The sequence below is a fragment of the Neolamprologus multifasciatus genome, chromosome 16, assembly GCF_963576455.1.
Source record: "Neolamprologus multifasciatus chromosome 16, fNeoMul1.2, whole genome shotgun sequence".
Taxonomy (NCBI): domain Eukaryota; kingdom Metazoa; phylum Chordata; class Actinopteri; order Cichliformes; family Cichlidae; genus Neolamprologus; species Neolamprologus multifasciatus.
In genome coordinates, this window is record NC_140454.1 from 12,295,848 (window position 1) to 12,852,623 (window position 556,776).

The 556,776-nt window shown below is 40.2% G+C and overlaps 13 protein-coding genes and 3 long non-coding RNA genes across 26 annotated transcripts; 6 read left to right on the forward strand and 10 right to left on the reverse strand.

Moving 5' to 3' along the window:
- Positions 1–800: 800 nt before the first annotated feature.
- asmtl (acetylserotonin O-methyltransferase-like) lies at positions 801–7,422 on the reverse strand. Of its 2 annotated transcripts, none has more exons than XM_085134963.1 (15): positions 7,301–7,422; positions 6,501–6,611; positions 5,802–5,933; positions 5,666–5,713; positions 5,494–5,558; positions 5,340–5,404; positions 5,015–5,123; positions 4,362–4,689; positions 4,100–4,291; positions 2,525–2,687; positions 2,228–2,418; positions 2,017–2,149; positions 1,791–1,931; positions 1,534–1,656; positions 801–1,130 (listed from the first exon to the last, which is right to left on the reverse strand). In XM_085134963.1, exons 2-15 carry the CDS (start codon positions 6,591–6,593, stop codon positions 925–927), a joined length of 1,989 nt encoding a protein of 662 aa, XP_084991089.1. In that variant the 5' UTR covers positions 6,594–6,611; positions 7,301–7,422; the 3' UTR covers positions 801–924. The 2 variants fall into 2 exon arrangements, with proteins under 2 accessions (XP_084991089.1, XP_084991090.1); XM_085134964.1 differs by lacking the exon at positions 7,301–7,422 and adding an exon at positions 7,086–7,294.
- Positions 7,423–9,814: 2,392 nt separating this feature from the next.
- On the reverse strand, positions 9,815–14,557 carry p2ry8 (P2Y receptor family member 8). Its single transcript, XM_085134969.1, has 3 exons — positions 13,612–14,557; positions 11,675–11,988; positions 9,815–11,338 (listed from the first exon to the last, which is right to left on the reverse strand). Exons 2-3 carry the CDS (start codon positions 11,983–11,985, stop codon positions 10,639–10,641), a joined length of 1,011 nt encoding a protein of 336 aa, XP_084991095.1. The 5' UTR covers positions 11,986–11,988; positions 13,612–14,557; the 3' UTR covers positions 9,815–10,638.
- A 193-nt stretch (positions 14,558–14,750) lies between these two features.
- On the reverse strand, positions 14,751–19,704 carry upf3a (UPF3A regulator of nonsense mediated mRNA decay). 2 transcript variants are annotated; one of them, XM_085134967.1, is made up of 10 exons: positions 19,497–19,704; positions 18,704–18,810; positions 18,507–18,613; positions 18,176–18,274; positions 17,909–18,019; positions 17,756–17,811; positions 17,519–17,677; positions 17,281–17,414; positions 16,605–16,905; positions 14,751–16,050 (listed from the first exon to the last, which is right to left on the reverse strand). In XM_085134967.1, the coding sequence occupies exons 1-10, from the start codon at positions 19,635–19,637 to the stop codon at positions 15,862–15,864; spliced, it is 1,404 nt and encodes a 467-aa protein (XP_084991093.1). In that variant the 5' UTR covers positions 19,638–19,704; the 3' UTR covers positions 14,751–15,861. The 2 variants fall into 2 exon arrangements, with proteins under 2 accessions (XP_084991093.1, XP_084991094.1); XM_085134968.1 differs by having other exon boundaries at positions 16,617–16,905; positions 19,497–19,703.
- A 1,705-nt stretch (positions 19,705–21,409) lies between these two features.
- cdc16 (cell division cycle 16 homolog (S. cerevisiae)) lies at positions 21,410–30,702 on the reverse strand. Its single transcript, XM_085134965.1, has 18 exons — positions 30,516–30,702; positions 30,280–30,334; positions 29,905–30,002; positions 29,711–29,749; positions 29,447–29,587; positions 27,820–27,979; positions 27,616–27,710; positions 27,128–27,261; positions 26,843–26,922; positions 26,699–26,748; positions 26,537–26,610; positions 26,296–26,421; positions 25,594–25,746; positions 24,088–24,151; positions 23,927–23,988; positions 23,510–23,645; positions 22,707–22,797; positions 21,410–22,242 (listed from the first exon to the last, which is right to left on the reverse strand). Exons 1-18 carry the CDS (start codon positions 30,561–30,563, stop codon positions 21,989–21,991), a joined length of 1,860 nt encoding a protein of 619 aa, XP_084991091.1. The 5' UTR covers positions 30,564–30,702; the 3' UTR covers positions 21,410–21,988.
- Positions 30,703–30,852: 150 nt separating this feature from the next.
- On the reverse strand, positions 30,853–34,385 carry cfap97d2 (CFAP97 domain containing 2). The gene is made up of 6 exons (XM_085134973.1): positions 33,415–34,385; positions 32,498–32,600; positions 32,202–32,282; positions 31,869–31,987; positions 31,591–31,777; positions 30,853–31,451 (listed from the first exon to the last, which is right to left on the reverse strand). Exons 1-6 carry the CDS (start codon positions 33,456–33,458, stop codon positions 31,290–31,292), a joined length of 696 nt encoding a protein of 231 aa, XP_084991099.1. The 5' UTR covers positions 33,459–34,385; the 3' UTR covers positions 30,853–31,289.
- A 12,772-nt stretch (positions 34,386–47,157) lies between these two features.
- On the forward strand, positions 47,158–166,817 carry fgf14 (fibroblast growth factor 14). Of its 3 annotated transcripts, none has more exons than XM_085134970.1 (5): positions 47,158–48,072; positions 127,824–127,934; positions 129,012–129,115; positions 162,523–162,721; positions 163,403–166,817. In XM_085134970.1, exons 1-5 carry the CDS (start codon positions 47,865–47,867, stop codon positions 163,543–163,545), a joined length of 765 nt encoding a protein of 254 aa, XP_084991096.1. In that variant the 5' UTR covers positions 47,158–47,864; the 3' UTR covers positions 163,546–166,817. The 3 variants fall into 3 exon arrangements, with proteins under 3 accessions (XP_084991096.1, XP_084991098.1, XP_084991097.1); XM_085134972.1 differs by lacking the exon at positions 47,158–48,072 and adding an exon at positions 48,079–63,782; XM_085134971.1 differs by lacking the exon at positions 47,158–48,072 and adding an exon at positions 117,623–120,439.
- itgbl1 (integrin, beta-like 1) lies at positions 165,118–233,933 on the reverse strand. 2 transcript variants are annotated; one of them, XM_085134966.1, is made up of 11 exons: positions 233,506–233,931; positions 229,392–229,594; positions 210,553–210,699; positions 209,144–209,266; positions 208,627–208,767; positions 202,483–202,623; positions 201,859–202,005; positions 193,276–193,392; positions 188,494–188,640; positions 172,771–172,884; positions 165,118–167,430 (listed from the first exon to the last, which is right to left on the reverse strand). In XM_085134966.1, the coding sequence occupies exons 1-11, from the start codon at positions 233,595–233,597 to the stop codon at positions 167,342–167,344; spliced, it is 1,461 nt and encodes a 486-aa protein (XP_084991092.1). In that variant the 5' UTR covers positions 233,598–233,931; the 3' UTR covers positions 165,118–167,341. The 2 variants fall into 2 exon arrangements, 1 of the variants encoding a protein (XP_084991092.1); XR_014869745.1 differs by lacking the exon at positions 165,118–167,430 and having other exon boundaries at positions 188,494–188,663; positions 233,506–233,933.
- Positions 175,005–177,354, forward strand: LOC146500384 (uncharacterized). Its single transcript, XR_014869747.1, has 3 exons — positions 175,005–176,350; positions 176,830–177,048; positions 177,251–177,354. It is a non-coding gene; the product is annotated as an uncharacterized LOC146500384 (long non-coding RNA).
- LOC146500385 (G2/M phase-specific E3 ubiquitin-protein ligase-like) lies at positions 177,723–184,676 on the reverse strand. 2 transcript variants are annotated; one of them, XM_085134961.1, is made up of 13 exons: positions 184,332–184,676; positions 183,542–183,678; positions 182,972–183,278; positions 182,232–182,314; positions 182,006–182,058; positions 181,741–181,783; positions 180,487–180,557; positions 180,196–180,285; positions 179,767–180,077; positions 179,473–179,651; positions 179,020–179,189; positions 178,263–178,477; positions 177,723–178,163 (listed from the first exon to the last, which is right to left on the reverse strand). In XM_085134961.1, exons 1-13 carry the CDS (start codon positions 184,519–184,521, stop codon positions 177,928–177,930), a joined length of 2,085 nt encoding a protein of 694 aa, XP_084991087.1. In that variant the 5' UTR covers positions 184,522–184,676; the 3' UTR covers positions 177,723–177,927. The 2 variants fall into 2 exon arrangements, with proteins under 2 accessions (XP_084991087.1, XP_084991088.1); XM_085134962.1 differs by lacking the exon at positions 183,542–183,678 and having other exon boundaries at positions 184,332–184,470.
- A 2,977-nt stretch (positions 233,934–236,910) lies between the features above and the next one.
- On the forward strand, positions 236,911–303,174 carry nalcn (sodium leak channel, non-selective). Of its 5 annotated transcripts, none has more exons than XM_085134956.1 (46): positions 236,911–237,045; positions 240,988–241,099; positions 242,081–242,221; positions 242,328–242,510; positions 244,404–244,427; positions 244,631–244,714; positions 244,824–244,963; positions 245,060–245,185; positions 246,789–246,940; positions 248,348–248,490; positions 248,768–248,872; positions 253,707–253,793; positions 265,236–265,367; positions 266,489–266,656; positions 271,358–271,549; positions 272,899–273,036; positions 273,535–273,609; positions 284,571–284,707; positions 285,304–285,445; positions 287,214–287,287; positions 288,934–289,035; positions 289,131–289,200; positions 289,387–289,478; positions 289,631–289,753; positions 289,921–289,977; positions 290,495–290,615; positions 290,694–290,825; positions 291,378–291,545; positions 292,577–292,681; positions 293,105–293,211; positions 293,292–293,412; positions 293,512–293,610; positions 293,910–294,003; positions 296,261–296,367; positions 296,531–296,608; positions 296,695–296,814; positions 296,908–296,976; positions 297,080–297,228; positions 297,405–297,498; positions 297,842–297,974; positions 299,605–299,720; positions 300,140–300,297; positions 301,307–301,457; positions 301,572–301,721; positions 301,858–301,975; positions 302,283–303,174. In XM_085134956.1, the coding sequence occupies exons 1-46, from the start codon at positions 237,017–237,019 to the stop codon at positions 302,423–302,425; spliced, it is 5,361 nt and encodes a 1,786-aa protein (XP_084991082.1). In that variant the 5' UTR covers positions 236,911–237,016; the 3' UTR covers positions 302,426–303,174. The 5 variants fall into 5 exon arrangements, with proteins under 5 accessions (XP_084991082.1, XP_084991083.1, XP_084991084.1 ...); XM_085134957.1 differs by having other exon boundaries at positions 284,577–284,707; XM_085134959.1 differs by lacking the exon at positions 236,911–237,045 and adding an exon at positions 241,304–241,365 and having other exon boundaries at positions 240,984–241,099.
- On the forward strand, positions 273,618–282,783 carry LOC146500387 (uncharacterized). Its single transcript, XR_014869746.1, has 2 exons — positions 273,618–276,526; positions 276,621–282,783. It is a non-coding gene; the product is annotated as an uncharacterized LOC146500387 (long non-coding RNA).
- Positions 303,175–330,450: 27,276 nt separating the features above from the next.
- tmtc4 (transmembrane O-mannosyltransferase targeting cadherins 4) lies at positions 330,451–340,604 on the forward strand. Its single transcript, XM_085136138.1, has 18 exons — positions 330,451–330,889; positions 330,987–331,188; positions 331,276–331,391; positions 333,137–333,353; positions 334,820–334,907; positions 335,093–335,193; positions 335,398–335,490; positions 335,691–335,852; positions 336,158–336,360; positions 336,621–336,795; positions 337,158–337,289; positions 337,442–337,521; positions 337,614–337,721; positions 337,818–337,959; positions 338,406–338,520; positions 339,789–339,901; positions 340,045–340,114; positions 340,320–340,604. Exons 2-18 carry the CDS (start codon positions 331,027–331,029, stop codon positions 340,466–340,468), a joined length of 2,226 nt encoding a protein of 741 aa, XP_084992264.1. The 5' UTR covers positions 330,451–330,889; positions 330,987–331,026; the 3' UTR covers positions 340,469–340,604.
- Positions 340,605–355,582: 14,978 nt separating this feature from the next.
- On the reverse strand, positions 355,583–398,654 carry LOC146500389 (uncharacterized). Its single transcript, XR_014869896.1, has 6 exons — positions 395,934–398,654; positions 382,622–382,679; positions 382,409–382,437; positions 375,061–375,153; positions 370,865–370,972; positions 355,583–368,151 (listed from the first exon to the last, which is right to left on the reverse strand). It is a non-coding gene; the product is annotated as an uncharacterized LOC146500389 (long non-coding RNA).
- A 54,915-nt stretch (positions 398,655–453,569) lies between these two features.
- zic2a (zic family member 2 (odd-paired homolog, Drosophila), a) lies at positions 453,570–459,329 on the reverse strand. Its single transcript, XM_085136218.1, has 3 exons — positions 457,303–459,329; positions 456,014–456,177; positions 453,570–455,821 (listed from the first exon to the last, which is right to left on the reverse strand). The coding sequence occupies exons 1-3, from the start codon at positions 458,273–458,275 to the stop codon at positions 455,627–455,629; spliced, it is 1,332 nt and encodes a 443-aa protein (XP_084992344.1). The 5' UTR covers positions 458,276–459,329; the 3' UTR covers positions 453,570–455,626.
- Positions 459,330–462,817: 3,488 nt separating this feature from the next.
- zic5 (Zic family zinc finger 5) lies at positions 462,818–469,912 on the forward strand. Its single transcript, XM_085135526.1, has 2 exons — positions 462,818–464,334; positions 465,644–469,912. Exons 1-2 carry the CDS (start codon positions 463,293–463,295, stop codon positions 466,081–466,083), a joined length of 1,482 nt encoding a protein of 493 aa, XP_084991652.1. The 5' UTR covers positions 462,818–463,292; the 3' UTR covers positions 466,084–469,912.
- Positions 469,913–478,590: 8,678 nt separating this feature from the next.
- On the reverse strand, positions 478,591–547,716 carry clybl (citrate lyase beta like). Its single transcript, XM_085135529.1, has 8 exons — positions 547,593–547,716; positions 510,540–510,753; positions 494,011–494,199; positions 489,264–489,365; positions 487,817–487,910; positions 487,002–487,169; positions 483,272–483,396; positions 478,591–482,090 (listed from the first exon to the last, which is right to left on the reverse strand). Exons 1-8 carry the CDS (start codon positions 547,634–547,636, stop codon positions 481,995–481,997), a joined length of 1,032 nt encoding a protein of 343 aa, XP_084991655.1. The 5' UTR covers positions 547,637–547,716; the 3' UTR covers positions 478,591–481,994.
- Positions 547,717–556,776: the final 9,060 nt, after the last annotated feature.

The window sequence follows — 556,776 nt, forward strand, 5'->3', positions numbered from 1 at the left end:
TGCAGACTGGCGCAGGCTTCTAATGACATTTGACCTGAGTGGCTACTCCCTGCCAACATTTCAAACCAGTGGGTGCGCCACCAGAAGGCCAGTTAAAAAAGACTGTGCAAGCCTTGAAGCATGGATGCAACTGGCAAACACAAAAAATGGCTTGTATTAGGATTAACTTGTACTGCCTGTCAGATCTGATGTCTGCTGGCTTGCTGGACCTTGTGATCGGGGTGTGGTGCATTTTACAGAATAACTGCCACCAAAAAGAGACTAATTTTTTAAGGGTTTGCAAAGGATACCTTTATTTTAGTAGTAATTTATAAGGGCTCTAATGCATTATACCAAAGAAGTAGCAGGCTCAAACTGGCAGCCACGGTTTCTCTACTCCACACAATAGCATAAAATATATTTTATAACACAACAAACCCTGTTGTATTCAACATACTCTGAATTAGCTCCACCCTAAGCAGGTTTAAAAAATGTAATACTTGCACTTTTTTTAACCCATGTTTAAAGCTTGACATTTTCATGAACCGGATATTGTATTTTTGTTTTTTTAATGTGGTATCACCATTTCTACATGCCAGTGCTTCTTCAAGCAAACAAACACGAACAAAGCCCCCGTGTATTGTGGTAAAATGATTGAAAGCCACAATGATTTGTATGCAAAGTTTAAATGCATGTTAATGGTTATGAAAGCTTTAGGGTCACACAGACCTCCATGTTTGCTCAACAATTCAGCAATCTTACAGGTGAGAATTTAGAACACATTCAGGATTATAAGTGTGTAAAGAGCACACATGAAACACTTTAAAACAAAGATGTCTTTTATTGGTTATCAGCTAGCTGTTTTAAAGAACCACAAAACAACAGTCCTGATTTTGGCAACGGTTACCTACAGCATACACCAAAATGTATACTGTGCATGTAGTGTTAAGCTTTGATGCACAGCAAGGCATCCAGGAGGTTGTCTGTATGTCTGATATGCGCTGTGATGAAACCGTGGCTCTTCAAAAGCAGGCTATATTCAGTTGCGCTCCTCTGTTTCCCTTCGCTCATGCTAAGGGCCTGCAGCAGCCCACGACTGGGGCCCCTTCTGTCTTCATCCAGGAAGATCTCGCTTAGCAGGAGTCCACAGCCTAGCAACATGAAACGTAAGCAGACACAGAACATCAGAGAACAGATTTGTACTCCCTTTTCGCTCTTTACATTATAATGTTTCCACAAAACAAATATTGCATAAGCAAGGCAGCACTCTGACTTGGCTTTAAGCTTTCGTCTTTTTCAACATTGAGCTCTTTGCAAAAGCGGTTCAGAACAAAGACATTGTTAAACCCAAACTAACCAGCACCTATCGTTTTAGCACAGCATGAGAATCAATCGGTCAAATCAGTTTCAAGCATCTGCAGAAAAAGAGCTTGTGAAGAATGAGAATATTATACTCAGCATAAACAATACGCTTTCTGTTTGAAGCGATGTTTGGCTGACATTCACTGTTCAGTAAAGATAAGTACTCAAATGAGTGAATATAGCTTTACAAACCTGCTGTGCATGCATCTGCGATTTTACTCAGCAGTATATGCACTTTCTCATCAGGCAGGTCATGAAGAATCCTCGCCAGGATATACAAGTCTGCTTTGGGTAATTCGTCTTTTAAAAAGTCTCCTGATCATAAAGAGTGAAAAAAAGCCCTCAAATTAATCACAGATTGAGTGGAATTTGTTGGCATATTTGCCACTCTCTCTAATATGATCCAACAATCTTTCAGTCACAATTTTCAGTGTCACAAAACAACTGACCTACTACAAATGATACCCTGTTGTCTGGGTGCTGTGGACGGAAAAATTCATTCAACTCGACAACAGCAGGTAAGTCAAACACTGTTACAGACAATCCAGGATGAGCTTCGGCAAATTCATAAGCCAAGGCACCGGTGCACCCTGAGACAGCGAATTAAGACAAAAGATGTAGAGCAGTGGTTTCATATTCAGTGACAAGCTGTAACGTTTTGCATTCTTTTCTTACCTCCGAGATCACAGGCTGACTTATAGGTGGAGAGGTCAAATGCCATTGCTATGGTTTTCCCTGTAATTTTTGCAATGTTGTGCATGGCCTTCATGAATCTCAGTTTGCCTTCCCGACTGCTGGAGGAAGTTTCCTTTAAAGAGAGAAGGTGAGTTTGAATATGCTCTCACCGGCACCGCAGATATATGACACAGAAATCAGAGATAGCCACCTGAAGCATGTGCTTGCTAAAGGCCTTCTCACGCTGGCTGGTGCCCTCCTGCACAGCACTCTCAAGGTGGGAGAAAAGTGGCCACATGGTTTCATTACAGTGCTGGAGGTAGCCATGCAGTGAACACGGGGCATCTGACCTCAAAAAATCTGTGGCCAGATCTGCGTTCTCATACACTGGCTTTTGGCATGCTAACAACAGAGTGACAGCAAGATATTTCCAAATTAAGTATTAAATGCCTGCTGGTGAAGGCAAGGGAAAAATATCATGATGCAATTAATAAGAGAGCTGGCTAACCTTTCCCTATACTCTTCAACAATCCCAGAGATACACAGGCTTCCAGCAGACATTCGGTCCCCTTTTCAGATGCTTTGATCTCCTGGGCCACCTGTGCTGCATCCAGCCCAGGCCGGCTATGTAGCAGGTCAAACAAACACAACTTGGATGCTGTAAAAAGTGCCTGCAATGTTTTTGGAAAAGTAGAAGGGAGTGCAGAAACAAAGTTTGCTTTTTTTTTCCTTTTATGTTGATGTGAGATTGTTGTTAACAAAAACCATATGCTTCCTGGTTCTTCAAATAGTAACACAAACATTTCTATTCATAGCAAAGTGCATTATTTACTGTATTCCACTACAGCTGCATACCAGTGAGCTACCATCTCAACTAAAAACTATTGTTCTCTAGTTCATTATTTACTTTCTTTTCTTTAGAGACAGACAACAAGATCAGCAACAATCTGTGTGCTAAATGTAAAAAAAGTAAACAGAGTTTGCTGATGTGCTGATGTGTGTGATTTGCTGATAACACATTATGATTGCCTGTAAAGGTTTGATAACCATAACTTAAGGCGTTATTGTGATCACTTTTTCTATTTTTCACATTTTACCACAATCATTCAGAATATTCAGGACTTATAAAGCCTCGCTTGATTTGATAGGCGTAAGCCAAAGTAGTTCAGGACCTGAGAGGAACTTCTCCTTTCTACTGACAATGACTTTCAGAAATAGATTTAGCAAGCACAGCAGTAATCTTCTACTGTGCAGTGCCACCTTCTCAAAGTGGAAACTTGTGAACTTTAGTCGGACAGTCTTGTAAGCAAGTAAAGCAACATCTGGGTAAGACAGTCATTTGAAAAGCTGGACTATTCAAACTGAGATTTTTGACAGCAACCACCAAATGTTTATCTGGAAGAAACTAAAATAAGCAGCATTTAATGGAAGAAGAGCAACTTACACGCTGTTAAGCACAAATACGTGGGTGGAAAGACTGAGATTTAGTGATGTGTGAGAACTGGTACCACAGGAAACACTCTGCACATGTGAATGTATTGCACTACATATCAAACTTTAAATGCAATTGTTCCAGTTTTGTTTACCAAAAGGTTTTTAATTCCCTTCTTTTAACGTCGAAAACCCAGAAATGTGTTTTAGCTCAATATTTTGCACAAACCTGTATTTATTATTTGCTTAAATCTGTGTCCTCAAGATTTGTGGTCACCTTAGGCTTCACAGGCAACTTGCAGGGTACACAGGAAGTCACATAAACGTATCAAGAAATATGTCTGCACATATCTCCGTGCAAAACCACCGCAGATTGGTTTCACTGATTTGCTTGTATAGAGCTTGTATATTTTATATTATATATAAAATATTGCACAAGCACTGATTTGCTTGTGCAATATTTTTGCACAAGTTTTATTGTGCAAAAATATTGAGCTTTAGATGCAGTTAACTCAAGACAACTTTAAGCTGAGCTACATTACTCATTACATCTTGTGGAAGCCAACTACACAAAGAACAAACACATAAAGTTGACATTTTTTCTGTAACAGGTCTTTTACAGAAAGGACTTTTATACAAAGGCACTTATTACCTTTGAGGCTTTGAATCCATCCATCAGTTCACAGATTCGCTCCAAGTCTCCTCTTGTAGGTTCAGTTACCTGCCCTCTCCTTGTTATCGATGGTAATGTTGCATTGTCATGAAGCTTGACCTTCCTGTTGTCTGTATGTTTAGACGTGCTATTGACCAATGTCTGTGAACTTTCACTTTCTTCTCTTTTTACCTATGGGAAGATTTTCTATAAATAGTGTCAAAAGGCGACAGATTTTCGTTATAGAGTTAGAAAAACAAACCTTATGGGCAGGACTGGCTGTGGGGGTGATCTGAGTGTGGAGTCTTTGAATGTCACAGGGGCTGCTTGGTCTGGGAACGGATGAGTTGTTGCTGGGCAGAGCCTGTGAGCTGGAGGTGGGCTGGGTGGGTACTGAAGTGGGGAGATTGTCGTTGCGGCTTGGAAGGGTAGATGTGCTTTTCAAAGAGGAAGTACAAAAATTGTAAATAAGGTCTAGCTGTTTGCAGAAGTGGTTGAGGGGAAACCCCACAACATTGAGAAAGTCTCCATGGACATACTCGACCAGCATGCCACCCAGAGCCTGAATACCATAGCCACCAGCCTTGTCCCTAAGACACACACAGAAAGGTTTCACTTGTACAAACACATGTGGGCAAAGATCAAAAAACACATACTGTAAATGATCAGCTGTTCACTGGATGCATTCTGCAACAGTTTCACACTATTTCTGAACTGAGCAGAATTGTCATAGTTTGCTGACTCGTGTCAAATAGGTCAAGGCAAACACAACTGGAGCAAAATCAGGCATCAAAGTCCAAAAAGCAACAAGTTCATGAAACTCACAAGCAGTTAAATGACCTCCATTGATCGAATACTTAGAAACAGTCAACAATAACTGTTACAAATGTGAAAAGTTAAAAAGATCACACTTACATGGGCTCACCACTATTGATGTACTCCCATAGCATATCTTCTGAGAGATCAGCAAACTTCACTTTAGTTTCTTCGTAGAAATCTACCAGCTGGTAATCGACTTCTTCATCTTGAAGGCAGCATTGAAGAAATGAAAAAAGAGTCGGGAGACAGAATTGCCCAATAAATTTCTTCTACATATTTATGGCAGAAATGTTTCTCTTACTATTTTTGCTTAAAAACATCTGTGCTAGTGATCTGTAATAGGGAACTGCTTCTTTCTGAATTTCTTTCATTTTACAGAAAAATAAAGTACAAGTGTGACAGTTTCTGAGTCTGTACTTACTTTCTTTTTCATGGCAGAGGACAATAGCTACACCAGTGAACACACTGTGCTCTTTACCACTCAAACTGGAAGAGAAAGACAAAATCACCATGATATCTTTTTCCATTTTATGGTTTTTTAATGTTAACTCTGAATGTTTCCCATTGACACAGACCTTGACAGCATCCTATAAGCATCGTGTTTGTCCACTGGTTTCTCCAGAATCATGCCATCTACACTCTGTGAAATAAACAGTTGGCTAGAGTGAATAAAGAAAAACTTACATAAAGATTTTTACAGTAGCCATTAAGAAAATGCATTTGCTTTTGTGCTTTTTTCTGTCTTACCACAATTGTATCAGCCCCAATAACTATATCTGGAGTCTTCAGGTGTTTCTAAAGCAAATCAAGACAAAGTGTTCTCAGTGATGACATCTGACTGGATAAATTCTATTATTTGTCATAAAAAAGTAGCTTATCTTACAAAGGGCATCCTCCTGGCTACCTCCAGGGCCTTCTGCTTGGCTGTCTCAACAGCATACTCATGAGGTGCGTTGAAAAGCCCTTTATCGAGGGTTTCCTTAAACCAGGACGGCACAACCTCGAAACGTAAACCCTGACAGATAAAAGAGGAAAAAGCAAACAAAACACTCTTATCAGATTTACCAACCTATGAAAAATCCAGTCAGTATGGTTTTTTTTAATCAATAATCCTTTAAATTAAGTGTAAAGTAGTTCCTTCAGTGAACTAGCTATACACGTTTTTATTTGACACGGCTTTTCTAGCCGTGTCAAATAAATAAAGACCTTCAATTTGTACCCAATGATTGATTTGAAATCTGTTATTTTTTCTAAAGTTTGCTCTGTAAATCTGCTCTCTTAATGTGTATTTGTCTACTTTTTATACTTTAATACAACTGCTAATTTTTAACCAACACCATAAAACTGCCATGTTTTAAAGAACTTAAAAATCAAATGTCTTCTCCCTTTTTCCTTCTATTTCACCCATTATAATGAACCAGACTACATGCTAGGGATGATGATGAGATGACTTTTTACCTACTAGGGTTTTACACATTTACACTCAGTCCTATTGTGCAAACTCAAACTACATTCTGTGAATATACGGAATAATAAGGAATAACAAGGGAATAATCAACAAGGAAACAAGGAAAACGCATACTGCACTGCGGAGAATCTCAAGTCTTCTAGGAGAAGCGCTGGCCAGCACAACCAGTTTACCAGCAAGCTTGGAAATGACTGGGTTCAGCACCATGGTGGCCTTTAGGTCGAACTGCCAATAAGGTGAACAGAGTTAAACATTACACATGTGTCCTCTGCGGCTCCCTTATATCAGAGCTAATTTTGTCATAACATGAAATTAGCTCTGATATTAAAAAAAAAAAAAAAAAATGTATTTTACAGGATCCAAGTTATGTTTGTAAACTGTATTTTAAGATTTAAAGAAAGAACAATTCTCGCCTCTGAGCATATATAACACGAGGATGTATTGCGTTCACGCACAATTAACAATGATCTTAAAGAATACAGTGAGCACTTTAGAGAAATCCCCACTCAGTTGCATATCATCTTAGCAAATAATTTATTGCATAAAGTCAGCAAATAAAGACAACTTCATATTTCAGGAAGCAGCGGCCGTAAGTAGCGTAGCATTACACAACAAGTATATTTCACACAAGTAAGACATTGACAGCGTTATGAAACTCGACGAACACAGTTCGCAACACTAAAGATATGCTTTAATTACCTGCTGTTAGCAACACTAATTCATTTGAGCTAACTTGTGCTAGTTTGCGGCGTTTAAAGCTGCGGAGCGAGAAGAAAGAGGAAGAAAATAACCACGAGTGAACAAAATGTTACTGCAACGTTTGGCGACCGAGTTCACCCCAAAGTGACACGGTTAAAATCTCTCATGTGTTCACTATTATACCATAGTACATGTATAGCAGCTGTCCCTCTTACCTGTACAACAGGAAACTGACAGCAGGACCCGCCTGCTGAGACGAGCGAGCGTCTCGACGCATGCGTGATGACGTAATAAAGTAGGCGTCTCCAAGAAACGCACACCAGTTCCACCAGTAAACTACTGCTACTACTTACGACTACTACTACTCAGGGCTGGACTGGGACAAAAAAATCAGCCCAGGCATTTTGACTAGTGACCGGCCCACCATGGTATTATAGGAAAAGCCATAAAGCCTTTATAATAAACTTAAACCTACACCATCTTCCCAATTCTGGTATTCTAAACAGTACCTAGCAAAAAATATAAAACAACCTAATTTATAATTACATTTACCTAACTAATAGGGTTACCAACTCCCAGCAAAAAAAGAAAAGAAAAAAAATAGGGAACCACTCCCCCACCCTCTGCTTCAAGATGCTTAATTGACAAAACCGATTTTAATTGAATGCACGTATAAAACAAATCCACAGAAATCTATTATTTTTCTCCAGTAATTAAATAGATTCAACATCTTTCTTCAACAGAATTGCAGACTGCACAGATGGTACCTTTCCAAAGGAAAGAATACTATAGGGCTTTGGAGTTGACGTAACACCGCAATGCATTGTGGGAGCGCGGCGCCATTCGACAAGGCCACGAATCAAAACAAACACGCTGTGTTGGAAGGACGACTGCCAGAACTATGCTTAAAATCAGCTCAAAAGTCAAAGGACTGTATCGAGACCGATTGCGCCCGGACACCAAGAAACGGTACTTGGAAAAAATAGCGTGCATTGGTAATGTGGACCCGTATGAAATACGGCAGTGGAGTAGAAACCCTGAAGACCTACCGCCATTGTCCTAACCTGATACCTTCTCTTACCTTGTCTGTGGAGTCAGCGCATACACGGCGAATCATTTTCGGAATCATAAATCCCTGGAGGCGCACATCTAATTCACAAACGGTTGGGTACAAGATTTGGCCGCTTTTAAGCCTCCACGTTGTGAGTACGTTGACCATATGACCAAGATACAGCCAGAGGTTGCACATAACATTGACTTCTCCTCATCAGCTGCCCTAAAAATTGCTCTAGATGAAAACATAAACACACCGTCCGCAAAAAAAGGCAAATTCCACTCGCTACTCTGGAGAAATTGTCACCGATAAGCTACTCCATAAACAGAACACAGTTCTGCTGCATCACACATTATGATGTTTGTTCTAATTTTCTATGACCTCAGCGCATTGAAAATAAAACTAAAAGCCTATAAAGAGCAATATGAATTTCTTTAGAACTTACCGGAATGAAAATGTCTGGAGCACACCAACAAAAAATTATGGCAGAGAACTCGATATCAGCTCATCTCACCACTGCTATCCAAGCCTGATGTCCACGTTTGGTAACATCAGATACATGAGATCCCTCGTGTTGCTTCCAGGAGGGGAAACGATAAAAAGAGAGCTCATTTCCCAGCTTATTCCCTTCCCGATCGTGCGATCTAACATTGCAACCGACAACACAGCAAGTAGGAGCCACAGCTGATGTTTCCGTGTGCTTTCGCTCTTGTAGCCCTTTGTTTGGCCTACTAAGAAGGCGGCTCGACCAAAAATCGTGGTCATGCCCCCTCCCGTGACATCACGCTCCAAAGCCCTATAACTTACTAGGGTATATACTAACCTTAATGCTTACTGAATACAATGATGGATTTTTATACATTTTAAATCAGATGAAAACTTTGGTTGTAAGATTCAGATAAATATTTAATAAAAGTTAGACATTTTAAATAAGAATAAGAAAGAAAAGTATTTCTTTGTGCCCCCTCTCCCTGTTAATGCCCTACCTGCCCCCCTGGCAAAACTTTGCTAGACCCGCCCCTGCACAGTTACCAGCTGTCAGCTACAAAGGATCCTGGTGTTATTTGTCTGTCAGAAACAGTTCATAACTTCCCTTCAACCTGAAAGGTAGACCTGTTTCTCCATCACCTGTTCAGCTCTGATGATTCAGTAAGGACATCTCCTGGTTTCATCTTCATGTTTCCCTCTCACCAGATATCCAAACCGATATCATGACCAGCAGCTTTACAGCTGTGGCTCCAGCAAACATCAGCTGATACTAGAAAGTAATATTAAATAAATGCTAACAACAGCTGATCAAGCTTCAGCGTGCTGCTGTTGTTTAGCGCGACGTCCGCTGGTTTCCTCTTTCTGGCGCAGAGAAAAGCCGATCAGCTGATCTTTGATCAGTTTCATGATTGAATTAGCAACTTTCTAGCTGAAGTAGTTATGAAATCGCGTTCCTTTTCACCTCAACTTCTCCTCCTCAGCTGTAACTGGTCAAGCCCAGAGTCGATCATGACCAACTGACCAATCCACCACCATTCATTTATACCATTAAAAAAAAGAAAAGAAATAAAATAAGTAACAGTAATAATAATAAAAATTTTATTTATATAATGGAAAAAAAATGAGAGACACACACGTGTATATATATATATATATATATATATATATATATATATATATATATATATATATATATATATATATACACACACACACAGTACAGAGAAAAGGTATTTAAAAAAAACAATGAGATACATTGTTACAAAGTCAAAAACAGTGAGGCTCATACAACATATTTGATTTATGCTACATAATTGCACATGCTACATAAATTCTAAAAACAACTGTTATATGGATGTTTGTTAAAATATAGATATATACATATAAGCTACATCATTAAAACTACCTGTATAAGATTGTGTAGGTCCATATCAGTCAGCCAAACCATTTCTGGTGCAGTGGCGCAAGGACAAGGGACCCCTGGGGTGTCCTGTGGCTTGTGGCACCAGGCCTTTGGCAGTAACTCTTTGTGCCCGAGTGATTGTGGGGGTCTGTCTTTTGTGGATTGGGATTATTCCAGCTCATGATCAGATTTGTGTCTGGCTTGGAAAATCCACTTAACAAATCCTGCATTTGTTAAAGTCAGATCAGAAATAATGAGGGGAAACAGGGTTTTCCACCTATGACAAATGTGCTTTGTAATGAGGTGATGGATTCTTTAAAAATAAATAGAAAGCTAATGCAGGGATGATAACTAGTTTCCCAAGACACACAGCTGCTCTTCATGTTCATTTATTCTGTTATACACACACACACAAACAAAAAAACAAACAAAAAACCCAACTGGCACAAATGATTTTGAGATTTGACTCACGACAAGGAGCTTCTCTGACTCAGAGTAACCCGCTCTGACTTCCTTTCTGAAGTCTTTCTTCCCCTTTGACCCATTCTCGCTCTATGCTGTGGTGATTGTGGTTTCAAAAACACCTTTCTCTGTGCTCATTCTTGACCTCACTGCGCAGAGTACAAAGTGTCTTTATTTTCCATCTTCATTGAATCTCCACTGCTCAAACTCTGCAGTTTTATTATCTCTCTCAGCTTTTGTCTGAAGTCCTTACATGCAAAGTAGTAAATGAATGGGTCGAGGCAGCTATTTAGACAGCTGAAGCACAGAGACAGCTTGTAGGCTGTATAGATAGACTTCTTATAGTAGAGTCTCAGCACGCTATGTATCAGCAGGAGGATGTTGTTTGGACCAAAGCACAATGTGAAGACTAAGAGAACAATGACTGCCAGACGGATTGCTCTCTTTTTCTGGGATGTCTTTGAATCACTGGCCAGCTTGTGTATGACACTGATGTAGCAGAATGATGTCACACAGAACGGAAAGAGAAAGAGAACGAAGACCATGCTGAAGAGGAAGGCTGCCCAGGCCGCCATGGATGGAAGCATTTCTGTCTTCAGTATATCAAAACAGGTTGTAATGTTAAGCTGAGGAACACGATAGGTCAGGTCTGTCGTCATCAGTGGATACAGAGTGCCCAGGACCAAACCCCACATGACGAAGCAGCTGATAAAAGCGATCAGTCTCTTCTTCCTGATCCGCCTGAACAGCATGGGCCTGACAATGCCCAGATAGCGGTCGATACCGATGGCCATCATTGTAAGGATGGAGCAGTACATATTGGAGTAGAAAACGAGGGTCACAAAACTGTAAATGGGAAGAAAGAAAAAACGTTTTCTGTTTAATTGCTGGTTGAAGTAAAAAATAATCAGTAACAGGTTCAGGAAAATGAAGTGAATCTTGACTACACTTTCGTATATTTTCTTTTTAAAGATGTGACTACTTTCACTGACATAGCATCAAGACTGTCACGCTCTGTCTCACTTGAAATATCTGTTTAAAATCAGTGTAATAGAAGAAAAGCTGTGGCACATGTATATACCTTGATATATCTATATAACTTTGTTGTCTTCAACGCAAGTTTTTTCTGCAGATTAATCAATAATCCCCGTCCCATTGATGTCCGAGCTTAATAAAAAGTACCTGCACATGTTTGGTCCCAGATTCCATTGATATCCTTGGAGCTGGTAGGAGATCTGAAAGGGCAGAGCAGCACCGAGAGCCATGTCGGTAAGGGTAAGATTTATCATGAAGATGATGGAGGGAGACTTGGGAGAGGTACGGAAGAGGAGAAGCCACATGGACAAGCCATTTCCCACCAAGTTAATGGCGGTGATGAATATGTACAAAATAGAGATAGAGATGGCGGCGCCGGAATTCTGCAGAAAGTTTATCGTGGCGTTGTCTAGTTTGCTGGAATTCACCTTCATGTTTGAAAGCGAGCGGTCTCTCATCACCTGTGTGCAAGGATTCAGAAAAGCCTTGTGAGGTTCACAGAAGACAAGTCAATTTTTTCACAATATACTGGTGGAAGTAAAGAAATGTTATTTACACTCTAAAAATATATATGTTGGATTTAGCTAAACAAGCATGCACACCAATTGCTTAATAAAAATAAAATAAAAATCAAGCAGCTGAAAGTAGCCTCTAATATTACAATGGCAAGTCAGAAATCTTTTTTTAATTTTAAGTGTGAAATATTTACATTTGAGTAAGTCATGTAAATTCAATGTGCCCGGCCAAAGTAACAAAGCTTAATTAATGACTCCATTTCACCATTTCTTTGTGCTGTACCCTGTTTGGTTGCATGATAACAGCTTTTTGTTAACATCTGAACAGCAGCCATGGATGAGCACACCGAATGGATAAACACCGACGCTACTCTCGCCCACACAAGCATTGGAAACCACATCACTTGTTCCCAACATTGAAAGTGTAAACACAATCTTAACTCAAATGAAAATCACAGCACAACTAAAAAAAGAGAAAAGAAATAAATCAGTGCAGAACTGTCCTGGTGACCAAAGTGTCAAAATCAACTAAACTTAGCACTAGTATTAATAGTTGCATACACAATTTAAAGTACAGTTGGAGGGATTGTTTGCACTGACAGCTTGCAGCACATCTTGATGTCCTGCATTTCTCATACATCAAAATAAATGACTGAGGGAAGAAAAAAAAACCCCTCTCATCCTGTCTGAAGTGCTGTTAAAAACAGTATTTTGCTGCAGAAACACGAATGATTGATCTCAAGGTGTGAAACAAATACCTTTGCCCTTATTCCAGGAATCTATTTCTGTGTTGATGTTCGCGTGCGAGCAGCACGTGTCGGGTGGAGTTTTCACACAGGAAAAAGGTATGCATGATTTGTGGTGCAGAGTGCCAACTGTTGCTATGGCTTATTTTTTTTCAATCTTGTGAAATGCTCTGGGGAGCTGATTTGTAACTTGTAGCAAACAATATCCTTAAAAGACTTAAAACTGTAAAGTGAAACTGCGAGACAATGAACGCTACAGCAAAAGCAGTGAATACAAGCACTTTTTCCTCACGCGCCATGGCCCGCATGGCAGTCGTGGTGAACAAAGTTACCACATTACAAAGAAAGGTGAAATCTACAGACCACCAACTTTGAGTCATTGAAAGTTTCTTTCAGTTTTAAGCGATGGGAATTACGTTATTACTTCATCGCTGTTACTGTTAGTGACGACAACACCATTTTGGTAACTTACCCTTTTTCATTTCCTGAAAACTATTTCTCATACCACTATAAAGGTACATTTTTACTACTGTGTTCTTCAGAATTATATTTTAACATTACATAAACTTACTGACATTGCCTCTCATGAAATTTGTTCAAACTGTTGTCGCGTCAATGCTATCGTAATCGTTTCCTTTTTTTAACTTTTAACTAAAGCACATGTATTTAAAAAAAAAAAAACATCATGTTGAATCTACTATTAGTGAAAAGGTAAAAATGAATACAAACCATCTAAAAATAATAACAATAACAATTGGGCTCGTCTTTATTCAGTAACACACTGGGAAATAATGCGTATTGTATACAAGAGCTGAGAACTCACCTTTGCGAACACACGCTGAAGCCGCAAGTTGGCATCTGAGTGTCAGTTATAGATGGTTTACAGATACTGTGACTAAGGAAGGCTGCTAAGGAAATGGGGGTTTGAACTTACGGTGCCAGAATCGCAGGAAATGGATCATGTGACAATCTTTATCCTACCAACTGCACTAACGGCCACCAGATTCAGTCTTGGAAATGACTTGCAACAAGGCAGACATGTGTGACTCACCTCAAGCTTATGAGCACACGTTTACTTGCCACGTTCCCCCACATGCTCGTCTTATTCCTTCCCATGTTCGCCATAATAACTTCAGCTATGGCGCTCCTGTGTAATCAGTTATTTAGTAAAACATTGTGTGACCAAACTCTACTGAGAGCTTCTAAGAAATGAGACTGGAAATGTAAAAACCCACTATGTTTGTGTACAGATTTATAGTAAACTTCTGAAAGTCTTTGGGAGTTCCCAGAGTGTCAAAGTTTCTCTTTTGCTTTTGCTCATTAAGTGAGATTATAAAGAAGAGAGAAGGCATAAACTAAAACCTGTGACATGTATGCCAGTGTGTGGCGAGGAGGAGGAGGGGGGGGATAAATTTGCATCTGAACAAAAACTGAGCAAAAATAACTAAGTTTAAATAAAGTTTAAGGACCAAAGACTATAAAGAGGGATCGTGAGAGAGTTTTTAGGTCTGAGTAAATACCAACTGCCACCTTCAACACCTATATGAAAGTGTGAACATATACCCAAGAATGTGATATTACAGTTGTTAAGAGTCTTGTAAGTGAGAATGCATGTTTTCCGCACGTTCATGAGAATTACAGTGTGTACATGTGTGCTCTTATTCTGCTGGTTTCCTGTTGATTATGATACTTCTGCTTTATCTGGGGGAAAGATGACAAACTGTGTCTGCGAGGGTATTCAGAGCAAAAACAAAATGCATGAGCAACTTTTCTTCAATGTCACTTGCGACCCAGCCTTCAATAGTCTCACTTCACCAACTTTACTCTTCCTGCAACGACTGAATACCAACTATATTCATATGCAAGCAGTAATGACTCATAACAAACAACTGTTAATGCATATTATGCACAGGTAAATCTGGCTTCACCCAAACTGTTAGACAACCACACTAACAGAAAAAATTAACGGTTTAGTCTTTTTATTTTCTCACACTTATGGAAAATTAAAGCAACAACAAAATGATCGAAGAAGTATTACATGTTTAAACACTGTCAGTTTCCATGTTGGGACACGTGCAAAAACAAAAACAAAAATATAAGGCTTTTTAAATGAATATTTGTAGCTTCCCCATTACATTTAGTTGATGGCTTTATTAGAAAACCATGCAAAGAGCATAAAAAATTAATAGTGGTCACCCATTGGTGCCATACTTTGCAATTTTACATAATTTATTTCTAGGAAATACTTTATAGAAATGTAGAGAATGTGTTCTTCCTGGCTCCTGGGTGATCAAGTACAAAGCTTGGCTCACACGCAAAAACAGGATCTCTGTTGTAGAGACAGAGACGCCTGAAAAATAGGATGGACCAAATTTAAGACACGCAAGTAAAATGGAACATTTCCCCTCATTCGCTCGCTTTTACACACTACAACACACACAAAATTTCCTGCCTGGCATTGTCTACATCCATTTTCTGTACGTTCTAGTTGCAATATTCTTAGTTTACATAAAATCTATAAGAGCATTATAAAATATACATGATCTGAGAACTATAGAGGATGCAGAGGATGAGGCAATGGTCTCACAAGTAAACTACTGATGGATGCTGCCAATTAGCTGCCTCCCACAGGGATCACACTTCAATATTATCACTACACAGAATGACACATAACTGGCTCAAGTGCTGATGAAGTTGAAAGTAGCTAGCAGAGCAGTTTCAGTAGCAGCTATAGCGCCAATCTCTGAGCGAGAACACAGGAAGAGCAGGGCATAAAACAAAAAAAGATTTGTTTCACTGTTGTGCTATCATTATGGTATTCTTTCACCCAAGTCTTCATGCTCGAGCAGGCAAAAAAACCCCAAAACAGAATCCTGACCAACACCCAAATCTCTGAATTTCATCACACCTAACACAGAGAAAAATTACTAGGCTGCTTTTGAAGTGCTTTTTCTTTCTCAGTGGGGTATATTCATCTTGAAAGCTCAGTGATAACCAGTCGAATCTGTCACCACCAACTTAGGTGAAGGATGAATAATTAACTCGTTTTTACCCCTTAAAGCGTCCACACTGCTCACTGCTCATCTTTATTTTTCTCAAAACCTTTCTCCAGCCCCGTTGCCATGGTTGCAACCTCATAACAGTGCTCCGTCCTGGATTCAGGCGAGTGGCCCACAGGGATGCTGTCGTAGCCTTTGCCTGCCGAGCTCATGCGCTTCCGGTTGCGTGCGCCTGGCTGATAGAGCTGCATGGCTGGACGGTCCTGCAGGGAGAAAAGAGCGCAGGGACATGGGAGAGACAGGTAGCATACAGTATGAATACACAATGGTATAGAATATATCTGCGCTTGTTCCTTTCCTTTGTCTTACAATGTTCATAGGTTACATCCATTTGAACATTTTTTTACCATTACCATTGAAAACCGTGTGGCTGAAAAAGAACAAAAGCAAACAAAAATAAGTAGTGAATTTACGGCTGCTGGCATCATCTCTGCTTGAAGCCTGAGGCTACACTAACTGACACCTAGCGCTAAACACAAATGAAGCTGTGAAACTGACAGCTTTCAAACAACAGTGTGGGTTTCACAGGTCTGAGAGTCTGGCAGGAGCAAAAAAAAGTTGAAAAACCCACTGATGATATTTTTGTTTATGATGCATTTAATAGTGTTTTCACAGGCTTGCTTGGAAGAAACATGAGCTGGCCTACTATCAGATGGAGACAGTCACACATAAATCAATATCTGAAACAAGTCTACACAGATGAACAAATTAGTGATGAAACAATCAGCGATCGCCTTCTCCCCATTCTCATGCTCACCTTCTCGCTCACCTTGTTTCGGAGGCGTTCCTTCCTGTTACCCAGATCCTCTCTCTCCTCCTTTCCTATCTTGTCTCCACTGTCAGGACAGTAGGAGTAGCCATGATGGTGTCCTTCTTTCTTTGCTCGGTCCTGGCAGTAGCCCTTCCCCCACTTGGTCTCATCCTTCCGCCGCATGAACTTGTCAAACTCATAGTGATGCCTCTGTCGTTTCCTCTCTTCATCTTTCCCACGGTGATCCTTATCTCTCTGCCTGCGCCCATGCTGTTCTCGCTGCTCCTTGTCACTCTCAGGCTGACCTCTAGTGGTCAGAATATAGATTGCAGAAACACCAGGTTAGACACCAGAATGCTAGTTGCAAAGGATTTGCATTATAAGACATCATGGAAGCTTTTTAAAAGTATTTTTTTTTGTTTTTCTGCAATACAATTTGTAATTATTAACTATATATTAATGCTACAAAGATCAATGATTGTCCTTTAGAATACATAAAATATTGTGGATAATATGTTATGTTAAATGCAATCAAAATATTTACGGTATTGATTTATGTTTTGGTACATATATATGTCTGAAAACTGTCCATAGGGGTGCCGTATTTTAACTAGTAGTGATTTAATTCGGTCAGCCAAAATCAAAACCAGTCAACATGACTGAATGATTTCACAGTCCTTACTTGTCTTTGGGGTCCTTTGACTTTATTTGTCCTCCAGTTTTCTCCCATTTGCCTCTGTCTGTCTCTCCAGTGTCACTCTTGTCCTTCATTCGGTCTGAATCCACATCATCATCCCGGTCACTTTTCTTAAGGAGCTGAAGGAGCACAAATAATACAGAAAAAAACTCCATGTCCACACGCCACTGCATGATCTAAACAACAAGGGTTATTTAATGAGATTTTTATGCTGACTGGCTACCTTAATTTTAATGTCTTTGTCAGACAATTTCTTCTGCTTCTCTGCCTCTTTTCGCTTGCGTCTCTCCTCCTCCCGCCGCTTTCTCTTTTCCTCCTCCCTTTGCCGCTTCTTTTCAAGCTCTCTTCTTCTTCTCTCCTCTCTTTTCTCCTCTCTTATTCTCTGCCGAGGAAGATGGGACAGCTTGAAATAGATGTTTCACATTTCAAAAACACTTTGCAGATAGCTTCGCCTTCCTACCTGTTTCTCAATTTTCTTATTTTTGATGTACTCCAGCAGCGGTGTCGTCCGTTTGGCTAAAATCAAGAAACAAAAGAATCAGTTAATCAATATATAAAAATCTGTGGTATGCTATGAGTAGGCAGATGGACACATGAAGATATTTTACTGTACCTATGAGCTCTCTGGTCTTGGCCTCTATCTCTCCTAGCAGTGTCTCAGGGTTGGCCATAGACTTCTCCTCGTCACAGGAGTAATTCTCCAAGAACCGCTTATATTCTGGATCTGACCCAGAATGGAACAGATACTAAATTAACAAGTTCTGACCTAAATGTGTCCTATTTAAACACTTTTGATTCTCTGAACATCCTAAACCCATGTAAGAATGACAAACTGTATTTAGGACAGCTTTAGAGCAGGACAGACTCTAATGTATTTTACCTTCTTCAATGCTCCCAGCTTTGGCATCTTTTTTCTTTAGCTTCTTCTTCGAAATCTTTTGAAAGGGAGCAAACTCTACGACTGCAGGATACTCTTGGCCTGAATAAATATTGAAACAGAAAGCAGCCCATCACTGACAGACTAGCTATCAGATAGTAACAATGGCAACAAAAGTTTTAAAGCGACCTCTTTGCCCATAAAGATTATCCTGTAACCGTAAAGCAAACATGCTTTTATTTGCATTTAATATAGCAGGATAATGTGGCCCTGTGTGCCAACAGTGATCCAGTGACAATAAAGTTAAAATGTGTTAAAAGCAGGCAAGAAGTACCTTTGTTGTCTATGAAGACATAGCCATCAAATCGGTCCCTAAACAGCAAGATATCCTCAGGGTTTTTAAAATTGATATACGCTCTGGAGAACAGGTGGGGGTACAGACTGTGAAGAGAAAATGCCATCCCAAAATTTCATAAATACATTTGTAAGAAAACAGAACTTTTAATCACCTAGTTCAGAAAATATTCATACCTTTGATCTGCTGGGAAAAACTCAAAGTAGTCATATGATGGGAGTGGACTCAATTGCTCTTCTAGCTGCTCCTTTGACAGGTTGGGTGGGAGCCTTCGAATCACCACCTATAAGCATGTTTGTATGTTTGTTATTTTTATTTAACATTTGTTTTACACAGAAATACAGTAATATAAAAAAATCCATCAACTTTACAGATGCACAACATATACATACCCCAAAAACCCCCTCCATATAAACTCATGTTGTTCAAAACTTGACACCAAAGAGCTACTTGTCATTGAAACTATGAAATTATTAACTCAACAAAGAATTTAAACAGGCTCAAACACGATATAGCGATGAAATAAAACATTAGCAGTGATGGGAGTCACCACACTAAACAATTACTGAGTGTCTGCTGCAGCAATTCTAACATTCAAAGAACACGGGAATGATAATAAGGCCTAAAAGTGGGGTTAATGGGCATGCATGCTGAAAACAAGAAGTGTATCGGATACAGTTTTGAGAATCGCCAGCAGTCGTATTCTGCATTCCGTTGAACGTTACATGGGAATGTCATCATAAAATACCAACGTGAAGAGTCGTTACACGAAATGAAATCAGACTTAAACGTGACATATAAGCTGAGAAGAGGCTGTAAGTGGGTGAATCCACGGGATCGTCGTGAATCCACTGCCTCAAACTCTCGTCGCTGTCCGCGGTGCTGAAACGATCGCTCCGCGTCTCCTCCATGACGGCCCCCCCAAGCAGCGTAAACAATGCGACACGGCTCAAAAGCTCGGCTACCCACCTTTGTAAACACCTCTTTCTTCTCTTCTTTCTGCTTCGGGTTGCCAGAAGTGTTTTCCTGCTCTCTTGGGATGTCCCTAAACTGTATCTCGACGACGCTTTTCTCCTTGCCCACGGTCATCTGGTCCTTTTCAGACCGCATCTCTCTCCATCTCCCTTCTCTTCGCCCGCGTTAAGCCACCGAGTGCTCGCGAGAATACAGTGATGTCGCGAGGCTCGAAAAGACAGCTTTGATATCCCGAAGGCCGAAAGAACAGGCAGCAAACAATTTAATCAACAAACATTGTTATCGCTTTTATAGCCTTTTTATAGTCTCTCTCTCTCTCTCTCTCTCTCTCTCTCTCTGTGTTTTTAAGCGGTTTTATGGTCGGACATGAAGTTTACGTAGTTTCCTTGTATGGAGCTGTTGTTCTAGCTTGGTCAACAACTGAAAGAAAAGAAAAGAAAATTTAAAAACTAAAATAAAAAAAGCAAAACAACTAAAATAATAGAAATAAACAATTTTATAAATAAACAAGGGAAACTATCCACTTTGCTGAAAAACGCATTTATTTAGTTTAAGCATCCACAACGGTCTTTAATCAGTACCGAAAAGTACGTAAGAAACAGTTCTTGCAATAATTACACACTCCCACTCATGCAGTGTGTATGTAACTCTATAAGACAGGCTCTTTCGGTGTCACTGTGAGGATCCTAAGGTGGGCTTCATGCCGCACTGACTCTCAGACGATGAGCTGCCCGCAAAACTCCACGATTCATGGCAGAAAGACTGGCTCGCTGACCGCCCGTGGATGTCTCGACAGGGAACTGCAAAAAGGTCAACAAAGCCATCTCTTCACATCGGACTCGGCATGGATGTGCACACAGCAAACTGGCGAATTTGTCCACAGTGGAATAAACCTCACACTTTTTGGGACCTATTCAATAAACAAGTACTTTTATTCTTTCCAAGTACAAACAAGTTTTTTTCTTTTCTTTAAGTCAGCACTGAACTTAGGTTGCCAGCACACTCACTACTTAGGAAGGTTTCCTTGCTGCTTCTGGTCTCTGCACACAGCCGAGGTCCCTCTGGTGTCGACTCTGAGCTCTTCATGCTGGGGACAAAAGTGGAGCAGGTGTCCAAGTCCCGGCAGGTCTTATCGTGGGTGTAAATGCCGGTTGACTTAGTTGGAGTGCAGCCCATCTCTCCACGCTCTCCATTGAACACAAGGACCCCGCGGTAAATAGCACAACCCTATCTGTCCTGTGGCTCTCAGAGAAGTGATGGAGACAAGTTCGGTGTTTTCACTCGAGCTCAGAGATCCCACCCCTCTCCTTCACTGGAATAAGACACGTGAGAGGCTGCTCAATGCTGCAGGTTAGTTCACCCCACTGATCTGCAGCAGATTCCTGCCTTTCCAATCAGCTTTTTAAAAGTTTTAAACACTTCTCACCCACAATGGGTTTTGTTTTTTATTCCACAGAGCTAAATATATATATATATATGGAGAAAACAAAAGCTGTTGCTTTTTAGAGAAGTTACTAGAAAAACAAGCCAAATGTTTCCTACTTCTAATTTTGTGATACCAGGTTTAATTTTGTCCCTACTGTTTGCAAACACCACCATTCTCAGCTGTGAATGACGAGGTGTCAAAAACCACACAATAAAATGTGTTTTGTTCCTTCAAATCTCTCTGTTTAGTGGTTCAGTTGAACACATTTATGAGCAAACAAATTTTCGTTTTAAGTTGCAAACAACTCTTTCAACCACCAAACGTACAATCTACAACATTTCAGCTTTGACAACTTAGTAAACAAATGTGTAGAAAAAGAAAAATATTTAAAAACTTCTCATTATTATTCACCGAACCAACTGTGTTCAGTAGATTTTTGAAATCAATCGATAGTAATGATTAAAAAAAAGAAATGATTAGGTGTTATTCAACATTTCTTTATTTCAAGATAAATGCATTGTTTCTTGAAAGAATAATCAAAACGCTTTCCCCCACCAAAAACTGCTTGTTGTTAGCTGGCTCTTTATTCAAATTGAAAATCCACAGGTTAAGCATTGGGGGTGGGGGCGCTGCCACAGGAACTGTAGTCTTTAATTTATGACGTGGGGTGTGTGGATTCTTTCTCCTGTTCATTCAAGTGTCATAGGAACACATGATCCCAGTGTCTTAACCCAAGGTCCAGTGGTGTGCCTTTGCTAGGCCAAGTACTAAGCACCTTAACCAAGGCATTCCCCTTTTAAAGTGCATTCATGCAAACGTAATATGCAATACAGCAGGTGCCGTATCAGATTTAATCTATACTTACTCATATTAATAATGTTCACAACTGCATCTTCTGTGTTTTGCTGCTTAGAGAAACAACCATACAATGCACAAGACGGGGAAAACCTCAGGAAGCCTTTGGTAAAGAGCAGGTGCTAAGGTTTTGTGTTGTCCTTGGTCATGGATATGTGAACCTATGCCACCCTGTTGCCACGACAGTTCCACCTCGTGGCAGAGATCACGTACTGGTGTCTGACAGGGTGTCTAACATCACGTCGCTCTCGTACATGTCACACTCCAGGGTTAACGAGAGCCGAAGCGGCGTCTCCAGCATCATCTTGTCTTGATTTGGGAGAGGCGTTTCCAAAGACATGATGCTAGTGTCTTCCAATCTCGGAGTGGCTAGAAGGTCATCAGGCTCTGAGGTGTTCAGCATCTTCATCAGCGCTGGAGTGTTCAAGTTGCCTCGCACCTTATCGTTGATATCTGTGCCTTAGCAGAAACAAACAGGAAGACTTCATTTTCTGAGGCAGATATCACTCATGTAATTACAATTAAGCAGACTTAAAAGGACAGTTAAAGCCCAAATCTATTTTTTTTTTTTACCCCTTTAGTCTATAGTACTATTAATATATTGCTGCAGATAGCTTTGGATTTGACTGCTGAGCATTGAGCATTCACATTAGTGAGTCAGTGGAGAATATTAGAGAAGATTATGCTTTTCCTGAGAAAGTTTTTTTTGCAACCACAGCTATCGCCTCCAGACCTTTTTATTGTCTATGGTGGCAACACAAATACCAGGTTCCTAAGAAGGTGCCTAATCTCACACAAAGGAAATGCCCTTTTAGATAATAAAAAAAGGCGACTATGAATATTTTTTACAGCTAAATTCTTTAACAATTTACTTTATATAAGACATAAGAAATGTGAAAATATTTTCCAAAATTGAAACCAACCTATATATGCATCTGTGTCACCGATGTACATCTCGATACAGTGGCCAAGCATCGTCACAGAGAAAGTGTCATCCCTTTTCAGTCCCAGTGCCTGGCAAAGAAAGACAAACCCCCCCCCCAACAAACTACTTTAACCCTTTTTTAAATGATAAAAACAGATTGCTTTGACTATGTTTTATGTGCTAATAATACAATTAAGTGATTTTAATGGCTGCTAGTATTCTGGACAGCACCCTCAACAACGAATAAAGAATTAAAATGAACGTTTCAAGAGCTAAAATAAGAATTAAAACCAAACATTGATCAAAGTCATGCATTATATCTGTGGCTTAAAAAAAACAAAACAAAGTCACTGCTAAATCAAAAATACCCCTCTGTATTGGGCAATATTATATTTTTGAAGATGCAACTATAATATAGCTACTTTATCTTATTAACTTGTGATAGAAGTCAAATTTTTGGAGCCAAGTCATTTTTAGTGTTAGTCATTTTATATTTTAAGTGAACCTGTACGATATCTAGACGGTGTATAGTTTATGTCAGATTATTCTTGTGTACTTTTCTTTGGTGTACGTGTTTGGTTAACAAAAGAAATAAAAAACCTCATAGGCTATACATTTTTTTCCTTCTTTCCTACTAAAAATACTACCTAAAATACCAGTAACACAGTAATCTTATGAGAGATTCATTTTAGTAACTTTGTTTCAGACTGTTAAGAACCCACAGGAACTCCAACTCCCTGCGAGTGCCTCTTACTAAAAGACAAACAAGGAACAAAACCAACAGATCCCTTTAAAGTTTACCGTATGGAAGTAGTCAATAGCACTTTCAAAGTCACCCATGAGGCTGTGCACGTATCCTATCGCAGCATAGGTGGAGGCGTGCTGAGGGATCAACACCAGAGCTTGACGGTGGTACTCCAGAGCCTGGTCATACTTTCTGAGGAAACAAACACAGCAACATGCAAAGCTGTTACTCACTGAGTGAGCCAAACATCATCAGCAGGCTTTACATGTCATAAATAGTGCATTTAAAATGATTACAAAACTTTCCATTTCTATGTTTGCTGATGGAATAACAACAGCTATATCATTTTCCAATTTATATGTAGCGAAATTAATCAGTAACTATAAAATCAACTTTGAGCGTATCATGTACCATGGCAATGAGACATAATACAGTCTGCAAATACAGTCTTGATGTAATTAAGTAGTACTTACTTCAGTTTCCGACATACATGACCTAAGTTGTTTAACAGAGGCTCCCACTTGTCCACAGTAACCTTTAATTAAAAAAACAAAATGACAAAAATATTGCAAAGACTTAAGTTTTCAAGACATGGATCACATTGATGGTATCAGTTAAAACAATCAGCTGTTACCTCATTCCCTATGGCTTTGATCTTCTCCAATGCATCAAGAAACAACTTCTCTGCCGTCTTCCAGCTGAAACAGCAAAAATGTTATTAGAAAGCAACTAAATAACCGTCTGCAATCTGTGTACTAATACATGACAACAGTGCACTCTATACATTAGGATTTACTCAAATTTGCAACATCTCTTACAAGGTTCCTACACTGTACTGAAATACCAAGACTGTATAAAAACCAAGATTACATAAATGCAAACACACGTTATGCAACGACTTCCTCAAATGGCTACTTGAGGCTGGTTCCAAAATTGTTGTCACGGTCCAGTGATTTCCAACATTACAGCTGAAACTCGCATGTTTACAGAACAAAAGGTCACAAAAAGCAATTTGTCCATAAACTCCCCCTTCACGACAACTGTACATGATTTAGACAACTTAAATGAACTAAAGCTTAAAATAATGCATAATTAAATGATATCTGTGTACGTGTACACTTGGGTGCTCACAAAGGCACCAAAACTTGGTAACTAGCTGCTAAATTTACCTCATTTAATTATCTGCTTGTTAAGTGACGTACCAAACCTGCTTACAAGGCCAAGCTCCTACTCTGTTCATTAAGGCTGTCGTCCTTTAAATGTGCTGTAATGCTTTACATCTTTGTTTTATTTAATATAAACACCCTCTAAAAAATAAGCTATGATCATTGTCGGCTATTTATGTGCATCACATTTGTAGGCTCTGTTTGAATGGGTAGATTAAGCTGAGGTTTAGCAATTTTCCAAAGGAAGTAATGCAAAACACGCACAAAAACGTTGATGACTAACCTCGTGCTGTGGATGGATCATTACAGATGTTCTGTTGACTGGAGTTTGTTTTAAGCGTCTTTACCTGCCCTATGATTGCATTTTCTTTGCCCATCGGGAAACCTCACATTAAGTTTTATTGAGGGAGAAAAAGTTAACGTTCATCCTCCATCATTACTTTGCTAATGTGTTTTTAATATCCTAATTAGCTACATAGCTTTGTAGCTAGCTACCACCTAGATCAACTTCAATGTACAAACATTGCTGTTGTTTAGTTTTCTGTCTTCATTCAAGTCTGAAGTGATACCAGAACAGCACATTTTAGCTTTTTAGAAATCACTCAATCAGAACATGGTATAATCATCTTCAGGTGGAAACTACTGAGCTAATTTTGTAACTGTTAAACTTCTTAAATCCTCTTTTTCATAGATGCTTGGGTGGTTAAGCTCTACTGTAAAACCCAGAAGAGCAGCCACACTGATCATTTTATTTAAGATGAAAGAATTTGGGCCATTTTTAACTCTCGTTCATACCACAGTGTTTGTTTGAATTTGGGAACCGAAGCAGAGCTGCAGACCAACAGGAGACATGAGCGTAATTACACCCTTCCATTCTATACGGTTTATGATACCAATGTCCATTTGCTGACGATAACATTTATCCCAAATGTGTCCAACAAAAAGTTTAAGGGTGTTTGTGCCGTCATACTCACTCTCCATTTTGAAATGCAACCACTGCCACTTCATGAATGACAAATGGGTCCTCTGGAGCAATGCTAAGAGCCTGGCTGAAAAAACGTTCCGCTAACTTGGAGTTGTTGGTTAATCCATACTCCAACCCAATGTAGAGCATGGGCAAGTGACACCTGTGTAACAGAGTACAGGAAACAGGAAAGCTCAATCTATCCTTATCTCATGTTTTACAAGCACGTCAATCTAATCCGCACACAGAATACTCAACAATAACATGACCTGACTTTTACATGTGACAGTATTTTGTGTTTCTTAGTCACCATTATAGTCTAGAAAGATTCAAGGAGTCAAAAGCATGCACTTAAGCATGAATGTAAAGCAGGAATGTCACAATGACCCCAAAACACACAAATAAAAGGTTGTAAAAATGGCTGCAGACATTTAAGCCAATATTTTTTTCTTGTCAATAGCAGGAAACGCTTTTATACTTGTGGCTCTCAGCATGTAATCTGGCAAAAATACAGCAAAAATATATGTATGTTCAACAAAACCTGGATGGTATTATGCTTGGATACTGCTGAGGTTTTTAAAGGACATGATAGAAACATTTGACTCTTTTGTAATTAAGGTTTTAACAAAATTCTTTACCAACCGCAGCTATTTAAAGACAAACATTTTACATGCGTGTGGATCATTCTCTGACACATCAATCATCAACCTACCCTTTCATCAGCTGAGCAGCAGTGAAGTAGGCAGCCATGGCTTGGTCATGCTCACTCTCCACCGCAAAGGAATGCCCATAGGCAATCCATGCAGGACCGTAAGTCCTCTCCAAAGTGGTGGCTTTGCTTAAGGAGATGTACAACAGCAAATACGTTTGAGAGACCCAGAACATAAACTGTCAGTAACTTTTTTCTTTGTAACAAAAAGGATGGATTTCTCTTTAAGAGGGAACATAAATACCTGAGGTATCGTCGAGCATGTTCGTTTTTATGGCCAACCATGAGATAGTAGCACCCCACAGCAAACCAAGACACCTGGTTAAAAGGTTTTATTTAGTTATCAGCAAAATAATTGGGGGAAAAAAAATGTATAACAGATCAAATAATGAAAAAAAAAACTTACTGGGTTGTTGGGATACAAGTCTACAAGTTTGTGTGAGAGGTAAAACAACTCTGCATGGACAAAAACAAAACAAAAACATTAAACTGATATTTAGGGCAACCAAACTAAACATGCTGTATGAATAAACCCGTGTATATATTTTACCATTTGCTTTTCCAAGCTCCACCAGTGTTCCTATGTGGACTGGCAAACAGCTGGCGTGGAAGGGGTCTTTAACCATTACCCTGTAATCAAAACAGGTGTACTTCAGGTACATCACCAAAATCAGAAGTCACGAAAAATGTATTTGCTAGTCATTCATAAATCTAAATGTATACAAATATAATCTAGTGTAGTTAAAGAGCAAAATCTACAGCTAGATTTCATTTTCTTAGATTCTACAGTGGCACTAAGTCTGCTACTACTAAATGAAAACCCTGGGACACTTACATTGATGTGAGTTTGTAGCACATCTTGAAATCACAGTTATAATAATGCCTTTCAGCAAGAGACACGACGACATCCAAGTTGTCCTGAAGACCATTGACCATCTCTGGCACCACTAAATCACTGGGCTTGTTATACTGCAGAGGAAGGCAGAGAGAGCATGTGTCAAATTCATGTCTGTGAAAGCACATAGCAAGGTTAAAATGTGAGATGGTGTGAAAACAGACAAAACCACCACACAGCAACAACAGACCACAGTCACTCTACACACTCATGCTTATAATAACTGCATAGAGATCATTTTTCTATACTTTGTCATCAGTAATGGCAAACCAGTGAGCTGATATCACAAAAAAATATCCTTAATCATAAATTCACTGTTAGCGTTGGGGCTTTGGTTGCAATCCTTGAGAAGAGGGGAAAAAAATACCCCCAACTTTATAAATTCACAGTTAAAATCCAGTTGTTAAACTAAATGCATAACCCCTTACCTTCTTTAATTTATTCTCAAAAAGGAAGTGTAACAGCTCCTCTTCCTCCTCAGTACACTGTTGACTCAGTGGAAGGGAGTCGAGGAACTCCTTCTCTGTTGAAAGATGAAAACGTACAGCGTTGTTATAAACTACTGGAATTATTATGGCATTTATGCGCACAAAATGGAATTCTTAGTGCACACGCTGGCCACAGAGTCTCACCTTCCTGTGCAGTCAACATGTGGTGGGACGTTAAAAGGTCAAAGGCTTCAAAGCAGTACACATCCAGTTTCAAGGCCTCTTTGTAGCTGGAGGTGGCCAGTGGTCTGTTATCCATGGCATCATAGATCTTACCCCGCAGGAGGCAGATGGAGCTGCTGATCTGAAACATTTCATTGGGAGCAAAGATGAATAGAAAGAAAGGTTGAGTCTATGACACTGGACATAAATTCATAGAGTGTTAATACTCCATACATAACGACACTGGACAGCATTTTGAGATAATTCTCACATCCTGAAAGAAAGGACACTTTATGCTATTTCTCTACAAACAGAATTTGTGTGGATTGCACAGGGACATAACTCACTCACTCATAACTCATAAGGATCCTTCATGCCTCAATACGTGTTTGAAGACCTTGATAATTCTTAATTTGTTTGAAGTGTGGGTGCTTACCAATTGTTATGAAATTATTGAGGAACTTGAGCATAGGTAACTGGTTTTTAAAATAGATTATAGAATTCACTAATCTCAAGTCCAAAGGAAGAGAGTTACAGAGTCTGGGGGACATTGTTTGTGCTAAAATGTTTCAACCCTTCCCGAACGCTTCTTTCATCGCACATGAAAATGGTTCTCGCTAAAGGTGGAAACAGAAAATGTGGTTCACAAAAGGTACAAATATACTATTAAGTATAACCAAGCTGTGTACACATAAGAGAAGATACTATCAGCTGGTGATGTGCAAACCAAAAGTGAGCAAATGACTCAACTGAGCACCGCTCGCTGCACTCACTAGTTGTACTCAATAACACACAGGAAGAGCAAACGATGAATGGAAATTTCTGACATGTTTACATGGTCGGAAAGAAGAGCAACCCAAGATTCAACATCGCAGATAGAAAAGATTTCTCAAGTTTCAGTTCCTGGAGAGTTACAAGGCTTGATTATGTTTGTTAAATTAAATTGTTCAGCAGTTATTTCACTTTTACTTAAACTGGATATAAAACTCTACATGTATTAAGGTAATTTCCACCATGGAGCCCTGCTCTAATTAACTGTCACAAATCTAACACTGTCTGTGAAGCTGAATCTGAATGAAAGTTTGCAAGAACATTGTCACACATACAGCAATTAACTACACTAAGCAGTGCAAGACCAAAGCCAAGAAGATTATGAAGGATCTCTCCCATCCCCACAATGGACTCTTCTCACTGTTGAGGTCTGGGAAACGCTTCCGCTCCCTTAAGGCCAAAACAGGGAGAATGAGGAGGAGCTTCTTCCTCTGACTCTCTGTCATTACTACACATCAGTAACTGTTTATTCCACTGTATACTAGTGGTGCAACGGATCAAAAGTCTCACGGTTTGGACCGGATCAATTTTCAGATCAGCAGAAAAAAAAAAGAAGAAAAAAATTTAACTTGTCATTTACTTATTTAAGTATTTTATGCCTATTAAAAAACATTCAACTCAAGACGCATTCCACGCAATTATATAAAAACAAATTAAGGTGCAATATAGGGCAGTACAGGGCTTTCTATCTACAACTCCGCTGTGATATAATGAGCGGTCAAATCATTTAAAAATATAACTCATTAAACATACACACCACATGGCAACCCAGACTTACAGAAGCAGGGGACATGTCCCAATCCTTGGTTGATTCTGATGTCTCATTGTCTTCCTTTCCACTCCTGTCCAAAAGCTTTTTGCTTGCTGGCTCTTCTGCATCTAAGATATCCAAGGCCTGTTGGAACTCTTTGGCAGCATACTAGAAAAAGCAGAAACAAATAAGAAACATTAAAAATGACAGATCTAATCGATTATCTGCAATTTAGAAGATTGCAGAAAAGGCTCTAACAACTGGCATGTTGTGCATCTTCCATTTACTTACATGACACCTTGCAGCAAGATACTGACAAGCTCCGTACAGCTGTTAAAGAGAAGACAAGAGATGTTTAAAACTTTGGTCTGACATTATGCTGCTGACTTTTTTATGGCAAACAGTTTGACTCGAACACACACCACTCCCGTACTAAACACGGTTATAAAGGCAATCACCCACTTTTCAACACTCACGCAACACACCTTGTCAAGTTTACGTGAACGGAGGGCATGGGACGCTCTGTGGTACTGTGAGGTCAGATAAAGGCACTGAGCAAGCCAGTAAATATCCTGGGGATCTTCTGTATGTAAACAAAGTCGATAGGGTTATCAGTTTTAGAGGTTAGGAAGTTATCGCTGGCAGGTTTCACACCAATGAAGATGTGCTAAGATGCTAATCTGTTATCCGCCCAGACCGCTAGTAAAACTTTCTTTCAGCTGTAACGTAACAGGAAAACGTAACCATTTCCCATGAAGCACCACACACACCATCATTAGTTTTGCTGATGAAGACGACAGACTGACAGGTTAAGTAATGCTACTCTAACAGACAGATTAGAACTACCGTAATTTGCTCACCGCGAGAGAGAGATGCTATCTTGTCGGCCCAAAACAGAGCACTCTGGTACTGTTGCTGTAAACAAACACATAAAGGCACCGCATCAGTCTCCAAAATATATGTCAAGCTGCTCACTGGCTGTTATTTGTTAAAGAGGAAAACAGCAAGAGTTCGTTACCACTGACACCAAACGTGCTAAAAAAAAAAAAAAAAGCTAGCGCGAGCTAGCAACACAGAAACTAATATTTTTTCCTACCTGATCGATGTATTGTCGCACTCGCTTTCTGAGTCTGTCGAGGTTCATTTTGACTTTTTAAAAGTGGACTGTCAAAAGTTCTGACTATCAAAAGTGTGTCATTCTAAGAAACAGAGGAAGCTATGCACTAAAACACTACGTGAGATCTCGCTAGCTGCGTAAAATCAAATCCGCGGCTTCTTTCTGCAATGAGTACTCTGCTAAAATGTTCCGTAAGGAAACTACGTCGTGATAGAAAGTTCCACGTTGACGCTCCTGGCCCCCGGGCCGCCTAACGATAACAATTTAAACAACAACAACAACATATATGTTATTTCAGTGTATTTCCCCTGTTTTAATTTGTCATCACATTAACAAAAGTGAAGACAGATCCAACAGGAACACCTTTCATCTTACAGCAGTTAAATAAACACAATACATGCATAACAAATAGAATAAATCGGCAGAATGGTATACGGATAAAAGAGAAAAACATTTTAAACACTAATGACTAAACAAATATCTTAATAATGTAAGAAGTATTCTGAAAGTAAAAATATAATAGAATAAAGTCAGGATAAAATGAAATACAAATAAAGTAACAATATGAAAAAAGGAAAAAGAAAACGGCATTTAAAATTGCTTACCTAATCACAGAATAACAAATACTGCACGGCATTAACATTTTTCTTGTTTTTATTTTTAGGTTTATTAGGAGTCCTTGGCATTTTTAAATACATCAAAAACATGTGACTTTTCAATGGAATGACTGCTTTAATTTATTTATTTTGGATTTTAGGGCGTATCTTGTGATTTCTTTCTTTCATTCCTTTTCTCATTTGGTAGTGCATTTGGTTTAAAGGTATCTGTGTTCCGGTATCCTCTTCCTTGTTGCTCGTTTTCCTTCTTTTGTTTTGCACCACATTTCCTGCTTACCTTGCTGCTTTTTTCTTGTCCCTAGCAGTGACACATGAGATCAGGTGTTCACATTTTTTATCTGATTTGTACATATAGTGTGAAACAAAAGCATATAGAGCATAGAAGTTAAGGAATGCAATGCAGCTTTAATGCACATAAGGAAGAAAGAAAAGGACACCTTTTGCTGATTTTCTCTGTCATGAGGATAGTGACTAATTCTTTCCATCACTTCGGTAGTTTTGAGCCAATCCTCGTGCCAAGCCCTCACACTATAGAAAGGTTTGCACTGGCTCAGTTTACGCTGAATCCTTTGATTCTCTTGGGCAATTCTGAGCATTTCCAGCTGCTGATTTTTGTTCCCAAAGCTATATTGAAGAGAAAGAAAGCACAATTAAGCCGCCTTATTTCTTTGAAAACCCTATTGTTCTGACACGGTTATTACAAAACTTAACTGACCCTTTCTTTTCATAGAAATTCCAGTTGTCGACTCTTCCAGGTGTGCTCATTATATGTGATATACTCTCTCTAAGCCTATTGTTTTCTCTCTGAATCTCCAGCATCCTCAGCGATTCAGTCTTAATTCAACAAAAAGTGATTAGAAACAGTCACATATATAGGAGGTTATTCTAACTACATGTATGTAAAAAAAAGTGTTTTAGTCACATTGCTATTACATTGGATCACTTCAGGCTTCACAATACTTTATTCTACACTGACTGGAGATAAAAATAATTTTGTGATTCTAATTATTCATTTAAATTTCTTATGTTTTCTCACTCAAAGGACAACCTTGTGATTCTTCTGCTTGGAAGTGAAGTGACTATATGTCTTTGGTGGACCCGTGTTTACCACTGGTTTTGCTGTCATCACCTTGGGGGAAAAAAAACACATACATGTCTGTCTGAGGCGGTAAACCGTGATTATCCTGACTTTAAAACAACTGTATAAAACAAAAAGGTAGATTAGTTTGTGATAGAACCCCCCGAAACAACCTAAGGTCAAGACATTTAGAATATGGGCAAACAGGGAAAACGATGACAAATGTTTTTTAAAAAATTGTAAAAATCAAAGACTTTTCTCTTAACTCTTTTTCTGTGCATGTCGTACGCAGCCTTGTCCCATTTCTCCTGCAGGTATTTGCTTGCAGTGGGAAACAGGGGCACTGCTAAGGGATGCAGCGACAGCTCCCTGTAAAGAGAAAAGAGAAAAAAAAAGCTGCAAAAAACCAAGCCCTTTACACTCAGCAGAAAACAAACAGGTTCACACATTTTAATAATACATTTTGGAAATGAAGAAAACTATAACAAATAAAATCCACATGGGGATTGTTTTAAAAATTGCTCAAGATTATTTAAAATAGAGTATCAGAATCAGAATACTTTATTAATTCCTGGGGAAATTATGTGGGTTACGGTTGCTCCAGTCCAGTAACATTAAGAAAAACAAAAGCAAAAACAAAAACAGACTAAACTATTAGCAATACAATATATTAAGATACAATGAATAGCACTATATAAGGAATAGCACAATAAAAGTATGGGCTAATTATGCAAGAATAACAAGCTCTGGGATGCCCTGTCCAGATCAGGGGTGCTTCTTTTTTCTAGTACCTATAACTTAGCCATCTCCATGTCTCTTATACACCTGCTCTATGTGGCAGGTATGTGTTTCTGTTTCATGGACTGTATGTTTATTTATGAGTGCTTTAGATTAACTTATTTGTATCCAGTTCCAGCCATGTAAACGAAGTGAATCCCCCCAATGGTTCATGGTCCCTGGAAAGTTTCTGCAGTGGAAAATAGGCTCATGCAAAGAGGACAGCTTTGCTGAATAAATAAAGCAGTAGGGCCTATGTATAGAGATGGGACTTTTTTCCCCTAAATTGTCCAGCATCTCTTAATCCAAATTAACGACGGACAGTTTGTTAACAGGGTGCATCAACAGTTGGCGCGTACGCCAATAAATCAATTAGCGTAAATACCCTCCGGGCTCCCTGCCTCACCTTGCAGTCTGTGGTTGCCCTGCTTTCTTGATTTCTTTACTCATGTTTCCGAGAGTACGCTGAACCGTCCGCGCGGACTAAAGCTAAGAAAACTGCAGTGTGTTTTGTGCCAGTCATACACGGTTGCCATGACAGCAGAGCGAGAGAGCGGAGATGAATGGTTTCAAACGATGCGCCTGTTTGGTTTGTTCCACACAGAGAAACACATACAGCCACAGAGACTGGCTAATTAGCGAGCAGACTGTGGAGCGAGTGGCTGTAAAATGAGCCGCTGTGTGAAGACGCATTTACACATAGTTCAAAGCTGAAAACGAGGAAAATGAGCTAGAACATAAACTGCTTTTATTTATTTATTTTTAGTTTAGTTTACTTTTACAAAGTAAAACAAATAAATAAATAATGTCTGACACTTACTGTGTCTGGCTAGACATTATATCCACTAATCACTTTGATCTCTTCATCTTTTAGAGCATCAGTGGAATTAATTTAACCAAATGTAGAATGTTTAATTTATAAGCTGTGAGGACACAGTATATATCTTTTGTATTTTAAGTACATACGGTCAATAACAGCCTTGTTGACATATAGTGGAAAACTTACACCAGTGCCACTTAAACTAACACTAGTGCAAACTTAGTTTATACACAAAACAAGAAATGACATTGTTAGATTTTGCCTGGTCATGAGGAAAAATGCCGGGAAAGTTAATTATTGTGAAACTTTTAACTTCAATTAGAAATACAAAGCATTACACTTCTATACTGTGGTATCACGTTGGATTATTTCATTGTGTTTATAAAGTATTATGTATATCATCCGGGAAATAAAAGACAGAAAGAGGAAATCAGAGTTGTTGAATGAAACCTATTCTAGTGATTTGACTCTATGAATGAATATACATGCAACACTTCCCCCTACTGACAGGAACTGGCTACGACGACTTTTGACACAAATGGCATTTTTACTTTTAAGCATTCAAATTTCACGCTAGTGATGAAAAAATGGTCACGTCACCGTTTTTCCACACCCTTATAAGCTGTTATAAATTTTGTCATTAAGATAACAATTAGCCTGAAAAATAATCTCTAACCTTCACTTCACACATATCTCAAACCTGTAAATACTCATAAGCAAACTGTTCTTCAAGTACAGGTTTAATGAGAATATTGCACAATCACCAAGCTGTCGGAGACGTTAGCAGCTGATGTCGATCTGTCATGGCTACAGGCCTCATGTCTGGCATTTCCCCACAGATGCCGTCAGAGGTGAATTAATTGGCCCCCCTTCCATCTCCCAGCGTAGTCTTGCGTGGGAAGCACTCTCATGAATGAATTATATGCAATAAAACATTTCCAGTCCACTTTGTTATTTTGTTGTATAAGAGGAGACGTGTTGATGGGACAGACGGAGAATACCAAGATGGAAAAAAATCATGTTACATGCCTCTAGATCTCTTCCATCCTATTTTTGTTTTGTTTTTACACTTTTGTGTTTTTTGTTGAACAGTTAAACTGAGATATTTGTAAAATGTTTCTAGGTCTTTGAATATGTGTGATTATAGTATGGGCAAATGTCTGTGACCAATTTTGAATTGATTCGAATACTAAGCCCTTCAGGACCGATGACGTTTTGAAGGCATTCTTGTGCAGTTTATTTATGAATTTATTGAAATGTTCTGACTAAAACCCAAATTACATTTCTCATGCAGACTGCAGGCAACATTTGGACATAAAACTCAGACCTTTCCAGGGACTGTTGCAGAAAAGCAACTTTACAAATAGAGTTTCTGCTGTTTCTGCTGCACAGTGTTTAACTTTGTCCAAATAAAAATTTGACATGTTATCAAAATGTTTAAACTTTGGTCTTATAAGAACATAGAGCCTTCTACTTTCAGACTGTTGTGTACACTTTCTGCCAAAGACTTTCCCAGATTTTAATACTCTGTTTAATACCATATTAAACTATATGATTCATCAATTTGAAGAAAGCCCTCAAGTCCTAATAGAACATGGAGAAAAGGACAATGTTGTTGAGCTTTTGGTAGCTTAAACAGTGGCTTTTATGTGTAAACAGTTTTAGAAGATATGATTTTTAGGCTGCAGTTGTCAGATTTAAGGTTGGACTTTTGGATTTGACTGGAATATTCATTTGTATTTAATGAGTTGGGGTTTTCTTTGCCAGAATTTTAAGTAGGTGGATCAAAAATGATTAATCATTTATTAAAAAACAACCACAAAAGAACCCCAACAAAACAAAAGCAAGAGCCACTTTGAGAACATAAACTGCTGCCAAGGCAGCTCACCATCCATCCATCCATCCATCCATCCATGCATCCATCCATCCATCATCTTCTGGTGGTGGAATAATATTTTGTTTTTGTATATGCTCTTCATCTTTGCTAGTTTTTTAACAAGTTTGCATTTGTTTTTATTGCACTACAAAGTGCAGGATTTTGTTTTCCCTGTTGAAATGCATTTTGAAATACTTGACATAATTTTGAATATAATTATTTTGTATTATTTTTCATTTATACAGTTTGTCTTACTCTTGACAATACTTTCTTTATAGATGTATATTGCATCTTAAGGTCACTGCATGGCTCAAAAGATAGAAGACATTTTAAAGTTTGAAAGTTTGACCTTTTTTGACCTTGAAAAAGACTAAATGCTAAATTTAGAATCCCCCCTTTTTTCTTCCCTGTATGCTGAAAACATTATCAGCACAAACAACTGCAGTTTGAATATATAGATCTATATAGCCTTATTATCCCTTTGACCTTCAGAATAATCTACTGACCTTGAGAGAGAGGTCAGAGGTCAAACATGACATAATATTTTAATCTCTATGCAAAGCCTTCTACATGTTGCCAAGACATGCAACACACAAACACTACTAAAAATATAGCCTCCTTCACAGAGTTAACAAAACAAAAAGTTTATAATAATCTTAGATCTAGAACAATGAAAATAAATAGTTACACCTAAGTCATCTAGTTATTACGTCAAAATTGTGAAAAAAGGAAACAAGAGAAGGCACACAGTGCTTCTCATAGGCTTTGTTAGTACCTCAAGTGATTCAGAAAAGCGATAATGATGCGGTGAAGCTTGTTTTCAGGTCTTGATCAGAACGGCAGGGGATGCTAACAGTTCCAGGAACTCCCAGAGGTGGCTCTTCCATTGCACTGTTGTGGGAATATGTGTGGAGAGAAACTGCCTCTTTGGGACTGGGGACGCACAGTAACAGCAAAAAATCATGCAGACATAACTGGTGTTTTGTTTGCATGCACCTCAACATTATTATATGGTTTTAGAGTTGTAACGATCTATAATCTACTGAGACAAATGCAAAAATCACAGAGAAAGAAAGAGAAACAATCACTTTCAGTTCCAGAGGTGAAAACACACGAAATGTGCTCAAATATGGCTCAGAAATAATTTTGTCATCATTAAAGCTCAACATCTGCGAGAACTCAGATGATCCAGTGCCATCAGATTATCCAATTCCATCACCATCCCTATTTCATTATGTTCTGAGGGCAGCAGAGGAAAAACAGAAACACAGTCTCCCCTGTTAGCCACCTTGTTTCTGCTGACTGAGACAAATATTCGAAGTCAGCTCAAATCTCACACAATTGCCTTATTTTCTCATCTATCCCTGCGACCAGTACCACTGTAAGATCAAGAGGAGTGCATTTCCCCAAGGTCAGGATTGAGGTTTTTTTTTAAAATCTGTGTGATGTAAGTGACTATGGTAACAGGTCCCTTGAGAAGATCCTGTTGAGAGATGGCTGCATCACGCTGGCTCCCAGCCTGCTTGTTAGAACTGTTAAAGACACACCTGCAAGCAAAGAGTTGTGTTATTAAAATGAACAGTTGACAGATTTAATCAATTTCTCTCATCAAAATCATCCTGACATCCAATTTTCTAGTTAGCAGTCGGTTTACTCTACATTGCCCATACCTTTTAAATCAACAGGCTTCAAAGGCGAACTGACCAGGATGCAAAAGTGCTTCCTCTGCCTTTAAGAGCTCTTGTCTCCACACCCAGTGATCATCTATCAGACTGGTGTTAAAGAGCCATTACAAACACTGTCTTGACCTTTTTAAAAATAGAAACAGACATTAGAGACACTACTATTTTTTTTTCAGAGTAGTTTCTGTTCTGCCACTTTGTAGTGTTACAGAATAATGGTACAAAATAAACAATACGGCCGTAAAATATAAAAACACACATTGTCAACAATAAATGCTTGAGCTTGTGCAGTAAGCTGCTTTACCTTGACTTCTGCTTTGTTCAAAATCGTTACAGTTCCCAGTGGTTAAAATTCAACTCTAACAACATGTGAAAACCTCCGTCAGTCGATATGTAGAAAGTTATTTTAAATTCAACGCAATTTTCAGCTAATGGATGGTAGAATAGGTAACAACTCTAAGGCACCGCTCTCAGTCCTGCTGTTCCATTAATGCCGCAGAGCTATGGAGGAATGGATGCTTTGACTGGAAAATAGGGTTTATCTTTCTAAAAGGGGCTCTTTTGATGACAGCTTGGTGCCTACATGCTGCACTTCCTTCTCAATGTAGGAAGTTTGCTCCATTTTAATATACAAACCCATTCAGGCCTAAAACCCAGATAGATCTGTGCTATGAAAGAGTATAAATAATGAAGACTGCCGTCTTTACAAGTTAAAAAAGACCCACAGCGCTATTACATAACAGTGGAATGAGTTATGAGGATAACAAATTAGCCAGAGTAGGCTTGAGTACAGTAACATCCTGGAGTAATCAGCTGAGGTACCCTAACACAAAATCTCTATTTACGCTCATATTTGTCCTCTAAATGTAACCTCGGCTTTTTTCGCATCTATAAATGTCCTCTTGTTTCCCTTGGCAACTTCACCTCATCTGAACATCGCAGCTTCTTGGTTACTGGCAAGGTCCCCCTTTTGCTTGTATCTTGGTTTAAGACTTGCAAAAATACCTCATGTATCTTACAGAACAATCCTTCCCCTTTTAACACGAATTGCTCTCTCTTCTGCACCTCATCGAGTGTTTCTAATGCACAAACTTTTAAAATTGTATTTAGTGTGATGGTTGTTTCTAAACTCTTGTGATGTCTGCCATCCGCACTGTTTAAATACAAACAGTTGTCAGAAGTTTATCCACACTCACCAAGAGTAGGAGTGTCAGGGTAGTTTGAGACGTTTAATGAGTTCTTTGAACACTTCTTTTTGTTACAGCATATATCTTTAAATACTTGCACGATAACTCTGGCTGGATATTTAACCACTTTTCTTGGCAGCATTGGTAAAACTCATTTAAAATGTTTGGTTTCCTGGCACAGTTTTCAATAGAGTTGAGGTCAGGACGTTGGGAACAGAAGCTTAACGTTAGCCTTAATGTTTACCCATGTCAAACACAGTTTTCGTGTGTGTTTGGGTTCATTGTCCAGTTGGAAAAACTGTGTAAAAGTCTTAACCGTTGTTGTTGGTTTGGGATAAAGTTGAAGAAATTGGTGGTGGTGGTCTTCCTTCTTCATTATTCCATCCATGTACCACCATCAGACTTGACACTGATAATGATAATGTTCTTATGTTTGAAAGCGTTACCTTTACTCTTCCAAGGTTACCTCTTGTCTTTGATGCCAAATAGTTTTTTTTGTCTTGTCTGACCATAAAACATTTCTCCAGAAGGCATTTGGGTTGTCTGTGTGTGCAGCTGCAAATTTCAGTTGACCCTGAAGGTGTTGATTTTGAAACAGGGGTTTATTTCTTGGTCCGTACACTCTCAGTCCATGACTCTCCAAACTGGCTTCACTGTGGACACTGGTGTTCCAGTAGTTTTCAGTTCACAGCAGGCTTTACTGAATTATTTATACTAACATACAATTGTTTAAATGGATGATTTTGGCTGCAAGAGACCTTCCCAACATGTGCAAATACATCATTCTCTCCCTCTATGTTTTTTTTAAGCTCTTCACTGGGTTCCTTGGGCTTTTCCATTGTTCTAACTATAGGTCAGCCTGATGAGTGTTGTCAAACAAATCCTTTTTATGGTGGCAAAGAGAAACTACCAGTCGTAGTCAATCATGATCATTAATGTGAAGCTAATAGTCCTCAGCCTTGTCAAGTTAAAAGACACTGCAGAACCTTCAGCACCACTTATTAAAAGATTTAACTGAGTTTATGTCTGTATTTGAGCCTCCATGTATACTTTTGATTCTGTGGAGATTAGATTAGAGAAATCCAAAATACATTCAAACTGTGCACCCAAATCATGTTTTTTTAAACTACCAAAAAGGTGTGCTGTACAATCATTCCACCAATCATTCCAAAAGTTTGAAGAAATCATTAAAAGCCCCATTCATGCCCATCATGAGGGTATAAAAACATCTGACCACAACTGTATGCAAAAGTCAGATATCCTCCATTTCAAAGGTGAAGATTATTGTGCAACAAATGGAGCAAATTATTTTGGATGTGAGAATAATCCAAGGCCTAAATATCCTTAACAATCAGCTTTTTCAAAGTGTGTTTTTGCTGGCAACTTAAATTAACAAGACAAAAGCAGAACATACAAACTGAAGAAAATCTAACTAAATGTAGGTTTTGTGTGTGCGTGTGCGTATGTGTTAAACGACTTAACACTGGGCTGACCTATTGATCATTCAAGCATGACAAAGGCACCCTTACTTGACTTTTGTGTCTACATGTAACAGATAACGTAGCAATGAACCAATTTGAAACTGTATTTTGTGTCTAAGAGCCATGTTCTTAAGAAATAGGAAAAAAAATCAGCGAAGACCTAACTCATGACCCGAGAGATACATCTGGCCCTTCAGCTGACCCATCTACTGTTTTCCTCATGCCTCATTGGAAATGGTCTCAGTGGAAGGTTGGCTGTCAAGAAGCCAGTCTTAAGGAAGGGAAACAGAGAAAAAGAAAAGGCATAATTATACCAAATTAACCTCAACACCTCAACATTATCAAAGCAGATTGCCAGAGAACAGAACCAAACGGTAGAAGCATCTAAAAGAAGAGCTTTAAATTTCCTTCAAGAAGTCTGGACAACTATTTCTGAAGATTCTGTAAATAAATTTCAAGAAAGCTGCCCAAGAGAGTTCAGGGTGCATTGAAAAATAAAGGCAGTCATACCAAATATTGACTTTCAACCTAGTTAGAGCTTTACAATCTCTGTTTCAGCCTTGTACAATGTATTTCCACATATAGGCTTGCACATTTTTCACTAAATTGCTACACCTTTACTCATTTTCCTAGCTAAATACAAAGAAATGAGGCGTGGCTCATAACATTAGGGCAGTACTAGATTGAGCGCGCTTGGCTCCTGCCAATCGGACCATTACCTACAACCATCATTGTTCATGTATTCATTATGCATCTTAATAATGACACACAAAGATAATTGTCCTTAAAATGTTTAAAATGCCCACTTACTTTGTGTGTACTGTAGACTCTATCTATCTAAACACCTTTTTTATGTTCATAGTCACTAAACATGCCAGATAAAGCATTAAATAAAGGAATAAGGAAACAACACAAACCACTGACACTCAAAATAACATGATGATATCACATTTGTTGTCCACCTACTTGTTGCATTTTATTCTGGTACAAACAGTACAAGGTGATGTTTTATTCTCGCAGTTGCACTGACTCCTGAAATGTGTACCGAAGGTTAAAATAAAAATATAGCAGAACAGAACGGATCACTGGTTAAACAGGGGATAAAATAGCTGAAAATATCGATTATCTTGTTGGCTCTGCAGGAACCAATCAATTGCATGATCATGAACAGGGCTGTACATTCGGGGGGAACTTAATTTGCATATCTATGTAGCTGTATTGTCCAAACCATATAGAGTAAAGCAATACAGACAACTACAAGAGACTAAAAATGGAAAATGCATTCACGATAAGAGAATGTGTTCATTATGAGAATTCTCAGTGAACAGGAAACTCCCAGAGAGATGGTTATGAAAGGGCGTGATTTGAGTGTGGGCTTTATTTTTGGCCATGCGCTTCATTAAGAAGCGATGCGTGTGCTTGTATCGCTTCTGGGTAAAGTTTCAAAGAGCCTTTGGGGAGTAAGGCTGAAAAAGGGCAGTGCCGAGGTCAAGAGATGCTTGGTATGAGAGTGACCACTGTAGCATTAATAATATCAGCCCTCATATTGACTGCTCCATTTGACTCCTTCTCATCCTTTGGGTGAATACGCAGTAAAGGCACTTCTTGCTTTGCCCCAAAGCCAAACGGCTTCATTTACATTTCACCCTGCTGTATTTGTAACAGATGTTTCTGAGTGTTAACAATACTGCAAGAGAGCATTGAAAGCATGGGTGATCTTTGTGCTTTTTGTGATTTAGTAAAGCAATGAATCCATTAAACACTTGAAATTTGATGAACTCCCCAGCTGATCTTAGGAGTCAGTCTTCTTAGGAAGAGTACATAAACCTCTGTGAGACGGAAAATTCAAAACATAATAAGTTAAAGCAGCAAAGAGAAGACTCTTGATGTGTCAGTAATGTGATGACTTGACTGAAGAATTATTCATTACTCTCGGGACATGAACAGGTTAGGCTAGAGTTTTTATGAATCCTTATTACGCTGTAACAGAATTCATTTCTTAGAGTCATTTTATGTCTTCAAAGGGAGATACCAAGATGTCTTTTTTTCATGCATGCTTTTTAAAGACTGTGTTTTTACTGCTCTACAAGCGACTGACACTGAAAAGGGGTGATGGGGAAATTAAAGACGCAGACCGTGGATCATCATCATGCATGGGGACAGGTTTGTAACTGGCTGTCTATATTCACTGCATAAAGGCTATCTTTATACAATGGAGGTTACCTGAATACTCACTGGGGCCAGTTTCATTACTCTTATCACTAATAAATACTTTGGGTTATAATTTCTTTTTTAAAAGATGAATTCGTTATAATGTGTGCATGATTCGTCTTTTGCCCTATTAGTCACAATGTGAGTGCACCAGAGAGGTTTTAGAGATGACGTCTAAACAACATGCATGATTTTGCATTTTAGACATGATTTAATGAGAAAGAACTGACAGGAAGTCAAATGTACACGTTAATATCAGCTTGTGAGTGTGCCCATATCCTGTACACTTAGGTCCATAATTTGATGGACAAAGATACAGTTTTTGTAGTTTTGGACAGATTTTAAAACATTTTCAAAACATGGGTTAAATGCTTTAAATCAAGGGGTTTAACAAATATTTAGCATTAACAGTTTAGGAATTGCAGACATTTTTATACACAGCTCCTAATTTTTGGAAGCTCAAAATCAGTTGGACAAATTAGGATAATTTTAACTATAAGGATTGTTTTTAATACTTGGATGAAAATCTTTTCTGCCTGAACCATGGATATCACCAAATGCTGCGTTTCCTTTCTTGAAATTCTCTACTCAACCTTTATTGCAGCCGTCTGCAGCTGCTTGTGGGTCTCTCTGTTTTCTGTTTTGTCTTCAGTAACTGAAAAGTATGCTCTGTTGGACTGAGATCAGGCGACGGACTTGGTAATTGAAAAATATCCCATTTCCATGAGAAACTCCTGGTTAGCTTTTGCAGCATGCTTTGGGTTGTTATCCATTTACACTGTGAAGCGCTGGCTTATCAGTTTTGCAGCATTTGACTGAATCTGTGCAGAGAGTTTAACCCTGCACTTCACAATTCATCCTATAGCGGCAGTCACATCATCAATAAACACTAGTACTGGTAGCTCTGCAACAGACTGGCAACCTGTACAGGGTGTACCCTGTCTTTCAAACTATGGCATCTGGATTAGGCTTCTGCCCCACAGTGACCCTGAATTGGATAAGCAGGAGGAAATGGGTGGATGCAAGTTAATCTTGGTTTCTTGTATCCAGTTTCAGAACTGTGCAGGCTCTTGTAGATGTTTCTGAAGTCTTATCTGGTCTTCTTCACCTCTTCAGTGTAGCTAGTGGTTTGAGCCTCCTTGTAAACTCTGTAGTTTCATGAAGGTATCTCTTGATCGTAGACTTGACAATTATATGTCTACCTCCTGTAAGTGTTTATAAAATGATTTGAAATTACAGTGAAACGCTACAACAATACAAATTCAACACTTTGAAGAAACATCAGAGATTATGTCTGCTTCAGTTGTCATAAAATACCAAACAAACAGGCCTCACCTGGCCCTCGAATTGTACGTCAGTTAACTGTCCAATTAATTGTAAAACCTTGGATTCAATTTGAAAGTCTTCACATTTATCACGTCTTGATTGCTTGATTTGAAATTCACTGTGGTGTACTAAGGAAAAACTACAAATAATTGTGTCTATGTTCAACAAATTATAGATTTAACTGTGTCTTTCTCCCCCCACTCTCTTGATTTCTCCCCAGCTCTCAGGGGCTGGTGTGATTGGGGTTTCCAGCAGGTGTGGCCAGGGGCTGCAGCAGCTGGGTCATCACACCTGTGCATCACTGCCTAATCGACCTGCTTTTGCTCAGCTTGTTTTTGTGGAAATGCTGGGGTTCTGACAGTCTAAATGTTTTCAATATTTGCTTTCTTTGTGTGTGACACTTACCTCCTCTCGCAGGAATCCTCTGTTTTGCTGGAACTTCATCTTGTGGTCTTAGTTCACGTTGGATTTTGAGCTCTGTAACGTGCCCTTCCAGCGTGACTGACTGGAACAAGCTAGACACTGTAAGCTCTCAGTTAACTTACCAGCCTGTCCACTCCTCCACATCCAGACTGCAGTTGTACTGACTTTGTTGGTCAACTCCGAATTTGTGAATAAAGTCTTTGAACTGTCCCGTGAGTCCGAGTCTGCCTTAGGCTCTTTATGTCATTCTGTAATCGGGACACATTTATTTATTCTGCGCAGTAGTTGTAAGCCTGAAGTTGCCCAACACAGTGTGCTTTTGCTGTTTGAAACTAGTGAAGCACAAAAAATGATTCTGGGCCTTTCAGCTGCCTTGTGCGTAGCTGTTGCAGCAGGGTACTCACTGGGCATATAGTTCGGTGTGAATTGCAGAGCAGAAGCTTGCCACAATTTGTTTACAATGAGAGTGTGTGTTTATGTGTAAATTTGTGCGTTTGTTTGAGTGAAGTCTTTGGATATGACTTGGTTCACAGCAGCTGTTCATTTTCTAATGAACACTTCCTCCAAGCTGTGCCAAACACTGCTCACTCTCCATCTCTGATTGGTAGACATCTTGGCTGGAGGCATGCCGGGAAAGGGGGTGGTTTTAACATTGCTGCCAAAATGGAGACGCAAGTGGTCCCAGTCTGGCATTCCCTGAAAACTCTGACAATGACTTGGGTGAAAGCACAATTTTCTAAATTGGAGTACAGAGGGAGATTATGTAAGAGCGTAATTTACTAGTGTATTATCTTTAACTTGTTAATTTCAGATTACAAAGTACTCAGATTATCACTTCAGTTCTTTCATTCATTTCCAATCAAATCCAAAAGATATGTGTTTGTAACAAATTTCTGGCTCATTCACTTTAGAGTATACTCAATGCTCTTATTCAGTTCACCCAAGTATAGCATATGTTGGTGCAGATTGTTATTAAATAAATAGATTTTTTTGTACAAAGAGTTAAATTAACCTTTGTTATAAATTATCTCTCAAAGTGATATTTTAGTTTGTATGATATAATATCATATGAATCCATCCCCATAAACCAGTCTCCAAATCCTAACACTCATTCATGTGATATTCACACTCCCCCATGTGTGAGCCTTTTAAAAGTGTACAGTGAAATCACGGACCATGAGTAAAACTGGAACCACTCCATTTATCTCTGTGCATCTTAAATCAAGTTATTTTTTCCCATCAGGAGAAAACAGGCTGTTTAAAAACTCACAAGGGAGCCACTTCCTGCCGGGCCACAGCCTGGGCAATCAAAAAGAAGTATTCTAATGATCCCTGACAAAATTGTCAGATGATATCCTCCAGGGTGCGATGATACTTTATATTACAGTAGACGGATCGATAGCAAAGATGACACGAGAGGCCTCTGCAGAGAGAGGAAGCTGGAAAGACTGCAGTGCTCTGACTCTCACTTGCGCCGTTTCCACAGCGAGCCCCCTTGGCCTCACAGAACACGTGAGAATATGTTTTGTTAGCATAATTTCCCTAAATTAATGCATGTGCCACATATCTGAGGCGGTGGACCAGATCTACACGCAAGGACACCTGATAAGTGTGCCTCTACAGTAAATGTGTGTCAGCTGTAGTTGAAAAATTGAAAGTCACCTAAATATGAAATTCTCACAGTTAAGTTTTAAACAAGGATTTAGCAGATTCGCAATGTCAAGAACGTCACTCAGGAAACATTTTGTTTCGAAGTGGCCCACATCCCCGAGGAACCAGTTATCACAGACAACTGACAAGACCCGGGCGCCACAAAACTAGGCCATTAAAGTGGATTAATGCTGTAATTTAGAGGTGAACACACAACTTGCATAACATAAAAGGGCACAATTTTAAAATAAAAAGGTATTTATTTTGAAAATGGAGGAATCAGTGAAGTGATTTAATGTTAAACATACCCCATATAAGCAAGAACTCACTATTCACCCCAGATTTATAAAACGAAAAACAAAAAATAGATCAAATACATGGAATAAGTGGTTCAGGTTTGCTCTCAAATGAGTCACATACTCCTGTTGGTTCAATCACCCCGGTGCCTCCCTCCCCCATTTTCTTGTACTATAGTGACTCTGGTCTGTGTAACACCTGGGAATGGAGTCAGTGCTATACTGAGCGACTAATGGCTCCTCTTCCAAACACTAACTTCTGCCATTTGTGCTGAGAGAGAATAATGCTGACAGACTGAAGAGTTATTAAGGGATCTGAAGTATGGAAAACACATTTAACAAAAGACGATCAAACAACAAATGCACCAGTGGTTCCAAATCAAATTTAAAATATCTTGAGGCTGGGCTGAAACTCGCAAGTGTCCGCGCACATACATGTCCTCTATCTCCAGAACCCCTGCTTGGTAAGGGCAAGGATAATGAACAATATCTCCTTCTCCTTTTGTCTGTGATGGAAAATCTATAAATCCTAAGAGATCAGCCATGAGGCAGTGGTAACAGTCGCTCCAAGCAACACTAACTGGGCCTCTGTCCTCAGGGATGAAGCAACAAAACAGAGCAAGTAAATGTGATTTAAAAAATAAATAAAATCCCCTCATATACAATTTTGCCTTGACATTTCTGTCACTTCTTTTGGTATCTTTTGCAATCGTGGCTTGACTTCTGTTGCACGTCTTTCCCCTCCTCCTCAGTTCAGTGTCTTAATCGGGGATCTGTTGCTTCACTGAGCTTCAAATGCTTAGATGACGTGAAACAGGTGCACACGAGTGTCTACCGACCTATCCAAATGAGCACTGAACACCTGCGACTTTAGAGCTATTAAGCACAATTTCTCATTTAACACCCCATATAGGTGCACAGAGCTGCAGCAGCTTGAGGAAGTGAAGGCAAAGAAATGATTTGTTTGGAAGAAACCGCACAGATGTAACGGACAGAAATGCTTTTCACCAGACTTTTTCACCTGCGACACACACACACACACACACACACACACACACACACACACATGCACTCATGTAATAAATAAATAAATAGAAATATTGTAATATCCTGCAACAGCCTGGGACAACAGACTCTGCCGGATCAAATTTTTTTCCAAGCATCACCGATATGACGGCGCACAAACCACGTGTTTACGTAATGGAAAGCCAATCTTTTACTTTAACCCCTCCTACTCGTCTATTTCTAACAAGAGGGTCCGACGCCAAAGAAAAATGATGCAAATGTTCTTATACAGGCGCACCGTACTTTTGGAGATGTCAGTGGCGTTGTGCTGAAACGGCTCGAGGAGAACACCTCACAAAGGGAGCAAACGCACACTCCAGGAATCACGGACACACACACACCAAGAACCCTGGCTTTAATAGAAACGTTGCAGCGTGGGGGCTCAAAGAAATGAAAACTGGGGTTGGTGCTGTCTGACCTCGCCAGGCAAGCAGGTTTGCAGGGGAAACGAACTGGACTTGATCCGGCAATGTGGTGTCTTGTTGGGGCTATCATTGCAGCAGTCTGTCCATAGGATGCATCCTCCCTTGGCTTTTGATGCTGTGCAGATCCACCCTCCTCTCCTCAGAGTGATGAACTAATAGGCAATGATTTTCTCCTCGGAAATCCACCGTGGTTTACTGTTTGCACGTTAGTTGTGTGTTTGTTTACTGGCGACCCGTCTCCTCCCGGTGCGACACATGCAATTTCCAGAGTATATTTTCTATTGTCGACTAGTTGAGGAGGCATTCTTTACACGCCAGAAGAAGAAAACACACCATTAGCACGAAGTGTGACAGACAGTGAATATTTTGTCACGTGAATGAAAGCGCACAGGACTTGGATATACCTATTTTTTTATGATACAATTGGTAGTCTTGCTCGGGAGAACTGATCCAATTGTGTTATTATGCAACCGCAAGGATCTCATCTATATCTGGGTGTTTAAGACACGGGATTGCTCTTCGCCCAAATCAATGTGGTTTCTTTGGAACATTTTCAGCAAAGGAACGCATATGCTGCAGTGTCTTTGTGGCAAGAGTCTTAAGAAAAACAAGAATCCAAGTGGTAAGCTCATCACCATTTATGCCTACTCCTCCGTTTCTCAGCGAACCGGCTTTATGCGTGCTTGTGTGCAGAGAGTTGAGTGTCTGCGTAATTCTGTTAATTTGGTCGTAACGATGATAGATCTGCAATCACATTTATGCAGCGAGTGGATCATGCAGAGGCTCCTGAAGGAGGGGAGGAGGGGGGAGACAACTTATTCTGTGCTGCTACTACATCGGCGAGCTCAGGTCTTTTTTTTATGAGGGGGGGCACAGCACAGAGACACACAAAGCCCCCCGCTGCATCACCACGGCACCATGATCTTCTAACTTTTTAAATAACGCTTGCTCCCCCCCCCTCTCTCTCTCACTCTCAGACACACACAGGGGCTCGATGGTATTTCAGAGGATCACATCCACGCACAGTTATTTATTTATTATTTCTTTTTTCTTTCTTTCTTTTTTCTGGACAACGTGATTCCCCCCTAACCAGATTATTCCATCCTCGGGTTGACTGCAGCAGTGCCCCCCCCCCCCACTCCTCTGCATCACCACTTCTCTATTAAATGAGCTATACTCGCTGTGTTTTCAGCGAAACAGCCGGAGGAGACAGACTATTCTTTCATGTCTGTCACTCTACTGATGCAGACCAATACTCATCATGCGGGCCCTGCGAAAGCGTGATTTTTACACGAGCACCTGAGTTGCTCTTATGTTGACGAAGCCAGGCAGCTGAGATGCCAGTAGGGCATGTAGAAAGAGACTGGGATCCGCTGCACCGAAGCAAATCCTGCACTTGAGCAGTCGACATCGTTTCGATTTAGATTGTGCACTTTTTTTCTGGTACAAAAAATAAATAAATAAATAAAAAATCAGTGCATAAGCCCTGAATTTAGGATCACAGTAACATCATATATATTTTTATATATCCTGCCAAAACAAATATAACAACGCAGAGGGCCAGTGTACCAGGAATGCTTATTTCAACAGGCTGTTGTAAAGCCCCAGGTAGACAGCATGTAGTGCGGGCTACTTGTTACCTCATGAAGCGGGTAGATGGGCTGAGTAGCAGCACAGTTTTTCGACACTGCAACTGCAGTATAGTAGATCATCACCATACTTTAGTGGGACAATCGCGCTTTGCAGACACTGCAGGAGTGATAACAAGACACTGTCTACTATCAATTACCAAGAAGAAGAAGTTATATTTTACAGCATTATGTCTCCACAAACCTAGCCAAGGTTTGTGTTGGTATAGCTCAAGATAGGGTGAAAACACAGTTAGCCTCAGTTTGTGCCTTCAGTTTGGCAATACGCATTTTTCTCATAGGCCCAGCTACAACAGCTAATTTGCAGGCATTACAAGATTTGCCAAAATCTGTCAAAAAATATAATAATAATAAACATCTTTGGAACTATTTTCTCATGCTACAAACTCCAAGCAGGAAAGTAGGATCAATTCTTGCTGTATTTATGTTGTTCTGAAATATAAATATTTGCTAATATTTGTTAATGCATGGACGCCATCCATTTATTTTACGTTATACTACATTATAATTGTTCTTACTCACATTTTTCCTGGCAAACAGGAAGATTATGTCACCACTGGCCATGGGCATAACCTGGGTATTTCCCCCCCCCCAAAACAAGGCAGAGTGTGACACTCTAAGTGGCTTTTACTTCGAAAAGATTTCTCTAAGCAATACTCATCTTCCATATTTCAGTATAAACAGTTGTTCTTGCATTAGAGGGAAGCTGTACAATATAAAGCCCTTTATAGTCAGTTAAAAATTTCTGGTGCTGATTAGACTAACTTATCTCTTCAGAGGTGCAGCGTTAGTTGGTGCTACATTTTAAATATGACAAATCAAAAGAACAAATTCTGCACCTCACTCGTTTGTAAACACTGGTTCAGTTCTGCCCCTGGTCCCCATCTTCTCTTTTAGTTTAAGGAAAGGAGTTGTAACTTGGAAAGACTTTTTAAAAATATGTTTTTTCGTGGTTAATGGAGTAGACATTTATTTTCCGTTCTCTAAGTGCTGTTATACAACCTCTGCATTTGAGTTTTGCTACTATCTACTTTTGATTAAATTAGAAAAAATAAGCTGTAACAAAGAGGTAAGACTTTAATAAAAGAACAACCAATAAACAGCAAATATGTACAACAATGTCTCAGTAGAATTGTATGTATATATATATAACTCTTACTAGCAAAAAATTACTAGCATAAAGGCTATACATTTTTTTATGTTCCTATTCCTTGCTGATCATATTAAAAGCATAATATTGCGTTACAGTGGGCTCTGGAGTGATAACTGACTTTGGTCAGTAGAAAAGCCACTGCGAGACAGTAAGTTGTGTTTAACGCAATTCATCCAGTCAATCAAAGCTAAGACTTTTCCCTGACCACAAAATGGTCAGGACATGTGCTACAGCAAGCGATAGGGCCAGTAGTTTACTGGGAAATGAAGTAATGAAGCACGCTGACATGTGTCAGTGGGGTGTAGCTGCTCATTGAATCCGCACTGCCAGGCAAATCACACACCTGACTTGTTTCAACTCCAAAGGTGTTTTAGAAATCCTCACACAAGTTGTTTAAGTGCCATAGTGGGACAGCGAGTCCTCTGCGTGGCCCTGTGTCAGCAAAGTGTTTCCTAAACTGTTCGCCAGGCCTGAGCTGCAAAGTCCTAGACTTAGTGCTACAGCTCTTTGGTTGTACTTTTAGTAACACAGCAGAATTGAGAGAACCGAGAAAGACCTAACTAAACAGACTGTATCACTATAGCTGCAGTTTTTGTTACCGTATTAACACCAGTCTTATAATTCACCGATTGTATTCAGTTTCTCTTTGCGCGCGCCCACACGCACACGCACACGCACACGCACGCACACACACACACACACACACACACACACACACCACACACACACACACACACACACACACACACACACACACACGCACACACACACACACACACACACACACAAAGGCTTAGTGACTGTACAGGACCAATTCATCTGGAGAGGTTTAAAGCAGAGTATGGATGGCACTTGATTTTATTCTAGCGTGGGTTAATAGTTCCCTATTAAAGGCAACATTTATTTTCTGTCACTGGGTGTGTGATAGCACAAAGTTACATGTGTGGAGAACTTGTCTTTAGGCCCTTGTAATCATGTACTAACTGGTTGTGAGCCCATTCACATAGGGTCTCCCCTTTTAAAAAATCTTTGAGTTCTGTGTGCATCCTCATTTTCCTTCACATTATCAAATTAAATTGCCCCTAAGCCTATAGGTCAGTGGCTTTGTATTCATTGGTCAGCTGTACTGATGTGCATGGATACATATGGAGTATTTCTTGAAGTAGACCACATTCTTTAGTGTTGAAAGAAGATGAGAGGAATCCAGCTCTCTTCACAGTGGTCCAGATCAGGTTATGATAAAACATAGTGCGGTTCTACATTCTGATGTAAGTGAAGGGTTGGGTTAAAGCTCCATAACACAACAGGATGAGTAACTTCCTTGTTGGATATGGCAGTTTGCCATCATGTAAAGCTACGCGTCCACTTTTAGCCCTTTTGCAAAACTGCCTTCGGGTAAAGTCACCAAGATTTTATACTCAGTGACCTGTTAACATTCTTCCAGTTGTGCCTCTGTTTTCCAGCAAGATTGTTGTTTCATGTGGTGGCTTGTCCTTAGGGTTGGTGGTCTGGTACAACTGCTACTGTGGATCTACTCTTAATGTTCACTCTTGTGTAACAGTACGGGTACATGTCTTTGAGTGAATGTACTTCATTAAGTAAATTAAAAGTGATGAAGCAGCTTAGTGGAAAGGATGTAGATATAGGACGTTTAACCCTGAGGCTTAAGTGGCAGTGACGGCTCTATAAATGCCCACACAGATGTCATTATAAAAGTTTGAGTGCCACTGAATGATGCACACATGATAAACGGTTTAATGAGGGTATTTGTAGTGTAGAGGGAAAAGTTATGTCATATGAACTGCGACAATCAATAAAGGCAATATGCGAGTGGCGCTCTTTGACATATCTTGGGCTGAAATGATTGAAATGTAGACGGTAAATAGGCGGGTTGTTGAAAGAGCAGAATTGCTCTGGGTGTGTGAAGTCAGTGGGTGGCTTCTTCAAAGTGGCACAGTGGCTCACTGACAGCAGAGTGACACTACAGGTGAGGTCACATGACACCCAGGCCTCCAGGTGATGTTGGCTCATAGCATGTGAAGTGAAACTTTTCTCTGTTATCTGTGACATAGTCAGAAAGCTGGACCTAAGACTCATAAAAGAAATCTTATGTACTTCTTTCTTTATTTAATTTAAAATTGAATTACTATAACAAAATAATTTTCCTGCAGAGATTGTTAAACTTCTCCTGGTTCTTTTCTATGATCTAAGATTATATTTATGAGCCAACCATGCTGACTATTAGAAGACTACAACCTTGTAGAGGTGCTTCGAACTGAGAAACGTTCATGAACTGAAGGAATGTGAGATATTTTAATGTAGAGGCTTTTAAACCACTGTGAATTTCAATTTACTGCGTCTCACATTACCTAAAATAATAAAAACCAAATAAGTGTCACTGTAATTAAACAAAAGGCAATTCTTTGGATGCTAGGAGCAATTCATTTGAAAATAAAAAAAAGCTTCTTTATTCACAAGAAGTGGCTACACACGTTTGATTTTTACAGATTTTATAGCAGATGCCCTTCCTGACAAAACTCCAAAAGGATTGTTTCTCCTCGAGTATGGAAGCAGGGATCTTCTGCCTGTTAGGAAAATGTGTAAACCACTACACTATGGAGCCACTAGCAATATATAAAGCAGGACTTTGCAAGTTCTACATTTATGTGCCAATAAATTCTACCTGACAGCTTCGTGAGTAGGCCTTTAATACCTTTTAAGATCAAGCGCTACCTGAATGTATTGTCTGCCATGTTACAGTAAGTTTATGAGTCTGTCTGTGAAACCCATACAAATGCAACTATACACTGTTGTTGTTACTGTCCTGCTGTTCGTTTGGTGTCAGTTTCGGGTGTCGGTGTCTCTTTTGCATGCAGTTCTTATCTCAGAGCAATTTATTGAAAAAAATGTACTGTTTCCCCCAAAAAATCACATTTTTTTGAGAATTTAAAAAGAGGGTCGATAATTATTTGTACGGTTAAAAGATACTTGTTCCATTTGTCTTACGTACTTGCGCTAGTTTAATTTGTGGTAACTAGGAAAATGCAGTGTAATTAAAGGGGACGGGCAAGATTCAAAGACAGACTCCTACAATTAGAGTAACAGCAGGGCTGGCTAAAAATAACTTCCTCCAACCACCGTTCCACGTTGCTAGGTTTCATACAGAAACATTTCTGTAAGTTTGTAAATGGCTAAACTGCAGTAGTTACACACACACACACCCTGAAAGATCACAGCAAAGATGTAAAGAAACAGGATTTACAGTTAAATATGTATCGCTTTTCGAATAACCTTCACACTGTTAAACTGACAGCATTTACTAAATCTTTTAAACTGTGTGTCACATTGATGAAACCTTTGTTTCTAAAAATATCTCAAGAGCATACATGTCCTTAGAATGGAAGTGAATATGCACAGAGGGGATAAACGTGTTTTGTTATTATTTGATAAAACCATTTGGATTCTTGGAGATTCTTGGTCAAGGACTGTTTTTCTTCTCATGACAGAACCCTGTGATTACTGCCATGCTTTGTTGTCATTTAGAAATAGACATGAAATTAGGTGTTGCTGCAGTTAATATGTCAAAGATCAACAAGACAAAAAAAAAATGAAATGAAATGAATGAAATAAATATATCATGTTTACCATTTACATCTAGTTAATAGTGTATCAGCGTGAATTTGTATTCAATTCAATTCTATTCTATTTATATAGCCCCAATTCACAACAACAGTTGGCTCAAAGCACTTTATTTTTTTAGAGAAAACCTCAACAATCAGACGACCCCTTATAAGCAAGCATTTGGCAACAGTGGTAAGGAAAAACTCCTTTTGAGAGGAACAAACCTCCGGCAGAACCAAGCTCAGGGAGGGATCCGCTAAACCACTTTATTCAGCGCTCAACTTAAAACATATACTGTTTTTAAGGATGGATCAAATATCAAATACCCTGTGAAAGTATTGCTTATAGGAATACACTCATAGATACACTATGGAAAAAACTACTGAGGCACACCTCTTAATCTTTCAAATCATGTGTTTTCAGTTTCATTGTTACAGGTGTATAAAAGCAAGAACCTAGCCATCCAGACTGGCTTTACAAATATTTGTAAAGAGAATGGGTCATTCTACAGAGTTCATTGAATTCAAATGTGGTGCAACCCTGGCGATTTGTCACTTTCCTCCTAGATAGTCCACCATCCACTGTAAGTTGTGTTATTGCAAAGTGGCAGTGTATAGGATGTGCCACTGCAAGGACAACATGGAAAAGCCAAGAATAATATGGTATAAAAATAAGTTAATTAAATATAATTTATGTTGGGAAAATAAATGAGTATTTGCTGATGTTGTCCTGCTTATTTTTCCAATGTCATAGGTTTCCTTTTATTGTATTGTAAATTGTTTAAAAAAAAATGAAAACAGCAAACAAAGAAAGCTAGTCATTAGCAACTAGCTAACTAGCTAGCTAACTAGCAGCTAGAAAGACGGATATTTCCTCGAGGAATTAGTGGAGATCAACCCAGAGATATAAATATATGAGCAAAGTGAGGATAGCAGTAGCATTTGAGATCTTGTGTTTGACCTTACCTGCCTGATCTTTAAATTTAAGTTGACAAAAATGATCCATTGTCTGTCAGCTAATCAGCTAATGTCTGTTAAATATCTCACTCATTTTTAGATTAGATAATATCACAATGGAATTATTACTCCTTTTTTTAATATAGGCAAAGCATGAGATGGTTTTGTGTCTAGCTAATAGTATTAGGCTTTGCTTTCTGTACCTTGCATTTTAAGCCATTAGAGGTAATATTGCCCTTTTTGAATAAATCTGCTTTAAAAGGTTATATCTGTCTTTTGTTAATGGTGTAGTGCTTCTTTCATTTTCAAATAAACATCCCAAGAGTCAAGAGAGTCAACTGTATAAAGCACAATGAATATTTAAATGCCAAATAAATATGCTCAGGATGGGTTGCAGGTAAACTGTGAGCGAGAAGTGACAATTAGTTGATTGCTTTGTAATCTGAGTCATAGATACAGTTAGCTACCTGTGGTGTGAAATGTTGCTGTGAGGAATATGTGGCTAAATGTGAATTACAGTTTGATTACCATGGATGATGTCAGTTAAGCAAAATTAGACAGCTTTGTGATGAAGTGTTCTTCTTTTTTTTTATTTTATTAGGCTGTCAACATGCAATATAAATAAGCATAACCAACACAATGACAACAAGAAAAGACGACTGGAAACAAATGCTCACAATCATTTCCCAATTCTTTTTCCCACACTTTCTGACAGAAACTACACTGTCATTCTTTTGAGGTATTTATGATACAGAGTGGTGAAATTGTCAGTTGTGCATGTGTACTGACGTGGACTTGTCAGATTTGAAGAAATAACTTTAGAGAGTGTAAGAAATTGTTCCTCAGTTGTCAGTTTTATGAACTTCTTTATTTTCAATCAGTTCGTTTTTGAGTCCCTTGAAGTCATTGAAATTTCTGTTTAGGTTATCAGTAATAACATAGGCTGACAATCATAGTAATCACAAGAGACCCATTAAATGAAATTAGAGTATAATTACTTTATGATGAGTCGTGACAGTACCATATATGGATGACAAATGGCACTTTCCAAACAAAAAAAGACACTGTGCTCACTTTGTTAGATGATATTGCCTGCAAAGGTTGCATGACTTCATCTATTATTTTAAAACGTCAAACCGAGCATCTCGGTATTGCCGTCTTATTGTTGTTGCTTAGCAAGCTGCATCTGTAAATTTATTGATATACTAAACTGGGTGAAAACTTTGATTAATGAAAAATGACTGAAAACAAAATGTTCTCACTGGGGAAACTGAACAGGTCTAGAGACCAGTTAGTGACCACCTGGAAACCATTGTTAATGAACAACAAATGCATGTTCCCTGATCAGTTGCGAGTGGCTGCTTCAGGTCTCTGCCAGTTGCTATGAAATCAGTTGCTAAAGACCAATTCAATCAGGCCTATGAACTGGTCTGTGACACATGGCGACTGGTCGCTATGGAATATATGTGTAAATTCCACAAGCAGTTGCAAGTGGTTGCTGGAGGTTTCTGACAGTTGCTGCAATGAAATCAACAGATTCTGACTTGTCTGCAAACACTAGCAAACTACTCTCTGAGGGGTAGTGAGAGTGAGTGAAAAGTGTGAAGCAATGCCTCTTTTGAGATGTTTAGGTTACAGTGATGAGGCAGACAGTGATCTCCACCAACAACATTCTCCAACTTCCAGCAACCACTTGCTAACTTGACGGGGAATACATATTTTTTCTTTGCAACTGCTGGTTCTTACTAACAGGTCTTTAGACCAGTGTGACCGAGGCCTTAGATACTGCTGAAGCCAGAATAAGACAAAGCGGCACCCATGAGTTCCTCAGAGTGACCGAGCCCCCACTATTGCATGACATCAACGCACAATTTCAAAACATGAGTTTTAAAAAATACCTCACAAAAGGGAAAATTGGAGTAAAAGAATTTTATTTTGCACCAGGATGGTAGCATCTGTTTTTGTTTCCTAACACAAGAGCCTTTTTAATTGAAGTCGATTTAAAAATTACAGGAAGTCTGCTTTGAGTAACATTTTTTGAGCTAATTAAGCTAATGTAAGCTTCACGTTGATTGAAAACCCTGTCTCCTGCTGATTTATGAATGTCTGCTCTAGTGAGCTCAATAAAACCTGAATACTGAAAGAAACCTTGAGTGTTCACTTGGCAGTTACAGATATCCTCCTAAAACACTAAAAGCTGCATGTTTATGGGAAAAATGTCAAAGTCTTTACTTGATGAGCCATACTAATATATAGAAATGTCATTTTTCTGGTACTAAAGCATGAATATAGGTAGTACTTAGACTTCCCCATCTGCTTTTAACTGGTTAACCCAAAAACTAATGTAATTAGTCAAAGATATGCCTGTGGCTTCGGAGGTAAGCTAGATTAGTTAGCTGAATTTTGCACCTCTGCTCTTGTATGCTTTGTTTTGGCAGCCTGAGAAAAGATACTGTCTTTACTGATGCCTGCCATGTCTAATCACGATGCCTAAGAGCTGACTGGAAAATTCACCATGAGGGGTTTAATGTATTCAGTGTAAAAACAAAAAAGAAAAATGGTTCTGTTTTTTTAATGGAGTGGTATAATTTAAAATCCTACACGAAAGACCCATCTGCATGTTTGTAGAGCAAGAAAACCTCTCTGCACGCACACAAAGGGCTTCTGGCTGCTTCTTGGCCCTGTCACTGCACCTTTTGGAGGTAACCTTAAACTGTAAATGCTTTTCAGCATCCATCACATTTGACAATGATCCTGTTTGAAATTTAAAGACACAGCTTCAAGTTTACATATCTTAAGATTACCATGTAAAAGATTCATTTCAAGGACGTTTCTCTCGCCTCAGTGTTTAATGGTTTTGTAGAGGAGTCCTGAAATAGCTTTCTCAAGAATACCAGAACATTGAAATACATGCCGTAATCATTGGTATAACAGGACGTCATGGATGTGAACTAAGATTTATGTTATGTCCCTAGTGTATGTCAGACAAACTTGGAAACCTGCTCCCTGCTTACATTTCCGCCAGGATATGGGGCGTCTGTGTCAATCATTTGCTTTAACTTTGTGAAACCACAGATTTGAATTGGAGAAAAATGAGAGTGAAGCAATAGGGGCATTGTTACTCCTATTTCTAAATGATACTGCATCTCACCCCTCCCTACGCTGGCTTTTTACTCCATCTTCCAGTGAGGTCGTTCATAATAACAGATTTCACAGCTGAACTCGTTTGGAGAGACCGCAACCCCTCTCTAACAAAAATGAAAGCAAGGTCTGTCCCTTTCTCAAGTACATGACACATCTCAACACTCGCTGCTTGCATGATCCCAGATTATTGGGCATGTGATAGGCTGATATCTGTCTTTCGTGAGGCTGCTGAGCTTTTTGTCTGTGATGATGCACTGCACTCTGATAGTGAGAAAGAGAGATGGAGAGCAGTTGAGAGTTAGACAATGAAATTATTGATTTGTGGGATCAGAGGTTTGAACGGTTTTACAGCAGAGCTGACACGGATGCAAAATGACTTTTGAAATTTGCCGTCATTATAAAAATGTATTGTGAAGTGCTGGAAATACTCTGGGTACAATCGATGTGGAGTGGAGGAGGAGAACAGTTTTAACAGGTGTGTGGAGGGCTTTTGTCTTCGAGCTCAGCATTTGCATCAATACCTGTGGCAGCATAATGTAGTCGGGACTGTCAACAGGTGAAAACATCTGAATAATCTGCACTGATTCAATGCTTTTACAACCAATGCACTATGTCCATGCGCCATGAAGAGTTATTTCCATGTTGTCTTTAAACACTATTACAAGAGCTTCTCTGTATTCATTGACACTCACACCAACTGAACTCTTAAATAACTCACTCACCCACTGACATTTGGTCTTTAGAGTGAAAGCTGACATGATTACAGTGGAGATGTATTTAATGAGAGTATGTAATGTTTCCCGAAAGGAACCCCAGAGAGCTATAATTTCAGTCTTATATGTCAACACAACACATCAGAGCCAACTACAAAGATACGATTGTCTAAATAAGAGGTCCTAAATGGTCACCAGAAGGGAAAAAAGCTCTGCTGTAAAGACAGGGTCTATTGATTAAAGCACATGAGAAAAAGAGCAGATCAATTTAGACTAATTGCCTCTCACGTTTCACTGTAAAATTGGATAAATTGGCTTTGATTAATTTAAATGATGAAAAACCGAACCCTTAAAAAATACACTTAAATCTAAACTCAGAAATTACGTCTTTGATGGATGAATGAATGAATGAATGATACAATAGCATACAGAACATGAACAGTGACCAAGAGTCATTAATTGCAAAGATTTGAGTCTGTCTGATATCACTCTGTGCGCCCAAATAGGAATACAGGCATTCCAGAGTTATCCTGACTAAATTTCCCTCAGTGGGATGGGACAGAAAGGTTTTCCCTAAATGATGAACAAGGATACTGATGCTAGAATAATTCAGGCGTGAAGAATTACTTCATGCTTGATTGGACTTGATTGAAATACAAAATAAAAAATGTGGGAAAAAAATACTATGGCAAATGAAATATATCCAAGAAACAACAAACAGGCACAGTTTGCTGTTCGCTTCGCTGACAGACACGCTGCATTAAATTGTGGGAATCAAAACAAAACAATGGGGGTAATGGTACAAGAGTACAATAAGAAAAGATTTGGCTTCACTTTTATTTTTAGTAATATGCTAACATAATCTGATGATGATGCCTTCCTATTTTTCCTGAAAACCAGCAGCAGCTGAGGGGTTAAAGGCTGTGCGAAGTGAGTCCATTTATTAGTAGTAATTTTGTTTCTAGGCCATCATCTAGGAGCGGGAAATGATACAGTCATATTAGCATGTTGCTGATGCTGTACAGCAAGAAGGTTGGGTCATGTTCCCTGTGGCTCTTATGACAGAAATGTAGCATCTTCAACCTTTATCAAAAACGCCAGACTCAACATGCTGAGGTGCATGATGTGCGTTTGTGTTACTGAACCACCATTTGTGTTATTACAAATCATACAGCCAAAGGCACACGGCTTAAGTGATGGCTCGCTGTTGTTCTGGGCTACAGCAATGAGGACTGTTGGAGAGAAACACAGAGCCAGTTCAGCTGGGCCTGCTTCTTTCCTGTGCTGAAAGTACATTTTACTGATTTGATTATGATTGATTGCTGATATGATTTCATGACTCACCGCTGGCCTGTAGCTCATTTATTACTGTTGTCCATCATCTGACTGTGGTCTTTACTTAGCAGGATGCACTTACGTCTCTCTCTCTGTCATTATCTCTGTTGCAACAGTGTGTTTTCAGTGTACGGTGAATTTGTAATTGCGAAAAGCTCTTTATAAGGCAGCTGATGTGGTGGTTACCTCACAGCAAGAAGGTCACGATCCGCTGGCCCCTCTGTGTGGAGTTTGCATGTTCTGCCTGCCTGTCTGGGTTCTCTTTGGTTACTCTGATTTCCTTTGCCATCTAAAGGCATGCATGATAACCCCCTGTCACACAAAGGCCTAGATACCGGCATCCACAGGTCACTAGGGTAAAATGTGTATTACTTTACTATATGGCAAATGGTTGATGGAGGTTAGTGGTAGTCATTAGATGAAAACAGGTATGTGATGCTGCACTGAAAATGTTCTTTTGATCGCTTTGGTTACTAGTAAATTGCCGTGGTCACCTGTAGTTTGCAAACAAGATTGCGACATGTCTGCAAACACTCACACAAACTACTCCACAAACAATTTGAAATATGTTCAAATACTTTGAAACTGAATGTTCTCCATTTCTGGTGTGTATCACAAGTTTTCAAGCTTCACCACCACTTGACAAATAGTTTGCAAGTTTTAGCAGACGTCTCACTGCCCACCATGTAGACAATTCAAGACTATGGTAGAAATCACAAAGAGGCTTTTGGTGCAACTCCTCCTTTGTGACCAGTTTTACTTAGCAACTGCCATCAACCTCCATTAAATACTAGCTGGTTAAAGATTTGCACACTTTTCCCTAGTGACACAGGATTGCCAGGGGGGTTGTTGACCTACATGACAGAGACGATAGGTTAATTAGTGATTCTAATTTGACCATAGGTGCGTATCTTGGTGTTAGCCCTGCCATAAAGTGATAACCTGTCCACTCTCACCCAGTGGAAGCTAAGATAGGGCTCCAGTATGGTTCTGTGTTGGTCCGACGCACAGCCTACGGACAGCTTTGCAGACTATCTTCTACATGTTGTAGCTGTTTACTGCCTGTGGGCTACTCTTACTTTTGCTGTTGTTGGTCATTGCCAGACAGAATAGAGCAAAGTTATAACATACTAAGAAATGACATGGATCTTGGTGTTAAAAACAATGAAAAGAGTCAGCTGCTCATGTTTTCTTGCTGGCTTTCTTCCTGGCTGTAACCTGCTCTCACATACTGTGTTTTGCTTCTTCCATGGCTATGGTAGTTCCCCCCCCCCCCCCCCCCCCCCCCCGACTAAACACAGAGTTTTGTTTTGGAGTGTGTCATTCTTGATACTTACAGTTTATTTCAGTAGACAACTCAGGGACCTATTCCTTTCAGGCTTCACTGTGCTTCTACTTCTGCCAGGTTTCACTCAGTAGCCAGATTGTGGTCACTCAGTTTTTCAGCCGTTTCTGGTGTCTCGTGGTGCCCAGATAACTGCCTACTCTGTATCGTCTGTTCAAAGTTCAGTGCAGGTTTTGTCATAGCTGTTCAAAGTTTTCTCTTTGGACAGAATTCAGTTTGTCCAGATTTTGACAAGTCTTATGTCCATGGTGTGCAATGTTTGCTATATTTTGGGGACCCTTAATTATGATTTCTCGCTCTTTCACTGTGTCCGTTGATGGACAAGGGTTTCACGATTTTCCAACAAAATAGTGTAATGTTGCAATGATTTCATCTGGAGGTGATTTATTACCACCTGTTTAATTCTTCAGCATTCTGGCCACAGCAAAGAAAACTACAGTTTTTTTAATAAAGGAAAATTGCCATGGTTTGAATCGTGCTGCGAGCAAAGACTTTTTGGCACTTTACTGTTTTCTACTCAGTAATAATCTCATCTGGCCTGAAAGTACCTGATTGGCTAGACTTTCTAAAGCCTCCAAGTAGAGTCCAGCAGGGTTGCAAGAGTATTTTTTCCCTCTCTGACCAAATGAATTACAATACACTTAAAGGTTGTTATAAATTTTTGGTTCAGCATGTTGCCTACTCCAGTTTGAAGAGGTATTTATTATAATGGAAATATTAAAAAGTTTGACTTGGCTAAGCTTTTTCCAGTTCACAATGCCGGGTAATTAACTGTTGTTCTCAGTGCCCATTTCCGAGAAACTGAGCCTCATGACCAGCTGGTTGAGGGGACTTTTCTCTATCTTCTTGTTGATATAGAGCTTTTTAACAGTAGGAGTTTGGGCTTGCCGGCTTTAATTCGTTCATGGAATTTGATTAAAATGAAGCTGGCCTAATTAGGCGATCATCCATTGTTTGTTGTATTTCTTTGTACTCAGACGATGTCCTTAGAAATTCTAGTGTGCAGTGTTTAGCTGGGTTTCATGCATGTTTTCACAAGCATATAAAAGTTCTCCTGGGTTTTGAGTCTTTTGGAAAAGGCACCTAACAAAAATGCCATTTTTCCTTTCTCTTCTATCATTGAGTCTTCTTGTCAGTTTCACACACACGTGTACGTTCCACATTCATCCATCACTCCTCTCCCTCAGCACAAGGGTCTGTTCCTGGCAGTGCTGGAGGTTGTGTGGTGGCTGTGGTATGCTGTGTAGATTTTTGCTGCAGTGCAGTAGGCAGTATTGTACTGCTGCTGCTTTCTCTCTCCTGCTCTTCTGCTCTCTCTCTAGCTCTCTCGCTCTCTATTTGTTTTTGTGTACATAGTTTGGGATCAATGTTACACTTCCCAACACTTTCCCTGCAATTTTTAAAATCAAATCTCTAAAAAATAAAAATAAGCACACACACAAAATTAAAGACATGCAAGCAAACAAACAAACAAAAAACAAAACAAAATGGCATTTGCTTCAAAGCTTCCATCATATTTATTGTAAATAATGCCTTTTTTCTGGACACTTACATAGGTTTGTCAACATTTTTGTGATGGAAGTTCTTATTCTAGGTGTCATTTCCACCTCTTTCACATCCCTGTCTCGAAGTTCACTTCCCACAGTTTTAGGTGGGTCCCCCCTGTGGCTGTTGTCCTTTATTCAGACACAAAGCGAGAAAGGGAGAGAGAGCGAGAGATGATGACAGTGACTAAGTAACCTGTTTGTGGCGGTGAGTGCACGGCTCTTTGCACAGAAAGGCCAGTTGTTTTCTGTTATACACACTAGGCTAGAGACAGGGAAGCACTCAGATTCAGTATGTCAGATAGCAGAAGTGGAAACACACAAAGAAAATATAGCTAAGCTTGGCAGCCATAAAACTTGTTTTGTTTCTGTGGACGTGAACACTTTTTGTTTGGTGACTCAGTGATAGGTCTTGCTTTCTGTCACATGCAGTAGAGACTGTGTCACCAACACCATTTAGCCATGACATGACGGAGCTAGGCATTTCTGGTTACCTAAGAAGGTGTCAGCGCTATCTGTGGGATATGGCTATCTGCATGTTGGAAGGTTCTGGTGGGAAGATGTTGGCAGGGTCTTTACGAGTGGGTGACAGGCAAGATATGCACGTGTGTATATGTGTGAGAAGGTGGCCATGCTTATGTGACTGGGTTAAAAGGTTGTGCCAAGCACTGGAGGACATCAGGAGGAGTGTGAGAACCTGAGCAACAGTTCAAGGCATGCATCTTTATTTCAAATGTTATGACATTTATTGCTAAAATACAGTGAGAAAAAAACATCAAGTTAGCTGGCCTTTGGAGCAATGGAGGCAACATCTTTTGCTAAGATTGTGGAGCAGCATGTTCGCAAGGCACTAAAGGCTGAAGCAGTGCATGGTGAGTCCAAGCATGGAGGCTGGTGATGCGGGATGAGAATGTTGACATAGTGACACAAGTATTGCACAGGTATGCCTTTTTCCTGTAATGGATTGGTAATGTCAGGGATGGAGCAGTTCCTTTAATCCACAACCAGTTTCTTTAATGGGACACAGTAAAGTAAACTCAGCATGAGTATCCTGATTGGCAGTATGACTGACGTAAATAGTTTCTTGTTTAATATGTGAACTGTTATCAATGCAGGCTCCTTCTACATTAATAAAACTCATCACTGCATTGCAGATGATCAAACCTGAAGGTCACACATTGTAGTTTCTGTGTGCTTGAGAGTTTGTTTGCATGTTCACTCTCTGGACTCTTTTTATACAGCACCATGCCAAAGAGGAGGAGGTAATTTCATTAGGTGTATATATATATATATATATATATATATATATATATATATATATATATATATACACTGCTTCTGGAGATTATTTTGTATTATTGGTCTTGCATAAAATATAAAGCATTTTCAAGGCGAAGTAAGGAAGCCAAGTACAGTGATGCATGGCTGTGGATCTACAACATGCCAAATTTGACCCTTCTCTTCTCCTCTCTTCTCTTTTCTTCTCTTCTCTTCTCTTGAGCAGAGGAAAGTGAATGTTGTCTGTCAGCTATGTTCTCACGTGTTTATACACAGGAATGACTGACACACAGGAATATGCACAGCGGGCTTACTGAAAACCTTATCATGTCTGCAGTAATGCCGCAGCATCTCTCCTATCATTCAGTCACAGAACTGCTCCTTAATAACAGCTTTGACAGACGTGCTTTTGTGGCAGCAGAGTCACGATCCATATGTTCCAAGGCCAAACTTCATAGCGCTCTATTGTGATGTTCTCAGTAGGAGAATCTTGCTGATGTCTCCTCATGTTTGCCTTTAGAAGAGCAAGGTAATAAATGCTGAAAGACACTGCATTGTGTGTTTTAGTGGCTTAGGAGTGAACAAAATACTGCACTTAAAAGATTGACACAAAGTCTCCAGAAGTGATGCTTCTGCTTTTTAGGTGAGGTGCTTGCTGGGCATCAATCTTCTCTTCTAAATCCTTGCTTTGTTCCTAGATACTGTTTTAGCAAAGTGTTGAGAAATGCTGGATCATTCACTCATCAGCTAAAGGTAGGACAGTCTGTGTGAAGGCACACATGGTCTGCTGCAGACCTCAGGGACACATAGTTGTTCCTATTATACTACTTTCTAGTTTGCTTAGAGTCCACGCAGAGGAAACCTGCACAGTTGGTGCCTTTGTCGTGTAGTGGCTAAGCGGGAAAGTCACATAGCAGCAAAACGTTGTGAGGGTATGCTTATATGCGCGCCAAGCCTCTCCAGTTTTCTACACAATATGCAGTTAAATACACAATTTCTTATATATTAAACAATGTATTTTTCAGTACAGTCTCTTTGTGATGTGAGGTAACATTAAGCTGAGATAAATCTGTAGAAGTTGTTCTAAGCTTTCTGTATTTCCTTCTGCATTGCCATTTGCATGCCCTTCTCATAGCTTTCATGCTCTCTTGCTTCTCTGCGAGCCCTCTCCTCATATTCCCTTTGCTCCTCAATGTGAACAGCTTCTCTGTCCATGCTGGCAAAAAGCCTGTGTAGATTCTGTGAAGTCTTCTCATATCTCTACTGCTTTTTCTTCTTCTTTGGCAGAGGAGCACAAGGAGATTCTGGTTAAAACGGACAACAAACAACAGGTTACTGTTACTGTACTTGAGTCCTTAATCGTAACAGGAAGCTTTAAATCGCTCCTGTTTTTGTTTTCAGCCATTGCAGAGCTGCAGTTAAAACAAAAGACTGAACTTATACTAAAAGTGTGGTTATTAAAATGGGCGTAAATAACTTGAAATGAATATCGATAAACCCTTTTCCCAGTATTAACATTCATTTTAACGTTGGCAAAAAAGCTGTCACAAAAATAATGACATTCACGTGCGTGTGCTACCTGCTCCTCTGGGACCACAAAGTGCTCATTGAGCCTGATTCCAGCACATCAAGCATCCCCTTTGTCCAGGTTAGAGAAGTTTCTTTTGTTTTCCAAGTTTGGCTCCAAACGTTTTAGCAAAGCAACAGGTTTTGTTGATTTCTTTCTTCTTTCTGTCTTCTGTTACAATTTTCCCTTTTTCCTGTAGTGGCCTTTTACACTAAGATATTTTTGGAGACCAATCAGGCCACCTATAACTTGGATCTACAGCTTGATTTCACAGTTTTGTTTGTTTTTGTTTGTTTTTTTTTCTCACCATCACATTGATCTGCTTTAAGATCTTGATCTTGGTCCAAACTAGTTTCCTGACATTTTTCTTTACCACATTTGAATGTTGAAAACAAGGAGAAAAAATTCCTCATTGCAGACAGATACTGAGTCTCAGGTTGAACAGTGTCTCTTCCTTGAGATCCCATGTCAGCATGTTGCAGGTGTTGACTATCCCATAGTATAAGTGTAGAAATCCCATCTGTTGGTTTGATGTTTGTGCCAGATTCCCCTATTTCATGACTGGATATGTATTTTAAAGACTATTTAAAACTAGATGGTGATATAATAATAGAGATTGATCATATATTAGATCGTATAATAGAGATCCCAGATTGTTTGTGACAGATAGAGGGTCTATATGTATATTTATATAAGCTCTGTATGAATGTGTGTGAATTGGAAAGTGTTTTAAGTAGTCATACTAGACTAGAGTATCCTATGAATATCAGTCTGTGCAGTTAAGTACAACAAACTGTAGATTCTCATTAGAGGAGTAGTAATAATTATTGAACTGAATACTTACAGTGATTAAGATTTGTGTTCATAAATTAAAATTTGAATCCTGCACAGTTTCAGTATATTTTACGGGGGCGTAATTAATATTTTTCTCTGCTGCATCATTAACTGTTTTGCATTGTGTTTTACATGATAGCGTCCAAACCTCTCCATGCGAGGAGAGTCAAAATGTAGGAGTGTTTTATAACTGTGTACACCGAGCAATGAAAGAGTGAGAGAAGGAAAATATGTGGTCAAGGTTTTTCACTGTAAGTCAAGCAATACAAAAGTGACAAACTTTAGCTCAAGAAGCTCTTGTAGCTCCTTCTTCTTTATCATTTATCAAAGAATTGAGAGATTTATGATTCATGTGATCAGTCTTAATATTTTAGGGGAAGCAGCTGCCTGAGACAGTGTAGGTTTGGATACAATTTTAGGAAGCATTATCATTTTCCTACCCAATTTTAAACCAGTCGGTGGACTTGATAAAACATTTTTCATATGTACTTGTGTGAGTCACGTTGTTTTGTTGAAGTTGGAAGTCAAGGATGAACCTAGAACCTCTTACACTTTAAAATGGAGCCTCAGTTCTTTCCTTTAAGTCATGTGAACCACAGCTGTCAAAATGTCAGAGCGATTGCCTTAAGGATACATTCTTCTTAGTTGTGAATTTTAAAAATTAAAGATTTCAAAGTTATTTTCAAGCATTTCTGCTATTTTTCTTTAACAGGGATGGAGGAAAAAAGGGCAAAAAAAATGAAAGAGTGGCAGCGGGGGAATGGCATTTAGCAAATGGTCTCCGGCTGGGATTGCACTGCTCAGGGCATATGTGGTGGGACTCCACTGCTCAGGGCATATGCGTCCATGTGGTATGCATCCTACCCACTCCACTTTCCGGTCTCCCTTGATGTTGTTGTTTTTCAGTTAGAAACAGAGTTGTTGACCATGAGTGGTGGCCACTCATCCATAAGTGGACCACCAATGGCCCACATCATCAAATGCTCTCATATCATGATCATCTTGTGCAACCCAATCTGATATGAATGGTATTAACCTGCAATACTCATCATCTATTCAATTCAATTCAATTCAATTTTATTTATATAGCGCCAAATCACAACAAAAGTCGCCTCAGGGTGCTTCATAGATACAGAGAAAAACCCAACAATCATATGACCCCCTATGAGCAAGCACTTTGGCGACAGTGGGAAGGAAAAACTCCCTTTTAACAGGAAGAAACCGCCGGCAGAACCAGGCTCAGGGAGGGGCGGCCATCTGCTGCGACCGGTTGGGGTGAGAGAAGGAAGACAGGATAAAAGACATGCTGTGGAAGAGAGACAGAGGTTAATAACAGATATGATTCAATGCAGAGAGGTCTATTAATACATAGTGAGTGAGAAAGGTGACTGGAAAGGAAAAACTCAATGCATCATGGGAATCCCCCGGCAGCCTACGTCTATTGCAGCATAACTAAGGGAGGATTCAGGGTCACCTGGTCCAGCCCTAACTATATGCTTTAGCAAAAAGGAAAGTTTTAAGCCTAATCTTAAAAGTAGAGATAGTGTCTGTCTCCCGAATCCAAACTGGAAGCTGGTTCCACAGAAGAGGGGCCTGAAAACTGAAGGCTCTCCCTCCCATTCTACTTTTAAATACTCTAGGAACAACAAGTAGGCCTGCAGAGCGAGAGCGAAGTGATATGGTACTACAAGGTCATTAAGATAAGATGGGGCCTGATTATTTAAGACCTTGTATGTGAGGAGTAAGATTTTGAATTCAATTCTGGATTTAACAGGAAGCCAATGAAGGGAAGCCAAAACAGGAGAAATATGCTCTCTCTTTCTAGTCCCTGTCAGTACTCTTGCTGCAGCATTTTGGATTAACTGAAGGCTTTTCAGTGAGTTTTTTGGACAGCCTGATAATAATGAATTGCAGTAGTCCAGCCTGGAAGTAATAAATGCATGAACTAGTTTTTCAGCGTCACTCTGAGACAGGATATTTCTAATTTTAGAGATGTTGCGCAAATGGAAGAACGCAGTCTTACATATTTGTTTAATATGTGCGTTGAAGGACATATCCTGGTCAAAAATGACTCCAAGGTTCCTCACAGTGTTACTGGAGGCCAAGGTAATGCCATCCAGAGTAAGAATCTGGTTAGATACCATATTTCTAAGCTTTTCAGCGCCGAGTACAATAACCTCAGTTTTATCTGAATTAAGAAGCAGAAAGTTAGCGGCCATCCAGGTCTTTATGTCTTTAAGACATTCCTGCAGTTTAACTAATTGGTGTGTGTTATCTGGCTTCATGGACAGATAGAGCTGGGTGTCATCTGCATAGCAGTGAAAATGTATGCTATGTCTTCTAATGATGCTGCCTAAGGGAAGCATGTATAATGTAAACAGAATTGGTCCTAGCACTGAACCCTGTGGAACTCCATAATTAACCTCAGTGTGTGAAGAGGACTCTCCATTTACATGCACAAATTGGAGTCTATTAGATAGATATGATACAAACCACTGCAGTGCAGTACCTGTAATACCTACAGCATGTTCTAATCGCTCTAATAGGATATTATGGTCAACAGTATCGAATGCTGCACTAAGGTCTAGCAGGACAAGCACAGAGATGAGTCCACTGTCAGAGGCCATAAGAAGATCATTTGTAACCTTCACTAAAGCTGTTTCTGTGCTGTGATGAACTCTGAAACCTGACTGAAACTCTTCAAATAAACCATTCCTCTGCAGATGATCTGTTAGCTGTTTGACAACTACTCTTTCAAGGATTTTTGATATGAAAGGAAGGTTGGAGATTGGCCTATAATTAGCTAAGACTGCTGGGTCTAGAGATGGCTTTTTGAGTAAAGGTTTAACTACAGCCAGCTTGAAGGCCTGTGGTACATAGCCAATTATTAGAGATAGGTTGATCATATTTAAGATCGAAGAATTAATTAATGGGAGGACTTCTTTGAGCAGTTTTGTAGGAATGGGGTCTAAAAGACACGTTGATGGTTTGGAGGAAGTAATTATTGAAGTTAACTCAGAAAGATCAATTGGAGAAAAAGAGTGTAACTTAACATCAATGGTACTAAGAGTAGCTGTAGATAATATTACATCTGTGGGATGATTATTGGTAATTTGTTCTCTAATGATAAAAATTTTATTTGTGAAGAAGTTCATGAAGTCATTACTAGTTAATGTTAAAGGGATGGTTGGTTCAAAAGAGCTCTGACTTTTTGTCAGCCTGGCTACAGTGCTGAAGAGAAACCTGGGGTTGTTCTTATTTTCTTCAATCAGTGACGAATAGTAAGATGTTCTGGCTTTGTGGAGGGCTTTCTTATAAAGCAACAAACTATTTCTCCAGGCTAAATGATGATCCTCTAAATTTGTGACACGCCATTTCCTCTCCAGATTACGAGTCATCTGCTTTAGGGTACGTGTTTGAGAATTATACCACGGAGTCAGGTACTTCTGATTAGAGACCTTAGTTTTCACTGGAGCTACAGTATCCAGAGTCGTACGTAGTGAGGAGGTGAAATTATTAACAAGATAATCGACCTCTGTTGGGGTAGCGTTCAGATAGCTGCTCTGCTCTATGTTGGTACAGGGCAATGACGATGATAACAGTGGGTGGATTATATTCTTAAACTTAGTTACAGCACTTTCAGAAAGACATCTACTTTGATAAAGTCCACTCTCCACTGCTGCGTAATCAATTATTGTAAATGTAAATGTTATCAAGAAATGATCAGACAGGAGAGGGTTTTCAGGAAACACTGTTAAATGTTCAGTTTCTATGCCATATGTTAAAACAAGATCTAGAGTGTGATTAAAGTGGTGGGTGGGTTCTTTTACATTTTGAGAGAAACCAATTGAGTCTAATAACAGATTAAATGCCATGTTGAGGCTGTCATTTTTAGCATCTACATGGATGTTAAAATCACCCACAATAATTATTTTATCTGAGCTCAGAACTAAATTAGATATAAAGTCTGAGAAATCAGAAAGAAACTCTGTGTAAGGCCCAGGTGGACGATAGATGATAACAAGTAAGACTGGTTTCTGAGTTTCACAGCTGGGGTGGACGAGGTTAAGCATCAGGCTTTCAAATGAATTAAAAGTCTGTCTTGGTCTTTCATTAATTAATAGACTGGTGTGAAAAATTGCTGCCACACCGCCCCCTCGGCCTGTGCTTCGAGATTTCTGGTAGTTAGAATGACTCGGGGGTGTTGATTCATTTAAACTAACATAATCATCCTGCTGCAACCAGGTTTCTGTAAGGCAGAGTAAATCAATTTGTTGATCAATTATTAAGTCATGTACTAACAGAGACTTGGAGGAGAGAGACCTAATATTTAATAATCCACATTTCACTGTTTTACTCTTTGGTTCAGATGTGGATACTGTATTGTTCTTTCTTTGTAATTATTTATGTTTAAGTTGTTTGTTGCTGGTTTTTAGTTTGTTTTTTGTCTTTTTGGAAGCTGACACAGTCTCTATGGAGATGGGTTTTTGGGGGGGTAGCAGGAGGAGAGAAGCTGCAGAGAGGCGTGTAAGACTGCAACTCTGCTTCCTGGTCCCAACTCTGGATAGTCATATTTTGGGGGGTTTAATAAATTTGTCCATATTTCTAGAAATGAGAGCTGCTCCATCCAAAGTGGGATGGATGCCGTCTCTCCTAACAAGACCAGGTTTCCTCCAGAAGGTTTGCCAATTATCTATGAAGCCCACATCGTTTCTGGGACACCACTCAGACAGCCAGCAATTTAAGGAGAACATGCGGCTAAACATGTCACTCCTGGTCTGATTGGGGAGGGGACCAGAGAAAACTACAGAGTCCGACATTGTTTTGGCAAAGTTGCACACCGATTCAATATTGATTTTAGTGACCTCCGATTGGCGTAACCGGGTGTCATTACTGCCGACGTGAATTATGATTTTACTGAATTTACGTTTACCCTTAGCCAGCAGTTTTAAATTTCCTTCAATGTCGCCTGCTCTGGCCCCTGGAAGACAATTGACTATGGTTGCCGGTGTCTCTAGCTTCACATGTCTGAGAACAGAATCACCAATTACCAGAGTTTGACCCCCGGCGGGTGTGTCGCCGAGTGGGGAAAAACGGTTAGACACATGAACGGGTTGGTGGTGTACCTGGGACTTCTGTTTAGATCTATGCTTCCTCCTCACCATCACCCAGCCGCCCTCTTTCCCCAGCTGCTTGGGGTCTGCCGGGGAACAGCTAGCGGGGCCTATGCTATCTTCGGCTGCACCAGCTACAGGGGCCTGGCTAGCTACGGGTGAATGAAGGGTGCGAAGTCAAGTCTCCAATTCAGTAATCCTGGCCTCCAGAGCTGCAAATATGCTACATTTGTTACAGATATCATTACTGCTAAAGGAGGCCGAGGAGTAACTAAACATCTGACACAATGAGCAAGAAAGTGCAGGAGGGACAGGTGAAGTAGCCATGGTGCTAATGAGTCGGCTACGAGCTAAGCTAGCGAAACAGTACAGAGACAGTGAGTGAATACTTTGGCTATAAATTAGGTAGTGAGTACACAGAAAGTGTGCTTCGGATAGGGTTGCCAACCGTCCCTTAAAAAACGGAATCGTCCCGTATTTAGAAACAAAAGTACACGTCCCGTATTGAGCTAATAAGGGACGCACTTTGTCCCGTAATACAGTGAGAATCAAAAGTAGTCTATAAGTTTTAATGTAATTAACGCTTTGTTTGAAAACATAATTCCCAGCCCCGCCCCTGCTTTGTGACCAATGAGCTGACAGCACACTTATGATAATTCGAGTATGACAATTCAGATTACCGCTCATCTCATTGGTTGAGGAAAGGTCGCTTGCGGAGAAAATACCGGAAGACAACAGATGACCACAACAAAAAGCATGGCCAACAGGGAAACAAACGCCGACACTGCGGTGCAAGTCTCAGACGACAGTACACCTGAAGCTGGGCAAACACTGTGCGATTTTCAAACTGCACGATTGGCTCGCAGGGGTTAGACGTTCGTAGGTGACGATGCAGGTCTCACACTATACCGCCCGATGCTCTGATGCGACCTGAGTCACACTGTGCCTCCATAAAATGAAGGTTATAACAAAAAATCTGTCGCTCGCTCTCCCTCTCTGTCTTTCACTCACACAGACACACACCACCATCAACTTTGCTAAATTACTAATGACAAACATGATCAGGCAGCTGTGATTGAGCAGCAGTGTAAATCCAACTATTTTCACGGTTGTTGTGGTCGTGATAATTTGGTGATGCCACATCGAAAAGGCTCGGATGAGCTTCCCAAAGTTCTACAAGTTGTGCCTCCATCGCTTGTGTCCAGATCACACGCTGCACAGCCGTGCTGCTCCGTCTTTTTCACCGACGTTTACGTGTTTGCGCGTGAGCAGTGTGAGCGGCTGCGGTGACACCCTCACGAGCGATTGATGATCGGGAGCTGGTCGTGAGGTGTTAATCGCTCCTAGTTACCCCACGTATACTACACGATGCACGATGAAGGCCAAAATCGGGCCGATCACCAAATTGGTCGCACGACTCAAAAATCGGCTCAAAATGGGCCAAAGATCGCACAGTGTGAGCCAGGCATTAGACCAGCAATGTTTGTTCCTCTCAGAGAAAGAAAAAAAGGCTGCAAAAGTGCAGGGAAGAATGGGAAAAGGAAAACACCTGGCTGGAAAAGTGCACGATAACACCTATAAAGCGCACTGCACTGTGTGCCGGCACACTTTTTCCATAGGCATGCTTCTAATGGTGGGCACATGAAGAACATGAGGGGAACCCTTAACCAATTTTTGTCCACCAGGCCACGGCGGAACCAGATATGGTAAACACTGGTTTGTTTGTTTTTAAACCCTCTGGTTAAGGTTAAAATGGGCATGTGCAGTGAATATCAGCGCTATGTGGCCAGAAGTGTGATAATATAATTTATTTTGTGTAGTAAACAACTGCAAGGATAGATGATTACAACGAATAGATGAGTAATACATAAAAGTAATACATAGATGAATAATGATGGTGAGTTATGATGCGTAATCATGGGAACAAGTGGGTTTACAAACGGGAGCAAAAGCTGAAATAATGCCTCTACTGAAGCCAATTGCACTAAATGCACTAAATGTGCAGTTACAAGAATATTTTTCTTTCTATTGTTTTCTATTAATTTATATAATTTTAAGTTAAGCAGGACAGAGTTCTTTTAAAGAAATACACCTGTTTTATTGTGTTAATGTTGTCATTTTGAGCTAAAAATAAATGGCTAAATGATTTTTGTTTCCCATGTGTTGATATCACAAAGAATATATGCATCTACTTAAATCAAATTCAAGTCAAATGGTTAAAAAAATAATTTCACACACAAAAAAAGAGCTAAAAAATTCACCACACTGGGAAGGGTGAAGACAACTGGGTCGCCCGGCCCTGGCCACGAGGTGTCCCTTATTTATTTCTCAGGGAGTTGGCAACCCTAGCTTCGGATGAAGCACGTGAAGATTATACTATGAAAAAAGAATGTATTTAAAAGTTGTTAATTAAATTTCTAAGCAAATAAGTTACTCAGAAACACCACTGTGTTTGAGCAGGAACAGGAAGTGATACTCTACCGCAGAGCGAGCGAACACCAAGTGACAGCCTATCATCTACACTTAGAATATGTAATGTCTAAGTAGAAAAAATGTTTACTACTACTCTTATCTCTTAAAAAATAGAAATCCACTGTAATATATTTAAAACAGGGAAAAAACTTTTCTCTTTTCCCTCTCTTTTCCAAAAATGTTAGAAGTCCAGAGTTAATAAGTAATACTGGAAAAAAATTAAGAACAATTAATAAACCTGGACAGATTCATCAGTCTCGCCGACTGATCCATTTCATCTGTTTTGGTACACGTAAAAGTGACAACAGGTGCACTGGAGAAGCAACAAGACAGCCTTCCAAAAGAGAATGGTTTTGCTGGTGGCGGCCACAAACCATTTTGCAGTTCTAGTATGAGGGACCAACATTACCAGCGCCCTACAAAGTGACCCCAAGTGGGCTAAACGTACTACTTATGTGCTTGTTTCCAATAAAACTGCGAGAATGTGGCATAAGAGCACTTCTTCCAATAGTGGGACCTGCACTCATAGCCCAGCACCAGCAGCTCAACTTGTATTTAACCAGTGAACACCAGAACTGGCAGCTCTGCAACTGGTGCCCCGTTCTCCTTACGGATTAAAGCAGGTTCACATTGAGTACATGTGACAAGTGTGAAATATGCTGGCGACACCATGCTGGATGTTATGCTGCTTGCAACATCATCCAGCATGACTGGTTTGGCAGTGGGTCAGCGGTGTCCTTGGGAGGCACATTCCTGCAGGGTGATAGAGATCCCAGTGTGCTTGCCAACATTATCATCACTGCGGCTAGATACCAGGATGAAATCCTCAGACCCATTTTTTTAATCCTTATGCTGGTGAAGTGGGCCTGGGTTCCTCCTGGTGCAGGACAATGACCGACCTCATGGAGCCAGAGTGTATAAACAGTTCCTAGGCAACAAAGGCATTGACACCACTGACAGTCCTTTATAGTCCTCAGACCTGAATCCAACTGAGAACATCTGAAATGTGTTCCCAACTCGATGCTACTAAGTAGCTCCACAAACTGTGCAAAAGATCAGTGATCCTGCCCTGATCCTGGTCTAGGAGGAGATCCCCCAGGAGCCATCCACAGCCTCATTAGGAGCATGCCCAGTTCCTGGGAGTGCATACAGGCATTTGTGGGAGCGATACACACACAAATGAGATCAACCTGTGATTTCAACTTTCAACTTTGTTTTTTTAGTGTGATTTTTAAATCCTGTGCTTGAAGGATTGATAATTTTGCTTTCCGCTGACCATTGTTAAGCCATTTTGATTTTTGAATTACACAATGTATCTATGTAAAGACTCTCTACTCGATTAGTTCATTCATCATCAGCTGATGTGTGATTTAACGGTTCCATTCCCTTTTTTTTTGAGCAGTGTATTGCCTATTATGTGCAATTATTTTCATTATGTCCATGCATTTGATGAAAAACTTGAACTATTCTTCATTCCTAGCATTTCTCTTTTTTCGCGGTGCTGAATAATTTGTGGTATAGATAGAAACAAATTATAATCCTCATGCAATACATCTTTAGGGTGGCAAACACTGAAGCATTCACAGTAAGAGGTCTTCTAGATATGCTGATTCAAAAAATTATCTCATGTTGAATATTTAATTCAAGGAATAATGCATAATGCACTAACACTAAATCGAGATTAAAGGATAATGATGCCTAATGTAATGTAACTCTGTAACTGTGTTAAGGGTAAAATAACAGAGAGGCAATTACCCTTAGTCTGTACATCAAGGGAAACAGAAACAGATAAAGGGGGTAAGAGACTTGTGTTAAGTTAAGCTAGAGGTGTGTTTCAGCTGTTGTTGTGGACAAAACCGCGGTCACCTGTGTGCTTTTCAAAATCCATTTACAAATAAGTTGAGAGTCCTTCTAAATCACTGGCGTAAAACAGTGATGGATACACCGGAGATGGAAGCATTCACTTGTGAAATGTCATAGAAAATGGCCTGTTCTGCAAATATATGAACACAGGCAGATTGAGAACAGAGCGTTGTTTTAGAAATGCAGTAACACAGAAACTTTCTGAGTAAGAGCTTTGTTTCTTCTTACTTTAATCTTCAATTTCAATGAGGACTTAGCCCTCCCACCCCCCACCCCCACCCCACACACACACAGTAGTTGGATGTAAACTGTAAATCCTTATCGTTTCTGACAAGGTCAGACAGCATGTCAAACCACACAAATAAATTAGCAGTTGTTTTGTGTCAACACAGGTGTGTTTAAAAAGCTGATCAAAAAAGAAACAGCATAATATCAGAGCACATATTAGACATATAAGACTCTATTTCTTTTATTTATGTTTAGAAAATAAACTTAGTCGACAAATCCCATCTATAACCCATTTTATTACATGTAAACACACTAACAATCAATCGTTATTTATAAGTTTTCATTTCAAACAGTTCTTGTGCGTAGATTGAGCATAAATGCATTCGATTATTTAGCATGGGTTAAAGGTGTAAGTAGGTATAGTTTTTCACTTTTAGGAGAGCTAATCTAGCAGTTTCCCTCTGCTCCCATTCTTTAAGCCAAGCTAAGCTTCCTCTATAAAAAGAAGTGTGATTAGTGCAGTTACATGTCAAATATGGTTCAGATTGTGATTTTGGTGCAGGGCTTTCTTTGCTCTGAGTGTATTCTTTTTTTATTCATTATTTGTATTCATTATTTTTTTATTGACATTTTGCTTCCTCTAACCATCTGATTTAATGATCAGACTGCTGCGTCTGTCTCTCTGGGGTTTTCAACATGTTCATTGTTTGCTCTCTTTTGTTGTTCTAAAACCAGTGAAGTAGCAGGGCTGATGGCTGTCTTCACGCTTGGTTTATGGCAGGCGGTGGATATATACTGTGTGTTTTTACTAGTCCAAATGTCATCAGACAGAGACATGCTATAAATAAGTTCCAAACCATTAAACCAGAGTTCTGACTCGGTATGCATTTGCCGTTGACTTGCATTGTGCATTTGAATGCTTGAGAACTTTCCTTGCCTTTTAAGCTTGCAGTCTAATCCTCCACAGCCTGTGTGGTGGGCTCCTTATCTTCCTCTTATCTCTGTGTGGTGCACTTTATTTATTTTTCCTTGTCCTTTGCTGTATCACTTTTCCCTGCAAGGGCAACACTGGCTCCCCTAGACCTGCCCCAAAACGACCCGTCAGTAAAATCTGATCCTTTTAGACTGAACAGGACCAGTCTTTTGCATGCCAAAGTCTTGATGATGGGGGCCAAATGTCCTCCAGCTGCCCTCCAACTCACCAACGGCAGCAAGAAAAGGTCTCCTAATCTCTCGACAGTAACTCTAGATTCTGTTGACACTGACAAAGAAGGTTGCAACAGCAGAGGGGTGCAGACACGTCTTTCTAACTAAATCAGCAGTCTTTCTGGGCAGTGAGAATAGAGCTGGAATATGGGCGAGTGACACTCACAAATCAATGCAAGGAAGAGCAAAATATGTCAGATTTGAGACTTTATAGGAGAATGAGGATTGACAGAGGAGCCAGGCCTCAGCCATTTTTTGAAATGTATCCATCAGGCAAAAAAAAGAAAGTAATCGTGTTTTCTTGCATCACTTTTCGTAAGAGTTAGAAAATTTCCCTTACAAAGCAAATAAGCTCACAATATTGCAGAAAAGCATTTTCTCATAGTTGCTCTCAATAGCTTGCAGAGTGTGTGATCTTAGAAAAGACTAACATATCATTAATGTTTTGTTTGTAAAGCTGGGAAAACATGTCGTTGCATCATTCATTAATCTAATTTAATGTTTTTTTCATCCATTGTTACTGAAGCTTTTAGGCACTCAGAAGTATTTCTCAAAACTTGTTTTCCAACCATATCAGCTGTTTTTATAGTTGTTCTGTATGGCTGCACTGAAAGAGGAAGTGAACAGCTGGCTGTCATAGTCTGGGAGGGGGTTTCAAAGAATACCTGCCATCACAGACACCCCCGATCTTACACTGGAAGTGTGTAGTGGTAGTTTTTGTACAGGCCATCCTGTTTTACAGCCTGGATAATGTGCAGGATGTTGTCATCAAACAGTGTTACAAGCAATATTATTTTATACATGCGAGCGTTGCTGCGTTTGTGGCACACTTGTCTCCTAAATCCAATTCAGTAAGGAGAGATCACTTGGAAGAATTTAACATGACTTATTGAGACAGAGAAATTAAAGTATTTGCAGATTATACTCCGATAACCCCTCGTGGCAGAAGGGAATCCCAGTGGTGAAAGGATTTAGGAGTCTAGATATTGGCAGTGGTGAAGATAAGGAATAGAGCTCAGGCTGTGATGTCTGAGGTGGAGATGGGGAGGAGGTGGATTGCAAAGACAGTCTAAATGGGAGAATGACAAGAGAGCGCAGATTTAAACCATGCAAAGTGGAGGCTGATTGGCTCAAAGAATGCAGGTGAGAAGATGATTGGACTGGAGTAATGATGTCAGTATTGAGATTGGCAGCGTGGGAAAGCGGTCAACATGTAAACAGAAAAGCAGCTGAACACCCAGGAAAGCAGGCGGGTGGGTGATTACAGATCTTCCTTATTGAACTTATGCATCAGCTTCATTTGACAGATTTACTGATTCGCGCCGGTTTTTATTTGATTACCGCACTGATGTGAGATGTTGGCAGCAGCACTGATGGTGAGGGAAGGTAAGAGTAAACGACAAGGACACTCGGCAAAGCACCAAGGTCCTTGTGTCATATACATCCTTCAATGTGCCACTGGTTGCTGCTGAGCTCTTTAGAAAAACTGCCACCTCAGATACTCAATATTAATATGTGTTTGGAGCTAATGTTATTAAAGGTGCTGGAAGAGACCGCTGAACACTTTGAGATACAGTTTGCACACGAGGACAGGGCGGATGAGGGTTAATGGTATTGTAGAAAAACTCCAACATAAGCACAAAAAAAAATGCAATGAGGTGCCATGCATGTTGCCGAGCCATTTATGATTTCAGTGTCACAGCACAAGGGGCACGTTTGTGACCCAGTAAAAATGAAAATAATTAATATAGGATTTGTTTTGTTTATGCCCTGCAGTCCCCAGGCTTGCTTGTTTGTTTGGACAAAGTATGCGGTGACGCACATATCGTGATGCTGTTGTAGATGAGTGTAACACAGAGAAGATAGATGGCGACGCATCCAGGCCCGTTCTTCTACCCATGTGATGTGCTGTATAGTGGAGATAACATATAAGCCATTACATACAAATTGAAACATTAAACCACTACATAAAGATCCACGTTGACAGTAGACCACATAGGGAAGATTTATGTTCTTGTTGCTGTTCATTATCCCCTTGACTGATTAAATAATGAAAATAAAATCCTGTCATAACTGCAAAAAACACCCATCCTGAATCAACTGAACAATAGAAAAGAGACCATGGTTATTTGTATAAAATGTCATGGTTATCCATTAAGTTGTTTAAAACATTAATATCTACAAAGCCACAATGCTATCATGAGTGCAGCAAGTGTCCTGCATTCAAATAAATGAATAAATAAGGAATTCATAAAAGAATATTCACAGCAAAGGAGCACAATTATTGTTTACTGACAGTGAAGATGGGAATTGTGGCGGATAGATGAAGCCCAGTGAGCTGAGAGGCAGCAGCATGAGGTACAAAAATGAGCATCTACAGACACATGACAGGGACGAGAGTGTTTGATGTGTGAGTCCAATTTCTAAACTAAAGAGACCTTTTCTTGATTAAAATTATGTTTAGACATTTCTCTTAATGCCCGATAGTTTTTTTTCTGTTAATGTAAGCAAACAGTGCAGTAAAAAGTAACACAGTAGGATCTTGTTGGCTTCCTGCATTTATGCTACCTTGTATTTTGCGCTCATGTATATAAACTTTACCCATCTTTTCCCATGAGGTTTTCTAACAACAGAAAGTGGATATTATGCACATACCTACTGCAATAGTTGTTTCTGCTTTGGGATGACACAGACATACAATTTCAAGTTTTTTTTTCTTAATCTTTTTTGAGTCCTTTTAAAAACAAGGCCACAGGTCCCAAGAGTAAAACAGACCACAGTGGTTGTACAAAGATTATAAAACCAACATTATGTACTCCACGTGAACTTGTGCTGAGGCGCTGAGGGCGAAGGGATGACTTGTCGCTTCAGTCTCTGCTCTCGAAGTCGTTTGGAGCTAAATGGCTCTTTGTGTGGAGTGCTTAGTTAAGGCTAGAAAAGCATGAAGTATAGAGGAGTGTGTAATGTTAAAAAAGAAACAAGGCGGTGAAATATTCATAATGGAATTGTCCTGGCTCGGAAAAGCGTTATTTATTGATGCCGTACATGTGATGGAAATTGGGGAATAGTTCTGTGTGGATTTACATGCTTGCAAAACAGAAAACTGCTGCCCAGCTTTTGTGGTCTGTGTAGTTCTTGCAGCAGCTAGGCCAGGACTTCTGTTTTCTGAGAGAGTGCATGCTCAAGGTTTGCTATCAGTGAAGTCAGATTTGGTAAAATTTGGGGAGACGTGACGATTGCAATCGATAACTGAATGGCTTACCCATACGTGGAGACTCCATGAGCAAGCAGACACAGACAATGAGGTTGTGCTTTGGTCAAGTGTTACATTTTCATGCGTGCGTTTCTGTAAAAGGAGTACAGGAGAAATTCTGACAAGTCAAAACAGTTAAAGTTCATGTGACAATGAAGTAATGGTGGTGCAGTCCCAGAGGTTAAGGAAACAACAACTCAGACCCAGAAGGACTTTAGAGGTGGTCTGAGTTGCTCAAAGAATGCTGCCAGTTTGCTCTAAATTCATTTTGTACAATATAAGTTAAAAAAAACCCTCCATGACAGGTCATTTTTCACTCCACCTGTGTATTCCTACTATGAACACCTGCGGTCACCTGGGATTTATCTCATCCCCTGATGTTTGTTAGTCCAGCCTCGACCGAGGCCAAATTATTCACACATGTGGATATGTCACTACATACACACACACAAACTCAACGTGTTGCTTCTCACTTCTAATTAGAGAACCATCGTTTTCCACCAGGAGTCAAGTCTAGACTTGTTTGTACGTGGGGATTTATAATAGAAGGTGTAATTTACCCTCTGAGTCAGTAATCGTGTGTACGCAACGTGCGTGATTCTATCTTGGTATTATTCACAGTGGAAATGCACATTTATTATTGTAGTTCTGTGTGCGTATTTCTTGCCCTTTCTTCCCACATCTATTGCCTTTAAGTGTTAATGGAGCTATGTGTTGCTGCCTGATGCCTCTCTCTTGACTGCTATTCCATATGGAGCCACAATCCAAAGCATGCTCTTAAAAACAATCTTCACAAAGGGGAAAAAAAAAGGAAATACGTCCATGTGTGTGCATTCAAGTGTGTGTGTGTGCTAGCTGTGCAGGGGTACAGAATGCAGTAGAGCAGCTGATACTGCACTCTGTCCTGTTCAATTCATAATGTTTTAATCCCCCTCCAGCTTTGGTCTATGGAGCAGGAAGCACGTTTGCTGCCTGTTGTATGAACGATAGAGCTGGCTCTTAAGTAACCATAATGGGCATCATCTAAACTGCATCCCATGTACATAATTGTGATGTTCCAGTCAGACAGTTATTAAATATGATGTGGTCATCATAAAAGCTGTAAAGTGGCTAGCAGATCAGGAATCATTCATCCAGTTAGTAAAAATGGTTGAGAGTGTCCAAACTTTTTGACTATTTTTTTTAAATGTTCAATCACAGTTTGTTAGATTTAGCAAACAAAACTACTTGGTTAGTTTATGCAGTGATTTTGTTTTTGGTTAATATAATAGACCCTTTCACAACATTAACTTCGTGTTTTGATGCCACGAAGGCGAGGCCTTGACATGACAACAATGTCATTATCATGTCATCATTAACGTGACAGTCGTGTTGATGGGGTTGCACGGAGGAACATTAATTATGGTGTTGCAGCAACAACACAGTGATATCAGATTATTCTACGCTTCCCAGTCAACAAGCAAACAAGTGTTAGCACGCATCATTCGTCAAACTCACCGTGCATACAAATTGAATTACTATTTATAATAAATCATGGTTGGATATCTTATTTATCACCGCTGTTTGCAGTTACTAAAACATTACAATGATGTTTCACATTCAAAAGTCAAAGGTCAACCTCACTGTAACGTTATAATGTTTTTTAACATTTCTTTTCTGTGCATTACTCAACAGAGTAAGTCACGAAAAAGAGATTCCAAAAAAATATATATATTTTTGGCCAGAGTGCAGCAACATCCATATTTTATGGCTGCCATGGCTATGTTTAATCAGAATAAGCTTTGTTGGCCACATATAGTTTGTTTTAACAAAGTGGCCACACAATATATTGTTTTATTACACATTTTAAGTTGCATCCATGCAATGAAATCCTCTGTACCCATTTCTGGGTAGCTGAATTTAAATGTGAGAAGCTTAGTACGCTACAATGACTTGATAGCACAATTTTCCAGGGGGCACTTGAGGTACAGCAAGTGCAAGCAAAGGTGGAGCACTCTCACAGCAGGGTGGGATGTTTCTTTGCGCTCTTGTGTGCATGTCTCAGAGACCAAGAGCGAGCAGACAAGTAAATGGGAAAGTGTTTTTTTAATAATGTTTCTGTATCCATATCTTGTACATGTGCTGTTTGCGCATGCACCTCTTCATACCTAATGTAACTTGAGTAAGTGCTTGTTTGCTCGTGTTCTACATCAAATGTAGTGGCCATGCAGTTTGTCAGAAAGACTATGTTTCATTTCAGTATTGATGTGTGCGCGCTCTGTGAATTATAGCGGCGGGGATGAATCTGTTTCAGTGCAGGTTCCCTCAACAGCAAAGCCACCACACTAACACTGTCTATTGAAGCATGACGCATAAGTCTCCCTTCTCTTTCTCGCTCTCTCTGTGAATACACATTTCTTTTAGTATGCATGTTCTTGCATGTTTACAGCAACATGCAAATGATGCTTCCATCATTTGATAAGGCATATGTGAATTCCCATGCCGGTCTACGCAAATACACATCCAGAGTGATAAAGTACCAACTCTGACAAGATGAAGACCTGCTAAACTGGAGAATCTAGAGAAATCTCTGTGTGCAAGGAACAAGGCTAAAAATCAGTACTGTCTGTGCCTATTCCTGTGACTTTTGACCCCTCAGATGATACTTCATTAAAATAGATTTTTTTAAATGGAAATCACTGCATTTGAAGTCATTATCATAAAATTCACTGTACTAACAAGAAATCAAGGCTAAAACTCTATCATGCAAGAAAGTCATAAGTGAACATGATCCAGAAACCTCCTCTTCGTTTGGTTGACAGGACTTGAGAGCTTCGTTTGCTTTTGGGTGAACTATTCACACAGCAAATGCTCACACATCTGAAGACCTGTCGTGGGTGTACCCCAACTGTCAGCAGTTTGCATTTGTGCTGTTTTTTTTTCTTTTTTTCATTATTGCTTGACCAAACTTGTTTGCTAAAAAACAAAAATGAAAAAACAACAACTTTATGATGAAATGTTTTGCCAGATGCTAACCCTAATATAAGCTGGAGATCTATTTTTTGTCTTTCTACTAGCTATAACATTCTAAGCTTAGTTTTTATTAGGTGAATGATGCAGTTGTACCAATAGACTTTCAAGATTTCAAAACCTTCCCTTTAATCCAGTAGTTAAACAATCCAGTCCATTTCAGCCATCTCTCTCTCTCTCACTCACTCACACACGCACACACACACACACACACACACACACACACACACACACACACACACACACACACACACAAATACACAACAGGCACTCTTACCCCAGTTCTGTTCTACCTCTGCTGCTCTCTATGTCCTCCCGCCTTAGTGCATATGGAAAGTCTAAGAATATGCATGTCACATGATGGGCCTGATAACAGTGTATTGATGCCAGTCCTGCACTCCCCTGCTTGAGTTGTGTGTGCTCAAGTGCCTGCACATCTGTGTGTGTGTGTTTTTCCCACCAGAAGGCAAAGGATCAGTGGGTTGTTGACATCCACAGTGTTTTTCTACCAAAGCTTAAGTGCCCCAAAGGGACACAGTGTTGCTGATTAGTGCAGCTAGATGCAAGAGGGACAGGGAACACATGTCCATACGTCTCTCTCTCTCTCACTAACTCTTACTTTAAACCTTTTCACCCCAGTCTCTACCCCACTCCCACTACCTTCCTTTCTTCTTGTTTCTGTATTTCCCGACTCTCTCTGTTCAGCTGCGCCTCACCATCCAACAGCTTTCCACACCGCTTTCTTCTCTCTGAGTCAGTTGTCAATATCTTTGTGTACACTTAACCTTTCCACGTTTTTCCTGTGCCTCCCGCCTCCCTCCGCTGATCGCACACTGGATGTTCTGTGATGACACATGTAGTTTATTCAGTGGAAAACACAGAATAGTCTGCCTGCATGCTCTTTTATGATAGATAGAAATGAAGGTTGGGGTAGCGGAAAGAGACAGTTTGCATTCTTTGTGCTGATAATCTAGCCCAAAATGTTCAAAGACGGTATTTGAGTCATAGTTAATCTTAAGCTTTCCTGGAAGGCAGTGACTCAGACCTGGGCTAATATAATAATTCCTGTGCCTGCTTTTTCACACAGAAAAAAAAACAAAAACGAAAAAACATGATCTTATTGTACTGTGCCATTCACAGTATAAATGTAAAACAACTGTTCAAGCTGTTATTATAACCTTTTTTTTAAAAACAAAATGTTAAAATGTTAAGTGACCATTAGCAGCTGTGTGAATAACTACATGGATAATTTGCACTACAGTAGCATTGAATAAGTTTGTATTTGAACCAATAAATGGGATTTTTCTTTCCTATCCATAACACCATAAAATCGCTACACCTGAGCAGCTATTTATGGTGCCTCAGGCTTACCAAAGAGTGGGTGAAAACAATCCCACAGTAAACAACAATGACTCTTAAGATTAGTCCCACACAAGACATAACTCCAAGAGCTGGACCAAAAATTCCCTCTTTAGGAGACAAAAAAGTGAAATCAGTTCAGTTTTAGCAAATAGAGTTCAAACCTTTGGGTTTGAACTCTATTTGGTTCAAGGGAGAGTTTTCATTTTAAAAAGAAATCCACGGGGAAACACCTGTGGAGTTGCAACGATTCAGTATAGGGTTGTGCAGCAATTTGTTTGTTTTACTGATGAGATGTACACTTACAGGCCACTTTATTAAGGCCACTTTACAAGTGCCTGGTTGGTATGCCTTTATGCCTTTATCCTATATAGCAGGGGTCCCCAATCCCAGTCCACGAGGGCCGGTGTCCTGCAGGTTTTAGATCTCACCCTGGGTCAACACACCTGAATCACATGATTAGTTCATTACCAGGCCTCTGGAGAACTTCAAGACATGTTGAGAAGGTAATTTATCCATTTAAATCAGCTGTGTTGGATCAAGGACACATCTAAAGAACATCTCAAGGGAGGAAGCATTTACTGATGTCCTGTTCTGTTTTAAATTTCAGGTGCTATAGTTTTATAATTCAAGATTTTCATCTAAGTATTTAAAAAAAAATCTGATTTTAGTTCAGTTTTTCCAATTATCTTTGAACCTCTAAAACTACCGCACTGTTTATAAAATACAATGCGGGTGGACCCCCTTGAATTCATCCTGAAAAGGTGCAGTCTTCATTGTGGTGTGCAAAAGGCAAAACTACAAAAATTGCATAACTATTCAAAAACCTATGAACTCATTCTGAAAGTCCTTTACCCTTGCAGTGGCAGAGAGCAGTCCAGTGGCCATCTCTTGTGCTTTAGCCTGCAGTATAAAGTTGTCATGTGTGTTATTCCTCCAGATTACAAGTGAAGGGAGTGCTGTCTAATTATGACATAGTGCAGTTAGTGTGTGTCAGTCTCCCTAATGATAAGTGACTAGAGACAGAGGATAGGCCTTGTCATACACTCCACATGTTTTATTCATATCAACTGTACAAGGAAACTGCATTGTGCCAGACAAGCCTGATTCTGGCTCGATCTAAGGACAGAAGTTTCATTTTGGGGAATAGTGGAGTGGAATCCAGTCTATTTTCTTCACCCTTTAATAATGTAGTATATGTTGTCTTTTAAACATTTAAATAGATAAAATTATATATTCCTGTGTTGTTTGGCTTACATAAGCTAGCCAACTTACTAATATACTGTCACGGTACTGGGTCATGTGACCCAGTGTTGACCCAGAGTTTTATGTATTTTTTGTATTAATTTTCAATCTAGTTAAATTCTAGGTTGCTGTTCAGACCTTATTTCTTAGTTATTTCTGTCATCTCCGCTTGTACTCAGTCTTCCTGCGTCTACGTTTCATGTCTATGCGGTTAAGTTCATGTCATGTTTCATGTCTATGTGGTTATGTTAAGTTCATGTCATGTTTTATCTCCATGTCTATGTCTCCGTGTTTCCTGTTTTATTTTGTAAGAGTCTGGTTTTCTTTGTTCATTGTAGTTAGTGTTACTCTCCCCTGTATTGTCATTGTGTTTCATTCGAGTCAGCTGTGTTCTCATGTGTCTCCACTTCCCCTGATCACCTCATGTGTGTATTTAAGTCCTCAATCTTCATTTGGTCGTTGTCGTGTCGTCTGTGTACTTCCCCTCTGGTCAAGTTAAGTGTTTTTCAGGATTCTGTGCAGTTCATGTTTGCCATTTGGTTTATGTGGTTTTTCATGCAGCCGCACGATGAGGTTCCGTGCAGGTCATGTTCATGTCTGTTTCGTCACGCCAGTTTCCATGCATCTGACCAGCATTCTGTTCACAGTGATCATAGTTATTCCTTTCAGTCAGGCTAGTGTTTTTCCAGTTTAGGTTTTTGGTTAGTTGCAGTCTCTGCCCCTGTTATGTTTTGTCTACTCCCTTCTGCATCAGCCCAAATAAATAAAGGCTCGCTTTCAGTTTGAGTTCACTCCCGTCTCCTCGCCTGTGTTCGCGCCTGGGTCCACCACACACACTCCATACAGTCTGCCCCCGCTGGCCGTGACAGATACACGTGTTTGCTGACCTTCAGTTTAAAATATGTATCACTTTACTTTACTAACCATATGAAATGGAAAAGTGGCTTCAATAGTTCATTTATCATGCACCATTGAGCACATGCGTATGTTTGGTCAGTACAGTATTTGGACATATCAAAATTCTGATCTTTGGAGAATATCACTTCAAAGTCCACATAAAGTCCATTCACAGAGTTGTTTTCTAGTGAAAAGGGTCTCCTGTTTGCAATACAGCTTTTTACTTTGTGTACCTAAAAGTGTCACCTAATTTGTTCAGTAGCTCTGTTTGCGTGGTGTTAAGCAGTAAGCTCAGCCTCATTCACGTGGCAGACGTATGTGCTGAGAAATAGCCTCCCTGGTTCACCCGCTCACTAACCGTATTTGGCATTGATAGTTAGGACGTGTCTCTTTAAAGTCTCTTATTTGTTTGATGCCATATGTGTTCAGTCCAACTTAGTTTCCTATGAATTGTGTTCACAGCATGTCCTTACTAATCTCACTAAATCCCATTGGCCACAGTCAACAAGAAAGCATCTTTTAGGTCTCATGTTTGAAGAGACAATAGAAGAACAATAGGTACTAATCTCTCCACGGAGGTGAATGAAAGTTCTTGCAAGGATTTGCTGTTCATGTTTTTGTTCTCAGAGCTGGATCTTCTCATTCACCGGTTAGGATGGGATTTACAATTCACTTGTTATTCTTGTTGGTGTATAGAGTCCCTAGCTGAATCACAAAATCCATCGGTCAAGCTCCTCACCTAGCATCGAAGAACAATATCTCAGTGTTTTAGTGTATCTGGTATAATCAGAATAGCAGACATCCTGTTCAATTTTTGGATATTTTTTTCACGACTAAAAATAGCTGACTAGCTCTTAAAAAGTTATATTCTTGTTAGCCTACGGTTTTGTGATTGCATTTTGGCAAAACGAGCCCTCTTTAGCTCTCCGCACAGAGTGTCTAACTGAATACAACTAAAACAAAAGTGGCCAATCAGTGCTATGACTACAAGCAAACTTCCAGGACCAAACATGCTGTTCCCTGTCCAAAGAGTCTTTATTCGTTTTGAAGTTTGTGTTTATGTGGATGTTCTTTCACCGTGTGTCTTTGTCCTGTCTTGCCCCCCTCACCTGCAGTCAGTTCTGCCAGATGGCCACGCCATCCTTTGCCTGGTTCTGCTGGAGGTCTCTTCCTGTTAAAATGGATCTTTTCTTCCCAACTGTTGCCAATCTGCTTGCTCATAGGGGGTCACCTGATTATTGCTGTTGTTTTTTTTCCCTCCTCTGTATTATTGTAGGATATGAAGTGCCTTGAGGCAACTGTTGTTTCAATTCGGTTCCATATAAATAAAACTGAATTAGCAATCATGGGCATGTTGGTAAGAAAGAAAATATGACTCATGTGTTTATAATTTATTCGCTAGTTTTAGCAGTGTAGTTAAATTAAACAGTTAAATTAAATTCACATGTATTTAATGTACAAAACCCCCAATATCTGTGGCTAAAATAGCCATTTCACTGTGAAGTGCTCTGAATAGAGTGCATCTCAAATTAAACCCACTGTCTGACTAAAAGTGGGGTTGCCACTTGTTAAGTATTTAATCAGTTTTTCCTTTTATTGTTTTAAACATCAGGTTTGATTTTGTGTCACCTTTTCACACCCCGTGAGCATGCTTAACTTAACATATTTTCTGTGATTGTCTGTTAAGCTTGACTTATTTTTGTTTCCTCGTATTTTTACTTTTCTTTATAATTTGAAATATTTGCAGGTTTGTTTTTCCAATTTCCCAGAAACCAATTCAAGTACTAAACCTCGACAGAACATCTTTACAAGACAAGTAACGGTAGCAACATGGCGCAGTGCTGTTTTCTCTGTCAGAATTCAACCACCCCACAGACAGTTGTCTCTTTTATGAATCGTGTTTTAGTGTTTACCGGTACTTTATCACATCTCCTTCTCTTTACCTCAGTGGCAGAATCATTTCCACATGTACTCCTGCATTATTCAGCTGCTCTTTTTTAGCCTTTAAAAAAAAAAAACAGAGATTCTTTTTCTTTCTCTCTTTTACTCTCTTTACCTCGTCACCTCATTTGGGCATCAGATTGTTTTTTGTTACTTCAGCTGTGAGTTGGTAAATGTCAGGTATACAGATTGCTGGCATCTTTGCAATGCAAACCTATTGTCCTTCAGTCCTGTGTAATCTCCCCTGCTGTGGGTCTTTATCTTTGGTGTAAACCGATGGAAATCTCATCCATTTGCTTGGAGAAGTGTACTCCCCGCATTAAAATGCAACACTGCATGCATGCATTGAAATTGCCGCACAAACCTGGCCTCTCTGCCAAGGTATACTGAAGTGTTAAGCTGTGGCCAGGAAAAGAAATATCACTGAGTGTGCCTCAGTAGAGCGCTTGTCCAATAGAAAGGCCCTTTTTTTTTAAGTTATACAACTTAACATCCCATATTGCCGTGTTTGTACTGTAAGTGATAAATTCACAGATGACTATCAGGTGCCATTTTCCCACCCCGTGAGTCAGCTTTTATCATGTTCCAGGAGGTGAGAAGCCTTCGCAGCATTACAGACACAACAGTTGCAATCACCTCCCCTAAATACCTCATTCACTGACATAAAGTGGCGTCCCTGGATGTCTCCGACAGACTGTGACTCCACAGCAGATGATTCACTGGTGCTGTAGCACCACTGGCTGGTTCACAGTGTGTTCAGGAAGGGTCTGTCGATCATGCAAAAGTGGTAAATTAACCATTAACCCACTTTATCGTCATCCCGGCCAACAGAGAACAGATGGTGTTGTCAGAAGATCTTGTACTGTAGCAGTCATATATTTTTTAATATGATTTAAGTGCTGGAGCTGCGGAGAGGTAAAGAAATACTGGAGCTGTCTCTTGTTAGCCAGGTAGGCTTTTGATCCTCGTACTTACCCCAGTGGAGGTAGTGGCAATGTCAACTCTTCAAACAGGAATTAGAAACAAGCTTTTATTTTTGCAAAAACAATCCGTAAACAGATGACATTAACTAATAACAATAACTGCATTAATAACTATTACTGTATTTGATGTTATTGTTGCTTGGGCTTGATACGTTGCATAAGGACATCAGTCAGTCAAACATTTAACATTTAATTCTAGGGTCCAATGGCAGAAGAATAGAAATTACACAAAAATCCCAGATTTAGCAAATGTGATACAAATGAAAACACACACATTTTCCTCTTTACAGTATAGAGCTTCATACCTGATTGTATCTGGAGTGAAAGGTTTGTGTTTGGTTTGGTGGTCAAATTGCTTTTAACCAGTGTTGGGAAGGTAACTTTTAAAATGTAATCCACTACAGATTACAGAATAAATGCCCCAGAATGTAGTTTGTAATGTATTTCGTTACGTTACTCAATGTGAGTAACGTATTCTGAATACTTTCAATTACTTAATATATTGTAATGCTTTTTACAAGTACATGAATGCACTATTGCTGTGGGATTTATTACTATTACTGAAGGCAACTTGCCACTGAGCTTATATTGTTAGCTGGCGTTAGCTGAGGTTAGTTCATGGACTGCTTTCAGAACTGCACATGATTATTTGCAGCTAGCAGGTTGTAATGCAGTACATCAAAGATACTGAAGTGGCACATAACCCAGGTAGCTACCACAACTAAAACAAAGCAGTTGCAGTGGGCTAACGTTAGTTTTTAAAAAAGAACTTACTTCCAGATGTTTCTTTAGGTTGGAGGTGGAGTCTTTTGACGCTGATAGCAGCTTGGTTGCTGGCAAACGGGGTTTGCATTGCCCGGTCAGATTTTGCCCATCTCTTTCTTTAAATGTGAAGTGGTGTCCGAATTTCCAAGTAAGAAATGCATTCCTGCCCATGTTCTGCTGGCTCTGTTGTGCTGGCTTCAGGTCTATTGTGTAACTGACGCCACCAATGTTAACAGGACGCTTACATTATAGCCTCTTATTTCAACAAAGTAACTGTATTCTAATTATCACTTTGTTAAACGGTAACTGTAATGCATGCTGGTACATGTATTCTGTTACTCCCCAACACTGCGTTTAACTCCTACTTTTCAAATGTTACATTAAGAGAGTGAAAACTTTAACTGGTGCAATTTTTTTAATAACTTTAGAACATAATTTGTTTTTTTTTATTTTTTCCACGACATTGTTTAAAAACAGAGTGCGTGTGTTATTTATCATTTCTGTGCTAACATTTTCATTTTCTATATTTCTATTATTTCTATTTTTTTCTATATCCATGATCCTACAGTTTGGTGTGATCAGAGTGACACAAAGCAGTTAAAGTTTTTATTCAACTGTAACCAGTGTCACTTCAAGTGGTCTTTGCATGTACAGACTAATGGAAATGTCGTGTATAAGTGGATTGCCTCCATACGCTTTTTTGGATTGAATAAAGTAACTTGAGGTGGTTGACCTGCAGTGTGTTGATCGCTGTGTGTGTGCATTTATCTCAGAGTTTGCATACACTAACAAATGCGGACCTACAGTAACACATCGTTGGGCTTTTAGGAACCACTTGACATATTCATGCCCATCTGTTGTTTAGAGTCAACACAAGGCGGTGCTCCAGAGAGACAGGAGGAGGTGTCAGACCACAACGTGTTTGTAATACACTGAAGGTCCAGACAAAGTCATTTCTATTTACTGGGGTTTTAATCTTGTCAAACTATGTCTTATTTGCATTTTGATGTCAGCGAGCAGATTGAATCTTTCCAAACTGTCTCTAGTTACCGGAGATGATTTACTCTTCTGGATTTACTCTTACTCCTTTAACAACCCTCAAATAATTTTGATAAACTGTTAGCGTTTCGTAATGTAAGATTAAAACCTTCAGATCATAGAACCACCATCAAATTTGTCCTTGGTGTGCTGCAGACAGCACACTCTGGCTTTGTGGTCAGCATCTTTAGTTTTCATATCAGGGACTTTATTTTGTGGTCAATTCTTTATTATATGACTTCCTGAATAATTTAATTGTACTACTAATTCCAACTACTGGGCCTCAAAAGAGTCATGTACTGTTATTTTCCATCACTACCTCTTTAAGTTGAGAATGGGTAATTTGCTTCCCTGCTGCCATCCTTGGATATGGTAGCCACTGGATGTTTTGATGGCTGGATGGAATTTTAGATGATAAGATGTTCAGGGCAGTAAAGATAAACGGCCAGCTGAAAAAACACAACCCAATAGCTCGTACACTTGTTGTCTTTTTCAATGTTATTCTCCCTCAAGTCCCTCTGAATTTGACTCTAAATTGAACCCTAAGCTCTATTACGTTCTAGAGGAGATAAATCTCACATTAGTTGCAAAAACTTTGTGTTCTTTTATTTAAACAAAGTATGCAGAAAGCTCACGCAAGGGCACAACAAAGACACCAAACAGCAACTAAAACTCAAATATGACAAGAACTTCAGCTCAACCTACAGGACTGTAATTGAAACATGAGTCAGCATTTCGGTCTAATAATAACAAAAATGTAAGAAAACTGGAAGAACAATTTCAACCAACAACATTAAAGCTTCTGGTTATTTATCACAGATAAATTTGAGATTGACTATTTTTTCGCTTTTTTTCCCTATTTAGTTTTATATTTTTTATTTGCTTCATCATTTTGTTGTTTATTGTTTACAAATGTTTAGCTTCATTTTTGTTTCCTTTCATTTCAGTTTTAGTTAAATTAATTGTTATATGGATGCCATTTGTGGCAAATAAAATCAGCTACATCCATGTATCCCTTTTTGTGGAGTTGACAGTGAGCTGGTCCTTTAAATCATTTCTTTCATGATCAACTTCAGCCTAACCTGAACATGACTGGGATTCAAGTTCATTTAATTCTGCATTTAGATTTGATCTCTCTCTCTCTCTCTCTCTCTGTGTGTGTATGTGTGTGTGTGTGTGTGTGTGTGTGTGTGTGTTATCGTACCCAGGAATTAGGAACCGGCTTGCTATTTCTGAATATAATTAAAATGTATTTACTATTTAGCTCTACACTAAGAGACATTTCAATTTCAGTGAAATAAAGCACTTTACAATTACCAATTCACAAACCTTTGATAGTAAAATTACATTTTTTTAAGTACAGTAATCAAATTCCCCATTTTAACAAAAATAATGATAATTTGTTACTTCCCTCCCTAAAAATCCCTTTACCAGCTGATTATCCTGACAAACCAATTATCTTTACAGTATTTATGTTTGCAAACATACCTCAATGATTATTTTCTTTTGTTTTCGTTCTTCAACTCTGAAAAAATCCTTAATGAAAGCATTTCCTTCACTTTCCCTTTACCCGTGCTTTTTCTTCACACACGCTTTACTCTGTTTAATGTGAAGCTGAGTGTGTATGAATGATGGCTGTGTCAATGTGGAGTGTTTGAATGAGAGAAGAGGTGTGTGCATGTTAGTGTAAAGTGTCTGCGGCTGTTAAGAAGCAGCTGAGTGGCATTTGTGTGTGCAATGACAAGACCCACTTAGAACCGTTGGATGAAGCCACACAGCTTGTCCTGGATAGTTTGGTCAAAATATGGGTCAAAACCAGATGCTTTACTGCTCTCTGCTTCTGGCTATTGTAAATTGCCTCTGATTCAGTGCATGCATGTGGCCTGCTTGCAGGTGTGCGCACTGGAGCTTTACTTGGTGTACTACAGGTGCCTGCGCGTAGAACAGTGTGTGCTCTGTGCATAAGCTTCCCCAAAATTTTTGTTTTTACAGCTTAAGTTGTCCTCTTAAAATGGAAAAGTCAAGGCAATGCCGCTAAGTCTTTGTTTTATGCCTCATATTTTCTGGATCTTGTGCGCTTCAAAGAAGGAGAACCACAGCTGAAGCAATCATATATCGTACTTTCAAGTATTCTCATGGTTTGCATTTTTTCCGTATTTAAGGTCAGAGCTATATTTCTCCCTCGCTGCCGCCACCCGTGGTGAATTCTGAGTCAGATGGGAGTTACAGCTTGAACGCTCCCCGTGGTCATTTAGAGTGGCTGATGAAGGGCACTGCTGCCATGGCTGACCACCAAATTTGCACTGCCCATTCAGATAGCTGGATGCAAGTGATCTAAATGTATTTTCAGCATTGTGTGTGAGATTTATGCTGAAAGTAGGCCTATAAAGAGCCGAGGATCTTTCTGCTGCTGTTTTCCCCACATGTAGGTAGCTAAAAAGCTCTGTGACCGATTTATATTATACAATTTAAAAAACACCAGTAATATTTTAGCCCTTCTGTAACACAAAAGTGTTCTTGTCCACAAATTTAATGAGAATTTTATTATGTACAGTGATGACTCCTTTACTAGCTCAACTGTTTTCGAGATCTGTTTATTTAGTGGTTTGAACCAGCCTCACAGTTATGGTGACTTTTTGTCTGACGGTGTATAAACTGCCTTTTTGTTAAACTGGAAGTGTTAAACTACATGTAGCATACAGTGAGGTAAAAAGAAAGGCACTGAACTTAATACCTGCTTTAATATTCACATTTTTAGTTCACTTAGTTAACTACTGTGTTTCTTTCTCCGACTGCAGAGCTTGTCTTTGTTATTCATACCATGTGTGAAGACTGGCTTAAAATATTTCCTCCTTGAATTATTTATACATTTTTAGTTTGAAAGTTTGGGTCTGTGGCTTTGTCATGTTATATTTCCATCAAAGGCTTTCAGGGCTGATTCATTTTGCAGATACATTTTTTTCTTTTTTCCGAATGCTAATAACTGACAGTCTCAGAGAGAGCGAGCAACTCCAACACAGTTTAAATATAATTCAGTTCAATTTAGTTAATTTAGCTTTATTTGCATTGTTCCAAATAAGAACAACGGTTGCCTGAAGTTGCTTTAAACTGCAGGATGAAGGGCCTATGCTATTCTGTGGAAAACTCCAACAATGAAGTGATCCCCTGAGCAAGCAGCAGGTGTTGGCAGGAAGGAAAAACTCCCTCTTAACAGGAAGAAGCGTCTGGCAGAACCAGGCTCAGGAAGGGGCAGCGATCTACTATGACCAGCTGGGGTGGTAAGGGGAAAGAAATTGGAAAAGGAAGAGCATAAGACAGAATTTAATGACACGCTGCACATCATTAAATTTTGTCTTCTCCCCACTGAATGTGATTATCACACCCTACCCTGACAATAAAAAAAAGACTAAAACATTAATGAAACAATGGAGAGAAAGGATTTGGCTGTCAGGAAAATAAATAACACTTTACAGTTAGAACTGAATAAATTCAATAAAAAAGTCAATGAACCAAAGAAAAAGGCAAACAGGGCATTTTATGAAATCAAATTAGACTGAATCAACTTACTTCTATGTTCCAAAAAATAGATTTTGGGAGCATTTTCTTCTCTGTTTAAGTCAATTTTGGGGCTCAATAGCAAGCCTAACATTGATAAATGATAAAAGCATCTAAATCATTACATATACATTTCTGATGAAGAGAAAAAAGAAAGAAATCTGTCTGAAAACACAAAGGTAAAAAGCAAAATTGAGATCATAACACAGGAAACACGACTCTTCGTGTATATGTGTGGCAAATTGCAGTGCAGCCTTTATTGTTATTCTTGTGCGTCTTCCCCAAATTATGATAAATCATCCACATCCTATTGCAGTGCAGTGGGGAAAGTATTGTTTGGAATATCTCTGCTGGGATATATGTTTTTCTGCTATGCAGTACTCCAATAAGGTCTTTCTGTACCACACTTACATTTTCTGTCAACAAATGACAGTCAGTAGCATCCATCAGACAGCATTCACATGCTTATATTGACACATATAACTAAACATTTTGAAATTTTTTGCAGGTAATCCGTTATGTGATGTGTTTTTATTTTATTTCAAGAAGAATATAAAACAAAATCAAAGACCGAAGCTGCTGAGGACAGTTTTTGCTTCCCATGCTTCACTACACTACTCTGTGCTCATCTGAGGAAGTGGTTTGATGGCCAGCTGTTGTAACAACTGGCCATCAAACCACAACTGTCATTCTCTTCATGTAAGTAGGTGAAAAAAACATTCTAAAAAATCCTTTATATTATAGATAGATAGATGTGCAGTAAGGTGATGCATACTGTTTAAGAAAGATATTAGTAATGAAACAGAGACAGCGAAGAGAAGATCGTGCGTAGGAGGTATGCAGGCCTCTTGGGAGCTTGCTTGTAGGTTAAGTGAAGCTGTTGGAGGAGCTGGAGAGCTTCTTTATTCATTTAATTACAGGTTGGCACAAAGTCTGATTGACTTTCTTATTGAATTCAATGTTGCTTTAACAAGTCTTCTATATCTGCAACTACACTTTAGTGTATTACATGCTAAAGTAACATAAAGACCTTACACCACATATGAATTGCTGCAGCTATGCAAAAATGTGTTTTCGGTTGAGTTTTTCTTCAGTTGATTTGTTATATTTTGTAATCGTTGGTCTTAAATTGAAAGCTGTTGGTTTTACTTCCTGTCCTTGTCAGTCTTCCTCCTTTGTGACTGTTTGCCTTGTGCTCATGAAGACAGGTCTGCATCACCTATCTTCAATCAGTGATCAGGCTTCTGCGTGTATACCGCCAGTTGTTCTTTTACCGCCTTCTTTGATCGTCTTGTTCTTCTCATAGTCAAGTGATCCAGACATTTTAGGATTAAATTTTTTCCCCTTGTATTTATTTATTTATTCCTCATGTTTGAAGATCCAGATTGCTTTACCTGTTGGTTGGTTGATTGATTGATTGATTGATTGATTGATTGGTAATTTATTTCAACATGTGAACAATATACAAGTACATTTAGAAAAGAAAATAAGAAAGAAAAAAAATACTGTACAAATTACATACAAAAAAAATGTTCTGATTAATTTACATGTTGAAAGGGAGTGGGAAGAAGTAAACACTTATTTAATCCCACCCCTTTGCCATAAATTATCAGTTAATATTTAGTCAGCTTCCTTACTGATATAATTTGTAATAAAAATAGTGAACAGATTTCTGATATACTATATACTATAATATCACATCATGAGTTTTTTTTTTTGTTTGTTTATTTGTTTTTCAAATAGAGACATTCACTTAATTTAAATATTTTCCTTTTCTTTATAGTTTGAGAAGATCATATTTTTATAACTCTTTTTGAACAGTTTTATGTTTGGACATTGCTTTAATTCCATATTCAGACTGTTCCATAGTTTCACTCCATGAACAGAAACACAAAAGCCTTTTCTTGTAGTACGTACCTTCATTGTTTTGAAGTTACAAAAACCCCTTAAATTATAACTTCCTTCTTTAAAAAAATCATACTCTGAATATCACCTGGCAGTTCTTTATTTTTTGCTTTGAATAGAATTTGTACTGTTTGGAATTTCACTAGATTGTCAATTTTCACTATTTCAGACTGCAAAAATAGTGAGTTTGTATGTTCTCTGTAACCTGCATTGTGGATGATTCGAATTGCTTTTTTTTGAAGAGTAAAAAGTGAATGTAATGTGGTTTTATAGTTATTGCCCCAGACCTCTGCACAATAGCTTAAGTATGGTGAAACCACTGCAATGCTACGTGATACTTTGGAATGAATATATCTTAAGTGAGCTCTCCAGTTAAGTTTTTCATCTATTATTACCCCCAGAAATTTATTTTCACTGACTCTTTCAATATCAACACCAATTATTTAAATCTTTGCATTTGTATTTAAATTTATTATTTACTATTTCCAAATAACATAAGATTAGATTTATTCAAATTTAATGATAATTTATTTTTATCAAGCCTGAACTTCACTTTACTTATTTCATTAGTCATATCCTCCAATAAATTCTGCAGATCATCACCAGAGCAAAAAATGTTTGTATCATCAGCAAAGAGAACCATTTTTAATACTTTGGACACTTTACAGATGTCGTTAATGTACAAGTTGAAGAATTTTGGACCCAAAACTGACCCTTGGGGTACACCACAAGCAATGTCCATACATAAGGAACAACCACCATTTATTTTCACAAACTGCTTTCTGTCACTTAAATAACTCCGGACCCAATCTAAAACTACCCCTCTGACACCATAACGTTCCAGTTTTCTTATTAATATATCATGATCTATAGTGTCAAATGCCTTTGTCAAGTCTATGAATAACCCAGCCACATATTGCTTTTTGTCTATGGAATTTGTGATGTATTCTATTGAATCTAATAGTGCCAATGATGTTGATCTGCTTGATCTGAATCCGTACTGTTCCTCATTTACATTTGTTTGCTCCTTTGCCTGTCTTCCTGCGCATGACCCCATTTCTGGATTAAAGATTTGGACTTTTGGACTTTCATTCAGCATTTGGGTCCTCCTCCACTGCTATTGTTACTACCTGCATTTTAAGCTGCCCTGATGTGTTTTCTCCAAAAGCTCTGGTGGAAAATTCTGATCTACGACTCTGCGTGTGTTAATGGTGTATTTGTCAGTAACCCTGTTCTCACGAGGACAGCATGTGTTGTTATATAGGATGCTCATAGATCACAGGATTTTCTTGGCAAAGTGCCCTTAATAATTCCACTTCTTTGGCACGTGAAAGCATACGCACACACAGAGAAGAGAGGTCTAGTGATAATAGTCACAAATGAATAAAAACTTAAATAAATACTCCATACATTTTAGCAATAAAGTTGCAGTTTTACGTGCAGCCTTCTACATCAGCGTTTTAGTGTCGACTTTAAGTCGAAATTGCCATATTGGAAAGAAATGCACACAAATCCTGAAAAATACCCAACACGTGTATTTGTTCTACTTCTTGAACTTTTAAGTTCAAACCACTTCCCCTTACGTCGCCTATCACCGACGTCCACGGCCTGCTGGACTGAGCACCTCTCAAAGTAGGCTGTTTGTAATTGAGGGGGGTTTATTATAGGAGGCCAGAGGATATTTTAAAACAGTTAGGTGCATTGTGAAAGCCAAAGCTAACTGTAACAGGCCTGATTCTGTCTTAGTGATTTACACCACCGTGTATCGCAGGCCTTCTCGAGGCTTTTAACACAAAGGACTGGGCCTCTACTGGGGCTGTAAACATGATGAATTACCCGGTGGTTATGAGATAACACACGTCAAAGAGCCGCTGTCACCGTCTCACAATGCCTGCACAGCAGTCGCACACGGAAAACAGCGCTCTATATTTTTCTCACTCTAAACAGACAATAAGCGATGAGAGGCCTGGTGATCAGAAATGTTTCGAAAAAACATACGAGTCAAATTGAAGATAGACCTGTTTACTATATGAGTCAAGTTTTCTCTACTTTGAAATGAGAGCATTAACACATGAGACAATGCCAAAAAGCACAACATGGTATAAATTGTTTGCTTGAAGTGTGTCGCCCTCATGTGTATTTTTCTTCCTCTTTATATCATCTCATTTTATACGAGAGGCTCATATATAAAACATCCTCATGTTTATCTCATGAATACGTGTTTGCCTGCATTGTGTGTTGGTGACCCCACTCGATAAACATATTGGGATGATGCTGTTCGCCGTGCAGTGCTTTTAAAATGAAAGAGGAGGGCGGTGAGTGAGCGAGCCACAGGATTCACAGTCCTCCACGCTATCCCGCTCTGCTCTCGCTGACAGGTTTTTCCCCCTGTCCACCCCCAGATATATCACCTTGGAGCACGGAAGGCCATGAATATTCAACAAAGCGTCCGCTGTTTATTGCTATGCAGCAAAGATCAGTGCCGTGCCCTCTGCATGCGAGCGCACTCTAATCCCTCTGTTACAGTACCGTCCAGCGTAGTGGACAGTGAAGGCTAGAGCCCCGAACCACTTCAAGTGCTGCGAATGGAAATGTTGTTGTAATTATGTGATGTACTGACACAGAGACTTGTAGAACTACTGAGTGATGTAAGAGGGGGACACATGAAAGAAACTGCCTCGCAGAGAGAAAATAGGTTCGGTGTCTCCTGCACTTAACGTTTTGGCTCGGTCTCTCGGTGGAAGCGCTGCCCCTTCAACCAAACGCTTGTGTTTAAATGATCGCCATGAATAAGTGGAAAATTAAACATTTGGACAGCGCCAGGGTGACAAAACCCCCTCCACAGTGTGCCAGTAAATACTGAGTTTATGAGTTTGTACTCATTCTCTAATTGGCATCAGGTTTTGACAGTGGCACTGTAGAGCGAATAATTTAATTCCAATTTGGTAATCCAATCGCTTTACTTTCATCTCTGGAAAAATAAATGAGCATAATAGGCCTGTATATATATTGTTTAGTTGTTGTAATTACTGAAGAATACGACACGGACACAGCTAGGTGAAATCCAACAGCAGTTATTAAAGGCGCCCTGTGTTTCAGATCCAAATGTAATTTATTTACAAATGCCCCACTAACACAGGAACATGTGGCTCTACCAGATGATGAGCATTGTTTCTCCAATCCATTTAACAATTGTAGGGTGGCATTTAATCAGCTAATGCTCCACCACGTTGATGCATCCAGATGAAGTCATGCTAATGGTTGGGCTGAGTGTCTGCTGTGCCGGACGGCTTAACTCAGTCAACCTCTTGCTTGAGCTACAGGAAAGGGGCTTATAATAAAATATATTTTATTAGCAATGCTCTGGGTTGAACATCAAGTGCAGTGGGAGGAAGGAGTGGGCGGGTGGGCTGTGTGTGCTGCAGGGTTGGGGCTAGCGGAGGGAATCCAACAGACAAAACTTGCTTGTGTTTGTATTTTGTCCCGGTGTGTGTTCATTCTAGTTTAATCGGTTTCGAGCAGTTTAGACTGTCAGTGATTTGGATTCATGTTAAGCAGCATGTTGAAGTGTGTGAATGAGAGACGAAGTTGGTTTGGGGGTGGACTCTGCACGCGTCCCTGCTGCTGTGCATTTTTGCTTGTGTACACACATGCATATATGTGGGAGCGGGAAGTGGAGCAGTGGGTGCGCACGCCAAATGATTCAGCACTTCATGGACAGGATTCATGTTTTATGAGTATAGGCAACCATAAATTACACAGCCTGGATTTTCTGCTGCTGCTGCACAGTGTAATTCTCTTACTCTCTCTAAGCCCATTCTCATACTTTGCACTCTTTTTTTAAAATATATTCATATTTACTCAGTATAATTCAACAGGCAGTAAATGATATCAAAACTACAAAATTATCATTAGAAGTGCCTAAGGATGTTTACTGCATCCTACTTATGCTGGTTTGAAGCACACCGTGGCAGGGAAATGTGTACACTTGACTCAGTATGTTTACCTGTGTGTAGGCTTGTGACAACTTACTGAACTTACTGAGTGCACTTTTGGGAGCTCCTTGTACGTTACTTAGCAACAGTGTGTTTGATCGGCAGACTCCGTTTTAGCTTTCTTACGAATCCTTTGTAATGCGCCTATGTAGCTGTACATTTGAGGGCCTGTGCAAACACAGAGGGAGCGCGACCAGCATAAAAAGCAGGAAGCTGAACTCTTCTGGGAATCAACAGATAAATCGGGGGAAACTGATGCTAGTGTTACTCAGGAGACCTAGGTTTTTGTTTGTTTAAACTACAAATGATGGATCAAGCCACTGTAATGTGACCCATTGTTCTGTGAAGTCTTCTGTTTATGCCTTGATTTTCACATTTTTACCATTACCATCTTGGGGTTTTTTTTTGGTTTTGTATCCATATTTAGGCCGAAGGGTGGTTAGTAAAGTCATAACTAATGCTAACATGCTTGGTTAGCAAGGTCCATCCATAAACTGTATAAAGTGTCTCTCCTGGTTGCTAAAATATGAGAATTTGACTTCTTAAAACTGGACTATTGGACGGTCTGCTAGCCATAACCACCCAGGAACCTTTGTTATCCGTTAGATAATTGATCGAAAGGCAGCAACATTTACTTGCCATCTCACCGCAGGGCCGTGCAGAGAGGTTTAAAGGGGCGGGTGCTCAAAGTTAAAAAGGGGCACATTGAACCAGGCTGAATAACAACAACACACATTCATCAAGAATCTAATATGGGAAGGGCAGGGCTGTGTTGATCTGAAACTGTAGACATTAAAAAGTCCATAGAAGAGATGGTAGCTGATTAAACAAGTGTCATGAGATAATAACAAAATGCAAAGATTGGTGACAGCGCTTGGAACCATAAGGCAACAAAAAACTGTGAGAAATAATGTAGGCTCTGCCTGTGAATCACTCTTTGCTTCTCTTCTTCCTTCCATCCCATCTTTTCATATATCACTCTCCACTTGCTGTCTATCTGAGAACAAGGCACAACTTGCTATTGCAATAAACTATAATCTAATTATCCACACCTAACAACTCCAGCACTTAATCTATAATAAAATGATGACAGAAAAATGTTATAGCACTGCCTTTAGTAGCCTCACACAGCTCTACTGTTCCCTCCTCATGTCCTTACCAGCCATGTCTGGACAATGTTATATCATGAGTAATATTTTTTTTAAATCTAAATAAAACACACACATGCACGCACACACAGTGACATTTTAGACCTTCTTCAGAATACTGTATATACTATGGGCATCATGGTGCTGATCCAGAATCCTTACATTATTATTTATTACTAGAGCTACAATAATAAAGCAATGAGGAGGGGGAAGTAATAAATATGAAACAATGTATTTATGATGATTCCATTTGTTTCACTATCCACTCTGTGCAGGGGCAAAGCTTATTACATTTTTAAACTGTAGAGATACAATAATTTTACTGCTGTAAAAACCAAATTTTGTCTTATTTAAAATATAAATCTAATATAATCTGCTTCTTAATGTATGTTCTTTAAAATACAGCGTGTGTTTTTTAATATATTATAATTATAATAATGCATAATTATGTGGACATGCATATTAGATCATTTTTAAGTGAAATATAATCCCTCCAGAAAGGCAGGAAAAGCCCGGAAACTTACTTTAAAACTAAATATGTTCCCTAAAACGGTGACAGAGCTACAGACCCATGACAGCCTTACACAGGTAGCCAGCAGCTATGACCAGCACTACTTGTGCAGTTAATAAAAGGACAGGTAATGTTTGTTACGCTGTTGCACACGCAGCACGCTCGTTTGTTTCAGTTCGTCAGTTGCAACAAGACAACTTACCAACGTGTACGTAATAAGCTAATACTCCTGTGTGCTATACACTACAGTGTACGCTGTACACCTACTTACTGGTTTTGTTGCATCAGTCTGTGTCTCTGAGTTAATTTTTGTTTCTCCTACAGCTCCGGACCAGTGTTGCCAACTCCTCAGTAAGGAAAATCGCTATTGGTTGTCCTAAAAGTCGCTAGAAGTCGCTAAATGACGTCATCGCCTAATTTGCATAATTGGTCATGCTAATGTAATTGTAACCTACGCTGCTGAAGAGAGAAATAACATCGTGGACGAGACATAAAGTGAGCAAAAAACGTCCTAAATGCATTTAGAATTTATTTAGAACTACAAATTAAATTTATTTTAGCAATTATTGTCTTTTGTAATGTCACAATTCCAACCCTCCAACCCGGCAAAAGTGACCCGAAATAGGCACTCTGGTGGAGTTACTTTGTGTGTGTGTGTGTTTATAAGTAGTTTTAAACCTGATCCACAAAACAGCATAAGAGTAAAAGAAGAACTGACTGCGTTACAGCCCCCGCTGCTTGTTGAGAGTAAAAGCGATATGCGCTTTCACGTCTTTTTTTAGCGACTTTTTTTAGAAAAAAAGGGGGTCTGAAAACTCGCTAAATATAGCGACAAAGTCGCTAAGTTGGCAACACTGCTCCGGACCGCAAAACATGCGCGTGCTCTTTGTGAGCTCGTTCCCGGTGTTGTGCCAAAAAGTGATTGTCTGCCAAAAACTGATTTCCGGTATTTGCCAAAAACTGATTGCTTGTATTTAAACTGCTATAAGTAACTTGTTGGGCTATAATATATGAAACATATGTCAAATGCATCGCTTATGGATGACATAAAGTCATCTTGAGCCACAAACAACATTCATGTAACAAGGTAGAAGCCGCAATCAGTTTTTGGCAGCGACTTTTATAGAACCTTTATTTATGCAGTTAAAAAAAATCTCATTAACATTAAAAATGTCTTTTGTAAGAGTAAGTGGGCCAAGAGGACAGCAGAAATGGCAGCAAATATTACAATAGTTCTGTAAAAATATTTTAAGTGGGGATAAAGGACCGGATTAGTTATAATGTAAGTACAATGACACAGAGTTGTAAAGATACTTGAAAAACGGATAATTTTTTAATTCTCTATATAACCCCTTTGTAAACCCTGTTCACCGAAGTGTATTTACGAACATACGTAAAGATATTACACAGAAAAAATACACAGAAACATTGGAAATCAGTTTTTGGCAGACAATCACTTTTTGGCACAACACCGGCTCGTAACCAGCGTGTTCTGCCGTCAAGGGCGATCATTGGTTAAATGTGATCATGTGACTGATGCAAAACTGTGATTAATAGTTAAATATTATTGTTGAGGGGCACAGACAGGACTCCGCACGCACACACACATTAAAAAAAATAAATAATTTTTTTTAAAAAGTTGCCTCAACAAAAGGGCACTTTGGGCACCCATCAGGAAAGGGGCGGGTGCTCAAGCCCCTCTAGCCCCCCCCCCCCCCCCTGCACGTGCCTGTCTCACCGGTTAACTGAAGTTTAAGGCTTACAGACAGCTAGCGGCAAAGCTACCAGTCAAGTCGAAGCTTTCTGAAAATGCATACTTTTAAGCCTTAATTACATTTTTTTAGACGAAGATGAGGCTTACAGAATCAGTAGCCTCTTTTAAATTGTTCCTTAAAACTTATTTTGTTAGACTTGCTTTTATGTGTACTTGTTTTATTGTCTTTGATAGACTTTTATTGTCTGTGTTTTTTCTGGTCTTTCATCTGGCTTTTTGATTCCTTACTTTTAGCCTTTTATTATTCATAATTAGTTTTCTCTCGTTATTCTTTAACTCTGTCTTTAACTTAGCTTTCTGTCTTTAGCTTTAAACATGGGAGTCAATGGGGACCTTCAAGTGGCCATGCAAGGAACTGCAGTTTTTACACAAATGATATCCACTGCTTTAGGACTGGATATACAAGCAACTATCAGGTGTTTTCTTTCTAGTCACTCTTCTTTGTAAATGAGCAGAAAGAATTAGCATATAAAAAGTGAAAGGAATAAAAATTCACTGTTCTTCCCAGAACCCGACGCATTACTAAAACACTGCTTGCTTTTAGCCTTTGAACAAACAAGACTCTATAAAGAAAATGGGTTTAACCAGTCCATTTCAAGCTTGTCCAAAGCAAAGGAGCGTACTTCCATAAGCAGAAATTGACCAGGCATCAGGGAGGCTGATGAAGAGGGCAATGGCGATGTTCATGTGTTAATAAGGGCAGCATGTGTGTATCAGCTTTCATGAGGGCAGACATCAGCTTATGTGTTTGCACTTCACAAGCGTCTTACTTATCCTGGGAGCGCCCTTTTATTTCAGAGTGGTGCTATTTTTAGAGCTGTGTCGAAAGGTCATCTCCTCTATTGGCTGGAAAAACACTGAAACAAGGTTTTAACAGAAAACATGCAGCCCTTGGGAAATGGATGCAGCTTTGTCAGAGTCACCTGCTGCATGCTTTACATCAACCGAAATGATGCATTGCTTTGATGACAGTGAGTCTGCAGTGCAGTTTTGACACAATGTTCGGCTTAGACATCACTTTAACCTTAAAAACGTCATATTTTCATCATTAACAGAGTTAGAAATGCTGATTTTAATTGATGAATCTGCTTTCCCATGTTACAGCCCTGGTAGACACTTCTAGCTATCAAGACTTCTAGCTGTCAATTTTTCAAAGTAATGGGATGAGATTTTACTCCATACTTCCTGGAATTAAATCGCTTCCTGGAATATCTCCGTTACAGTCATAATTCTGACTGACTGTTTATTCTTTTGATATTGCTGACACCTTTTGGAGGCGTGGTTTGGGTCAAGGGATTATATCGGTCAATGCTAGTCCACAAGGTATGGCATGGTGTTGCAAAGTCTTATGATACCTTTCTTTCCTCAAGCTTTCCTTTTTGCCCCCATTTTTTCCTCCAAAACACCCCTAGACATTCACGCTGCCTCCAGTATGCGGTATTCAACACTGTTCTTGCATCAAATGTTCTTCTTGGACTCATATACCCACAACCCCTTCTTCCAGTCTTCCAGTGTCGAATGTCTGCACTCTTGTGCTCATCTCAGTCTTTTATTTTTACTGGACAGTTTGAAACATGTCTTTTTGTCAGCAATTCTACCATGAAGTCTAGCATCCTATAGTTGCCTCTTCTTGATGCTAACATTGTTGGTGTTTGATGGGTGCTATTTAGTGCACGTTACCAGTGGATGACCTGTGAGGCATCTTTGTCTAAAGCTACACACTCTCAGATATTTGTGTTTTGCACCGTTGTGCATCAGGGCCTCCCACTCCTTTCTGTCTGTGTTAGAGCCAGTTTGTGCTGCTCTCTGAAGGGAGTAGCTGAAAGCATGGTAAGAGATTTTAAGTTTGTTTCCAAATTCTTACATCAAATATCCTTCCTTTTTAAGCGCAACAAGAGATTGACAGTTTTCTAAAGAAAGATCTTTCTTTCTGGCCATTTTGAGCCTGTAAACAAAAAGGCAAACAATTGCCCAACTTCTGCTGATACTAAACTGACCTAAAGAATGCCATGCTCTCCTTTTTTCTCCATTAATAGTACAATGACTTTCAGACGTGAACCATATCAGAACAACCATATCAGGAGACGGCTGATAACAGGCATCTATGCAAAAATGTAGATCATCCCTTAACATTCATCTGATTATTTTAATTGTTTGAGAAATGGATAAAATTGTTTGTGAGTTTTCTGAAAATGTGTTTGGTAAAGAAAGAAATTTGCATGTGATCCCAAACTTTGACAACCAAAGTCCAGCTGCTGGGCAAGTGGGGGGAAGGAAAATGTGGGCGGATGTGAGAAACTCAATTCTTCTTTTTAAAAGGTTCACTGAAATCATCCTTTACACCTCTGCTCACTTTTCCACCATCCATTTACTCCAGCAAACATTTTTTTAGATGATCAAGAAACAGAGCAATTGATTCTCGCATTACCTCACCTAGTTCTTAAAGACAGGATGAACCAGAAGAAAAGTGGTGTTGCTTTAGTATAAAGTACTTGTTTTTGTGTAAGGAAGCATCTGTAACGTTGAAGCGTGATGATTTTTGACCGGGAGGTGAAATGTCACTTTCTGAGCTGCTATTCTAACTATACCTCTGTCACACTGGTGTTCATTTATAAGCAAGCAGCACGTGTTTTGTCACATTTTAGTAAAATATGATTAGCAGTCGTTATGTCCACAGCTGTCTTTCAGGGATCCAGTGCTGTGTGGTCATGTTTGATAGTCAAACAAACACTGCCGGGAATGTCAGTTGACTTTACGGGGCTGCAGCAGCAGAAGGAGGTCACAGGTGTGTGCATCTGCAACAGCATCATCAGCATCATCGACAGCTCTGTCTTTTTACTAAAGCCTCAATCTTCAATATCCTGAGGGCCAGGATAAAAACACGTCCCTCCTCTTCGCCGTCCTCCTCCTCCTCCTCTGCAAGTAGGCGTGATGGAGGAGGTGAGTGAGCTTCAGCAGTACAACGAAGGCCAACATCGCTGTCCACATTGCAGGCTCAGTCCTGCCAATTTTCGAGCTCTGTAATCAAGTCCCACCTCAACGGTCTGTTCCATGTGGAAAGAAAATGAAACTCTTGCATCAACTTTAAGTCATTTTTCTCTTATGTATTTCAGATGATTTAAATGCCCCCTCCCCCCATTCGTAGCCCAGGCATAAAGACTTGGGTTCTTGCATCTCACTTACACACCAACTAATTATAGTCCACTGTAATTACAAATGTGTCATTTTTCATTAGGCCCTAACAGCAGACATGCAAATGAAACACTCTGTTTGAGAGGGTTTTTTTTAATCTTTTCTTTTTACTCTTTTATATCTCACAGATTGACACAATTTTAAAAAACAGCTTAAAGGTAATAATGCTTTCATTTTAAGAAAGCTCGGATCTCTATAATTATTATTTCATTATCTCCATTTGCATATATATTAATTAGGGCTTTTGGGCATAAACATAAATCATGTTGTTTAGACTTTGATTTTGGCATTGTTCTGTCTTTTGTGCTTGCGGAATGGTTTTCTGTATTTTTCATTTATTTTTTTGTTACTTCATTATATTGTGTTTACTCACATGTGGAACTTGTCTCTCTGCCTCGACCTTTAACCCGTGACACCTCAAGCTAACATAAGCACGAGCTCTAAGAGGGTCTTTGTAACTGTGATGTGGATTTTCCTTTGTCTGGTTGATTAAAGGGTGACGTGTGGTGACATGCTGTATTCTGAGAGCCAGCGATTGTCTGCTAAAGGCTAATGTCTGCTTTCTGCACCACATCGAGAGCGCTCGTCTGGCTGTGCTCCACTGTTCACATCAACAGTGTCTTCCTCTGTTAGTGTGTAGTGTGACCTGACATCACTGCACCACTAAATGCTATTGGAAGCTATGCGCCCTAAGTCAAATCCATATATCATAGAGTGTGCCCAGTGTGCCTCTGTTGTGTAACAAAATGAAAATTAATGCCTTTTCCAGTTTGTTTGTTTGTTTTTTTGTCTTTTTCTTCATTTCAGTTGTTGTCTTCATGCTGTTTCCTCGTCTCATCTGACGTGGACGTTGACATAGATATATTAATGTGAAATATGAATTCATACATAGTAAATACCTGTTGTCAAAAGATGATCGATAAGTGTTTTACAGCACCCAGAATCCCACTATCAGCTTTTGGTTTATCACTACTGACTCTAATATTAGTTACTGCTCACTTCCTCTTGTTAGGTCATAACTCTGCACTGAGATCACTGCTGTTTACATCATGTTGTCAGATCTTTTATGAGTATTGACTTACACAGAGATGATTTCGATAAAGTGAGGAGACACAGTGGGCTATCATCATCAAGACTCACATCTTCGCACAGCATTTGCGATGTTGCCCGTTTTGGCCACTTGAGGGCATCTTGGTTGTCTTAAGAATACAGCTTCTTTGTTCTTCAGTGAAACGCTTCACTTTCGATCCAGTCCAGTAAATCTTCTGACAGATGGTTGCCTAAGTGCACTGGAACATTTAGAATCTAAATATAGTGCTTACACTCAGGACAATGTACCGACATGACACACTGTTAGTTTCCCAGAAAAGGAGCTTATATTTAATTCACTAGAATCTTTTTTTTTTTAAATTATTTTATTTTTACGATACACGTTGCTGCATGCAAATTAAAGTCGATTGGGCTTCCATTTGAATTATTTATTGTCATTATAAAAGACATCACAGTGCACAGAAATGTAGTTTTAGGGAAAGAACGTGAACTTTTTAGAGTAGAAGCACTTATGCTCTGTGCAGAGCAGCTCCTCTCCTTGATCATTGCTCTAATCCTGCAGCAGGGTCCTGCTGAGCTCTGCACTGCTCTCTAGTGGCTAAAATCTAGTAAAGCAATTTCAAAGAAGTAAAAGAATTATAAAGACAGTAAAGAGAAAAGAGTCCACATTATCTTGACAGTTAAATTATCAATATGCTATAATGTGTCAAGTCAAAAAGTAAACATCTAAATAGGAATATAGTTGACAATTCATACTGTGAGCAACATAATAAGTTGCTCATTTGGTGGAAGAAGTCCTACATCCCCTGAAACCTTGTTACAGTGGAGTCACAATATTTTAGTGCTGTTGCTGTTGTTTCCTGTAAATGAATTAATATGGCAGGCTGGGAAATGCCAGTTTATTGCACACATAACCTAAACTCTACCTATGATACTTCTTCTTTTTGTTTAAAATATAAAGATAAAACGATAAAAGAGCTTTATGTTTGCATGCACAACTAACAAAATATTGCAAATCTGAATCACAGATTTCTTTGTAAGAAAATTCCCCTTCTAAATGTGTGCACGGCACTATAAGTAACTTTTAGGTGACTTGGTTTATGAAGAAATCCTATTAAACATGCAGAGCCACTGAGCAGGTGTCAGCACCATCACCAATTTGTCCTTTAGCAAGAAAAAAGACGGCGTATCACTGCCAGATTCATAAAGAACAAAACTAGGAGTCCTGTAACAGATGGTATGGCCCACACAGAGCTGTGATCTCAACATCATTGAGTCAGACTGTAGCCTAAATCCACCGACTCCAGCAACTTCTCTAATATTCTTGGAACAAGCTGTCTGCCAAGTACTTAAAAAAAAAAAAACCTGTAAATTTGTACTCAGGAGAAGTGGAGGTGTTTTTTAAGACCCCCTCTGATGAAGATTTAACCTTGTTAACGTGTCCATATGTTATATTCTATGTGCTGCAGTATGCCAGTTACAGCTTCAAAACCAGATTCTCTTTAAAGGGCACATGTGATTTAGATTACTTCATAATAGATCAGCCTCAGATTTCACAGAGCTCCCCGTTAACACATGTTGTGTTCAGTCGATTCTGTATTTAAGTGTATTCTTACAATCAAAGAAATGTCTTACCTAATTTGGCTTATCACTTTGTTGACAATGGCTTCGCGCCAAGTGTTGCTGAAAACTGATGTGAGCACCTGAGGATGCCTATAATCAAACCTGTGGATTGTTTTGATGTATTTTCATTTTTTCCATATTTTGTTGTTATTTTGTGTTTTTTTTTTTTTTTTTTTTACATCTACAGCTGAAACTGAGTGTGTCCAGTGGCATATTGCACCTATTTGGATATAAACCTTACTATCTGAGTATATATTAGATGTGACATTTTTGATGTATTCTAGGTTTGGTAACACTTGATCTATGACAGAGTTAATGGGCGTCTGAGTGTGCCGTAATGTCTCCTGGTTAATTACTGCAGTCATACTTCGGTATTAACCTCAGACTAGTCCCCTTGTCACTTGCATTAGCTCACAGTCAAGCACACATCACTTCTGTAGTGGCAGGACATCATCCGTGTTTTTGTCTTCCTTTCTCCTCAGAGCCAAGAGGGTCAAACCAGTCAAAGTGCAGCACTGGCTAATGAAAGTTAGCGCCATAATTCTGGTCATTACAGACATTATCAGTCTTTCATTGTCTCTTGTGGAAAGCTTTATTAGTCTTCTCAATCAGAGGTGACCGAGGTCCTATTCATACTTAGTCATTAAAGATCTATGGTCCATATCATATGAGCACACCTTAATAGACCTCAAAGAGGAAACATTAAAAGGAGTGCAATGTGAAACACATCTATTTGACAGAATATTTTATAGAGCCATCATTTTTATGGTTATGGCTCCAAGTCATTCGCTACCAACAGCACATTTGTCATGTTGTAGTAATGGATATTTTTATAATTTATGTACAGTACAAGCAAGGTTGTGCGTTTTTTTCCCAAGTACAGTGAATACAGAGCAGACATTACAGAATCAGATCACCTGCTGTCTGGGATGACGGTGGGCTGGTACAGCTCTGGTTGCACTGTTGTTATATTTTATGTTATTGGAGAATTTGTAGCTATTGTTGAAATCACATCTTCAGCTCTAATGATGCTGCACTACAAAATGTTTGAAAATCTTAGCTAATCAGCCTTTTTCATATCGATGAGACTACTGCTTATCACTTCATTGTCCGTGAGATAAATGTGAAGCTGGAGCTGTGAATTGGTGCCTTTTTAATGCTCTGTAATTATGATAATTGTCACATCCCATCTGAAAACCTGTCACAAGGTGTGGGCTGATTCTCACTTCAAGTGCAACATGTCCTGGGTTTTGATCCCGGATGAGTACGCATTTGTCACAGCCCGCCTCAAAGCAGAAATATATTTACAAATACATAATAGACTTATAGAATAGCTATTTGTCAGCACAGTCGGTAGTGTGAGACACTTGTGGATGGGTAGGAGTGCACATGCAAAGCAAAGGAAAGAAAGTCTGAAAGAAGGAATCTGATGTAGTTCATCCAGCTGATCACTTACATCTGCAGGAGAAAGCACAACCAGAAACAAAACAGAGACACCTAGTGTCCAAATGGCCTGTGGGATTGTGACATGGCATAGGTAATTTAATTAATAAATGCAAAAACACAAATTTGAAAACAGCAGTTTGCCATTTTATTGGAATTAGGTGTCAGATTATATCTGGCTGTGACTAGCTGCCAAAAACCCAAGGAGAAAATCCAAGACACAATAATACACGTTATCAAAGTATGCACCATACAGGCATGGTGAGCGTGTGCACGTGGAAAGCAGACATGCACATCTTCTTAAACATCGACCTCGATGGGGCTGTCGATCAGCCGCTTCCTCTTTCATGCTAATTGATTTTGGCCAGTTCTTTCAAGAGGACCGGCAAGCATAAATGTAAATATGTAGTGTGCGTGTTTGTGTGTGTGTGTGTGTGTGTGTGTGTGTGTGTGAGAGAGAGAGAGAGAGAGAGAGAGAGAGAGAGAAAGAGGGAGAGAGAGAGTGAGTGAGTGAGGGAGCAGAATCAGTTCACAGTAATGTGTAAAAGGTGTCAGCAGTGATGATGTTATCAAAGGTAGCCATTAATTCTGACAGACCTGTGCTGTTCTTACATCTGCATATCCAATATCATTTGTGTATTGCACTTAAACACACACACGCACTTAAACACACACACACACACGGTTTTGCTTGGCTGGCCTTTTATCTTAAAAATGTGAGTTACCTGATTGAAAACTATGCTGCAGACACGACTAAATGAATATTCTTTAGATTCACATCAGAACTCACTGACCTGATTTTCTTCATGTCTTATTTTTGAACTCACAAACAGAACTTGACCTGACCTGGCGCCACCCTCATTAACATTATATGAAGCACCGAAATACACAGAGGTCTGTCACCTGCGTCGGGAAATGATTAATATTAATGTGCACACCTATCCACTTCATTTGGCTTTGGTTTAGACACCTCTGTATGCATATTCACTGACAACCAAAACAATAAAATATGCACTCACGCAAGCACACATTTTTTGTGTGCCTGGTGTCAGCCTTAAAATCCGGAAGCAGGCGATGCCACAGGGGCTCAGAGTAATTGATATTCTCCCACACTGCCCAGGGCTTCTCCAAGGAACCTCACTCTGCAGTGCTGCTGACAAGGCACATTCCATCACTGCTGCAGACTTAAAATAGGATCAAAGGATGAAGCTGTGTGTGTGTGTGTGTGTGTGTGTGTGTGTGTGTGTGTGTGTGTGTGTGTGTGTGATACAGAAAGAGAGAGTGAAGCGGGAATAGAGGATGTGTACGACCAGTATGTTGACTCTCCGGTGAACTGTGACATTGTTTTGCCCCAGCATGTCTGATTTTTGGTCTCTCCTCTTTTCATCTTCTTTTGCATTTGCATCTATCGCTCTCTTTATACATCTGTTTACTCGCTCATATTAGTCCTTAAATACCCCTAAATTAGTTATGCATCATATTGGACTGTTTGTTTTTGAGCTTTTGTTGAGTTTTTAACTAAACACTGCAACCAAGAGGCGACTGAGATCAGTTTGATCACTGCCACTAGTGCAAAATTTGTCTCGTTTCACTTGCAAAAATTGGCTGTCTCAGCTTTAAATGTGGCAGCAAAGCCTCCAGCCATATCTGATTTTTGAGCGACCTTCCCTTTCAAAGCTAAAGTTGCCAAGAAGACTTAATTAGGAGTTTTGTTTAAGCAAAATACCATTATGAGACCCCTCATTCAATAATCATGTCCCCACAATCCCATCCTCTTTCTTACTCATTTTTTTCCACTTTAAGAAGACTATTTTGTTTTATTTTGCGCTAGTTCAGCAACATAAGTGTTAACTACCTCTTTTTTAGTTGACTTTAGGCAATTGGTGAGTGAAGCTAACAGTTTGAAGCCACTGTGTTTCATTAATGTCTCCGTCGGAGGGCTCCACACCTCAGGCCCACTTTAATCTCATCCCCAGAGAAAGGACAGTGCTCCATCACACTCGCAACAGAGAGACATATTGTAATGTGGCCATACATATTCTCTGGTGGCATATTTAGTATACCTAGGGGCAATTATGTGATGCACATTTAAGTGATTTTTATAACACTCTGCATGAGATGATGAAGCGGCTATTTAAAGGTTTGTGGGCAGAGACGTGTGTGCGAGCTGTTCCACATATTCAGAAGTCAGTCTCTCTGAGGTTGTTCTGCCACCTTTTTAAATGTATAATTTATTCACAGTGAATGATCTCACTCTCAGTAAAGCAACAGTTACTGCTTCTTGGTTGACCTCATGGAAGCTCATTCATTCATTCATATATTCCTTCAGCAATAAGGAGGCAGCAACAACTAGGCCCTGCTTTGCCATCACGCCATACTGGCTGTAACTCACATCGCTCACTTATTCATTATTTACTGCTTTCTATATGTGACTTTTTACTGTTGCAAGAAAAAGCTTGTGAACTCGGGATTTCTGTCTTGATGTTGACAAAATCTTGTGTGATCTCAATCTGTAATGAAATTATAGACACAATCAATGTTATTATAGTTTACTGACATTAAATTAAAACGGAACACTCAAACTCAGTGTGAAAAAAACCACATTTTAGTCGACTACAACAAAAATAAAACCTAGAAGTTTGAAAAATGAAGAAAATAAAAAATATATATTACATATCTATTGAGGTATTTATTAACATGTTTGGATGTAAACCACAGCACTGTACAACACTGTAAATCATCTGTGTTTTTATTGAACTACATGCACTGATTTTCCTAAATCTTGCCTCTGACATGTGCCCTCAACCCAGTAACAAAAGACATAACAACTCTTGTCAAAATCTTACACACTTACCAATACATATGTACTTTTAATATTTTAGTTGTGCTATAGTGTAGTGTTTAAAATGTTCACTTAACATCTGTTAAGTGATCTGGTTGACACCGGGAGGAGACACAAAGAGAGGATTGGATCAGGAAGGGCAATCTGTGCCCAATCAAACATGTGGATCCTTCTGCTCCTGCAGCCCCTGAAGGAGCAGCTGAAAAAAAAGCAACTTTCACAGGACCAAAGAAACATTATGGAAATACACAGAGAAGAAAAGGCTTTCCTAAAGACTTTGGTGTTCATTAGTTCACCATTAGAAAAGTGTCTACAGATGGTGGAAATTCCCTGTTGGTATTCTTTCAATCACCGGGCGTCCCGCAAAGGAGTAGAATGTGTAATGGAACACAAGTGTACCAGCAAACACAGAAATGTTTACAACTTACTAAAAACTTTGTGTCCACTACAATAAAAACACTAAATGGGAATGTTTTTTAAATGAAAAGACACCACAAAATGAAACAAAAGGCCACTGAATGTTGCAGAACACTACTTAAACAAAAACTGAACAAGTGATTCCAGCCAATCAATGTCAATTGTGCATCAATGTATTCTTCCAGTGACATATAAACTAAAATTATCACTCAAACTCCAAAGCACTGTCTTTTCAGATCAAGGCAAATTACCTTTATTTTTATTGGCGTGGTTATATTTAACCTAAAATTCCAACACGTTTTGGCACACAGACCTTCATCAGGTCGAAAATACAGTCCATGAACACAATGAATCTTCTCTAGTGTGTTCCACCATTAGAGGCATTAGACATATGGTGTTCAACCAGTAGCAAGAGTAAAACTTCACCAACAGGAGGATTCTTTAGTAACGTGGACCAAAGATCCAAAGAGGATCAAACATTCAATCCGAATAAGACAGAAAAAGACGGCACATACAAAGATAACACAAAGGCATCTTCAAATAAAATCAAATAAAGCTTACAAAACAAGGAATTAATTTAAAAATATTCTATAGTTTTTATATAAATTTGACAGTTTTCATAGTTTTAATAATTTTCTTCGGGTCATAAGTGAACGATCTAATAAAGGAATCTCACTCAAAGTTATCAAATGCAAAAATGTTCAGTAATGAGCATGCAAAATAACAAACTAGATAAGACTGTTCATGATCATGTGCTCGCGATCCCCTGAGCTTTCTGGCCTTTTCCCATCTCCACGGTTTCAGTATGTGCAGTTAATTCATGACCACTTAATAAAATTTCTCCACAGTCGCTGCCCCATACAGGCTCTTTATGTGCACTCGTCTATCTTAGCTCTCTGATTAGCTCAGACTATTAAACTCATCCAAACTAATGAGACGCATACACGAGCACTGTAGGATACTTAAAGTCTATAACTGGGCTTGCTAAGCTTTTATTACTTCAGTAGATGGACTCATGATATTCCCTGATTAAACAGCTAAAGTAAGGGGAAGAAGAAAAAGACATGGAGGGGTGGGGGGATGACATGAATCTGAGCTGGGAAAAATCATTAGTCCTCTCAAATTGAATTAACTTGCTGTCTTAGATAATGCAATGTAATTTCATTCTGTAAAGTTAAGGTTCTTTTATATCGTCGAGCCTCAGAAGTGCTGAGTCCTGCTGCCTGGTTTTTCTATCAGGATAGGTGATAAAACAACATGTCCCCTCCCACTATCCTCAAGCAAAGTCTCAGCAATAATCAAATGGGTTGTTTACTTCAGTTCTGTGGGTTGCCATTTGCTTTGCCTCAGCAGCAGGACATCTAACTAAGATAATTTCATTTTCTCAGAGGAGATTGGATTTAAATGATTTGACCTGATGAGGCTGTGGTTGCATTAATTGCAGCTTCTGCTTTGCCGAATCTTTGTGAATGAATCTTGGTTTCCAGGGTTTTCCATAAAGGCCAGATGTGCACGGTGTTATGCTCAGTGCCACACAAATAATAGAGGTTCAAAAACCGGCATTGGCGTGCCTTGTATTTTATTATTGTTATTAGTTAATGTCTTGCAGATTCCAGCCTAAGGCAACATTTAGCCTTGTGTTTACGGGCAGCCTCAGACAAAGTGTCCACATCTGTTTATCTAACTGCCTGTCTCTGTGACCCAACTTAAAGAATGAGTGAAGCTTTTAGGGCCTTCCTGAAGAAATTACTGCGAACAGCTCAGGGCAGACTGTCAGTTTGCTGTAACCATGTTAGACCCTAGAAGGTGCAGTATAAATGGGGTATTAGAAGTCACGGGGAAAACACTTGGCTTATAGGTCTTTGGAATGGGCCTGCCATGGACCCTCATTCATTCACACACAGACGGAAAAAAAATGTAGGTAAGTGCGCTTTTGTTTTACTCTTCGACTGTTTGACGGGTTTTGATGCTTTTTTGCAACCACTGCTGTGTTTAGCAGGAAAGAACTGCCCTGGATTGCACATTGTTGTCTCTGACTAGACTTCCACATGTGAATTTATGTGCTTTGAGGGAAAAGCTGTTCATGTATATTATGCCCATGCTGTGAGACTGAATGTGGAAAGTCTATAGTTCACCAGCCTCCCTATATGTGTGTGTGTGTATATATATATATATATATATATATATATATATATATATATATATATATACTCAAAGGGAAAGATGCATATTTCTTGTGCAGTCAGGCGATGTAACCCAGAGGAATAAAGAAAATCCATTATATGTGTGAGCTTAAGTAGAAGCCCTTTGCGATTCATAACCGTCACGGTGACAGTGCCGCTCTGCAAAGTTGCTGTGGGACCATTGTTGAGCTGACAGTGTCCGCTGCTGGTTGGAGCGTTAACTGCATGTGTCTCAGAGCACCACAGCAGCAGGAGGCTCCTAGGACATAAACTTTTAATGCGCCCACGATATGTGCTCAATCTAGTGGGATGAGGGGTCGGGGGAAAAGCACACAAGCCCACGCATAGCGGGTTGAATGTCTTTCGTGAACCTATGTGATCTATAAAAAACATTTTAAAGCGGAATTCGTGTTTTTTTTTTTTGTTTTTTTTTTTATCACTAACAGCGCTTTCATCCAGCTGTTATAAACCTGCTCATCTGTCCTCACACATTTTTCCCGTTCCTTTGTCACTTTAGTCCATCTTATATCTGCTGGATATCAACAGGTGTGTGTGTGTGTGTGCATGTGTGTGTGTGTGCATGTGTTTGTGTGTGTTGTGAATGCACATCAAAGCTATTCAGTACAACACTTTAGTCCCCCGTGAGCCAGGCTCTTTAATTACAGCCACAAACAGCAGATGGCTCTCTTGAGTTTTAATTTCTGTGCCTGTGATTGAGAATTGGATGATATTTATCCCCAAATCAACGAAAAGGATCAGACGCCTCAACCTCGCCCTGGCATTTATTGCGTGGATCAGAGACGTCTCGGTCAGCGTTTAAATTCACATACGGGTCGTGAGTGGAGTGGAGTCTCTCTCATTTACTCGTGGTTTACCGCAGGCATTCGCGCTGTCTCGTGGCTCGTGGACGTTCAAGTAAAGGTTATGATAACCGACTGAAGAAATGACACCCCCACACTCCCGACCCACCTCCATGATGGTGCAGAAATCAGAGACGCTGTCCCTGGTGCTGAAGGCGCACACAGCAAATGGAGCGCGCGACTTGAATCGATCTTAATTAGAACAACATAAACAGGTTTCATGAGATGGAGCAACATAAATAAATTAATAACAAAGAAGAAGAGTAGCAGTAATCCACTCACTATATGTGAAAATATATGGACTGTCCTGTGATAATGAGGTGAAAGGGAGTTCATAATGGCACACTGTCCCCTCGCGTTTGGCTTTCTTATTTCCACATGAACTGTGTAGTGGTAAAGGGAATGTGGCTTTCTAAAGAGTCCAAACTAAAGCGTTAAAAACTGAAATGCTATATATATATATCTAACGGCTTCAGACAGTCTGTGCCCCCCCCCCCCCACACACACACACACACACACTTTCTCTCTTCAAGCAGGGGCTCGGTTGTCAGCAGGGAGGAAGTGGGAGGGGGTGCAACCTCTTCAAGGCGTGCACTAACGAGTGGTTAGGACTTGTTGATGGGAAGCGTTTGTTGATCTGGGGCATATAAACAAGCACTTCCTACCCCGTCCACCCCCACCCCGCATTTCTTCTTTTTTTTTTCTTTCAGCGTTGGAAAATAAATTGCGCCGTTTTTCTGTGGTGTTACTTTCTTCCCTTATTCCCACTGCGCACTGATCGCCATGCATTCGTTTTCCTCGCAGTGGGCTCTTTTGTGAACATGCACTGGGTCGAATTGTGTGCTGGTCACCGGGGGGTTTAAGTTTAATGTATTTGTATGCAGCTTGTCACACAATGCAGACGTCATCTCCACATGCAGGATCAGCTTTGGGTATGCTTTTCCCTCCCTGGATCTTATCGCGCCCAGTCGCTTGTGTTGTGAACACTAGCTGACACGTCGACTGGTAGTTGGAAAATAACTTGGTATTAATTCCACATAACAACTCTGGCTCGGTTGCGCGTTCCTCTGTATTCCCAACTGTGTTTCTCTCGTTCGGTCATCGCGGGGTCCCTGTCGCCGATTGCTTCTTGCAAACTTGGGAGCTGGATTCGCCCCGAGCTGCTGTGCCTTGAGCCGGGTTGTGATCTTCGTAGGAGGCGCCTGTGTTTGTTTAATTGCTGGCGGCGCACATGCACGGGCGTCCCCACCGCAGACTAAAGACTGACTTCAAAAAAAGCAACCTCGTCTGGCAAAAGGAGAGGGGGAAAAAACGGAGTGTGAAAGGAGGAAAGAGCAGGTGAGATTTCACCGAGCGGACGAGGAAGCCCGTGCTGGACATTTAAGGAGACGATGCTGCTGATTATTTCACAGACAATGAACAAACACATCACAGCACAGGTATGAATAATCCTCGGAAATATTCGGAATCAAGACTGTAGTCACCGATGTGCTGAATTACGCATGAACTGATCTAATTTTTTTTCTACATGCTCAAGAATTTTTCGAGTGATAGTGACAGCTGGTTTAATCCCCTAATTATCATGTAGTATTTTGATTTTTTTGATTTTTTAAAAAAAGGAAAGCCAGCTTTTAGAAATATTTATTTGGCATTTGACATAACGGAACGAGCCACATAGCCGCCACCATGGGACTGTGACCCGGGCTGCGAGTCCTGAGAGGCGGCTGTTTGAATAGTCCGTGCTCCGAGTGCAGACTGGACCTGAGCAGTTGTGACATTTTGAGCCATGGCTGCTGCTATCGCAAGTGGGCTGATCAGACAGAAAAGACAGGCACGGGAGCAGCATTTAGACCGACCCTCCACCAACCGACGGAGAAAGAGCCCCAACAAGAACAAGGGGCTCTGTAATGGGAACCTGGTCGACATCTTCTCCAAAGTGCGCATCTTCGGCCTCAGGAAGAGGAGACTACGGAGACAAGGTCTGGGAACTTCAGAGTGTGTATTCAGTGTAAACATGTGCATACATTCAACCACTGGTTGATCGCTTAATTAGGACTGCACTATAAAAAAAAACCTTGGAGCCGGGGCAGCGAGAGGGCGAGTCAACAATGTTTGCTTTTTATTTATTAGACGCATTTGCCACGTTAAACCTTTGTGCGCAAAAAAAAGTTAAAGTTTATTATGAGAAGACAGAGCACCATGTTTTGTGTATGTAGTCGAGTTGGTTGAAAATAACCAACATTCCTCTGATTTCTATGCAGACCCAGGTAGCTGACGGGCTCCTGACGAGTTGTACCAAATGGTTTAGACAGGTTTACGTAGCTGTCACCTCTGTGATTCTAAAAAAGGGGTCTGATCGCCATGAAGCACATACAGAATATGCTGAACTGCTGTACATAAGTAGATTACAAGAAGCCCAAAATGAAACTCATTTCTATGCAAGTAAAAGGTCAGTATCGCTGGAATGGAGATTACGCCTTTCAAACATAATTCCTCCACCCCCACCACCATCCTAGCACAATTCTTCAGTTTCCAAAGCCAGTGGCCTCCCCTCTTGTTCCAAATGATATTCCGTGCAATTATGAACACGTCATGAACATTTCTTGGCTGTAAAGTGGCAACCTGGGATTGCTAAAAGAGCAATATCAACAATTAGCTCACTGCTGGAATCACTAAGAAATGAAAAAGAAATGAGGGCAATTTATTTAGGGAGAAAATGACTCTGGTCATTTCCCCCTTGTTAGTGAATGATTGAAGGCAGCTGCATGTTTCTCTCAGAGTCATCAGGTATCAGACCTGTTGCACCACACATGCTCTAACTCCAACAGATTGAACCCTCTTGGCAAGCTGCATTTGTTTCCTCTTTATGTGCACGGAAGCAGCGTTTACTCTTTCATCTTGTCCACAAAGAGAGCCATTTTGATTGCTGAGTCTCTCTGTTCATACTGGAGCAGAACAACACCATGAAGTGTCTCCTTCACTAGCCCTTAGTGATTACATGTATTAAAATGGCTTTGATGAAAGAGGATCCATATAATAGCCAGTAGAGGACACATCTGGCCATGGGTGAGGGTGCACGAGAATGGAAGGGTATAACCAGCTATCCTCCAGGCTGCTGTTTCTGCTTCTGCCCACAGTGTGCATGTGGTGGGATGTGTATGTGTGGCTGCCCCATTTCTGTCTGTGTCTGTGTGTGTATTTAATTGTCCGTCCTCTTGTGTCACCTCTGAATTGGCTTGTGGCGCATCTATCTTTTCATTTGAAATTGTCAACAGCACCCAGAAGCCCTCGCAGATCACAGATGTGGACGGATGACGCTGTCCACATCTGTGAATACAAGGGCCCGTATGCTGGTGTTTCCTTTCATTGGGGCGGCGTGTGCTTCAGTCTGCTCTGAGTGCAGAGATGTAGATGCCAAGTCAGACTTCACTGGCAAGCATAAAATGACAACATCACACCTGGATTGGCCATTTTCTGGAGCAACCCACGGCCTCTTGAATTTCAAATAAGTGACGGTAATCCACAGTAACAGCTAAAGCACAAGTGTTGGTGAACTGTGTCACAAGTCTGCCCAGAAGATGAGGGACACTTCACATAAAATCAAAGCAAGAATTCAAGGAAGGGGAAGCTCCTTTAAAATGGCTGTTTTCTCCTTATATTTGAGTGTCTCGTTATAACAAACACTGTTTTCCTTTCCTTTCTTTCTGTACTCGTTCTGATTAAAGGCCCTAATGGGGAAAATACCTCATTAATTTCAGTCTCACATGAACTGGGAAAATCTCTATCGACTGATATGCGACGTTGTTGCCGGGGTGCTCCCTGCCACTGTTACTGTTCTCACTGCTTCATCTCTTTCTCTCTTTCTCAGACACTTCCTTTCCTTCTCTCCCTTGTTTCCTTCTTTCCACTGTGTTAGCACGAGAGCACAAAGCCTAGGAAGACTAATGACTTGTTTGCTGTACTTAATTTAATATTGAACCCTGAAAAGATGTTTCTTTGCCAGCGAATAAAACCCAAATGCACCACTGATCACATGGGTTGCGCTAACGTCCTCGGACGTACACAGTTGTCGTCATTTCCCAGGTGACAAAAAACACTGGGCTCTGACAGCTGAGCCTAAACAGACTGTGGTGCTTCAAATTCCTTCTCAGATGTGTCAGAATGAGGGAGTTGGGGTGAGTTAAAAGGAATCCCTAAGTCTAGTATTCCCTTTGGGTTTAAATATTGATCTTGTGAGTCAGACGGCTGCATTGATTGGCATTGACTTACAGTGTGTATCAAAGCCTGAGCATTCTACGTACAGAAAATGATCAGTTGGCACTTTGTATTTGAGCTCGTTTTGTTGTAGTTGATCATTAAGCCGCACAGATGTGGCTCCCTGACATCTGTCAGTACCTCAGGGGATATGCTGCGTGGAAGCATTTTGTTTGCCGTCCTTCATATCGGCTTTAATTTTAAATCCATGCTTTTTGATAGCAAATACAGAGCCAGTGATCGCCATAATTTTTTAGGGGATTAGATGGGAGTTATAAATCCTATTACACTCAAACCCAGTAAGCGAGCCGGGGGCACACGTGGCTTGGACTTGCCTATAATCTCGCTGCTGTGGCTCTAATTATCTCCCACCAGATTAGATCCCTTAATTATTAGATAACATTACATTAGATTACCTTACGTGATCTAAAAAGCCAGCTGAGATGAGTGATTTCCCGCTCGCTGGCTGTTTATTCAAGCACATGTTGACAGGACAGAGCAGTGCGTCATCAGTCAGCCTCCAGTGTCTGTGCTGAGTTATTGGATGAGATGTCAGCAATGTTGTTGATGAAGGAGGAATAGGAAAGGAGTGAGAACGCTGCTTTGATCGCCTTTCATATGACAACACAAGCGAGAGGGGTTTTTCCTTTGTAGGCTGGAAAAGCCCTTCTCCTATTCCAGAAACATCCAAAGTGGGTCAGGCTGGGCAGGGCTGACAGGAGTCTACAAGTATTGCTGCAGCTGTGTCTGTGTGTTTGTGTGTGTCTCCTTGTACCCCGCACGTTGCTTGCTTACTTTGTACTGAGGTGAGTATGTGCCCCTACACACACACACACACACACACACACACACACACACACACACACACACACAGAGGGATGACACAACAGAAAATAAGAGAGAAAGGGGAAGAGGGAACTGCAGCGAGGTCGCTTCACAACTTTCCCGTCACAGCTGAATTTATACACAGAGAGGATTACTGCTACAAAACAACACAATTTGAGGTCTTACAATTCCGACGCTCTCTATTTTCCAAGGAACCCCCCCCCCCCCCCCCCCCCCCCGCTGATGCCAAGCCGCAACTCAGTTTCCTTAGAAACAAAGCATGTAGAAACATACAGTGCTTCAGTTGTAATAACCAATAGTGCGACTGGGAAAGTCCAGTGAGATTAGAGGCTGGAGACTCCATCTGTGATAAGCAGCATTGTTGTTTCACTGTTTGGGGCTGTTATATACAGAGTCGTCTTCATACAGACAAGAAAGGAAATAAGTAAGAAAAGAAGCACAAGTCAAAGAACTCGTCGACTTAGAGAACACCACAGAGACGTTTTCAAAGCTCTTCTGGATTTTAAGAGTGTACGCACCATATCAAGCTTGTCTGACAGGACTGAAAATGCTGTGTCACTCTTAAAGCCCTCAATCCTTCCTTTGTGTGTTTGCTTCTTAGACCCTTCATCCACTCCCATTCTAATATTCCTGTTCTTATTCTCTTCCATTTAGCCACACTTCACACTTGTCTAGTATTTTCTGAATTTGCCCCCCCCCCCCCCCAAAAGAAAAGATAATAATAGAATAAATGAGTGTAAATATAACTATTTATTATCTTGAAGTAACCTTTAACTTGTGTTGCATTCATGGGTTGCCAGCTTGACTAGGATTACAAAACCCATTATATCACAGGAATGCATGCTAGTGTATTTGTCAGTCATAAATAATTCGCTAGGTATTTAAAAACATGACTGACATATTCATAGAGATACTCCCCAGAATTGGACTAGAGCTCAACTATCATGCACAGTATTACAGAGACTTATCTTCCCCATTTAACAATTGTTTTGTCTCCTCCCCCCTTTTCAGTCTTCTTTAATTGAAATGAATTAGCTTGAATTAGTTTTAATTTGACTTATTTTCAGCTCACTCTGTCTGCTGCTCTGAAGTACTTATGATTGAAGCTGAAGGGGAAATCTGTGTGTGTGAGATATACGGGCTTGCTCGCCTCAGGGAACACAGCCAGTATTTCATGATTTATGGCACGATAGAGAAGCCAAGTTTACCTCACACACATGTGCACCGCACACGCACGCAATACAATACGCAGTTATGCAGTTTTAATTATGACAGATGTCCTCGGAATCAATCTCACCTGTCCCCCACAATAGTTAAATGCTGATCAAAGCCATTTATTGAAGTTTGTGTGTCCACATAATAGTATTTGCTCAGGGGAGCTGTGTGCTAATTGAATATAAACATGAAAATCGGTGTGTAACACCGGTGTGTGCTGATCTGTGAAGAATTGAGACTGTTTCTAGAGCAAATGGAGACCCAACACCGTATTAGTCTGCCGTGTCTTGGAAAGTGCTCTGTGTGTGTGTGAGCATGTTTCCCGGCTCTCACTGCTGTATGAGAACACACCTGTCTCTAGTGGTCTTAAGGTTGCACGGTTTTCTATCCGACTGCTGGGTACCTCTATGTTTGAAAAAACAAATGCCAGCTGATATAGCATGTGTTTGTGGACCTGGAGACACCTGTTTAAGTGTCTCAAGGTCACATCAAATGTGACGATGTGGAAACATTTGCATCAGGACAGAAGGAGGCAGTTTAAGGGAGGATATCTTAGATAAAAAAGGAGGTTCAATGTCTAAGACAGGTGGTCTCACCTTACTTGCAATTAATATATAGTATTCAAAGGCCTTGACTATCCTGAACACATGAAATCCTGTTGTAGAGGCAAGAAATAAAATTCACCCCAGATTTTGATGTATTTGTGCACAAAATGCAATAAAGTCGACTGCAAGCTATAACCTAATATTCATCAAATGAGTCATCCTCTGAGCTGGAGATCACTTTGGTCTTAGTGGTATGTGGGATGACCCGCAACCTGTAAACTAATTTAAAAATAAGTTGAAAGAGTCTGCACTCAGCTCTGCTGCAATTACTGGTACACATTCCATCTTCTCTGTCCGTCTCTCCTACAAATGAAGAAACTTACAACTACCCCACCTCCTAAGGCTCACACAGTTTAAAGTTAAGGTGCATTAAAAACACCAACCCACGTATAACTTGGTCTTTATGTGCAGCCTGCTATGAGACGAGTGCGGACCATCCACAAGGCTATGCCACAAATATATTCATTACCTTTACGCTAACACAGTGCTGTAAAACCAAAATCATTCAAGCTGAACTCGACTCGAGCCACGACCCCAGCTGCAGGACCTGCAGGTTAGGAGTCTCTCTTTGCAAGACTAAAGTTAGTTATCCAGTTCAGAGGACAGCAAAGTTAGACGACTAGGTTGTTTAGCTTCACTAAGTTTGGAACAAAAGGTGTTGAATAATTTTAAACTTGCACAAATTAATCAAAATTCCATTGATTGGGATGGGATTTAATTCCATTAATAAATCCACACAATGACTTCTAATTAATTTCCAATCATCCTAGTCATTTATTAAGCAGCATTTGCTGTTTTTTCTAATGTGAGATTCATATTGCACATTGGCTATTGGAGTTTTCATTTTACAATTTAAATTGTCATTTTTCTAAAAGTGTTTTCTGAGCCCAGAAAAGTTTGTTTGGGAAGAAAAAATGCTATATACTTATAAGGAAAAACAAAAAAGACGATAACACGAGTGCTGTTGATAATCCTCAAACCAATGGTGCTCATGGAAGGGGGCAATAGCAGAAAGACAAGAGGAAAGATTATGATAAAAAAGAATGATATTAAAAATCCAAGATCATCCAAGTTCAAGTACTCATATTAGGTTTGGACAAATAATGAGAAGTTTTTTTTAATAGGCTTTTTAAAAAAGCCATTCTTTAAATTTTAATCTTTCCATTTTCCTTTAAACATATAAGTTCAATGAAAAAGAAGACCAGGGACAATGATCTCTTCACAGTGACATCTGTCTCTGGCTAAAGGCCTGCAATGATTTTGACTGAGCTTAGCATTATTGCGAACCAGATAGATACTGTCACCATCCTGTCAGCCTGAATCGCGCACAGCGGAGGCACTCTGACAGTCAGATTCTGCTTTAGCCACCTTTTCATTGTTCTGCTGAAGCAACAAAGCAGTGCAGATGAATGCCATAGCGCCGCTGCTCCCATCCACCAGCAGAGAGACATTCTCTCTCCCTTTCAGGGAGCGGGGAAAGGTCTCAGAGCTGGCTAATGCCATCAACTGACTGAACCATTTCAGAGGAGAATGCCCCGAGCCGCACAGTAACGGGGGGAAAAAGCCTGATGCTGCCCTCAGCAAGACCTCTGGAGCTCTCCTCTGCGGCCTCTCTTTGTTTCTTTCTATATCTCTTCCAAATAACTCTACTCACCCACCAACACACACATCGAGTAGCATGCAAGGACTCAGGTGCAGTTGATTCTTCACCTCCCTAGGGTTTTCTTAGAATGAAATTTGGTGTGATGGCTGTCTCTACAATAAGTCTAATGTTGATAGTATATGACCTCAGACGCGCAGGTACACAAAAGCACACAGATGAAGAAATATCGCAGCGCAGCTTGAGAGCAAGCAATATTTTTTTTCCCAGAGATGTCCCAGTGTGCACCCACACGCAGTTTTATTAAAATGTGTCCTTTTCTGTGTTGTACTGCTTTTTACTTTTTACATTTCACTTTCACTTTTTGTCATGTTATTGCAAACTGACAAAATGCCAACTAAATTACAATACGACTCGCTGAGCTGCAGCGGCCCTGGGCAATTAAACAGCAGTGATTTATTTACAGTAGATATGCGGCTAATTCCCCTGTCGGGGCACCTAGAAGGGACGGCACGCAGACACTCTCACATTCTACATACGAAGAACCCAGAGAGGGTGCTATTGGGTTCATTATGGGAGTCAGGCAACCACAGATTAATTCTGCTACCTATAATTGGATGGACTATCTCTGAGCAGGATGGGGCTTATGTGCCAGAAAGGTGGCTTGGGGATTTGCTTGTGAAAAACCACCAGCTGCAATACTTTGTGTGTGTCTCGGTGTTTTGCCATAAAGTCCCCGTGAAAACAATTTTCTTTTTGTTGTGTATTAAATCAAAAGATTTGCATTCTTGAAGTTTATTCTAACTATTATCTCTGTTCTTTCTCTTCCCCCCTTTCCTTCAGATCCCCAGCTCAAGGGTATAGTGACCAGGTTATATTGCAGGCAGGGATACTACTTGCAAATGAACCCCGATGGCTCTCTTGATGGGACCAAGGATGACAGCAGTAATTCCTGTGAGTACCTTGAAATATCTCTTGGACTTGTAGATCAGATTTTCAACAGGTGTCTGGAATAATCTAAAGAAATACTAGCAGAGGTTATAGAAAAGTTTACCCTGTGTAGGTTTCTTGAGCACAATTTTATGTCTGGCTTGTTTCCTGCTCCATATTTATTCTTCTTATACAAAAAAATTAACCAAGCAGTCACCCTCCGCTAATGTCTGGTCAGTATTTTTGATCTTTGGAGCAAAAATGGCTCTTAAATGGAGCCATGGGATCACACAGTTTGGTCCTTTTCCCGAGAGGCAAAGTGGACCAGGAAACAGTAGGCTTAACAGAGAGAAAAAGGTATTATTAGCTTGTTCTGGCACTGCTCCTCTAACACTTCAGGCTAGGTAGTTAATTTGATTCCAGTGCTTGGTGCTAATGCTAGCCTGACACTCTGCATTGTGTCACTTACTCCTGTCAGCAGGAAGAGGCAGTTGAAACTAACCGCGAGCCATCAAAAAAAAAAAGAAAGAAAGAAAGAAAGAAAGAAAGGAAATGAGTGGTTCTGCATTTAGTTCTCTCAGATTTTCTTCTAGGATGCAAGCCTGCCCTTTCCAGTTGCTTGCAGGGTCAGCTGAGTTCATTGCATCCCTTTAGTGCATGTCTCCCAAATATACACCTAATGTCCCAGCCAGGCCAGTCCTCTTGTTTCTCCCCCATACAAACAATACCCATTACCTACCAGGAGTCTGCTACAACAACAAGGGTGTTATTAAATCAGCCTCGCACTAGCGGTGGCCCCAATTACAACTGCTTCTTAGGTAGCACTGAGTGGCCAAGGCTGCGCTAGGCTAGTCACGTCCACCAGCTGTGCTGCAATTCATCTTCTGAGATTACCTAAATGCAGCAGTCAGCAGTTGTATTATCCATACTTTGCAACGCCTTAAAGATAAACATCTTGTGTTTAGATGATGGATTGTTACTTAAATGTTTTACCCCAATCTAGTTAAAGTTTACTTAATGTTTGGTTTGTCTGTTTCAATATTTTTTGGTGAGATTTTGATGAATGTTTGTGTTTGCTTGTTTTACGTGTGTGTTCCCCAGCTTTGTTCAACCTTATTCCTGTGGGCCTCAGAGTTGTCGCCATTCAATCCGTGAAGACAGGGTTATACATCGCAATGAACGGGGAGGGCCACCTGTACACATCAGTGAGCATTCTATTCTATTCTATTCTGCACGGCTTTCAGTAAGACACCTGTTTTGTTTCTGCATAACACAAAATGAAGCATAATGCTGAAAATGTTTCTATATAATAATAATGGATTGGATTTATATAGCGCTTTTCAAGGCACCCAAAGCGCTTTACAATGCCATTATTCATTCACTCTCACACACTGGTGGAGGCAAGCTACAGTTGTAGCCACAGCTGCCCTGGGGCAGACTGACAGAAGCGAGGCTGCCATATCGCGCCATCGGCCCCTCTGGCCAACACCAGTAGGCGGTAGGGGTAAAGTGTCTTGCCCAAGGACACAACGACCAGGACAGAGAGCCCGGGGATCGAACCAGCGACCTTCCGGTTACAGATACGCTTCCCAACCCCCTGAGCCACGGTCGCCCCGTATGTGGCATTTGTTTATGTTTTGTACCTGTGTACAGCTGTATGCATATAAAATCATCAGTTTTGACATTAAGGCAGACTCTATTTTCAGTAAGGGGGCTTTGACCATGCCTCCAATATTTGCAATACCACATTTGCAACAGGATAATTGCATTTCTGTGAAGCTCAGGGATCCCATTAAGCAGAAATTTATGCAGTCCAATTTTTATTCATCAGCTTAAATGCCTTGCGACTTTTCAGTCTATATGAATTGACATCTGATGACAACGGTCAGGATGGTCAGGATAAAAAATCCCAAAAAAACCCAAACTGTTTATCTTTTTTACCTCTGTCGGTCTAAAATGCTAAATTACAGGATATATTTTGTCATGTGGCACATTGAAATGTTTAGCACGGCATTCATAAACCTATGCTACATATCCAACATTCATAGCTACAGCGTTATTTATTAGAGTGAGAACATCTGAAGAGCAGCCATTGTTTTTCACTACACAGTCACCCACTCTTATTGACGGCCTCTCTTCAAAACAACATGGGCCCGGCAGGTTAGGCAGCCAAGGGAGTGATAAGACCTCACCCAGTCCAGATAGTGCGTCTAGTCTCGCTCCTCCGCTCTGTCCTCTCCCAGTCACTCAAATCAATCAGCAGAAAGAACATTGGGAGGAGTGACTCTCTGCTGGACAGGGATATCCATCAGAATCATTGTCTCGTCACCTCCTGCTGTGCACATGTTCCTAATGCTCAGAGCACAGACCGGGAATTGCCTTTTTTATTCCTCATTCATTACCGTAGAGGTTTACAGAGGCTACTTCTCTTACTGTACCATGCACGAGCATTCTTCAAGTATATAGTAGGATTCCCCTCTGCTTAATCACTGCTTGACTTAGGCCAAAAAAATGAAATTCATTTGAGAGGATTGACCTAGAATCCTGTGGCTCTTGTTATAGAATTGCACAGTAGGGATTATAAATGAAATCGTGCTAACTATCAGAACACACAAAAAGACACGATTCCACAATTTGTTAAATGCAGACAGCCCTTTTCTCGTGTAAACACATACTTTAATTAAGACACTTGCTCTTATTGAGATGTTTTTTTTCACTATATACTTACACAGTTTGTAAGTATATAGTTTGCACATTTATGCACTTTCAATTCTTTTGCATGTGCTCCAGTTCACAGAATGATATTGCATTAAACCGGCGTAAAAGTAAACTTTGAGCACAGCAGTTGTGTAAATATAAGGATACATGAGATGTGCTCAAAACAATTCCAGAAATCCATCCAGAAAATTCAAAACCTGTACCAATTTCAATCTGACCAACTCTTTTGAAGTGCTTAACTTCTTCCAGTGCTCTTGCTGATCTGTATATGTATATGTGAAGCTGCCCTTTCACCATAGACCTCAAACACTAACTTCTATATGCAACAAACTAACAACTTTCATCCCAAGAATCATCGCTGGTCTTTTGCTGTGACATCAGGTTTCTGAGTCAGAGCCGTTCAGTTTCCAAACCTTAAAGCGGTGCATCCAGTGTTGCTCATCCACCATATCCTCTGACAGTGACTCAAATCAAGTCAAGAGTATAACACTGAAACTGCGATTCATAAATTTGCCCCTGAGGGTGAGATTCTCAGCATAGAGTTCTGTTGTAATTTAGTGAAAAGTGTGAAAGAGGACATTTGCCACTAATGACCAGACTTTGATACATGCTAGCGTGCCATCGAGTCTCTGCTCACGGCAGTTTTTTTGGTAAGACCAACACAGTCTTCACTGACTCCTCACTCACTAATCAGCATATTTAGAACTTTGCAAATCAAGCTGTGTATGTTTTGACACAGTGGCAGTCATCAAAGCAGTGATCCAAGTTCAGCAGGAAAGCTTGGAGTAGTCCATTGCTTCACAAGGAGACGGCCTTAAAGGAGTTAGCAACCAATTTTAGTTCAGTCATGGAGGAGCTGTGACGCTTTTTTCACAGCTCAATAAACAAAGCCTCACTGTAATATAGATGCAGTTTGTCAGTGCTTGGGATTCTAACCTACAGTAATAAGAACCTGTAATAGGAATGCGAGTTAGCTTTGAGTTTCTCGTCCCTCTGTGTGGTTGGTTCTATCTTTCAGCCTCTTGACATGTTTAGCTGAGCAGAAGTGCTGTGAAATGGGCCTGGCTCTGCCTGGCCGGAGCACTGTGTTCCTTCAACACCGTTGGCCCTTCTCTTTTTTCCCCGCAGCTCCTCTGTTCCATTTGCAGCTTATTTCTGTGCTAATGGAGGTTCTGATCGGCCCTCAACAATCCAACCACCCACTCAAAGGTCTCTTTTTGATTCTTAGTGTGTGAATTAGACCACTAATGGCAGCTCAGTAAGATGTTCTTCATCCTCCTCCATCTTCACCACCCCCTCCTTTCTGCCGCTGCTCTTCTCCCTTTGAAAGAAAGGTGCAACGTTCCTCCCATTATCACGGTGTTCCTTCACAAGCGACAATCTGACAGTCTACCTTTTTCTACCGATTAGACATATTTGATTTTAGTGCACTCACATTTTCAGAAGCTTCTTTGATGGTTATGATAATGCACAAAAACATGCTGATTGGAGACAAACACAGGACACTGAAAAACAATGAAAAACAAGCTGTTGTTATTGGAAAAAAGTGCTCTTTAGTAAGTTCCCTGAAGCGAGGTTAGTTTAATTAATCAGTATTCACTTGGCCAGTTGTACAGTATTCTTTTACATATTAAATGCATTTCTGAGGCTTTTACCGCAATGATATACTTTGATAATGACTGACACTCGAGGCAGATCAAAAGGAGAGTTCCCCTCTTGCAGAAAATAGATGGGAAGCCCATTCATGGCCTCTGGTGGTGCATCATATTCTTTTGTGTGAGGCACCCAAGGCGCAGTATGGAGCTCAAATGACAGAGATAACATCAAAGTGACTGCACAGCCTGGCACAAAGGACACACCATGGAATAAAGAAGAGTTCAATCATCTCACCCCCTTTTCAATCTGCTCCTTTTGTATCTGAGCCAATAAACTCCTGGCTAATTTCTCCTCCAGGCTCGTCCCTGGATCAGGGATACTTTCGAAATGTAATAACAGCAGAGCAATTCTCCCAACTTGTTGTACTGGTGGAAGATAGCAGAAACAGTATTGCTGAAAGTCTCCAGATGACTGTAATAGAGCTCCCGGTGCAAAAACAGACACATTCAAATGAGATAAAACATAAATCATTAATTATTCTGCAGGGACTACCATACTAAATCCCTAAAAGCAAACAAGGAAATGTTGGATTATATAGTTTTTTGGTTATAAATGATGAAATTGTGGTGCCGCAGAATGCAACTCCCTAGCGCTGATTTTGTTGTCATGTTTCAGTCTTGCTAATACAGTCTGTTGCCATCTCTCAAGTGTAAAGGTTCAGCATTTCATGGTTGGCTGGTTTTCTTTGGAACTAGTTCCCCATCCCCTCACTTCACTAGAGTCTCTCACTGCAGCCTTCCTTTATCAGCAGCCTGCACTTGTTAGTGCTACCTTTCATGATTGTCAAAATGACTTGCCACATTACTTGAGTGTTCCTTTTAGAAATGGAATCCTTGAGAGGGCCAAAGTGGAGCAGTGCAGCAGCTTTAGCTTCACTTGTTAAAAGCTGTGTCATCAGCTGCATGAACACAGAAGACTGAGGGCATCTATTTCCTGTAGTGCCCAATTCAGAATGTATGAAAGCTCCGATGAGCTTGATGTGAGGGCTCCTTCACTTTACATCAATATGAAAATGAAGGTGAATGGTGGTTGTGTGTAGGCAGAATAAGAGAACAGCAGCTTGCATGGGATTAACTGAAGTTGGTCCTTCAAAAACACTGAAGGCACCATTAGATTTATGTATTTTATATTTTCCTGACAACTTTGCTAATGAGATAATCAAACCTTGTGGTTTTTTTATACGGATATGCTCAAATTTTCTGCTATTTTGCTAACACCAAAGACATGGCATGTCATGAGTGCAGAATTTCATATTTTATATCTATATCTATGTTTATATCTATATATTGACAAACTCATCCTGGAATAATTGTTGAAATAAGGCTTTTTATATTGTAAGGTAAAGACTCTACAATAATACAGAGAAAACCCAAACAATCAGACTCCTATTAGCAAGCACGGAGCAAGGAGCCAGTTAAGGTGGATTGAGCATCAGACTAGGTTGGATCTTCGCTGGCTGCAGAACTCCTCAGTGTTCCCTGGAAGAGATGGGCAGGGAGATGGAGGGCTTGGCTTCTTGGGATAGATTGCTATCACTGCAACCTGCAAAGTGGCAGAAAATGGATGGATGTATGGATGGACAAAGGTGGCTTTCAGACTGCCTGTTAAAATACTTGAACTTATTGCATTTCCTTGCCAGCTATAGCAAGATGCATGAATAAACCTTCTAGGGTGTAAAAAGTTAAAATCAATATGCAGTATAAAGAAGATACAAACAACATTATAACACCCAATGTGTATGAGTTCACATGTGTCTGCAAGTGTGCACGTGTGTTTGTTTAGTGTATATGCAACACCGTAAGTCAGCAGATGGCTTTGAGTTGATGGTGTCTGCAAACCTGCCAAGACTGAAAATGATCTCTGATGTTATTTGTTATAAACCATGCTTATCTAAAGTTCCTATGATGTAATTTAACAAACTGGATTACATTTAAAAACACCCCCCCAAAAAACTTAATATGTTGGCAACGTTATTATTTTCATATTCCCAAATATCTACATATACTGTGATGATGACTCACATGATCTTGCCTCTGGAAGAGAGTAAGTCTCAGAGCTGAGGTGCTGGGGCTGGTTTTGTGGGGAAGGGGGGTGTTGGGCTCATTTTTTTTTAAAGAGTTTCACTCACCCACCTTTAATGCAGTGGCAGTGTCAGGAAAGAAAATGGTTGTAGGGGCTGGAGGGAGAGCTGCTTCATGCATTAATGAACAACAAAGTTGGAGGTAGGTGTCAAAGCTAAACTGGTGAACTGCTGATAGGGGCCAATGCAAGATAAGAACAGATCGACTGGTCCTTCAGCCATTTAACATTGCTGTTATTAATGACTTTATGCTCTTGGCTCGTTATGATATTGCACAGATTTGATTCTTTTTGTCAGACATTTTCCTTCTTTGCAGGATCGTGTCAGTTCATTGTGCTCTATGGAGTGCAGCTTGCACTGTGGCAGCGCAAAGGAGAGTTTTTTGGCATAGCAGGCGGTTACCCAGTCCAAATAAGGACACTTGCCACAGTATCTTTGGATTTACTCGCTGAACAATAAGTTCAAAATAAACAACACTAATTTGTCCTTCATCTCTTTTTATAACAACAGCTTAAGGTCTGTTAGCGTCACATCTCTCCCTTAACCACTGTTCATTTAAGGCAATTAAGAGCAGCTGTTTTCTGCATCACTGGTTTACCTCACACATATTTATGAGTGAATAAAATGCAATGAGATCCCTGCAAGCTTTCCTTCAATAGCACACTGGATTACAGGCGCACAGTCAGAAATTGTGCTTGCATTAGCTAATTTGCGTCAGCTTCTGCATTTTAAGGGGCTCATTTGTTAGCTTCTTGGCTAGCAGCTATTTAGATTAGCATTCAATCATACTTTACAACCTAACTTTTGTCCACAGTCACTCTGCTGATTATCTCATACCAGCATATTTGTTGATGCACTTTTACTTTGCTCCAGCATTATTTTTACTTTTTGGTAATCACTTTAACTGACATGAATTATGCCAGCAGAACATTTCTCCCTTCTCAGATTTTTGAAGTGCTCTCTCAAAAACCAAAGCTTTCTCTAACTCCAACTGTATAGCTATTGGTTATACTGTATATGCATCATTCCCTACTTCCTGTCTCATGCTGCAGACAACATGACCAGTTACCACGTTGAATTGTTTTTCTTATATAAAAATGCATTTGTCTGTTATTTAACCTGTATATACTGGGACATTCATGCATTTATGGAAATGCTAACAACTGACTGAGATGCAGCTAGCCATGTAGTTAGACAAACACTCAGTTTAATGTTGTAAATCCAACAAAATTTCCCTCTGAAAAAGCAACAGTAAAGGTGAAATCCATCTATCCAGCAGTGTTGGGCAAGTTACTTTGAAAAACTAATTAATTATAGTTACTAGTTACTTCTTCAAAAAAAGTAACTGAGTTAGTAACTGAGTTACAAGATTCTAAAAGTAATTAATTACTTGAAAAGTAACTATTGCATTACTTTAAAAAAAAATGTTTAACCCTCTGGGGTCCAGGGTATAACTGGTATAATTGGCCATTTTTAACTACTTTTGATGTTCCCTCTACATTTCACCTTTGAAAACTATTTACTTTGCCTTGTTTGGTTGAAGCACAACCTCACTCATCTGAATTTACAGTTATGTTTTTATTTTAACATACTGTATTAACACAATTGATCTAAAATCAGACATTGTTCTGACACACAACACAAAACTATCTACAACGCTACACACTAACTACACAAGACAACACATTAACTACATACTCCAAACATGCTGACCGTCACAAATCTATCACATCTCAAAACTCGCTCTCTCTCTTTTTCTGCTGTCTTTCTCTCTCTCTCTCGCTCTCACTCCTAAAACTTTCCCCTCTCCCTAAACAGCCAAATGTCATGTTGCCATATCATTTTTTGATTGGTCGATTGATTGATTGGTTGAGCTTGTATTTGTGCATTTTTCCACCAAAATGAACGAGCTGTTTTTTGTTTTGTTTTGGGTTTTCTTTGCTCATAAGCAGAGAGTGCTTGCTAGCGCTGTCCTTAGACAGTAAACGTGATGAAACTATTCAGGAAAAATTTATATATTGTTTATCATGACTCTGGTTTTTCGTGGCCTATCAACACAATTTAAAAACTGGTATATATCACCTTTGTCATCTTAAAGTGGTCATGTGATTGGCTTACCACAACTACTTTATTCTTCCTCAGTCAAACAGCAGCACTCATGCGATTGTTTTGCCCCTTAGCTTCAGGTGTTGTGCCAAAAAGTGATTGCCGTCCGCGGGAGCGCGCACAGCTGCTTAAAGCTGTAGCGCCCAGATTACTTACATCTACTTCCGTGCAACTGATATAAGATGCGGTAAGCTGAACACAGCTTCAACCGTCTGTTTGTTGAAAAATAGTAACGCGACCGCACCGCATTTTCTTGTTAGTAACGGTAACAGCGTTGTAACGATAGAAATAGTAATTAGTTAGATCATTCGTTACCATTACTTGTAACGGCGTTATTCCCATCACTGCTATCCAGTCATCCCGAGGCCTGTCCTAGCTGCCTTAGAGCAGGGCACACCCAAGACAGGTCACCAGTCTGTGGAAGGGCTATCATAGAGAGACAGGCAATCATTGGCAGTCACATAAACGCCTATGGCCAGTTTCATCAATTAACATAACACTCAACTTTGGACTGTGGGACGAAACTGGAGAACCTGGAGAAAACCAGGCACACGGAGATCATGCAAACCTTACACAGAAAGGACCAAGCTCACCAGCAGTGCCACCACGATGTTGCCAAAAAAGTATTTACATGTAATTAATGTATGTAATTACATATGTAATGTATGTAATTAATATGTTTCATTGCTTTGATGAAAATATTGAGAGTGGTTGAATTACATTTTTATTGAAGTTAATACACATTGACAAACAACAATATCAACAGTGTTCCAACAATTCAAGATCATAACTGCACAAATATATAAAAAAATATATATATATACCTCTGTATGTACTTCTTTTTGTTAATTTCCGGATGCATACCTCGTGAATCTCAAATACTTTCTTCTTTTCCTTAAAAAAATGTTTCCTTATACAAGTATCTTCATCTATATTTTTCCTCCAGAGCAGACTTTCGACCGCGGTGGCCAATATCCAGCTATCGAACTGTCAGGCTTGCACTGCCTCCCTTATCCATCCAAGATAATCCTTACATCTAAAATTAACTGACCAAAAACACACAAGCAGTTAGTTGGTTTGATAAGGATGCTGGAGGGAGCGCTATTGTGTGCATCTCAGAGATAATGGCAAGGCAGCAGGCTGGAAAAAGTAGAAGCAGTGCACTGGTTCAGAGAATGAGGGTTTGAAGCAAGAAAAAAAGGAGGGGGGAAGGGGTGTTGATGAGGAAACTCCAAGGTGTGCAGCAGGGAAAGCCCTGCTGTGGTCAATAATAACCAGTGTAGCGTGCCCACATGTGCAGACAACCTGTGCGAATTGCCCCCATTTATAAGTTGTTCAATCAGCTAAAAACCTTCATCTTTATTTAACAAAACCATCAACGTTTTGGCATAAATACAGCAGATTAGCAACTTCTAAAATATTATTTTGTTGTATAAGGAAATAAAAGCCTAAAAACAGATGGAATTATTTGGTTAGGTTACTGAGCATCCAAAGATTATTTATTTAACTCTGCAACATAAAATTCAAACCCAACAGCTGTCAGCTAAGCTTGTTATTAAGTCAATTAATTGTTAGTAGAAATATTACAGAGCAGAATTGAGTTCGGCTTACTGGTGCAGCCCTCCACAACAGTCCTAGTTTCTCATGTGGCCCCTTGGGAAAATAAATTGCCCACCCCTGCACTAAAACTTGGTCAACTTTAAATTACTTCTGTAATAAAAGCCTCCGTGTGGTTTTAGTTACTGCCTTTGGCCTCCACTAAATCATTTGATAAACTACAACTCTAGGAAAGTATCACATACAAACAGTTCACTGTTGATTACACTGATCCTCAACCGTTGCCCAATATTGCATATTTCCTTTTTATTTGAATAAACTTTCATGATTGCTTACTAGAAATACTGTTTTCCAAGCAGAAACGTTCCAATACTTTGGGAATTTGGGAACATGTCATATGTAGGCACTGGCAGTAACTGCTATTTTGACCAACATTTACTCAGCCTGCTCTAATATCTTGTTTCCAGCGTTCTTGTTTGGATTATCTTGTTATTATCTTTTAAAAGACTTGAAATTGGATGTTTAAAGTAGAGGTTGTTTAGATTCAGGCCTCAATGGATAAATCAAATTTCGTACACGAGGTTTTGTGTGTGTGAGCGTAAGATATGTTTACATCGCTGAGCAGCAAAATACAAGGAGAACAGAAGAAGAGTAGGCGCATTGAACTGTGAATTCAACTGTGAATTTCATCCTTATTCCTCTCTGAGACCCACAGAGGAAAATTTAGTATAGAAATGTAGATGGCATCATATTCATTTCTCTGTGAATGCATATCGAGGTAGCTATGAGAGCAGACACATCTAGTCTGTTCACTGTATTAATGGCCCTAGTTCTGGCCTAATTGCTTTCCCAGTGTGTAAATGTCAAGTACCATGCAAATACAAATGGCACAATGGTGCTTATTGCCTCTAGAGCCTTGTTATGTGCAAATGAGCAGTGGACAGATGAGGGCTTGTGAAGCTACAAGTAGTACTCGGGAACTCAGTATCCCAACAGAAACATAATGCATATCATTTGCAAATTTACCCCAGACCATGAACTCAGCACTTCTTTCGGCTAACTATTTCACAACTTTAGTTCTGTTAGCAGCTCACCTTGTTCAGCCTTTGGGAGACAGTAAAAGCAAAGAAAGTGAAGCAAACGTTTTTTAAAAAAAAATTTAGAGTAGAACCATCATTTGCCTCCTCTGTAATATCTACACCATATATTTGAATATTACCAAATAATAAGATTAGGCAAAGCTACTTTTGGCTGCTCTCTTATTTACAAGGGGTCACCACAGCAGGTAGCTCCGCGTCAGGTAAAAAGATAAATATTAAATGTCATATGATAAAAATACCACTTGCAGGTTAATAAAAGTGACTTCATTGCTACAGGCACTTCTTCCAGAAAAGAAAATTGTCTGTAAGGGGCTGCACATATCAAGTAGTTTTTGTTTTTTTGTTTTTTTTTCTCATGTTTTTTATTGCTGAAGTATTTAAATTACAATTTTGTATCTTATATTTATCACAATGAAATTGAATTACTACTGAAAAAAACTTAATGATAGAAAGATGCCATAACAGTGAATCGACTCACTGCAAATAGGTTAGTGTAGCCTTAGAGTGCCCATACCCATGGTGAACCATCTAAAGCTTCTACAATGGAGACGTAAGCATCAAAACCTGAGTGTGGAGAAATGGAAGAGGGCTACCTAATAGCTACCTAAATGGGCTTTAGCTTCGTATTTGCTGTGTGACATATTATCACATACACCATTAACAGTAACAGCAGTCCCTAATAACAGTGCCTCAATTCATCAGGATAAAGGACCTATCATAGAGTAGAAACCTGTTCAGGAAATGCTTTGAGGAACAGTGTTCAAGATATTGACTTGGCCTCTGGATCTCACTCTGACTTACCACGTGGTGGAGAGATGACCAACGTTTAGCCTTATTTCCGCTGTGCTTGGCTCAGACGAGCCTCTGATCGTGCCTGATAATGAGCCTGTCCATTTAATGTAGGCACAAAATGGACACAGTGGCGCAGGCGGAGAGTGGTGCAAACTCACCCCCACACATTAGCATGTCGTTAGCGTCGAAGCTCTTCGCTGGAGTGAAGACACAAAGTTTGCCAGTAAACTGCGGGGGACGAGCACGACGATGTGAAAACATTTGTAACAACAAGTCAAATAATCTAATCATCCCCCTCGTCCAGCTAAGCTTGAAAATTTTAAAAAGGCTAGCAAAGGTAAACTGGCTAAAGCTAAAGCTGTCCAGCATTAAAAGTCAGAATCCTCATTATCAGCACACAAAGAAAGACAGACAAGCATTCACACCTATGTGTGTTAGAGCCACCAATTAACCTAGCCTCATGAAATCTTTGAAGTCATGAAATGAACATCTTTGGACTGTGGGAGGAAGCCGCAGTCAGGAGAGGACCCGTGCAAACATGGAGAGAACATAAACTTCACACTCCATCCCATGCAGTCAGGCAAAAGTGTTAACCACCATGCCACTGTGCTTTCAATGTAATATTTATAAAAAATTAATAATATTTTCAATTTTTACTTTACTTATATTTCATGTGAGTAAAATTAGAATCAGCCACGAGAATGTTCTTCAGTTCTGTTTTATTTATATAACACCAAATCAGAACAACAGTCACCTCAAGGCTCTTCATATTGTAAAGACCCTACAATAACAGAGAGACAATTCCAATAATCAGATGACCCCCTATGAGCAACCATTTCGGGACTGTGGGAAGGAAAAACTCTGTTTCAGTAGGAAAGAAACCTCTGGATGAACCAGGCTCAGAGAGGGGCAGCCATCAGCCACAGTGGGCTATGGGTGAGGGGAGGAAGACAGGACCAAAGACACACTGTGGATGAGAGCCCGAGTTTAAAGTAATGATTAAATTCAGAGTGGTGCATAAACACAGAGTAAAAAGAGGTGAGTGAAGAAGAAATACTCAGCACATCATGTGCATCGGCCTAGGTCTGTTGCAGCATAACTAAGGGAGGATTCAGGGTCACCTGGTTCAGCACTTTAAAAAAATTGCAATCAGTGCATCTCCAGGCAGAAGCCTTGCAACTATCTTCTCTGTGCTGCCTACTACATGATTCCTTTGGGTTTTGCATAGTCCATGCTTTGAGGTGTAAGATCAGGTTTTGCATCATGACCTATTTACGGGCCTACTCAATATCAGGCAGTCATGTTGGATTTTATGTGGTAGCTGAGTGATTACTATAGCTGCTTATTGGTTTATCCTCAATGGTATTTAACATGAAGGAATGATCCATGGAGGTTTTGATTGTTATGGATGTTTTATAGGGGTTCAAGCTTCAGAAAGACTTTTGTGTCATGCCCACGTTGTTGCAGTTTTAAGTCTTGCTCAAAATCTTCTCAGTAGCTCAAGCAAAGTGTGGAGGTGTACGTGTGAAGGATGAAGGTTCTTTTGCTGTGACAGAAAAGCCCTCAGTGTTCAGCCTGCCTGCAGGTGTAATAGCTGCAATCCTCTCTTTACCTCCACAAGCATCCTTCTTCCTTTTCTGTTTCCACCCATGAAATGAAAGTAACATTTTATCAAGCTTCACCCCTGGAGTTATAAAAATCAATATAGTGAGGGCTCCTACAGAAAGGTTGTAAATCATGTGAATTAATTCTCTTAAATCAAAGCCAAACCTGGTCTCCAGTGTGTATGTGGCTGTTCACACTGCGAGCCAGTTGACACAACAGCTACTATAGGAGCACAACAAACAGCAATTTCCAGGGCAAGTATATTTATGTGTACACATGCTATGCGGTAAATACTTTGCCAGGGAAAGAGCTGCATTCCTCAAACCTCCTGCAAAATCTTCAGATTTGTTTTTTGAGTGTGTGAGATTATCCTTGTTCTGGAAAGAAATCTCTTTTTAAGCAGTACAACGAATGCTGTAGTTCTGACCTGTTGCTTTTAACTGTTTGCTGCACCATCTTGTGGTTACAATACCACAACTTCACTGCAGAGGCCAGCAGGTCAGAGGAAGTATCTGTGTGATACACCCACACACAGTATTCCACTAAAAAGAAATAAGGAAGCTTGCTGTTGTATAAGCATATTGATAGAACAGATAAGAACACAAGAAACCGCTGAAGATCTTGAACTTAAAATCTCATGACGTACATTTTACTCTTGTATTAAATGCCACTTGTCCATCATGCATAAGTCGTTTTACAGTTCTGGCCCTTCTGGGTGAGATATTGTATTTTCCCCAGAGTGAACACCAGCAAAGAGCTTAACTGTGTAGGCAAGTGAGTGAAAAGTGGCATCAAGCACTTAGATTTGACCTTTTTTCCAGAGTTGCACAGTGAGGACTGATGTGAAAACCTGATGTGAGCCTTCAGGTGAACAGGTTTTCCCCACAGAAAAACAAGAGAACTTGCCTGTTATGAGTTGTTGGTGCCACTGTACTAAAGAGGAGTTTTGATAAATTTGGTCTTCTGTGAATTTAGTTTTGGAGTTGTTCTAAAGCACACTACTGGGGAACCAGGGTCGAGAAAATGAGAGCTGGTGAACTGGGAGACTCAAACATGGAGGGAGGTTAAACATGGAACATACCTGCTGCTATAGGCCTTGGCTGTAACATCTTCAAATCCCACCTCTGCAGGACGTTTTCTCTGCATCCAAGAATAGGAAGAAATACCAGAGGAACTGCAACAAAACATGGCCCAGTATCAGGATAAATCGTAAAGTCGGCCTTGCCAAATTGTCTTTGTTTTTAGATGTGGATTGCAATAAACATTAGACTGTTTATATGTCATCAGGTATAGACTTGTTAGGGTACTGATTTGAAGTGGTAGATCTTCATCAAATCTGAATATTTAATAAGGGTTTTACTAGAGCCAGTTTATGAAAATGAATAAAAACAGATCATGGGATCATAAAACGGGCCATGAGATGATATTGCTATGGTATTAGTATCCATACCCCTACAGTGTGTTTGTTCATTTGTGATATTGAAGCAGATTAACATGCACTTGAATCCTGCTTCAGCCCTTGGCAGTTGGAACTGCAGGTGAGAACTACAAGCTGAAATATGGCAGTCCCATCCATGCCTAATGTACCCAACCACCAATTTATCTGCAGCATTAGTTATAGTGTCATCATTTCTGTGCATTTCCAGCTTGTTTAAATTTAGCATTTGGCTTGTTTGCTTTTCAAAGCAAACTCGTTAACTGCATGATCGACAGGATATGGCTTATGATTGAACCGCTGGCAGGCTACTTGGTTTCATGGTTCCTTTCTGGCTGACTGGCTGCCTCACTCAGCCTTCCAGCTGTAGCCATGCCACATTTTATTTTCAGAGGGAGACAGACTGTTGGGGAATCCTCTGCTGTTTTCCCCTCATGCACAGACGTTCAGGCTGAGTGCTTTAGCTGCTTGTCAGCAAGGTTTCAGCAGAGATGGACATTGTGAAATGGTGATTCTGCAGTCCAATTTCAAGAAGGAAAAATAAGTCCTTCTAATTTTATCCATTAAAGTGGTATGTCCTTTGTTTTTTCCTGAGGCCAGCACATGTTTTTAATGGTTTGCAGTGAAAGTACCATGTACTTTATTCCACCAACACTCTAATCACAGTGAAGATGGAGGGGTGGGTTAAATACCACACTGACCAAACACCAAAGTCTTCTGATTTAAGTCCTGAATCACAAATAACAACCAGCGGAGTACAAGTTAATGCTATTACTGTCTGGGTAATAGCCACAGTGCTATTATTCGAAAAACATGAGGACAAAGTAGTTGTTATTAGCAGTAGCGGTTTTAGATAAGGGCGACACGGGCGGTTGCCCGGGGCGGCATCATGGTGGGGGCGGCATTACGGCTCGTTCTCATGCTGCCCCGACATCATGCCAGCGCATATTGGGAATGGCATTGGTTTTCTATCGCCCATTTGCTGGGAGTAAAGGCGCCCTCCGTTTGCGAGGTGCGCCTGCTGCTTGCGGCACAGGGAGGAGAGGGCGGGGCGGCGGGGATGCTCTGGCTGGCTGGAGCAGCAAAAATGACCAACTCGCAAAATAAAACAAATTACAAACAAACCAACAAACACGAAAACACCAGACATCATGATACAGACTTATAATTTGCACCGATGTTTTTTCAAAATTCTATACGCGAAAAGTGAGCGCGAGAGCGCTCGGTGCGCCAGCTTGCTGCTGAAGTCAAAGTAAACTTTATTGTCATCTCCGCTACATACAGTCCAGTAAATAGAGAGACGAGACGACGAGGCTCCAGTTACAGCAGTGCAAGTAAACAAACTATATATAAGAAGAGTAAGAAAATAAATATACACTTTAGGACTAGGGGTAAAGGGATCAATAACAATTGAAAATGTATATTTTATATTTTGTTGATCTAAAGTCTCACACACAACCCGTTTTTAAACTCTAAAAAAAGAGAAAAGAAGAGGAGGAGCGTAGAGGCCAGGGACTGAGCCTGCCTATTTGCCTGTCAACTTTACGCAATAATGCCAGAGGTGGAATTGCTTGCTTGTTTATTAAAGTGCTTGAAAAGTTTACAGAGCAATGTGATCGGCTCGCGATTCAAACTCTTAAAACATCACAGGCTCTAATGCAACAAGGGGAAACTCGTTGTGCTGCGGTCAACAAAAACTACGGCTACCCAGCCCTGCTCTGTCAAAATCAAACCAGTGAAAGACAGACTGACAACGCCCTCTTAATGTCGCCGCTAGCACCCACGTGACTCCCATTACACATCACCATAGCAACCAAACAAATGAAAACCCAGTGATCCTTAAAATTCAATACATTTAATTATGACTCCTACAAGGAGAAACGAGCAAAAGATACAGGTAAGCAGATGTGTCATTGGATAATGGCAGGTCATGTATCCTAAAACATTAAGAATCAGAATACTTTCTTAATCCCTAAGGAAATTATGTGGGTTACAGTTCCTCCAAGAAGAAATGGTAAAAATAGTAACAGTAACAGACTAAACTCCAAACAATATATACAATAATATAATATTAATTAGTCAGTGTCAATTGTTGATTTGTCCTGTTCTCATTGTATGATGAATTATGATGTCTGTTTAGTAGCCGTTTGCATACAACGTTTGCATACAATGCATACTCTGTCTCTCTCTTCATGTGTGTGTGTGTGTGTGGGGGGGGGGGGGGGGGCGCCAGAGGGGGTGTTTGCCCAGGGCGCCAAACAGGCTAGGACCGCCACTGGTTATTAGCACTGGGTCTATCAGCTAAGCCATTAAGCTAAGTCATTAAGAGTCATATACTACCATACTAACATTCAATATCCTAGCAAATCTAATAGCTGGAAAAATGGCCCCCTTCCAATTGCTGTCAAGCCATTTCCAGCTGGGTGTTTTCAGTGCCTGGTGTTCTGAGCTAGCAGTGGCAAAAAAAAAAGTTCAAGCTGTTCCAGGATTACTTCTGTGCAGTTCCAACATCTGGCTTTATGTGAAGGACCAGTGACAAATTAAAGGGAAAGTCGGAAAATCAGAATAAGGTGCTTTGTAAGGCATGCCACGTGTCAGAGAGCAGTTCCAAGTCTCTGGACTTTTATTGGTCAGTAGAAATACTGGTTTTCCAAAAGAGATTCTCTCATTTGGTTTTAGATGACAGTAGAGAAGAAAGCTGTTTAACATGTTTGTCCAAAATCTCCCAAAGTTGTTCAACGAGGTGGAATCGAACAACTATTAATCTCATTTACATACTCACCAAACCGTTCATTGACTCCTTGTGCCCTGTGGATGCCCTCTGTCATCTTGGAAAATAAAACTTCCACCAGAAGAAATATTTTGTCATAGGATAAAGGCGATGCTTCAGATCAAGTATGTTCTGATCCGGAGCTCCACTTCAGTCTTAGGGGGAGAGAGGTCCCAAACTGCATCAGCAAAAAGCCCACAATGTGGAGAAAATGTGACTATTACTGTGATTCTCCAGTGGATCATTTTTCTTCTTTTGAATCTTAGATCAGACCAATATATTTAGATTTTTTTCAAACCATGTTTCAGTCCATACTGTATCTGTTTCATTTGGATATGAAAATTCATGGTCTCCAGGAATGACATAGGGTCATGATGCTGAGTGTGAAATGCGGTCAGTGGAGATTATGTGTACTCATGCGTACTTGCACTTGAGCATCTGTCTTACTAATAATAATTTAAGTTGTGTGAGTTAGAGTCAGTCTAGAGTACACGATAGTTGTTTGCACACAAAGTTTACATTTCAGATTTCATATGTAAGTCTTGCTGCCATGTTGGGGTTCCAGTGATTCAGTCAACTAAAGCAAAAAGCTCACCATTTAATAATTAATCAGTGAATTTATTATATAAACTAACTCTCTGAACAAATTTACAGCACCTGTTACCTTAGCTGTGTTCAACAGAATTATTTACAATTGCTTGTCATTTACCAGAGCTGCCATTCAATGTGATTTTTTTTTAGTGCTGTGCCTTGGTGACCTTAAATATATTGCCAGCATGCTCTGGCAACAGCTAAGCCATGCCATGTTCTAAGACCTTTGTCAAGCTTTTGGCATTCTGAACAATTCATGGTCCATATCCGGCATCAATTGAAGCTAGAAAAAGAGTGTGCCTGCATTCATGATAAGAGGAGGTGCTCCCGCATAATGCCATGCCAAACTTGCTACCAAAACTGCACTGTACTGCATTTTATCTGCGTAAACACAACCTCTGCCACGCTCTTCCACCCACCCAGTACAAGGTGTCACAAAAGATGAAAGGGCAAAGAATGAAGGTGTGCCTGACACGAAAAAAAATTCTACATTTTGTCATCTTTGCTTGTATGAAAATAGATCGCTCCATCCTTCAGTCAGATTACGTGCTCTAATGGCAAATTGCTGCTCCAAGCACACTCCAAGCTTTTGCCTGTAGTTTCCTACAAGAGCAAGGTTTTGCTATAACCCTAAAGACAACAGTGGTGATTGAGTTTATAATTCAGAAAAGCAGGATATCTGCTGCTCATCAGATGATCCTGTGCCAAGATGTGGTGTTATTTTCTAAAGCAGGGGTCATTTATAACCCAGTCATGTTGCTGGATTTGTCACATTATAATACTACTGTTACTTTGGCCTTGCGTAAGGTCAGGTATTTGTGTAGGCCCACATGGATGCCAAAAAGAAGTACACATAAGACCGGAATATTTCAGTTGTATTTTGCAATACAGCGGATGACTAAAGGTGTAATTCCCCAAGAATTAAATGGAATTTCAGTATATCGTATTTGTGTTTACAGTTATATTTATCTATAAATACTTACCAGTAGATGAATTGGAATCAAGACGGGTAACAGTTCAAAGTTTTACAGCAAAGAAGAATTATATCATAATTATATCTAAAGTAATTTTAATTAATGAGTAACATCATTTATTTTACAACGAAGAAGAAATAATTATACCTCTTATTCTAACTAGTAGTAAATGTGTATTGGTATATAATATTACCTCATAATTATATATGAAATACAATAAAATTCCTTTCCATTTACTGTCATTGGTGACACAGCTAACTCTAAATATAGAATCCCATTACTAAAAGAATAAGTAGTGAGTAAGGATTGCTACTCATCTTACGTTCAGAACTAGTGAGATGAAGGAGATTTTTATTTATTCATTTTCCCCTGTCCTGTCTGGAAATGTAGCAATCAGAAGTGTTGTTTCTTGGCAAAAAAAAAGGTTATACAGACACAAGAGGAGCCTTACAGCATTTGCTATAATGGTCCACTTCATAGTCATATTTTATCAGAATGTCATATAGTTGAACAGGCTGAATGAACAGATACCCCTCTCTTCCCTCCAATAGGCACCTCCTTCATCCATCCATCCATCCATTCACTTCCGCTTATCCTTGTCAGGGTTGCGGGGGGTGCTGGAGCCTATCCCAGCTGTCATAGGGCGAGAGGCAGGGTACACCCTGGACAGGTCGCCAGTCTGTCGCAGGGCTAACACACAGAGACAGAAAACCATTCACGCTCACATTCACTCCTATGGGCAATTTGGATTAATCGATTAATGGTGGGAGGAAGCTGGAGTACCCGAAGGAGGAAGCCGGAGTACGCGGAGGGAACCCACGCAAACATGGGGAGAACATGCAAAGTCCAGACAGAAAGACCCCGGCCTGATGGTGGAATTGAACTCAGGACCTTCTTGCTTGCTCATTTAAGAGGCTATGTTTTAACCATCTTGAGATGTATTGTAGCCTGTTGGCTAAGAAGTAAGCTAATGGTGAAAGTTAGGCAGATATATTGTTCCTCTATCCTTGGTCCGCTGTAGTCTTTTTAGCCCTTTCATGCATGAATTATGACAACCTCAATCTGGATTTTTTTTATTTCATTTTTATTCTTCTGTAGGCATGAAAAAAAGATTTTTGAACTTTTTTTAAACATATACTTTTCAAAGAGTTTTTTTTACATGTCCACTTAGGTGGACAACTGATGTGTGTGGAGTGACACATGAGTGTCCAATGTAGTGGTTTATCATAAGCACTGACACCAATACAAGAAAACAGCCGTGGAATAGCTGTCCACTGTAGTGACCAATATGCATGAAAGGGTTAAGCTAATATGTGGGGGTTCCAAAGGAAGTTAGAGATGGGGGAGTCCACAGATCTAAACCAGTCAGGTGACAGTGAAACCATCATTTAAGGAGTAGAGACTTACATCTACTCAGATCGTCTTCCACTTTCTTTAAAAGTGCCATGTGGTTCCAGATCACAATGGAGAATAAGAAGAATTATGGAGCAAGCAATAGATCGGAGAACTGTAGATTTTAACCAATTTATCAAATACTCTTGAGAAAGAGTTCAGAGAGAGTGGTTTGCCAATGCTGGAGAAATAGTAACACATCATCCACATATGTTCTGCTCCTATTGGTTTGATTAAAATTACAAACAGTGAGGGGGAGAGTGGGCATACCTGCCTGGCGCCCCTCTGGAGACATGCTGTTGGGGAACGCTATAATATGTTTAACCAGTTTATGAAAGAGTTTCCAAAACCAAATTTGTGTGTGTAAAAGTTGCAGATAAAAATTCCCAGTTACCTCCATGAAATCCATTTTCTGCATCTAGAGACAATATCGTGGTTTAATTGTTTTTACTGCATGAGTAGTCAAATTAAGCAATCTATGTGTATTTGTTGATGAGTGTCAACCTTTTATTAAACCAGTTTGATCAAGACGTGCTATGAGAGGTGCTATCTTCTCTCATCTTTTTGAGACGGCTTTGCAGATTATTTTAAAGTCAACGTTAATAAGGGATATTGGACAATAGCTGGTGGGAAATACAGGGTCTTTTTCTGGTTTTAGCAGGAGACTAATCTTGGTAGAATTCATATTTGGTGGTGGTCTGCAACTTTCCTTGATTTTCTGCAACATTCTGTGGAATACTGGTGCCAGAATTTCCCAGAATTCTTTATAGAATTCTGCTGGAAATCCACCACTACCTGGAGCCTTTTCATTGGGCATGCTTTTCAGGGCTTCCTGCAGTTCACCTGATGTCAGCGGTGAACCCAGTGCCATTGCTTGACTGTCTGATCATTTCCAAAGGGTTATGTTGTAAAAAAAAAAAAGAAAAAAAAAGATCAATTTTGTTTTTAGATGGGTTTATCTGTGGTGAATATAAAGTTTTGTAAAAGTCCCTGAAAGTGTTGTTTATTCTTTCAGGGTCATATACCGTGTTACTTATTTTTAACTGACTAGCTAGAAACTGACATGATCAGTTACCATGTTCAAAATTTTGCAAGCAAAGTCTTTGCGGTGACATTTAGTTTTTTGGTCAATAATTTATTTAATTCTACTTTTGCATATTTTGCTCAGCATTTCCTGCTCCAGCTAGGACACACAGGCCTAGCTGGAACAGCGGGCCCCAATTTAAGGATCAACAGCAGCAGAGTGGATAAAGACACACACACATACGCACACATTTAATCCCCACCATTAAATCATTCTTCTAATGATTTAATGGTTTCTTCTAATTCCTGAATATGTTTGTTTTCGCTTTTCTTCTTATGTGATGAAAATGAAATAATTTTACCTCTCATCACAGCTTTCCCTGCCTGCCAAAGAACAATTGCTGATGTTCCAAACAGGTCATTATAGTCTAAATAGAAAGCCCGTTCTTTTTTAAAAAATATTTAAACCTTCTTATTTACTAGACTTAAAGAGATGGCAGCATGATCGCTGACAGCTATAGGGTTTATCTCGGTGTCTGATATGTCACTCAACAGTGAGCTGCTGACTAGGAAATAATCCAGACGAGATTAGGAGTGATGGACATGTGAGAAGAAAGTATATCCCCTACGGTTGCTGTGAAGAGATCGCAATGAGTTGCAAAGCCTGGGTCTATAACTGTGTTGAGTACTGTGGAATTAATATTTTTATGTATTAAAATTGCAATTCTCCTTTGCCTAGAGTTATAGCAGGCTGAGAACACATTAGGAAACTCTGGGGTTTTAAGTTGATCTGTATCTGTGGCAGGTCTATGAGTCTCTTGTAGGGGTCGTGGTAGAGTTGTCCGTCCATGTAGAGCCAGTTCACGGCAATGACAGCACAGGGGCCCTTCTAAATGAAGCTTCGTTGGATGGGGAACAGGACCTTGCGTCACTCCAGGATCTTTTTGGGGAACTGGTTGTTTATGCTAAAGTTTGTTATTTTCCTTTCACCTGCTCCTTGAAATGTTTGAATTTGGTCACAATATTCGGGTGTCAAGTCTCCTGGCTCTGAGGTGATGGACCCAGTGGAAGGTGATGTTCTTCACTGTGTCCTATGGAAGCTTCAGGTGGGTCTCGATGAAGGTTTTAGTGGTAACTTCTGCTTCCTCTTCAGCAGATTCTGGGATGCCTGACAACATCAGGTTATCTCACGTGCTATGGGCCTGGAAATTGATCATCTTTTTTTTTTTAAATGCAGACTTGACCATGTCCTGTAGCATAGCATTTTCCAAGGATTCCCTTAAGGAGTGGAATTCCAGGTGTAGAATTTCAACCAGAGACAATCTCAGGTTGATGCTGGACAATCGCTTATTGATTTAGTCCAAGATGTTGACAAGTCTTTACCGGCCAGCGAAGTTGTTCCGGGTTCTGCTGGGTCTCCTGAGTCTTCTCTTGGAAGATGAGAAGATGGTGACATGTTCTTGGCTGGGGAAGAGGAACTCTAGGCTTTCTTCCTGACAATAGCATCAAAGCGCCAATCAATTTATTCCTGAAGAGTGTACGAATTCTCCTTCGCTTTCCTCCAGGTTGGTGGAAACAATTATCCAGATGGGTTTTGCTGTTCGTCAACTGTTTGGAGTATTTAAGCTTCAGAAAGTATTTCTTTAATTCTGATCCACCATTGAGTTTTGTTCACCAAGTTTCCATCGTCTGACATCACTACAGCATTTTCCGCATCTCAAGCTGTGTAAGTGCAAAACAGTGAGAGTCACTTACAAGGGAATCTACATGGAGAGGACCTGCATTTCCTCTTAGAAAATCTAGGACACTTTTCCTGAGGGTGTAAACAACTCAAACAGAGCAGAGACAGAAACACTGAGGAGAGGAAGCTCTGTACCTGCAGACTCACCTCTTGGGTTTTTTTTTTTTTTTTGGGGGGGGGGGGGGGGGGGCTTGCATTGTAAGCCTTGAGTATCCTTGTTTCTTTTTGTCTGTGCTTGGACTTGTGCGAATGTCCATGCACTCTTCTAGAAATACATGTCAACATGTCTGAGATATGCTTGTCAGCTTGTTGCACAGAATGGATTGCAGACTTGCCCGACAAAAGATGACGAGCCAATCTAGCAAAAATCCGGCTGCCTTGACACCAATCTGGCCCCAATTTAAGGATCAACAGCAGCAGAGTGGACAAAGACCAGTGTTGGGACTAACGCGTTATTAAGTAACGCGTTACAGTAACTACGTTACTATTGTGGTAACGAGCACGGTAACTAGTTATTATGCCAAAACCAGGAACGCGTTAGTCGTTACTAGGATTTAGATAGGGTCGTTACTCGTTACTTCGTGTGGTGGCTATCGCGGAGCTTCCACAGATTCTGTAACATTAGCAAGTGGTGGAGGCAGCAGGTGGAGGACGCAGAAGGAAAAGAGACCCGAGGCGGCCGCCGGTCCAAGTGTGAACTGAACTTCAGGTAAGAAGTTATGACCTGCAGTCTATCTGGGTCAGATATAAACCAAGTTTAGGTGGAGTTTATTTTCGTTGTGCTGACTTTTTCCGTACTGCGTACTAGCTAGCATGACGGAGTTTCTATACAGCTGGGTGGGTGCTATGAAGTTAATGATGTTGAACTTTATTTTGTTCATAAGTTATTAGAGTTGCCAACCGTCCCGTCTGGTATTCAGAGAAAATATTACGCCGTTTCTTATTGAGGTGAAAAGGAACAGTTTGTCCCGTAATTCAGCTACAATGAAAAGGGCACAAAGCTGGAGTTATTCTGTGTCTTTGCTGCACAGCTGTCTCTTCTTCTCTCATTCTCCCCCTCCCTCTCCCGTTTCTACTTCAATCATGAAAACTGATCAATGATCAGCTGATCGGCTCTCTTGTTCGTTTATCCGCCCCACTTTGCGCCAGAAAGAGGAAACCAGCGGATGTCACGCTAAAACAACAGCAGCACGTTTAAGCTTGATCAGCTGTTGTTAGAATTTATATAATATTAATTTCTAGTATCAGCTGATGTTTGCTGGAGCCACAGCCTGCAAAAAAGCTGCTGGTCATGATGTCGGTTTGGTTATCTGGTGAGAGGGAAACATGAAGATGAAACCAGGAGATGTCCTTACTGAATCATCAGAGCTGAGCAGGTGATGGAGAAACAGGTTTACCTTTTAGGTGACATGAATGAGTTGAAGGGAAGTTATGAACTGTTTCTGAGAGACAAATAACCCCAGGATCCTTTTTTAGGTAGCTGACAGCTGGTAATTGTGCAGGTGCGGATCTAGCAAAGTTTTGCCAGGGGGGCCAGGTAGGGCATTAACAGGGAAAGGTGGCACAAGAAATACTTTTCTTTCTTATTCTAATTTAAAATGTCTAGCTTTTAAAAAATAATTATCTGAATCTTGCGAACAAACGATTCATAGATTGATGCAAATATACCATCAAAACAGTGTACATCACTGTCACAACAGTGTTTGTTTTCATTCAAAGGCTTTATGATTTTTCCTATAATGGTGGGCCGGTCTCTAGTCAAAATGCCCGAGCCGATTTTTTGTCCCAGTCCAGCCCTGTATGCAGCTCATCTGCAGTCTGGTGTTACCTACATCTTCCTATTCAGAAGGCAGAATTTCCGAGTTCCGAGTACAATCAAAGTACCACGACTGCAGTTTTTGTGTTGGATGTAAAAGGCGCACATGATGCTGTGACGTAGGCTAGAATCATGGCAGCAGTCAATGATGGTCCGGGTGTGGGATTTCTCTCGTGGAAATATGCAGATTATCTGTTCCTTTCTATTGGTAGGTGGCACAGTGCACTTGTGGCAAGTAAGCAAGCTAGAAGACTGGCAAAGTTATGGAAGCAACACATTAACAAGAGAATTCTGAGTAAAACCAAAGTTACTTCCCTAGTAACTAGTTACTTTGAAAGTAACGAGTAACTTGAAGTAACTGAGTTACTTTTGATAGAAGTAACTAGTAATGTAACTAAGTTACTATTTTAAAGTAACTTACCCAACACTGACAAAGACACACATGCGCACACATTTAATCCCCACTGATCTAGGCGTGGGTGGTTGCACTTTGTGTATTTGCTCACCAGCAGCCTCTCTTGCAAGGCTGTTTTTTTAATTGAATATGAACAGAATAATTTTCTCATATACTTCTTCACTACAATCTGCAGTGATATTTATTCTGAAACCTTTCAATGGTTTCCACTTTCCACACATTCAAACTGACCCCAGTGAAATAAGTTTAGAGGTGGTGTTTGTTGCAGTGTTGAAACTATTCAAAATTAATGAAACAAAAAAGAAATATCTCAGGACAGTAGTGGCATACATCTTGCTGTTTTTGTGTAATTCTGTTGTGCATGAAGTCTGTTATACAGTCTATAATCATTCATGGCAGCATTAAGCCCTCCAAAACTGTCTTTTGAGGGCATTAGAGATTTTTTTGATAGTTTCTTACTGAACCAGCAGAGCACTCCAAGCCAAGAAAGCTACTTTTTATTATTTTTAAAGCCAGATCCTAAATATTTATTGGATATCGCATGCTACAGATTCATCTCTCACTGAGAAAAGCATCATTTCCCTACAGCAAGGTTTTTTTTGTGCATGTTTGTGTCTCTGTGCTTGTGTGCACATGTGTGGGTGTGTAATGAGCCAAGGGAGCTGTACTGGTTTGGTGTTAAAGGCTCTGTGCCTTCAGGGAAACTTTATTGAAAGCTTAAGTGCTTCTGGTGGCCAAACACTTTAAGGGTGCCACTGTTTTCTACCACCCTTCCAGTAAACTGTATGTAGGTTAGTGCAGCTTAGTGAAGCACATGAGTTTTTGGTCATTTGTGTTAAGCTTGCAGGAGCATATTAAGTTAGTGCACATAAATGAACTGATATGATACGCTGAAGTATCTATCTACTTCAGTGAATAAGGAAATATCTTCATCTTCCTCTATAGAATACAGAATGAAATTTGATTTCAGCATATCCAAAGACACTAAAATATGAAAAATAAACAATAAAGTGACTCAATTTTAAGCATTATGTCTTATTGTGTTTTATTTTTCATCGTTATTTTTCATTATGTGTTATTTTTCATTATGTGTTATTTTTCATTATGTGTTATTTTTCTTTTCCTTTATTTTTCCAGACACGAACTCAATGATTAACAATCATCATTTAACTGCATTCTCCAAGCCGCTCATAAAACATGGTGTTATTGCACATTTGAGTCAGTGTTGGAAAGCATGACAGCTTCACTTTGTGCAGATCCAAAGATCTGTGAAGACAAGGAACAAAGTCAAGAGATATTTCTCTGACATTATGCCTTTGAGGTTTAGACAGGAAGTCATCTTTATCTTACTTTGACTTTTGTCATCTGTTTTCTTTTTTGAAATGCTTTTTTTTAATGCTTCTTTAAATAAACTCCCTGCCGTTAAGTTTAAGCTTTCGTTTGTAAGTTTTCCAAGATGTATATGTTATTGTCATGACATCATTTAGCTCTTATAAGCACACATGCTTGTGTGTGATGTGCATTCAGATTGTTTAGGGAAAAGAAAGAAAGAAAACGGAAACTGTACACCGTGTCCGTACACAATTCATCCAGCTGTTTACTACCAGCTCTCCTCATTCGGTCCCGTCTCCTTCTCTTTCTCTGAGGGTGATAATCAGACAGGTCTGCCAAAGCCCCCGTTGTCTGCACACACTGTCGACGTGACTCTTATACATATGAGAGCAGCTTGGCATTGTAAATGCAGCTCAGCTTTCTAGAGGTTGACCTTTTTCCATGGATTAACAGGTTTTATGCTGGCAGCATTAATAAACAATTTCTTCATTTCCACAGTGGGGTAGTGAGCAGTCGCTCTGCATGATAATGTGTCCCCTCCCACATGAACCTCGACTCACCTACTTTTAGGAGGCCTTGGAATCGTGACCTCTATGGAGATTTTTCCAAAGAGTCTTTGTTTTAGAGTGACTCTCTTGTTTTTAAACTGTAATTACTCTTACTCAGGGGATTTTTTAATTCACGCTCTCTCTGTATCCATGTGCCTTTTTAAAAATGTATTCTGTAGAACTGTTCTATATTAACGCTCCCTTGAGCCACTTCTTCCCCCTTCAACCTTTCTCCCCATGAGTTGGTCAGTTTTTCTGTTTTGCTCTGGCTGTTCTTTATTTCTGTGCCTGTCTTTTTTGCTTTGGTAACCGGGGCTGATTATGTAGGGCTGAGCTGTTTTGGCCCTCACGCTGTCTGTGGCCAAGGTCAATTATGGCCTTCCCATTCAGAGCATGGCCAATCACAAGCCAGGGAGCCACTGATGTGGAGCGCCAGGCGGGGGAGATCGAGTGGGAAGAAAATCAACCGTTCGGTGCCTCAAAAATGATTCGATTTTCCACTGGTGTGAAAGTGTGTAGTGTGTCTCAGTCTCCTTCTCCCTGTTCTCCTTCAATGTCACCCATGTTTTCCCAAGATATCAGTTTGATGTTGGGTAGAAAATATTTAGTGCACACCTCTGAATGTAAAGAGAGCATTTTCTGGTTTTTCATATAGCTTCAAATTCATATGTCAACATCAGAATTGCTTGGGGTGCTTTTATGTTATAAGGGGAATTTAATGCCAAAGATTTTAAGCGAGGAAAAAAACGATTTTTTTTTTTTTTTTTTTTGCATAAATGTAACCCATTAATTTTTCAGTGAATCTGGCTTGTCCTTCTAAATGTACTATTTTGCCTGTGGTGAACACAAAACAACAAAATCAGCAACATTTTTTCAAGAAAAGCGCAATTGGGTTTTGGAAAAGCCAGGTGTTTGTTTTACCTTAATAAAGTCCCACTGGAGTAGTGGCTTAGCTAAAGCACTCTTAAGACTCTTCCATGTACATAAAAAATATTATTTGCAACATGCCATTCAAAGAAAATTGTCTGTGAGACAAGCAAAGGTCTCATTAAATTCAGCTCTAGTGGTTTACTTTTCATCAATTTAATGCAGCAAAATAAGATTTTGTCCCTTTCAGGCAGCAAAACAAAAAAGACACCAATACCCGATTGAATTGTTCAGAAACTGATGCTGTAACTGTTTAGCCAAGAGTCGTGGAACAACAGCAGTTATTTGAATGGGGTGAGAGTGAAGCCAAACAGCTAAAAGAGGCTAAATGTCTGCAGAATACTACAAATCTGGGTGACTCCCTTCAGTTTTGTCAATTTGAGCAGACCGTGTCATTTAATCATTTTAATCTCCATTTACCCTGTTGTAAAGTGTGAGCAGGCTAAATCGTTGATCAGTTTTGGGTCAACTATTTGGAGAGGTTTAATTTCTATTTTTACACGATAAGTTAATACGCACAATATGACTAGTACACTAATATCAACTCGGCTCAACTCAACTTGGTTTTTAGGGTTTTCCATTAGGTGCTAGTTCCTGGTACCAGATACTTTTTAGTACCTGCTCAGCCGGGGCAAGCTGAGTTGATCCAAAAATATGACATCAGCAGACTGCACACCACTAATTCACATCACTTGCTGATTAATGAGAGCGACTTCTTCACATAAGTCAAACCGCCATTTTTGAAACCTGTCAACGAGGGAAACAGCTGCACAAAAACTGACTCAGACAAAAAGCGATAGACTGAGCAGCAGGTATACCATCGCCTTGATATCTTCAGTTGTTGTGCTGTGTTTGTGTCGCATACAAAGACATCACAGGACTTTTGGCCATGCTCCTACAGCGACGCCACACACATTGATGTGGTACTCAGTTGTAATGAAAAACGACCGAACCAACCACTCAGTTCTGAGTCGATTTGAGTAGAGTCGAGGAGCTACTAGTAGAAAAGAGGCATAATATGGGTGTAGTTTCTAGCTGTCCCTAATCTCTGCTTGGGTACTCACATACATTTTCTTGAAGTGATGAAATTAGAACAAATGAAAAAAAGAGGGATGTTTTGGGTTAAGACAACGAATATGACAAATGATATGACTGAAATACACGCTTCAAATGCAATCAACATTTTGTCTGCTATAGCTGCCTCCTTTGCTCCAAACTCTGATCAAACTGATTATGTTGACCAGACGTCTCATTCCACAAACAAACCACCTCCACTTGCTCAGCCTGCATAAACAGAGATGTGCATCTATGTGAAGGCATTTGATTAACCACAATTACGGACTTGGCTCCAGCTTATAGATTGCTTTGACTCCAGGCTGTTTTGTAGGTGTTATATAAGTAATCAGTGCTGGACCGGCATCAAAATGATGTGCCTAATTACCTGGGGTGCAGCTCACCTGACGAGGAAGAAGCAGAATTAATTACCTTGTTGAATCAAGTCAAGGAACCATGAAGGTAAAAACGTTTTGCTTCTAATCGGCTCAGCAACAGTTTTCTATAGCATGAAAAATCATTTAAACCACTCTTAAAGAACAGTGGTTAGTTTGTTTAACAAATGAATTTGTTCTTTTCTTGGTGTTTCATCCAGAAGAAAAATGACAGCCGCCCCTTAAGACAGCATTTTTCCACAATTTGCTGCAAACTCTTGTGTACAGCCAATAAAACCATGTTCTTTCACCTCCCTGGCAGTGTGGACTCATCTCCCCTTACTGACAACTTGGACATAATAAGCAGCCATATGACAAACTACTGCTTGCCGCTGACACGACAAATAATGATGGGGTTGAGCTTGCGCATCATCATCCGGAGAGAATGCTTGTTTGATTTGAACGTGCTTGGGCTCGTGCTCAGGGTTTTGTCATGTAAGGCTCCGTTTTTATTGCTTCAGCCTGCGGTTTGTCTGCCTATCAGTGGATTGTCCTGCTCAGCCTCTGCGGTCTGCTATAAAAGCAGCATTAATAGTTCTGATCCTAATCCCTACATTCACCACTAGAATAGACTGAAGTTAAGTCTCTTGTGTAATGTAATCACTGTCGAGACAGACCAAAGTCAGGGAGCTGAATTTTTCTGACAAATATCTAACCATACCACCCTGACCTCTCAGTACCTCTGAAGACCTGCAATAACAATTTCAGTACTTTATATCTGCAACCAACTGTGGACGTTCACAGGAGTTTTGTTTATCTGACATGTCAGCTGATGCTGGTGTTATGCATCATGCGTTTGTGCCTTGCACTCAGAAATGCCCACGAGTCCTCGAGCAAGGATAGAAAGGACACTCAAAATGCAGCCGGGTGCTTCTTAGGATCATTATTGTAATCCCAAGTGTCTTTTTGCCTCTTCCTGCTTAGCTCTCCTTTCAGCTGAATAGTGTCTGGAGGATAAGCTCTGACAGGGGTAATTCAGCAAAGCGCTAATTACATGATAATCATGGCATTGTGTGTCCTGTGTTCCAAACTAAGCATTTAGCCCATAAATAATGACCTCTGCTGCTACAGAGAGAGCCCCATCATCCCCAACTATGAAAAATCCGATATTCAAGAGAGGAGAACTTTTTTCTCTCCAGAGATGGCAAGATTTATTAGGCCACTGCTTTATTCAGGCTGAAATATCTCAGCAACATTTTGATGTATTACCATGAAATGTTGCTGTGAAGAAACCCCATGAGATAAATCCTGCTCAATATTCTTCCGGCTGACTGCCGTGCCTGTTATTAGTAAAAACTGTTCAGAAGAATATTGCGCAGGATTTCTGTGAAAATTTGGTAGAAAGTGTGATACATCTCAGAGAATGAACTCAAGTGACTTGGGTTTCACCTGCATGTTATCTTGCACCACTAGATACATTTGGTCATACTGTGTGAAATACTTCAACATCTTATTGTAAGGCTTCAGTCACACAGGGCTGGAAACCAGTTAACAATTCCCTGAAAACCTTTGGTCATAAGGGAAGCATATCCATTACTCAGCCGGTTGCTTAACTGCTCGATGTCACTCAGTGAAAGTAGTCACAAAGAGGGTGCGGCACCAAGTTGTGCCTTATTCCTGAAACCAGATGTTTCAAAGTGCTCATCTTATACAGTACTTAGAAGATGAATGGTGTCTGTTTCCTGTTTGCATCACACTCCTCACAGTTCTGTGGCCACTTGGCGAGCAGTAGACAAGCCTTTGCAGATAAGTCAGTTTCTTTCATTCAAACTATGGGTTAGAGCAGGGGTGGGCAACTCCAGGCCTTGAGGTGCCCTGCAGGTTTTAGATGTGTCCTTAATCCAACACAGCTGATTCGTGGCTCAAGAGTTGGGAGTTCGCCTTGTAATCGGAAGGTTGCCGGTTCGAGCCCCGGCTCGGACAGTCTCAGTCGTTGTGTCCTTGGGCAAGACACTTCACCTACCGCCTACTGGTGTGGGCCAGAAGCAGCCTTGCTTCTGTCAGTCTGCCCCAGGGCAGCTGTGGCTACAACTGTAGCTTGCCTCCACCAGTGTGTGAATGTGTGTTTGAATGGGTGGATGACTGGGTGTGTAAAGCGCTTTGGGGTCCCTAGGGGGGACTACTAAAAGCGCTATACAAATACAGGCCATTTACCATAAATTACCTCCTCAACATGTCCTGAAGTTCTCCAGAAGCTTGGTAACAAACTAATCATGTGATTCAGGTGTGTTGACCCAGGGTGATATCTAAAACCTGTGGCTCACCGCAGTTGCCAACCCCTGGGTTAGAGTGACAGTCTAGCAGCCAAATCAATCTCAGTGAGATTTCCTCTACAGCCTAGTGACAGTCAGCCTCAGCAGACATTTTTCCCCCAGCGATCAGTGGTTACCACTGACTGGTGTGTAGCCCTGTGTGACTGAGGCTTCAGCAATCAATTACACATCGACTGCAAGCAGCATCCAGCAACCACTTGCAAGTAGTCAGGCAGTATTCACTTTTACACACATTGCCACACTGAAAATCAGTGGCAAAAAGTGTTATGGAGTGATATATCCAAACCTAAATTTCTGATTCAAGTCATTGTCAGTACAGTATGTATAGAGTAGGTCAGGAGAGAGGTACAACAATGCATGTAAAAGACAGTGAAGGCTCTATCCTGGTTTTAGTCATATTGTGATCCGCTATGCAATACCATCAGGAAAATGCCTGATTGGCAATGGCTTAATTTTTTTTAATGATCCCAGTGCAGTAAAAGCATGTCTGGATAGGAAAAACACGCAACAGAACACTGTCAATCATGGATTGGCCTCCCCAGAGCCCAGACCACAACGTGTGGGATCACCTTGACAGAGAACAGAACAAAAGACAAAAATATGCAAAGAAGAGTTTTGAATGTCTTTTAAGAAGCCTGGAGAACTATTCCTGAAAACTACTCCAGAGCTTGACTAAGAGAGTTCAAGAGAGTTCAGGCTGTGCAGAAAAATAAAGGTAGCCACAACAAGTATTGACTTTCCAGCATTTTAGAATTGTACAAACTCTGCTTTCGCCTAATATATTGTATTACCGTGTATGGCTGCAGATGTTTTAATAAATTGCTGCAGCTATTTCCCTGATGAAGCGTGAATCAAGACTTTTGCATAGTACTGCACAGAATGTGCAGAAATGACCTTTCTTTTCTTTCCTCTTTTGTGCGTGTGTGTGTGTGTCTGTGTGTGTGTGTCGGAGAACAGTCCCCAAAGATCCCCTAACCTTTCATGAAGCACCATTGTCAGATCAATATTTTACACTGGTTTATGAAGAAATGCCTGCAACAGGATAATTATTGTTAGCATGCTGACACATTGAACAACTGTGAACATAATCACTGTTATATCTACTGAAGATTAGCATAGAATCAAAGGGGTGCGGAAAAATAGATAAACAGTCATCAAAGACTCGCTTTCATAAAGATGTTTGTGTGTTTAGTTTTACATTGATTAGCATAGAAATTAGTTCACAGTGGTTAGGTGATGATATTGCACATAACACAACCATTATACTGAAGACTTTACGTATTTCTAGCTGAGAAGGTACTCCTTATAGTGATCTCTAAAGAATATTGTCACTGACCCCAGACATTGAGAACCACAGCAGTATGACACTTCCTGTGGTTTTATGAACCAATTCAGTGTGAACAGCTCACAACAGATGTGGTGGATGTCTCCTTTGTACGCTTTGATTAATATACCCCAATGAATGCCTTTATTTTTAGCTTGCTGGGGCAGACAGTGTAAAAAACGTTTTTATTACCCTTCTGGCTGGAGATGAATAGGTAACAGCAGAAAGAGATGTGGTGCCTCTGTCTTCATTTGTCATAGCCAGATTGAGGTGTAAAGGATGAAAGAATCACTTGATTAGCTCTATCATTATTTGAACAAAGTCCAGAATACAGTCATAGAAAAATTGCTTAAAGCAGATATAATATGTGGGGGGAAATGAGCCCCTTTGGATTTTGCCAATTAAAAACATTGAGAAACTAGCGAAGCAAGTCTGGCTTGGCATCTGGGGTGAGGCGTGGTGGTCCTCGGGTCACAGTCTAACAATATACTATACTTTCTGCCAGGAACATGAGCTAATTGACTAAACGAGTGCTCTAACATCAGATGTCAAGGTTAAGGCCAAGGAGAGAGTGAGAGTTGCATCGTCAGGCTCAGCCTGAATCAGGCATACTTACACTGACTGAGGCTCTGCAGTGCTCATCCTTTTTAAGACAGGCAGAAGTGTGAAGTTCATTTTAACTAGTTGGGTGGTTTCACATTATTCTGCACGATGCGAGTTTGAAATAAAGATGACACTTGTCCCGGTGACCCGCATTCAACATTAAATATAAATGATGACATCTTTTTTATTCTTACACAATGTGAACCATGAATCATAAGCCTGCTTTAATGTCTCCCCGTGCAGATTATAGCCTCGTGAAGTATCATATTCATTTTTTTTCTAGTAAACACAAAACAAAACAAAAGCATTGTTTAAAAGCTGTCTCCTCCACTTTTGTCTCTCCGCAGGAACTCTTTACAGCAGAATGCAAGTTCAAAGAGTCGGTGTTTGAGAACTACTATGTGATCTACTCGTCCATGTTGTACAGACAACAGGAATCGGGAAGAGCTTGGTTCTTAGGGCTCAATAAAGAAGGCCAAGCCATGAAAGGGAACCGAGTGAAAAAAACAAAACCAGCTGCTCACTTCCTGCCCAAGCCATTAGAAGGTATGTAGCAGACATACAGAAAAGACGATTATGCATGTATGGATGTAAAAACACCCAAAACTGACATAATGTGCTTGACAACTGCTGCATCATACCACATGACAAGTAGTATACCAATTGTATAACTATGTAACTGTATAGAATATAGTATATGTTTGATATGCTTTTGTATTTGTGTGCTGATTCATTCTTTTGCTCCTATAAGCATGGAGCATAGGAGGCAGGGCTGTTCTGTAAGTGCAGCATGAAATGTTGATAGTCCAGCAGATGCCACCATCAATCTTGTCAGCCACCAGCCTGATTGCTTCAAATTATTTAAGCAGAGAATCAAGTTGAAGTGTCCTGTCAAGGCACCCTTACAGCTGTAGTGTAGTGGCTGTAAAGTGGGGGATAATGAGACTCCTTTGCAGCTTTGTCAAAAAGTCTTTGTGTTTAGATTGTGTCTTGTGTCTCCATCAGCCCAGATAGATGAAAAAAAAAAGTGAGTCAGTGCAAAGCCCAGTTAATCAAAACACGTATTTTTTTTTGCCTATTGTCTTCAATGTGTGAGAATTTGAGGAATATTTGTGTTTTTACCACATGTTAGGACTGAAGAACAAGAAAGGGGATAGATGCTGCTTTAGTAATGTTCAATGTGTAAACTCTCTCTGTTTTCTCTCCTTAATTTTTCACCCCTGACAGTTGCCATGTACAGAGAGCCATCTTTGCATGATGTTGGAGAGACAGTGCCCAAGGCAGCAGTACCTCCCAGTAAAAGCACAACTGAGCCGGCAGTGATGAACGGAGGGAAACCCGTCAGCAAGCCCGACAAACCCACCACATAGCCACGCCAGTGCCTAGTGTATGTGCATGTGTTGGAGGGGAGGAATGCGACGGAGACAGGGCTTTATCCAACTAGACTCCAGACCCTTCTGCAGATCTAGGCGAACCTCCCTTTCTTTCTTCTCTCGCTCCTCCTTTTTCTCCACCTCATTCTCCCAAATTCTCCAGCTGCCTAAGCACAGGCAGATGGATTCCTGAGGTGGCCGACTTCATCCAGCCCAGGAGGGACGTGCGTTTCACAATGACGCTTCTGGTACTTTGCTTGATGATGATTCCCCCTAAAAACCTCCCCCTTGTCTATGATGCCCTGTTGCAGCAGAGTCTGTGTACCTTCAGATCTATTTTCTATACCACAGTTCACCAGCTATGTTCTGGGATAGAGACTGTATAGATAGAGTAACTATTTGGACTGTTGTCCTCTATTTTTTACAAGTGCGTCCCCCTCTCCCTTTATTTCTATCTTTAGTCACACTTTTCTCTTTGTCAAGTAACCTAGAAAACATTTTGCAAGGGGGTTGCGTGATTTTCTAAGAAACACATGAACACAAATGTGGCATAAAAAGCAAAGACATGTGGAAAAGAGTCCAAATTTTCTTCTTGCCTACAATATGCACACACTCTAATAGACAGACACACAAAGTTTGTGTTGAAAATCTGAGATTTTTTTTTTTAAACAGCCAATAAAACACGCTGGAGGCTGGCAAATAGCTCCTGCAATCATAGCTGATGAAGTGCTAATTACCGCCACTGCAATCAATGCGAGGAGCTCCCTACACACATACAAACACACATACACATTTATAAACAGATGTGTGTGTGGGTGGGAGAGCGCTGTAAGGAATGGTGTATACATATCACTATCTAGGTCCCACCAGCGGTTCTGTCCGCCTTCTCTGGTAAATAGAAAATCTGAAGTCTATTTTTCTTTAATCTTATTTCAGAGCGTGGGCTCTAGGAATATCTCTAGGCCTTGTAGGCCTCTGTCCCTCACTCACCGACTTCTTTGGACTATGAGGCAAGGCTTGTGGCTTTGACCCAGATGGTCTATAACTGCAGCACTGGCAGCCACCTTACAGCAGTGTCTACATAAAGCCAGAAAACAACATGGCTGAAAACCAGTAGGTGACATTTACACTGGCTGTATCCCTATTTGGTTCAGCAAGCTAAAGCATGGACAAGGTTAATATTGTGTTCTCTCTTCTTGCAGCAGATATACAAGAGATGGCTTATATTATAACATTTTCACTGTATAAAACTTAGGGAAAATGACTATTAAAAATCATAACTTTTTAAAAGACTAGATATTATTATTATAATGAGAGAATTTGTCTTCTAGCTCAGCATGCAGAGTCCAGTTCTGATCATCTTGGCCTATCACGTGCCTGTTTGGACCTTGATTCCCGGCATGCAAAAACAAGTTCCCAGTCCCCACTGGGCCAAAGGTGCCTCACCCACCCTATACATCCATGTAGACGACACGTAGCATTATTCACTGAAAAAAACACACTCAGATGTATCCATTCTGAAATGACCAAAGTCTTTTTTTCATCCCACTGAACTGATTCTTTTTAAAAAAAAAAAAAAAAAAACAGAAAGAAAGAAAACAAATCTCGATTCTCTTTCTGATTCAATTCACGGAAGCTTTCACTGTGATAGCATTTGTTCTGTCCGGAATAATCAACTCTGCTCAGATCCACAAAGGTCTTGACTGATGTCACTTTGGAAAAGTACATATACCTTGAATAATCACATGCATGTATTTTCTACAAGGAGTAAGGTATGGGCATTGTTCTTCACTATGTGCAAATGGATGAGCACTGAAGTTCAGTGTAGGAGTTGAACAGGCATGTATCACGGCTGCGGCACACTCACCGCACTTTGTTTTGCATTTTCATCATGACTGTTAGCAGTTTATCAAAGCTCTGTGTGATCAGTGTATTTATGTTCGTCTTGCTTTACTGGTTTTTCTTTTCCTAATAGTTTAGTTAAGTAAGATTTAGAACATTAAGTAGATCGTTGCTGCCGTATGCTGCTAAAAGTGCAACTATATTAAGAACTTGATTTGGTAAATATCATTTTTCTGAGTTTATTGGGATTATACATGGCCATTTCTTATTACAACACATCAAAGCACATCATATAGATATCAATATTTGTCTGTACAAAGCTGTTAATCCTAAAAATGGTGTCATATACACACACACAGGAGCTGGAAACCACTGTCATCCTCCGCTCTTACAAAACTCTACATGCTGGGCTGGTGACTGCCCCAGCCCTGCAGCCCAGTTAACTGGCTCCTTCAAGGCTGGCTTTATTTTTGTAAATGACCAGTGTGTACAAGTACATCTGTTTGGATTGCTGTAGCCGCCATTTGTTTTGTTCGTCCTCATCTCTCTCGTATACGGGTTGTGTGTCGATTTCATCTCCAGATCCCAATCGCGTTTTTGCTTTGTTACCCCATTTGTTCAAATGTGTTACGAGAATATCCTAGCTTCTGTTTTCGAACCTCTTATTTTGTATGTTGTCCCATCTGTTGCATGGGGAGAGGATGGCATTGATGAACTGCATGTAGTAGGCTATGTCAATCAAGAACTGTTGGTATGTACCGCTAATTTTACATATATGCAACGAGTTTGTCTACACTATACAGTTTGTGTTTGTTGTATACACATTATACAACATATTGAACAAAAAATATTTATATAAAGGTATACTGTAAAGTCAGTAACATACTTAATGCAATATAGTGTGCAGTATATTATTGCACCTGTCATTTTTTGGGGACAAAGAAAACAGAGGGGATTGGCTAGTTTAAGCATGAAAAAGGCCAAAGTAGAATTTACATTAAATTTTCTTTGTGACTTCTTATCGGTCCTTTTTTCAAGTGGTGACTGAGCTCTTGTGTCAGTGCAGCTCTCATCCCCTGATACCACCATTTGAAGTGACATGGACATCCAGCATGCCACAACTGAACTATTTATTCCCTTCTCTTTGTTTCTTCCACTTAGAATTTACCACTACTAAGACAGTAAAGGTTTCAGGGCAGACCGTTTGTTTGACGGAGGAGAGTAGGCACTATTAAAATGATTTATTTTCTAATATATCTCTCTCTATATATACCATTGCAAGTATGCCCATTGGAGTTATGTCATGTTATAACAAATTTGTAACCATGTATGATTAAGGTCTTTGCATTGTTTTCCATGCAAAATGTTGTGTCATGCGGCACATTTAATGTTTTATTATGAAAAAGAAATAAAAACCTCAGCGTAAACTATGCCTCGAGCTTTCGAGTAAACTTTCAGTCCAGTGTGGGAAGGGCAGACCATTTACCAGTAAAAACAGACCACAGTATCAAACATATTACTACAAAGTCATCTTAATGATACATTTTATCCTCTCTCCAGCATTTGAAACTGTCATGTACTTGCATCCTATTATATATAGCCATTTGAAATATGTAAGCATTCCTACAATATCCAAAAAAAAAAAAAAAAAAAAAAGCTGCTTTGAAAACATAAATGTTTACATTGTAATATGATTTAAGCACAGAGCTATGGCTGTTTCTTTTCGTTTACAAAACCCAGTTTTAAAAGGATAGTTTGTAACCAGTACAATAAAACAATGAATGCTGTTTGTGAAATGCAGAGCTACATCCATGTTTAGTCTTCCTTTCTCCTCCCCGTGGTTTCGATAACTTGGCGTTTCACCAGCTTGGTCGTGACTCGTGGTGCTCCTGGTCACACTGGGCAGCCAGGTCTCAATTCTCTGAACCCAGTGTCCTGTTCTCTGTTGGCCTCAGTATTCTTCTCCCACCCAGATTTCACAAGCGTTCCCGTTCCAGCCGTCCCAGCACTCACAGTTGCCACAGTTGCACAACCCATTCCCTGTGAGATGCGAGAAGAAAAGCTGTGAATTAAAAGAGCTGTGCCATCATGCCTGACCTTTAACAAGGTTCCTCTTTTCGCACTCCTTGCTTCCCTGGGTGCAGCTCTCTGATAGGGGATGGAGACCAATGACATTGCTCGGGACAGTCTGTGGTTTTCCACTGCTTCTGCCTTAACAGCAGGAGAAACATGGAGTTTAATTACTTTTCAATATTAATTTATTCGTGTTTTGTTTTTACAACATTTGGACAAAGCTCAAACATCTCTATATATCTGACCAGATCCTGTAGTAGGAACACAAACAAAATGAAAATGAAATAGGATCATAATATTACCAGAAGTTAAGTCCCCAACCCATTCACACTGGTTGTTTTAGGACTGATAAATAGTCAAGACATATAGTTTTTTCTTCTCTATCTCTAAGTGGCATAACATGCTACTGTAGGAATTATATCGCTACAGTATATACTAGAGATGGACCGATCCGATATTACGTATCGGTATCGGTCCGATACTGACCCAAATTACTGGATCGGATATCGGCGAGAAATAAAAAATGTAATCCGATCCATTAAATATCAAAAAAGCACCTCACAAAGCTTGCTACACGGCGTAACTCGGCTCATAACCGTAGCACGTTGCAGCAGTATGCGTCACGTGATAGAGCCGCTGTGTGCAGTGTTGCCAACTTAGCGACTTTGTCGCTATATTTAGCGAGTTTTCAGACCTCCCAGCGACTTTTTTTCTAGAAAAAGTCGCTAAAAAAAGATGTGAAAGCGCATATCGCTTGTACTCTCAACAAGCAGCGGGTGCTGTAACGCAGTCAGTTCTTCTTTTACTGTTATGCTGTTTTGTGGATCAGGTTTAAAACTACTTATAAACACACACACACACAGTAACTCCACCAGAGTGCCTATTTCGGGTCACTTTTGCCGGTCAAAGCTCGGGTAAAGGAGCAGGGTTGGAATTGTGACATTACAAAAAACAATAATTGCTAAAAGAAATTTAATTTGTAGTTCTAAATAAATTCTAAATGCATTTAGGACGTTTTTTGCTCACTTTATGTCTCGTCCACGATGTTATTTCTCTCTCCAGCAGCGTAGGTTACAATTACATTAGCATGACCAATTATGCAAATTAGGTGATGACGTCATTTAGCGACTTTTAGGACAACCAATAGCGATTTTCCTTACTGAGGAGTTGGCAACACTGGCTGTGTGTATTTGTAGCCTTGCTAGCAAACCAGCATTTCATCTCAGAGGAAGTTTTCCCAGAGAGTAGTAAAGCAAGTGTGTAAGTTCATCTCTGAATGTTTGTAAAGCATTCCCACCTTAAGCTTAACAATAGATATATGGAGCGACTGCCTCTCTCTCCTGCTGCTACTTCAATCTGAAACAGCTTAATGATCAGCTGGTCGGCTTTTCTGTCGCGAGTCCGTCTCTCTTCTTAGTTTTTGGCCCACTTCTCACCAGAAAGAGGAAACCAGCGGCTGAACAACAGCAGCACTATTCAGCTTGATAAGCTGTTGTTAGAATTTATTTAATATTACTTTCTAGACCAGGATCTTTTTCTACGTAGCTGACGGCTGGTAACTGTGCAGGGGCGGATCTAGCAAAGTTTAGCCAGGGGGGCCGATAGGGCATTAACTGGGAAAAGGGGGCACAAAGACATACTTTTCTTTCTTGTTCTCATTTAAAATATCTAGCTTTTAATAAATAATTATCTGACTCTTACACCCAAAGTTTTAATCTGATGTAAAATATATAGAAGTCCATTACTGTATATAGTAACTGTTAAGTCTAATATACCCTAGTAAGCTATACTACTTTTCCTTTGGGAAGATACCATCTGTGCAGTCTGCAATTCTGTTGAAGAAAGATGTTGAATCTATTTAATTATTCTTGAAAAATAATTTCTTTCTGTGCATTTTCCCCCCTGCATCAAATTAAATTTGATTACATCGATTAAGCATCATGAGCTGGAGGGTGGTTCCCTATTTTTTTTTTTTGCTGGGAGTTTGCAACCCTATTAGTTAGGTTGCTTGATATTTCTGCTAAGTACTCTTTAAAATACCAGAATAGGGAGGATGGAGCAGGTTTACGTTTATTAGATTGATCAGTATTGCTGAACTATGAAATATTTTGGGCGCAGTGTATTTTTTACATACAGGTATAACAGAATAGCTTTAGTGTTGTTATTTATTTAAACTTGAGTATAAACTTATACAAAATGCAGCAAGATATTAAAAAAAACGTTTTATTGATTAAAAAACACACTATATCGGATTCATATCGGTATCGGCAGATATCCAAATTTATGATATCGGTATCAGACATAAAAAAGTGGTATCGTGCCATCTCTAGTATATACCCCACACCTCCCCATAAGCTTCTGGAGCTGTCAGTCAGAGGTGCTGGGGTTAGGAAGAAGGCTCCTGCTGGTCTCCTGTCACACGGTTGAAAAGATACATCTACCACCAAATATCTCTGTGGGAGAGGAGGGAGGAGTGTAAGCCAACAAGGAAGTAGTTGAGAAAAGAACCAGGAAAGCGATACAAGGAAAGAAGCAATTACAAAGACAAGACCAGAGTTATTTCATGCTCCTAGACTAGAACTGTAATTTCTCAGTATTTTTTTTGCTTTTCTGCCTTGTCCATGGGCTTCAGTCCTAAACTCATTTGTTCCCAAAGAAATAAACATTTAAAAACTAATCGTAAAAAAATTAAAAGCTAAATATTTTTCTATAAGAGCTGAAAATTGGGGGTGGGGGGGGGGGGAATAGTTAAAAGGAATAAATACTGCATTTGTTGGCTGACCACTTCCATTTATAGATTTATAACTTTTTGGGCGAGTATTTACAGTACAGTATTTACAGAGTATTTTCTTAGAACAATCTGTAAATGGTTATTTTTTTAGAGTTGGTCTTACAGTCCTGTGAGGTTTTACTATGATGGCGAGGTCTGAAAGTCATGGTCAGTGGAGCCTCTGCTTTGACCTCGAGGTCTCTGCATAGGCAACGTCTATTTAAGTGTCTGGAAGCCTCAAGAAGCAGCCAGACTTTCAGGCTCCTTTTCATCTAATTTGAAGATAGTCAAGGATCTCACTGTTCCAATATGTGAAAGAAGAGTAAGCACAAAAAAAGTCAGTATAAAAATTAAAAAAAAACTTTCTGAACTTCAGACGTGGATGATCACATGTGCTCACCTCTTCCTGAATTTCAAGATGTAGCTAAAATAAACACATCTATATTTTGTACTTTGTATCTGTCTCCTGAAGGATTTATTGCTGCGCAGGTGAAATTTCCATGATTTACTATTGATCTGGATGTTTTATAGGAGTTTTAGAATATTGAACAACATCTCTCTATGTATACATATAAGTGCCAGATTAAGATTTATTATTGGTTCATGCTCCCCTCAACAAAAACATCCACAGTTCTTAGTTTATTCAGAATTTACTTAAACCCATTTTTTCCCGACTCACAAACATTTCACATGATTAAACAGCTCTCATGAATATAGTAAACTCAAACCTCTTCTTCATTTTATTTTCATCCCACTGACAAAACACAAATTGAAAAAATTGTACATGGTGAGAAAACGTTGTCATCTATTTTGTTTTTTTTGCTTCACACATTTACCTGTATAGCATGCGACCCGACAGACATTTTTTCTCTCTTCTAATACGATTGCTGAAATTATCATATGCATGAAATTAGCCAGCAAGCATTCCTAATATGCTAAATTTTCCACATCACTCATCAGTTGTATGTGTAATGAGAATCCACAGCAGTGAAGGATCCATGAAATCTCTGGATGCAAAGTAATTTATTGGCTAACTTTTGTCAAACATTTTTAATCTTTACAAAATGGCAAGAAATGACTCAATCACTGCTATCTGGAAAAAAAAACCCCGACAGCAACTCTTTTATCTAAATATTAAATCCCTTTCTGGAATTGCCTTTCCATGTAAAACACTATTCCAATAAAATAACTTCCAAGGATATGGTTATTTTCACATTTATACTGCAGTCAGTAATGGTAGTCAGGCACATTTGCCAGATGCTCGAATGCATTTTCTTAGTTTGCTCCCTGTGTTTAAGCAATGCCGATCTGCATTTGGAAACACTGATGCTCATTTGAATGACGTTAAGGCTGACATTTGGACTCTTAAAGTCATGATGAGAAGCACTTGTGAAGCTATTCAGATTCTGACAGGCCCCCAGGGCAAAAATAATTAGATGTGTACTAAACTTTCCACAGTCAGTGATGAGAATAAAGCTCCTGTGGATAAACAGCCATATGGCATATAGGTATGCAGTTGTTTATGGTTGTCAGGCACACAACCACAACCATTAACATTAATACAAAATGAGTAATACAAAAACAACAACAACAACAACAATAAACAGCGTACAAAATGTTTAAAAGCGCTCATTATGGATTTCAGTTACGCAAATCTTACAAACTTCCAACATAATTTAGTTATGTTAGTCGTGGTTTTGTCAGTTATGATTAGCTGTTTTAACCATTCATCCGTTACATGTAGTGCATTTAACAGCTAATCACTGCTTAACTAGCTATTTTAAGTGTTTAGATTTAATATAAGCTAACAGTTTTAACTGCTATGATAGTTGTTTTATGATCAGTTTTACTGTTTCTATAAAAGCAGCTATCAAACAAGCCCCCAGCCCATCTCTGGTTCACTGGGATTGTTACTCATGAAAGTAATTTGATTTTAATACGCGGCTCCCTCTTTCTGCTAAGGTGTCGCTCTTCAATAAAATTCCGCTCCAGTATTTTCTTTTAGAAAAACCCCTAAAACACCTTTTCAAAAACAAATGTTTAGAAGCAAGGCCATTAAAATGGCTTTGATTTAACTCAACACCTTTTTCATCTTTAGTAAGGGCCAACCTTTGAAAATGTAAATTAGCCCCTGCTTCTCCCAGCATCTCTGCATCTTGAGCACACCTGCCCATCTTCGACTCTATTCAAACATCATAAACTACTCTCCATTAGATAGAGGCACATTTAAATTAATTCAGTCACACACATTTAAAACATAAATTGGTTTTGAAGAAGAGCAAATTATACAGTAACCCCAACAATGTAGCGTTCTAATCTCTCTTTTCAGTGTTAGAAATACTAATGTAATAAAAACATAAACCTCGTGGAAATAAAATATCTGGCAAACTCTGGGGCACTTCAGTCCAAAGGTGGAAATGCTCAGCTGTGACTTTGACTTTTATATTACCCATTATGTTCTAGCATTTACCATTTTTACTTATTCTGATTGTATCAACTGTATTTGATTGATTGTCTCCTTTTTTGCATTTCATTACCTGTGCAGATGATCCCGTCGTGCTTATCACACTCTCGGTCGTCACACTCACAGTACTCTCCGGACACCCACCAGTCTTGGGGATTGCAGATACACTTACCACAATGACAGGAACCTGTAATACACACATGCAGACCACACACACACACGAGCATACACATTGAGAACTGTATATTAACATTTTTTGTTTTCATTTCAGCTGGGATTTTGGCAGTGTTATTTGCTGTAAATTACTTATTTTGCACAGAAGATAATACTGGGCTGAGTGAATATGACATGTATTCTGGGGAAATGGCCACTAATATGCTTTCAGCACCAGGATACCAATCCACCCACACTTTAAACTTCCTGTCATGCACATCAGTGTCTATTCTTCTCTCTATCATTCTCTCTCTCACTCACTCTTAAGGGCAGCAGCAGGATAATAAAGTATTCAAGACTGGTAGAGAGAAACAAATCTACTGCTGTCCACTTTATTTTTCCTAAGCTCACACCCAGAGGTCCAGCAACTATGGTTTCAATCCCCCCAGTTTGTATCCAGATTCAGTGGGTTACAGGAAAACCACTATGAAAGATGGGAGCAGATGAAGTAAGAAGAAGGAGAGAAAGTGAAACGGTGAAACAACAAGAGGAGGCGAGGAAAGGTAGCTCTTGCGCCTCAGTGTAGCGGAGCATGGAGAATGAACATGCTCGTCTTCATTTTCACACCATCCTCGGCTTTGCAGGCTGGACTCAGAGCAGCAGGTCTATTTCTGTGGATTCACTGCTATGCAACAGAGAAAAAAATCCTACTGCGTGGTGTCATTTGCCACCTAATGATACATGCAATGTAGTGACAATGCGCAGTGTAAAGAAGTCGACAGCTGCTCCTGCTGCAACTAATGATCAGTTTATTTACTGTCAATTAAAATTTCTATACCTCCAAAATTTAGTCTATAAATATCAGACAATAATTTAAGTACTCTAAATACAACTATATCAAGAGATTAGGTAAAATAATACAACCGTGAAATCAAAATCTTCCTTTTGATCTCAATACATGATGTGAACAAGAACATTTTGTTAATTTTCTATTACTCATTTAATTAAATATGCTCAGCTACCTGAGATTGAATTATTTGACTATAATGCTGTAGGTAACACGATAAAAGTTTGCCTAATAAAAGCCTAAGTATTTAAACCACAGACTACATGATAAAAATGTTTCAGTGTAAATGTAAATCTTCTAAGTAACGTCATCTTCTAGTATTATCGGAATTAGCCTAATTTCAATGATCAGGACAAAACTGCTTGCACTGAATCGCCAATCAAGTCTGATACTCTGATTATCTCCAATAGATTGAGACAATCTCTCCCTTTTAGTATTTCCTTGAACTATTCCTTGCTTTCCTTGAGTTTAGCTGCCTTTCTAGATGAATTTTTCAGACTGCTAATAAGCTTCTTTATTATTCCCAGAAGGGATAAAGGAAACATACTTAACATTATAAAATACCTTGACCCTCGCTTAGGTGAGGAGCCTCTGTATTCACTGTCCTTTCATGTAAATCATATGTGGTCATCCATAGTGAATTGAGGTCTTGAGTTATTCCTATCAAACCACAACTTATCCTCAGAATACAAATGTATCGGTTTTTGGCTGAACTTCCTATTATAGCTGGTAATAAGAAAATTATTGTTAAAAATTATTAGGATAAGTAAAATGTAAATAATACACAAGCAATACTTTGTACTGTATCAATACTGGTTGTGCCTCAGTAATATTACATTCAAATATATGATTTGGCGGGGGGGGGGGGGGGGGGGGGGTGTTACAAAGTGGATATAAGTGTATGCATATAAGCCAAAACCAAATAGTAATAGCATAGTGATATACAAGTAACAATACAATCTGCTAATAATATAAAATGGTAACATTCATTCATACATTCTAATGTTTTATACAATCGTTTTAAAGTAGTAGTAACATAATAACGTCCTTTAATAAACGGGTCCTTTATCATAATAAGATACTATTACAATATTATGATGCGGAATTAATCCTACTTCATGTCCACAGCAAAATAATTTATTTCAAGGCAATAGTGTTAATATTATGTTTATTGCTGAAGCATACTACTTGGAAAAATGTGTGGTAGTTTCTAATTAATACCACGTTAACAAGCTGATAAAAACAAGCTTTAAGAATTGAGATGATTACCTGGAATCGTACGTGGTAATTTCTGTGTAATAACCAGGAATTCTACGGTGGCCCTGAAGTGCAAATCACACCAACAAATTGCTAAACACAACAACAAAATTGAGAGGCCCTGAAGTGCAAATCACACCAACAAATTGCTAAACACAACAACAAAATTGAGAAACACAAAAACAAATGGAGAATCACAAAACAAAATTGAGAAGCACAAAAACAATACTGAGAATCACAAAATCAAATTAAGAAGCACAAAAACAAAATTGAGAAGCACAAAAACAAAACTGAGAATCACAAAATCAAATTAAGAAGCACAAAAACAAAATTGAGAAGCATAAAAACAAAACTGAGAATCACAAAATCAAATTAAGAAGCACAAAAACAAAATTGAGAAGCACAAAAACAAAACTGAGAATCACAAAATCAAATTAAGAAGCACAAAAACAAAACTGAGAATCACAAAATCAAATTAAGAAGCACAAAAACAAAAGAAGAATCACAAAAACAAATTGAGAAGCACAATTACATTAAGAAAACCGGAAAGGGTAGGTACCAGTCGGCAACAGGAGACATCACTGATTGGACGTCCGCGCTGTTCATCTTTGGAACCGGAAGTTACTCTGCCTGTAGCGTATTTTTTTTCAAACATGAACATTAGCGGTGACCCAAACATAGCTGTCGCTATTCGAGAATATTTTGATTCAGGACATACATACGAGGTGATACTGGATATGCTCAAGTGTAATCGTGACATTTCAATTAGTATGCGTACACTGAAAACGCATTTAAAAGAATCTGGACTGTACAGACGAGGCAACTATTCTCCACTTCCTGAGGTGAGGCGTGCCATTTTGTCCGAGCTTCGAGGAACAGGACAATTGTTTGGATATCGGACCATGTGGCAAGTTCTCAAACAAAAACACAAGCTGCGTGTCAAGCGTGATGTAGTTATGAGGCTGTTGAGACAACTAAATCCTCAAGGAATCGCTCTGAGAACTCGAAGGAGGTTCACAAGACGCACGTATCACTCCATGGGGCCCAATTACATATGGCATGTAGATGGCTATGATAAACTGAAACCCTTTGGCTTGGCCCTGTCAGGATGTATAGATGGCTTTTCAAGAAGACTGATGTGGCTTGTGTGTGGAGCAACAAACAACAACCCGGCTGTTATAGCTCACAATTATATAAACTGTGTAAAGAATCTTGGTGTGATACCAATGAGATTACGAACAGACTTCGGGACTGAGAATGGGACTATGGCAGCAATACAGTGTACCCTCCGTCACGCGCACACGGACTATTATGCTGGATCGTCAAGCCACAGTTACGGATCATCTACTGGGAATCAGCGCATCGAGTCATGGTGGTCTTATTTCAGAAGAGGAAGGTGGGTACATTTGTGTCTGGTAGGTGTAAGCTACAGTGAAAGCTGATCAGATCGTTTTTTTTTTTTTTTTACATGCATTTAAGAAAATAGAGTAGCGTCCTGCTGGACGTGTTGAAAAGTTGGATGAGATAGACGTTAACAGCCGTCACTTTATTGCAGGAACTCAAAATGGTCACTGTCAGCTGTTGTGCCGAAATGATCATGCTTGCCTAGATTTAACGACGCCAATACAAAATGAAAAACTCAGACCAAACTCTCCACTCCTCACAATCAACACACAGAACAGAGTGAAAAGAATACAACATTTTTAACAAGAACATTACTGCAGGGTCGCTACAATATTTATGGAAAACTAATATGCATTACTTTGTTTGACATCCATTTGTGGCATGTTTTAAACGGGACCAAAATGTAACAAACCCTATAAAATGACCAAGAACAAAGCTAAATTGATTCTTAAATATTAATTATATACCCAGGTCTCAGTTTTGGATGGACTTTTTTGGAGACCTAAGAGACTCTGGAAACTTAAATGGAAGCCATGAACACCAATGCTTGCTGAGATTCTGCTTCAGAGGGGTTCTACAGAAAGACCTGGATGAATGCAAAGACCTCTGGAACAAACACAGGATCCGGCCAAGCAGACTTGCATCGTGTCCAGGGGGGATTCCAAACGAACTCTATCTCTTGCCTCACAGGTATTTGAGTTCTTAACAAAATGAATTAACCTTTTGCATCAAACTAAATGCAAGGTGTTGTTATTGCTTAAGTTGGTTAATATATATTCATAATTTTACACAGTATGATAGAGCAGTTTATAACATGTCACTGCATGCGTTGATTTATATAGTTCCATATTGTCAGCAAAAAATCCTTCACTGTTCTATTTTCATTTTGCAGATATGGTTCAAGAGACTGTGGATTTGCTGTTGAAGAGAGGGAACTGGATGTGTTTCCCGAGGAGGGGCTACCGGTTGGATTGTGTGGTGATCCAAACATTGAGGAATATTTACAACAGGCTGTACAACAAAACACACTGCAGCAGCCACAAGACTGGGAATCGGCCACAGAACTGTATTTGGCCCTGAAGGACATAGCTGGGTTTTAGATACCAACTGAACTTCAGTTTGTAATGACATTTGTCAGAGTTACTCTGACGAAGACACACACAGTGTCGAAACGTTAGTTTCTTTCCTTTTTTTGCACCTAATAAAACCTTTGGACTTACTTGAGTGCTCCAGCCCTTCTGTTTTTCCTTCATTTTTTAATGTTAGTAGTGTTTCCTTTCCCTCTTGCTAAATTGAATATAATATTGTTCATAATATACAGCAACTGGCATGGATTTAAATATTAACATTTAACCACAAGGAAACATTTAAAATTTTCTTTAATAAAACCATTTACAAATAGTGTCCAGCATTTCTGTCACTTTTCCAACATACACAATATTCGGAAAAAACAACTAAATGTTTAACAATATGGAAGTTGCTTGTCACATGAATGTGTTAAGTAGTGTGCCAACGGCAGCTGAACCTAACAGGGTAACTCAGTAACTGTAACTTGATGACCTTGCTGATTTAAGAACATCCAAATCCTGGAGCATTTTGAATTCCAAAGTCCATGTTGGCCTTAAAGATGCTGTATGAGTCACAGATGGGTAGCTTCAGAGTATTTGCACAGGTGTTTGCAACTGGAAAAGGCGAATCACTTAAAAACTGGATGCATGGTGGTGGTGTCATGCCTGCCGGTGGAACTGCCGTCAGCCCTGTGGCAAACATCATCAAATCTTCCAGGCACACTGCTGTTGCCTTCTCTGAAAGAAGAAAGTAAACACTGTAGTACATTACAGAAAATTAATTTCCTTACCTCTCCTTTCATAAAACTATAAACAAATAAAAACGGCCATTCAAACCTTCACAATCAAGGAGATAATCTGCCCAAAAGCCAAGTGTTAGGACCTCCTTATGCCGCTTGTTGCTTCCTGCTGGGCTGAGATCTGGTCTGAACATGCTCTCCAGTTCTGAAGCAGTCAGGGCCTTGGCAGAGAAGCATAGGAGTGGGGCCAGCACACTGGAATGTTGTTGCAGTGCACTTAAAAAATTCAGACTTTCCAGTCCATCTTTAAATCTGCAAAGGATAGACAAATAACTAAGAATTGGTTTATAGCTATAACTATTGCAGTCTTCTAAATTGTGTTTAAATGTCTTTACCTACTAGATCTTTCATTATAAATTTGGACAGATTTCAAATGCATAGAATCACTCATACACAAAAACAATTCATAGTGCTCAGAAATTAACTGTGACAGTAAAAAAAGAAGAGCTCATTGGGATTTCAGCATTTAAAAAAAAATAGTGCTTTCACACTGGAATAAACAAGTGTGTCAAACAAGGGATCACCTCTTTTTATAAATAACTGAAAAATTAATCATGTTGCATGACTATGATTATTATGGGTCATTGTGAACAATAAATGTATACTAAATTAGAGTTCTAGTGTCAAAAGGTTAATAGCGTGCGACAGTGGCTCAGGAATTAACTTGTTGTTCATCAGATCACACGGATGCTACTAAATCAGTTTTTTCATATACATCTGAAGGTCTGAAAATGTCAGTGGCTGCTGTGATGAGCAACTGGCCATCCTGAATTTAAAAGGAGTAATGAGTTTACCGTTGAATGACACTTTGGTTTCTTTCAAGGATGTACCATCTGAGGTACTCCTCCACAAATGCTTGTTTCTCACAAGGCTTGACGTTTCTGAGGCATCCAGCAGTTTGGAAGATTGTGCTGTTTTGCAAAATAAGATTATGCAAAGACTCCTCTGATTCAGCTTTCAGGACCTATAAAAAAAAAAAAAAAAAGGTTTACTGTAAGAAAAACAAAAATATAATTTTCACTACTTTTACGATTCATTCAAACATTGGATTAAAAAAATAATCAATTTGTTATTTCACTTGTGTTGTTGGGAGGTGGAAATCTGTCCTTTCAGATTACAGAATCTACCTTGAACCTACTTTCAAGATATGATCCAACCCGGATAACTTTTATCCTGATTAAATCTTTTAAACTGGCCCCAAGTGTCTTCTAAGTAAACCCATTCCCTGAGCCTAGGTAATTTTCTACCTGATGTAGAACTTTTGTGATCTCCTCATCTTGCACATCTTCTACAGTGGCGCTGAAACTCTGATTCCCTGTGATTTGGTTGACCAGGTTCTTGGAGAGGAAATGTGGTGCTGGTCCCCCATGCACAATGGATACAGCGATCATCTTTCCTGCTAAAAAGTACTCATCTTGCCTGGCAGCTGTTATACAGGGCACATAATTATCATGGTTAATTGCTATTAAATATGCTAATGAAAGAAATAAGCCAATTTTTATTAAAATTTCCATTGTAATAATTATGGAGAAAACATCCACCTCTTGAATTATATACAAGATAACGGCTCTCTGGAGGTCCATCAAAGATGGGGCGATTTCTCAGACTGCCCATAAGAAGTGTGAGGAATTCACGCCTCGGGCCACCTGTATCCAAACCTTCTTCAAAGCTGCCAGCATCATCATTAAACTTGATGAACATGTCGTAGTTGTCAGAGTATGTGCTGCGTCGAAATCCTCTAACAGCTCCATCCCATACAGCTGACCTTGATATATTGAACCTGCTGACCTTCTTGTGGTCAAGTTCCAGTGCCAAATTTGCAATAATTTCATGTGCCTGCAAATTGGTGTCTCTAAAAAAAAAAAGGGAAACTTATTTTTTAAAGGTGTATATACTTCTCTCATGATTGCATGATGTCTTGTACAGAACAAGATGGCGGTTAATTGGATTCAAATGTTTAAATTACTAACACAGGTTCTTCTGGGGGCTCAGCTTTGGCTTCGTTAGGAGTAGGATCTTCATCATCAATCACAATCGGTTCAAACAGCTGTGTGTAGTTTCTGCAGAGTGAAAACATGTACACAAAGTGTAGATGCAAAAAGACAAATGCATAAACATGCAGTTCCAGTTTTATAGAACGATTCTACTTTTTTTTTTTCTGAAGAATCTAATGTAAAAGAGTCAAACTACATACATTTATAATAATTGTGTGTATATATTTTGTGCAACCCTCTGGAATAATTACTCAAGATACAACGCACCTGTAACAGGAGCTCTCGACAGTGAGGCATTCAGTAGTGCCTGTATCGTTTTCTTCTTCCAAATCTATGACCTGGAAATACAGAAATGAGGATGAATGAAAATTCATATTTGACATTTTGATATTTTTCATATTGATAATTATTTTAATATAGGGAGCCTAAGTCTCCTCCCCTTCTGGTCTGCTCATGGGTCCCTGAACAAAAGAAAAATGAATGGAAGTGAATGGAGCTATAAAAGTTATTTTCTGGTCTGCTTTGCCTTACTCTCTGAATCACACATATGTTGTACTTCAATTTAAATAATAAATAATTGTGTTTCGACTATGTCTGTAATGTAATTTGAGATTTGTTAGCTTGTAAAAATTCGTCATTAAAATGACTACAAGTCAGATGTCGCAAATATGACGTCGCCTCAGAAGCTTTTCTCCCCCAGCGTAGCTGCTAATTATCACATGGCCAGATTTATAGTGGTTTTCTCCACATCATCCTGGAAGAAGGATTCGAAGCTCGCTAAACAAAACTAAGCTTTTCCTCTTCTCTGTGTCTGGTTCGATGATGTCAATTTTGTGAGACGAACATTTACATTTCGCCACGTCTTTTCAAACAAAACCTAAAATAACCTTTGCCACCTGTCGCTTAAGCACTTTTTGGCATCAAAATGTGTTTATATACTTCACGGACATCATATTTTAAATCCATGGCACACATCAAACGGGATCAGAAAATAATTTTTATTGGCTCATAGACTCCTATTTTTTTAGCAGTAGGGGACCCATGGTCCGGAAGTAGATGGATGTACCTTAGGTTCCCTATCCCAATAGATTATCTAAAGGTACAATAAGTAAGAATGAAATAAGAAGAACATCCTGTGGTCAAATTTGTGTACTGCAGTCTATCTTTATAAACAAACGAGTGACTCTCCCTCCTCCCGTTCCATGAGTTTCATGGCTACGGATCAGCGCCAGAAGATTCTAGATGACAAAGACGAGTCATACACAGTTAGTTTCAATGTAACCTTCCTTCCAACATGATTGAGACATTAGACTGCTTTGTGATTATTTCATGTAGTATGACTTATTGTACCTTTAAAGGGTGGATGTTATAATCTATTGATAGTATGAAAATTGAGGATGTGAAATGCATTGTATAATAACAATGAATGTAATAAGCAAACAGTGAATCATTATCTAATTGCAAAGTAAAGGCGGTGGAGATTGTCTGCTGCACTGTTTTACTAATAAAATAGTTTTTTACCTGTTGTACTTCATTAGCAAGCACAAGATCCCCAGCACCCTTCCTTAGAGAACAAAGAAAAGCATTATTGTTGTGTACTGTGAAAATATTAATTGACACTTTGAAAATATTTAAGCATCTTGATTAAGAAACAAGCAATACAAGTATTATGTAGTCCATGCTCCAAAAACCATATACAGAATGAATGACAAAAGTGTATATCTCATTAATACAAAGTGTAGGCAAAAAACAGTAAAAGATTACATGTTCTTAAAATATCACTTACTCATATTCTGCCGCTTTCTGTAAAGGACTGCTTTCATGTTGAAGTTCCCATGGCTGAAACAAACAAACAAACAAACAAACAAACACACGCACGCGAGCACGCACACACACACACACACACACAAAATGTATTTCACATATAACTATTAACTGTTTTACTGAACTGAGGCAAATGGTGGTGGCTAAACAACAAGAAAACTCTATAAAAAATTTTAAATTGTACTTACCAGTGTATCAGCAAGATCAAACTCAGAGGGCCTTTTAATAACAATCTCTGGGTCAGAGTCAGACAAGTCTGAGTTTTCTCCAACTACAAAACATGAAAACAAATCAAGCTAAGCTAACTAAATTCATACTAATGTATGAAACTTTATTTGATCATCAATAATAGATTAATACGAAAGGCATAAAGTTAGCATTGAAAACTCATGACTCAGTAGATCCAAAAATGGCTGAATTTCATGTTTCCAGGAAGAAACATAACATATACAACATAACATATACTAATTTAGGGAGCAATGGTGGCAGAGGAGTTAAAAGCCCGCCCTGTAATCAAAAGGTTGAAGGTTTGAGCCCTGCTCAGTCTGTCGCAGTCGTTGTGTCCTTGGGCAAGACACTTCACCCTCCATGCCAGGTGGTGGTAGTGGGAGGGATAGGTGGCATCTGTGTACAGCAGCCTTGCTTCAGTCAGTGAGTCCCAGGACAGTTGTGTCCACATTGTAGCTAATCACCAGCAATGTGTGAATGTGTGTGGGTGAATGACTGGTTTTGTTGTGAAGTGTCTTGGGGGGGGTTGTAGAACCCTAGAAGGTGCTATATCAAATACAGGCCATTCACCATTTTAATGTAGGTATGCTATTGACTTGGGTGCTTTATGCGTAATGTTATCATTTCACAATTTCAAAATTAGCAGTTGTTGAAACTAAGGGAATGTGTGTCAAAATCCAAACAAACATTAGCAGCTTACCATCTTCAAAGTCACTCTTCAAGCAGATGAAAACAGTGATTCTTTGATAAGGCTTGCCAACTTCAGCCTTATAAGCCTCAAGTGTAAATGGTCTTTGTGTTCCAGGGACAGTAATGACCTCAGTGCCATCCGGATACAGAAGAAGGAAAGGTCCATCTTTTAGATCTTTGTTAAAGTCCTTCATTTTTTTAACAGCTTGATTGAGCAGACTTGTGGCAGTAGCATCAGGGTCTGTTGTTAGGAAAATAGTTTTTCCACGGTATGGCTTCAAACCACCCTTTTTAATGGTCATCAAGCCGACATTTATCTGTAAGTAAAAAGACATGAACAATGGGCCAAGTAGATACTAATATGACTCTAAGCAGATCTATTCAAACTTGAATATTTATTAACTGCAAAAGAGGGATCTTCCTGACAACCTAAATGTACAATTACTCGTAAACAATTGTTCTTATTCTGGATAGCTTTACTACACTGAACATTTTTTACACAACTCCCCTAAGGAATAACAAAAGAATGTCATTAGAAAATTAACCTCAACTTGTTTTCAGACTGAGCTAGCCAAACTACCTGAACCTTTCTTTTTTCCTTTTTCTTTAAGCCCTTCCTCCCTTCAGAAAACTTTTGCCTCTCTTCATTTTTCTTTTTTCTGTATTCTATGAAGGTGCTGAAGGTTGGAGTCGGGCAGTTTGAGGTAGTCTGTGATGCTAAAGGGAAACAAAGGAAAAATGTACTACAATGTCACACATTAAAGACATTCATTCATGTGACATTCCATTGTCCACACAACACGCAAATAATGACAACACTGAATTTATCTCACTAGAAAATTTCTACCAAGGAATGACAATGCAACTGATACTATTGACCAATACAATTCTACACCAGTAAGTTTTAATGTATAGACACATAATAGTGTTAGTTCCTAAAGTTAACCAAACATAATAAATGAACTAATTTATTATCGTTTCAGTTGTGGAAATGCTCAGAGGACTGTTCCACGAAGCAAGCTAATCCCAAAAGCCAGGCTCACTCTGAAAATCCAGGCTCGATTGCCCCAAATTCGGTTCCAGGAACGAGGCTAACCTGCAGTCTTTCTGCTCATTCATTATGCAATATGCTTGTGGACAAGTCTGGTCCGTGGCACCCTAGCTGCGAGGTTTGTTAACACTAGAACTGCCCTCAAACCTTCACTACTAGAAAGGTCTTGAGCAGTCATTTTGACAGCTGCATGCATTTTCAAATGAGCCTCGATTTTCTGAGCTCGCTTAGTGGAACAGCCCTCTGGTCTGCTATGGTCTGGAAACAGCTAACGCTAGGCTAATAAATCAATAAATAACAATTATGCTTATTAACTTACTCAATGGGAGTGAAGTGTCTCCGATGCAAGATGCGTGATAAAGCCTCTCGCCACAGCCGCTGCAAAAGTTCGGTGACTCCTCAACCAGCTTTTTCCCACAGGTAGGACAAAACATTCCGCCGTTCTTCTTCAAACGAAATGCGCTACAGGCAGAGTAACTTCCGGTTCCAAAGACAAACAGCGCGGACATCCAATCAGTGATGTCTCCTGTTGCCGACTGGTACCTACCCTTTCCGGTTTTCTTAATGTAATTGTGCTTCTCAATTTGTTTTTGTGATTCTTCTTTTGTTTTTGTGCTTCTCAATTTTGTTTTTGTGCTTCTTAATTTGATTTTGTGATTCTTAATTTGATTTTGTGATTCTCAGTTTTGTTTTTGTGCTTCTCAATTTTGTTTTTGTGCTTCTTAATTTGATTTTGTGATTCTCAGTTTTGTTTTTGTGCTTCTCAGTTTTGTTTTTGTGCTTCTCAATTTTGTTTTGTGATTCTCCATTTGTTTTTGTGTTTCTCAATTCTGTTGTTGTGTTTAGCAATTAGTTGGTGTAATTTGCACTTCAGGGCCTCTCAATTTTGTTGTTGTGTTTAGCAATTTGTTGGTGTGATTTGCACTTCAGGGCCACCGTAGGGAATCAGCCCTGCACAATTCAGATATATTATACTACTATACGACTGTATAGTTTCTTTGTTATACTATACACCCATACATTTCAACATTACTATATATTGTATTGTATAATATTACTCAGTGATGATGTAAAATATTACTTGTTTACAAGTATTCTATGAGTTCACAGTTATAAAATGAATAATAATAAAAGACTGTTGTGGTAGCATCAGACACTGTATATTGACATATTTACAGTGTTGGGGAGTAACGGAATACATGTACCGCCGTTACGTATTTAAAATACAAAATATCAGTAACTGTATTCTGTTACAGTTACCGTTTTAAAAGGTGGTATTTAGAATACAGTTACTTTGTTGAAATGAATGGATTACACAGCGGTATTTGCCTGTTTCATAAGGCTAAGAACTCTATATTTTTGGTGTCCACGCCGGTGGATACCCAAACAAAAAACGCATTAAGAGGCTCTCGTGTCTGTGTCTGTCCGCATAATGACGTGAAGAAATATTTTTTAAAATTATTCGCAAAAATGATTTAATATGAAGGCAATACGCAGAGTGTTACAGGCATAGCCCTAAAGAATGTAGCCTCATGGGCAGTGTAGTCCGTGCTGCAGGGAGAATGGACTGCCATACCCGTTATGTGTCTGTGAGCGTGAGGGAAGGAGAAAAAGAGTTGAGTAAGAGATGTCACCAACCAGAAACGGGAGATGGAAGCATGTAAATATATATATACAAAGTTGACCCAGACAACAAAGTAAAGCTAGTTTTCGGCTATGAGCCCGACACGGAACCCGATGTATTAGACAGAGGTCCCTTTACGCTTTTATGCCTTTATGGTTCGGAGCCGCGGACCTGTTTTATACGGAGCCCCGCAGGGGACATGGGAGAAAAAAAAAATTAAGAAGGACTTTTGCGAGATCTCGCAAAACCTTTGCAAATATGTGATGTCTTGTAAACCGGGCCAATATCTGACGTTTACACAACTACATTCACGCCTCAAAATATCTTAAAAGTGTATTTTGTGACCCAGAAAGAGTAATATTACAACTAAGTAGCTGCCGCCATTGTTGGAATTCAACTTTTGCGAGATTTCGCAAAAGTTTTGCGAGATCCCGAGTTTGTTTTGCGAGATCTCGCAAAAGTCCGTCTTAATTTTTTTTCCTCCCATGTCCCCGCGGGGCTCCGTAGTTTTATATTCGCGCAGAATAGTTTTCTATATGAGATTGCTTCAAAAAGTGCAGCCTTACCTAATGTCCACCCTACTGTTACTCATTTATATTAAGATTTAAAAATCTAGTTGGTATGGCAAATAACCTTTGGTAAAATAAATAAATCACACAGCAATAGGACATTCATGTAGTTGTAAAAAGCATGATAATATATTAAGTAATCCAAAGTATTCAGAATACGTTACTCTCATTGAGTAACGTAACGGAATATGTTACAAAATACATTTTGGGGCATGTATTCTGTAATCTGTAGTGGAATACATTTTAAAAGTAACCTTCCCAACACTGCATACAGTGGGGCAAAAAAGTATTTAGTCAGCCACCGATTGTGCAAGTTCCCCCACTTAAAATGATGACAGAGGTCAGTAATTTGCACCAGAGGTACACTTCAACTGTGAGAGACAGAATGTGAAAAAAAAATCCATGAATTCACATGGTAGGATTTGTAAAGAATTTATTCGTAAATCAGGGTGGAAAATAAGTATTTGGTCACCTCAAACAAGGAAAATCCCTGGCTCTCACAGACCTGTAACGTCTTCTGTAAGAAGCTTTTCTGTCCCCCACTCGTTACCTGTATGAATGGCACCTGTTTGACCTCATCATCTGTATAAAAGACACCTGTCCACAGCCTCAACCAGTCAGACTCCAAACTCCGCCATGGCCAAGACCAAAGAGCTTTCGAAGGACACCAGGAAAAGAATTGTAGACCTGCACCAGACTGGGAAGAGTGAATCTACAATAGGCAAGCAGCTTGGTGTGAAAAAATCAACTGTGGGAGCAATCATCAGAAAATGGAAGACATACAAGACCACTGATAATCTCCCTCGATCTGGGGCTCCACGCAAGATCTCATCCCGTGGGGTCAAAATGATCATGAGAACGGTGAGCAAAGATCCCAGAACCACACGGGGGGACCTGGTGAATGACCTGCAGAGAGCTGGGACCAAAGTAACAAAGGTCACCATCAGTAACACACTACAACGGCAGGGAATCAAATCCCGCAGTGCCAGACGTGTTCCGCTGCTGAAGCCAGTGCATGTCCAGGCCCGTCTGAAGTTTGCCAGAGAGCACATGGATGATACAGCAGAGGATTGGGAGAATGTCATGTGGTCAGATGAAACCAAAGTAGAACTTTTTGGTATAAACTCAACTCGTCGTGTTTGGAGGAAGAAGAATACTGAGTTGCATCCCAAGAACACCATACCTACTGTCAAGCATGGGGGTGGAAACATCATGCTATGGGGCTGTTTTTCTGCCAAGGGGACAGGACGACTGATCCGTGTTAAGGACAGAATGAATGGGGCCAAGTATCGTGAGATTTTGAGCCAAAACCTCCTTCCATCAGTGAGAACTTTGAGGATGAAACGAGGCTGGGTCTTCCAACATGACAATGATCCAAAACACACCGCCCGGGCAACAAAGGAGTGGCTCCGTAAGAAGCATTTGAAAGTCCTGGAGTGGCCTAGCCAGTCTCCAGACCTCAACCCCATAGAAAATCTGTGGCGGGAGTTGAAAGTCCGTGTTGCTCGGCGACAGCCCCAAAACATCACTGCTCTTGAGAAGATCTGCATGGAGGAATGGGCCAAAATACCAGCTACTGTGTGTGCAAACCTGGTAAAGACCTATAGTAAATGTTTGACCTCTGTTATTGCCAACAAAGGTTATGTTACAAAGTATTGAGTTGTATTTTTGTTATTGACCAAATACTTATTTTCCACCCTGATTTACGAATAAATTCTTTACAAATCCTACCATGTGAATTCATGGATTTTTTTTTTCACATTCTGTCTCTCACAGTTGAAGTGTACCTCTGGTGCAAATTACTGACCTCTGTCATCATTTTAAGTGGGGGAACTTGCACAATCGGTGGCTGACTAAATACTTTTTTGCCCCACTGTATTTATGCATTTCAACTGTTTGAATGATATGTGCATTTGAAAACAATGGGAATGGGAAATAGGTTTCTGAATTTCTAAGATTTTTAGAAAAAATATGTGGTTATACTTTTGTTGCATTGCTCTTTTATGTGTGGAATATGATCAGCTTTCAGTGGATATTCATTATATTAGCATACTATTATTGCTATTCCTGCTAGTTTACATTGATATTGAATCCAATATTCTACATCATATTCATACTTATGACCTACAATCTTTAAAACATAAATAAATGTACATTTTGTGTTTATGTACTATTTGACATGTGTGTATTTACCAAACATAAAAATGTTCTTCTCAGTTGAAATTCAAATATTAACTTTTAGAAATGTTTTTCCCAAACACCACCAAACAAAAGGAAATACTGCTCACCTTTTCCACTGCATATAACGCCATCAGAGGTCTCACAAAGCTCCTTGCTCTGGGCATCGCTCATATCACAAGACCTGGGGAACTGGCACAGCTTCCCAAACCAGCCCTCCTCACAGATGCACCGTCCACATGAACAGTAACCGTGACCTGGCGGTGGAGGGCAGAAGGGCCTTCGTTTAAAAGGAGACAGAATATGGAGCATGGCCATGAGAAAACACTGCAAATACAAGAAAAATTAAAAAAAAAAAAAAAAAAAAAAGAGTAAAGCTTTCACTAGCAGCAAAAGTTGAGAGAAATGCCACAGGAGAGTAAAAACGACAGCAATAAAGAACATAAATACTGGAAGTTGACAGTGCAGACATCGAACCTTGACACTAATAGGCAGTACAAGGAGGCAGAGCTACAGGAAGATGAGAGAGAGACGCAGCAAGCTTATTGTATTTCCCCTGGGGACATGAAAGGAACTGTCATCACTGGTCTTGTCCTGTCCTTAATGAATCTCCAGTGCTTCAGAGAGAGATGAAAAACAAGAAATGCAATGGCAGACGAAAACACACAAATATTTTCACCCACACATAAAATCAGGGAAATGCACAGTAATTGACTGAAAGAGGCAACTGCTCCCAGGATGTCTAAATAGCTGTTAGCATCAGTGTGGTTTTGACAGCCACTATAACAATTATGTCTCCCATCTCCAACAGAAGTCTTGCATCACTCACACCATGCTTATGTTTAGATAAACGCGGTGCAGACCCAGTTGCATCATTGACTGATTCCTTTGTGTTCACATCTGGCAACAGATGCCAGGTGGTTACCAGAACACCCTTACCTTGCTCCAAATTGTTTAACGTAGAGGTACACAGGAGTGATCCAATCCACGGCTATTTGCTTCAAAATTTCTTTCTTTTTTTTGTTTTAACTAAAATCCTACAGAAAGGGAACCATTAAGAAATGAGCTGCTCTTAAGAGTTGTTAAACCACAACAGCAAAATAACAAAACAAAATACATTTATTTTTAAAAAATAGAATGGCAATGAAAGACAAAACACACACAACACCAGGGACATGTAACTGGTTAAAGGAAGCAACTGAGTACTTGGATGTTTAAATAGTTGTTTGCATCAGTCAATCAAACAGGTTGTTTTCAGATTTTTTCAGATTCAACACCACAAAAGTTAAACGATCAAGACTCCTATGCATATGTAAACAAACACAACCAAACTTAGTTAAATGGTTAATGTCACTGAATTTGAACAATTTTCAAGGCACAAATTTAATTTTTGTTTTGTTTTTAAAACCAGCACATTTTAGTCAATATTTATTTATTTTAATTCTGGTATTTTTTATCATTATTTTTCAGTATTATTTTGTTTTTATTTATTTATTAATTTTTTTTGCAGGAACAGCTTTTTACTATAAAATTCAATATTATATGATAAATACACAAAATAAGCCATATCCCCTTTAAAAAAATGTTTTGAAATATTTACTATTCAATTTTTAATAAATACCCATACATTATAATAGAATAATATTCCTTAGTGTTTTATTATTTTTCTTCAGGGAGTTTGGTTCAGATACAATATTTGTTCATTTGTTTCCAGAAACTGAGAAGTTCATTTCTACTTACTCTAAAGCCAAAGTTTCTCTGAGCAAATGGGTGAAAAAGAAAGCCATGCATGACTGGCTCAAACAGACAGCTTGGGAGAGTGGTTAATTGCTTTAAAGGAACAGAAATCTTGCCCTCATTCAATTAGTTTGCACCTGCCTTTCACAAAACTCAAACATGTGCAGCTGCCTTCACTTAGTACTTAGATATGCTTTTAATGGAGCATCTATCGCATTTCAGCATTTTGTTAACTTGGTATCAAACCCAGCAGATCTGTGCTACTTGCAGAAAGAATCAGTGCCACAAAGGGAAGAAAAAAAATGGAGCTGTGTGAGTATAGAGAGGAAGAGAAGAAACTAGTAAGAGAGAGCAAAAGATCTAAGCTGCCTTCTGTTTAAAAGCTGTTACCACACAGCAAGAATCTCTTTTGAGTCTATTTTAAACTGAACAATGAGAACAAGGTTTATCCTGATCCAATAGGGTGGGTGTTTGTATGTAGAAAATACAAACAAAGCAGATACCAGATATTAGATGTAATCGCAGACTGACAAGACTCCTATTATAATTTCCCTCAACTATAATTTAAAGTCACAAACTGTGAAAATTAGACCTAAACAGCCTAGCATCTAACCTCGGTCTCACCTCTGTAAATGTTATGTGACCACACTGTATTTGCCAGGCATTAGCACTTATTAGACTGTTGAAGCGATCACAGAGGTTAATTAATACAAAGAATGCAAGATAACCTCCGTTGTTCTTTTGCGTTTCTTTCATTTTTGATCATTATTTCACAAAGAAATGCATGATGGTATGTGGTATGTGATATTAATACATTTATTAACCCACCGCTTTATCTAAGATGTATTATTGTGACACCTGCTATCAATTTGGCTATGTTCTCAACCATTTTGGCTTATTTGCAGAACAGTTTAAAATCAACACAAGGAGCCAAAGCTAATGATGAGGCCAGTGTTAGCTTAAAGCAGCACATTTATTTGCAGCTTATTGTCTTTTGATTTGTTAATGTATTCTTTGATGTCTGTTCATTTTCAATTCCCATTGTCACTAAAGAAGAATTTAATGCTGCATTTGCTTGACAAGTTGCAAATGGGACAGCTGGCATGACATTTAAAGGTTGTAGTGGTCATTTTCAAGTGCACCAAACAGCATGTCAGATTCAAGACACCATGAAGATCTTGCACTATCAAAGTAAGTACAAAGTGCACAACAGACAGAAGGATCCAAGTAGACACAGTGCAGGTATCTAGCAACATCCTTGTCATAAAGAAACTTTCACTGTAGATATATTGACATGATTTCAGTGGTTTCAGTAAACCTCGGTAAAATCTGGAGATTACTGTGTGACTTTGTGGGGCATGGAGCTTTCATAATACCCACTTAATACCCACAGCTAGAAATCTGGCTAAACATGAATGTGGGAGCCGACATAATGACCAGCTTCAGACTTTAACTACTGTTCATGTCAATCCAAACATCAAAGTAATAATTATGCATGTAAAATCTGGACAGTTTAAAAGTTCAACACTCAGACTTGGCACTTAATGATACAATATGAAAAGAAAGCAATTTATTGCCTTAAGCTTGAGGGCCTAAGATGTTCTTTTATAACAAAATCCAGTCACGAGTAGCTCCAGTGAGATTAAAATAAACAACTCCAGTTTGGAAGAGAAATGAAACACAATTATGTTATAGCCAATTCAATCATCTAAGTACAAGGTGGCCTCTACACTTAAGAAAGTCCTGTGTGATCTTCTGTTCAGTATGACTGACCACCCATGTTTTCTATCCCATATAACACAAATATGTCTTTGTCATAGTGAAGGTGTAAAAAAAACGATGAAATTATGGACCAGAAGAAAGAGTGGACTGCTTTAAATTGCAGTGTACAAAGTAAAAATTTTGTCTTCTTGTTCTTTGTTTTTGGATACAACCCTCATGAGTCAAGTAAGGACCGACCTGACTGACAAGCTTGTACAGCACTGACAGCACTGTACCATGACTTATGAAGTTTCTTACAAACCCCCTTAAAACAAAGCTCCTATATGTTTGATCCTAACGTGTCACCTTGTTTCGAGTGCCTTTCAGCTTCTCAAAATACCCAATGACTTCCGCAGGCCTTTCAGTATACAGACATAATTGTGGACCTATTGTTCGTATGTATGCTTATGTTTGTTTGCATGTGCAGCAGTGCTGGAGATCGGCTAACCCAGAAGGCTCCTCAAAGATTGTCCCTGGACAGCCCAACAGACAATGAGTGGCCGTAATCCAATCAATACTACAGAAAATTACCCTCAGATGCTGCACTGCACCACTAATGCAATAGTGAGACAGCTCACTAGAACATTAAAAAAACTCTCTACCCTGGAAGATCCACATATTGATATATGGTAGCAGTTAGACAGATCACATGTGAATTTAAGAGAAAAGACTAATAGTTTGAAACTTTACTGACTGAACAGTGAACTGAGTTTCAGTAAGTACCTTCCCTGTTTGGTATACATGTGAAGGAAAAGCTCCTTGCTGTTGTTAGAAAGATATTAATTTGAAAAAAAAGAGCTATTATTTGGAAAACCGTGTATGTGTCATATTTTATCACTTTTCCAGCACTTTCATTACAGCAAAGGACCCAAAAAGCAGATCTCCGTGTGGTGTATGTATCCAAAAAAAAAATACTCTGAGTCATGTGGAGTCAAATTAAAGAGGCTTTGTGATAATCATTGATATGACTCTCATGACCTGCACTACAATCCTTTTTTGTCTTTATCTGGCTTCTGCCAGTCTCTCTATCTCTCTGTCTTTTCTCAAGCTCTAGCATCTACAATGGGAAATATCAAATTCAACTGAGCCTGTAATGTTTTAGTGTGAGCTATTCACTGCAGCATCTCTGCCTAAATGGCTCAGATTATGAGCGCCAACTTCCCGAAACCTCAAACAGAAGCTTCGGCGGCTGAGAGAAGTTTCTCTAAAATTAGGCTCAAGGGTGTAGAGGGTTGTGCCTGTGGATATCAATGAGAGCAGACAGGATCACGGTGCACTGATCTTCAAATTTACAAACGCTACCGGCAAAGTTTCAAAGACCTCTTAGGGCACAACAAAGACTTAATGTGTGTGTGTATGTGTGTGTGTGTGTGGGTCTGCGTGTGTTCGCTTACCTCCACAGACCTCTCCACTGATGTCCTCGCACTGACGGTCATCACACTCACAGTTTTTGCCATGAACACGACTGTCCCCAGGTGGGTGGCAAGTACACTGTCCACACTGGCACTGACCTAGAAAAATAGAAACGTCTTCTCACATCTGAGCAGTTGTGTTGTGTTTTTAATAGAATAATCTTTCTTTGTCGGAAGTTCTTTATATAATCTTGTTGGGATTTTTTTCTATTCACTCTGTAATTTTAGGAAACTGATTTGCATACTGGCTTTAGTGTAGAATTTACCCCTGGGATCTAAGTTATCATAGGTGCTAACCCTATATTTTGGAAAAAAGCTAAACTGCTGCTCACACTTATAGTGGGGGAAGTAATCATTCAAGCCCCTTCTGAAGTTGCTCCCTTGCATTTATGGTAGTTTCTTTATAACGGAGAAAGACTGAATATCAGCCAAAAATCCAGAAAAATAAAACGTATAGATTCATTTGCATGTCACTGAGTAAAGTAAATATTTGATCCCCTACTACCCGGCTTGTTTTAGCCAGTCTGGCTCTGCGCCCGTGTGGCAGGCAGATTACAGATCACTCAGTTAATCAGTCAATTACAGATAATCCTGATCTCACTCCAACCTCTCCACAACCATGGGCAAAGATGGTGGGATGTCAGGAGGTCAAAGGATGTCAGGGCCTGCAGAAGGCTGGAAAGGGCCACAAGACCTACAAGAAGCTTGCTGAGAAGGTGACAACTGGGGGTGTGATTATTCAGACATGGAAGATATATATAATTACTATCAATCATCCTCCGTCTGGAGCTCCATGCAAGATCTTGCCTCATGGGATAAATGGTAAATGGATTGGTTCTTAGAAAGTGCTTTTCTACTCTGCTGGGACATGTTGTACGAAACATGAGCCATGTTTTATACAACATGCCCTATTAACCCATTCATACGAGCACTTCTATGTAAGTGCTTTCCATCTAACATTCATACAACTTGGAGTTAGCATCTTGTCCAAAGATATTTGGCATGCAAACTGGAGCAGTCTGTGAATGACCATCTTTGAACAGAGGGCGGGGCTTACAACACCAACTGTTTTGAGATCCCTTCCCAGACGCCTTAACGCCCACTCACATCCTGGGTCATTTAACCTCAGTAAATCACATGATAGGATGGGGCTAGGTTTCACAGTGGGTTCACCCGAAACCTTGGCTGATTGGGACCCACACCCGTTTTCACACCGTGGCTCGTGTGATTAGGTAGAGGATCAATAAGGGGTCCATGACCCTCTTGGGGACACTCCCATAGGGCTTAAAATCTGGGACCGTCCAACAATTGCTCTTAGAAGTGAAGAAGCTTCTTGGATAAGAGGTGAAACATCTTCAAGGAAACTTAAAGAAGTACAGACTCTTTTCTTTCCAAGCTCCTTAGACTACAATGAGCTGGATGATTGAGAACCTTCAGACATAACCTAAAATATTTAGATGGTTTCTGTAAAGAGGAGCGCACCAAAATTCCATTGAGACGTGTGCAATCTTGGTGACAAATTGGTGTCAAGCTTTGATTGATTGATTGAAGTACCAAGTCATGTTTTGTGTGGGGATCAAATACTTATTTTGTTCAATTACATCCAAATCAATTTATAACTTTTAAGCAATGCATTTCTTTCTGCATTTTTGGTTGATATTCTGCCCCCAAACCCCTCCCCTAATTTTAATCAAGCTACCATTAAAATTAGAGACTGTTTATATATATATATTTTTTTAAGTGGGCAAACTTACATTTTCAGCAGGGGATCACATAATTATTCCCCCCACTGTACAGACTCTTTTCAAGCAACTGCATAAACAGCATGCTAACACAAAACTAGCAAACAATCTAACTGATATTTAAGCTGCGTATATGTCAACCACAGCTAAGCAGCAAGAGCCTGATCTAGAAACAGCGATAAGCAATCAGACTTGTAGCATTGTGGCCCCAATTTCTACTTGTACCTGTTTCTACACTGGGATCACAGTGGCGATTGCTGTGAAGCGCCCTTTGGCCTGGTTTCCAGCTGTGCTGTCAGCTTTGTGTTAAAACAGAAACACTTAAAAGAAAGATCACGTGTGTCCTCATTAGAATGAGGATTTGTATCAGTGTGTGGGACCATAGGTAAGATGAAAGTACAGCCAATGTCTGTAGACTTTAAAGGAAACAATAAAAACCTATTTAGTCTGTACCAAATCTTAAAATTAGGTAATTACAATCTAAGATGAATATATTGGGACATGACATCATTTATTTAACAAAAACTAAGCAGAAATGCGGAAGCAGTGTGTGTATTTCGGAATTAAGGCTACGCTAATGCGTTTTAGTTTAAAAATGCATCATTTTCTCTCCGTTCTGGCCTCCCGTCCACACTGAAAGACACACAAACACACACAATTGATGGCTTTTAAAATATTTCCATTCCCCGATGCTGCAGACAAAAGACAGTTCAGAAGGGTAACCTGCCCACCAAGAAAAATAATTGCACAAAGGGAATTTCTTGGTGCAATAAAGACAGATTGATCACAGCACACACAGTGCCCCTCTTTTTCTTTTCTCTTGTTTTTATTGAGCTGGGTATTTCCTTTTTTTGCTCAATCATTATTCACTCTGAGTATTTTCCCTGTTTGTTACCCTGCGGAGTACATTTTGTGTTTAGTGCCACCAAATTAGACCTAAAACACATCCATATTGTGTATGTGCCTGCCTTATCTTTCGATGACTCACTGGGGGAAATTACAAGACAGCTACTCGAATGACAGCGTCATCTAATGTGTCGTCCATGTCACATCACTGTCACTTCTTATGACCACGCACTTCAGCATGCACAGACACAAACATAACAAGCTCTCGTCCTTCTTCACATACAACATACCACCATCTGCTCAGTGGACTCAGTTACCCTAGCAACCGGTGATGTCATAACACCCCTGCCTTATTGATTATTTCCATGGCCGTCAAGCCATCCACCAGTGTGAGTGTGTGCATGTGTGTTCATGTTTCGCGTGTGTTTCTTGCTAAAGTAAATGACACATTCATGTGCATGTCTTAAGATCATTTTCATTCCATTTTTGAAAAGTTGAGAACTAACAGATACTGCTCAAGAAATTAAAGGTAAACACTTTGAAAACACCTCAGATCAACAGGAAAAAGAAATCATGTTGGATATCTATATTGATATGAACCGGGTAATATGCTAGGAACAAAAGGATGCCACATCATTTGATTGAACTGAAAATTATCAACCTACAGAGGTCTGAATTCAAAGACACCCAGAAAATCAAAATTAAAAAATGATGCAGCAGGCTAGTCCATTTTACTGAAATTTCATTGCAGCAACTCAAAGTAATACTAGTTTATATAGTTTACATGGCCCCACGTGCTTGTATGCATGCGTGATAATGTTAGGGCAAGCACCCAATGTCATGACAGATCGTGTTCTAGTTCTTTTTTTTACAATCTTAATAATATTAAAGCTTAGTTATGCTTCACCACAGCACAAACTGTGCTGTGCTAGGGTATATATATATATATATATATATATATATATATATATATATAAAAAATATATATATATATATATATATATATATACACATATATATATATATTAAATCACGTCAAAAATTAAATCACGTCATTCAACTTCAAAAGCAAAAATGTTCTTTGAAACCTCCTCCTAGATGCTGACAGATGTAGTTAAAGGCTGAAATCCTTGGAAATCTGTTTCATTGAAACCATTGAACAACAGCACTCAGATTCAAATTTGTCAAATTTTGGCTTCATCCTCAACTATCACATCCTCGTGAATTGGCTGGATTCCAGTCTAACGTAGCAATGAAACTATGCAAGCTGAATTTATCGGCTTTCATGTTTAGAGCATACTGCATGTGAGTTATTTGCACATATGGGTTCGTTCAGGGTCGTTACCTAGTCAGGTTAAAGGTCTGATGTAGGCAACATTTGAAGAATTGAATTGATAGATCTGACCACCGATGCATGCAGTGTGGACATTGCAATATTTAAATATGCTTACATGCACAAACTAGTATGATTGATTATTCCATGACCACATAACTTCAATATTGTTAAGATTTTAAAATCATAATTTTGACATCAGTTTTCCGTGTTATCAGAATGCGGAGCTGAGAATATATTGTACTTACTTAAACATACTCTTACATGATTTGCTGTGATTAGCTTGAGGACTGAACCATAAAGTAGTCTACAATCCAGCTGCTAGGTTAATTCAAGCATTCACCCTATATAAATCATGTACTTGATATGTATTAAACAGATGGCTACAGAGACAATTTTATATATGAACTTTAAATTTAAGCAAAAGGCAGGGCCACAAAATTGAACAGAATTCAGAAATGTCCCATCTACACTGTCTCATTCATCACATTTTCAAACAACAGCAAGTGGGCATAGGAGCCCATTGTTATGCCAAAGTGAGCACCAAAATTGTGCTGCACTGCCTGATCTGCATAAACACAACCACAGCTGTGACATTCCTCTCACCACAGAGCTGTGAAACTGACAAACATGCAGGCAAAAGTGCAAAAAAAACCTCTTGGATTGCATCTACATTATCCGCTCTTTGCACCTGGAAAAATAAAAAAAGCTCAAAAATGTTGATTTAAAGATTTAAATGTAAAATCAAATGCACTGCACAATATATTAAACAACACGTGACCACAGTTAAAGAGTGCTTTCAGCATTGTCAGTCCGGTTTTCGCTCCTGTTTAAGGTCTTTTCACTAAATTTCATTTTCATTTCAGCAACAGCTGCAATGAGTCCTCCAGCACAACAGGTATAATGCATTAAGCCTAATGATGGCCCCTTATGTGCTCATCCTTTGCTCATATGTCCTATCCCGTGGTGTGAATGAAAGCATATTTCAAAACCTTGCAAATGACACAACAGTGTAAGATTAAAAACATTTTTTCTACTGCAGAAGGAATGTGCTATTAAATGTTAAAAAGTAGCACACGCATACAGTGAATGTCTACTACAGGCCACACTAGAGAGCAAAGAAAGGAATCCCAAGAATCAGCAAAAAGATGTTGAAAGCAGGTTTTTCCTTCAGGACATACCAGAGTATAAAGAATGTACTATCCACAAGCGTCTTGTCTCCATCTTTCAGGAAGAAAGCTCTGAAGCTGCTGTTTCAAATTTCAAGGCCTTTCCTCTCAGACTAACATCTGTACCAGCCTCATTCATCCATGCCTAAGTGATTTTCTGTGTCTGTCTCCTTCAGTTTCTCTCTTTCTCGCTCTGTATCTTCCCTCCCACCTTGCTTCCTGTCTTCCTTTTTATTGTTTACATCTTTTGACATCACAGTCATGCAATGAACACATTCTTTCCAACCGTTGTGAGTTTCTAAGCACTACATCAGTGCTACAGACAGAAAGTTATTTTTGACAATTAACTGTTTCCCTCGGCAAGGGTTAGAAAATCGCAGCCTAGAACTGTACCGTATCTCATAGTTTCCAAATCCTAATTCTCATTTAGGTGTATGAACAGGAAACGAACAACAGTGAGATACGTTGCCAGGCTTTAAACTCTTACTGAATGGGCTGGAAACTTTTTTTTTAATGCAGTTCTGAAAGGGAAGCATTCATGAATCCCATTAATTGTTCCATTGCACTGTGTAAATTGAAGTTTCATTTGTTGCAGCTTTTGGAGATAATTTAAAGAAAGTATAAGAGGAATTAAAGTTAATTGACTCTCTGTGCACAAGTTAATCTTTTATGGTTCATTATGTGGTGGGGAACGCCATGTGTCCTCAATCACGCCATTGGTTTGAGGCCGTCTGCCTGACACAATATGTAATGAATCGGTGACACATTAGAAAAAGGGACAAAATGGTTCTGTTTTGCCTGCTCCCTTGTTGTTGTTCAGTTGAACCTTGTGATGTTAACTTTTCTGTAATTTGTTGTCTCCATGGTAGCAACCGTGCACTCAGGTGTAATCAGCAGCTCCTTCGCCCATGGGTGAGAGTATAACATGCAGTACAAAGCACACATATCCTCCCTTTCCATTTCCAGCAGCAGAAAAGCTATACATCACCCCCTGACTTCCCACACAGTCAAATGAATCAATGCTTCACATTAACCCCTGACATATCTGCAGAGTCCGGAGACCAAGCAAGTTTTGTCCTTGTAGAATTGCCCACCACCTATATTATTAGGTTCAATCAGTGTGCAACCAACAGAATAGCAAAGGCTTTACTGTACCATCTCCCGAGGTACAGACATACTGCCAGGTATTTCACAGAAAAATTACAACAGTGTTTAGATACACTGAACAATGGCTTACGCAGCACTGTAAAGCTGATTGATTAAGGTTGCTGCATCAGTGTAAAAAGGTACAAGAGAAGACACCCAAGTGTATGCAGCAGACTACCAGACAATTTGTCTTATTAACAAATGGCTGTAGCATCCTTTAGAACAATGCAGGCTGTCAATGCAAGGACAACTGTGCATTGTGCATTGTTAACTTTGGATGATGGTAAGAACTTGTTGTTTTTTGTTGTCTGGCAATGTGCATTACTTGACTGAGACTGATGATCAAAGATTTTTTGGTTTGTTTTCTTTTTCTACACCTCGCCAGAGACTTTAAATATAAAATCAAATTTGAGATACACACTATGAATAAAATGAGAATAAAAGCTATTCTTAATTTATGGAACTATATCTTCTTCTTTTAGGCGCACTGCTACGCTCCTGGATATCGTATCATCACACGCTGGCTGAATACTTTGCACAAAAATGTGAGAAGTCATGAATCAGGAACGGTTTGATAACTAATGAATCATTAATGAGTGGCTCCTAAATAACTGTAACTACTCAGCAGATGTTGACTAGAGAACAGAATGTGAGAGATCATGTATATGAATCATTTGATAATTATTAGTTCATACAGTTCTTTCTGCATAAGCAGTTTCTGACTAACTCTGAACTCGTCACATGCTACAAAACATGGAGGATGTGTATATGTCTTAATCAGTCTTCTTTTGTGCACCCTCTGTAACGTGTCACGGTGTGTGCTGAATAGTTTTAAGTGAGTCAAATTCAGTAGCAATGGAGCGTTTATCGTTTTCTTCCAAATACCAAACACCTGGCAGGTTACTATCCCGTCTGAAACTGAAATATTCATTAACTTACTAGATTTTTCGGACATCAATATCCAAACATCTGCTGCAGTCTGACCATAAATGCCAAGCCTTTTACTAGATATTATTCTTACATCATCCATTTGGTATTTAAGTTTAATACCATTTATTGTAAATATGCCCAGAAGCATTTAAGCCCACTTCTTGTAATGATTAATCAGTGCTGCTTTGCAAAAAATGGCTCATTTGTTTCTCACATTGTTGACTGAAAAGCTTTCAGCTATGTAAACACCTAGTTGTTTCTTAATTAACTGTTTGTGTGTGGTCTCGTTGCATATTTTTTACCTTTGCCTGCTCAAGCAAAAGCATGTTTCTGGAGTACAAAAAAGCTTTTTTAAAAACACTTTTTCCTCCATTTCTCAAATTCATAATATGTATATTAGAGTCCTATATGAACGCACAGATTTCTGCCAAAGACAGAATAGCAGTTATTTAGATTGAGATATTTCTGTCTGCACTGTTTTGTGCAAGCTCTGCTCCCTCCTTCGAAGTGGGGGAAGAAGATAAGAATGTTACACAATTCTGTGTACCAGTCAGAATTTAGCAATATCCAAATATACACCGGTCATACATCTGATTGTACAGTCCCTTAAACCAGATCCACGCAATCCTGGAAATGTTTCATCTGATCTTTTCGCTCTTCTAGTCATGAATATTTGAAAATTGTTGAAAAATATTTTGAATGTAGGTGGCAATACACAATGTCATCACCTCTATTACACTGATCTTCCAGACCTACTACATACACTATTCCCCCACTTTCCCTTACTATCTTACTATCGTCCAGCAAAGATTTGTGGATGCACGACTTTGAATAAACGCAAAATACCTGGACCTTTGCTTCGTTAGCAGAACCACTGGTTCAGTAGCTGAATCTACTATTAGTATTAAGCCCCACTTTTACAGGTACCAAGAAAACAAGCTTCCTCTGTCTAGAAGCGCCACCTATGAATTACACAGTGCGCTGTAATAAATCTAGACACAACCACCTGCAGTCTGAGAGTTAGTTGACATTGTTGCCAGAAAAGATTGTAACTAAATGTGTATAACACATCCAGAAAAAAAACCTTCACACACATATATATAAGTATGAGGACAAATGCACATCACAGCTCACAAACCAGATAAAAAAACAAGCGCGTGTAAGGCTTCATTATGCTCACACATTTTAATGCATACTGCTGTACAACACAAGAGTCGAGCGATCGCTGTTAAGATAATGGCTCGGTTAGAGACGCCATCACATTCGACTGATGTCTGTAAAACGCTCATAAGGATGAATAAAGAGATGCGCAATTCTGGAAATGACCTATTTTACTCCAAGAGGTAAAAGCAGAGTGCAAGCCTGCTACGGTAACCATAGCAACAGGCAGACCAGGTACCTCGTCCGAAGCAGGGCAAATTGGACTTTCCTCGGCACTTCTTCAAACTGCTTTCCAAAGACAGGGAACAGGACAGAGGATGCTCACACTTATTCCCTGCCCACCCTTCCTTGCAGTCACACCTGCCACAGTTGCATTGGCCATGACCTGCCGAAAGCATAGAGGAAGAGTTGGTGAAAGCAGGGTTTTGTGCAGAAAAATATTATAATTTAATGAAAGGAAAGCTCCATAGTAGCATCTATTATACTTTGTTCATTAATTCTTTGGAGAAATAGTGAAAAGGTCATATTTACCGCTCCCCAGTTTATTGTTAAGTTATATAGGAAGTTTACTTTTATGGCTGAAAAGTTGTACCAAAGCAATAAGATTAGCATGCAAAGTGCTGTTGATGTTTGCCAAGTTAATGGGACTGCAGTTTCTTAAAGATGAAACAGAAATTAGAGTAGCTGTAATTTTGTCACCAGCCCTTCTTTGAAACATTAGTTCAACATTTTGAAGAATAGACTTTTCTACTTATTATTTATTCAGGTTATCATACTAGCAGTCAGCAAAGCAAAGTAGTCAGACTACAAAACCCTCATCATGTGTTTGAATCTGTTTTTTAACCATACAGAGCTTGCTGACCTGAGCAGAAGTCATCTGTGTAGCGGTCATATGTTGCATGACAGTTCCTCTCGTCGCACTCGCAGGTGTCTCCATGAATATCTCCCCAGTCACCAGAGGGATCAACATCATGGCAGTTACACTCTCCACACACACAGGTCCCTAAAACAGACAAACACACATCCTGTAAATTGTGTTTTCTTTCTACACTGGTCATTAATCTTTCAGATTAATCAGGCCAAAAACAGTGATTAATGTCAAGTTCCAAATCGCTGTTTTCCATGAATGTTGGTGGGGATTGGAGCGCATACGTTTCCTCTTGCTGAAAGGCTATAACTTCCTTTTTTTCCCTTTATCTTTTTATCTGTCTATCCGTCTGTCTCGCTTTTTTATGTGTTTCACGTCTGAGCAAGACCGTCAGCTGAGCAGTATGTATTGGAAATCCCATTTTCTCTTATCAGCAGTGACAGAGCATGGGGAACCTCAGGGGAGCAGGCCAGCTGGCAGGCCTGTAGGCTGTAGCTGGTGCGTGTCTGGCCCTTGGCCCTCCGCTTTGTCTCTCTCACTACCTCATAACCCTGGGGTTCTGGATTAATAGACCCATGCACTTTTATGTCTGATACAAATGTCACAGTGGAGCCTCACCAGAGCAGATTACAGCACCCGTAACGGTCATTGATCACAAATGTCTTATAATCACTAAAAATCAGGATGCCATTTGGAAATGTTCACTCGCCAAATTCCTGTTATTTCAGAATTTGAAATGACACATTCACTTGTATATGTTTTCAATGTATTCAGCTTTTGACTTGTTGGTTTACTTCCGATATAATCTCTACTGGGAAGACTGTGTAAACCAAACGGATAAAGGGAGAAATCATTCTGTGATTGCTGTCAGTCAAATTAATCATAGAGTATGAGTGCGAGATGAAGGTTACTCATGAACAAAATGCAGGAGAGAGGAATAACATGTCACAATCTCACACAAAACACTTCAAATCTTTACATCTGTACACGATGATGAAATCAAATCGCGCCTCAGTGTAATCGTCAGACTTGATCCATTGCCTATAATCTCCAGGAATTATCTTCACAGTGCTTTTTGGATTAATTCAGAGCGAAATTGTTGCATGTCATATAGGGACAGAACTTGAGAATTGTCCCCATAATCCTATACTGAACTGTTCAACTTCTTGGAATTACTTAGCAAGTAGATGCATAAGAATTTAAATGTTTTTAATTAAAATGTTTCGTCACATTTACTGTCTAAGGACAGCGCTAGCAAGCGCTCTCTGCTTATGAGCAAAGAAAACCCAAAACAAAACAAAAAACAGCCCTTTTGTGTTGGTGGAAAAATGCACCATGTCGACCAATCAAAAATGACATGACAACATGACATTTGGTTGTTTAGGAAGAGGGGGAAGTTTTAGGAGTTCAGCATGTTTGGAGTGTGTAGTTAATGTGTTGTCTTGTGTAGTTAGTATGTAGTGTTGTGGATAGTTTTGGGTTGTGTAGCAGAATAATGAGGCGACTGCTGTCTCCAGGTAGAAAACAGGAGTGTTACACCTGCTGCTGTCAGACATGCAGGTATCAGGCTGTGATGTTCTCCTTTATAGTAGACACAAATTTTTGAAGTGGCACAAATAATTTGTGTGGCATCTTATTGAATGCAGAACACCTGATTGTTATGTAAATAGTTTGAAATGGTTATAAAAAAAATAACTTTGTTGTTTGCAAAACATATGATTTTAAAATTGACAATTTATATTTGCATTTAAAGTTATGAAATGTGATTCATTAAACCTGTTTGTGGTTGTTACAGTACTACTCGGATTTTATGTTGTCAGATTTTAGATCAATTGTGTTAATACAGTATGTCAAAATGAAAACATAACTGTAAATTCAGACACGTGAGGTTGTGCTGAAAAGAATGATACCAAACAAGGCAAAGTAAATCGTTTTTAAAGTTGAAATGTAGAGGAAACATCAAAAGTAGTTAAAAATGGCCAATTATACCCTAGACCAGCGGTCCCCAACCCCCGGGCCACGGACCGGTACCGGTCCGTGAGTCATCTGGTACAGGGCCGCGAGCGTGAGACTCGGGTGTGAAATGTATGGTTTTCAGGGTTTTTATAGGTTTTTAGCGTTATTTTGTTATCGTTCTTTTTGTTAACTCGGTTTTCCTGGGTCTTTTCACGTGTGTTATGAATAAATCTTTTTTTCGGTAGTTAGTTTTATTTTGTTGCATTTATCCACGACACCTTAAAGGCTGGTCCATGAAAATATTGTCGGGCACAAACCGGTCCGTGGCACAAAAAAGGTTGGGGACCGCTGCCCTAGACTAAGAGGGTTAAACATTTTTTTAAGTAACGCAATAGTTACTTTTCAAGTAATTAATTACTTTTAGAATCTTGTAACTCAGTTACTAACTCGGTTACTTTTTTGAAGAAGTAACTAGCAACTATAATTAATTACTTTTTCAAAGTAACTTGCCCAACACTGCACACAGTATATATAAAGTATAAGGTATAAATGAAATGTACCCATATATAGTGCTGTTATTTCCACGTCTGTTAAAGTAAAACTTAGGCAAACCAGGTTGGAGTAGCTTTCAAGGACATAATCTTTTATTTTAAAATGACATTTCTAAGACTCTGGATTTATAGTAGTTTAAAGTCATAAGCAATTTGATGAAAATGTGACAAATTTGCTGGTAATGTATAGTAATTCAAATCTTTAACATCATATTAACATCCTGTGCCATTCGTTATTATATGTTGAAGTATGGCTAAAGAAATTAAAGCAAGATAATAGAATAACAGGCTGAAGAAAGGAGTTGATAAGAAGTCTCATTTAGATTAAAAATCTCTTTTTCAAGAGAGATCAGGACAAGAGGGCCCCTGTTACGTGGTACTGCTGTTTCATTAGCACGGTGGCTGCTCCACTACAAGGCAGTTGTTCATGCTATGTCAGTTGTGCACTAGACCATAATTTTGCAGCTCTGTGATGAGACTCTGTCCATGTAGCCTACCATTTCACCCGACCACTTAGCCAGCCCTCAGCCAGTTCACTGTAATTAATTTTTGAGAGACTTACTGAAATCCCACAGGATCACTTGAGCTAGGTTAGTGAAGCTGTTTTGCTGACTGCTTGTCCTCCAAGCAATGAGTTTGAACTCATGACTCACGACAACGACTGCAATCAACTTGTAGTAACATCTGACAGATGATCAGAGAAAACAGGGTGAACCTGAACTCAATTATGAGTGTCACTGAAAAGGCTAAAACTTGCATACATTGCGTTAATTAAATTGCATGAAATTAAATGCACGAATATCAAGCAAACTTTGTTCACTTTGTCATTATCAAGGACTGTGTTTTTAAGGTGAAAAATGAATGTAATACATTTTGGAATAAAGCTGTAACAGGACCAAATGTGGAACTAGTGAAGCAATGTGAATATTTTCAGAATGTATTACATGTAAGCTGTTTGTCATTTTCAGATATTATTTACTAATAGGATTGGTTCTAAATGATAAAGATTCATTTCATGGCACAAGCATTCGGAGAGAAAAAATAGACTGGAAGACATTACCGAAAACATCTTCAGGAAAACAAGAAGAAGAACAAAACAAAAACAAATGTAAAAATTGTTTGATTGCTTGTAGCACAGAGTGTTTGTTTCCCTCTTTATAATGCAGCAAACAGACAGGAAATGAATTTGACCCCATTTAGAATGTTTGCTTCCTGTTTCCTAGCAACACACTTCTACTGAAATAGATATTATCAGAGCCCTCGAATAGTGAGAGCCTCATCAGCCGGGGTTCAGAATATCATCATGTAGTTCATGTAGACTTTAGATAGTTCCCAGAGTACCTTGCAGAGATCTTTCTTTGGTAATTAGTAGTCAAAATGCATTGAGCTACAGTAGTTCTTTTTATAGTGTTTTATAGTTAATCTTTGTATATATGTTTTTATGTAAAAAATCGTTGGTGGTAGCCAACCTTATTAGTTTGTATGACCCTTTTCAGAACATGCTGCTATTGTTGATTTCATTGTTTTGTTTTAAATATTATAATCACTAGCAGTCACAACTCAATAATTTGACATTTAAAATTATTGTTTTCTACCCACCAGTTTTTCTCATTTTGGCATAAGGATACGTGTCTATGCTTATGAAACACATTGCTCCTTTAACAGTTTAACGATTAAATATTCAAATGCAAAACAAATATATTGACCACTTTCTGTGTGAGACACAAACCATCCTGCATGCAGATAAATCTGCTGTGAAATTAGATTTACAACAGATTTCAGGTTTCATTAAAACACATATTACTGTGTATCACATGTTACCAGGCAATTTTAATAGGCATTGTAAGATACTTCTTATTTTAGGAGGCTTAAGTGGTATTAATACATATTTGTGTGGTTAACATAAACACACATTTCAGTTTTTTGGTTGGTTTAATTTAAAAAACAACCTTAGATTATATGGATTAAAACAACAATGACAAATAAATGTAATGTAAAGCAATCATATTCAAGCACCACATTTAAACTTTTTTCTGACAGTTACCACACCATGGTGAGCACATGTTTGCTTTATTAAAAATAAGAAAAAAGTAAAGCTTGAAACACTCAAGGAAACGAGTCTCCCAGTCAGGGTGCTGTCTCACTGTGTGACAGTCTTCAGGCTGAATTGCACTGTGGTTCTACTGCTGAGAGATAGATTGAAGAGAGAAAAAGACAAAATGTTGGACAAGCCTCTAAGTGCATTAGGAGAAAACATTTTTCATAGCTGGCATTTTATTTTAAATTCACCTTGTGTTTTCAGTCTCATTTTAGTCCCTCTGCTCTTTTCATCAACTGAGCTGTAATATAATACAGACAGTAACAGTTAAAAAGACCATAAAACTTATGAAACAATATTTACGAGACTTCTCAAATCTGTTCTCTGCCTCTTCATAGCAATATATCACAAAAATAGCTGTTTCGCTGATTGTTCTACAATTACTGTTTTACCATAGTAGGTTATACCCACAGTGGGAATATTTATTTAATTAGACCAAACCGCTGTGTGTTACAGTATAATGTTATATTTAGCTAGAAAACTCACACTTTGAAGTCTTTAAAAAAAATATCATAATGTCGATTGAAACAACATCCTGGTTTCTGGTTAATATTACATGCTTGCTAGCTTAATCTGGCATCATTTAACATGTTAAAATAATAATGATAATAACATGGTTTATTGGTCGATTTAATTAGATTTATGCATACCAGCAACATAGAGTCTTGTTTTTTAAGTATCTTACCTTTAAAAATGAATTCCAAACTTCTACGCTGCTATTTCTGATGACGCGATAGGCACATGTTGCAAACTGAATTAGTGGTAGATCTAAATTCTTTAAGCCCCATAAAATGATCAGTGTGGCTATTCAGGTCTTACAGAAATGTTTAACATCCAGACATCCATGAAAAAAGAGTCCCAAGGTTTAGTGGAGTAAAGTTACAAGACCGTTAGTTTGCAAGTTTCTATTTAAAGATGATATACCTGAAATACCTGCTTTAGGTATTTCTAAAAAACAACACTGTACATCTCTGCTATAGCGATGGACAGCATAGTAAATAGCTGAGACATTTGTGGGGCTAGTGAAATCGCTGACATATAATTATGTGCCACCTGTGGTGAGCTACAGAGCTATAATTAGGCTAATAGAAATTCTTCAAAGTTCATCTTGAGGGTTCCTGATAGACAAAGAAAAATATCATCAAATGTCAGAAAGAAGACACCGAAAATGGACCAAACTTCAGCCATGATGATCCCATTAACAAGACAAACATGTTGCTGCATGGCTCGGATGACCGTGAATGAGTTTCAAGTTTTCTGACTTCTGATTTTTGTTTCTGCGTTTTGAGAATAAAGACAGAATTCTGTCCTTGGTGCATGATCTGAAAATGTAACCAGCATAATACTCTTCAGTCCAGCATTTTGTGGCTTTCTAATCAGCGACACCAAACATATGTGTATGTTTATATTTCTTATGTATAGCTGTGTACATGACCTGTGTATATTATGATAATACTTTCATTTCAAATTTGTGATTACAGTTTAATGAATATAAAAAACAAAAATCAAACACGATGTTCCAGGTAAACAGACCTCTGTTGCTGCAGATTTTGCCATCTGGAGATGTGCATCTCTGCCTGCTTTCCCATGGGCTCATGTCACACTGGAACTCACATTTGTCTCCATGCCAACCAGCAGCACAGTAACAGTTTCCACAGTAACATTGGCCATGCCCTGGAAGCAGATCACAGAGGAACAGCTGATGAGATTTCCTCCAAAATGTATTTTGACAAATGGTGATTACTGTCCTGGTGATTAAGTCATATTTTTGGTAATCCAAACACTACTTTTTCCTTTAAAAAAAAGAAGTGAGTATTAAATTTAAAAAAAAAAGAAGCAGCATATGTAAGTTGTAATAGTTAATGCATGAGTTTTTTTATGGAAACCAAATGAGCAAAGGCAATGCATTTCTATTCTTTTATCACAGTAAAACACAATATGTATTACAGTAGTTGGGTTTTTTTGTACCAAATCCAGCATTGGTTATACAAAGATGCATTCTATGTTTAGGGGAAGAGTAAAGGGCTGTGTCAGCAAATGCAGGGCACACCTCCGCAAATCTCTCCAGTTTCCTCATCCAGGCACTCGCTGTCATCACACTCACAGAAACGTCCTGTTACCATGCCTCTGTTGTCTTCATTGTCACACATGCAGCTACCGCAGTGGCAGGTTCCTATGGGAAACACAAACTTTAGACACAGTTTGTTGGAAAATGTCAGATTTCAATAAAGAGCAATTCAACACCTAGAATCTAGCGCTGTTAACTGGAAGCACTGTCTCTATATCAATAGTTCTAAATTGTTGTCTGACTGTGTGTGCGTGCAGTAACTCGCACCGTTCCCTTTTGTAATTATGTGCTAAAGAAGCAGAAGGCTAGACAGCCACATGCTGTGAATACATTTGCATTTCTATACAGGCCACATACGGTACAATACACACAAACACATATACATACACTACACCAACAAACATGAACGCATACTCAAATTCACAGACATATAAACATATCTATAGCCTTCATTTAGCTGGAGTCATTGCACGCTAATGAGGTTACGACCAAGTAGATGAAGGGCTGGCTGTCAGACTCACCTCACAGTGTGTGCCTTCAGCGTGTCAGTGCATAATACTATGTTAGTCACACAGACTGTGTGAATCAAATGTATTTTATCTTGTGTTATTTAATTTGAGGTCAAATTGAATTATCAGCATTTACTTAGACTATTGTTAATTCAAAATGTATTCCAGTATTTACATATATTTGTATGTGTAGGTGTTATTTTTGTTTGAACTCATGTGTGTATGTGTGACTGTGTTTATATATCTTTGTGGGGACTAAAAATTGAAAGTTTACTATGCTTGTGGGGACCAACAGCCCTTATGTGGACAAAATCCCGGTCCCCACGTGTTTGAAGGCATTTTTCAGACTCAAAATGTGGTTTTAGTGTCAGGATTACAATTAGGTTACGGTTAGGATTAGGCATTCATTTTTGATGGTTAAGGGTTAGGGTGAACGGCTAGGGAAAGCATTATGTCAATTAAATGTCCCTGCAAAAATATGAAAACACAGTGAGGGATTAATTGTAATTAATGCGTTTATTATGGTAACTCCTTGTTTATGTTTTTGCTTGTAATAAATTGATATCACAGAAAAAATCATATAAACTGGTCGATTATTTAAGAAAAGAGTTTTGAATTATTATTTTTTTAAAATATTTGCTCATCACTTTGTAATAAAAAATTCGATGTGCCAAACTGATTACCCCCTCACTCTGTCTATTAATGGCTTGGTACTAGGCTATGTTTAGGCGATATTATTAAAATATTAGCAAAGCATGCCGAATTGTCTTAAAAATTGCTGTTGGTAATATGTGAGGGTGCAATGCTTTGATAAGTGTTTGCTTCAAAATTTATGTTATATGTAACTGACTCATTGTGCGTGTGTTTGTACAATAGCTGTACCTCTGTTGGAGCAGACCACCCCCTGTTGGTTTTTGCAAAGCTCTCTGCTCTTCTTCCTGGATAGGTTACACTCTTCCTGAAACTGGCAGGCATCACCGAACCAACCTTCATCACACTCGCACACTCCACAGTCACAGTAGCCGCGGTCTAAAGGGAAACACAATGCATCATATGCTGTTTACCACTGCTAACATTATGTACATGACCAGTGTATTTCACATCACTCTGTAAACACAAGGGCACATGTGTTATATCTTAAAGGTACAGTGTATAAAATTTCACAGCTTAAAATCAGTAGATTACAGATTACAGTCAACTGAATTCTATTTTCTTACCCCTATCGATTCAGGGGTTTTTCCCCCTTGCTACAGTAGCCGCAGTAGGATAAACAACTCTGGTCGCCGTTCATCTGTAATGTGTGCAGATTGTTCACATCTATTTACGCACAAAATTTGTGAATGGAATTCGCAACAAGTACTTCTGTCTGATGACAGTGATACTGAGGTGACCTGTTTAGAATATCCTGAGCTTTTCTGTCAGAAACCGCTGCTGTTTTTGCTACTATTAGCAGCTGTTAGCTAGCATTAACGAAACTTTCTTTGAAGTGGATCTGACGTTGTGTAACTCTCATGCCACGTGATATTTTAATCAAAAATAAGGAACTGTGACAATATGAGGAATAAAGAAGCATGCTTATGTTTGTGTTTTAGAGCCCTGACTACAGCTCACGAGATAAAGCTTCAGGGGAGGAACGTCCCCTGAAGCAGAGGAGGATTAGATGGAAATGATGGAGAGGGCAGTGGTGGAGGAGGAGAAAGATATAATAAGAAAGCGATGATGAAAGCATACATGTACAAATGTTAAATGGTGAACTATAGTTTGAAAGAGCCATTTGTAGTCTTTAGATTCAAAGTATCTTAATTAAAGTCTTAATTAAACTCTATGTGTGTGGCTGGTCTCTAGCTACACACATAAATGTGATTAGACTAAACTGTAGTCCATCTCTGCTACTGTATTCAAGATAGCGGAGCAACATGGCACAAATTGACAGCATTTTAGTAAATTAATTTTAAGGGTATCAGAATACATTATTAAAAATATGTTACACATTGCAAAGTGTTTATCTATGAGTACAACCTTCTTTTTTCTATAAAAAAAATCTAAAAATGACTTACTTTACCTTTAAATAGGTTTACATTGATCAACAGAACATTAGTGCTTATTTGCCTGTTGTTGACTAAACTTCAACAAGACCCTCTGCTCCCAAATAACTTAAGCTGTATAAATGTCCATAGTAAGAAGGCAGACAGGCACCGATATGTTTCTATAATATTTCTAAGATTTGTTTGTGCTATATACCAATAACCCAAGCATACTACTATATAAAATGTCATTGTGATATACTGGTTCATATCAATCACACTGCCAGAACATTACCATGTTCAGTGTTTGAAGGACCTACGCAGACAGTCTGGCATCACTGTTTCTCATCATTCTGATGGTCACAGTGAGCAATATGAAAACAGGAGGAAACACATGATGCAAATGAGGACTGTTGACAAGTTATTATAAATGTTGCTCTCATTGCGTTTAGCAGCAAGGGGCCTTCTATGTCACACTCAATCATTCGCCTGAATCGTTCATCATGTAAATGTGGTGTCCTTTTCAAGGGCTATCCATCAGTCATTAGTAACGCACAAGTCCCCTGTCTCTCCACATTATCGATACGTCTCAGGGGACACTAGGCAACAGGTTGGAGGAAGAGAAAAATACGTAACATGCACATCGAAGAGAACTAAACCACAGAGACAACAGAATTCCAAGGAACGTCCAGCTTTTATAAACCTCTAACAAATTTGGATAAAGTCTTGTATAGCTGTAAGAAGACTGACTTATTTTGCTTTTTGTCTGTGGAAAACACTTTGCCTGTTCTAACTGCCAATGTGTCAAATACCACCCTTTTGCTAAATTCAGTGTTTCAGATATGCACATGGTTTCCTTTAACATTGATCCTGTAACACCTGTAACACAAGCAAAACCTTTCATTCCCTAAGTTGCGATATTTTAACTAGTGATTGGTCATTCGCGAACGAAGTGGCTCTTAGAGCCGGGTCTTTGAAGTGAACGACGCGAGCCGGCTCCTTATTGGGAGCCGTGAGGTTTTTTTTTTCTTTCTCTCACCTTTTCTCTCGCCCTTTTTTCCGCTAAACTCCGCACGCGCGGCCTGTACTTTGCGCTGGGCAGAGGGGGGAGGGGCATTACTTACACTCGCAGTAGCACAGGAACAGAGCCAGAGAGAAAGAAAGCGAGGGACAACAACGTCACATTAGAAAGGTATAGTAATCATCCACTAGTTTCAGTTGCAGATGATAAAGGATTCAGAAATCATGCAGGCCCATATGACAGAGAATGTGCATCTTCTTTTTGTTTTAATATTTTAATTTATATTTAATTGTGTTGTGGTTTGCAAATTTGTTTAAAAGGAAAAAGCTGAAAATTTAAATAGTTAAAAAATTAAAATGTAAATAGTTGTTTTTTGTATTATATGATTTATTTATTACATTTTATGTGGAGTGAATAAATAAAGTATATTTATGGTGGCCCTTAGAGACAAAGCACGTACAAACTCCAAAATACATACAAACTCCTAAGCATGTACAAACTCCAAAACACGTAAAAACTCAGAAGCACATACAAACTAAGAATCACGTACAAAAGACAACAGAAGTGCTCCAGGATGCTAGGGCGCAGTGTTGAGCTTTTGTTTCCTAGTGGCTACACAAGCCAGGAAGTATCAACAACCGGATTTGGTGTGTGGTAGTAACAGGTAAATGAACTTTTTTTTTTTAATTATTTGAATAAATATGAGTGCTTGTCTATAAATACACAAACAATACACACATGCTTTCAATTGTGTAATTTAAGTGATCTGGGTAGCTCTCTTTTGGAAGTTCAGTAAACACTAGAAATGTGTTTTGGAGTTTGTATGTGCTTTTTGGAGTTTGTATATGCTTTTGTACGTGCTTTGTCTCTAGGGGCCATATATAAACATATATAAATAAAACCACTTTGTTAACATTAGTAATTCCTTTTCTGTATAATTTTATATTATTGTTAATGATTAAATAATTAAAGCAACAAAACAACCTGAAGAGCCAGTTCGGAGCCGAAAGAGCCGGCTCTTTTTAGTGAGCCGAGCCGAAAGAGCCGGATCTCTAAAAAGAGCCAGAAATCCCATCACTAATTTTAACCCTAAAAATAATATTTATCCAAAACTAACAGTACCTACTTATGTTCTGTAAAATAAGATTCATAAGCATCAATTACAATTTTATAATGACGACTAAATAATAATTATTGACTCATCGCACTGTGTTCGTTTAAGCGTTAGCAATTTTACTGTAAGAATTAAAATGATGATATTTTGTGATTTGTCCACAGAAAATCAGCTGTCACATACGTATTGCCTAATGATTTATTAGTGATAGTTATTCTAAAGTGTTATCTACAATATTTAGTGATTCTTGAATTGTTGTTGCATTAAAAAAAATGCTGTCTTACAGTATAGTTTAATTTGATTTTACTGATTTGTGTACATTTGGCGCATATTCATGAAGAACTATACACATATTGTAATTGTAGAGACTCTTTTTTCTGGATTTATCACATACCTTTTGCATATGGGAACTGGAGCACAATAGTTATAAGACAGAATTAGATTAAACACCTTCCAGCTTAATTCTGTAGACTATTACAAAGTTAATGCCACCCACTAGCCCCCGTTAATCTCCCCCTCGACAATCATTCTGACATATAAAACGTCCCTCTTTGTCTGGTAGGCCAAAATTTATGTGGGTGGGAAGGTGCCTGTCTGTCGACAGTTTATCTTTTCTAGTGCTTCCTGAGCAGTAATTCTCTGTGGCATGAGGGTGTCAGGGTCCCTCCTACGCTTCACAGACAGACACACATACTCAGCCAATAAGGTCCCAATCAGTGCACAGGTATATCCAATGAGGCTTGCAAAGTGTGGGTGCACCTCTTCCACCATCAATGGCGGTAATAACAGGTGATATAGTGCTGGCACAATTAATTGCTGATGAGGACAGGATGGTGACTCATGCAGCAAGCTCATTTCAGGTTTAGGATTTAACTTGTTCATGCATAATGATAAGTCTGTTTTGTTTTTTTTCAAGTATTTCAAGTTAGATTAGTGGAAAACAGATCATTTACAATTTAGACAGTCTTGAGGCTATTCTGAGTTTTTCATGCAGTTTCAATTATACGCAAAACTGTAATCCTAGCCAAACATTACATGCAAGAATTGACTTTCTCTGGTTTCATTTTTTACATACATGTTTTTTTCTCCAATTAGCATTTGCTCACATCCTTTGTTTGTATTGTGTTCTTCATTACATGCTAGTGATTTCACCGAGTAATTATTCCACCTTGCTTTTCTCTCCCTGTGGCCTGTGGCGCATGAAACGACAGCACGTCAACTTGTGTTTTGTGGAACAGTTCCAGGAGACACCTGTCTCAGGTAATAACTAATTATGTGTGTGTGCAGTACTAGGAGCAAGGAACTGCTGCTTTCATCCTTTTACACCACCCAACCTGATCATTCATTGAAAATATTGCCAACTTCATAATACCTTTGTTAAAGAATTTTTGAAAACCCAATGTAAGCAGGATCACAGCAACCGAGAAAAACATTTGTTCTGACAGCGTGAAGTCCTGGAAATCTCAATGGGTCCCAATCATAACTGACTTTTACTAGGAAACTTGGACAGGCTTAAGTGGCTTTTTCTTCCTGCAGCCCAGGCTGGAATCATTAGGTGACTCACAACACAGGCACAGTGCCCAGCAAAGCTCAGAATATTTTAGTGAAAGCGCATCAAAATATGTACTAGGAAAAAAAATACAGGGATGAACAATTTAATGGACTCTAAGGACTGCGATCCACTCTAGCCCGTGGTTTTGTTTTTTCTCTTTCTCTGGGAAATCAACAGAAATATTGTATTGAACCTAATAACTTTATTAGGCACACCTTGCTAAGACGGCTTTGGAACCCCTTTTACCTACACGACAATGTGCTCGAAACATTTTTGAGAGATCTGGGTTTTGACGTGATAGCATCACATAGTTGTTATAGATTGTTTCCATGATACAAATCTCCCGGCTCACCAAATCCTAAAGGTGCCCTTTAAGTACAGTGGACTCATTGTAATGTTCAAGAAACCAGTCTGAGATGATGAGTAAACTCATACAGGGATCGTTATGATCAGCAACAATGTTCAAATAAGCCAGACCTTCCCAAAGTGTGGGGCCCGCCCCCTAGGGGGGGCGCAGAGCCATTGCAGGGGGGGCGCGGCATGAAAAAGGGGGAAAAAAACAACAACGCTTGGACACTGCTAGCACGGCGCCCACACAAACGCAAAGCAGGAGATGAAGCATCGCTGAATATGTTTCCAAACCAACTTCATTCTAAGCCAAAGACTAGAAAATATGGTGTGGCAAATCTTCCCTTTGGTTTCACCTGCACAAGTGCCAAGGTAGGTCTCCCCTACAGAATTGGTTTTCCCTTCATCGGGAGCAGCGCTGGGCTCTCCAAATCACGGACAAACAGTATCCCACATTCTTGATTTGTAGTTCACAAACACTTGTTGTAATGACTAACTACTCCTGGCATTTTGGAGATGTTAGCTCTTTATACAGTAAAGTTACAGCAGGATACAAATAATATCAGGCTGATCCTGCCACATTTGTCCCCTGGTTCAAATCACGGACAAACAGTATCCTAGAGCGGTTTATGTTTTTGAACCCATTTTGCACAGAGAGGCATTTTTTAAAAAAAAATGTATTGATAGCAATGTTGAATATTATTACACAGGAAAAAAAACCAACTACACATAAAATAATTACACAGTGACGCCTCTGCCTTTCTAAATGGAGGGACAGTAACTGCGTGTTTATGTAAGCGTGTAAAACCTGAAGATTAGGGATGGGTACCGGTATCCGGTGCCATGATGGCACAGGTTTTGACATAAACGGTAGTAACCAGACCGAAAGGCAGCGCACATTTCGGTGCTTTATTTCGGTGCTTTTTTTTCCTGAGCTGTGATACACTTTCTTCTTCCTTACATTTGTATTGGCGGTTGGCAAACAACTGAAAGGTGCATTACCGCCACCAACTGGTATGGAATGATACACTTTAGATTCTAGCCAATCATTTTACGTTTCCGGGGATAGTAGGCGGGCCCAGGTACATACGTTCTTTTAGAGCAGAGCTACAGATTAAAAATGCCCAAGGCTAAGCGGTCAAAAGTCTGGCTGTACTTCACAGCAAAATATGCAAACTCAGCAGCCTGCAACAAGTGCTTTAAGATGATACTGTGATACTGTCAAAGGAGGTAACACCTCAAATCCGATGAAACACCTGGCGATGCATAGCGTTTTTTTTAAAGCCAAGAAATGCGCTGTATTTGATAGCTTGCCGCGAGACCTCACACCATGCACATCTACTGCGGGTGTGGTGCCTGTTATCGGACCCGGAGTTAGCAACATCCCCCAAAAACCGGAAGATTAGAGTCCTGGCCCCTAGCCTTGCCAGTGTAGCAGAAATGATGAGGATGATGATGGCAGCAGCAGCCGTTCTTCTCTGCGTGAGTAGCTTAATGTTGTTCGTGTGTAATTTACGTTGAGTAAGCTAACCACGTTATTACATTAATGCATGTAAGGTGAACTAGCAAACATCATCATAGTTACATGCGGCTGTCTTCTTGTTTGATGGCAGATACTCCCTTCACCCTGGCCAAAAAGGCTAAAATGACCAAAGAAAAAGTAGAAAACAGCTAAACATGAGAGGTTTTTGGACAAAGTTTGTGTTTTTTCCATTGATTAAGCACTGCTTCCAGCCCAGAGTGATACCATATATGCCCTATAGCTGCAGAAAAGGCTAACATTGTTATCTTTTTAAAAAAACAAACAAACAGCTGAACATGAGAGGTTTTTGGACCAATTTTGTGTTTTCCATTCTTTAAGCACCGGTTTGAGCACCGTTTAAGCACCGGCACTGTTTCAAAAGTACCGGATAAAACCTAAACGATACCCATCCCTACTGAAGATAGAGACAAAATACTGTTTATCTGACTGCTATTCTGCAATTCCTCTCATGTAAGCAATAACGTGGTGCACAGTGTGACGTGAAAAAAGGCACATACCTTTGACGTTGCATGACAAACTCTGTATTCCTTGTCCACACGTAAACGCAAAAAGGGAGTTTTAAAAAATCGCAGTTTTTGGTGATTCGAAACGCCGTTTACGTGTGGACGAAACAGCTGCATTTTCAAAAATACCCGTGTAGGTGCGGACGTAGAATAAAAGAGTTAGTAGTTTATTTTCTTACTACCTGTAATTTATTGCAGATTACTTGTATTTGCTTAATTGTTTACTAAATGTTTGAGGTGTGAAATAAACTGCAATGGAGCAAAATATGGGTGTGTGTGCGCACGCAGGCGAGTGGGGGGCGCGAACATTTTTCTGTAAAACAAAGGGGGGCCCAGCAAAAAAAGTTTGGGAACCACTGAAATAAGCCATGGTGTTGATTTGGAACCTGTATCAAGGAATTATCCCCCACACCAACACACCACGAGCAACTTGAAATGCTGATTCAAGGCAGGTTGGATTCATGTTTTCATGTTATTTATGCCAAATACTCACCCTACCATCCAAAAGTCACAGCATCAGAGACAGATTTGAGGTTAATTTTTTTTTAAACCTAGCTAGCATCAGATAGTATAGGCAGACAACTGACAAGATTGTTCAGTTGGGCTTAAGCAACTAGTATTACAGTTTATACTGCTCCCTGAAATGTGCCTGTATTGGAAGACACACAAGCTTATGTGATACTGACAGTGAAAGTTTATCTAAAGGTGTGTGATTTGGAGCAGTACTGTCTAAACTGATACCATATGTGGCGCTGACATTAAAACTCCTTGGGTGGGATATTCTCTGGCTCTGATAGGGGGCAAAAGGGCGCAGTGCAGAGTGAAAGAACAGAGGCTTTTAAAATCCAAGGCCTGAGAGACAGTGAAAGGAAGAAAAAAGAAAGGTGGGGAGTCAAAATGTGTTTTGACATCCACTGGGGGAAACAGGCTTTTAATCTTATGCTTACACCTCTGAATTTCAGCTCCTTTGAAATAGGGTGAAAATGACACACATATGATAAAGTCTGCCAGAGTCACAAAGTTATAAATTGATCTGACTGCAGATGTATTTGGCTCTCTGCCTTAGTCCACATTAGTGGCCGGTAGTTGTTGCCAGAGGTGTATGAGTAATCGTTTTGTCTGTTGTTGCAGTAAGTCCGCTTGAATCAAGAATATTTGATGATGACAAATCCAAATCAAAGTCATGAGTCATTATGCTTTAATTAAGATGCAGTAGGTTCCATCCTGATGTAATGGTTTAACACTACTTAACATTTCATCTCCTTCTTCTTCTTTTAGCTGCTCCCTTTAAGGGTCACAGCAGTGGATCATTTACTTCATCTCATCCTATTCCTCTGCATGTCTTCCTTAACTACATCCATGAACCTTCTCTGAGGTTTACCTTCTTCATTCTCAGCTTCAACATTCTTTGTCCAACATATCCGCTATTCATCCTCTGCACATGTCCAAACCATGTTAAACATGCCTCTATAACTTTGTCTCCAAAACTCTCAATCTGCTATTTAACATTTCAATTAACAAGGAAACAATAAAGCAACATTTTTATGGTTTGTTCCCCCCACCTCCATTTTTTCCTCCTTTTTTCCCTCTGGGATAACACTAACACCAGTGTCCACCCTGTATATCTGATCAACCAAGTGAAAAGAAATTACACAATTGAGGGAGGATTTGCATCAATTGGTCCTGAATTCGTGGCTCTAAAATGTTTACTAAAGAGCTTATGTGTTATTTACATATCCTGTCATGTGCTGTAACTTCTTCTCCAAAGGTATAAAGCACAAACTTATTCTGTTCAACAGAAAATATTGCTTCTCCTAAAAGAAAAGTCTTGTTGGAAGTCCTGGTTTTTCTTACTTTACATAGGTGATACAGATTAGCACAGCTTGCACCTGCATCTAGCAGCTAATTTGTCACACGTTTAAACAAAGAATGGGCAGCTGTCTCTTAATCTGCCATTATTTCCTTGCCACTGCCTGTTCTGTTAATGCTAAAATTTCTCAGCTATGACCAGAGCATGCCATATGTTCTATTTACTCTATCTAAGGAACTAAAAACCTATTAGATTACTTTTATTTGTAATGGCAATCTCCCCATGGACCTCTCCACGAATCACTACTTTATTATAGTATGTTATCGGGGCCATTTCCCCATTGGGACTCCCAAGGAAAATTGATCCTGAGTCCAGACTAAGAGAGATTCAGGGGGAAAAATGTATGATGAAGGATAAATCATGGGATATGGCTTCCCTGCTTAGGATAGGGTTACTGGGGCCCCACCCTGTGCATAGTAGAGCTACTTGTGGCTGGGTCTTAGCCCAAAAGCAATACATGGGGTCAACCCTCATCTGGAGGGTCTGTAAGGGGTTTGTACTTTGTGAATGAAAAGTGTTTGGGGAAGAAGTCCTGTCAACCCGACAAATCTGGCTTTGGTAACATAGAATGTCAATTCTCTTATGGAAAACCAGGCTGAGCTAGTGTTTGAGGTTGAGAAGTACCAGCGTGATATAGTTGTACTTGCCTCAACAAAAAGCTTGGGTTCTGAAACCAGTCTCCTGTTGTGTGGCTGGACTCTATACCACTCCAGAGCTGCACTTGATTATAAGCAGCAGACTTAATGAGGTATACTTGTATCCTCCCAGTTCTGTCCCTGTACTGCACTTTAGACTTTTCCCAAGTGGAACAAAGGTTGCTTCCTTGCACGTTTGGGTTGGGAAATGGGTTCTGACTGTTGTTTGTGCCTATGTGCAAAACAACAGTTCAGTGTTCCCAGTTTTATTGTCTTATTCCCAGCCCCCCACTGACACAAGACAGACGCCAATTATAACCGCCTGAGAAGACAAACGAGAAAGCATCCATATATACCTCTGCACGGAGGTAGCAGCCACTGCTCCAAACAAGGTCATTGTTAAAGCATGGGATTGTGGTGGACCACTAGAGGGCTCCACTCACACCCAGTGTTAAGGAAGTGTTTCCTGTGTTTTGTGGCGCAATATGTGCAGTTGATGTTGGAGAGAAATAAAGAAGGAGTGTGAACTGAGAGCTCTGTGTCGTTGATGCTTACCTCCACATTGGTGACCCCTGACTCGAGCATGCAACGGGCCGCAGATAACGCAGACTCCACAGACTCCGCAGACTCCGCAGACTCCGCGATGGATGCATCAGCGGCCGCCGGACCTCCGCCTCCAGTTACAGCTACGTTCGCTGTGGCACTGAAACTGCCGGACTTTTGGCTCCATGACCCCCCGTCATGGTTCGTTCACATGGAGGCTCAGTTCACCCTTCGCGGCATCTCCGCTGACGACATGAAGTACCACCATGTGGTGGCCTCGCTCGACCCGCTGGCCACCCGTCGCGCGATGACGCTCCATCGGGACCCACCCACCCATGGGAAATACGCCGCCCTTAAAGAGCTGCTTCTTCGGCGCTATGCCCTCTCCGACGCTGAACGAGCCGAAAAGCTCCTCAACCTGTCAGGCTTGGGTGGCGGTACCGCGCTCGAGCTCATGGAGAGCATGCTATCGTTGCTCGGGCTGGATGACGGGGGATTCCTCTTCGCCCACCTCTTCCTCCGCCAACTACCGGCCGCAGTGAGAGCTGTCCTCGCAAACTCCCCGCTTCTGCCTGCGAAGGATTATCGCTCCCTGGCTGAAGAAGCGGATCACATTCTCCTGGCTAGCCGCACTTTCGACGTTCACGCCCTGGCTACGGACTCGCCGGCGGCACCTTCCACGCCTCCACCTGCCTCCCCCGGAGCATCCGCCCCCTTGCTGATGGCAAGGATTGCTACACGCCGGCACCGCGGAAAGAGCATCTGTTTCTACCATCAGCGTTTTGGCGACAGAGCGCGTCGCTGCCTGCCGCCTTGCGCTTTCACGGCCCAGGGAAACGGACCCGCCAGCGCGCCGTAGCAGCCGCGACCGCTGGCAATACAGAAAGGCTGCTCTTCATAGAGGACTCGTGCTCCGGGAGACGTTTTCTCATGGACTCCGGCTCCCAGAAGAGCCTCCTTCCCCCTACCGCTGCCGACGGACTAGCAGCGAACTGTGGGCCGCAGCTCATTGCAGCTAATGGCTCTCCCATCAAAATGTTTGGGGAAACGTTGGTGACTGTTTGTTTTCATGGCCGAGATTTCCAGTGGAACTTTGTTGTTGCCGCTAGCTCTGTACCGATTTTAGGTGCTGATTTTCTGTGTGCTCACGGACTGCTTGTCGATGTTGCTAACAGACGTTTAATTGATGCTCTCTCGTTTTCTTCGCTACCCTGTTTTACTCGGGCCGCCGAGCCCCTGATTCGGGCTAATGTAGTGACCTCCGGGGATGCTTTTCAGCGTTTGCTTTTAGAGTTTCCATCGCTGTCTGTCCCTAATTTCTCTAGCACGGTAACAAAGCATGGGGTTGAGCATTATATTCCTACAGTCAGGCCCCCGGTGTTCGCACGCGCGCGCTGCCTCGACCCCGCGAAACTGTCCGTCGCTCGGGAAGAGTTTGCAGCCATGGAGCGCCTTGGCATTGTACAGCGTTCGAACAGTGCATGGGCGTCTCTGCTTCACATGGTGCCCAAATCGGACGGTCGGTGGCGGCCATGCGGAGATTTCCGCCATTTAAATAATGCCATGGAGAATGACCGTTACCCCATCCCCCACATTCAGGATTTTTCTGCCAATCTCGCCGGAATGTCAATTTTTTCTAAAATTGACTTGGTGCGGGGGTATCACCAAGTTCCCGTGCGCGCCGAAGACGTTCCTAAAACCGCTGTCATTACCCCCTTCGGCTTGTTCGAGTTTTTGCGCATGCCGTTTGGCCTGAAAGGTGCCGCCCAGACCTTTCAGCGGCTGATGGACTCCATTTTGCGTGGGCTGCCGTTCGTTTTTGTTTATCTGGACGATATATTGGTGGCCAGCTGCTCAGCGAGCCAGCACGAGTCCCATCTGCGCCAGGTTTTCCAGCGTTTGGCAGCGCACGGCCTGATCATCAACCCTTCCAAGTGCCAGTTTGGGTTGCCTGTTCTGGATTTCCTCGGGCACCGCATTTCCGCTGAAGGTGTCGTTCCGTTGCCCGACAGAGTCCAGGCCGTTTCGGCTTTTCCGCGTTGCAGGAGTTCTTGGGGATGGTAAATTTTTACAACCGCTTTCTCCCCAGAGCTGCCCACCTGCTTCAGCCACTCTATGCTGCCTTAAAAGGTAAAACAGCCAAAGATCCTGTTGACTGGCTGCCGGAACGCGTCCATGTGTTTTCCGCAGCCAAGTCTGCGCTGGCTGACGCCGCCCTGCTGGCCCACCCGCTTCCGTTGGCGGAGATCGTGTTGACCACCGACGCGTCTGACGTGGCAGTGGGTGGGGTGTTGGAACAGTGGGTTTCAGGTCTCTGGCAACTGCTCGCCTTTTTCAGTCGTACGCTCCGGGATGCTGAACGCAAGTACAGTGTTTTTGACAGGGAGTTGCTGGCCCTGCACCTCGCAACACGACATTTTCGTTTTTTCCTTGAGGGTCGCAACTTTACTGCGTACGTTGACCACAAACCTTTGACGTTTGCGATGTCCAAGGTCTCTGACCCATGGAGCGCACGGCAGCAGCGCCAGTTGGCGGCCATTTCGGAGTTTACAACAGACATTCAGCATGTGGCTGGTAAGTCCAATCACGTCACTGACTGTCTCTCACGTGTGTTGGTGTCTCCAGTGTATGTCGGCGTCGACTACGCTGCCATGGCCGCCGAGCAACGTGCTGACCCGGACGTCCTTGCCCTTCAGTCAACGAAAACAGGCCTCGTGCTGGAGGACACCCCGGTGTGGGACGGCGGTCTGCACCTTCTTTGCGACGTTTCCACCGGTCGCCCCCGCCCGGTGGTTCCCCTTTTATGGCGTCGTCGTGTTTTTGACTCAGTGCATGCCCTCTCTCATCCCGGTGTCCGGGCCTCGGTCAAGCTGGTCAGCGCCAGGTTCGTTTGGCCGGGCCTTTGCAAAACGGTGAAAGAATGGGCGGCGGTTTGTATCCCATGCCAACGCTTGAAAATCCACCGGCACACGCAGGCACCCCTTGAACCTTTCCGTGTCCCCGGTAGGCATTTCAATCACGTTCATGTGGACCTGGTTGGTCCCTTGCCGCAGTCACAGGGTTTCACGCACCTTTTGACAGTGGTGGACCGCACGACCAGGTGGCCGGAGGCCGTACCCCTGGCGTCCACGACAGCGGTGACGGTGGCAAGAGCATTTTTGTCAACGTGGGTTTCACGTTTCGGTCCCCATGCTGACATTACCTCGGACAGGGGCCCCCAGTTTGTTTCCGAGCTTTGGTCTGCTATGGCTGACGGCCTGGGGGTCAAGGTCCACCGCACCACAGCATACCACCCGCAAGCTAACGGGATGTGCGAACGGTTTCACCGGTCACTTAAGGCCATGCTCCGGGCTTCCTTAACAGGTGGCGACTGGGTCGACCGTCTTCCGTGGGTTTTGCTGGGATTGCATAGCGCGGTTAAAGAAGACCTCGGGGTTTCCCCGGCTGAACTGGTCCTCGGCCAGCCCCTCCGGGGCCCCGGGGAATTCTTACCTGAGAGCCCTCCCCCATCTTTCGATACCTCTTTGTTGCCTTTTCGCCCCCCAAGAGACTCATTTCCTGTTCCTGGTCCTGTGCACCACTGCCTGCCTGACACTTTTGTTCCGAGTTCGCTGGACTCTGCTCGTTTCGTTTTTGTCAGGCACGATGCCCATAGGACTCCGCTGCGTCCACCATATGACGGGCCATACAGGGTTCTTAAACCAGGCCACAAACATTTCATTTTGGACTTTGGCGGTCGGCAGGAGGTTGTCTCTGTTGACAGACTTAAGCCTGCACATGTTATGCAAGAGGATCAGGTGGTCCCGGCCCAGGCCCCTCGCCACGGCTGCCCACCTGCCACCGGACTGATGGATTCTGTTTTTTCCCCCAGGAGCGACCCACAATCAACGGAGTCCGAGTCGTCTGCAGCTTTTTCTGACCGCCAGTGCCAGCCTCGCTCCCGGGCTGGGTTGCCCTCTGTTAGTTCCCCACCTCCCCGGTAGGAATAAAGAAGGAGTGTGAACTGAGAGCTCTGTGTCGTTGATGCTTACCTCCACAGGCTCTCCTTTTTCTCAAAGTCCTTCATTCTCTAATTAATTTGTCAAAATTCTGACGGTTACGACTGTGCAGAAATTGATAGACTGCTGCAACAACACCTACTAGCTCTGTAGCCGCCATTTTTACTTCCATAAACAGAGCACGTTGAGTGTGACGTCTTCTTTTGCACATGTGGGCTGCTTTGAGGGCCGATCACACTAGACTTTGATGTCACATTTTATTTGTAGTGTGAACAACCACACAAAAAAAAAAATCGGATTTGATTAAAAAATTGGAATTAAGCATTAAGACCTGCAGTGTGAACGTAGCCTTAGTCATTTAGGACATGCTCAGTATAGAACCAATATTTTCCACATCAAAAGGGATACATGGGGTGTTTTAGGCATGTCCTATTGGAAGAACGCCCCTGTGCAGACTACAAACTATTATCAAAACTACTATGTTTAAAAGACTTAATGTTGAAATCAAATCCAACTTTCAACTTATGCCTCCCCTTCTCAGATCAGCACAGACATGGAACGCAAGCGTGAGAGCCCGTGCCAGAAAGCTAGGGACACAACGTTTTCAAATGAGTCATCAACAGAGGAGAAAAAGACAAAAGCATGTGAAAAAGATTATGGAAGCTTTGCCACGTTGACCTTTGTTTCTTATAACAAGAGTGTTATTACATAACCTGCGAATAAACATAAACGCTCGAACCACACAAATCAGAGTTAGCACTTTTGGAACTTATCAAAGGTCATGTTTTCATGTACTGCAGCTTATTTTAAAATGAGGACATGGAGTCAGAGCAGGAAAATTTAAGCACAGTTGAAAAACAAACAGCTGAGTGAAATAACACGTTTTTGAACAGTTGGTGAACAGATGTTATTCCATCATCGTCCTTGCTCTACTATAAAATAGAATGGGATGTCTGTAGGAGGAAAAACACATGACAGCATCAATGTTTTATTGGACTTCTAGCTACAAATTCAACTGTTATTCAGCAAAAGCTCCAGTGTTATCAGATTTATTTTTTTTGTCTGTTAAAAAATGCCTTTTATATTTTGGTAGACTGTATGACATTTGTATATATGATAATATTTTGTTATGCAACAAGACAGCTAATTTCCTTCCCTGGTTTAAGTGACATGGCATATCATGAAATTGGCTTATTTAAAGCATGCTGTAATAAAAATAAAAATCTTGCACACAATATAATCCTGTCATGGAAGAAGCTAGTTTCACACGTATGATTTTGAAGCAATTTTGAAACTGATAAGACATTTGTACATCTTTTTATATATACAAAGAAAGAAAAAACATAGTTGTCAGAGAAAGGCTGCAGCAAAAATCCAGAAAAGTTCACGGAGAGCTGGCAAATGAACTATAACAAGCAGGTAGCATACAGGGAGACAAAAAGATGCACATTTACGCACATGAGGCCAATCGGGGAAGTGGTAACAGGTAACTAGATATAGTTGAACACAATTAAGGAATAAACGAAGAGGAGGTAAACATCGAGCAAGACATGGGAGACAATGGCTAAGAAATTAAAACAGGAAGTAAAAAAGCTAAACTTAACTTCCATCCACAATGGAAGTGATTCATAGTAATGTGGTGAGCAGACATCACAGGAAGTCAATAGCATTCTGTGACTTTAAGTGACTAATGGTGGGATAGCCGCTGGCGAAGAGAGGCTGCAATAATCAGTACACACTAACAGAAACTAGGCTTCAACAGTAAGAAGCACAAATCTCAACCATGAATCCAAACTAAAAGTATAAGAACAATAACACATAAGTCAAAGAATATAAAGTAAGACTCCACAAAACCCCCAAAATAAATAAAAAAGAAAGCCAAAACTCAAAACTCTGGGTTTGAAAACTCAGGACCAAGACATAATTAAGACAATTAAGACAATAATTATACTTTCATACTGACAATAAAGTATACATAGAGAGCAATGATTTAATTGCTCTCTGTGTAAAATGATCTTGGGCATTTTATTTTGTAAGTATAACATCAGTACGCACTGGGTGAAAATAACTTTGACACTTCCGGGTATATTACGAATAGGCTACACAGACAGGCATATTATATTTAAATCTAAATCTTCATGCTAAGTTGGCTTATATGTCAATCAAAAGAAACTAATACAACAAAGGTTATGAAAAGCAACCCAAAAAGGGATCGGGATCTCATTTTAAACCTGTGTTGAAAACATAATATTTTCCATGTGAGGCTCCAAAAAATGAACATGATATCATAACTCCTAGGCATGTCATAACAAATCAGTGTACAATATTTCAACCAAGAATTTAAATATATCACTATCATGCCTAAATGTATCCCCATAACCACCATCCGGCTTGACTTGTTGCTATGACTGAGAGAAATTGAACCAGGTCCAAGCTAAAATAACATCTAGGTGCCAGCAAAGCTTATGGTTTTGGAAAAGAAAAAAAGGATACACTTTATTCCTTTGGAGAAAAATCTATTTGGATCTTATCAATGGGTGGTTGTGAAAGGCAGATAAGGCTGCAGATGGAACTTGGGGACCAGTCTTTGACGACAGGCCCATGCTGCATGGGGCATTGTGGGTAGAGAGGTTAGGTGGGTGCTTTGGGGGCAAATCTTCTTCTCAGTGTGCTTTAAATGTGTTTTCTATGACCTGCTCCATGGGCAAATGATTTTGTGAGCGTATGGCTAGCTGTGTGTGTGTCACAATATGAGACTGAGCCTGATGATGGATGTGCATGGGCGTGTGTGTGTGTGTTTGTGTTTGTCTGTCTGTCTGTCTGTCTGCCCGGGTGTGAAAATCCATCCTTCTCTTGATGCATTTAGGTTCCATTGGCAGTCTGTGTACTAGTGAGTGAAACCCTATTATCAGACTGAAGCAGGGCCTTGCTCCAGACTGCTGAACCATAATGAGCTCCTCACAGCAGCCAATTTGTCTACACAAATAAATCACTCTACCCCTCACACACAAGCACACCCACACACACGGATATATATCTTCTTTAGAACTGGTCTGCGTGCACACATATCTCCATTAAACCTTGACATTCATAGAACAGTGGCCAAAGAGGACAATGCACAAAAAAAAATGAGAACTGTTTTTTCCCTCCATTGCCATTGGGGAGCCAGCATTTCTCATAACCTCCAAAGTACGGCATATGATAAATGCATATTAAGCCTTGGTAACAGATTGCAAATTGAGTTTACGTGAACATATTGTCTAAAATGTTTGCTTGTTTATTTTGTACGTTTGTTCACAGCTAATGTAAGCCAGTACAATAGCCCTGTGATATAGTTCAACACTGTGAGAATCAAATCAGCTAGATATTATAAACCTAACGTAATACATTTGGACAGAGCACAACAAATTTTAAACACAACATGGGTCTACTACAAAACAACTGCTCTGAGCAGGTAGAATGAAACAAAACACTGTCCCACCCAATGAATCCAAAACAATGCCCCAAATAGGATATAATCTATTATTACATATATTTAATTCACAGTTGTTGTTGCCTGTATTAGTAAAAGATGACCATCAACTAGTCACAAAGTTACAAAAAAATAGTAACACTGGTCACTGTTATAGTATGTTACATCAGACTGCATCGGTTTTAGTTACATTTAGCTAATAAACAGGCAACTGTGTAAAATCATAGCAGTTATATATTTTCTGATATATCTACGCCTTTATGACTTAAACTATTCACCAACCATGATTCAACTTGCTCTTGAGTACAGGTGCACTCTAAAGTGTTCTTTCTGTGAACTTATAAAATTTCAAGCAGCAGGGTAAGTTCAAAGCCGTTCCTTCCAACAAAAGCTAATGCCTTAGTAGCATTTGAGAACCAACCAGCTGCCTATTACCAGTGAAACCCTTTGAAGTACTGCCAAGACAATGTGGGCTGTCAATTACACAATATTGCACCCTTCTGACTCTGAAATACAGGTGAAACAAAAAAAACCCTAAAATCATTCCAAGTCTGAATTACAAAATTCATATCAAATGAATATTAATGCCTATTAAAGCCAAAAAAAATAATATGAAAGACATTTTGATGATTACGGTTTCCATTCGTCCTGCACCTGGCTGGAGCAAACACTGCACTTCAGGTGCACAGTTTATTTGCCAAACTCCTCTGATGTAAGCCCACAGTGAAGAGTTCTGTTGCATCGCTTACTGAACCATCACTAACAACCATATCTAAGAGGTAAAATATGTGCAGCATGTCCCTAGAATTCAGATCATGTGGAAAAAAAACCCCAGACTTTTTACTGTAATAGAAACCCATATAACTGTGTTAGGTATCAGTAAATGTAGTGTGCGTTAAAATGTGACTCCAAATCTTCCCATCTAAGTGTGTAATAGTGACAAGTAACTGAGACAAGTTTCACTATTGCTGTACCAAATAGTGCACTAAAACATGTGCCAAAAAAGATCCTGTGCCTGTGCCTGTCTCTGAGATGCCAGTAGTTTTGGAAAAATAGCAAAATTTGAGACCTTAGGAATGAGGACAGGATCATACGCACCGTTGCAGGTTTTCCCATTATATGTAGCACAGACCCAGTCGTGGCACGCGCAGCGCGGACCGAAGAACTTCCCGGGTTCTATGGCCTCACAGATGCAAATGCCGCAGTTACATTTTCCCCTTCCGCTGCAGATCTTACCATCAGGCGTCCGGCAGCGGCGCAAGGATGACTCTGTGGACAGCTTGCAAACACCACCCACCTGGCTGGGAAAAAGAAAGATCAGATTTTCCACAACTTTTATTATGAGGTTAAAGTTTAAGCGTGTTCACACCTGTTTTTTTGCAAATCCAAATCGAAAAGACATATTTCCTCAGTCATGAATCAGCGTCTCTCTTTAAACATATAAAGAGACCTATTTGAGATATTTGGTATGTGCGGTAGGATTTAACACACGTAGCTTTCGGTGCAATGGCTTGGAAGAAAGAAGTCTAAGAAAACAAAAGTGGGAAGAATGTAACACACAGCCCATATATTTGAGTCTTTTTCGAGTAATAACAAACGCCTTGGAAACACACACATGACCACATGCACAGCTAATAAATTCAAATAAACCCAATCGTACAGACACAAATGCACTTTTCATTTAACACACTCTAGGAGCTGTTTTCTGACTTTTACCCTAAAGCGTTTCTGAGTGAGATTTGTTTCATTTGGATGCCGTCTGGCATTCTTTTTTAAATCCCTGCCCTCTCTTGATATTGGCCAGATGTCCGAGTTTGAAAACTGGACACATTTCCAAAAATCAACAGCTCAAGTGTTCTTGACACTCCTATTAAAATTAAATACAGAATGTGATTGTCCTGAGTGTCACAAGGAGGTTATACAAGCTCCATTTCACACAGACTTTAATCAGTAATGGCCCTTTTAAGCCTGATCACAGAGCTCAGCCACATGATGCAATGAACTGAAATGTATATGATTACATTTATTCATTTTTTTATTTATTTTACGGCAGCATGACATTCAAATGACCTTTTTGGATTGTGTTACTCTGTCCAGTTCAGCTGATCAGTGATAGATCTGGTTAATGCCTGGCTTTTGTTCTGTAGAGTACCTCCCAAAAATACAACCAGAATTCCACAAAATAGTAAAATAACATTCCAATTCATAAAATTAAAGCTTGGTGAAGAGAGTCTAACTTGCTCCACATTAGAATTTTGGACTTTCCTTGGTTTTAACTTGGGTTTTGTTTAACTGTTTTTTTTTCTCCTTGTTACTATGTCTCCAGGGGACAGTAGTAATTTTCTTGGCTATCCAAGAAAATAAAAACTGCAAAATGTACAGTTTTAATTAACTGACTGAAGAAAGACATTGGACTGGCCGTCACTTCTTACCACTTCTTCAAAGAAATTGGGCAAATTGCTCTGAGCACCAAAACCTTGCCAAAAGTATTCACTCACCCATCCACATCATTGAATTTTGGTGTTTCAATCACTTTCATGGCCACAGGTGTATACAATCAAGTACCTAAGTATGAGGACTGCTTCTACAAACATTTGTGAAAGAATGTGTCACTCTCAGGAGCTCAGTGAATTTCAGAGTGGTACTGTGATAGGATGCCATCTGTGCAACTAGTTGAGTTGTGAAATTTCCCCACTACTAAATATTCCACAGTTAGTGGTATTATAACAAAGTGGAAGCGACAGCTGTTCACCCACAAAGCAGTAGGCCATGTAAACTCACAGCGCATTGTCAGGGGATGCCAAGGTTTCCATGGCTAAGCAGCTGCACCCAAGCCTTACATCACCAAGCACAATGCAAAGCAAAGTGTCCAAACTAGTGGTGGAAAGCACGCCACAACTGGTCTCTACAACCGTGTTTTCTAGAGCAACGACTCACACTTCTCCATCTGGCAATCCACTGGATGAGTCTGGGTTTGGCAGTTGCCAGGAGAACTGGTGTTGGAGTGTTTTTCAGAAGTTGGGCTCAGCCCCTTAATTCCAGTTAAAGGAATGCTTAATGCTTCAGCATACCAAGGACTTTCAAACAATTCAAACAAACACTGGAAGTAAATAGTAAATAGAGCCTGTTTCTTCTTGTATGAATCATTAGTGTTGATCTTCCTATTCAGCCTGTTCACAACTTGTACTGCTCCTTTATATAAATACAGGTCTGTAGCCATCCTCCTCCTTCTGAAGTCAATCACCATATCTCAGGTCTTATTCACATTCTGAAGCATACATTTTCCCCCAGACCACTCAAAAAAACGATAATAAAAAAATCACCCACTAGTACTCTTGGTCCTGCCCATCACTAATACAGCCAACCATTGCCGAAACATCTCAGTATTTCTGTAGATAGCATGATAAGGGCTCATACAAAGGATGAACAGGAATGTACATCACCAGATCTCACATACTATGTCCTGTCTCTCAGATAGTAAATGGCCTGTATTTGTATAGCGCTTTACTAGTCCCTAAGGACCGCAAAGCGCTTTACACATCCAGTCATCCACCCATTCACACTCGTCATGGCAAGCTACATTGTAGCCACAGCCACCCTGGGGCGCACTGACAGAGGCGAGGACACTGGCGCCACCAGGCCCTCTGACCACCACCAGTAGGCAACGGGTGAAGTGTCTTGCCCAAGGACACAACGACCGAGACTGTCCAAGCTGGGGCTCGAGCCGGCAACCTTCCGATTACAAGGCGAACTCCCAACTCTTGAGCCACGATAATCCATGAGATGTAGCTTCTCTCTAAGCAGCAGCTGATTCATATTTTTGTTTTGTTTTTTTAAAAAAGGTTGGTAGTACATTGCACTACACTGTTTAGCTTTTTAAACTTTTAAAGCTTTTAATAATAGCACAAAATATCTGAGAAGTGAGTACTCAATCCATTTCCCTTCCATCTTCAAAGATGTATTTTCAGTCCCATGGCTTAGTTTTATTACATTTGAGTCATATTAGGAAACATTTTTTGCATCATCGAGTATGGAAAAAAAGCCTATGAGCTCCATGGGCATCATGTGACTTGTTGTTCCACAGGGGCTCCTCTTAAAGGCCTTTTAGAGAGAAAGGTGTGGATTAAAAAATAAAGCTGATATAGCGTTACCATAGTTTTATGGCTACAGGTGGAGCTCTACAACCTTAATCCATGTGCTCTAAGGATATTGTGTGGGCTGAGCATAATATGGATATTGCATAGCACTCCTTGGCTGTTCTTACAGAATTGAGGTTATAACTTTGTTGCTTAGAATTTTTACACTTTTCTTTTAACACTGCTAGGTCAATATGATGACATAACTGGCAAACAAATAAAACACAAATTATTCAAATGTACATTGGAAAAACTGAAGAAAATATTGCAACTACCTAGATTCCCAGTAGCTGTTACTTTCTGTAATGCATGTGTGGGTTAGCTGCAGCTGTTCAATATATATCCCCTGTACACTACATATGCAATGTAATCACTACAGAGGCACGGTGCACCTGCTAAAGAGTAAACACCCACAACTTTATGGCATTGTTAAATATTTACAGTTCTGCTAACCAGGGCTCGACTTTAGAGTAGCAAAGTAAACAGAAATGAGTCTTATATTCATTACTGTATCCAGTTTCAGTGACTGACTTGATGTCCTTCTGTTTCCATTTACAGTTTGTATTTGAGGTTTAAACTTGAATGTTTGTTGTTTCGGCAAAAACAAGTAAAAGCTCTAATACAAAATAATATTCATTCAATTACCCTTTTCTGTTGCATAATATGGGCTTTTTCTCCTCACTTTGATTTTGCTTGTTGCTATAAACTGATCCCACAGCAAATCCTTTTAAACTGGAGTTTTTTTTTCCTCACAATACGCTCAACTGCAAAAGAATGTAAAGCTGAACTGTGCAAAAAGAAAGTAAAAAACAGAAAAAAAGTTTGCATCCAATGTTAGACGACAGAATCCGAGACACACGCAGCATTATGATGGCAAGTAAAGTGGCATAAAGAAAACTGCACAGGAAACAAGAGTAAACTATAGGAATAGACTTTCCTAAACTTTCCCACATTGCACTCTTTAAGTGTCGCCTTTGTCAGCAAGTCTGCACCTCCCTTTTCCTTCTTGCTCTCCAAACTATCCTAAAATAAACAAGAAAAACAACAAAAAATAACAAAGCTGTGTGGAAACTCACCTCACCGACTGCAACAAAGAGTCCTCAATGAAAGAGAGAAGGATCAGAAAGAACGGCACTAACATGGACTGTACCAAAACCTCAGTGTGCATGTTTAAATCCCACAGAAAGCTGAAGTAAAGTGGCTTGAAGGAATGCCCCAATCCTTCACTCCTGAAACAGACAGGAAGAGAAGGGAGAGGGAGAGGGAAAAGAAAAGGAGTAAAGGAGAGAAAACGCAGCAGGCTGGCCTGAACTGGCTCGGTTCCTTCAGAGGCCAACAGTCCTCCACATACAAGTGCCTTTGATTAGTCTTGACTCTCAGACACAGTCCTGGGCAGGAGCTAAAGTAGGGAAACCTGCCAAAATGAAAAGCTAAGTCACCAGTTTGAGAAGTAATTAGAAGCAGACGGCTTCTCTAATTTTTTTTTTTTGTTTCAATCTTTCCCCTTTCCTTTTCCAGATGATCTCTCTACGTTGCAGTTTTCTTTTGGTGTTTTAATAATAAATAAGATCCAGAGTCAAAGGAGGCAAGCCCCTGCCCCAATATTTAGAGTGTATCCATTTGTCATAAAAGAAGCCGAGGAATTGTGCAGAGAAACTGCTTGAAGATGAATGTCTTGCTCTTATTCCCACATTATGAATTCAAATCAGTAGTTCACAAAACCAATAAGTCTTTTGTGGCAAAAACAAAAACACATATATATGAACACACACAAAATGCTGTGATCTTTGTCAGTAGCTGCACAGCTTGTCCTCTAGCATCATGTTCCTTTAGGTTGAAGGAAGCCACATTTCTGATGTTTGCACAAATACAAGAAATAAGAGTAAATTATGGCTATAGTGAGTTGACTTAGCAGGGATAATATTAAATAATGATGATAAGAATAAGTATTTGAAAGCAAAACAAACCTCTGCTCTGGCAAACAGGTATATTTCAGTATATGGTGAATTGTTAGCATGGTTCCATTTTGGGTCTTTTGTTTTTATAAATTTGAGAATTGTTCTTTGTAAAATTCATACAGAAAACAAAAAGATATCTTGGTTATGTTTACAGGAGATGGAGTGATGTTCTGCATTTCAGATCAATGACATGAAAACTGTTCAAAACAACTTTGTGTTGGATAATTATCTTGCAAACTGGACAAAAAGAAAAGAAAAACTGTTCACATTTTATCATAACAATTGATACTTTGATAAGCAGATTACTTTAATGTGGCAGCTGTTGCAGTTTTATTGCGTGGTAGCTTTATCCATAATAATGTTATTTACCTCCAAAATAGCAGGGAATTAAGGCTTTAAATAAATATAGTGCACGATGTTCAATGTTTTGTACAAAATAACAGTAGAATAGAAACAGAAAGTAGCATAAGAGAGAAGTACTTAGGCTGCATAACAGTTTTGAGCCACCTCCCATGAGGAACATTGGATATAGGTGCAGTGATTTATTGAAACATATGTAAACATAAGTGTAAATACAGTACATAAAGCACAAACAGAATTTATACAGTTCTAACGAGCTGCAAAGTCAATATTTGGTATGACTATCTTTATTCTTCAACATAGCCTGAACTTTCTTATACAAGCTTTCTGTTTCAGGAATAGTTCTCCAGGCTTCTTGAAGCTTTCCTGTGGATGTTGGCTGCCTTTTGTTCTGTTTTCTGTCCCACACTGCTTCAATAATGTTGAGTTTCAGACTCTGGGGAGGCTAATCCATACTCATAGTGTTCCATAGTGTGTTTTTTCTACCCAGGTATGCTTTTGCTACATTGGCATGGAGTTTGTGATCATTGCCATACTGAAAAATTATGGCAATGATCTGTATGGTGGATAAAAATCTGACCACAGTTTTCTGCATTCATAATTCAGTTCAATGTTGACACCACTGACTTACAGCAAATGCACTCACAAACCATAATAAAAGCACTGTGTTTTACAGCTTTACACTGTTGAACCTCCGTCATACATATTGACAACAATTTTGATCCAAACGTTTTAATTTGAATTCATCCCTCCATAAGACCTGTTGCTAATTATTTTCTTCCACAGAGACCATTTCATCAATAAAGAGTAGCTGGGTCAACTTAAGAGTCAGATGGATTTCTCATGTCTTGTGTCTTTGCTGGATTTTTTCCCCATTTCTTAAGGATATCACTTAAGATACTGTTGAACTACTGTACATAGTTTTTAGAGCGCTTTGAGTACTCCGGGAGAGTAGAAAAGCACTATATAAGAATCAGTCCATTTAGGACTGACATGTTGGGCTAACAGCTCTTTGGAATTAGTCTTGTTTGTGCAAAAATGCTATATCATGCCTGTTGAACTGTTATCGTTGACATTTTTAGCAGATTTGACTAAATAAATTGGAATGAATTATGTGTTTTATGACAGGTTGCTAATAAAAAGTGCCTAAAATACAAATAACCCATAAAATGGATTATTTGTCTGTTATGCTGTTAAATTATGCGTCGACACAACACTGGTTTATCCTTTGAATGAGTCATAAGTCAGTTTTAAGTGGCTCAACAAGACACCTGAATCTCTGCATGTAATCCAGATGCCCCACTAAATATGGCTCATACAATGCCAAAACAAAATGTAGCGCATGATACATATATTGGTTGCTCAGATGGGGTTCAGGTCAATATCACACTATCATGGCTCATTAAAATACTGAAATAGAATGAAGTGATTAGCAGGCTAAATTTCCCTACTAGAGCAATTCAGAAGATTATATTTAACAACAATGCACATCAATGGCAAATAATCAACCGGTTCTAAAAGATACTGCAGTGCCTCTGGGTGATTTCAAGCAACTAAATGGCAAAAAGATATTTTGGTTAAAACCAATTTGCACCTCAGTTACTGAATTTACTACGACCGACACTACACCCACGTTTGGACAATATACCCAGCCATGCAATATCAAATCAGGTGAAGGCAGGTCACTTGATATATTACAGAAATTTAGTAAGAAATACAAGTTTTCACTTTTGTCTTTTACTTTCTATAACATGAAAAGCACAGTTGTGATTTAATACACATCCAATGGTTGTATTCTTTCAAGAATTGCCCTCTTTGTAACGATATATTGTAACAATATATTGCTATTTGATAGTTATCCATTGTTAAATGTAAAATGCACATTAAATTTAATTAATTGTTAGGACAGACCTATCTTCAGATAACTGTCTCTGCATTTTTTTTACCGTCTTTGAGCAAATACACACGCTTTGCCAACTATTCCCAACAACAACAACAACAACAATAATAATAATAATAATAATAGTAATAATAATAATATAATCTGATCAAATTAACTGCGTATCAAGCGATTACCATTAATAGAAATAAATATACTTGTATGATGTGATAGAGCAGCATGGCGAGCTTAAACTGTTACCACGGAAACGGCTGCGCGCCTCCGCAGCACGCACTGGTGCTGTTGATGTGATTGCTACCTGCGCGCTCCCGCGTTCTCCATACGATCCCAACACAGCCGGAAAACAGCTGATGTCATGGACAACGCTGGATGCGGCAGATAAAAGAAACCCTCCTCTCGTAAGTGATTCAACGTGTTTCTTTTCTCTGCTTCTCCACCCGTCGCGAGTCACTTTCAGCAGTTGCGTTTTTAGGATGCGTCTGAGGCTAGGTGCTGCCGCGCGCTAGCTTACTGGTCCTCCAGGAAGTGAGGAAAATCTCATCCTCCGGAGTAGGCCCTCGTGAAACATTGCAGTGTAGTTGCTACACTGTCACGTGGTCAGGTTGTTACGTATTATATAGCTTCATGTAGGCCCTATGCTTGAACATATTCATGTATATTGTTGTATTTAGCTTGTTTTTGCGCCTATAGCAGCTGCTCATATTCGTTTCCATAGTAACCTTTGCTCTTCCGACGTCATTCATTCAGATTTCAGTCACAGTATGGATATCCAGCGGTTTGACAACCATTTTACACGACGTGGGATCGGTCATATGCTGCAGCCTGTCAGTGGCTTTCCTGAAATGGTTTTAGGATTTCACAGTTGCTCGTGAGCCCCTCGTGGTTCCCAATCAGGAAACCTGATCCAGGTGTTCATTCTCTGACATCGATTAATTAGAACATTTTCAAGGTTATATAAGCACCTCATCACAGTTTGTGCAGTTATGTTAGGTTAAGAAACCTTAAAACGAAGGAGAAATGCTACAAATATTATATGAACATTGGCATCCTGGGGAACCACTAGTCCAATATAAATTTGTTCATTTTCATTTTGCTGTAATCCCTGTAAATGTTCAGTTTTAAAATCTTTCATGTCTTCACTGCACTATCTTGCAACATCTATCCATTGATTTGATCTGGCAAAGCAGATAAACACCAGCTACTGAAATTGGAAAATGTCAGCTTATTTGCAAAAAAGCCCAACGTCACACAACTGTTGGCTGCTACCGATGCTAATCTGTGCAGCCCTTTGGAATGCATTTGAATCAGTCATTAGGTGACATACTAAGTGCTATGTGATTTATTTATTTTTTTAAATGTTGACATCATCAAAAATCACAACATTTAATGTCATGTAACGTCAGCATACACTATTTCTGAATAAGATGAATGCGAGTTTGAAATGTGAAGTGGGTCACTCGTAGTAGTTACACATTTATCATCCTGCAGAGCCAGCTGTTTCATATGTGTCAAGCACTGGAGTGTCTTTTAGGTCTTTGTTTTTGCTGTAATGGCTTACCGCTTTACTTTTCATTGTCACCACTTTGAGCTTTTGTCAGCCTCATTTTAAATATACTCACACTACTGACCTACCACTGAATAGTTGTGAAGGTTTGACCTAAATTGTCAGCATTCCTTTGAATTTGCTTTTCTGATCACTTTGGCTTTGTCTGCAAGACAAAGTAGTGAGAATCTTAGCTTGGAACTATTTGGGGAATTCATTTGAAGGTATAGCATTAATTTAATTTAAGGCCGTAATCGCTGCCCTTGTGGGAGCTTTGAAAGAAAGAAAGAAAATACAAACTGATGCAGTGAGTAAATGAAAGGTTTAAATACTGTTAAACTCCTTCATAAAATGTATTTTTAAAGTCTGCCTTTTAGCTCATTTTATGCATTTGGTATACAGTTAGGTCTGTATATTTTTTGTACAGTAACACATTTTTTTTAAATTTTTTTTGCCTCTTTACACCAAGTGGATTTAAAATCAATAATCAAGATTTGATTGAGGTGACTTTCAGATTTAATTCAAGAGGTGCTTCACAAAAGTACCGCATTAGGGAACTACAGCCAGTTTTAAACAAACACCCCTATTTGAGAGGCCCAAAATTAATTGGACAAACTAACATCATTTTAAATATCAGGACTGTTTTTAATACTTGGATGAAAATCATGTTCAGTTAATGAATGTCTGAAATCTAGAATCCATGGACAACACCAACTGCTGCATTCCCTCTGTTAAGATGCTCTACTAAGGCTGCTGCAGCTGCTTTCATTTGCTGCTTGTTTGTAGGTCTCTCTACGTTTAGTTTTGTCAGTCAGTAAGTGAAAAATATGCTCTGTAGGACTGAACACAGGTAACTGACTTGGTAATTAATGAATATCCCAGTTCTTTCTCTTGTGACACTCATGGTTTGCTTTCTGCAGTATGCTTTTATCCATTTGCAATGGGAAGCTTAAATGGATAAGTTGAGCTTTTTAACCAGAGGTGGTTAAAAAGCTCAACCCTGTGAATCTGAGCTCAGATTAAAGCCCTGCACACTTCACAATTCACCCTACTACTGCTGTCAGCAGTCACAATATTAATAAACACTAGTGACCCAGTCCCACTTTATTTTTACTTTTATGAAGGTGTCTCTTGATTGTAGTCTATGTTTTCTTGTCTTCAATAATACCGGTATAATTTTTTACAGGACATAAAAATGCTATATAGTGATATCACTGCATTTACATTCCCTAGTGTGCACAACAACGAGACAGAGCCAGGCATGTCTGAGAGCAAGAGCCAAGTGTCAACCTCTGATAATGATTTAGTATGTAAATATGGAGCTACTTCAGCAACCTCCTAAAAAGCACATTGCTTTGCAAAATATGCAAGAAAATTGTTCCAGACACGGCTTAAGGCGAAAACGCACTATTGATTACAACTAGGCAACAAAGAAGAAGGTACTAACAGCTGGCGATGTGCGACCCAATATAAACAAGAAACTCTACCCGTCATTGCTGCAAAAATTAGCTAGCTGCACTTCATATGACAGGAATAGCAAATGGGATGGAACTCAGAAACCGTGGAAAAGCATGGCTTTTCAAGATCCATGGCAAACTACAACAACCCAGGTGGAAAATATTTTTTAGTTTTGTGTGACAATATTGTGCAGCTACTGAAGAGCTAGGTGGCTTACTTTAGTTATTGTTAAACTAAAGTGTAAAAAAAAATTGTAAATTTGTCTGTGTGATTCTTTTGGATATTTTATTAAAATTGAAATGTTCAAATGAAATGCTACACAAAACTTATCTCTGGAAATGAAAGTAGAGGTTAATGCTATTGCGGTGTTATTATGCTCTCATCCTTAGACACTATATGAAAAGTGCCACTAACTTAAAAAAACTTTTTCATAAGCAACCATACAGGGGATTTGTGCTAGAGCAGCTATGAATACCTGGGTATCATTGTAGGTTATGGTTAAGAGATGAAGAATTGAACCAATGAGCTGCATGCCCACATCTACAAAAGTATTTCTTGTGTCTTGAAAGAAGATGCTGCTCTCAAAATGCACTCAAAAATAGAAGTTCAACAAAGAAAGTTTGTATACTCAAACAAATACTCACAGTTACAATTAATGTGCCCAGAGATCACGTTTTTTCCTGTGAGGAACATGTCCTTTCTCCAAATGGGAAAGTAATTGCAGTCTTTGCCACCTATACTCCCACATAATAGCACTTAGACCCTGTAATTTTGTTTTCACTCTTCCTCACGTCTCCATCTGCATATGTTAAGTGTAGCAATTACACTGGGAAATTGCTTCTAACTACATGGGGTTTGTAGCATGGATGGACAGTTTCTTTTCTTGGTGGGGGCATAAAAAGGAAACAAGGATGTGATACCGTTACATTGTTCTGCCTTCGTTCCAATCCTAACTTCGAGTTCTGTTTCAAAGAGGAAATTCTTTACAATTTTTATTTAACCATCAAAGTATGTTTACATATTTTTTGCATCATATGTCAGTTAGCAAAGGCCAAGTCAAAATGTAATGTAATCAAGTCATTGGGGCAGCAGCTGTTGTTGCATTTGCATATGCTGTTAGCTGTTTTACACGCACACATATGTGTGTGCGCGCGCACACACACACACACACAAGTGCAAGACATGCTTTTGCTTTTCATCTCTGTTCAGTCAGCTTAACTGACTTACTCTAAAATTGACATTGTGTTTTTAAAATATGTGCTGAATATGACATAAAAATGTTTTCTTATCCCTTTTTACTGCTCTTATGATTGCTACCATTCACTGATTGCTGCCGCAGGACCTCAAGGCCTTTAGGACAATCTCCTTTTTGCATCTCTAGTCTGTCTCTCTGGTTGGTTTCTCCACCCCTCTGTGACCTGGGGATGAACGCACCAATGAGGAGCCTCACAGTGAGTCCCCATGGTCCTCTTCCACCCCATCTTCTTCTTCCACAACACCTCACTCACTCACTCACTCACAGAGTGTGTCGCATATATGCCTTGATGTCAAACGTGGTGGGCATTCCTGTCTTTATGAGCGTACTGTAGATGTGGGTAGTGTACTGTATACCATATAAGCCATAATGTTGACTAACTGTTGTGTGTTATTTACAGGGTATGCCTGATCGCATGTTATGTGCAGTGCTGGAGCAATTTCAGCTTTACTTTTCCCTTTGGTATGTGCGCTTTGTCTCCATTCAGAGTGTCATTTTTTCTTGTGTTCTTAGGTTAAAATGGCCTGTAAAGTTTTCTTTTTTCTGCATACATACAGTCGCACAAAGATACAAACAAATGCTGACATGCACAGGTAACACTTGGTCACATCTCCGGACAATGTACAGCATATTTTACTGGCACTTTGGTGTTCGATACAGGGAAGATCATGCGTGATCTTTTCAAATGGTAAGTTAGTGGAGCTGTTCCAACGTAATACACTTGTTCTGTGTTCCATGTGTGCTGCGTTGTGTATCACGGTGGCCATTCAACAATGCAACGCATTCAGTTTTAATCACCAAAAATCTGCTCTGGCAATTCAAGTCAGGGAAGTTTACTCTTCGGACTAGACATTGCAGGAAATTTTGATGCTACATGTAAAAACACCCAGAAGCCACTCCTGATACACGTCTCATTTAATACTATTTAATACACTAGATTTCTGCATTGGTTAACTATGTACATTTTTAAGAGGTATAGTGATTGTTGGCAGGCCAAGTGCCCTTGCACCTGCACTTTTTTAAGTATGTCTTAAATTAATTTCTTATATTATAATGATATGATTAAAGTTTTGAAAAAGTTGTAGTGCCACTGCCCAGACTTGGATGCAGCCAGAGTATTCCCCTGTTCCTTGTTTATCTTTGGTCATTGTGTGGTCTGCCTCCCTCTCTGTGTCAGATCCACTCTTTGTATAGCACAGCAAGCCCCAGCATGCTGAAGAGGAAACAGAGCTCACGGGTCGAGGCCCAGCCCATGACTGACTTTGGGCCAGATGAGACCCTCGCGGACAGTGCTGACATTTTCTGGATAAATAAACCAGTGAGTGTACGCGTGTGTCTGGCTCGGCTAAGGACAACATTAAGAATACAGAAAGATATTAAGGCTCACTTTTGGAATTATTTCCTTTGTTGTTTCCTTCTATCAGTGGGTGCACTCTCTGCTGCGAGCCTGTGCCATCATCAGTGTCATCTCTGTGTGCATGAACACCCCAAAGACGTTCGAGCATTACCCTCCGCTGCAATATGTGACATTCACACTGGACACACTGCTTATGTTTCTCTACACTGCCGAGATGATCGCCAAGATGCACATCAGAGGAATCATTAAGGTAGCTGCTGCATCATGGCCACGAGAGACTGTAGAGTGTCAGTGAAATTCAGTGAGCAGTAGCAGTAAAAGACTAGCAACCCCAGAAAAATGGCAGGTGTTGTTTGTTTGTTTTTTTTTAAATCTCAGACCGTTACTGCCAAGTAAATTATGACTAATAATATTTCTTTATTTTTTTAAAAAAACTATTCACAATTTGATGCAAGTGATTGGAGTGACAACAAATGAGACTTTATTTGTACATTTTTCAAATTTGTCAATCTGTTTCTCTGTGATCGTGATATTTTTGAAGGTTTGCAGTGAACTGTGGTTGAAAGTTATGTGGTTTAATAACATGTGATTAGCCCCTCTTTCTGTCCCATGTACATTATGGTTATACAGTCACACTATAGCTAAAATATGAAGATGACCTCCTTGTGACTAGTGGTTGCTCAGTGACTGCACTAAATTTTCTTGGATTTGGTAACAGATTGTGAACAGCTGCAGTGACCAACTGGTCTCGCAGAGGCTGAGCATGCAACACCTTCAACCCCTGGGTGACCACTTTCGGTTGCGAGGTGGGAGGCCTCTTATGTTGCAGGCTACCTGTCTCCAAATAGTCGCTGACCTAAATCATTCTCAGTCAGATTGGTGAAGGTTTGCAAACAATTGCTGTCTAATTTCGAAATTAGACATATTGCCGGCACATTGCAATCAGTCTGAGTCAGCATGTCTCTTTGCAGTATGGGGCTCAACTCATCTTTTTGCCCACTGGCTGTGTTCTGGTTATATTTCTGTAAAAAAAAAAATCAAGTATTTGCAGTTAAATTGCCATCCTGCAGCAACTAAGTCACTATTTGTGGAGGAATGTTTGAATTTCTGTTTCAAATCTAAGAGGTCCTCAGTTGTGACTGAATGCTTGAGCCCATTCAGTCATAACTGATAGCAGACTGACTCCTTACTGGTATTTTATCACCGTCTCAATGCACGAAAGTCACTCACTGGCTGTGAGCGGTTGCAGATCTGGTTCCCATCTTCATTTCAAAGGCAGTGAGATGAAACTCATTGTATGCTCTTTCAATAATTTTGGTTGTGCTCCAGCACCATCAAACTTTATATTTCTGAAGACAATAGAGGCAGACTCTGTTGCTAGTCCAGTTACAGGGGTACCAAAGAAGTTGTTTTCCACAGAGGACCAGATTCAGCAGCTTTAGCAGAAATGTTACCTTATGCAAGCAATAAAAAATATATTACAACAGAAAGTTTAAATGTTTTAGCTCTGGACGTAAATGTGCACTTCAAGCAGAACAGAAACATTCCTGCTTCTTACTTGTAGTGTTTCATTTAGTTATTATTGATAGCTGAATTCCATTCTTTGTCTTGAAATCAGGATGGTGTTTTCCAATTTTACTATCTGATCTGAAATAAACTTTTATAAATGATGCAGTTATGACATCTTAGTCTTAAGTAATTTCTGTTTTAAAGTATGGTACTGTGGATATGTAGTTTTAAGCTAGTTGTGGAAAATTACTGCCCAAAGTACATGATCTTCTTAGTGTGGTAAAGTAATTGCATGCTTTTGTTCTTGTCAGCAGCGTGTTTAATCAAAGATGGTCCTTATCTGTAAAGTGTTTCCGAACACACCCTAGTATTTGCAGTCTTTCTTCCTGTGCAAGACCCCTAAGAGCTCCTAACGGACTCTCCCTCTCTGTCTGGAAGCAGTAATTAAGTATACCCATTTTGCTGGCCCCCCTTGGCATTTCAGTTTGTTCACACCTCAGGGGCTTAATGATTGAAAATAGGTTTGAAATTTGTGGCTAGTTTGTCAAAATGGGGACAATATTTTTACCTTCTGTATTTCTTGAATATTGCCATTACTTTGAACTCACACAAACATTTTCTATCACAATAAAAGCTTTCTGCAGCAGACTTTCCCAAGGTGAGGGGAATGCTTGAATTTTTCCATAAAGATTATCCATGAAACAACCTAGAATATTTGTAATGTAATTTATTCAAAGAAAATATGGCCTTGAAGAATGCTGCTGGTTATATTTGTCTCATTTATTAACTTATGTTAGTATTTCCTGCTTTTTAAGGCTTTGGTCTTTTAACTGTTGCTCCTTTGTTTCTGTCTCCGTACAGGGGGATAACTCTTATGTGAAGGACCGCTGGTGTATGTTTGATGGATTCATGGTATTTTTCATCTGGGTGTCCCTGGTTCTGCAGGTGTCTTGCAACTTTTTGTTTTTGAATATATTGCACTTTTGCAGCTTGTCATAATGCCATGCATTAGTATGTATTAAAATGATTAATAATCAATGTATTGTTGTTTTAGGTCTTTGAAATAGCAGAGCTTGTAGATCAGATGTCTCCATGGGGAATGCTGAGAATCCCCCGAGCACTTATCATGATAAGGGCCTTCAGGATCTACTTTCGCTTTGAGCTTCCTCGCTCCCGCATCACTAACATTCTGAAGTAAAATACCATCGTAAGGGTTTACATTACATATGGTCTTTGTACATGTGAAATATATCTCATAGATATCTCTTTCTGTACTATTTTGCATTGCAGGCGATCCGGGGAACAGATTTGGAGTGTGTCAATATTCCTACTGTTTTTTCTCCTGCTCTACGGAATTCTGGGGGTTCAAATGTTTGGAACGTTCAACTATCACTGCGTTACTAATGATACAATCGGGTAAGAACGAATGATTAAATAAATGTAACATTGGATTTTTGGATTTTTGGATTATCAAGTCCGATATAAACTTTTTAACTTTTTTTGGACTAAATTATCATCTCTCCAGAAATTAGAAGAAACCTACGCTAAGTGTCTTTGTTAAAGATCATATAAACACTGAGTGCAAATTGTCAAAGGAGAAAACTTTTAATTAGAATAATGCTTTTGGAGACAAAAGTTTTGGTTGTGACTGCAATGGTTAAACCCCCAGGTTGCAGCCAGAGTTAATGGTAATTATAATAATTAAATTTTCCTCCATTGTCCAGCCTTTGCATTATGCTTCTCCATTTCCTCCCTGATGTGTTCCTAAGCACCCCAGGGACACAGAATATATTAGCCATTAGTAAGAGGAAATATAGTACCAGGGCATTGTGATATTCATGTATAGCTTTGTCATTCATCTGTATTATATAAGTCCAAAAGTGGTGTGGCAGTTGGGCATTTAATTTGTTTGCTACTGAGCTCCTTTGCCCCCAAATCCAATACATATATATATTGGGGTATCTAATGGGGTATTTTAGAAAAATGTCACACGTGGGCAGAAGTGTCTAATCTCTGTTTGCCATATGCCCTTGGCACAAAGTCAAGCTGTCTAGCTTTTCACACACATGGGATTTGATGAAAACTGTGGGAACATGCCAGGGGGCATTCTCTGATATGGACATTAAAGGGTTTTGGTTATATGAATAGAATGAAGTCCCCTTTTATGGATGTTAGGATTCCTACAAATGACCTCAGCACTGTTGAACTTCCTGACATGAATCATGATGTTGAATAAGATATAACACTTGAATATGTGTTACTTTTTTGTTCTGTAGAGGTTTTATAACTGTTTTATATACAACTGTACAACTGTTTCCAGGTTTGATGAGTAGTCTAAAGTGAAAAAAAAAAAGGTTCTAATAAATTATACATTTTATTTTGAAATAACATAACATTTATTCATCACTACACATTGTGATAAATCTAAGGTTATTGCATACTTTGAACTGTTTAATGAAACTGTAGCATTTTAGGACCTTAAGCACGTTTTAATAAGGGGTTTCATTATGTTTTTGTTTTTGTGTTATCAATTTACAGATGCCGAAAACCAGTCATAAATAATTTCTTATAACACTCACAAAATGTAATATTATTGCTTTTCACTGGACATTTTCTCACTTCTTTAAGGCTTCATTTATCGCTCCTCTGTCATCAAGAAAGGGAATATCATAGATAAGACACATTGATATTATTCAGCTCAGTATAATGAGCTTTATTGGGATTCACCACTACGCCTCTGATTGCCCTTTGTGATAGTGCAATAAATTATTCCCTCTGATTCTCTACCTCTAATAAACAATTTGGATGAATGTCTGTGCAGACAATTTGAAAGCATTAATTTTCATTAGCCCAATCAAGCTGTTCCTGGTAACACCTGTGGCAATAAGACAAAGAGAGGAATTGTATTCACACATTAACCTTTGTTTTTCTTTTTTATTAGGCATTTTTCTTTTTTGCAAGCACTGCCATTTTTGATATGAGCTAGTAATTTTTTTTTTCTATTTGTTTTATTGGTAAGCAATGTGTCATTGAACAACTTGACCATCCCAGACACCCACTGCTCCCCTGATGGAGAAGGCTACCAGTGTCCTTATGGCTTCAAATGTATGGACCTGAAAGAACTGGGTCTGAGCCGACAGGAGCTCGGTTATAGTGGATTCAATGAACTAGGTATGCGCTACAAAATGATTCCTTCAAACGTACACGGATAAAGAACTATTTATTATTATATATTTTTATTTGTTTAAAAAATATATACAATTTTACAATTTAAATTTCTTACGGAGGCCAAAAAATACACACTGTAATGAAAATTATAATTCTATACTGAGTAACTTCAGCACATGTTACTAAACATTTAACTAGAAAATTTCACCTTCAAGGCTTCCATATATTTGATCAAGACTTGTGGAAAAAAATGACCTTGTTTTGTCTATTCTACATAGCTCAAAAAATATTTAAAAAATACACTTTGAAAACACACCAGCCCTCCAGGTAAAAACAAAAATCCTGCTAGTTATCAGATAGGGCCTGGGTAATCTGCTAGGGACGAAAGGATGAGACATAGTTTGGTGGAAATTAAAGTTATAAACCTACAGATCGGCTGAATCCAAAGATAAAATGAAAAAAATGATGCTGCAGACTAGTCCATTCAAAATGTTATTCAGTTGTTTGTTAGGAATAAGTTAGTCACATGACAAAGTCTTGACTCTCACCAAGAGGAAATATACAGAGTGTTTTAAGAAGAATCATCCAATTTCAAAAGGCTATATTTTTTTTAAAGCAATGCACATAAAGTCTTGCAGTAATTTTTGAAATGCATGGCTGAATATTACGTTTTCCATACAAAACGTAACAGTTTTGACCAGGCAGCCATGAGAAACGCACGTAGTGGCTGGGTAATTAAAGCCCTTTAAAATCAGATGATTCTTTTTGATACACCTTGTATGTTTGAATGGTAATAGTTTAACTGGGGAACTCAACCTTTGATGACAGTTGTCAGCTACTTGTTTCCAATCTAACACTGATTAATTTGTGCAGAGAAGAATATTATATACCTCAGAAAAGTAAAAAGAGAATGTTCACTCTACTTTTTCAAGCACTACAATAACTTGAAATAGTTTTTCTCCATAAAATCATCTTTGGCTAAGACTTAATAGAACAGACAGTTCCTTTGCAAAGAGCATGTTAATCAGAAAAACAGCAAAGATTTAATTTTTGATTTTTTTTTTTTGTTCCTTTTGCTTGGCCTGCTGACATAATTTATGTTAATTAGAGGCATCAAAGATGAATTGATTGGGTTTGAGTCTGGCAAACAGAATTTCCCGTCTTGTCATTATAACAAAGGGAACTATGAGGACTCTGTGAGCTGTCAGAGTAAACACTCATTATAGGTAAAAAGAGAAACTCAAACTGTTATCTTTTTAAATGGCTTAGTCTTCGGGGGAAACATAATAATTGGTGTGCGGTTCACAGACATCGACATGTTAAGCAAAAGACAGATGCTGACGTTTGTTTCTTCAGAAATCAGCTTCTCATCTGACTGCTTCTTTCTGACTCTTGTGTGTTTTTGCTCAGGCACGAGTATCTTCACTGTGTATGAAGCTGCGTCACAGGAAGGCTGGGTGTTCCTCATGTACAGAGCCATTGACAGTTTCCCTCGCTGGCGCTCCTACTTCTACTTTATAACTCTGATTTTCTTCTTGGCGTGGCTTGTCAAGGTTAGAGCTTGGCTCTCTCTGCTGCACTTTTCATGATCATTTCTGGAGATCGTTGAACACCGAAAGGTTAAGGTTAATTAACATAACCTAATAGTTCACCTACAAACATGATGATTTACCCTTTTTAGTAGAATGTCCTCTGGCTAATGAGAGAATTAATGTCACGTCTCAGACAGTGAAAGGAAATCAAGCAATGGGCTTGCACTTGGTCATTGACTTCGAATAGCCTGAGCGCTCTTACTCTATCGTTGTCCTCTTTTTTTTTTTCTTTTTACAGAATGTCTTCATTGCAGTCATCATTGAGACATTTGCTGAGATTAGAGTCCAGTTTCAGCAGATGTGGGGGTCAAGGAGCAGTACCACCTCTACTGCTACAACACAGGTACAACTGCTACAGAACCAAGCTAAAAGAATAGAGCCATAAAACTGACAAATTGTATGTCTCTTACATTTTAACTTGGTTGAATTGGTGCCTACAATTGATCTTTTTAAAACCTGTACACGTTGGTAATCAAGTGCATCAAATTCAGATGACTAGAACACAAACACATTTTGACACTATATAGATTTTCCGCAGTGTATTGTGATCCATAAATGCCTTCAGAAATCGAAAGAAATGACTCCTTAATGACTCGTATACGGTAAGTTTTTAATAGACCTTAGTGTATGTAGGCTCATATGTAAAAAATATTCAGATAAAAATAATAATTAAAAAAAGACAAGACTTTTATGTGGCCATGTGACAAGTTGGCTCTCAGTAGCAGGAAAGGTTTACTCTATGAACTTGGTTGTTGACTGTGTGAAATGTTTCTTGCTTTTGTTGGGCCTTTACTGAATCATTCAGGGGACATAGTGAAAGCTGTGTCCGAATTGGTGGCATCAAGTTGGGCAGGTTCTCAGTGGGCGTTTGGCTCATCCAAGATTATGCATTTTCACAGATTGTGTTTGTTTTATCAGGAAAAAAATCCAATGGTACAGCTAAACACTAAATGCTGTTGCAAATCTGTTACCTCTCTACTCTTTATAGAGTATAGCTTGCAACTTAACATTTTTGAGATATGCGCAGATCACAGTATTCAATGAAGTCACTAATGGTCACATCAGCGGTTTCTAGCAAATGTCATGGTTATGGTGATTCAACATACGTAGATTAAAAAAAAAAAAAAAAAATGTGGCTGTTGTTGTGTGTGTGCTCTTTCCAAGGCCCTTATACTGCATCATACCAGTCTGACAAGAGTGATTGGTGTGAGTAGATCTGTTATTCCAACAAAACCAAGGTCCCAAAAAAGAATTTTTTTTATGCCATGAATATCTGGGGTCACACTCACGAAAACTCAAAAAAGGCAGCTAGACTTTTGAAAAGAGTTTGGAAGAGGATTTCTCCTGTATTGAGATGAATGGAAGAGAGTTTGGGAATCTCATCAGCATGTCTTGGGTGTCCCTTTCCAGAACATACTGAAGGATTATACCCTTGGGATTTAACATAAAAGCTGAACAGCATGGCTGGAAAGGGGATCTTCTTAACTACCTTGTTCAGCTTTGTTTTGCAGTGTCTATCTCACGCATCCTGTCTGTGTGTTATCTGCTACTTGAAGCCAGGGATCTCTGCCTGAATTTGTCTGCAGCACGTCAGGGAGCTCTTTAGGGTGTCAGTCCTTTGCTTTACAGTGCTTTCTTGACGTTTCTGTGCCAGGCGTCTTTAGATCAACCGTGGTTTGTTTGCCACCAGGTGTATCCAGCGCACGGCTGGCACAAGGCGAGTTGTGTGGCATGCGACAGACATGTTCCAGCCATCTCCATTGGTACAGTTTGTCTGTCCTGCTCTGCAGATTTTCCCTTGAGATGATGTTTAGCTGAAAGCTCTCGAGAGCAGCTCCAATTTCATTTTGAGTATAAACACGATCTTTTAAACGATCTTATAAACACGATACAGGAAACAGTCTTGAAAATACTAAGCTTTGTCTGAATGCTGGGTTGATGGAGCTTCAAAAAGACTTCAGCATGTGAACTTTTCATAACCTATTATGAGTCTGCAGTTTGTCCACATTACATTTTAAACTCTTTAAAAATATATATAGTTTGGGGGTTCATCTATAATAGATTTTGATTAATTTCTCTCATTTCTTCTTATCACACCACCACTGCTATGCAATAACCCGCAGAAATAATGTTATATAGCAAAATAAGTAAAGTTGTATACATTACATTGTATTGTATTTAATGTATTCATTATGGAGCACTAAGGAATTGACAGCTCCAAAGGCTAAATAGAGAAATAACAAAAAACAAATGTCCTTTAGCAACAATTAAATAATACTTTTTAAAAAACAACTTAGATATGTGAAAGCAAATTGCAAGACTGAACTTAAGAGTTTCTTTGGTCTAATATTTGCTTCTGGAGTTTTCCTTTCACTATTTGCAAATAGTTTTGAAACTATATAGGGACATAAACAAGAGAGAGAGAAATTATCAGGAATATTCACCAATGTTAATGCCCCAAGAGCTATTGAGGAACATATAAAAGTGATTTATGTGACAAAATATAATTTGAGGCTCATTCTATAAATGGTTTCTTATTGTGTATTGTGTGTAGCCAACCTCTAATGAATACAGTACAACAATATATACAATATATAACAAATATGTTATGAATCCATGTGCAAATTTGCATTTGGCAATTGTGTTGATGGTAAAGCTATGAAGCCAGTGTTTGGTTTAGAGTTTAAACATTTGAAATGAATAATCCGAATGATGTCAACCTGACAAGCGGTGAACTACAGACGTATTTTCCACAGAGTCCTGAAAAAGATTCTTCTTGTAATGTCATGAAAGTAAAACCTCTCCTACTTCACTCATGAATGGAAAACAGGCTAGTGCCACTGGCATACTCCTGTGACCTTGAAAACAATTAGCCTTTCTTGCCATTATCAAAATTAATCATAATCACATTGTCATGCCCCAGTCTTTATCTTAGAGGGGGGAAAACTAATTAGCTTTGGTGTTACACTTAACTGTCAATCACAGATGATGAAAAGAATATGATCCATTCTTAAGGTTCCCCGGAGAGAGCAAGGTTGGTATAAGGTGGCCCTGGGAGATGCTACCCATTCTATACTCCCTATTTCTTGTCTTTGCTATATTGTCTCCCGATTATTGCAGCTTTGAATAGAGATTAGAATGGAAAGCTTAACTGCGTTGATTAAAAATGGGAAAAAAAATGAAAAGGATAAATCAGCCTTTGTTTGACAAGATCAGACTTTAAATTCTATATTCTGATGAGCAGTTATGAAGTGCTGAACATTAAGCTGAAATATAGTGTAACCTTATCTTGGTTTGTCTTGAGTAGAATAATATCAACTTTAAATTTTTGATATCAACGTTGATATCAGCATTGTTTTTGCTGATATAAAAACAAAACAAAGCTAATGGCATGCTGTGGATTTGACATCAGTCTATGTGATTTTAAAATGATGTAGTAGATATCAAAGCTGAAACAGTGTGCAGCAGGTGGGATGGTGGGTATCTAATCACAGAACAGGATGACAAATGATGCAGGCATGTTAAAAATGTTTTATGTGTGAGAAGCCAGCAGCTGCAGATCAGTCCACACATTTGTGTTTTATGCTCCTCACATCACTTCAGAGAAAATTCATGGTACAAAAGGATTTAATCCACCACCTACTGCATGGAATGATTTCAAGGACGGTCAGGCCAAAAACACTATACCAGCTCATTTGCTAAATAAATCATTAATACTCCAGATTAAGTCACATCTGGCTCGTGTAGAGTTCAAAAGCAGTGTTCTCCTGTTTTCAGATTAGTCAGTTTTGTTTTTTAATTTAATTCTAGCTGCATGTTAGTACATTGTTGGCATTGTGTTGGTCAGTGCTCTGCTTTGGACCAGACCAAAATGTCACAGTAAATGACTGCTGTGTATTTCATACAAGCATTTTGGTCACCAGAGGGTGAATACTGAATTTAGTCAACTTTTGATTCTGTTATTTGTTGTTCCTACATGATCACCTAAAGTTTTCCCACCACCAGGCCAAATTTTACTTCATGGCATCTTGCAGCTAATGCATAAATGCCCATAAAATTAACAACATTGCTGCCATATAGTAATTTAACACAATTAATAATAATGTCCAGGTCTGCCAGGCCTTTAAATGTTTCCTGTAGCCTGACTACGAGATTTGTTATGCTACATTCCGTCAACCCTCATTTTTCTCTGTATGTTTGCTTTACGATCACATAGTTTTCTCCAGCCTAGGCAGCAAATTAATTTTCAGTGAAATTATGGTTTGTGTGTTATTAATTTAGATTTTCTGTAATATAATTATATTATTATTATTATTATTATTATTATTATTATTATTAATATAATTAATATAATTCTGTAATAAGTGGCAGAGCAGGTCAGCCACTAATCAGAAGGTCGGTGGTTCGATTCCAGGCTGCCTCCTAGCTGCCATGCCAAATATCCTTGGGCAAGATACTAACCCCATGTTTGCCTACTGGTGGTGGTCAGAGGGCCCGGTGGCGCCAGTGTCCGGCAGCCTCGCCTCTGTCAGTGCGCCCCAGGGCAGCTGTGGCTACAATGTAGCTTGCCATCGCCAGTGTGTGAATGTGCGTGTGAATGGGTGAATGACTGAATGACTGAATGTAGTGTGAAGCGCTTTGGGGTCCTTAGGGACTAGAAAAGCGCTATACAAATGCAGGCTGTTTACCATCTGCCCGAGTGGCTATAAACACTTGATCTTGGTGTGATACCGATACATGGCAATCACAGTATGTTTGCTGTATATGAGTTATTGTAATGTTTGGCAGCTAACTGAAATAAACACTTTTGGTTCTTAATATCAAGTTCAACTCTATGCTGATATTTCTCATATGTCTAATTTGTTATATTCAAGATTTGGTAGAACTGTTATTAATGAGTGAACCAGCTGTCTTGTGTATTTGAAAGTCTCTGCTCTGATATTTATTTCCGGTGTTAGGTCCTTAGGCCTGCATACTGTATTTAGTAGCTATCACACTGCTTGTGTGGGTTGGTTCTGTGTGTATGCCTTCAGCTTTATTCTGGCCACAGATGTCTTATGAAGATGTAGCCTAGAGGTTGAAATGTCTGTTGTGTCCAGTGTTTTGAATGGTATGGAGATTTTATGTGTGTGTGTGTGTGTTCGCTCTTCCACTTACATGCTGTCCTTGTGCCTCAGATGTTCCATGAAGATGCTGCTGGGGGATGGCAGCTTGTTGCTGTGGACGTCAACAAACCACATGGCCGAGCGCCTGCCTGCCTCCAGGTAAACACGTCACACGATTAATATGCTGCTGGTGTAAACTGTTTCTTTTTCCTCTCGTATGCACCTGCATAATTCCTATTCTGTCTATTAACAAAAAGCAGATAAGTTAATTCTCCTAACAGCAGCTGTAGACTGATGCAGTATCACATCATTGTTTTTGCATTTGTTTCTTTCTTTAGTGGCTGAACAGTGTCAAACAGTTAAGTGATGGGATTTAAAATGAGGGGAGGCTCATGTTTGATGTGTAACGCTGCGCTAATGATGTCGCTCCAGTGACAGATGGGTTTTAAATGACTTCTACATGATGGACACCACTGGTGTCTCGTGGTTGGTGTGATCCAAATGGTTGGGCTTTAAAGATAAGCTGAAAGCGGCGGGTGTTGTTTGCAGCTGGCCCGCTGTTGATAGCGGCATGTTGTGGTGTAAAAAGCTGGGCCCTTGCTGTGAAAGACTGCCAATGGAGTCTGCAGCTATATGAAGGTGGATGGCTGTCAGCACGCCCTAATGGAGTTAAAGCTGTTCTGGAGCTAGGTTTTAAGGATGCATGCACACATAAACAGAGCAAGGAAGAGAGTGCAAATAATAACATCGAAATTTGAAGAAGGGAAGAAAAGAGAAAATGCGAAATATGCAGTATTCCCATTAAAGCAGCATGTCCCCCAGAGCCTCATCATCGGCTGAAGGAAAGATTTAGATAGAGGGATAACCAGAGGGATAAACACGGCTGACTTCCCTCTGAGCCGTGTGCTGCATTACAAGGAACAATCAAAGACTTCTTCATTTGCCTTATTCACTCATAACAAATAGCTATTATTGTCATTATGTGATAACAAGAAGACCCTTTCCAACAGTAGAAAGGTTAATGGAGTGAAAGACAGCAGCATTAGGTCACGTTTATAGCACTGGGTCAAAAAAGACAGCTTCTGTTTTAGTCAGACTGCTGTGTGGATGAATTGCGGGTTAGATTGCATTTGCCTCCAGTAAAACTATGAGCAGATGGGCAGAAAGAAGCTGAATCTGGTGAACGTTTACCTCAAAGGCCATGCCTTCTTGTTTGATTGCTTTGCTGTACATAATTCTGGATTCTTGCTTCACATCATTACATCATTAACTGCTGATAATAGGATAGGAGAAAGGAAAGGATTTTTTTCAAGTCATATACCAGAGGATACAGATGCTGTGAGGCCGGCTCCCTGTGAGAGGGAGCAAGCTTCACAGTGAACTGGTAGATGCAAGGCAATCACACTACCATCACATGGACTGTTGGAAATGGCCTTGAAATTGTGATAGATGAACATCTGTCTCTCATAATCAAAACACAGAAACATAGGATAGAAATAATCCTGATATTGCTTTATTAACTTCAGCAAAATGTATTTCATATTAAGGCCAGTACTAGACAATGCATGTATTATAACAATAAAAAGAGTTTTAAAAGGAAAAGCATATGTTAGCTAAATATTTAGTATATATTACTATGGGATTTCAGATCCTACCGTCAAAATAGCCTAGATGATTTTCATGTTTCCATGGTAACAATCAGTGACACGTGTTTACCAATGATACCATCTGACAAAAGCTGAGGAAAATCTGCCTTGCAGATAGACTTGAGTGCAAGCAAGGAAAATAAGATTTTGTTTACATAACCTGCTGAAACTTTTGTTTTTGTTTGTTTGTTAAGTTGAGATTCTTATTTTTTTAAGCTGGTATGTAAATGTTTTAGCCTGCTTGTGCATTCAGTGTGTCAAATGTGAGGCAAATAATGATTAAGTATTAGCTGAATACTTGTGACTGATTTTGACATGTATTGTACAGTGCTAATCTCAAAAGTCGTCCATTGTTTTCTGGTGCCAGTCAGACACTGACAGCAGTTTGTGGCATGTAAAGCCATCAAAGCACTCTGAAAATGTTTTGATGTTTTCATGTTGTCAAAAACACTGCAAGATCTAACCCAGCTCTTCAAACCGAACCAGAAAGGCCTAATCAGAGATCACAAAGAAGGATTTTAAGTAAGGAAATATGTTACAGGTTTCACAGATTAGTTGTTGAAAGAGGTTAATCTCATCTAAAATGCGTTGTACACAAAATATTCACCAGTATTGACTTGAAGAATTATTCTTTTATTTTTAAAGGACTTTAATTTAAACGGTCTCCTAATTTATCGGAACAGGCCAGTCCATAATGTGCTTTGACTTCTAATGAGAAAGCATAATAAAGACAAACAACACACTGTTCATTATTAAATCATGATATTTCCCACTGCAAATGGTACTTCAGACTTAGAATTTCCTTAAGGTATTACAATTTTTAGATATTGTTATATTTAAATAAAAGAAATGTAACTGAAAATCACTGTAAAATGAGTTTAAATAGGAAAGACATGGGATTGATTGCATTGACAGTTAGTGTAGGTGCACCTGTGTATCTGTGCATCCATGTGTCGTGGGCAGTTGTACACAGTAGTTTACTCAATGTATGTAAATGTGATTTAAAAAAAAAAACCCACACATTTCTCTTCTCTGATGTAATGGTTGGTGTGAGGAGGCATGCCATATTACACCAGTATCAGATTATTGATGGATGCCCCTTGCACGCTTTCTTTAAAGCCTTGCCAAACACTGTATTTCTTTGCTTTTCCATCCATATCAGAAGGGAACAGCGTTAGCTGACTTGACAGGTAGAGTGAAGACAGGTAGTGGAGATCCAGCCTGCAGGGCCATCTGTGAGTGCTGGGGAAGTGAAGTGTGAGTTTCTGTTCTGCTCTGCCTGGCTCCAGAGTAATTGGCCGTCAAATGATTAAAATGTTTCAGCGCTGGCAGGTGGGTGCTTTCTGCAGATAGGAGACCCGTGTGCATCCTGTCTTTGTCTGCTGCCGTCTCACCTATTACCGTCGGAATGTCTTTGAAACTACGTGCAAGTGTCCGGTCAGGCCTCTGCGTCTTCAACAGGCAGCCCGGCAATCTGCCTGCAGACGTCTGCGTGTGCGTGTGTGTCAGTCTGGGTCTGTCTTGGTCCAATCTGGCTGCAGCAGTTGGAGATAGCACATAATTGATTAACCACCTGCTCTTTTTGGAGACGGGGAGGAAATGGCAGCTTCCTCTCCTGAGGGGCTACAAACAAAAATAGCCCTCTAAGCAGGGAGCACCTTCACTTTCCTCGTCCACTCTAACAGCTGTTTTTCTAATGTTTTTATTATCTCATTTTTAACTAATGCTGTCTTACAGCAGTATAGTCTTAATCAAAATTTTGACAACATATGGCATCCTGGTTGTCATTTTTGTTGAATTAGAATATTCTGTTCTTTTCGCTTTCGGACAGTAAAAACATATTTGTGCTCATGAAATCTACCAACAATCATTTTCATATACATATTTGCACGTTTCTCTTTGCTATAGCATTAAAAGCATATTTTTATGTTTAGACATTATAATCAGCAGTAGAGTTCAGAATTAAAGGCTGTGAGAACAAAAGACATGCACGAGTGTTCCTGTGAGTTTTTAGTAGTGCCTGTAGGAGCCATCTTACATTCAGAAGGTCTCTCGTTGCTATATTTTAATTACACAGGCTGCTTGGACAGTATTTATTTAAGGGTTTTCAGTCGGAGACCGGTGGAGGTTAATGAAGCATTCTGTTCCTTTCCCCATAGATTTGGTCTGCTAATTAGCCCCTGATGCTCCACCGTGCCATAATTATACCGCAGATTGGTGCTTTGGCTGCTATAGGCAAAATAAAGAGAAATACTCACTGCAGATATATACTATTGGAGTCAATAATTAAAAGAGCTTCAAATGACCACTTAGGGAAAGTGGAAAAACAATAATGAATGTTCAGGTCTTCTAGTAATCCAGCAAAGTCATGTGTTTAATTTTGCGTTGTCTCTTTGCCAATGAGCAGTTGCTGTTCCTCACTCCTCATCTGCAGAGCTAAATGCAGTGTGATGGATAAACCACTAGCTTACTGAGCAAAAGGAGGATCTTTTTGACCTCTCTCTCCCTAAAGCCAGAGGTTATTGATTCTCTTGAGCTCCCTATTTGTCCCTGCCACTGATCTTTGTCTTCTGGATCTTCTCAGTGACATCACTCGTATACTTTTAGGCAGCCACACAAACACAAAGATCTACAATGTGTGAAGGTTAAGGTCAGTTTGACTTTGCGTGGAAGGAGAAAGAGGGTACAAAGAAGGGAAATTAGATGAGGAGAACACAGGATGCAGAAAAGAAAGACATAGCAAGGTAGGTAGTGCATATGTGTGTAATGTGAAATGGATCATCTACAAGAAGAAAGTGAACAACATGTGACTGTTCCTGTGAGATCAGCTCTGAATGTAATTGTTCTTTCAGTCTAGACAGGAGCACAGTGATATATTTTCTGAAATTAGATACACCACACAGTCCTATTCTAGGACTAAGACACAGAATGGACGCAGAGGTGGCAAAGCCAGCAGATATTAAAGGGAGAAAGGGAGACCATCATGTTTTATTAAGACCCTTTTTCCAGCCAGAGACATGAGTCAGCCTGCTGTAGTCAAGGCCGTAATAAGTCAAGGGGCACCCACTTAACTTGATCCACAGCCCAGTAAGACTTTATGCACCCACTCCTTCAGCCAAAAGCTTTGAATTACAATAACTCTGTGTTGATATCTTAATTTGACAGTAGGCTTCTGAATTTGGTTTGCATATTTTATTTATTTATTTTTTTAATTTGGTTGGAATAAAAAAGCCTTAAGAGAACTCTTTGTCAAGTATAGAGACTTAAAAGATAACTCAAGCAAAACAGTCTGTAATCCCACTCAAGTTCTTCTTAATCTCAGTAAACAGGAGAGAGAAAACTGTAGCAGCAGTAGGTGCCAGAACATGGCCCAGTCTGTTGGTGACAATTCCTGTGTGACTCCTGCTTTTCCCTGCCAGCTATTTGCACATGTGCTACACTCCTCTCATGTACCAGCGGAAAGAGCATTTGTCCTCCTTGGCAGTCTGAGGGAACAGACAGAAGACGAGGAAGCAGCCAGTCTGCGTCTCTTTGTTGATTGTGTTACAGTTGCAGGCCCTGGAAAATGTCCAGGTATTATGGATATTTTCCCATCATTCAGAGGATCGGTCTCTTTACTTACAGCGGCTTGTGTCGCTCCATCTCTTATATAAGGACAGCTGAATTTTGTCTCAGCTCTTTGGTGAGATTATGGTTTATTCTTCACAGACGAGAGCCTTTAGTGAGTGAGAGTTTGCTTCACTGTTCAGATTGACTTAACAGTAAGGAACAAAAGTGCACAAGTCAAGTAACGAGAAGTCTTCACAAAAAGAGAAATAGATGTTCATTACCTATTCCTTTGTATTTTTTTCAATTGCACTTTTAATTTTACCAGAGAAAAACACACACTGAGTGCTCTTTTTCCCTAGATACCAATTTGCATGCCAGTCGAAATGATCTTTTCTCCACAACGCTATTTGCATGTATAATTTCCATCATGGACAATCTGTTGCAGTCTAGAACATAAGAGCTGAGTACACGCTGCATGTCGGAGGTATGCTGTGCTATGTATTGGAAATTAAAGTTTGCTTCACTCACGGAGAAAATTGTGCTATTATTCACTGGAAAAAAGACAAAATCGCAACTTAATGTTCTATTCTATTTCAGCAATCATCAACTTCATATTTTCATATTTATACAAGCAGTGTTTTTATATGTGGTGTGTGTGTGTGTCTGTGTGTGTGTGTGTGTGTATCTGCGCGCACACATGATTGTGCCTGTGTGCAATGAGCACCTGGTATTTCAAAGAATCAGCCAGAGGCAGCTCGAATAAATAGCATCCATCAAACAAGTGGCAAAGGATTTCAGAGACATACAAGCCGAGGAACATCAAACAGCAGGGGAGAGCCTTCTTGTACTGCAGTTGATGCTCTTAAATTGATTCTGACATCTTGAGGCCATACAGGGTGTGCCAGTGTCATCAGCTGCATCAGGGAAACTCAGCCATTTTGCCTTTGGAACAACATGGAGAGTGTTATACAGCGAATTGCTCTGCATGTTTAGGCAATTTGGCGCAAATGGCAGCGTGAGGGCAAGATCAAAAGGTTGTTTTGTGGCAGACGTGAATGGTTACAGGGCTGTATCTCCATATGACAGATGTTCGAAGTAGACACTGCTTTCCAGGTTTTCTTAGAGATGCGATTCCCAAAAGCTGACAGAGAATATAAGTCAGGACCTTAAGAAAATTGACTGCCTCATACACACAAGCATGTACTTTCTGCTCTCTGTCAGTATGCCTCTGTCTTGCTTCTTCACACACACACACACACACACACACACACACACACACACACACACACACACACACACACACACACACACACACACACACACACACAGATCCATTCAGCCAGAACACCCATGGGGGAGAACGTCTGGTTGCTGGAAATGTCAAACTGCTTTGTCACGTCCAATCTCAGTCAGGGAGCTTAAGCACTGTGTGTCTAGTGTGGGCATGTGTAAGTTCGACACAAAAACACCCATCCCCAAGGCTATGAGCTCTGCTAGCCTAGCCAGTAAGTTGAGTTTTCAAAAGTAGGAAGAATTTTACAACAAACATGAAGTGAAAAAAGAAAAAGATTTGTGAAAGATTTGGCTGACTGTACTGGTAGTTTCATAGCTCTGTATATGACTGGGTCTTATGCAAATGACATCATCTTAAAGAGCACCATAACACCAGCTGAAGATCTTGTTTTTGCTGACATCCAGTGGTTTAAGTTTTCATCCACCTGCCGTGATGTAAAAGTTAGGGTGCTGTTGCTTGACCAGTCGAGTGAATTTTTGATCACATCCAACCCAGCATGCATGATACGGGAATCACACTAGAAAATTTCAACCAGAGAGGGCAGCCAAACACTCCTTTGTTAGCCTGGATTTAAAGCCCAAGTTTATTTTAAGCAGTCAGAAACTTAGGGATATTACTAACTTAGTATTGCCTCTTTGTATTTAAGACTGTGAAAGCAATGATCCCAGGAAAGTGAACTCAGTAGAATTTAGACATATGTCTAACCGATTTATACCGACAATTGCCCCTGAACCTGTGTGCTTAACCTCAAAACTGCTCCTTTTAACCCCTCCCTTTTTAACCCTCTTTAATTGCAATGCAGCCCTGCTGGTTAATTCAATTCAATTTTATTTATATAGCGCCAAATCACAACAAAAGTCTCCTCAAGGTGCTTCATAGATACAGAGAAAAACCCAACAATCATATGACCCCCTATGAGCAAGCACTTTGGCGACAGTGGGAAGGAAAAACTCCCTTTTATTTTATTTATTTATTTATTTATTTATTTAGCCTGTCCCATTTGGTTCTTTAGCCGTCAGAATTGTTGTCTGAAGACCAACAAGGATACCCAATGGATTTATTTTGCCAAATGGATCATCATGGCATTGCCGTATTGGTCCATTTGATCGACCTTTGTTTTTATTATTTATTTTATTTTATTTTCAGTTGTTACAGACGGGACAGACATGAGTGAGGGATAGGAAAGGGAGAAAGAAAGAGGAAGGAAAAGAAAAACAGAAGGGGAGAGGGACAGTGAGAAAGGGGGGGAAAAAATATCTCCGGGATCACCTGTTGAGAGAAAAAGAATAGAAAACAAGCAAAAAAAAAACCAAAGCAACATACTAAACACAACACCATCGCATTAATCTAGCTAAGTGTAAACAGCAGTAAATACTAAATATTGAATGTTGTTATGCAGCACGCAGGACAGACAGCGCACAATGTGCTTTGAAGTAGCAGCCAAGAAAGGTGTGATTTAAGTCTACGAACAGTGAACACCCGTGTGCACACCTGTGTGGATTGGCGCACTTGTATTCAAATGGTTTCCCCATGTAATGGTCTGCAAGAGGATGTAGAGAGCCATAGCCCTGTCCCCCAGGGCATGAAGCAGGCATGGAGGAGATCCAGGCCCCAGACATCCAGAGGCCCCAGAGTGCAAGAGCCCAAGGAGGACCACCGGAGGGGCATCCGTGCCACCTTCATGGAAAGGGCTGAGGATCCCCAGACGAGGGATCACCCAGTAGCCACCGGGCAGAAGCTAGAGGGGGCTGCACCGGCGTGCCCGCCGGCTCCGCTGGCTCCGCCGGCTCCGCCGGCAGCCAGCTGTGCCAGAGTGAACCGAGCCGCAGGCACAGAGGCCAGAGGCCCGAGGGCCCCCCGCGCCCCGGAAGAGGCCTGACCGAGCAACAGGCGCCAGGCCCCGCCAAGTAGCCACCGGGAGTGAGCTTGTACATACCTGAGCGCCCAGCCCCGGACACCAAGAACCACCAATGCACCGACCCCTGAGGGCATCAGTCACTGGCAGGGAGTGTGGTGAGGGGAGACAGGCCTCCACACTTTGGAGGGCCTGGGAGTTCCCAGAGAGGTGGAGTCTAAGACCCGACCTGACATATAGACACAGACAAACAGGCACACACAGACACAGACATGCATTCCCACCCTCATGCACACATATACAAACACTCAGCACTCACCCAACGTAGGGATAAACGTAAATGGACATGTACACACAATCACACTCCCCAAACATACTCTATGCCCCGGGTCCAGGTACCCTCGCCCCCAGAGGGGGAAACGGCACCCAGACCCAAGAGATGTTACCCTTCCCTCCGGGGTGGAGGCAAGCAGACCGTCCCAGGCTCCGCAGCAGGAAAAAAAACCCCTCCCTTTTAACAGGAAGAAACCTCCAGCAGAACCAGGCTCAGGGAGGGGCGGGGCCATCTGCTGCGACCGGTTGGGGTGAGAGAAGGAAGACAGGATAAAAGACATGCTGTGGAAGAGAGACAGAGGTTAATAACAGATATGATTCAACACAGAGAGGTCTATTAACACATAGTGAGTGAGAAAGGTGACTGGAAAGGAAAAACTCAATGCATCATGGGAGTCCCCCGGCAGCCTACGTCTATTGCAGCATAACTAAGGGAGGATTCAGGGTCACCTGATCCAGCCCTAACTATATGCTTTAGCAAAAAGGAAAGTTTTAAGCTAACAGTCTGCTGCTTTTTAGTTTGCTTTATTAGGAAGCTTAAAGGTATTTGGTTAAGGTTAGAAAAAGCCAAAAGTAAAGAAAAACAATATGTGATATTATAATATATATTATATAATATATAATATAGGAGACAGAATACTGGCAATGATCAAGGTGTGCTACCAGTGCCATTGCTCCTGACAGAAGTCTGTTTTTGTACTGTAAGAGATTGTTGTCAGGTAAACATAAGTGTGGTAAAACAGCATACAATACATCATGTAATATACCTGTCACTCTGTAGCTTGGTTGTGTAAGTTTATCTAATAATTCCTCACTTGTTTTCAAAGCAAACTGACTGCAGATCTGGATTTATAGACTTTTGAGTTTGTACTGTAAGTGTCCTTGTGTGTAGGAGGGTGAATGGCAGGGGGCCCGTTTTCCTGGGGCGAATTTGATCTTTCCAGCAATGTTGCAAACGATCTTCATCTGTCTTAAAGTCTTCCTCTCACTTTTCACTTTTTCAGTCCTTCCTATTGCTAATCTCACATGCAAGTCTTTTTTTAGGGTCGTTCTACCCACTCACATGCTGTTCATCACGCCATATACAATATGTGCAGTTTAGGGCTGGGATCACATCTGTCGCATTGTTTCCAAAAGAATGCGTCATTACCACATTTTTCTGAAAGAGCAGTCTGTGTCTCGGATCACTGTGGGTCAGTTTCTTCACATTCTCGTATTCCGTGATTATTTTCATCATGTAATGTTATCGGAGGCTTTCAAAGCCTCTGCTTTTTTCAGGGTAAACGGCGTACACTTATTGCTCCCTTTTTCTTGTTTTTGCCTGTCTGAATGCACACTGATTCTGATGTCTGGAATAATGTTTCTCATAGTATTTAACGAAACCCCCTTAATTGCTTTTAAATTTCATGTAGGACGTTTTGCTTTTCTGTACTCTGTATATGTACATACACATGCCCAATGCATTCCCGGTTGGCACTTAAAACTTAATTGCTATTGTCTTGTTCTAAATTTAAATACCTGATGTCCATCATACAGGGTGTTGAAAAGGTATTGGCCAATTTCTTACTTTTTGCATATTTGTCACACTTAAATTAGACAATTTATTAAAGGGGAAAGAAGCTTTTCAACCCTACCTGGCCCTATGTAAAAAAAGTAACTCCCCCCTCTTCTTAAATCACGACTTAACATTCATTAGCAACATGTCTGGAAAGCTGAGTTCACTTTCACTAGCCACACCCAGGTCTGATTACCGCTGAACCCTAAAAGAGACTATCCGCCCATTAGTTCATGCCCTGAAGCTCAAGCACAGTTGAGTTATGCAGCAGGACAATGGTCCAAAATGCAAACTTCCTCCATAGTGATGTAAAAGACTCATTGCCAGTTATTGCAAATACTTGATTGCAGTTCTTACAGCCAAGGGTGGCACTACCAGTTATTAGGTTTAGGTGCCAACCGGCCATCTGCTGCAGCCGGTCGCAGCCGATGGCCACCCCTCCCTGAGCCTGGTTCTGCCGGAGGTTTCTTCCTGTTAAAAGGGAGTTTTTCCTTCCCACTGTCGCCAAAGTGCTTGCTCATTAGGGGGTCATATGATTGTTGGGTTTTTCTCTGTATCTATTATTGTGCGATCTACTGTACAATATAAAGCGCCTTGAGGCGACTTTTGTTGTGATTTGGCGCTATATAAATAAATAAAATTGAATTGAATAGAAATTGAATTGAATCATTATTTCACACAAGGCCATGTAGATTTGGATAGCTTTTTTCCCCCTTGAGAAATGAAATCATTACTTCAATATTACACAAAGATAACTTATGCTGGTTATCTTTGTGTAATATTACATTTTATTTGATGATCAGAAACATTTAAGTGTGACAAATTGGTAAAAAACAACAACAAAAAAAACCCAAAACAAGAAACCAGGAAGGGGGCCACACTTTTCACAGCACTATATCTCCTTTAGTGTGTGTTCTATCAAACTCTTTGTTTTTTTACTGCAGTTGGAGCTATATCCAGCTGTTTAAATTGAAAGTATATTTTTGTGTTATCTTTTGTCTGTGTTAGTTCATTAAAATCTCAGATAAACACAAACTCTAGCTGAGCAAGTCACAATTGCAGATCTCTTATCGAACACCATGCAATACATTTTTTGTTTTCTCAGTCAAGGCAAGTGGGGTTTTTCTGTGGTGTTTTTGTTTCCACTGACAGAGATTGTCCAAATTATCAATCAATCTGTCAAAGTCTGAACAGATTGGACTGACACAGTCAACTACTGTCCAACATGCTGAATTGAGGGAAGCGTTTCAGACTGACTCGCTGCCAGCTAATGGTCTAAATACTAATTGTCTCCTGTGTCTATTTGAGTAAAAGAAAACAAAAGCATTCCTGCTATTCTACTTCAATTACCTTTGTGCTTTTCACACAGCAAATGATGCGGTCATCTGTGTTCCACATGTTCATCTTAAGCATGGTTGCTGTGGATGTCATCGTTGCTGCTAGCAACTATTATAAAGGCGAGAATCACCGCAGACACTATGATGAGTTTTACCTGGCAGAGGTGAGATTTATCTATCTATCTGTCTATCTGTCTGTCTGTATGCAAATCTATGACAACTTTTATTATTAATTTTAATTATTCTGTTTTAAGATTAAACAGCTTTACGGTAATTCTTGTTTTTTTGTTTTTGTTTTTTTTAATTTCATCGTTTTAGAATATACACAAGTGTGATACTGTGTGTCCTTCAGGTTGGTTTGATGTCATCTGTATGCAGGTGACATCACACCAACAATGACGATAAGGATTGTGCCCACTATCCCAGTCACTTCACACCTCACTCTCTTATACAGCTGGATGGAGGAGATAAGAAAAGGGAAAACCCACACAAAATATTGCCTTCTGTCTCCTTCCTTTCCTATCATGCAGACACCCATCTGCAGATTTGTTCTAATCTGTGTGAAGGATTTGAAGGGTACATAGGAACGAGGCATTCGTTTTAGAGAAATGCATGTTTTACAGAATGTCTCAGATCCTTTGCATGGTAGTCCAGTGTTTTACTATTGCTGTCAACTCGACTAGAAGATACAGATTTAAAATAAAAAAGAAGCAAAAAAAAAAAAGAAATCATTTGAGAGTGCATTAGTGCACGGAATAGTGAATTTGCACGTGTAAGGTCACTGTAAACAGTATGTGGCCGTTTCAGTAAGACAATGCCAAACCATATTCTGCTGTTAAAGGATCTGGGTACTAAAGTGACCTGTCTGTAGTCCTGGTCTGTCACCCTCTGAAAGCATGAAGAGAAACACACACAAAAATATTTTTGCTTAAAAAAAAGAACAACAATCAGCCTCCTTTTGTTTCAAATACTTTTTGAAACAGGCAAAGTACTGATGTGATATAGTGGTAAACATCTCACTGTCCTATATTTTTTTGAGCTGTCTATGTTTCTGTTGGATGTTTTTGGTTGGACACATCCTCTCTACTTCTTAGTAATGGGGTTGTATTATTTTAAACAATTTCATCATCAGTATTTCTTTTTATATTAAAAAATTGTTATATATCAGCATGCTTTGCGACAGTGCATTGTAGCCATAAAAAGAAGGTCATCCACAGAATATTATAGTATATGCCCTCCTGAAAGATGTCAAATGCAAAAAGGGATTTTCCCCCTTCTGTCCTAGGTTGCATTTACTGTGCTGTTTGACCTAGAAGCTCTTCTGAAGATCTGGTGTCTAGGCTTCACTGGCTACATCAGCTCCTCTTTGCACAAGTTTGAATCTCTGCTGGTGGTGGGAACCACTCTGCACATCTACCCTGACCTCTACCATTCCCAGTTTACCTACTTTCAGGTATGGTTGCACAACTGCATGCATAAACATTTTCATGCATTTTGATTGAAAAAGCACGATTCCGTACACATTTATCAGTCCCATGAAGAACAGATGCTGTGAATCGTTTTGTAACTTTCCCGTGATCATGCAAATAAACCATATCACTAGTCTCTGTTCTTCCATACATTTAAAGTTATTTCATGTTTTGCTGTGACAATAATGATTCCAAATATATCAGGAGAGGGTCTTTATCGATTCTAGGATTGGAGGAGCCCTCAAACATCACATGTCGGGTTTACGCTCTGCAACATTTTTTGGACTCTACTTAAGAAAAATGTTGTTGGTGTGAAAAATGTTAATAATATCAGAATACAAAAATGTGCAGAAGAGTTCAACTCCATATGTAATTGCAAATAGAACAAAGACACAGTATCAGATGTTTAAACTGAGAACATGCATATTTTAAATTGAAGCCAGGAAAAATGTTTTAAAAGAAGTGGAGGCAACAGCAGACAGGAGAAGAAATCTGCACCGAGGGCCAGGGCTGAAAGCCAATCCTAAATGGCCGTCTCGAGGATCTTCGGGCCCTTGGGCTGCATTGCATTAAAAACAGACGTGTAATCGCTGCACAGGCTGAGGAACCACTGTTAATGTTGTTTCTGCACCCGCAATATGTTAAAACTCTTCTGTGTAAAGAAAAAAAACATATACAAACAAAAGATCCCAAAATGGCAAGTAATTGGTTTCCTCAGTACCCCATTGCTTTTGGAGTGCTGCTAAAAGAGTATGTGATGCAACACAGTAGCAAACAGGCCCATGACCCAGGCTTTTTTAGTCAAATAAAAAAGAAATGTCCATTTCATCATCTGATTTGTTGTCATCTAATAAAAGTAGGTTTAAAGTGATTTTCAAAACATTGCCTTTTACTTAAGTCTTAAGATGGAAACATTTAAAGTTAATCCAAAGCCAATTCAAAGTATATCTTTAATTAGTCTGAGGATCTGAGGTAAAATTACAATTTACAGTTGTGATCCGACTGGACCCCTGAATCCATGAATCCATCTACACAATCTACAATTAGATCCATATATATTTGGACACAACTTTGATTTTTTTACCTGTTTACTGAAACATATTCCAATTATAGTTATATAATGGATATGAACATAATGTGTAGACTTTCAGATTTCATTTAATGGTATCCACATTCAAATTGGGTGAAGGGTTTAAGGGTTTCAGCTCCTTAACATGTGCCACCCTCTTTTTAAAGAGACCAAAAGTAATTGGATGATGACTCAAAGGCTATTTCATGGGCAGTGTAGGCATTTACTTTGTTATGTCATTGTCAATGAAGCAGTCAAAAGGCCTACAGTTGATTTGTGGTGCTTGCATTTGGAAGATTTTTCTGTGAACAGACAACATGTGGTCAAGGAACTCTCCATAAAGGTGAAACAAGCCATCCTTTAACTGCAAAAACAGAAAAAAAAAACATTCTAGGAGTGGTACATCCTGATAAAGAAAGAAAGCACTGGTGAACTCGGCATCACAAAAAGACCTGAAACGTCCCAGGACGAAACCTAGGAGTTTAGTAAAGCAAAGAAGTGGAATATTCTTGAATGGCCAAGTTAATCACCTGATATTAACTGACGCGAGCATGCATTTCACTTGTTGAAGACTAAAGTTCGGACAGGAAGGCCCACAAACAAACAGCAACTGAAAGCCGCTGCAGTAAAGGCCTGGCAGAGCATTAAAAAGGTAGGAAACCGAGCATCTGGTGATGTCCATGAGTTCGAGACTTCAGGCTGTCATTGCCAGCAAAGAGTTTTCAACCAAGTATTAGAAATGAACATTTTATTTTTAGTTATTTAATTTGGCCAATTACTTCTGAGCCCCTGAAATGAAGGGATTGTATTAAAAAGTTCATCACATTTTTATTCTTTCTTTTTGTTCAGTCCACTGAATAAAAGGTGAAAGTCTGCACTTTAACTTGTCTGAGTTGTTTCATTTAAAATTCATTGTGGTAATGTAAAGATGCCTAAACATATTTAGGGACCTAACTGTGTATTTTCTGATGACTTAAATTTCTTTACCCCAGGACCTTGTTGGGTTCGAATCCACCACTTGGCTGGTGCCTTTCTGTGTGGAGTTGGCATGTTCTGTCCGTGCTTGTGTGGGTTCTCTCCGGGTACTTGGGCTTCCTCCCACAGTCCAAAGACATTCAGTTAGTAGGACAAGGTTAATTGGTGATTCGAAATTGCCCATAGGTGTGAAAGTGAGTGTGAATGGTTGGCTGTCTCTTTGTGTTAGCCCTGCAACAGACTGGCGACCTGTCCAGGTTGTACACTGGATAAAATTAGTTTTTATGTTTCTTATTTCTCAGTATTGTGTAGATATCTGATGTTTTCAGGGATATTTTCAGTGAAAAGTTACATTCTGGTTATTTATTGGTATTTTGTAGGGATCAGTTATGTGACTTTTGCATATGAGCCAAACAGCTGGGATGTTATTCTGTTGGTGGAAGCAACAGTGTATTACGCCTTTGGCCTCACTTTTGTAGAGGTGCTAGTTGTAGTGCTCCATGCTTTTTTTTTTCTCTACAAATTCTGTGTTGTCCTTGCTTGTGTGGGTGTGATCTTACATCCTCCAAAATGGTTTGCACATTTTTTTTTCTTTTTTGCATTCCAGTGTTCAGGCCAGAAAAACAAATGGCCCATGAGGGAAGGTGCCTTGTTGCTCTAACAAAGCCTTTAAGTGTTGTATCGGACCAAATTTGAACCGATTGACCTTGATCTAGTAACTATGACAGAGCTCTGAGGATGATCTAACAGGAAGAGGCTTCTCGATGGGTTTTTAATGAGCCTTGACCAAACAATCTGCCCGCTGACACAATACTCTCACACTCTCACAATAGCTGCCATTCCCACATGTGCAAGGCTTTCAATTCGAGACCTGGAAATATAGAGATTAGCTGTGGCTGAACAGTTGAAAGCTACAGTTCACTTGATATTTGTTACACTGTTATATGAGTTTTTCCAAATTGAACATTGTATTTATTTTAATGTGTGTGATTGAATTTATGTGTATGAAAAAATGCCGTCAGTGGTTGTACACAATGTTTCCACCATTTTTTTCTAATGCAATTGCTTCATCCTTTTAACTAATAAGTAATTTTTTTTAGAGAATCTTTAAGTGCATTGCTTCTGCCTCACTCATTGATCATGCTTACTTTTCATCTTTTTCCAAGCAGGTTGCACTTTAAGAAGATGACATTTTGTCATGAGTAATTAATTTAAATTTTCTGTGCTCAAATCAGGTTTCTGTCTTGGACAGAAACTAGAAGAAACTAGCCAAAGCAGTTTTTGTATTGTCTCTTTTTTATTTAGTTCTGTCTAACGGGGCATTTGAAAAGCTTCATTCTTTAGGTTCCTGCTTATTATAAAACTTTGACACACACACACACACACACACACACACACACACACACACACGCACAAACATGCACAAAGGTCCATTCAGCCAAAACAGCCCATATAAATGGGCCAGAAAAATGGACACTTCCCATCTCTGTGCGTTATTAATTTATTTATTGAGAAAGACAGGAAGTGGTAAAATTGTTCAGTGTTTCTTGTAAGAGTCCAATGCTCAAATTAAAATCACTTGGGTAACTTTGATATCTTTGACAGTGACAGTATGGCACATCACACAGTTTAGTTTCGTGTTAAGAATTGCATTGGCTTGCATGAAGCCGAATTTAGAAGCTCACGCACCAACCCAGCTGGAAAATGATTCTCTGGGTGTCATTTATTGTTAATTATCAGTGTCAGATACACTATATTATTTGGCATACAAGGACAAGGTTTTGATTAAGTCAACATCATCTTGTCGCCAAACCAAGCTGCTTTTTTGCTAATGTCACATCTGGTTTTAAGGAATGGAGATTTGTTTTAGTCTGAATTTGAATTGCCATAATGGCAATACCTCAATGTACCTAATATGAATTCTGAGAATAAAAACAAGACAGCAGGAGCTTTGTTGTTTGAAGAAGCTGGTGGTGGTGTGTGTGTGTGGGGGGGTGGGGGGGGGGTGGACTAATTTTGCGCGTAATTGCCTTGTATCCTCTGCGGATTTACCCTTGTTTGCTTTGTCCTTAGCCTCAAATTATTAATTTATTTTAAAATAGACAGTTGCTATCATGGTATGTGAAGAGTGGAACATACTTTGTATCACTTCTGCTGTGAGTGTTATTACTGTCTTTATTTTTATTTTTTACTTGAGGCTTCCTTTTAGAACAGTATCCTATGTTTGTCTTTTTTATTTTGTTGTATATCTAGGATATAGGAGAGAGCTGTTTATTTGGCCTAGTATGGGATTCTAAAGAAAAGCCTGTGGTCGAAGGCTTTGCAGAGAGGAGCTCGATCAATAGCTACTCTCTGATCCAAGCCTGACAAAGATGCATTACCTTTTGGGATTGTTGTCACCACAAGCAATTTAGGGACTAATCCCACTGATAGACCACAGTATTACCTCACTGTTACCACTGGATCAAGTTTAATGCTCTCACTTTTAAAATCAATATGTAATCAATGTGCTGCTATGTTTGCTTTTTATAACCATGATATGTATTTTAAATTCTCCCTAAAACCTAAATTATAAACTTTATGAAAAGGGGGGCACAGAAAGCAACCTGATGGTAGTGATATGTCTTTTTCTTTCCCTTAGGTGCTACGTGTGGTGCGCTTGATTAAGATTTCCCCAGCTCTGGAAGACTTTGTCTATAAGATATTCGGACCAGGTAAAAAATTAGGCAGCCTGGTGGTGTTCACAGCCAGCCTTCTCATCGTAATGTCTGCTATCAGCTTGCAAATGTTCTGCTTTGTGGAGGAGCTGGACCGTTTCACCACCTTCCCCAGGGTAAGCAACCTTGAAGCTTATGTATATTTATAGAGCCAAGATTGTCTTGTCTGTGGGTTTGTGGTCATTCTTAATTCCTTAGACATCTTCAGTAACCATGATTTATTTGAAGAGACTGTTTGGTAGGCTGCCATCAAGAGTTAAAATTCAGTTTTTCTTTTGTCAGCTTTGTCTCAGCATGATTTTCTTGAATTCTTAAGAAATTAAGAAAAAGCAGTGCTGCTTGCATTTCCATTGCACTGCCAGGCAGCCTCTCTATTGTGTGTGCCACACTCGGCAACCTTTTCAAAATTGCCCAAGGTTGTGTTTTAATAACATACATCTTGTACCCAGAAGAGGGGACCTGTGGGGTGGAAAGGAATAGTTTCTTCTCAGGCAAACATGCAGTGCAATTTAAATTGAACTATTTGGGTACATAAACTACACCAAAAGGAATTTATTTATTTCTTTTTTATGAGCAGCACCAATAAGGAAATCTCTTGCATCCAGTGGGGAAGCCCTGCAGATGCTGATAATGGGTTGCATGACAGGTCGACAGATGTGGCATCTCCTTTGATTTTTAAGTGCTCGCAAGCTTCTCTCTCTCATTAGCGACGTCTTTCCATCTCCTATTTTTTTCCTTCTCTCCTTTCCAACGTTTCTCTGATCCCAGGCACAGCGGGATATGAAGGGCTGCTCATGAACAGATGCCACTTGTTTGCTGTGTTTCCCCTTCTCTCTCTTACTTTCCCTCTTCTATTTCACACACTCACATAGATGCATCCAGTCACGTCATACTTAATCATGTTTGGCTGCCTTCCCTATGGGCAGACCTGTTGTTGGGTTTTGTCTTTATGTGCAGTGACTGGGACATTGTAGCAGGTGGGAGGGGCAGAGGCGGTTGGGGTGGGCGGGCGGGGGTGTGGGGCCAGCTGGGTGGGTGCTGTCTGAAGGAGAAAGGGTAAGAAGAAAGTGCAGGCGTGCCATTTGACTCCAGGGGCTGTCGTGTCGCAGCTGGCTGTTCCCTACACCTTCATCTGACTTCTCTCAAGTGCATGAGAGGGCAGGAGACCAGAGGAGAGGGGAAAAAAGGAAAAAGCTGTCTCCTCGCTTTTTTTCTGCATTGCTTATGTTTGGAAATCTTAGTCACACGGTTGTGAAAGACGGTCAGAAGGGGATATGTGCATTAGCTCTGTGATTTGCTCACCAGTGAAAGGGAATCTTTCAAATGCCAAATGTCTTTCTCGGTTTGATTTCCTTCCTCTTTGCTTTTGTCTTTCTTTCCCGCTCTGGGCTGCTTTCACTTTAGATGGCTTCTCTGGCCTTCAGTCTCGCTCACTTGCTTTTACCCTGTGCCTCCCTCCCTTCAGGCATTCATGTCCATGTTCCAGATTCTAACACAGGAGGGCTGGATAGATGTCATGGACCAGACGCTGGTGGCTGTAGGTCATATGTGGGCTCCAGTTGTAGCCATTTACTTCATCCTCTACCATCTGTTTGCCACCCTGGTGAGGAAGAAATGATGCTGCATGAAATGTAAAGTTAATTAAATAGACTGTTGGAATTGTGTTTTAGTACATTGTAAATTGACAATAGAAATCTATATTAAAACTCTGTATTCTGTGTTTTTGCTCTGTTAAAAACGAGTTAGAAGTTTAAAGTGACGAAAGGATACATGGATTTCTTTCTTTATATTTTCAATTAGTGCCATGCCCCTTCATTGTTCTCTCAACTGGCACATCTAATCACAGTTAATCAGACTTGCAGGCGTAAGAAGTGCTGACATTTCAGTGTTTGGCCTTCTGATACGGGGAGCCATCAGACGGCACAGACGCTCTCTAGATGACTCACAGCTCACTCTAGACAGATAGGATGTCTCCCGTGAGAAAACAAGCAACAAATACAATTACTGAGCGGACTCCATACTTGAAAACATCTTATTATTACTTTAATGATATTAATGACACAGGAAATGTTCAATGGCACTTTGTCTTATTGCATTTTAGATTCTGCTCAGTCTTTTTGTGGCTGTTATTTTGGACAATCTGGAGTTGGATGAAGACTTGAAGAAGCTCAAACAGGTAAGAAGTTTATATCAGATACAGAGGCTCGCTAGTTATGGTAATGGAAATGCTGACTGTTCAAATGAATACTTACCTCATTCCATCTCATAAGGCAAGTTTAGTGTCTGATTTTATTTATTTATTTATTTTAATATAGGATGTACTAGCCAGTCTTCAAATGTTTAGATATTAATATTGCCTCATTAAGAACACAAGCCTTGCTGGCAACTATTAAAATCTTTGAAATTCAAGCTAAAAACAAGCTAAATCATCCATGGGTTTTGCAAATAATGTGAATAAAACTGGTGTCATGACAATGCCTCGCTAAGCTTGTGAGATTTGCCTTGGCGGTCTCGTATTTACTATGGCAATGTACTGTATTGTATATCAGTGAATCACCAACAGCTTTGTGAGGGGTATTATCAGATCTTATGTGTTGCAGTGTTGTAGTGGAGCTACGGGATGCTGTTTTTTATACTGGCTTATTTGCAAAGCTGTCGAGTCATCTGTAGTTTCCACCTTCTCTTGTTAATCTTCTTTCTGCTTATTTATTCTTCTGTTGCCATTAGATCCTTTTACAAAGGAGTACAAAATTGTTATACTGATTGGGGCAGTCTGCTGATTCTTTTACCATTTGTTTTTTGAGTATGTTTAGCACTGTTGCATAAAAAGACTCTTTTATGCAAGTTTTTCCTGTTTTTCAAAAATGAGGTGCCACTGATTTTCTTTTGAAAGCTCTTTTGCTATATTATTGGATCCAGTATATAGGTAGGGTGACTAACCGTCCTCTTTTTTTGCACTTGTTGACTTGTAAAAGCCTATATGACATTTTTTATTTCACCATTCATTAACCGCACAGAGAAGACATTGTTTACATATGTTAAAGTTTTCTTTAAGCAAACAGTATTATTTCTTTAGCTCTTCACGACTGAGCCAAGTGTCTTCTCTTTTGGAAATCAAAATATGGTCACCCTCATATGGGATAACATGAAAAAAAACATTGTGTAACATTGTTCACACGCCACACTTTAACAACAGATTCAACAGATACAACAGTTCATATGGATATTTGGTTTTTGAAAGCATCCATCACATGCAATCAAAATCAGCAGCGGCAAAAGGTGACGAACAGGACACTTCCTGTTCGTCACCTTTGCCGCACATGTCTGCACATATGGCCTACAGCCACCAGGCTCTCCAATGATCCTCCACAAGAACTCTGTATTCGAAAAATATAGTGACACTAACCTCTGCAATAGCAGTAGTTCAAAAAGTAAAAAATGGAAAACAAATGAAGCAAAAACGAAATGTCACAAATTTGACTAAACAATGAAATGAATTCTACACATGTACTATATCCACTTAGAACAAAACTGTTCATTTTTCAGACTTTTGAATCAACTTCTAGTTTAAAACTCGAATCATGGCTAACTTGCACCACTCCACTCCTAGTGTTCTCACCCTACGAAAAGCTTAACAGAGACATACTAAAGATTTAAGCCGCTGATTATTTTTGCGTTCTCTTTGTATCCATACAAAACCTTTACACAATTGTTTAATCAACTTGAATAGCATTGTGTACACACGCACTCATATAAACTGTGTACCAGTGATGGCTGACAGGTCTCAGCTTCCTTGGACAGGTTATTTCCCACAGCTGAGTGATTAGGTGCAGTGAGTGTAAAATTGCCTATTTTACAGGTGCTTCAATCATGGATACAGGGCTGACTGTAAATAAATGATAGATGGTAATCACCCTCCCTTCATGAGATGGCTTCTGCAAACATTTGGCAAAGGCCCAACAACACGTCCAGCATATCTAAGAAATACACATGTAGGCCATGAGGGATGAGAAACCAATTACAGTGTATGTGATGGGTAATTTTTGCCTGGTTCTTGATAAATGACTTCACTGACTATTTGACTCACTATTTAACACAGGTGTGAGTTGTATTCATGACAAGCACAAAATTTTTGTTTCTTTTCAGCTCAAAAATTGTTTTGTTACTAAAAGTATTGTGATTACAGACTGGATATCGATCAATATTTAGAGTAAGAATGCGACACAAAAGCCATGTGTGTGCATGTTGTCCTCCCTGAGACATTTTTAATCCTGTCTTCTTCACAGTTGGCTGAGCACAGTGACAGATGCTGTGCTCAAATTAAATGGAAATAATGGAACAACAAATTGAAGCAGAATAAACTATTCAAAGAGTGACTTCATACAAATCGTAGAATGTTACCTTGTATATTATATGAATTTTCATGTTTTTATATCAGTGTGTATACTGAGTCTCTGTTTTAGGTAGAAAGACCCACAGTACAGGGAACACTGCATGCAGTGCGTAATTAGTGGTATTATTAGCTCAATGCGAGCAGTGCTTTTACAGTAATGTTGAACAATGAGTTTTAAATTACTGAGGGGAAAATTATGCTTTTGAAGGTGGTTGGTGACATTGTTTGTCTTTCACTGCCCTGGTCACGCTCTTTGTGTTTCAGAAATATCAGTTGTAAAACCTGTCAAACATGTCAGCTCCCCTTAACCTCCATTGTGTTTAGCTTCCACCCATGAAAAATGTCAAGGATACAGGACCAGGGTGGTTGCAGGCAGAAAGATGGGCTAGTGGGCTAGCAGTAGCTTTATGTATGTGTATCTCTGATTTGGTGTCAAGCCTTTGGAAGAGTGACAGTTCAGTTATGCAGATTTCCCCCCCCCCCCATGTATGGTATGCCACTGCCAGTGTTATGTACTATGTAATCTCTTTAAACCTGATGTCCACACAGGTCAAGATTTTGGTGTCAAAAGCTTTCTGTTTGTAGTCTGCTGTAATCTTAGCTCTATTGAGTAGACACATTTGAACTGGCTTTGTTTGCATGAAGATAAAAGTGAAGTTTAAATCGGAAAACCATCAGTTTTTGTCTCGTGGCAAGCTAGGTTAACTAGCTAGCTAGATAACCTAGCTAACTAGCTAGGTTAGTTAACTAGGCTAACCTAGTTAACTAGCTAGCTAGATAACCTAGCAAGCTAGCTTTTTATTTATCTGCACTTGTGAAAAATCAGCGGATGGAACTGGACGTCTCAGCTCAGAATCCAAGGGATACAGCAGAAGCCCTGAAAAAATGACCGTTGTCCTCAGACGCTAAGTCAGCAGACCAGTTTGCAGAATGTTTTCTACGTGAAATCCATCATAGTCTTGTTATATACTCCTCTCTGACATTAACATGATAAATGACTCCTAATGAACATATACTGGTCTAATTTATTTCGTTTGATTTAGTGCACTGGTGTGTAGTGGTTAATGCTGTTACCTCACAGCAAGAAGGTTCCAGGTTCAGTTGAGAACAACTAGGAGTTTGCATGATCTCTTTGTAACTGTGTGGTTTTCCACTGGGAACTGTGTTTTTTTTCCCAGTCCAATGACATAATTGATGGGTATTTTGGTGTGAGTAAACATGGTTGTCTGTCTCTTTTTTACCCCTGTCATGTGCTGGCGTCCTGTGACAGCTGGGACAGGCTTCAGCCCTCCTGTGGTTAAGAAAACAGATGGATTCAAATCAGTTAAATAAGATGTCTTATTAATATCCATGCACAGTAGTTCACAGTTCTTCTGATTATTTGCTCTGGGGAACACTGGCAGGTTACGTTCTTTTCTTGAACCATTTCCTGCAGGTATTTATAACGTTATTTAGTCAGCTTAATGTTTGACTGGTCCAACTTGGAAATAAATTTTCCTGTCAGGCATATTAGGTCAGCAGTAACCTCGTTAGAACAGTTCTGGGTCATATTGCCATCAACAGATAAATATCGATATTTACCTTTGAGACATTTGTTTCACAGTGGGCGTGTGAATCAAAAAAAAGGAAAAAAGTATAGCATCTTAAACACATATTTTCTGAAGATCCAAGATGCCCCCCCCCCCCCCTTTATTTATCTTTATTCTTTTACTGAGTGTAAGGGAAAAGTGAGCAGGAGTATAAAGGCACCGTGATCAAGGGGATCAAACTTTCTATGCTGTGTTATCTGATTGGTTTAATGATGCATGAGGTTTTGGCAGGTTTAACAGTCGTGAATCAGTGCATTGTAATCAGAGAGGCCGGAAGCAGGAGTACAGTTATGCTTGTATGCACACAGGCACATTCAACTATGCATGCACTGTATGCACATATAAAGAGGGATCATGGATAATCACAGACATGACAGTAAGCAGGACTGCAGCTGATTAACAAACTGACTTATTCCTCCACACTCAAGCATCATGAGTACAAAAGTAACAAGTCTTATTGGTTCTTGAACACACACATACACAGATGTTCATCCTCCACTCATCAATGTTGATTAGGATTGTGTATTTATTGCTTGAGATGAAATTAGATGGAAATGCATAATGAAAGGAAGACCGGGACAGGAGATGACTAGACAGAAATGAAAGGAGGAAGGAGATCCCTGCCACACACACACACACACACACACACACACTAGACGCATACACTCATTCACAGCCCCCTAGGTGTGCTTTAGTACACAAATAATAGGAAACACCCTCACAGGCTGACTGTGACTCAGGTGGTGGGGCAAGCTGTCCACTAATCACAACGTTGGCGGCACCTCCACCTGTCAAACGTCCTCAGTCAAATCACCATTCAAATCGCAATCTTTGATCAAGTGACTGACCAGGAGTGAGAACAAGGTGAAGTCATGCATGCAAGACAAGAATTATAGAGGAGGGAAATGTTTTTACTCTTTTATGTTACTCTTTTTTTGTATTAATAAGTTAATCATCATAATAATCAATTAAGGTTTAGTAATTTTGTTAACAGTGCTCATAAAACCACAGGCGGTATGCATATCTAAATTGTGAGTGAAACCTTTTCAAAAGGAGGAGGTTGCATGTTGTTGCTGCTTGCTATTGTGCTACCTTCATCTATGCTGCCATAGTTTGCTGGGCTATGTGGTGAGAGAGACTGGTGGCCTGTCTTCATCCAACAAACTGTTCCTACTCGCAGAACAGTACAGGGCCAGAGGCTAGGAGCTTGAAACGGAAGGGGGATTTTTATAGAGTGCCCGAACATAGAGAAAGGTGTTTACCCCTAAAGGCGATGATGATAATAATGCATTTTTTATTTGTGCAAGGTATGAATTGTCAGTAGTGAAAAATCTGTTTCTTATTGCACACACACACACTGATTTTTGCATATCTGTTTGTTTGGGTGAAGCTGAATATTCTAGCAACCAAAGAGGTCCTCAGGCCAGGTAGATGAGTCATGAGGAACACATTTGCAAAATACTTAAAGGGGACAAGAAGAAAGTAAGAAAAGCTAAAAGCTATGCTGCCTTACAATTTGCAATCGGTTAACAGATGCAAACAAACTGACATTCGAATCTTATGCAGTCTTTTCCTTCTGTTCTTTGACACCTTCTCTCTGGCTTTTAAATTATTTTATAGTTTTATGTGGAAAGGGCAGAGGACAGGTAAAGGCGTTGTGATTGTCTTTTTGTCCATCAGTGTTAGTAAGCTTATTTTAAACAGCTGCAGGTATATCCCATATAGTGCAGCTGTTGATCAGAATTCCTTAAAGAGCAACATTTGCACTATATAGAACAGAATAATAAGCTTATTTTTCCAGTGCCTTTACCTGTCACAAGACATGTAAGTATACTATGTGAGCATTAACTCATTTGCAATAAAAGATAAATTTATAAGGGAACTTGACGAGCAGCATTATTGATATTGTAATAATATCATTGTCGCTTTTCCCACAATAACTGTGTCTTGAAAATCTGATGTTGTGACATAACAGTTGGGTATGAATGAGGTAGAGAATGATTAATTACTATTATACAACGGTGACAGGAGCATGCTGTATCATTGTTGCAATAGTGATCCTTTAATTACTTTAACATGTCTTTATATAAATTCTGAGAAAAAACAAAGGCTACTCTACATTTGTGTAAATATGATGTAGCTTGTTTGGACACGTCAGTTCTGTCTTCTCTTATATCTGTGCTGGAACCTCCATATTTGGTTAAATGTTTAACATTAAAAATCTTTTGTTCAGGAGAATTTCGTTTAACCAGAAGCGTTGAAAAGTTTTATTGTTTTATTACCTCCCACTAGAGATTTCATTATTTATGAATTAAAGTAAAAGCCTGTCCTCAATCTTCTTGATTTAATGGACCAAGGACTTATTTGGGGATCTAGCAGAGGGGAAGAAAGGCGAGGAAAACAGAGGGAGCGGAGAAGAAAAGAGCATACCCCCTTAGAGAATCCCAAAACAATGTTTTCTTATCTTTTCAATGTCACTTTCAGTTTTCTATTAAAAACACTCCCGGCTTTGTGCCTCTGTCATTTTCTGAAACTAACATCAGCACACACAATAAAACACAGGCACATGCACATTTTTATAAAAGAAAGAAGTCTTTATCGAAATGCAATTTTAAGTGATTTTTTTTCATGTTTATTATGTTTGCTTTGGGCTGTCGTCACACATTCATGGCAAGAATTTCCAACATGTAGGCATACAGAATATCTGACAGTATTTTCATATTTTTGGATCTAAAAAGGAAAGACTATAATAGGGGAAAAAGCAAGAGGCTACGTGAGACCAAGAACGGCAAGCATGGGTATACAAAACAAAGATTAAGTTCAACATACCTCCTTAACCCATTAATCTTTTTTAAGCCCAAAGCAACATAGCTGAACGTGATACAGTTTTGGACTTTCAGACAATGGCACCTGCAGTTGTTTTGAGTATCAGGGGTAGCTATTAGAGGTTTATGGGCTGTGTGGCTTTACAGCAACTCCGCAGTATGCCTCATTACCCAACTAATGTGAAGAAAGAGGGTGACCCTGCTTACTCGCTCTCTGATCTCCTTCCACTGGGTATTGCAGCTTTAGGCTCACAGGCCTGGGGAAGACTTTGAGGAATGTGGAATGCAAATAGGTTGTTTCCAATTACAATGACCGTGCGTGTTTTTGAATTTTTCAGCATTTTTATATTGGCATATATCATGGCTAAAATTGTTGAGCTGGCACAAATTCATAAAAAGAGAGCGACGCACACTGCAGATATGCCGAATGATGGATCGCACAGCAAGTAAAGCTGTGTTATTATTACAAAAATGTGCCGTCTGGGGTCACGCACGCACACATCCTCACGCGTACACAGCTGTTGTCTGGTGGTGCTGGTGAAAGGCAGGCTGAATGGTAAAATGCAGATGATTTTATGCACTCCCACAGGCATTTGACGGATGTGTGTGGGCCGCAGTTTGGTAGGCGGCTGTTCATGAGTTCCTCATTGTTCGGCCACTCGCAAATATTATCGGTGTTTGCGTGAGCTAGATTCGCTTTACAGGACTGAGAGTTCTGAAGGATTGTCCACTGCGAATATTAATACTGTAGACACTAACCTGCTTGAGTCATTCTTCTAATTCGCAGATCCATTTGTCCTTCTGCTAAATGGGATTTTTATCCGAATGGAGCTGTTCTTGCAGCTGTAAAATGAAGCTATCATGAAAAGTTGGGGTGTTCACCTGTAGATGGATAAAAGTATTACTATTGGATAACAAGGTGAACTTCATCTTTATACGGGGCTTTGCTTCTTTCTACCAGCAAAGAAAGAAAAGCAGTTGATTTTTCCCTCTGAATTCTCTCAATCTTCAATACTCTCTGGCTCTGGCTATTTCAATCCTGACTGCTTCATGCTCTCCCTGAACTACGGCTATGACTGAATTGGGTTTAATGCTTAATGCTAATGGTCAGTATTAGTTTTTTTCACCCCTCTCAGCCATGGTCAAGAGAGCTGTGGAAATCCCAGATGGAAAGTTCCCTAGCTCAGCGGAGCCTGAAATTGGCTTGAATGAAGGGGGAAGCAGTGGCAGGTCACCTGAATGGGTCTCAAGGCAAAGCACATTAGTCTTGGCTCCATTGTAACTGCGCCATGCATTAAATCTCATCAGTGGCAGGGAAAGCAGTAGTTTTGATTTATCAGCCGTTAACTATGACACAAAAAGAAATTCCTTTTTTTCCCACTTGCATATGTGCACATAGACATACAAGTGGAATATAAATATCCCACATTTGTCACATGTACACACGTACTTTTAGTGCTTATTCCTTAAGGCGTATATAACAAAGCACATAGGGCAGCGAATGCAAGCTGTCACTTATAATGCTGTTTTAGTCTTGAGGAAAATATTTATCCCTTTCACTGTTGCTCCAACACGTTCACTGTGCACGGTGCAGTTAGCTAATGTCATGTGTTATTGCTTTGAAGTGGATTTTTAGAGTCCTTGTTCGATCAGAGCGTGAGACTTAACCAAGTGCAAAGTTGTGAGATGTTAAAGTAACACAAAACAAAGAGCTGCAAACTGGATAACAATGCAGAGCTGGGGTTAAATCTCAGTGCAGTCATACGTTTGTTTATTGCAGTCACAGTAATAATTTGATCAATGTTTAAAACAAAACTATTTATTCTAGTGCCTTAAAGCCTTAAACTAAGTACTAGATATGTTCATAATACTTGATTGTACCAGTTTGGCCAGGGTTCTTTTCTTCTTTTTTAAATATTTGCCTCGATAGCAACAGTATTGATACATTATTACAGTACAGTGAAAACCTGATAAAGAGGCAGTGCAAATGTGCACTTTCATTTTCAGGAACACATAAAATCAGTCAATCAGCAGAGAATAGATTTTGTGTGAAAGCAATCTCTTCTTCCTCATTCTTGTTTACTTTATTGATTTTACAGACAGAAGACCTGCTGCGTTAGCATTAGTTGGTGATCTATGGCAGCTTATGAGTGTAACTACACATACAGGCGAAGCTTTCACAGAGGAGCTTTCCACAGTGTTAGAAGTCGAGGAAACTATGCATTGCACTACACTCGTCACCCCAAACAGCAATCTGTGGCACAGTGGACTCTGATCAACGTTCCATTGATAAATTTAAAAGTAAATTTGATGCATGTGAGTATGAATAAGTGTGTCTAGCTCACACGACAGTGGCAGGGTTTTTTTTGTTTTTTGTTTTTCTTAGAAGAGGATGAAAAAATTAGAATAAATGGAGTCTGAACCTGAAACTGAGATTGTGAAATTTAATGCTAACTTTTTTTTAAATATCTTTCAAGAAACCCAAGGATGATTTATAAAAGAATATAAATATTTAAACAAATATATAAATATACAAAAAACAAAAGGCTAGGGGTTGAAGGCTTAGTTGTAGAGATGACTTTTGATGAGTTTCTTGAAGGACTCCATTGACGGGGCATTGCAAAACTCTTTTGGGAGAAAGTTCCAGAGGGTGGGAGCTGCCACACTGAAGGCTCTGTCCCATGGCTGGGGATCTTAGCATCTGAGACTTTGTGTATGGGTGGAGCAGGTCACACAGGTACTGAGGGACCAGGGCTTTAAGGGATTTGTAAGTGAGAAGAAGGAACTTGTAAGGATGATCTTATATAAAGAAACACTGAGACTTTGAGTTTGATAGAATAGAACAAGTTCTGTAAAGGATAGAGGGAAATCTTTGCTTTGTTGCATTGTTGTAGCAGATAAGGGTGTAGGGGTTTGTTGAAGGTGCATATCTCACTGAGTTGGCCCAATTAGTACCCCTGGGAGCCAGGAGGTCCATATTAATGCTGTGTGTGTGTGTGTGTGCGTGTGTGTTTCAATTTTCAGTAAAAGAACTGCAGCACTGAAAATAAGCTCACGATTGTGCTCAAAACATTTTCTTTCCTATTCTGTACTCTTGCAGCAAACACAGCACGCAGTTCTTTTAAATAATGACTTGTTTTACATCTTTAAATCCATTTGTCTTTTTTTTTTCCAATCATCAATTAAGTTTTGTGTCGTTATTTTTGCCGGCTTCCATCTGTTGGCTTGTCTCTTTTACCTTTTTTTAGTCTCTGTCTCTCTTTCTGCCCTGTGTCTATCTTGGGAGTCAGAGTATAGACAGAAAGCCTAGGCAAGAGAACGCTGGTTCCATCTTCACAGTATGCCACACACCCACTCAGGGTAAAGAAGAAGCTCAAACATTTTAGTCTGCTAAAAAAAAAAAAAAAAAAGAGGAAGTGGATAGGCAGATTTCCATCCCTTCCTTTCTCAGGTTTCTCTGTTTTCTGGCTGTTATCCCTCAGATCCGAGAGGCTGTTCCAGTCATTTGGTCGCACACAGTCAGACAGGCGCTGACAGAAATACCTATACGGGGAACAGAACGCAGGGACGTTTTTATCAGCAGACAGACAGTCACACAACGCCATGACTGACAGAGAAATATTCACAGAGCCCAGTCAATATATTTCACAGCAGTTACCTTCTTCGAATAATAAGCTCCAGTTCCCCTCATAGGCCTAATCTGCAATGCATCAGGGATTATCTCCATGCACCCATACAGAGAATACCTGCAAGAGAATTTCAGTCAGCCCCCCCCCAATATGCAATTAATGGAAATAATTGGTTTCAGTCCCTTTGTCATCTTTTGATTCCACCAGTCTGCGCTGCATTGCTTAAGCCCGCACACATGCACATTATTCTGTCATTATTGTTTCTTTTCTCCATTAACCCCTCCAGAGTAATCTTTCTTTTTTTTATCTTCTGTTGCCTTCTCCCTTCTTTACTGAAAAGTAAGTGGGATCTCATCCTAAACGTGGTTGTCTGTACTGTATGTGTTGTGAGTGTTGTAGGTAAGTGTGTTGCTGCCATCATCTGGCAGAAATATAAAGCTGCACCCTCAAAGCCGTTACCTCTGGAAATCCCACACATAACCTCACACCTTCTGCTTATGAATAGCAAGGAAAACCTGCAGATCTCAAGATCAAAAACCTTCATACAACCCGAACTCAGTCTAACCGTTCCCTGTTTCCCCCCTCCTTGGTTTCTAACTTAAATCCCTCTCTTCTCATGCCGTCAAGGCCGACTGCATTCTTTAAGAGTGCCCTGCAGTTCTGTTCTGTGCCTAAACTGCCTCTCATCCTCCCTCTGTTAGCTCAAGCAAAGCGAAGCCAATGCTGACACCAAAGAGAAGCTCCCTCTACGACTCAGGATCTTTGAAAAGTTCCCCAACAGACCTCAGATGGTGAAGATTTCCAAGCTTCCATCTGATTTCACTGTGCCCAGGATTAGGTAAACACACAAACACACACCTTAAACACAAAAACTTTACATAATTCGGGCTATTTTTTGTCATGAAGAGAAAATGAAGAACGATATCCACCAGAGCTAAAAAGATACACAGACGTTTAAAGTGAGCTATATTAAATATAGGGACAATGTTATGTTAAGTAGTAATTCTCAGTGTGGGTTTATGAGTGTGGGTTTTAACAGAGACCACCAAAGATGTGAAGCTTTTGAATTCCACCAGTACTTTCCTAGCTATTTGGTCATTTGCAAAACAGACTTTTTATGTTCTGCAGCCTTTAGCGGTAAAACTGAACTATATTTGACGCAAAGTCCGGCTCATAATTTAGCTTTATTGTTTAGTTGCCGAGTAGCGCAGGGCCGAGTCCTTCACCCAAAAGAAATCTCCCTCTGCAGCCCATCTGCTGGGTTGCTGCACTAAGAGCTTCCACTGCAGCTGAATTTGCACTGATGTAATTATGCGTCTAAGATAAGCTTTGTAAATTTGTGATCGTCTACTTCTGAATATGGATTTCTTTAGGGGGACACCGTACATTAAAATTCCTGATGTTTCTGTGCGTGCTGTTTGTCGTGTACTTTAGGGAGAGTTTTATGAAGCAGTTCATCGATCGTCAGCAACAGGATACCAGCTGTCTGTTCCGGCGTCTCCCCTCCGCTTCATCCTCCTCTTGTGACCACTCCAAACGCTCAGCAATTGAAGACAACAAATATATTGACCAAAAGGTGCTTTCACAGACTTCTTTGCCTGCTCGCTTACATGCTATTCTTTTCTTTGTCTCTGTGACTGTAAATACAGTGGGGCAAAAAAGTATTTAGTCAGCCACCGATTGTGGAAGTTCCCCCACTTAAAATGATGACAGAGGTCAGTAATTTGCACCAGAGGTACACTTCAACTGTGAGAGACAGAATGTGAAAAAAAAATCCATGAATTCACATGGTAGGATTTGTAAAGAATTTATTCGTAAATCAGGGTGGAAAATAAGTATTTGGTCACCTCAAACAAGGAAAATCCCTGGCTCTCACAGACCTGTAACGTCTTCTGTAAGAAGCTTTTCTGTCCCCCACTCGTTACCTGTATGAATGGCACCTGTTTGACCTCATCATCTGTATAAAAGACACCTGTCCACAGCCTCAACCAGTCAGACTCCAAACTCCGCCATGGCCAAGACCAAAGAGCTTTCGAAGGACACCAGGAAAAGAATTGTAGACCTGCACCAGACTGGGAAGAGTGAATCTACAATAGGCAAGCAGCTTGGTGTGAAAAAATCAACTGTGGGAGCAATCATCAGAAAATGGAAGACATACAAGACCACTGATAATCTCCCTCGATCTGGGGCTCCACGCAAGATCTCATCCCGTGGGGTCAAAATGATCATGAGAACGGTGAGCAAAGATCCCAGAACCACACGGGGGGACCTGGTGAATGACCTGCAGAGAGCTGGGACCAAAGTAACAAAGGTCACCATCAGTAACACACTACAACGGCAGGGAATCAAATCCCGCAGTGCCAGACGTGTTCCGCTGCTGAAGCCAGTGCATGTCCAGGCCCGTCTGAAGTTTGCCAGAGAGCACATGGATGATACAGCAGAGGATTGGGAGAATGTCATGTGGTCAGATGAAACCAAAGTAGAACTTTTTGGTATAAACTCAACTCGTCGTGTTTGGAGGAAGAAGAATACTGAGTTGCATCCCAAGAACACCATACCTACTGTGAAGCATGGGGGTGGAAACATCATGCTATGGGGCTGTTTTTCTGCCAAGGGGACAGGACGACTGATCCGTGTTAAGGACAGAATGAATGGGGCCAAGTATCGTGAGATTTTGAGCCAAAACCTCCTTCCATCAGTGAGAACTTTGAAGATGAAACGAGGCTGGGTCTTCCAACATGACAATGATCCAAAACACACCGCCCGGGCAACAAAGGAGTGGCTCCGTAAGAAGCATTTGAAAGTCCTGGAGTGGCCTAGCCAGTCTCCAGACCTCAACCCCATAGAAAATCTGTGGCGGGAGTTGAAAGTCCGTGTTGCTCGGCGACAGCCCCAAAACATCACTGCTCTTGAGAAGATCTGCATGGAGGAATGGGCCAAAATACCAGCTACTGTGTGTGCAAACCTGGTAAAGACCTATAGTAAACGTTTGACCTCTGTTATTGCCAACAAAGGTTATGTTACAAAGTATTGAGTTGTATTTTTGTTATTGACCAAATACTTATTTTCCACCCTGATTTACGAATAAATTCTTTACAAATCCTACCATGTGAATTCATGGATTTTTTTTTTCACATTCTGTCTCTCACAGTTGAAGTGTACCTCTGGTGCAAATTACTGACCTCTGTCATCATTTTAAGTGAGGGAACTTGCACAATCGGTGGCTGACTAAATACTTTTTTGCCCCACTGTATACAGCAAAATGAAGCAGATTGCCATGTTGTACCTAATATTTACAGCTGTGTAGGTTGTTTGTTTGTTTTTAACTGACGGTGCTTTCTTAGCTTCGAAGGTCAATATTTAGCATCCGAGCTCGTAACCTTCTGGAGAAAGAAACTACAATCAATAAAATCCTACGGTAAGACACGACTACACCTGAGTAATTGTGACAAATTGTGCTAAATTGGATTAATACACGTATCGTACGCCAGCTCGCGCATCACAGTGAAATGAGGATATCAATATGCTGCAATAAACTATAATGCAACTTATATTTCTGTAACATCTGTAACATTTCTGTAACAGAAATATAAGTTACATTAAACTATAATGTAACTTATATTTCTGTAACATGTTCACGTTTCATCCGCCTCTGTTCTAAATTTAACCTGCGCATACAGACATCTTTTGACCATCTACTCCTTGCTTTTAGGCAATCAGTTATTTGCATGTTTTTGTTTTTTTACAGTAATTCATACACTTTCAGTTTTATACCTTCCTTAAAGACTTGAGTTAAATGTGTTTACAATGCATTATCCATAGTCATAAAAATGCATCGTGGGCTCTGTGTGGGTGAAACTAATAATGTGTGTACATATTAGGTGTAGCTGTGGCACAGCAGCACTCTTGTATTGTTAATGCTTCTCTCTGTTTTTTTTTGTTTTGTTTTGTTTTATTCAGCACACACACACCCAGACGCACACACAGGCCCACTTCAGACTCATTTACTGTTGCGATGAAGTAAATGGATAATTTGCTGTTCAGCATGGCAGAGCTGGCACTAAGTGCAGATTAGCTTGCCGGCACCGTGTCCAATCCGTCCCCCCTCCCCTTCCATTCCAATATTCTGTCAGTCTGAAAGATAGACAGCTTATCAGTAGTCATAACACGATCTGTCTGGCCAGCCATCCTCCACACAAGCACACAATTAGGCTCACATACCAGCATAGTCAAACACACGCGCAGTCCAGCATACGCAGGAATTCATGTGTGCTTATTGCCAGTAAACAAGCAATCGCTCAGAGTCTCCATAAATGATTAAAGTACACACATTGCTGGTGCCACAATGTCATTAGCTCTGTTCTGGTACATGGCTCTGCTGTTAGTCAGAACAGACAGTAATGATCAGAGTCTCTCTCTCACTCACACACACACAAACACTGACTAATGGAATGATTCAAACCAGTTTCACAATGGTAGACTGGGTTACTACAGTACTCTTATGGTTCCAGACTGACAAAAGCCAGAGATGACTTGTTACACTAGAATATGGACAAGTGGGAATTCTAGTGCAACTTATGATATTTTGATATCACGATATGCTACAACAACACAGCGATTCTTAGGTACTTGCAAGGCAGTTATGAATGAGTAACTAAAGAAGGGGAAAATACTCTTAAAAAGGCAAAAGTGTATTTATTGGCAGCGCTGTGGTGTCAGTGTGTGTCTGTACTGAGCATTATTTAATATGAAATTTTTATTAATGTGCCAATTCAGTTACTTCTCTAATATTATGCCCCCCACTGTCAGTAATAGCTGCCATTTTCCTGTCCTTTGAGTTTCTTCCTCTTCACTGCAAGCTGATTAGCTTCAATTAACTGTACCCTCATTCACTGGATAAACAGCACCGTCTGGAATCATGAACTAGTGACTCTGGTGAAGGACCATGTTTAAAGCATCTACATGTCCTTATAAAAAATTGGTACTTGATAACAAGAGGTAGCAAGGCAGTTTTATTGATATTGCATTATGATTAACAAGCTGTATTGTGTCTGTGTTTCCAAGCGCTTGCACAACACAGCGGATACAAAGTGGATCTTTTGAAGGCCAGCCTGCCAAAGAACGCTCCATACTCAGTGTTCAGCATCACGTGCGGCAAGAGCGCAGGTCTGACGTACACTTTGATGCACAGACAGAAACTTAGACACTTGTGCTTTACTGTCGAGACGTTGTATCTTATGGTCTGCTTTTTGCGTCTGCAGATCTCTGCGACATGGTTCTACTAGTCAGAGGATCAGCCGAGGGAAATCGCTAGAGACTCTCACTCAGGATGTCAGTACAAAGTCACGTCCCAGCACATACTTTGCACTAGACTTGTTTGTTGCCAGATAAAGCGCTTCTGATTCTATGGTCCTTAAAAATATATCTCAGTATATGCAAGAAGTGCAAGAAGATGACAGGGAATTTCTGTAATAACAAAATGAGTCATATATATTGTCTATTTTTTTCTTTCCCCAGCATTCCAGCACAGTGCGTTATCGTAATGCTCAGAGAGAGGATAGCGAGATCAAGATGATACAAGAAAAGAAAGAACAAGCTGAAATGAAAAGGTTTTCACACACAATATTATAATTATGTTAAATCAAGTTCGTCACCAAAAAGTAACTCAGTTAAGTATGGCTAAACAATGGTTTATTCGTTGACGTGATTGATGTGAAGTCACTGGTATTTTCTCCACATCTTTGCTTGTGTGGCTGAGCAGGAAGGTTCAGGAGGAAGAGCTGAGGGAGAACCATCCTTACTTCGATAAGCCTCTTTTTATCGTGGGGCGTGAGCACCGTTTCAGGAACTTCTGCAGGATGATTGTTCGAGCTCGCTTCAATGCGTAAGACTGGTCTTAAATCTAAACTAACAGACACACACACATACAGTGTTTATATGAATCTTTGTAATAAGAAAATGTTTTGAACCTTATGTTTTCTGTCTGTATGTATGGGTTTTTTTTGTGTGTTTTCTGTGTGTTTTTTTGTTTTTCTATGACTTCATATGTAGATCAAAAACTGATCCAATAACTGGAGCAGTGAAGAACACCAAATACCACCAGCTGTAGTAAGTGTGATGAATTATTGATTGCCTGACTCTCCATCGATCTGTTCATTGTGCAACAGTGGAATACTCATTAATTCTGTGGCTTATTATTTGTCTGTTGTGCTTCCCCAAACTGTGGTAAGGAATGAAAATTGTGAAGTGAAGAGCTGTGAAATATATTTCACCCATTATGCAGCCTGATAGTAATTCAGCCGAGCAGAGAAACTGATTACTGAAGTGAGAAGCAGAGCAGTCCTTTGTATCAGATACCGTTGGTGCCTGGGGACATCTTGCTGTAAAACAGATCGGCCTGTTCACACATACACACAGACACACACACACACTAAGATTTATTCACTCTCACTTTCTGATACCTTTCCCCGCTCATTCTTGTTCTCTCTTTGTCTTGCCGTACCTATCTTTTTTTATATTGTATTAGTGTTTTTCTGGCTAGCAAACCAAATTGCTCTCTTGGCCTACTTACTGTATACCAAACCTACTTTTTTTTGCCTGAAATCTGATGTGCGTTTCCCTGCAGTGATCTTCTGGGCTTAGTCACCTATCTGGACTGGGTTATGATTGTTGTGACCATCTGCTCTTGCATCTCCATGATGTTCGAATCCCCCTTCACCAGGGTTATGCACGCCCCCACCCTTCAGGTATTAAAAAGATGACTGATGGTTTGTGAACAGTCAAGCGCAGGGATAAATGCACTAAACCAGTGGCGTCCGTTTCAGATTGGGGAGTATGTATTTGTGATCTTCATGAGCATTGAGCTCAACCTGAAGATCATGGCCGACGGTCTGTTCTTCACCCCGACAGCTGTCATCAGAGACTTTGGAGGCGTCATGGACATCTTTATCTATCTCGTGAGAAATCTAATATAAATATTGCTTCATCGTGTTTTTCCATTTAGCCGAGTGAGGGTACATAGACCAAATGCAAAGATATTATGCATTTTTGTTTGCCATTAACTATTATAGGAGTATTTTGGACCTTTTAGGAGCCCCCTTCATTTAACATTCATATGACTTTCCAGAAAATTTTACATCTGACAACCACCTCACAGATTTGTTGTTGCTGCAAATGTTGCCTTACTTAGTTACGCAGTAACCATATGAATCAAAAACTGTATCCAGTTTTAGTGCCTTACTATCATGATTTTTTTGAAAGTTGCAGTTTTGATGTGAAATAGAAGTGGTCAATAGAAGAAATATTTTATGCTGAATGTTATTCAGGCTTCAAAGTTGGAGAGTCTTTGGTTTGGGTTCAGTAGATCAGGTTTGTCCAATGTTTAGTACTGAGAGAAATGAAAAGAGAATGGATAGTTTCAGTGTTGTTGTTGGAAACGAAAATATGAACCACGTTGCTGTAAAATCAGTAGGATGCTATTCATGCTTGCTTTGCTGTGTTCGCTGTAGGTGAGTCTGATCTTTCTGTGCTGGCTACCTCCTGACGTTCCTCCTGAGTCTGGGGCTCAGCTGCTGATGATGCTGCGCTGCCTGCGTCCGCTCAGGATCTTCAAGCTGGTACCCCAGATGAGGAAGGTGGTGCGGGAGGTTCTCAAAGGATTCAAGGAGATTTTTCTGGTTAGCACCTGTTTGCATTTTCCACCTGTGTGTGGCAGAGTGTGTGATTTTTTTTTTTTTTTAATATACCAGATAACAAGACAAATAGATTATTTTATCTACAGTAGCTGCAGATTATTGTTTTTTATTAATGAGGGAAACAAAATAAAAAACCTTCTCGTGAATTTCGATTAATATAACTCAGTCTTCTCTTACAGGACTTACTATTTTTGCAGGAGAACTATTTAAATAGGGTTCAAATATTTGTTTAAATGAAAATGAACTTTTTTTTACCTTAAACTTGATACCTTACCTTCAACCTGACTGCCACACTGCTTATAAAATAAAGTGACACTGCTCAGGAATTTCAGAAAACAAATGGGAAGCTGTATAAAATACAGTAAATGCAATAAAGGAAATAAAGACACAATACAGTGCTTTGAAGATCATAATGCACAGCATGTCGAACAGAAACATTTTTTTGGTACCAATCTGTAAATAATAAACAGTTTGAACTTGATGACGTCAACATCAAGAAGGATTTTGACATCATTTCAGTTAAGTTGACCAACCTAACTGAAATTTCTCATCCATGGGATAATAAAGGTTTATTCTATTCTATTAATTGAAATTTAAAAAGCAAAATATTTTCCCATTCTTGCTTGTTTTAGCTGCTCAAGAGTTTGAGGTATTCCCTATTGTACTTTTTTGTTTCATATCTGCCAACTGAGACTGCAGGCGGAGTGTTTAGTACTTTTTTTTAAAAGAGTGTATTAAATAATTAATGCCCAAATTTCACATTTCTTTTTTTTTAATTCATCTGATCAGTGACTTAGTGATGGCTTAACTTAACGGACAGCATGTACCAGCTTTTCTGGAAACTGAATATAGTTATAGTTGTGTTACAATGCTATAGTTACAAGAAATGTGCTGTAGTTATTGATTTTTACTCTGTCTGATTGATTTTCCTGACGGAGGTTTCTACATCCACTGCTCTCATACTTGGATTATGTTCAACTTGTGTCTTAAATTCCTGATTGATTTTTCTGCAGGTTTCCATTCTGCTCCTCACGCTGATGCTGGTGTTCGCAAGCTTTGGAGTTCAACTGTTTGCCGGAAAGCTTGCCAAGTGCAACGACCCCAGTGTTCTTAAACGGGTACAGCAAGAAACAGTCTCCTCACTGACCCACTGTTCTACACTTCCTGCAGAGAACTACAGGCTGAATAAGTAGAAGGGGCCTCCCCAGTCAAATCAATAAACCAGTGTTTCCTTTTATCCTATTTTCTTAACAACAGTCCACACGCTTTTTTCAGCTTGTGCTAGAACAAAACCTTTTATTTTATAAACAGTTGTTCCAAGATAATTGACTATATCTAGAAAAGTATTTCTTTAAGTTAAATGCAAGGGCTTTTTATTTAAGTCTACTGTAATGCACTAGACTTTATTATTGTGAAAGTCTTCGGGTATATTATTTTCATAAATCATGAATCCAAAAATAGCCCTTTTCTTCCATTTCATTAAATGTTCTGATTATTGTTCCTTTCTGTGTTTTGCTGTTAAACTTTGTGGCCTGTCACAGGAGGATTGTCACGGGATATTCCGAATAAACGTCAGTGTTTCCAGAAATCTGAACCTGAAACTGAAGCCTGGAGAAAAGAAACCAGGTTTCTGGGTACCACGGGTCTGGTAAGACTTGTTTTTCTGCTTGTGTGTGGATTTGTTTTTGCACAGCCAGTCATTAATGCACACATTATGACCTCTTCTAGGGCCAATCCACGAAATTTTAATTTTGACAATGTGGGAAATGCCATGCTGGCTCTGTTTGAAGTGCTCTCACTAAAAGGGTGGGTGGAGGTCCGAGATGTCATTATTCACCGTGTTGGACCGGTACTGATCCTTAACTCTTCATATAACAATGGATTTTCTCATTTTATACCTGCAGTGTGTCAGCTGCTCTACACAGTTTCTAACTCTTTGTGTCTGCAGATCCATGGCATCTACATTCATGTCTTTGTGTTTCTGGGATGTATGATTGGACTCACTCTGTTTGTGGGTGTTGTCATTGCAAACTTCAATGAGAACAAGGTAAGAGCCGTACTGCGTATACATTATAGTAGATACACCTTCTTGCCTTTTATTGCCTACCACCATACTGTGTGGTATGTGGGGCATTATGGTGCCACTCTGACCACGAGTTAAACAAAATTGGCCAATTAAAATGCATCTTGTTTTAGATTTTTGTGAGGCGTGTTTCCCTGTTGTTTGGCATCAGATAGAATAGTGCAACACAAATTAAACCTGGTGAGGGTGCAGTTATGTGGTACTCCTTCTAGGCGTCTAGGCTTGCAACCACGAGGAGTTAAGATTGTGTCTCATCTCAACAGGGTACTGCTCTGCTAACAGTGGACCAGAGAAGATGGGAGGATCTGAAGAGTCGATTGAAAATAGCCCAACCTCTACACCTACCCCCTCGCCCAGGTTTGAGTGTACATAATAAAATAACATAATACATTTCACCAATGGTTTGCAAAACACAGCTGCAGGCAGCAATAAGAGAACCAAGAAATAGGAATATTTTTTTAAATATACTTTTTTTGCAACATCCCCCAGTGACTGTGTGCAAAACCTGGTAGCCAACTACAAGTAACGCCTTACTACTCTGCCATAACAAGTCACGTTTTGGGGATCAAATAGTTTTTTCACTCAATGACAGGCAAATCAGTTTCTAACTTTTATGCAATCACAGTTTTGGAAAACACTTTTATTTCAGCAGTTAAAAAAAGGTTAAAATAGTGAAACAGTAAAGTTAAAACAAAACTAACTAACTAGCACATCGCACATATAAGATGGCATTAAGTGGCTCAGTATGACAGTGTTATTCATATGTGACTCGCAACAGCACTGGAACTCTCCGTCACTGAATTACATGTCATTGCTTTCTTTTGCTGCCTGCAAGCGGAAATATTTGTTCAGACTTTATCTGCTTTTCCTACCTGAGTTGAAGAAAACTGCCAGCTTTATTACAAAGTAAAATCATGCGGCTGCTCTTCCTTTAGTGATTAGAGTCATGAGAACAGTAGAAGTGCCTCAGAGGCAGTGTGGGAAATTGCTTGTTAGTACAGTTGAGGCTGAGAGCTAACAGAAAATCAATCGCTAAAGTTTTAGTCATCACCGCCGCTTATTCCAGCACCATTAACCTGACTTTGATCCTCATCCAAAGGTCTTCAGTGCAGTCACCACTCACTCACTCACTACCCGTGGTTCATTAAAACACTGAGCTGGTCTGTGCTCACACAGTCACATCCAAAGTACTTACAAACACTCTTTGTGGCCAGCAGCCATATAGTATATAGACTCACAACCTGCAAATTTCATTGTTTGATTTTCCTTGTTTTTTCATTTGATATTAAATGATCCTTGAAAGTGAGCAAGAGAAACCACTATATAATATTTAGGAACATTATATTTTTGAAATATGAAGCTTAAGTAGGTTAAAAGTGTCTCACAAACACAACACATCATTCCACTAAAGAAACAGCTGAGAAACAAAGGCATTGACGTTTATCAGTCTGGAAAGAGTTACAAAGCCATTTCTAAGGCTTTGGGACTCCAGTGAACAACGATGAGAGCCACAAATGGAGGAAACTTGGAACAGTGGTGAGCGTTCCCAGGATTGACCAACCTATCAAATTACTCTAAGAGCCCATCAACGACTCATCCAGGAGGTCGCAAAATAACCCAGAACAACATCTGAAGAACTGCAGGCCTTACCTGCCTCAGTTAAGGTCACAGTGCATGTTTCATCAATAAGAAAGAGACTGGGCAAAAATGGCCTCAGTGGAACAATCCAACTTGAATATTCTGTAGACTGACGAGAAAAAAGTGGGACTTTTTGGAAGGTTGGAGTCCCGTTACGTCTGGTGTAAAATGAACAGCATTTCAAAGAACAGTCAGCTAACAGTGAAACATGCTGGTGGGGCTTCTTTGCTGCCTCGTGATGCTGTCATTGATGAAATCATGAATTTTGCTCTCTAATGGAAGATCCTGTAGGAGAATGTCCGGCCATCAGTTCATACCCTGAAGTTTAAGCACACATTGGGTAATGCAGGAGGATGATCTGTTAATGACTCAAAAAAAGACAAAACAAAATGAAGGTTTTGGAGTGACCCGTTCAAAGATCGTCTGATTGAGATGTTTGGCATGACCTTTAACAGGCCGTTCATGCTCAAAAACCCTCCGGTGTGTCTGAATTAAACAATTCTGCAAAGAGGAGTTGGCCAAAGTGATCGGAAAGGCTCAAAGAATAAAAGTCGCAAAGACACTGCATTCAAATGTACTCTGCCTTAGATAACTTAGATTTGATAAGATTAGAAAGGTTTTCTAAATAGGATCAACATTTTGGTTCATAGAAGTGCAGAAGCTGCCGTTTGAGACAGCCTGTCAGCCTGTCTATAAAACTTGCCAAATTCACAAAAACTTAAGCATGTCGGCATGTTTTTCCCTTTATCTACTTGAATAAATATGCTGCACTAAAGTCTCATTGGCCAGGTAATAATAATCGAACAGTCTATGAGTGCCATCTGTTGGACAGTAGGGGTTACTACTGAAAGTTAAATCAATACAAGAGCCTTTTCAGACATTTATAACTGATCACTGATGATCAAAAATGCCACAATTCTCCAAAATCGTTGTTTAGGTTTCACTGATTTTTTTTGCCTTCTTTTGTGCTTGACAGAGAACGGAGGTTTCCGGGCCAAGATGTACGACATTACTCAGCATCCCTTCTTCAAACGGGGCATTGCTGTGCTGGTACTGGCACAGTCTGTCCTCCTCTCAGTCAAGGTAACGCCTCATCTAACAGTATATGACGCCGTGTTACCTGAGTGTGCTTCTAATTGTCTTTGTTCAGTTTACACTCTCAGCTGGCTTTTTGATTATCGCAGATGTGAACGCAATTTTATATGTATGAACTGACGTCGGTCTTTTTTTTTGTGTTTTTCCTCAGTGGAATGTAGGTGATGACGGCGTAACATTTCCCCTTGCCACTATGTCTGTAGTTTTTACCTTCATATTCGTCCTGGAGGTGAGCCTGTTTTGGGGGGGATGGGTGGGGTATTTGTAATGTACCTGAGTGGCTTTATTTACTTTACTGCTGCTGTTGTTTTATAGGTGACAATGAAGCTGATAGCCATGTCCCCCGCTGGTTACTGGCAGAGTCGACGAAATCGGTATGACCTCCTGGTTACATCGCTGGGTGTCATCTGGATTGTTCTGCACTTTTCCTTACTGGTTAGAAAAATCTGTTAAAGAAATTCAAATTCAGTCAGTATTATTGATTTTTTTTCACTGCAGCTAAAATTACTGTACAATTTTCTACTCCAGAATGCGTACACCTACATGATGGGCACATGTGTGATTGTCTTCAGGTTCTTCACAATATGTGGGAAACATGTGAGTACATTAGTCAACAAAAAAGATAAAGTACTTTATCCAAATAGATTTTCTGGTGTGGGAATAAAATTCTGCTTTTTCACCTTTGTGTACGATCTTAAAGGTGACACTAAAGATGCTGCTGCTCACTGTAGTCGTCAGCATGTACAAGAGCTTCTTCATCATCGTGGGGATGTTTCTCCTTCTTCTCTGCTATGCATTTGCTGGAGTTGTTCTCTTCGGAACCGTCAAATACGGAGAGAACATAAACCGGTAATCATTGCTTTTCCGATCTTTATTATGAATGGGACTAATAAAGGTATCTTATTATTATTATTATTATTATTATTACTATTTTTTTCAATAATTAATACAGGATGTAAGCAGCGGGTACAGTAAAGGAGTTCTTTACACAGTTGTGTCAGTGTATCTATCTCCTTCAATCGCAGGCATGCCAACTTCTCCACAGCAGGCAAGGCTATCACTGTTCTCTTCCGTATTGTCACAGGAGAAGATTGGAATAAAATCATGCATGACTGCATGGTAAGATGGGCTGTGGGTCCAGTGCACTTCCCCATAGACAAATGTGAAGTGGTTTCTGAGGCCATTTCAGTGCAGTAGGAGGATTTGATTGTTGTCTTTAGTGCTCACAGCATAATATTGTGGTTACTTCTTTATATTTCTATTATTTGGCCATACCCCGCTGATCTCAATGTTGCAGTTCTTCTTGAACCACTTTATTAAAAAAACAAAAAAGAGGACCAGTGGACACTGTTAATATTAGCCATATAAGTAAATAAGAAAACATGTTTAACATGGTTTCTTAGAATATTTGATTTTTGTTTTAATATCTGTTGGTTGATGCAATTTTTTTCCCCCTCCCCAGGTGCAACCACCATTTTGCACCCCAGATAAACATCGCTACTGGGAGACGGACTGTGGCAACTATGCTGGAGCACTTATATACTTCTGCTCTTTCTATGTCATTATAGCCTACATCATGCTCAACCTTCTTGTAGGTCAGTCAATGTTTTGTTATTTATAACCATATAATGTCATCTTATTGACTCACCTTTAATGTCGGGTCCAAAAACTAGGTAACTTGTTATATTTTATGATTTGATTTGGGTTAGTACAGTTTAGTTTAGTTTAGGCAAAAGGATAATGATATCAATATAAACTAGAAAATGTATTTTCTGAAGAAACTGCAGTGCGAATGCTGATAGCTGAATGTTTTAAGCTGAAATGACATAAATGCTGAATTTAAGTTAAACATGTTGAATGAGATTAAAAATACAGAAATTTTCCCCTGAAAACAAAAGTTCAGACATTCACACAGATGAAGTTGAAAAGTAGGTGAACATGTTTAACCTCCTAAGACCCAAATTTTTAATTTCTCCTTGATATATGGGCATGTTGAGGCCCAATTAATGTAAAAACAAAGAATTACCAGATTTTTTTTAACCTTGTTTTTTTTTTTAAGAAAAGTAAGGGCCACATATGAGGATATTTGTTTAAAATTTTGATAGAACAGTAGCAGTATAATGTCCTCGTAAGTAGAAATCAGGCCCATGTTGAGCAAAATTGAGTATTTTGGTCTAAATAACCCAAAATGTCCTAGGAGGTTAAAATGTAAATTAGAAAAAGCTGACTAATGACAAAAGAAAAGTTAGAGTCAGAAAACATCTGAATGACAGGAGCGATTTAACAAGTGGGGTCTTTCCTGCTGTTGAGACAAACTCCTGACTAAAAATACAGTGTATTTATATGGGTCGGTTAGAAGGTTATCCCTCTACTTGGATTCACACAGTTCAAAAAGTTTACTTCTCTGAGCATTGAAAGACACACTGTTGGAAAGAGAACGACGATGGCCACGTTTTGAGGGTAAAATGAAGGCTGCAGAGGAAACACTGTGCACACAGCAGCAGTTGAAAGAAGTTTTTAAGATTAATCTTAGCATAAAAAATAGCATGAAACTTAAACTGGAACTGAAGAAAAAGTATAACAGATATTAAAAAGATAAATACAAGCTGAAAAGTCCAAGGTCTTGGCTTTGTTTTAAAGTTTGAATGGTGGCTCTAGGTCAACAAATGTGGAAGTAGTTAGAGTTGAAAAATGAGTAAGTTGAATGAGAATTTGAAAATTCCACTATTGAAATACATTGTAAAATTTTGTTGAATAAAGTTGAATAATTTAAAAAATATATAAAAGTTAAAAATGAGAAAAATAGAAGCAGTCATGTCCAAAAGAGGAGGAATCTAACGGTGGCTTAATGGTTTTTCTAAGTTGAACGGTGTTGAAGATGATATATACCAAAAACGTACGGAATATAAAATAATAATAATAAAGATTTGAAGAACAATACTGTGAATGCTTTTCAGCATTTACACTAACTAGAAAAGCATCTTCAAAACTCAAACAGTGCTTGAAAATAAACCCAGCGGCACAAGCGGCTGCTGTTCAGGACGTCCCAGAATAGTGTAGCACACGCATTTGGAACTAAAGCTCTAAAATGCAGCAGACTTGCATTCAGTGTTACCAAATAAAGATTTATGATGGCTGTCACAATGAAAACTCATAGATAGAGGAACTGGTATTATTGAATATTTCTGTGTGTGTGTGTATTAATATCTCTTTTTGTGTCTGCAGCCATCATTGTGGAGAACTTCTCTCTGTTCTACTCCACTGAGGAGGACCAGCTGCTGAGCTATAATGACCTGAGGCACTTTCAGATCATCTGGAACATGGTGGATGACAAACGGGAGGTGAGAAATTAGCAAGAGGACAATGTTACCATGGCAACATCTCTGGCCATGATGAAACCATAGTTGGTGGCACATTGTCTGTTATGAAGCAAAATCCTTTTTTTCAGCTTATTGGCACACACTAGTGGCCAAATATGTTTGCTTAGAATGTCGTCCCCAGTCGCTGAGATATCAAGTCACTTTCTGTTTGGGACCTTCATAGTTCCTTTGCTATAAAAATCAAAGATTCATAAAATATGATTTACTTAAGGTTGTTGAAGAACTTTAGTAACAATCTTAGTTACTTTGTGAGTAAAGAAATCTAAATGCAGTTGATATCTTACGGCTTTTGAAATACACCTAAATCCCAGGATTTCTTTTAAAGTTCATTGCATAATTTCTTAATTTACCCCGTGAACTGTGTGACCGTCTCTCTCCAGGGTGCAATCCCCACATCCAGGGTGAAGTTTCTGCTTCGTCTGCTCAGAGGCAGGCTGGAGGTGGACCTGGACAAAGACAAGTTGCTGTTTAAACACATGTGCTATGAGATGGAGCGACTTCACAGCGGAGGAGATGTGACCTTTCACGATGTGCTCAGGTGACTGAGATCACACATAGATGCAGAGGATTAACCCTGAAATAAATACCTTCCATTGCTAGTGGCCTGGGATACTTTAGAAATAGTTTTTTTCTTTAGTAAATGTGTCACAATATCAAGAAAACATTCAAGAAGCTTTTGTTCAATGTTTTGTTGTGTGATGCATATTGTAAACTTTATATCTTAAGTGTTGCTTGCAGTTTAGAAGCTGCTTGAGTGGTGAGTAAGACTGGAAAAGCACTTTATAAATACAAGCACTTTACAGGTATGTACCTGTCTGTTGGTGCTTGTACTTTGCACCTGCAAAGTACAAGCACTTTGCAGGTGCACTTTGCAGGTCCATTTCTTCTGAGCCTATTGAGATTAAACTGAGACTAAAGCAGAGATCAGAAGAGGAGTTTGGGGGTCATATATAAACATGTTCAAATCCACACACGTGCTTTCTGCCACTGACTAGTTTGCAAAAAACAAGTTTTATTCCCTAAGTGTTAGTTAATATTTAATGAATATTGATTATTATAAAGGTTAGTGATCTTAGGTCTTATATGGGACACTCTCCCTTCTCTCTGAAGCATTAATTAAGGATTGATCATACATCTTTTAATGTCAGATAGGCTCTTATTACATTCTAAATTAATCTGTAGTTCAAAATGTGTTGTAGACATTTATCAGGGAATTCTGGGCCCTGCTTTAAAGGCATAGAATATGGTCAGTATGGAAGTGTTAAACAGTAACCTAAAAGTAATGAGTCACATTGTTTTAACCCGAATCAGGGGAGAAAAACCTCTTTTAAGTGCTTCTCATGTTTCCAGTATAAACAGTTGGCAATGTAGAGAGACGCAAATGATGTCATTTTTTATATATATGAATTTTTTAGGTCTTTTAATCAGGTGACATCACATTCACCACTTTTAATTCTACCATATAACTAAATATCTCTCTTTTCTGTATGTTCTTGCATGTGTGTGTGTGTGTGGTTTGTTGTTTGTGTATGTGTGTAATCGTGCAGCATGTTGTCATACCGCTCAGTGGACATAAGAAAGTCTCTCCAGCTGGAGGAGCTGTTGGCAAGGGAACAGCTGGAGTACACCATTGAGGAAGAGGTTGCCAAGCAGACCATACGCATGTGGCTCAAGAAATGCCTCAAACGCATCCGGGCGGTTAGTGTTTTAACAGAAGACACATAGCCATGCTTTGTGTTTTGTTCCCGTGCAGTATCCGCAGTATTGTAAACATGCACGACACTGACCACGTGTGTATGCGTGCGTTCACAGAAGCAGCAGCAGTCGTGTAGCATCATTCACAGCCTGAGAGAGAGCCAGCAGCAGGAGCTGAACCGGTTCCTCAACCCTCCCAGCATAGAGACCACAGTGCCAAGTGAAGACCACAATGCTAACAACCCAGACAACCCCTCACAGCCTGAGGTAAAGCCCCGCATCTATACCACCACTGCATACACAGCCAACACATGCTCACAGCGTGATTTATAGCAAGCACATAATATAATCTGCGGGTGTGCGCTTGCATTGGTGAAACAAAGGATCTCTCCTCTTTGTTTAGATGAGTGGCCTCCAGCAGCTTCGGAGCCCCACGTTGTCAGACAGAGGAGGGTACAGGCAGGACTCCTCGGACCTGGGGAGACCACAGAGGAAGCTGGGACAGTGGCGGCTGCCTGCAGGTGTGTCTGCTGTAGTGTGCTGTCTGCGTACTGTAAGAGGTAACATTTCTTTAGAGGGCGTTCTGTAAAAGTGAAAAGGTGGGAGCAAAGTTTTTTCCTCAAGTTTCTCTCTGCCGTGGGAAAATCCAGGCAGTCTGTTTATGAGCTTCAATGTTCTAAAAAAGACATCACCTCATCTTGACACACTCTCGCTTACAGCGGCACGCAGTGAATGTCCATTTGTGGTGGAATTGGTAATATAACATCATAAATTACATGCAGACATCACAAGACTCAGGGTGTGAATGTCTTTGTCTTTCATTCTCAGGTCGCACGAGTGTCAAGTCTATTGTTTGCAAGATGAACCCCGTCAATGACGAGGCTTCTTCTGGGTCAGAGGTGAAGAAGTGGTGGACCCGTCAGCTGACCGTCGAGAGCGACGAGAGCGGCGACGACCTCATTGACATTTAGAGATGAGCTGCGCGGCATCCTGCGGTGTTTTATAGATGAGCTTGGAATCTTGCTGGTTGACTCCAGTTGTTTCATTTTCTCTTGCTGTAACCCGACCAATGGAAACAAAAATGTTTAGCTCTTTTTTCTGATCGAAAAGCTTGGCAGGCCGTGTGCGGAGGCTGTCGATGAGCCATCGATCCGGCAGACAGAATTTCTTTAGGTTTGGCATTGGAATGACTGTTTTTTCCACAGTTTCAACTCATTATAATGAGGACTTTTTTCTATGCAGGCACATATGGTGTTAAAGATTATTCAATGACCGAGGCCATGGCGTGTAATACAAACCAAGAAGCTGCTGCTGTATGTGTTTTCTACTGTTTCGTGTCAATATTTGACACTGGCCATTGTGCTGTTGCAGCTCCAGTTTCTGACATCCTTTCATGTTGATGCTTTGCCTCTGTTCTTCTGTTTTAGTCAGTGTTTTCCAATGACATCTCTGGTGGTCTTCAGTATTACTCATATAAATGTTGATTTCCTCATAGTCACTTTATACTTAAACCAGACCTCTTGTTCTTGTTGGTGGAACAAGCTACATAAATGAAACTTTTAGATTGATGACTGTGAATGTAATTAATACATCTATCCGTATTTGTGTGGCATTAAAAAGTTAACTATTTTGTAAATTATTATAAATTCTTAGCTTTATCAAGTATTCAATTCTTCTATTAAATAAAGGCCCAAACTTGTTGGGCATTTATGAGGTAAAAGACTGAGCAGACTGTTTTACTTTCCTTTACATTCAATTGCATACTTTTACAGGATACCTTCGAACAAGGCAACTTAAAGATTTATAGTTAAGTTCTTAATATAACCAGTCATTTATCTCCGTTCTTAGCAAGTTCGATTATGGGGTAAGTAAACCACATAAACCACGTAATATTCCACTATAAAATTTGAAAAGCATAAAAGCTAAAAAAAACTTTACATTTTTTAAAACAGTTAGGTGTCTATAGTGCATGGTGTTTTAACAAAAATCAAGGCCCTTGTAATTAAATATGCTGTTGACAGACAGAAAATAGGGAATCTCGGCAGATAGGAGCTATACGGCGGTGGCTTCCTCTCACAGTCTAAAGATATAGGCGTTTTAAGTTAATTTGGAGAACTGGCCGTGGGTGTGAATGCCCTGTGATGACCTGGCGACCTGTCACGAGTGTATCCTGCGTCTTGCCGGTGTCAGCTGGAGTAGCCTCCAGAGCCCAGTGACTAAAATATATAACAGTTTTATTCAAGAGCCAGAAAATGCTGTCATTTCTGGCATTTGCGCTCAATGCCATTGCCATTTTAGAATAGGTCACTGATGTCTTCAGTGGAATTGCCAAACAAGTTAAGCTTTGAGCACATGCTGTACAGTATGATGCTAAAACGGTTTTAAAATTTCAACCTTTTCAACCTAAATTGAAAACCTGATCTTTTAAAAGACCATTTTAAATGCCGGTTTAGTGTCATGTGATACAAAGTCAACACTGAGACAAATGTTGAATTTTTATTGTTCTGAACATTTAATTATCAGGAGCCCCCCCCCCCCCCCCTTCCTATCATGACTTGTTTTTAATTCCAGACGAGTTCACTTTATAGGAAAATTAATTATCCTTCTATCTAACATATGATTAGACTAGCAACGAGGGTAATTGACTGAACAGATGCTGTTTAATGATTCTCCTCATATGGATCTGCTCAAAGAAAATAGTCTCAACACTGTCTCTGGATTACACTGCCCTCTCCTGGACAGAAGCGGTCCCGATAAGCCATACTGTGCAACTTTGATCAGTCTGGAGAATTGTACAGCTATTCTGACGGGAGGAAGCGAATGCATTATTTACTCCTTCCTCTCCTTCTCGCTTCCTCCTTTGCATATCCCCCCTGGTGAGTTACTGCTTATCCTGGTGCTCAGCATTTTCTCCGTTTCACAGCGATGACCTATGATGACAGCCCTGTCGTCTGCTATGAGCAGCTTGCTGTGGATCTAGATGAGCTCAGTTTCTAGCCAACCATCCAGGTCAGTGTGTGTCCACAAAATGAAATGTAGCCAGTCCACTGTGAGCACAGGGAACTCTGCCATTCGCACAAACAAACAGATAAACAGACGTGAGCGTATAAGCCTCTAATTTATTTCTTGTGTTCCTTTGACGATATATAATGACTCTGGGTCATCCTGGAGCTAATTGACTAATGCTCTCAAATTCATACTAAAGTATTTTCCCTTAACAAGGGTCCTTGTTAGACACAGAATTAGCCTATTAAAAGAGACTGGGTCTTCATTTGTCCATTCAAAAGCCCAGTAAGTTTCACAGTTGATGGAGTGTGTATGGGGGTGGCTGGATAATGAATGCAAGGGAAAGCAGAGAGAGAGCAGAGAATCAGCTGCCTGTGGGACGCCTACTTGCTCTATAGAAAGCATGACTTACTCACACATTCCACTCTCTCAGTGACTGAGTGCTCTCCCCGACATATGGTCCTGTAGGGAAACAGTGTGACATCAACCTTCTTACCAATCAACTGTCTTTATCTTTTCTCACTCTTTCTTCTCTTCAACCATCACCTCTTAAGCTCCACTTAGCTGAGAGCTAGTTCATCAAAGGATTTTTTTTCCACTTTTTTTTTTGCTCATTTTCGCCCTGCGTGGTAGAACTCTCTTTTTTTGTCTTTTAATTGCCTCTGCATCACACTGGCTCTTATAGGGCCTGTTGTTTTTACTCTCTCTGTTGTAATTTGCCCACTTCTCCCTTGTGCATGTCCACTGCTTATTTAGGGCCTAATTGAGGCACTTTGGTAATTGAGGAGGAAGTTCTTAAGAGCTGAGGGAGTGGACGAGTGTCTGTGAGTTGAGATTACCTGTAATTAAAGTACATGATGGCTTTGATAGCTCGATTCCCTCCTGTAGAGAAGCCGCATTCAAACCCTAGCACTGGCAACACATAGACTAAAAAAATGCCTTCCCTGTCTGTACTACAGTCTGTACACGCACATACACAGATGTGAACACTACATGCATGACAGTCGATAAAACAGACACATGTGTACTGTATAGCATGGTAAAATCGTTGATGACGCTTTATGAAATAATTAAAAACTGGTTCTAAAGGAGGAAACTTTGGAAATAAGATAACATTTCAAAGATACTTGTCATAATTCCCACCTCACACAGGTACACATTTGAATATTAACCAAAAATGAGGTGAGAGGTTCCCCCCCAAATGTGCTTAATGCTTTCAAACAACAAACAAGTGAGTCCTCATAAACCTTTGATCTGATCTGAGGAACCTCAGCACATTAATGCCTCCTCACAATACAGCTACAGTCCAGCTACTGGTTTTTACCTCATTACTTCCGGTGCAGAGTTGGAAACACCAGAGAAGCGAAGGAAAGCTTCACCCGATTTGAAGTGGAGCGTACCAGAAGATATTGTCATCTGCATTTAAGAGAAACACACAAAAGGAAAGAATGCCAAAGATGCCATAAGCTGAGCAAATAGGTGAGACCATATCAGAGAGAAGAGCCGTCTACACAACCAGCGACTTGAGCCTCAACTGTAAGACTGATGAGAATACATTAGTGACTGTTCATTTATCATTTTGGTACAAAACTACACAAGGAAGGGTTATGGATGGAGGACTATATATATATATATATATATATATATATATATATATATATATATATATATATATATATATATATATATATATATTATATATATGCACTCTTTCTCTTCATTTTAGGCTCTCATCGTGCTGATTTCCTCCATTCGACACATTCTTGCCCTCATAAATAAGGTGGTGACGGTGCAAATTAGCCGCCTGTATCTTGTGTCAACATCTACCCCAGGTCTAAGCCTTATCCTGTCCTTGTGTTTTGAAACAGATGGCTACTACTACAATAAAAAAAAGTAGCAAATTATTTTAGCAGCAGGCAGCGAAAGCAATTAACAACTGGCATAATGTGTTGATTAAAATCCAATCCAGTCTCAATGAAGGATAAAAAAAAAACCCAACTTTTTTCTTTTTTTATTCAGTCGCTTGGCGTCTATCCACCCCTCAAAGTATGCTGACCTTGACCTGATCACAGCTGTTGTTCACTTACTGTAGAACTGAAATATGATTTGTTGAGCTCATCCATCACCACTGGTGTAACTGCAGCATGAGAAGCTTACCTTATGAAAGAAGTTGTCTTTCATGTCATTTCATAAAGAATATAGTGTTTCTCCTGAAAACCGTAGTCAAGTTACGGCTCACCTTCCCACACAAATTCAAGCTACCATTTTTTTTCTTGATTGTTTTTACTCTTCTCAGCCGATTCAAGAGTCTGATTTCTCCCCAATTAAAATAAAGACCTTTCATTTCATCAAAAACACTTCAAATTAAAAATGCTTGAGGTGTGTCTCTCAGATTTACACTGCGACTTTAACGCCGCGACTCCTCTGCTCCAAATATGATGAATGCACAAAGTCATTTTCAGGCTTTTACCTCATGTACCTCATCAACAGCAGTCAATTGCCACCCCACTGAACAGTGAGCACCGAGTGAGAGGCTTTACTTTGTCTTTGAGCCAGAAAATCTCATTTTCACTAAACACCTAATCAGTCCCATTCATCCGGCTATGGTTCCCTAGTTCCCCAGTCCTACACCTGGCTTTGCCGTCTTTAATTACTAGGAGAGTGGCTTTGTCTGATCTGGAGCCAAGATTAGAATATGAGTGGCAAATTCGGAAAGAAAATCATACAGGGTAAAACCAAGTCAATTACCCACCAATCAAAGTAGAAAGGCCTGTAATTGCAGGGAAACAATGAGAGCCTCTGCTTTAGTCTGAGCATTGAAGGTATTATTAGCAAGAAATAATGCCCACCTGCAGGGGGTGCTATGCTCAAACTATTAAATTTCACTGCAGCAAGCAATCTTTGAGATCACTGGAAAAGCATTTTTTAAATGCGACTATAACCCTCAGTGAGACATTGCATTATAATTTCGTGTTTTTACTCTGCTATTATGTCAAATTGTGCATATGGCACTTGTGAGCAAGGATGCAGAAAATGGTTGAGACATTATAAAGAGGCAAAGCTTTTAGACTGCAATGTGCAAAATAGGCAGAAATAGACCAAGTACATGGAAATTACTTTTGCAATGTACTAGCAGAAGTGGCGTTATTGTACAGAAAGAAACAGTCTATCGCAAGAAAGATACGACTGTAAAATCAAACGATTCCTTCATTTCTTTGTTAAGATCGATGTCTTGTTCTGTCCCAGTATCCTCTCTAGGGATTTTTGGAGTTCTGTATCAGCCTGAGAAAGTCTTCAAAGAGAGGAAAAGAAAAAACAAATAGCAATGCAATGTTACACGCTACAGTGGTTTGAGCTAAAGAAATCTGCCTCACATCTCTGTAAGTATCCATATGTAGGTTCTTATTAAAATACAAAAGAGTACATATATCATTACCTCTGTCAACGATTTTAACGATTCTTTAATGTATTTGTCATGTGCCCTTTAATTTTACTGTGCAGTCATTGCAAGCCCAGACCCTGATATCGAGTATATAAAAGCCCAGGAAAAGAAATGGAGTGGCAGTGACAGATAGGCTGCCAGCTGACAGAAACCCCCACCAGGCTGCAGAATGGGATAGTTTAGGACAACTCAGGTACAAACTGACAACTTCAATTTTGCCTTTCCTTTGTTTTTGTTTTTTTCTTCTTCTCTCTCTCTCTCCTTTCACTTCCTCTTTGTGTGGTTGCATTTGAAGATTCCCAATTGCAATATCAAAAGAGAGCGCTGTTGTCATACAGTTTGTTTTCCAAATGTAACCTTTTGCTGCTCCTCAGTCACACTCAATTTTTCAGAATTCAAAAAAGAAAAATAGAAAAAGAATCTATCTCATGTGCAGGGCATGCAGATGCACATGCCTACATACAAACAGACGGGTACACGGACACACGCTCCAAACAAACAAAATCAAACAACATCAAACGGCATCAAAGTGAAAATCAGTGTCCTTCATGGATTGTGTGATGTTACAGATTATTTTCTGCTTGGCTTGGCATGGCTCTGATTTTTTAAGACAGTGTAGATCTGATCTGAAAATAACATTTTGAAATTGGCATGACAACTTCACAGCAATTAATTTCACACTGGGGACAGGACCTGCCAGAAAGTGAGAATACCTAAATGGCTGGCTACAAGTTTTTTTTAAGGGTAAATACACATTTTAATTTGCTTATTTAATTTACTAAATATTATAACATACTATAAATATATATTCTTTTGCTCTTTTTTTTTCAATGTCATTAGATGATGATTGGATGATTGGATCTCATTTTAAGACACTACCTCAGGATGCAACACACTTACTTAAATTTCATTGAGCAAACCCAGTTATCACAAAATACTGTTGTGCCCATCAATAGTGTACTTAAAATATATATGTATCTTCCAGAGGAGGTTCTGCCTTATGTACTAGAAACGGTAAAGAAGGCAAAGAAGCGAGTCGGTGAGTGTACCATCAAATGGTTTGTTAAGCTTAACCCAATCCTTGAGGATAAAGTTGGAGCAGTGTTCACGCTGCCAGAAACAAGCCTCTTCAGTCTCCACACAGCTCATTATTGCTGATGTGAGTCGGCAGAAAAGAGAGAAGAAAATCGTGGGATTAGCTTGAATGTTCTGTAAGTTTGCTGACTTTGGGCGTGCTGTATATGAATGACTGGACTTACCATAAAACAGTGCAGGAGTAATGGAGACCAAGGGATTGAGGCTCACTGGAGCGCAGACAAACACAGTCTCCGGGTGGGAGAGGGTGAAGCATCTTGGAGTTCAGACCGGCTCGCTTTTTCCTGTTTGAAAACTTGAAATCATAGGATAATGATGGTAGAAATATTATAAAATGAAATAAATTTATCTCTCTTTATAAATGGGTTCAAAAAGAATTGAAATTGAAATCACATATAATTGATTGTGCAATCATTTATTTCCTATCGTGACCCTGCTGTAAATCAATCATGTGACTATTTTTCTGTCTTTTTTAAAACTCACATAGAATAGAAATACTCTGCGTACACTGTTAGTCCTGTAAAGTGCTCATATTTAAACTGACTGTTTGCAATAGCTCGCTGGCAGTTCATGTTTACACTGTAACTTACCACAGTAAATATTTTATTGGCATTTCCCGAGTTAGGGTTAAACTACCAAAAACTTGAAGCCTGCTTGTTACAGTATCTCCACTGTAAGTGAAGGGCAGGTGTCTGACCGCCGGCCACACTGTACAGGACCAAAAATGACATCCTTTGTACTTTTTATATTTTGATTTATGTGTAACCTGTGTTGGCCCTTAAACTCAGTAGAGTGATATTTTTTGCTGGGAAGTATTATATTGTATTATATTTCCTCAGAAAAGCTGAGAGCAGAAGCAGAAATATGTGAAAAGTGCTGATTGTTTGTCTTCCTGTCAGCAAGATTATGCAAAAACAACAAAAAGTGCAAAGCCATAAAGAGGAGACCTTTAAAATGCTCTTTGCTTTATTACCAAGTAGCTCAAACTGCTTTTTAGTTTACCGTAACAGATTTCTCTCTCCGGTAGTTTTGCTGCTGTTCAACTTCTTCAAATGTGAAGTAGGTTGGTAACTTTGCTCTTGCTCCTCAAGTACTCCCCTGAATGCTGCCTGCATATAATCAGTGTTTGTGCTGCTTTTTCTGACCACACAGTGAGACCTTCAAATAGACCCCCCCAAGAGTCAGAGAAGCATCTCAACACATTACCCAACATGTTATAGGTTTGGCATAAATGGAATGATGATAACACACATTAGTCAGTCCTCTCTAAAGTGACATTTACTGTTATGTGGTTTGTGTTTCAGTGACTTGAATCTATAAATATTCTCATTACCGGTCACTTTTTAATATCACTTTCTTTTGATTGACAGCAGTTCTTCTATACAGTAGAATATAACCCTGCAAGTTGATTTGGGAGTTATGTTTTGGCATTTTCCATTGAATTCTAAAATCCACAGTTTTTATGTGTTCCAGTATTTCACCGTAGTAGTATTTCACTTCTTTTGCAGTTTCCATTTTCCTGGTTAGTTTTCCTTGTGTTTTAATGTTTTTACACTCCTTGTGTTTGACCTCTGCCTGTTCCTTAACTCTGTATTTGCTTTTTTCTCTCTTTTTTTAAGTTTTACTTTTCTGCCTACGTCCTGTCTATTCTGACTGCACCGCTGGCTGCCTACCTGCGTTTGATCCTTTTGTGTGCATCAAAACTTCAGATTTTGGACTTTTACCTGCCCCTGGTGTCACGTGTTTCGATCCTCTCCTCTTTGAACCATCACATCGCATATGGATTCATTATCAGCCGACATATTCCGCATGATCTTGGTCCGCATGCAACAAAGAATACTTTCTTTTGTCATTTTTTTCCGGTGTGACTCTGCTGCTTTTGAATAAAACATGATTGCTAAAATAATGTGCAACGGCGCTCTGAGCACTGAGCTAGCTAGGGATTCATTAGGATGAGTTTGAAGATAATCCAGCAGTGGAAGTAAATGCCAGCATCTAAAAAGTGTCTTTCTCACAGACAGTGATCCAACCACAGAACAACCAGCATCAATCAAAAAAAGGAAATAAATCTGTATAAGCAATGTTCAAAACCACTTACACACATAAACCCTTCAAACGAACAGCCACCTCATTGTTTAAAGAAACTGGAATTGGAACATTTAGTGTTTCAGATACCGTGTTAAACAAATTTATTCAAACGTTTGTAATTAATCTACAAAATTATATTTGCCTAATATATTGACTATTTATCAACCAAAATACCACAAAGCAACATTAAATGTGTTATCATTGAATTTTTTAGGGAAATTATAGCACATGTAAGTAAAGTGCTACATAGCACAGCACATAAAAACATAGTAGATTTGGTATAAAAGACCTTAAAGATCATTTCTCAGTCACTACGCCTGATGAGAGCCCGATAAAGTTTTATGTCTTTGAGCGGTAAACACTGATGTGCTTAAATGTGTCCTTTCTGATCTTCAACATTGTTACCTGTTTATTAAAGGATGTTTAATGTTCATGTTTCAAAGACATCATACTTGAAATACTCAAAGTTATGTATGTCTGCTTGCTAACTCCTCCCAGGCACGTGAATCAAACGGGATGAAACTTAAACCATATAAAGTACCAGGATTGTTATCGTGTATGTAGCTTTTGGAAATATTTCTATAAAACTCAAATCCTTGCAAATTATTTATACTAACTGATTACATCAACAGTTCAGCACATCTGTAAACTGTCGTTCTATGGGAACATTTCATGTACATCACGTGTACTTTGTTGGCATAATGTGTACGTTATGGGTATGGGTATATGGTATATGTACGCTGTTATTTGTAAATAAATGTTACTGAACAATTTTTAGTACAGCAGCATTTTGGGGTAACTAGAATGTGTTGTGATGGATGTCTAAGAAAGTATATAAATATAAAAAAGTGTTCGTCAAACAGTGAAACTGATTACTTTGTCTTATACAATGAATATGTAGCTTGCGAAGAAGATGTACAAATATATGTATTGTTCATTTGTTTGGTGTTTATGGATAGCTATTTTTGCCATCTGGCTATATACGGTAGTAAAACCAAGATAAAAAGAATAACATTAAATGACGTGAGCGAAGCGAACAAAGCGCCACATGCCTGGCAAAAAAAAAAACTGGGCGGGTTTTTGTTAGTGTACATAAAAATATCATTTTTAACTCTTGTGAAGGAAACATAAAAAGCGTCCATGGAGAATGTAGTAATGAAGACTTTCTTTTTAATAGACACTATGTTCTTTTATCTACATTGTAATGTCTCTGATGTATTCCCACTACATCATCGTTACTGTTGTTCAAGATAACTTCAAATAAGGACGTTCTTCAAAACACAACTTTCAGGAGAATAAAAGCAACTTAACAAGGAAATGTCATGTCATATAAGAATAACCACACATGTGGTATGATGCACTTTCTTAAATGCAGTTGTGCCCTATGAGTCACTTCCCCTGTATATCTGCACACATTATGAATGCCACGCTGGAAAAATCTTTTTTACAACTCAAGCTTCTTTTGTGATAAACACTGCAAAGAAGAAATGAACTGGAATCGAACTTGATTACAACTTCCATATACCAGTCACTCATCCTTTGTGAATAATACTTAAGGACTCATTAACCCCTAATTTTATCACCTATGATTTCAGCATCTTAGGTCTGTTTTCAGCACGACATGAAACACCAAAAAACCAAAGCATAACTCGACACAAGTTCTGTCTGAATCAAGTGGTGATTTACACCATTGTGTAAAAGATTTTAAAAATGCAGGTCCAAGACCGATGGCAGTTTTTGATGATCTTAACAAAGATTTCTGCCATGTACAGTAATAGACCTTTGTGGCCAAAACAACTCTCAGCTGTACGCTGAACACTAATGACTCATAAAGCCTCACCGCCACCTCAACTTGACAAATGGCAAATGTCAGCGGCATATTCTCCTGGTAGGCATAATTTTATTAAGTGCAAATATCACTGTGCTCCTTAGGAGACACTCAAAGGTTAGACCAACAGCTGTAGCAGTTTCATGTGTATTAGCTGGGATTTTGCAGCAAGTCAGACTCCCCTGAGTTGATGGACACAACCAGTCAAGCATGAGGACGGATGCTCTAACTAAATGCAATAAGGAGAGGCTCGGGCTACGATCATGTTTATTTAAAAGTCTGGGACAATAACCTAATGGAGGACAGTAAGGTAAAGGGTTTGGGCAGAAGAAGGGGGGCTAGTGATGAGAGAAAGGCAAAGACAGAGAATATAAAAGACTGGTGGTATATAGAGGGGCAGATCATTTTTTTCCCCATTTATTGGCTGTGGTAATTTGTTGACTCACTCATCCATGAAGAGTCTTTATGTTTAATGCAGGCCTCCAGAGGGGGAAGGAGGGAAGTAGGGGGTGTAGGAAATGGAAAGACAGGCAATAGGGGGTTACGGGGTACCCTTAGAGATTAGCCTCCACCTCCTAGTGCAGGAGACGAAGGTAGATGAATATCAACCCTTAAAGTGGGCCTCAGATGCTAATCAGGGGTTTCATTTTGGCCTGACCCTGCTCACTCACATCTAATAACTGATGGAAATGCCCTGAAATAAACGTTCAGATTTTGTGCTAAAGACTGGTCTGACCTTGCAGGTGTGTATGAACAAAATAAACTAAACTAATTCAACATCAACATAATACCAAAGCGCAAAACATGGAACCTTTGTTGAAATAATATATATCTATAGTTTATGAACAGCATTCACTGATAATAATTTTGTTCTTAACTTCTAGTTCAATGTCATCCAACTGTCAGATGTATATCTGGACTTTGACGTGTGCTGTGGTCTGACATCCATCATCCTTATCCAGCTGTTAACGGCATGCATGACCTGACCTGGCCCTCGGAAGGTTCATGCCCACGAACATTTGTGGCCCACTGTTGGCCGAGGATCCCTGTGAATCCCATTTACAGAAGGGGTTACTATTGTCTGTTTTGCTTAAAGAAATTGGAATCTCAACCTGTCCTTAACATCTTCTGACGAATGCCAAACCCTAAACCTATCACATTTTTAGTGTAGTTTCACACTGTGAGGTTTCATGGCAAATAAGTGTTAAAATAAGTTACTTTATGTGGCAGTTGTTCAAATCTGTTTACAAAAGCTGTCTGTTAAAAGAGAAAACTAGCACCAGTAAGCAGGATATTGACACTTGATATATAGGCTACAGAAGAGTTTAGGTCTGAGGGTTGAAGTGTAAGAAGTTTTATGGCTGAGAATTTCATACTTCCCAAACTGTCCCAAGTATACACAACAAAACGCTAAGAAGCAAAAAAAAAAAAAAAAGACAAAAAAGTTATGTTTGCAACATCAAAAACCAACAGTTTTGTGTTAGATGTTTGTCAGAACATAAAAGTCCAGTGTGCAGCATTTGATTGAAAGTTGAAAATTATATAGGAGGATTAATAGAACTGGGATTTCACTTCACTTCTTCATCCTAAGTGGCAGGATTTTGGCAGGTCAAAAACTTAAACTAGAAGAAGACTCCCAAGGACAAGTGCAGACAAACTACTACTCGGAGCAAGGTTCCTGGAAAGTGCATATTTAGATAACTGGCATTTACTGGTGAACATGGAGAAATATTTTTAGGTCAGGCATCATCAAGTGATGCTAAGCAAGAACGAGCTAAATTTAGAAGATCTCCAGTTAGGTTTTTTATTAAGCTGTTTTTATTAAGAACAGAGCAGAGCAGTTAAAGGTATGACCATTATAAAGGCTGTCACTAAATGTAATCTGAATCAAATTAACCTCTATTTAAATGTGTAAAATTATGAGGTGGACCTTGGAAAAAGTTGTAAGGGGTCCTTGTCCCCCAAAATAATGACAATCCCTCATTTACATAAGGACTACATATCAAAACAGAAGTTACAACTGATACCAACTTATCTGTATTGATAATCGTACTGTACTGCAACAGAATCCAGCAGCAATAAAAAAAATTTGTTTTGTTTTTTTCGTCTTTACTTGCTACATGCTTTTTAAAGATTAAGCTTTCTGTCATGTTACTCCATAAACGCACAAAGTTAACAATTCAGCTTCTTCTGAGATTCGCATCATATTAACTTCAGAACAAAGATGAGACTAACATTTAACTCCTCTTTCTTGACTTTCATCTATTTTGGTCCCCTTTGTTGGTTTATCATTCCTTGATATGTATGCTAAAGGTGTTACATTGCCACGAAACAACATCTCTTGGGCATCGAACTACATAAATAAAACTCTGAAGCTACCGGCTATAGTAACTGATGCTCATAAAGGAATCGGTGGATTGTTCCATATACCCTGTTGCCTAAAATAGCACATCTCAGGAGCATGATACATGATGTGCAAAACATCTGTGGCCCTGTATAAACCTTCTCAAGCGCTTGGTGAATTCTGCCTCTAGAGCATGAGAATCTACACATGCAGACACATCAAGGCCGAGATGTATTTTCATTACCCAGCTGGTGTGTCTTGATGCTCCTCAGGGCGTGTTTCTGTTTACTGTATTTGTGTGTGCATGCATGCATTTGCACCGGCATGTTTGTGTAACCATGTGCGTGTGTGTCCCAGTATCACTTCTTAGCTCTCTCTCTCTCTGCACCAGTGCTGTCATAAGATAATCTGACAGGGTGTCAATCATACCAGGGCCTGAGGTACCGGGGCAACAAGAGGGATTTTGGCAGAACACTTTTGTGAGCAACACCAGGAAAGGGGCAACAGCAGGGTCCGCAGTACATAACAAATCAACTTAACCACAGCCACGTCACACACGTCCTTTCTTTTTTTTTTGCCCCCTGCAATTTCCCTCTGGCCACTTTCAATTCATGCGGTCATTCCCCCGCTCTGAATCCTGACCCCTGTAAGAAAGAACCTGGTGGGAGTCACATGCAGACAAAGCATTTTGTCATGCCCTGAGAGAGCCATCCCTGGCAACAAGGGAATGATCTGATCCACCCCATCTTCATGCCCAGGGGCCCAGATTGTACAGTAGACTAGCTGGGTGCTGCCACTCTTCCACTCTGAGCCGTGATGTGTTATGATAGCTCCGTCATTCTATGAGGCAGGGCTACAGACACCTGTGGAGGCCCTGGATAAAGTTGATGAGGTTGGACAGGACTTAATCTCTGTCGCTGTCCATACAAGACTGTTGGTGACTGCAGGTGTTAAAGAATTGTGGCAGTTGTGGATGTTTTGATTTTATTTGGTTTAGTAAGTATTTATGTTGCTGGATTTCATAGTTTTGACAATCAAGCAAATTTCCTGATGCTAACATGTTATAATATTGTTGTGACGTAGGCCTCTAAAAATCTGATGTGGCCACTCTGACACCACCCATTGTTTCTAAGAATGGGCTCTTTGTTTGTTTGAAACAAGTAATTAAGACTAAGTTGTAGATGAGAAAAAAATACCAAACTCATGCTGTCAGAAGGATGCTTTCATCCTTTGGGTGGCACTGTCACTTGGTGTTCGCTCTCACTTCCTGTTCCAGCACACAGTGGTGTTTTTATGTATCTTGTCTGCGTAGCAATTTAATTAAAACTTCTTATATTAACTTCTTATATCTTATATCTTATATGGAGACTCGGCTTCCACCCTTGAAAAACCCGTAGCTAGCCAGGCCCCTATAGCTGATGCAACCAAAGGTAGCGTAGGCCCCAACAGCTGTCCCCCAGCAAACTGTCCCAAGCAACTGGGGAAACAGGATGGCTGGGTGACGGTGAGGAGGAAGCATAGTCTTAAAGAGAAGCCACTGGTACACCACCAACCCAAAGCACCTTGAGGCAACTGTTGTTGTGATTTGGTGCTGTATAAATAAAATAGAATAGAATAGAAGAGAAGCCCAAGATACTGCACGCTTAAGCTAAGTCACTTGCAGGTATGGGAATCGAGAACTAGTAGTTCAATTCCTTGGAAATGTTAGCACTTAGAAACCAAACATTCGTTTTGAGAGAAACCTGGTCTGTTTTTAAGAGCATTTAATATAACCAGAGGAAGCAAAAGTGGTTGTTGGATTGTTTGAAAGTGATAAACTAATAGAGAGAAGTTATATACTAGTGGAAATTTTTGAAAAGAAAAGTAAATGTGTGCTTATGCATATCAAAAGTGTCTTAACCTGACAGAAGTAATGACATTTCATAGAGACCGTTTTGCACAGATATTCTTTTTAGTGTCTTTTGAGAACAAATTGTATGAAAACCACTGTTTTAAAAAATGCTTCTTTTTTGTGATCAAGAGACTTACCTCCATTTAGCTACTAGTCCATCTTTTATATACAATCTTTGCTTTGAAGGTTTCTATACCATCAGTAATATGAAATCAGTGCTCACCGTTCTTGTTCAAGTGCATTATTGATTTGCCTACTAACCACGAGTCTAATGATTATGTGGAATATGAAAGAAACCGCCTGCACCAAGCTATAGTATGGTCTTACTTTGATTTAACGTGATAAATCATCTGCCCCAATGAACAATCCAGTTATCAAGGTTGGTACGTAAAAATTGTAACTTTCTTGTGTCTAGTAAACCACAGCTTCAAACACCTTCTCAAATTCGCCGGTGATTAATATTGCATTAGGACTGCATTATTTATTATTTACAATAAAGAAATGCAGCCTCTCACACATGAATGGGAAAAGCTATTTTGCCCAGGAGTTATCGGTGCCCCTGGTGAATATCAAAAGAATCAACCTGACCAAGGAAAATGCAGTAAGTAGTGGTACTGTCAAAGAAATAAGTCATGTATGTAACCGCGAAAGTGACCACGGAGAACTTTTCAACCCTTTGCCTGATCCACCGTAACTGTAACCCTCCCATTGTCAGAAAATCAAGATCACGTTTTATCTTAAAACATCAAAACATCAACTTCACTACTGGATCTGGATGTAATAACATCTACTGAAGATTGATTTTTGAGTTCCCTGAAGACTCTGGGCTTTCCAACTATCTTTGTCTACTTCCACAACAAGGCTCTTTTTTTCTTTTGCTGGGTAGAAGTTCCACAGATATTCTTATTATGCTAACAATTACAGAACAAGACAGTGCTATCTTCTCCTGTTTTGGGAGTGCGCTCGTGTCTTCACTTATGCTATTTCATACCCAGTGGCAGATGACTAAGAAAGCAAGGTTTATAGGGAATAAATTCAGAATCTAAGTATGATATGAGTGGATGCGTGCCTGCAGAGCTTCTTGGTGGTGACTATCTGGTCTTTAAGTGATGAAGTACGAACCCTGCTTCCGGGTCTAAACTACTAAGGCTGTTGTGTTTTTAACATGTTTTAATGCTTCTTTATCTTGTTCTGTTCAATCTGAACAAGCCCCTAAAAACAGTCAGTGATCACTGTCGGCATCTCTCGATTTTTATTACCACTATTCATTTTAAAGTTCAGTTTTTAAAACCTTACGATGTAACTACAGCCCAGCCCACACAGGAGAATATTAATGACTGACCTCGTATTGTGGATGGATTATCTCAGTTGTTCTCCTGACTGAAGTTTGGTCCGTTTACAACATCCTGCCATGTAATTGCCTTTGTCCCAAACCATCAGGAACCCTCACGTTAACTTTTATCAAGTGAAAAAAGTTAGCGTTCATCCTCCAGCTTCAGTGTGTTTATAGTATGCTAACATAGCTGTGTAGCTAGCACATCGTTATATATCAGCTAGCCCAACTTCAGTAACCCTACAAAAGTCACTGCTGTTTAGTTTTCTGTCTTCATTTCGGAAGTGACAGCAGAGCTGTACATTTAAATTTTTCCAGAAATCCTTCAGTCAGAACATGCTATATTGTGTTTAGGTGAAAACTAGCGAGCTAACTTTAATTTAATAAATTCTGTTTTCATTAGTGCCTGGATGTTAAACTTAACTGTTACACCTGGTAAAGCAGCATCACTGATCATTTTATTAAAGATAAAAGAATTTAGACAGTTTTTAACTCTCAGTGATGCGGCAGTTATCATTTGATTTTGGGACCTGAAGCGGAGTTTGGACCTGGAAACAACTAATGACGTCAGACTTAAAGACTGGATGACAGTCTCCCAGGTTCACATCTTGATGTAGAGCCCTTGTCACAGAGGTCCACCATTCCCCCGAGTTGTCCCTTTGCTTTTTGAAGAGAACAAAAGAATTCACCTTCAGCACCAACTGTCTAATAGTGCTCAGAGTGTGACTTTGTGAAAATACACATATGCACACGTGCTCAATATTTAACAACTGTGTGTAGAAAGCTGAATCAGTTTTATTAACTCAGATGTAATAGATAGAAGCTGCATGAGATGATTATTATTTAGGCACATGAGGCATGTGCTGATGTTAAAAGCAATAATATAAAATTATCCATGCAAACACACTGCTTTAGACTAACAGACACACAAATTCCTAAATAGGAAAATAATCAAAATTCAAATATTTCTAGGCGTGTGCATGATCCTTCATATAATACATCCAATATAACCCATGTTGCCCTCAGCATACAGAGCAATAATAAATACAACAATTAAATAAAACAGGCGTGTTCTCACATTTGTCTGGGAATCAAGTCCTAAAGAAAAAGATGTGAATACTTTCCCAAAAAGTCCAGGCATAAACATTAGGAATACTCTGAGTCACTGAGATATTTAAAAAAGGAATTTTTTGCTTATCTTGCTGAAAGGAACCATCTTGTTGTAAAAATACTGAATTTATCTTTCAACCTTTGAAAAAAAATTGATGTTTGACATGTGGACAGTCTTATAATGAAGCTGTAAACTTTCCATCAGAAACAAAAATTGCTTAAGAATCAGTTCTACTGCATATTTCCTTTATGAAGAAATTTACTTTGTTTCACCATAAAATGCTTACTTTGCACTTGTGCATTATTATAATGTGTCATCTCATCCCTTTTTTTTCTGTAGGCAATGGATATTAGCCACTATCTTAGCTCTTTAAGTGATAGTTTCTTGCTCCTGCCTGCTGTGTTTCCCCTCATTAATGGAAGCTATTCTCCATCACCGTCCTCTATGAAGGGACTCTCCTCATGCAGGCCAAAGCACTTTGACAAGAATAAAATTACTGTTAGCTTACACACCTAATTAAAGTGTAGCTAGTTCGCTTCCAATAGAGTTGATGCCATTCCATGGGGCTTCGACTGGAAATAGCTGCACTTACAGTCGATAGATGGATGCCGTATATGTTGCCTTTCTCCAGCTGTTTTCCATTCAGCTGTAGAGCACATCCATAACCCAATAACTGCAACACTTAGTGTCAACATCATGCCCTGTTTCAGATACTTTTGAAGTACATAAACTCATCCCACATCCAACTCCAGAGAGCAAAAACTATGGTTTTGTTAGAATTTGTTCACGTTCATTATGAGAACAGATTTGTCCAAGCTTGTTAAACTGAAGTGAAACTGAGTAGCCAAGGCTGAGAAAAAACAAAAAACACTCCTGCTCAAGAATAGCAGGTAAAAAAAAAAAAAAGTTGGCCATCTATTTAAATACTATGCTTTGTGCAATTTTGCACATGTGTATGTGAGCGTAGGTTTTGTGTGCTGCATATCTAAGTGAGTGACAAAAGGTGAACAAATTAGCAGTTCTTACATGCAGTTTGGCAGGGGGAGGTTTAGAAGAGCCTTGAACATCAGCAGCTACTGATGAAGAGCTTGGAAGTGCTTGAAACAGTGTTTGATTTTCCACGCAAAGTCCCTGTGGCTCAGCTCAGATTTGGATTCAGCACCTTTGAGGTGAGCATTTCAAAAGGAAGCAGTTCAACTCCACCGCATCAATAGTCGCTTACAAGAAGTTTTTGAGGAGATGAAACGCATATAACGATAGTGCTGTCTTTAAGCATAAGTTTGGGGATTGTGATATTAAGAAACTTTTGATCAGAAAAGGTGAGGCTTACAGCTGTATCAAAATAATGAGTGAGGAGCGCCTTTTAAAGAGGTTTGGATGGGGCGTGTGACAAGTGATGACTCAGTACACAGTTTTAAGTCAATTAAATCTCCCTCACCTTTGTTGTAGATGTCTGTTAAACCTCTGATACTCAGACAAAAATAGGAATGTTTTTCAAGAACGCTTTGGAATCCAGTGACTTTAATAGGGGAAAAATGTAGAAAATAAATGGCTGTTGCATCTAGGAAAAAGACGAGAAAACTTTACAGCTGAATACAGAATGCATTTTATGTTACTGACTAGGCTTAAACAAAAAAAGGATGAGCTATGCAAGCAGTTTTCTTCGAAACATGATCCCACTCTACCTTTAAAGTCAATCTAACCTGTTTAGTCTGTCATTGATGTACAGTATCCAGTCACGATGAAAGAAAGAACACCCTCCGTCAGTATATAGTTGATGCTCTGCCACAATTATATCAGTCTAGTTAAGGTGTAGTCATCGCTCCTGCACCGCCGTGCTTGACAGTTGGTATGAGGAGTTTGTACTGATATCCTGTATTTGTTTTTTTTGTTTTTTCCAAAATGGGCACTCTGCATTACGGCAAATCAACCTGCAAATGTTTGCAGTTTGTTCGGATGCATCTTAGCAAACCTAAGTCTTGATGCAATGTCATTTTAGAAAGAAGAGACTTTTGCCTGTAATCCTTTTAAACAAGCCATGCTTGTTTGGTCTTTCAGTCTGTTTCTTCTGCAATGTCATGACCTTTAGCATTTAACGTGTTAACTGAGCCCTGCAAAGGGTTCGACTAAAAGTAACTTAAGTGCTAAGTTATCAGCTAACGCTAGCTTGGTTAGCTAAGTAGTGTTATCCATAAACTGTAGCCTAGCTGCTAATTGTTTAAAGCATCAAAATATTAAACTGCTAGAGTTTCACTAACCAAAACTGAAGCACAAAATTCCTGCACAGTTTTTACATTATACCCAGTAGCACAAAAGAGGTCGTGTTCAGTGACAAAAATGGCGTGTTCATTTTGATTAAAAATGTGATTTAGTTTTAGTCATAATTAAAGCCTTGAAATTGTTCTAGTTTTAGTCTAGTCTAGTCTAAATATCATAGGATTACAGTAGACAAAGTTTAGAGTTCATTCAGTTGACCAAAATATAAAGCGTAAAAGTTTGTCGTAGTTTTACTAGTTAGTCCACACGGTTTAAAAAATGTGTGTTATTTTAGTTTATATCAAATGCTAAATTTATACGTCTGCTCTTCTCTTTGTTGTGTTTCCACGTGTTTCATGTTTTACATGACAAACACAGAGTGTGAGAGCTAGTTGTATCCCCTCTCCCCTCAAAAAAAGCTGTGCTGTTTTCTGGGGCAAATAAAAATATTGAGTAATCTAGTATCACTATACTTGATCTTAGTTCTTGTCCTTGTGTATTAGTGTTTATTCAGTTATCATCTTATTTTCATCAGAAAAAAATGGTTGTTAATGTAAACTATGAAAAAAATGGACTGGTCAATGAAATTAACACTGCTCCAATGAGAAGATGTGAAGGATAGCTGTTAGCAGCTAACTCGTAATACCAGTTATTCCTAAAGGCCAAACCTGTATTTTGTACCAGACATTAAGCATAAGCATTTAAAAACTGAAGTCTATGGGGACTCACTGGTATTTGAGACTTCTGCATTCATGTTACAAGTATCACTCCCAGAAACAGTAAGGGTCAGGCAGGGGATATAATATGGGGTATTTTTCAGGCCCGGAAGTTGGTTCTTTAGTAGGCACAGCAAAACCATGTTAGTGGCAAAGGCAACAGAGATACTTACCTGCTCGATCATCTTGATTTTCTGCTTTCCCGTCGTTTCTTTAGTGACTTGTCACCATTGTCTTTGCTGGCCCTGCTCCCAGTGTTTGGGTAAAGCCAATATGCAGAGATTCCTTGTATGTATTATGCATGGCTGTTTTTTTCTCATATTGGTGGTTAATATTAATTTTTCTGGAAGGTGCATATATTTTAAAAGTAACCACAAATGAGTAAGCACAACCATTTTGCAAGTTGTGGCAGGGTTTCTTTCAAGGTTCTTTCCTTTTTTACCCTTTAACTGTTTGTATCCTTGTAGAATATTTAAAATTAGCTTCAGGACTTTCTGGATTGCACGTTCACAGTGGGATCCATAGGAACTAATATGTGCCAGAGCCTTCCTTTGCTCAGAAAACAGTCTCAAATCTTTGAAGCATGTATTCCACGAGACGTTGGAAGCACTCCTTTAAGTCAGACCTTTGTCACAGCAGACATTTTGACATGTTATAGCAGGAAAAGCACAGGTGTCTTAATGATGGCTGCATTCAGCTTATGAGAATTCCAGCTGTGCGTGCTGGCTCTCTGTCATGGTTTACTGGGGCGCTTAAAGAAACTGAGCCATTGTTAATGAAATTTATTTCACCTGTGCTTTTCTTGCTCCAACAAGTCAAAAAGTCTGCTGTGAAAAAGCCCTATTCTGTTTTATGTTGACATAATTGCATCACGTAATTTCTGCAAACTTGTCAGGTGCACATCACAGGTGCTGTGAATCCTTTTCCACACCACATCACAAAGGTGTTCTATTGGGTTCAGATCTGGTGCCTGGGGATACCACTTTAGTACACTAGTGTCATTTTCATGATGAAACCAGTTTGAGATGGCTTCTTCTTTGGGACATGGTATGTTATCATGATATAATTTACCCATCTTTACGAGCTGGGTAAATTGTGACTATAAAGGGATGCCCATGGTCAGCAACAATACTCATACAGGGTGTGGTATTCGAATCATCACTGACACATAGGTTTGCCTTTTATGGCAAATTCTGACAGTAATGTCTTTGTCAGGGCAGAAATGTTTTTAAAAAACCTAACTTTCAATGTCATTAACATAGGTCAACACACATCTACCAAAACATAGAAAAGACTAGCTCAAAATATGACAGACGGAGAAAGTGGGACTTTGTTACTACACTGCTGTTGCCTAGCAAATAGCTGCTCACTGCTATAATTATGTTCAAAGTGTCATACATCGAATCTTTAAATGGACGGCCATATTGGGTAGATGTGTTTTGCAGGTTAAGTAGAGACTGGGTGTGTAGTGGTTTTTAAGCAGGGGTGGCAAAAGTACACTCATTCATCACTTAAGTAGAAGTTCAGATACTTGTGTAAAAAAATAGACAAGTATTTGAAGTACTGATTCAACTTTTCATTTCTACTCAAGTAAAAGTGAAAAAGTACAAGCTGTGAAATGTACTCTGTGAAAGTAAAAAGTGTCTCTGCCAAATTAACTGAACCTCATGACATGTCATGGCATTTGAAATTACCTGACAAATAAAGTCTCTTTGTCCTTGCTTCTCTTCTGCTGCGCTAGGTTAAGTACTGTAGCCACGACTTATGGACATCTGCACCAAAAAACCCTTTAACACTCGAGTATTTTGCTATAAATGATGCATAAATTATGGTTTGTTTTTTTTGCTCTTTCATCTCTTTCTGTGTGATAAGCACCAGTAAAGGATACATCAGTAAGATTGTCTTGTGTGTGTTATTAGGCTCAAATCAGTTTGACTGCACAGTGATAGAAAATAATAACTCCTTTCAAATGTCGTTAACCTAAAACAAGAAGCTTGTTTTGAAAATGTAATGAGTAGAAAGTTGAGATAATTGTGTTAAGTTGTAGGGAGCAAAGTATATGTAACATGTCAACTGGTACTGCCTGCACACTAAATCATCGAGTTTGTTTCTTTTTTCTCTTTTTTCTGCCTGTCTTGTTCGGTACTTTAGCAATCCGAATTGTTGTCTGAAGGCCAGGAAAGAGCCCATGACATTTATTTTTTTTAAGTGGAGAAATGCCATATTGTTCCACTTGATTAATCTATATTATCATTGTTTATTTATTAAATTTTATTGTAAGTTATTACAAATTCGACAGACAGAGGGGAAGGGGGGCAGTAAAAGAAGACAATGCGAAAATCCATTGGATCACCTGTTAAAAGAAGAAAAGAGAAAAAAAACAACAAGAGAACAACACAATATAGAGAGAACAACCTAGATACGTGTAAGTAACATTAAATACAAAATATTGAATGTTATTGAGCAGCACGCAGGACCGACAGTGCACAATATGCTTTAAGGTAGCAGCCAAGGAAGATATAGTTTCTGTACGTGAGCACCCGGGTGTACACCTGTATGCGTGAGCGCGCTTAAGTTCAAAAGGTTTCTTCATGTAACGATCTGCTAGAAGGTGTGGGGAGCCATAGTCCTCCCCCCCAGAGCATGAAGCGGCCGCGGAGGAGACCCAGGCCCGCACATCCATAGGCTCCCCAGAGTGCAAAAAAGCCCGGTCCTCCTTGGGTTTGTTTCACAATTGCTCTGAGCCAATGACCGTGTTTGGGTTTGGTTAATTGTATTTGATTGCTCTTACACTCTAGTCCAGCGGTCTCCAACCTATTTTGTGCCACGGACCGGTTTATGCCCGACAATATTTTCATGGACCGGCCTTTAAGGTGTCGCGGATAAATACAACAAAATAAAACTAGTACCGGTACCGAAAAAAAGAAAATTTATTCATAACACACGTGAAAAGACCAAGGAAAACCGAGTAAACGATAAAAACGATAACAAAATAACGCTGAAAAACGATAAAAACCCTGAAAACTATACATTTCACACCTGAGCCTCAACTCTCGCGGCCCAGTACCAAACGACTCACGGACCGGTACCGGTCCGAGGCCCGGGGGCTGGCTACCGCTGCTCTAGTCTACTGATATGCCCCACTGCAAACACTGTTGTCACAGTTTCTCTGCACATGTTATAAGATTTAAGATGGTTTATATTAAGAAATATTTTAAATGTTCTTTTTGTTCTCTTGTGAGTTTTACAATGAAGACCACATTGTGGTCCCTAACGCCCATGAATAATGGGAGTCAACTGTTTGTGCTACAGGATGAAGGAAGAGTTGGCTTGCTGAGACTGGGGAGGATTGCCAGCCTACCCCGTACAGTGTGGTGGGACTAGAGAGTGTAGCTGACCTCTGGCACAGCTGGCCCTGGCCTTTGACTGGGTGTTTTGTCCTTTATGCAAGTGGTGCTCTGGTCTGTTTTGTCTCTTAACTTTTATGCTAATACTGTAGCCGGAGCTGTTTCCATTTGATTTTGTGTGATAAATTATATTTTAAATGATCTGATTCAGTCGGATCAGACTGTTGCTAAGACCTAGAACATGTCTGACCAGGTATCTGGTACTGTTGCATACAGATAACTGAAAGTTCTATTTAAGTGCCTGGACTTTGTTACCTCGGCTGTTGAGTTGACTGATATGCAGTCCACGCCCCACGTGGAATTTTGGTTTTGTGCCACACGTTTTACAGTGTGACATGTTTTTCATTTACAGACGGATGGCAAATTAAAGGAAAAGCAAGCACCAAGCAAGAACCTTAGATTCCTACTGTGAGGGGAGCCTGAACTACACAACCTAAAAATTAGTCTAAATAAAAACCAATTTTTATAGCTTAAACTTGAGCATACTTTCACACATACCTTAGGGTACTTACAACCAACTGAAAACATCGTATTCTTTGGTGAGTTACAGCAAATAAATAAGCAAAAGTAAAACTATGTATTATGATTAATTATTATTGTCTGAAGCCAATAAATATTTGATGTTTGAGGTCTACAGGGGAAAAACACATACTGGCTCAAGATGTATTTTTCTACATCAAGAAAAATACATTGCATCTATTGCATCTATTTTTACCATAATAATGCATGCTTTTCTTACATATCTAAACCGTGTCTGTCATTAGTAAACATCTACTTAATAAACAAGACTTTGGAGACTATCACTGTATGTCACCCACTGTGATCAGAGAGAAGAAAACAGCGCCAACTAACATTAATAGTTAATGATGAAAAACACATGCAGGCTACATTGTTCATCTAAGGACATTGCGTGCTGCTTAGTCAATTTATTTACTTTCACGCCATTTGACCCTGACCTTTCCTCTCTGCTGTAATTCTGTGTCAGACTGCACACAATCAATGTCTGTCCCCTTCTGCGTGATCACAAAAACACTAGACGCTCCCTGACAGGGACTCCACTGGCAGCCCTGTCTTCTTGCATTTGGGCCACTAGATCATCCATTGGTGGTACTGGGACATCCCCCTCATTATCTCCTCCGCCCCACCATTGCCGTTTCTGAAAGCGATGCTAATAACATGAATTCCAACAGATTGACATGGGTGAAGAGCCAGGAGATGAAATCCATACTTCATGCATTTTGCATGTAGAGGTAATTAGAGGATTTGGAGGGTATTAAATGCTTCTGTCAAAGTATCCAAGTTCCTGATGAGACGGTAAAACAATCATTTTGAAGTTTATAGCATTAAAAATAGATGTTAAAAGGGACTAAATAAAGAATCATGCTAGTACTTTAAAGTGATTTTAAATGTTTTAGTTGACGAAGAACATAGATAGATAAGGTCACGTTATGTAAAGCAGTGATTTGCGCCTTCAGTTTTAATGTAACCTTCAAACCTTGAGGTTTAATCCAACTGGTACAACCCATAAAACTGCCTGTGACGGTACCAAGGGCTATGTTCTGAAGCGTAGCCTTAATTATGCACACTTTCTTGCTGAATAAGTGTCTGATTTTCGAACTATCCTTGAGACCCATGTTTAAAGGTCTAAGAATGTGCCCTTGACGATCTTTCTCCCCTCTCATCTCCCAGGGCCCCTGACTCCAGCCATTAGGGAGATCGCTTGCCTTCCCTAAGCAATGACAGGTGAAATGGAGCACAAAATCCCAAAGCTCGCCAAAAGCCCTCTCCACAAACGCAGCACCTCTGATTCTTACATACACTTATCTTCACACGAAAACACAGACGAACCAGTGTTTGCAACACGCATACCTATTATCCTATAAAATAAACAAAACCAAATAAAAGGTGAATAAAAGACCGCACACTCGTGCCTACATTTCTTAAAATTGTCACTAGGTGAAACGTCAATATAATATACTGTGTTTTATATTGTGTATAATAGAACATATAATAGATTGTTACCCATACATAATGTCTGAGGTCAGTGTGAACTTGCTAATTCAAGGGGGGAAAAAATACATTCTCTATACCCAAAAACATTAAAATCAACCAACCAACAGATCAGAGTGACACTATTTAAATGCATCACAATTTCCTTGCCTTTCCTTCAATGACCTACGGTATAATGTCACACAACAAAATAATTTCACTATTATAAGGGGATATGTGCATATGATGCTATTCTTTTAAATGCAGATAAAAATATACTTGAATATATTCTGTTACACCTTACAATACTTATCTCAAAAGGAAATCAAAACACATGCATAATGCTTTGATTGAAAAAACACATCACATGCAGGAATGATTACCCCTTCTTCCTGTTATTGAAGCCACTTCATAATTTGCATGACCAAATCACCCAAAAACCAAATTGCCTTCCTTTTCAGTCATACTGTAACAAACCTCTGGATGGGTTTGCAGTCGAGTGCTTTAACAAAACCACAGTTTAAGGTGATAAATGAGTTACTAAATTACAGAAACATGACAGATTGTAATTTTTTTGAATGTTTTTTTTAACACGCATAACTGAAATGCTGGCAAGACTGTTTTGCACTGGTCTCTGATCTGATGTTTCAGCTGCTCTGCAAAAACAAGGATTGACAATCAATGACTGGATTATTACATTGTGTCAAAGGCTGAACCAGCGGGAGTTGCTAAACTGAGTAAGAATGTCAAAGGAGGAACACGGATACATTAAAAAAAAAAGAAAGCAACAAAAAATAATCATAGTTGAAGAAAAAGACAAATTTAACACACCTTTTCACAGCAAAAAAAATAAAAAATTGACTTGTCACAGAAGAAAAGAACATGAATTGCTAATACCATTTAAAACGGTGCTGTTCTGTTCTCAGACATGACACTGTGACAAGAAGCCAGCATCAAAAATTAGATTATTCACATGCTTTTCCTAATATAACATGTGTGATTGGTAATGTCTTACATAAAACTTAAATTAAACCAGGTTTCTCCAATTACCAGGACAGTGCTTCCTTTTTAAAGGCGAATCCCAACTAAAACCCCCTTTGTGTGAACCAGGAAAAGGGTTCGTGTCATCGCCGCATGACACCTGAGCTCGATAGGAAGAGCTGATCATGGATACTTTTATCATAATCCAATTAATGTGAGATGCTTCGCTGTGTGGAGCCAGTCTGTTCTCCTCAAGGCAGTGTTTGCATTAGAAATGAAGATCCAGTCCTGTGGCCAAAATACAATCAGTCTGAACTGTAGGACAATAAAAGAAGTTTTCTGTGGCTCATGGCAAGATAGATTGCTAAATGAAAATTTAATATTCTATGTTGAATCAACATTTTTCCAGAAGTTACAGCTTACGTAGTGAAATCAACATATGTAGTGCATCAACATTTAAGTGCCTGAGTGTATCGCAGGATCCAAACATATGTAAACAGACCCAAAAATTTGAATTGATAATCAGTAACTTTTCACAACGGTTCTAATGAATGCTATCAATGGAGAAAAGTACAACTGTGGACCTCTCCTCAGGAGATCTTGAGCTGTAAAGTGCTCTTCCTTTAGAGTCACAAACACAACTGTAACTCCATTTTCACCACAGAAGGATGAAAGCAAAGGGGCTGGTACTAATACAGTAAAGCCATAAAAAACAAATTCAAAGCCAAGAAAGACGATACGCAAGGACTGAAATGTTCTAGTATAACTCGACAGAGCCCTTCGATAAATTGGTGACCTGTACAGTGTGTACCCTTTGTCTTTAGCACTATGACAGCTCAAAGAGGCTACAACCAGGATCCTGAACTAGATGAGCGGAAGAAGGTGGATGGATGGATTTGCACAAAACTGGAAGGCTATTATGACCTCTGTAATCAGCTAAAGAGAAGCCAATAGTGTAATCAGAAAGGTCAACTCCAACTGATCATGGCAGATGGCTACCCCTCGCTGCCTGGTTCTACTGGAACTACACCAGGTGCTTACTTAAAAAGAGGTCATCTGATTTTGGGGGGTTTCTCTCTATTATTATAGGTTCTTTACCTTACAATATGAAGTGCTAAGAGGCAGTTGTTGCAGTGATTGAATGAACTGAATTGATTTGAATTGAATAGGACTTTTTTCTGTCCTTTCTTTAAGGATCATTTACATACTTATAAACTGTTGGTAATATAAAATAGAGCATCCTCTTAAAAATAATCTCCAAAGTTACCCAGAGCCATCAGCGTAAAGCTTCAAAATAAAATGGAAGTTATTCCAGGAGGACAGTGCATTTTGATAACAAACTTTTGGCCTACATTCACTGTTGTCCACCTGTTGATATTATTGGAACATTTTAAGAAATGTTTTTATGGCTTTGGAGCCTTGTACTGCTACACCATCAAAGCGCTCTCCTCTGCTCAACCCTGCACGCTCGTGTATCATTCATCTAGCAACAAGTATTGGCTGACACTGAACACGTGACTCTGACGCTAAAGAGGAAGTCGTTTACTCTAGCGTGCACATTTGTTTACAGCCTCGAGTACTCTGTCCGTACCTCGGCAGGACTGTTCTGTGCGATTCAAGGGCTTTGCTGATTAGTATAATAGTCAAAATACTGTCCGAGTGCCACTGCAACTGCGCGCCTGTCATTTGTTTAGGAGCAGCAGAGACCTTTTAGCACGTCTCAGACATGCTAGCTGGCGACACACGAAGAAACCTTCCACGTTATACTGTGATGCCCCAGTGACCGCGTCATCATTGCACCTGTATATCGCCGCATTTGCATGCAGGTGGGATTCTCCTGTCTCTGAGTGAGTCAACGTGTGCTACCCGTTAGCTATCTGGCAGGCAAGGTAACATGGAGGTAACACAAGACACCGTGACCTCTCAGACAATGAACTGAGACGACAAGGTGTGTATGCAGCTTTTGCACTGTGTTGATTACGCAGTTATCAGTTTTTACAACCTGTGATTTGAATTGACTTCCTTCACCCATCTCGTCTCCTCAGGGATAATGAAACTGAATGACCAAAGACCCAGCAGTGCACTATGGCATTGACTGAAGTATACTGGGACCACCACATACCCCTGCCAAAGCTTGCTCCTGTTCAGGCCAAGGTCACCGTTGCCCTGGTGGCACTCCTGTGCTTCATTAACAGTTATGATGGAGACTTTGTATTTGATGATTCTGAAGCAATTGTTAACAACAAGGTGAGTTTTTCATTCATCAGCAGCTTGACTCCAGTTACACACTTACACTGGCAATAACCGTCACTCATTTTGTTTTTGTGGTTGCAGGATTTGCGCCCAGCAACACCTCTGAACAACATCTGGAGCAATGACTTCTGGGGAACCAACCTGAGTAGCAACTCTAGTCACAAATCCTACCGACCTCTCACTGTCCTTACATTCAGGTAAGGAGTCCTACTTAGTGTCTGAGTTTATACACACTTTATACATTCACAGCTAAACTAGTAATCAGATTCAAATCAGTTTAATCTACAACTCAGAATAAACAGTGTGGACTGATTTATGTTTTGGTTGCAGAGGTGTGTCTCAAAACATCTGTACATGCTCCCTTTGTACATTGTAAATGTGTGCAGATGTGCACTTGTCTTCTTTAGAAAAAGCCAAACTTGTTCTCTGTTGAGATTTTTTTTTAATACAACTTTTTGGACTTCTAAAAGGATTAAAGAAGCACTACACAATAACAGGCACTACTGCACTTGAAATACCTATGTGCACTCACTGGCCACTTTAATTTTACTACGTTGTTAGCACTATTCTGGATCCCCTTTTTCCTTTAGAACTGCCTATGTTCTTCATGGCACAGATTCAACAAGTTGCTGGTAAAATTCCTTGGAGATTCTGGTCCATATTGACAATATTGCATCACACAGTTGCTGCAGATTTGTCAGCTGCTTATCCATGATGTGAATTTCCCCTCCCACCTTGCACCAAGTGATCTGATGACTGTGGAGGCCTTTTGACTACAGTTGCCTCACTGTCATGTTGAAGAAACCGGTTTGCTGGAAGCAGCCATCACAAGACGGGTGGAGCTGATTGGAGTGGCACCTGGTGTGTGGTATTGCACCTAGTTTCTGCAGTGTGATTTGTTTTATTAGAAGTTTGCATTAATCAGCAGCTAAACAGTAACTAATAAAGTGGCCAGTGAGTGTATATTAAAGGATTTGAATAGACATGTGACTAAATGTTAACACAGCTGTTGAGAAAGATAAAAGCATGGCACATTCATCATTTTTGCATGTTGTATTGATTCAATAATCTGCTCTATCAATCTAATCATTAGACCACATCGCATGTGCACAGTTGACCTGAAACCTTCAATCCAAAAGAGTTCAGTCAGAATTTACAAAATATGTGCTTGTAATTTCAGCCACACACATTAGAGCATCCTTCTTCAAATACTTACTTCTCTGTTAATTGCCAAAACCTCTACATGGTTCCTGCCTGTTTAACCACAGTAAGAACAGCATAACATCATACTGTTTCTTTAGGTTACTTCTTCCTGCAGGAACTTGCACAATATTTTAGGTCAATCAGCACCTGTGTGCATGTTCTGACAGCAGGAAATCTCTATAGTTTCTCTTCCAAAGATGTTTTCAGGGTGGAGGAAAGCTACTTGATCCCCTAAAAACTGCAGGGAAGAACTCGACAGCAAACACAACCACTGGAGTCTGGTGGATAACGACAGACTCGAGTAACAGTCTTCTCCAGTCAAACGTTACCAACAGCTGCTTAAAATTCACCACAGGGAAACACCAGAGACGGCATCACCACTGCTATATCAGTCTGATTTTAATGTATTCATCACTTGCAGTTTGAAGCGGTTGCAAATTGATTACATCACCTTGTGAGGCTAGTTAGCCTGCAGTGGAAACGGAAAGGATGATTAGGGGCCATTGCTGTAAATGTTTGTGCCATTTAGGAGTTCTGTTGTGTTTCTACAGTGCGAAGGTGCCTTTCCTCTCTGCATATAACTGTGCAGTTGATGGTGGTTATTGATGACCCTCACCATGTCCCATTGGCTTCATCGTGTCACATTATGCTTTATAATAGCGTCACCATCCTCACACATATACGTTCCTACACCTGCTGTACATTCTGCTCTAGTTTTTCTCTTGTCTCGCTGTTGCAGGCTGAACTACCTCATCGCGGGAGGCCTTCACCCCGTTGGCTTCCATGTGCTGAACATCATCCTCCATGCTGTCATATCCGCCCTTATGATTGACGTGTTTGCAGTACTTATTGGTGGACTGGCCTATGATGAGAAGGGCAGGATACTGAACCACGCTCCGAAGACCTCTTTGCTTGCTGCCATCTTCTTTGCCGCACACCCAGTTCACACAGAAAGTGTAAGTAGAGTTGAAGTGTTTATTTATATGCATAATATTATAAGTAAAGAGACAATCAAATAGTTCAGTATGCATTAAAATCATCATACACATGAGTGTGTAAAGATTCATATGTATGATTATTGTGTAGTTTGGACTTATTTGAGGAGTAGGCGTAGTCTCAAAACTGAAAATACAGTTTTGCATTAAAACGCAAACAGTAAAGCTTAAAGAAAAACAATTATAGATAGGTACTTTATTGATTTCACAACCGGAATTCATGTGTTACAACAGCAAGGTAATGGAAAAAAACTAGAGTCTAAATAAACATAATTAAAGTGGTACACAGCCATGATGAGCACCTTATTTAGTGAAATAAAAAGGTTTATATATACAACAGTGATTAGAAAAACAAAGACTTGAGATTTTACAAGAGAGTAAAATACCATTCATAAATATCTTTACGCTATAAATCTAAGAAACAGCTGCAAGGAGGTATAATACAGAAACATGTGATGGTTTAAGGTAGGACTTTTTTAGGCTGTGTGGTTAGGAGATGATACACTAGTGAATCCTTGATTCTGTTCCTATCCTGAATTACTTTTTACTGCTCTTTCACCAGTATTTCACATTTATTTCTACAGCTAACTTCTAACAGATGACATTTAGCTAGTAGTGTTTGGCCATGGTGTGTTTAAGTATTTCTTTTTATATATTTACATTCTTTTCTTTCTTTCTGCATGCTGGCGTATGAGCTGTTAAGTCAGCTCCAGGTTTTTATTTGAACTTGGTTGGGCTGTTACTGTTAGGGACCTGTGCACCTCAATGAGGTAGTTTTGATTTTGGGCTACAAATAAACCTTTCCTAAAAATATGGATTCAACACAGCGTCAAGACAAGCCAATCCAGAGCCTCCAGTGCTTCCGTGCCAAGAACAAATGCCCCAGCTGGGAGTGTGGGCCAAGGTGTATGCGATAGTACGACCTGACTATTAGCCATGTTGGGATGCTTATTGACCTGCCCTCATATGTGTTTTTCTGTTGTAAAGCATGGCTGGAAAGAAGCAATTCCCTGTCCATTTCCCTTTAATCATGCAGGGCAAGTTACTGGGTAAGACCTGGGGGGTGGGAGGCAGGCAGACTGTCTGCTTGGGCTTGCTGTATGTATCAAAGCAGACAACCACAGGATGCCAGCCATACTTTACACACACACACACACACACACACCGTATAGAAACACACACACAACCGTGCTACACTGGTAATGAGAGTTTCTTCTGACGTCTTTTTAATAAGCTTCCTTTTGTACTTGGATGCATTATGCAAAACTAATATATGGTGCATGTGTAATAAAATGAATAATTTCTAAAGAGGTTTACCAGATAATGTTGTTTCTTCAAGTATTTTTTGTAGTTTAATCAGTCCTTCCTGTCTCATGTATCATAGCTTTTATTTCTCTCCCTTTTTTTTTCTTCTGTTTCTCATCAAGGTCGCTGGCATAGTGGGCCGAGCAGACCTTTTATGTGCCCTCTTCTTCCAGCTGTCTTTCCTCACCTACTGCAAGGCTTTTAACAAAGGTAGGTACCTGACACGAGTATTACTCTTTAGGTACACAGTAATTCTATACTGCACAAAGTGCTTTCCATATGTCACTGGCATCAGAACGTTATCGATCTGCCAGCATTCGATGCATCTGTCTGAACACCTACATTTCAATCCTTTCCTGTCTCTGACCAGCGTGGTCTTGGCTTTGTGTTCTCAGGGAGTGACAGAGATGACAGGTTTTCTCTCCAGTGGGTTGTGGTCAGCCTCTTGCTGTGTGCTGCAGCAATGCTCTGTAAAGAACAAGGCATCACTGTCTTGGTATGAAGTCCTTCTGTAAGGTCATTTTTAGATCTGATGTTTTCATCCTGTCTCGCCATCCCACTGTAATTCTTGCTTACACAAGGAGAAGAAGTCTCACATTTTTTTACATATATATATGTGAAATGAGCTAATTCATTTTGTTGCTGACCTATATACATTTAAATGCCATTTCTCCTTCTTACTCTATGTATTTTCCTTCAGGGTGTGAATGCTGCCTTTGATGTCCTCCTGATCTGTAATGTTAATGTGTATGAACTCAGCCAGAGGCTACTCCTTAGGAAAAAATCATTTGATGTGAGTTAGGTTTGCACACCCTCCCCTGCTTTTCTGTCATAAATTATGTACTCCTTTGTATGATTTATGTCACATTTCATACACTGTCTGTATAAAGTAGTTTGCACTTGAGTACATTAGCGATTAAACGGTGACTGAAAGTAATTAACAAGCTTTATATTTTTAATTGTAAGTGACAAGTGGTAATACTCTTGTGACAGGTAAGTGAGTTGGTGCGAATGGGATTGCTTATGCGACTGGGTCTAATGGGTCTTGGAGGCCTCCTGATGCTTTATGCACGCTGGAGGATCATGGGAACAGGACCGCCAGCGTTCACTGAAGTAGACAACCCGGCTTCTTTTGCAGAAAATATCATCCTCAGGGTAAGAAAGATTAGTTTGTAGAGTTTATTTCACAATATTTATTCATGCATTATAATTACAGACAATTTTATCTTTCAATGATTCTGATTGATCTATGTAATTATGAATTGACTTTATTGAAGCATATATTCCGTTTTTTTTTCATCATTTCAGTTTAATTCACTGTCTAATATCATGTTTGTCCTGAGTAATTTGCATGGTTTTTAAACACTGTTTTTACTTCAGAATTTTAAATGATTTTTCCCCTTTTTCTCCGCTGGTTTTGTTGCTGCTCTCTTTCTTTTCTGTTCCGTTTTGATTGGCAGATAGTGAACTATAATTACTACTACTCCCTTAATGCCTGGCTGCTGCTATGTCCCTGGTGGCTGTGTTTTGATTGGTCCATGGGCTGTGTGCCTCTCATTAAGTCAGCCACTGATTGGAGGATAGTCTGGCTGCTGCTGCTCTGGTGCATCCTGGTAGGCTTGATAAGCCAAGCCTTATGCTCACAGGACAGCCAGAGGAGGAGGTGAGTGAGGAAAGCCATCTCAGATTTGCTGGAATGAAAGATGAAATAAAGTACATGTTGACTTCTAAAGACTATGACTATGTGACTTGACTTGTGACTATAAAAGCATATTCACCGCAGTGTCACCAGAGCACAATGCGTACTTTTTGCTTGGTTTAGCACAGACTGACAATTTTTGGGTCCAGTATTCAGATTCTTAAGCTTAAATCTCAGTCCACATGTTTTTAGATGCTATGTGTGTGCTCTGTCTTCCTCACTAGGACTTTGACCCTGGGTCTGGTGCTACTGGTGGTCCCTTTTCTGCCTGCGAGCAACATTTTTTTCAGGGTGGGCTTTGTCATTGCTGAGAGAGTTCTCTATCTGTCTTCAGCTGGCTACTGCCTACTGCTGGCATACTCTTTAGGACACTGCTGCTGCCGTTGGTCCAAATACAAGGTACGCCTAAATGATGCCAAAAAGATCACAATAAAGCAAAGGACACCAAACACTGAAGCAGTTTCTAGTAAAAGTTTATTTTCCAAAGTTGTCGGTTTAAACTGTCTTGATTTTAAACTCAAAATCTGTTTTCAAAACCAGCTTTGATAATTCAGTAACGCGTGATGCAGGGAAGGTACAGATATGAGAAATGTCTAATGACTTCCCTATAAAGGGACGATGACAGCAGGTGGTGTCCATGTGCTGCAGAAATACATTTTGCAGGTTATTAATTCAGTGTCTCACATCATTTGACTTGAAGCTTAATATTGTAATGCTTTATAGCACTTGGCTGTTAAATGGTTCCTCTTCTCTTTTTGCAGAGGTTGCTGTGCGTCGTGGTGCTTGCACTGTTGTGTGTGTATGTAGTGCGCTGTGCTCTCCGCAGTCACCAGTGGCGTTCAGAACAAAGCCTCTTCACCAGCGCCCTTTCTGTCTGTCCGCTCAACGCCAAGGTAAAAAAATATATATATATAAAAAATCAGTGATTTGTGCTTTCCTGCCTCGCTTCAGTTTGTGCCAGTAAATTATTTTAGTGCACATTTGAAAATGAATTCTAGTCATAGACACGTCCTGATGCTTTAAGTGCTAATGATTGTTCCCTCAGGTGCATTATAATGTGGGTAAGAACCTGGCTGACAGAGGGAACACCACTCCAGCTATTACATATTACAGAGAAGCAGTCAGGTATGTGTCCTTACAAGCAGTTACGACCTATTACCTTTCTGACAAAGAAACAGTCATTGACTTGTTTGTTGCATGTTGTTTATGGCTTTCAGGCTACACCCTACATACGTCCATGCAATGAACAACCTGGGGAATATCCTGAAGGAGAAAAATGAACTTGTGGAAGCAGAGCAGCTGTTGTCTAAAGCTGTTTCCATTCAGTAATGTTGTTTAACATCAAAGTTTACACCAACGAGCTCTTTTAACAGATTTAGACTCCCTGTTGATGGCTTTGTTTTCTTTTTAAACCCGTGCAGGCCTGACTTCGCTGCAGCTTGGATGAATCTGGGAATAGTTCAGAACAGCCTGCAGAAGTTTGAGGAGGCAGAGAAGAGTTACTGGAACGCCATCCGCTTCCGGAGAAAATATCCAGACTGCTACTATAACCTGGGACGCTTGGTGAGGTCCCGGGCTCAAACCACGCAATCTGTTTTTGCCCGTTTACCATGGTCACTGTGTGAGATTAAGCTATTAGCAAAACAAAACAAGGATAAGACAAACTACACCTCTACATGAAGCAGTACTAGCTCAAAAGTGGCGTTTTTAACTCTGTACGCTGACTGTTCTTCGCCAGATTCACTTAGCTGTTCTTCTTTTGCCGTATTTATATTGGTCAGCCTCAGGGAGGACACCTCTGACAAAAGCCCAAATAATTCTAACACGTTGTGAGGCATCCCAGATGACACACTACACAAGGTCATGTGTAGTGTTGGCATTATGCGATACATGTTATATTTTTCTCTTCTACAGCTTCAATCCACAATTTAAACTAAATTTTTAAAAAAAAATTAGAAACTTGCATTGAATTCAAAAAGAGTTTTCTAACACTGTACCTCATATTTCAGTATGCCGACCAGAACAGACATCTGGATGCCCTAAACGCCTGGAGGAATGCAACTGTGCTAAAACCTGACCACAGCCTGGCGTGGAACAACATGGTCATTCTGCTGGACAACACTGGTAGCAGAAAAGTGCTCACACACAGACATGCTTTTAATACAACAGACACTAGACTACATCTATTTTATTGTTTTATGTGATGCGTTTTATTGTAAGTTTTTGTTGTTAAAAACCAGTAACTGATAACATTCAGCCTTTTGTGAATTTACATGGAAATGAGTCGCTTTACTTAAAAAAACAAAAGAAAAAGGTAAAAAACGCTCTTTTGTGGGTGCACTTTGTTATAGGAATCAGAGCCAAGAAACAAAGTGTTGTTATTTTTGGGAAGGCAGTAAATCTAAATGGCCAACAAGATTAGACCGGAAGAGCAGGAATCAGCAATGCTTGAAATTTATGTATTAAAGCTTTGTGTTCTGAGTTTTGAAGGCAGTCTTCCCTGCCGTGTGGAGAATGCTCTGATTTCCAAACGCTCGAGCCGTTTTGTCAGAAGCTGCTCCCGTGGGGGCGGAGTCTCCCAGGAGGGTACTGGAACTGTCCAATCAGGACCCAGTATGTTCCTGATCAAACGTGGGCAAGCACAGCCAGAACAGCGCCCCCTCAGAGGTTCCCCCACCGCATTTGTTCCCCAAATCTGACAAAAATAATTCTACCCATCTCCCCGGCTCCACTCCAAACACACAAAAAAAAGAGACGAAGAGAAAAGAAGAACAATAGGTGTCGTTTTGAAAAAGTGAGGAACTGGGAATATTGTTTTCACTTTGGTCTTGGCCCCTCCTTCTTTGTTTTGATCATTACACAAACAAAAGACTGGATCAGTGTAAATTTAGGCACAGTTGCGCATGTAGTCGCGTGTTGGCGAGCTGTCTGAAGGGCATGGGCCATGACTCAGGACATGACTGCCATTGTTTTGCCCTCCGTTTCTCTGTCTGTCTGTCTGTCTCCATTTCTGGCCAGACATCAGACGGATCTTTGACAGAGATCAATAACCCAGTGGGCCTTGTGTTCATCCTTAATTAGGAGACTAAACCAATCCTCCATGTGTGGAGAGAGAAAAACTCTGCTCTAGATACTGCTGACAAATAAAGCACACGCTCAGACTCTCTGTGTTTTAGCCGCATCTCTGAATTTGTGTTTTCAACAGTCTGAAACGCTTTCATGTTGGGCAGCATTTTTAACATAATCCCCATGATTTCAATAGGCTTTGTCGCATAAATGTTAGCTGCCTTGCTGTGTAGATTACACTAACAAATACATAGCATAGATTTGCTGTGTGTATATTTGAATTTTATTTTCTGACATTTTTAGTAATTTTTCGTTCTGTCTGCAAGGTAACTTGGGTCAAGCAGAGCTGATCGGCCGAGAGGCTCTGAGAGTCCTCCCAAACGACCACACCATCATGTTTTCATTGGCTAATGTCCTGGGGAAATTACAAAAATATGAGGTCGGTAAACATATTAGTATGCATAGTAGGCATTATAAGGATTTTATCCCTTACAGTACTCTGTGTCTGCTCTGAAATATGACTGGGACTAGTAAAGACAATTCAGGATGCGCTCTTTTTTTCCCCCCTTTGTTTTATCTCAGGAGTCAGAGGGCTTCTTTCTTCACGCCCTCCGGATCAACCCAAATGCTGCTAGTTGCCATGGAAATTTAGGTAAGGCGATTTTGGTTGTGTCACATATTTTACAGTGTTGCTAAGAGCTTCCAAGCACTCAGAAGCAACAAATATATATATTTATGCTTGCTAGTAAAAGTGTTATTGTGCAGTCTAGCTGTACCGAATGAATAAAATGAATAGAATTAGAATCAGTGCAGCTTCTCAGCTTAAAGCAGCTTTCTTTCTCTTTTTTTCCCCTCAGCTGTGTTGTATCATCGCTGGGGGAAGCTGGAGCTGGCAAAGAAATACTACGAGCTTTCTCTAAAGTTGGACCCTGAGGCTCCTGGGACCAGAGACAACTACAACATGCTGCGACGCAAACTGGACCAACTTAAACGCAGCACACCCTGAGGGAACCCACTTTGACTCCTGCCCACTGAAGAACAAATTGTTTTACTTGATATTATTTGAGCTCACACTAATTCTGGCTTTGAAACATTTGGAAATAAAGACCACGATCTGTTAATAAAGCTTCTGTTCTGTTATTTATATAATAAATATAAAAGAGAAAGGGGAAAGGAAAATGTAAAGCAATACAATGTTTTCTTTGCTAGTGTTAAAATGTGCATTGATTTCATCAGATGTGTCCAGGTTAGGACAGATGCCTGTATTGGCTACTCGGTCTGCTACACTGTGCTGTTTTCTTGCCCCATTTGAAGGCCATGTGGACCTGATCCACGTTGAACCCCGTTCTTTTTTCATCTTTGACCCCATGTTGTGTCAGCTGGATAGAGCACCATGCACGTGCAGAGGGTCTGCTGTAACATTTATTTGGCTTGGCCCTTTTTCAGGAGTTCCAAATGTCCCTACGCTCAAAAGCTAAAATAGTTTTGACCAAGAGTGCTAGTCTGCATGTGGTCATAGCATCAGTGTTTCTTAATGCCCATCTTTTTAGTTCTGACTGGGATTGCCCTATGAGCTATAACCACCCCCTCCTCACCTCTTTACTGCTCCTGTCACCACTGCAGTTAATGGGGGAAAGGTGGATTTTTTTTTCTCAAGTGTCCATGAGAAGATGAGAGGTCAGCTGAGACAGGAAACCCATGGCCGGTGCAGTATGAAAACAGCTCTATAGCACAGAACCTTCAAAGGGAAACGGAGATTATCTCCCGGGGGGAAGGAGTATGCGTGCACGCACATACGTTCTCGCACATAGGCCTGCTTCTCTTGAAGAACGCTGAAGAGGGGAAAGGCAACCCCAGTGTGGAACATCAGTCAACAAGTGTGCACCCGGGGTCAAAGTTCAACCCACTTCTATTTTTTCACCTGCTTCCTACAGCTTGCAGAAAACTTTTGAAGCCGTGGTGGGGTGGTATGGCTTTGCTTTAAGGGCTGCTAAGTTTGTTTGCACATAAAGTACAATACACCACTTGATGCTTTGATGCTTGAAAGATGTTACTGATAACATTGTGGGGGTGGGGGGCACAGCACACACGACCATCAATATCCTCTGTGTATATGAACTCTTAAATATGAGACATCACGTGAAGAAATGTCTTTGTTACTCGCTTGTTTTTATTTTCCTTTAAGTCCGTGGTGGATGTATAAAGCATCTGCAAGTCCCAACAAAGCAAAAACCTATAGTGTATACACAGCACACTCTTAAGTATTGTTACGTTTGAGATAAAATGCGTTTCAACAAGACTGGCAAAGGTCATTGCAGCGAAAAGACTTCATGCTATGGAGCGAATGCAGACGCAAGAAGATCAAAAAACATTTGGATAGTGACATTCAGCACTGAAAGCGTTTCCTTCGTATTATTTTTCATCACGCCGTGTAACGCGCAGCGCCGCCGATGTACAATTGGCCACACAACCATCAGCTCTTCGCTTTATGTACTTATGGATCCTTTCTTTACTTTCTGTGTGATCCTTTCATTCAGTGCCTGCAGCTGACTGTCTAGCTGCACAGCTGTGCTGGCACACCAGTGGGGGAGCCCACTTTTATCATAATCATTCTTTGAATACCTTTCATTATCATAAAATATGTGAGTATTAAAGGGATGGATTCACCGGCCCCGCCAACATCTTCATTATCCATTCTGACTGACAAAAACCTGCTGTCCTAGGGAGTGACATTAATAAAAGATGGGATACTACAGCCTTATGAAGTCTTCTCCTTGTTCTGTGGGTTTTTTACTGTACACCTTTTAACTGCTTGGATGCTCCATCACAATGATATAATGAAATCGTCTCCCAGGTGGGGTTCTTTATTGTGTTCTGTTAATCACACTGATGACTTTTGATCATTATAATCAATGGATTAGGCGGAATCGCGTCCGATTGTTCAAAGCCAAAACCGCTCAAAAATCTGTAGTGCCAAATTCGACGAGGCGTTTTTGTTTTGATTGCCACGAAACTTGTTATGAAAAAACTTATTGTCACCCTTTTGTCGCCGCGGCGTATTCGACAGGGGGAAAAAATGGAAGCAGGGGAGCACTAATTTGAACCCAGTGAGGGTGTTTTGGAACAGCGGGTGTGCTATTTTGCATCTGATAAGCAACCCCCCCCCCCGCCCCTCACCACCAAGAAAATAAAGAATCACAGGGCTTATCAGAAGTGCTACATGACAATGTACTGAGGTATTAAATGAAGTGGCGATGGGAATAAATGTGATGGTCACCCTGAAAGTTGAAAAAAAAAATGACTTGGAGACTCCCTAAATTGGAGTGGAGTTCAACTATGCTGTATGTGCGGAAAGGAGCACACACACACACACACACACACACACACACATGGTTGCAAACATGCTCTATAGCTATAAGAGGGGTTTTGAGAGAGTTCTCATCAATGTGACAGGATGCGATCAAGGGCAGTCCTGTGATGCGTCTGCTGGGCCTCTTTAGGGCCCTCGCTGTCCCTCCCTTATACTCCCCCCAACCACAACAATCCTAATGGGCTCTGATGGGCACCTCCATCTTGCCTGTCTAATCAATGTAAATACTGCGCATTTGAACCACATCCTTCCCACCATCCCGGCCGGCCCCTCCCTCTGTTTCTTATAACAGTAGGGGTCAGAGGTTAGGCTGACTGAGTGGTCATTAGAATGGCAGTCCTTATTAGAGGAGCAGCTTGTCTGACACCCCGTCCGTATCCTGGAGAGGGACCCACCCTGTCCGCTTCATCTAGATCATATTACATGACACGACCTCACAACAGATACTACCAGTGCACTACGGCACTGTAGGCCACTAGGGCACAGTGGCATTTTCAGAGGGGTCTCCTCGCCTGTCACAGCGCTTCCCTGACAGCACTCTGTCTGTCTGGCTTGGATGGACTCTGTCATTTTAAGGAGGGCTACTGTCAGTGGGCATTGGGACTGTCGCGTCTACATGCCCTGGCATTTTCAGCAGCGCTCTCTGTAAGAGAGCATCCCTGCCATCCTCTCGAGAGTCCGTGATGTCGCGGCCAATGATTAATAGTTAGAAATGGGCTATAAGTGTCCAGTGTGGCCAGATGCTAGTCGGGGCTTTGTTGTACTGATATAATGGACAGAGTCTGCCAATTTGGCTCCCTGACAAAGCCTGGAAGTTCCCCAAGATTGATTCTGTTTCTATGTAGTGGTGCCCTGGGGGCTGAATTTTGAGGATGCGCTCTTGTGAAAAATGTTGCGGTGTATTATCTTCAGCTGAGAAAAGCGCTATGAATGATCACGGATTAAACAAAATGGTCAATATACCAGCTTACAATTATTTTATCACTTTTTTTCTAAGCAAGGAAAGTCTCTCTGGCTGTGTATGAATTGGCGGGCGGGTGGGTGGGTTGGGGGAGGACTGGGATAATTTGCAGCGGGAGCCCTATGAGACTGTTTTGCAAAACAAAACGAAGCAGCCAGACCCTTATTGAAAAATATAGTGCAGTGAGACGGAAATTTATTAACTGGCACCAGTTAATGTGTGCATTATTCATTTCTGGTGAGCATGAAAAATGATCTAAAGAGGTTTGAAATTGCAGACGCACAGGCTGACTGCACAGTGGCTGGGGTTGCTGGTTCGTTTCATCCTCTTGCAGGGGTGTTTGGGCGGAGAGGTGGAGGGCTGGAGAGACAGAGGGATGCAGGATGGAGGGGAGGAGTGTGGGCCCCTTTTTCTGGACAGTAGGGCTTTCCAGTAACAGCTGTGCTACTCTCACGAGGGGGCGGCAGCAGCACCGGGAGAGAGGCTGCTTGGGACAGATGGATCAGCACCACCTCTCCTCTAACCTCCCCTCCACCACCGCTCTTATTAAAATCTCCAATACTACCACAAGGTACTGTCTCTAGGTAGACGAGTATATGTAAATAAATAAGCACTCATATTGCACGGGGGTGTTTAAGTAACTGAGAGGGTTTCTCATCGCTTTATTTATCTGTATAAAAAGTATCGCTCATATGAGTAAAGTAACTCTTTAGGGGAAAAAGACTGTGTGTGTTTTGCGAGTTTTTGGCTCCAGTATTTCTTCTCTCCTGTCGTTCCCACTACTTTCTTTCTCTCCTTCTTCTCTACAGTAAGAGTTGGTGGGCAGGAGTTGGTGCCAGTGGCATATGGCTCGCCACTGTGCTAAACATTCATACAAAAGACAGGCCCATCAGTCATGGCTGTGGCCGGATGAGGGGAGAGAGCAGGCCACTGATGAATGGTGTTTAGGACTTACCTGCTGTTAAAACATTACCTCCCAAACATCAGCTCCCCTGAAGCACGCTGAACATTAAGGACTGTATCACACTGTATTTAAAAACACAACCCTTGTGAGCGCACATCATGCACGCCAGGTTATAGCAAATAATAAATTTGCTTCCTAAACCCTTTGCACAGAACCCCGGGTCAGGCCTTCATAGACCAATTAATGCAGAGCATCTGCTGTATAGAGGCTGCACGGAAAAGAACTTTTGAGCCATTTTAGGCTATTAAATAAGGAGGAGAGCCGGTTCCTGCTTGCTCCAATAGCTCTCATTGCTAGAGTGAGCATGGAATGGGTCTCCTCGATTAGACCGAATTAATCCATTCTTTAGGGATTCTTTTTCTGGTTCTATGGCGAAACCAGCACGCCTTTGTTCTTCCTTGAGCCCCGGTGTTTTTTCTGCCAAATTTAACAGAAGGCTCGGAGGGTAACAGGGGTCCAACCCAGTATCACCTTCTGGAGCAGAGCAACTAGCAGAGAAAGACAATCAGCCTGAACCCTGCTGTCTGTAGCACAAAGTGAAAAGACTCTAATTGGGCTTTTTTACGCTGCATTTTCCTGCAGGATTGCTGGATCATGAAAAAGCAATTAAACCTCAGAGATGCAATTCATTCATTCTCATTTTTATCCTTTCATTGGAAAGAGACAAATTTGAAATCACTTATGCGAGTCAAGACTTATGCTTTTTGTGATATTTTTTTCATTTGTGGCTTAGAAGGATTCCTATCTCATACTTGGACAAATGGAAATACAGTTAAATGACAAGAAAATGATGCTTCATCAATAAGCAGGTCTGTGAATATAAACATATTATATATATTATTTAAATTTTTTTTTTTAAAAGACTTCATCAGTTTCACAGAAAAGATCTTAAAATTTATTACAAATTCTGACAGGACTGTAGTTCTCGGTGTTACACCTAGAGGCAGTGCTGCCCACAAAACCCCGACCTCAGGACCCGAGAGAAAAAAGTGAAAAAACCTTCTACATGTCCTTTATGGGATATTGCTCATCGTGTACTTCTGAGGGGAAGAATACATGCCTGATTGGGGGTCACAGATAAAGAATCAAAGGAGGCTACATGTCTAAATAACAGTTTTAATGTCTGTAAGTGGAGGGGAAGTGCATGGCCCATTACTAACATAAATGTGTAATACATGTCATGAATGAAGATTTAAATTTTTTTTATGAATTACAGATTGCTTTGCTGATATAGAAAATTCAGTACCTGAAGGATCAGCCCTGTAGAAAAGGGATCAAGTGTAATATCATCTGAGAGACTCTGTTCCTAAACACATTATGTGACTAAATAATTTGTTGATATTGAAGCTTAAATTAACTTTTGATGTCTCTGTTGTAATTTATGCAATAGCATTTTCCCCAGAAAAAAATAGCTGAAAAAGGTTTTCCTCAAATACAGGAACTGCATTAATTTCAGATTATTATCACACAAATAAAAGATGTAATCAAAATCTGCAAATTGAAAAAAGGGAAAAAGTTATAAAGAAATGACAACATATAAAAAATAAAATTTAAAGTTGAGCGTATTTAAAAATTGAGACTGTACTAATTATAGTTAAATTGTATAATACATTTGTTTTTATTATTTGACCAGGTAAAGGTTTTTTGAATGTTTAATTTTTAAACTTGTAATGTGAAACACACAAAATGACTGTTAGCCTCTCGTCCTGTTTTCAATCCAAGCCATTTAAACCAGGCGGTCAAATATCTGGTAACTACAAACGTTCCAGTCCGCAGAGTCCATACATTGTAAATTAGGTCTGTTAATGCACTCTACTCTGCTTGCAGACACAGAGAGGGACAGTGGTGGGTGTAACTGCACACACGCACGCACGCCCACACAAAGCACACACACACACACTCACAATGACTATGCTGTGGGGTTGGCCTCGCATGCACTTTTGTTTTCCCACCATGCACAAAGTGATCAACTATCACACCCCAGACGGTGAGATGTCAACATGAAATACCTTCATTTGCATCAACTTTAAAAACTGCCTGACTTCTTGTTATGCCAGCGACCCACCAGCGTCTCCATAAAATTCACTTTAGCCACGGGGGTCCTGAGACCTTGCTAAATACTGCCCCAATACTGCTGTCAACAGTCCGTCAATCACATGACAAATCCTTGTGATTAAACAGAGCTTCACTGGCTCCTTCACAATGGGCTGGAATTAAGTCTGGATAAGTCTCTGCTGCAGAATTATGTCATTATGCAGTTTTCACAAACTGAACCCATTTTTACGGCACAGAATTTAATCAAATCAAACTTTTAAAATCTTTTATGTAAGCCTTTAAATATTAGTGATTTTTGTGCATTTCTAACTTTGGTTTAGATTGACATTTTTGGATATTTAATGAAATCCCTGCAAATGCAATGATCTGCAACAGGAAAAAAAGAGCTCAAGACCAACAATCCATGCACAAGCACATAAAATAGTCAAACTTGTTGCTGTATTTGTCCAAATTAATTTTATACAGTTACTTTAAATAATTGTCCTTTTTCAGATTTTTAATACAAAATATACATATTATAATAAATTGTACCTCTTTAAAAACGTATTGGGTTGTGTTCTCTTTTGTTTAGATTTGATTTAATAAGTAAACCAGCAAAAAAAAGAAAAGAAAAAAGAACTCGTTGCTGAAGGAAGCAATGAGTGGACTCGTACAAATCGAAGTGCAGTGCTAAGAAGCATCTAAGCAGCCTGAAAAAGCCTCAGACAGACAGCCGAATAAAAAGGCAGCTCAAAAGATAAGAGACAACATCTAATCTGACTCAGATAGCTGATACAGCCCAGCCACATCTAAATCCTGGACGTTTGGTCTGAAGAGGAAGGACTTAACTTAAAGCCCCTTTCAATGTGCTAAATGTGTTTTTGTAATTAAACTCATACAATTAACACTGACAAGCACAGGTCAAAAAGAGCACAGATCCTCTGTTCAAATGAACCTCTGTGAGTGAAACGGGACATAGAGGGAGGACAAGAGGGAAAGACAGAGAAAGCCCGAGAGACAGTACATGCTGCCGCACTACACAACTTACATGAGCTGCTCGATACAGGGACAGAAAGAAAGCAGTGAATGAATGAAGGGAGAGGTGGGGAGAAGAGTGAGAGAGGCACCGTCATTCAAGCGGTATGGATTTCAGTATTCAGGCTATATAGTGCTCTGCAAGTTAACCTCAAGACCACAGTGTTTATTCAGGGACTGTGTTCCAGATCTGGGGGGATATCCAGTTCCCTGACATCAAAGAAACAGAGCTGTTGGAACAAAGCTTTTAGCTGCTCCTTAAAGCTCGACATTAGGTGAATTGGAGCAGCTGTGGCAATATGTGACAATATTTTTACTGTAAATAAAACTCCACATGGCCCGGGGTAATGGATAATTGTAATTTTAATGTTTTAATGTTAAAAAAAACCCTTCAGTGGGACAACAACGAAACAAAATGTTAATTTGTTTCTAAGTATCACTTGAGACAGAAACTAGTGTAAATGCAAGGACACCAACTTACTCACTTAGACTTTGAATGAAAGTTCAAAAACAAATAAAAGGTTGGAAATGAATACAGTGAAACCAGATTCAAGGAGTTATGTAAAGTTTCAGATCTCACAGTGGATATTTACCTGTATCAATTTCATTGAAAACATACCAATTGCATTTTCTGTAAATCTTTAATGAATGATGTTTGCCTGTTACATTTCTATAGCTTTTTCAACTTGATATTACATTTATCTGTTGGATTTTTTTTAACTACATTTTAAAATTAAATTTATTACTTAAAGTTCTGTATTATTTTAATTTATTCCTGTATTAATGCTTTTGTATTTTTTAATTGGACCTAAAAAATTATATATAAAAGCTATAACAAAAAGTCATATGTTGAACTAAGTGTATATGGTTAAAACTCTGCCCAGCTCACACTCACCATAAAATCATAATATGTCTAATTCAGAGGTGACTGATGGATGCTTATTAATGTGGATCAATTCAAAACATTGATACTTACAATGCTGGCAGCACCAAAATGGAGCATTTGTCAGTAATGAGTGAAGCAAGGCCTGTGTACTGAAAATAAATGAACAGAAATCTTTCTTCAGTTGTTGTGTTGAGTTATTTGTTTATTTACTCACAATTTACATTTTATTTTCTGTGTAAATGTTTTTTCACAGTCATTTCTTTTTTCTTTTCTTTTTTTAAAGTAACACGCTGTTCACAATCTCACAACAAAGCAGCAATTTGTTGTTTCTTTGTAGCACACAGTCGCTTTTACAGGAGTTTTGTTAAAGCACAGGATATGCATGTGTTTATTCTCAGTCTGAATATGCTGAATGCAGAGCTCTATTTACATGTGAAAAAATAACAACTGCAGATGCAATAATGAGCATTTTTTTTTTTAATATTTTCCTAAAATCACTGAAAGAAGCAGATTTTCTGTGTGGGATGGAGGGTGGAGGGGTGTTCATGAGGGAGCCTCTGCACATCTCCTCACTGCACAAACAGCTAGAAGAGCTGCTTTGCTGCCATGATCTTAGTAGGTTCTTAGCGTGTGACCCATGTCACGGGCATCATGGCCTGATGGACACAGCTGTCTTGCCGCAGGCAAAAAGGAGCAAGGAGGGATACTGGGAAAAGACGGGAGAAAAAAAAAAGAGAGACAGACAGAGAGGGCAATAGATTGTGTGTGTGTGTGTGCGTGTGTGTGCGCGTGTGTGTTTGGCGGAAATGTTGATTGTCCTCTGGCACTTTCTGGGGCATGTGCCCACACAGCGTGGCATCCCGCTCATTCGGCACCCCACGCTGACCCCACCGAAAACTCCACACAATGGACAGAAAAGCAACAAAAGTAAAGTCAGACAAATGCTTTGGACACAGAAGGAAACAGTAACTCTCATGTCTCTGGTCCATGTACTGCGTTAGGGCACTGAGACACATTTCCATGAACACTTGGAGCTAAATATTCAGGCACACACTCAGGTGCTCGGCATGGACACGTCACTTGCGACATGATGAAACAGGACTGGTGAGGAAGGCACACAGTTAATCCCACGAGGCGTCCTCGTACAAGAACAATGGAACGAATGCAAATACTGCAGGAATTGGCTGGGAAAGTCTGGGAAACAATGACACTCATGTAGAGTAAAAATTTTCTATTAAGCTGTGCAGGGATTAATGCTTGTTTTCAGAATTCAGCTGAGACTTAAACGATTATCACAATGTAAGTGTCAGTGTCTCCAAATACTTCTGAACCAGAGAGCTGGAGGGAAGCTTAAATTCTAATTAATTTTATTCTGATAAGGACATACATGGCAAATACGAGGAAAATTATCTGTTAAAAATGTGCAGCAACGGATAACTGCCGGCTTTTTAATTTCAGTGTGTTTGAAATCATTAGTTTGGATTACTGAATTTTGTAAATAAATAGCATAATATTAGAATTTCCCCATAACAGCTCTGCTCTAAGCAAATAAGTTTAAAGTACAGAATTATTTAAGTGTTTTATAATTTAGCACACCCTCTTAAGCTTGGTGAGGCCCTGTGTACGGCGGGCAGACAGGGCCTAACAGAGCCAAGCAGGGCTGGACAGGGAAGGGGAGGCACAGCGCGCATGTTAGCAACAGAGGAAGGAGCCACTCAGACTGGAGGAGAGCCACATGTGCCGGGCCACGGAGAGAGGCTCCGACACTGCTCATACTGTCAGCGTGCTGACATATACATATGCAAACATTTGCGAAGAGGAACAGAAGCGCACACATACACACACCAATGCACGCACACACTGCAGGGCCAAGCCAATTAACACCCTGCCACAGCATAGATCATATATGAAGCAGTCGTGGAACAGGAGGGCATATGCGGATAATCATACATGCAAATTAGATGAACAAGAAAGGCACCTGAATTCTGGCAACAACTCGTGATAACGGGTCAAATACAGCGTCCCGTCAGAGTGGGTATTCAAAGATGAATACATGTATTTGTGATTTACTGGAACATTTTGACACGTTTTTAATGAAACTCGTAGAGGTGAACTTATTTTGGTTGAGTTAACCGGGGCAGAGTGGTGATTGCTGACTAATTTGCAACAACATTTTCAATGTCAAATGAGGAAAATAAAACCATCTCTTACATTTAAGCCACAAATATAAGATGGAGCACTTGAGGGTCTCAGGAAGGAAAATGACTGTCTTCCCTGAAATTTGACTCCAGAACCAGAAGATGGCAACATACCTCTGGCTGAGACATTGCCTCCCTATACTCCTTTAGCTTTTTTTTTTTTTTTTATGAATTCACATGTTTACCTAGTGGTTCATTAATTTATTTATTAATTTACTTGCACTGCAATACAAACATTATAAGTCTTGAAGAGAGGAGCAGGTAAATATAGTGAATTATTCACCGGGTTCCTGACTTGACTACTGGTGGTTAGGCAAGATAAAAGCCAGACAGACAAATCCCTATGGTTGGCTTTGAGTGTGTGCTGTACATACATGTGCGCATGCATGCATGCACGCCTGTGTGTGTGTGTGTGTGTGTGTGTGTGCGCGCACGTATATTCACTGTATATTCACAGTATATTCACTGTATATTCACAGTATATTCACAGCCTGTAGGTAAAAGGAGATGGATTGGTGATTGGATGATCGGTGTGGTTGCTGCAGCTCCCCCCCCCCCTACATTTTTAGCTCTGAAGATCAGTTTACTTTGCTTCTTCTTCCTCTCCTCCTCCTCCTCCTTCTCTTCACTGTATGACGTTTGTTACGTAAGCCTAACGGACGGAGACCACTACGGGGTTCCAACATTAACACCCAAAAGCAAAAGAAATCAGAGTCAGCCGAGACTAATGCAGAGTGGGTGCCTTTCCAGCAAGCGTGTGTGAAAAAGAGACACAACTGAGTGAATGGTAAATGAGCCTCTCAGTTACAGTAGATGGTCCCCACTATATGACAAGGGCTGATCCACTTTACCCATTCCTCGCAGCACTGACTGTCACTTCAAACAGACTGCGCTAAGATGAGTCTATTTGCCATAGTAAACAATTTAATATTTGATGCATAGTACAGTAAGCAACCCACCCCTTGTGTTTTATACCCCTCTCCTCTGTTTGTTTTCTTGTGTGTGTTTGTGTGTAGTGAGGTGGGGGTAAGGGTAGGGTGTGTGCGTGTGGGGGAGGAGCGGGGGGTTGCTGGCATACTCAGCAAGGGTAAATGAGGCAACAAGAGTATTTGAGTGCATACATAATCTCTCAGAGAGATGACGATGGAGAAATCGCTGCCTGCTACCAAACACTCAGACAGCAGTAGGATCTGTTCATCCTCATCGAACATGATAAACATGTATATTTTCCAAACTCTCGTCTTTTTTATCCAGGTCTGTGGTTTAGAATTTGCTCCGGTTTAGACTTTTGACAGATTTCTGTTCAATAAAATAAATACATAAATAAATAGAATAAAAAAAGAAGGATCGGCAACACCATGTCCAAAAGAGACTTTGTAAAGATGATTGATGATGAGTGAATGATGATGATCATAAGATGATCTGAAGAGTGAGGGCACAGTGAACCCAATTCTAAGCAGCACAGAGTTATAATAATTAATAAATCTGTATTTTCTGTAAAGACATTTCACATCGGCATATCAAACTGCGCAGTTCTATTTAGTCTTTGCGCTGGGGGTGGTTGGTGGTGGGTTGGGGTGGGGTAGTGGATCCATGCCAAGACAGCCCATCAGGGCAATGTGGCACAACCAGGAGGTAGGAGCCAGTTGGATGGCTGAAGAGTAAGAGCTACAAGCAGAACAATTACAGCAGTCACTTAACATCACAGTGTCTGGTTGAAGCAGTGGCACAGCAGGATGCCGCAGGGCAAGAATGAAGCTTTCATCCAGCTGGTATCACAAGATCAAACTGGTCATGCCAGAAATGACAAAACAATATGCTGAGCCCAGTAAAAGGTTTTAAAACATTTTTTTTTCTCTATCTTTCCATTGCTTGCATTGATTTTTTGGAATAACTGAGACTTAAAGATTCACTCACCTGTTGCCACTTATTTGAGAAGGTGATAAGTCCCTAAAATAAACGAATTAAATTAAAAATCTCTACTAATTCTGTACTCTCATCACTTTTTTTGCATGCTTGCCCTCAGCATTTGTCATGTGACACCTGTCAGCTTAGAGAAGGTCCAAAAACATACGTGATAAGCATTAAGAGTCAAACACTGCTGATATTTTGTCAGCTTTCAAAGTAAAATGGAACATCGTACAGCTAATGAAATACTTTGGGTCCAGATGGAGACTGTGACTGGAGCGAAAAAACTAAAAAAAAAAAAAAGAAAAAAAAGGGAAAAGACTTGACTACATGTGCCAAAATAACCACCCACAGACATGGCCATTCAACGGCATGTGTTTACACAGACATTAACATATCTGCATGTAAACACTCAAACACAAACGGGAGCGGAGGCAGCTGACCGCATTTGCCCCTCGTCCTCAGGTTCAGTGGTGGCCGCTCCTGCAGCCTCACCTCCCCCTGTCAAGTCTGATTCTCCTGGTAGGATCCATCATTTGGTTGGCAGTCTGGGTGCCAGTCAGCAGCGTCCCAGGGGACTCCCAGGCAATGGGAGCCTGGAGGCACTGGGCTGAAGCCTCCACAGCTTCGGCAGCAGCTGTGTGGGAGACAGAGAGAGGTGCGGCACAGATGTGGGAGTCTGGAGGCAACAGAAGGTATGGCTGATTTCAGCGTCGGCCATGTTTGTTATTATACCTTTTCCTGGGAGGAAGACGCAGGCCCTTGATCTGGCTCGCAGCTAAACACTTAGCCTTTGTTCCCGAGATGAATAACTGCAAGGAGAACGAGGCAAGAGGGAAAAGAGGGAGAAAAGGAAAAGAGACTTGGGGCCAAAGGAGAAATCCGGTGACATAGTGCAGAGTGAGGCTGGTCATTCTATACCCCGCTAAAGCTGAGCCCCTTTTACAGAACGAGAGCCACTGACACATCTTTGCCATTAAAGCTCACACGCATTATTTTACAATGCCTAAATTCTAACAACATGACAAGCCAAGCTTCACTCTCCTGAAAAAAGAAGTCAACATAACATTGATTTGCATAAAGAACAAAGAGGTTCGATGCCTTTTTGTACGTTAATTCTCTTTATTAAAGTACAAAAAAAGATGTCTCAGTTTTCTGCCTCTCCACTTGCATTTACCAAAGGTGGGAAGGGATCCAGCCCACCATAAACAAACTTGCTCCGCTGACTCTCAGTGGACCCATGTGATGAATAGTATCAGTCAAAATCACTGCTAATGCTCATAACCAGATTTTCACAGGGAATTTTGCACAACTTCATTTTGTAGTAACACTATCCACCTTGTAAAAATGAACACTCTCGTCTAACAGCACAAGTGAGAAATGGGATAGTTTTCCCACTGAGTTCCCAGATGTAGGATTGCCATTGTATTCACACACCCGGTGTTAGCCCAAGACGGCACCCTCAAATACAGCTCTGTCTTGGCTTTGCAGAAAAAACAAGGCTGTGATATGGAAGAGGTGGCAGTGTGAAGCTGTCAGTACAAAAAGCTTATTTATACCAGAATGAGCCCAAAAAGCAGAATGGCTCTTCTCACGTTGCATTTAAAAAACCGTTCTCCTAATAAATATTTGAGTTCCCATGATGTGCCTGATGCTGGAAAATGCCGTGCATGTGCATGTGCACGTGTGTGTGCAGTACAGCGGAGCAGAGTACATCTGCAGTGGTAAGGAAACAGTCTGTTAGCATACAGCTTTGACAACTCCATCAGGCCAGTCTCAAGGTAGCTGTCAATCACAACAAATCATCTCATCCCTCAGCGCTGCGAGGACCTCTCTCCACTACTACACACATGACAGGCCCCTACAGCTCTATTTACCCATGCACACCCTCCCAGTGCCAATTGGTTTGTAATTAGAAAACAGTAAAAAGAGAAAGGGAGCGGGGGTTGCTGCTAAAAAGTAAGTCGGCAACAAGTTTGGACACAAAGCGAGTGAATGGTGCCTTTCAGTGGCTACATTGGCATTTGAAGAGTGGGTTGGCGCTCGCATGGTGGCGGTGCATTGAAAAGCGAAGGCATTCTTATTCACTCTCTCATTTAGGGGACAATGTAAGTGTGTGTGTGTGTGTGAGCGTGCGCAAGTGTTGGGGGTGGGAATGGAGAGTAAGGTTGTCTCACACACACACACACACACACACACACACACACACACACACACACACACACACACACACACACACACACACACACACACACAGTCCTGATTTGCAAGACTCATTTTCAGCTACCTATAATTAGATTAATGTGGTGATGGCATAGCACAAAGCCAGGCTCACACCACTTCCATCCGAGAGCATATGAATTAGGGACTAAACACATCTCTATTCCAAGCAGAGAAAGCGGCGGTGTGAGTGTTTAGCGTACCCTTTATGATGGGGAAAGATGTTAATTGTGTGCCATTACCTCTAAACTGTTTGCTTGTTGCATTAATCACTGTGCTAATTGATGCAGAAATAAAATTGTTGCCACGGGCGAGGAAAGGGAGTGAACCAGAGTGCGGGATGGCAGATAAAAGATTATCGTGGCAAACATATGGAGATGGCACTGCTTTGAAAGTCTGCTCTATATGTCTACCCATGCCACATGGACTGGTGAGTGGAGTGCCAATAGCCCAACCCGGTGAAAGGTTTAGGCATAATGACACAAAATAGGTGATATGCAGGTCCACATATTTGGGGGGGGGGGGGGGGGGGGGGGGGGGGGGGGAGGATTTAATTGATATAGCAACTTTTATGGTACAATAATATTGACTATGGCTTTATTGATTTTATCAAAGCATATTTTCAAATATTGAACACTTAATAATCGGGGAATCATTTTCAGAGCTATTAAGTCTTTGACATTTAAGTCAAGTGCTTAATAAGAGATTTTAAGGAGGATAACAGAAATACTGTTTTCTAATATTCATAATAATTGTGTCACCGTGCCATTATGCAGCACATAAAAATAGCTTTTATTTCCATATATTATAAATAGCTAATAACCCGTGAAGTTGTTAAATCAACTGCATATTTAAGGGTAATAGGAAAGCAATAGGAAGGATTTATATTATGCTGCTGCGTCAGAGGTTGAAGCATCTTTTTTCCCTTTCAAAGTCGGCTTGAGAAAGTGAGGTTTTGTTGTGCAGATAATAATTCCACAGGCTTTTCCAAACATCTTCAAAATTCAAGAATTTCCAGAGAGTCTACCTGACATTCAGCAGGTAAAAAAGATGTGCAGGTGCCAACCGCAAGCACAGAGGTTTTAATGTGTGGCTGCATGCCTCGCCGCCTCCCTGACCGCCAGTGCTAACAGGGAATAAACAGAGGCAGCCATTTAAAGGGCCGTGAGTCCATAAGGAACAGGGAATGAATGAAGAGATTCAGAAAGTGCTTCAGAGGCCCTCACCAGCGGACCAGCCGCCGCCTCCAAACCTGCTGTGTTTTTGTATGCAGATTCCCCTTGTCAGAATTCATTTATTCAAAGGAAGTTATCCAAGAGTGCGGGCTGTGAGACCAAAATAGTTGCATTCACATTCGTCTTGAAAAACATTTTGGAATGGTAATGCCATGAGAACATGCCATTTATTGCCTGTGTTTGCGTAAGAATCCGATCCAGCGTTCCCCTCGGCTTGCTGGCCGGGAGGCACAGTTCACAGAGACAGGCGAGCACTGATGCCACTTACGGGGTTCAATAGCCTAAATCTCTTCTAGGAACACTTTTTATATTGCCAGGAACATGTAGCATTGGCAGTCACTATATGCAGCAGTTTGATCCAATTGGTGAAAAAAAAAAAAATCTATATTTTTTTACACAGGTCATAAGATCATTCTGTTCGCAGCCAATCTTCATAAAATTGCACCTTTGTTTATCAAAATAGATGCTCTTGGTGATGATGACAAAATTGCTTGGCCTAAACAAAGAAACGACAAGGCGTTTTTACAATAGCTGAAACCACAGCGTCACAATCTTGTTCTCTCTGTCTGTCTCTCGTTTCTCCCTCCCTGCATTTCTCTCGCCTTCTCTCTCTTCCCTTCTCTCTCTGCACAGGTGGTAGAAGCTTCCTGGTAGAGTCTTTTTCATTCCTTTTTGTTCCCCTCCAATTGCTCTGATCGGGAGCTGTTGATGGTGATGACAGTGTTGGCCGTCCATTGATTTGCTGTGGCCCCTAGTTGCGAGTTCACAGCAGATGACACTCTTCCTTTGGCTTTAATTAGAGCTGGCCCCATCTTCTCTTCTTTCGGCCCTGGATGTGGTTCAACACATGAACACAAAAAGCTCCTACACACAAAACTCCCTGCTAGGAAATAGCCAACACTTTGCTACTGCAGCTAGTATTTAGTGCCCTTGACTATGAAACTTGTATAGGTTGTGTTTCTTGTGCTGTTAATAAAACCATACTGTGAGCACACCAGACCTTTCTATTCTAGAGTACAGAAGCGATGTAAACTCTTTTGTCCTCTTGTGCATACATTAAACTGCAGTAGATGAATAAATTGAGATACAAAGTGTACACATTTAAGCATTCACTGTACACTTTTATTTTCCCGATCCACAGGATCTACATGATAGAAAAAACAAAAGCAAAAAATCTCAAGAAACTGGCTGGATGGGAAATTTTGTTCATCCCCATCTCACCCATGAGGCTTTGTCCTACCCCCTGCACTGTCATGAGATACAAGGGCCTCAACTTACCATCTGTCCTGGATATGAGCCACTCCAAACCTTGGGTGGAGCGCAGCGGAGGAGAGAGTGGACAGAGAATCCGTGGTCTGGGCAGGGGCTATTATCTCAGTGGTCACGGGTCCTTGCACATATTTCATGCCTGCTCCCAGGGTGTCTTCGCTCAGCTATTAGCACACTGTATTCATTTAAAGTGCTCGTGGGTCACTTGTGGCCTGCATAAAGCTCTTTTGCTGATAAAAAGCAGATGAGATAAGAAGCACAAAAGGTGAGATCTGAAAGACAGTCACAACACAAAGAACATTCAATTATACTTAGTGGCGTGTCCAACACCTATTGCTTAATTGTAACATTGTGAATTTGGGGGCTTTTTCCTCCTTTTCCCCCATTTTTTTCTCACTTGCATGTTTAAAAAACAATGAGGTGACAACTCCGGCGCAAAACTAAGCAAAGCAAAATTTTGCATTCCATGTCGCAACTTTATAGCAGACATGTTCCTAATTTGTATTCCAAGCATGACAAGACTATTAATGAGACTCACTGACAAATATGTTGTCTTGGTCTTTCTTTGACATACTTAGTTCAAAAGTGCATACTGTTTATTTCTTCACACTAGGCTGCAGATTACATGTGCATGCCGGGGGTCAGATAGCTGTCACCTCATTATGGTTTTGTAGCATTTTCCAGAACAAGTTTTGATAGATAACATGAAACATGAGAAGGCCCTTTGTCTGTTCTAATTATTTCTAAAGTGAGGTTAAAGGTACTCTGGTGAAGGTACTCCTCATTCTAACTGTAAGTTTGTGATAAAGTTAACAGCAAAAAAGAGTTACATTGTTTCACATCACTGAAGATCAAACCTATCCTGCTTCGTGGGACAGTTGGTTTGAGGAATAGTGTCACTCAGCTCAACACCTTTTAAAACCCCAGAGCATCAAGCTCATAGAGGGCAGATGAAAATTCACTTACTAAAATGAATTTTCTGTTCCGCAATGCAAGTAAATAATAATCTGCCATCTCAAGCAAAAACAAATAAAATAAAAATGTGTTTTGGTATTTTTTCTGTTTTCTATTTTTTCTTTTTTTGTTAGCATTAAACATGTCATTTTGCAAGTAAGTAAGATATTATGTTAAGCATTCTGTGTGCTAGTTATCCAGATTTTTTCTTCTGTTAGTTTAGTGTGATATCTAAAAGAGCAGATATTCTTAATGTGTTCATCTCAGACACACAGGTGTTGCTATACGCATAGATGCCCCACCCACCTGCTGTTAAAATCTTTTTTCCACAGGCAACCAATCAGAAGAATGTGGCCTTATCTGCATAAGTATAAGATCAGTACAGGACCAGTAAAAGATAAGATAAATAACATTTACTCTGACTGTGACTCATGCAGAAGTACTTCTATGGAGTTGGAAAAGAGCATATTGGTGCATAGTGCGCAAGGGTGATGTTTTTAAGGAGCACATGCACATGCCAAGACTATGAGTTTCCACAAAAAAACCCACAAAAAACTAACTGTCTCCTTTTCTAACTGTCCCCTGGTTGACAAATTTGTTCTTTGCATCACTGCCACATGTGCTGACTCCTTATGGAGATGCTGTCAAACCCGACACTTAGCTTTCAGCATCCAGTATTGCTGCTGTCAGTACACTGGTACTGTTGAATGAGAACATGCTGGATGACGACACGATCCTGCCAAACGTCCTAAAGCTACTGGCACGACTTTGGTCTATGGACACGCCAGTTTACAAAAGCTCGCCGCAAACACAGACAAAAATCTTCAAACACGTGTCCACATGTTCAAAATGCACATGCTTGATCGCATGCTTGCAGAGAAACACATAATCAATGCAGTCTTTCAGCAAGCCTGACCAGTGGGGGGGCATGACCTGCCAGGTGACCCATGCATGTCTCCACCAGTGCCAGAGCATGCCCATGAGTATGTATGTGTCTATTAGTGTGAAAGTCAGCTGTTCATCCAAGCGAGTATTGTGTGTTTCAGTTTACAAGTTTAGCAGCGTCACTACATAATGAAGCTGCAGCACGTACACGGTCATACGGAAAAAGGTGAACGGTGTACTTCAGATATTCTTAACTCATTCTGTTCCCACAACAATCATACCTCTCAACACACTAGATCGATCCTCCAGTAAATCTTTGTCAAACCATTCTCTACAGTCAAGGGTTAGAGTTGAAGACATCCTGATGACATTAGTAGGGAACAGAGTGGAAGTCCAGTCATAAAGCCAATCAGGGGAGTCCTCAACGGGCCTCGTAAATCTTTTTACTTTGTAAGGTTACTGGGAGGTCTGGGAAGTGGAGATTTCCCACTTATTATTCTCGGGAAACCACAGACAACCTCCCCCTGAACTCAGGTCAACAAAGGTTATGACCTTGGGATGATCATCATTGTTGTTTCAGTTACCATGGCACTAAAGCTCCCCAATGTGAGATTCATACACTTACATACACAAAAAAATCAGCTACTATTTAGACCTTCATACATGTGGTACCTGTAATATTTTAATAATGATTCTTTACAAGCATCATCTGTCAATCAAGTATCCTGGTCGACTCAGAGAACTGTTCTAATGATACTGCAAGACCCGCCTTTCAAAGTCAGTACAGTTCTAATGAGATTATGACTTTACAAATCAAATTTTTTTAAGAAATCAAAAGTTGCTTTATGTTATTAAAGTATTATTAGTATCAGTTAGTAGCAACTTTTTTCATTAGAGAAAAATTACCAAAACATCTAAATTAAACATAATACTTATATGTTTTTTAAAATGCCTTAAAGCACCTTACCACACGATTTGCAGACACGTTTTTCCATTTGCAATTATCTGTGTCTGCTGTGTGTGTGTGTGTCTGTGTATAATTTTTCTTTTTTTCCAATTGCACCTATCTACTAATATTCTTGACAGCTTAACAGGCACATTTCCTGTGAAAGATCAATCATCACCACCTCCAAAGTGCGGTTCTCCAGGACCAGCCCGGTGGCATCAGCACATGGTTAAGCTTTATGAAAGAACTCTGACAGGCTTTCAGAGTCACCTCAGGACATTTTCAGACCCCGAGAGGATCAGCGGGCTTCCAACAAGTGATCTTCAGGGCATCTCAGGCTTTCATACTGGGAGAGCCTCTAACAACTGAACCACAAGAAGTGACAGGAGCCAAAGAGCAAATACACTGCAGCAAATATATCCCTGCATCTTGTTCTTGTATTGTGTGGTACATACTCTCAATTCAGACACAAACACAACTTTTGAACTGCTTTTTTTTTTTGTCCAAAACGCAGGGCCAAAATCTTAATTAAGTTAAATATATGTTTCTTTTCTGATGGGTCTGCATTGTTTAGACAGCAGGATCATAACTTCACTATGTGTCATTAGTATGTGAAACAAGCAGCCCATTTCCCACACTGAACTCAAAATCTGAAGCGAAAGGTAGACAAAGCGCACCTTCCACCTCACCTCTAGCACTTAAAAAGTTTCCCCCAATATATCTAAACGTCTTTTTATGACTTCTGTTCCACTTCTAGTTCTTGTAACAGCCATGTAGGCCATGCCAAATGTGCCCAGAAATAAGCTGGGCCTCCCCACTGTCTCTGAGATTGCCCACCCAGGAGTCTGGCACACGCCACAGTGAGCAGGAGGCCCTCTGGATTACAGTAATACACACTATCTCATAATGGAAAGCTGCCGTGCACATTTCGCTCTCTCTGCCCTCATTGTCCACACTACCAACTGCACAATCAGGATATGAGACTGTGATTGCACCCGTTAGCATGTGTGAGTTTACTGGTGTGTTGCTCAACCCCCTCCCTTTTTCCGGTCTTGGCGCTGCTTGGCTCCAACAAGGTAAAAAATGAGTTAAAAAAAAAGGTGCTTTATACTGCTAATAATTATGTTGTGACAGGTAAGAATCTAGTTCATCACATCATGGGCTCTTCCAGCTAAAAAAGCTACTTCAACCTTTAGACATAAATAGCTTGATTAATTGAAGGCAGCAGAAGTCAGGGGTCACGAGGAAACAATGGCACTTAACCCGAGATAGTAACATGGTTAAATAAACAGTCCGAGTCCAAATAGGGACGGCATTTGGACCCGCCACAGGTTAGGCAAACTTTGCCACTTTTCCTCTCACCCTGTAATCATCAGAATGTGTAATTAAGTGGGAAGCTGACCTACAGTTTGGAGAGGAAATCCAGACAAAGTTGAAAGCCATTAAGGAAAGGGGGGGGGGGGGGGGCAGAGGCAGGCATGGAGGACGTTGCACTTTGTTAGTCAGCCTTCCCTAGGTGACTAACAAAGGTGCAGGTGGGCCAGGAGGATGGAGACCTATTTTACCTTGAGTTTAGACCACAAGGCCACCACAGACTGTACATAATTACACCGCAGAGGTTATTTACTCCACTAAGTGGCTTGCCTACCAACCCTGTTGGTGAGTGCACACTAATCGGGCCGGTGTGCCAAACAATGGACCATGTGTGCCTCTGAGTGTTGTGGGAGGAGCAGAGGTGACCATCAGACCGCCACTGATCAACGCGGGCAATATATTTCAAAAGGACTCAAAAAGCTCTGAAAAGAGACTGAGGCAGACAGACAGACGGACCGGTAAGGGTCCGATAAAGTTGCAGATTGGCATGTCTTAAAACCTATATTTAACCAGGAGGTTCAAGAGGATAAAGGCGGATACAGTGACACTTAGGACAAACATAGGACAGATGCTTTCTCACACAAGGACAAAAAGGATTTGAAGACTTCAATAACCCAAAGGTCTCAAATAACCACTTTATGGAAATGGTTTTGGTCTATTATTTTCTGTTACTGCTCACATTACTGTATTATATTTCAGTGATAGACCCTAAAGGTAACAATTGTATGTGAAAAGTAAATAAAAGATACAAAACAAATGGCAGGAAAGACTTTAAAGGATTCCATTTATTCAAGTACAAGTAGCCTTAAACCCGGACCGTCAAACATAAGGCCCGGGGGGCCAGAACTGGCCCTGCAAAAACTCCAATCTGGCCCACTGCATGAATTTGGTGTGAAGGAGAGCATAAATTTTGGATTTTTAACTGTAATTCCTTAAGTTTTATAGCTTCTTCGACATTCATACTGCATCAGTAATTACTGGAGCAGGCAGTAATTATGTAATAGCAAAAGAATTAAATGACAGAAATGTTCCTGTTTTTTCAGTATCTATGTTTTAAAATCGTTTTGAGTTAACAAAATCCTTTTGTTTTATAATTTTTGCAGAATATATCTGAAATTTTACACTCTTATTCCTTACAATTTAAGACCAAATAGTTAAGTTGACAGATTTATTTCATTCACTACAGCAGCATTTCTTTATCATTTATAAAAAGTAAGATCTGAGGTTTAAATTGCACTTCTTTTTCTCATATTAAGACATCTATTTAAATCTGGGATTTGGGATTAAATGTGTAGTTCAACTTCTTTACACCGACACTGACAGAAAAGGGCCACAACTTCAGGTGACAGTTGATGTGATTTGGAGCTATATAAATAAAACTGAAGTGAACTGAGATCAAAGTGGACTGTATGGGGCTTTAAACCATAGTGAGCGTCACCTGGTCAATTGTGGTTTGTTATGTGATCAGATAGCTTATCTTTAGAAATAGAACGGAAAAATTTAGTACTAGTACTGCACGATTATAGCAAAAATTATAGTCAAAATTATTATATTATGATTACATAGAATATCATATCTTCACAGAAATTAAAAACTGAGTCTATTTTCTTGAATCCTAAAGATATTTTAGTAGAAAACCAAATTAATAAATAAAAAAAGGTTTTGTGGGAGGACACAGGGCCTCCCAGATGAGAGTTAGGGGTTGTTTTTCACAGTGAAGCACATTGTATCAGAGAAACTGGCAGACCCCACTGGCCAGAAGCCTGTTATAGCTGGCAGCGGCCTCCACCATAGGAGGCCCTGTGAAATGCACAGGAGGCACGGGAGAATGCATCACTGACCCTCTGTGATCCCGAGACAAAGGAGTGTGCGCAGCAGGCAGCCATTACTAAATCTTCTACAGGTTTTCCTATGCAAACCTTTCACAAGTTTGCTTCCTCTAGATAGAGCTTGCTGAACAAAGAATCTCTGTCAAACTGACTACACATGATCATCATGCTTAAAAAGCATCGTTGTTCTTGTTACATGTCAAATTTTGGATGCTAACTGCTAAAAATTTACAGCACTGTTATCACTGTTTCCCTTTTTATATACCAGCCATAATCACAACAACTGTTGTCTCAAGACCCAATATCGTTCACATAACATAACATAACATAACATAACATAACATAACATAACATAACATAACATAACATAACATAACATAACATCCTGATTAGAGCTATTCTTCCCACCATTAGTATGAGTTTACATATGAGTTTCACTGCTCTGCTATGATATATGTATTGCTAACAAGCCAATCACTCCTGCCAACAGAAGCAGTGGAAGCACAGAGAGCCATTAAAGGCCTGGCTCCAGCTACAAAAACAAAACCTATCCACCTGAGACCACAGAGGGACAGGATGCAGGCTACTTATAGCAACCCAAAACCAGCGCACAAGAATAGCAGGAAAAAACGGCTCTGTACGGGAGCTACACTTAGCCTTTTGAAGTGCGCCACCTCTAAACTATTCTGAAAAGGCACCCCAGCATCTTTGAAGGCAGGTTATCCTCCATGGCCTTGTGTCCTGTTGTGGACGAATTGTTTCCTCTTTCACTTTGTCTCTATTTCCGTGCAGAAACTGACACTGTTTTATTGTTCTCCTGGGCTGAACAGTTGTCATGTGGCAAGTGAGGGATGGGACCTCTCGCTGGTCTCTTGTTGGTGCAGGAGGACAGTAGGTAGCCAACAGGTGACGCAGGAGTGGTCATCCCGAAGAATCGGGAGAAGGATGGCCCCCTGCTCATGGCTACCGTTTCCTCTGTCCTCAAGGTTATGACCTTACAATGGCCTCTTGCCTAAGAATGGACCATTTGAGTAATTAATCAGTCAGCAGTAAGTGATCTCACTGCACAAACATGGCCCAAAAATACGGAGGACACCGACATGTTTTGTTGTTTTTCTTGTGGTTTAAATGGTTGTGGTTGTAAATACAGAAGATTTACGGTACTCCCAGGCAGGGGGAATATGCACCTGCTAGGCTGTTAAAGGGGAAAAAAGACAGCTTTCAGACTTTTACAAGTTATTGTGAAGTAGCTTGAAGTGAAGTGATCTTTACTGATACTTTATGGCTAATATGTGGCTTAGAAACAACCTGTTATATTTATTGCAGACTGAATGTGCTCTATGCAATAAAATACATGTGTTTGGTTTTTCATACTTCAACAGAATAAGTCATACTCCTGCGGTTTAAGAGAGACTATGCTGCAAAGAAAGAAAGAAAGAAAGATATTTTCACCTCCGAGCATTTAACCGAGTATTATCTGTGTAATCTCAGATAGAAGTACAGTACATGTGCTTCCCTTGACTCCTGTGGAGACATAGAGTTTGCTTTAACACTCAATATCAGGGAATCTAATTGCACTTACAAATCATTCCTTCGTTCCTTTGGCTTGCTTCTCTGGAGAAACTCTGTGGCAAATAGTGTCTCATCACACCACATCAGGTTTATTACAGGCACCAAACTAAAGGCTCAGTCCTGGCAATATGATGCAGAACGGGATGTGAGGTCAATCTTTCATCATCTTTCTCTGTCATTGAATGTTTCTCCCAGGTAACGGGGTTATCTGAATAATCTTTACATTTGTCTGTTCGCATGTGTGTGTGTTTGTTTGTGTTTCTGTCTCAGCCATGAGCTGTTTTCACACATTGCCGCTCTTTTTCTGGACATCGCCCAGTGGTGCTGTATGTCAGAAAGCGAACGTCCAAATCAGTAATCAGACATTAAACGGGCTTTTCGCTGCCAGCTCCCTAGCGAAAAATTGTGATATCTGATTGATACAGAGTGGGCAATCGTCCACAGAAATCACAGGGAGCGTGCTGGTATCGGTATATGTTCTGCCTCCTGCACACTCTAGCCACGTCCCATTCCTCGCCTTGGTGGGGGAAAATTGTCTTGATTCTGGAGTCAAAGTCAAATCAAATTTAATTTTATTTTATTTAACCTTAAGTATTAATAATTGCTATCTTTCTCAGTTATCTGACCCACCTGCCCTGCCCCATGAGATTCTTCTCTTATACCCTCTTACTCTCTCTTATTCTAAATGCACGACGGTGAACATGAAAAATATTATCAGCAGACAAGTAGTGTTTCTTGCTGTGATGATCTGGAATGGATTATTAACCTGATCTGAATGGCAATGAGTATTTGATCAAGAAACATTGACTCATGTCTTGTCCTGCTGTATCACACCTGACTGGCACACATATCTCCCTGCTTAGCTTTTCCTCCTCCACTGTAATAGAAATTAGACCGTTTACTAAGACTACACAGGGCTTTCTGACAAATACTCAAAGGAGGAAGGGATTAACCTTTGGTGAATGCGACTATGAGAAGAGGCGTTTGTAGTCACTAGGTGAGGATAACCATGCATGGTTATCTGTGGCATTTGATCCGGGGTAGAGGTCAATATGTCTGACTGCTGGCTTACATTAAATGCATTGTGTTTTTAACAATTTCTGGTTCTTGTCACACAACCACATAGAAAGCAGTTCAACGAACACTGAACATAAGAGCAGAAATCAAGGGCACATTTATTTTTGTCAGTCTCAGATTTGTTACTGAGACTGAAGAGTTGGACAGTGTTGAGTAGGGGTGTCAAACATAAGGCCCCAGAGCCAGAACCTGGCCACCAAAGACTCAAATCAGGCCCACTGGACAGCTTTTGAAAATGATGTATAGATTTTATACTTTCAACTGTGTTTGCATACATTTTATAGCTTTTTCTATTGATGAAGACTGCCCACCCCATTGCCCTTTATACTACATCAAAGTAATTAACTAGCAAGCAATTAAATGGCAGGAAAGTTCCTGTTTTTATTTTTCCTCTATTAGTGAGTCTACAGTAAATTAACAACACATTTATAGTTACAGGGCGTGCAACGAACTGAATGAATAACATTTATCATGTAGTTTTAGTGGTCTGGCCCATTTAAGATTAAAGTGGAGTGTATGTGGCCCACAATATAAGATGAGTTTGGCATCCCTGGTTTAGAGCATGACCTGTGATACAGATCAGACTGGAGAATTTTTGCCAAAGTGGCTGGTAAGAAGGAATCTACAAACCTCTATGTTGACATAACTGTCTTTGGTTTGCTACTATTTTTCAATTGCAAACGTGAGCTTATAATTTTATATCTGTACTGGAACATATTTTCTTTTAAGGTTTTTTATTTGCAGCACAAATAAAAGACCCCTTTACACTGCTACATTTTGTTGACTGGATGAGGAGGTTTGAGAACATCACATTTTAAAGCACACGTTTGCTATCTGGAAACTGATTTGCAAATTTGGCATTTGTGATTTCTCAAAACTTGGCTTTTTGGCTTGTTTTCCACATTGCACATGGAGCAAATGAAAGCCTTCGTGCACATACATTTTCTTTTAGTGCCAAATTGTCATTCACGAAAATTAAGAGAGCTAAACAAGAGAACTTAAACTATGGAGTATTTCTTGTAGTAATGACAAGAAATGACGATAATGGATTTTTAGTTCATTTCATAATGATGCTAGATATCCAGGGAAGTGTAGATAGGCACATTAGAAGTCAAAGACGGTTCTAGAATAATAGGAAGGCTCAGAGATAATGTACTCTCACGAGGGGGCCACGACATTAGCAACAGCCCAGCAGGACTCAGCTCGCACGTGTGCCAATGACGCATTAAAATCTTCAATGACAAAAGATACAAGAGAGGTATTTTTGTAGGCATATTTTTTTTACTGCCATCATACATCAGATGCAATACTGTACATTCTTCTGGTACACAACCAGTTTTTGAGGTGGTTAGGTAGCTGGTCAGTATGGGTAAGGAGAGGGCAAGGAGGACACACTGACTGGAACCAGTGAAGATTTATTATATGAAAGCTGCCCTCCAGAATGCTCCAATTATTACTAGACTGTTAGATGTCTTAAAAAGCAAAAATGAAAAAGCGATGGAAATTATTGCTCTGTATTTTAAAAATAATGATTCAAAAAAGACTCTGTACAGGAGTCACAACTCTTTAATCAGCCCACTGTGATGAAAGCTGGGATCCAACATGAACCATGAACATGAAAAGACGAAAACACAAATAAGACAAAAAAAGAAGTGGAGATGACATTAACTTCTGCTCAAACGAGCACAGCGGGAGAGAACCCAAAGTATTTAGCACCACTTTTTCTGTCTTTTTGAAGTTGTTTGTCAATTCATGGCATCCAGTGCAGTATTTAGTGCCTTCAACCTCTATCTTCCCCCGATGGCTCTAGTGCAGGGTGAGTGTAACAGTGGACCTCTACTTCATTAAATATTAATTTATTCATTACATGTTAACTCTGTGAGACCTTGGAAGGAGACGCCAGGTGACTCTTCTTCATTTGGTCCCCACTGCTCTCCGCTGGGCCCAGGAAAACCACAGTAATGCCACGCAGCTGGGGAAGTACAGAGCAAATTATTCAGCTCCATAGAGACAGACTCTTTGTGGTAAACACGCGGTGGGACACTAGTGCTGTCATAATTAAATCTGTAAATCCATAAGAGCAGGGTGCCTCCACTTGGTACACAAATATGTAGTGTGGGAATCACAATCAAGCAGAATCCCACTTGAATATTATACAAAATATAGCTTTGTGAATCTCTTCTCTAAAATTTCAGATCATTTTATACTCTTCTGGTTGGTATGTTTTCATAGCTTATAAAGTATATGGCACAAATAGCAATTGTTATAGAAAAAAGGGAAAAACTGAGCAATGAGAGTGGGGAAAAGTTAGGCGTGGCGGTCCTTCCTCATAGGAGGGCAAAAGACCGCTCAATCTTCGACCGAGCCATGACACATCAGAGAAAAAGACGCCAGCGAGCATCAATTCTTTGCTTCTCTCGGTGGCCCATCAATGGGGGAAAATCCCCAGTGAACAGGCAGCCTGGCTAATCCACTGCTAAATGACACCTCCAGACGCTAATGCCCAGACTGACCACAGAAGCAATCCGCGGCAACTCCTCCACACATGTACCCACTGATGCTTTTCAGCCAAGGGAACTTGAAAGAGCCGGGGCCGTCTCTGTCTCTCTGTGTGCCACCTGCTTAGCATCCCCGCGCTGCAAGCTGCTATAGAGAGACATCTCCGGCAGAGGAGAAAGGCCCATTGTGTCCAGACGCCTTTGAGGGCATTGTTCTGCTTCACTGAGGCCAGGCCGACATCTGCACCATTCACGCCGAAGGAAGTTGTAATCACTCCCCTACTCTTAGCTCTCTGGCTCCAACTTCATACCAAGAAGGCTTGTGAAGTTGGGCCTGCGGTAAACAACGGGGCGAGAGGCGGGGGAGTGGTTGCAAAGGATTTGGAATGGTGGCTGTTTTTGTTAAGCGGCATCAGTTTAAATAGAAACTCTTACACAGCCCCATACAGGCCCCCTGATACCCACCCTTGCTTCTAACCCCCCACCCCGCAACTCACCCAAGTGCTCCGTCTCCATAGCACAAAGCCGAGAACTGATTTGGGGTTACCTCTCCATCAAAAGCGCTGATTAATTGCTTGTCTTCCACAAGTAGGCCAAGATATTTGAAATGTGTCTGCGTGAATTATAAAAAGCGTCAGGCTGCCGCGCTTTCAAAATACTCTTTCACTTTCTTTTCATCAGTTAAAATAATGAAAAGAAACGGGAGGGCTCTGAGGGCAAGGAATGTTTCAGTGGTCAACTTGCAAAGGGGTTTTTTATGTAGTTTTCATTTACATATAATTACACTTTAATAGAAGCCTGACTGGCGTGGGGTACGAGAGTGACCGTGCGGGCTGCTGAGGAGACCCCCTATGATAGAGGATGACAAGCTGTAGTGCTAGCTCCATCTCTGGCTAATTAAACGAATCAATTAAGAGACTATTGTTGTAACTGTGTAACTGATGTTCTGCAGTGGCAAAAATGGTCTCTTGGGGAGGCCTTCCAACCATATTAAAACTGCTATCCACTACATCTCTATCTGATACCAATATAGACACTTATTTGCGCCTTGCTGTCATGTCATTGGAGGCGGGCACATTATGGAAATTGAAATGGAGGGGTTGAGGGGAGCAGGACTGAGCTCAGTGTGAAGCGGCGGGGTTCACTTCCCATCACCCTCCAAGGAGAACTCGCTTCAGCAAACTCCAAAGTCCCTCAAAGTTCCCTAATAGCAGAGCTAGAGCCAGCACACCCAGCTGTGTGCATCCAGTCACTAGGTAAGGGTCGCGCAATTAGCATACTCCTCCCTGCCAGGCGAGTCGCGTTGATGCAGATAAATTATCATATTAGATTTACCCTCCTCAGTTCAACTGATTGGCTCCCAAATTGTTTTAGATGGCCGTCATTAATCCTTAGCATAGGCTAAGTGCTTTGGCTTCAGATCTGATTGCACTGAGGCGCCTAGGGTCAAATTAACAGAATACTAATGTCTGAACTCTATCTCATTTGCAGTTTCACAATGCTGCTTCTATTATAGGCAACAGAAAAGAGTCAATTGCCATTTGTCTAATGTAGGATTTAGAAACTCTCAAGATGATAATTGAGGTCCAAGGTAAGAGCAGAGACGACGTTATTGAGTGAAAATATGTATATAAATGAGAAGCAGGGAAAAAAAATTACCAGGAAAATGTCAAAGCATAATTTCCTTTCAAAGATGCGAAATGTTTCAAATGCAGCACTTATTATTCCATACGTTCATTGCAAAAAAAAAAAAGTAATCACAAGAAAGACAACAAATGGCGCTTTAAAGCAAGCAGTGCTGGTGCTTAGATGAAACAAACACCCACCCCATCCTCAACCCCGACTGCTTTGAATGTGCCTCTGTGTTGAGAGAGACTGACAGATTTATGAATAGACTGAATCAGAGTACTTGACTGAGAGTCCAGTGGATCCATGTCCAGTCTTTGTCTTTGAAAGCTGACCCTGTTTGTTTAAGTGCTGGCACCACATGAGTGGAATGAGACTCCCTTGGCGCCTGAGCTGTCCTGGCTCTTCTAGCCAAAGTCAGCATTGGCATGTTGCTGGGACCTTCTGAAGGAGATCAAGGGATTATCCCCACCTCACACAGAGACATATATTCAGTATATATGTATATAGTTTCAATGGACCTGTAAAGTTTCAAACATCATATCATGGGGAAAATTGTACCTGATAGTCCTGTAGTATCAAGCCTTGAAAAATCCCACAAGAGGACAGTCTGAACAGGCTCAGCTGAGGATGTCAGATCCTGGGAAGCTCCCCAGGATTGCACAGATACTGTATAAATAAAACTCATCTGCAGATCCCAGGCTAAAATGCAGACCAATATTTGTGGTTAAAATCTTTCTAAAAATGTGAAAATAATACAATGGTTTAAGGTTTTACAGGTTTAAAACAAGCTGATCGTAGCTTGTGGCTGGTTGGAGTCTTGTCATGTGTCAGAATGCACAGCTGATTCAGGCTACCAGCACAAGAACCAACAACATTGCTCCTAGAAGTACAATTTTAATACGATGCAGTGTCAGTGATCTATTTTACACACACACACGCACGCACACACACACCGAGCATTTTAAGTAATAATAAATAGATCTTCAAAGAATCCTGCAACCTAAAATGTCCACTATCTTTAAGAAAAACTGAGCTGATAAAAGTATTATTTATGTAAATATTTTCTTCTCCTTTCATGCAATAAACTGAACACTAAATTATGTAGTGAAAGATTTTGATAATCTATTCCAGCAACTAAAAAGTTTTCTCCAGTTATTTCTATCAATTTAAAGAGCAGTAAAGAGAGAACCCCTGAAGTTATAACATGGTATGATGCAGCTGTTTGGATGAACATTTGCACAGGTACCAAATGGCAGATGGATGATTTTTTCCTCATAAATCCAGTATTATCAATCAGCTTAAAGAAGGCCTACACATCAAATGTCAAAATATAGTCAAAAAACTCATATTCCTTTAAAATAAAATGTATTTATTTGTTGTTTGCATGAATTCTTATTGAAAATACACTTTTACTTTACTACTATATACATTCAATTACTTTCTGGACTCCAGTTAAAGATTATATATTGCATAAAACTGGTGACAGTGATGCATTGGAAGGTTGGAGTGGTAGGCTATCATTACACAATTTAAACATGCTAAAAATTGAACTGTAAATGGTAAATCTTAAACATAAAAGCAAAATCTTGTTTCTTCAAATGTATCCCCTACCACATGAAACACGCCCACGCAGTATACAGTCTGTATACTGTGACTGTGTAACTGTATAGTTAACTCTATTTATTTATCTAAAATCACATTGTGTTTTTTTCCCTGTAATAATAATGCTGAGCATGTCTGCAGTGTTTACATATTTGGATATTTTCTCAATAAAGATAAAAAGCCACTCCAAAAACCTTTGTTAGCTGCCTAACCGGGACCGAGGACAATTCCAACTTCAAAGTCCAGATGTACAATGGGACTTTGATTCTGTGTGTGTGTGTGTGTCTGTTTAAGTCTGCTAATAAAAACAGATAACAAATTGTCTGATGGGCAGAGCTTTCATGATCTATATTAGTTGCTAATATTTTCCAAAACATCTTTGTATCGAACTGCTGCGTAACAAGGCGTCTTGCAACTAGACGACCATATTTGATGTTTTATTCCTACCATTTGAAAAAACCCATACAACCCTACATGGTGGAAAGCTTCCACCTAAAAGTCCGTTAAGAATTCTGAAGGAAGTGACAAAGAATCACCTGACTTTCAATAAGGTTTGAGTTTAATTTAGAGACTTGATAATGATTAGAAATTCTCAAATTCATTAACTTTTAAAAGTCTCTTGGAAGTGCTTGCAAAGGCTGGTCAAAAGATGCCATTAGGAACTGTCACCTGATGAAAGCTCTTATTAAATTTCTGATTCTTTAAACCTGTGGAAGCACTCAGCAGTGGGCAACTGACTGAAAATATGTTGGGGAAGGTAAGAAATCTATCAAAGCGACTCCAGCTTGCAAATTGCAGGAAAAAGGTAAAAAAGAAAAGAATTAAGAAAAGCAAGCTCTGCTGACAGGCAAAGCAAAACCTGTGTTTCTTTGCAAAAGCAGAAGAAACAAGGGTTGCATCATTCCACTATGTGGCAACGCTTGCAAGAACAGGTTTATCACAAAAGCCAACATTGGAACTATGAAAAGCAACATCTGGATATGCCTGAGTAAATTTAGAAACACATGTTCTGTACAGATGCTAGTTAAAATGACCTGTTTGACTACAATATGTGAAGAAATATTCGGAGCAACATTTGATGAAAGCAAATCTTTCCAAACTTTCAACCGCGAAACAGGATGGTTTTCTTTGAGGGCTTTGGATGACATTTTGTGCAGGTTTGTGCTCATTGTGAAGAGATCTGCAAAAATTACCATAACTGAGCAACAAGTAAAATGCACAAAAAGTAAGGAAATTTGTGTTTGGTTGATTATTTCTTTGTTATAATGATGCTTCTTAGCAATAAATTGTATACCAGTGGCCCCCAACCCCGGGGCCATGGACTGGTATCAGTCCATGAATTTAGTACCGGGCTGTGAGAGTTGAGGCTCGGGTGTGAAATTTATGGTTTTCAAGGTTTTTATCGGTTTTTATCGTTGTTGTTTTTTTTTAATCTCTTTTGATTATTATGAATGTGTTATGAATAAATCTTCTTTTTTTTTTGGTATTAGTACTGGTTTTATTTTGTTGTATTCATCCGCAACATCTTAAAGGCCGGTCCGTGAAAACATAAACTGCAAAAAAGGTTGGGGACCGCTGTTGTATACCATTGGAGAGCCTGTTATTTGCCACTTAAATGGTGCCACATTTCTAATGAAAAGTTATCACTGAAACTGGTGTGATAGCCAAACCCATGGCCACACTCTAAAGTTGGTAACTCTTGTGTATTTTCATTTCTTTGTTTGAACACAATAACACACTTTAGTTTCCAATAACTTTATTGATTGGTTTGGATATATTTGTTCTATTTGTAAGCGTGCACATTTAGTTTGCTTATGTATTCATACCAGACTATACTGCACTGTTTGTTGTTTACAGTTGTGTTTTGCTTAGTTACCCTGTGACTCCTGTTTTCAACTCGGTCCATCACACTGGTATTGACAGATAAGATTTGGCCAAACAGCTTATTCTGTGACCGACACAACCACACTGGCTGACTTGTGACAACTGCTGGTTAAGGAATGGGATGCTATCCCACAGCAGTGTGTGACCAAACTGGTAACCAACATAAGGAGGGTGTGTCAGGAGGTGCCAGTGACTCCTGTTTGGTGTCGTTTATTGTATTATAAGATTTATTGTCAAGAAACATTGTTACAATAATCAACCTTTTCTGACGTCATAGTTTATATTAGTGTTGGTAGAACATGTGCGCCTAAGGTTCAGTTCAGTTCTCACTTCTGGCTTCCCCAGGTACAGACTTTTGCAATCGCTTGACTTGAACATCATCATTACCATAATTGGACTGTCATACATATGCAACATTACAATCTCAAAGTATCTAGTGGGCAAATCATTTTAATCAAGAAAGAGCTGTTGCAAAATAAGCATTCTAGGTAGTAGGCAGGCATGTTTACAGGGGTCATAAGAGGCAGTCGGAACTTACAGAAGTAATACATTTAATCAGGTTACTTTATGTCCATTGTTTTCACTCTTTGATTAAAACACACCTCTCTTGAGGGCATTTATGCCCAGCTGTGTTTCTGAGCTCTGAAATCCTGTTCATTGTCCTTCAACTCACTATGATTGTGTGACCATATCTATGTGTCTGTTTAGGTGTGTAGAAGAAGCCTGCCCTGTATTTCTTTTTTTGCCTCTTGAGCCTCTCTCTGCGCCTTCCTTATACCTGTCATCTGGCAAGGCTAACCCCTGGTAGCTCCCCGCCAAATGCACACACATAAAGACTCGCACATACACACATTGTGAATCCCCGCCAAATGCCCGCCCTTCCAGCCCCTGCGCACGCCAGCCGGTGTCAGCGAATCAGCTGAACCGTCTCCGCCCTGAGAATAACCCCATGACAGACAGCCCTAGTGGCCTCCCCTTGTCAACACAGCCTGCCTGGAAAGCTGACAGCCAGGGCATAGGGTGGACAGGCTACTGTAGGCAGGAGTTTACACCGGGCTGGGCCTGGAAAGGATGGGCCTTGGAGAAGAAATAAGAGGTGTGAGCTTGTAAAAACAAGGCCGGAAAAGGAGAGATCCTACAGCTAAAGACTAGAGCAGCAATTGAGCATACGACTAAGAAGCCTGATGCGTGTTATTGAAATGTATTTGACTTTAATAGTTTTTACTGGTAATAATAAACCAAAAGACAAAGGCAGAAAAAAAACTCACCTGTGGATGAGAATAGAAGGATTATAATCACAGAGGTCAGCTCCTGTCAAGGTTACTGCAGCAGTTTGGCTGGCAGAGTTGAGTGGCCAATCCCTGCAGAGCAAAGATTGAAAGGTTTGGGTTGGCTTGCAGCCTGGAGATTGTCATTCTTCTATCATCTCTTCCAACAATTAGGTTAAAAGACAATCCCTTCAACGTCTATAAAGGACTGCTACTCACACATTCAAGGTATAAATCTGAATTATGTCTAGCTTTGAAAGAATGATGGACAACACATTACAGAAGAAATCATCAGGTTACTATAACAAAAATAGAATGCGCACAGAATGACTGTCATCATGAAAAGTAACCAAAAAAAAAAAGTGCTTTAATTTTTTGGGGCTTGTTACTCTTTTTCTGATTGTGTCTCACCTCTTTTTACTTTGTGTAAAATTTGAGTATCAGGTGTCACGTAGGCCTAGAGGGAAGTGACTAAACAGCATATGTTAGGCAAATTCTCTTTCCACTGCAAAGCCTTTTATACAAGTACATCAACCAATATTCTGGTATTGTGTTATTATTTTAGGGTAGTCATCTAACAAACTACACAGCAACATCTACTACATGAAAAATCGTTGAGCTATTTGATGTTTTTTGTTGCCTACTATGTTCAATCAGTTTCACACTGCATTTAAAAATGACTGCAACAAAGATTCATATTTTGTTCAAAGCCTAAAACTGTGTGTGTGTGTGTTTTCAGGGAGCCATCATTTCTTGTTTATGGGTGATCTTTCTAAATTCTGAGAACTGTCAGAAAATACAAGCACTTCTTCTCGTTAAAGCTAACAATAGCATTATTAGGAGAAAGACAAAAAAGGAGCAGCAACTTTCACAAGTCTAAAGAAAGGCAAGTAAGTAAGGGAGGAGGAGGAGTGTTTTAAACATGACTGTAGGATTACACAGAAAGCCAGTTACTGTGAGTACTGACATAGTTTTAAACGCACATCTTCACTTAGCAAAGTGCAAACCTGCAACCAAGGAAACGCAAAGACAGAGGAGTGGGAGCAACTTAGTGAATCAGTGCTCATACGAGGCTGCCACGCGTATACACAAGCACAGAAACACACGCCTGCTCACACTCGCGCACGCACGCACCAACTGTGTAGATAAAAAGGGATCGTCACATGACAGATTCCCAGCAGATTGTACATGCAGAGATCTTAGGTTTTAGCTTCTGTGCCTTTTGACTTGAAGCACACGCATCCTCAGAAAACACTAGCTGCAGCCTAAATCAAAATTCAGGATCAGGATTATGCACTCAGTCAGACATATCTCAATTTCCAAGGTAAAAAGAAACAGAAATTCTTCAGGGAAGATTTAAGTGAGGTATTTTTAAGGTCTTATTCCAAAGTAGCTCATTTGAAGTCTTTGAAGCCTCCTTTACTAGCGAGCTTTGAAACGAATCAGAGCGGTGCCAATGAAGCCATCAGTGAAGACTGACACAGAAAGATAGATGTTTATATGATGCTTCACTCCAAAGGAAGTAGTGCAGCTTCTAGACTTTTGTCTCTATTCTTTGTTTGGAATTGTTACAACAGTGGCATTTACCTACATGTTATCTTTACACGTGCCCTGCTGCCCACCTTTACATTTCTTATGTAGCGGCAACCTGTTACAGAGATTCTATCGCCAATCTTATTTTTCTGTATTTCTGTTAATGCGAATGCCCCGGGAAGTTGCATCCTTTACTTGTGAAGGACTGAAGAGTGAAAAAGAGCATAAGGTTTGGGCGGGCAAGGCAGAGTCGAGAGCAGTGGGACTACATGGCTTAAGCCAAATACATATTTATGAGTAGCATCCACCCACAAGCATGACTTTTCAAACCCAGCCAAGCTCGGGCAGGCATGCAGGCATGCAAGCTGGGCCAGAACAGGGCAGGCTGATTAGGCCAGAATCTGCAGGGGTTTGGGTTTCTACTCAACTTTGTTTATGTGCTATTGTGTCCTCTCCTTTCATTACTCTTTTACTTAGTTGACTGTCCAAAGAAATATGCAAACATTTTGTGAAATTAGAATTATAGAAGACATTGTAGATGAAAGCTGAAATGCCGCAACCTTTGGGTAAAGGGTGGAAGTTTGGAGAAAATAGAGAGAGGGGGTGGATGATGACTTCCTCTAAATGGAAAAAAAATTGGATGGTGTTCATTAAAAAAAAAAAAAAAAGTACCTCCAAGTGAAATCTTGCTGGCATTTCTCTTTCTTGTGTCTCGTGATCGTTTCCTCCTCAAGATCATTGTGTGAGCATTTAAGATCTGGCAGCACGGGGATAGAAAAGGAGCTCATGTAGCAGTGACTTGGAGGAGCAGTGCAGTGGTGTTGGCTATCGACAGGTCCATCCAGTGTGGCTCCTACCACAGTTTGGTCTCCTTCACCCAGTTCTTCAAGGCTGCCTTTAATCTCTCCCTGTGCCTCCCAATCCGTGCCTTTGATGTGGAGATGCCCTTCCTTCACTTACTCAATATTTGATCTATCTTACTTCATACAGCTAAATCCAGTTGAAGTGGATTCACATAGACAGGGTACTCCCTCCCTTCTTAGTTCTTCCTACCCCTTTTCCTTACTTTCTCCCATGTTCAGCAAAATGATCTCCTAACCAGCCACACACACGCACGCACGCACGCGCGCGCACACACACACACACACACACACACACACACACACACACACACACACACACACACACACACAAAGAAAATCCCTTTTTTTTCGTTGTCACGTAACATGGACCCGAAGTGTTAATTGATAGAACAGTCGATCGTGTCTGCGTCTACACACGGCACAGAGAACATACAGTAGATCAACATGGAAATGGGCTGAAATGTGTGCTGTGGTTGTGCTCACTCGCTCTGCGCAGATACACACGCGCGCGCAGACACACACATTGCAGTGTCTTAATAAAAGTCAACCAGCTGCTGTGCTCTCGCCCACCACGTTGAGCCAGAGGTGTAAGTATCAGCTATCATCTCCTCCCTGGCTGCACCCACAGACGAGCCTACGAAGTAGAAACAAGATACAGAATTACTGCCTGTTTACTTCAACTGGAGACCTAACACATGTTGTGTAGGAAGGCAGACTTTATTGTCAGCATGACAAAAGCAGTGGCTGTATTTCCATAAACATCAACAACAGATGTTTCACTGCACAACGACTTATTGCTGAAAGCATACAGTCAGATTATACAGTTTGCAGGCATTGTTGACTGCGTGCATATACTGTATACTTCTGTCTCTTTATGATGCGCACTGGCCGATGTCAAGGAGTGACCCTGTGCTTCATTTCTAAGTCTTCTCTGTGTCAGTAAGGCAAGGAGACATCCACCATATGGCCTTGCCTTCTGCATCCTTATCCCTGCATAATTACGAGCCTATACGTAACATTTCAACTGAAACAAATTTAAAAAAAAAACATAAAAAAATAAGACCTCTAAACGTGCATATCTAACAAAGCTGAGCGAGCTTTCCTTTATGTTTTGATGAAGAGAACAGCCCCGTTCCATACCAATTACGATAAAGAAAAGCCAAAACACAGACAGCCACAAAACAAACGAGCAAACCCGAGATTTGTTTGTGGCCTGTCTCGGATCAGTGAGGCGCTCTGCCACCCGCTTAACAGCTATCACAGAGTCCTTATTCCAGAGCAGAGGGTTTGTGTAACACTGAAGCCAAACCGTCTACTATTCTATCCCACATTAGTTCCACTTAGTTGGGTCCCAATGACCTATTCAATGTAAATGTACTGAGCAATAATGAGTGGCGGACTGCAGCAGCTCTTTAATGGGTGGGTATGTGCAAGGGAGAATGAAATGACAAGGCAGAAAGAGAGAGAGCGAGAGAGAGAGAGGTTCATGGCCTTTCAGGATAGGCTTGTTTAAGCAGGGTAATGATGGGAAAGTAAATGGCTTTAAAAGAATAATTAGCCTAAGATAGAAAGAATGCCAACCTTGTTTCAACAGATACACCTCTTCAGATGGCTAAATAAAAACTCTGCCCGGCTACTGTTAGCTGTCCAAGGGTGACTGGTGTTTTTCTTAAGTCGGATTTCAACAAATGATCCCAGACCAAGAAAAAACACAGGGGGAAAAAAAATAAAAATGATCTGTGATACTCTAATGGCAACAAGATGGCCTCAAAGGTAAAGGACTTGCAAATCAGCCAGAGTCACACCTCAAAGCTATACGCACTGTTTTGATTTGAATGCTGTTTAAGTGAGAACAAGCCCAAATTAATGAGTGAGGTGAACAAATGATTGCATCAGAGACATATTAATGACTTATGTGTTAAGAGGAGTATGACAGTCTCTTGTTTGCTTCATCTCATTTGGCAAGAGAAGGTGTTTGGGGGGGGTGCAGGCTTTTGACATAGCACCGTGTAGGCAGCCAGAGAGTGTTAGAAGAACTTGAGTCAATCTGTCATGCTCTGGGACCGCCTCTCTTAATACCGCTTTAACCTAATGACCCGAGGTGTAGCTATGTGTGTGCTGAAAAGAGTGTGTGGACATTTTTCTGCCTATGTTTGAAGTGTGTGTGTGTTTTTTTTAAGTGATGAGAGTATACCTGTAGGTCCTTCGGGTGCTGTTTGATGCTAGGTATTACATGCGGATGCCAAGTTTTATCTCACTGGAATCCCCTCTCTCATCCGCGTCCCCTCTCCCACTACCCGTCAGAATCCCATTGCAGGAGCTGGAAGACAGGACTGTTACCTTTGAGACAGACACCAAGCAGATCTCAGGTTGAGCTCCCTGTTACCATGCGGCAGCCATTGGAAACAGATGGTCTCCAAACAGCCTGTCATGTTTACTGCTGCTGCCATAAAAGACAAGAGTCCAACAACACACTCCCTCAGGAGCCCCACGGGATCGCACAGGGGCCCGCAAACAGCTGCCTGGGGGGTGGGAGGGGTGGGAGGGGCATTGGCCCTGCACCTTTAAGCACACACGCACACACACACCTATACTCACACCTTGAACTGACTCCTACCTCAACTACTATTCAAATGCCTCTATTACCAAACACGTAGCGCGCACATACACACCTAAAAGAGCGACACAAAAAAGGCCGGGCTTGCACTCCAAATGTCCTCCACCAAGCCGTCCGGACATGCTACATTTACTGCAATTAAACAAGCATGCCATTTGAATATCTGATGACACCTTGCAACCTGCTCCATGGGCTCTGAATATAATGGTGTCCCTGTGGAGCCCGCGAGAAATTGTCCATGTCACAGTTAATGAAGGGAATTTGCATTGTTATCTCAATTAAGGCTGTGGAATAATGAAGCTCACTTCTGAATTAGTTAATCGACAAAAACTTGTACAAATGTGTTTGCATGGCCTATAGGTATGGCCCACAGCTAATGTATATTCTTCAGGGTTACCGGGGTTACGTCAGACCAAGGAAGTGCAGACGGTAATGAGGCAGGTGCTACCGGACAGTTCTCTTCCTCTCCTCGGGAGGCTAGATGCTACTCTGACCTCCCAATGCCTCATCCTCTGTCTCTTCCTCCGTGTCTTGCCATGTCTCACCCACCTCGCTCAATTACCTCTCTCCCCCCATTCATTTGCATGGCACATCAAATGCACAAACCAGAAGCAGGTAGCAGATTGGAGGAAGAAATCCAGGTGTTTTGCCTCCACCTCGCATCACACTCCTCCCCGCTCCATCAAAATATCAACCCTGACTCTAGCCGGAGCTTCTGGATACAGATACTAGTCCAGGCTAAGTAATAAAAGGCTGAACGGGATAAAGGAAATATCTATTTGCTTGAATACTGTCAGGTTGAAAAAAGCTTTGACATAAAAGGATAATGTTGAATTTAGACTTCCCATTGATCTGCTGTGACAGTTTAAGTGGCCGCTTTGGTGTGGTTTGTGAGGAGCGTATTCTTGTGTGTGAAGACTGTTTAAGTGGGTATTTGTAAGAAGTAACTAAAGGCCATCACTAAAGGCTTGCACAAGTGCTCTTCTGCTCTGGGGGCCTCAAATGGCCAATGAATTATTTATAACAGCCAGGACATGAGCTGATGTTGGGCTAGAGGAGGGGTGGCACCCACACACACTCACTCACAAACAAACACACACAGTCACGCCCACGGGTGTGCGTGTACATACGCGCGCTCACTCACACCCACACACACACATACAGACAATGTATCCTCTTAAGGGGGTCAGTGTGCCAGACAGCCACAGGCTAAGCAGACAGCTCACAGTCAAAGCACACTGTGGGACAGTAGATAGAACAAGACTAGTCCGAGGGGAAGTGACGGGTTTGATTGTTGTTTTCTGCTCAATCTATTGCCTACTTGAGGTAAAGTGAGTGGTAAATCTAAGAAAGCACACAGAAAAAAACAGTGTTTCGTATAAATAGTGTACTTACTGAGTTTCAGCTCATCATACAGTCCATCATCTTGGCATTGTATTTATTACTGGTTTTAAAAGAGTAAACAGTCGACTTGAAAGTAAATGCATCCTTTGCCTCCCAGTATAGACATGTTCATTATTGGCAGTATCTCATAAATGTACATAGGTAGCACTGAAACATGTGCGCATAAATGAGATTTGGAAAAACCCTTTCGTGTAGTTACTAATAAAATACAGCCGATTAACTCAGCATATTTACGCTGTGTAAATCCTTCAGCCTTCAGCCTCCTATCATATATGAATATGACTTCAGGGATTAACATAAACTCCTTCATAGTGTTACAACACGGTTATAATGGTGTTTTAAATATCAGACCCGACTGGGGCGCTCCAAGTGATGTCGTTTTCAAACAGCAGCGAGTCATCCTTAAAATAAAATGAACTGCACAATACTAGAATAGAATAGAATAGAATAGAATAATCCTTTAATTGTCCCACAAGTGGGAAATTTGGTTGTAAGAGCAGCCAAAAAGACAAATATACAAACAAACAGTACACAGGACACGGAACAGAAACATTTTTTCTTACAATTTTTCTTACATATTTACATTAAGAACAATGGTTACTATAAACAGAGAGTACTGTACAGTTATTAAATTAAATAAAAATAATTACAGGTAAGAGGCAAACCAGGTTGTAGTGCGAATTGGTTAATTAACTAACTTATTGCAGTTACAGCATTGATGTAAACATCTATGTTTGTTGGATACTGCCACAATAACCACAATATAATGAAGATGAGCACAGTTATTGTAACTGTATGTTTTTTCCCAGTTTAATCTTTGGTTTCTTAACTGCATTTTTACTGCCATTTGGCATTTGACATTAAAACTTGATGCATTTATTTCACACATTTTTGACATAATCTGATCCAAATTATGCCCCATTTTCCATACCTGGGAAATAATGTCTTCATCGCAGTTTCCTATTAATTAAAAACACAAGAAACATAGGAACATATTATGAAATCATACATACATACATTTTAGAGAGATTCTTGAGTTATTTAGAAATGCAAATATCTTATGTTGTCATGTTGGCAAGGTCTCTCTTCTTTTGTTCAGTTAAATAAGAGGACATTTAATGAATATTTGATTTTCTTTTACTACCTTTAACTTCTGATGTTGATCTTTGAGATTCATGTTGTCTTGAAGGTGAGCTCAAACTCTGGAAGAAACAAAACAAATAATCTTTTAACATGTTGTTGAATGCAGCTATGATGAAAGAAGACAGAAAAGACTGTAACGAGGAAAGAAAAGAGAAGAATAACCTGTGGCTACGCGAGCCAAAGAGCAACATCTAATCTGAGGTTCAACGAGGGTTAAGTCCAAAACAAAACAAAGTGAATGTGGTTGTCAGTAATAAAAGCTTCATTAAAAGGTCAGAGGCTGGAGAGGTCACTTAGATGGATTCTCCCCACCTCTGAATTGTCGCCCTCATTCCCTGCAACACTAGAGTTGCATCCCAGCAGCCTCTCTGCAGTGATGCAACATGGCATCTTAAAATAAGCAGTTTACATTGAAAGGTCAGCTGGGGGAGGGCACCTCTCTGAGTCTGTGGCTCAAGATGAAGAGGACATCCAGGCAATGACGATATTAAAGCGCAAATATTATATACACGCAGGCCTGTCTGTTTTTTTCCTTTTTCAGCAGAATGTACGTGCATCCTGTAGGTACAAACATAAATGCTGTGCATGTAGGCATATGCAGAGGGTTTCGCTCTCTCTCAAACAACACAAAAAGTACACAAACAAGTGTATAAATACCAAAGATGCACAGCTCGCCTCCTAAAGGTTAGTCAAATCCAAAAATCAACAAGAGCAGAGTTTAAATGCCAAACAGTTTCAGATGAAGATAAAGTTAGATTTCCATTGTTGCAAAGGACCTGCAAAGGAGGTTAACCTGAGAAGCTGAAAATAAAAAAAAAGGTAAAAAAAGAACATTTTTAAGAGTGTTAATTCAAGCTGACCTGGGATGCAGTTTAAAAAAAACCCAAAAAAATGTACTACGCCTTTTACTAATTAACTTAGTTTTAATAGATTTTATAATGAGATGTATAAAGCAGAAACAGTTGCAAGGTTGAATATATATCTATATATACTTTAATTATGTGTGTGTGTATGTGTATGTGTGTGTGTGTTTGTGTTCTTTGGGTGATAACTACTTCCTCCTCTGACAAAGACCCACAGTAAGCTGCTGCTTGATTAATTCTGATCCACTTAATTAGAAAGCTGCCGATTTCCCGCGTGAATACTGATAACACGAGGAACTGCTGTCATTGACTGTTATTGACTGATGGGTTCATTAAGACTAAGGAACGTGGAGGCCGATCTGAACTTTCTTTCCTTAAAATACACACACACACACACACACACACACACACACACACACACACACACACACACACACACACACAGAGTGAGACAGAGGGAGAGAAAGAGAGAGTGAGAGCAAAAAAAACCCCACTAACCATGAAAGCTAATACGGGATCCTCACTTGTAGTTTGGTTACATCTCACACACATATGTAAAAGCCAAGTTGTAAAAAACAAATAATACAGACTTCTTAGAAGTTAAGCGCTAAATCTGTGCGATTGCAAAAGAGGTGCAATAGAGCTGAAGCAATGAAGATGCAGCGGGATGTGTCCCATCCAAGAATCTCCTTCTTCCTGAAGCAAAATCTATGCTAATGTGTGCCGTAAAACCTTATGTGAGCATCAGCAGGAAGTTCTGACAGCTGCAAATGTGCAGGTGCAAATTCTGTTACCATGAGCACAGAGATGCTTTCACGGCTGTCGAGAGAGAAAATGTTCCCTCACACTGCACCATATTGTAAATATGACAGAAACATGCAGAGACGCAAAGCTGCATGATTGAAGTGCTGGAATACCGTGACTCCTGTTTACTTTTATTTAGGTTAGGTTTGTCAAAACAATTTTTTTCCCCTTTTGCTTGCTTGTTAACACATTCCCATTGTATTGATTACACCGTGGCAAACAGAGACAAGTGCAGACCTTTTCAAAGATGTGAATAAAGATATCAGTCAAACGGCAGCACAATGAGCGGAAGATGGACAAGCCAATATTAGGAGTATGTAAGGAATGTGCACGACCGCTTTAGATGGATGTGTGGAGGTCCAGAGGGCACTCTTTCCCCCTGTGGAGATCTCTCTGGTAGCGCAGACAGTGATAGCATGGACCCCTGATCTCCACCACCACCAACAATCTCTGTTTGTCCAACTCCTGCTGATCGCCAGCAACTCTGCAAAATGCTTCATCTTTCCATACTCGTGGTCTTAGCTTTTCTCTGTTTGGCTCTGTTTCTGTTGTTCTCGCTTACATGACTTTTCTTACCCTCTTTGTCATAAATCTGCGCCTGCTTCCATCAATAGGAACGCAGAGCGAACTGACAGCTCTGTCAGGGACTGGTGACATTCTTCTCTTCCTTCCACATAAGGTATGCTGATGTTTACTTCAGCATCCCGTAACTCAAACACGATTAAATCATTGCGGAGAACGAACGGGTGACAGGTCTGCTAAAATCTGTTGCCAAATTCAGTATAAACAGATGCAGTAAAACAGGACGATTCATCATTCGAATTTGAACGTCTGTCTGCTTCACTATAGGGGCCCAAATGCATACATACTCCCTAAGTGAATTGGTTACAGGCCTCTTTTCTCCTACACACATCTCACTCAAATCAACTTAGTCAAAATTGAAAAGCCTCGATTATGTGTAATTCTGATATATTGCTTTGGTTTATTAGGAGAAAACACAGAACACAGAAATATGATCTATTTCTGTGGTGCTCCCTTTGCCATTTTGGCATCTCCCACTCACCCCTACAAAACCCAATAAATGCGAGTCTTGTGCATAAACACGCACACACGCACGCACTTACAAACAGATCTGCACACATCGTGCGGCAAAATAAAACAGGTTTGGCATCAGGTTCCCTGTGTTATAAGTTCAAATTTGCCAAATTTAGGTCATGTATCAATCTGAAGGGAGACGGGAAGGGAAACAAACTATTTTCACGAGAGACGAGCTGTATCGTTCCCATCTGAGAGAGGTCGTTTGCATAGCTTGACATTCACAGTGCTTCCCACAACCCTACAGTTTGCGGCCCCAACCTCCTTTGAAGTCAGCTAGAATTACTTATGACACAATAAGCTGCAACAATGAAGTAACAAAAGAGGCCAGAATTTAAAGGGCATTCCTCTTTACCAAACTCCACCCAAAATACTCCACGGACTCTCCAGTAAGACGTGCCTTTTGACGTGTTTTACTGAAGATGCGTTAAAAAAAAGAAGAAGAAGAAAAAAAGGCAAAGATTCAAAAGAACTCGCAGGTGGATCGTCTACCGCCACCGAAATGTCACTGCGGTTTGAAAATGGAAAGTATACAATAATGCTTTTAATATGCTCTCCCATGATTAACATCTCAGTGTAATCCAGGCTTGGCAAAGAGACTTAACCAGAGCTTCCACACTGGCATCAAGCCAGACTGGCGCTGTGACTTGTCTTCCTACAGACAGAGGGATGAGCTTGGGACGAGATGGGAGACGCGGGGGCCTGGATGGACTGGCTGCAGACACAATGCTGGCACTGTGACAACAAACACCGATCAAGACTAATCTCGTACTCCTAAATACGACGCACACATGCACCCGCACACATACTCTGGAAACTCTCATTTTATCATTCTTCGTTCGAAAAGGTTAGTTACGTTTTCCATAAAAAGTTATTTTTGATTTATTTGGGGGGGGGTTTGTGAAAAAAATAAAAAATTACCAAAACAATGACATATTACATGTGACATTACTTGGAATATTGTGCAAATGACAATCATCACTCTTTACTAATGATGAGTATTATTTAGAAAGTAAATCTTGCATTGGATATTCACGCTTAGGAAATGTATAACCAAGAACAACTTTAAAGCTAACTTTGAATTTATCTGAGACGACCAAAAGTCCATCGCCAGCCACCGCCATGTTCCACGGTCACTTAATTTGACCCTTTACTTGCCAGTTACTGCTACAATCAAACTGGCTTATTTTACCAGAATCACTGTCACTGCAGATTCCCACATTTCTTGTATCTATATTTGACTGGGTGGTTAGGAGAACGAGCGGCACATTTGGACATAAAACACTGTTAATAGTCAGAGCATCATTAAGGGTTCTTTCCGCATAACCGGCTTCATGGGGGCAGAGGAATGATCAAGAATAATGTGCGGTCCTTTGTAGCCGCCCAGGTCACAGTCTGCATACAAATCTGCAATGAGGAGGAGAGGCAGGAAAGGAGTGAAGGCTAGGGACGAGGCAGGGGGATCTGGAACAGTGGGTGGGTTTGAGAGGGGAAGAGGGAGATAGAGAGCGGGAGAGACTGGGGTTGAGGATAACTGATCACAATAAGGCGGGTCATTTCTGTGTAGCAAGTTCAGAGATTCTGTGGGCCCTTATGGGGAAGAGGTGGAGGGAGGTAAAGGGGAGGGGAGGCTATTTGGGGAGAGGTAACAGGGTAGAGGGGGAGTCTTGCGCAGGCTGAGGCCCAGAGCTGTATTCAGTGGGGGTAGCCTGCTCTAGCTCCAACACTACTACAAAGCTGGACTCCTAGGGTTCATGAATAAGGCGAGGAAATGATCAGAAAAAAAAGAAAAAGGACCCTAAGAGATGTTTAGACAGATGGCCCACTTAAAACGACGCAAGGACACAGACAGAGAAAAGTGATTTTAATGAAACTTCAGATTTGGCAAATAATTGATCTTTATCTCCCCCCTTAAAAACCCAGCAGAAAGGTGAAAGTAAATTTAATGTGTTACAAGTGCCTTTCCAACAGACATTAAAAGCCTCTGGTTGCTTTAAATCCTTTAGATTGAATTAAATTGACATCATGAGAAGGAGCTGGAAAAGAGTTGGGGGGGAGGGAGGCAGGGAATCAAATGGAAGGCGTTCAGAAAAGAGCTGTGGTGCCAAAGAAAAATAGATAGCAGGGGACTCCACTCCTCCTCCAGTCGTTCTTAAAGGGCCACTGAGAGGCTCTGAGGGAAAACATGCTAGTCAGTATTTTTAGAAATTTCATTTGATTGGATTCTGGCAAACATCTCTGCTCTGGGCCTTCAGATGTAATATCAAATGTTACTTGCTGGGGACAAGACGATGTTTTATGAATTTAGCGAGCATGAATTATTAATGGCCAAACTGCAATCAAATATCTAAAATGTGCAACTAATTATTTGATGGGGGGAGCCGAATAAAAAGGTATCGCTTTTGTGACTCTGTCAAATTAATGCTGATTATTTGACCATGTCAAACCTTCACACTTGAATTCCCTCAAAAGAGAAAAAAAACAAGGGGAGATTTTAAATGCTACCATAACAGAGGGCGACCGAAGGCTTTGAATAGAGGCGCTTAGAAAATGTAAGGTGTATTGCAAAGGCACACTGTATAACATATAAATAATAATAATAATAATAATAATAATAATAATAATAATAATAATAAATCATTAAACCTACAGCTTAGACAGAAAGGACAGAGAACTCCTGAGGTGTGCTTCACCACGTTAACATTGCAGTGTAGGTGCAGTGCCAAGCTCTACCTATCCTTTATAATCATAATCCATTTCCACTGGTATTGTCCTCCATGGAAAAATCTCGCTCCACGAGATCACCAAATGAGTGAGAGAAAGACAGAGAAAGAGCGCTAACAGTCTAGAAATTGTGTGCGTGTGTTGAAGGCAGGAGCTTTCACAAAGTGAATGCCTATTAGAAAGTGCCCCTGAAATCAACCTGCCTATCCCACCCACAGTCTCCCCTCGGCCTCACCCAAACCTACCAGGGCCTAATCATACGCTTGGATTTATTTTAGATGACATGACCATAGCATTGGAGCAGTAGCTGTTAACTGCCCCTTTTCTAGAACAAGGAATTACATTTAGAACGGGGATGAAACCAAAGCCTGCTTGATCCTGGGCCCGTGCTCCGGTCCTCAGCACAACATTTAAGCTTTGTTTATTAATCCCTCTAAGACACAGTCTGGTGTTGGTGTGTAGTTGTGTTCATGTATGTTTGCCCAAAGGCCTGTCTACCCTGCTCGGGGTCTTCATTTCTCAGTGAGTGAGCAATAGCTGTTCTGCTTGGCTGATGAAGGGAGCAAAGTGTTACGCCTCAGAAAATGGGTTTTCTGGATTTTGCTTAATCAGATTTTGTGTTTGAAAAAACAAACATACGAATGATATCAAATACATGCATGAATAGAATTCTTTGGAATTTTATATTTATATATATATATTGGTTATATTTCTTTGTGTGTGTTTGTGTATACAGTATATTTTGTTTGCAGGGGTACACAGTGGCTCACTTAGACCCAAGTACCCTGATCCTTCAAGTGTCCCGTGATTATGATAGCTGCCATTACCACAAACACTCCAAGTGAACACACAGTACTGTAGAGACAGACACATGGACCACTATGGCCTCAACAGCTCACCAGTATTGATTTTCATTTAAGTCTTACAGGTCCAGCATACACCTCTAACCCCCTGCCATCCACAATATTTACCTAGTTGCCAATATTTTGTCAGGGTGCTGTGGTGAAAGCTATGTGTACAATGTGGCTGAGAGGCCTGTCCTTTGACATCTGCGCTGGCTCTATTCAGCTACGCACTACAGGGGAGCCACGTATGAAATGCCCTCTTCATTTGTTTGTTTCTGCTCTATCTCCGTCCACCTGCTTCTCTAACTGCCCTAACTGCATTTCTCCTGCCATGGCTCCTCATCGCCTACATTGTGCTTCTACATTGGAAATAATGGGTTTCCTTTCTTAATAAATTGCGTTCTTACACAAACTAAATCATCACCAAACAGAACAACACAGTGGGAGAAACAGACATAAAGGAAAGATCAAGCATTTGTGTCTTACAATACACTTACAGTTTTTTAAAAGGTGTTTCTTCATGTCTGTCTACAGAGGATAATCCTTCTTGTTCTTAATATATTACAGTGATGACTTTGTTCACTGTTTTTTTTTTTTTTTTTCCACTTGATATTCAGAATTAGGAATATCATCAAGAATGAGTTTATAGGAACTTTTGACAATTCTTCAAGAAGTGCATTTGTAAGGTTAGACATTGATGTTAGATGAGGTCTTTTGTCGAGTTGTTTTAGGGGTCTGTACAGGCCAGTCAAGTTCTTATGGACCTTGCTTTGTGCACTGTTGAAACAGAAAGCCCCAAACTGAAATCCCCACTGTTCTCACAAAGTTGGGAGCATGAAATTGTCCAAAATGTATTGTCATACTGGAGCATTAAATGGCTTTTTCAACTAGTACCTACTTGGCTCGGCTTGACTCGACTTGATTTTTAGGGTTCTCCATTAGGTGGTAGTACCTGGTAACAGGTGCTTTTTTTAGTACCTGCTTGGCAAGGTTCCAAGAGATCTGACTCATTCCAAAGACATGACATCAACAGAGTGCATTCCACCGATTGGCCAGTCATGAGAGTGACATCTTCACACAAAATCAAAACCATGATCCAGCAATGAGGTGCACTGGATTACCAGAAGGTGAAGTGTGATTTCTCACTCCAGAGAACATGTCTTCATGGCGCTACGGTCAAGTGACGGCATGCTTTACACCCCTTCATCCAACGCTTTGCATTGCACTTATGCAGTGTGTAAAAGAATAAGTCTGTCCATACATCCATCCGTCCATCCATCCATCCATCCATCTTTTTACCACTTATCCTAGATATTATGCACACCATCCCATATATTACACTGGAAATAAATGAAGTCTTTAAAGTAAAAACATTTTCCAAATTATTATCTTAAATAAGCATAACCAGGCTAGAGGCTCAAGCCAGTCCTAAGAGGACTGGGGTCTTATGCCAGATGCTCTCCAGATAGCTGCAAGTGTGAAAAACCTTTGCAGGAATCCAATGGTAAAAGATTAAAGATCAACTTGTAACGGTATGAGATGCTTATATTATGAACTCTCCCAATATTTTTCAGTATAAATATCGGGAGAGTCAGGTCAGTTATAGACATCGGACATGTATATTCTCACTTCCATCAAGTAATGTCTAGAAAAGTTTAGATCTGCAGAAAATATGTGTGACAATGTCTTGAAGCATGCTCTATCATCCAGTTAAGGAAATCCCAGTTCATCCAGACATTTTATTTTTAATGGAAGAAACGTTTCATCACTCATCCAACTGATATCTTCAGTCTCAGCTGACTGGAGGTTTCCTCAACTTTATAAACAGTACATTTGGATAATGACCACATCTAGCACCCTGTCCTAACAAACTGTTACAACCATTGATCAGTGACATCTCAGCATGCGAGGTAGGCACCCTGGTAACTTTTCTGTAAACACTCCTATGGCAGATCTACTGGGATGAACCTAGAAGCATATAAACACTGCACAAATCTGACCTATGTTTGAACGACAGAACAGCCAGCGATGTCAGCTATCCGTACCTGAAAAGGGATTTAGATAAAAGACAGAAAAGATTTTTCATTTTAGATGCTTTTTCCATCAGCATCGTGCATGGGTTAACTCTCACACTGTGCGTTGCGGCAGGCAATATATGATATTATAGCAACCACCTTATCTGCATATTCATGCTGGCACATTTCCAAGTCCAGTGGTGAAGGAGAAACACGGGCTACGGTGCAGATTAAAAGCAGGAGTCAAAGTCCAGGGGAGGAAGGGTGGAGGTGTGTGTGATGTGTGTGACTGTGCGTGTGCGGTGCATGGTCAGAGGCAGGCATCATCGATTTCAACGCTAAGTGAAGGACAAGGAGTGCAGAGCTCGATTCCAAATCAATGATACAGTCCAAAATGTCTGCCACGCCGAGTGCAAGGCACCTAGATTAATGTGCAAAATGAGTGGCACAAATTTTGTCAGACACACACATGACAAAGCCTCCAGGTGTGTAAGGAGAGGAAGACAGTCACTCAGACAGACTCACAAAGTGAACCAGACGGTGCTATCCCCTGTGACGTATATAATGTTGTTGTTTTTTTTTTTACCTCCCATAATTTTAAAATTAAAAATACAGGCTTGCCTAAGAAATTGCACGGCATATGCAAAGGACCACCACTTACGGGGATCCTATAGAGACCAAAGCAGTGGGTGTGATGGACTAATTAAGTAGGGCCTGTGTTCTCAGACATCAATAGGTTCCGTCAGACTGCACATAGCTTCCCATGCCCTATCATAGAGGGAATACTGCTGATTACACACCTGCACGTATGCACACACTTGAAAACATGCAATGGTAAATCTGTATGAGGTTAACATTTGTTTTACAGATACATACATCTTAAATATACGATTTACATGAGGTTCAAAAAAGCTTATTGTTTCTGCTTCTTCCACTTTATATTAAATAGTTTTTTCTTCATTGCTTGTAATCACATTTAAATCAATAAAGTTTCAAAAACAGGAAGCTGAAAAGAAAGATGTAAATCAATTTACTCTGATCCTTTGACTGGTTAAAGAGTTGGTCAAAAAAAAAAAGGAGAAAGAAAAAAAAACGATGTTGCACAAAAAGGAAGAAAAGGGAAGCCTCTGACTGTTATCCGAGTGGAGGTGCAAGCAGAAATTAAAATGTTTCATATCGAGCAATCTGAAATGAATTGGGTGAGGCAAGAAGAGAGAAAAGAAAAATCAATGGATCTCTGGCTGCGGTGAAAGGGACGGCATCACGAATGGGATTTGCCAGTGGGGCACAGCAGCTGCCAAATAACCTAGAGCTAAAGAATTACAATAATACTGATGAAGTGTGTGAGGGCTTTTAGAAGCATTGCTGGAAAATTGCTCTGATGGAGGCATAACAATGCAGTCTAATTCGAGTGCCCTCTGTACTGCTTTGAAAAGGCACAACAAGATGTAACACTACCCTCCAAAATCAGCTGCAAAAAGCAGCAAAAGGCAGAGTGATGTGTGGGCAACGGTGCTTCCACTGATGTATGGGAGGAAAGGTTTTACATCTTAATGTGTTTGCAGGGCTCTCTTTACCCATATATAACTCTACAGCTGATCATCACGTGTCAAGTATCAGGGAACGTCCTTGCCTCTACTCCTCCACAGATTTTATTATTCCAGCTGTGTATTATGTGTTGATGAATACAAAAAAGGAAAGCAAGAGCAATGTAAGAAAAAAATAGTATTCATCCATTTCATTTTGAGTATGCAGCTGTTAAACAAAAAAGAAAAAGAAAAACAGAGGCAGGAGGGAGAGATGAGACGGGGTGAATAAATAGATGAGAGGAACAAGCTCCCATCATCTATTTTTATGCTGCATTTAATTTACATTTTCTTTTTGCTGCCGATAAAAGTGGACAGGGAACACAAGGACGGTGACACCCAGAGAGCTCCCCAGGTCAGAGGGCAGCAGTTAACCTGTCAGAAGCAGAGTACTGATTAGAATAAATCTACACACTCACTAGAGGTCAACTCCGGCCTCTGCTACCAGTCTGACCCACCACTCTTGCAGGCGCTGTGTGTGTACATCTACCAGCTATGGGTAGTGGATGTGTGTGCTATAGTGTGCAATGAAAACATGAATGTGCATTAGTGTTTGCTTTACTGAGAGAGCTTTTACTTTTCAGTATGGGTTTTCCCTGCTTTAAACAGGTGACGTCGTGCCACCTTAGAGCTAAGAACTGGACGTTTATTGATCTCTTCAATGATTTTTGTACAATTTAAACAGTGGCTTAAACAGATCTGCCATTGTGATGGAGAGGTTCTTGTTTTTAATTCAGCATTAGTACGACTTTCTTATGTTTTATAACTTTATGGTTACACAATATTGATTTAATATTCCCTCAAATAGTTTCCTGTTTGCCAAGGAGTGCTCAGCTTATATTTCAAAGCACACTGCTATACATCATCCTTTCTGCTTCGTTTAAACGTGACCAAAAAAGCCACAGTTACGAGGACATTGCTCTATCAGAGCAAAAGAAGTCATCCCACAAATAGATCAGTAACACTTCTTTCCAGCAAATATTTATTATAAATATTTACTGCCTGTAAAAACTGACTACTACGAAAAAAGTAAACCACCAAGCTGTTGTCCACATCTCTTCTTTAATGTGAGTAGAAAGGGAGGGCGTGCTCTGCGGGATGGAAATCTAACGCACATAAACACTAGACTTCATCTCTGGGGCTCAGAGGGCAAGACCCTGTGGCCCTCTTACAGAGGATGAAAGAGCTATCGTTGAATAAAAGAGCGAGACTGCCAGTGTACACATACGAGCACACGAGCAGATGCGTGCGCACACACAGAATACCTCATATGAAGAGCTGGAGGCTATCACAGTGTGAGCTACCATGTGGAATGTTGCTGGGCCCACACCTATGGAGGGTGTAAAGCCTTTGCTGAACGTGTAGGGTGAACTGAGGTTACCCACAGGAGAACTGGAAGACCAGGGTTGCACAATCACAGTTAATCAGTAATTTGCTTTCCTTTGCCTTTTATTTGAACACTTTTATTTGAACACTTTTCTAGAAACACTTGAGAGATGCAACAAAGGAATACACTTCTTTTCTTAATTGTTACCAATGCAAGTGACAGTGTTAGTAGTACAAAAGTAAATATGTACAGACAATACATTTCTGTGCATCTGCAATTTTAAGCTACCAGAGAATGAACGAGCAACAATTTGCATCTGTTTGCAGAGACTTTATTCTGATTGTTTCCCTGTCAATACAAATGCTGTTTTTTGCCTCCAGTATGAATATATTTGAAGAGGACCCAAGAGCATGTTTTCTTTTTTTTATGACCTGATCTGATTATATGTAAAGCATGTAGATAATTAATTCTTATTAGACCAAGACTGAAGCAAACTTGCAGGTAACATGTGATGGGGTTGTAAAAAGGGCAGAGAAAACACTCACACAGCTAGCTGTTGCAAACACCTTAGTGGATCTGTATATAACTCATTGTGATATGATTAAAGCTACTGTGTCTTCCTACTTCTAAATAGTGTATGTACCCTTAAATAAATTGCTAGTAGGTTAAATGGCAATTCAGCATGTTAAATATACACTACAAAGTCCATGCATAAGCAAAATGTAGGAATAGCTATAGAAGAAGCATGAAACAGAATTGTAAACGATCTTTAATAGTCTCAAATCTGAGAGGAAATCTTACAAGTCTGCCATCAGGCACTGACTTTCTCTCACCTGTGTGTCTTAAAACTCCAAATTGCAGTGAAATTCTTGAGTGAGGCAGGTGCTTATGCAGCAGCAGCAGCAGTGGCACACAACACCCACAGGTATCTCCTATCTCTTTCTTTGTGTGAGTCAGCCAGAAGAGATCAGTAGTGTCAGAACTATCAGGCCCCAGTCTCAACAGAAGGGTAGGGCGGGGTGGGGTGGGGGGGGGGGGGGTGTTTGGGGTGGGTGGAGGCAGTGGGGGTCAGGTCAGGGGAACTCTTTCTTCCTCTGACCCATTGTTCTTCCTCAGTTTGAAAACACACCGCGGCTCTTTCATCTGCGCCTCTGCACCGAGAGAAACAGGAAGTGTCTGCATCACAGACTCCATCCATCATCTCCAACTTAAAGACCTGTCACATTTATAGACTTTTGACTCTCATTGTTATCCACTTCGAACATGACTGACTCACACCATTATTCATGGCAATATGAACACAGTCATCATCATTTCTTCATCGTAAACATTTTTTACACACACACACACACACACACACACACACACACACATATATATATATATATATAATTTCTTAATTTTCACTGGTGATTTTTATGGTTAGAGACTGACACGACAAGTGTTTCAATCTGATATGACTTGAGCTCTGCTACATGAGACGGGCAGAGCGGTTCACTCAGACAGGCTTAACTCTCCTCATCTCTCTTTCACCCAGCTCCAGGCCAACTCTAATAGCAATCAGTGAAGACCCAGACACAATGGCTAATTCAATTTCCCTGCACCAGTTTTCTCATCAAGGCTCAAGGTCCTGTCCCCAGCTGATAGGGGCCCCCAAAACATGTCTGGAAGTATGAGGATTTAGCCAGGCCATCAGCCACCCTTCTGTAATAGACACAGATAACCGGATTGTTAGAGGAGAAGTGAGGTGAGGTGAGGAGCTGAGTGAGATGAGAAGCTCACCTGCCTGCATGCCCAAAGTGAAGGGCCTTACTGCAGCCGCGAGAAACATCGCTCTCCCCTATCCGCCACCACTTCCTCATCCTCCTCGATTAAAAAAGACTTAATCAGGAGACTTCAACTCACACTTTGCTGTCTTCAATGAGATTTCTGAGACTTAGGGCAAGAAAGGTGGAAAAAGAGGGGAAGAGACTTAGAAGGAGCTGGAGGAGTTCAGTGCATGTCTGAAGGGGGCCAAGGGGAGATTAACATCTGTGTGGCTTCGGTTCATTTACCTGGGGTTCCCAAATGGTTCCCCGGCTGCAAAACGCTACATATCCCAAACAGCAAAAAAAGCGAGAGAAGAGTGGATAAGAAAAGAGGCGGCACCCTCCTCTCGTTGTCTGTCAGCTGGTGACCCAGGGGGCAGAAGTTTGAGGAGAAGGGATCAAAGACAAACTGAAAAGCAGAGAGAAGCAGTATGTGAACAAATATAGGGGGAAAAGACAGTCAATGATCTCTTTCTGTCTCCTTCGATCTCCAGCTTTTTTATTCCCCCTTCTCTTTGCTTGGCCTTTCAGCTCTCCTGGACAGTAACCTGCTGTCCGCACCAGTCATAGTAAATAATACAAGGCTAGAGTGAGGCCTAAGTGGGCAACAATCTCCTACATGCACTGGGACAACAGAGTAAACAATACAAACATCAGAGACACAACAGCCCTCGGGCTCTGCATTCTGGCTCTCACACAGCCTCTGTGAAGTGTGTGCGCGCACGCTTGTGTGTGTGCACGCACGCTTAGACTTTCTTTTTTCTTTCATTCTTTTTTTTTTTTTTTTTTGCGTGTACATGCACGTTCAAATGTCATGTTCAGCAGTGTGAAAGCAGATATACTTGCGTCTCCAGCACCATCCGGGATCCCTGGTGAGAAGACATCTGATGGCAGATGCTGCAGTCTGATGGCAACTGAGTTATCCAAACACACCAAACCATTACCGCTACCTAACTCAACTTATGTTCACACATAGCATAGCACACAAACACACACACACACATGCATACACGCATACACAGGTGTAAAAAAACATGCAAACACATATGCTTACTGATGCACACCCAAAAACATCACTTAAGAATCCAAAACAGCCAGGAAACAAAAAAGTGAAGGAAGGAAGGAAGGAAAAGTGAAGGAAAAAAACTGAGAAACTGACAGCATGCATCGAAACAAGCAAAGGAAAAGGCATCCTTTTACAACAAAGGAAGTGGGCAGTAAAACCAATAGAATCACTGATTTCCATTCCTAATGCATCAGACATGGTGGGGAGATGTTGTTTCTGAGGTCTTGAATGGCGTGCCGGCAGTTGTCATCTGTCTGCTGTACTGTGTGTTAAAGCCGGCATGGCAGCCCAGTCCAGACTGGTGTACAATGAGCTGGATGCCAGCCAAAATGTCTACTCTCCGAACATCACACATTTCAGACGTCCCTTTTAACTCACGCAGGATGGAGGAAAGGCCGAATTTGAAGAAAGGAGGTGTGGAGGGGGTGGGAGAAACTAAAGAAAAGAAGATAATTTAATTTGTTATGAGCATGAAATAAGAATTAAGAGGCTGGAAATTTCCAGAAACGTCTAAAAAAAATAAAAAATTAAATCAGACAATGAAATAACACCATCAGTGTGATTAATGGAAATGTCAGATAATTGTTTTCTGGCAGCATTTCATTATTCTGTGTCCCCTCTCAAAAGCCTCAACCAAAGCAAGAATTCATAAAATATGTAATTTAGCTCTGACCTTTGGCAGAGTTCAGCAGGTCCCCATCTGTGTGTGAGGAGCGGAGAGGAGCAGAGAGAGAGAAGAATGATGACCCCTTTAACAGCTTGCCTGCGACTACCTGCTGATCCAAAAACACTGGCCAGACATGAAGCCCCTGCATAGTCAAAGGATCAAACAGGGCCAGAGAATACTGCTTATTTCAGAGAAACAGAAAGAAGGGGGGCGGGGGGGGGGGGGGGGTGCGAAGACTGAAGGGGATTCTGGGGGCTCCAGTGGTACGTTTTGTGCTACTTTGGCCACTAAAGGGGAAAAGGGTGGGTGGGGGTACAGACAGAAAACAAAAACATTAAAGAATAAATGGGCTTACGCCACCCTTACAGATAACCCAAGCCTTGACTGCTGCGAAAAGACCAAATTTACACAAACTGTACCGTTTGAAGTCTAATCCTCTTATACATTCTTAATTAAGAAACAACAGCCCATAATACTCTTTGTTGTGCTGACCCACACATGTGAAACTCATAAGTGAGGCTGTGTTAAGATACGAGGAGAAATGTTTTCACTCTCATCCAAGTACACATTCTACTGCACATAGTCACATAAGATAATTTTGCTATGCAGCCGTTTTGTCATCTCAGTGACTAATATGATTAAAAAATATATTTTGTGAGCAAACAATGCTTTTCAGAAATGTTGCTGCATTGTCACTGAAGAAATACAACAGGAGCAAATGCATGCTAATAAGCTGTCATGGATACTGGGGCCAATTACAGGTATGTTGGGCAGCCGTGAGTAAATGTTATTATTATAGTAATAGATAGATAAGTACTCTGGAGATCTTTAGGCCACATTATTTCCACTCTCTACTCCTGAAGTTACACATCACACATTTTCTTCTTATCTCATCTCAGTGTGGGCCTTCTATGACTCAGAGATCCCTACATACGCACACGTCTGTGAATTTATGTGGCCTCACACACATGCGTGCACTCAGAAGCAGCTGGGAGCACGGGGCGGGATGACGTGAGGTGCCCACAATGGCTCCAGAGGGATTAATTTCTCCCATTTTATTTGTTTATTACTATGCGGAGAACAACTGGGGTGGCAGTGACACAACAAACCGGATACAGTAGTGAGTAGCATTCTCCTTTGGCTCATGAAGCCTCGTGCTCATCTGTATATTAAGATCAGTAAACGCTATATGCTGCTTTATACAATATATAGCACTGAGGTGGTGCTGTATACCGCTACATGGTAAATGGTAAATGGACTGGTTCTTATATAGCGCTTTTCTACTCTTTCTGAGCACTCAAAGCGCTGTACACAACTTGTACATTCACCCATTCACACCCATTCGCACAAGCACATTTCTTTAAGTGCTTTCTAAGTAACATTCACACACATTCATACTCCGATGGATGCATCGGAGAGCAATTTGGGGTTAGTATCTTGCCCAAGGATATTTGGCATGCAGACTGGGGAAGCCAGGGATCGAACCACCAACCTTCCGATCAGTAGATGACCTGCTCTACCACCTGAGCTACAGCCACCCCTACAGACTGCTTGGATCCAAAAATGTACATTTATGAAGGCAAATAAAATCAGTGTATTTACCAGCAACATATTATTTGCATTTCCATGATCAATGGTGTCAGTGGGCTGATGTTACTAAATTAAGCTAATGTGCACCTTCCCTACAGTTTAGTAATGCACAGGTATGTTTCACACTATCAGTTGTTTGATATTTTCTGTAATTTTCTCGATTGCCCATAATTTCCTCATTATCGGTGACCCTTTGAGCTCACTGCTGTATCTGTATAAATAATGCAAGCAATTAAGTCTTTGTTTTTTCAGCAAACACTTGTCTTCCACTTTTGCTGAAGCGCACAACCACAAACACAAAGAAGTTTTCAAGCGTTTGTGTTCAAACGTTTGCATAAACAGATATTTATTGCTTTTATTTGCCAAGATGCTATTCACTTATGATAAAATATAAAAAATGTTTAAATAAAATGTTCTATATAATGTTCTGATAGTTGCAGGAATTGAACATATGTCAATCTTCACAGTCTGCTTACATCTACAAATTTCATATGGAGGATTTCCCGTAACACGGGATACCCCAGTTTAGAAATACACTGTGACATATTACGAACATCTTTGCCAGCTAATACATTTACTGACCTTGAAGAATTACATGCAATTATATGAAGAGAAACACCTTTAAAATGATGGGAGCACGGGTGGAACGAAATGTCCAATTGTAGATAAATACTCCTAAATAAGTGGAACTTAATCTGGGCCCCAGCATCACCCTGGATGAGCTTGACCTCCTTTTCATATGACATCCAGAGATATTTTTGTACCTTCTTAAGCCATATTCCTCTCTTCTCACAGCAAGAATCTCACTCTGCCTATCTCATATGGGACTAATGAAAGTCATATTTACAGTACCCTAACCCACACAGGCAAGGTACATACACAAATCAGATGTGGTGCTGTGACTGGTTAATAAAATATATATCTAAAAGTATGAGTGAAGAAAGGTAAAGTGGTAGCACTGCACGATACAGCCACCAATTTCTCTGTGATTATATTTAAAATCTCAATGCAGTAAAACAATCTGGAGATTTAGAAATAAAAAGTATTTATCTAAGTAGTATGTTCCTACAAGGTATTTTTAATTAAGTTTAATTAAGGAAAATAAATGTATTATTCTTATACATGGTATTATTAGGAATATGGGCTCTTTTCTAAAATATCTCAACTCAGGACTTAAAAATAACTGTTAATAATAAAATCAACCTAAACAGAAAAACAAAGTCTAAATTTATAATCCAAAATAATCTATTGTCCAAAAGGTTTGCCCCCCTTAAAAAAGCGTGCAGCGAAACGAAAATACACTGTCATTGCTAACAATATCCAGCCAGCTGCTAACAGAAGGTTAACACCAAAGCAACTTAGGTCCACCTCAGCTAACAAGGTTATAGCGTGGCGGCAAACAACTGCAGCTTACTGTGTTGTGGAACTCGAGCTGTTCATCAAAATAGACTGATAGCAAGAAGGATCATGCAGACAATAAATCCTTTCAGCTTCTCTCCATCCTTCATTCTCATCAGAAGCTTTCTGTGTGAATAGCTGCACATTTGAACGCTATAACAAAGAAAAGCAAGCTACTGAATGTTTGCTACCAAGTTATTTATAAGTGTTATTGTATTGTGATTTAAAATAGCTTTTAGTTCTGTTTGTTTGCTTCCTATGTGCCTATGTGTTCATCTGCATCTTTATTATTGTGCAGAAATATTTCATTGTAGTTCATTTATTATTCACATATAAATGTGTAATGTGTTTATCTAGTCTGTTTTGAGTTATTATTATTTCCACATATAGCTTTGGTTTTCACTTTACATTTAGTTAACTGTAATAATCTTGGGCTATAAACTGACTTGATACAAAATAACTGTAAAGCTTATCCAGTTACTAGCATGTCTATTATTTAAATCTTACCAATAAATGCATAGTTTTCCGCGGAGGACGTTGCCACCAATATTAAGTAATCACATCTGACTGACAACAGTACTACTGTGCTGCCTGAGTCAGATTGAGTTAAACATAGCGAGACATCCGCGCCATAGGGGAATACTGTGTCCCAGCAGCAGCAGCTACCATACTCTTGCTAAAAGACTGAGATTTTAATCACATTCCATCACTTAAATAGCCTTAGTATTTTATAAGAGTCCCAGGTGGTATGTCTGCTGTTGTAAAATACTAAGATTGGTGTAGAAAAGTACTTTTTCAGCATGTGGTCCAATGCAACAAAACAAACTACAACCTCAAAAATAGGAAAACTCATTTGGAGGCTGTAGTTTAAGTCTGTATTTGTTGTTTACATGACCAGGAATTATGTTATAGGTTATATCATAGTTATTAAGGAAGTGCAGCAGGATGTTGTAGTTAAAATATAATTTATTTATTTTGGTCTAAAGTCCTCTTAGCTGTTACTTATTTAAGGGCTTGTACCTGTTTCATATGTACCAACACTCACAATAAAACAAATCCATACAGTAAATACAGGGAAAATACAAAAAAAGTTGTGGGTTATATTATCCAGTAAAGGGAGGCCTCTTAAAAAATGAGCATCAAGCTTAAAAAAAGAAAAAAAACCAAGAAAAAAGCATTAATTAGTCACAATGGAACAAAATCATCCCTCATTATCAGACTATTAGCTTTTGCATGGAAAAAGAATTTTCTCAATTTAATTTAGTAATGTCCTTTTCAGTGTCGTGTTTGTCCATGTTTTAATTTCCAGCTAATTTCCAGCTAACTGGCAAAATGATATTCAATTACTTAATTAAGTATGATCCAGCTGCGTGCCATCTCTCCACACCAGGGGCTGTCTCCCTGTGGGCTGCTGGTTTAAGCCTCTCTGCACTAATTATCACACTGACATTATCACACTGTACCTGGCATTCTCTGCTACCTTAAGCACTGCAGCATTATGGACTTTTAACCAGAGCATCATAATAAAAGACAGCATATTATGCGCAGTCTTTGTCTAAAAAGCATGACAAGAGCGTCCAGTTATCTCAGCTCATAGAAAAAAACCCATATTTTTTATGTATCCCAAAATTTCACGTAGCTTTTCATAACCCTTCTTGACAATATTTTGCAAATGACTGCTTAAGAGTTGAAAATTTCAGTTCTTTTGAATAAAACTCCTCTGCACTCGTTTCATAGTATGAAAAATACAAAAATAAACATGGTAGCAGTGAGACAATGAAGATGTTTGCTATTATATGCAGAGTCAAAGGGATGCTATAGATAACCTCAAAGAGACATCCTGTGAGCTGTAATATGTCCCATAAATGACCACACATAAAAGAAGCTCCTGTTCAGCAAACAGTGAAAAACAGTTTTCCTGCTCCCACCAGCTCCTACTGCATTTAATGGTGAGGCGTATACTCTATTTTCAGGCTCTAATAGGGTCTTCCATTTGGATGGGAATACCTAATTAAAAACAACTAGGGACCTAAGACGGTACACATAAAGTGTCCATCCCACCCATGTCTACCTGACAACTGACAGCCAATCTGATTAAAGGCTGATGAGAAGAGGGGCCTCTGCCGGCCGTCCACTGCAGGCCAAAAGTGATCACTATGGCGATGGGTAATTACTGCTGTCAACGCATTCTCCATCCTGCTGGCACCAGCTTGATTGCGCTCGGCAACAATGATAGACAAGCTTAGCACGCTCTCCACCAACCGCCACCACGCTCGTTCCCTCTTTGCTCTGTTTTTAGCTGACACGCAACGTTCACATGGCCACACAACACAGGGCAGTCATGGCATCCCAGCCCAGTTTTAATTGTTTCCCCTCTCCCTTCTTCATTTCTTCCCAGCCTCAGCCTCATCCCTCTGTTCCCTCCTCTGTTCTCCCATCTCCCTCTCCTCTCCCTCTCTCATGCGGACGGCTCAGAAGTGCAAGTGTTATTACATGAAACTCCCGCTGTAGCATTAATTGAAGGGAGATATGGTGGGACAAAAACGACGGGGGGTAGAGCATGTCCATTATCACTCCTGCTTTCAACAGGTCTCACATTTGGAAACTGCAAATTGCAAAAACTTGCAAGGGCAAAATGTTTGACATTATTTGATCTGCAACCATATGGTGCAAGCAGGGAGGGGGAGTAAACACACACACACACACAACACACTCACATACAAAAACAGATAAATAAGTAAACAAAAGGAGCATGAAATGCAGGAAACACGTGAGGAAATGTGGGCAAACAACTCAAGAAAATAATTATCTTTAAAGCAATTAATGAGAGGTTTTGCTTGCAATCGTATGTCAAGTGCTCCCCCACCCCTGACTAACTTCTCTTCTTGGTTGCCTCTCCTCTGCCTTGCCCTTGCTTCCTATCTTATGGTTGACTTTGACAATAGCCATACTGTGGATGCTAAACAGCCTATCCTGAAGTCTGGGAGGCAGGACTACAAGTTCACATTGAAAAAAACATAGCCTTCCTGCTAGCATTGTGACGGTTGATTTAAGTTAGCAGTATTAATGAAGCCGAGTGTAACTGGACAGGGCTTCCATATCCTCTCTTAATTACCTGGCTTTGTCTCTGCATGCTTGTCCTTAATCTGACCTAATGTGGCTAATAACTGAACTTGAAAACAATCAAAACAGCAATTAGAAACAACAGCCCAGAAATGCTGAATTCTCAAATTAATTCTGTGAAACTGTTGTTGCCTTTTATGACAGCGGGACATATTTAAATGACATTCCCGGTTTTGCAGATTAAAAAACAACTGTCAAAGAAAGTAAAAAAAAAAAGACAAAAGAAACAGAAAGAGGGGAAAAAGAGAACTGTAAGCGAAATCCTATAAAGAACAAAAGGGGTTTTTCTTCTAACACGGGGACAGAATCCTTTTTAATTTGCAATAAAAGTAGATTTCAAGAAAAAAGAATAAAGCGAATAACACATCAAAGATTGCGTTTGAACAGAGATTCTTATCCTCCCACGTTCACCGAATAACATTGTAGACCTTTGATACACTGACCAAATCATTTTAAAGAATAGAAATGTTTCTTCCTCCATGTTTTCCCCCCTTCATTTTCTAACACAAATACACCTTCAAGGAGGTCTTGTTAAAGCCTGTAAATTCCTTGAAAGTGGATGAAATTAGGATCTGCCTATTCCGGTTACTGTCCCGGCATGATACTGACAAAAACAGATGAGTGTTTCTCCTGAGGGAGAGGATTGTGGGTATGGAAGGAGTTAGCACTGCCTGTTATTGCAGCTGATCATAAAAGGCTACGTGCATGGGAATTCCACTGTAAAAGCTGGAAAATGTTTGCTCCTATAAAAACATGTTAATGCAAAACAGTTAGGTGAAAGACAAAGCTTAAGCATGGTTAATAAGGTCATAAAGTAGGTGAACTTGATTGTCCGCAGTGTGTTAATCAATGTAATTATTCTGTCCATATGCTGCTAAGAAAAATAAAAGGAATCAGAAACCCAGAAATGTATTCAGTGTTTTTTTTTAAAGCATAAACACTAATAAAACTTTAGTGATTGATAGAATATTAAAAAACTAACTGATAACATTAATTTTCCACAATTCCACTAAACCCTGACTGCAAACACACTGAGCAGAATTCTAAATCCTTGCTGATGTTTGATTGAATCGAGCCACCTCCTCTCGCTGGCCCCCAATGTTGCCTCGCTCCACCAATGGGGCACAGGCAAGCGGATTAACAGGAATCCTGAGAGGAAGTTTAAACAAGAGGAAACATTAAGTTTGAAATAAAACACAGGAAACAGGGTTAACTACAACTCCTCCCAGTCAGTGCCAGTGGTTCGGCTATTTTTTGCCCAATTATCCTTGGTTAACGGGATTAATTACTCTAAGTTCTTTTTCTTTTCTTCCTCTCAAAGCAAACGGGCTATAAATCCTTCTCTGTGCTACGCAGTCCAAGAGGGCCACTCTAATTAGCATAACAAGTTAGAAAAACATTATGGCCTTAAAGTGCTTTCAGAGAAAACAACCATCAGTAGTGCACAGGATGCAGGACTGGGGTTTAAGGGGGAGGGGGGGCTATATAATTGAATAAAATGTTTGGAGAGGTGAGAAGATGGGCAAACACAACTAAGGGTCTGACTTTCACAACAACGACCCTATGTCAGAGGTATTAACACACATGCACACAAAAAGCAGGCACCAGTGAACAGAGCGGAACACCAAGATTGGAGTATTTGAGAGCAATTTAAACAGAGAAAAACTTAACTTAATTAGAATAACTTGGACAACTTAGCCATATAAATATGGCAATATTTGTAAATCCAAAGTACAGAAAATTCAGTGCGGTTACGGCACTGTCGGCTCACCATCCATCGACTCGTGCCAAAACCCACACTGCAGAGTCTGAGGGCAAAAAACAGTCATTTTCTAGCCAACCTGTTTAGCATGAGTCCCACCCAGTCGTCTGCTTTCACTAACCTGTCCTGACAAGTACCCAGATTAACGTAATCTTATATCAGTGCAGAGGAGCAGAAGAGAACAGATGGACCCCTGTGCCCCCCACCCCCAGCCCTCCACCCCCTTCACCCAGCACACACACATACACACTAGCAGGCGCACAAGCAAATGCAAACTCTCTCACTCATAAACACACATATTAGACTTAGCTGCGGAGTGCTTAGCATGCAAAACCTGGGCCCCAGCCACAGTAATTAATGTTCTCCCAGCAAATTGCCACAGCTTTGGATGATGCTGTTTGGGGAATGTTACCCTGTACATTCATATGCTGTGTCTCAGCGAACACTGCGGTCCTGCTGGTGTGTATGCGTGTGCCAGTTTGGTCACTTTAGCATAAGAAAAAAAGAGCAAAAAAAAAATTTCATTTTTCATATAACTAAATAAATAAATAAATGATCATACAAGTAATTGAATAAGACAGTCAACAAGAGGCTGCAGGCTGGGGAATTGAATTTGGGATTTTTAACACTTGTCATCTGCTGTGTTGAAGTGAGCTTGTCTTTTTACAGTTTCCGTAGTAAATCTCAACAACTTTGCTAAACTGAACAGATGGGCTTGCTAATTAGCGGCGCTCAGGCTGTAAGTTTGTTTATAAAGAGAGAAAGGGTTCCAGACATCTTGACACATTTTATTAACATATCATACCTTAAAGCTATGCTTCTTGGTACCCACCAAGCTCTTTAGCTAAATGCGCACACACACACATGCAGAACCACACTTTCACACATGCACGTGCACTTTTATATAAACATGCCCATGTGCTTCAGTGCGCACACATACACTGTACCCACCAGGGAAACAATAAAAGTCAGCCTTGCGAAACGGAACACCCTGTATGTATGCTCATGAATATGCACAATTAACTCCATGTGTGTATGTGAGTGTGTCCGTGCATGAGCGCATGTCTTTACGGAAGTGTAATAGCACATTTTGCACATGAGTGTGTGTCCACTGTATAAATATGTGTGTATGTGACAGATAGTGTTTGTTTATGAGGGTGTCACTGTGTGTGTCATGCACATGTCCTTGCTGGAGCAATGGCATGCTTCTCTCTCCACCAGGCCCCCCTCCTAAATTCACCCCCTGTGGTTTTGTCAGCTTTCACTATTGTGTGTCAGGACACTGACACTAGATGATGTCCCAAGCAGACAGGGTCGGTGAGCTCCCAGAGGGGCCCAGAGTATTCAGCAGCGGTTAGGATGGACCGAGGCTCTATCGGTGCCATTTAAACCTCCTGCCGGGCCCCACTTAGGACACGGGCGACATCGTGGCACCCACCCACCCACCAGTATGAGGATGCAGTGAAATGTGAAAAACTTGCTTGAGAAGTACAATGACAGATAGACAGAGAACATTTCATTTGGCAGTACCTTATGATATGGCTGATATCACTGTTGCACACACACACACACCCCCAGACATACCACAGCCTGGTGTTTCAGCAGGCACATATTGCCATGGTGATCTTGGTTAAGAGGCTTACATTCGGCCCATGCGGATGGTTGCTGGGGGACACTCCCATTGCCATGGTGATGGCTACTGGGAGGACACTCACATTGCCATGGTGATGATGGCAGGAGCCAGGCATGCCAACCAATGAGATGATGGATAGATGCCATGCAGGAGGCAAAGGGAAAACGTGACTAGAATGCCCGCTTGTTATGTCTACTGCCAAGGAGACTTTTCATAAATCGTATCTTCCTACGTGGTTGCATCCAATGGCGACCAGCAGCTTTTGTGATGTATGAAATAACAATTACATTTTTAAGAAACACAGAAAATAACTTTTTAATCTATAAAGACACATGTCAAATATAGGGGCTACTCTAAAAAAATATATATATACATATAAAAGCTACATTACATATTTAAGATTGGGGATGACATGAATTATGGATAGGAAAAATGCAAACAAGGGGCTTTAAATTCTTAAATACTTCAGAGAAAACATAAATTTAGTACCGATGGATAAGTGTTGGAGACTATTTGTACTAGTAGTTGTATGTGAATTATGCATACCAGCTAATTCTATATTCCACCAGTAATAACAATAATAAAGAAGCGGCAAAGGAAAATGGATGGCAATCTGGTAATTTAGCTCTGGATAATAGCTAAAGCCATTTCGCCTGGCTCCCAGCAGAGGGAGGCTGGGACTGGGTTTAGGGCCAGCGGGACAGAGCTGGGAATCAAGGGACTGGGGCTGCCTGAAGGCATGGCCCAGGTCCAAATCAGGCCTAGTGTAAGTGAGTACCAAGAATTATTGTACGTGTGTTTACATGAGTATGAGCAACAGAGGAGGCGGGATAGAGCAGGGACCTCATGAGACCAAATCCATCCAGAACATAAAGTACACACATTTCTCGATTTCACCTGTCTCCTCTTTACTACTGAGATGTTTTTTTCTTGGATGCAGCGCCCTGCATGTCTTAAAATGCCTTCCCCAAGCATACAGCAACCAGCCAGCACCTAAAAGGTCATTCACAACAGCCCATAGAAACATCTCATCCAGCTTTGCCACTAATGCCTTAAACCCAAATGCTTGCACACACTTCCAAACACACACCAGAATGCTCAGATCGCTACATGTTGCTTGTCTTCTCTTTGTCACGACGGCGTCTCAGCCAATAAGAATCAGTGCCGACCGTTATCGCCGACCCTCAGGCAATGGGGCTTCAAAATTGCTCACTGACTGGACAAATCGTGTGTGTGCATTTCTGAGTGTATGCTCATGCACGAGCAACCAGGACGCACAGCTCAAAAAGGAGAGCTGTACTTTTGACTGCCTTAAATATTGCCTGAGTTGACGGGTGAGCTAAGATAAAAGATTTGCTTTTTTTCCCTTATAGAGTGACACACAATTCGGCAAAGAAAGAAAGTGTTTATAATGCATTCAGAGTGTGTCATGTCAACAAATTTGTCTCTGCATGGGCAGGAGCACCTGCCGGATACTATCTTATGGTGCACACGAGGTGGAGAATAATAGTGTTCACACTCATCCTGACACAGTAACACAATCACACAAGTACATAGCGTACTGTTTCCTGTTATGCAATACAAACCATAAGCTCTCTGTGGCTGAATATTATCATAAAGCGGAATCAGTTGCTAAAACATATTGCCTGTTACTCAAGCATTATCTATTCAATGATCCATACTCTGCAGACGTAGTATAACACGTTGTAAATATATATGGGACACAGCGTGATAAAAATCATGTCAGCTTGGGTTCAATAAAACCATTCAGCAAGACAGGAATGTTTTCTTAATATTTCACCCAGATGGGAATTAACTCAAACGCTGCAGCCGGAAGCGAGGGATCTCATACAAAAGCTAATAGAAAAATGAGCTGTCAATATAATATGAATGAAAGACACAGATGATGTCTCAGAATTAAATAATAGACCCCTTGAGGTTTAATCTACAGCTCGTCATGATAATTGTGTGTAAGCAGGAGCGGACTAGCAATAACACGCAGGAATTTGCTGTCAAGTCTCCCCACTTTGATTTACCAGAGTCAAACTGACACAACATGTTTGCTGATCAAAAAGAAAAACGATGGAAAGAAAGAGGAAAACATGTTAAAGTGTATTGTTTCATTAGCCAATATTTCAAGTGATGTAAAGACATTTTCCGAAGTCCTATCCCACCCTATGTTTATGTGCGCAGAAAGCAAAAATTTAAAGCAAAAATAATTAAATCGTGTTATTGTGTGACAATAAATGAGAATTTTATTATAAATAGTGCCAGCCTGAAGTATGGAATCCACATGTTGTTTTTCAAGGAAAATGCTTGTTTAGTGCTGAGCCTGGAATCTCTAATAAGAAAATATTAAAATTGCAGTGTTATTTTTTTAAATGTAAATATTTTTTAAATTTGTGGAAAAGCAAGACGGAAATTTTTTTTTTTAAATAAAAAAAGATAAGTTAGCACATGCTAGCTAGCTTGGTTCAGAAGCCACATAATTCACTGTGATATTAAATGAAATGCTAACATTTGCTAGGCTTAAAACAAAACGAGCTTAACCGAAAAACTGAATAATAAAATCTTTAGCGTGTCTTTTAGGATAACAAATTACACCATTCAAACAGATGAGTTTTATTCCAATATATAAACACTCCACGTCTCCATTGGTTATTTAGTTAATTTAAATTGTTAGCAATACATACCATGCTAGCATAACATACCTGTTCTTCAGTGATCTTACCTCTTTGTTACCGTCTTCATAATCTTTACATTTGTTCGATAGCAGCGTCAGCTAGCAAGACATGTTTCCCAATTACTTCTTGCATCATCAATACCTTCATCCTTCATATCTTAAGTTCGAATGGTGACTTACTCCTGCTCTTACAGGTTGGAATAGAAAGGAGTTATGTCATTCCTGGATCCAACAAAAAGATCCAAACATCTTGATGTCTACTTCATGCATATGCAAAGTAAGCAACATCGTTAGGCCACAAGTTGCATATGATACAAAAAGCACTAACCAATTGGAACTGTACTATCATATGGGCAACAGTAATTGTGGGCACTACAACAGGTACACTATACACCGGAATGTTGAGGAAAAAAATGGAATTATAGTAAATTTGATCTTAGCCATGCAGCTAACAAATGACCAGCATTTTTCTATTTACTTTATTTACTGAAACTGTAAAGGGCATATATATATATATATATATATATATATATATATATATATATATATATATATATATATATATATATATATTTAGATCAGTGGCAAATTGCTGTGCAACGGCAACACGAGACTTTGAGGAAATAAAACTGCTTAGTAATGTCTTTCCTTCCTTATAACACCTCTTCCAACATAAATAGAAGTAACTATGCGCGGTGCATTATTGGTGGCATGCAAATCAACCAACGTGGCCTTAAGGGATGATTCAGGGTTGCCTGACCCAGCATTAACTATAAGCTAAGTAAGTTGTACGGTGATTTTGAACGTGAAAGAACAAGATATTGTATCTTCTTTAATTAGAAACCTTTGAAGACTTTTTGATGCCTCACCACCAGCATATTTATCCCAAATTTTAAAGACTGCAAATTATTATTAACATAATGTGCTGTAAATATGGTCCTGGGCCTTTCCGAGTCCAAGCTTGGGGAATTTTTTTACAGTCCTATGATGATTATAATAGGTGGCTGTATAACATTTTTATTCAGCTTCATAAATATGAAACCACGCCGGACATAATGTAACATTTGCAATTCTTTTGTGATTTTATTTTAGCTTTCCATATACAAAGCCTTAGGGAAGGAAATATGTGTGGATTACACCTTTAAAGACACCCCCAAACTTGCCCAGCCCCTGAGGAGACCAATAGAGAGCTGTGTTACCAAAGTCCCTGCAGAGACAACAAACCATGTGAAGTGTGAAACCCCTCGCCAACATGAATTTAAGTTTTTAGAAACGTACATCAGCAAGAATGGAAATATTCAGGGAGAAAGAAGAGAACGGAGGGAGAGAGAGAAAGAACGGACAGACCGCTGTTTGACAAATATTGTGAGACGCGGTGGAGAGGTGGTGGTGTTTTCATTGCTGACATCAACATAAATTTTCCTGGCGCGGCTCTCCTTGCCCAGCATGGGCTCAGCACTGGGAAACTGGAGAGGAAATTCTCCGAGCCGCAAGGGAGTGGAATCAAAGAGCCGGGACTCTGAGACCTCTGACACACTGAACTCCTTGCTGACCCCACAGCGCTCTACCTTACTCACACACACGTAACAGACACGTACAAATGAGCTCACGTACCCAAAGCATCCAAGATCGACAGGGGGCTCAAGGTCAGATTGGCACAAACAAAACAGCACGTATACACCGCTTTCAAGACGATTTGGAATCAGCGGTCACCATTTCTTGTCTTTAGTGCCTGATCTAGCTGAAGACAGGGCATCTGTTTCCACCATCTGATAAGCTGTGTTTGTCAACTCTGTGGCTCTTGGGGGTGGCGCACACTGGCCCGCATCGGAGCTGTGAGACGTTCAGTGGTGAACCAAAGGTTCAATGAGCCTTATCTGAGGAGCCTCATTAAAACTTGACAGACACACACTCATACACAGATCAGTGTGTGCCATACTGAGCGCATATGCACACGCACACACAGACACACAAGCAAACACGTGTGGCTTGAGATAATGATGATGTAATTAGCCCTGATATCCTTGAAATGCCGGGTGCCAGGAAGTGGGGATATGCTTCATGTCATCTGCAGCGTCTGAGTCTGAATATGTGCATGTGTGAGCACACTATGCCGTCAGAGTTGTTGGAGACTGTACAATGAACATGATGGCCGCTCTATTCATCGCCACAGTGAGTAGGCTTTCCGATCCACCTCCTCCGAAAAGAAGCACATGCACAATGGTCAAAATAATGAGAAACTCTTCCACGCCATCGTACAAATACACAATCTGACAATTTGAGCAGGTGTGGTATAGGCAACTGCTTCACTAAAGGCATTTTTTGGAATTGGATTGCTGTCTGTGCCTGTTTGTGTGAGTGTATATATATATATATATATATATATATATATATATATATATATATATTTATTTATATATATATATATATATATATATTTATATATATGTTTGTGTGTGTGTGCATGTACACATACCTAAGACGTTCTTGATTAGGTTCCATGGCTGCATCCAGGGACCATTCTTGATTGGGCATCAGGTGAAAAAGGGTACAGCTGTCTAGACCCAAATGAATGCTGCTCCCTCTAACCCTGTGCGTGAATGTATGGGGGAGTGTGTGCATGTTTGTCTGTGGTTGTATAGCTGAAAAGTTCAGGGCATAGGAGGGCATGATGAGTGGACAAAGCCACTTTGTGAGATGCCACCATAAAAACACAGTCACTTTGAGAGGAAGGGCACAGAGGTGAAGGAAAAAAGGGGGTTTACAACACTGCTCAACCATGGCAAGTTGTTCAAGCCTTCTTTGTGTGTGTGTGTGTGTTTTTAGTTTTGCCCTGTTACCCACTCATTATCAATGGGACACAGGCAACATTCGCAGGGAGCAAAGATGGCTTTAGTCCCAATGCACTATTCTGTTATGGGTGTAAATTAAAAGATGACCTTCAGTATCCGTGAAACAGTCATTTTAGAGTTCTGATTGATTCCAAGGTTGTTGATAGATGTTGTTAAATGCATGATTTATTTATTTTTTGGCATTCCTTGCCTTATATGTGTCACCTTCTAGAGCAGCAACAAGGTCCCCAAACAGAGCTCAAAACAGACGCCAGGGCCCAATGAGGTCTGTCAAAGTGTGCAGGCTGTTTTAATCCACTCTGCTGGAAGTCGCCTCTGTAGGCGTGTGGGTATGTGTGTGCTGTGTGAATGTCTGGAACACTGGGCATGATAAGCCACAACAAGATAAAAGGTGGCTTGAACAATGATGTCATGGATTTCCGCAGATTTTCTGTGAGGTTGCCAAAGTCGCACATGAATGAAGCTAAGGCCGCTGAAATGCTTTGGCCCTCCAAAGTCCCTGTGGTTTAATAATGCAATAGCTACAAGATTAAGCAGCAATAAGACTGAAGATTTCTCTTATCCAAACCATATTAAACACCCTAATATGTTAGTGTGCCTCGGCATATCTTTCTGATCCTTACCTCTATATACTGGTAAACACTTGTTCTCTCCTTCCATCAAGGAGGAAAGAGGAGGGTGACTAGAGGACTCCAAATAATGCAATTAAACACTGACCGCAGGGTTCAGTGCTGCTTATCAATACACCCAGCAGGGGAGCAAAGACCAACTCAAACCAGGGCTTCAGCTGTCTGCTCTATGGAGGCAGGCATTTTTATTAGAGTCCTGCTATATGCTGCTTCCTTTAAAACTTGTCTGACACCTCATTACCTAAAATAAAACTGTAAAGCTACAATAAAAACTGAGCTATTAAGAGAAGAAGAATAAGTTATCATTAAATTTGGCCTAAACATTATCCATAGGTGTGCTGTGGGGCCGTACTCAGTGCTAAGGACAGGTGTGCTGTTCAACAAGTATGTCCCCTCTCTGCTGTGTTTCGCCGATGGCACAGCTGACCTCCGCGGGAGGCTTGTCTGAAGCAGAGCCAAACTGAGATATAGCACATCAGATTGGGAGCCCACAGAGCACATGAACCAGGACTGAACCAGGCCTCTGCCACACAGTCGCTCTCCCAGCCCCACCCGCCCCTTGGTCAGCCGCTGACAAACCCTGAGCCTCTCCCTGGTTTTCTGTTTTCCCCAACCTGGACGCCAGACACCTAGAGGATAAACCCACTCATACATAATAAACACTGGCCCCAGGGCCTGGTGTGTGATCTCATCATGAATGTGTCCTCTGTAGAAAGAAATGTGACAGACTGCAGCGAGGAAGTGTGTATCGGGGAGAGAGGCATGTGCAGATAGCTGCAAGGGTGCCAAACAGAGTGGTACACAACAGCAGCGTGCGTTCTCTGTTGCTCAGTATGCGATGCACTATTGGCCCTCAGTCATCTGCATAATGAAAATGTTCACTTTATAGGCATGGTTAAATTGACATAAGGCCTAATCAGGAGAAATTGCTATCTTTGGACTACAGGGTACCATTGGTGAAAGAAAAAGCTCTGGGAAGATGGGAGATTCAGTTACAGAGCCAAAAGGGCAAGGCAATGGCAAGAATGCAGAGTTTCACATACTCTCTGAGAAAATATGCCAAAATAAAAAAAAAGGAGGATTGAGAAATTGATAAAAGGGGAGGATTTTTTTTTTCTCTACAAAGCCTGACTGGAGTGATGAGTGATTCTAGACAAACAGTGCCGGAGAGTTTAGTGAACAGAGCCAAGTACTTGGGGGACATGAAAAGCTGAAAAGCCCTGGCGAGGTGGTCCGGCTTTTTCATCTTTCCGCAGGCTAAGGAATCAATGGGAGCAGGGAGCGAGGGCAGCGCTGGATGACTGAATAACTGACACGCAGTGAGAGAGGTGGTGTGAAAGAAGAAGAGTCATCAAGTAGAAAGGGCTTAAGACTTTATTATTGCGTTGCGTTATCCTCAGCAAATTTTCCACTGCTGCGGTTACCATGATTTTCCTCCTGCCTCCAAATCGTCATTACCATCTCTGCTACGATGCGTTGGCCTGGTGCCCCTGTGGAGTTCTGAACATCCTAGTTAGCTCCAGGCTGTCCCACGCAGACCAGAGTGGGCCTCTCAGAGGGAAAATAAGCATTTCAACAGCAGCTGGACAAATGGACTATTGAGACAGGTGGACAGCATACGGATCATGAACACACACACTAATAGCATGGCAGGATTACCCAAATACACATTTATTAATTAGGTACACATGAGTTATTCCACATGTGGCTGAAAAAGGCTTGCTCTTTGCTCTTGCTCTTTCTAATACGATGTCTTAATTTATATGCAGAAAGTGCCTTGCTTTTTAAGCCCTGTCCAAATCAAATGTCTATTTAAATATAGTTCTGTAAAACTAAACACATATTTGTACATTTAAAAAAAATAGATATATTTTTTTAATTACAAATCCCACAGTCGGCCAACTGTAAAGAACACACAGAGCCTACTATACAGTGTATATCAGCCAAAGCAATTAGCCAAACAGGGGCTCACAGAGGTGAGCTTTGATCACAGAACTGTGAAATATTTATGAAGAGATGTGATACATGAAATGAGCTTCGAGAATGAGTATCTGTGGGGGTCCGAAAGAGTTCCCCTCAGAGGGACCTTCAGGGGAGGACAACTGCTTGGACACACAATGCACTTACTGGGTCTAGCTCGCCATTCAAAATGAAGGGCAAGAGAGTCCAGACAGGCCTAAAATGGCGGCCTAGTTTTTTGAGGCACAGAGTGGAACAGACAGAGTTAATCCACGGTTTGGAACAGGAGTGGAGGCAGCCACGATGCTGGCAAGTGCCGTACCGGGGGGACATTGAGCTGTGTTCTCCGCTGACATGCTCAGTTCCACTTGGTTCCACTCAGACAGAACACAAGAGTTTTAACACACTCAAGCATGCACTAATTAAAAATCTACACTCTACATCAGTGCTGCGGCATTCAATATGCTTAATTAATTCATCTATACATCACTTCAGCATACGGCGGACCCTAATTTTTAGACACAGCCAGAACACAGCATTCTACTTGTAACTGTTGCATTCAATGTCAGTACCAGTTACACAAAATATTCATTTTTTTCCCAAGTCAGACTCAGCATCTAAGTCATTGTCAGTTCCTCCCAAATTATCGCTGGTATCAAAATCATTACAGCTCATTTCATTTTTCTTCCTTTCAATCTGTGGCTCATCTTGCAGAGGGTTTTGTGTAAATTATACATTTCGCCCACGATTAATGTTAACCAGGTTTGTGGAGAGCAGCCCATCACATCACACTTACACCTTTACTTAATTAATTCACCCTGAGAGACTTGGGCAAGGAAATAGTTTTACTATCCAGCCCTGGTTCTAAGCAAATTGCCCCTGGAATATTTTCACACTTCAGCATGGTGAGGAACTTGGGATTCTTCATGTAACCCTGCTTCTTTAGAGTGTGTTAGATCAGATGGGAAAGAAATATTAATCATTCCTGTGATTGTTCCTTCTGACATAAGTAGAAAAAAAGGACCAGCTCATACAGTTTTTGGTAAAAATCCAAAATACTGCAAATACTGCATACAGACATGGATCCATGCAATCATGCAGATTTACATGACCTGCTACATGAAAAGAACAAAAAAAAAAAACTATGCAAAATATTGTTTATGGTTTTTTCCAGGTGTAAGAAGAAATTTGCAAAGTATTTGCATTTTCCCTTGTGTTTTCCTTCTTTTTCACTATGCACTAATATATAAATAGATAAACAACTTTTCAGGGCAAAAGAGTGGAGATTCAAGCTGAAACCATCAACTTTTATTTTTACTTATTTCAGGCAAAAACACCTTTAAAAAAGGGGACACACACACAAATGTTTGTGGATGCTCAAAAACTGTTTTAAATGTATCTGTTTTAGTGTGGACTTGCCCTCAGATGTCTCTCCCTCACTCTCGCTGTCTGTCTCTCTCTTATCTTTGGCTCAGCTTGGTGCAGAGGGCCCCAGCCCAGGTTTTCTGTGCCTCTGGACAGGCCAGGTCCCCTTGAAGCAAGCCCACAGCATTTCTCTTCTGTTTGTTGAGAGAAAGTAGAAAGGAGAACCTTGTACATGACCCTCAAATAGGCTTTTATTCTCCGTTCATGGAGCACAGTTCACGTGAACTCCCTCGCTTTATGTCACACTCTTTATTTAACCCTAACTATTTGCTGAGTTTCTGCTAAAAAATCCAATTAGGTTAATTCGAAACAGTCCTGGTGTGAGAACTTTATCCTTTTGGTGCAGAGATAACTAACCTAATTAGGACTAGACCTCTATCTCTTTCCTCTTTGAGCCTGCAAATTAAGGAAAGAAAAAGAAAACTTGTCAGAGATAAGGGTTGAGATTAGATTGCTAAAGCAAACACTGGAGGGAGAGGCTGCATCTTTAAATGCCCTGAAATTGTTTAGTACCCTTTCAACTCCAGGTTTTCACACCCTCAATTCCACTAGAGGGATATGCGGGGAATGGTAAATGTAATATAATTATTCTAAATGATAACAAAAACACCACATATTTAGCATTTAGAGCAGTGGGGTCACAAAGAGAGTAACACACTTAGACCACCTGTGAAAGTAGCCTGTGATTGATTGTGTTTTTATAGAAAGCCTTTAAAGTTGCTGGAACATGTGAGGCAACATAAGGGTGGTTTTATTCAGCTGAGTGAAACACACACACACACACACACACACACACACACACACACACACACACACACACACACACACACACACACAGAGTAAACACAAACAACAGGCCTGCTGAGTTTAGTTTACTCCTATCAGCTGGCTCTGACCAGCCACACAGACCACCCTGACTCCTCAACTCCTCACTCTCATTGGGACAGGAAGGGGGATGGGGGTGAGGGGGTGCTGTGGGTGGGGATTTGGATTAAGGGGGGATGGGTGGAGCTCGGTGCATTGGTTGAAGAGGGCCCTCCACCAAATTAAAACCCAATCAATGTGAATCTCACTCGGCCTGGTCAAAGCCCCTTTCAAACTAAAGCTTTTCGCGGTGAGGGGGACCCCCTACTCACCACCTTTTTCAGTCACCCTCAGTGTAGCCCCCCCCCCTTCCTGCCCAACCATCAGAGCATATACCCCCCCCCCCACACACACACACACACACCCGCCCGTGCCCCCCCACACCCTGCTCCGACTCCAAACTCAACCAGGCTATCATGGAACACTGACGTGATGTACTGACCTTATATTTGTCTACTCCACACCAGGAAAAGCAACCACAGCAGACTTAACTTACAATTACAACAGGGATTAAATCCTGCACTAAACCAACCTGATTACATTAATTAAAAGGGTGTTATAGTATTTGCTTTGAGAGATGTAAGGAAGCAGTGCAGGCAGAAAAAAAGGGATTTTTTCTGTCAAGACAATTCACCAATTTAGAAAGTGGTGTGTTTTTTAATATACTTACCAATTTTTTTATTAATACTATTATTTTGTAAATTGTAGCTTAAAGCGATTTCGTCTTTAAGAGTACACCTTGAATGAATAGACACACTTCCCTTTTGTAGCTCCGGGGTACCGCATATGAATAAGGGTAAATTCCCCACACTGTGAATTCAAAGGAGGTATAAGCAGCTTTGATTTATTTATAACTCGTTGCATTGTTTCATTTTGGTACGGAGTGCCAGAGCGAGAGCAAAACTGTCCTAATGCAAGTGCAACATATAACTTGCATCGTGGAATTAAGCTTCCACAACATGCTTTCACTCACACACTCACATGCAGACACACATGCACATACACACACCACCTGCTGAAGCAGAGATGGCGAGAGTCCTTACTGGCTGAAGCCTAACAGTGGGGAACAATTAAACCAAATCCCAGCCTTTGATCACTTGGTCATGTGAACATGACAGGTGACCATATGGCTGATAAAATGCAAATGATAATTGGTGCTTAAACTCTCTAGATGTATACTTCAACAAGAAAAGGAAATGAAAATAAAGCATAGATGCCTTTTAATGACTTTTACTTAAAAACAACAAATCTTTCTAGGGTTGATGAATTCCCCAAGTGTTTATGAGGTTATTTCTTTATATTGTTTTTGCTTTATAATCTGTTTTAATTCATATCTGGCTCTGTCAATGTGTTCTTTATGTGGACAGATTCCAGAAATCTATCTCCGGAATAGAGAGAAAGCACACAAAGACTCCATACAGTGATGCAAAGACAAAAAGCAGCACAAGATCATTTGACTTTTATAGCTGTATGGGCAGACAAGAAGGAAGAGGAACATTCACCATCACAAACAATTGCTAGCAGATGCTGGAGCTGTTGTTACTGAACAGCACAGGGGTGAGAGAATAGGAGCTGAGGTCACGCATATATATGTGGAAGGATGCAGCAGAACACATCTACTGTGCAAATGTAACGGCACCGAGCGCTGGGTAACTCGCTCGCTCTGACTGCCACATGCAAAAACACCAGCAAATAAATACAAACTCACCCCTTGCAGTAACGCAAACACACACACACACACACACAGAGTGAGAGTGAGAGAGAGCAGAGAGTGATAAAGGCCCAGAGGCAGTTTCCATCTAGTAGCAGCAGGGGGAGCAGCTCCACTATTGTTCTGACTGGATCCAGGCCCGGGGCACTGGGTTGGGAAATGTTTGTTCAAAAACTGCATTTGTATACACAAACTTACAAATGTATTCAAGGGAAAGGGATGATGGGTGCAGGAATACAAAAAAGAAAAAAAACAGCAGACTACAAAGTGACTTGGTCTCACAGTTGTATTATTTCCCTCCCCGTCTTTCTATTCCTTGTCTCTTTTGTCCCTTTGTTTGGGATCTAAAACTTAGTGAAAGCAGCACAAAGAAAAGTACAAATTGAAGTAAAGTGAAGTTTGTTTGTTTGGGGGTTTTTTCCTTGCAGAAGACGGGCTTGGTAAATTAACAGAAAAAATATAAATGGAAGCCTCCAGAGGAAAAGAAAACTAACAATAAAGTTATCCGGTAATTTGGTGTAGAGCCTTTGTGCCACAGAACCCCACTGTCATTCAAAAATGATTAAAACACTACATTTCTATATTATAACTAGATAAGCGGCGTAAGGGGTACTGTCTTATTTGTTCGTGTTTTCAGATCTTTACAGCACAGCATGATAGCATTTTAGTGAGACTGTTTCTTCAGTACTAGTTGAAAAAACAAACAAACTTTGACATGAAGGTTAAGATTGTTTAAAGTGAAAGGAAGATTTTTTTTTCAAAGTGAGGCCCAGACTTTTAAGAGTCCCCTTAGTTCTTTATTGTAAAAGTGAGACATATGTTGTTTTCTAATTGCAGGTAAAACCACATGTTATTAGATTATGAACTGAAGAACACAGAAACAATGGACATCCTGGCATCGTTTCAATACATGTTGGGCCATTTTATCTCTGTGTGTTGTTAACAGATTATAACTACCATGTTTGATTATCCTAATTCCTGTTTGAACCTCTCGCTCAACAATCATTGGTTTGGGTCCTCGTAGTGGCTTTGTCCCTCCTTCACAGTTGTGTGAGGACACTTGTGGTTAATGGCTGTTAACAGCACAAGTGTTAAAGCACCCAAATGTAGACAATTACAGAGGCGTTGTGCCAGAAAAGACGGATGACTGGTGTTGGTACAGAGAAGGGTGAGCCTTTATTCAGCGGCTCATACGTTTCTTTTCTTAAGCAATGTCTTGAGCTGAAAATAGAGTTTAACAGGCCACTTCACCTCAAGGGCCATTGTGCAGCAAATGCTCATGTGGACAAAAAAACCCAAATCCTCTTAAAACTAAAGACATTCTTACCACAGTCTGAAATGGCCTAAGAAGTGTACATCATGTTTTTACAATAGGCTCGATTTTGTATTCTTCTTTTACTGTATACCTACTTGCTGAAGGTGATACGCACCAGTGAGAGAAAGTTGGAGCAAACAGTCTGAGTGAAGAATAGATGGCAGTTCAGCAGATGACATCACATAGAGCCTGATTGAAACATGCACATCCCCATCAATCTCCTCCTTCATTTTTGCCATCACTCTCTCCTCCCTGCTGCACAACAGACCTGAGTCATTTGACACTGGCCTTCTGTGTGTGTTTGTGTGTCCCCTTGCCTCTGACTGGACCTATCACCTTGACCACTACAGCAAACCAAAGCTAGGCTGACCTTGGTTTTTCCATTACCCATTAATTCAGTGTCTTTCTGTCTATCTCCTACTCAAAACCTTCATCTCTCAACCTTGTCTCCCATGGTTTAGGTTGTGGACACACACACATGCGTGTGTGTGTGTGTGTGTGTTTGTGTGTGGTCTCCCATGGTTAGGGAAGCGTGCACGTGTCAGGTCCAGTGAAGGTGACACCTTATGCCTCGTGCCGAGATAATGAAGGCTTTAACTTTACAACTCAAGCATATCAGATTGCTGCACCCCAGTCCCTCAGACATGCACCCACTACATGAGTGATCTGAATGGGTCGCCACCCTCCATTTCATGTGCACTGAGCAGTGTGCACTGTAAAATCTGCCAAAAGGCCTCATCATCATAACCATCACTTATTTCGGAGTGGGCTTCAGGATCGGGTTTAGTGAGACATATCACAGCACACATGCCTGCAACGATACACACACCCTTCGAGGAGGGCAGCTGAGGAGTTGCATACTGTTTACCAACTGTTACGGCAGCCTGAGGCAGGGAAGAAAAAAAAAAATAGCAATCCTGCGTGCATAACCTCAGAACATGTGAGAGTCAAGATGTCAAAAATCATTCACATACTTCACTACTGGGCTAATGTGGTGAAGAGAGAGAGAGAAAACACCCCATCCCTAAAATTCCCTTACTACTTCTCTCTTCTCTCCTCAACTCACCTTTTCCTCCCCCGTCATTCAGAAAGGGTTCTTTCCATAATAAAAGGAACCTGTGGAACTAATCCTTGCAAATCTCCTATGCTTTCTGTCCTATACCTCCAGGCAACACAGCACACTGAAATCCTCCATTTGCATGCCTAAACTGCACTAACTGTGAATAAACCCTTTTAGCTGCTAATGTAATAACATCTCCATTTCAGGAAAGGAGCAGGGGGTTAGCGGGCTCTCAGAGATTCAAGCAAACTCGCCCCTCTCCCTCCTCTCGCCTTCTCTCTCTCTCTTCCGCTCTCATCCCTTAGCCCCTGCAGTACAATAGGCCTGGCATACAGATGCAGCTAGCGGCCTGCCTTATCAGCCACATATAGTTAGGGTCAGCCTTAAGGAAGGGGGGCCCTGATGACAAGCAGATAAGCAAGCGCACACAAGCCTCACTTCACCTTGGAATTGTAAATAAAAGTGTTGTTGAACACGATTTTAGCGGGTTACAGGTGCGTGTTGTTTAAAAGCAGCAGACAGATTTCTAAACTGAATGATATTTACCGCTTATTAAGGCTTAACGGGCAAAAGTGAACTTTCACTAAATGCAGTGGGTTACCCGGAGGTGTTTATCTGATCATGTTCAGGAGTTAATACACAAATAGATACCCAAACAATAGCAGTGTTGTATCTTTGTGTCACTGATAAAAGAAAATAGATTAAAAAGTACGTCCTACAGCACAGCGATTAATACAGAATAGAGAAATCCACTCAAACAGCGCTTCATGACATTTTACAGGATCTAATTGGCCACTTCCACTCCCCATTTCTCAGCAACAATAACCCACGGAGCACCATCACTGCCTTTCATCTTTAACTGAATTATATTAACACTGTTAAGTAGCACAGAGGCCACTAAACACATTTGCTTCACCACACACAGACTTGTAGAGATACATAGCATTATTTTCCACAGTCATATCAAGATGAGGGTGAGAACACATTGCAACCTCCCGTTTTCTTCTCTCTCCCCCCCCCCCCCCCCCCCCCTCAGAGCAGACAGCAGAGAGATGCCAAGATATGATTTTAATTGTCCAATTACATAGAATATAGCTGTTCCAGCCCACCCTGAACTCGGTACTCCTCCCAAAATTCTGTATTCTTTTTCCTTTTTTTCGAAAGATCAGTTTGGTTGTAGCAATGATTTTTTTTCTTCTTCTATGAATTAGGGCTTACACAGTGGAGATAACTGAGACATCGCACACATTTCCTCCTCTGAGAGCTGGTGTTCGCTACCTCACAGAGTTCACATGAATAATTTTAACATCAAAGAGAATTTCTTGGAAACCATCTGATCAAGCTGTATCATACATCGCAGTGACATGTCTATAACACATCTTGCTCTCTCTCTTTCACTCTCTCCCTTCATCCTCTCATCTCAATCTCCCACGCACGCGCGCACACACTCGCACACATACACACACACACACACACACACACACGCAGTGACTTGCCTAACATACATTGGTATTCTACGAGTGTAAGGGGGAGATCCAGTTACTTCAAAGAACCCATTTCCACTACTACTACTACTACTACTAATACTCCTTACAGACATGGCAAGGCATCAGCCCTGAACATGAGTGCTGCTGCCGGTGCTTCACTCAAAGTCAAAGGCATGCAGTACAGGAGAAACTGAGCACTATAACCCATTCATTGATACATCTGTTACAAAAATTGTTTGCAGCCAATGCATTCTGCTGACCCATTTTCTTTTCATGCATCCAGCTGAGTGTTTTTTTAAGTCATAAGCAGCCTTGCACTGCATCTACTCGTGATCCACCTGCCTCCTCATGTTCTCCTCCATATTCAACACTTTACCTATATGCATCCATGTTCACACGGGACAATAGGCAAGGACAGAAACACAACTTCGTGATACAGGATGGAGAATGGTGATGCAAAACTGGTTCTTCTTGATGTTTGATGACTAAATAAATGAACACGCATGCATGCACGAGTGGAAGGGGGAAAAAACACTGAGGAGGAACAGCTTGTAGCTCTGCTACTCATTCAACCAACCAACCAACCAACCAAATGCCAAGCATGCACCAAAAAAAAAACACACATGAAAAAGATGAACTTATTGAGGTCTCTATTTCCATGGCAACACAGAATAGTTTTGATGATGTTCCTTCCCAGTCGGCAGGCAGGGCTTGGCCAAATCACGGCACAGATTGGTGCTCCGTGGCTTGTTACTAAGGGTGGGTTTAAAACGTAGAGAGAGAGAGAGAGAGAGAGAGAGAGAGAGAGAGAGAGAGGCGCAGATGGTTGGAAGAATTGCCACTTTGAAGAAAACCCCAACCCACACTCACAACTGAGTTCTGCAATATTGATTTGAATGGATGGAAGGGAAGAAAACCTAGTGGCCTATGAATAAGTAAGTAATGGATAATATGGGCTAAATCAAAAGCCATTCAAACTGAATTGGATATGCGTTCTCAATGATGCAGAAGTCCAGTGTGTCTTTCTCTCTACATGAGGGCACAGCAAACTACAGTACTGAACCGTACTGTCAAGCCTCCTCATGTCATGTCGCTAATATTCTCCAACTAAAAAGCACAGAATAGAGACAGAACAGAAAAAGGGAAAATCAAAAAAGATGAAAACTCTTAGCTGAATGAGTCTCATTTAGATGAACTAAACCTCTTTGCTCAAATTGTGTAAATTATTAATCAATATTTTACGTCAGAAATGCTAGAGAAAATTTATTAAAAATGATATTTTGATCGGCAGAACCACTCACCAACGTGAATATCACAGTAGTCGCACCACTACTACAACTTATTAGATTCCTGCAATGACTGTTGGCTATTTTGTTTGGCTTTTAAAATCTTAATCACAAATTTCTTCACAGCACTTGAGAGGCTTCAGTTCTTTTTGAATAAACATCACACACTCATCGGGGGTTTTAATTTACCCAGCAGGAGAACTTGTGCTAAATACTGTGTATTTGAAAAATGAAACTCCCCCAAACTTCTTAATCCCCCTCACTCTCTTTCTGCCCCTCTTCTCCTTTCCCTCTGCAGAGAGGAGTACCACAAACTGCAGGAAACAGCGTATGAGCGCAGGGCCCTGCCAGGCCCCGGCTAGCTGTGATTCGTGTTCGACATGATGACACTGCTGTTCAGACAGACACAGCTGAAGACGTCGGGTTGATAGCGTGGCACCATTTACACTAGCGCAAGCTCCCGCACGCCATCCCTCTGTCACCTCCCCTTCCCCTCACCTTTTCAGCTAGCCCCCTCTTTCACTTTGACCCCACAACCCTAAATCCCCCTAGCACACGGCAACATGGCAGACAGGCAGCCACGCAGACAGGTGACCGTAAACAATTAATCAACATTGTGACACCTCTACATCTGCCAGGCCCAACACGGGGAGGGGAGCTGTCAGCTAGCAAAACAAAGCAGCCCCCAACACACACACACACACACATACACAAACACAATCATGTTGGTGAGTGACTCACTAGCACATAAAGAATGTCACTCACAAAACGTGGAAGCTTGTAGACATGAAATATTTACCACACACTGAAGAGGGAGTGACATGACATGCAGCGTTTAACAACTGATTTTTTTTTGCCTGCTACGTGTCAGTGGATGCCACTTTCAGCAAAATGTGTCAGAGTTAAATATTTAACAAAAAATTATACAGATAATATTTTATGTATATACTACTACTGTCTCATGGCTCGTGTGTAGGTAAAAAAAACTGTGTTGAGGTTTTTTAGCTTCCAAATAATAATACTAAAGTCACTTTGAAAGAAAAACAAAATGTTAAGAGTCAACCAGCAGATGTGCTTTTCATCCAAACACACCCAAGAAATAAAACTGCTTTGCACGTATTTTATAGAAAACAGGTTAAGTGAATAAAGCTCACAAATGATAGCAGTTTTTTCTTATTTTGGTCGTTTTTGTTACCTGTAACCTTCTCTGATTGTTTCCTTTTGTTTTTATTTTTTATTTTTATTTTTCTAATTATAAAATATAAAGGTCCTCAATTACATCTTTATGCCTTTGCTACAAGGCACATTTTTGTCCTTAAATGGTTCTTAAAGTAAAAATCTAAATAAAAAAAGAAGCTTGCTAATCAGCGTTAGCTTGAATTTTGAATGAAAAGCAAGCATTAAATGCAAAATTTCCACAAAAAGCTCTCCCTATTCAAATTGATATACTCAAGTTTTTGTTTTCACCTTATAACATGAACCCCAATATGAATACAATCTGTTACCCTGCACAAATAATTGTTTATCTTGCCAGTGTTTTTTCCTGATATGTCTCTATTGTCTTAATTAAACTCCCCCATGCACTAAAGTTGTCCTGCAGGCTAAGAAATAGAAGTGGATAGTGTATTTATATGGATAAGTGTGGCTAACAGGTGATGAATGTCACAGCCACTGGTGGCCTATTGTCACCGAGAACAAGGACAATATGAGAGGAGATGGAGAGGTCAAAGATGCAAAAGCTTTCAAAAGTTATTAAAGTTTTAAGCCACTGCTGACTTATGTCATCCATCAATACAAGGTAGCAGCTCTGATGCAATTCTGCATGGGAATATGTGCAAAACTGCTGTTCAGGATGATAATGAATAATTTCAGGAATAGCATTTTAAAATGAAAATGTTCTAATATTTTTCCTATTTACATAGCTTTTGGTGTCATTTCACTGCATGTCTATACTGTGTATATGTTGGGTCTTGCTAACACCAAAATGCAGAGGGGTATGCCCCTGCACAAACACTCCTGGGGAATCTAATAACAATACTGTGGTCCTGGGGAGCCACAGAGCTGCTAGAGCTGTCAGGCCTTTTGTTTCAAGGGGCCACTCATTACATTACAATCCCAAAGATAAGAATCCTTTGGGGGGTACATAAGGCCGTGGAGGAAGAGGTATTGTTCTTCACAACATGCACACCTCTGTGCTTTTGCAAACCTGCAGGAAATGCACTCTTATAAAAGGATAAATGGTAACAATACGGAGATGTAGGCAAGGGCACTGTGCACCTGGTGTTAGGAGTAAGGGAGGACAAAAAAAGAGAGGAGGGGACTGAGGAGGAGAAGAGAATGGGAAAAAAAGCTAACTTGGATTTAGATTAACCTGCCATTTTCATAAAAGTAGTCATTATGCTGCCAGTAGGAAACTTGTGGGATGAGAGTTGAAAGCAGAGGAGTAGAACACAAATCTCTAATTTGATTTTTTTCTTCTTTTTTATACAGAATGGTTATCCATTTTTGCGAGGTAGGTGATGAACAGGTGTACAGTTGTGGAGGAGATGTTTACACTGGTTTTAGGTTTGGGGGACTTGTTTGGCGTTTGGGTTTTGACTGCATCTCACACATCAAATTGAAGCAAAGTGTAACATGTGAATGTTGTGACAAATAAGAGACACATGACAGAAAGCAGAAGTAGGTGAGAATTGGGAAGCAAAGGGAAGGTTTCCCTGGGGAATGCGTGTGAGTGTGTGCTTATATATAAATAAAACTGTGTGTTCAGATCCTGCATGTATGTGGAAGTTGCTGGGGTTTTTTATAGCTGCTGAAAATGATAAGAGCAGCGTTACATTTTGGGTCATCATTATGGAAGCACTTTTAGCATTTAAAAAACCACAAAGGCATGCTCCTGTAATCGTTTTAATGTGATGAAATCCTAAGTGTCCATAACTCTTTCACTATAGTCTGTCTCACATTCTCCATGGAGACAAGGGTGAAGTAAGGCAAAAAGCTTTTCAGGAGCTTTTAGAAGTGAAACACTAATCTCCTAACGATTATAATTACGTAAGGAAAACTACCCTTATTCACTGGTGATTCTGCTGATAGCAACCTGGCTCATACAAATTGCATTTAATCTATACAGTACTAAAGGAGTTTGGCAGAAATCAAAGCACACATTTAGGAAGATATAGTGGATTCAGATAAAAGCTAATAATATTATGATCACTGCCTCAAGTCACTTCACTTTGATATATTTAAAGTGATGTAAGTCTAAAAACAGAACAGCCAAAGCAGTAAAAAATTTGTAAAAAGCCTAAACCATACCTGCTTGAATGAAGGAATTCAGTCAGAGCTTCAATATTTGAACTTGCACTTAAGCTCTATTTTTCCTTGACTAACTGCTACAGGTACCAAGAAATAAAAATACAATCTATTCATTCATTTGCTTTAAATTTGCTTTTATTAATAAGTGGTGATGCGCTGCTACATTTCCGTATCTGGCCAACTTGCTGGAAGTCGGTTCCTCAGAAAAACAGTTCAACCTGAAAAGGTTTCCTAATCTAGCACAAGTTTGTTTGACACGGTGTGCAAGAACCAAAGATGCGCGTTTTCTCTCATTTGGTAGGTGCGTCAAAAATCTTACTCAGTCAGCAGTCACGTGAATACACACCAAACCGTATTAAATGGGCATTACACACAATGGATCTGCTTCGGTAGGTGCAACACTTGGGTAATATAACATGGTGTTTAATGCACTACAGCTTTGCTAAGTTCATATTTTTGATTTGTTTTGTTGGAGCTGAATACAGCCCTACTGTATTTTTCATTGTGTTTGCCAATCACATTTGCTGTGGTCCCCAAGCGGTACCTCACAGCCTCAAATGCAGTAGCGTTACATTTACCTGCAGGCGTATATTTGCTGCAATGTAGCCAAATGGATGTAACTCTTAACGTTGAGGTGAAACCACATGACTTTATCTTGAAAATTGAATTATTACTACATCGCAACTGTATCTCTGCCCTGTGAAATGTTTTTATTTGTTTGAACTAAGTTGAGGTGGCAGCTCAGAAATGTGGCAACCAGCATCCGACAAGATGTCAGTGTTTAAAATACTCTGGTCATTAAGGTCTAGAAGACCGGTCTGTAATGAAAGGGTGTGAAGGAAATAACACAGTGATCCCCCTTGCTCAAAAAAATCCGACGACACTTTCATCGCCTCGCTGTCTCTTTCTTCCTGCAGCCCTTTAATGTTCCACAAATGCCACCAAGACCTTCTTTTAAGCAAAGATTAAAAGATGACCATGGTTTTTTAGAAATATTTGATAGCTGGATCCATTTGTTTTGCATGTGTTTATAGAGCTCAGTGTGATAGCTTTCTTAGCTGGAATAAAGCAGCTATATAAATATGCAGAATTTAAACTACATTGGCGTGTTCATTACTTTCTTTTCAAACAGGTCCTTTGCAGACCCATTCTTGTTCTTATTCAGTATTACTAATACACTGATACACTTTTGCACTAGATGGGGCCGTTCTTAGTGTAGACACATTTAACTTAAGTTTGCATCTTTTCTTCAGAGGGCCCTGGAAAAGTGAAAGTTGATCCAATCTCAGAGCCTCTAGACAGCTTCTGCTCTAACTAGGACAAGCCTGAAGTCTTGTTCGAAGGATTCTACCTATACAGAGCACTGTCACTGCCACTGTTAGCTCTTTTGGGAGATTGCAATGCTACTATAAAACTCACACAAAGGTGTCTGCTTGAGGTGAGGGCTACCTTCCAGACTTTAATGTAGAAAATGTGGTGATTCATTGATAAACGTGTCAGCCTGCCACTTTCCTCTCCTGCCTGCCGTGTTCTGCTCAGGCCATTTAAGTTGTCTAATTATCCATACAGAAATAATTGGTCCTCCTCTAGGTACACTGACCCTTGTGTTTCGTGCATATGCGTGGGTAGGCATACGTGAATGCACGTACGTGTGCAAATCAAGTTTTCGCCCTGACAATCACAGCTTTAATTAAATTATAGCAAAGGTGTTAAAGCCGCTGATTGTCACTGTGAACAGGCGAGGAGCACATAATACAATGCATATCAATGCAGCCATGAGTGACTGCAGTCCCCCAGGTGTCAGCCAAATGAGTGTGAATATTCAGCTTTTTCCCCTCCACTTAACTCTCATTTCACTCTGATGACATTTTATTAGCCCTGCCTTGGCAGCGCTGGTGGGTAAGCGTTCCGAAGAAAACTGCTTTTTTGTTCTGTTCAATCCAGCCAAATACAAAAAGATGCAAATAGAAACAAGCAAAACAAATATTTTGTCTGCCTAGCAGCAGAAGCCCGCTTACATGGGTTTTTTATTTCATTCAAATACAACCAATTAAATTTTGTTGACTTTAATTTATTCTGGTTTAACTTTTTAACCAAGGATCTTATTAAACAGCATTTTCATAAATGACAGCTATTAATATTGTTATTATTTGTATTTTATTGTTTTAAATCCATTATTTGAAAGCATGCGTAATTTGAGGAGATACACTTCTCCCTGCTCCGCCTCCTCCAGGTGTGCATCGTCTGCCCGTGTTCTTCATGTCAAAGCAGATCTGCGCTCGCTCCTGATGGCCACTCCCATTCAAAGTCAACCTCCTCTTTCTTCTGCGCTGCATATCGATTCAAACAAAAACAAGTTGCCAATCCAAATAAACACCATGTCAAGGAGCCATCCAAGCAGACAGAAATATCTGCCCAGCATGATACCATAGGGCAGAACACCACAGGGGCACTGGTGCTTCGGACCTCACAGGGGGTCCACAGAAGAAAGTGAGGTGTATGTGTGTGTAGACACATGCATACGCTCATATGTGCATGGGTGAACATATGAGTGCCTAATCATGTGTGTGGTTGCGACTCTATACAAGACATTTATCTGGTCAATAAGTGCTATCACTGGTATTGCAGGAGCTGCACTGTATTATAAGCAGTTCTGAAAGCACTCTAATATAGATTTGCTCACATAGAAAGATCTGCTAATCGCCTTCTGGTAGTAGCGTAATATGGCAAGAGTCTATAATGACTTCTCAATGGTCATTTTATTTATTTTTCTATTTTAATTTTTTTGCAAGAAGCTACTTTCCCTGATAAGCAAAATGCAATACTATTCAGTAAAATGTAATGTAAATCAAGACCACTACAGTCTTTGAGAGATTGTATTTTAGCTCTGGTCATTTAGATTTGGCAAGCTGGATCTGTTATGAACCTTTATGTCTTTGCAAGTGCGTGAGTGGAAAGCTGGAGGCTGGGAATGAAACTACAAATGGTAAATGGCCTGTATTTATATAGCGCTTTACTAGTCCCTAAGGACCCCAAAGCGCTTTACATATCCAGTCATCGACCCATTCACACACACATTCACACACTGGTGATGGCAAGCTACATTGTAGCCACAGCCACCCTGGGGCGCACTGACAGAGGCGAGGCTGCCGGACACTGGTGCCACCGGGCCCTCTGACCACCACCAGTAGGCAACGGGTGAAGTGTCTTGCCCAAGGACACAACGACCGAGACTGTCCAAGCCAAAAATATGTCAAAAATATGTAATACAACCAGTCTGTGTGCTATGCTTGTTTGTGTCGTTGTTGGTCCATCAGCCAGCTGCAGAGAAGGGCATTTATACAAAGATTTTCTGACTTTTTTTCGTGTCTCTACCATTACTGGTTATATCTGCTGCACATTGTTATCCACATTATGCACTGTGCAGTTGGGATTTTGGAGTTGGTTAACAGTGGTTAACCCCTCTCCGCAGGCTCTCTGTAGTCAAATGCATCTGTAGATACAACAGCAGTAATAAGCCTAACGCAGATTCAGTACTGTAATCTATATTCTATTTATCAAATGGAATTTGCCAGAACTGCTTGGAGCCCAATCAAAAGTGTTGTTTGATGGTCTCTTTTCCAGCCTGTTGATACATGCCACTTGCCAAGTCCTATAGGACTCCTCTTCTGCCTGACAGTACCCTTCACAACTGGTCTTATTTTATACACGGTCCCCCCATTTTCAGATGGTCAAAAACAAATGGACAGATTAACCTAATTTAAATGTAAGGATTGTTTTTTGTTTTTAATTCATGGATGGAAACCTATGCAGTCTAGAACTGCAACCTAACTGAAGTCTTTAACCCATGGACATCTCCATATGCTGTGTTTCTTCCCTGGAGATATTTTGCTAGGCCTTTAGTGCAGTCACTTTCAGTTGTTAATTATTTGTAGGTCTCTCTTTTGTCTTGAGTAAATATGTACATGCTCGATTGGGTTGGGATCAGGTGACTGATCTGTCATTGAAGATTTTTCTGTTCCTTTGCCTTGAGAAACTCATGGGTTGTTTTTGCTTTTGGTCATTATCCATTTGAACTGTGAAGTGCTGTCTTTTGTTTTGGAGCATCTGGTTGAATCTGAGCAGGGAGCCCTGTACACACGATCATAATTCCCCCAGCTACTTCTATGAGCAGTCACACAATAACATTGCCTTCACCATGTTTGACAGATGATGTGTTACGCTTCAGACTGTAACCTATTCCTTTCCTTACTGATACTTTAGTTTTCCCATCCTCCTGGTACAAGGTCCTTTTGGTTTCGTTTGTCCAAAGATATTTTTCCAGAACTCTGCAAGGTCTTTCAGATGTTTTCTTGTAAAGTCTCACAGGTTTATTTTGTTTTTTCAACGTAATGGTTGCCTCTATCACTGGCATGAACATCACTTTGGACCTCATATTGAGAATTCCTTTGAATAGCTACCAAATGCAAGTTCAGCACTTGGGACCTACTCCAGATCTTTTATCTTAATTTATCACAAGTGAACAGGCCTCATCTGTTTAGGATCCCCGACCCTTGTTTTAAATCCAGAGCAATTCGCTTTTGGAAATTATAGTACCTAACCTTTGGAACACCTTTATTCAGCCTATTAGGTTGGATAAATCTGTTGTTTATTCTAAACGACGGCAAATTTTCACAGGTTAGTGTTTCCTTAATCTTTCTCACCTTATTTTTTGACCACAGTTCACATCTGCATAAATGGACGTGTTTATGATGGAATGAATGTAAGACTGTAGGTTTGTTGTGTATTTGTATGCTGGAACATGCCACATGTCAGTCAGTTGTACAGTTGCTTTAGAGCAGGGGTGTCAAACTCAAATACACAGTGGGCCAAAATTCAAAACTGGAACAAAGTCGCGGGCTAACGTTAATATTTATTGAAAAAAAAATCTTCCTCCAGATTTAAGAATGAATCTTTTCTTATGGACTCAAATAAGTTTTGCTGGAAAACTGAATATGGAACAAGCAAAGCTTAATACTAAACAATATATATACAGTATTAGCTGTATAATACCAGTACCCCGGCTCTAATAGTAATTTGGTATGGCTTCGCGGGCCAAATGTAATTAGGCTGCGGGCCAAATTTGGCCCGCGGGCCAGAGTTTGACACCTATGCTTTAGAGTCTCTGGAAATGGGCAGTACAGTGCCTATAATTCCCAAACACCCTATTTTTTTTAAAGCTTTTGAATTAAAGCTAAAAGCCTTCACTTCAATGTCATCTTGATTTTGGATTCAAGATCCACAATGGTGGTGTACAAAGGGAAAATTAAAATAAATAAATAAATGTAATTGGCCAAAAATTTGGACTTGATTGCATCTGTTATAAGCAGGGGTGGAGGGGCTTTGTAGAAATGGTATGATATGACTGACAAACATATTCTAAAAGTCTTCTTCTTCTTTTTCTTTACACTTTTTTTGAAAAGTAAGCAATCTCAGTGACAATAACAACTCTACAGACTTTATTAGTTTTAGAAATTGTTAAAGACTTTGTGGCATCAGTTTGTTCTGTGATACCCAAAACTCAAACTTTGTCTTGTAGAAAATGTAATAAGCAATTCATTAAAATGTCTGGAAGTCATAGAAACAGATTTTTCATTTTTGTGGTTTTCTGTCCTGATTTGCCCGTAACAGGGAAGTTACCAGTTTGTGTGTTTTTGATGTGTATAGAAGCATTTTCAAAAAAATTGGAAAAACCTGTGGTAGGCTCATTATATTGAGGTTGTGTTTTAAATTTAGCCAGAACATGCTTCTGCATATGGTTAGGTTTTAGCAACAAAATGACATTTTTGTTAAAACTAAGTGAGGACTCTAGTTTAATTTTAATGTGTTCTATCATAGTATTATGGGTACTTGTCATGGCCTCTGACTGCCAAAAAATACCAATAAAGTTTAGTTGTTCTTAAATTCTTGAAGTCAGGACTGTGCTTTAAAAGCATATTCAATTGAAAACAGTGAAACAAACAACATTGTTAATGAACATTTACTGGAATACTCATTTAGTTGATCAAAAATGTATTCCGAAGAGCACCTTGTTCATAAAACCTATCGGCCATTGTAAATTAGCAGCACTGAGTTGTGACCTTTACAAACTATTTTAGGCTCCTATTAAATATCCTTTTGGTGTTTTTAGCTTGGCTTACTCTATTACACAAGTGGTGCTTCTTTCCTGAAGGCACAGTATACTATGAGCACGAACAGTCATTACAACCAAGTAATTTAAACAACATTTAAAGAAGCTGTGGAACCTTAATTGGCTATGTGGAAACTCAGAATGCCTTAGCATGACTCAAAGTAGAGACCTCCTTAAGGGCAACAATTTAAATCCAACAACAGTCTATGCTGCTCATTTGAGTAATGATGATTTGGGGATAGATGACAAAGAAGTTATCCTCAAGGAACCTGGGGGACCTGTGACCCCTACTTGTGTCGTAATGTGGTCCCTCAGGGCCCCGTGAACTAGAAGGGCCACAGTAATCGACTGGATCCTACTGTGTGTGAGCACAGCTGCACCACAGTCGGGTCAAAAAGAAGGACAGGCAGAACTAGTGGTCTACAGGGCAAAGGAGAATGTGCCGGTGAGTGTCAAGGCTCTCGTGGTGTTTTTAGGTCATGCTAATTGGATTTACAGCATGAGCTCAGTTAGCTATACTTCTGCTGAGGAAGATGGGGGGTTGAGGAGGTGGTGGTACAGGTGTGGACCTTTAATTAAATACCACTGCAAAGGTTAATGCACAGAATCGAGAACTGCAGTCACTGTTAAGTGGAGGACATTTAAACAGGGCCAAGAATATGCCACACACTCTGTATGTATGTGTGTGTGTGTGTGTCCATGAAGAAGAGGAGGTGATTTTTTTTTAATAAAAAGAGTGAAATTTAATCAATTTTCTTTTGGAGGTGCAGGAATCCAAATAGATATTGCAGTGTAATGAAAAATGACAGTCATTGCACAGAAATAAGACTAAATCTATTAAAGGGCTAGTAGTTGATGAAAAATGCAGTGCAGTAAAAATAATCTCTACACTCTGTGCAACGTCATCAACTAATTTCATCCTCTGTTAAGTGCAGCATCTGTAGGATTTTGCAAAATATATTGCAAAGAAAAAGAAGACGCTAATTTAAGAGGTATTGTGACCCCATGAATAACCTTAAATAATATGCATGTGAGTGTTTGTGTGTGTGTGACCCTTGATAATTAGCACCATCTGCCATATTAGAACACCTCTGGAGAGACAGGTGAGCTTCACAAATGGAAAGACAGACAATTTGATATGAATTTCCCTGTGACTGAGACAACAAAGACTGTGCTGGTTAAACACATGAATTGACAAATTGGCTCAATGACACAGGAAACGGTCTAAATGAGAGACTAACAGAAGCGCTTACAAAACATAGGCTCGGAAACCATTTGCTCTTTTTCTTACTATTTCTTCTTCTCCACACCTAAAAGACCTTGTGATGCAGCTATGCAGTTGAAATACACAGTCCAGTTGTAGGTGGAATCCTCCAGTGTTCAACAAATAAATATATAATGAATAAATTAAACACGTCTGCCCCTATTACAGTTTTGGCTTGAGATCAGCAACAGAATTAACACTTACACACATAAATGGCTACATACATGCATAACTCGCTCCTCAGACTCACCATTAGGGAACTGCGGACTGGAAAAAACAAGCTTAGGGATCATTTCAGCATAACAAAGATATTCACAAAGCCAAAGAATACACACCAATTCAAATATGTCCTCCTGAGAAAGAGAGAAAACACTCTTTCATCTCCAGACTCAAATTAGTCAAAACACATAAGAGTGAACTTGTGTAAAAACTAGAAAAAAAAATCAATGCAAACTGCTTGTCATGGCGTTAGAGCTCTGCATCAGGAAAGTCACTATGTATTATGAACCGGTGAACCCATGGAGAATAGCCAGGCAGTGGTTTGGGTTACTCTAAACCTACCCAAGCATGCTATTAGATCCTCACTCAAAGCACTAATTGGGTATTCATGTGGCGTTTTGTTTGTTTATCACCGTATTACCACTGCAAGTCTTCGTTCAGCTCATCTCATTTTCATCCACAACATGAAAGCTGGAGACAGTGGAATTTTTGCACTGTATTTCTGCCACAGAGCATAATCTCGGTTAACACAAGACGGTCCCAGTCGTTTTTTGGTCTGAATTACCTCCCGCAGTGTTTTTTTTGTCCCCCTCATACCCCTATCCCTGCATGTTTTGTTAAATAATTCAGTCTGCCTTTTAAAATTCTCCCATTATATATAGAGGGGTGAGGTGGAAGATGGCGAATATGCTTATGGGTCTTATTTAATAAGTAGGTGGCGGTGGTGGGCATGACGCATGGTTACATGGTGCATGGTGAACAAAAAGGAACATAATGACCTGAATTATAATCTACATGGTTCCCCTTGTGTTACCACAATTCAAATGCTCAAGTAATACCACACTGGTTGCACTAAATCAATACATCCATATGCATTATTCTTTTTTTTCACATTTTAACCACGTATCCTCTCCTTGTCGTACAAACGAACGTGTTCGTGACCATTTTCCTTTCTCATCCACACTCCAGAAAACTTGCCCATTTTTTGACCATGAACTCCTGTGACCCCAAAACCTATCCTAACATATGACATACCACTTCCCCCTCCCATTTGTCTTATTTCATTCAGTTTATTGGTCCTTCTCTTTCCACTGCTCCCTTTTTTTAAAAAACCAAAGCCATGTATCTCAACTGTTTCCAGGGTTTTGAGTTTCGGGTATGTCTAAGCTGCTGTCCGGCTGAGAGCTGAATCTTGCCTCATTCAAACTCACAGCTTGTGCTTGCCTCTGTACTCCTCCTCCACCTCCTCCTTTGCCTCCAACTTCTCCTCCTCAGCTTCCATGTCATGGCTGCTGCACGACATGGAAGCCTTTTGGGAGAGGACCAATCCCAGCAACCACTGCCGCCATTTTCCCAGCTACCAGCATGTCCATCTTACATTGTGCGCATGTAAAATAAATCAAAAAATGGACACTTCTTATATTCAGTCTTGACCAGCCGAGCTGCAGCTGTTGCAAATCCCAGAAGCCATCAGATATTTCATGTAAAAAAAGATTTACTCTTTAAGTAAGAAGGCGGTTGCCTACAGTCATGGGCTCTTCTTACACAATCAGGATCACATTTGATTTAGGTTGTTCTTCTTCCACTGACAAGAGCCCGCCTGATGTACAAAAAGTAATGAAATTGCTAAACACCCTTTTTCATATCAACACTATACAGCTGTTATTCCTACTCTGTATATTTTTGAAAAGAGAAACTGTTTTAAACTAATTTAACTTGTTTAGTTTTCAGTGCAGACAGTCTTAACTCTCATTGAGTAACCTATTTTTTTATACTTGAGAATAAATGGTTGCCAAAAACAGGGTTCTCACAATATCATATTTTCACTCCACACTTATCCTGTACAAAACAATTCATGATACCAATATCTATTGAAAAAAGTGGTTATCAGTCACTGGGTGTTAGAAGCTCCTAATGCCTTGAATATAGTTCATAGCATAGCTGTGTATGTGAGTATGGTAGGGTCCATTCAGGTCCAAGATACGCCTGCCTGATTTTTGTTACCCCAGCTGACTCGTTAACAGAGAATTTACATTAAAATGCATCGACTACACATGCACCCCAAGCAGCAGGCTGTTAACAAGAATGGCTGTTTGGTCATCGGATCTCAAAGTGAATGTGTCCATGTCCACAACACAGTATGATCAAAGATTAACACAGGATGTGATTTTGGGGTTTCAAAAACTGTTCCACCAAATCTTGTCAATCAAGAGCTGAAAAATAAAGTAACTAACAGACATAAAAAAAAATTGTTTTTCTCAAAAACATGGTGCTGGGTCTCGAGTTTTATGATGACGATGAGTGTTGAGGAAAAAATAGAGCAGTCGGTCACGTCAACCACTCATCTGAGAGTCAAAGCAGAGTGCACAGTGGCACTTTAAAATGGTGCAGCTAGCATCCTCTAATGCTGCTTTACTATTTGTCTTGGATGCCAGATGTTGGAGCTGGGAGTGACATCACTTCTGAGTGGAGCTCTTTCTTTTAGTAAAGTCACAAAGGCAAAAACAGGAAAAACAGGAATTGCTTTACTCCTTAGAACGGTAGAGGCAGTCATGCAACACTACCAATAAAACATGCTTGTTTATTGCCCCTTTGAAACACATGCAGCATGGATAGAGGCTAATGAATGCTCGTTGTATGGCTTATTTAGGCCAGTAACAAATAAATAACGGATTACAAGTTTCGCAGTTTTACTAATGTTTGCATACACTTCCACCATTTTGGATTGCAAAGATGGGGTTGATGGGACTGCTCCAACTTTCTGAGTTGGATGTTCAGTTTCTAACTTGAGGCTGTATTTTAGTTGAAAATTCCAGGGAAGAACTCAGGAATTCCAACTTCTGGCTTAAATGGAATGCACTCTGAAGCCAGGAGAAAGCTAGGATCCACTCCTCAAACACATGGCTCAACACAGGAGAGCCACCTCAACAGGACAAGACTCAGCTGTACACCTACATTTAAAGGAGAAGGGACACTCTTGCAAGGATGCCAGTGTCAGATGGTTTGACAGACAAGTAAAGGAGGACATCTTTATCCACTGTGAATGACCATCATTAAACAGATGTGGTGGCTTACGACACCAGCTATCAACCACTGACAGTGTTGAGAGCCCTTCCCAGGTGCTTGAACCCCCACTCACACTTTGCCTCAGGTGACCTCAATAGGTCAAATGATGGGGTGTGGCAAGGTCTCGCAGTGGTTTATCCCCTAAGCACAACTGTCTGTGTGGACATTTGAACACATCTCTGTTTTCTGTAACTGTGCAGACTTGTCAGCAGAGAGTTTACATTACACTAGGCCAACTGCAGCTGGAATGACTACTTGATCACCAGGTCTGCAGCTCTCTGTGTCCTCGTGTACAAAGCAGAGCACAGTCAAGGCTTTAGGGCACTTTGAAATCAGAGAAAAGAAAAAGAGCAGCAGTAAGTAAGCAAATTAGTCACTTAATAATTAAATTCTTAACAGCTCACCTGCCTCCAGTACATCCAGTTTTCAGCCTTTCTGCACTTGCTTGAGACTAAATCTAACTTGGCAAATTTGTTGTGGGTGGTAAATCTCTCGCAGTGTGTGAGAGAGAACTGCAGCCACCGAAGACTAAATGCAGTTTCCAGTAGTCAGCTTATACTTTAATCAGCCGTGAAGTGTGTACATACGCTGAAGCTCCAGTATAGTAGTCATTAAAATGAATGAACCTGCGATAAACTGGAAAGTGAGTCTGTAGCCTAAGTGACTAAGGTACATTTGCATATTTTTAACATGATTTTTTTAAATCACCATGGTTATTGTCCATGGTTGCCTCTTTTTTTTTTGCAGGACCTTGAAGCAGAGTAGGGAACTTGAATGTCCCCTTGGGCCTTATGTAAATAATTTAGCATTTTGACATGCCGATATGCTGTCTTAAAGCACCTTGGTCACTTTAATGTCAAAATCTTAACATCAGTCTCACTAGGCTGGACCATGTAACATTTCCATGTCGCTTTCAAGTAGAGTTGTACAAGTCTGAGTTTAGTGCTGTCAGAAAAACGCCATGCCTTGCACGTTGTCAGACAATATAATAGTGCAGGCAGCTCAATTTGTTCTCTAATAACTTTGTATTATGATATTGATGCAAATATATGAAAGGATTAAATGAGAGAGGAGGGGGTGACTATCCCCGGGTCTCGAGACGATCGTTAATTAAGGCTTCGACAGCCAGTTCTAAAACCCATCAGTGATGCAGATCGTGAGAACAGAAAGCAGTCTTCTTCTTTGCAGTCACTCTCCTCCTGTGTCTCTACTCCCAGCTTTTTCTTGTACTCTAAGTGCCAGAAATTACAAATGCATCCAGATTCTGTAAAAGCACTCTTACGTCAAAATGAAGCCATAAAGAACATAAATGTCACCTTTTTTTTAAAATGACAAAGTTATGTTGTTTCACTGCATTTCAAGATGTGTGCCTGCAAGCAGAAAATGAACAACTTTTGATGACAAGCATGAACTCATTCCTTTTCACTCACTTAGCCACCTTGCTTCACATCAAACATTTGGGTTCCAACTACCTGCTCGCACAAATTAGTGTCATGGCTGATTTCCTATTTTGAGTTTTTCCCCCCTAGAATTTATTTCAGTGTAGTTAAGCACACTTAACCAACACAGCCTAGCAAGAGAAAAAATACTCTGTGATCTCACATATGCCACAAAACACTAGAAAAAAAACCTTGTCATTGATAAGTGCAAAAGCAATGTGTTTTACTACATCTAAAAAGAACGAGGGGAGCCTTTTAATGGTCACACGCTCAACTCCTCTCCACACTAATCTCAACTGCTGTTTCCTCCCAATTAACAGAGTTTGTGGTTCCTCTCATCATTTCCTCCCCTGATGGAACAGCTCATTCCTAAAAGAAACACAGCTGCTTTTCCACGGATGTCCATGAAAGTATATTTAATGTACCCGAAAGTGTGTGTTGGTCATCGTAGCTCCACCCGGCTGCCAACATTGTTTATACATGCAGATTGAAGAAGCAACATTCGGATGCTGCTCTGCACTGGCACCCTGGGCAGATTGGTATAATTAAATGATTCGACTAAAAGGGATGCAGTGAATATCCGAACACAGGGTCAGGTCAGCGTTGCTCGCAAATTAAAGCCAGGGGCCAAAAGAAGGGTAAACAGTAATTTATCTGAAGTGGCAAAGCAGAAGAATATGTTATTGGCTTAGCTTATGTTTAATTGTTTGTATTTAAGAAATTCATTTTTGCATTCTGTGGATGAATTTAATTTGATCTATTTCTGAAACTGTATTTTTTTCAGCAGTATTCAGTAGTATAGATCTGTTTTGGGGGTGGCTCCGTATTGCAATAGTTAAAACATTTGTCTAACAAGTGCAAGATCCCTGGTTCAAGACCGAGACAACACATAGATCCCAGATCAATTCATGTTGACTATCATAAGGCAGAGAGAACGCACCTCCAAGTCATATGTGGAAATGGACAGATCATGAAAGTTGGAGTTGAGGATGGAGGTGGGTTGCAAAGCAGCTTGCACTGGTACAGCAATTAAAAGATGCATTTTTTTTTTTTTAGGTCTGGATAAACTAGGTCAACATGATAAAATGTTGGAAATAAAATGCAATGAACCAGCTCTCTCCCACAGAGCTCCCTCCTACAGGTCTGGGGAAAGCCCAAGGTAGCGACACCAGAAGATTATGATATGAAAAAGCATGCCTATGTCTACCGTTTACTCTTTGTATACAATCTTCTATTTCATGCACACATTAGGCTCTGCAAACATAAAAATAAACAAGGCAATTACAATTGACAAAACAAATGACACGTGCCTACTCTCCTCACAGCTGTATATGCATGCTAACACATACAAATTTACCTGCAGCATGCGGTGCTAATTAAGAGACAGTGAACAGCAGGGGGTATAATTCCAAGAAACCTATCCCCGACAGCAGCAGCATAAAGTATGGAATCTGTATGTGCCATGAGCACTATTGTGCTCCCTTAGTTCTCCTCATGTCTTCCTCATCCCTGTGTCTCCAGTGCTTCTGTTCTCTCTCCTCATTTCTCATGTACGCCCTCCATTGCTTTTCATGGTTGCAGATTGGCAGAGTCTTTGGACAGCCTTGAAGACTGTTGTCTGTAGCTGTTTCCTGTCACCAGGGGGCAGCTTCACAAACAACAGGTTTCTGGGCTGCTTTTGCTTGCACTGTTGTTGGTCCTTCAACCAGAGGTGAAGAAGAGTGAAAGTATAAGTAACAAAAAAAGGTCAGAGTTAAAATGAGCGTTGAAAACAATTGTTTCACTCTCTTCCATGTTGTAGCCAACCTTTTAACCAGTCAGCAATACACATCTTCAAGCTAAGTTCTGTTGGTGTTTTTGGAGGAGTGCACACAAGAACATCTTCTTAGGTTGCATACTCAATCAAATATAATACTATAAAATCTGCATTATGCTTAATTTACATTTCATCAGTGCATCTATGTAGAGCCTACGATGTAGTCACTCAAATGATCATTGCTGTTGCTAGCATGCAGGGTGCATCACCAGGGACATGTACTTCCTTTTTTTAGGGAGGTGCGCAACAGAGGTGGCCGTTATGATTTACCTGCAGCATAGATTTAACACAGAAGTATAAATCCCCCATTAGTCCTTCCCACATGAAATACAAGTAGAGGAAGCAAAAAAGACACACAGGGAGCGAGAGAGGAGGCAAGTGGCATTTAACAAAATGAGGCATTGTTGCTTCAGCTTTATCATCTGTCCATTCTTTCATTAAAGCCTACCGCTGCGTTTGCTCATAGCTTCTTTGGTAAGCCTTTGTATTCAAGATGAATTTTAGGGTTTAAAACACCTTTCAAGATGGCCAATTGACATACAAGTCAGGAAGCTTTAGGAGCCTCATCTTTATACCATCCTTTACATATTTGCTAGTAAGTTCAGGTTCCTGTAAATTTCCTCGTCAGGGGATGCACGTGAGGCTGTGTGCAGTCTTCTGCATATCCTGCAATCTGTTGCGACTGCACAGGGTTTTTTTTAATGATATATTATTCATGTCTGAATATGGTATTTTGAATGGTAACTGTACTTAGATCAGTTCAAGGATTACCATAATTATCACACCACAGTAAACGAGCTCTGTATTGACCCTAGAAATGTCATCCACTGAGCCAGGCTGTAGTTGAAAAGGACAAAGACGGAAACAAGAAGTGAAGCATAATGTGGCATGTCACTAAATGCTTGCTTGACTCTTTTGCTATCTGAAGAGTACCTAAATTCAATTCAGTCTAATTAATTCACTTCATTAAATCAAATATGGTCAAGTCAATACGAAGGGGTTTGCATGAAAAATGTGATTAGCTTGCAAATGACACCCTGATTCTTGACACCATGCCAACTGCACACTTCAGCCTTGTAGTGGCTGTAGCTGGGCAAAATGACCCGACACAGCCTGATTGATAATGGCCCCTTCTGTGGGGGAAAACTGGTGCTCCATCTGTAGCTGCAGTTTCTAGAAAGTGGGATTGGGAGCTGGGAACAATAGCAGAGCAGCTAAACGTGGTCTAAAATACTTCCTGCTCCACAAGAAAGGTTTGTTCATGACGTGGATGCAAATCCGAAAGGTAAAGTGTGTATTTGCAAGGTTTGTTTTTTATAATTCAGAAACCATCCACATTCCAAATGCTGTGGAGGGCTCAGATCAAGACGAGTTCAAAGCACTTCTTGATTGTGACCTATACTGATCTTCATCCTGCGCTGGTGTTTTAAAAAAAAATGGAGCAGAAATGCAAATCTTCAATTTGAAAACAACCATACTGTAGTGTCCCACTATTAGTTTCTCTGGGGATGTGCAAAAGTGTTTCTGGTGTATGACATACACGTTTACCTTGAAGGTAGCAAGGCAATCAGAACAGTGAGGCATTTATACATGAACTTAGAGAGTGGAAGAAAATACTTAAAAGATATTAATAAAATTAATAAAAGATAGAAATAAAAAAGATAAAAAAAAGAAAATATAAAAATATAACAAACAAACACATCATCTTTGTCCAAATCAAACTGAATGAGACATTGTTTAAGAAAAAAATAATAATGAAACAATTTTTTAGCATGCACAGTTCCTATCAGAAGAGTGTTGTTTATAATGTTAAACTGAAGAGGCTGGTAACAACTCTATTGTGCATCAGGCGTGCCTCTTATCGGTGCACAGAGCCTCTGCATGTCAAGCAGAGGTGGGGCACTGTCCCTAGAGTCCACTATCACAGCAGGTTAACCTGGCACTGCTTTTCTAAGGACTGATTGCCAGGCCCCCTGCAGCTTGAGGTAAACCGACAATTTTCCATCAGCAGGGAAGGTGGCTTTATTAGCAAAAGTAGGGGGGATGGTGGGAGGTAAGGGAGAAAAGTGAAATCAGGTTCACATAGTAGCTGTGGTTGTTATGGAGGAGGGCAGCAAAATGTGTTGGCAAATCCAAATCTTACATTTGATCATGGTATTAGTGTCTAATGTTCTAAGGCTGTTCCACAAACAAACAGCATTTAAACGACCCCTGAATGACAAAACAAAACACGCCCCGGCGATATGGCAACCGCTCCTGAGCTTAAACACAGATTTTATGGAGATTTTTTTGGTGGAGTTTTTGCAAATTAGCTCTAGGGTATCTTTTAAAGTAGTCAGATAACTGTAAAAGACTGTATCTAAAGACTTAATGTCAAACAGTATTTCATCTTGCAAAGACTTTTTGACAGGTGGGAAAACATTCACCTGAATAAAAAAAAACAAAAAACTGAAGCCCTTGTATCTGAGATGAGACAAACTCTGCACAGCAAATCAATAGAATCCCTGGGCTGCATGTGAATTTGGAAGGGCCATCTCTGCAGAAGACTTTATATTTCTAAACCAAAACAGAGGTAAATCTACAAACAAACACAGACCATGAAGCTATCTGGGCAAAAAAATAAAAATAATTTAAAAAAAGGTACAACTTAGAGGGCAAACAAGCAGTGCCTTATGGTTTTCAAGGTCTCTATTTGTTTTTCCATGTTCTACTGTCAGGTGCAGAGAGGGGAGAGAGCAGTGGAAAGAATGGCGAGCCATAGAGGGTTAAAAGGCCATGGCTGGGATTATAGCACAAGTAGGGACCCCATACTGTGGCTTGACATGCCTAGCAGCTTACAGTGCATTTTTCTCTGACAATGCAGGGTCATACACTGTCAGAAAGCATGAAATGTCTTCACACACATGTTGGAAGACAAGTGAGAAGCTCAACATTGAAGAGTCTCCCCCTCAAAAGGTTATTTGCTTCGCATTATGCTTTTTAATGATAATGTCCCGTTCCAAAGTCAACATCCAATAGTTGAAAGGGCATTTTTAATTGTGACCCTGCAAGGGCAGCTCGACATGCTCCTGCGCACTTAGCGGCTGTGAGCCTCATTTCGTCTTTGCTAGTGCTCTCTCTGGGCTACGAGTGAAACAAGGACTTCGTTTCTCTTAAAATGATCATCTGTAATGATCGTCAAAATGTCAAAACACCATATTGCAAATAGATGCCATAAAGGCTATGGTGTAGTCATATATACAATAATAAAGTATTATAAAGCTGAATAATTATATATCAGAACTCAATTCTGCAAAGTCATGAAACCAGAGAGTTATTAGCTCATGAAAAAGCATCTAAATTGTTTGTTTTTTTTAAAAACAGCAATAATACACCATTTACTAATGACTCACTGAGTGCCTTTGAAATAATTACGCACATATTTGTTGCTAGGTTCTTCTGATCTGTTGCTGTTATCAAGAGGCCAATGTGAAAAAGGACATAGTGAGGCCTGCTCGGTAGTTAGCTGCTAATCAGCATGGGAGCTAGCTAATCCTGCCACCAATGAACTCATCTGTCTGGCCACTCCACCCTCAGACATGTGCTAACATGCCATAATAGTCATAATTCTACTCCTGCCCTGGGCTCTGCCACCTCAGCTACCTGATTAAGGCCCAAGTCCCAAAGGTATCGGTGTTAAAGCTTTACTAATTCCACCCTTAGCTTCACACCAGCCTGTCTATAGCCTTTCCATTAAATATGGAATATCTGAGTCAGTGAGGAAGACATGTAGACATGTGTATAGGGAAGGGGAGATGGGCTGTTATTTTCTGAGAAGCTTTCTGTGCATCTGACAAAAACAAGAATGCTTCTCAGTGTGTCATCTGCATTGCCCCGTGATGCAGCATAGGATTGCCTTTTATCAACAACTAGCGATGACACTTTCCAAATATTTAATTCATGGGGGAATTTCTCACTCAATCCGAGTGTGTTTAAACTGAAAACTGTACTTCCTTCGGGAAAAAAAAAAGAAAAAATCCCCCCCTCCAAATCATTTTTTTCCCTCCAGCCACGAAAATATCATGTCATGAATACCACTCTTTTCATGTAATTCCCCATCCTCCTGCTTCACTGTAAGCACCTGTCAACAGTGTGTCTGATTTATTTCTTAAGTGTTGGCGGTACAGGGACTCCCACATGGCACTCCTGTACCACGCTTCGGGGGGTGGGTGTGAGGGGTGGGGGCCCAGAAGGGCAGGCAGAGCCTCATTTCCTGTGGCTCAGGAGACTCGTGGTGGGAAGTAAACTTAGCCAACGCTCCTGGAACAGGGCGCCACGCACCCATCAACGCCTCCTTAGCGGGTGAACGAGAAAAGCGGGAGGAAACGTCAGTCTGTCTCTGAAAAGACTCTTGTGTGAGGTGGTTTTCGGAGTCATGTTTATATTCATGTGTTGTAAGACTAATATGGATCTCTCAAGAATATATGCTTGCACCTGACACTGATAGGAACGAAAACATACTGACAAACGTGCTGCCCTGACACTTTTGATTGTCTGTCGACAACACGTGTAGACAACACTACTATCAAACTGTGTCAAGCCAAACAGTGATGACCCAGCAGATAAAACTTTGGGAAAACAAATCCCAGCCTAATACAATTGTAAAATAATCATAATAATCATTTAGAAGGATTGACAAAATTTAGCCAAATTCAATCATGGCGAGTTGAATTTATAAATGAAAGCCTTGTATTTCTGTGCCCATGGGTTTAGTCAGAAAATGGCCATGGGTGGCCACAGTCATCGCTAACTAAAGGGCCCATTATGACCCCTGTTCTCACCTTTGCAAGTGCCAATAGCAGTGTCACATCTGCTGGTGCAAGCCATGCTTTGTGTTATTTTAGCTGGTGATGCACCTCTCAAATTTATTAACCGTGTGAGGTTGTCGTGGCCACCGCTGCCAAGTTACCCAGACACCTTCCATCACTGTGATGTTGGCATTACAGAGGAACGTAGCTGGTAAAACAAGCTCCTTTAATACAGCGCAGTGATGTGACTCTACCCAGGAAGCATTGGGTTGTTTGGAGATTATTTAGGGGCGCGTGAGTAGTGTGGCTGGAAGGTGTACTGGGAACAGGCAAGGTGTATTGGCAAGCATCCAGCAAGGGTTGCTACAAGGGGTTGCAAGGGTTAATGTAATATTCCTTTATTTGTTGACTTAGTATTTAAGGAGTATTACCATGAATGCAAACAGTCGGATACATGAATGCTTGTTGTATTTTAAAGCATATATTAGACCATGATTTGTGTGGGAAGATCAGTGTGTGGCTTATAAACATTGTATAGACAGCACTAAGAAGTCATTGAAGCAGCAGTACACTGCGTCAGTCCTTTCAATGAGAAAACAATGTCAGTGCTACCTAATGCCTCGTTAGCTGTATTGTGCAGACAGAGAAAAAGCAGAGGTAAGCGACACTGTCCGATGTTTTGCTGATGAGAAAGCGACATTAACGCTGCTCTGTGTTTGTTGTGCATAGAGAGTTGGAACCTTGGCAAAGCAGCTCTAAACAATGGAGAAACAACCTCTTCCCACTGCATAGCACCTACCACCACCCACATAACAGATATATGTCGACGGTAAGTCACTGTCATTATGGCTTTTACCACCATTTCGGTGTTAATATGGTGCAGAACTTCAGCTATTCCCAGATTATACATGGGGAAGTACTTAAACAGCTTGAAAAGATGAGACCTTCTGGAGGAAGGCTTTCTGCCACATTCCAGGTACTTCGGATGTTGGAACTCAGGAGTCATGTAGCTCCTGAATTAGTGCAATCCAGTAATAATGTTGGAAAAGTAAGAAAAAACAGGATTGGTTTGATTTTTAATAACTGCTGTTTTGTTTGTTTGTTTTAACTTAAAAACGCTGTGCAGTTTTAATACTACTTATGCTTCCTGCTGCCATCTTGGATTGTTAAGTAAGGGTTGGTGGGGCCGGAAGGTATGCATATACTCATTTATACACCTACATCAAATAATTATTATCATTGTAGCAAACTTTTTTTGTTCAAACAATGCAAAGTAATTTTTTAAAAGTGTTGAAACATCAGTGACTGTGCCACCCCAGTGTCCCGATGTAAATAATGACCTCGGCCTGGTGACCTTACCCAAACTAAGTTTATTCCTGGGTAGAGATACTTTGCACTGGGGTTAAATCTGCCATAATCTCCCAGACTGCTGTCAGATAAATCAGTTCTGCCAATGAGAAATATACACAAACACCCAGAATCTTAACAAGACCAAGACTGGACTGGACATTGACATGTCAAGTGCTAACTGACTGCCTGTCAATACACTCACTGACCAGAAAAGTCTTACTGTCAGGGGACTGTGGTGTACAAGGGAGAGAAAAGAAAAGGAGGTGAAAGTCAATGAAATTAGCTCCTTCCAGCTCACTAAACTCAAGAAGTAGAGGTAAGCAAGTGCACCCTCGTCTCAGAGAACAGACAATGTCTGAGTGGTACCCTGCTGAGAAAGCCCAGCACTGGAGAAAACTTGTCATACTTCCAAATTTCCAATAAAAGAAAAATATGCAAGAAATATAATCAATACCATATATCAGTCCTGTGACCAAATGGTGAATTTAATGGGAAAACAAAAGTTGAGGATTGCTGATTTGCATGTGACAAAGCCTACACACGTGTGTTATTTGTTTGTCTCTTCTGGTGAGTGGAACCCTCTGGAGAGAAGCAGACTGTGAAAATGCTGTTAAGATCAGAGTGATAATGACTTTGTGAATAGGAGTCTGCGTCGCGACCACCGCAACTGGTTTGATCTCTGTCCACTTTCATTTCTTTCTTATTAGTTAAACCAGTGGAAGTCAGACAGCCTTTTACCACTGATGTGCTTTAAGATATTAAACATTCAACACAGTCATGTCGCAACACATCAGAAATGAAATCATCTCAAAGTGAGGAGAAGATTTACTCCAAACTCTCCTCGCTGCTTTCCTTTAGATTAAGCTCATGTCAGGGGTTGTCTTGTAAGATTTGAGAAGCAGATCAATAAACAAAATCTGAAAAGATGAGAAGACACACAAGTTGACAGAAGGTTTGTAGGCTTGCGTTTGTGTGTGTGCGTGTGTGTGTGTGTGTGTGTGTGTGTGTGTGTGTGTGTGTGTGTGTGTGTGTGTGTGTGTGTGTGTGTGTGTGTGTGTGTTGGGGGAATTAGTAGGGGGCATATTCAACTCATTCCTGTGTCATGTCATATAAAAATATTTGAATATGAGCAGTGACTTTTGTTTTCTGATCGTTCTTGATCTGAATGTGAGTGACAGCGGAGGGGGGCATGAGCACTGCACTCGCACCTAAGCTTCGCTGGCATGAATCGCTTTCCTGAAAGAAAAAAAAAAGTAAAATAAAATAATAAAAAAAAGGTCCCTCAGAAACTTTTCTAATCTGTCACAGTGAATGTTCAAATGGGAAGATCAACTGAGTGAACGTGATTTGCAGTGACTTACAGATTGCATTTTCATATTGCGATAACGTTTTAGCTGTGGCCTTTTGAGTTTGCTGTCACTGTCGAGAGGAAACAAATCAAATGCTGCTCGCTACAGCTTAAGCAAAAATCCTCAATTTGCCCATTTCAAGTGCTATCAGTGCAGTCTTTTTAAATAAAAATACAGACTAACACCTCATAAATGATCAGCTTAGACTGTTCACCATAATCGTATTTGCACAAGAGGTGAAATTTGAAACCCTTCTACTCACTTTCTGACTCGCTTAAAATGCTTTATTCTTTTTAGCACAGGTACTATTATTTTAAGGTGTTGCATTAAAAACATTTTGACCTAAAGTGGCAGTTTTTACTTCAGCATTCAGGCTGCAGTCCTTGTTCTTGAACTTGACTGTGAGGTGATCGGGCTTCAGCTTCATCTGAGATGCTCCTCATTAGGAACCCACTACAGCATGGGCTTAAAATATGAAATGCAAAATGGCCGTGAGGTATGCTCCATTACCGGCCAGCATTCCTATAAACCAGAAAACACACACCACCTAGTCACCCTTTCTGCACGGGGTCCCCCAGGGCACAGCTCTGGTCTGTTTGAAGATCAAAAGAGCTGAGGTAAAACAGCATGTTTACAGGTGTGAGGAAATTGAAAATTTCCTTGGCCTAGTGTGTGTGTGCGTGTGCGTGTGTGTGTGTGTCAGAGACAGAGAGAAAGAGAGAGACAGGGAGTAGTGTACTTCTTGCAAATTTCTCAAAACATTCTGCAATGAACTTGTCACATGTTCCACATTCTGTGTGTATAAAAATGTGCAAACTGTGGATACATGAGAGAGAAAAAATCAATAACATAATCTGATTTCTGGTTAGCTTTGTTTTCAGCATGCAGATAATTGGTCTTTGATGCTACACCTGCTCCCGTCTTGAAGAGTCTTGGCTTTGGCCAGAGAGAAAGAAAAAAAAGAGGAGTTACCTGAAAACGTCTCATATTAGCAGCACATTATCTATTGTTTAATAAACAGAATTGGCAAAGTGATGTGTAGGAGCCACTTCGAGAACTTCACTGCAAAAGCAGCAGCAGGGGAGGATGCAGAGTTTTTTTGAGGGATTAGTGGGTTTCAAACTCTTTTCTGGGGGGACGACGACAACAATAAGTCAGTCCAGCTCGAGTATGTCATTTACTCTGCACCTCTCCACTTTGTGTTTCTCTGTGTGCATAAGAGGACCAGTCATGCCAAGCTTTCTGCATGAAAGGGAGAGTGTTTAGCTTTTAAGGCTATTTGTGCTTCTGACTCTGTAGTGTTTGTGTCCGATGGGAGGTGCCTGCGCCAAGCTTCCTTAAAGGAGTAGGGGGTTTTGTTTGTTTCTCCATCGTGCCAGGAGAAGTGACAGCCATTCCGGCTCTTTCACAGAAACACATTCATCTGTGTGAGAAAGGCGGCCGCTGAACTCAGATGAAAGGCCATGAGAGCTGCGTTGTACAGGAAGGCAGACTGTGCATCGACTTCAGTACAAAAACAACAGAAGACGTGTCACAGACAGACAGACGGGCAGACAGACAGACAGACAGACAGACAGACAAAAAGAAAGAAAGAACGAAAGAAAGAAAGACATTTTCTCCCCAGCGCTTCAGAGAATAGCAAATAAAAGATGAATTAATAATTAAATAACTTCATTTTTACTTTTCTTTGTTTTTATCACTGTTGTATATATAAATTTTGCACTTTCTCATAATACAAGACCCTCTATCTATCTATCTATCTATCTATCTATCTGACATAGTGAATATGTTTATATTCTACTTAAGCTATTTATTGCTCTGGATATTAAGTGGACTGCACTTGTCTGCACACTGAAGTGACACCCCTATTAACTTTTACGAGGGGAGACCAGGAGGAGGAGGCCTTATCACACCTCCTCCTCCAAGTCTACATGCAAATCATAATATCAGCATTAAACTAATCTTGTCAGTCCAACTTTAATTCATATATAAAAAGATAATAAAACATTTTTTTCTTTACATCATATGAGTAAAACTAACGTAAGCTGTGACTGTAAGGTTTTTTTTTCGTTTTCTATACTGTTTCTCTTTCATTGTTGATCTTTCTTTAAGGAAATCCTACGTGACATTTACTACACGTATTAGAATTAAAAAAGGTGGGAACGCCCACTGTTTGAAGTGACAGAGCGGCTATAAATAACACGCGCAAGCGAACAGACGCGTTCATTAGAGCGGTTCAAATTCAATTAAAGGATGTGACGTTTTTGCTTTAAAACTTTTCTGCCCAAACATGCTCACCACAGAAGAGCGCTCATGTTATTTCTACTGAGAACGGCCCGTTTAGGAAGCAGCCTGCCTGCATCGTGATATGGCATCTCTTTCAACGCCAACTAAAACAGCAGAATTCACAGGTTTGGTAACGAAGCAGGGCCGGGAATACGGGAAGCAGGGTCTATATATATATATATATATATATATATAGTATTCATTCAGTGAATTCATGTCTGACTGTAATCGTAAATTTGGCCTTCACAAACTTCACAAACCGGTTGGCTTTAAAAAAAAAATCAAAGTCCATAAAAAATAGAAACACGTGGCTTTACTGAGGTGAAGATCTAAAGTAGCATTTATTCATTCATTCCATCCTCATCGATGACTGTTAAACCTGTGCAGGCTGAAACCTTTATTTTATAAGATTCTCTTATTACCTTTCGTCGGTCAGTGTGGAAAAAAAAACTCACTAAGCCACCCACTGTCCCTCAGTGCTGCGCATCATTACCGCGTTCATAATGTGCATCGTGACGTTTGATGTCTCAAAGTAAACCGGATCCGTTTTATTTACCCTCACGCTGGCTGCCTGTCTGATCAGGGGAAGGTAAAACAGGTGTAGCTCTGTCCGCAGCCTTCGCTACAAATACATGGACAAAATGCTCGACATTAAACAAAAACAAACAAAAAAACAAACAAGCAAAGGGTGCCATGAATATGAATTATGAATGACAAAGAGCAATAATTTATACTGCGGTAATAACCGATGGGCCTGCTGTTACTTTAATTTTTTATTTATTTCTTTTTTTCCCCCACAAGACCTCTAACCAGAAATATACACACACAGCCACACGTGTTACGATAAAGCATCTTCACGTACATATTTGTACTGGCTGAAAGCAAACCGTGGACATTTAGCGTGTATTAGAGAGAGAGAGAGAGAGAGAGAGAGAGAGAGAGAGAGAGCACCTGAAATCACCAATGAACGACGCGTCTCATATGTTGCTGTGGTTGCAAACCCAACAAACTACAGCTCAGGACACGCGCTTTACAACTTGGTTTAATTCCCAGGAGGCCCACGATCCCATCCAGAACTGCCTCCCTCCGTTACTCAAACTTCAAACCAGCTCCAGTCAGCAGATTCCCTTTTAGCTCACATCTTGAACTGCAACTCCAGTGCAGCTGAATTTAGATATTCTCGAGTCAAACGCTGTACCTAATAGTTGTTTGCCGTAAACACGTCCCTAATTATGACCGAGGACATCATTCACAATTCCCTAACTGAGTGTAATACTATTCCAATTCTCCCTGAGAAATGACAAATAAAGTTGGGTGCAATAGTATCCTAAGTAGCATAATAAAGGCTTTTTTTTCTATTTCGCTATCTACTGTATTCTATAAATGCGCAATACGCTGTCTGTTAAAGAAGCCATTATTTAAAGCAGCCTATAATGGGAGTGAAACCTGTTGTTTCCACGCTGATTTTATTTTACTGACATGTTGGTCGCAAAGGTGAAGATGGTCCAGCGATCAGGGTGCTGATTGCGTCTCAGAGGCAGTTTAATATCCAATTTGTATTCTCCATCTCGGAAATTAAACATCACCCCCAAATAGTCGTCCAATTTTTATTTATTTGTTTTAATTTTTTGCAACTTTTTTTAAAATGCCTATAAACAGGTTTCACCTCTGCTATCCGCATATAGCCTGACCGCAAAAGTGACACTTTGTCAAAGTCAAAGTAAACCTTATTGTCATCTCTGTTACAGTACAGTAAGTATAAAGAGAGACGAGACGACGCATAAAAAGTTGTGGAGTTAAACATCACAAGACTTTAACAGACCTATATGTAAGGGCCCTAGAGAGGCAAGTCGAGTGTGCCTTTACAGTATACACTACAGTATTACCCTAACAGTACACAATGTAGCCTACAAAGAGATGTGAGAAGGAAAAAAAAACCGCTTCCTTCTCTGCGGATCAATATCAGCACAGCAGGAGCCGAACAGGAACCGACATCGACACACTGTGTGGAGCTGACCTTTCCCACTCCCCACAGGTCATACCTTCCTCATGCGAGGAGGTCACCGGGCCAGCCACTAAAAAGACCATTAGGAGGTGATTTCAAGTGCTAAATACTGTGAAAAAAAAATCCACAACTAATAATTCTTTCGTCCATCTCTGCCACAATGATAAAACAGCACCAAATTCTAGTTTGCGCTCCTGATTGGCACATAATCCAAGTATGTGAGGCGGAAAGGAGTCTAACAAAACTCAGATGTATTAAAGAATTGTAAAAGTGAGAGAGAGAAAGAGAGAGGGGGGAGAAATAAAAACATATCATAAGGTTCTAACAGCTTTTAGTTAATATTGTCTGGTCGTAATCAGCCTGACTTCCCGGAGGATCCACAATCTTTTCATTAACCACATCACTCCGAGAGCCAAGAAATGTGAGCACTAACTCAGTGTTTGCTAACAGCTCAAGAAGACTGAGTGCCACTTGCTGCTACAGCGGTCTGGAAAAGATAACGAGTCCCACTTCGCGTTTTTCTTTGCTCAACATCCATGAAGCACGACTCATGTAAAAATAATGACAGCAGCTCGTTCTGGTAAGCATGCGCAATACAGCAGAGGCCGGCGTCTCTCAAAGCGTCACGCAACTAGACAAGCACTTGTCGTGGCCTCAGACGGTGACATTTAGCCCTTGGGTGTAAACAGGCTGCAAGGTGACACTGATATTAATCTGAGTCGTTAAGTTAAACAGCAGCAACACAAACCTTCACATCCGAGCACTAAAAACCATCTACATTAATAGCAGGACTACGGGAAACACATGGTCATCCCCGAAGAACAGGCTGAAACCAGAGCACCAAGATGAGCTCCCAGAAAACAACTAAAGCTGTGTCAAGTTCAAGTTCACGGCTGCACTAAACTCCTGTCCAGTGAAGTGTCTAGCGTGGGGGAAGGGAGGGTGGGTTATATTTACAGTTTCTATTTTCAAATAAAAATCCCCGCACCTGGTTTGGAAATTTTTTAAAAAGGGATAAGACAATGATGTACGGAAAAGAAAAGCTTTGCTCCCCCCACACGCCTGCGCGAACCGAGCAGCTTTCGCGCGCATTTTGTTGCGTTCACGTGCTGATTGCGCAGAAGTTAAATTGCGTAGTTTGTTTTCCTCTTTAATTAAAATAAAACTAATATACGAATTGAATCATTCTTTAAAAAAAGTTAGAAATTAAATTCATTATTTCAAATAGTTTGGCTTTCAGAAAATTCAGACTGCGTGCGCACACAGGCCACTTTTAATTCCGGGACTTCTTATTTATTTCCACAGCCCCATTGTCTTAAGGGCCTGACAGCATGATTTCTACGATGCCTTTTCCTCACCGAAAAGAAAAGAGTAGACAGCATGGACATTTAGAGTGGAGATAATGACTAGTTTAGAAAAAGAAAAAAAAATTGTGAAGTCATAAAACTTCTCTGACCGATTCCAAACCAGACTAAATCCCAAACTGCGTGTAACTCACTACAAACTGCACCCAAGCACCCAGCAGCGTAAAAAGGAGGAAAAGGCAAAAGGGTATTTAGCACTTGCAACACCTTTTATTATATTTGTATGCAGTAAAATTCTTATCACAATAAGGAAGAAAACACCTCTTAAAACTTTGAACAAAAGCACATAACGAAACAACTGCCCATGTTTAGCTCGTAATTGTACATATTTATAGTAAAGAAACATTCTTTATAAATACTGTTTCATCTGTAGCAAGTAAATACCATAATTTAATTACAAATGGATAAATATGGCAGCTGATATTTACAAAAGGAAGGGTGTAGTTACAGGAAAGAAAAAAAATCGAACGGCACAACGTTTATTGTCCTCACAATCTTCCAGATAGTGTTTCACAATTCCAATTTGCAAAGCACAAAACATCACAAGTTAAGCCCAGCAAACTAAAATATACATTCACAAGCATAATATTGTGGTCTGTTTGAGTTAAATGTTAACTTTGGCACTCTTTCCAGTTTATAGATGTTTAGTATAGTACAATCAATTTGCCTTAGGATCACAATATTCAACATTATAGTACAATTTTATTGTAATGTGTGCACTAAAAGGTCCAGTTAAGAGAAATAGCTACCATTGAAGGAACATCAACACACCAAAGACAGACGAACTATCACAACCAAATGGAATTTGGGCTTTTAGTGATTATTTACATTATATGAAATACACCTCAAATATTATACATATTTTTCCTCTGTTGGTAATCATCATCTTCCCTGGTAAATCCAAAATAATAAGATTAAAAAATAAAGAAGTGTTCGTGTGCCTCCTGTGTGCACATGTCCCAAAACTCAGTGAAACGAGTGTGTGTTGCTTCATTTCAGCGTAGTCCTAAACATACCATTCACTGAAATTGGAGGACAGGCCACTGTGGTTGGTGGTGTTGTGCACAGCTGAGGCTGGGGAAAGGGTGGTGTTGCTTTGAGTCTCCGTGGTGGGTGACACCAGCCCTGGAGGTGTGGATGATTCGTAACCAGAGCTGGCTGCTGGTGATGAGTCTGACGCTGGTGGAGAGGATTCGTGGACCTAAAAAAAAAAAAGAAATAAGAAAAAAGAAAGGAAAAAAATACATATTTATTTTCTGATTTACACGTTAAACAAAAAAAGCACCAAAGAACTGGATACATTCTAAAAGCCACCTGGTATTAGACTGTACAAAAATATAAATAAAAAAGAGAAGAACACACACACACACACTTCCCTCAACGCCTTACTTACCTTCATGTGTTTTCGTAGAGAGCTGGGATGTGTGTAAGACTTGTCGCACATTTTGCAGAGATATGGCTTGTCCGACGTGTGAACGTGCATGTGTTTCTTTCGGTCGCTGCTGTTTGCAAATCTTCTGTCGCATCCCTCAAACTCACACTGGAACGGTTTCTCTCCTGCAAGAAAGAAATAAAGAAAAGAAGAAGCTTGTGCAGAACCAGTCTGTTGTAAAAGTTCAGTGCAGAGTACTGCTGATGCCATCTATTTAAAAAATGTAAATAAAATGCAGGGTTAAAAGCAACACGTTTAGCCGTAACAATTGTGACAAAGTTTCAAGCGTCTTTTAAAACGAAGTGGGGGTGCTGCAACGTCTTATTTAGCCTAAATAATGCGCATAGTGATTGGAAGGGGGTGGGAGAAAGACGACGAGGCCGTCCTCAGTAGGCCTGCAGAAGGCATATCATTTGCCGGGAGACAATAAAAATCTAATTAGCACGTGGCCAATTTCATGGCACGGCACCGTAATGTATTTCCTAGAAAATAAGTCAAAATGTGAGAGGCTGGTAATGGCCCTGTCTAGCACCTCAACACATATGAGAGAGGCGCATGGGAAAACAAAAGGCATTCCTGGCAGCATTGCTGCTACTGTGCTCGGCTAAATCTACACACAACCCCCGAGCAAATACCAAGTGCAAATCGTTTCAGAGCTAAATACAAATATTTAATAAGGACACAAGGAGAAAAACCTATATGGAAAAGGGGTGGGTGGGGTTGAGGAGACGCGAAATACACACACACACACACAGAGTATCATGAATGAGCTGATGTGATTTTACTACGAGGCTGGCTGCTCTAGGACGCACGCAACGCGCTCTCTCTATTCCCTTTGACCCATTTCTAAAGTTTAGCCTGAACAATAAAGCTCCTAGAGAGCCAACTAAACTGCTTTCTGTGCGTTTTAAAGCACCAGAAGAAGAGGCCCAGAGTAGCCGTGTAACGAAGAAATGAAGTATCCCCACCATTTTAAACGCATTTGTTCTCTCTTCTCTTCTTTCCCCCCTCTCCCTCTCTCTCTGTCCTGGATGTGATCCTAGAATACTACTTTAGCAGCCTAAAATACCCGCTGGTAATTAGATCTTAATGTGTGTTTGTCTTGGCAAGACACGCATTTACAACAGCGAAATAAATCCTCGGGTACGCTCGGTGACAACACCCACACCGGGCTTACTATTTAAATAAAACAATTTTATATCAAATAAAGCTTGCGCGATCGTTATTATTTGCATTATTATTTCAATTACCTGTATGCGTCCTCTTGTGTATCTTCAAGTTTTCCGACCGTGCGAAGACCTTCCCGCAGCCAGGGAAGGGGCAGGGGAAAGGCTTTTCTCCAGTGTGCACCCGAATGTGGTTGACCAGTTTGTATTTTGCCTTGAACGGTTTGCTCTCCCGGGAGCAATCCTCCCAGAAGCAGATGTGGTTGGTCTGCTCCGGACCACCGACGTGCTCCACTGAGACGTGAGTGACCAACTCGTGCATGGTGCTAAAAGTTTTATTGCAACACTTTTTGGGGTTGCTGAGCTGCTCGGGGTCGATCCACTTGCAGATGAGCTCCTGCTTGATGCACTGCTGCCTCATGTAACGGAAAAAGGCACCGGGGTGGTGGTGGGCTGCCATGTTCATCCCCATGTTCATATTCATGGAGCCGTACTGGTTGTGGAGCTGCGCGGCCGAATACGGGTCGGTCCTCGGACTGGAAACCTGGTGGTATTGGTCGGAGCGTCCGAAAACTTCGCCGGGTAGTCCAAGCCTCATTTGCCCATTCAGGACGTTCGGGGATCCGTGGGACCCATGCTGGTCGTGGATCCCGGGGAACAGAATGTGGCCTTGAGTGTCTGTGTGGGAGTGATGAAGGGATCCCGCCGTGGGGCCAAAAATAGTGTGTTGGCTACTCGCCGGAGAGGATTCTCCGAAGCCGCGACTACGAAAGAGAAAGTCCCTGGTGGAGTTGAAAGGAGAGCTTGCATACGAGGTGACATGGGCGGCGTGAGCCCCCAGAGCCGCTGCGGGGTAGCCCGGCGCCTGGGTGGTGAAGGCAGAGCTCTGTCCTGGGGAGAGATCATGGTTCAGCTTAAACGCACCCATGTGTGCAGAGTCAACAAAGCTATTTTGTGCCAAACTCAAGTCTCTCTCCTGCATCTCGCTGGCTGAGTGATGCCTGGCAAACGAGCCCACTCCGAGTCCTGGGAACTGGTGACCAGCATCCAGTAGCATTATGTCTTCAAAGCGATTTCTTTTTAAAAATAAAAAATAAAACACCAGCGCAGAGCTTGAAGCTACAGCAAATTAGTAAAAGAAGAAGACGGAAAAATCAAATCTCGGCGCTGGCACGCGACGATTGAACTTCCAGCCTTGGAAACAACATATCAGGCGTGTTTCAAAGCACTGCTCCGCTCAAGAGTTGAAAAAAGAAAAGAGAAGAGAAGAAAAGAAAAGAGAAAAATGCAAAAAATAAAAAATAAATAAAAATAAAAGAGGGAATCTCTGCGTATCGAACACTGAATTTACTTCTAGTTTACTTGTGACTTAAAAATCCAAGAGTTTCCTCGTGTCCTCTTCTCTTGACTACGGCAGTTTTTTTTTGTTGTTTTTTTGCGTTAAAATCGACTGGAAGAATTAAATAATTATCGTACTAGGTGCCTTCTGCATATAGCAGAGAGACAGTAGCTGGGGCATCTCAAAAAACGCTGTTCCCAAACGCGCACGTATTTATTTCTCTGGCTTTGCCCGTGTTTATCGCGGAGGGTCCCTGTTTCTCCGTGGACTGGCTCTACCTCCTCTTCCGCCCCCTTTAACTGGAGAGCGTTCATTCATTCCTCGCAGTCTCATTGGCCGCCGCGCCTCATCAATCCCAGGTGCCCCTCCAATAGCAGGTAGCGCTTTGGCGACTTAATAGCGCAACGCCATTTTCCACTAATAATTACCGCCTACTTTTAGGAGAAGATTTGGGAGGTGTGCGGGCGAAAGGATCACGACAAGAGAGAGGAGAGAGCTGTTTTTGTTGTTTATATTCTGAGGGAAATTGTAGTATGAAGGATACAAACACAGCATTTGATGAGAAATAGTGAAGATTGTAAAAAGTAAGAGTTGACATAATGGATTGAGGTATTGATTAGGTAGTTTTGTAGATGTGATGTAAGTAGTCTGTGTATTTTACTGTATCCCTGTTTTTAAAAAGCGCTGATGTTGTATTTAATTTACAGAAACTGACATCAAAAATAAATTGTCAATTAACCACAACGCTATACAGTCATATCATCTCAGTAAAGGCAAAAAAAAAACTATCTATCCATCCTACCAGAAAAAAATTAAGTTTGAGTCACTTAATTCATGACAGCTGAAAAAGCACGTGTGGCTCCATATGGAGTCCAGTGGTTTTCCACTGGTTGTACAACCACAACTGGGCCTTTAGTGGTGCTCCACGTCTCACCCGGGCAGCCGTCAGTGGTGGCTGACGGTTTCTTTAGTGGTTGTATATGTCGCTAGTTCTGCTTCATTGGTGGTTCTCACTTTACCACACCAATTAAGTTACATGTTACAGCGGTGAACAGGGCTAAGGTGAAAGTTAACCCTTAGTGACCTATAAGGTAGAGGTTGTGTTGAACTGTCAGTGACGCATTTTCGGCCATAAAGTAGGATGTGTTGATAGTGACATATGGTGTGTTTTTGTAAGAAAGAAAAGTCGATTTTTGCCCCCTCCACGTTAGCACAGTAATGTCTACATTGGTTTTCTTGTTCTTCTTTCATTTTCCCCTTTGCGGTGTCCCACGCAGCCAGACAGATAGAAGTCAAATACTCCAAAATACTTATCTGAATTATTTACTGACACCTTCCCACAACAAACAAACACTGAATCTGTAGCCACATAAATACACAGGCCGTGCATCAAAGCTGCTTATTCACATGCAAGTCAAAGGAAGTTTACTTACATTTTCACCCCCCCAAAAAATCCCACAAGCTCTGCGGTTCCGTCACACAACACAGCTTTCTGCCTGTCTCAGCGTCTCCGGTGCACTCTAGACGACAAATAACGGTGAAGACCAGGGAAACGTTTTAAAAACTTTTTTTTTTAATTGTGTCTCCTAGCTCTGAGTGGGACAGGCTGAGCGTTGTATGCCATTCTTCCAAGTCTATTTCAACTCGCACCACAGGAAACGCAGGAGCTGATCCAAGTTCAAAGTCACGTCTGCCGACCCCTATAAGAAGTTCTTTATTTCTCTGAAGAAAAAAAACACAAAAACCTTCCCCAGATAGGGGAAAGGAGAAAGAAAATTTTGAGAAAAAAAATCAATCATCAAGAGGCTGTGGGTTTTCCCTTCTGCCTGGAAAAGAAAAAGCCTCCAACCTATTCAAAATCCCCCACAGACTAGTATTTCAACAGGTTTAAGAAGTACCAATACTCACTATGCTCACACACGTAACAAATAAATCACGTGAAATATTACACACAATCTACAGTTACAGCTGACAAAAATACAAGAAAAAGAAAAAAGCCATCTGACAGGTTTATAACATTAAACCCAACAATCCGGATCGCGCAAGGGGCGCTCTGCCTGTGTGTTATAATGGATGCCAAAGGCATATTTCTCCTCTCCGTTGTCTGACAGTATCAATATGTTGACACATTGCAAGGTTACTTGTGTGGCTTGCTTGACCTTGTGTTTCATGCATGTTTGACCTCTGACCTGTTAAGACCACATATGTTGCCCTCTTGACTCCTTTTGGTAAAATAACCCTGTTTATGACAAAGCGTCTTTGTTTTAGAGGGAGCGAGAGAGAAAGAGCGAGCGAGAGAGAATAAGAGAGAGAGAGAGAGCAGTAAGACGCCCCCCTCTTCTGTCTGAGGCATCGACAGCTTTGGGTTATTTGGAAACTATAAGTAAATAAAAATTAACCCATTCCTAAACCGATTCAACAAATCCCAAACTCCATTTATTTATTACTTTTTAAAATGATTTTCCTTTTTAATCATTTTATAATAGGATTCATGTTAGAAATGGGGAAACTACGTGTCAGTGACCAGGATATGAAATGTGCATAATATCCTTAAATTGCCACGATCAAAGCAAAATATTTATAGCCAACTAGCAACCAGTGCTTTACCACCAAAGTGAGACATTTGTTTTATGAATTTCTAAGTGTGTAAATTATATTAAACCCAATGTGCTGCTTAATGTGGTGAGCGTAAATCAGGGGCCCTTGGAGAAATCATAAACAATGCACTCACTACTCTCCTGTGTTTTATGGATTTCCAGAAGCTCTCTTTGGAGAAGGGAATAATTTATTTATTTAATAAAGAGCACAGTCGGTACACACACGTGGTTGTGGGTGGATGTTTTTGTGTGTGTGAATTTAAAATTCCCATAAAAATACATTTGACACAACAAGTGACAATAATATGGGTGCCTATAACTGCTAATCTTGAAATGTCTCTTTCTCTCTCTCTCTCTCACACACACACACACACACACACACACACACACACACACACACACATATATATATATATATATATATATATATATATATATATATATATATATATATATATATATATATATATATATATATACACTTAATGTCACTGCAGCGCCCTATTTGTACGTTTGAAAGGTCTTAAAGCCAAATCTTCAGTTGCTGATTATCAAGCTCATAAATCAGTTCAGCAGGGGGGCACGTGCAACAGGACCATAACGTGTAGAGGTTTTCCTCCAACATAATGAAAATCAATTACAAAACTTCAGTGTCCGTGGGGAAGAAAATGCACAGCTTAATAAATATTTTAGATTCTCACTATTTTCAAAGTCGGCTTCTTTTTTGTTTAAGGTGTAAAATAAAACTCCTGACACAACTAGCTGACATGCTGATTTGCGGTTTGAGGCGAGACATCACAATTCGATTGGAAAGGTGAATTAAGACATATCAGTGATGGATACACGTACTGCTGTCAGCAGGGGTTACACCGTCACGCCATAATCTGTCATACGAAGTAAACTTAAATACAGCTGAAATGTCTGCCAACCTAAGTCACAACACAATATTATTTTTTAAAAAAGCTGGTAAAAAAAAAAGAGCTGGTGAAATGAACTGAGGAGAAGGGTGTAAAAATAAATACATTAAAAATAAGTGTTGCCTTTTGCAGTTCGCTAAAATAAAACGAAAGGTTAGGCTCTGCTACTCTTGTCCTCGTGTGCTGCTGGACATTAACACCTCAAGCAAAAAAAAAAACCTAGCTTACATTTTCTATTTATAAAATTTTTATTTTTAATAATTGTAATAATTTTTGTAGTTTTTCCCATCTTTTGTGTGTGGTGGGTGGGGTAAAATGTGTGAACATAAATATATATATATATATTTTAATCTTCAACATTAAAATTAAATGACTGCCTGGACGATCCAAAACTTAATTTCAAGCTTGTTTACATGTAAACACAAAGTTATTTCATATTAATCAATATATGTGGGAAATCGGTCATATGTATATAACACTGAGCACTTAAACAGTTTTATGCATTAATTTTTAATTGTATTTGTGTTTTACTTTAAATTAAGATTTGCATTACTTCCACTTATCAGGAACGTGGGGCGTCCACTCTTGTATTTTGTGACAAATTATACTACGTCTTTGTACGCATAAAAAATATATATATATAAAAAATGAATATTTGTACGTTTGTACTTGAAATATTTCACAGCATCCACAAGCCCCCCCCCCCCCCCCCCCCAAAAAAAAAAAAAAAAAAACAGAAAAAAAAATGTGGACAAACCAAAGCCGGAGTAGACTAAGGTTGCACATGTCACACAAACTGTTATTTTGGTCATCCACATGCACCAGCAGCAGTAAACACAAAGCCGCCCAAACGGATCTGCTGGTAACTTTGAGTACAACTTTTTGGAGTCAACAGCAATAAAGAGAGTGAGGGGGCGGAACCCTGCTGAGCCCCTGCGCTGAACGACAGCCAATCGCTTCGTTCTCCTAACTGCCAGTCACCGAAATCCGTCCAATACCCGCAGTGCCATTTCTAAACTGTATTCCCCACTGTGTCCTCCAACTGTTGTATGTTCTGCCAATCGCTTGAGGACAGAGTGGGAAAAGGAGCAAGCAGAGTTAGAAGCCGGACAAAAGAACTTATAGACCCCTTATATACATATTTTCCTAATGTTTTAGAGAGCGTAGTGTGGTGAAAAAAAAACAGTTGCGGTGAGTGCGGATGGACTTGTCAGTGTAGTTATGGAACCCCCTTTAAGCAAGAGGAATCCGGCGATAAGATTAGCGGATTTGGCAGCGACTCAACCCCTTCCTCATCAGAATATGACAGGCTTCCCGGGGCTAGGGGGGCATCACCCTCTCTCCCACCATGCCCACCTCCACCCTGGGGAGCTGGGCAACGACCCCGGAGTGGCACTCACTCCATTTGGACCAGAGCACATGGCACAGACAAATGCTCTCAAACTTAGCCCATCTCAGCACATTCAGAGCCATCCCGAAGCCCAGACCGCGGCATCTTTCACTTCTGCTCAGACCACAGTTGGTTTCCCCGTGGCTCACCCCCACTCAGGCTACTCAAGCAGCAGGGACTTCATCCTCAGGAGAGAACTCTCAGCCTCTGCTATGCATGCACTTGGCGACCAGCATAGTTCCGCCTCCTCCCCTCATCACCATGGCATGTTCATCTCCCCAACAGGTGCTTATGGGCACACGGAAAGTGGGGCCCATTCACTTTTCACTGGACTTCACGACCAGGCGTCCCCAGGTGCCCACCACCATGCCCTCAACGGGCAGATGCGCCTGGGTATACCGGGGGACATCTATGGCAGGCCAGAGCACTTCGGGCACAGGCCAGAGCACTATGGACCGTCTTCTCTCCACAGCTACAACTCCATGAACCTCAGTGTGAACATCGCTTCTGCTCCTCACGGAGCCGCGGGGGCGTTTTTAAGATACATGCGGCAGCCCATAAAGCAAGAGCTAATCTGCAAATGGATCGACCAGGAGCAAAGTCAAAAAAAGCCCTGCTCTAAAACTTACAGCACCATGCACGAACTGGTTAACCACGTCACGGTGGAGCATGTCGGGGGACCGGAGCAGAGCACCCACGTTTGTTTCTGGGAGGAATGTCCACGAGAAGGAAAAGCTTTCAAAGCGAAGTACAAACTGATAAACCACATCCGAGTTCACACGGGAGAAAAGCCTTTCCCGTGTCCTTTCCCGGGATGTGGGAAAGTGTTCGCGCGATCGGAGAATCTAAAAATTCACAAGAGAACTCACACAGGTCAGTACTTCAAATTGAATAAAGAATACGCAAAAAAACATGGCTTGGTTGCAGAGAATGAGACTATGTCTGAGGCGATCTTGTTTTACTGTTCACACTCGAAACGGACGTATGAAACGATCGTGCGTAATTGCGCGCAGAAGCGAGAAAAAAAATACTTCTATTGATTAAAGAATTCGCGTGGTGAGTTACCGTGTTCCATTTTCTTTCTTAAACATAAACTTTTTTCCCTTACTCGCTACCAAGACACTCGCAGTAGGCGTGAAAGGATTAGAGCATATGATTTGTAAAACGTGCTTACGTACCTACAGCACAGCGACAGAACACGCGTAAATGTAATTGTCTTTGGGCGTAGGATCCTTACGCAAAAGCACGGTTAATATATTGATGATGAGTGTATGCACATGGCAGATGGCATTTAAACAAAAAACACATGCTTTGGCTTCGACAGATTTATTGGTAACCTATCGGGGGTGCAAAATATTTACAACTACCTCTCTGAGAGTGCCTTTCGAGTAAGACAGTTTGTTCTCATATTCTGTCTACTAAAGTCTGGCAGAGCTGCTGAGAGATAAAGAAAGTCAATTTTAGCCGAACAACTTTCTTAAATTGTAATGTGTGCTCTTTATGAGAGCTGTTTATGTTTTTTTAAATAGACGTAAAGTCAAATTTTGACCAGTAAATAGCCCAGTTTTGGCTTTTTGCCACCAGTATAAATAGGCCTCTTCGCCTAACTGAATTATGTAAAATCCACAGGGGAAATAAATAATTCACTGAAGAAAAAACGTAGAAAACCCTTTGGAAATACTCTAACCAATTATTGCTATGAATATACAGGATGCATTAGACTTCACATTCCATTCCGGGTTTTTGCTGTTGTTTGTTTGTTGTGTGTGACAGGGTTGTATGTATCTTTGTGTGTGCGTGTGTGGGAGAACGAGACCAGTACGGCACATATAGGTCTCCTGGTGTTTTCCGAACTGCCCCCTTTTCAACTACATACACACATCCCCTGTAAACTAGAGGGGCCTAAAGGCATGTTACACGTGTTCACGCGGGAATATAAAGTGGGTGTGTAGCAGTGGGTGTAATTGACGTTTAGTCTGCGGAGGCATACAGGCTTCTACATTGAACACTTGTATTTATTTAAGGTGGAATGCTGACAAGTTGTGGTATAATAGGTACAGAGCATTCATGTCCAGTTGTTATTCTGACTTGTTAAAAAACTACAACAAAAACAAAAGCCATAAAGCTTTAACTTCGTGATGTTATCACTCGTAACAGTATCTGTGTGTTTCATTTCTTCAAGGAGAGAAACCTTTCAAGTGCGAGTTTGACGGCTGTGACCGAAAATTTGCCAACAGCAGCGACCGGAAGAAGCACTCTCACGTCCACACCAGCGACAAGCCTTACTACTGCAAAGTGCGCGGCTGTGACAAATCCTACACACACCCGAGCTCGTTGCGGAAACACATGAAAGTGCACTGCAAGTCCCCTCCGCCCCCTGCCACCAATGTCACCTATATTTCCTCCACAAACCCTCTCGGAGACTCTCTTTCGCCCACTTCTGAACCGCACAGGAACCGCTCCTCGAACCTCTCCCCTCAGGTCACTAACCTCAACGAGTGGTACGTGTGCCAGGGGAGCGGAGGGCCCAACCACCTTCACACCCCCTCCAGCGACGTGCCAACTACAGATTCAGACGACGAGGACTCTTTCAGAAATTCAGACCCGAGGACAATGCTCTGATACCTGGTATACATCCATGGGGACTTTCAAACTTGTCATCTAGTTGACCCGTTAAAGTGTGCATCTGTGTTGTTCCCCCACCCGGTTCACTTGAGATATTGATCAGTAGTGATACTAACTGACTGTCCTAAAAAACAGCAAAATTACATTCAGTGTGGATGCAATGTAGCTTCATCAAACAAGTCCCCTTTAACCCAGATGACCCCTGACCTTAACCTAACATGTAAATCACAACTGTCCAACAATCAGTTTAAAACGGAGATTTGACGTTGAAAGAAAGAACAAAATTTGCTTCCAATTTGAAAGAACCAAAAAAAATATATATTTTTTTTCTTTGAATCAGGTTGGACTAGAACTAGATTAATGTGTGTGTGTTTTTTTTCCACGAGATGAATGCAGGATTTAATTAACTGCATAACTCAAGACTCCACTGGTGTGCTGAAATGACATCTTTCACATCCTCTTGCAGTTAATAACTTCACTGCAATCAATCAGTGTCACATTAAAGAGAAGGCACTGCTTGAAGCTCCACAAGTAGAAATAATGAATTTTAAAAAAATCTAGAGGCTAGAGGGGAGGCCTTTTTTTCTATTTCAGCTAATCTCTTTAAAATGTGGTACTAACTTTGAAAAAACTAATAAGAAAAAAAACAGGAGAGGAGGCAAACATCTGAGTGTCTTAAGGGTTCGCATTTACCTTATCAGATTTATACATGTGTTTGGATTGAATTTTGTAATATTTAAGAACTATTTAAGACTATATTTTATGCAAAATACACAAGTTTAACACTTGTTAAAGAGTCCAGTAAGTCCCTTGAGACCCTAAATGTCTACACTGACAGGCTTTGATCCTGTAGGATTTGTACATATGTAATTGTGCTGATGCTTGTGAATGTTGTGTAGTTTTTAATTACAAGGAAAAAAATGTTGTTTTGTACATTGTAATTTATTTGCTGGTTTCAATGTTGTACTGGAATTACAGAAACACCAAAGAATAATAATATCAGTTTTGGTGATGCATAGTACCCTGCTGATGGTTTTTGTTTTGTTTTTTTGTTTTTTTGTTGTTGTTGTTTTTTTCAGATTCACCTTTTAACTTTTTGAGTTTATATTTTTTATTTGTGCTCTGTAAACGAAGAAACATTTACTTGAATAGGCTGTGTAATGTGAAAAGTCCCTCTCCCCCCGCATGCCTTTTGTAGTGATCTGTCTTTCATATTGAGGTGCATGGTGCCATTGGATAATAATGGATGGAGAAAAAGAGAGAGAGATGAATCAGCTATGATTGTGCAGACCTTTGATGTTCAAGAATTAATTTACAATATAAAAAAAATCATGCTAAAATTTAATAATAAAAACAGGACATATACAGTAAATAAGTGTCACATTATATCATTAACATGATTTACGGGTGAGTTTGATTATAAGGGGTCATTTGTTTCGTCCTTAGAAGTTTTTATAGGAGGACTGTGCCTGCACTTCTTCTTGTTATTATTATTATTTTACACTATGTGATTTAGCAGACGTCTTTCTAATGTGGACTACACACAGTGACTGCAAAACATCAACATCAGTCTCACCTCGAGTGAAAAAGCTGAAGCAGCTCTCTTCACCTGCCTTACTGACGTTTCTATAAAATATCCAACTCTTCTCAGAAACAGGCCTAACGGGCCAAAGAGGCTGGTACAAACTAATCGCTGAGCTAATGGGAAAACTTATAGCCCCCTGATGGCGCTACCTCTGAAAGGCGCGACGGCACAAAGCAGCCGAGGCATGAATAATTCATGGGAAAAATAAAAGATAAAAAGATATCCGACAATAAGCAGAGCCTTGTATAGAGTGTATAAAACAAGCTCTCCCTCTTATTTCCTCCATTAAAACGCAAAATCTCACTTTCAAAGAGTTGCCTGTCCAGTCTATAGAATTAAAATTGACCAACGCCAGTTCTGCACCACTTCAAAGGCTGCAGCCTCTGAGAGGAAGGCTGGCTGCTTTGACAGTCTTCATGGTGCGTTAGGATTTCTATGGCAATTGGGTAGTGAAACGCTCGCATTTGAATATGTCCGGTTAAAAGGGGAGAAAAAAATGCTAACTGCCACTAAATGAATTATAATCAAAGCATAGGATGTACCCTCTCCAGAAATTTGTGTGCTGTCACAAATATACCTTTGGCAGGTTGGCACCTAAATTCCAACCGGTCTGTGAGCGTATGTGTGCAACTAGATTCCTGTGATCACAACAAGCAAAATTGTTATCAACTAAGAATTGCATATAAAAAAAAAGAACAATGAGAAATGATTATGAGATTTAACTGATAATACACCTGACTTGGATCAGCCTCGGAGGATTTGGGGACTGAGGCAATAAAAGGAGCACAAGGGAATCGCCACCGGCGCGTAAAACAACATTAAATGAACCTAATTTTACAGCCAAAGAGGAAAATAATAATAATAATAATCACAGCAGCACCGCAAAGCTTTAATAAAAAGGCAAGTTTGTATTACACAAGCTTGATCAATTTTACAGTTGCCTTCTCAAGAAAAAAGAAAGAAAGAAAAATGGGGGGAGAAAAGAGAACACTTTATCTGCCGCCTTATTCAAACTATACGCACTTGTGGGCCTCTTCTTGTTTTGTGCCTCGACTTTTTTCTTTTTTTATATATAGAAGGGGTAGGGGCCAAGAGAGTAGCGTGCTCTTGTATGTCCTGTTTGGAAACAAATGCTCAATGAATGTTACAAAATAAACACGATGAAAAATAACCAGAGACATTAAAAGGAGGGAGAGTTCATTTAAAAAAGGAGTGAAGCGGTCACCCTTCAGTGAGAAACGCTTTGAAGTAGAACTTATTATCTGAGAAATACTTTTTTGGTTGTCCTAACGACGCTGTTGAATTGGAAAGGCACTCCTTTGTCAACGATTTGTTCTCCTTAAGAGGGATGTCCGTGGAAATCACTTACATGGGCCACCTTAACATACTGCCTGCAAATCAGTAACCGGCAGAGTCAGACATGCAGACGCCACTTGGGAGAGGACAAAGCAAGAAGTCGCAGTGAGAGCGCCGCTGCTTCTCAATCGCGCCCCTTTAAAAGGGGGTTGAACGATAATTTCTCAGACGAGCGTGGAGGCAAAACAAACGCCGTCTTGTCAGAGTTTACAAGCATTATCCATCTCCTGAATACTGCCGGCACAATGCTCGCCAAAATTGCATGTGAAGTGATCTTTTTTTTTTTTTTTTTGGTCACAAAAGTTAAGAGTCTCGACTCAAGACTGCAAGAGATTTGATCCGAGTACCTGCGCCAGAAACTGCAGTGCGCATGGATCACCTTTACGGCAACAGAAAAGTGCTCTTGAGTTTGGAGGGGAATAAAGTACAAGAAGAAGGAGAGACAGAAGAGGGAGGATAAAGAAGTTGAGTTTAAAAAAAATATTTTAATTAACTTTACTTTTAGTTTTGGGGAAGCAGAAATCAGGTGCGGAGACGCAAACGGCACCTCTTCACACTAACCCCCTCTCACCCTCCCACCTCCCAGAATTCACATACAGCAGAACAGCAACACCTTGTGATACCTCTGGCCCGTTTTACCATCTCACCTAAAAATAAATAAATCACACTTCCCCCGTTTCCTCAATATGAGAATGAAGACGAGGGTGATAATCGTAAGCCCCCACTCCTGTAAATAAGACACGGAATATGGCTAAATAAATCTGACATGTCGAGATTCTGCAGGTATTTCACGTCAAATGGATACCAGTTTATTAAAGTAAGTGCACAGTTCACCTACTCAGCTCAAACAAACGTCCTGATGGGTGGAAATGTTTTTTTATTTTTTATTTTTAATATTTCCTATCAGTAAGAGAATCAACCTTATAAACTAGCAGCCAGTAAAAAGACAGTGTTAATAGCGTTACATTATCTGCCAGTTCTTGCTGTGGAGCCAAATGTTAATGGAGACTGATGTTTCTGAATGATGGTGGTAACTTACGAGCACGTTCAGTGTCTCTGCACTTACAGCTTTAAAGAGCGTCTTTGCCACAGGATTCCACCTGTTTGTGTGCATAACTTTCTGTGAGTGGGAACTTTGTTTTTACTGGCTTCATATTTGCAGTGCAGGCATTTTGCCATTTTTCAAAGCTCCCTACCTGGTTACTAGCTAGTTTAACTTTCATGAGCATGTCAGAAAACAAGGCAGCTCAGTTTCAGTTGCACGGCTCCCGCTTAACTTCCACATTCGCAACTCCAAGGCTGCCTTTAGAGCCGATACCCCCCACCCCCTCCCTTTTTTTCCTCTTCTTTTTCCTCCAACAGAATCAAAGTGCCTCTTTTTCAGTTTGCTCTGCAGCCATTAAGTTTTATACTTTGCACTCCAACCTGCAGGGAAAAATGAGAATTCCAAGTTAAAGGATGCGATTTAAAACATCTGCGTTTTTTTCTTTTTCTTCTTTTTTTTGTTGAGGAGGGGAAAGGAATCTTTTTCCAGAAACATGGATTGGGAACGCTGGGAGAAGTGAAAATTCTTCGTCTGCTTTTACACTCGGTGCTCTCGGACTTCTGCAAGGGGAATGTCGCTCCTCTTCAGCCCGACATCAACAGCTGTGGTTTCACCTATTAGCCCTGATGTCTTTCCCAAAGGAGTCCGGGACTTTAAACATCTGACAGTGGGCACGCAGGGGGGGTTACTCTACTGACCTGTAGCCTACTTGGTTTTAGTTTCATAGGAACTTCATTAAATCAATTACTGTGAGCACATCATCATGTTTATAGCGTTAATAGCAAAAATATGTTGTTGTTTTTTTCTCCCCATTATAATATTTTGCCTGTTCTACAAAGACATGTAGGAGTTTTGCAGGTTTGGGCGCTTTTATCATTTTATTAAACAGAACCTGAGTGATGAGGAAAATTATTCTTGCTCTGAAATTTAGACTAACTTTTTGTTAAGTGATACCACTAATACAGGCAGAGTGTACACAAAAGCTTGCTCTTCTGTTTCAAAGTCATTTTTAAAAAGCTTTCCATGACTTAATTTTAAATGCTTTTTTGGGTCAAAACATATCCAAAAAATGTCCCCCATAAGGACTATATTTTATATATATTACACTAATCGAATTAAGACTAATTATTGTGCTTTCAGCCTAAAAAATATTTTGGAGGGGCACAAGAAAAAGAAACTCAAGCAAAAAAAGCACAAATGAAGTGTAAAAACCCTGCTCACAGAACACATTTCTAACAAGTGCCAGGCGTCTTTGAAACACAATACACATGTGGATATTTGTAATGTTAGCACTGTGAAATTAAATTTGAAGAGCTAATATAATTCTATGTGAATGAATTGAAACAATTACATGTGGCATATTTTCAAGGCAAATAAATAATTTTTTTATTGTAACGCTTAAACAAGAAACATTTGTGTATTGTTTTGTTTTAAATGTAAGCTCTACGTTAGTCATCCCTGATGATAAACACTTTGTTCTTGACCTTGTCCTTTAGGAGGTAGATCATCTCTGGGATGAACGATCAGTGCGTCACTGGTAGAGGCATAATTATAACATTTTAACTACGTCTTTTAGGGACTGGGTTACTTAACTGATTTCCTATGTTGTCACATGTATCATGGGTACTTTGCAGGTGCACTGCTACTCAGAAGAGTGTGATACATCACTCAGAAACTGACATAATATCTGGTGGCTCAGTAACATCTGTGGGGGTAGAGACTTGGTGCTGGTCCAAAGCCCCCATCCCAGGACTGGGAGCCACTCCAAGGCAGTAGGTGAGGAGAGCAAGGTCGTCCACGGACAACCGCATGAGCCAGGCCCTGCTACCTGGCCCTTATATTGCCCACCGGCCAGAAAGTAGAAACTAAAGTGCAGATAAGCGTGAGCATGCTGCCCCAGTAGTCTCTTATTGAATGACAGGGCTTTCCTAAAAGCCTCTAAATGCAGGATGTAGGCTTCATCGTACTTGGAAACTAGGGATGAGAGGGGTGGAGGGAAACAGTGAACTATATGCTCAATCAAAGCGAAGCAGATGGACTTTTTAAATCAAGGATATTTTGATTCGTGCCCAGGGATGGAACTGCTTACAGGGTACTAGGTATATCTAAAAGAAACAGATTCATATTTGGCACATAAATGAGGGTTGCTTTCAGATATAAAATCACAATCAAATTAAAAATGTTTTGATTTGAGCTCCAAAAAAAGAAAAAAGGGAAAAGGCATGACACAAGCGCCATAATATAGCCAGTTTATATTCATGCACTGACCTGGGTCAAGTACACTGGAGGCCTCTCCATAAAATAGGGATTATGTTCACCACCTGAATCCCTGCTTATCAAATTCAAGTCCATATATCACCCTTCCTTTTCTCACTTTACATATCTTAAAACCCATCTTTGATTGCTAAGAATGATTTCAGAAGCATAGTGCCAGTCCACCAGTTTATTTCATTGCCTTTTATAAAAAAAATAAAATAAAAACTTTTTTCTTTCCATCAGCCTCTCTTTTGCTTGTAGTGATTGATATCAGAAGCAGATTTGTGGAGAACTATCATGCTTGCAACATCAGAAAGATGGCCCCTGAATGCATCTGGTTTATTGCAGAAAAGGTCAGCATTTAGAGAGTAAAAATCACTCTGTCGCAGCTGGGGAGAGGGAGGACGGGGCATATTTGGAAAGGACAAAAAAACCCAAAAGAGGGTTATGTCCAGATAAGGAGGAGCAAAGAGAGCTGACGACACAGTCCTGTCAATAAAGAAAAGACAAGGAGCTATTTGTGCCAACACCAGATAAGAGTGTGACTGGTGCTCTGCCTGAGAACATCTTGCTGTCTTTACATCGCTGATGCACTATATGTTCATCATGGGCAAACTGGTGAAGTTGGCTACTAATCATCCTTAGTTTCGAGGTCACTGCAGGAGCTCTAATCCAATGTGATAAGGCAGTGTGCTAGCAGTAAAGCTTCGAGTATGGAGGCACCACTGCTTCCTCAACCATGCAGTGCCAATACCTCCCTCTGACTTCATGGAGATGTCTGCGTGGATCCCAAACATCATAAGCAGCCTGAAAACCCATTCCCTTCTTTTAAACATACTTGGGTTTGGCAGTGACCGATATGGCTCTGAATGAGCAGAAGAAAATGTGGAGTCTTGATGTTTCCAACTGGTCAGGGATAAGCCAGAAAGGAAATATGGCTGGATGGGCAATAAGATTGAGATATGGGTTCTCAATGTGACCTGGGGCTTCAAAGAGATGTGGTTTGGGTCTGCTGAGGCCCCAGATGAGGCTTAAGACATGAACGATTGAATGCCAAGATGACCTATGGCAGTAATGGTGTCCTGACAGATTTCCATCCTCCATACATTTCCCTTACACTTTGTACTTAAGGGCAAGTTTGGTTTTAACGCTGGCTAGAAATCACAATGCTCCACCTCCATCTAAGGACATAAACAGCACTCTTTTACTTGCTGTGAAGACACTGATGACAGCCATAATGTGTCTGCTTGTCCCACAGGACACTTAGCGCGGGACTGTCCCAATCACAAGACTAATTGTATAATTAGGCCAGCTCCACTGGGGACGGGGACCTTTCTGGCCCTTCACAGACATTTGCCATTGTAAATGACAGTATAGCTCACAAACCATCAACGCTTATCCATCTTAGTGACACCGGCCTTGAGAGATGGTGATATTTTATTAACATGACTGATAGTTCACCAAAAGGAAAAAAAAGAAGTAAAACATAACCTGTAACTCTCAACTGGGGAATATTTATCACATAACGTGAGGTAATTATGCAGGTGCACTGTTCACTTCTAACAGCTCCAGCACTCGCACATTTTATAGGCATTTGAACGGCATCGGATTGTGAGAAGACCAGCCTGCAAATTATGTATTCATCACTTCAGTGGGGATGCTGCAGAGTGGTGCTTTTCTATCAGGAGTGTGTTGGTCCTGAGGAGAAATGCAAAGCCAGAATCACCCCCTCCCCTACACACACTACTACTACAGTTCTTATTTCCCTACTACAGCCCCTCCTTAGATTTTCAGCATCACCATGCGCGTCATTATCGTTGTCAAAAGTTGTATACAGAGTATGAACTCTCGGGGATGCGGGGCTGTGGCAGACCCTGCCGGGGGGGAGCTAGAGGGGAGGAGCAGGAGGAGGTGGAGGAGGGTGACGCGCAGGTGTCGGTGCTTCAATTCTGACCGGCCGTGACGAGGTTAGGACACTTTTCTCCATCCAGGAGGGCCCCCATAGGCGCCCTCATTAAGCAGGCCCCTGTAGCACCGAGCGGCGTGAAGAGGCGAGGTCCGACTCCTCACTCTGAAAACCTACCGCTCTCACCTGGCCTCTGTCTGTCTCGTCACACTTCCAATGGGGAGAGCTCCCAATATGAATGATAATAAGCATAATGACGACCATGCAGGTTGCTGGACGGTTGGAGTTGGTTAAGCAAGCGCCAATTTCGCGACGCCGTCTGAGATGTCATTTAAAGCGGCGCAATGCGCTGAGTAATCACTTAAAGAGTAAGCTGCACCAAGTCGCTGGTGGCTTTTTTTTTCTTCTTCTGCAACAGAATGCGCGCAAATGACACTCCGAAATGTTTCTCATTTGCTAATTTGCAGCGCAGTCCCACACCAGCCCTCTCCTGCATCATTTTATTTATGACGCACGTCGGAAAAGTTAAACGAATGAAGTTTCTTCAAACTTCCCCGCCGCACACTGTGACCGAGATCCAAAGGGCAAGTGGTGCTTCATTAACCGTATCCCCATTTACTTTAGATCCCCCCTGAGTCTCAGAGCGAGCGGATTAATGTCAATTACCTGTCATTTTTGCCACATCCACAATATGTTATACCGGCCTGCTTAGACGTAGCTCTGAATAAAATCCTCAGCAATGCATTCCCGCGACTTAAGAACACATTTAATTTGTGGCGAGTTCATTTTGAAACTTTGATTTCGTTCATCTGAATTTTCAATTTTTATGATTATTTATTGTATTTTTATTAAGAATCGGCGGAAGTTTCTACTCCAGACCTGACTTAATGAATACTGGGGGAAAAGTAATTAATTCCAGAAGGTGCCGTAAAACCAGTCGTTTATTTGTGTTTGAGGTTTAAGGGGTTGGAGGCGGTGACGAAAAGCCAGGGCTGTATGTTATCCAGTTATTTTTTCATAACAGACACAGGCCTAATCTGCTTAAACAAAAAAGGGCAAATTAGGCACACTTTCGACGTCGATTAATGTTTCCTAAATCCCAATTAGCGGGCTGTTTGGATTACAAGTTTTTCCCATTTAGCGAGATAATAAAGAGACTCTAGATGTTTGGAGATTTATTCATTTTGTTTCAATAAACTATTCTTCGCTGACGCAGACGAATAACTGCCACCGGCTCAATAAACGTGATTTCCCTTTAAAGACCTAAATTAAAGGGCTGCTATGCATGATGACCGTACCGAACAAAAAGCCACAGGACCGGACAAAGAACACACCATCCAGCTCGAGGACCAATAAGGGGTTTCTTTCACTTTTCAATCACTTCTAGTCGTGCCCGGGATTAAGAGAGGGCTCTTGACTCTCTCTTTCACACAAAACCAAGAGTGCTTGTCAGCAACTCGAAGGGAAAAAAAGAGGAGAATAATAGTGAGTCCAGGGTTATCGTGTTTAATTGGATTAGATGGTGTCATGTTGAAGTCCGGAGCATGACAAACAAGAGATAGACGGCAACACGACCGGGATAAATACAGCATTATTCCCACTTAACAGTTTTTGTTGTTGTTGTTTTTAATTTTAAAAAGGAGGAGGAGGATAATTTGGTGAAGGCATTTTATTTGCTTTCTTATTTGGATAGAAAATTGCTTATACGTATCCAGTTCCTGAAAAGAGAGCATGTTTTGGCGTCTCTCTATAAAATGAAGTGAAACATGCTGAGGCTAAGAACTGTGGCACTGGAGAGGTTTATATTGTCGGGACTGTGTTGTCGGGTTTGCGCTGTGCTCATCTGTGCGTCAAGCAGCGGCAGCAATAACAAGGTGCGCGCAGCTGTGTGCGCAGGTGCAGGTGCGAGGCCTCCACCTGCTCAAAGAGGAGAGAGGAGTGGGAAGAAGGTCCACATCAGTGCGTGCTTTCCCCCTCCTCCTCATTTTCTGTTTTTGTCAAGATTGTAAAAATAAATAAATAAATAAAAATAGTGCAAATAATGCCGAATTCACGTCGTTGCGTTTTGCTTTTATGACGCTTTTAAAACAGTTCAGTGATTTTTTTTTTAACAAGGCAAAACCCTTGTATTGTTCTCCCATGCAAATTGTGAGCGCAGCAGAGAAACACAACCCTTTTAACACGCCTTTAAACTTTTATCTCGGAAGGATAAAGTTGTTACAGCCTCTTATTCGTCAGTTATGCTCCATTTTAACAGTTCCGACTATCATTTTTGTTGTTGTTGTGCGTTTGTGTTTGCCTGTTCTGCACCAAACCGTCATGTGTGACTCGACAAATGAAGCCAGTGTGAAGGCGTTTTTATAGAGGATGAGCAGATATTGATATTGCTCAGGTAAACAGAACAAAGGGACGGCGTGTAGAGAGCAGGATCACAGGATGCGCATCAGTGCCCAACCACAGCAGATATTTTGCCAGGAAAAAAGAAAGAAAGAAAGAAAAGGTTTTTTAAAAAAAAGTTGCAAGGTTGTGAGGAAACCGTAAATCTTTCTATAAATAAGTTTGTTTTCAACTTTTTTTAAATCGCTATCAAGTCATAAATCTATAACCCATCACACATTTGGAGATGATACCGACTCTTAGAGGCAGGTGTGATATTTGATGTCTGGCCCTCCTCTTTAAAGACCATACACACACACAAACACACAGCCCCAATCGCGTAAACTTTCCACTGGTCTATCTTGCTGATGCATTCAGGGACATTGCAATAAAACAAACAAAAACCGAGTGGCTTTTTTCCCCTCAAAACTAAGCAGAATCGGTTTCATAGTTTATTCAGGTAAAATAGTCAAATATGGAGGTGATGTCTCATTAAGCCCACAGATGGGATATGAAAAAATACATATATACATTCTGAGAGCACACGACAGCCTCCTGTTTGTACGCCTGCTCTAAAACTGCTTTTTGTAATTCATCGGAAATGAAGTCGACTACAAAATAAGGAGCTATTGAAACTCATTATTCAGTAAAGTCAATAGACGAAATAATAAAAGAGATACTAAAATGTGACGACAGATGGACATTTGAGAGGGGGGGAAAATAACTTTTTGAGACTTTTGAGCCTCTATAAGGAGGCTCATTACCATGCCACCCCTCTTCCCTCTCCTCCTCCCGGACACCCGTCCTTACTCCTGGCAACAGCAGACAAAGCGGGCCGATTTTACTGGTCTCCGTCGGGGCGGGCAGCCCCTTTGATCTGAGCCCGTTAAAAAGAAGTGAATCGAGGGGGAAGTTCGAGCAAGAAAAAGCCTGGAGGAAGGTAAAGTCACCTAGATTTTTCTTTTAAAAACTTACCTTTAAAAATAATAAAATCTGACCATAATTTAACTTTTGAGGGCATCATTCCTAATTTGCTCTGAAGGCAAAGGCAAGCTCTAACCCGTCCAAAGGTTAGATCTTACCAGCCTGACATCTGTTAATAAACTGCACTATCTTCTTTCACTAAATGCAGATGACATTAAGCGGACACACCCCGGACATCCAAAAGAACCAAGAGGGCCTTCAGAGGCCTGCGCGGCTTTCGGGGCTTTCAGCTCAATAGATACAGTTAAATCCCGCCCATCATCGTCAGGATGGGTCTTTAGCAGGTGGATAGAAACTAGAACTATATTTATACCCGTGAGGAGAATGAAGTGTCGTCATTCGGCTTGCATTGGGGAGAAAAAAAGGTCATGAAAATTATATAATTTATGGAATAGTTTTAGACACACTGCATTTTTTAAAGGAAAAATTTATGGCACAATTTAAAAGTGAGAGGAAACTTGGGGTTTGATATCTCTCCTGATTCCTGATCTCCGCCGTCCCATCCTCTCGGACTTCACTCGGTGACGGGGACACTCAGACAAAAGGTCTCCTCAAATGAAGTTAGTAATGGTCCACATGTGCCAGATGAATCACGCAGCACAGACAGGACCGCGATGAATTTCATATCACCAAAACGCAATGTTGGAGGGGAGGGGGGGAGCAGACGAAGAAGAGTGGACATGCCCCTGCCATCAGTGCGAGAAATTTAAAAGATTCCGCCAAGAACGACTTAGTGAAGATTGTGTGGACGCTGCCAAGCAGGCAGACCATTCAGAATACAGCAGCTGATATTAAAAGAAAAAAAGAGAGCCCTAAATCAAAGTACAGGTAGAGCATTTCTGTGTGACTTGACACAACCTGCAGTTCAAATACACGTGCCACATTTTTACTCTTAAAAAAAGAAAAGAAAAAACACCTGAAAATTGTATTTCTGCAAGACCATGATCATACCTAAAAAGAAAGTAATTTCTTTTTATTTAAACCCCCTTTTTTAAAAAAAAAAATATATATATAATTTATTTTTTGTATAAGCAGTCCATGGTAAGGGATAACATTTTTGCGGGGTTGTGCGCCTGAGGGCAGTGATATAATGAAAATTAAGAAGCGACTGTAGCAGTGCCGTCACAGTTGCGTAGAAACACGGCCCATCGCAGTCACTTTGAAAATGTCCTCATTTATTTAAAACAATATTACTAAATATTGAAACAGAGTTAATTATCGTAAACGAAATGTTTCTATATTGAGCAGCTGTGCACACCTTATTTTAAAGCCGTTTTTGCTAATAGCTTTACACTTCTCAAACTGTGCGCCAAGCGCAATAACGAGGTATTTTATTGCTTTAGAATAATCTTCTGCTGCAATTAGTTTGTCATATATTGTCATTACAAGTCTATTAAAACATCAAGTCATTATTTGGGCATCCCCGGGCTGGGGAATTAGAATAAAACTATCTTTGCCACACGGGTCCCATTTAGATTAATGGAAAAATATGTAAAACATTTCGTTTTAATTTTCTTCTGACAGTGTTTTGCATACATGCATTTTCTCCGCCTGCGCTGTCCCTCATTATTTATGAAAGCAATCTCGACCAACACATTACCGGGCTATGAAATACTGCTTGCAGCCTAATTGATTCCCGTCACAATTTTGTGAGGTTATAATCGTGTTAATTGTAATTTAATCTCTCTGGGAATACCGGAGAGATGTATTTAAATACAACAGTCGAGCGAGCTGGGAAGATTTTATCAGTTCCACACATAATAGAAATGTCATGTAGAATTACACAGCCAGACAGGGATGCATTCCTCTAATCTACAGAGATGTCACTGACATCGTTCACTTTGCTTGCCCCCCCCCCCCCCCCCCCCCCCCCATTTCCAAATGTTACCGAATTGGAAAGTCGTCTAAGTAAGTGCAAAGATACCATTTGTTTCACCTTTCAGTAGACGAGGAGGGGAGGGCGGGTGGGGGGGGGATTAAAAAATACCCAATAAAAACAAGATCATTGGGCGGAAGGTAAACATGATATTATATGTGGCTCATTAACCTTCAGAGGGTGTTGTGCTCTTTTTTTTTTTTCAAAACATAAAGTGACCAAATCATTTCCTGATCAGCCACAGACGAGCTGCCCTTTTTGCTTTGTCTCTGCATGATGCCATGTGCTGCTTCCTCTGCTCTGAAATCTGCCTTCCTGTCTGTGGGGACACCTGTTGGCACAGAGCAACTTGGAAAAGCCAGCTTGTCCCATCAGACTGGTCGCTCTGTCATTGCTGGACTCTCATTCTACTGTGCTCTAAACAGTTATTTTATTAATGGCGGCAATGCTACAAAAAAACTAACTAAATCTTGACTAATCAAAATAATCAATGTATGTATTTAAAGTATACTAAATACTTCATCCATCTGCATACTTTCACATTAAAAGCAAGGTGTGTTTGCTGAATACATAATATAAAGTATACAGATGGAGGGAATATTTAAGACTCAGCATTATATAAAGTGGGGACTGACGCTGTCTAGACAGTCAATCATTTTATTCATTTGCTTTATCTTTATTTCTGCAACTTTTTAAAAGATTCTCACTCAGATCAAAAATGCATCAATAACAAAACACCTAAAGTTAAAATAAAGTACTTCAAAGTTTGATGAAAGTCTCCACTGAGTGATTTTGAAACAGAGTTACACCATAATCAAAGCTCATAATGCAACCCAGAGGTAAAAGAACGAGTCTCTTTTAATTACTACAGTTTTTGTCACAAGGATGAGCAGATGCCCAAGATCTGTTCTGAATGACCTACAAAGCCTCGCAAAATAACTCTACCTAAGTAATATTTTGGGGAGGAGGTTTATTTAGTGGAAGTCAAACAGCAGCAGTGTTTTCCACCAAATTCAGGGTATAATTTGGTTGACAACAAACAAACAAACACACACACACACACACACAGACACACAGACACACACACGCACACACGCTGAATGGGTGGGGGGAAAAAATTATGTGGCCAAATGCCAAAGAGACAGCTTACTGTTAGGGTCTTTGGCTGGACCCAGGAGTGGCTTCGATCTTTTTGTCTGGGCCTGGCCTGGCACAGACACCAACCCTGCCCCAGACACAATAGATCATACAGTAAGAGATACAGATAGAGAGATGGAGAGAGAGAGGGAGAGACAGAAAGTGGATGAGGTGGGGTAGAGGAGGTATGGCGCCTTTCATTACCATGGTCACCAATGGCACTATTAACCATTCAACACCCCCCCAATTATCCTCCTATCCACAGTCAGAGAGAGACAAAGCCCCAGTCCTGGTCTGCTGGAGCAACATGGCCACTAATCTGTCTCATTCTAACATCACACCCACTTCACTGTCTGTGCAAGTCAGACACGGACAAGCACTTCACAAAGCCCCTTTATGCTTCTGTTTGTGATGAGACAAACTTCTCTGCCTCGCTCGCTAACGAGTTCATCTTTATGTTTCGCTGTTTATAAGATTAAAGTTCCTTAGATGCCAATTTAATATCGGGTCACCTTAATCTCAAGATAAATGATTCATATAAAGAATAGTACAGTTTGTGTACTTTTTTCGTCGAAGTTAATGGTGAGCCTGACGCCACACGCCTTCTCCATCAACGCACAATCAACCACAGGCTCACAGCTGTCACAGAGAGAGCTGCATGCTATTACTAAGGAGAATGATACCAAAAAAAAGCTAAATTGTGAGTTTATTCGCTTCCATCTGGGTTTTTCTTTTCTTTTTTTTAAAAAAAGCAAGCAGGACTTTGATGTTTGTGAGTCAGACCCTGCGCAGGGGGCTGAGGCCTGACTTGAAGTCTGGGGCCCAATGAATAGATCCACAACAGTGGCTTGTTGTGTTTGTTTACCCTTTTGCCCAGCTGCCTGGACCGTGGAGATGGGAGAGCATTTATCATGACCTAGGAGAAAGAGGAGGCATGGTCACACACACACACACACACACACACACACACACACACACACACACACACACACACACACACACACACACACACACACACACACACACACACACACACTGCTGCAAGGGCAATAGTCCTTGTAAGTGAGTTTTAAGAGGCAAATACTATCGACACATGATAGTTGCAGAGTTGGTATTGCTGAAAACAATGTGAACTGGACCTCAGCAGCAAAATTAACAACAGTTTTTTTATAAAGGGAAAAAAAGCTACATAAATCAACCTTAATAAAAACAAAAATCACAAATGAAATCCACAGTTTCCACACTGCATTTTTGTGAAGTGAGACGATGGCTGAAAAGTTTTTGAAATGTCACTTTAGCCACGAGACCAGCAGCCTTTCCAGTTTCCTTTGACCTCCACGTCCCAGATTAGTCGTGTGGTTCCTGCCATTTCTTCTCACCAGTTGTGTTATTTCCTTGGCACCGCGGCAGAGAGTGTTATTATGTTCTGAGCCTGTTTCAGCGAGGGCATGTCTATCATGCTGCCGCGGAAGGTGAACGCACCCTGAACAGGTTTGCAACACAAGGGAGAACACAGAGAGAAACATGAGATCAGACGTGCCCAATAAAACGCATTTGATCCTGATTTGCATGACGAATGCTCGGAATGTCTGCCGTACAATATAACCCTCGAGTGTTATTTAAACTGACATTTAGCAGCAGACATATTAGTCAAAACAAAAAAATCTGCAGAAAAAAAACCCCTTTAGTCAAAATTGTTGTCAGTGGCTCGAGGTAAAGATTATGAAAGGCAAGCACCTGTCACATTGTAAGACAAAGGGACAAACCCTACTCACCATTCAAACCATTACGTACACACTCCCCTCTAACACACAGAAAGACACGTACACATGCATACACAGCAGAGGGATGGGTAAGATATGAATCCCTCGGGCGATGCTTAGTAGGAGTAGCCCTGGCAGTGAGAGGTGTAGGCAGATTGTGTATTACCTCAGCAGATAGACCACAGAGCTCAGCACAGAGGATCCAACCATGCACTAAATTAGGAACAATAATATTGTACACTTAATTGGCCCAGCTCCCCCCACCCCTCCACCCTCCTATGTTGTCTCTGAGAGTCACCCAGGGGTGTACAGTACGTATTCTCTGGAACTACAGAGGTGTGTATCACAAAAATTGTGTATCACAAAAGATCGGTCTGAGTGATAGAGCAGAGAAAGACCTCGAACCTGTCAACAGACAGTCGACACAGATATTTTACTGTCCTGGACATGACCATTTAAGGGGGAAGGACCACTTGAAATACTCTTACATCATTTATAAAAAAGGTTTTCAGTCAGTGCATCTTCTGAATGATTCACAAAAAAATATTACTCTATAAAAGAATAAAAATGGAATTCAATTGTCGCTGCAGCTTGAATACAATTGCTAAAAAAACCGATTAAGAGCCAATACTAACAAACTAATAACCAAGAAGAATATACAGAGTCACTTTTTGTGTTAAAAAAAATTGACATTTAAGGCAAATGACACACCCATCTATGGAGCTGATGAATTATAACAAATTAATAAAATCACCTTCACACTTACATTTTATCAGCTACGAGAAAAATTGTTAAGACATTTTAGACCAGAACACTGCCACCACGGAGAAACTCCACTGACTTTTCAAAGTCTGAAAAAAAAAAATGCAGTTTTACTTTTCGCAAAGGATCTTAACATTACCTTTCCCTCCTTCTGATGTTGGTCAAAAGCAGCAATGAGCTCTTTGGCCCACTGGACCCTCTCCTTGCTGGGGGAGAACTCTTCTTGCACAGCTTGGACCTGCCCTGGGTGGATAACCTGCTTACCTACGGGGAAACACACACACAAAAAGAAAATTAACTGTGCTAATTATAACAGCGGGGTTTCAGTGCCTTCAAATGAAACCAAAAAAAGAAGAAGAAGAAGAATGTGTTCGAAAAACAATGCTTTTACTTGTTGATATAGAAGTAATACAATTCGTGCACGACTAAAACCATATAAAATGCTTATTTTCATGTGAACTTCTGCACAAAGATGATAGAAAAAGAAAAGCAGGCTGAGAATTAGGAAGGACTGAGGCCGAGAGGCAATGAGAGAGGAGAAGCAAGAGAGGATTGTATAAGTTTCCGAATGACGATAGTCAGGAAGATGAACGGGGCCAGACGATGCTGTGCATTATGACAGATAAAACGTGTCTCCGCTCTGCTTGCAGCCCTGCTGTTAAGCAGAAATGTCACTAAATGCTTCGTAAGACTTCATTATGTGACAGAAGTCATACACTTACTGATGAAAGAACAGTTTGTGAAAGAACAGTTTGTGAAAGCCTCCGTGGGCATACACGGGTAAGTAAATCACTGGAAAATGACAAGGAAAAACAAGGCTAAATAAGACAGTGCAATGTATATGAAGTGTTAATTTTATAACCACAGTGAAACAGTTAATAATCCAATGTCTGAATTGACACGTATCATTTTTCTATATTTAATTTTAGGATGCCATATGATCAGCAACCCTGGCTTCACAATGACACTGATCTTAAACAGAATCCGAACATGGATTTTCTTGCTCCATCTGCCACAATCCCCCCACCTTCCCGCTCCCACTTCCTCTCAGTTAAATGTGGGTGAACGCCACAGACATAATCCCATGTACATTTGCAGATCAAACTTGTAGTGATAAGTTAAGGTTATGAAACGTCTGGGTGAGAACGGCGGCTCTGAGGCAGCCAGCAGGAACTCGACACTTTAGGGCTTAGCACTGTCGCCAACAACAAATCCTTCAAGGTGGCTGAGCGGGCGGGCGTGCTGCACGGGCTAAAAAAAAAAAAGGGGGGGGGGGGGATTCGGCCCAGGAGAGAGGAGGAAAGGCAAGGAGGGGAGACGAGGCGAGAGAGAAACCCTCTCTTCTCTTGCTCCACTCACCCTGGTTAACCCTAGACAAACCCGCAGCGCTCGCACAATCAACACGCCATTGTTAAAGGCTTGAACAATTACTTATGAGCCCACATAATTCATAAACTGCCATTTGTAATAAATAGACACCTTTCAGGAAAGTGTGCATATGACAAAATATGTTCAAAAACCCATTCTGTGTGTTTGTGTGTGTATTTGCGAACTGCCAGTGACTGCTGATGGGGGTTCAGTGTGTGAAGCAGAGATTGTGACAGCACATTTTCTGTTGAACAAACAGCCCGAGGACTCCCCAGGCCACTCTGGAGTTGTGTATGAATGTGTGCTTGTATGTCTGCAGGCTTGTGCGTGTGCGCATGTGTTTGTGCATATGCCACTGCAACAGTTAGTCTGATTCATTTCAACATTAAAAAAAGTAGAAAGCAAATATTATGTGATAATTTTTCAGTGGAACATTGTGCCTGTATGTTTACCTTCTATCTTCTAAACATACCTTCTATGTTTACCGAGAGGACGAGTGTGTGTGTGTACACCCTTCTCTGCCACCTGTTTTACTTCTGGGCAGAAGATGGGGGCATGTTTCCACACAGAAAACCACCAGGTTTATAATACGGAAAGAGGGTGTCTATTTGTGTCAGTGTGAGGGTGTGTGTGGTTGTTTAGGACAAGGGGAGAATGACAGAGCGAAGAAGCAGACAAGGGTGACTCAGGTGCCCTCAGTTACAACCCATTGGTTCTCCTAAAATACATCAATCATGCCCTCCAGCCAATCCCGGCCTGCCATGTGGTGCTGGCATCTCATTGGAGGATTGCTATTTAGCAAAGTGCTCTCAAGCGAATGATGGGCAGGGTCCCAGAGATGGAAGTGAAATGTGGTCCCTAAGAGCAGAGAATTTGTGGAACAGTGCTGTTTCTGAGCAGCAAACATTTTCACAGGGATCACTGAGCCTTAACAGGAACCTGATTTATAGCGCATTAAAAAAAAAAAAAGTGCTAACAAAGTAAAGAGTGAACTGATAAAGAACTCAACGGATGATATTCCTCCCCAACATATATTTGCATAGGAGTTTGGCTTAATTTCTGCTAACCAGTAAACAGCAGCGAGTGTTTACGTTTGAACAGTGTGTTCCGTGCTCAGCACTAATGGGTGCTGTATGCGGCTTAGTTAGTGCCAAGGTCAATTACTGCACAGGTAGAAGCTTTTGGCTGCACCGCATTATTGCTTAAGCACACTCGGGCCAGTAATAGCTACTAACTAAGATTATACAGAGTGCCCATGGCTTGAAAGCCACTAATCCACTGCTTTAAACAGTTCTGCTCCATATCAAATCAAAAGCATTTATTTCTTCAAATGACTGTTTCTGTTAATTAGTTTTTAAAACGTTCGCTTCATGTAAACCACACGCCAAGTCCAACAACTAAACAAAAACAGGATATTACACGTCTAATAATGGCATTAATGTGAGGAACCCCTGTACTAAACATAATATACATTCTCAGTAAAATTGGGTTTCTGTATGAGACAACCAAAACCAAAAATTCAAAAGCAACAAAAGAAGCTCAACTCCAGACTGATTTGTTGATTTTAGGTGCAAGGTAATGTGTGTGTCGAGTAGATGTTCAGAAGAGTGTACAAAGGGATTTACGCTTTTTGTGCCAGTGCTTATTTTTTCTCCATCTTTTCCCAGTGTGATTGGCGACTAATGTCCGATGCTGTTCTGCTAAAATGATCTGAAACTGGGGCAAAAAAGCAAAAAAATAAATAAAAAAATCCTAGCCATTACAAAACCATGAAATTCAGTCATGTGTTGCCTTAGTTTATGTGGATCTACACCACAAGGGGGGATTTTAAAATCTAAAAAAATGGTACAAAAATATCAAAGAATTATTTGCAGGATTGCAAGAACAGTGTCTGCAAAAACACACTGTGGGAACAGGTTGTCCTGCCTTCTGTGGTCTGTTGCAGGCAGTCTGCAGGGCTACACACACATACACACGCATACACAAAAAGCATGACCTGGCTATAGACACACTATCACACACTAATAACTCCTTTTAATTATACATACTCAAGTGCACACACACCCATTCATACAGGCACAAATGTGAGATCTTCATTGCAGTGTGCAATACAAGTATATAAATAACAAATGAAAAGCCAAAGGATGCTCTGTCACCTTCCACGGTGTTTCATGTAACATTTTAAAGCATTTATCAGCTGGTTCATTCCCCATTCTCATTTGGAAGGAGACACGAGAGAATAAAACAAAACAAAACAAAAACCCACATGTAACAGAGGGCAGAGGGAGTGAAAGCTGAACGGCCTGTATGCCGCTTGCAACAGGAAGTAAGGGATGCCCGTTGCCATGCTATATTCAGGAAGAGAAATTAAGAGCAACAGATGAGAACAATGTGAAGCAAATGCAGAAATCAGAGGTAAATCACAGTGACAGACGTGATGTCTCAAGTCAGGACTTGAAGGAACAAGGGCAGATTTCAGATAAAGAAACAAGAAACTTTACCTGTGAAGCCCATGAGAGCGCCTTCTCTGGCCTGCTGCCTCAGCCCCTCCACATCTTTGTAGTTGATGTAGACCAGGTCAATAGCCTGTAGCCCAAAGGCTTTGGCAGTCACAACCACCCTCTGCCTTGCATAAATGAGCTCCCTGGCATCCTTGGTCCGTGTGGCACCTTATGAAAAAAGTCCAAGGACACATGCACAGTTTGCCAGACAAGATCTCAAAGAGACGCTGTTGATCTGTAAGTAGGTGTAGGTTAGATGAAACGCTGATGGGCGATGAGCAGCAGGTATTACATAAAGTACACTGACACATCCTTTTATGTAATAAAAAAAAAAATCAAGGTTTATTCTGTCATTTCCGATTCTTGCTGCCAAACAGTCAATTGGGATTATTAACCACTGGTCTATGTGCTTCATTACCCATTAACTCTGTCCTTTAAAACAAACCTACTCATTGGGTTTAATGACAAGAAACAAAAACCAAAGAATAATCATTTAGACACAATGTCCATTTTTACTCATGTGACCTGATTCAGTGAATTGGATCTTTGAGTTCCAGCACATTTACATTTATACATTTATAACTTAGGTATCCCACGTCTGTGAATCATCCCATAATTCGACTGGAAAAAAATGTCTTCCCTGTTCCTGCAGTTCTGCAATTGTGTGTTCAAAATTGAGAAAATGTGACATGCATTATATTTTAAGACTAGCAACTAAGCTTGTGCATTTTACACAAATTGATCTTCTCTGCCATGAATCCAGGAGGAGAATAAGAGAATTTGGGGTCAGCAGTGGCAGAATATGAAATAGCTACCTATGCTTGCACAGAAGTCATCAGAGCCAAACACCACGCCATCATGGTGCAGACCAACCTTAGGACCAAGCGAGCGAATTTCCTCACACACCGCCTGGAAAGAACAAACACCAGCCCGATTGAGATGGGTTAAAGTAAAACAGACGAAAACAGGCTAAACTGTAACAAATGCTCCTAATTTTACACTCGTCATCACAAAACTATCCTAATTACTCTTTCTGAAATCTTTAACATAAAGGTAATATAATAACACACATCATTTATCTCTCCCAATTACACTCCAAGCTTTCTTTCCTCAAGGACTCATATTATTATACCAGCCCACTAAAGGTGCCACCTGCAGGTATGTAAACAGACACCTGGCTCGCAGCTCTTAAGGAAAAGTTGCATATCAAGCCTCCCTGCTATTTTACACAAGGTTTAATTTGTTAAGACTGAAGCAGTAAAGTTTTTAAAACCTGTGAAGTAACCTTAAATGTTTCCTGTTTTTTATTTAAATGATTAAATGTTTACCATTTTTGCATATAACAGAACAGTAGTTTGTGTTAAGAAAATGCGAATCACTAACACATCGTGGAGCTGCTATATTTTACTAAAGGAAAACAAAAAGTTTTTCAAATTATATTTTATTGCTCTTCAAAAAAGATTTGAAAAAAAAATCAAACAACAACAAAAGCAAAGACTAATGGCTCCAATTATTATGGGGGAAAGTAAAACTTTAAAAAAGAAAGAAACCCTTTTGAATGCGATTGTCTGTGGCGAAGGCTGTGAAACAATATGAACATGTTTCCTGCTTTTGTTGGCCTCCAAATTAATTTCACCACTAGCTGTGCCACAGCGAGTTTTTTTTTCATGCTTGTAACCCTGGGTTCAGTCTGGGCAAAAAAAAAAAAATTACAGGGTGTTCTCAAGACAGCACACAGAGCCACCCCCTGCCATCAAAACACATACTTCCAACCACAGTCCCAGAATTAGGCTGAAGAACTAAAAGACAAATCAGAAGAAGCAATGACAGCTGGTTTCTCCCCAAATGCCCCAAACCGTGCCCTCTTTTCTCGTGTAGCTGAAGGTCGTGCTGTACTATTACCAAAAAAAAAAAAAAAATCACTTTGATGCTATCTGAAATATCATTAAGAACTTTTGCACTGTGACGATATTAAAATGGTTCTAATTAAAAACTGTCAGCGTGTCTGAAGAGGACAGACAGAGAGAGGGACACGCGACGGAGAGGTAGAAAAAAAAAAGGCTCAAAAGGCTCGTTTTGAGGGGGACAGTCTGAAAGCTTTGAATCCCTTTTATTTTAGACATGTGGAGTTCTCTGCTCACTGACGCAGTCTTTAATCTAAAGTGAACAATGGACAAACAGAAAAATGTCTTACGCATGCAGTTTTTCTTTTCCTTTTTATTTTTTTGTGTGTGGAGGGGCGAGATGTTGTTTGTAATTTACCTTAAAATTGAGCAGGCCCACAGCGGTTTCCACAAAGGTGATGAGGCGAATGGGTTCTGTCAGTGCCCATCCTTTCAAGTGGTGCTGAAACCTGTCAACAAACTAAGCACACGGGGACCATTTCATGCTCGTGCACTCATTAACAAAACCCACTGTTTCTGTGAAGCGAATGCAATAAACTCATTTGCTCTCGGTACCCTGTACAAGATAATACAAAGGATATTTGTGCTTATTTGGAGCATTCGATACATGTCTTAACACTTACCATAGGAATATTGAATTTCCATATGTATAATCTTAAACCCAGTTACAATTTCTTGGATAATTTGTGAAGATTTTTTTTTTTTTCTTTTGGGGGGGGGGGGGGGGGGGGGAGGGGGGAGAAACGTGTTCTACTGGATAACACTTATGTTCCTCATCTACTCTGCTGCAACCCTCAGTGGACTTATCAGCGCACTATTAGTTAAGCGAATGAGAAAACTCAACAGAAAGAGAAATCTGAGGCACAGAGCGATTGTGTGGTTGTGTGTGTGTGATTTTAAAAGCTGGAAGGAAAAAAAATATTCAGCAGTAACAATCGTAAATGATTTGACACATCTTTCAAAAGTCACTGTGGGATAAGACAGAGAAGGTGGAGAGAAAAAAAAAATCTTAATGTGCAAAAACTCACTTTTGATACAAATCTTGACACCTTTATTACTTGCACTGTTCCCACTTCGGTCCTTATTCAGAGGCACATCTATGAGGGTTCAAATAGCGCAGAGAGCAAGCACAGGAGAGCGGCAACAAAAGCAAGTGAAATGAAATATTTTACATTATCACCAGGGTTCCCTCCTTCGTCTGAAGTCTTCTGCTCTACCTTCTTTCAGAGGCTCTGCACAACTACAGAATGTGCTCCCCCGAGACTGTGTGCACACATGTAAATGTGCACACGCACGCCCCAGCACGTGCACACACACACAGCAAAACCAAAGAATATACAAAATACGGAAAAGGGGAGAAGAAACAAGATTTAGGATGTCTTTGAGTGTGTTTTACTGTGACATTATTCTGTTTTGCGTCCCTCCTCCGTGGCAGGGAACAGGGAGACTGGAGCAACAATCAGAGTGTGATGTGACATTTTGGTGAGGCCTTTATCCTGCACGACTCCTGCTAATATGCAAGCTCACCTAAGTAGGGCTTTAAAACCAAGTTTAATTCTTTGAAGACCAAAGCATTCCAATTTTTTCCAACAGACCAGTTCACAGCTAGCCCTGGACTGCCAGTGGGGTAGCCCAAATTCCTAAATCTATCATCTGGAAACACACAAAAGCCCCCTCCGTCAGATATTTCCTTTCAAAGCCAGACAAAAAAAAAAAAAGACAAAAAAGAAGAGAGTGCAAAAGCTCAGAGTAGAAATGTCTACCTCCATGTCCCCCCCACCCTCCCCCCCATGCCGTTTTCTTCCTCTTTGACACACTGGGGGAAAAAAAAAAGAAAGGACGGTTATAAATAACCTCAGGTACGGCGCTACTATTTCTCTAAACGAAGAGCAAAATAACCCCCACGCTCACACTCACCACTCTTGTTCTCAAAACTGAAAGAGTGGGCCTCCATTGAAGGATTTCAAAAAATAGGGGCAATTTTAATCATCTCTCCATTCAATCTCAGTTGGATAAATCATATCTGAGAGATTTGCATAAATACAAACCATCAAAGTCTTTTCATCTTCAAAGAGGTTTTCAAGACCCAATAGGCTTTGTACTGTAATCATCTGAGGTCACAACCCTGTGGGAGCAAGGTTGCTATGGCAACATAAAAACTAACGCTGGGGGCTTAGCATAATATACCCCCCCCCCCCCTTCACAAACACAGGAAGGGGTGCGGGGGTCCGAGAGGGAGTGTGAAAAGAGGGTGTAGATAAACCTATTTCTGTGACAGAGAAAACTAGATAGATATGGCCTGTTGTGGGGAAACCTATCTGATATTACACACGGAGATTACCACCAAAACGCTGCGCCATGCAAACCCTAACAAGGCTGAGTGGACTGTTTGGTTTCCACCAAAGGGAAACAAATGACAGCTCCACGCAGTACCGCCGGCTGAAAAGCCTCCGAGGCTTTCTGATTACATGTTTATGTCCTTCTGCTGTATTCTCCTCTTTAGCTATTATACACTTTAAGGGTCTGATTTACACTGCATACAAGAGGTACTACAGTCCTTGTTCACTGGTACTCGGATGGGTGCAGCAACCATTAGCTATCAATGGCTCTTAAAACTAGGTCCTGTTTAAAATGTTATTCCCCCCCAAAAAGGGAAAAAAGAAGTAACGTTAAAAGAAGAAATAACACCTCTTCTCTTCATTCAAAGCCACGCCGCAAACAAGGTCTCTGATAATTTCGCCACCCAATCATGAAAAGAGGAGGAGGGGGAGATAGAGCTAGAGAAAGGAGGCTATAGTGGGACAAGTTTCAATTAATTTTCTTCAAAAGGGGGCCAGATTAAATGTTTCCGGCCAGCTGAAGTGTTCATTTCACAGAGGGGAAGCGGAGAAAGGGATGAGGGGAGGGGACAGGAGGAGGAGCAGAGGAGGAGGAGCGGGACAGGGTGCGATTCTTTTGGTCCCAGTGCACACCAAATAGTGTGGTGGGCAAAGAATGCACACGGCTCCGAAATCTTTGTGAGAATTGTATTCAAACAAAGGAGGGAGTTACGCCTGTTACAGCCCAATAAGGCCTGTCAGTCACACAAGGGCCAGAGGAGAGGAGAAAGACAGAGGAAAAGATTTCCACACAAAGAGAAACAAGCAAGTCCATCTTTTAGCGACAAATCAGTCTGGAGGTTCCTGAGCTAATATCAATAAAAAGGGAGGAAAATAAACAAGTGAGGGGATTTACTGCACTGCCTTACAAGAGTGGAGAAAATCAGACACTTGTTTACAACACAAGGAACACGAATGCGCACACAGACGCACAAGAAAAGTACAAAGTGGCGAGAGAGTGAAAAAGTTGGGCGGGATGGGATGAAGATAAGACTCAGGGCCTCATCGAGTGCCACCAAGTTCATTTTGTCTAAGGGTACATATGCACCAACTGATGCAAAAATCATACTGGCAAATAAATCAAATGCTTAAAACAAGCAAGCTACCTACAGGCTTTTTCTCTCGAGGGGTACAGTAACAATATAAAGGGCGAACTTAATTCAAGTTTTTGCATTAATATTAAAAAAAAAAACCACCACATAACATATCCACAACTTAAAGCTTTCTAAGTTGGCTGAGTCACAGCATAACAACACAAGTGGATTTTTTTAAAGTAAAAAAAAAAAGACTGTCTTAAGTGAAGAAAAGCAGCCAAGGGAGAAAGGAGCTAGGGGAGAGAATTAGTGAACACCTGTCAGCAATTATACTTGCAAGAAAGAAAGGGCAGCAGGAAATAGACATGTTATAATTAAAGCCACTAGTTAAAAACTTCCTGCTCCTTCCCTCAGACCAAGTATGAGCATAAATGTGTGCGTGCGTGCATGTATGTAATAACACAGAGGCAAAAGGGAAAAAAAAAGAAGCAGACTAGACATACACCTTTACTACAGATTCTCTCCTCTAAACATATCACAACGTGTCGCGCTTGTTTAATCAACTGTAACTGTTCTGAATACATGCGGCTTGATATAGTAGAGACCAAAAAAATGTTACTTTAAAAGCTATATCCCCCACTTTGCATTGCTTGCTTGGGGTACTCAATGCAAAGTGACAGCAAGAAAAGTATTTAGAGCACTGTGTCTTTTTTATGAAAATGAAGGTCAGCAAATGATGTCGATGCAAACAGTAAGTAGACTGGGAATAAATCTTGTTTACCCTGGCATGTGACTGGAGCTGATCATACAGGTCTGCATTAATGATGTCAATGTCTGCTGACTTTTTGGGGCTCGACTTCTCTACATCTGTTTTCCTGGTCTTGGCCATCTTGGTTTGTTTTCCTGGTATTGGCCCTACCTCTAATTTATAGAAAGCAGAGGTAGGGCCAATACCAGGAAAACATCTAACACTATTGCTTCATATTAGATTTATCAATTCAGTTTAGCGACCTTTTTCAGAGAATCAACGTTTTTAATATCTGGCTTCAGTTTTTGATAGCCTAACCACGACTGCACTGCCTTTTTTTTTGCAAGTTTGCACATGTGTAAACATTTGCAACATGCTACATTTAAAGGTGTATAAGAATAAGAGAAAGTAATGAATCTGAGGCATTCTGGTTTGGCTATGGGGTATTACATTTGATTAAATCAGTTCTTAGACACAACAGGACACTGTTCACAGCAGTCCTCCGTGAGGTCACCAGAGGCAGAAGGTACCATTGCGCTGTTACAGAAAGTTATCAGGCTTCTGAAGTTAAACCGAAGAAATGTCATCTGTTTCTTGAGCAGCAGCCAAGGAAAACACTCCGTCTGTCCCTGACAGGGATCGATTCCCTCTTTTACTTGGAAACGGGAAAGCTTGTTATGACTGCTTTGAAGATTCCCGAGGTTTCTTCTTACTTCATGAGTTTGTGCAAGATCACCAGTGCTTTTTAAAAGACTGTCAGAGTTCAAAGAAAGAAATGCAATGGGAACTTTAAGTGCAGCTGTTTTTTTGCTGTTGTTTTTTTATTTATTTACTTTTTCATACATTTTTATAGGCTCAGGAAAAAACTAAATTATGACTTTGAGCCTATTTTGATTTAGAAAAACAATGGTTATTTATACATGACGATGATGATTTTTCACTCACCCATTGCACTTCCTGTGTGTCCTCCACTTTGGGCAACATGATGGCACGAGGGAGAACCTTGGCCTTCAAAATTACCTCCAGGTCCGCCTCAGCCAAGCCACTAGACACCGAGTTCACTCTCACACACTTTTCTGTACGGCCCAGGTCCAATTCCGCTAACATTCTCGGAATAGTTTCTCTGGCTTCTGTCTGTGGAAGAAAACATGATTTTAATATGCAGCATACAGTTGTTTTAAAATAAAAAATGAAAGTGTGTGACGTTGTTACACACTTTTTATGCATGTTGTGCATGTTGAAAGCACGTACAGTAAGATTTCATCATTGCTATAGTAGTTATCTACTAAAACAAAATGCTTAAAAAGGACAAAAAAGAGATGATGAAAAATCAAAGAGAAGCCTACACTCCCTACTTCTATCGGTAACACAGTAGCACGCACTGCAATATTCAAACCAGATGCTGGCTACAGGAACGGAGAGAAAGATGGATGGAATGGGGAGAGAAGCCAGACTAGGGAGAGCAGAGAGGCTCAGTGGGAGAAATGTGGTCTGAGTTAAGCAGCATGAGGAAACGGTGGCTTAGGAGTTGTCAGCTCAGATCAGAAGCTGGAGCCTTTGAGTGCTTGTGTATAAATGTGTGTGTGTGTGTGTGTTTGGGAATTCTTATATTGGGATTTTTCTCCTGATTCAAAGACTACCACTAACAAAATGTTAAGAAATGTACACTCAACCTGATGCCAATTGCTGGGTGAACCACAAAAATGTTCCGATAGCTCGTGAAATAAATTTCAAGTAATTCAAATATTGCACCGAAAAATGCTGGCACATGTGGCACGATGCCATGTGATGTAACTCCCTGGATCACGCAGAGCATATAGTAGTGCATCTAAACAGGGTGATAATCAGCAGACTGACAACTAAAATAAGTGTGTGCATAAAAGAGAACATATAGACAGACATAACATATTGAGCCCATATATCACAAACGCTTGTAAAAACTCAAGCGGACAAGAGTCAACCTTGGTTCAGTTGTATGAGTTTAGGGGGTACTCTCAAGGGTCACAAGGACTAAACCAGTCCTAGCTCTGATCTCCTGGAATGCAGAACTGTATGTGATATTGTAAACACCCTCCCAGCATCAATAAAATGCGGTATCAGAGTACATATCAAAGATTTTCTTGGATTTAATAGGGTTCATGAACAGGCTGAGCTGCTGTGTGTCATCTTTGTCTCCTTTTTGCCTCACTGAAAGAGACAAGAGGGATTGTCACACCATATGATGAGGGCACTGTGATCTTTGACTCTTACTCAAATTTTGCTCTCTCCTCCTTTCTCAATGCCGCTCTCATAAGCCAACACAGACCCGCAACTCGATTGCAGTAACTTGAAACGGATGGAGGCGATTTACGCAACCATAACTCACTATTCATAAACCTGCTACTTGGTGGATAAATTCTGTCTGTCCCTGCGTAGTTCATGGTGACTAGAGAAAATTGATCTGTGAGAACTGCTGGCTGTTTTATGTGCCAGGAGTCACACTGAACCCTGACCAAATTAAATAAATAGATATCCAAAAACGGTCAAAAAGCGTGCTTATAACGTTCTCAGATCAAAGACGGGAAAGCTCCCAACGTCTTTCTCAAGGCTCAACCTGATATACTGGCGACCCACGTGTATAAAATTCTTCTTATGTAAGCAGAAATCACTCATGAAAAGGACAGACGCCTCATCTTTTCTTCTCTTTTCCAAGGCCACGTCAGCAGAAGTGGTCAAGGAGACGGGCTGGGGTCTCATATAAAAAACTCTTACAATCAATTTTCATCTTAAGAATGCTTAAAGATGGAAAACATAGAACACTATAACAGTGAGTTATTTTGTACCAAGAAAATATTAATTTTGAAAAATCAGAATCAGAATCAGAATACTTTATTAATCCCAAAGGAAATTAGGGTTACAGCAGGCAGCACGCTAATGGCGCATGCACACTTACAAAGGAACCTTCTGACCAACTTTACACAAACATCACATTGGGGAGACATGTCAGAAAGGTAGGCTGATAGGAAAAAAACAACGAAAATACATAACATGAGTGTCATGTTTACGTAGAGACACTCAGGCCTGTGGTTCTTCTGCAAGTCATTGTCAGAGTCGTGGGAGGGCTGGAGATGGCCAGCCTGATGCAGGCTAGCACAAAGAAATAGACAACCACTCGCACTGCCATTCACAACTATGGCCAATTTACCCACTAAGTGCATTTCTTTGGACCGTGGAAGGAAGCCAGAGTACACGGAAGGAGAGAACCACTCGAACACTAGGAGAACATGCAAACTCCACACTGAAGGCCACTGTGCTGCCTTTTACGAACATAACAATAAGATATGTTAGTGAAAGGTGACAGGAATTGTTTGTCACACCGAAGGCTTTCTTGTCCTTGAGTTATGGAAGGACAGTGAAAAGTTAGTTTGCAGATTTGATAGACTTTATTTGCACATAATTGCCTTGCCTTTCAAAATATCAGCATCTCTCTGTTTTTGTTATCCACTAAACATTATAAAATGGGAAGCTACAAGGCTGGTGTGGTCAGTTTAAGTTGTTTTGTGATCTGAAACAGAAAATGACATTCTCAGAGCCTGTCTAAGCACCTTTATTTAGTGCTCAGCATCTTTCATGAATCGATTGTAAGCATGCGATCTAGACATCTGAACACATGATCTTAAGACTAAGTTCAAACATAGAACATTTTTATAAATGAGGCCCCAGGTCACTATTCACTATCCTTACTTTTATCTTCTTTTCCGCCTAAAGTGAGAGAGAGATTATTCTGCCAGAGACCTTGACCCCTATGGGCTCCGCTACTCTGAGCTTGAATAAAGCTCTTTGAAAAGAAGATATTTTACATTAATGGACAGCCATCCAACAAGTTGCTTCAAAGCTCCCTCCCCAATCACCTGGTGTCCTACGGAGAGCTCACCCCAACGTCAGCGCCATCTCCTCTTTGATTTCCTCCATCATCCTCATCATTAGAGGCTGACACACAGGCAGGCAAGCTTGCAAGCAGTCACCCAGGCAGGCAGGGCCGTCGAACGCATAGATGCACATGAGAAGCTTTTCAAGTGCAGAGAGGCTGACCTTCCAGGAGAGCGAGGGCAGCTTCTTAACACACAGCCTGAGTTCTGACACTCAGAATCCTACAGAGTGCTGTATATATGTGACACAGCATGGCTACTGCCTTGTAGACACCAAATCAGACTACAGCATCCAAACTGGTATATGTGCAGTCCACAGCAGGACCAACTTCCTCTTCAGCATCAGATTATGGACTTCCAGCCCTTCTGCCATGTTGCTTGAAACAGGGAACGTCAAACACCCCCTCTGGATAGTCTATACATGTATACATGTACACACAGTCTGTCCCTTCATTCAGCTTAAATTGTTTTTTCAGTAGAGGCATGATTATGGTGGATATACAGAGGATATGTGACCTTTTTTTTTTAAAGGGCATAATTTTGGCTAGACTTATTTTTTTCTCATACAATATTGTTATAGTATTGTTATAGTTATAGTAAATAGAAAAAACATGAAGATGTCCTAAATTAGCATTATTTACAACATTAAAAAGTCAATGTCATTCTAAAAAAAAAATAAAAAATTACTCACAGCTGTACACCTGCATTCACAAGAACAGCTTATATGTTCATCCCACTTTTATCATTTCCATTGTGCCTTCAAACAGTAGAGTGCTGTATCTTTAGCCTGAAAGTGGATATAGGGTTTCATGTCTAAGGAGTGCAAGATCATGAGTCACAATGCGTGTAGTTGTTTTTCCTTTTTTTAATACCTTTTAAGATCGGGTGTTTTGCACCCTGCTGTGTAACTCGTGATGCCATTTACAATGAGCTGTAGACTCTCGCAGGTGAAGGCTGCCAGCCTCAAGTGTAACTGTCCGCACTTGTTCATCTGTCTTTGTTAGTGTGTGCCAGATTGTGTGCGTGTGTGTGTGTTTTTGTAGGCTTCAAGTTATCGTGGATGCGTTTTGACAAGTGACATGCTGCACTCTATAAAGTGGGAGTGAGATGACTGACTAATTCAGGCTACGCAGATAACTGAGACGTAGCAGAAGGAGATTCAGGCCTTCACTCTGTCAGTCGGAGGCGCTCTGTGTTATCTGTTACACTGTCAGTGCAGACAACAAGACATAACTAGCAGGAAAGAGGAGGAGAAATTTGTAAATCATGAAACCTGCCTGTCATTGATGGTCAAAGCTGACAGCATGAGGCAAAAAACAGCTAGTTATTACACACTTTAATTAGCCATGAAAGGAGCTCATTAAAAATCTTTGGTTACAGTTCATTACAAGCTGAAATCCATGATACCATATCAATCCATGGAAAAAAAAAATACAGTTTACATTTTTATTTTACATCCTGTAAAATAAGAAAAATTCAGATTCCACCAGTCTTCTCCAAACTAGTGCCAAACTAGTGATCTTTTGGATACTGCAGGTTTTTTATAATTTCATATTTGTAGTTTTAAATATCTTTATTTATTCCAGGACAGCTTTTGGGCCTCTAAAACCAAAGCAGAGTTCTCTGGTCTAATCGTTTACAATTTGATTTGATACCTCAAAACACATTTTTCTGAGTTTATGGCCAATACGAATCAGCATCCATGAGATGCGGCAAAACAACCCTAATATATGACTCCGTATTAGGGTTGTATTAGGGCCCTATTACATGACTCTGTAACAGGGACCTGTTGAGGACCACTCAATAGGTCAGAGTTGTTTTTGGGGTTGAGGGTGGCTATACAATATATTTACTTTTGTCTTGGATTGATGCAACATTGTGACTATTCTCTGATCAATACTATAGGCCAAGCCAATGAGTTTAGTAAGTTTACACAAGACAAGCAGTAGGACAGAAACTTCTGAAAAGCGTGGGCAGCTCCTCAATAAGTCACAAATGTAGTTCCATTTCATACATCCCAGACGCATTTCGTCTGTATTTCCTGGAATGTTGTCATGTTGAGTTGAGAGACTGCCAAATTCATTGTGATCACAACAACTTCAGTGCTTGTTGCAACTACAAAGGAACCCAGCTCATTCAAAGACCTTCCTCCTAAACCAGCATCTTTTTCTGACAAAAACTCTCAGCAATGCTGGCAGTTCTTTGTGAGCTTTGGATCAATGTCTGTTGATTATAAGAAGTAACTCCACTATGTTGGCAGATACTAAGAACATCGAACAGTGCCATTTGACGAATATCCAAATAACAACATGTATAAACAAATACAACCAAATGGAAAAACCCACTATAGTTTGATTACTGCTCTATAATATCAGAATTGTGTGTATGTGTGTGTTTAGTTCTATTGGTATGTGTCCTTTCTATCTAAACAACATTGACTGGAGGTTAGTCCTGTGCAGAGTGTGGACCAAAGAATCATCTGCGGTACAGGAACAGAAATCTCATATGTGACTAGGGATGGGTACTGGTATTATTATGTGCCATTATTGCACAGGTCCTGACATAAACGGTAGTAACCAGACCGAAAAGCAATGCACATTTCGGTGCTTTTTTTTAATTTGAGATGTCATACACTTTGGATTCTAGCCAATCATTTTACCTTTCAAAAGTCTGGCTGTACTTCACAGCAAAAGATGCAAACTCAGCAGCCTGCAACAAGTGCTTTAAGGTGATACTGTGGAAAGGAGGTAAAACCTCGAATCTGATGAAACACCTGGCCACGCATAGCAATTTTTTAAAAGCCAAGAAATGCACCGTATTTGATAGCTTGCTGCCAGACCTCACACCGGGCACATCTACTGCAGGTGTGGTGCCTGTTATCGGACCCGGAGTTAGCAACATCCCCCAAGAACCCGAAGAGTAGAGTCCTGGCCCCTAGCCCTGTCAGTGTAGCAGAAATGATGACGGATGATGATGGCAGCAGCAGCCGTTCTTCTCTGGGTGAGTAGCTTAATGTTGTTTGTGTTAACGTTGAGTAGGCTAACCACGTTATTAAATTAATGCACGTAAGGTGAACTAGCAAACACCGTCGTAGTTACATGCGGCTGTCTTCTTGTTTGATAGAGTGATACCATATATGCCCTATAGCTGCAGAAAAGGTATAACACTGTTATCTTTTTACAAAAAAACCCCCAGCTAAACATGAGAGGTTTTAGGACAAAGTTTGTATTTTCCATTGTTTAAGCACCGGTTCCAACCAAAGGAGGTATGTTGTATCAACAGAAAAGGCTAACTTGGTTATCATTTTGCAGAAAAAAAGACTGCTAAAAATAAAAACATGAGAGGTTTTTGGACAAAGTTAGTGTTTTCCATAAAAAGATAACAATGTTAGCATTTTCTGCAGCTATAGGGGATATATGGTATCACTCTTGGCTGGAAGCAGTGCTTAAACCAGTGGTTCCCAAACTTTTTTTGCTAGGCCCCCCTTTGTTTTACAAGAAAAATGCTCACAGCTGTTTCGTCCACACATAAACGGCGTTTCGAATCACCGAAAACTGAGATTTTTTAAAACTCCTTTTTTGCATTTACGTGTGGACGAGGAATACAGAGTTCGTCACGCAATGTCAAAGGTATGTGCCTTTTTTCATGTCACGCTGTGCGCCACGTTATTGTTTACATGAGATAAATTGCAGAATGGCAGCTAGAGACAAAATACTGTTACTGTTAATCTGACTATCTTCAGGTTTTACACGTAACTTAACTGTATAAAGAGCTAACATCTCAAAAATGTCAGGAGTAGTTAGTCTTTTCAAGAAGTGTTTGTGAACTAAAAATCAAGAATGTGGGATACTGTTTGTCTGTGATTTGGAGAGCCCAATGCGTGCTCCCGACAAAGGGAAAACCAATGATGCAGGGGAGACCTACCTTGGCACTTGTGCAGGTGAATGAAACCAAAGGGAAGATATGCTTCACCGTATTTTCTAGTCTTTGGCTTAGAATGAAGTTGGTTTGGAAATATATTCAGCTATGCTTCAAGTCCTGCTTTGCGTTTGTGTGGGCGCAAGGGAGTATTTGCCATCAAACAAGAATAGCCGCATGTAACTACGACGGTGTTTGCTAGTTCACCTTACATGCATTAATGTAATAACGTGGTTAGCCTACTTAACGTAAATTACACACAAACAACATTAAGCTACTCACCCAGAGAAGAACGGCTGCTGCTGCTGCCATCATCCGTCATCATTTCTGCTACACTGGCAGGGCTAGGGGCCAGGACTCTCCTCTTCGGGTTTTTGGGTGATGTTGCTAACTCCGGGTCCGATAACAGGCACCACACCCGCAGTAGATGTGGTCGGTGTGAGGTCTTGCAGCAAGCTATCAAATACGGTGCATTTCTCGGCTTAAAAAAAAAAAAAAAAAAACGCTAAGCGTCGCCAGGTGCTTCATCAGATTCGAGGTTTTACCTCCTTTGCACAGTATCACCTTAAAGCACTTGTTGCAGGCTGCTGAGTTTGCATCTTTTGCTGTGAAGTACAGCCAGACTTTTGACCGCTTCGCCTTGGGCATTTTTAACCTGTAGCTCTGCTCCAAAAGAACGTACGTACCCGGGCCCGCCTACTATCCTTGGAAAGGTAAAATTATTGGCTAAAATCCAAAGTGTATGACATCTCAAATTTAAAAAAGCACCGAAATGTGTGTTGCTTTTCGGTCTGGTTACTACCGTTTATGTCAGGACCTGTGCAATAATGGCACCGGATACCGGTACCCATCCCTAGTCACATATGAGATTTCTGTTCCTGTACCACAGATGATTCTTTGGTCCACACTCTGCACAGGACTAACCTCCAGTCAATGTTGTTTAGATAGAAAGGTAAAATGATTGACTAGAATCCAAAGTGTATGGCATCTCAGGGAAAAAAAAGCCCCGAAATAAAGCACTGAAATGTGCGCTGCTTTTCGGTCTGGTTGCTACCGTTTTTGTCAGATGGGTACCGGTATCCATCCCTATTCACCATACATATATTTATATAACATTTGCTGCATTTACAAGCTTTTTGAGTGATACTTTTTTTTCACTATCCGCCCACCAATGAAGTCTGACCATTTTACTGCTTCTCAGCTGATTTAAAGACTTAAACCTCTCATCCATGCATTCATTACATCTAGATTCAATTTTGACATTATCATATTCATGGTGTATCATCCAAAATCCTCAGTAAGCCCCAGTCTTCCCGAACCTTTAATGAGTCCCTGTCACAATGCATTTGATTCAAATTTATTATAATCACTCAAACTCCACCCTAAAGCACCTCCTACCTCACCAGTCTTCACAACCACACCCTTTACTACAAACTGCACCCCTTAAAACCACCCACTTATACAGAACCAAGCAATATACCTGGGATTTCTCTAAGTGTGCCCTCACCTGCTAAAGCTCTCTCCCAAAGTGCATTTAAAAGCAAAGCAAGAAGGTTTCGGGTTTGAATCCCCTTGCCAGTAGGGCCTTTCTATGTGCAGTTTGCATGTTCTCCCAGTGCTTGTGTCGCTTCTTTCTTTCCAGCTACTCTGGTTTCCTCCCACAGTCCAACGACATGCAGGTGGACATGGATTGGATGCATATACAGTTAAAATTAGAGATATCAGAAAAAAACGAGGTAAGAAAATGTGGAAGGTATATTAAATGCATGAAGGTGAAATTTGTGTGCTGTACAGATTCTCTGAACATTACCACAGAACTATAATTAATTTCCTGCTGAGATTCAACCATGAATCAGACTTAAACACAATCATTTTAGGGTTCTGTTTTAAAGTAGGCACTCTTGAAGGCTGCACTATATAGTTACTGACCAATGAGCACAATCCCAATTAAAACATGTTAATTTACATTCATGCTACTGATATACAGGTTCACTAAAGTTCATTTGCAGTTTAACTATAGCTCAGTTCAATAAAACAGAAAAACTGTTGGATTTGGAGGCAGTGGAAAGGAAAAACTCCCTTTTAAATGGAAGAAACCTCCGGCAGAAACTGGATAGGGAGGGATGGCCTTCTGCCATGACTGACTGGGAGTGAGGGGAGGAAGACAGGACAAAGACATGCTGTGGAAGAGAACCAGAGATTAATTATAACTAATGATTAAATGCAGAGTGTTGTATAAACACACTGAGTGAAAAAGGTGAATGAAGAAGAAGCACATCGTGGGAAGCTCCCAACAACCTATTGCAGCTTAACTTAAGGGAGAATTCAGGGTCACCTGATCAAGCTTTAGCTATATGCTTTGTCAAAAAGCAAAGTTTTAAGCCTAATCCTAAAAGTAGAGATAGTGTCTGTCTCCCAAATCCAAACTGGGAACTGCTTCCACATACGAGGGAGCTGAAAGCTGAAGGCTCTGCCTCCCATTCTACTTTTAAATATCCTAGGAACCACGAGTAAGCCTGCAGTCTGAGAGCGAAGTGCTCTATTGTGTTGATATCGTACTATAAGGTCTTTAGAAAAAGATTGGGCCTAAATATTCAAGACCTCGTATATGATGACAAAGATTTTAAATTCATTTCTGGATTTAACAGGGAGCCAATGAAGAGAAGCCAGTAAAGGAGAAATATGCTCTCTTTTTCTAGTGGATTTTCATTTACCTCTACTACAATTTAGTATCTGCCCCAAAATAGATGAAACAATTAAAGGACAAATAAGCAAAAAGAAAAGAAAAGAAAACAAGAACTGATGAACTATATATTTTTTAAAAATAAGACAAACATTTAAGATGTGCAAAAAACAGACATATTCAACTTATATTGCCATTTTCACTGTTATATATACAAATGTTATTTTCAAGCGATTATGATTTAGAGCAAGAAACTTTTTCATAGGTTTTAGTGTATGTTATTTATAGCGCTAACTAGTAATTCAAGTTCTTGTTCCCTTAATGCCCACCAATACTTAAACACAATATTAAATTTTATATTTAAATCTCTTGTGAAATAAGAGCTAAAGTATATTCCCATCTCATCCTCCCATCTGCTCCATCCCCTCTCTTCCTCCCATTCTTTAATGTTTTCATCGCCTTGTACTCCTCTCCATCAACACTACTCATACTGGGTTACTTTCTAAGCACTGGGTGGGTTGCGCAAGCCACATAGCACAGAGTGGTGCTGGCCAGTGAAAACACAAGAGTGTAACAGGATAATGAGAGGCAGAGAGGACCTCTCTGTTCTCCATCTCGGCATTTTCCAATGCCTTGCTCAGGTTGATTCCTCGCGCTCAGTCCACTGAAGCTGTAGCACAAATGAGTTTCAAAACGCAACCAGAGGGGCCGAAAAAAAGCTGTAAATAGCAAGTGTACAACTTCTGAAACTGAAAAAAAAAAAAACAGACACAAAAATATTGCTGCTAAAAAAATTAATAAAAAAAAACAAACAAATACATCAACATTTCATCACAAAGGATGCTAATCGAAGGACTGTCATCCCTCCCTTGTACACCCTGACCACTTGGTTACTCTACCCATGGTACTCTCAACAAACAGACCAAGTGATTCCGGACAAATGACACTTAAAACACGCACGCACTCTAAACAGCAAGGTTTGGACTGGATGGTATTTCTCCTATGGCCAGGGCAGGGTCTACTTTCTGGCGGAGTGCATTACAACTCAGTTGTGAGTTTTGGCAGACAGACTGGGAGTTTCTCTGGAGTCTTCTGAGGTGTAGAGCACATGCACAAGCACACGTACAAGGATGTAAATACGTGTGCAGTCCCATCCTGTATAATATACACTAAATAGAAATGTTTAGCATTCATAATTCTACCGGTTACCATTATTCCCCAGGAGCACTTTCTGTCAAGAGTTTATTCATTTGAATCCACTTAAACAGGGAGCGGGCCTTTGAGTGTCCTCTGAAACAACACAGTGAGCAGTGAACTGAGGTCACGTATCAGTTGACAGTTGGCTGCATAATTTATGTTAAGTTGCAATTCTCTGGTGTCAGACACAGTTCATGCATAGACCATAGCTCATGCATTGACTGACAATGAGATAAAGTTAATATACAACTATAATGATGACATCCACTCCACAATGTGTCATTCAACTGAAAGTACCAAGACCAGTGGATATTAGTGTTACTGTAAAAACAGAATTACAGAGAAAAGACAAAGAAAGAGAAATGTCTGGCTTAACATTATGCATTACGAATTAGATGCTGTCATGTACACTTAACCATCACTTCCTAAGTCACTAAGTAGAGCACAAAGTAAAGTCAATGTAAAGTGCTGTAAATATAATTTGACCATATTTCACATTCTCAAAATGAGTAATCAATTTGGTCAAAAAATCATATTTTCTTAGACTACAGGGGGCGCATGACAACTGTGTATTATTATCCACCTATATACAACTGCCCTCCAACAAACAAGACTTTTGTTTATTTTTGTCGTAAATATGTCACATTCAATATTCTGTTCATGTGTTAATGCTTTAGTTTGCCTTGCATTTTATTCTATGGAGGCCTGAAGAATTTTTGCATCTTCTGTAAGAGTATTATATATAAATGAGATTTAATAATGCAAAACCAAAGGTACAGTGTATGGCTGTAATCACAACCTTCTGTTCATTTAATCTTACAGTCTACTACTGACCAATTTCTGTCCATATTAGCACTTTAAACACTACTTTGGGCTCTGATTACTGTGTTTATTCACCGACTTTCTATTTAGTTGTATATACTACCTATACTTTAAAGTGAATTACCTCCTTTCAAGCCCTAACAACTGTTCCTGGTTCAGTAACATACTGAAATGAATGCAGGACACTGATGTACAGTGGGATACCAACTGTAACAATCTGTGTATGTGTTTATCTGTGTGTACTTGTGTGCGAATGTCCGTATGTGACTACACGTACACACTCATGCATGTGTGCATGTTTGTATTCTGCTGGTCTTGTGTGCATTTACAGGCGCGTGCGGGTGTGTGAGAGGTGCTCCCCGTTGTGCCGGCCGCGCCACTATGCCATCTGGAGAGGAAATCGAGTGTGAAGTACAGTATAGTTTGGGACCAAGCTCCGTGGCAGCGGCTCAGCAGTTAGTTCATTAGTTCCAAACTTCCAGGGATTAGGAGAGAATCTCTGCGGCAGGGAGGCAGGGGGGAGTCATGGAGGATGGAGGGACCCATGTGGGGAAAAGAGAGGCAGAAAGAGAAACACCAGGAGGAATACTGGACCAAAGGGCACCAAGAGACGGAGACAGAACATGGGGGGAGAGAGACATAAACAATCTTAACCCTGCGGACCCTAGAGAGGGGAGACGAGCGAGAGAGGGGGACGGTAAAGAACAAGACGGCGAGGGAGTGAGGAGGAGAGAGGACAGGTGTAGCCGTCAGTTCCGCTCTGGGGTTTCAACCTGCCCTCCCTTTTCCTCCACCCCACTGATCATACAGATATGATGATATGTGTAAGAGTGTTAGAGCAGTCAGCCTTGTCTTCCCTCCCCTCTCACCTCCTCCTTCTTTCCCCTCTGGGTCCGTGGCGACAGTTAGCAAGCTCTGGGTGGCTCCTACCCTTTACTCCCTTTCTTTTCTCCCTACCTCTTAAGCTGCCAGCATTACTGCCAAGATGGAGTGCAGACATTTTTAGAGTCAAAGTGGCAGGCAATTAAAGCCAGCATTCCTGGATTTCAATTTAAAAGGGGAGGGGGGGCCAGAGTGACCTTCACCACGTACCTTTTTGTCATGAACATCCTTTCCTGTTTTAGGGTGAAGGTGAAAGATAATGAAAAGAATACATTAATGAACACATAATAGGAGTGTGGTGGTGGGCAGTAGCCCCATTTAAGGCCTACTCATGCATACTCAGTAACTGCACTCAACATTTCGCCATCTCGCCATTGTTATATTCACCAAAACAGTGGTTCAGAATGGCATTTAGCAAGCTGGGTCATTGCTTTGCTCCCATTAGATATTCATTATGAGACTTTAGGACATTGTTGAAGCCTGGCATGCCTTGGCAAACCCACAGTGCAGACTGTGCAGTTGTCATGGTGAAGATAATCGTTTCTAGGCTATACAGTGTTGAAATTGTCAGCAGACACACACCCACATTGTAATAGCTAACTCTCATCCATTTATAGATCAGTTGGTCCCAACGCACAGCTCAAATTGAGTTAATAAAAGACAGGGTAAGGGTAACATTTTTGACAAGCAATTACGGGGTATGCTTCCAACACTTTGTGGTAGGACTCGACTTATGCGGTCAAAGAAGCGCAGGAGACTGATGCTTTCCAGTGTAGCAAGTGATTTATTCACCATTTTGTGACCGAAACAATATTTACAAAGAAACAAATAAGAAACTCAACTCTATAATTAACTCAGTTCAAATAAACATAACTGAACTTAAATAAACGGAAATTAAGGTCAAACTGCACACAGCTACACTGACCCGAACCCTTTCTCTTGAAACACCTGAGTTCTTCTGCTTAAATAGTCCACTTAATCAAACAGTTTCTCCTCTGGACTATTCCATTCAGTAGGTAGATACGATGAACATGATTATATTCAGACCTCCACTACTCCTCTTTACTGGCAACATGAACTCTGTGGTGTAATCAATACATATTATAACAATAAATCTACTTCTTCATAAACCCTCTAAAATCAACTTTATTAAATTATAAGAGTTCTTCCCCTTCTGCACTTGGTCTCTTCCTGTGACCTCAAATGAACCCAGAAGCTATAAAGCAGGAAGTAAAACTACATTTCCTCCTTTTGTTTCTGGAAGACAGGTAGGTAAGGTAAGTTCTAAACAATACAAATTAACAGCTGAAATAAATAACATGTTAACTTAACAAACTTGTAGGGATTGATTTAAACCAAGATGTTATATTATATAATCTGTAAAAGTGCAAAACATAAACAAACCCGGGATAGTAGATGTTTGCCTATTGCAGATTACATGTGAAATATGGTTAAATCAAAACAAGAATGATAACTAAGAATATGGACAAATGGTCTTCTCACCCACTTTGTCACACACTTCCTGCAAATTACCATTCACTAGGTACACACAACTGTGTCAGTGCATTATTCAATCGAGCTTGGTATTTACTTGGGCAGTAAGATGCATGCGTGTCCAGCAGCATCTGCATCTGATTTGCATAAAGTTACATTTACTCTGCAGATGCTTTTGGCACAGCGACTTCCAACAAACACATCCAAACCTAAATCTAAGCAGGAGCCAAAATGCATCAAAAATTGGCAAAAGTTTTAATGTAGGTACTTGACTAAACTTACTGTGAGCCACGAGCCGCAAGAAAAAGCACATAAAAACAGGAAGACGTGGAAGAAAAAAGTAACAGGCAACGTTTTTTTGGCACTAAACGAAAAGTTCCTTTGAAGACATTTAATAATATTTTTAGTGGTGTGTTGGGTTTTCATGTCAATAAACTGTAAATAATCTCTCAACTAACCTGTGTGCGCACATTACACAGGGTCCGCACAACGTCCTTCAAAAGAGCAGCATCAGTTCTCTTTCACTGACTCCAGGTGTGTTTATGTACAGAGCTGTCAGGTAATTCGTCTGTGTTTTAGCAGCACCGAGAGCCTAATAAACAATTATTGGATTTATGCGTGCATAACTGAATAAAATAATGATAAAAGCATAAAAGTATGCTTTGGGTGTAGATATAACCATAAAGAATCAAATATGAGCCATTACACAGCCTCTGTAGGCAGCAGGCATCAATTAGAAGTGCATCATTAGAAATTCATCACCTCTGAAGCATGTAACACCTTTTGACAAGATGTTTCACCTCCTTTAACTAGTTGTTTAATTTCTCAAAAACAATAAATGTAAAAATTTGTATCAGCACCTGTTTCCTCACGTGTTTTGCTTCTCTCCACAAGAACTGCTGAAAATAATGCCAGACTTAAGACACAAGATTTTGTCAGTCTGGCTTTGATGGTTTAAAGGGGTCAAAAAAAAAATCCTGATAAATATCCCCCCAGGCTATGTACTAAAAAATAATTTGAAAAAGATTTTTTTTAAACACACAATGAAAAGTAAAACAATTAATTCAGTCAACTCATTTCCACATGGAAATTTAATAAATCCAAAACAAATGTTTGTGGTATTCCCAGAAACCCACAAACACACACACACAGACACACATTCACACAAAGTACTGTTCATCCAAAAGGAAAAAATATCATCTTAAGGGAAGGTAGAACTACACAACATCCCCCATGGATTTCCAATTGCCACAGTGGAGAAAGACGGCAAGAGTGTGGAAAGTGAAGAAAGGGTGCCAGTAGGGAAGGTGCATTTTGTTATTGAGTATATTACTAATTTTTATATTACACAGCACGACCTAGCAAACACATAATAGGCTACAAGACTTTTTGCACACTGTACCGAAAGGCAACATGTCAAAACGTGTCAAAAGCTCAAATCTGTTGTGACGCTATGTTCTGCTTTGCAGTGTAGTGCAGACAGAAGAAAGTAATGGGATTATTAGGTAGGAAACTACTGGTGGACAATACTATTTTCCAGAATTTAATGTATTGGTATTTTTATGTGAATTACTCACAGAAGTAGTAGTGGAAGGTAGAGTGGTATGCCTGCTAAGGGACATTACTCTGCAGTTTGAATAAATGGGTATATCCTGTAGCTATGTACATTTTCACTTTATTTGTAAAGGCACATACTGGGGCTATAGGCACAACCCAGCAGTAGCTAACACAGAGGAGACCTTTTGAAAATGAGAAAAACAAAATTTTGAATTTGCAATTGTTGCCTACAAATTCAGCCCCCCAAAATGTTCATGTTTCAGGTGAAATGAATATGTTTGTGTAAAGAATATGCTGGAGCAAAACACTTCTGCTTAAACACAAGGAAGATGGGGACATGGACCTGCTGACAGCGCAACAGTCCAGCATCTGAAGCCTGAATGGCTCCTTCAGTGCTGCATTCCTCTCCACATTCCCCTTTATCACACAATAAAGACAGAAGCTCTTACATCCCACCAACACCATCGCAGGGTCACAGTTTTAGCTGTCAGTCACACAGGCCATCATCTTATTGTCTTTGTCTACTACAGGAACAGCCTCCAGCCATATCAATCATCTTTATTATCATGACTTAAAAACCTTTGTTAGTTAACTTTTTGCCCGGGCCCCTTCTTTATCCCACTCTCCAATCACAATTTCATGGGCAGTCCAGCAGGGCCAATGAGGAGGTAGCGTGGGCAGGAGGAGAATGCTTTTAACCTGCTGCATCTGGTGCTTTCCCACTGCTATCCCAGTGGGACATGGTCACCTTGTTTTAAATGACTCTAATGCGGTTGAGGGGGGGAGCGCTGTCTTTATACTATCATAATGGGGTGAAATGTGCTTGTTATAAACATCTCACTTAGGTAGTTTTCCTTTGAGTGATTAAGACCAAGCACCTGTCTGATAGAGAGATATGGGAATTAAAATATATCCAAGATCACACAGCTATGGGAGTGTTTGTGGCTTCCCCGCTATCCTATTAATACCAAGCTGAATTTCATTTACAAGCATGCATCTTAGTACTTATGTACCTTTTTGCTGAGGGCTACTCCATCTTCACAGTCCAGCACAGCACAGTCGACATCCAGCGAGGCTAGTTTCTTCAATTTTCGCTCATCATTGCCAGGGCAGTAGAGAACTGCCCTGCGGGGTATGTAGTGCAGAGAGGAGCCTGCAGAGTGATAGTGATGACGCCATGCTTCAGCATACAACTGCCAGACTGCGGCCCGGAGCCACCCGCCCTTTCTGTCAACAACAACATACACATACATAAGGACATGATGATGTAAGGACATAAACATACATGCTTTGGTGCACAGAGTACATACACAGAAATGGCAGGCAGGTGTACTATGAATGCACTAATTCATGTCTCTGGTGCATATATTACTCATGAGCACACACAGTATCAATAAGTAGCTAAGGGCCATGAATAATTAAAGGCTGTTGCTGCATTCATAATATATGTACAGTGTTTATAACACTCATGGAGATCCAGTGAGGAGGACTCACTCACACTTGAGTGAAAGTCTGGATGCGTTTCATTTTGGGAGTTCTGTTTGCCCTTCAGCTTTTCATTGAAGTGAATGAGAGACGCTGACCTGTGCTTTGGCAGTCTTTGTGAGAACAAACTCACCCAAACACTGAGCCACTCATATGCTAATTATTGCCACGCTGCTGAATATCTAGGCACGGCAGAAAGTGAATGAGTATCAGAGTCACTGTTGTTTAGTGCTGAGTCACAGAAAAACTTGTCTTAAAAGTGCGGATCTTTATTCCTACCATGAGCTCTGAAGGTAAAAATCAATATTACATAATAATGTGTTCTTTTAGTCACATAATTCCCAAATGACTAAGTATACATAAAGATAATGCAATTTAAAATTGTACTGCAAGTATGCCATGTTACGAAGTCACAAATTGCATTGTAATATATGGAATATGAGCACTTTTATTCATCATGGCCTTCAGGTAAATTATATATGATACACAGCATTCACCCACACACAAAGTAAACAAAAGTATTCAAGAAAAAAATACAGCACTGTAGATGTTAATGGAGTGTGTGGTTCTTCTTCCCTTTTTCTAAAGATTTTTTCAGGTCTAGAATCCTTTTCAGCCTGTGTTATCTGGCTAAATAATGGTCAGTGGTAGTAGTAAGTCAATTATAGATATTATAGTCAGCTAACATTTGGTATCGAGGCTAAAGAAAATATTAAAAAAAAAACAGAAAAGGAAATTCCCCGATACCTGCTGATCCTTTGCTCAAAGAAGGTGGGGTCACTTCAGGTCTGGAACATTTTAACAACAATCGTGTTGTAATGACAGCAGAGAGTTCAAAACCCAGCTGAGCTCCAGAAAGACTGACGGTATATGGTTGAAACTGTGGAACCTGATTTGTGCTGACTGAATAGATATTTATTAAACCTTATGAGAAGCTTGGGGGAAAACTCCATGAAGCACAGATCCATGAGGATTTGAGCACTTCCTGAGTATTGCCCATTTTGCATTAATGAAAAAAAATTGTTGTTTCATGTTTTCTTACAGCAGAGTTCTCTCAGGGCACTGGATGTCCATTCTGTATATATAAATATTTATGTCTCTCATTAATATGGTTTGCCCTCTTGTGGAGATAATGTGATATTCAAATAAATCGATTCTGTGTGAATGAAAACCCAAAAGTAATTGTGTGCACACAGGCTCAAAGCCTGGGGGTCACTGTCAGTTAAAACTGTTTTTAATTGTAGTTGCTAATGCTGTATTTATAACTGTACCCATCACGAAAGCCTATGTCATTAAAAATTCCTCTTATAGCATGCCTGAGACACTGACAGCAGGCGCTACAAAAAAGACTTTAAAACAGAGTTCTAAAAACTACAATAGGACCTAGAATCTACTGCGCAGACACAGAAGTAATAGGGTACTACATTCATCAGCTCCTGCAACTATGGAAAGGTTCCTGAAAACACCTTTTAACATTGCTGTACTCTTTCTGGGTATCAGAAGTCTGAGGATCCTATTGGTAGATTGGTGTCTTTCTTTGCCTGAGGAGGGCAAAAGAAAGAAAGAAAGCAAGTGAGGGGATATCCCTTCTGTAAAGAGGGGCTGAGTTATACTCTTTTCATGTTTCTCGCTCTCTAAAGGAGCTAAAGTGACTTCAATAGCCACTTAATCCTGTCAACTACGCTTCCACATGCCCTCCAGTCCCAATAAGGCCTAATCTACACTGAGATGTTGCAGTTGTAGCAGGCAGTTAAAACTAATTCAAAATGCTTCCAGCATTTTAGTGCTTCCAGGCATTGAGCGTGTTTGCAAAAGGCTTGGGGACAAAGTTTGAAGGGAGAACTACGGCCAACCCCATGCAAATTGTAGACCCGTTAAAATGGGTACAGCTCACAATACGTTTAGGAACTTAAATCTAAAGGACCAAAAACTGGTGAGAAAGAGATGAAAAACAGCAGCACTGAAACTAGAAAGAAAGACAGCGGGTCCAAGAATCCAGGCGAGTCTCAAAATGAAATGAGTCTATTCTGTGCACACTGCTCCAGGGGAACTGTTACAACGCTATACTAAGTACCAATCGATAAATCCCTTTTTCATCGGCATCATGATGTGAACATGAGCAATATACACGCTGAAAAAGACTGTGTGAAATGCCATGAATGTGAAAAGTTCTTATATTTATATGTGGCATCTACTGACACTCAGCATGCAGAAATAGCACCTTGCACAATAAAATCAAATTTGAGGTCATTTTGCATTGCAACACTTAAGTGGCTGGCTTTGTAAAATGTGCCAAAATGTGGCTCTGGAGACACATACCAAAGTGGGAACTGCCACAAAGCTGATTCTCACAGGATACACAGCGCAAAACTAATTTATTAGACCACCACCCAGAGTAAGGTTTATGACACAGCCGCCCTAAATTAACAATATTGGTAACTAACAAATGTTCGTGTTTATGTTTTTATAATGTGTGTAATCCTTTAATCAAAATATTTTAAATGCTATGGTATAATTACAGTAGATATCCAATCAATTTACTGTTTTACAAAAAAAAAGACAAAAAATGATAAAGCATATTATTATTATTATTATTATTTTTTGATTAAGTGGCCAAACTACAGTTCATTTCCTGATCAGAAAAAATACTTTGGCTGGATGTCATGCTTGATTAATTTCTGACTTCTCACTGTAACAGCTCAAATTTGGATACAAAACTGTGAATTTAGTTTATTTGACTAATAAATAACTGTATTTGTAAACAGGTTTTTGACAGATTTCTAAATTATTTGTGTTTTTTTGTTATTCATGACAAATTTATTAAGCACTGCATTTTATCAACATGTTAATGACACAGTCATGATAATTACAGTCTAGAAACTTTAAATTCATTTAGTTTTAATCAAACTGAAAGTCAAGATCAAAGTTAGGTGCAGTCAAACATAGAGAAAAATACTCTTGCTGAATTCGCTACTGTACTTTTTCATTACAGTGGATACCTTAGGCCACATATGTACCCGGTCTGCAATTCTTCCAGCGCTGAAGTGGGCAGCATACACCTACAGGGGTTGTAGTTTATATGATTAAGAATAAGAAGGACGCCCAGATGCAAAGGAAAATCTACATGTGGAAGACAGTGCAGCTACATCCATAGCTCTGCCCTGACTCATTGATTAGACAGGGTATTAAGCTTCTGTTAAATTTTAATGTGCTCATAACTCTCCGCATGATTTGATATGATATATGATACATATGGAGTTTAAAATAATATTTTCATAATGGGTGTAGTCTGAATGTTCACAAACGTTGCACTTACAGTGATCCCATTATAAGATGTTCTTGATAAAACTGACCAAAAAGCTCCCAGGAGCGGTCAATACTAGCACAGGGGTGGGCAAGTCCAGGCCTCAAGGGCCGGTGTCCTGTAGGTTTTAGATATCACCCTAGGTCAGCACACCTGAATCAAATCATTAGTTCATTACCAGGCCTCTGGAGAACTACAAGACATGTTAAGGAGGTTATTTAGCCATTGGGATCAAGGACACATCTAAAACCTGCAGGACACCGGCCCTCGAGGCCTGGAGTTGCCCACCCCTGTACTAGCAGGACTTTTGTCTCCGTCCAGCCAGGTGAAAAACATTCTCCATCTTTACCCTAAATTCAAAATGTACCAGAATGATGGGAAGAAGAAAACCCATACAGAAGATCTGTAAAAGCTCATCATTGAAGAATACAACATCATCTGTAAAACACAGTGGAGCCAGTGCAATGGCATGAGCGTCAATAGCTTCCAGTGGCATCAGGTCACCAGTGTTTATAGATGATGTAGCAGAAAACAGAAGCAGCAGGTAGATTCTGTAACATATAAACAAACTTTCTGCTCAGTTACAACCAAAAGGTTCATTTTTCACATTGTAACTGCTCATTGATGGAAAATGGTGAACTTAATTTAATTTGCTGTTTTGGCATTGGGATTAAAGATGGTGAGTGAGGTTGTTTGCATTAAACATGCATTTAACTTGCATTAACGTTTTCATGAAAACCTAAAGGAACTGCTTATATAGTCAAGCAACCACAACAGCGAATGAAGGAGAGCTCCGACAAATGGGAATCTGAGCATCCCAACCAAATACACACATAACTTCTAGATTTCTGTTTACATCATACAACATCTGTTTGATATTTCCGCATTATTAGATCAGTGCATGATATATTTGCATTCTACATATTTAAAGAGTCCCTAGAGTGCTGTTTTCCCCTGTACTCCTTTTTTACTTTCTGTTTTTTTACATGAGGGGTTATGACAACTTAGGGCTATGTGACCATACAGCAGCTGTAAAGTGGTTGAGGCTTGCCTCATTGACTGTGTTTACTGGTCTTAGATCAGAGGTAGCGATATGTTAGTGGGTTATATGGTGCTGGGTGCGAATGTTTCTTATTAGAGAGGCAGCAACAGACACAGGCCTGGCGGCACTAAAAGAGGTGGGGGTGGTGGGTAGAATGCAGTAAAAAGGGTGGTAAGCTCAGTGTCAGACTGTACATGGGTACAAGCCCTGACTATGGTATACTATGTTTGGACCAGCCATCTAACAGTAACTTGTCAATTAGTATTTTACATGCAGATTTGTGTCTTTCGTCAACACCAGACAGTGTCTTGGACAAAGCTGTTCACAAGTACAGAACAACCAACTGATCTTCAACCCAAACAGACTAGCCTCTGATGATGTGACACTCACTGTCAGAATCTTTGTAGACTCCAACTACAATAAATCCACCTTGAACCACAAATCCTTGAACTACACATCTTATCTACCCCACTCTGACTACTGTACACGTTCACCATATTCATCTCCTTATCTCTGAAATCCCCTGTTATTTAATCCAGGCAGGTGCATCAATGTGTCTCTCAATCTCTCAAGGTAATAGGCATGTCACTAAGAAATGTCAAACTTTGTAAGGATTTCACACTTCCGCCGACTTGTTTAGACCATTGAGGAGTTTGTGTTCTGTTTCAGATTCTGGTTCTGGCATTTGGGGGTCCTGTGAACACATGAAAGTTCACCACAGCTTTGGGTGGTATTGCATGTTTAAGTGACAAAGCCTGCTGCTGTGGGAATGATCACAGTTACTCAGAGGAGAGAGAAGCAGTCAGGATATGGATACAAACATCTGCTGAGGTTGGGGAAGTGTAGACTCTACTGTCAAAGATGGCAATCTCAAGCTATACTACTAGTAGTAGTTACTAATAGTTTCACTGAGCAGGAAAGGCCTTGTTTGTTATAGATGAGCTTATTGCTACATAATTTATATTTTAAATAAAAAAAGATTCTTTCAATTCTAAAATATGAATACAATAAACCACAAACATTGCAAGAACAGCTTTCCACAAATATCCTCCCTGCTTGTTCTTTAGAATGGACAAAATTCCACCAATGAGCAAACATTTGTAAGTCTGACAGACAACAAATGAAGTGTTTCTGGGAGAAATGTTGTTTCTTGGATAATATAGGCTTATTTTGAATAAAACAAAATGTGGAATTGCTTTTTGAAAGGTGGGATAAAGACGAGATGGATTTTTATCAGTGTATCTGTAGTGGTATGGGGATGCACTATTGCAATGAAACTTGTACATGTGTGAAAAAATATACACAAATACACAGGTTTTGGAGTCATTGAGATCAAAAATCTCAAAGCTTAGACACCTTATGTTAGTCTTTATGGTATTTACAATGAATACATTTGTTTTTAACAATACTAAAAATCCAGTATTTTAATTTCATATAATCTAATTTTTCTTTAAACTTTTTGTATCTGCGTGTGTGTGTTTGTGGGTGTTGGTCAAACTTGGGACACAACAGTGTTCTTTAGCTTTATCATTACAATTTTTTACTTTATGTTCTTGCTGGTTTAACTGCATACTACAGTAGACCATGATAAATAATCAATTTGTCATAAGATATGTGTGTGACATAACAGTTTCAAAGCACTGTTTATTGTACTCTGTCATTCAATATTGTATTCCGGATACTCTGTAGTAATTGCTTCATTATGATGACATGATGATCACAGTTTCTTGTAACTCTACTGCCCTCCACATGGCAGCATAATAGCCTAATTCAGGTGGTCATATTCATCCAACTGCATGAATTACAGGAGATAACAAGAGGCCCACTCCAAAACAGACGCCAGTGACAGCCTCCCTCTCAATATGTAGATTTCTACAATTATCTCCAGCATGGTGGTGCAGGCAGAAGCTGTGTCTAAAATGCACAAAATTAAAGATCTGTGTTTCTACCCCACAATAATCAGCTACTTTTTAATATGCAAACTACATTCCGAGGTCTGTGGCGTTTAAGATTCAAGATTAAATTTGGTGAAACTAAAGATGAATAAAGAGTAGGGAGGAAATCAATGTTACTGAAGCATCAACAAGCCCTCTGTCTGCAGAAAGCTGTCTGCGGGTGGGAAATAAAATGGTCAAAAAGTCATCAATATTTACCTACCTTCATGTCCACCTGCCTGTCTGACACTTTTTATTTTTTCAGAATGAAAGAGCTGAAGCATTCCCCGCACATGGTCCTTCTCTCAGCATGATGCTGCATGTGCATGGTTTTTTGTTTTCTGTTTTTCACACTGCCTGAGGACTGAGGACACAACTGGATGGCAGAGAAATGTTGAAAAATTAACCAGAGACACCCAAGACAGGGAGAGGAAAGAATCAAACACTTTTCTACTACTTTTGTGCCCCCTGCTTTCTTTGCTTGCCCTCTAGCAAGTTGGAGCTCAGGATGAGCAATCCGTTCCCCTCCAGTATAGATCAGCTGGGGGTTTCAGAATTTACTGGGGGCTAGTCTCTCTTTTACCAAGAGAAGCAGGAGAGACAATGGCTTACTGGCCACGCTAGCATTTTGTTGCTGATGTCTGTATTGACTGTACGTTGCAAGGGATAGGATTTTTTTTTATTCATTTTGCTCTGAATAATCCACATCCCCTCAATAGAATCATGTGCTGTTCCACTGCCATCATAAAGATTTAATTATTTAATTTTACATCTAAAAAAACCCTTCTTTAACCCAAGTCTTCACTCATTCAACTAAAGAAACCTTCATGTACTTGCAGCAGTGATTGAAAATGTCAGATTATAACATTGCTCATGCTACATCTTTCTTGCTTTTCTTTTAAAAGATAATTTCCAGTAACAATGTCCCTCACCTTACACATCCTCCCGTTCACATCTTCTCCCCTTTCCAATCTCATTAGTTTGGGTTTTATGCCTTAATCTACACAATGAGGACAAAGTCATGGCAGTTATCTTCAGCAGCCAATGTCTGCCTACCTGTAATCCTTCTCAAAGTCCCCGGCTTTCTTCCAGCTCACAAATTGGCACACAATGCTTTTATGCAAGGCCTCCATCGTAATGCTCACAGACGACAGCAGCCTTTTTCCTTCTTCTTTTTCATTCTTCATCCCTTCACATAAAACTGGTTGAATAGATACATCTTAATCTAGGTCTCAGGACAGCAAAAAGCCACGATGCAAAGGACACAGGTCTTATATTTAGCAGTCGCTTGCAATGTTACTTGATGATTGGCAGATATCACTCCAGCTTCCCCGCATTGTCTTTGTCTGTCAAAGACTCAAATCTCAAGACAGTATTCAACACTGTCATGCTGTATGCACACTATAAATTTGATTAATTAGTTATACAGAATGTAAAAAAAAACGCAACATTAAACACATGCAGAATAATCCACTTGAAATGAGTGTTAAGACAAAAAACTAAATCAATGAATTTATTATTAAAAGTTAATTGAGAGGGGGACTTAAAGGTCAAACAAGTCGGTCTATTGGAGGAGGGCATAAGGGGGTTAGCTTTTAACTTAGCATTTTTATTGACTCTGACAAAACAAAATGAGCGGGCTCTGTAGGATTGTGCACTCTGCATTGGCCATTCAGGCCTTCAGAGCCCCATTGTAGTACTTTGAAGAGAATGAAAGGAAACCCCACTGGTGGAAATGCAGTGGAACAGCCCCACAACAGGCCACAACTGTTCCCTTATGCATGAAAGGCAGGGACATAAAAGACAAGATGGACTTCTGAGGTAGGGCCAAAAACAAAAGCAACAAAAGTGCTGATCACGAGGGGATGACACGACTCGTCTCAGCAGAAGGAGCAGGGAGAAAAGGGGCAGGGGACAATAGCACTCCCAGCCAAATGACATGTTGAAGAATTGAAAAATCCACACAAGAAGTGTCTTCTCAATTCACTAAACCCACAAGAGCTGGGTGAGTTGGCTGGACCTTGGTCAGACTGAGGGTATATGTGTGTGTGTGTGTGTGGGGGGGGGGGGGGGGGGGGGGTTTGGCTTTTCCACGGCTTTTCTCTAACTTTCTTTCCCAAATCTTTTCCTGTTTTGGCAAACAACTTGGCAAGGGCAGAGACAGACTGGGGTGACGGCTTTAGTCTGTACACACCAAACCGAAACCAAACCTAATCAAAGCGTGGTGGATTCCTCTCCCACAGCTTCCGTCTTGATCTGTTGGCTGTCTGTGTGTCTGATCTGTTTCTGTTTGTGTCCTAAACACAATTATGCTACTGCCCAACCTCCATGGAAACAGTCAGACGAATACAAATGTTTGCTTGCGCTCAAAAGGATCCTTGTTTTTAGAGCAACAGTGTAATGGCTGATATTTGGCCCAGCATTTCGTAAGTCATATTAAATAATGTCTCATTAATAACAAAGCTAGCTGATGCTTTTCAGCCTGAATACATCTAAGCTGAAAAAAAGCTGTGTTTTTCCCAGTACATGAAATACTTTTTTTTTCCATCAATATGATAAAACACAAAAAAGCCACGTGTGCATGTATTTGTGTGTGACAATAGATGGGTTGGCTCAATTTAAAATAAAAACCATGATTAGTGCAAAATGAATGCAATTTTCATAATCTGCTCAAGTTTGCATAAATTATTAAATAGCTTTCAAATGTATAAACATTGACATTTTATCATTTGAATAAGAAATCTTCTGTATTAAGTCACATTTATTCTTTTAAATCAACGGTTGGCACTACTTGTTAAGCCAAACTCTAAACACTGTACCTCCACAAATGAAGGCCCTCCTCCACGATAGCCTGAGGCCTATCCCACAATTCTTCACACATACCCATGGGCCCTTTCACTGGCCATCACCCTGTCTGATTAATGGATCGATGTGGTAATTGATTAGTGAAGAGGAGGTGGGAATAGTAACATAGGTCAAACGTCAATAATGTCCCCCCGACAAAAGATGGAAGACGTAAAATTTACCAGTGATAGCCTGCAGCCAGACCTCTACCCATCAAAAGCCCTGGCAGGGCTAACATAAAGGTCCCCAGCACATTCTCCAGTGAGCCCTGCCCTCCCTCCTCACAGCTCCTTTTCTCTTGGTAATGCTGTCTGTTAAAGTGGCAGGAACCATTCTGGGCGCTGCTTGTCAGCTCACCTTCATAAAACAAGCCGTAAAGCAGCAAATAACAGGCTTATATGGCTTCATTATACTGGCTATACAGGATCACAGCCATGGGCTGAGGGGTGAGGGGTTTGTGCTGGTAGCGGAGAGGCGGGGACAATGTTGGCAGGACAGCATAGTTCTCGTGGAGATTTGTTGTCGCATCGGCTGTCACCATGTCCATGTTTGCTTGGGATAGGGGGAACACTTGACCCCTTTCAACCCTGTGTTACCCAAAATCCCAAGCTAGACAAACAAAGAGGTATGACTCAATTTGGAAATGTTGTGACAGCCCCGTCTAACAGGACTTCTTTAATGTATCTTTTTTCACTCTAATACTAAAGTAGGAATATTCCATTTTACACATCTAACAAATGTTATGCAAAATAATCACCAACCATGGTTGTGTACCTGAACAGTTAAAGAATGAAGATAAGGAGAGGGCCAGATGGAGCATGCATCTGCGACAGTAAACCTTTGGCCACACAGGGCTGGATATGAGAGACATTCTCATTTATTTAATGCAAATATCTAGAGGCTGTTTCACAACTTGACAGCGAGGGCTAAAATGCAATCGGTATCTCGTGTCGTGTCCACAAAATATTTATTTTTTTCTTCAGAATCAGCCATCAGAGGTCCATCTCAGTAGAAGCAACAGTAGATAGGTGTGCTTCCCAGTATAACAATTTGCTTCAAAAGGAAATTTAGTTCCTTCCAAGAAAATCATTCCATGTAGATATATGATAGATATGTGTATATATTAAGGTTCAAAGCAAAGGCAGAACTATAGATGCTCTGCTGATATTAGTAATTCAAATATGCATATGCAAAGGCTTGAAGTACATCTGGTGGACAAGCTTACACGACACTCACCAAAGTGACTGCCTCATTATGTCATCTTCCCAGTCACAGTCATATCGAGATCAATTACTTAACGTTTTAGCGATCAGCACTAAGAGTGAGCGGCATTACTTGTGATCACTCCATAGTTAATTGTCACCTCGATCAACATTAACACTTTCCAACATGCGAACCAGAAGGGGGAAAAGGGGGAGCTGACAGCACACTCTATTCTGAGGCTGACACTTGTTCTCTGAGGGGCGGTTTTTTAGTGTCAGGATTACAGTGCTCGGAAGAAAAGAGGCGGAGGAGAGGTGGGGAGCCTTCTCCGCAACTCATGTCACTAGGTTTGTGTCACAGTAGCACAGGAAGAAAAGAGAGATATGGGGCAAGGTAGCACTGATTGGCATTTACGTTTTCGCTGCATCTCAACCAATGGGAAACCAAGGAGGCTAGCATGCACGACATCATCTTCCCATGACAGCATCTCATGGGCCAAACTAATCCACCTCCCACCTCATTTGGCTGCATGACAGATGCTGTGGCTATATGATCGCACAAGACCTAAATAGGCCTATCTGGAAGCAAACGCCACAAGGCAAGGTGAGGTAAAAGGTTCAGCGTAAAGACAGTGGCACATATACACACAAACACATCCACACACTGCACAGCATCATCTACACACATTTGGCACCAGGCCAGAAGGATTCAAATGTGTCACCGCCAAACCATATGGACACACATATCTGAGCTAATCTAACAAACACTGCAGCACACAGACACATATTCTAACCAGCACACAGACACACATATCCTGACTGCTAAACAGCATTGCCATCTTGAGCCTTGTGGATCACTGGAGCAACGTGACACCGTGGAGCCTGAATGCATTAAGACGGGCAAGGTGGCTATACTTTCCATCTTAGTTAACAGTGTTACATAACCGTCCATTATATGAATGCATTAAGGGTATCAGTTCTGCAGGTGAGAACACTTGTCCCTGCTCAGCAACACTAGCACCTCAAATTAACTTCAAAATAAAACCGCACAATTTGAAGATGAAGTTGATGATATGATACCTGGTCGACTTTACAGGTGGAAAAGCATTGGTTAATTTTGCTGCAGAACAGAGTGAATAACGCAGGAAAGCACTTATATGGGTTAGCTTTAAAAAGAAAGCATGGTAGCAACAGACCTACTATGCCAGCACTTAGGCTGGGGTGTGTCTGGGTGGATATGAACCTGGATATGGATATGACTGGGACAGTAGATCAGAAGGTAGATCAGAGCATTAGGATATTTGGCCTGTGATGTGATATGTGCGTCTGGTTCCTTGCCCCCACCCATTTACCCGCTCGAGCCCAGACACAACTACACCCCCATACCCCTCCTCAGACCTCAAAAAAAAAAAAAAAGTCTGACAGATGGGTGTACTGGAAAGATCCACTCAGGAGACCAAAACATACTAAGGCGTTGTCTGTCTGACGTTTGGATTTGGAGGAAACTATAACCACAGAAAAACAGGAAAGGGAAAAAAGGGGACATCTGTGGTATTTGCCTTATTTTCTCTCTTGTGGGATATGATGTGTTATGAGAGAGCATTGAGTCTTTTGGATCATATTCCATTTAATTAATGAAACCCCCCCCCCCATGTACAACATTCACACCCCATCTTCAAGCTCCATCCCTGTAAGTTGCCTGTGCCCCCAAGTGGTCTAATATAATAACTGCATCTTTTTTTATTATTATAAATAAATCTGCTTCAGCAAACAAGACATCTTTTACTATAAATTCGACTTTTAGATTCAAGATCCTAACATATGTATACTTCAAAAAGCACTGAGAAAAAGGACTACACATCTAGGGCTTTTAGATGGTGCACTATAAAGTACTTCTCACTGTGACATAAACGGTAAGCAGTAACCAGAGCTGAATGAAGATTTCTCATAACAAGAGTGAACATTGGTATTCTCTCATAGTCAAATGTCCAAAACCAAAATCACACGATATGCATGACAGGACATCCTCTTGTATACATGAAATTGGTTCAACCTGTCAATTTCAACAAGTCACAAGATGGCAGAATGATATCTGACTGTGCTATTTATGAAGCACTACTATATTATAATTTGAGCACGTCAAAGCGTGAATGGTCAGTCTCTTTAAAGAGGAATTTTAAGTAATAAAGCTGATACCCCCCATAGTGTTGTAATGACAGACAATTCATTCTTTTAACCAACGGGGATGCCTTTTGCCCTCGACTTCTGCCCAGCCCCAAGTCTTTAATTAAGACTGGCTTAGGCCTGATTGATCCTGACACACCAGGAAGTTTCTTGAAAATCTGACTGCCAAAACCATGGAAGTATTATATAGGCCACAACCCCCCAAAGCATCCCAGAGCCCCTCCCTACATGCCACATAAAAAGGACTGTAAGCTGAAAGCCCTTCTAGTTGGTCCAGTGGGACCCTGCATTAATAAGGTATGCCTGTACATTTTGCCTCAGCCCTCAACAACAACATCTGGATTCTCGCTTGTCTAAGTAAGTAATTAGAGTTTTTGGCAAGTATAAAAACAAGAAACAAAGTAAACAGGGGCTAGCAATACACTTCTTTCAATCATTTTTCTTAAGTATTGTTTTCACTGGATATCAAACTTGAGATTGCAAATTAGCTACAAAACTATTATGAAATTATTTGCTAATGTAAAGCAAGTTGTATCCGAATTTAATACACACATTCATTTATAACCTTGTGAATTCCAGCAGTTTCTCCCGAACAACAGACCTAAAAACACCACCACGTCATTAAATCAACAACACATTTCCTGTAGCAAAAGCTGTGATGCAAATAGGAAGCTGGGTAGTAAGATTGTCAGAGCTCTGTGTTCGGCGGGTGTTGCGCACCACATGGAGAGAATTCTTGTACCGGCTTTCACCGCAACACAGCCACTGATGAGTCAGTAAACCCCATGAAAGTGCAAGAGCTCTACAAACGCTGCCTTCATTTCATGGTGTTCCCATATTCCCCCACACCAGAACTGTTTGATAATGTAAATTTTACAAATACAGTAGATTATATGCAGATTAAAAAACAAAAATAAATAAAGCACAATACTAAAATGTCTAGTTGACAAAATGATGAAAATGTAAATAAGGTTATATAAAAAAAAAACAATTACATCTTATATCCAATTTTGGTCTTTGCTGAATGTAGTCCAGATGAACTCCTTTAACCTTTTACTGTCTCACAGAGCCTCATGAAAATTCCTACAACATAGATGTGAGGATGGGACTGATGAATCAAGGACACTCTCCACCTGAGGACCTTCCGCATGTCTATTTAAGTCTGTGTTTGGCTTTCATAAAACCCAGTAGGTAGCGATTAACGCACATTTTCCTGTGTACCACAATTGGGTTTGTTCGCTATTTACATATTGTGGCGCTCTGACGCCAAACTGTGTTTTTGTTTTTCTTCTCCTTTTTTAATCTTTAAATGAGTGTTCAGCTCACACCTACATTAAATCTTCCTATTTGCCATGGGGATTCCCTACTCTTTTTAAATGTGGCACTGCTAAAAGCCAAAATGGCAGCTTCCTTATAAAGAAGTGGCAGAGTAGGTCTCCCTGTGCTCTCAGTGCACCCGTTAGCTTAGCACCTATCGCTGGCTCTGCAGGTAGTCTCGGTCTTGTGGAAAATATGGGGAGTCATTTATTCCTCGCTGTGCAGACCTTAAACCACCTGGGAACTATGGCAAACACTAGGAGTCATATACACACTTCTTTTCCACATACCCAGAACCCATGCAGCTTATACTTCATTATTATTTTATCATATTTTTTGGATTTTCCCGACAAAGTCTTTGGCTCAGACTAAGACTATTGTTATACTTGCAATAACTGAAGCAGTAATAATGTGTTAGTAGATGCAATGCTTTGAAAAAAAACATTAACATAAGCCCAGTTTCAATGTTAAAGGTCACAGGGAAACATCAAGACCCAGCCTTGGACTATTTCTCCATTAAGGGTGTGGTGTGAGGGAGGGTGGGAAATAACTAGTGCCCCTTCCTTCCCTTACTGGGAGGATCATGGAAACTAAACTCTGAGTTACATTTTCACCTTGTTTATCATCAACTTGTATCAGGACCACATTAAATATTATACAGGTTATAAACTCACTTAAAATATTACATCAGGTCTTTTAGACATTTTAATATAAAAGTGATAATTTTTTTACCCAGGAAAAAATATATATTAGAACAGTATATAACAGAGCTGGTCGCACGTGGGTATCTCCTTTAAACTGAGTTGAGGACTTCAGGTTTAAACTACAGGGTGGGCTATTTATATGGATACACCGTAATAACATAGGAATGGTTGGTGATATTAAAGTCCTGTTTGTGGCACATTAGTATATGTGAGGGAGCAAACTCCTCAAGATGGGTGGTGACCATGGTGGCAATTTAGAAGTCGGCCATCTTGGATACAACTTTTGTTTTTTCAATAGGAAGAGGGCCATGTGACACATCAAACTTATTGATAATGTCACAAGAAAAACAATGGTGTGCTTGGTTTCAACATAACTTTATTCTTTCATGACTTATTTACAAGTTTCTGACCACTTATAAAATGTGTTCAATGTGTTCATTGTGTTGGATTGTCAATGCAACCCTCTTCTCCCACTCTTCACACAGTGATAGCAACACCGCAGGAGAAATGCCAGCACAGACATCCAGTATCCATAGTTTCAGGTGCTGCACATCTCATATCTTCACACCATAGACAATTGCCTTCAGATGACCCCAAAGATAAAAGTCTAAGGGGGTCAAGATCGGGAGACCTTGGGGGCCATTCAACTGGCCCACGACGACCAATCCACTTTCCAGGAAACTGTTCATCTAGGAATGCTCAGACCTGGCACCCATAATGTGGTGGTGCACCATCTTGCTGGAAAAACTCAGGGAACGTGCCAGCTTCAGTGCATAAAGAGGGAAACACATCATGAAGCAATTTCAAATATCCAGTGGCCTTGAGGTTTCCATTGATGAAGAATGGACCCACTATCGTTGTACCCCATATACCACACCAAACCATCACTCTTGTGGGTCCAACAGTTTTGGAGGCATCCATCCAATGTGGGTTAGTGTCAGACCAATAGCGGTGGTTTTGTTTGTTAACTTCACCATTCACATAAAAGTTTGCCTCATCACTGAACAAAATCTTCTGCATGAACTGAGGGTCCTGATCCAATTTTTGTTTTGCCCATTCTGCAAATTCTGTGCGCCGATCTGGGTCATGCTCGTTGAGATGCTGCAGTAGCTGGAGTTTGTAAGGGTGTCATTTGTGAGTAGCTAATATCCGCCGAAGGGATGTTCGACTAATGCCACTCTCCAGTGAAATGTGGCGAGTGCTACGCTCTTGCTAAATGAAGCTAGGACAGCCACTGATGTTTCTTCATTAGTGACAGTTTTCTTGCGTCCACATTTTGGCAAATCCAACACTGAACCAGTTTCACGAAACTTAGCAAGCAGTTTGCTAACTGTAGCATCGGAGATGGGTGGTCTCGTAGGGTGTCTTGCATTGAAATCTGCTGCAATGACCCGGTTACTGCGTTCACCAGATATCAACACAATTTTGATCCGCTCCTCACGTGTTAACCTCTTCGACATGTCAATGGCTGTGATGAAAGAGAAACTTGTAAATAACTCATGAAATAATAAATTTACGTTGAAACCAAGCACACCATTGTTTTTCTTTTGACATTACCAATAGGTTTGATGTGTCACATGGCCCTCTTCCTATTGAAAAAAGAAAAGTTGTATCCAAGATGGCCGACTTCTAATTGGCCACCATGGTCACCACCCATCTTGAGGAGTTTGCCCCCTCACATATACTAATGTACCACAAACAGGACTTTAATGTCACCAACCATTCCCATGTTATTACGGTGTATCCATATAAATAGCCCACCTTGTATATTGTTACTAATAGTACATGTATTTATTGTTCTTGGTGTTAAGTTAGTTGATTAGATATATCATGCTAGAAAGCCTAGCTTCTAAAAACATGGCTGTGTGTTAATTCACACTGTACAGTAAGTTTTAGTTTTAAAACAGCCTTTATTTGCAGCAAGGACCATGACCAGTGACACTTTTGAAGCTGGACAAGTTGGACGAGTCACCAGTCACTGCTGCCCAGTTTCATATAAGCCAATGTGTCAAAAGCAGTGACAAAAACATCCACGTTTGTAATTGATGCTGAGGTGATTGCGTGCTAATCTGCCATGTGTGGATTTCAGAAAGAAAAAAATAGAAAAATTTCCATGCAAATATCCTATCATAATTTAACAAATACAAATATCGTGTGATCACATCACATGAGTTGAAAATCATGTTACGTCTCTTGCTAATGAAAATCCCAACAAAATAAAGGTTTCTGCCAAACTTCATGTCATTGAAAAAAATTTTTTTTTCATTTTCTGCTAAAGGCCATAATTTCTTCCCTCATATTTTGAGTTCAAAGTTCATCTCTGAGTGTGGCTCACAAAGGCCATCAGATGGATTCTTGACTTTAATCACTCACAAACAACAGAAATGGGAGAAATCCAACAAGAAACTGAGATCCTATTTCAACAACACAAAAATGTACAATTTGACTAATACTGCTACTGCAAAAATCAAAACTGCATGTGGCCAAAAAGCTGCACTTTAACCACATGGTGCTAATGTCTATTAGCACAGTAACAGGTCCCAGGACCAATCAACATCTCATTCCAATTTATTTGGTGTGACCATAACAACATATTTAATTGAAAGGTTTCAAAAAAAAGCTCACGTCTTCCAGTTGTTTTTAGGAAATTTAATAGACCTTACCCAGGGCAACCTAATGAAAAAACTAATATTCTTTAGCTGCTTCATTTTATAAATTCTACACTTACAATTACTGTTGGGTTTTTAGAGTTTGTTTTACAAATCAAAATGTATTTTATTCACTGAATTATTGAGAAAACAAACTGCTGAAATACATGCAATGTTTAGGACAGAAGTAGTGGTGGTATCCCAGTAACTTTGATGAATGCTCAACACCCAAAAGTCGCTTCTCCTTTTACCCAGCTGTAACATATGAATGTGCCTAAAAGGGATATATATTAGGGATTTAACTTGCTTTTGCAATTAGAAGAAATAATGCCAAACATAGTAATATAAGACGCCGAAAGAAAAAAAAAAATCACATAATTAGGACTCACAACTAGTAAATAATAGCTGCAATGCATCATGATATTATCTTAGGATATCAATGACTATCCTGGTTAAATCCAGTCTAAGAATGACGTTCTGACTATGAAAGCAAATCTGGGACCCAGTGCTTCAGTGACAGTATTATTATTGGTGATTTCTGAACACAAAAGAAACGTAAGGCCAAGCTTGAAAGTTGTGAGCATAGTAAAACTGATCCAATGCTGAAATCGAGCAATAGCAGGCGTCAGGTACAGGAAGCCATTAAGAAGATTCCATTTGGAGTTAGCAAAAGTTTCCTGATCAGTGCAGAATGGGTGTTGGCATGTTGTTACTGGAAATGTCTGTTGATTGACACAGGGCATGAGGACTGACGTGCTGTTTTGACTGGACTGCTGCCTAAAGATCAAAGTGTTCCACAAATGTTATGATATGGAAATCTAAATCCACAGATATATGGTCATTTCACAAGGCCAAGTTAATTCTTATTATTTATCCAGTTCCTGGTGAAGTTAAGATTCAGAAATGTATTTCAAAGATACAAAAATATTTTAATGGAAATTCTGACTTATGAAAAATTCTACTTTAAGCTCAGAATTCTGAAAAAAAAAAAAAAACCCGGCCGAGTGTTCACTTCGGTATTGGTTTCTGGCCTTTTCCTTCCTTTGGGTCCCAGTAAAACAGGATTTCAAAAGAGCCTTATCACCGTCATTCTCTTAGAAAATAACACAGTAATGGAGACCGGATGTACAAGCTTACACTAGGTTAGGCTAACACAACGAAGAGTGAAGAAATGCTTTGAGTGATGCTTTGAAAAAGGAAGAGCTCCTGTATCGCCCCCCTGACCTCCCCACTCCACTTCCTTCCTGAGAAGTAAAAGAATGCTGTGTCAGGTTTTATGAATTAGTAAAGATGTGTATTTTAACTTCCCCATAATTAATTCCCACATGCTCCTGTGAATTGATTACAAATAACAAAAATGTAATGGAAAAATGGCACATTAAATTTAATGAGTTAACTGAAGCTTTCTTTAGACAACTATTATAGGCAACATTTTTGAATATTTGCTTGCATTATGCGATGGGTTCTATACTACAGCAGTTTTAAATCAGACTAAGATCCCACACCATGTAAGACTTTGTGCACTGCTGAGAAATACAGCTTTTCTTCACATACACTTTGAGCATCTACAGAAAAGTGTGAAACCTGAGCGTGTTCCATGAGTTGATTTTACTACATGAAAAATCGCAAAGACAATGCTCATAAACCGGTACTGTGCATTTAAATTGCCAACAAATAAATAACTGAAAATATTAAAACAGATCAATAAATGAAGATTAAAAAGAAGCCAAACAATAAAAGTGGCTTTTCAAAAATGCTCTACGGTCATTTTGTCAAAGTGGATAAAAACTTCTGTCCTATGCAATACTTTGTCATAAATAAGTAACAAAATACATCAACAGAAAGACATCATGGTATTTAGAAAATGAAAGCGCAAAACAAAGTGGTTAGTGGTATGTGGTGTCTTTTTGCAAGTGCAGTGGGGTTTTGGATGGTGGCAGAGGTGGTAAACACATGGTTTTGTTTCTTTGGTATGGTTAAATTTACTAGGTTTAGTAAAATCTCATGGTTTGGGTTTCACAACTTTTAGCACTTGTGAAAGGTTTTCTGCCAGAAAGACAAATTTCTCCCATTTCTCCTCCATTTTCATGGTTTTCATGGTGTGGCCTATTTAAATCACAAACAGGTGGGTCCTATGTGCATTAACAGTTTTACTTTTACTACTACATAGCCATGCTACAGTATTGTTTAGTCTGTCATTTTAGTGCATTAGATAGTTGCTAGGCAACATGATGATCATAAAGCATAATTTATAAGTCGTGATTTGTGGATAAAAATGTGATGCCATTGTTGCCAAATTAAAATAATACAATACTTTTAGAAGTTGTTGTAGTTGCAAAAACACTATGTTGGTCATTGGTTGCTAGGTAACATTATACCATCTTGCAGCGATACAGACAACCTTCAGGGGGCCTAAAGCTACACCATATACTTGGAGGTGATTTGCAGCAACTGGTGAAAAGACACAACAGAAGGTCCATGAATTCAAGCGACTATGTGCACAATAACTGCTGGCAATGGACGTGGATAAGAAACGATTTTCTCAACTTCGAGGCAAAAGACTGAAGTAACTACCAATGAGAGTCAGAAATACCGTTGACTGACATATAACCAGGTAGCCATATTTCATCCAACCAGAGCTTCTGGCAGAAATGATGACTCACATCAGTACGATGACACACAGCTTGACTCATTCATTATTCTTGTCTTAAATTTTAGATATTCCAGGCAGCTGGAATATATTAAATTGATCAGCCATCAGCTTCTAAACCAAGTGCAATGACTAAACCTCTCCAGTGTGTTTGCAGCTTATGATGTACCTGTGTGACAAATTTTGTTACTGACATCCTGACGATCTTAGAGATTTAATGTATTACAGCAAGATAAACCTCCGTGAATTTAAAATGTTTAGGGTAATTGATTTTTTTTTTCCTTTTAAGTAACACTTGTGGTACTGCCGCTTCCACCTGAGAAACTTGGTGGCCTGGGTTTCAATAGTTTCTATCTTCCCCAGGAACTAGAACAATATCATTCAGCAGGTTTGTGATCAATCTTTCTAAATCCTGTTGGTGGAATTCTATATTAAAATCATATTCTATGCCAAATCTTCACTATGGCAGTTTCAGTAAGAAAATGTGCAAATGACAAATGCCTATCGTCCTCATCCAAAAACATAAAGCCAAGTCAGAGGTTATATTCTTCCTTTTCAAAATGTAGCATTTTAGTCATTAGCATAGTAACAAATATCAGTGACATCTTTAGTTCACACCTCCTAGTTGTGGAACAGAGAATTCACTTCAAATACTGTGTGTTAAATACTACTGCAAATATAGTATTTAACAAGGCCTCCTAAAGAAGGAACAGCAAGTATTCCTCCACTTTAAAGTGCATTCTGGCTTCACAATCCAAAGAATAAAACCAAATTAATGTATTTCTTCCCATTTATATTTCCTTGTACATCTCTTTTGTTCCTTTCTCCTCCATCTTTGCAGTGGCTAACCCAGTCCAACACAAGGTCCCTACTTTGACTGTGGCTTCATCCTGTATTTTCCAATTATCACCTTTTAAAGGCCAGCTGGGTGCATTCCAAACCATCAGGGGGCAATTCCATTTGCATTGCTCTGAGACAAAGTCATGCACAAGTACTTTCATGCTTAAGTTCATAACAGACAGCCTGAATGGAAGTTATAGGTGCAGCTTAAAGTCATCCCTATAGAATACCTTCAGCCAAATAAAATGCATAAATGTGAGAGAGCAGTGTGACTTTTAAACAAATGTTATAAGTTAAAACATTTGCTTGGTATTTGAAATCCCCAAAAGTTTGCAATATAAACACAGCACGCAGCTTCTCCAAACTTTCTCATTTTACACTGATCAATGGAGCTCTCCTGTGAGTGAGACTCTGTTTACAATTTCAGCTCATTATGCTGATTTTATTCTTCTTCTTCATTAACCCGATTTTTAAGCAGCTGGAAAAGTATTTTACATTTGTTTTATTTAGGTCAGTGTTTCACACAAGTTGAAATTCCCCCAAATTAAACGGCTCTTCCCTCTTCCGAAACGACCATCGCATGTGCGTGTATCCATGTTTGCATGCATGTGTTGTGTGGTGACGGATGGGGGAGTAAGGTTTTGTTTGCTTTGCACATTAATGAACACTGCATTCTCTGCCTGCCTTTAGGCTCCTTAATGCTGGCTCCTTAATGCTGGGGCTGTTCACTTGTGTAAACCTGTGTTTGATTTCTCCTTTTCCCCTCCCTCTCGGACTGCATATAGTAGCATTTAGCTGTGAATTAATTTTCATGTTTGGATATATCCTGCTGAGGTGTGATGCCAGTGGTGCATAATCAAAATCTGCAACACTACACATTGGTAGATAGGCCTTGTGGGTGTTTTCACTGTGCAGATCTGTAGCTGGGTGGGAGAAAGTAAAAGACAGAGTGCAGTCAATGGCCAACACACAGACACAACAGAAGTCAGCAACAGGACAATGGACATTTAACACAACTGAATAAATCTATTATTTTATGGTGGGATCTGGAGCAAAGGATAACTTTTGCAGTGTGGTGTGCAGCTGTGAGTGTGCCTGTGTGATAATGCACATGTCTCTGGCCGTGGGACAAGACAAGCACCCAAAGCCACAGCTCAAACACCAGCAGCCCTTAACATGGTGTGTCTAATGCTCCTATTTAGCGTTTGGGGTGCAGTGGCGCGTGGACTGAGGTTTTTGGGAGGGGAGCGTGGATAGCACCTAGCCTGACAGCTGTGCCCCAAACTGAAGACAAAAGCCTGAGGAAGTACCGCATCAGCGAAGATGGGACTAAAAGGCATGGCAATTTGCTCGTGGTCTGGCCTATACTGCCATTTAATTCGGTGCATCATCCACCATTCATGCAAAATATAGCCCAACAGCAAACACTTCTTTTGTACACCAGAGCTTAAGCTGGTAGGACATCTTTAGCAAACTCTGTTATTTAAAGAACAGGCATCATGTGGTACATTTAGATCAAAAGTAGATACACAAACTACAAATTCATAACAGACTTTCTTTTAGACAAACACAAACAGACAGAACATAGGCCACCTTTTGTGCATCGCGTTTTTTTTTTTTTTCCACTGGAGTTTGTAATCCTTTGATTGGAGGGAGTCTCTTTGTCAATCCATGCACTTCAAAGCTAAGCTAATATACCATGCTGCTTGTGTTTGTGTGTCTATGTGTGCAAGTCTGCATTCAAGTCTTTAACATTTCACATCAAGGAGCGTTTTTTTGTTTTGTTTTGCTATGTCTTTTGTTTAAAAAAAAAATCGACTGACTGATCGACTGATTGAATAACTGATCGACTGATCAGAAACGAGGCTGTCTGTCAACTAAAATTGTGAGTTTGAGGGCAGAGTTATGCTAAAATCTATTTAAAGCATTTAGCACCCAGGATTAAATTTCATACACATTAACCCTTTATTGCCATACACAGAGGTACCTCCTTTTCTGGGTTAGACTAACAGAAGAAGAAGAGATAATTACTTGTTTGTTGTCACATCAACTATTAGGTGATAATTAGGCTGGGCGAGAATTTTAACTCGCCTAAATGGTTTGTTTGATCTGAACACGTGTTCTCAGATGGATGTCTGAGTATCCTGCATTAATTATTGCAAATTGAAGTATAATCCAGCTTGTGCAAAGATGGATGATGCTGATGCCTCAGTATGCAGTTCTCCTTACCACGGGGTGAAAAACAAATATTTCTTTTGAACCCACATGTCTTACTGTAAGATAGTTTTGTAAGTAAGCATAGGTGGGTGTGCAGATTTTCTCTTATGTTTTTAATCACTGTGGTAGGTTTAGCTTTGGTGTGAATTGATACTAGCTGTGAACTTTACTTGGAGCTGAGCGAGGCAGATGAAACGTTCGTAAACGTGAAGTGTGGATGGAGAGGTGCTCGCAAAGGGGTGGTGCTGCTATTTCTGGCCGCTACATCAATAACTAGCCCTGCAATAAAATGGAAAACTAAATATTTAGAAATATGTCTTAACATCAAAACAGGAAACCTATCCATGCCTCGCATAAAGGAACTAACTTTATTATGCCCTTGTGTCAATCCACACAATTGCAGAGATGTCAGAGGATTGAAGCTGACTCAAAAATAACTACTGGTTTAAATTAGACCATCAAACAGCCAGCTGCTGATTTGTTTCCTCTGTGTGCGCGTGCACATGTTGGAGTGTGGATGTGTGGATGTTGTGGTTGGATGGTGCACTGAGGGAGAGCACTGAGCAGGTTTCTGACCTCTCACGGGTGCAGAAAAGTGATTGCAACGGAGTCAGTTGACTAAAACAACAATGTGTGCAATAGGCCATTTCGTGAAAAAGAAGCACATACATACATACTGTAAGACCTTTTAGTCTTATGCGACAATATTAAGAAGGGTCTAAAACTGGAATTTCTACGTCTAAACAGTAAACTATTACAAGTCATTTTTAAGGACAATTCCACAAGGCAGGGTCCTCCCACTCATCTTTTATAATCAAGGACATCAAGAAGAAATGCTTATTTTCTCTTAAATGAGAGGGTCATTGTAGATACTCCAAATTTAATCTGTGACAAGTGTGTTGTACCACAAGATACTTGTTTATTAGGTAAACTTAGGTGAAATGACCTACTTTTTTTCCTGTCATCCATCAGATTAGTTGTGCCTCGTCTCAGGTTGTGGCCGATTTCTGTTTTAGCAAGAAGCAACATAGATTTTCCATTTGCGTTTTCCAAATAGACAAAAATTCTTTAAAAAAAAAAGAGTGGACTTCAACCAAACCCTACCCTTATGCCCAGCCTGAGGGCAGGTCACCTGGTACATGTTTAGTCATGATGACTTTTTATAGCAATAGTCAGAGATCCCATTATCCTGAGTTGTTTTATATAAAGCGTATTCAAATGATGTCACTGTAAACTTAGTCTCACCTGTTATGTAATCAAATGTCAGCATATGGAAAACAAAAATGGTAAAAAGCTGCGTGCAAGTAGGTCGGAGATTTCGAGAGAAAGCATTTTTATAGACAGCCGAAGGCTAAACAGATGAGAACATGCAATAAGGCTTTCTAAGGAGCTGCTGAACTTTAAATAACAAAGCACATGGTTTTCAGAATTAACCAGAAAATAAAAATAAAAATAAAATAAAAGCCAGTTCATGATTCTGGTAAAGTTTTCATAAAAATCCCTCCATAACATGAACTTTTTAAACAATCCTGCTAACAAAAGAAAACAAAAAAGAAACTAATAAATAAATAATTAAAGTAACTTAAAATATGATATTTTGGTTTGAAATCAGCACTCTTTACATGTTGGTGCATTATTTTCTGATGCAAAAAGCCATCACTTTATTTATTTGATCCAACAGTTTGTTTTCTTCTTAGTAGCTTCCATTTACAGCAGCCGAGATAGTTTGATCATATGTTTGAAGACTGTTCCAACCTTGTCAAATCAAAAGGTAAAGGGGTCTCTTCTGACGTTTTAAACATTGTTTATTTGTATAATTGTTTTGCCCGCAATGTTTGTTTTTGCTCCACAACATGGGCATGTTCTAATAGTAAGGGTTCTGGTGTGCTGTAAAGCAAACCCTATGTGAGAGTGTCTGTGTCTTTAGAGGGCATTAGTAGAGGCATTATCTTGTTGAGCCAGACAGTTCAGTAGTAAACCCTCTGGCAAAGGGCCTCGTAGTAAATTCTGATGGTACAGCACGGTAGAGCCGGAGTGTTGTAGCCTTCCTGGCACAGAGATATGGGTCATGCTAGACTGTCCTCTCCCTAACCCCAGCACCACAGCCCAAACCCTGATGAGATTAGCTGGCCAGCCAGGCGCTCAGTGGTGGTAAAACACAAACACCACCGATTATGTGAACATTAAAGTCGGATCCCCTCACACTTTAGCTCAGATCCCCTTGTGCAGGGTCACAAGTGGGTCAGTAAAATGACTGTGCTGCCATTTGCAACCTACTGTATATGTCAACGCTACTTCTACCTTGGCAGTCACCGTGGACTTTGCTGATCATAAACAAACGGAGGACTTATCCTGCGATTAGCGATTACATCATCAGAGACACGTGCTACCACTTTTAGTGGGTGAAGAATGGAACAGCAAAACAGCTGGCTTCCCAGAATCTGCCAAATAATGGTGTTTATTTCAGGAAATATGACTGCTTGCCCGACTTTCTTGACAATAGCCCAAAACAATAACAGGCCAAAGATTTTTATATTTCCTCGCAGAGACGAGCTTTTGTGGGGTAGGTGAGTAAACACAATGCTTTGTCCATTTATACTCTGTTAAATCACTACTAGAAATGGGATTAGGCAGGTTGGTATGCCAAGGTAATCACCCATTCAGCAGCAGCCAGAAGAAAAGGCCTCCTTAAGGAGAAGGGGTGGGTTTTATATAGCCGAGAGCTTTGATTACTGCCCCGTCTTAAAACCGCATCCGATGAGTAAAGACATGCACTGGTCCTCCCCCACATTTACTGGGCAAGTTGCCCTCCTGGGTTCCTGTAAATAAGTGATGTCACAGCGCTTAATGATGCCCAGACTAGACTAAGCGAGGTCCTGGAAAAAGGAAAAAGAAAGAAAAAAAAAAACACTACCAGCTTCATCACTATTATAAGCATGCTGCCCTACTCTCATTTTGTGCACTGTATCTTAACAACATCAAGTGTACTCTTTCTAATTTTATGACACTAGAAAATTTAGCCCTCTCAGGAAAAAAACCCAAAACATTGTCCTCATCTGACGTTCCATCGTTCTCCAGGTAATGAAGATGTTCCCATGATAAGCAAGAAAGTTTCTCCAGGCTTTCTCCCCATCTCCAACGACGTAGACTGGTAGTGACAGTTGTTTCCAGTTGCTACATATAAAAGGGCCCATCATAAAGCCTGGCTAGAGGAAACAGGATAAGCGCTTGAGCCAAGGCAGTAAAAAGCTCTCTGGGAACTTGAAAGCCACACAAATGAAGTCTGCGTCTGCCATCTGGAAACAATAAACAAACAAAACCCAGCAGCCAAACAAACACCACGAACGGCAGAGAGCGAGAGAGAGAGAAAGACACCAAGAGAGAAAAAGCGAGCCAAAAAGAGAGAGAAAGAGAAGTGAAATCTGGCTTTAAGAGTTTGAGAGTGTAAAAAGGGAAGGTATCAATGTTTAAATGTGTGCAGCATGCATCATTAGCAGACAGTGATAGGAAGACAGACATAGAGACAAGCCTTTGTATAAAATATCCTTTGATGCTGGGGAGATGGTCCTGCTGTTTGAACGTGTGTGGTACCACTGAAACCTGGTTCTAATGAAGTGTAGTGCTAACAGGAGGCTGCCTGTCTGCAACCAGTGCTGGTGCCAGGGATTTGATGAGAAGTTATAAAACCAAAATTTCCAAGTTTGAAATTCTGCAAAATACCAAAAACTCTTTGCTTCCCACCCAAATAAATCATACTTTTTCTTTCCTTATTTTTTAAAATTCAGAAAGAAGAATAAGTTATCTACTCCTTTCACCCGAAGGCTTAGCTTTAAGTGTTGTTAAATTTTAAAATTTCTATAAATCATATAGAGTAGCACACCTTCTTGAGAATACACTCAGGAATACCAGAGTAAACTTCATTACATATGATAGAAAAAAAGGTTCAAACTCGACAAACTTATGATCAGATTAAAAACGTGTGGTCAAAGCTCACCGTGATGCTACTAAACATATTTATACCAAAACTCAATCATTAGTTTGTGACGTAGAGCAAAATATCAGACATCTAAAGGTATTTGATGCCACAATGCTACATTCACACTTGATTGGGACACTGTTTTGTTGCAGACATGGATGTAAACTGCAACTTGACTGGTTGTTACGGGCATACAAAGCAGCTCTAGTTTGAACTCTTTTTGATAGTTTAATTTTAGCTTCACTGTTTCACCACTAATATCGCTTCTGGTTTTGATATTATTATTAGTACATATTATTTAAAATATTTGTTTTCTTGGTAATCAGGTACTTTTTCATATGAGGAAAAGGGCCACTGCCAGAATTTTATCTCGAGAGATAGTTGTTAATGTTCCAAATCAGGTTTGCTGGGCAGTCACTTAGTGACAGTGTGTGACTATTTAATGAGGGAAATTCATGAGATAAAGCTTCACCTTCTAATAAACTAAAACTCAGAAGCTTCTCTAAAAGACTTTCTCATAAGAAGACCCACTGTCAACACTGACACCGAGGGGTTAATCAAAGAACTGCAGCCATGTGGCCACAACACTGACCCTTACAGATACTTTCACATATAGGCATACATACACATAAGCTTCCTAGGGCAAAATGATACAGGGAACAGCGCTAACACACACACCACACACACTCAATCCCCCCCCTGCTGTGCCCAGTTAGCAACACTTTGCTATAAAAGCAGGCCTCTTACTCATTAGTTTGCTGTGTATCAGACAGGAAATGCTGGGTAAATTACACCTCATCGCGCTGGAACTAGCCAACCATCACCATGGCAATGAGCCAACCTTGGTGCCGTGAGAAGACCTAAACATGATCGTGGCAGAGGAAGACGTGATGAGACAAGATATATCATTCCCAGTCCCAGTGACACAAATCTACTCCTACAGGTTTCTGAGTTGTTAACTGAATCCAAATCTCTATGAATTTAACAGGCCTCCAAAAAACTCTGGCCTTTCGACAGAGGAGCTAACTCCAAACCTGGAAGTAATATCCTGCCCACACACAACTTTGACTGCTACCCAATTAATGGTACATGGGCTAAACAGCAAGAACCAAACAGAGTCTGTGTGAGAAACTGTCAGTCATCTGTACAATATATGCTCCGGTAGAGTTAAATCAGTTCTAAGTAGGTTAAAACGAGTCATGGCAATCAAAAGAGATTGAAATTACCTATAATTTGGCTTTTAATCAATCAAAAGCATGCTGATCATGATTTACTGATACATTTAGTTTTTAACAGCTTCCACTATGCCACTGAAACCTATATAATGTATGCATTATATCCATTTTCAGCGGTTAGAACTAAAATACCTGTACATTATACTTTCATCACAGCACTTGGATTGGCTCACATCTCTAAAAAGCAAAAACACAAGTTTCCCCACTTTTGTTTTCATTAATAACAGAATATTTCCCCAGCTTCTCATTCAATTCGACCACCACGCTCAAATTCTTAACCACATAAACCACCCGCTAGCCAAGTCCACCGCATGTCTCTAGAACAAAATTCTTTTGTTGCATTGTTCACACATTCCTCCCTGGCCGTGTTTATACAGATGCAATTCCATGTGCGCACCGAGGTCGTAAGAAGTCCTACTCTGGAGCCGAAGATGTGCTATTGATCAAAGGCTTAAGCGCTAGAGCAGAGATACTTGTTTTGATTGGATTTTTTTTCCCTCCCCCTCTGTAGATACAGGTTAACATATCCATCTGTTGGCCGTATGGATCCACCTTGGTCAGTTAAGGGACAAGTGTAGGCCTCTCTACTCTGCCAGCTCTTCTCCCTCATCCCTGTTTACTCAGCTGGTCCCCACGCCAGTCGTCAGAGCTTTGTTTTCACACAGCAACATGTGTTAATGCTCTGTAACAGATTTCAAAGGCGAGCTTAGCTGGGTCAACAACAGGTAATAGAGCAATTTATGGATTCTGAGGCTAAAGTGAAAAGGCCCTACTTGATAGTCACTTTTAAATATGGACACTAATGCTGTATCAGTATAGTTGGTATATTTAAGTCATATCCTGTATTTTGGGGGTGTTGCATAATTCAGCTTGATGAAACACCAGCTCAGCTGACATATAACATGAAAAGTAAAAAAAAAAAGAGGTTAGATTTAAAAATACATAAATAAATAGAAAACGGATAAAGAAAGGAAGGGTTTGATGTTACTTGACCAACCTGCTCACTCAAGGTCCCCACGGTTGTTTTCTTGCTTGATTGGATTACGGCCACACACCTTAAGCTCAGCTTCCACCACCAATCAATGAGGAAATGAAGTGTCAACACTCTGGTGTTTATTTAACACTCATTTATTTTCCTACCGGAAGCCAAAGAAAGCTCAGCCACAGAGGACACCAGATGAGCAGAGGGATTTTCGTTAGCCATTTAGAATTATTGCATATAACTGTATACTTCTAAGAGCATTACAAACATGGCTTTCTGTGGCGTGCAACTGCTAATTGCTTTTTCGGTTAATAAAATGTTGGTTTTTATTTTATTTTCCTTAATTGCCTTGCATGAAAATTCCTGTGGCATTATATAGTTTTGAAATTAAATTAACCAATTTAGTGTGAAATTACTAATGTATTCAGACTGAATAGCACTTTGCGCTACAATTAAGACATTATAATATTAGACATGTATATTAAAATTCTGCATGTTTCTAATCTCTTTTATAACTTGGAATACGAAGCTTTTAAACTCCTGGCTGTGCATCCATATGACCAAGCTAAAAGAACTGGTAATGGGAAGACAACAGGAAGTCTGTAATGCTTCCAGTCAGCATGAAGTGCCATCAAAATAAAATTCTGCACAGTAGCTGCTGCTTAAAACAACTGGGGCAATTGAAAATTCCCCTCACAATTTATGCCAAATGCCACTTTATAAACATTCTAGCACGACTGCCAAGTGTCTGCGCTGCTTTATGCCCTTTCTCTTAATTGAAAACGTTATAGGGGTGCATTACACTTAAGGATTTTATAAGCTGTGCTATAAAGCCCTAGCAGGCCCTGAGAGGGGAAACTGCCCATTAACTTATAAGGTCCAGGCCTTGGCTCTCTTAATTGACAACCTCTAGGCTACTTTCATCACTTGTCGACTTCATAGCAGCAATCAATGTTTCCTCCAGGATGCTGTTGCATCTTTGACACGAGGGTGTTTGTGACAAAGAGCAGTCTGCCGCCAATGCCAGGGCGAGGGCTCTAGGCTGTCCATAAAACAAGCACACACATTCCTCTCCTAGCTCCAGCCATCTGAGAGGGCTCCATTTAACCATTCAGGTACTGCTTCCCAGAGACATCAGTGCAAATTCTCTATGAAACCTATTAAGAATGTGGACTTTTTAATATGCCTCTGCAGTTCATATCAGCACAGATGAGAAAAACAATTTCTAAATGATCCACTAAAACACTCTTATCAAAGTGGTATTAAAAACATGACATGCTAAGCAAATATTAGGTAAGATTAGGAAAGAAACTATTTTCTTTCAAACTTTTTCACGCTATCCCCACAAGCAAAAGAAGACAGACACACACACCAGACTGGCGTGACAGTCACTTCACACTCTAATGTGGCAGGATCATCAGCTTTGTGCCTCTGGAAATTCATATGCCTTGAATTAGAGCCACATGTCACGATGTTGTTGACCTGAACAGACACATTAATAGAATATTAAACTCACTAAAAGTTCTTTGTGACAAACATGCAAACTGCTTGAAGTGTCTCATTATACCTCTTAAGAGACATGTATGACAATTTACAAATGTAGGAAAGCAATAAGCAGCTCTGACTGTTAACCACCTGTCAATGGATCTCATGAACCATCTAACAAAAACACACTCAAGTGTAGCAGCAGTATCCCAGCAATATAATATTTGAATTATATGAACTTATAAGTCATAAGCAAGAAAAATGGTTAAAATCAAAAGAGCAGATTGGAAGGCAGCACCGGTCTTTGTTTGTTTGTTTGTTTTATGACAGTTTACATTTAAATTTGTTCATTCTTATGTTTTCCTACAGAAATTAACAAAAACTATTGCTCCCCTTTTTCTTTAGTGGGGATAAATGACAGCAAATTTGAATTAGCTACATTTTTAACACATCATAAACAAACATTTAAATCCATTACTATGACAGATCTGCAGTTCACTTGTTAGCTGAAAAATCTGACGGAGCATTAACAGCTACACATGGATACGTGGAGATGGAAATATTGCTTACATTTGTGTCTTGATTTTGGAATCATTATACCCCTCTTAACTGTCCCATGACTATCTTAAAACATAACATAACACAAAATAGTCACATATACTGTTTGTTTATTTTGTTTTAAATAACTTAATAATTCTTTGAGAATTACGACTATTCCTAGTCCGTTTGCATTGGCCAAATATCAGTATCAGCTGATACTGGCCGATACTGGCATACAGCTAATGAGATTTACCTATGTCAGTGGCCAGTGTTTATTAGTTGTTCCAGTTTTCCACTGGTTTAATGTTAAAAAGAGAACAAAATGAGAAATAACAAAAACAAAAAGAGCAAAAAGAAAATGAAAAGATTTAAAAAAAAAAAAAAAAAAAAAAAAAAGATCTATATGGGCCATCAGCCAAAATATTACTTGGCGCATCCAAGTGCACAAAGACATTTATTGTTGCAGAGGATGAAGCCCAGTGACTTGGGACATCATCTTCTCTGTAGTACCACAAGCCTGACAAGTGCCACACAGGAAGAAGAGACTCCATTGTTATTATTATTCGGTAATGAACAATTGAGCTGAAAAAGTGAATCTTGTATTATTTCTTAATTTAATGAATACCAATTACAAACCCATAAAGGCATACCCATTAGCTTAACTGGTTTTCGCCTCCTGTTAATTTGGCAATAATATCATGCTAGTAGACAATATTAAGAAGCAAAGAAGAAAAACATACCTGCCTAACAAGAGTACTGTCTCTGTAAGAATGTAGGCACACTGTGTTGTCAAACTTCTAGACAAATTCCAATCTTGATTTAAGATTTTATATGCTTTTATATGATGAAGCACTTTAAAAGTATTTAAGTTGCTAAATTGCCGACTGAAAACTGTCATTCTTAAACACAAAGTCATTATTAAAGTCATTTTCTACAGATCGCTGGTCACCAAAAAGAAATTACCTTCTTTTATTCTACTATCTGTAGTCTGGACATTTCCTCTTCTCAAACATTTGGGTAGAGTTGGTTGTTGTCATTTCCTACTCTGTGCTGTGCATATTGCTCAGGTACACACACCTGCCACTTCATTAGGTACATTAGTCAGTCAATCACATGGTAGCAACCAAAAACATTTTAGGCACTTAAACATGGTCAAGATGATGTGCCGAAGAGCAAATCAAGTACCAGAGTGAAGACGAAAGGTGATTTATGGTTGTTGGTGCCACATTGGCTTGCCTAGATATTAAAAAAAAAAAAAAAAGCTGATGTACTGCAATTTTCACACCAATCCATGGGTTTCCAGAGAATGATCCAAAAAGAGAAACTATCCAGTGAGTGGCCGTTCTCTGGGTGAAAATTCCTTGTTGATACCAGTGTAGAGATGCACTGATTTCAATTTATTTGACTAATTCCAATTTCTGATTTTTCGGTAAGTGTGACCTGGCAATACCGTTGCATATACAGTCAACTTAAAGAGATTATTAAACTTCACGATCTCCCCAAATGTATATCAAGTAAACAACTGATAATAAAGTGCTCTTCTACTTAAAAGACATACTGATAAAAGGAGCTGCTGTACACCCACGTTTACAAGACAGGTTTTACTTAGCAATCAACAGCAAGTTCCCCAGAATTATATAACAAAACAAATTTCAGGTACTTACATCATTTTCTAGTATGTTTATAGCTTCAGCAGTCAACCATTTCTCTTTTTCACTCATCTCCATAATTTTCCCATAACTCCTTTGATCCTTTGCTCTTATTGAGCCTGCTGCCTTCTAACATGCTCTGCTCTCTGGTTAGCTTTATCTTTAGCCACTTTTCCTGTGTTAGCTCCTTTAAAATGACCATATGGAAGAGTCTCATTAGGTTTGTTGTAAGGAACATTTTCAGTTTCCCCCTGCAGTTTATTTAGTGAACTTTCACACTAAAAACGTAGCAAAGATTGTAAAAAATATTAGTTGATCTGGTGAGTCTCCATTTCTGCTGTGACATTCAGATGGTAGGGGGAGATTTTGGTGTAAACCAGCGGTCCCCAACCCCCGGGCCTCGGACCGGTACCAGTCCATGAGTCGTTTGGTACCGGGCCGCGAGAGTTGAGGCTCAGGTGTGAAATGTATGGTTTTCAGGGTTTTTAATCGGTTTTCAGCGTTATTTTGTTATCATTTTTATCGTTAACTCAGTTTTCCTGGGTCTTTTCACGTGTGTTATGAATAAATCTTCTTTTTTTCGGTACTGGTACTAGAGGTGGGAATCACCATACATCCCACGATACGATATTATCACAATACTTAACGCACGATACGATATTATTGTGATTTTTTTAAATATTTTGCGATATTCAGATTCTGTACATAAAGGTAAACTTTATCAATATTCATTTTATCTAATAACAAAGTCTCACACTCAGTCTTTCTCTCATTTCAGTCAGTTTTATTGTTGACAAACTGAACGGTTTGTATTACAGTCTAGTCCAGCTTAACTGAATGCAACCATCTGGTACAATTATAGCTATTCTAAACTATGCAATTTGTGAAAACTATGCAGCACATTCAGCAACTGAAGAATTTGAAAGTAAATTAAAGCAAAATATAATTTTACATTAAATAAAAAAGTTTTAAACTTAATTAAAATAAAACATGTCTTAAATTAAAATAAGTAAACTGTCATGTTTATTGCTGCCATAAAAAAAGTTAAACACATTTGGACAGTGAAGGAATGTCAAAGGAGCAGAGCATGTTCCAGTCCACAAAATATCGATTTTTGCTGTCCCTGTATCGATACATTATTAGCAAACAAAATATCACGATACTACACAGTATCGATTTTTTCCCCCACCCCTAACCGGTACTAGTTTTATTTTGTTGTATTTATCCGCGACACCTTAAAGGCCGGTCCGTGAAAATATTGTCGGGCATAAACCGGTCTGTGACGCAAAAAAGGTTGGGGACCGCTGGTGTAAACAACATGAAAGCATGGATCCATCTTGAATTGTATCAACGGTTCAGAATACTGATGGTCTAATAGTCTGGGGATATTTTCTTGGTACACTTTGGCACCAAATGAGCACCATTAAAACACCACAGCCTACCCCGGTATTGTTGCTGGCTATGTCCATCCTTTTATGGCCACAGTGTACCCATCTTCTGAAGGGTGCTTCCAACAAGATATCACACATTGTGACAAAGCCTCTCAAACTTGTTTCTTGAACATGACAATGAGTTCACTGTACTCAGATGGTCTTCATAGTCGCTAGATCACAATTTAGCACCTTTGGGATGTAGTGGAATGGGAGACATGCATCACAGATGTGCAGGTGACAAATCTGCAGCAACTGCGTGATGCTGTGATGTCAATATGGACCAAACTCTCTGAAGACTGTTTCCAGTACCTAGTTGAATATGCGTCACAAAGAATGAAGGTAGTTCTGATGGCAAAAAAAGTGTCCAAAGATAATAACAAAAGACTAACTGTAAAATGTAATAGGCACTTTATTCAATCAGGCGCAATTCCATAAATGTAGTTTTATGACTGTGATGACCAGTTTATGTGCACTGTATTGGTCTACCAGTATTCCAGATACTAATATCAATTCAGCACAAATTTTCCACATTTAGAGGTTAAATTAAAAGAAACACCTCCACTCAGCATCCCCACAAAATGCCACACCTAAAAACCTGAGTTAACCTTTGAAGGAAGTCCAGTTTATTGCAGGGCTGGTATATTGTTCCATTGATTTGATTATAGGTCTAAAAATTCATTAGCATTTGCATTTATCACAGCAGCATAACTGGAAACTAGCAACTTCCTTGCAACTAGAAAGGGAGAAAAAAATCAGTGGTTGCACGATGACTGCACTGAATTTTTTGTAACATTTACTCACAAACTGCCCATTAGTTTAACGTGAAACATTGTGAAGCATGAGCACACAAGCTGAGCACAACTCATCTGCAGGACACCTCTTTGGAAGAGGAGACTCAATTCAACTGGTTGCCAACTGCTTGTATTCTGGTTATATTCCTATAATCAAAGTAAGGCTGCTGAGCACTTAGAGTATGTCACTGATGTGAGTTCACCTTTTGCTTGTGTCAGTGAGCAGGTGAAGATTAGTACACTAGCCTCATTTGAGTATCATTAATAAGAATGGCTCTCTGAGGTTGCACAGAGCTCCTTTAACAGTGAGGATCATCTACTTTTCCTCCAATTATGATGTGATTTTGGTTTGATTTTCATATGAATATGCATCTTTTATTCATCACTCAACCACAGCATATCAAAGAAGTCTGCAGCAGTGTAAAGTGATAGAGTATCCCATGTTATGCGTAAGTGCACAGCATTTGATATCCAGCATTTGAACTGGCTCCAGCATTTCTAAAGTGAGCACTGCAGGACAAATGCTTTTCTAAAGCCGGGCTTTTATCCATTGTCTAAGGAGAAAGGAGGGAACGCTGTCATTATGGGACTGTGTTACATGTCTATCAAACAGTGCACATTTAGAGCAAAGGTTGACCTGTCACCATCTTCTGCTGCCTATGGAGAAAATTGCGAGTCACCATGAAGTCACAATTTATGACAGAAAGTACAGCAAAGAAAATGAAATGCAGCTACAGCAAAGCCCAGGTAGATACTTATAAAGTTGCCAAAGGAAGGCAACTTTTCCCCAGGTTATTTTCAAGGAGCAGAATGAAACCCTGTGATCTAATCTTGTAAATGTGAGTGACAAACACTAGACACAAACATAAGAAACGTCTGGCTTTGAAAAACAAAAACATAAAAAAGAGGTGTGGTGATATATTTGGATGAATTCCCATCAAAATCCAAAGATGATCACTAGAGAGAACAGCAGTAAAATAACTTTTTCTTTAAAAGTTAAGGGACAGAAAGGGGGCAATAGTGGAGTGGAGGACGACTACCGCAATGCAAGAAAATAACTGTCAAACTTTTATGTTATTATATTTTCTTTGCAAAGTCGTCGGGAAAGTTGCATTAAAAAAAGCAAATGTCCCTCACAAAAGCCTAACCTGCATAGCACACGGCCTGTGTTTAGTGTTTTACTTAGTTATAAAATTACACACTACCTCAGTAACATTTTTACTTCGTTTCCACCTCACATTAGATGTGCTGTAAAACTGTGACCATGGGCAGAATGAGTCACACATTCTTACACTACATTACTAAAGTCGTTCAACAAATAACAGCCACGTTGCTACAATAAAAATAAACAAAAACTGTGTATTCCGTTATTTTGGAAAACGCAAGGCTGTAAAAACATGTTGCTACAAACACAGCTGCTTCTCCACCGCCTACAAAACAAGTGACATTTGACCAGCAGCTGCTAGCTGCACGCCATGTGCAGGAAAACCTATTCATAAAAATTAGCGCCTAAATATTTACAGTGTGTTTTGTTTTTTTCCTCCTCAGCTGACAGGTCAAATCATCATTTTCAATCGAGATAAACTGAAAATAAATTGACTTACTGTGGGACAAGTTGTTTCACAGCTCTAGTAATGTGCGCCGCCATGTTTTCCGATGACGCTAAACGAGCGAGCGGCGATTGGCTTCACTAGCGGCGCGTGTGTGCAGCTTGAATCGTGTGATTGGCCACAGCCTGGCAGGGGCGTATCTGGAGTGCTGTTAGCACATGGGGAGGTAAACAGAGAGTAACTGGTTGGGACTGCTGTCGAGGATAAAGTGCAGCGGGTGAAATGTGTTTCCAGTTGTGATAAAGTAGCAGAAATAAAGAGTAATTCAACAAAATAAGAGCAGCTGCTTAAAAACTAAAGTCAAAGTTTCTGTGGATTACACATCATCGCAGAGTACTCTCTCTGAACTGGTCCTCACATGAACTGTCTGCTCTTTGAAGGCAGATACTGCCCGGAGCTTCAAATGGAAGGAAATGGGGGAAACAAAGTGAAAGTGAGATTTGAGCACAAGGCACGTCACCCCAGGAGTTGTCTCTCGCAGCAGTGGTGAATTACTACAGCTACCATCAGCCAGGTCCAAGTGTGGTGCACAAATGACACATAGTATTTGCCATGATTAAGTCAGCAGGAGATTTTCTCCAAATGTCAGCATTCAGAGGACAGCCTTTGGGCTGTGTTTGAATTTAAATGTGAATGTGCTGCTGGATTTATTGTAGGGCTTACTTCATGAGGGCTATAGAGCCAAATGTATCTGTTAGCTTAACTTGAGAAAAGTCGAGAAAACGTCTCAAGTTCATGATTTGTTTATTTTTTTATCTTGCTTTTTGAAATGTAAGAAATGAAAGAAAAAAATCTATCCACTACAGATCATACCAAACAAAATATTTTATTTTCTCCTCATAATAAGAGAAGATAATTGCCCCAGTTTTACATAAAGTAGAAAGTCTAAGTTAAAGTACGTTTTACTTAATGTATTTTTTATTCTGCGTTATTTCTTCTTTTTTTTTTTACATTTTGAATTTCTTTGTTTTATTATTAAATATACAGTACACTACACCCTTGACACGGGGTTAAAGTATAGACACTGCATCACCTTCAAGACTAAAAAGCCAAAAACGCCAGGGACAACTGAAAGAATGGATTGCCATTATTTACTTTATCTTTCTCATAGACTAATAATACATGGAAAACATGACAAAAAAAATAAGTTTGGTTCCTCTTTGTCACTTGAAAAATCTGAAATCTTTTTTAGATAGGCTAACGTACATTTTTAAAAACATGCAACTAAACAAAGGAAGGTCATTTCTACATGTGATAAAACTGCGATGGAGTTGGAAAATTCCATCCATGGGTTACTTGGAAACTACTTCTTTCCCTCCCCCTTCTGTTCATCGAACACAATTGTTGTCTACTTAATCCAGTTTTGATAGCATTTGGCACACTTTCTTTGGATCACAGCAAGATGCTCAACTTCCATTCTGGTCTCCCCTAGGAACCTCTGAGCCCAAGAAAGCAGCCGACAACAGGTCGCGCCAGAGCAGGAGGGTTCTCCGTGTCCTCATGAAGCACAGAAAATTATTTTTTGATTCAAGTCACCCTTTTCCACATGCACGCACACACACACACACACACACAGACATGCACAAGCTCATCAGTCTGGTATTAATTCCAGATATATGCAGAATATATGTTTATTCTTGTCAATCTGTTATGTTGTTGAATGTTGCAATCACCTAATGACCCCCCTGTAAGGCAACAGAATATAAAATATTATGTCAAAGGAGAAAGCTTTTTGCCTTTGTCCCGCTCTGTACCCCCCTCCCCCCCATCCAAATGGACAATGCATCACTAGGCCTTGATGCCTCAGAAGTCTGGGTTCATTAAAATCTTGAACGAGTGCCAAAGCTGTAGTCATAGATAAAAGGAATATGAAAGGATAACAAAATTTATGGATGGCAAGTCACCACCTCACCCTGGCATTTATAATAAACAAATGGTTTCTGTTTCCAATTTAAATTTCTCATTATACTGTGACTTTTGGAAAATGTGTTTTGATTTACCAACATTTTATCTGAAAAACTGTATAATTGATTAGATTTACATGGCTCTGATTTTAATGCTGATCGCCTGCCTTCCCCCAGTAGCACCCTCCCCTCCCCAAGCCCAACACTCACCCAAAAAAAAAAAATGATCTGAACAGCTCCTGAGGCACATTAACATCATATAAAACAAACCTACATATCAAACAGTTTTTTTCTGATAAAATAATTGGTTTAAACCAGCATAGAATCCAATTCATCCCTTTGAAAGAAACCTCTGCGAGTGCACCAGAAAGAGAAAATGGGGAGATAGACTTCACAGCCCAAGTGAGATGGACATCAATGCGGTGTGCCAGCAATGGCTATATTAACCCATGGCTAAATCCCATCACACAAATGTCAGTGTATCCGTTATGAAACCATGACATTTAGATCCAAGGTCTCCATTGTGGTTTTAGAGGGAGCTGATGTTTGTCCATTCTTTGCATCCATCAAACCCGCACACAGTCTCACAGCCAACTGTACTCTAAGCATAGAAAGGTTAAAGATCATAAAGGTTTACATATCCAGTGTTACTGCAAACTGTTTTTAATACAGCAAGTTTTTGTTTTGTTTTGATGATGTAGGGAAGAAATGATCATGGTAGTCTGTGCCAAGATTTTCATGATTATTAATGTCACAATTTGGCTAAGAGACAATTTATTGTAATTATATAAAATAAAATATAAATAAGATATATAATATTCTTCTTTTGAAATGATTCATTTTGTTTGCAGCATTACCAGTGATCTGTAAAACATATACTTCAATTATTTTTTTTTTTCTGAAAGAAGACGCTGCACAAAATTTTGAAACTATAATATTTATTGAGTAAAAAATCTTAATATCAGTCAATTTGTTGAAATTCTTCTAATATTTAGCCATATTTGCTACTAATTTAACCTAGATAAAATCTCCTAAAATCACTTCTCGCATTACAACACACCAGGGCTGGCCTGGTCTGACACATCACGACCACTCATGAGTCGTTTGTAATGAGGAGCAAAAACCATATTCAGGATGTGGACAATGTGTCATGAAGCTCTCATGTTACAAGGGAAACACCTATAAGCCACTTGGCTGAGAATCATGAGATGTTTAATTGTTGCCTCCTTACATTAGCTTGAATCTCCCCCCTGAGGCATCAGTTTGGAGGTCAGGTTCTGGAGTGGTGTGTGGAAGAAGGGGGTGATACTGGTGGTGGTGTTGGTGGTGGTGGTGATGATACGGGGGAATAAAATCCCTTTATTATCAGATCTCTCTTACACTCTCTTTTTCTCTCTTCTACCAACGGCAGTCCAGATCAGGAATTACAAATGATATCATGACAATTTTCCATGCTCTTCAAACCAGTGATGTTTTACCGACTCATTTGCTATGATACCTTGTTACGGATCCAGCTGTGAATCAGGGACGTGTCATGGGGCTAGAAGCCCACCTCCCGCTGAGCCTGGCCAATGACCTGGAAGGCAATAGGGGATGCCAGTGCCTGCAGCATGTGCTGCACTGACAAAGCAGCAGGGCACCGTCAAAAACCCTCTCATACAAACTTTGCAGATCACTCCGTTTTTAACAGATGAGTAAGCACTGGTGCTGGCTTTTTTTTCTCCGCACTAACGCAAGGTTTATGGATTTCCCTTCACAAGTGTGTGGCTCTGGTTGACACAGAGCAAAACCCTTGCCCAGAAGGGAAATAGTGTAGTGGTGGATCTTGCGTAGAGGGGTGCAGATAGCATGTGGCAGGGTCACTGCGCAGGTTAAGCAACAATTCATTTGAGTGCCCATAAAGGAAGTGGAGTGTGGTTGGAAACGACCAGCACACCAGTTAAAGAGGCCATGCAATTCAGATTAAACTTTGGCCTTTTAACTGAAATCATTAAAAAAAAAAAAACCCTCAACTCATACACACGATCAAGGGTTTTAAAATCTTTCCTATTTAATCCTCAAAACCAGATCGGTTATTTAACCTTAGAGAGATTTCCTGAAAAGCAATCCCTTGGAATATGGTGAAATCCCAGGAGACAAAGTAGCAACTTAAACCAGTCATTAATTTTTGTATGCATCAACAGGAATTCAATGAGGTTAAGGTTGTTTGGGTTTCCAGATGAGAGCCCTCACGCAATCCTAGGCCCTGATGACTTCTGCATTACAAAAATGATGCTGCCAGGACTGATGGAGCTGAGAGTGTCAGGAGGCATTAGTCTTCACAGCCCAGAGCTGGTGGACAAAACCAGAGTGTGCCCCCTGACCCAATCCACCACCAAGTTACTGACCCAGCAATCATGAGACGAACAAGGAGAGAGGGAAGGAACAGTAAAGGAAACGATTTAAGCATAAACCAATGTGAGATTAATACACTGAAAAAAACTCAGGAACAAGAAAGGGAAAGACATATACTGACCCCCGGACTTTACCACATGCTAGCCAAATCATAGGAAATGGTCTTAAGGGCTTTTTTTCCCGTTCGGTTCACTCTGATTCTGCCTCTTTCACTTCATTTAACTGAATTAATGAGCAGGTTCAGCCAGACTTCAGAATATTAACTTCTTGGGTATTTTGTTGAGGGATTGCGCAATTATGCGAATAATTTCACAATAAGTAAACATGTTTGGGCCTGCTTCAGTTACACTTTCCCACATTCCCACTTAATGACTGGTTTTGACACCTCAGGCCTTAAATATGATAGAAACCACTCAGTTCAGAAAAGAGCTTCAAGGCTCCTAGTATGCTTTCAAGTGGGAAAAATAGTTAAATAAATACAAATTCTTTGGATGGCGAACAAAAAATGAACATCACAGCACTCTTAATTGTTGAATTTTAAGAACTGCTTGTAGGTTTATGAAAGAGTGTTCCAGCGGTACTTGCCTCAGTACACTGACACTGAGCAAACACAGTGGGATGGTGGCCTCGAAACACGACACCAGTTGACTGAGAAACACATACATCAGAGAGGACCTAAAGCTGTGTACACATGGTTCACCTCAGGACAGACCACCTTACAAAGCAAAGTCAGTGCTGGACTCACCCTGTGCACTCTGTCAAATGTGCTCTGTCAAATGTACAGTAGACAGTAGGCTCCCATAGCATGCTGACCACTGTTTTATGTATGATGTAGTATTTTGGCTCGCAAAAGCACTTTAAACTGCATTGCTTTTATTTAACAGTGAAACCCACTGGCAAAAAAAATATGCATACTTATTTCCATATGTTGTACATCCCCTCCGATTTATGAAATGATATGAGTCCATTCATTATTCATATTGGTAGTGGAGTTATTACCATTTTCCCATCAGGCTTGCCACTGACACCATATTATTATGAAATCACAGTTCGCCCAAGGCGTTGCTGCTGCTGTGTAAAGTGGTCACAACTGACTACTTAGCATGGGCATGCAGAACACTGGAGACAAGCACTAAATGCCATACAAGTGACCCGTGAATTTTTAATACAAGCAAAGCGGCGACAGTAAGATAAGTGACAAGAAAGAAAAATGACTTTGGAAGTTAGTGAGGCTTAAAAGTCTGGCTCGAAACAGCAAAACAGCCACGGCACTTTCAGCAATTACACCAATCTTAATGTAGTCCAGACTGTACTGTAGTCACGCCGGGAGTGAATGTGGTATCAGCAGGTTCCATTTGCAGATGTCCCACTTTTATAAAGCGAAATTCTTTTAAAATGAATAAAATTTTCATGCAACAGTAAGCTAATTTGTCACAGGCTTATCAAGGCCTATTCATCACTGATCTAGTAATTACCAGAATGAGCTACAGGATAGCCCCCCTGCTCCCCATTTGCCCCCCACCCCCCTCGCAGCGATGGTCAGCCTGTAAAACTAGGATGTGTTGGCACCTTTATGATATAAATACTCACACACCCTGGGCATAGGAAAGCTGTCAACAGTACATTTGTTTTCCATTTTTCACCACCCAAAGCACTTCAATCTGAGGAGGAAAAAAAAGCAGACAAGGCGTTAAAAATGCACTGCAACACTAACTATTTTGCCCTTTGGTAAATTTCGGTGCTTAAACAGATGGGGCTCAAACTGGTTCCTTTTTACTTAGTGTAGCAGGCTTGTCTGAATTTCCATGCAACAAGTTCTCACCTCTGCACATGCTTGGTTACAGCTGGCATACTGAGATTAGTGCTACACACACATACACACATGCAGAGCATTCACACTTTAGTGAATATGTGCTGAAATGCACACACGACCACAACAGCTGCGATTGCCGCTCTTGCTTAGTGATTGTTCATCATTGGACTTCTTGTTTATTGAAAAACACGAGTGCATGTCAAGTGAACGTAAAGACAAGAGATGTCAAAACCCTCACGACTTGACCCACGCATGGACGTAAGCTGTTATAACCACCACCCCCCCCACACACATACACACACACCCCACACTAAGCCCATCCACCCACACCATAAATAGATCAAAGCACATCTGTTTCTGTGTCCAGCAGCCACACATCTATAATTGCAGATTGGCCGTAATGGCTTAGAGCGACCCATCAGATGCTAAGCAGTTTGGACAAAGGGGATACTAAAGCATATGAGGATAGGGTGACCATCAGCAATCGCCAGCCAGAGAATTCTCTGAATCCACAGTGGCGGCTGTCTGGTCTGCAGTGGACTGAAATAGATAGCACAGCTTCAGCCTTGGGATAGAGGTCCTGAGGGGCCAGCACTGACCACACAGCTGGGATTGCGAAAAAGGGGTTGACCAGTGGTCAGAGTCAGAGATGCCGTTGGGATCACGGTTAGGTCTGGGTAAAGAGTTGAGGAGTTAAAGAAATGCCTGAGCAGGAGATTATTGATAAAAATTGAACTAGTTTGTCAGACCTAGAGTTCTGTTTTAGGCAAAAGAGAAAAGGTCAGAACAGTTAAAGGTTTTAAATTAGGTGTGGGACAGTCCGAGCTGGTCTTGGTTGAATGGAGTAAGCAGTGAGTGACGAGTGAAGCCTCAAGTTGGCCACTTGTCACAGTGTGAGGCTGATTCGGCCTAATGAGCATAGTGCTGTCACCACACATCTGCCTTTCATTCACTTGTAGAATCTGGCAGACTCAAAACCTGCTGGAGTCACCGCTAGATGCTGGAACTTGAGACACTGTTACTTCACTGGTTGCCAGATTGCAAAAAATAAAATTTAAAAAAAACCCTCACAAACTAACCAACTTGTGCTTTTACCAAATAATCTGATAGCTGATATAAAAAATAACAAACACACATATTTTTAATCATCCCTTGTCTTTCAGGAAGAGTGAGAAAGCATAACCAGAACGGTTACTTCTTACAGAGGCGATAAAAAGTTTCAATGACTAAACCAAAACAGTTTGTTTTAACTGAAACATATTTTTTTAATAATCAAAAGATCATTTTAGCTCGTGCTAGCAGTTTTCTATTTTATATACACACCTAATCAAACCTAATCTCATGACTTTCTTGCATGTCACAATTGTAAGATGGGTAAATAATGATTTCAATAATGTTCCAAAGCTATCTTGCAATTATTTAGAATAACAAGTGCCACATTCTATAAATCTCTTTTGCATGATCTAATAATTAAATGTTACAGTAATAGAATTAGTGTGGTGTTTAGTGGGTATTAGTGGTTCTGTTGATCAGAAGAGAAACACAGAGATACTATGCCCTTTAAGGTGATAATGATGATTAGGTCGTGGTGTCTCTGATCTGCAGAGGACAGCAGTCATCTCATCTGTCCTGCCTCTGAAGGCGTGTCTGTAGACAGAACAGCTACTCAAAAAATTCCTCATGGGCATCCTCCTGGAAAATAGCACAAAGGTTTACTAAACATCATTGTGGCGGTGGCACCAATTATTGTTAATATACATCAAATAGCCTCGGCTGAGTCCAAGGAACAGACTGATCACTCCAATGACGGCAACTGTCAGTCTCCTCCCCAATGAAGAGAGCTGTTGAAATAATTAGTCCATGCTTTGTGAATAAAACAATAATACAACAGCCGAGATGACATCCAAAATATGCACATCGCCTCAGATGACCCGAAAACTGGCCGTGGCGTGGACAGCGGAACAAGGCCACATCTTTAAACGCAATCAGAGTCACCGGCTGCAGATGAATGCATGCTTTGTTTAAGCTTGGTATACAAATATTGATGGAAGACCAGTGACAAGGAATTCCATAAACACACAGCTTTTGGAACAGCTCGTAATATCATTGATATTATTGTCTACCTTCACGTTTATGCATTTTCATGTTTGCATACTGTTTTTACTGCTTCATAAAATTGTGTGTGTTTCTTTTGTTTTATCCGCTGCTTGCATTTTATTCTTTATTCTTTTCTTTTTTAAACAGAGTTACACTAACTACTACATCCTCTTTAAAATGTATACACTTCTTCTTTGCAAAAACCAAATCATCAGAAAATACACCTGCAGCAGTCCAGGTAATATGAAAACACATAGAAGAACATATAAGTCAGAGTTTAGAGTTCTTAAGTATTGTTTCATTGCTGAGCCTGAAGATGGTGCTGCTCAGCTGCGCGCTTCCTGTTTTAATGGTTATGAAAATGAAAACCCCTGCAAACCGCACTATAACTTCAAACCTTGTGTTAACCGAGCTCAGATCCTTTTTCCGGTAACGGATCTGTTCTGGTTAAACAGAAAATCACTGAATACTTTTGCCCTCTAGTGCTAGTTTCTGCGCAGCTGGGGTGGGGGGTGGTTCGACATGACATGAGGTTCTATAATTCTATAAATATAATGGGGGGGTCACAGAAAACTTTGTCATGTTATGAGTCAGTATTTAACATGTTATTACTGCAGACGTTAATAATCAGGGTGGTTTAGTGCACTGCCAATGTAACAAGATTTCACACTGAATACTCCAGCTTAATGTAGCTTTGCGGATAAATGTGTGTATAATATTGTCATTTATTTACAGTGTGATAAGTGTATATTGTTAAGTGGCATTAGAAAGCAAAATAACATGTACAAAAACACGCTTTCTTACTTATTTCTTTTCGTTTTAAATCCACGTGCACATTTTGCAACCTAAAAACTATTCCGGTTTTTAAAACTTTGTTCAAACTTTTACGGTAGAGATGGGCCAATTTTTTGGTACTTTGTTGCAACTCTTGTGAGTTTGTCTTGATTTTTATATATTCATACACGTAAAG

Bases quoted from the DNA above. Each gene is read 5' to 3' on its own strand.
- upf3a (XM_085134967.1), bottom strand. From the start codon at position 19,637: ATGCGGTCTGAAAAGGACCAGATGACCGTGGGCAAGGAGAAAAGCGTC. The intron at 18,275-18,506 runs GTACTTCTTGCC...ATATTTATTCAG, and splicing joins TGTCTTCATAGACAACAAAG to GCCAAGAGTATCCTGCAGTC. The intron at 18,020-18,175 runs GTAAAATACATT...ATTCTGGGTCAG, and splicing joins AGCTGGGAGCATTGAAGAAG to ATCCAGAATATAAGCGGTTC.
- zic5 (XM_085135526.1), top strand. From the start codon at position 463,293: ATGGAACCCCCTTTAAGCAAGAGGAATCCGGCGATAAGATTAGCGGAT. The intron at 464,335-465,643 runs GTCAGTACTTCA...CATTTCTTCAAG, and splicing joins TCACAAGAGAACTCACACAG to GAGAGAAACCTTTCAAGTGC.
- cfap97d2 (XM_085134973.1), bottom strand. From the start codon at position 33,458: ATGAGTAAAGAAATCAAGAAAGCAGGGCAACCACAGACTGCAAG. The intron at 32,283-32,497 runs GTTAAGAGAAAA...TTTTCCCCCAAG, and splicing joins ACGACATGCACAGAAAAAGA to GTGATGACAGCAAAACCAGT. The intron at 31,452-31,590 runs GTGTCCTTTTCT...TGTCACTGCTAG, and splicing joins ACAGAGAAAATCAGCAAAAG to GGACAAGAAAAAAGCAGCAA.
- LOC146500385 (XM_085134961.1), bottom strand. From the start codon at position 184,521: ATGTCCGCGCTGTTTGTCTTTGGAACCGGAAGTTACTCTGCCTGTAGC. The intron at 182,059-182,231 runs GTAAGTACAATT...TGTTTGTTTCAG, and splicing joins TTGATCTTGCTGATACACTG to CCATGGGAACTTCAACATGA. The intron at 180,286-180,486 runs GTGCGTTGTATC...TTCACTCTGCAG, and splicing joins GTCGAGAGCTCCTGTTACAG to AAACTACACACAGCTGTTTG.
- clybl (XM_085135529.1), bottom strand. From the start codon at position 547,636: ATGGCGGCGCACATTACTAGAGCTGTGAAACAACTTGTCCCACA. The intron at 510,754-547,592 runs GTAAGTCAATTT...TGTTGTTGACAG, and splicing joins GTGAAACAACTTGTCCCACA to AAAGGGCGGGTGGCTCCGGG. The intron at 487,911-489,263 runs GTAAATTACAAA...TGTTCTTTCCAG, and splicing joins TGGGCCTGCTCAATTTTAAG to GCGGTGTGTGAGGAAATTCG.
- zic2a (XM_085136218.1), bottom strand. From the start codon at position 458,275: ATGCTACTGGATGCTGGTCACCAGTTCCCAGGACTCGGAGTGGGCTCG. The intron at 456,178-457,302 runs GTAATTGAAATA...TCTTTCTTGCAG, and splicing joins ACACAAGAGGACGCATACAG to GAGAGAAACCGTTCCAGTGT. The intron at 455,822-456,013 runs GTAAGTAAGGCG...TTTTTTTTTTAG, and splicing joins CTCTACGAAAACACATGAAG to GTCCACGAATCCTCTCCACC.
- fgf14 (XM_085134970.1), top strand. From the start codon at position 47,865: ATGATACAATTGGTAGTCTTGCTCGGGAGAACTGATCCAATTGTGTTA. The intron at 48,073-127,823 runs GTAAGCTCATCA...CCTTTCCTTCAG, and splicing joins GAAAAACAAGAATCCAAGTG to ATCCCCAGCTCAAGGGTATA. The intron at 162,722-163,402 runs GTATGTAGCAGA...CACCCCTGACAG, and splicing joins CCTGCCCAAGCCATTAGAAG to TTGCCATGTACAGAGAGCCA.
- asmtl (XM_085134963.1), bottom strand. From the start codon at position 6,593: ATGGTGCTGAACCCAGTCATTTCCAAGCTTGCTGGTAAACTGGTTGTG. The intron at 2,150-2,227 runs GTGGCTATCTCT...CTCTCTTTAAAG, and splicing joins TTAGCAAGCACATGCTTCAG to GAAACTTCCTCCAGCAGTCG. The intron at 1,657-1,790 runs GTCAGTTGTTTT...CTTTATGATCAG, and splicing joins CAGGGTATCATTTGTAGTAG to GAGACTTTTTAAAAGACGAA.
- p2ry8 (XM_085134969.1), bottom strand. From the start codon at position 11,985: ATGAGAGACCGCTCGCTTTCAAACATGAAGGTGAATTCCAGCAAACTA. The intron at 11,339-11,674 runs GTACTTTTTATT...TCCCATTTACAG, and splicing joins CTGGGACCAAACATGTGCAG to TTTTGTGACCCTCGTTTTCT.
- nalcn (XM_085134956.1), top strand. From the start codon at position 237,017: ATGCGGCAGATAAAAGAAACCCTCCTCTC. The intron at 271,550-272,898 runs GTAAGCAACCTT...CCCTCCCTTCAG, and splicing joins GTTTCACCACCTTCCCCAGG to GCATTCATGTCCATGTTCCA. The intron at 299,721-300,139 runs GTGAGAAATTAG...GTCTCTCTCCAG, and splicing joins TGGTGGATGACAAACGGGAG to GGTGCAATCCCCACATCCAG.
- itgbl1 (XM_085134966.1), bottom strand. From the start codon at position 233,597: ATGCACACTGAGGTTTTGGTACAGTCCATGTTAGTGCCGTTCTTTCTG. The intron at 188,641-193,275 runs GTAAGCGAACAC...CTCCACCGCCAG, and splicing joins CAGTGGAGAGGTCTGTGGAG to GTCACGGTTACTGTTCATGT. The intron at 172,885-188,493 runs GTGAGCAGTATT...TGTGTATTACAG, and splicing joins CGTTATATGCAGTGGAAAAG to GTTCCTGTCATTGTGGTAAG.
- cdc16 (XM_085134965.1), bottom strand. From the start codon at position 30,563: ATGAACCTCGACAGACTCAGAAAGCGAGTGCGACAATACATCGATCAG. The intron at 27,980-29,446 runs GTAAGTCTGGGT...GAAATGTTTCAG, and splicing joins GGGACATGTCCCCTGCTTCT to ATCAGCAGCTCCATCTGCCT. The intron at 22,798-23,509 runs GTAAACTTTAAA...TTTCTTTGCCAG, and splicing joins CTATTGACTACTTCCATACG to GCACTGGGACTGAAAAGGGA.
- tmtc4 (XM_085136138.1), top strand. From the start codon at position 331,027: ATGGCATTGACTGAAGTATACTGGGACCACCACATACCCCTGCCAAAG. The intron at 337,290-337,441 runs GTAAAAAAATAT...TTGTTCCCTCAG, and splicing joins TCTGTCCGCTCAACGCCAAG to GTGCATTATAATGTGGGTAA. The intron at 340,115-340,319 runs GTAAGGCGATTT...TTTTCCCCTCAG, and splicing joins TAGTTGCCATGGAAATTTAG to CTGTGTTGTATCATCGCTGG.